Source organism: Diabrotica virgifera, chromosome 9 (assembly GCF_917563875.1).
Source record: "Diabrotica virgifera virgifera chromosome 9, PGI_DIABVI_V3a".
Taxonomy (NCBI): Eukaryota; Metazoa; Arthropoda; class Insecta; order Coleoptera; family Chrysomelidae; genus Diabrotica; species Diabrotica virgifera.
Genome location: NC_065451.1, coordinates 37,188,699 through 37,599,634, shown reverse-complemented (window position 1 = coordinate 37,599,634; position 410,936 = coordinate 37,188,699). Strand labels below are relative to the sequence as shown.

Below are 410,936 nucleotides of genomic sequence, written 5' to 3'. Positions count from 1 at the left end.
TTGGAACTGTCGATAAAAAGACGCCAGTGATCTGGTGTATACTCCGATACACCCATTTTTTCTAACAGTCCTTTAAAAAACCATATCATCTTGCTGAGAAAAAAGGCAAAATATCTTATATAGTCTGTTCGCTAAACTCAGACGCAACTTTCTAGATATTTTAGTCGGTAATTTTGCCAATTTTAGTAAAATTGGCAAAAAATAATTACTAAACAGTTAATAATCACTAAATAGTTAGTAATTTTGCAAATTTTTGCAAAGTTGGCAAAAAACAAAAAAATTATTGACTAAAATATCTAGCCAGTTGCGTCTGAGTTTAGCGAACCGACTATATCTCTATTACGGTAGTATGTAATTTTGGTCTGTGGGTGAAGAACATTCTTTTCTTTTAGTCTGGAGGTAAGCAACTCGGAAGAATCCTTTGGAAGGTTCAAATTTCTGATAAGATCGCTTAGCTCTTCCTGAGTAAAGCACTCAGGACGTGTTGAATCCCCTTAAAAATCACTGTCGTCTTCCTCAAATCTATTAGTCTGCAGTTCGTGAAATAACGTTTCGGCATTATCCTCTGGTAACATAGGTAGTCTGCTAAATATTGGAATGGGTATCTGCTCAAGCTGATGTGGAATTGGTCTTATTGCTGAATCCAGGTTTTAGGATATGTTCACGTATGTCGATTGTTACGATTAATGCCCTTTATATTCACAAGACAGAAATAGCAATCGTCAAAATGATTTTTTGGTTCCCTCCATACCAGTGGAAAACCAAATTTAAACATTTTCGTTGTCCTTTCGTCCACTGTCGCCAGTTTTCAATACAAGTTTTGCACACTACATGTGGAGCTCAGGATTTATCTTGATCTCCTACATGAACACCAAAATAGGCCATTTTGTTCATTTGCCCATTTGTCTTAGAATTTGTTATTTTTTTTTATAAACATAGTGCAATTATAGTAGTGGAATATACAGAAATGTAATAATATTTAAGTATTTGATAAGTATGTTATATCTCAAAAACTAGAGCTGATACAAAGAAAAGACTGACAGTCTTGGCATGCTTTATTTATAAGTTTTAAATATCAACACAAAAAAACATTATTGTTTAAGGAACATTTCAATAGTGAATGTAATAATAACACTAATATCCTCAAGTTTCTCTTGATTTTCTAATTTAAATAGTCAATATTTACAATTATTTTTAAATAAATATTGATTTCATTATCTTCTATTTTATATAATAAATCTCACCTCCTTTTTAAATAATATAAGATCACAATATTCCCACTATACTAAAAAGTTAAACATAAGTATCAACAAGGAAGAATTCCCTGTAACTAGCTGTAGGTATACCTACCATTTATTACAAAAAAATTCTATGAACAATTTTTCTTATAAAAATTATATTATTAGTAAAAAACCTAAAAAGGCCAACAAATATCACAGAATGTTTTCGCACTCTAAAAAGAGCATCATCAGTGTTCTTACAGGCTTCACATGCTAAGCCACCAAAAATACATCGGTTAACACCTTTTAAATATCGACTAAATGTCTCACGTTGGACTTTATATTTAATATTCCTATGTGAGACATTTAGTCGATATTTAAAAGGTTTTAACCCATGTATGTCAGTGTTCCTGGTGGCTCTTTCGATTCATTTTGGTTGATTCATTTTGGTTCCAGGTAGCTCAGCATGTCAAGCCTGTAAGAACACTGATGATGCTCTTTTTAGAGAGCGAAAACGTTCTGTGAAATTTGTAGATCTTTTTGGGATTTTTATAAAATAAATATACCTTTCATAAAGAGCATGTTGTTTCATCAATTTTTTTAAATAAGTAGTATATAAAATTTACACGGAATGTTCATTTCATGAGCCTGTATGGTTTATTACTTTGGCTACAGAGAAGCATTCATAGCAGGTTCATGAAAACAATCTTGATTTCCTTAACCTAGAATCACTTTCTGTGTAGTTACTTAGAAATTTTATTAGAGGTTGGTAAACCAAAGTCTCAGCATCTTTCCCAAAAATATAATCTACATGGTTGAAAGAATCCATCTTAATCTTGTACAGACCTACTGAATTTTTTGAAGCACTGGCAAAACGGAATACGTCCTAAAAAATCGTATGTTTTATATACCTACTATATAAAAATTATCCTAATAAAAATTACTAAAATACACTCACATACAAAAATATTGCACATTTTATTTTGAGTCTAACTCTTTCCTTTTGAAAAGCTGTGTACATTTTATTGCTGAATTAGTTGTGCTGGACTACATAATGTACGTACATTTATTGTCCACTCACTTGCAAATATTAAACAACTACAACAAATTAATGAGAAATTAATGAAATAGCAAAAAATTTGCTTATCATATTCTAATTAGAAAGAGAATAACGACAATAAAATGTTTTTTGCGGCAACATTGTAACAATTTGATACAGACATGCTTAGCAGAAGGTCTTTAATGGTTTCATGTGAAATTCAATTTCATTCTTCTTATACAGGAAATCTTAATTTTGAGTTTAGTGCTGGATTTCTTGCTTGTATACATCGTTTTAGGATGTCCAATATATGTTCTATGGGATTTGCATCAGAACTCATTAGTAGCCAATATAGAGACTCAATCTCAACATCCACCAGATATTGTATGACTATTCCTGCGGCATTTTAGTTGCATTATCATGCATTAGCACAAAGTTATCATACCCGATGAAGGCGGTATAAGGAAAACATCGTCAAGGATTTTGCATTATCATTCAGCAGTCATTCGAATATTCACCTAAATAAACTCCATGCAACTCTCCCAACTAATACGTACTCACCCATAGCATAATGGAACCGTCACCAAAGCTAATATTGTGTACAAGATAACATTCTGCGAAACATTCCCCAGACCTTCTATGTACTCTGTTACGTCCATCTGACTTCCATAATCCGATCCTTGTTTCAAATTTGAAAAGAATTTTTACCCCATTGATGTTTGTTCCAGTTAACATGGGCTCTTGCCATGCGTGGAACTCTGGCAGGCCGTTTTGGATTTTAACACACCTCTTTGAGTCTTCCCGTCACTATTCTGACACTTACAATTTACAATAACTTTTCTTGTGATGAGTCATTCATTTTTGAGATTGGGAGCTGTAAGTGTGCCGATTTCGCAAAGACTGAGGTCCCAAAATATTGGTTATCTCTTGGCGGTGTACATATTTTTAGTCCTAGACCAGGTCGCCTAGAAAACTAGAATATTTGGGTCACATTACCAGAGGAGAAAAATATGAGTTGCTGAGAATTATTATGCAAGGAAGGATCCAATGAAGAAGAAGCATAGGAAGAAGACGCATCTCCTGGCTGAGGAACCTTAGAGAATGGTTTAACTGTAGTTCATTACAACTATTCAGAGCAGCAGCCAACAAAGTGACCATAGCCATTATGATATCCAACCTCCGATAGGAGAGGGAACTTTAAGAAGAAGAAGGTCGCCGCTTGTGTTCTCCAGTCTCATTGTATCGCTTTGATATGCGAGAAGCAGTGGATTAATGAATATCCAGTCTTCGCGTAATATCTTTTTGTGTGTAACCCTCATTGGCTAAAGTAACAACTTTGACAGACCCTAACTCGCTATGTTACATATCAGCAAGGAAACTGCAGAATAGAAAAATGAAACTCTTCGACTGACATATGGCAAATGATATTTCAATATCAAGAAACCAAACAAGAATCATTGTTAGTCGCCAAAACACACTTGTTATGTTCATCATCATTCTCTTTGCCTTATCCCTATGCAGGGTCGGCTTCCCTAATTGCATTTCTCCACACAGTTCTATCCTGGGTCATATCAATATTAATCCCATTTACCAACATGTCCTGCCTAATCGTCTCCCCCCACGTCTTCTTTGGTCTTCCTCTCCTACTCCTTCCAGGAATCTGCACTTCAGCTACTCTTCGTATTGGATGATTAACATCTCGACGTTGAACATGACCAAACCATCTCAACCTATGCTCTCTCATTTTGGCATCAATTGGTGCCACACCTAGACTTCCCCTAATACACTCATTTTTAATTTTATCCTTTCTTGTCACTCCACTCATCCATCTAAGCATTATCATCTCCGCCACATGCATTCGTTGTTCCTCTTTCTTTTTCACTGCCCAACATTCAGTTCCGTACATCATAGCCGGTCTTATGGCTGTTCTATAGAATTTTCCTTTCAGCTTCATTGGAACTTTTCTGTCACACAACATACCACTCGCTTCCTTCCACTTCATCCATCCAGCCCTAATTTTACTGCATGCATCTCCATCTATTTCTCCATTACTCTGTAATACCGATCCCAGGTACTTAAAACTATTGCTTTTTACAATCAGTTCACCATCCAAAGATACCATTTTATTTGTAGTAACTCCATCTTTAAATGCACATTCCAAATACTCTGTTTTTGTCCTACTAAGTTTTAAACCTTTTTCCTCCAGAGCTTGTCTCCACTGTTCCAGTTTTTGTTCTAAGTTTTTTTCACTATTTCCTACTAACACGACATCATCAGCATACACTAACCACCATGGAATGTTACCCTGTAGTTTCGCTGTTTTCTGGTCCAAAACTAATGAGAATAAATACGGACTAAGCACCGAGCCTTGGTGCAATCCTACTTTCACATGAAATTTATCAGTCTCTCCCACACCTGTCCTAACACTAGTCGTTACTCCCTCATACATATCCCTCACAATCTTTACATATACACCAGGGACTCCTTTTACCGCTTTTCGTTTCTTTATTTTTTGAAGCGCTTGAAAAAAAATAAAGAAAGGAAAAGCGGTAGGACCAGATAATATTCCTGGGGAAGTATGGAAAGCATTGTGAGAGACAGGAATAAGTTGGCTAGCAGGTCTATTTAATAGAATTATGGAAGTTGGACAAATGCCAGACGAATGGAGTAGCAGTATACTAGTACCTGTCTACAAAAACAAGGGAGATATACAGCAGTGTACAAACTACTGGGCTATAAAACTGCTTAAATGTTATACTATGCAATAATAAATGTTATACTATGCAATATTTGAGTATAAATACTATGTCTAAGCATTCTATTACCACTAACAAATTGTAATACACGTTAAACATTCCAGAATAACACGTTAGGAAATAAAAAATAGATAATATTTCAAAGTTAAAATAATCAAAACATAATGATGGAAGATAAAATACGCAATATTTTTGTCTGTGAATACAAAATTATACGAAATGTGAAGAAATAAACAATTGGGTGGAACTTGAGTATCTACAACATGTATGTTTATAGGAAACTTCAGAAAATATTGTGATATTTTATTGTGATATATCAAAGAAACACGGAGAGTAAACCACATAAGTATGCCATAAAGAGAAGAATATTACAAATCCTTATTGACGAAATCTTGAGCACATTGCGAAATAAATTAGAGACTTTGGAACATATCCGATAAACGAAGAAGCATAAAGAAGTATCAAACACGTAAGAGTTTGAGTTAGAAAATTACGACAAATATTCGTATTGAATTGATATATGCTCATCATTTAGTTTTTTTTTTCCTCTGATACTGGCCTTGGTTTAGAACTAGAACCTTTAGCCACGTAATTGTATATCTTATCACTAACTCAGGTGTAATGTGTAGTGTGTGTGTTGAGTAAGTGTCTTGTTACTTTGCAAAGTCGACGTCATTGTCTTTGCAAAGAGACGCTAATTGTATCCGAACGTCTGCGGTCCCTCCGGTTCATCATTTAGTTATTGTTATTGTTTATTGTAGAATGTTTTATTAAATACAAAATGAAAATCAACCTAGACAAATCTGATGATATTTTAGTTTCCGAGAAGGTTGAAGAAAATGATGTCAAAATAGATTAGAAAGATTAAACAAGATAAAAATTTCAAATATTTGGGCTCGATTGTAAATGAGGAGGGAAAAATGGAACCAGAAATCAACAACAGAGTAACGAATGCAACTAAAGCGAATACACATCAAACAATGCGTTTATTCCAAGAAAGGATATCAGTATCAGCACCAACATAAAAGTATTGCACAGTAATACTAGTAGTATTACCCGTAGTAAGTGCCCGTTCTACTATACGGCTCAGAAACTGACTTGGACTTTAAGTGACAGGAACAAAAGTAAGATACATACGTGTTAAATGTGGTAACTAAGAACGGTTTTTGGAGTAACGAGAAACGAGAATCGATAGATGGAGAAAAGATTTTATAATAGGAAAGTGAGCATGTGTAGCAAGGAGTAGTTAACAAAAAACGAAGAAGAGGCAGATGAGCAAGGACGTGGAATAGCGAAATTGGAAAGGCGCTGAAGACGCAAGGAAACAGTTATGGAGAAGCGGAGTTGATTGCCAAGAAACGCGGTATTTGGAGCTTTCACTTCAAAGCTTCGAATGCCTTACACCCATATATCTAAACAAGGCTTAACGATAAAATAAGTATGTACTTTAATTAATTACTATAATTTATTTTAAATAAAATACTTACCACTGGATTGGATAACCAATCGTTCATAGCGTACATGAGATATATGGGAGTTCTGATACTAGTTATGTTATACAATGGAGGAGTTTCGGTACCATATTCAATCATATTACCCTCCTCACCATAATCGTATTTTTGAAAGTTACCATTGTTTCTTATTTCTTGGGCATAATGAATGATAGTTTTGGTAGAAGCTCCAGCTGGGTCCTTTGCTAATAATATTGGAAGAATTTCCTAAAATGTAGATAAATATAGATACAATTGTATAGTTTAACTCTATACTGTGCAATCTAGCAGATTTGCTACAACACAGTTTTCAGATAGATATATTAAATACAACAATTCATTTGATATCCTAAAAATTGATTTGCATCATTCCGCTGTGTAGCCTATTAGATACATCCTAATACACATGACAAAAAAAGCTGACTACTGGAGTTATCTACACCTTTTGCTTTCTTCAACTAGTTTTTTAATAAATCTCTAATAGACAAAATAGTTTCAAAATCTAATTTATATTCAGAAATCCAAGTAAACTAATTAGATCGACTAATTGATACACATATAGAACAATATTTAGGTGTCTGCAACTATATGACATTGTAAAAAGATGGTTTTGCTTGCTTTCGATTCAGAGGGATCCACAAACGCTGGAGAGCTGTTTCAGCCATTGCAGGCTTCCTCAACAGCGCTAGCGTGCACACCTCTGAATCGAAAACCAGCTAGCCCATCTATTTAAGGGAAATTTCAAAGATCATTGAAATCACCATTGGGACGCAATCCAGCGACATCTTTTAAACAAACTGAAAATCTCAGATGCAGAATTCACCATTATAATAAAAATTTAAATGATAAATAGTTATTTAAATCTGAAGATTTTCTTGTTGAATGTTCTTTCTGGTACATCCTTAATCTGCGACTTTTACAATTTATAAGACAACAGACGACGAATATAGAAGACAAAAAGGACTTTACTATATGCAGTCACATTCCGTTTTCAGTCGTCTAGGAAGAGGACATGAAAGAAACTTCCTACACCGAGAGAACAATTTCTTTTCTCCTAAAACACCGATTTCTTTGAGCAATATTTCTTAAAAGTTAACATATCCTATTAACTTAAACATACCGGTTCACATATAAAGAAACGAGTTTTTTAAACACAACTCAATAATTTCTTACAGATAATTTCTTCAATGCTAAGAAATGCATTAACCCTTAAACGCCCACACCGAGAGAACAATTTCTTTTCTCCTAAAACACCGATTTCTTTGAGCAATATTTCTTAAAAGTTAACATATCCTATTAACTTAAACATACCGGTTCACATATAAAGAAACGAGTTTTTTAAACACAACTCAATAATTTCTTACAGATAATTTCTTCAATGCTAAGAAATGCATTAACCCTTAAACGCCCACACCGAGAGAACAATTTCTTTTCTCCTAAAACACCGATTTCTTTGAGCAATATTTCTTAAAAGTTAACATATCCTATTAACTTAAACATACCGGTTCACATATAAAGAAACGAGTTTTTTAAACAAAACTCAATAATTTCTTACAGATAATTCCTTCAATACTAAGAAATGCATTAATAGTTACATATAATTTTCTTATCCTAAAGTTTTTATTTCTTAAATTGAAAACTACAAATATTTTGCAGTATAAGAAATATAATGTTAAGTTATTCCATATTTATATTTGTGAACCAGAAATTTTCTTGCAATCAAATAAATATTTTAAACCACAAGAAATAATTCTTCAGAAATACCCTCTGTAGTAACTGTAGTTATAAAATAAAAACTTTGTCATTAATGCCGAAATGTTACTTGCAAAGAGATTTTCTTCCACAAAAGAATTGCGCAGATTAACTATTTAGGATTTAGTCGTCAGTGTTTGTCAAGATGGCGTGATATGTTCATGTTCATATAGATGTATCTTGGATTTATTGGTGTTCTTTAAAAATTAGCGGATATTTTGAAGGTACGTACATATATAGGTATTAAATAAAAGTAAATTGAGTAATTTAAGATGTACTAATAATATTGTTGCGTATCCGAATGGTTAAAAAAGAAACATAATAGTATCTTTATATGCTTTTTAGGTATAATGATGGACGACTCTGAAATAAAGGAGCTTATTATTCTAACTGGGAAATATGCCACAATTTAAAGCTGGGACAGAATGATATAATATATAGCTTCAGAACAATATTAAGAAAGGAGTTATTAACCAACTGCGGGGCCTTCCAGAAATGGTAGAACTTCATACATGTAAGTACCTTTTTAAAAATGTGTATACTTATGTATCAACTATAATAGGTTCCTGGAATGTATCGTCTTCTATAAAAATATACAATAAAACGCTATATCAAACATGGCGGGTGCAACACTGAGGATGTTTTCTGTTAATTTATTTGAGATAAAGAAATCAGTTAGTCTAAAAGAAATATATGTTTATGGTTAAGAAATGTTATTGCCGAAATCCGTGAATTAGTTATTATGTATTAAATGACTTAGATGTAAACTAATAATACTTTCCCGTAATAAAATTTCTTAATGATTAGGTATGCTGTCTCTTTTAGATTATAAAAATTAAGAAAATTATATATTATTATGTCTGCTTCAATGTTTTACATTGGTTGTATTTTCCCTCTTGTTTTAGCTAAACAATGCTTATTGTGTGACTTAATATTATACAGATAAATAATTAGTATTTCATTAACAAAAAGAAAAAAATAAACAAAGATGTGTAGGTTAAATAATGCCATGTTTGAACTAAATATGATTGATTATTATTAGTATTAATAGTTCTTATGTGGGGCCGTGTATTTGTTTTTTATTTTGTATTTCCTAAATTTGTCAAAATAAATATCTATATCTTTATAAAAAAACTTTTATTAAATATCGATTACTTCTACATAACGATTTTGTTTTAGTGAATTGCTAATATACAAAGTGCTATTAACAAAAGAAGGAAAATTTGAAGAAGTTGGATTTGCCTCTCCATCCTTTTATTGTTGTGTAGAAGCCAGTGGTTTAAGAGTAGAGAAAATATTTGTATATAATAATAACGTTTTATATCTTGTTTTAATAATAAATAATCATTTTACATTAACACAATGATTTATTTCGCCGTATGTAATATCACTTTATTTCTAACTCGAAATATATTTCTTAGCATTAAATACATTAATTATTAATAGTAAAATAATAATATTCCTTACTAAGAAATATTATTGCTGAAAAAGAATAGTTTTGTAATGTGTCGAAAATATATTTTTATGACTAATAAAATTAATTAACATCAAGTGTAATTTCTTTCTGATAAATGGGTTTGAAGTTTGCCAGAAAGTGATAGTTCAATTATGTTTAAGATATATTTCTTTGGCTATAGTAGAATTTATTTGAAATATTTTAAAAAATTATATCTTACATACAAAGATAAATTTCTTAGGCAATATGCCAAGTCGATCTTTCTTAAATATTAATAAAGTTTCTTTATGTCAAGAATTTTTTTCTCTCGGTGTAGTACTCAAATTTGAGTAAAGATAGAAAAGTAAAAAGATGGTTTTGCTTGCTTTCGATTCAGAGGGATGCACAATCTCTGGACAGCTGTTTCTGCCACAGATTTAAAGATTTAAATAACTATTTACCATTTTAATTTTTATTATAAGCGTGTTATTATATTGATAACCGTGTGTAAACATTCCACAACTCTTTTTGAAACTAGCCCTGATTTTGCAGGATCTAAGTTTTACAACTGTGTGCCACTTGATATGAGAAATGAAAATAATATTCAAAGGTTCAAAAATAAATTAAAATCATGTTTGATCCAATTACGCGTTTACAACTTAAATGATTTCTTTTACTTAATAAAATACTACAGGGAATGAGGAACGACGGGGTTAAGAAACGCTCTATATTGCATAATTATTTTTTTATTAAATTGTATTTTGTTGATTGTATTTTATGTAATTGTCCTATATGACTTGTATGTTGATTATGTTTTGTTGATTATGTATTATGTACTTACATGACTTGTCCTATATCGCATTGTGATCGAATTGGATGAATAAAGATATTCTATTCTATTCTATACCTAATGGTGAATTCTGCATATGAGACCTTTCAGTTTGTATATGTCATTGATAAAATCAATCTATAAGAAAATTTATACACTTAAACGATATTACCAATGTAGATCAAAACAATCCAGATCAAGATCAGCTAGATTAGTTACGACTAGTAGTTGACTACCTAAATAATTAATAATTTTAAAGCATTACATTACAAGAAAAGCTCTGTAGATAAACAGATGTGCACTTTCAAAACCAAGCGCTATTATGCAGCAGTACATGTCTGCAAAACCAGTAAGTCGGGTTTTTATCAACATCTTCTTCATGTGCCTTGTCCGTTCCGAAGGTTGGCAATTAATATGGCTATTCTGGCTTTGTTTACGGCAGAACTGAATAGTTCGGCAGATGACAATCCGAACCATTGCCGCAAGTTTTGGAGCCACGAGTGTCTCCTCCCCCCTGGGCCCCTTCTACTGTCTATTTTCCCTTATATCTTCTTCTTCTTCTTCAGCCTATGTACGTCCACTGCTAGACATAGGCCTCTTCCATTTGCTTTCATCGATTTCTACTCTTGGCAATTCTCATTCACTGCTTGCCCGCGACTTGTTTGATATCATCTGCCCACCTCTTCTGCGATCTGCCTACTCCTCGCCTGTTCTCTCTTGGTCTCCAGTTTGTTAGTCTCTGTGTCCATTTTTCGGGATTATCTCTGGCAACATGTCCGACCCATTGCCACTTGAGCCTTGCTATACGTTCTGTGACATCAGTAATCTTTGTTCTTTCACGAATGTCGATATTTCGGATTCTGTCTCTCAAAGTAATCCCTAGCATGGCCCTCTCCATTGCTCTTTGGAGGCTCTAAGGTCTTCTTCGTAAATGCCATGGTCTCCAGTCCATATGTAGTTACAGGTAAGATACATTTGTCATAAACTCTACGTTTTAGACACAAGATTAGTTTGTACATTACTCATTATTTTGGTTTTCTGAAGATTCATTTTGAGACCTATTTTATTTGACTGCTGGTTTAATTCCTTCATCATTTGCTCCAGTTCCTTGATATCTGTGCTGAATAATACTATATCGTCCGCAAACCTCAAATGACTCAAACGTACACCATCAATTTTTAGACCTTTTTCGTCCCAGTCGAGCTGCTTGAATACATTTTCCAATGCTAAGGTAAAAATGAAATAATATGACTGAAATAATTTGGTGAAATAGTATCACCTTGTCTAATACCTTTATCAAGGCGTATTTTTTCGGTTTTTTCGTCTTCATTGATTTTGATGTGGAATGTGGCCTGCTCATAAATATTTTTAATGAGTGTAGTGTACCGTGAGTCTATTCGAGCATCCCTTAAGACTGACAAAAAGGACCAGGTTTCAATACTATCGAAAGCCATGTGAAAATCAATAAATGCCATTCCCTTTTATGTTATCAACATGCATACTCTAAATTCCTGGATTTTGTACCGGAAGTACGACGTGCTGGGCTAAATCTGGCAGCCCTACCTTACATATAAACTCTCCCTCCCTCTCACCCCACCACTTTAGCTTCGCTGCATTGCTCAGTATCAGCCTAGCAGCCTTCGAAGATGGAGGTCCCGCCAATACGAAATTCATGCTGTGATACGTTTTTTAAATGCAAAATGTATTTCACCTATTGAAATTCGTCACCAGTTAACCGAAGTTTATGCGAAAAAGTGCATATATATGTTCAATATGTTCGCAAATGGTGTAGAAAATTCAGTGAAGGCCGAACGGAACTTCACGATGAATCTGAAGCTCTGATTCATCTTTCATTTTTTACTACTTTAATTATTAATTAACGAGATGATCTCTATATTTCCTACATAAACACTACGAAAGTTTGATTGTATTTTATTTTATTGAAAATTCACTTACCGTGTTAAATTCTTCCTTGTTAAATCCACATACAGCAAAAATAAGATTTTCGCACATTTTCGCATCTATTCTAAATAGTTCGCATTGATAACTAAGAGCACGCATCAGTTTATTATTTGGTAAAAATTGATTAAATCCCAAGTATTTTCGTAACCACTAAAACAAATAATAAAATTGTCAATATAGCAACACTAGAACACAAAGATTTAACCATGGAAGCTAAGAGAAAACATCACAATAGGATAACAGTGCCAATAATAACATACGCAAGCGAAAACTGGCCAACTCATAAGAAACATGATTTAAAATTCAATGCAATAGAAATGCAACATTTGAGAAAAATGTGCGGGAAAACAGAATGGGATGGGGTAAGAACTGAAGATATTGTTACGACAGTTCCGTAGATTAATCCTACATAGAAAAAGTCCATTGACGTGAAAGAAGAAGTAGTCACCTAAGGGAATATTCCAGGTGCGGAAGCACGCCAAATAGAATTAAATCTTAGTGACGTCACGTTGCCTAGCAACCATCGATTCTCCCATTATGAAATTCTATTTTGTGACGTCAGCAAAATAGAATTCTATTTGGCGTGCTCTGGGCCCAGAGAATTCTATTTTAGTGACGTCACGTTGCCTAGAATCCGTCGATTCTCCCATTATGAAATTCTATTTTGTGACGTCAGCAAAATAGAATTCTATTTTAGTGACGTCACGTTGCCTAGCAACCGTCGATTCTCCCATTATGAAATTCTATTTTGTGACGTCAGCAAAATAGAATTCTTCTTGGCGTGCTCTGGGCCCAGATGTCATAGAAGTTCTATAAGGACTGTCTGGTCCTATAAGAAGATGTTCCTGCTAATAAATATTTAAAAAAAATTGAGGCTTTAGCATATATATTTGGAAATATTCGATGGCCCAGAGCAAGACAACAGTATTTCCCTGGTGTAAGCTGGGCGAATTATCCCTAGGGATATAACCTAATAAAGGAAGAAGAAGAAGAATGTCATAGAATAACCCGAAATGTCTGGTGACATTTAGAACGTCAGAAAATCTATAAAACAGGTGTTTGACATTTTAGAGAATAGTTGTAATTGAGTTTCTGTTGCCAGTTTGTTAAAAGTTATAAGTATGGTAATTTCGGTTGGAGTTTGAATAGTTATTTAGAAGAAGTGTAATATTGGTGACAACGGTGGGTTAAAAAAATAATTGTTTATGGTCAATACAAGATCTACTAAATTCGAGAACGAAATGGATACATCCAGACCCCCCGCATGGTTTTTAAGAATGAAAGATAAAGAGGAAGTGAAGAGTAGACAAGAAGAGGAAGAGCTGAAGAAGTAGCGTAGACAAGAAGAGGAAGAAAAGAAGGAGATGCGTAGACAAGAAGAGGAAGAAAATGAGGAGAGGCGTAGGCAAGTAGAGGTAAAAATCATAAATATTTTATCTCAAATTCACGAAAATTTTCAGTTAGAGGTAAGTCAAATTACTAGTAGAATGGACAAATTAAAGGAACTAAAAAACGATATAAAAACGGATTTCAAAAACGAAATAGTCGAATAACAAAACTATTTAGAAAATAAACTAATACCTACAGCAACAAAAGGATTAGGTCTGGATCCCGCGTATGAACAAAAAGTTGATTAATAGCAAGCTTAAAATTTGTTAATAGCTTAAGGGTGTCTAGTCGGACAAACTTTGATATATGGAAACACTGGAACAGGGGCAGTTTTAATTGTGGAACAGGTTAAAAATTTGGAACGGTCAGACCACGAAAACGGCACATGTATTTTGTCCGACAGAACAGACTTAAACTCTCCGAACAGAGATTAAACTTTCATACAAAAATCAGACTTCTATTTATCACCAAATGGGCGTTTTAATGAGTGGAACATGTAGAATATGTCAAATGACAGGAATTATGACAGGTGATAAATAGCAGTCTGATTTTTGCATGAGAGTTTAATCTCTGTTCGGAGAGTTTAAGTCTATTCTGTCGGAAAAAAAAAATGTGCCGTTTTCGTGGTTTGACCATTCCAAAATTTTAACCTGTTCCACAATTAAAACTGCCCCTGTTCCAGTGTTCCCATATATCAATGTTTAACCGACTAGACACCCTTAAGCTATTAACAAATTTTCAGTTTGCTATTAATCAATTTTTTTTTCCTATGCGGGATCCAGACCTAGATTTAAAAACTGATATAACAAACAAAATAGACGAACAACAAATCCATTTCGACCATAGATTAATACAACAACAAAACGATTTGAAATTTAATTTAGAAACAAAAATATTTAACTTAGAAAGAACATTAATAACCAAGCTCTTTTATTTAATATTATTTCAGTTACTAACGTGGAACCAGAACAAACAGCTTCATCATCTTCCACAGTCCCTCATACAATGAGAAACACCAAAATTTTAAAACCACCCAGATTCGATGGTCACACAGCATGTGAAACTTATCGTTTTCAGTTCGAAGCTGCAGCGCAAGCAACTGCAGCGCAAAAACAGAGCAAATGGTTGGAATGAGAAAGAAATCACAGCTTCCTTTACAGCAGCTAGTAGAATAGATAAATTAGGGGAACAACAGAACGATATAAAAACCGATTAAAAAAAACGAAATAGACGAATAACAAAACTATTTAGAAAATAAACTAATACAGCAACAAATGATATAACAAACAACAAAACCATTTCGACCATAGATTAATACAACAACAAAAGTATTTAAAAAAGTAAAATAAAACAACGACAAAACGATTTGAAATTTAATCTAGAAAGACAAATATTTGACTTAGAAAGAAACATTAATAACCAAGCTCCTTTATTTAATATTATTTCAGTAACTAATGTGGAACCAGAACAAACAGCTTCATCATCTTCCACAGTTCCTGATACAATGAGAAACAGCAAAATTTGAAAACCACCCACATTCGATGGTCAAACAGCGTGTGAAACTTATCGTTTTCAGTTCGAAGCTGCAGTCAGAGCAATTGGTTGGAATGAGAAAGAAATGGCAGCTTCCTTGGTGATGTCGCTTCGAGAACAGGCAGCAACTTTCTTACGATTTCTTCCCCAGGGTTCAACTAGTTATGACTCTTGTTCAAACTTTAAAGACAAGATATGGCCAGCAGCATCTGAAGCAAAATTTTCAAAGTCAGCTAAAAGTTCGGTATCAAAGACATAATGAGAGCCTGCAAGAATTTTAAGCCGATATTAAAAGATTATTTTATTTGACATATCCTCAGGTACCAAGAGATTTTCTGGAACAAATCAATAAAAAAGCTGTCAAAGATGGACTATATGATGTCGAAATGCAACAGGCTCTCCGATTACAACACTACAACACGCTAAATGGAGCACTAATCTCAGCTCGCGAGTTTTAAGCCGCGAAAAGTTTTTCCAAATCTCGCCCAAAATTAAAAGAAATAAGATTTAGAGAAAACGAAGGAGTCAAAACCTCAGATAATCAATAACCTATTTTACCCCACCGCTGTCACCAATGTTAAGTACGCTTTTTTGAAATCAATTTATTTAACACGAACAAAACTACAATACTTTACAACACAATGACAACTAATAACTTTAAATACGCAATTACAACTTTCATCTATTATTAATTAGGTACACATTGAGATAGAAATTAAGAGTCTCTATTATGATATCACTTCCACGGGCAGTTCAATTATTATTTGTTGAGTTAGAGCACATTCTGGAATATTTGGAAATGAAGAAGTCGACAAATTAGCTAAATCTGCAGCTTTAACCAAACGAAACATAAACAACATACTTCTACCAGTAACCGATATAGATAATATCAGTAAAAACCATTGCAAACAAAATTGGCCACGTGTATATAACCAAAGTACAACGGGAATAAATTTTAGAAATTGCCAATAGTAGGGGAGCCCAAGCGGGGATTTTTGCAGTTACTCGAGCGCGTCAGATTATCATATGGGGAGAAACCTGGTACCCTGCAGATGTACCTCTACCATATATTGTCTCTTTACACAGGGAAGTTCGTTAAGGGGGGCCCGAAAAAAAAAATCTATCCTTAAAGAAACTCGAAATTGTCAGATTAAGATAAGGTAAGTTAAGTACATGCAAAAGAGTGTATATTTCAAAAAACTGACGATTTGAGCCGGGCGTAAGGAAATGGGTGAGTCCCAAAATTTCACAAGAAAAAAGCGAATATTTCGCGAAATGATTGACAGATCGAAAAACTAAAAAATACGTGCTCAATATTTTTTAAAAATCTATCGCATGATACCAAACACGACTTCCCACGGAGAGGGGTGGGGGGTAAATTTAATATTTTAAATACGAATCCCGCGATATTTCGCGAAATGAACATCATATCGAAAAACTGTAAAATACACTTATTCAATATTTTTTAAGAATATATCGAATGGCCCCAAACAAGAGCCCCACGGAGATGGGATGGTGGGTTACCTTAAAATCTTGAACAAGAGCCCCCATTTTTTATTGCAGATTTGGATTCCTTACGTAAAAATAAGTAACTTTTATTCGAAACATTTTTTCGAATTATGGATAGATGGCGTTATAATCGGAAAAAACGATTGGTGGAAATGGAAAATTAAATTAAAAAATGGCAAGCGCCCACTAAAATGGAAAACTTTACTTAACTTTTTTTGGTTTTAGGACCTACTCTTTAAAACCCAATAGGTCCCCATAACGCTCGAGTGACTGCACATTTAGCATACTTTGCTCCCCTACCACAACCACTAATTCCCAATGAGAGATGGTTTAAACAAGAATCAAATAGGCTATTTATAAAAACAATAAACAGAATGAGGTCAAATCACGCACTAACCCCAGCATACAAACACAGCATAAGTATCAGTGATGATAACTCATATTGCGCCTGTGATGGAATGGGAGACCTACAGCACCTCATATTGGAGTGTGGACAGTACAGACAAAATATTAAAGTAATGTATGAAAAGTTAATTGATCTAAATTGTCCTTTACCTGTCAATTTAAACGAAATTCTTTTTCCAAAAAATAAGCAGACGTTACGATGTCTTTACGAATATGTAACGTCCTGTAAATTTAAATTTTAAATAGGCTTAGATATTAAAATTAAAAATTGTAAAAATATCACACAAAATTAAAAAATGTATCCATTAATATATTATCACACCCTATAAATTTAGATAATAAGTAGGCTTAGATATAAACTTTGTTTGTTGTTTGTTTGGGTTTATATGACTGCGGACACTAAATCCATTCGATATATATATATATATATATATAAACTTAAAATTGTTATTGTAATACCATACAAAAAAAAACAAATAGTCTTGCTAATTGGCTATCTCAAAGCCATTAATAATAATAAAAAAAAAACTTTAATCTAAAATGTCAAACACATTATGTTTATATAGATTTTCTGACGTTCTAGACGTCACCAGACATATTTGGGTTATTCCATGGCATCTAGAACATTCTCGTACGTGACTACTTCTTCTTTTACGTCAAGGAACTTTTTCTATGTAGGATCAATCTACGGAACTGTCGTAACAACATTAAACAAAATAATAAAGCAGAAACCTATTTAGACTAGTAAGGATCTGTTTTTAGGTGGATGTGAGAGGTGACATTCAGACTTTTGCGGATAAAGTTAGGTGATAACTTCGTTAATAATAATTGATGTATGCTCCTTCTCAAATATGCCCGGAACATTAATAAAAAAAATAAAATATTTAAAAATTTCAAAAAATTTCGTTTTTTTTTTTCTACTTTTTTTGCTTATAACTTTAAAACGATTGATTTTGGAACAAAGTCGTATAGGAATAAAACAAAGATAATTAAATTTTCTATCAGATGCGATTGGTTAAAAATGTCTTAATGTATCACCCTTGCTGCAAAATAGCAATAAATATAAAATAAGGGGGCAAAACAAGCCTGTCCTTATTCAATGATTTTCCATCACTTAGGTTACACTTGGAACCTTCCTAATTCGCTTAGAAAATTTTTGTAATGTGCTAGAAGCGTACACCAAATTTCATTAAAATTGACTAACTAGATTTTGAATAATAATTTTGCAATCAAGTATATTCAAATGGGAAATAAGCCACAATTTTACCTAAAAATGATTTTATTAACGTTTCGACGCCCAATTTTCGATATAAATGAGTCAGATTAAATAAATTATTAGAAGAATTTTTTACTAAGCAACAACATTTTTGTTTATTTAGTATTATTTTGTATTTTGACAACGACACCCGACTTGGGCGTCGAAACGTTAATAAAATCATTTTTAGGTAAAATTGTGGCTTATTTCCCATTTGAATATACTTGATTATAAAAATGCCACAACAAAATAGCTTCAGAACAACAATAATTTTCAATCTAAACTTTTTTTAAAAAATAAAATTTTTTTAAAATCTTGCACAAAAACTAGAACATACAAAGATTTGTCAATTTTTTTACATATAAAGAAGCACTGCACCTATCTAATGCACTTTACATAATTGAAATGGGATTGTTTAAGCAGCCTCAGCAATATTTTAAAGTTATAAACAATTTTTTGGCTTATAAACAAATTAGTCCTGTGGCCAGGAGGGGGTGCTAAAAAAGAGTTTTATGTATTTTTTGACCCGTAGAACACGATTTTTTTGGGTAACAGTTGATCCGGATATCGATAAGATTGTTATAAACAAAGAACTTGAGGAATTACATAACATCGATTTTTCGCAAAATAAAACATTTTTTTTATTTCTTGGGTAATTCTAAGCAAAAAATGTTCTTACATTTTTTCGTAGGATGCATAGTTTTCGAGATAAACGCAGTGGAACTTTCAAAAATGCGAAAAATTGCAATTTTTGAACGCGAATAACTTTTGATTAAAAAATAAAATAGCAATTCTGCTGACAGCATTTGAAAGTTTAAGTCAAATTATACCGGTCTTAATTATTTGCATTGCTAAAAATTAATTTTTTTAAATATTAAACAAAGCTATTTTTTATAAGCCAAAAAATTGTTTATAAGTTTAAAACATTGCTGACGCCCCTTAAATAATCCGATGTTAATTATGTAAAGTGTATTAGATAGGTAGAGCACCTCTTTACATGTAAAAAAAATTAGACAACTTCTAAATGGTCTACTTTTTGTTCAGAAAGATTTTAAAATATTTGAACTTTTTTAAAAACATTTAGATTGCAAATTTATTATGCAAAATCTATAAGTCGATTTTAATGAAATTTGGTACACGGTTTAAGTATGTTACAAAGAATTTCCTAAGCGAATTACTAAGGTTCTAAGTGCCACCAAAGTGGTTAAAAACATTGAATAACAACAGGCGTATTTTGCCCCCTTATTTTGTATTTATTGCTATATTGCAGAAAAGGTAATAAGTTAAGACATTTTTGACCAGTCGTATGTCATACAGAATTCAATTATCTTTATTTTATTTCTGTACGACTTTGTTCTAAAACGAATCGTTTTAAAGTTATAAGCAAAGAAAGCAGAAAAAAATCGATGTTTTTCGAAATTTTTAAATATTTTAATTTCTTTATTAATGTTCCGGGCATATTTGAGAAAGAGCATAAGTCAATTATTATTATTGAAGTTGTCACCTAACTTTATCTGCAAAAATCCGAATGCCACCTCTTACATCCAAAAATAGACGTTTTTTCACAGATCCTTACTGGTCTAATTACTAAATACATTAAACGGAAGCAAATATTTGGTTTGGACATATCAAGAGAATAAAACCAGAAATAATTACATAGCAAATATTAGAAATGCAAAGTATAAGGAAAAGGAGAAAGGGTAGACCGGAAGGAAATCGACGGAATAGGAAGAAATAAAGGGAAAAGTATCGAAGAGTTAAGATGATGGCCAAAATTAGAAATACATGGACAATGGGATGTATTGATAGACATAGGTAAGTGAATTTCCGGTTTAGACATAATAAGGACCTGCAATATCATATCAATAAACCAATTTAGACGTAAAACAACTAAGAAAAAAAGAAGCAAAAACTATCGTAAATGATATATGTTACTCACCTCTAGATCCTTCGTAAGTGGTGCAAAATATCTAATTGGGGATGTTATATGTGTCATATAAGCAGCGGATCCCATCCCAACCATTACTTTAATATTTTTGGCTACTCGTGCATTCTCCGATGCGAATACATAAAACATAGTTGTTCCCATCGAATGGCCAACATAAATAAGTTCACCTGGCTTCTTTGTAACTCTGGTAATATACGTTATAACCGATGGTAAATCTTTGGTTCCCATTTCGTGAAAGCTAAAAAATAACAATTTCAAATTATATACTTAGCTATTACTTAAAACGTTTTTAAAAGTGATACACCCCTGCCTTGGTTACCCAGAGGTTCTATTCGCTGTGTGCTTATGCAGAGGTGCAGAGATGCCAACTGTGAAGTAAGTATATATATATATATATATATATATATATATATATATATATATATATATATATATATGTTTTTCGACTACAAGAAGGTATTTGATAGAGTAATACATACATGATAACCTCATAACTATTTTGAAAGAAGTGGGCTTAGGTAATGAGACTTGAGAATCATATATAATTTATATTAGTCCAAGCTGTGGGTGAAAAATAGGTCGATTTCAGAATATAATTCAGGAACTTTTGAAACGCACCAGGTGTTGTAAAGGACGATGGCAGGAATAACTACTACTAAAATGTAACCAAAAATTTTGTGCGGTTTTGTATTTATGACGTTTTTCATTTGCTAAATTTGCAATTATTCAAGATTTTTAATTTTGCAGCTTAGGATATTTATTTTGGAGAAAAACTTTTAAATAGAAAATTGTAGTAAATTAAAAAACCTATAATTTGAGTTATGGCAAGTTTAATTTCGTTAATCGGTTATTGCAAAACAGCCGGCCAAAAGTTCTAAATGGCCGTTTTTTGCAATTGCATTATTTATTGTAAAAATAACTTTTACGTGTTTTTTCATGCTTCAAAATGAACATCTTCTAATAACAAACATAAAAAAAATTTGTAACAAACATAAAAAAAAAAAAATTGTGTCGGTCTTGACGGTCCAGTCAGCTGGGGCTCAGTCGATCGACAAGTTTAGTGGATTTGCGATTTGCGGTCGCTGGTTCGAGCCTCAGCTAGGTCATGAAATTTATAAAAGGCCAACGCCGTAGTATAAAACTCAATAGAGTCTAGGACTTGGTCTGGAATAAACTGGCGTCTGATCGGCCTATGGAGGAGCAGTACGGGAAGGGATAAGGGCTTCCGGCTTGGTGATACTCCTCCATAGATCCCTACCGAAGGGCGTTGACGCCTAAGAACGGTGTATACAAAAAAAATTTGTAGAGCCCGATGGGTGAACTTGTTGCTTAGATATTATAACTTGTTTATCCCAAGGAGTCAAATGTCCAAGGCTATAACTTTTTAAAAAAAATCGTAGAGTTAATCCAAGATCTACTCTCCTTCTAAAGACTTATATTTTCATATTCTGATGTACGTAAATGCGTATAACATTTTTCAACCTCTTATTTCGGGTTTGAAAATAAGGGGGCAAATTTCGTAATAAATATTTAGAACTTAGGCCGCCCCTGTACATCTTATGAGTTTGCAGGTTATTGTTGCAGGTTATTGTTGCTGAAGACAAAATAAAGATTCTAAACAAAATAAAAACTTTCTACGACAAACTGAAGCCGAGATAATTGTTTTTGTTTTCTTAAATCGTAGTGACGTCATTTATAACAATTAAGAAATTATTTCACAGTAATTGATTAACGAAAAACTTATATTATCTTAAAATAAAGTTATTTTAACCGAAAATTACATTTATTTATTAAAAATGATTTTAAAAATGTGGTGAAGATTTATATTTTTGCTTTATTGCAAAATTTTATTTTTTGATTTATTGAATCACGATTTTGCTTAAAATTTTACAGCACCGCTTGGATTGACATGGAATTTTAAACCGGGAGATATTAACAGAAGTTCAACCACGATTTTCTAAGTCCTGCCCTTTGCAATAAAGGAAGGTTAGAGAAGGTACTTACAATTTGTGGAAAAATCCAGTGGTTTCCTGTGACATTCTCCTGTGAAAATTAGATTTTCAATGAAAAAAAAAATTGGGAGTTGCGATGAATTTTTAAGTCCTGCCATATCCATAGAATAACAGGATACTGTCTATTTTATGAAGAAAATTTTTTGGGCAGGACGGTTGCAAAAGGACTAAGGGAGTATACAGATATACAAACATGTAATGAAAATAATGAAATTTTCATAATTTTCTAAGTCCTGCCAACTTAATAAATTAATCATATTTATTTCAAAATGACCAAAAAAAATGTTGGCATGACGTCACCTAATGTTTAACTTAACTTCACTTGTTTCTTAGAAAATTCTGTATAAAATTTTCACTCTGGTTCCGTGATTTTCTAAGTAATAAAATAAATTTTGTTATAAAATAAATAATTTTAGTAGACATTATTCAAAATGGCAGGATGTTTAGTTACACCTTTTTTACTATATGTAGATAAAAAATGTGTAAGAAAATTCGTGGAAAGTCATGCCATTTCGCACATATCTCAAGAAGGTTAATATAAATCTATTTTCAAAGAGGCAGGATGGTTGTATAGTTATTTCGTATAAAAAAAATTAAATTGTGTGTCTCTAAAATTATTTCAGGGTGTTATACAAACATATTCATATCACCACAATTTTCTGAGTCATGCCATGTCGAGTATGCTTAAAAAACACTAATCTAAAACCGTTTAAAACTTGGCAGGATAACCGCAAAGATGAATAATACAAAAAATTAATTTGTATATAATTAAAACAATCGTATCCTATTAAATATTATTTTCCTGAATAATGTCTCGGAATTTCTACACACTTTGCAAATCTAATAGCAAACTGTAACATCTTTATTTTGAGTGATTAGGTCATATTTTTATCTAAGTAAACGCAATAAAAGTAAGTAAACAATTTTTACAATTTATTGGTTATAGTAGGAAATTTACCTACCCATTATATTAGACAGGGTGTCCAGAAACTCTCATAACAAACGGAAATCGGAGATTCCTCAGATAATTTTAAGAAAATTTAACTCAATTCACCTATTTAAAAAATGCTTCCGTGGAAAGCTAGAGCTCTTTAAAGATGGTGTCTTGTAATTCATCATCGTCATAATTCAACCCGGATCTATCCACTGCTGGATATAGGTCTCCCTCAGTCTTCTCCATGCATTTCTGTCCTGTGCTGTCTGCATCAAATTTCTGTCGATCCGTTTGATGTCATCAGACCATCTGGTTGGCGGACGACCTCTACTTCGATATGCTTCGTCTAGAAGAAGCATATCGAAGTCTTGTAATTAGTTTCTTTAATAACTCCAGAATGCTTTTATTTGGAAAAACGAAAACTGGTACACTTATTGATCTTCCAGAGGTCAATTGTCAAATGTCAATTATTAATTGTCAATTTTTAGTACCGGTCATAGGGGTCCGTTTTGGGTACGGAAACGGATATTTTATCGAATACTTTTCTGTCTAACTTTTAAGCATTTCTGTCACTGTATTTTTAAATTCTGGGATAGTTTTGTACTAAAAGGTATTTTTGCTTTAACTCAGAAGAATACGCAGTTTTCTAGAAAAATCGATTTGAAAAATTTTTCGTTTTTTGGTTTTTTGAGTTTAAAAGAATTTAGAAAAATTCTATTTAGGAAAACGAAAACTGCTACGTTTATTTCCCTTCCAGAGATGAATCGATTTTATCAATTGTGAATTTCTAGTACTGGTCATAGGCATCCGTCTTGGGTAGATCAAGGGATATTTTATCTCATAACTTATTGGTCTTTAAATTTTTAGACATTTTTGAGAGTAGAGTATTAAATTATGAGGTATTCTAGTACTAAAAGTTACTCTTGCTTTGAGTCGGCAAATACACCGTTTTTTTTAATTTTTTTAAAATTTTTTTCAAATTCAATAAACGAAAAATTTTAAAATGGATTTTTCCAGAAAACCGTGCATCCTACTGATTTAAAGCAGGAGTACCTTTTAGTACTAGAATACCTCACAATTTAATAATCTAGTGTCAAAAATACCTAAAAGGGAAAGACAAAAAAGATTCCTATGACTGGTACTAGAGATTCGCAATTGATGGAATCGATTTATCTCTGGAAGAAAAAAAGGCGGACCAGTTTTTGTCTTTCGAAATGGAAGCGTTCTGGAGATATAAAAAAACTAATTACAACGCGCCATCTGTAAAGAGCTTTAACTCCCTTAGACAGGCCGCACATCAAAGAAACATGAAACGTAAATTACGTTTCATGGAAATAAAATACTGCTAAACAAATAGACGTCCGGCCATTTATGCGACTCTCCGAAAATAAAAATGTTTTATGAGCATGAATCACACTCGTTTCATTGGTAGGTGGACTTTAAGATTTGTTTAGCCGTGTTTTATTTTCATGAAACGTTGTTTTTTGTTATCAATATATTTTTGTTGCATTGCAATTTTATCCCGCCTTCTTACTTCCCACAATATACACACGCATGTAACAGGCGCTAAGTTGCCGCACTCAACTGGTTTTCCTGATATTGTAGGATTGTAGATATTGCTCTGATATTGTTTCCTATATTTAATAGCAAAATGTCCTAAGACTAACAACACCAGAATAAATCGATTTTTAAATACAGCACCTATCTACTTGCAACTTTTTGCATTGTGTTCAGGATAATATCAGGAAAAGGTGTACAATATAAAAATGGGTGAAATTGCATTTTAGTGCATAATAAGCATCCAAAAGTGCATAAACCTGTCAAAATCAGTGTATTAAGGGCAAAATTTTGTTATTTGGGGGGTTTATGGAGTTACGAATACGCAAGCAGAACCGACCTCCGAATCACCACTGCCCAGAGTTGCTACTAAGGCACGTCATCTGGAGTTTCGTGGGATATCGGCAATAAATTAAAGCAAACATATTATTCGAGGGTTTTTGGGATGGCCAAACACGAATATGACATTACAACCGACCCTCGGAACACCTGGTGTCCAGGGTGACTGATCTCGAATTTAAAGGGTTTTTGGAGGTCGATTCTGATAGCGTATTCATCTTCAGCAACCACAAAACTCCTCGAGTAATCTACTTGAATCACTTTAGTGTCTGAAAGCCTCGAAATTTAAGAATATGGCGTGTATATCAGTCACCCCGAGCACTAGGTAAAGATCTGTTCTAATGTGAAATTCTTGTTCAGAAACCCCAAAAACTACCTGAGTAATCTGTCTGTATCAATTAACTGCCGAAATTAGTATATAAATATGGTATAGAAAATGCTTAACAAATAAAAGGGTACCATAAAATATCATTTTATTATAATACTAAAATACAGGGTGTCCTATTTAAGAAAACTCAGAAAATATTCATTACGAGTTTCAACCAACCCCGTATACTAAAATTAAACATTTTGGTATACTATTAATAACTGACAATAGTAGACTATATTAAAAATCGTTTAAACATAAATTAATAGAAGTTTGGATATCAAATCACTAACAATATGTATAGGGTGTGAATGTTCCTACAAAATTAACAAAAAAACGTAATTATATTTTAAACTACCTCGTATAATATTTCAAAAGACTATATTTTATTAAAGAGAACATCAAGTAGAATCCAAAAATGTAAAAATATACAGGGTATTCCATTTAAAAATACATAAATTTGTGTCACCCTGTCAAAACGGGTAGCTCTGTATATTAGAAAATACTGTTAAATCATAGTCCTATCTGTGGCCCATGTTTTACCTAAATAACTTTTTTCGTATATCTTACGACAAACGAGTAATTGGACTTTGTCACACTAATGCCCCACCCTGTATACAAAATAACCATAAAACCATCCTGCCTCTTTGTAAATAGACTTATATTAAGATTCTTGAAACATGTGCAAAATGGCATGACTCAGAAAATCGTTGACTTTTTCACGAATTTTCTTACAAATCTAGGACTCCTGCCGTCTTACAAGAACCATTTGACCTTCCTGCCGAGTACCGAAAAGGTATTGATTGTATTTAAGTATTAGGTATAACTTTTTAAAGACAGGACTAAGAAAATCACGGAATCAGGGTGAAAATTTTCCGCAAAATTTTCCAAGGGACAAGTATACTTAAACATTAGGAGACGTCATGCCAATATTTTTTTTGAGCATTTTGAAATAAATATGTTTAGTTTATTTAGTGGGCAGGACCTAGAAAATCATGAAAATTTCATTATTTTCCTTACATGTTTGTATACATATATACTCTGTTACCCCGTTTGCAACCCCCCTGCCCAAAAAATTTTCTTCATAAAATCTTATGAAGTGCTTTAAAATTTAAAGCAAAAACCGTAATTCGTATTATAAGTTGCTAACCGTTGCTAAGGGCAACCGACACAATAAATCACATTCGTAACGAAAAATAAATCTCCACTACATTTTAAAAATCATTTTTAATAATTAGATGTAATTTTCGGTTAAAATAATTTGTATTTTATGATAATATAAGTCTTTATTTAGTCAATGACTGTGAAATAATTTCTTAATTGTTATAAATAAAGTCACCACGATTTAAGAAAACAAAAACAATTATCTCGGCTTCAGTTGGTCGTAGAAAATTTATATTTTGTTTTGAATCTTTACTTTGTCTTCGGCAACAATAACCTGTAAGTTAAAAACTCATAGGATGTACAGGGGCGGCTTCAGTTCTAAATGTTTATAATGAAATTTGCCCCCTTATTTTCAAACCCGAAATAAGAGGTTGAAAAATGTTATACGCATTTATTTACATCAGAATATGAAAATATAAGTCTTTAGAAGGAGAGTAGATCGTGGATTAACTTTCTACGATTTTTTTTTTTTTTTTGAAAAAGTTATAGCCTTCGACATTTGACCCCTTGGGATAAACAAATTATAATATCTAAGCAACAAGTTCACCAATCGGACCCTACAAATGTTTTTTAGGTTTGGTTTTGAAAGATATTTATTTTAATGCCTTAAAAAAATACATAACAGTTACTTTTACAATAAATATTGCAATTTCAAAAAACGGCCATTTTGGACCTTTCGCAGGCTGTTTTGCAATAAATTGTAGGTTTTTTAATTTACTACAATTTTTTATTTAAAAGTTTTTCTCTAAAATGAATATCCTAAGCTGCATAATTAAAAATCTTTAATAATTGCAAATTTAACAAAGGAAAAACGTCATAAATAAAAAACCGCACAAAATTTTTGGTTACATTTTAGTCGAAGTTATTCCTACCATCGTACTTTACAACACCTGGTAGGTTTTAAAAATTCCTGAATTATATCACGTTTTTTTTTCACCCACAGCCTGCGGTATATTACAACTTAACTATCAACATTAAAGTGGATGACTAATTGACAGAAGCAGTCTCCATAATATATAGAGAAGTGAGACAAGGATGCACTCTTTTCCCAGTGTAATTTAAATCTACTATGGACATATCTTCGAGCAAGCACTGGGAGAACTACAGGAAGGCGTATAAATCGTCGGAGCTCGTCAAAAGTTCTTGCAGATAGTTTAGATGGTTTGCAAAGAATAATGTCGCTCATATCAGATATAAGTAGAAAATAAGGACTTGATCTCAATTAAAAAAAAAAACAAATTATATGGTAGTCAGTAAACGAGAAATATTTTGGGATTTTGGTTAACCTACAACTAATTTATAGGGTAGACAGCTACAAATACCTTGATACCAACAAAAACAGCCAATAGGACCATGAAGGAGAGTGGATCGTGGATTAACTTTCTACGATTTTTTTTAAGTTATAGCCTTCGACATTTGACCCCTTGGGATAAACAAATTATAATATCTAAGCAACAAGTTCACCAATCGGACCCTACAAATGTTTTTTAGGTTTGGTTTTGAAAGATATTTATTTTAATGCCTTAAAAAAATACATAACAGTTACTTTTACAATAAATATTGCAATTTCAAAAAACGGCCATTTTGGACCTTTCGCAGGCTGTTTTGCAATATATTGTAGGTTTTTTAATTTACTACAATTTTTTATTTAAAAGTTTTTCTCTAAAATGAATATCCTAAGCTGCATAATTCAAAATCTTTAATAATTGCAAATTTAACAAAGGAAAAACGTCATAAATAAAAAACCGCACAAAATTTTTGGTTACATTTTAGTCGAAGTTATTCGTACTTTACAACACCTGGTAGGTTTTAAAAATTCCTGAATTATATCACGTTTTTTTTTTCACCCACAGCCTGCGGTATATTACAACTTAACTATCAACATTAAAGTGGATGACTAATTGACAGAAGCAGTCTCCATAATATATAGAGAAGTGAGACAAGGATGCACTCTTTTCCCAGTGTAATTTAAATGTACTATGGACATATCTTCGAGCAAGCACTGGGAGAACTACAGGAAGGCGTATAAATCGTCGGAGCTCGTCAAAATTTCTTGCAGATAGTTTAGATGGTTTGCAAAGAATAATGTCGCTCATATCAGATATAAGTAGAAAATAAGGACTTGATCTCAATTAAAAAAAAAAAGAACAAATTATATGGTAGTCAGTAAACGAGAAATATTTTGGGATTTTGGTTAACCTACAACTAATTTATAGGGTAGACAGCTACAAATACCTTGATACCAACAAAAACAGCCAATAGGACCACCCTCCTGAAATAAAACAACGTATAGGAAAGACCAGACGATGAAGTTTCTGTTCAGAAGTCGCAAGTTACAACTTGGTAGCAAAATTAGGATCAGCTTCTACGTATGTATTTTCTACGTTATTATATGGAGGTCTATCCCAAAATCCCGACAGCCAAAATCCCGGCACGCCAGAATCCCGACAGGTCAAAATACCGACCCGCCAGAATCCCGACAGGTTTGATAATTATTTTATTTCTGGTTTTTTGTTTATGACCATCAGTTTTTTATTTTTTGTTACTAAACAAAAGTATTTACCATTTAATATGAACTAATTTTCTAAATAAAATTTGTAACGTGGGTATATAAATTAAATTATTTTTTTGCCAATAATATAGTCCAATAATATATCTATAATCAAATCCTGAATTCAAGTTTACTTTCATATATAGATATTAAAATCATGTCACTTACAACCTTCCATTTCACTAAGTATAGCTTTGATATTATAAAATGAAGTGTTTAATGATGTTTTTTTTAATACATAATAATTAGTACCCGTACTTATTAGTAAGTAATTAATTTTTCAACTTTAATACTCTATTGGTATTGCATTTGAAAAGGAAACAATAAATATTCAAAATGTAGTGGTCGGGATTTTTGCTTATGCGAGGATTGTTGCATGTCGGGGTTTTGGCCTGTCGGGATTCTGGCGTGTCGGTGTTTTGGCCGTCGGGATTTTGGATGTCGAGATTTTGGCTGTCGGGATTTTGGGCGGCACCGATTATATGGAGTAGAGGCCTGGAGACTTTCTGAAGCATCTCTAAGAAAAATCGAGGCCTTCGTAAACAGACGTATTTTAAGAATTTCATAGGTTAGTCCAGAAAGCCACCGAGCATCCGCTGGGGAAAAAATTCTGGTTCTTATTTTTTGCATAATCTTACTCAAAAAGGACCCCTTTTAACAAATTTACATGTAGCCAGGTCCAAAAGTAGGTCAAAATTTTTTTAAACGTTTTTTTTTTTGTTTTTTACTAAAATTATTATTTTTTTGCATCGAACAAAGTTTTTTTAGGTTCTTTGGTTCATTCTAAATAGAAAAGATCTGTAGTGACCTTTCTCTAAAGTTGGTAGTTTTTGACATAGGTACATATAAGCGATCAGAAATTTAAAAATTGCGAAATAGGCCATATTTAACCCTCAAAAACTATGTGAAAAACTGAAAACTTCAATGTTTCCAAGGTAGGTAGATATTCTTTAAACATCGACTGATGAAATAACGAGGAGTTTTTTACAATACAGTGTCGAAAACCTCTTTGTTTTTTAATTGCTAGTCAAGCGGCCGCTACACAATTTTCAATCGTTCCATGTATTTTTTGTAATATGCGTAAATATGTATGTGAAGAAAAATATTCTGATTCCATTTTTTTCACCATCTTGCTTGAAAATGTTCCCTTTTAACAAATTGGCATGTTGCCAGGGACCAAAATAGATAAAAAAAATTTTAAACTTGTTTTTTAGATTTAAAATGTTTTCCGATTACATTTTACATTATACATGCAACGGTTGAAAATAGTGTCGCGCCCGCTTAATTACAATCTTAAAGAACAAGGGGGTTTTCGATACTGTATTGCAAAAAGCTCTTCGGGATTTCATCAATCGATGTTCATAGAATATCTAGGTATCTTGGTAACATTGAAAATGTTGTTGTTTCACATAGTTTTTGAGGGTTAAAAATGGCCGATTTTGCAATTTTTAAATTTTCAATCGCTTATCTCGAAATCTATCACTTTTAGAGAAAAGTCACTTAAGACCTTTTCTATTTGGAATGATCCAAAAAACCTAAAAAAAATGTCTAATGCAAAAAATTAGTTTTAGAAGAAATAAAAAAAAACGTTTAAAAAAATTGTTGACTGCTTTTTGATCCAGCATACATATACATGCAACGATCGAAAATAGTGTCGCACCCGCTTGATTAGCAGTTAAGAAACAAAGGGTTTTTCGATATTGTATTGCAAAAAACTTTTCGGGATTTTATCAATCGATGTTTAAAGAATATCTACCTGCCTTAACAACATTGAAGTTTTCAGTTTTTCAACTTTAGAGAAAGATTGCTAAAGATCTTTTCTATTTGGAATGAACCATAGAACCAAAAAACTTTGTTCGATGCAAAAAAAATAATTTTAGGAAAAAACAAAAAAAAAAACGTTTCCAACAATTTTTACCCACTTTTCGACCTGGCTACATGTAAATTTGTTAAAAGGGGTCATTTTTGAGTAAGATTGTGCAAAGAATCCGAATAAGAATATTTTTCCTAACGGATACGCAGTGGCTTTCTGGACTAGGTGGTTCGTGCGACTAACCTTCAGATCCTACGCAGAATTGGTAAGGAATGCCAGATTATTAACACAAAGAGCGCAATCTAGAACATTTTGGCCATGTTGTGAGGAATGAACAGAGATAAGGCTTGTTGTAACTCATTCTTCAGCTCACAAGATAGATTTAGTTTAACAAATTAATGTAACTTTACACGAATTCATATTTACCTAAAATTCCAAAAAGCTGAGTAATCATTTGGCAGGGAGATATGTGATCTCGAATAAACATTTCCTCGTGCATTTCCTAACCAAACATCATAACCTTTGTCTGCCAATACAAATGCTAAAAATACAAAGTTAGTCTACACAAGAGTTTGAAAAAAAAAAAATACTTTGTAACCAAATTTTACATTGAAAGTATCAACTGATAAATGAGGTGCTCAGAGCAATATAGTGGCCTAACGCACAACCCACAGTTTTGCCAAAACTCTTTCATTGCGTTAAAGTTATCACTTATTTAAAATTTTTCAGATGCACAGTGGCTCAAGCATTCGTTGCTTGAGCTGAATCTGCATTTGCATCTGAAAATACTTAAATAAGGGATAACTTAAATGTAATAAAAGCCTTTTGGTAAAATTGGGGTTGTGGGTTAGGCCATTGTTGCTCTGAGCGCCTCAAATATATAACGTCAAAATTCTATAACTATCTCTATAATTTTTAAGGTGGGTCTATATTATGTGATTAGGTAACCCGATAATATCAAACATTTAATTGTACATACAAGTGTTTAGGATTACTTTAATATCCCGAAACATTTTTTACCGATTGTATATTTTATATTGTGCTGAAGTTATTTTTTTTGTAGCATCTTTTCAATTTACTATTTTACTTGGAAATAAGCCAGAAACTAAGTTGGAAATGAAATTTATTGACGTTTCGACTTCCACTTCAGAAATCGTTATCGAAATAAAAAAATATTAATAAATTAAACAAATTTTGTTTATGTTGCTTGGTAAATAAGTTCTTTAATTTAATCTGACTCATTCATATTAAAATGATATCCCCAATATTTATGAGGGGCGTTCCTGGAACGACTTTATTGTAAGATAGTTCATTAGATTAGGTACATTAAATCAACTTTAACTTAAGAATATTCGTCGAAATAATCATAGCATGTGATTTTTCTTTAAAACACATTCACGTGCAATAATGACAGTAAAATTCTCGTGTTAGTGATTCCATAGTAAATCACTAGGAAAAACAGGAGAAAGCCTCATGATACTATCCCGACATCGTAAGTATTTGGTTTAACATTCAGTTTACTCTCAAAATTAACACCAAACTCTGATTTTTTATATGTAGTTATTTTAAAATAAAAATAATATTCTTCTTCTTTAAGTCCCATCTTCGCGGCGGAGGTCGGCAATCATCATAACTATTCGTATTTTAGAGACGGCTGCCCTAAAAAGTTAATTTGCTGTACATCCGTACCACTCTCTCAGGTTGCGCAGAAACGATATTCTGCGTCTCCCTATGCTTCTCTTTCCCTGAATCTTTCCCTGCATAATCATTTGGAGCAAGCTGTACCCCTTTCCACGTGTAATATGTCCGAGATATTCCAATTTTCTTGTTTTGATGGTATTTAGGATTTCCATATCTGTATTCATCTTTCTCATAACCTCTTTGTTTGTGACGTGTTCTGTCCACGATATTTTCAGAATTCTTCTGTACACCCACAGCTCGAATGATTCTAGTTTTTTCGTTGATGCAGCATTCAAGGTCCAAGCTTCCATTCCATAAAACAAAGTCGAGAAAACGTAGTACCTAGCCAACCTAACTCTTAGCTCCAATTTCAAATCTCCTGTGCAGAGCACTTTTCTCATTTCGTTAAAATTTGCTCGAGCCTTTTCTATTCTGATTTTGATTTCCTGTAAGTAATCTCCTGTGGAGTTGATCATTGTTCCAAGGTATGCATATTGGTCGACTCGTTCGATATTGGATCCGTTTATGAAGAGATTTTCGTTATTTCTTTGAGTTTTCGATATTCTCATAAACTTTGTCTTGTTGACATTCATTGCTAGCTTGTATTCTTGTCCAAACTCTGCTATTCTGGTCACCAGCCTCTGAAGATCCCCAATATTTTCAGCTAAGATGACAGTGTCATCCGCATATCTAATGTTGTTAATGGGAACTCCATTTACCTTTATTCCAGCTGTTTCACCCTCAAGAGCTTTTTTCAAGATCTCTTCCGAGTAGGCATTAAAAAGAATTGGCGACAACACGCATCCCTGTCTCACTCCACGTCTGATTTCAATTTCCTCTGACAGCTGGTCGTTAATACGTACTTTTGCTCGTTATTTATAGTATAAATTCGATATAATCCTGAGGTCATTGTAGTCCAACTTCTTTGATTCCAGGACATGCATTAATTGTTCATGTCTTACATTGTCGAATGATTTATTATAGTCAATAAAACACGTATATATTGTTATGATCTGCTTTCTATTACTTTTATATTAATTATTATTTACTTGATCAATTATTTAATTAACGCAAATCATACATAAAAATTAAGAAAGAATCTCAGGGTGCCTTTTTATAATATAAAAAAATGTCTAAATTATCTTATGTTATACTTATCTTCTCTCGTGGTTTCAGTATCTCTTAGTTGATCCTTATCGGGATAAAATAGGAAAAGGAAATAAATAGAAAAATCATAAATAAAAACATACAATTACCTTTATTATCAAAAGCAATGTTCTGTAAATTTATCAATTAAATTCTGTGGGCATAACTGTCCAAAAGAAACTTTTACCATATAAATTAATCTAATTCAAACAAATATTTATCGCTTTGTTCTTGATACCATTAATAAACCCAGCTAAACAAACAAATTCGGTATTCCCAAAATTACTTATACTTCCTATTAAATTTTTGAAATATTGGAATCTTAAATTCATATGCTTTTACGTAAAAAAATTAACTTCTGATTATAAAAAAAAATCTAAACCCAAACTGCGTATTATTAACGTCTATGTCCAGTTTATGATATATTCGGTTACGGATGACTTTAAGTAGCAACTTTAGCACATGGGACATCAAACTAATGGTGCGGTAGTCGCCGCATTCTCTTGCGTTTTTCTTTTTAGGGAGGCAAATAAAATCGACGTCAACCATTCTTTGGGTAATGTGCCTGAGCTATAAATTTTGTTCAAGAGTACCACTAAAATATCAATATACTGTTCTTCATTGTTTTTAACGCATGTATTATTTCTTTCTTTGTAATATCTGGACCTATTTCTCCTGAAGTAAGTTCTATGTGTTCCAGGTACCCTCTTTCATCATCGAACAGTTCATCGATGTATTCTGTCCAACGTTGTACTTTCTCATCGGTCTATGTTATAGCAACCCCGTGTCTATCCAGAAGTGCACCAGTGAGATTTTGCTTTCTTAGTCCAGCCATTTCTTTGACTTTCTTATGTAGGTTAAATAGATCGTATCTTTTTTGGAGGTCCTCGATATCTTTGCATTTCTCTTCAAAGTGTTTTTATTTTGCCTGCTTTATCATCTTCCTTATCTCGTGATTAATCTCCCTGTATTTATTGTCATCTTTGTTCTTATATTGTCTCCGTTGTTCCGTCATATTCAGTATCTCGTCGTTCATCCACTCCTCTTTTCTTCTTGTGGAAGTCTTTAGTATATATTTACAAGGTTCTAGTATGAAATGTTTTAGTTGCTCCCAGTGCTCATCAATGTCATTGGTGTCTATGTTCAGCTCTCTACAGTTCGTATGCAGTTCGTGTTGAAGACCATCTTTTACATTGGGTTCTTTAAGCTTGCTTATGTCTATTGTAGCAGTTCTCTGATGTCTTTTAATATTTTTAAGTGTGTGTGTAATTTTGGCCATAAGTGGGTTGTGATCTGAGGCCACGTCTGCTCCGGGATATGCTTTTACAGCTTTAACAGCATTACGGTATCTTTCATTTATCATAATGTAGTCTATCTGGTTCCTAACTACTTTCTCCGATGAATCTGCGGGCGATCGCCATGTATACAGTCGTCTGTTGGGTAGTTTCAAAACTGTGTTTGTAATAATGAAGTTCTGCTCTTGGCAAAATTGTAGTAGACGATCCCCTCTCTCATTGAGATTTCCCAGGCCATATTTTCCTACACGTTTTCCGCTTTGCTCCTTTCCAATCTTTGCATTGAAATCACGATACTCCTAGGTTGGGATTTTTAAGGTCCTAATTAGTCCTTTTTGTTTTTTTCAGTGCTTCTTCGATATGCTGATAAAAAAATTCTAGTTCTTCTTCATTGGCATTCGTCGTAGGAGCATATACTTGTATCAGATTCAACGTGGCGTGAGATGTCTCTAATTATAGTAATATTACTCTTTCTGAGATGGGGATAAACCCTTTCACTGCTCTATTAGATATTTTATTAACAATTATTGCCACGCCGTGTCTATGTTGGTTGTCATCGCTACCTGAATAATATATTGTAGCTTCTGCTGTTGAGAAGCAGTCCGATTTAGGCCACCTGGCTTCACTGATACCCAGTACATCAATATTCAACCTCTTTGAATTCAACCTATTTATCTCTTGAATGATATTTTGCATCTTACCAGGCTGAAATATGCTCTGAACATTCCAGGTTCCAATTTTAGTATTGGACAGTCTTATTCTCTCGTCTCCGCTTTTGTGACAAGGAATTCGCTGATTAACGACCTGAGAGGCCTTGTCCTTTCCTCCCCTGCCGGATCTTGGCTTCCGAGGGCCATAAGCAGTATCACTGTTGTTGGTTTCTACCACCATGATGATTGTACTAGGGATATCCATATGGATCTTTAATGTAGTGGTTTCCCCTTGCCTTCTACATCCTTATCCCGTTGACCATTGCTTGGTTCTTCCGCCTTCGGGGCCGATTTCTCAACCTCAGGACAAAAGCGTGCATTACCACTTTCTAACTCATCCGCCCAAAGCCGTTGGCCAGTAAGTGGTGGATTTCTTATTCCGGCAATGATTCGGTGACTAATTTGATTCTATATTACCCCTAAAATCGACGGTTGCCACTTCCGCCATCTGCACCGTACCGAAACTCCGCTTCTCCGCCGTAGCTGCCGTTATGGACTTCATCCGTAACCCTGGACAAGGGACCCTAAAGAGGTACTAGTTTCCCGGGTCAGGAAACCCCCGGAATCTGCGGACAGCAGGGATTGATTCATTTTCCCTGATAGGACTATCTTCAAGAATTTAAAGAGTTCCTACCCGCTACCCAAGCTACCGAAATAATATTAATAATACATAAATATATAAATAATAATAAAATATAAATGATGCACCTCGATATGTGGACTTACTAATCGTGGTATTTTCTGTCTATTGATTTCCTCTTTTAATATGGGTAACCACATCCTACTGCATTCTGCCGACGAATTTACTATGGAATCACTAACTCGATAACTTTACTGTCATCATTGCATGTGGTTGTGTTTAGACAAATCACATGCTGTGTTTTTAAGACGGATATTTATAAGTTAAGGTTGATTTCATGTAATCTAATGACCTATCAAAAGGAATACAATTCTTGAGTATAAATTTTTTACAGTCACACGGATTAGTGAAAGAACTAGCAAAAATGTAAAGGAATATAATTTATAGAACCTGAATTCAGTTGTATACAGTGAGCACGTAAAGGTTGGAATAAATTCATTTTCTCGAGAATGGACGATTTTCAAAAAAATCCTAAAACAGGTCAATTTTTATTTTTAAATTACGACTTTTTGGCATATATATTATACTAGTGACGTCACCAATCTGGGCGTGATGACGTCATCGATGATTTTTTTTAATGAAAATAGGGATCGTGTGATAGCTCATTTGAAAGGTAATTCAATTCTCTATTCAGTAATATAAACATTAACATAATTGTTTATACAGGGTGTCCAAAAATTTTTTTTTAATTAAATTTATTGACATAAAAAGAAGAATGTATGTAATTTATTTAATTCAAAATACATTTTACTGCTATCAGAAAACAGAAAAAAATGTTTATTTGGCAAATAAATATTGTTTTTTGCTTAAATTCAATATTAAGCAGCCACCCACCAGCTTCGTGACAGTTTGAACATTTAATTTAAGCGAAAAGTCATGAATATTTTTCAAATAAACATTTTTCTGTTTTCTGAGAGCAGTAAAATGTATTTTGAGTTGAATAAATTACATACATTCTTCTTTTTATGTCAATAAATTTAATCAAAAAAAATATTTTGGACACCCTGTATAAATAATTATGTTAACGTTTATATTACTAAATAGAGAATTGAATTACCTTTCAATTAAGCTATCACACGACCCCTATTCTCATTTAAAAAAATCATCAATGAAGTCATCACGCCCAGATGGGTGACGTCACTAGTATGATATATATGCCAAAAAGTCGTAATTTAAAATCAAAATTGACCTGTTTCGGAATTTTTTTCCAAAATTGTCCATTCTCGAGAAAATTAATTTATTCCAACCTTTACGTGCTCACTGTATAATGACCATAGTATTCAGAATAATTTCAGAGTTTATATTTCAGAATTGATATTCTGAAATTTTACCCGATATAGACGTCCAGGAAATCGAAACCGCCCTATCTCAAATGAAAAATAAGAAAGCTGCCGGTCCAGATGGTAAGTTTGCTGAAATGCTTAAGGAAGGTAACCAAGCTATTATAGAGGAGCTAAAACTGTTATTTAATCGATGTCTGCACAAGGCAGAAATACCTTACGATTGGAATGAGAGTATTACAATACTGTTATTCAAAAAAGGAGACAAAAGAGACTTAAAAAACTACAGACCTATCTCACTACTCTCACAAATATACAAACCCTTTATTAGAATTATAACCAATAGACTTACAAATAAAATGGACAGTTATCAGAAAGTTGAACAAGCAGGTTTCAGAAAAGGATTTAGTAGCAAAGATCATCTCCTCACTATGAAAATATTGATAGAGAAGGCAAACCTAAATTTAAGCTTAGCCTTTGTAGACTATGAAAAACCGTTCGATGGTGTCGAGATATGGGCGGTACCAAAAGCTCTAAATAACAGCAGAATAGACTACAGGTACAGGCAACTCTTACATAACATATATAAAACAGCAACTATGACAGTCGAATTGGAAAATAAAATAAACAAAACTAATCCCATAGCAATCCGTAGAGGAATAAGACAAGGAGATGTAATATCCCCAAAACCCTTCACCTTAGCAGTGGCGTACTGAGCATGGTTCCGCGGGTTCCTCGGAACCAGGGCCAGGGCTCCGCAGGGGCCCGCTCTAAACCGATTTTTGCTCCTTTTTTTCTAATTTGATTGGTACATTTTGAACCACAGGCCCCTTTCTCAGGCCCGTATTTTAATGGGGCCCGAAAAGATCACCAAAAGAAAATTTTTATTGCAAAAACAAAATAAATTTTTAAAATTATTTCATTTTACGAACAGGAAATGATATATATGAAATGAACAATAATAGTGATATTCATAAACCATAAAAACTTTCTTATTATAAAACTGCCATAAGAGTAGGTAGATTGCCTTGTCGGCAATGTCGGCATCAATATCAATAAGTAAATTTGTTAGACACCACTCCGAAGGATTACCAAGAGGTAAGATTAATAATAGGTATTGTCACGTTTTGTCATAATATTGCAAAGTTTAAAGTTTTCTGCAAAGATAAAGTATTGCTTGCTCGTGTTATTTTTCAGTCATATGATTTTTAAGTTAGTTCAATTAATCTATACATTAAGCATTTAGTTGTTTTATTGAATTTCTTAAAAAACTTATTTTCCTTTACTAAGTAATCGTTTCGTTATTATCATGAGTTAGAAACATAAGTGGCAGTGAAAAACGCAAAAAGCAAAAATTAAGAGAACAAGAAAGGCATGCACAAAAAGATGCAATATTATTATATTTTACATCCCACAACAGTGCGAAAAAAGGAAGTTCGTCCTCCTATCCTGTTGCTGAGAAATTTACGGTGACTAGTGAAAGTGATAATGAAAATAAATTATGTGATGAAGGGCGAGTTGCAATCAAAGGTTTTCAAGCGATTTCACCTGGTACAAGTACATTTCCGTCATTTGCTATAGAAAACAACTTGTAAGTAACTCTTTTCCTAGCGATATAGTATAGGTGATTGGTAAAAAGATTTAAATCTTGAAATTCAACAATATTTTATAAATAGTCAACCGAATCAAAATATTGATAAAATTTTTTGAGGGTGTTACACAAATAGATAATAATAAAACCAGACATATGCAAAGTGCGATATTTTATAAAACAAAAGCTAATGGGGAAAATTCTTCGCGAGTGATTAGTGTACAGTCCTAAATGTAGCCGTGTTTATTGTTAGATACGTTTGCAACCTGTTTTATACGAAAATTGCTCTTCTAACTACCGATTGGTATAATGACTGGAAAAATATTAATAGGACAGTTATTCAACATGAGCGATCTGTTGAGCATATTTCCTCAATTGGTACGTTAGTCAAGAGAAGTAGTACAGCAGGATAACTTGTAACCTTAATGGAAAAAAAATATTTAAAAGAAAATGAACATTTTCTGTGCGTCTCTTTGACGCACAAATGTGAACATGTGTGTCACTTTTTTCGAAATCCTGAAAAAACTAGTTAATATTTTTGAAAAATTTTAACGCACAATGAACGAATACAGTATTACCGAGGACCGAAAGTCCCTTAGAATAGATAAACAATTTCTTTTGAATAAGACATTTGAAATTAAAAATCACACTAAAATTTTTATTTATTTTTTTTTCACCCCTGTAACTGATTAAATAAACATTAAAGAAGTTTTCAGGAACTTTCGGCCCTCGACAATAACCTAATCTTTCATTCTGCGTTTAAATCTTTTAAAAATACTTATTAGTTTTCTTAGGATTCGAAAAAAAAAATAATGCATTTAAAATGCATTGGAGCTGAAATTTGCGCCTATTCCCTTAAATGTTGGCGAAAATTGCTTTATTAATTTGTTTTCAAAAAAATCTCGTCGTTTGATTAAATATATCAACCCCACCATTATCTAAGGTTTTATTTTTGCTATTTTTTATTTAAGACGAAACAGTAATGATCAACAGGTAGCGAAAACGCGTTCCAAGATTGCAGCTGCAATTTTGAATATTTTTTCGAGATATTTGGCAGACGTATTCGTAATATAATAATGAATGGCGGTACAGAGCCCAATTTTAAGAATATATTAATATGTGGAAATTACTCTGTAATTAAATACAATATTAAAAAAACGAGCCTGTACCGCCATTAAGAAGAACAAAAAAATACACTTTCTTCAAATAAACTTTTTTATCCGATGCCTAGATTTTGTGTCATTTTGGAACTACTAAAATTTTTTATTTCATTATTAGTTCCAAAATGACACAAAATCTAGTCATCGGATAAAAAAGTTTATTTGAAGGAAGTGTATTTTTTTGTTCTTCCTAATGGCGGTACAGGCTCGTTTTATTGTATTTAATTACAGAGTAATTTCCACATATTAATATATTTTTCAAATTGGGCTCTGTACCGCCATTCTTTATTATATTAGGAATATGTATGCCAAATATCTCAAAAAAATATTTAAAATTACAGCCGCAATCTTGGAACGCGTTTTGGCTACCTGTTGATCGCTACTGTATCACCTTAAGCTTTTTATCTCCCTAGGGATTTGTATGTAATGATCTAACTTATTTATAAATGTATCATACATAATATTATGTATAGGTATGCAATTTGAGAATCTATTTTGTTCATTTATTAAAAGCTGTTTTAGTTTTACGATAAAGGTTTTTAATTATGACTGGAGATTTAGATGTAGAAAATTTTTGAGATTCATTATTTTTTATAAAAACAGCTGGAGTAAAGTGATCAGTCATGTCAGTATGAAAAACGGTAGGATTAATATTAATTTACTGTTTGAGTTTTTATAAATATATGATGATTTATATTTAATATTCATTAAAAATATTTGATATACAATGTGTGTTTTTATTGGGCGGGGTGCCCGCATCCCAACCTGAACCAGGGCCCGCGGATCTATCGGTACGCTACTGCACCTTAGCTCTGGCAAAGGTCTCTAAAGAACTGGAATGGAAAGACATGGGTATCAACATAAACGGGGAGAAACTCAATTACGTCAGATATTGCGATGATGTTCTTATTACAACCAACCAAGAAGAATTAGCCACAATGCTGACTCAACAAGCACAAGCATCAGAGAAGATAGGATTACAAATGAACATGAGTAAAACAAAAATCATGACAAATACAAATGACAGTAAAGTAATGTAAATATTGAGGTTGTTGACGAATATATATATACCTGGGGAAAATAATCGAAGCTAATAAAGGGAACCAAACAATTGAAGTAGGTACGAAGAAGAATCAGGTTAGCGTGGGCAGCGTTTGGAAAGCTAAGATGGATACTAAAAAGCACAAAGATACAAAAGTACCTAAAAACCCATGTATTTGACCAGTGCATCCTTCCTGTTCTGACGTATGGCTCAGAAACATGGACATTAACAAAGGCCAACATAAACAAAATAGAAATAACTCAGAGAAAAATGGAAAGATCCATGTTGGAAATAAAACTGCAAGACAGAAAATAAAACAAATGAATAAGAGAGAAAACTAAAGTAAAAAATGTAACTGAACATATAACACGGTTAAAGGGGAGATTTGCGGGCCACACTGCGAGACAGGAAGATAAAAGATGGAATGCTGAAATACAAAACTGAAGACCGCGGACAGAAAGAAGAGGAAGAGGAAGACCTCAGATGCGATGGAAGGACGATATTGTAAAAGCTACAGGAACTCACTGGAAAAGCGCAGCCAGTGACAGACAGATATGAAAAGATTTGGAGAAAGCCTATGTCCAAAGTTGGATAGAAATGGGCTAAAAAAGAAGAAGAATTCAGAATAATGTTGCGATTTTCAAGATGAACCAGGATGGCCCTGGCCAATCTAGCAACTACCGAAGCGCCTCAAAGATAGAATGATCGAGAAAAAGACGCGTAGTCTGTAGAGAAATTACCAGATCTTTCATGAAGACAGATCTGAATGTTTGAATAATAAATTAGAATTGATTGTACTCGGTTTTAAGTCGTAAATGTATTAAATGTATTATATAAATTATATTACAACGGAAGTAGTTTAGTATAAATAAATTAAAAATAATTGTAAATAAATTAAAATAAACACTAAATAAGTTAGGTGTTTAAAGTCATTAGTAAATTAAATAAAATCGTTACAATAACATTAAAACAGTACAACGAAATATTAAAAACTATTTTTCGTTTTTAAAACTTTTTAAATAGTATAGGGGAATTAGTACAGAACAAAAACATGCATTGTTTCGGAAAAATTCAAACAGGCTTATATTTTTCTAAAACATTTTTTGTTAGTTTAAATGAATGTTAAAGTAAAAAGTTCTATTCACATATTTTGCCGCTAATTGATTATTAATTGTTTAAACAATAACAATTGTTTTGTATAAATCATTTAAAAAATATCGTCGAATTCATACTTTTATTTGATCAAATATGTTTCTATTTTGTTTTGATTATGCTGAATCCGAATATTGCATTACAATTTGAAAATTCTTATATAGAAGCTCTTATACAGTATCTATGGGTAGCTAGGAACCATAGGTATGGGAAACTTTTTTATTATCAATTTTACAAAATAAAGTTATTCTTCATAAAATGCTCTGCATAGTCTAAAATCTAAAACTCAACCATCAGATATAAAATTTTATCAATTTTATACGAGGTATGTCAAAAATATGAATTTTGTTAAAGAGTAAAGTACCTTTATATTTCAGAATATCAAAAATTGTTATTATGAAAAGTTGTTTGGAATTAAAAATTATGTTTTAATGTTCAATTATATCCTTCTTATTGAAATATTGTGAACCATAAAGACACACTAAATACTATTGTATTTTGTATTTTGACAACGAAACCCGATTTGGGCTTCGAAACGTTAATAAATTCATTTTTTAGTAAAATTGTGGCTTATTTCCCATAGAAAATACTTAATTATATGTTTTACAGAAAAAAGTTTTGATCACTTTGTATAAAAATTTTTTTAGCTGGTAATTTTCGGTTTTTGTATTACATTTTTTATCTTTCTCAATTTGCTCAAAAAGAAATTGTTCAGTTCAAGAAACATCTATAAAATTGTAATAAATCTGTTCAAACTTGGAGTAATACCGTCTTAAAGTGGTAGTAATTCTGTAAAACTACGAAATTTTGAAAAATTACATTTTTTGAGACGTCGCATCATTTGAATTAAATTTTTGAAATTTTTGTTTAATGAAACATCGTTTAGTAAGATGTTTGAAATGTAAGTTGTGCAAACTTAAGAGTTTGTAAAATTGTATTAGTTACACATTTTAAAATCATTTTTAACCAAAATTCATGTAAGTCATATTTTATTTCTTTTTATTATAACCATAAGATAGCTTAATTGTTCTTCTTTCATGTTCAATTTATAAAATTTCACTCGATCCATTAGTTAAAGAATTACGTATATTAAAATAACTCAACCGTGCACTTCGCCAAACACTAGTTTACAGTGCTCCAATGTTTGTGAGAAGGGTGACTTTAGCGTTATAAATAAATAATTATAGAAGCTATAGATTTAATTTTAGAAAAATTTTTTATAAGGTTTTTTGTGTAAAATTTTCTGAATTTTTCAAGGGTCAAGTCAGGTTTTTCTAAGATTTATATTATTGGAGTTATGTAAAAAAAACCAATTTCGTAATTCATTGGTTAATAAAGAATGAAGCACACACTTCTGGAGTAGAACTTTTTGATATGTTGTTTATTAAATATTTCTTATTCAAATTACAAAACGTTCTTACTTGTTTGTTTTTTTCCGAAGTCAAAATCTCTATTGACTCCCCTAATAAGAAAATATGTTTTTTTTTATAAATCCGTTATTACTTGCAACCGATGATTTCAACATTACCTAAAGTATTATTTCCATTAATTATCCAATCGGCACTGCTTCCTAATAAACCATGTTGTAAAAATATAGGCTGTCCAATAGAAGCACCCAATTTTGGTCTTGGGATCCGATGAACTTGTAGTAAATATCCGTCCTCGGTCTCAACGATATGAGTTTCAGAAGGATATCCATGTCTGGCAATTATTTGAGGCTATAATTTAAGTAACGTAAATAAATAACTTGAAAAAATTTATTGAAAAGTCTTTATGAAAGGTATATATTTATTAAAATCCCATAAATAAATGCCTACATCCAAATCACGGAACGTTTTCGATCTAAAAAGATCATCATCAGTGCTTATACAGGTTTATCATATATGCTGAGCCACCAAAAATACGTGCGTAAAAACCCTTTAAATGTTTTAAAATTATGATAGATTTACATTGCTAACCATCGTCTTTAATGTGAGGACATATCCTTCAAATCAGCAATCCACGTGTCGTGGGTCATTCATGCGATGCCGAAGGCCATATCTAGGACAATGTCATCCTTTCCTTTAAATTTTACCTAATAATACCCGGTCGAAAGCTTTCTCGAAGTCGATAAAAGAAACATAAACGTTCTTTTGGAACTCACAACTTTTTTGTAAGAGAAAATGTATACAAAATAGTGCCTCTCTAGTCCCTAGACCATCTCTAAATCTAAATTGCGTTTTCAGCATTCTACTTTCGCACAGAAGAAATACTCGGTTTTGTATAATTCGTAAAAATCTTACGTGCGTGACTTTTCAAACTGAATAGTCTAAAATTGGTGCATTTGGTGGGCCTGCTTTTTTTGGTAATGTTATAAACAGTGACTCCTAACAGTCATCTGGTATTTTTCCTTCGTTGTAAATTTTGTTAAAAGAAGTGGTTACGTAGTTAATGTTTTCCTCGTCCAAAATTTTAAGTAGCTAATCGGGGATATGATCTGGTCTATGTAGGTGCTTTATTGTTTTTAGCTTGCTGTATTGCTTTTCTGACTTCCGATTTCAGTGAGTATGCTGAGACCTCTGTCTTACTGGTAGCCACAGGTAGTATGTGGAGCATTTTCTTGAGAAACATCGTCAAACAGATCAGTGATTGTATGTCTCCCATTCTTTGCACCGTTGTTCGTGATCACAAATTTTTAACACGTATATAAATTAGTATAATGGACTATGTCCTGTGTCTATTATCTATACAAATACAGAGTATAATATAACAAGAATAAAAACCGCTAAACGCCGTAAAAATTAGTGTCGCGTACAATATTCCAGCTACAAAAGAATATTACGTGGCGCGAAAATGTATTTTTATTTTGATGCAAAACAAAACTCTAGTTTTATTTTAAAAGATTTTTCCATAATATTTGCTAAATTTGAAGTAAACGCGCCACAAAAGAATTTCAAAATTCAAACTGTATCAAAGTTACTATTTTGTGGCGCGTTTACTTCAAATTTAGCAAATATTATGGAAAATTCTTTTAAAATAAAACTAGAATTTTGTTTTGCATCAAAATGAAAATACATTTTCGCGCCACGTAATATTCATATCAGATCTTTTGTAGCTGGAATATTGTATGCGCCACTCATTTTTACGGCGTTTGGCGGCGGTTTTTTATTCTTGTATCAGGAGTTTTTCAAAGTTATTTATAAATTAAATGTATGAAGTGGAATGCAATGTTCCTCGATTACACGTTAAGCTTTATAAATGGTCACCTTTATTGCATTATCTCCCAAATGATCTAGTGTCCATCGAATTTACATTAGAATTTCTCTTCGAAATAGATTAAAAAAAATAGTGAGATGGCCGGTAAATAAACTCGGATTGCCCGTTGCCAGATCAAATTTAGCGTCATACCACTACAACTACATAAACCATTTCGGGAATAATCGTTAACTGGATTATACTTGTAGCTTAATAACTTCTAAACGGCTTAACCGATTTTGATCAATGAACATGAGTTTGAAATGTATTGATCAGTAGTATGTGATGGATCTAAGTTTAAGTATGATAACTGAAGCTATTACAGGAATTATTGAGCTCGAGGAACCGTTTTTCCCATAGGAAATAGATTTGATCATACTTATGAACCCTATAAATTAAAAAGTCGAATTTTCCCGGATATGAGGTATACACCGTTAGATTCGTCTAGAGTCCTTCCATAAACGTTCAGTTATTGGCGCAATTCGTAAGTTGAAATTTTGAGTAATTGTCGAAAAACCAAAGTATTCAAAGTAAATTTTTCAGTTTTCGGCTATACTGAGCCGTGTGTATGTTTTATTCTGACGGCATAAACACCTTTTGAAAGCTTAACTCAACAATATTAATTTGGTGTATTTGCGGTTTTCCTGTCTCTTCTTGAACACCGAAGATATATACCCCCAAAAAATATGCCGTTTTGTACCTACCATGTCTTATAGCTGGCTTATGGGTGGTCAAAAGTCACAAACTACACCGGTTCTGTATCGACTCTGAACCCCTCTTCAAACACAAAAAAAATTCAAATCGGTTTAACTTTTCCACACACATACATATCCACAAACATTTTCCCTTTTTTAAATAAAAATTGAGTCATATTTCTGAGCTCGGTAACTTTTGAATATTATAACCGATTTTCAAAATTAGACATGCGTTGGAAAGGTAATGATCAGTACTATTAGAAGCCGCAAAGGTCGGACTTGCATTTTTGAAGTTTTTGGGAGTTTTGGGGACGAGAACGAAAAACAGACCCTAAATAGGAAGGGCCGTAAAATCCACACCCTTAGACCAAAATGGATGGTTGACATATAAATGGGTGAGTCTTTTCCTGAACTTTAAGATGGAAGTTGGCCCAATTTTCAATTCAGTCAGATTTAGAAAATCGAAAATTATGTATAGTGTCGCGTGTAGGAGGGTGTGGGTGTGCGCCACTGGCGAGAACTGCCGTTCTCTGGTAATTGACTGTCATTGTAAATAAAAAAACTGAGCCCACTTATGCAAGACGTGACAGTTCACTTCATGGAAATAACGTATATCACTCCTAGTCGTATCAAAAATAAGGCTATTATCTATTTACAAAATAAATAAACAAAAAATACGACGAACTCAAGTTTCGTGGTAATTCAAATATATATCTTGCAAGAAGATAACATAAGACATTTTTTATATCAACAAACACTTCAACAACGTCTAAAAAACATTAACTGATAATATAATAATATATTTAAAATGGTCCAGCATAAAAGAATGCTTTAAAATAGTAACAATTAAAATAATAGGAATAAAGAAAAAATAAGAAAGAAAAGTGGCCTAAGAATCTAAAAGAGAGAAATAGAAACTGCAATAACAGAAAAACAAAGGCATAACGGTTTTTAAAAAAACAACACACAAAGAAACAAGACTAAAATATACAGAAAAACGCAATAAAAACCAAATAACTGCAAGAGGCCTTAGTCAAGTGAAAACCCGTAAAGCATCGAGCCTAGATTTTATAGATATAGAATTAATCAAATAATGTGGAGACTTATTCCTACATTTTAGAATGTTATTACATATTAAATAAATGTCGGAAAATGTACCAGATGAATTTAAAACTGCAGAGGGGACATTTTTGGAGAACAATGTGTGGTGACTATAGAAGTATCAACTTATTAAACGTTGCATATACGTTACATGTAGGTAAACAAATCATTAATAATTAATATAATATAATAATTAATACAGAAAAGATAGATCCGACCATGATAATATTACCACAATATTGGATTTAACGTCTAGGAAAAGCTTCTGACAGAGTTAAGAGAAATACTCTGTTAAATATTATGGAAAAGAGAGGTGCCCTAGACATAATACATATAATTGCAGTAACTAAAGATATTAATATCGAGATTATTTAAATGCCAAACAATATAAAACTGAATCGATCAACAGAGTAGCCAGACAAGGGTAAAGCCTTCACCTAATTTATTGAACTTATCCATTGATGATATCAACAAATAATTAATCAATGAGTGGCTGAAAATATTCCTCCAAAGAGAAATATATGAATAGCATCATTTATGACTGATATTAAAATAAAGTTTTATTATTATTTTAACACACTTTTAAATGAATTCCACCCGGAACAAGATGTCTATTTCCAAGAAGTCTATGTCAAGATGATGAGGAGAACACTTGAAAGATGAGGAAATAGGCATCTTAATAAATAGCCGAAAAATAAACAATATTATACGCTTGGCAAATGATACAAACCTCCTTGAAAATAGCCGAGAAAACCTGTTGATCTCATACGGAAATGAGAATATCTAAAAGATTTGGTCTGGAGTTAACCATATAAAAAAATCGTGATATTAGATACGTAGCATATTATATACTAATTACTAATTATACTCATTTGTGTATCTCGAATCACAAACCTAGAGACACTCTATAGAAGAAGACTAAACGTAGATATGATCTAGTCAATATTGATATAGGGTAAATGTCCAAAATACTAAAACACCCCATTGTTTCAAAAGCCTTAAAAATGACGTTGGTTAACTGCTTAATATTTTCAGTACTTACTGAAATATGGGTGAGAGTCTTGGACACCACGGCAGTCATAAAGAAGAAAGATAGATGACACTGAAATGTTCTACTTGAAAAGAACGTTGTGAATTCCATGGACCAACTGTCGATCTGTAGCAGTTCTCTACATTTTGACTTGTATTACAAGAAGTATATCAGAACCAATATCAGAGAAAGAAGAGGGTATATCAATAAACGGCAAAAAGCTTGAACAATATAAGATTCGCACACGACACCGCTATTTTAGCAAACAGTCTAGAAGCACTGCAACCATTAGTAAATAGGTTACATCAAGTCAGTATAAAATATTGACTACAAATAAACGTTCAGAAACCAAATTCATGTTTATTTCTACATGTTATTCGAGACCTACGTCATTCCTTTCTGATAGATGGAATAAAAGCGGAAATCCAGAGAAAGGGTCATAAAGTAAGAAACGTTACAAATGTCAGACACAGATTGAGCCGTGAACCATTGCCTTTATTTTTTGTCGACCTCGAGCCTCAAACGAACAACAAGGAAATATTTGAACTACAGTATATACAACATTGTAAAATAAGGATGGAACCACCGAGAATTAAAAGAAATATACCAGAATGTACAAGATTCCAAGAATATGGCCACACTTAAACGTACTGTGCAAAACCATATAATTGCGTAAAATGCGCTGGATCACACAACACAAAGGATTGCAAGAGACCAAAAAACACGCCAGCAATTTGCACTCATTGCAACGGAGACCATCCTTCTAATTATAGAGGATGTTCTGTTTATCGTGAACTACAAAATGCCAGATACAATGACAAATCAAAACAAATCACGACTCAAAATCCTGTCAATACTCCCAATGTAAATATACCTACCCAACATCATAGCCATAATTTCAACAGGATCAGTTATAGAGATGCTGTCATTGGAAACACAAATGAAGACAACAAAAATAACAATGAATTAGCAGATCAACTATCAAATTTCCTAAACGAATTCAAAAATATGTTCTCTCAACCCTCATACCAAAATAGCATGATTTTAACCATGTTAACCACAGTCATTAACAAAGTGACAAAATAATGACAAAGTCGTTACGAATTGCGTCGTGGAATGTTAATGGCATTTCAAACCATATACTAGAAATATCACAATTTTTAAAAATGAATAATATGGATATTCTCTTAATGAAAGTACGGTTACTAAGATACCTTACTATACTGTGTACTACGCAAACCATCCAGACGTGGGGGGAACATGCAGGTTCTGCCGTTATTATTAAATCAAAAATCAAACACTATGCAGTCCAAACTTACATCACGGAAAAAATCCAAGCAGCAATCCTTGCAATCCAAACTCGAAACAAATACCTCTATCAGTGTAGCATCTTTCTACAGCCCACCTAGACATCCCATTTCAAGCGAAGAGTATCATGATTTTATACAAACTCTTGGATCCAAATTCACAGTAGCAGGAGACTGGAACGCCAAACACACCACATGGGGTTCCAGATTAATCACGCTAAGGCCGATGCCATATTATGCGTTTTCACCGGATGCGGTGAAAACGCATCCGTTTCCAACGCAACCGGACCGACCTGTCACACTATGCGTTTAGTCTGGTGCAGTTTGTAAGCGCGTACCGATGATTCAAAACGCATCCGTTTCCAACGCAACCGGACCGATCTGTCACACTATGCGTTTTCACCGGATGCGGAGGAAACGCATCCGGTCAAAACGCATAATGTGGCATCGGCCTAAGGGTCGATTTCTCATACCTGCGGTAATCTATGGTTCAGTTGAACCCGGTTCACTGGTGAACTACCGTTTTGTTTGAAATGCATTTCTCATTGCGCGTTCATGTCAGTGCACGTTGTACTGCTTTCGAGAAATGCCAATAGATGGCAAAAGGTAAAAAACTGTCGCCATTTTGAACTACCGTTTTTATGCTGTTTTTGAATAAAGTTAAATTTAAGTATTTATTGTCAAATAGTAATTTTAATAATTATAAATAAATGTTATAAAAACAAAAATAATGTTATCGTTTATCGTTAGGCTTAATATAATAAAATAGGATATATTTATATTATGACAGCGTTTCGTGTTAATACAACGCATGCGTAATCCATGAAATCATCTGAACTGGGTTCAGAAATCTTTGAACGGCCGAATTCCACCGTTCAAGCATCGTTTAAGTTTAAACTGCCATCGGTTGAAAGTGAATTGAGAAAGACGATTTTGACTTTAAACTGACGTTCACTAAAAGTTCAGGTTAAACTGGAGTTGAACTCGATATGAGAAATCGGCCCTTAAAGGTCGAGCATTATTGAATACTATTCAACAAAATAACTTAAGATATTTATCAACAGGAGAACCCACATACTGGCCTACGGACCCCAACAAAATCTCAGATTTGGTAGATTTTGCTGTAACAAAGATATCTGACATCCATAGTGCAATAGAGTCAAACTTCGATTTAACATCAGACCACAGCACAATAATAATAACCTTAAGCACACACATAATATGGAGAAGATTACCACCCAAACTGTCAACTAAAGAAACAAACTGGGATATTTTCCAAAATTCTGTAAATACAAATATTAGACTAGATTTTAAGATAAAAGAAAACTAAGAGGTAGAGGAAGCAGTAGACTACTTAACAACAGTTTTACAAACAGCAGGATGGGAAACAACACAGCAGCGTCAAAGAAGTGTGCAAGAAAACCATAATATTCCCCTCCATATAAGAGAACTTGTAGCAGAAAAGAGAAGAGCTCGACGCATACGGCAACAAACGAGAAATCCATTAAATAAAACGTATCTTAATAGGATAAGTCATAGACTAAATAGAGCACTACATGAGGAAAAAAAACGACTCCTTCCAGTTTTATGTTTCGAACCTCTCACGTGAAGACCACTCTATATGGAAAGCTACAAAAAAATTTAAACGACCGACAATAACAAATTCACCTTTAAGAAAAACAGATATGACCTGGGCCCGCACAAATGAAGAAAAAACCACAGTATTCGCAGAGCATCTTGCAACTGTATTCTCAGCACCAGAAAACAGTGAAGATGAAGATGACGATATAAAAAGTACCTCGAAACTCCATGTCAACTATCTCTTCCTCTGACAACATTGACTCCGACAGAGGTTCGACAACAGATAAAAATGCTAAATCCTCAGAAAGCTCCTGGCTATGATTTGATAACAGGAGAATTACTTCAGAAGCTACCGAGAAAAGCAGTGGTGTTATTAACAGTAATATACAACAGCATACTACGTCTTCGCTACTACGAAGATACTCCAAACATTCCAATCCAAAATTCTCCGTATGATAAGTGAAGATCCATGGTATCTATCCAACCAGACACTTCACAATGATCTGGACATCCCACTAATCAAGGACTTCATAAAAAATCGTTCAACAAAATATAAAAATCGCACCACTGACCACACCAACGACTTGATAAATAATTTATTCACCCAACCACTTGCTGAAAGAAAACTAAAGAGAATATGGCCAAACTACCTACCACAATAAACAATAATACTTAGAGAACCGTCACTGGATGGTACCTAACTCACCTTAATTTACTTTCAGACTATTTACCTATTATTTTGTGTTTAGAGTAGATTGTAGAAATGCAGTGTATTAAAAAAAATGTTTATTTCTAAGCAACATACAGTAGGAAGGCTAGATATCGAGGGAAAAATAAGTAGGAAGGGTGAATAACTACAAATATCTGGTAGCCTGGTAAATAAAAACAATGACCAAGGTAGAGAAACCAGGACACGCAGTGAAATTACATGATAAGTATTTATAAAAATGAAAAAAATGTTTGTTAATCGAGACCTTCCTCTGGAGCTGAGGATAAGAGCCTTAAGATACTACGTGTTCTCGACTTTGTTGTATGGAATGGAAGGCTGGACATTAAAGGTAGACAATATAAAGAAATTTGAAGCATTTGAAATGTGGCTCTATAGAAGGCTTTTGAAAATACCATGGAGCCAACGAGTTACAAAGGCAGAAGTGTCAAAAAGGCTACAAAAGGATTGCGAGGTGATAAAGAACACCATAACAAGAAGCTGGAATATTTAGGCCAGATGACAGAGGTACAAAATATGAGATATTAAGGCTCATAATGAAAAGTAAAATTAAGGGTAAAAAATCCGTAGGTAGAACAAGAATTTCCTGGCTGAGGAACCTAAGAGAGTAGTATAGTTGCAGCTCAGAAGATCTTTTCAGAGCAGCCGCCGATAAGGTACGGATAGCTGTGATGATAGCCAACCTCCGATAAGAGAAGGAACTATAAGAAGAAGACGACGAAAAGTATGATAGGAAGATCGAGAACATCATCATCTAAAGTATTTAAGAAGATAAAATTCGATGCAAAAGGACACTTCATGGAGAAACGTGAAAAGCAGAGACGATGTCCAGGGGCAAATTGTAAACCCAAACCACTATCACATAGTGGAAAATGTAATATGTAATATGTAATATGTATTTCATATTAAGGACAATATTAATGACAATTATGTTTAAGTAAAATTTGAATTTTCAAAGGAGTAGTGATGCGCAATACAAGGTGTCGCTTGCTGATAACACCTCTAGCCACTCCTACTCAATTCCTATCCTCACCTCCAAGAAGTGTGACTTAATCACACGGGTGGACCCTGGTAAACCTGAGCAACCCTACCGGAGATTGGGTAACCAACCCCAGTGGAAAGTAGGGTCAGGGCCGACGAGGAAGGGAGAAATGGCCCTCCGAAAAGGGGGTTAGGCGTAGGGCTAACAACCCTACCCTAGAAAAAACATATGTTACGAACGTTCAAGGAAAGAAAACCGGAATGATCAAACAACGACGACTGCGCGAGAAAAAGGTACACGATTTAAGAATTGCGACATGGAACATCCGATTCCTATACAGACCGGGAGCCCTCCAAAACCTGCTCGGTGAACTGAGTAGATATAACATATGTAGATATAACAGCTCTGCAGGAAATGAGATGGACCGGGATTGGCACCATTGACAAAAGACACCACATTATATTCTATAGTTGCGACGCTAAAGACCACGCACTAGGTACTGGCTTTATTGTAAATAAAAAGGTTAACCTTTAACTACCCGCGCATCAAGTTATAACATAAATACACGCGTGGCGTAATTTTTACGCGACAAGAAAATGCACTTAAAAACAGCGGATTTGTTTATTTTTTTTCTGAAAAAATACACTTAGTTGTTTGTTATAAACCTTATTCGGCATCAGTGAATACTTGGAGTTCCTTCTCAGTAAGCCAATTGGGATTTATAACTGGAATCATGGAATAACTGGATTCCATGATAAATAAAATTACTATTAAAAAATTTTTTGAAATGTGATTTTTTACAGGAGAAAAAGTGTTGTTTATAAAGGAAAATATATTTTGTGTCATAATGACTAAAAAACAATTGAAATATGTACTTACATTACGATTTATGTTAATATAGTCGTGGCATATATTGTCCACCACCGGAAACAACAAATAATAAACTGTAAATTACGAACTTCTTAAAATGCCGATTATAATGAAACTAAAACCAAATTGTAAAGCACATTCCAGTGATAGGTTAGAGAGATAAACAATGTCAAAAATTAAATTTTTAAATATATTTGCAGTAGAATTCTTATATCTGGCGTACAAAATACGCCAGCGCGTGTAGTTAAAGGTTAAACACCTCGTAAGAGACTTTCGTGCTATAAACCCCAGAATGTGCATCCTGAGACTAAGTGGAACTTTTTTTAACTATAGCATTTTAAATGTGCATGCCCCTACAGAGGAAAAAGAAGACGATATCAAAGAAAAATTCTATGAAGAACTAGAAGCTGCATACCATTCATACCCAAATAATGACATCAAAATTATTTATGGTGATCTCAACGCAAAAATAGGAAAAGAGCAACAATACCTACTAACGATAGGTCAGCACAACCTCCAAGAGGTATCCAATGACAATGGCATCAGACTAATAAATCTAGCAACTTCCCTTAACATGGTCATTGCCAGCACATGCTTCCAGCGAAAAAATATTCATAAGGGAACGTGGAGATCTCCAGATGGGGTTACAGTAAACATGATCGATCATGTTATTATTGACTCTAGACATCACTCAGACGTAATAAACGTATGCATCAGACGAGGGGCAAATGCCGACTCAGATCACTACCTAGTGGAAAGTAGAATAAGAGCCAGAATCTCAAACATAAAAAAATGAAAGGGATCCAAAATTGAAAAATACGAAATAAAAAACTCAGCAAACAACAGCAAAAAGGCTAAATACAAAGAATATATAAAAGGAAGGCTACAAAACAGACAAAAACACGAAGATATAAACAGAGAATGGGAAGCGTGTCAAAACATCATACAAGACGCTGCCAAAGCGACCTTGAGTCTACAAAAAAAGGTCAAATCAACTGAAGGGTAGTGGTTCGATGAAGAGTGTCGTAACATAACAGAAAGGAAAAATAATGCGTATCAACGATTACAACAACGACATAGAACAAGACAGGCAGAGGAGGAATATAGAATGCTAAGGAGGGAAGAAAAGAAAATACATCGCAGAAAAAAAGAAAACACATAGAAAACGAACTCCAAGAAATTGAAGAATTAAATAAACCAACATAAACCAGAAAATTCTACCAAAAACAACAGCAGAAAAGAATTTAAACCAAGAACAATGATGTGCAGAGACAAAGAAGGAGATACAGTAACTCAACAGAGTGAAATACTACAAAGATGGACTGAATTCTTCAAAGAAAAGTTTGAACAAAACGGAGATCCACTATACGATGGAATTTTACTGGATCGAACGGATACCAGAGAAACAACCCCCCTTCAGTAGCTGAAATGCAAGAAGCCGTAACCAGACTGAAAAACAACAAGTCACCTGGATTAGACAATATTAGCGCAGAATTAATAAAAGAAGGCGGAGACTCCCTATTGAATGCGATACACGAAATAATAGTGAACATATGGAATAATAAACAACTGCCACAAGACTGGAATACCGGAGTAATTATTCCACTACATAAAAAGGGAGATCAGCTTGAATGTAAAAATTACCGGGCAATAACGCTACTGACTGTGGCATATACTGTCAAATATTGTCTATGAGCGATTGAGACCACATGCGGAACAAATAGTTGGGGGATATCAATGTGGTTTCTGCAGGCAGAATTCCACAATAGATCAGATCTTCGTCTTGAGGCAAATCTTGGAAAAGACTAGTGAATTTAATATAGACACACATCATCTCTTCATTGATTTTGAGAGTTCTTATGATAGTATCCATCGAGAATTTCTGATCCACGCCCTGAAAGAGTTTAATATTCCAACTCAACTCATTGATATAGTAAAAGCAGAGCCAAATTCATTCGAATTCAAAACGCACTAACAGATACAATACATGTTAGAACGGACCTATGACAGGGAGATGTCCTATCCTGTATTCTATTCAACATTACATTAGAGAAAATAATTAGAGAGTCAAAAGTCAACACCAGAGGAACAATAATAACAAAAAGTGTACAAATATTGGCATTTGCAGATGATGTTGATATCATAGCTAGAAGCAAAAGAGAAATGATAAAAGCATTTAATGCGATAGAAAGAGCGGCACAAAACAGTGGCCTAAATATAAATGAAATAAAAACCAAATACATGAAGGCCAGCAAATCGACAGGCCAAGAAACCTACAGAATCTGAAAATAGGAGACTCTAACATCGAAAGTGTAAAAAATTTTACATATCTAGGTTCACTAGTCACCGCAGATAACAATGTCAGCAAAGAAGTCAAGAGAAGAATACATATTGCTAATAAAACATATAATGGACTAATTAAACATCTAAGATCTAACAACATCACGAGAAAAACCAAATGCAAAATATACAAAACCCTGATAAAACCGGTCCTTATATATGGATATAATTAATGAATATAATTACCTGGGAACTGTGATTAATGAAAACAACGACAACTCTGAAGAAATCAAGATCAGAATAGAAAAAGCTAGAGCTACTTTTACCAAAATGAAAACAGTTTTATGCGGAAGAGAGCTAAGTTTAAATCTTAAAATTCGCCTGATGAGATGTTACGTGCTGTCAGTTCTTTTCTATGGAATGGAAGCTTGGACACTGAAAAAGATCGATACAAGGAAAATAGAAGCATTCGAGATGTGGATGTACCGCAGGATACTGAGAATATCGTGGACAGAGAGAGTGACAAACATGGAAGTGTTGCGAAGGATGCAGAAAGAAAAAGAACTTGCGCTTACTATTAAAAAGCGCAAACTGCAATACTTGGGACATATAATGAGGGGACAAAAGTACCAGCTACTACAATTAATTATTCAGGGAAAAATAATAGGTAAAAGATCCATTGGCAGAAGAAAACATTCATGGTTGAAGAATTTAAGAGATTGGTACAAGTGCAGCAGCTGCCAATTATTTAGATCTACGGTATCAAAAATACGCATAGCCTTGATGATAGCCAAACTTCGGAACGAGGACGGTACCTGAAGAAGAAGATATATGGATCAGAGACATGGACACGGTCGAAAAGCGATGAGAACTTATTAGGTACGTTTGAACGAAAAATCCTCAGACACATATATAAGGGGGTGAAAGAAAATGACGTATGGCGCAGAAGATATAATTTTGAATTATACGCAGCATACAACGACCCCGACGTCATAACATCCATAAAAATCGGACGTCTGCGCTGGATGGGCCATGTTGAACGGATGTTGGAGATCGAAACACCAAAACATATAATGAGGCAAGCACCAGCAGGGAAAAGGTCAAAGGGAAGACCCAAACTTAGATACATGGAACAAGTGGAACAAAATCTGAAAACACTTGAGATTACCCACTGGAAGAACAAAGCAAAGAACAGAACAGAATGGAGGAAAATCCTAGAACAAGCCAGGACCCAAAAAGGGTTGTCGAGCTACTGATGATGATGATGAAAATTTGAATTTTGAAAGAAAAATGTTTTTTGAAAAAAATGCTACCAATTTAAAAAATTAAATTTGAAAAAAAAATTGGCGTTAATTGGTTAATAAAGATGAAACATACTAATAGTAGTTTAATTTGAAGTAAATAATCTTACCACATCTAAATACTGATCCGGGATGTATGTACAATAATCTTGTCCTAACAATTTTTGTTGAACTCGATTACATTTTGTAAAGGTACTATCGGCCTGCGGTACCTCATTACATTCTTTCCTCCATAATACATATTTCTGAAAATAGCTACAACTGTTTTGTTGGACCTCATTTGTCTCTTCAGTGGGACATTCATCCTTAAAAAGCACATACTTCTGGAAAAGGTTGCACGTGGAGTCCTCACATTTTGAGAAAGGCAAAATAAGACACAACACCAACACTAATTGTATATACATGTTCAATACGTAGTCACTGTTATCAAGTGTTATAGTTCTTCACGATATCTTGTTTAAATACTACTTGTTACGTACTATTGCAATAATAATAATTAATAACGCAGATGAATTTTGACCGGTTACTCATTTGTATTAAAAACAAATAATATTAAATACTTATCAAATTAAATGATTAATAGATGTATTTATAGACATTTTGACCCCGGCGGATTCACTGATAACAATTTTAAGTTGATGAATGTAGACAGTATAATTTCATTTTACTATAATTGTGGTATATTAGTGCAGTCGTGTACGGACAAATAGAATTGCTGAACAAAGAACCCGGACAAAAAACTCTTACAAAACCTTCTTGGACAAATTATACCTGGACAAAAGATCCCAGCAGAATTTCCCCACAAAATATTCCTGGAAAAATATTCCCTTGTCAAAAAAAAACCAAAAAATATTCCAGGAAAAATGTCCACAAAATTTTCCAGGACAAAATATCCCTATAAAATTTCCTATAAGAAAATTCATCACTACGTAGCGTAACAGCTCTAGGTGTGTATTGGCTAACTGTACAACTTTCCTCCAATTTGTTCGGTCTTCCATCAACCTAGGGTCAAATGGAATGTTCATTTTCCGGAGATCTGCTTGGATGTTATCTCTCCATCGCATTCTTGGATGTCTGAGTGGTTTTTGTCTGTAAGAACTTCCTCCCAGACCAGTCTTTACATGTCACTCGTTATGAAGTCTCTGCACGTGGCCTGCCCATCTTAGTTGCTGTGATTTAATTTCATGGACAATATCGGTGTCATTGTAGAGCGCTTTTAATCCGATATTGATTCTGATCCTATACTGCTTTGCGGTCATATCGTCGAGAGGTCCGAAAATTGTTCTAAGTATTTTTCGTTTTAGTATTTAGACTTCATTCAAAAAATGAAACAGAAAAGAACACCTGGCCCACATGAAATTCCCAATGAGCTAATCAAAAACGGAGGGGAAAAGTTATTAACAAGCATCTATAACCTAATAGTTAGAATATGGTAAGCAGAAGAAATGCCCGGGAATTGGAAAAAAGGCAGAATTATACCAATATTTAAGAAAGGAGAAGTAACAGACTGTAACAATTATAGAGGAATATTTCTACTGAGTACAACATATAAAATTCTAACAGCCCTCATCAAACAAAAACTCACTCAATTCACAGAGAAAAAAATTGTAGACTACCAGCAAGGATTCAGAGAATGCAGATCCACTACAGATGCGATCCACATAGTAACACAAACAATCAAACAATGCCACTAACACAACATAGAACTCCAGATCCTCTTCGTAGACTTCAGACAAGCCTTTGACTGTATTGGAAGAAATAAATTATTTATTGAAATGAACAATCAAGAGACACCAGCAAAGTTAATCAGATTAACAAAAATGACCATAGATGGATCTCGAGCTAAAGTAACAACAGAAGAAGGTAGCTCAAAATCAATTGCAATAGATGTGATGTATGCAAATAGGTAGTATTCGGAACGCACTCAAGTTGGTAATATTGTAAGAGTGACGTGACAGTGACAAGGACAGTGAAGCGGAAATAAAACCATTCTGAATCTAGACACGATAGATACAAGCTGTTTCATTATAACCCCTCCTCCAAAGTTAACCTAGGAACCCTACCACGTGTTACATTATAACATTACATGGTGCCGAAACCGTAACCAAACCGAAGAAAAACGTATATAAGAATCATAATGGAATTCAAGGCAGCAATAAATTCCATGCAGATGTCGGGTAACGTGTATGAAAATTGGAAATTCTTCATACAAAGATTCAAAAACTACTTACAAGCTACAGAATTAACAAAGAAACCTGAAATAACCCAGTGTGCACAGCTATTACAGTTAATAGGGGACGAAGGGTTCAAAATATATAACACGTTTAAGTTCTCAACAGAAGAAAAAGACAAGTTAGAACTGTTAATAAAAAAATCTGAAGCACATTTCAAGCCAAAAAGCAACGTGTCAAATGCAAGGTATTGCCTGTTCACCAGAAAACAAGAAGAAGGTGAGTCAGTAGACAAATTTATAACAGATATTATAAACAAGGCAAAAAATTGTGAGCTAGAGAATTTGGAGGACAGTCTGATTAAGACTTGCATAACTTGTGGGGTAGCAGATGAAACGATGAGACAGAGACTATTAGAAGAAGATGAGATGAGCTTGGAAAAAGCAATCAATCTGTGTAAAAGTATAGAAAGTTCGAAAATCCAGTCTGAAAAAATGAAGTCAGAGGAGGTGCACTACATAAAGAAAAGAAACTTCAATAAGAAATATGTAAATAGAGAACAGTGGGAAGACAGAAGAGTGAATCCAACTCATTCAAAGTCCCAAGACGGCCATTTCAATGGTAAATCTGGAAGCAGTTCAGGGTGCAGTAGGTGCGGAATGGAGCACAGAGGCCAACCATGCAAAGCATATAAAGCTAAGTGTAATTTATGTAATAAAATAGGGCATTATGCAAAAAAATGTTTTCAAAAACAAATTAAGTATGTAGATGTAGATGATTCAGAATCAGATGATTTGTTTATAGGCTTGGTAAATACTAAAAATAGCAGTTTTGATGATGATTTCATGATAAATTTTGAAGTTAACAAGCGTAAATTAAGCTGTAGATTAGATACAGGGGCAATGGCAAACGTAATATCAATAAATAAGTTAAATTCTCTAGAAGTTAATGTTGAACTACAGAAAACAAACTGCAGGTTAACGACATTTTCAGATGAAACACTTAGGGTCATTGGAAAATGTAGTTTAGAATGCAAGTATAAAGATAACATGTACAACATAATGTTTTATGTAGTAGAAATTAATTCACCAACGGTATTAGGTCTTCCTACATGTAAAGCTTTAAATATTTTAAAAAGAATCAATACTATAGAAAAAATTGAAAATAATTTGGATTCTAGAGAAGTTACATTTAAAAATGATTACTCTGATGTGAAAAAAATATTTAAAGAAGTTTTTTCAGGTATAGGCTGCTTGGATGAGCCATATAAAATCATGCTAAATGAAACTGCACAACCAGTTATACATCCTCCAAGAAAGATTCCACTACAATTAAAAGAGAAACTAAAACTTGAATTAGCTGAAATGGAGAAAAATGGAATAATTGAGAAGGTTGATGAACCTACAGATTGGGTCAACTCGATAGTCTTGGTAAGAAAACCAAAAAGTAATTCCATAAAAGTTTGTATAGATCCTAGAGACTTGAATAAAGCTATCAAAAGAGAGCACTTTCAACTCCCTACGATTGATGAAATAGCTGCAAATTTAAAAGGTAACGTTTACTTCAGCAAGCTTGATGCCTCAAAAGCATTTTGGAGCATAAAGCTTGATGATGAAAGTAGTAAATTATGTACTTTTAACACTTGCTATGGTAGATATAAATTTTTAAGACTGCCTTATGGCATTAGTTCAGCAAGTGAGGTGTGTCACAAAAGATTCAGTAAAATATTTAATATGGAGGGTGTAGAAACATATATTGATGATTTAATTGTTTATGGCTCATCAAAACAACAACATGATAAATGTTTATATCAAGTTTTAGAAAGAGCTAGGATAAATAATGTCAAATTTAATTATGAAAAATGTAGTTTTGGTGTAAAAAATGTAAAATTTTTAGGATTTAATTACAATAAAGATGGTCAAAGTGTTGATAGTGATAAAATTAAAGCCTTTCAAGATATGAAAAAGCCAGAAAATAAAAAAGACATACAGAGATTATTAGGAATGATAACGTATTTCTCTAAACACATAAAAAATTTGTCAGACTTAACCGCACCTCTTAGGGAATTAATTAAAGAAAATGTAGAATGGCATTGGTCACATAAACATGATGAATATTTTAGTAAAATTAAGGAAATAATTTCAAAAAGCCCAGTATTAAGACATTTTGATATAAATGAAAAGTGTTTAATATCGGTTGACTGTTCAAAAGACTCAATAGGAGCTGTACTCTTACAAAAAGGTCAACCAGTAGCTTACATATCAAAGGCTTTAACTTTAACACAACAAAATTATGCACAAATTGAAAAAGAACTTCTTGGAGTTCTGGTGGCATGTGAGAAATTTCATAATTATATATATGCTTGCAAGTTTGATATAGAAACTGATCACAAACCATTGATATCCATAGTAAAGAAACCCTTAATGAATGCGCCACCACGACTTCAAAGAATGTTATTTAAATTGCAGAGGTATGACTATAATCTGATGTATAAAAAAGGTAAAGAACTATATATAGCTGATACGCTATCGATATGTTGTTCGGAATTGCCTGTAATAAAGAATGATTTAGATATTGAACTAGAATCACAAATTTGTTTAGTAAGATTAAATATTAATGTTTCAAACAATCAACTGCAAAAAAATCAAAGAAGAGACTAGCAAAGACAAAACTTTAATTGATCTAAAGACTTTCATAAAAAAAGGTTGGCCAAAGGAATTAAATAATGTACATAAAGATTTAAAAGCATTTTTTAAGATTAAAGATGAAATAACCTTCTTTGATAGTTTGTTGATGAGGAATAGTCAAATTATAATTCCTCATGTAATGAGAAAAGAAATGTTAAAAAGAATTCACTATGGCCATCAAGGAATAAATAAATGTAAAGTGTCAGCTAGACAATCATTATATTGGCCTTCCATGACAGTTGACATTGAGAATGAAGTTAAAGGTTGTCCAATTTGCCCACAATTTGAAAATGCAAAGAGAGAACCTTTGACTCCACACAATATCCCAGAACTCCCCTGGGAGGAAGTTGGCTCTGATATATTTTTCATAGGTCAAAAAAGTTATTTAATGGTGGTAGATTATTACAGTAAATATCCAGAAATTTGTCTGTTGAACGATACAACCAGTTCAACTATAATTACACATTTAAAATCGATATTTGCTCGTCATGGAATACCAAAAATATTTTACTCTGATGGTGGACCACAATACACAGCCAATGAATTTGTTAAATTTTGTCAAGAATGGGAATTTAAAAGCATAAAGTCAAGCCCAGAAAATCATAGATCTAATGGTCTAAGTGAAAGATATATTCAAACCTACAAAAAAGCGCTAAGAAAATCTCTTAGAGATGGTAAAGATTAGTGATGTAACGAATGTCATTTTTTGAACATTCGCGAATACGAATGCGAATGCGAATATCTGCTACCGACATTCGCGAATGCGGATGCGAATGCGAATATTCATTTTTTTAAAATTTGTTTCTATTTTTGTAATGTTTCCTAAATTTATACTTACTTACTTACTTAAGCCGTCCTCTTGTATCTTACGGTGTCGAGGTAAGTGGAGAAATCAGACGTCTCCATGCCTTTCGGTCAATAGCTAGTCTTTCTGCTTCTCTCCATCCAATATTTCTTTTTACGCAAGCTTTTCCAATATTTGCGTTCCACGTCCTTGCTGGCCTGCCTCTTCGTCGTGTGTTGTCAGATGCCGCTTTCCATACCCTCTTTACAGTTCTACCTTCACTCATTCTCGTCATATGTCCGAACCACGATAACTGTTTCGTTTCAAGTCTGTCTAAGGTCCTTCCAACACCGCACCTTTCACGTATGTCTTCATTTCTTATACGATCACGTCTGGTCACCCCGGATACCGCACGTAAATATAGTAAATTTATAATGAAAAGTTAATTGATATTTAGTGTAAATCAATCTGAATTTTAAGCTTCATTACATAATACCAAATAATAAAAAAAGTAAAGGCTGATAGTGTGATTATACAAGGTTAAGTTCTATATATCTATTGCCCTTCATTTGTCCAAAGTTGAACGTAGGCCTCCCCCTTATTTTTCCACTCTTCTCGGTTCAGTGCTAATACTGTCGATCTGGTCCCTGCGTATCTTTTTAGGTCTTCCGACCATCTCGTCTGTGGTCTGCGCCTTCCTCTTTTGTAGTCCCAAGGTCTCCAGTGATTTATCGCTTTATTCCATCTTCCGTCTCTTTGTCTGCTGTTGTGTCCTGCATATTTCCACTTAAGGGTAGCTGCATGTTTGAGGTTAAGTTACCTTTTCTTAATAAAAAAAGATGAGAAGTGAATAGATTTTGATTTTATTAACCTAATATTATCTTAAAATTATTTTTTTTCTGGTTTTCATATTCGCAAAACATTCGCAAAAATTTCGCGAATGCGGATGCGAATGCGAATATGCAAAAACATGCGAATATTCGCGAATGCGAATGCGAATACGAATATTCGTTACATCACTAGTAAAGATACATATTTAACATTGCTACAACTTAGAAATACACCAATTGATTCAAATTTACCATCACCATCTCAACTTTTAATGTCACGAGTACTTAGAACTCAGATTCCCACCACTGACAAAATTCTAAAACCAAAATTATGTAATGCTAAAATAGTAATCAGCGATTTTCAGAAAAGACAAAACAGTCAAAAAGCTTATTATGATAGAGGGACAATAAATTTAAAACCGCTTAAAAATAATGAAAAAGTTTATATTAAAGATAAAAACAAATTGAGAGAAGGTCTTATCACACATAAATTAAGAGATAAAACCTACTCGATTAAATTAAGAGATTCTGGGTCAGAAATTGTAAGAAATAGACAATTTTTAGTTCGCATTCCTGCAACTTCTGACGATGAACATTCAGATAACGAATCTGAAACTAGTGAGTCACAAAATTTTGAAAGTGTCTCTGATAACCATTCTGATCATCACTCTCCAATAAACTTACCTCCACAAACCTCTTCAGGTCGAATTGTTAAAAAACCTGATAGACTAGATTTATAAGTAATTTTATTATAAAATAAAAGGGGGTAAAGGGTGAATGAAACAATTGTGGAAATTTATAAATGTTTATTTAAAGATTTGTTAAAGAAAGTTATGTTTATTTTGTCATTATAAAAAGAGGGGGATGTGATGTATGCAAATAGGTAGTATTCGGAACGCACTCAAGTTGGTAATATTGTAAGAGTGACGTGACAGTGACAAGGACAGTGAAGCGGAAATAAAACCATTCTGAATCTAGACACGATAGATACAAGTTGTTTCATTATAACCCCTCCTCCAAAGTTAACCTAGGAACCCTACCACGTGTTACATTATAACATTACAATAGAAACAGGAGTGCGATAAGGCGATTCCCTGTCAACCACATTATTCAACATATCAGTAGAGGGAACAGTCAAGGCCAGCAAAATTAAAGGAACTATAGCAACCTCCTCAGCACAAATAGTTGCATATGCAGATGATTTAGTTCTTATAGGAAGAGACAAGGAAAGATTAAAAGAAGCAGTAACAATCCTGGCAAAAGAAGCACAGGAAAGAGGTCTAGAAATTAATGAAAGAAAAACAAAATATCTACTCTGCTCTAGAAGAGACGATAACAGGACGAGAGAAATCAAAATAGAAAACTACACTTTTAAAAGAGTCCAACAATTTAAATATTTGGGAGTAATAGTGAATAGCCAAAACAAGAGAAGTGAAGAAGTAAGGGAACGAATATTAGCAGGCAACAAAACATACTGGAGATATCATAGGCTTCTAAAGGACAAGAATTTATCTAGAAATACAAAACTGAAAATATACAGAGTTGCAATCAGACCAGTAGTTACGTACGCAGCTGAGACAATGTGCCTCACGGAAAAAGATGAAAAAAAATTGAGAATATTCGAAAGGAAAATCCTCAGACGGATTATGGGCCCGATAAGAATGGACAACGGAGAATTTAGAAGAAGAATGAACCATGAACTAAGAGACGTAATGAAGGGAGAAGATATAGTTAGATTTGTTAAAGCACAGAGGCTGAGATGGCTGGGACACATAGAGAGAAGGAAAATGACCTACTGATTAAGAAGATCACCAGATGGAAACCAGAAACTGAAAGACCAAGGGGAAGACCCAGAGAGAGATGGGAGGACCAGGTCATGAGAGATATCAAAAGTTTGGAAGTGAGAAACTGGAGGGAACTATGCACATATCGAAATGAGTGGAAGAAAATTGTAACGAAAGCCAAGTCATACAACAAACTTTGACAACATACAAGTGGAATGCGGAGTGATTCACCGCGAATAAGCGAATCCTAGAGCTCTAAGTAAGAGCGGCAAACATTCCACCCGAAATGAAAAGCCCTGATGATGATAATTTTTCGTTCAAAATGTCTGAGCTTTGTTCATTTGCTTTGGTCATGGTCCACGTTTCGCATAGACAGTGATTTGCCGATTGGATTCCCTCTTTTATATATTCAGTAACATCGTTGTCAACTGTGATTACATAGGAAAATACTCCTTTTGTAAAAATGGACAGTCGAGAAGTTAAAACTTGGCTTCTGCATTAGACGTCCTGAAGAGATGTTATATATAGGAAGAAGCTGAAATAATCACGATGGCCAGGGTACATACCGCTAAAAAAGACCATTAAGGGTAGAGGGGATACAAAGTCAAAAATACTCTTTAGGTAAAGGGGACACAAGGTCAAGAAGAGCTTGGGGTAAAGGGAACACAGAGTTAAAATGGCCCTTTGGTAAAGGAGACCCTCAGGTGGAAAAGACCATTGGGAATAAAGGGGAACTTGGGATTGTTTCTTACATCAAGTAAGTAATAGTATTTTTGTCCAAGTAAGCGCAAAATAGCTGATAAACACAGTTTGAAAACCAAGTCAACATTTTTTGACAATTCATTTTTTCATTCAACTCCTAGGTTAGGTTAGGTCTTTTCCACCGGACTGTCAACTTTACTCCCAAGGGTCTTTTTGACCCTGTGTCGCCTTTAAGCCCAAGGGTCTATGTGACCCTGTGTCCTCTTTACCCCAAGGGTCTTTTTTGACCCTTGTGTCCCTCTTATCCCAAGGGTCTTATACCGGGAATTGTTTGTGGGTATTTTTTGGCCGGGGACTATGTGTCCAGGAATATTCTGTTGAGAAATTTTGCGGGTATTCTTTGTCGGGATCGTTTATCCAGGTATTGTTTGTCCAAGAAGGCTTTGTGGAAATTACTTGTCCGGGATATTTTGTCCAGGAATTCTTTGTCTTAAGTTTAGTATAGTATATTAAAGTTTTTAACTTCGAATTCCAGCAAAAGAGTCGATTTTCTTGAAATTGTAACAGTAAGTAGGTAATACCCTACTCAATATATTCAATCACGAATAAATCTACAAGTATTGATTTTTCGAAAATATTTTATACAATATTTTCTTGTTAGAATATATTTTCTTTTCTTAAAAAGAGGAACGCATAGGTAAGATAAAGAAAAAGTGGAGGACATAACAACAAAATTTCCAAACTTAAATGGAGCTTCGCAGGTCACACTGCTAGACAAAAAGACCAACGTTGGAATGCAATAATACAACACTGGAGACCTTACGAAAATAAACGACCGAGAGGGAGACCACAGATGATATGGGTTAATGATATTGAAAGAGTAGCTGGAACAAATTGAAAATATGTGGCTAAGGATTGAGACCGATGGAAGAAGATGGGAGAGGTCTACATCCAAACTCGACGAAAGAAGGCTAAGAAGAAGAAGAACAATATATTGTTACAACTTCTTTAAAATACTTTATTTAACTTCAATTACAATACAAACTCAATGACAACTATCAACTTTAAATACTCAATTACAACTGAACTGTAAAATGTCAAACACGTATGTTTATATAGATTTCTGACGTTCTGGACGTCACCAGACATTTCTGGGTTATTCCATGACATCCAGAACATTCTCGTACGTGACTACTTCTTCTTTTACGTCAAGGGACTTTTTCAATGTAGGATCAATCTACGGAACTGTCATAACACTGCTCCCTCCTTTATAGTTATTCGCCTCGAATAACTGGTCTCTCAGGGTCTGGTTGAAGCCAACAGGGTGGATCAGTTCCATGATATCGGGCTAATCTCTCGATATGAACTACCTTGGGTTTACTTCTAGCTGAAAACTGGATGCGGTAGACTAGATCATTTATTTTCTTCAAAATGGTGTACGGGCCTTCCCAGTTTCGTTGAAGTTTCGGACAAAGTCCTTTCTTGCGTGTGGGATTGTATAGCCATACTGGGTCGCCTCTTTCGAAAATTGTCCCAGTAGCATGCACATCGAGCCTGGACTTGGCTCTATCACTTTGGAGCTTCAAACTTTTACGAGCAAATTCGTAGACTTTTTCCAATCTTTCTTTTAAGTTTTCAACGTAGGTCTGGGATGAAGGTTCTTCTTCGCAGGGAGGCAATCTTCCGAAAATAAGATCTTGAGGAAGCTTCATTTCTCTTCCGGCTATCATCATCGATGGAGAATAACCAGTTGCTTCATATTCGGAACTTCTGTAGGCTAACAAGAACAGAGGAATTAGGGTATCCCAATCTTTTTGATTATCAGCAACAAACATTGAAAGATATTGAAAAATAGTTCTATTATGTCTTTCGATCATTCCGTCTGATTGTGGATGGAGAGGCGTAGTTCGAGTTTTCTTAATACCCAAGATTTTCATTAATTCTTGCCATAATTCTGATTCAAAATTTCGACCTTGATCAGAATGCAACTCTAAAGGGACTCCATGTCTTGATATGACGTGTGTTATAAATGCTTCTGCTACTGTAGTGGCTTCTTGATTAGGAAGGGGTGCAATTTCAGGCCATTTCGAAAAATAATCCATTGCAACCATTAAGTACTTGTTTCCTCTCTCTGTCAGCGGGAGTGGACCGAGAATATCTACTGCAAGTCGTTCAAAAGGCTCTCCGGAAAGATATTGTGCCATTTTACCACGACTTCTTGTTTTAGGACCTTTTCTTCCGTTACATAAATCGCATTTCTTACACCAAGCTTCTACATCTCGGCGACAATTTATCCAATAAAATCTGTCTCGAATTCTGGCCAGTGTTCTTTTTACTCCAAAATGTCCTCCAGACAGGCTGCTATGAAGGTCTTCCAACACACTTTTAATGTGTGATTTTGGCAGTACCACCTGTTGAACTATACGTACTCCATCGGAACTTTCCCACTTCCGATATAACAAACCATTCGAAAGATGCAAGGATTCCCATTGAGCCCAGTACGCCTTTATAGTTCGACTGTATTTAGATATTTCCCGCCAAAGAGGTCTTACTCCATTTTTAAGCCAATCTCGTATAACTCTTAAGTCGTTATCTTTCTTTTGACTCTTCTTAATGTTTTCCAGAGAAATCTGGTCATTATCTTCTTGTTGTTCAACTGTGGTCATCCGCAGACTAACTTCTTCGGTTACATTCTCTTTTTGTGCTAGCTGACGTTGGCTTTGAACTTGTAATTCATTTAATGCATTTTGGTATTCTTGAAATTGTTTATTAAACACATTCTTCTCTTTCATCAGTTTTTGACATTCGTTTTCCAGATTGGACTGTGTAGTTTTTGCATTATTTTGAATTACCTTACACTCTTCTTGCAATATTGTCACCTGTTCTCTTAATCTTTCTATTTTATTTTTACTAATCGCTAGTTGTTCCTTCAAATGGCTAACTTCAAATTCCAGTGTATTTTCTTCCTTTCTATGGTCAGTTGTAGGAAATCTGTTTCTTAGTGACCATCTACCATCATTTCTAGTGAGACTTTGCGACAGGCTTCTGGATGTCGAACTAGGCGACCTTCTGATCTCATTCTTGTATTCTTCTTTTCGTGCTTGGGATCGGCTTCTGCAATTGGATTTTAGATGTCCCATTCTTCCGCAGTTAAAACATCTTCTGTTTTCATTTCGAGGTTTTTGTTGGATATTTTGTAGTAATCTTAATATCTGGGATAAAACTAGTTGTTCATTATCTGTGGTTGTGACTTGCTTATTTTCTGTAAATCTTATTTCTTTTAATTGTGGAAGAGATCTAGAAATATTTTTCGCCGCTTCGTACTCCTGAGCTGAGATTAGTGCTTTATCTAGCGTTTTGTGGTATTGTAATCGCAGAGCCTGTTGCATTTCGATATCATGCAGTCCATCTATGAAAGCCTGTATACCGATTTGTTCCAGAAAATCTCTTGGTGCCTGAGGATATGCCAAATGTAATAATCTTTTAATATCGGCTTCAAATTCTTGCAGGCTCTCATTATATTTTTGATATCGAACTTTCAGCTGACTTTGAAAAACCTGCTTCAGATGTTGCTGGCCATACCTTGTCTCTAAAGCTTGTACGAGAGAGGTATAATTGGGTGCATCCTGGGGAAGAAATTGCAAAACGGTCGCTGCCTGACCTCGAAGCGACACCACCAAGGAAGCTGCGATTTCGTTCTCATTCCAGCCATTTGCTCTAGCTGCAGCTTCGAATTGAAAACGATAAGTTTCCCATGCTGTTTGGCCATCAAATGTCGGTGGTTTTAAGATTTTGCTCGTTCTGACGGTACCTGGATACACTATCGAAGATGAAGGGGCTGTTTGTTCAGAGTCGATATTAGTTACTGAAATATGTGATAATGAAGCTTGGGTATTAATTTTGGTTTGTAACTCAACTATTTGTCTTTCTAAATTAGATTTCAAATCGTTTTGTTGTTGCTCTAAATTAACTAAAGAATTTTGTTGCTGCTGTATTTTATTGTCTAAAAAGTTTTGTTTTTCATCTAATGTGTCTATTCTATTATTAAGTTGGCTTACCTCTAATTGAAAATTTTCATGAATTTGGGTTAAACTATTTATCATTTCTACCTCTGCTTTTCTACGCCTCTCCTCCTCTTCTTGTCTAAGCTTCTCCTTCGTCTCCCTACGCTTCTCCTTGTCCTCTTTCTCTTCTTGTCTACGCTTCTCCTTGTCCTCTTTCTCTTCTTGTCTACGCTTCTCTTCCTCTATATTTTCTTCTTGCCTACGTTTCTCTTCATCTGCTTTCATTTGTAAAAACCATTCTGGGGGTCCGGACTTATCCATTTCTTTCTTAAATTCTGTTGATCTCGTATTAACCATTCAAAATGTAGTTATGTCTTCAATCCCACCGCTGTCACCAATGTTACAACTTCTTTAAAATACTTTATTTAACTTCAATTACAATACAAACTCAATGACAACTATCAACTTTAAATACTCAATTACAACTGAACTGTAAAATGTCAAACACGTATGTTTATATAGATTTCTGACGTTCTGGACGTCACCAGACATTTCTGGGTTATTCCATGACATCCAGAACATTCTCGTACGTGACTACTTCTTCTTTTACGTCAAGGGACTTTTTCAATGTAGGATCAATCTACGGAACTGTCATAACAATATTTTTTTATTCGATTCTTGAGATTATTTCCAATATAAAGCTTCCAACCCCCCGAATGTGGTAGATTCCACCCTCAAGGTAAAAGCACACTTCGGTAGTGTAGGGTATATTTTGAAGTTAGTGAATAAAGGTTAATTCCAAAGTTTCATCAAAATATATTATATGCGTGTTGAAAGAAATCAGAGGTTATACCTTATTTTTACTGTGGTACACTGGACTATAATATATAGAGGAGTAATTTTTCACTTTAGTACCTAATGGAAGTTAATTAACCTATGTCTCATATTGCAGCCGAATAATATTTTCATTGTAGCGACAGACAAAAGTAAATGTTTTAAAATATAGTACACACATAAGCACATATTATAAGCACAAGTCAACAAATTATCAAAACTGAGATATTGATTTTAATAAAATGTACGGCCTAAAAATGTATGTACCGGGTGTCCCAATAAGAATGGCTCTCGGCAATATCTCAGGAACCGTTTATAGTACAGCTTTGAGAAAAAAATATTTATAATAAAAGTTGTCTCGGGAAAAGCCTGGAAATTATTTTCATGATTCTAGGTACACCTTTAGAGGGCGTAATTGAATATCAAATATTAAAAAATCAAAATTTTACAAAATTTACCTAATGAAAGGGCACTGGGAATCCAATCATCCGATCATAAAATTCTGCGCATATTTGATTTCACAAGTTTAAGTCTACCTTTGCAAATAAGAGGTGGGGGTGAGTCGGAACCTTCTTATGAAAAAATGGCTGAATCGAATTTTGCATAATTGGTCTTGTTGAAAACAGCTGTTCTCCTACAATGTAAGAGTCTTATTTATATATGCCAGCTAGTAGGCGTTATTTAATTATTTTTGGAAATCTAGTTTTCTTTGGAGAATATTAAAATACAAGTATGCATTTTTAATCCTGTTATACAAAACGTGTAAATTTTAAACAACTGTTAATATCATCGGTAGACGAACTTAAGGAAAAGTAGTGTGCTATGGAAAAAACAAAGAAACATTTTCCAGATGTAAACGTATGTAATTAATTAAAACAACAGTAAGACAAACAACACTATAAAATATAACAAAAGAAATAAAGCAACTACTTACTTAGTGACGACATAAATGTTCAAATTGTTGCCCATCATTTTCGATGCAAGCATTTACTCTTTTAGGAGTAAATTGAACAGCAGTCTCAATTTCTGCTTTCGCAATGCTTTGAATGGCGTTTCGTATTTTCTAGATAATGTTTTCTCGAGTAGTGGGCCTAGCGGCAAAAAAAGTTCTTTAATCCGTCTGTTAAATTTTCTAAAGAAAACTAGATTTCTAAAAATAATTAAATAACACCTCCTAGCTTGCATATTACTTATTAGGCTATTTCGAAAATAAGACACTTACATTGACGAAAAAGAGCTGCTTTCAACAAGATCAAGTATGCAAAATTCGATTTAGCAGAACCTGACATACAGCCATTTATTCATAAGAAGGTTCCCACTCACCCCCACCTCTTATTTGCAAAGGTAGACTTAAACTTGTGAAATCAAATATGCGCAGAATTTTATGAAGAATACGATGATGGGATTTCCAGTGCCCTTTCATTAGGAAAATTTTGTAAAATTTTGATTTCTTAATTTTTGATATTCAATTACGCCCTTTAGCGGTGGACCTACAATTATGAAAATAATTTCCAGGCTTTTCCTGAGGCAACTTTTGTTATAAATATTTTTTTCTCAAAGCTGTACTATAAACGGTTTATGAGATAGGGCCGAGAGCCATTCTTATTGGGACACCCGGTACAAATACGGCCTAAAACTAAATTGAAAGAAGACAGAAATAAGATCATTAGTAAGAACACCAACATAATACACCATTAGAAAAAGTGGGAAAAATATGCTATTTGGGCTGCAATATTAAATATTAAGGATACTTAGGATCATAGATACGAAGTAAAAACTCGTATTTACAAAACCAAAATCTCTTTTAACAGTCTTGGGAGACTCTCTGCAATTTATCTTTAAGCATCAATATCCGCATAAGACTTCTCAGATGTTACGTCTTTAGTGCCCTCCTCTACGGAGTAGAACGTTGAAGTTTTACAGACGATGCCATAAAACGATTAGAGGCATTTGAAATGTGGTGCTACCGACATATGTAGAGGGTAGTAAAAGACAAAGAAGTTATTAACACCGTAAAGAAAAGGAAATTTATTACTTTGGCCACATTATGCATAATAATAAACACCGACTTCTACAGTTGATTCCACAAGGAAGATTGAGGTCAAGAGAGGCCCTGGACGTGGACGTATATCCTGGTTGGACAACCTTAGGAAGTGGACTGGTCTAACGTCAGCTGATCTATTTCAAGCTGCTGTGAATGGAATAAAATGGGTCAATGTGGTCGCCAACATCTCCAGAAGATAGGCACATTTAGAGGAAGAAAAAGAATAAAATGTAATTCCCTACCTCTGCATAAAACAATAAGTCCAATATCTTTAAATTTAGCATGTGGATAGGATGTGGATATCTCGAAAATAATGAAATATAACAGTATAACGGTATAACGGTATAACTAGTCTTATACTGTTTAAATTCAATAAATTTTTGTGATTTGGAAAGCTCTTTTTTATTGTGGGCTACTGGTATCCTGTTTCTGTTTGTTTTGCACATGTATCACCAGGCCCGGCCCTAGGGATTTTGCCGCACTGGGCAAGATCGGCGACCTCCGCCCCCTCTCCCCGACCTCCTTGGTAGATCCAAGACAAAAAACCTTCCTTCAGCTATCGCCAAGATTGTATTTTTATTGATGTGTGCTTTGTGCTAAATTATTTAATACGCCATTTTCTACTTTATTTGAACGATACACGCTTAAAACCACATATATTTGCAATACTTTCATGAAATTTTACTACAGTACTATATAGGTACTAACATGCTTTAATATCCAAAAACTCACTATGCATATCCATAATACACTTACATTTTTAAGTAAGTAGCACTATTCTTGTCTTGGCACGGGAAAAGTCTTTTTATATTTCTCCAAGATCCAGGGACTCAGCTATTTCGTGTTCAATAGAGATTGTCGCTAGAGCACTCAAACGTTTCTGGGACATAGTTGATTTTAAGTAATTTTTTATTAGTTTTAGCTTTGAAAAGCTTCTCTCTCTCTCTCTCTAGAGGCCACTGTCACTGGTAGGGTTAATAAAATCCTTAAAGCAACACTAATTTGGGTGCGAAATCAAAATCATACTCTCTAATAATTTTCAGGGTCTCTAAAGATGTACTCTTGGGCTTCACAATCGTGGAAAGTACGTTAAGTTCATCTTTTAGTTCAGCATAATTTAGATCTTTTGACTCATTAAAAGTTAAAGAGCTTAAAACGTTTATTTGATAAATCACTAGCAGTCATATTATCTTTAATTTGGTTTATGTCGTACAAAATCTCAAAAATTTCACCATGGCTGTTAATTTGCTAAAATGTATCACTTAATGCATTAACGGTTGTGTCTATAATCATTTCTGAGAGATTTAAAATGGTATTTCCGTTTTTTCTGATAGAGAAAGCTATCAGATAGGTTTTTCTACAGCTGATACATTCCCATATCAATAATCTGCAATGATTTGCTGACTACGTTGATGTGAAGTAAAATGTCATGTCATATTACCATATAGCAAAGAAAAATAAAATCACGGATTTGATTTGCCAAACAGCTTGCCTCATAAGCAACCAGTTTATCGTTGTTTTTATTGACAGTGATCTTTACAAGAGCATCGTAGATTTCTTCAATTTGGTATCTGATCAGAGTAATTGCATCAATTTCTCACAATGTGGTACAATGGGAAAGTACCTACCATCTAGTTTCGGACAAAGGTTTCAATGTTGTGCTAGAAATATGATTTTTCAGTGTAGCCCAATGATGAACAAATGCTGAGAAAAGTTGTAAATTTTTATTTTTATCAAGGAACAGAAAGAAACTGCAAACCGTGAGGCTTTAGCACCATCGTTCACGACTAAGTTGAGTGAATGGCTAGAAAATGGGATAAAAAGTTCTTCCCTTTCGTGTTTGTCCCATTATCATATCCTTGCCCTCTCATATCTTCCAAGTGCAAAGGTATTCCCAGTTCATTCAGTTTTTACAAAATAACTTCTTTAAGTCACAAGTCAGTGGTTTCCAGTACAGGCACAAATCCAAGAAAATGTTTTGCAATGTTAACAACACTTTGTGAACAGGAAGCTAAATCGTCAAAATATACAACAATAGTCATTTGTTTCTCCCCAGAAATATCAGGTGTACAATCTAAAATTATGCAATAATACTTTGCTGATTTCAAAAAGTTTAAAATTTTATTTTTGATTTGGTCATGGAGGAGCTGAATAATTTCGTTTTGAATACGTTTTTTCCAAGTAGTGATGCTGCTTGTTACTACCATTCGTTGTTCTCCTAATGTGCACTTGTAAAACAGAATCAAATTTTCCAAAGATCTCAACAAACTTTAAAAAATTACCATTGTTGCGATGAAAAAGTTTATCAGAGTCGCCCCTCAATGGAAGACGCTGTTGTGCTTAATTCTTCTTTTTCAGTTGCATTTTTGCCGCTCTTGTTCATAATATTGATTTTTTATAATATTAAAAACATAATTTGCCGCCCCTACATTTGCCGCCCTGGGCGGCCGCCCAGTTCGCCCACCCCTGGGGCCGGGCCTGTGTATCACCATGCGAGCATTCACATGTGGTTTAAACGTTAGGACTTTATCCAATGAGACCTCTACATATTTGGCTTTGTTTTTTCATTCGATGGATCTGTCTTGTACTATTAGTTGTTATCTGGGTTATCCCTATTCTTTTTGAAGATAGCAGCTTAAGTCTCATTTGGAATTGTTATTTTTTATTGGATACACCAGTCTTCTATTTTATCCATTGCTGACTGTAGGTTTCTCACGGCTACATCCAGGTTTCTATGTTTCGCGCTATAGCAGTGTCGTCTGCATATAGGCTGAGTAGAGTTCCGAGTGTTCTTTAAACATCAGCTGTGTATATTCTGTACGGTAGGTGATACAATATTGCCCCCTGTGGTTCTCCGGCTTCCGATGCTCCGTGTTTTGACAGGGCTTATCCCATTCATAACCTGAATTAGCAGGTCGCCAATATAACGCACGATTTTTTTATTAATTAAGAAATTTATTTAAACTCCAACTAAATTTAAATTAAACAACACCAATTTATTTATCATAAATTACAACTCAATACTATATTATCAAACTAAACTATTGGGTCTGGATCCCGCGTATGAAAAAAAAGTTGATTAATAGCAAGCTGAAAATTTGTTAATAGCTTAAGGGTGTCTAGTCGGACAAACTTTGATATATGGGAACACTGAGACAGGGGAAGTTTTAATTGTGGAACAGCTTAAAAATTTGGAACGGTCATACCACGAAAACGGCACATGTATTTTGTCCGACAGAACAGACTTAAACTCTCCGAATAGAGATTAAACTCTCATGCAAAAATCAGGCTGCTATTTATCACCAAATGGGCGTTTTAATGAGTGGAACATGTGTAATATGTCAAATGACAGGAATTATGACAGGTGATAAATAGCAGTGTGATTTTTGCATGAGAGTTTAATCTCTGTTCGGACAGTTTAAGTCTGTTCTGTCGGACAAAATAAATGTGCCGTTTTCGTGGTCTGACCGTTCCAAATTTTTAACCTGTTCCACAATTAAAACTGCCCCTTTTCCAGTGTTCCCATATATCAAAGTTTATCCGACTAGACACCCTTAAGCTATTAACAAATTTTCAGCTTGTTATTAATCAATTTTTTTTTCATACGCGGGATCCAGACCTATATATTATTAAACTATGTGGTGTGGCCCATTCTTCTCTACTAGACGCAAATATCTACGAATGTCAATGTCCTGGGCGGAATTCAGATCAATTTCTCTTAGTTGTTGTAAATTCGCCGTCTTAATTGTTCTTTATATTGGACTTCCCAGCTTCCATGATAAACTTTTCTTAGACAATAAAGCCACTTTCCATCCTCTATTGGGCGAGCCTGCGGCAAGTTTGGAGGAATATCGTTTTTTGGAAAGAAGGGTATTTGCTGTTGTAGAAGACAGTTTTGGATATCTCTTGAGTAATAGTGTGATGCTAAGTATGAAGAGGAACTATTTCATGATCAGAGAAAAGCTAGTACATCCGTAGATAGCCAAATGGGAGATGTAGGCCCAGAGATAACCAAATCAGAGGTTAGTCAGGCAATAAACTCTATGAAAAAAAAATAAATCTGCTGGTCCAGATGAATTACCTAGCGAGCTGATAAAGTTGGTCAACGAGAAAAACCTGGACATAATAGTAGAACTGTTCAACGCTATCTATACTACAGGAATCATCCCTAGAGAAATGTTGACATCAGCATTTGTGTGTTTGCCAAAGAAAGTGAATGCCAAAGAATGCAGTGACTACCGAATCATAAGCTTAATGTCACATACCTTGAAAATTCTATTGAAAATTATCCACGCCAGAATACACTCTAAACTGGAGCTGGATATTAGTGACACTCAATATGGGTTCCGCAATGGTATGGGTACCAGAGAGGCATTATTTACCTTCAACGTGCTGACACAGAGATGTTTGGATGTTAACCATCCTCTTTACGTCTGTTTCATAGACTACAATAAAGCGTTTGATAAAGTAACATGATCGACTCATGGAAATCCAAAAAAATAAAAACCTAGATGAAAGAGATTTAAAACTAATAACACACCTTTATTACAATCAGCGAGCAATAGTAAGAATTGAAAAGAAAACATCTGAAGAAATGGAAATAAAGAGAGGAGTCAGGCAGGGCTGCGTACTATCACCTCTATTATTTAACGCTTATTCTGAAGAGGTAATGCGAGAAATTCTGGAAGATGAAACAGTCAGCATAAGAGTAAATGTAGTCTTAATTAACAAAATTAGATATGCAGATGATACAATAATAATAGCCGATAGTTTACAAGACCTGCAAAGACTCATGATTAAAATAGTAAGGTGTAGTAGGGAGTACGGACTCTCTCTCAATATCAAAAAGACGAAGTTTATGAAAATTAGTAAAAACAACCATAATACTAACGAAATCTTGATAATAGAGGGCCAGCAGATCGAAAGAGTAAAAAAGTACACTTACCTAGAAACACTTATAACAGAAAATAATGACTACACTACAGAAATAAAAGTCAGAATCGAAAAAGCACGTTCTAATTTTATAAAAATGAAAAAGGTCCTATGTAGCAAAGATGTAACATTAGCTCTTAAAGTACGCCTAACAAAATGTTACGTCTACAGTGTACTATATTATGGAGTGGAATCATGGACGTTAAATGTAGAGACAATGAGACGACTTAACGCCTTTGAAATGTGGACCTATAGAAGAATTATGAGGGTTTCCTGGATAGATAGACTTACGAACAATGAAATACTGAGAAGAATAATAGGTAAAGAGAAGGAAGTTGAACTTACAATTAAAGAAAGAAAGCTACAGTATCTCGGACATGTGATGCGGGGCGAGAAGTATGGCATCCTACGACTCATAATGCAAGGAAAGGTAGATGGCAAACGGAGCATCAGAAGAAGACGAATTTCATGGCTGAAGAACCTGAGAGAATGGTTTATATGTAGCTCAAAACAACTATTTAGAACTACTGCCTCAAAAATTAAAATAGCTATGATGATGGCTAACCTCCGTAGCGGAGATGGCACCTGAAGAAGAAGAAAATTATGAAGAAGTTGGGCTTGAGAGTATTTGGGGCACTTACGTCTCTTTCGATATTTAAGACCATTCCTCCTCAATTCCAACTATATCGTACTCTTAGAAGATCTGTAATGACAAGTCAATTTTCTAGTTTCCATTCCAAGCTGGTTGTTTACCCTTCTCATCAATCGCTCTGATTTCTGTGCATTAAATAACATACACGTTGTCTTCCACATTTTGGTAGCTTCAGTCATGGTGTTCCCTATACTTGCACTCCGTTATTGTTCTAAAACTGGTTCTGCGTGATTTGTTTTCATTCTGAAATATTCGACAGATTTCAGTTTTGAGTGCCCGCCCAAAAATATTTGTAGATACTTTTTTTTATTTGTAATTTATACTACATTATTTAAAACGAAAACTTCAAAACAAATAAATCTTAACTGGCAGTAGACAATGGTAAAAAAGCTTTTGTTTCCAAAGGAAACTTGATATTATTTTGTTTCTGTTAAAATTAACACATTGGCGGACAGTGTGTCAAAAGTAGAAGCAACTGTTGTGACACTATATTTATTTTAGAGAACAGGGAAATTCTGAATTTCTTTTAGCGCTTATAGTTTCTAGAAACAATGAGCTTTTTAACATTTTTTGTAATCATATAGACGACGATCATGGCAGTCGTGTTACATTTCGCATGCATCCAGCGCCGGATAAAGGGGCGGGCGAACCGGGCGGTCGCCCCGGGCGCCTAATTGTGAGGGGCGCCAAATTTTGAGGGACACCGATATAAAAATAAAATATTTTATATATTAACTTTGAACATAAGAATTGTTGTGGCTTGTATCACACATACAAACTTAATGCAGACTGCAGGCAAATTATTTTATGATTTAAAAAGTTTGTTAATTTTTTTTTGTAAGGTCATTTGTCACGTATAACCTATGTCAACAATCTACTTAAGAATATGTAGAGGAAGATCAAATTTTAAATTATCAACAAACTTAAGAATAGTCAGCGATACTATACTGGCGTTAATGTTATACGCCTCATTGGTTAAATAATATTTAGTCTTTCTGTAAATTTGCATTAACAATGGCGCGCGTGCTTTGTGAAATAAAAAAAGTTTTGTAAGATATTGATTTTGGAATTAATGAATTTTTATTCCTTTTATAGATTTTTCTTTTTTATTGATTTAGGTAAGTTGTTATCTAGGTACGTAATAAACAAAATAAATAAATAATAATTTTTCCACCTACCTCTACCGAAAGTATACTTTTCCGGACCTGATTGTAGGGAGCAAAGTTGTACTTTTCCTCCCTAGGGAGGAAAATATTTTTCCTCCCTAGGGAGGAAAAGTAAAAGTGACGTCATGGTATTTCATTCATGAAATATAACTTATTGACGCCCTGTACAATATCTATTTTCTATTACGTAAATATCTATACATTTTAACGTTTATTTAAAAACACTCTGTATTTTGCAGAATGGTAAAAACAGTAAATTGTTATTCTGCTTTAACAATGTTTACATTAATAATTTGACCTATACTTGACAGTTGACAGTTATATTGTACCTACTCGTTAGGTTTAGTTCTAATAAATTTTGTTGGTTAGTTACATAAATAAATTAAGTAAAAATGAAAAAATGACTTGTTATTTGAGGAAGGTGGAAAAACCATATGTATAACATGGGAGTAAAGTGCCTTTTCCTCCCTTGAATGATTACTGCCCTCCGCTACGCGTCGGGCAGTAAACTTCATTCTCGGGAGGAAAAGTAGCACTTTCCTCCCTTGTTATACAAATAGCTATTATGGTAGGAAATCATAGGTAGGTAAACGAAGAAAATTTTGAATATTTGAAGTGATTTTTTAAAACTTTTATTCTTATCGGTCTTAGTAAATACATTACAGTGGAACCCCGTTAACTCGGATTAATTGGGACCGCGGCCGATCCGGGTTATCGAAAATCCGGATTAGCCGGAGAAAATGGTAAAAATTAATAAAATATAGTATGCTTACAGATAAACTCCGTTATAATTGTCACACAGACACTGGTAAACCACGTTCGCATTCCACACAAAACCACACATACAAAGCTTCGTCAAATGTCTCATTCTTAGCTTTATTAGCTTTGCACCGATTGTCCAAACTGTCTTTTGTTATCATTTTGAAAAAAAATTCTTCGATTTTAGTTCTATTTTTCTTCCAATCCGATACTGTAGATGTACCGACACCATAATTTAATGCTGCAAGATTCACCTTTATCAATTCTACTTAATGCTTCTAGTTTCTTTTCCACTGTCACTACAACATTTTTACGTTTTGTTGCCCTTATAGACAAAAGACACGCAAACACAAAATCTGAATAAATTTACGAACGATTACAAAACCGAAGCGAACAATACGACTTTACTACACACAATACCGTCTCTGATGTTATGTTATTTAATAACAATGATAACTAAGACCATTGTTAAAAAAAGTATTTTAATAGTCTTTTCTAAACAATGCTAAGAAAGTTTCAAATAAATAAAGGATAATACAGGTGCCTGTTTTCGATAACACCACAATGAATGTGGTGTGCCATGAGTCATTTTTACTATGGTAAATGTAGTTCAATCCGGTTCCATTATCTCTCAAATATTATATTACATAGAGTTGGTACAAAACCTCGTGAACCTTGAAAATGCGTATGTATAACCGAAATAAAATGAAGCAAAAAACATACGACTATTTTATTTGCTGCGAATTGCGCGACAAGGTCCATCTGCACCCTGATATTTTCAATAATGTCGGATTCAATCGTTTCGTTCGTATATTGACGTCACCAAATGAATGAATTAGGTTCACGAGATTTTGCAACAGCAATACATTTTTATTGTTGAAATGTTTGTCTGATAAAAATCAGTCCGGGTTAGCCGGAGTTCCGGGTTATCGGGGGCCGACTTATTGGGGTTCCACTGTATTACCTATTCTTTCATTGTAAAGTAATTTTATTTATTGTTTTAAATTTGTTTTACCAAACTATGACTATTGACGATTAGGAATGATAAGTTCTTCTTCACACGAATGTACAGAAACATATTTCGAGTACTTTGTAAGCATTAAGATGTTTTATTTTTGCACAAAAACGGCGCGTCGTATGGAAAAAGGGTAGATTTTTTGTCACAAATTGAACGAGGAATTCTAAAATGATTTTTTTTTTTAAATATTTCAGTGGCATACTATTTTTTTTTAATTTAGACCATTACCCGTATGCGCGCCAATGATGAATGCTTGATTTTATATCAAAGAATACGTAATAATTTTAGAGCAATAAATAAATCGCCAGTTTGTTAGAAAGATTTCAACACCTCGTTTCTCGGAACTGCGTTTATAGAACAAACTATCATTATTTTTTCATGTAGAATTACTCTTTAAAGTTTGTCGCGCTTATTTAGAAACACCCTGCATCCTTTCTAAGGATTACCACAATTTTCAGTGTATTACTTCACTCATCCGTTTTTTTTAAGTTCTTTCTGTTTTGCCAGTCCACTTCCCGCAGATTTCTTCTTTCCATTGCTTCGTCCACTTCATCTCTGAGAAATCTTCGGGGTCTGCCTCTATTTCGTCTTCCTATCAGGCTCCGCTCTGTTATTCTGTTTATCCAACGTTTTTTGTTTGCTGTTCACAGTGCCAATACCAGGTTAATTGCTTCTGTTATATCTAGTCTATTATATCTGACTTCATCCCCACTATTTTCTTAATATCTTTGTTATTTATTCTATCTCTTTTTGTTACTCTGCAGCTTCGCCTTAGGAATTCCATCTCCATTATTCTTATTGCGTTTTTGGTTTTATTATTTTTTATACAATTTTCACACCCATCAAGTCAGGATACATCTTGTCATAGAAGTTCAATTTTTGAAGAGACACTTCGATGTCTTTCTTCCATTGCTTCCCATAGCCTTGGTTCTAGGTATCGAGTCACAGGCCTACTCATTATATACTAAAACAATTAATCAATAATTTTCAATTGAATTTAGATGATTGTGAATGCCACGGATATGACAACGGCTCTAACATGAAGGGAAAAAATAAAGGTGTAGAAGCTCGTGTTTGCAAGGATAATCCTCGTGCTTTTTTTACACCATGTGGATGTCACTCCCTCATTGGAGATGCAGATTGTGCGCATGCAGTGCGCACAATCAACATCTTTTTAGGTATTGTACAACGTTTATACACATTTTTTTTCTGTTTGTTGACAATATGCATTTATCTGTATCTTTTGTTTCGCTCCTTCGTCGCTTGAACTTCAAATGCGCTCGTTATGCCATGCCATATGTTGCATCAGTTATATATAAAATATATGTAAAAATATATTTATTCAAGAAATAGTACAAACAAAATTTTGATTTTTTGCCTTTTTTACTATTTTTTATATTTGCGGTAAATTCGTATATTAGTATGAAAGGGCGCCAAATTCTGTTTTGCCCGGGGCGCTCAAAACCCTAGAACCGGCCCTGCATGCATCTCTAGATGTAATGTGACATTTTTTAACTCCGATTTTTTGCCACAACTCGATATTTTAAAAATGTCGTCATCATCTCTAGTAAACAATTTCTTGTTTTATAAGTTGTCATTATCAATGAGTAATCACCTGGTTAACCCACAAGTTATTACCATTCGCTGCGAAAGATATGATAAAACGATATGACACAATCCACAAATCTCGACTAACTTTAGTTCTACAACTAGATATGTTAGTTATTTGGATTAGTTTGTTTCAATATAAAAGGTATAAAAACAAATCAAAAAATTACATTCTAACAGAGAAATATAAAATATTCTTATATTGTTTGGTTCTCGTTACTAGAATTGATTTTACGTCATGCTATAGAAAAAAATTCAAAACATACGATAAAAATATTATCTTTTGGAGTTCTTTAAATTATTGTGAAATAGAATAGATAATTATAATGAGTACATAAAAATTCCGCAAACAAGACAATACTGCAGAAATTATCGGGTATAATATCACAAGAGAGTGAGAATAAATTGAAAATAATGCGACAGTTTTTCGAAAATTTGTTGTCTGGCAATAGAAACGAGAGCCCGCAGGGCTCGAGTGGCTATTGCCCAATGACAACAAATTTGAGTAAAAATGAAGCATTATTTTCTTATTTATTCTTAATGTCGTGTGATATTCGTAAGATTATTTTTTAAAACGTATATTATGGATATTTTCTTAAATGTGAAAGTTGTCAAAACTAGGAAACTGGTTGCCATTAAACAGAAACAATCTACTTAAAAAAAAATTATCGGTAATTTTCTATAGTAGATAATTCTCAGTATAATTTTAATCTGATTGGACAGAATTAACCTTTAACTACACGCGCTGGCATATTTTGTACGCCAGATATAAGAATTCTACTGCAAATATATTTAAAAATTTAATTTTTGACCTGGTTTATCTCTCTAACCTATCACTGGAATGTGTTTTACATTTTGGTTTTAGTTTCGTTATAATCGGAGTTCTGGGAAGATCGTAATTTACAGTTTATTATTTGTTGTTTCCTGTGGTGGACAATATACGCCACGATTATATTAATACAAGTCGTAATATAAGTACATATTTCAATTACTTTTTAGTCATTATGGCACAAAATATATTTTTCTATATAAACAATACTTAAAAAATCACATTTTAAAAAAATTTTTATTAGTAATTTTATTTATCATGGAATCCAGTTATTCCATGATTCCAGTTATAAATCCCAATTGGCTTATTGAGAAGGAACTCCAAGTATTCACTGATGCCGAATAAGGTTTATAACAAACAACTAAGTGTATTTTTTCAAAAAAAAAAATAAACAAATCCGCTGTTTTTAAGTGTATTTTCTTGTGGCGTATAAAGTACGCCACGCGTGTAGTTATGTTATAACTTGATGCGCGGGTAGTTAAAGGTTAAACACGTGAGCAAATACCTTACTATACGATTGGAAGTTAAAATCATCAAAAAATAATCAGTAGTAATTGCACAAGAGCTCTGAAATTATTGAATTTTTCCCGAGTGACACTTTGACAGTTTTAATTTCACGAGCCGAAGGCGAGTGAAATTATGTCAAAGTGTCACGAGAGCAAAAATTCTATATTAATTTCAGAGGTCGAGTGCAATTTGTTGCGATTATTTCATGAATAAAACTGTTCATTTCCAAAATTTTATTGTAATTTATTTATGTAAGTACCATTAAACACACAGTTTTTATAAATATTTGACGATTGAAAGTCATCACTTTTATAATTTTTAAAACATTAATTGTCATTAATGTCACTGAATGTATTTTTTCGTAGCAACGAAGGGCATCTGACGTAATATACTTAACGACGGGAGATTATCAAAAATTATCGATTTAATTCATATTTCTGTAGCTTTCTATTGGTCATAATCTCCTATGAATGAAATAATCATAATAATTGTCAACAAAATATAATGATAATATCGATTATTTCATTCATAGGAGATTCTGACCAATAGAAAGCTACAGAAATCTGAATTAAATCGATAATTTTTGATAATCTCCCGTCGTTAAGTATATTACGTCAGATGCCCTTCGTTGCTACGAAAGAATACATTCAGTGACATTAATGACAATTAATGTTTTAAAAATTATAAAAGTGATGGCTTTCAATCGTCAAATATTTATAAAAACTGTGTGTTTAATGGTACTTACATAAATAAATAACAATAAAATTTTGGTTTTGAACAGTTTTATTCATGAAATAATCGCAACAAATTGCACTCGACCTCTGAAATTAATATAGAATATTTGCTCTCGTGACACTTTGACATAATTTCACTCGCCTTCGGCTCGTGAAATTAAAACTGTCAAAGTGTCGCTCGGGAAAAATTCAATAATTTCAGAGCTCTTGTGCAATAGGGAACTTGCATAAATTTTTAAATTCGAAAAAAATGTTATAAATCACAAGACAACATAATTTAAAACATGTATCAAAGATAAAAAAGTTTTGTTTGTCTTTCGTTTGGCCCCTAAAGACGATTAAAAATTCAAATTAAAACAGGTGGTCCAAAATGCGTCGTGGCGTCACTTGGTTTTACATGTACATTTTTCCAATAAAGTAAACAGAATTTTAAATTAGACGTTATAAACGTCAGTAGAAAATATATTTATGTGACGTTACAAGTGTTTTTGATCGTTAGACCTATTCATAGAAAATTTGTATTTTTACAAAATGGTTTTATTTTCAATAGTAAACCTTCGTTCCTTTCATTCAAAAACAGTATAAAACTACAATTTTAACAAACTGGTATATTTTATTACAATGATATACGATAAATGTCATTAGAATATAAATATTTTTGACTTATTCCACGACGATGATCTTGCCAAATACCCAAGTAGGTGGAGGCCAATAAACTAAAGAAGGAGAAGAAGAATATACTTAAATATAAGGTTGCGTCTAGGTATACGCTAACGTGTACGCAAATAAAAAGTTAGTGTCAGTGATTTCTTATTTTTATTTGTTTAGTGTTTGTTTTTAAATTAACTACGGAGTGTGGACAATTATTTAGTTCTTTTAATGAGTTTAAGAACATTTTAAAACAGTACGAAAAAGATAAGAGACTATAAATTAATATATATTTTTTTTAGTTATAAATGAAATAGTATTACCGTAAAAGATTAAAATATAAGGAAGACCTAAAGCTTTCACAATAATAATTAACTTGTTCTGAAGCTATTATCCTTGTGGCATTTTTGTAATCAACTATTCTAAATGAGAACTAAGCCACAATTTAACTAAAAAATTGATTTTATTAACGTTTCGACTTCTAAACCGGATGTCGTTGTCAAAATACAAAATATTATTAAATTAAACAAAAATGGTGTTGCTTAGTAAAAATTTTTTTCTAATAATTTATTTAATCTGACTAATTTTTGTATTTTGACAATGACATCCGATTTGGACATCTAAACGTTAATAAAATATTTTTTTTAGTTAAATTTTGGCTTATTTTGCATTTAGAATAGTTGAGTATAATAATTCACTTACGTATAAAAATTATTTTAACAATATTTTGTAACTACATGTCATGTAAACTAAATACATATAATTATTTTGCTAACCTAAATATATACTTTTATATTATACATTGATTTATTACAATTAAGTTTGAAACATCTGAATAGTTCTGCTTCCCTTCCCTTAACAAATATGTTTCTATCAAACAAACACTAAACATATCAAAATAGCATGTACCAAAATATATAGTCACTGCGCAAGCTAAATAATGACGTCACTGGCTTGATGAAGTTTAATTCGCGTCTACCTAACTTTTTTATTTGCGTACACGTTATCGTGTACCTAGACACAGCGAAATATAACCATAATAAAAACTAATGCAAAACTATGTGACGTCACGGGCCGTTTGAACTACTTTATACCGCAGAAGACTTTAAATATGTATTTCTAAGTTATTACGAGTTTTTGAAGCGTGAAATTTTGGAAATCTCATTTTTAAACAAAACTGAACATTATTATCTAATAAAAAAAATGTGCAAGTTCCCTATTACTACTGATAATATATATATTTTTGGCAAAGTAACGTAAGTGACATTTTTTGCGAAAATCATGTTTTCCCATTAAACTAAAGCTATTATTGTTTAGAAGGTACTGTGTAGTGTACTTAGTGTAGTAAGCCCAGAATGACTTTAAACGTAATATGTATAGGCTTACTACACTTTGGCAGTACCTTCTAAACAATAATAGCGTTAGTTTAATGGAAAAACATGATTCGCCAAAAATGTCACTTACGTTACTTTGCCAAAAATGTATCGATATGTAGTAATTTCATGATAGACGAAAATATAGATCAATATTCTTATAGTGGTCGTTACCCCAGTCGCCAAAAGTTTAATCTCTTAAAACGGGACCAAGAAGCTGAATTTTGCTGACAATGTCAATTTTGGGAGCTCAAAAATTTGCTAAAAAATGTGCCAGTCCTATCCCTAGGCTTTCCCCTAAAATGCTCCTCGTAGGAGAGGAAAAAACGGAAAACACGTCTTCCCTGCCATTTCCAACTATCGAATGTGAAAAGTGGTACTTTTAAGGAGAGCAAAATAACTCATTTTTAGAGACTCCTAAATCAGCGCATTGACAAATGGGAAAATTTTTATATTTTTTTTATGTAATGCTTTTTATTGTTAGATTGATAGCAAATTTGAACTGTTTATCATATTTTTCTTTCCGGAAAATAACATTCGTTACTTTGCTTTTTGTATTATTCAAAGATTAGTTTCGGTCCGATGTTTCAAAGTAGTGAAAATGTACCTATAATAGCTAATAACTGTATAATCAAATAACGAATATCCGTTAAGTTAAAATAAAATGATATTATACTGTCTCACAAGAATTTCTTGGAAGCGATAGTGAAACAAAATTCGCACAAATTGTAAACACGTGCATTTTGTTCTTCTCAGCAGTTTAGCATTTTCGACAGTTTACAGATTATAATTTAATAACTGTTATAAATTACAACAGGAACTAACGAATTTGACACATTCGATTAGACATTTAGCGTTGTACAAATATACCTTTAGTTATATGTTATATTTATACAAAACAAAAGTATCGAATATACCATTTTCGTCAGTTTGCAGTCAACCAAATGGAAAAATGTTCATATTCGATAGTTTAAACAGAATATTTCCCGCGCCCCTAATCAAGCTACAATAATGAGAATTTGCCACAAGATGTATCACGTATACAGTGCGTCCATAAAGTACCGCATAAATTCATTATTTCGTAAACCTGCGACTTTAAGGAAAAATCCCGAAATTGGTCGATTTTTATTTTTTATTTACAATTTTTTGGCATATATATCAAATTAGTGACGTCATCCATCTGGGCTTGATGACGTAATCGATGATTTTTTTAAATGGGAATAGGGATCATGTGACACCTCATTTCAAAGGGTATTCAATTCTCTATTCACTAATATAAACATTAACATAATTATTTATACAGAGTGTTCAAAAAATTGTTTTTAATAAAATGAATTGAGACAAAAAGAAGAATGTGTGTAATTTATTTAATTCAAACTACGTTTTATTGTTGTCAGAAAACAGGAAAAAAGTTTATTTGACAAAAAAATATTGCTTTTCACTTAAATTCAATGTTAAAGCTGCCACCCACCTGCCTCTTGACAATTTGAACATTTCGCAAAAATCAATGTATATTTTTGTCAAATAAACATTTTTTTTCTGTTTTCTGACAACAGTGAAACGTATTTTGAATTAAATAAAATACATACTTACATTCTTCTTTTTGTCTCAATTGATTTAATTAAATTTTTTTTGAGCACCCTGTATAAATAATTATGTTAATGTTTATATTAGTGAATAGATAATTGAATATCCTTTCAAATAAGGTGCCTCATGACCCCTATTTCCATTTAAAAAAATCATCGATTACGTCATCAACCCCAGATAGATGACGTCACTAATATGATATACTACATGAAAACAAGGTATCGAATCTGAAAAACCTGATTTTTCACATTCGATAGTTGGAAATGGTAGGGACGACGTATAGACCTGGATCCCGCGTACCAAAAAAAGTTGATTAATAACAAGCTGAAAATTTGTTAATAGCTTAACGGTGTCTAGTTGGACAAACTTTGATGTATGGGAACACTGGAACTCGGGAAGTTTTAATTGTGGAACAGGTTAAAAATTCGGAACGTCAGACTACGAAAACGTACCATGTATTTTGTCGGACAGAACTTCCAATTGATTTGTTACCATTTCATTAAACTCTCATGCAAAAATCAGACTGGTGTTTATTACCAACTGGGCATTTTTAATGAGTGGAACACGAAGAATATATCAAATGACATGAATGATGTTGGTTAGTAATAGCAGTCTGATTTTTGTATGAGAGTTTAATGAAAGGGTAACAAATCAATAATTGGATGTTCTGTCCGACAAAATACATGGGACGTTTTCGTAATCTGACGTTCCAAATTTTTAAAGTTCCAAATTTTTAAACTGTTCCGCAAATAAAACTTCCCCTGTTCCAGTGTTCCCATACATCAAAGTTTGTCCGACTAGATACCGTTAAGCTATTAACAAATTTTCAGCTTGCTAATCAACTTTTTTCTGGTACGCGGGATCCAAGTCTAGTAAGTTGTGTCTTTTGTAGATTTTTGAGGGCTTATTGAAACATATAAAATCAACATTGGTAGTAAAAAATATACTGCGATGTCAAACGTGAGCGGGTTGTCTTCTTTTAATAGAGCTATGATTTGAGGCGCTCAGAGCAACAGTGGCCTAACCCACATCCCACAATTTTACCAAAACGATTTTATTACATTCAATTTATCCCTTATTTAAGTGTTTTCAGATGCAGAGTAGCTCAAGCAATGGTTGCTTGAGCCAATCTGCGTTTGAAAATAATTAAGTAATGCATAACTTTAATGTAATAAAAGCGTTTTGGTAAAATTGTGGGATCTGGGTTAGGCCACTGTTGCTCTGAGCGCCTCATTTTGATTATCTATACTTTATTATGTGTTTGCTGTTTGGGCGTTCTGTGATTTCGTCTATACTACACATTCTTATCCCTCGCAGGATCCAGTTTGGGTATTCTTCTAGCTCAGTGAAATTTGTTCTGGCTGTTTCCTCCATCATATCCAGTACTCTTATTGTTTTAGGTCTGAATAGACGACGAGCCACACAACGACGTATCTGGGCACGTTTGCAGCTTTCCTGAGGCAGCTGTTGTGTGCTGCTTGAATCTTCTTTTTGTTGCTATGACGTGTGTGTTCCAGTACGAGGAATGCATATGTAATAATTGGTAGCATGATGCTGTTTATCAGTTTTAATTTTGTTAAATTTACCAAGAATCTGTATATACCACAGAAAAAAGGTTTCAAGTAAGAAATGTACCTGAGATAATTTTGAAGAAAAATGTTTATTAGCACTTCTTGTGTAGGATTAACCGTCCTCTCAGAAACAACGCTTAAAGCGACCGGCGATTTTGAAAACCTATCAATTATGAGTTCGAAATCAATTTTTTGAACACAATTTGTATTAAGTGCAAAAATTCGTTATTTTTAGTAAACGATTTTTAGTATTTAACCTACATGCACGTTGTCTATTTGCTTTTGTGTGCAATTGCGTTTAGACCAGGGCGGATTTGTGAAAAAACGTCTATTTTTGGATGTGCGAGGTGGCATTCGGATTTTTGCAGATAAAGTTAGGTGACAACTTCAATAATAATAATTGACTTATGCTCATTCTCAAATATGCCCCAAACATTAATAAAAAAATTAAAATATTTAAAAATTTCGAAAAACATCGATTTTTTTCTACTTTCTTTGCTCATAACTAGGGAGCGGATTTTATGCTAAATGCTTATTGCATGCATATTTCGCATATTTGAGAACTTTACTAAATTTTGCATATCTTTAAAGAAACATGCATATATTGTGCATACTTAAAATCATTTAAGTCCAAAAAAAATTTAAATTTTTTAATTCGACAAAAAATATTTCCCCGCACAGACTGTCCTATTAATTCGAGAACTACCTGAAGAGAGACGGCTCATTCACTGCCTTTTCATTTTTTCTTAGAAAATACCCGATCTTTACACAAAGTACTAAGGATGGTTTACCGGGAAATCCGAATTTTATTTACTTTTATTATATTTAGTACAATTTGTATCCCAATTTAGTGGGTACCTATAATTCTGGTGATTCTTTTAAATCCCCTATCGTTAAGAGAATTTACACCTTTAACCATAGTTTTACGATTTTCTAACGGAAATTGAAATATGTATTCATGGTTTAGATCAGATACCGTCTTTAAACGGCTTTAAAACTTTGGAGGACATATGCGAAATTTTTAATGGAAATTTTGGAATTGATTTTGGTCCAGAATTTTCGGCTTTAACAAGTTATTTTAAATACGCCCCAATTACTTATGTTGATGTTGAAAGGAGTTGTTCAAGTTATAAAAATATTATATCTGATCAAAGAACATGTTTCCTCGTAAAAAAATTTGGGAAAAACACATTAAAGTGAATTATTATCGAAGATATATATATATATATATATATATATATATATATATATATATATATATATATATATATATATATATATATATAAAAATGGGGTTGAAGTTTATTGGGTATCCAGCTGAATAAAACCAAGTGGTACTCTGTTTAACAAAACGTTATATTTCGCTGATTTTCATCAGCATCATCAGACGAAAGCTACAATATTTAAAAATGGTACAATTTTATAGTATGGTTTTTTTACAATTTTTATCTTACCTAATTGAGGTTGATGGTATTTAGATGATATTTAGATGACATCGAGATACTGCAATTTTGATAAAATTTTATAAAATCGAGATACTGCAATTTTTATCAAAATTGCAGTATCTCGATGTCATCTAAATATCATCTAAATACCATCAACCTCAATTAGGTAAGATAAAAATTGTAAAAAAACCATACTATAAAATTGTACCATTTTTAAATATTGTAGCTTTCGTCTGATGATGCTGATGAAAATCAGCGAAATATAACGTTTTGTTAAACAGAGTACCACTTGGTTTTATTCAGCTGGATACCCAATAAACTTCAACCCCATTTTCATCTAAAAAGTCAGCTGTTATTTAAAGGATATATATATATATATATATATATATATATATATATATATATATATATATATATATATATATAGTGATATTGTTGTTTTATTTTAAATAGGTAACTATTGGTATCAGTTTTTGTAAAAAATGTGAATAAATTACATGTATAAAAAATAATGATTTTATTTGAAAGATAATAAATAAGATTCCCCCCCCCCCTAATAAAAGAACCCGCTAGAATAGAATAGAACAGAAAATTTGTGGTTTCTCGAAATGCGCATTTTTTCAATTTTTGTGCATATCTTGCGCATATTTCATTATTTTTTACTGCATATATATGCGCATATTTCATCAAAATTGATCGCATATAAATCCGCTCCCTACTCATAACTTTAAAACGATTCATTTTGGGACAAAGTCGTAGGGAAATAAAATAAAGATAATTGAATTTTGTATGATAAACGACTGGTTAAAAATGTCTTAAATTATTACCCTTTCTGTAAAATAGCAATAAATACCAAATAAGGGGGCAAAATAAGCCTGTTTTTATTTAATGTTTTTCAACCACTTTGGTTGCATTTAGAACTTTCGTAATTCGCTTAGAAAATTCTAACAACATACTTAAACCGTTCACCAAATTTCATTAAAATCGACCTGATAGATTTTGCAGAATAATTTTGCAATCTAAATTTTTTTTTAAAGTTCAAATTTTTTAAAAACTTTCTGAAGAAAAAGTAGACCCTTTAAAAGTTTGCTAATTTTTTTGACATATAAAAAGGTTCTATACCTATGTAATACACTTTACAGAATTAAAATCGAATTATTTAAGCGGCCTCAGCATTGTTTTAAAGGTATAAACAATTTTTTGGATTATAAACAAATACAGTGAGGACGTTTGAGTTGGCATAAATACATTTTCTCGAGAATAGGCGTCTCTGGAGATAAATCCCGAAACAGGTCGATTTTTATTTTTAAATTCTATTTTTGTGGTATATATATCGTACTATTGACGTCATACATCTGGGCGTGATGACGTAATCGATCATTTTTTAAAATGAGAATAGCTGCCGTGTGATATCTCAATCGAAAGGCTGTTCAATTTTGTATTCACTAATATAAACATTAACATAATTATTTATACAGGGTTTGAATTAAAAAAAAATTCGAATTAAATTAATTCCAATATTTAGATTTCGTCATCACACCCAGATGGAAGACGTCACTAGTATAATATTAATGCCAAAAAATTATAATTTAAAAACAAAAATCGATCTGTGTCGGGATTTATCTCCAAGGTCTCCCATTGTCAAGAAAATGAATTTATTCCAACTCAAATGTCCTCACCGTATTTGTTTATAAGCCAAAACATTGTTTATAACTTTAAAACAAAAAAAATTTGTGACGGATATTCTTGAGTTGGGTTGATTTCATGTAATCGAATGAACTATCTTTAAGTAAAGTCGTCCCAGGAATGCAACTCATAAATATTGGCAATATCATTTTAAAGTCTTCTACTTTAAAATGTATCATATGTATCTGAATTGCCGATATAAATGAGTCAAATTAAATAAATTATTAGAAGAATTTTTTTACTAAGCAACAACATTTTTGTTTATGTTAGTAGTATTTTGTATTTTGACAACGGCACCCGATTTGGGCGTCGAAACGTTAATAAAAATCATTTTTTATTATTATTGTGGCTTATTTCCCATTATAAATAGTTAAAACTTTAAAACAGTGCTGAGGCCGCTTAAATTATCCGATTTTAATTCTGTAAAGTGTATTAGATAGGTAGCAGATAGAACCTCTTAATATTTAAAAAAATTAGCAAATTTCTAAATGGTCTACTTTTTGTTCAGAAAGTTTTTAAAAAATTTGAACTTTAAAAAAAAAATTATATTGCAAATATATTTTGCAAAATCTATTAGGTCGATTTTAATGAAATTTGGTGAACGGTTTAAGTATGTCGTAGGAATTTTCTAAGCGAATTATGAAGCTTCTAAGTGCAACCAAAGTGGTTGAAAAACATTGAATAAAAACAGGCTTATTTTGTCCCCTTATTTTCTATTTATTTCTATTTTGCAGAAAGGGTAATAATTTAAGACATTTTAAACCAGTTGTATATTATTCAAAATTTAATTATCTTTATTTTTTTTCCTACGACTTTGTTCCAAAATTAATAGTTTTAAAGTTATATGCAATGAAATTAGAAAAAAATCGATATTTTTCGAAATTTTTAAATATTTAAATTTTTTTGTTAATGTTGGGAATATTTGAGAAGCAGCATGTCAATTGATGGGATGAGCCGGTGGAGTAACAGTAGCTGGTAGGAAAATCTCCAATTTTAGATTTGCTGATGACACTACACTTATAGCAGCAAATGAGCAAGAAATGTTTGATCTTCTGCGAAGAGTTGAGTACGAAAGCAATAAAGTTGGTCTGAAAATCAATAAAGCTAAGACAAAAATAATGGTGGTCGACAGATTCGACACTATTCAACTAACTAACATGTTGCAGGAATACCAGATAGTAAACACCTTTGTCTATCTCGGGTCTTAACGATAGTAACTGTGAAACAGAAGTTCGGAGACATATTGGTATGGCAAAAAATGCGATGAGTCGCCTAACTAAAGTTTGGAAAGACAGATCTATCTCTCAAAATATCAAGATGAGACTGGTGAACGCCCTTGTATTCTCAATATTTCTATACGGAGCAAGACTTGGACTTTTCGCGCATGCGAGCGCCAAAAAATTGATGCCTTTGAGATGTGGTGCTGGAGAAGAATGCTGCGCACACCTTGGACAGCTCATAGGACAAACGTTTCCATTCTAAACCAACTCAATATTAAAAAAAGGCTGTCCACATTATGTCTGCAACGAATTCTGCAATTCTTTGGTCACGTGGTTCGCAGAGGTGACGACAGTTTGGATAGATTAATTGTTTCTGGAAACGTTCCGGGGAGAAGATCAAGAGGACGATCACCAACTAGATGGTCTGGCCAAATAAAGCATTCAGCTGGAAACTCATTCTGCGAAGCTCTTAGAGCAGCTGAACATCAATGGAGAAACATTGTTAGGAATATTGGAAGAAATCACGATTCTCAGTAATGGGGAAACGACAGGAGAGAGAGATAAGTCAATTATTTAAGTTGTCACCTAATTTTATCTGCAAAAATCCGAATGCCACCTCTCACATCTACCGCAAAACAGATCCGCCCTGGTCTAGTTGCCTATAAAATGTTCTCAAGCGTTGCTATCTTTGTTTATTTAACTTTTTTCAATAGATTGGATGCCTGAACTATTAATCCATGGAAAAATTTAATGTTTACATAATTCAATCACAATTGATCATTCCTGGGGAACTCCAATAATTTGGTACTTTATTATAGGAACTGCATATCACAATGTTCATCATATCTCGGGCTATGGAGGCGACTGGGGAAGATCTTCTTATTGTTTTTGTGTACACATGATTCTGCCTTTTTTTTTTCAATGTGCCTCTAGTAAGTTGTCGTTCCATCGTTTTCCTGGTCTTTCCACTGATCGTCTTCCTATTGGGGAACCGTCCTTACTTTCATTTTTGTTTTTATTCAGCTGATGTAGTCATTCCATTCTACTCTTTTCTTTCTTACCCATCTACTTTACCTTCTTCTACTCTTTTCTTTCTTGTATCTTGGCGTTATCTAACTGCCCCACGAACTACCTGCGCCCATTAACACCAAGTACCTGCTGCCCCATCGCCGAGAAAGTTGGGGATTAAGTCTTAATGACCGGAAATTCCAAATTTGATTATAGTTGAAAGTAAGAATATAAATATTTTCAGTTATTCACTTCAGTTGCAAGTATTACGGTATACTGTCCGGTTTTGTCCGTTAGTGTTTAACTTTTAAATGGCGAATCCAACGACTATGTTTAGTCAAAGGGAGAACTTTTATTAATAATTAATGAATATAAATATTCAAAGGCCCATGTCTCCAAAGATGGAAAAGTTAGATGGTGATGCATCAAAAAAGGGTGTCAACAAAAAGTGTACACAAAGGAAGGTGAAAAAGCATCGGTGGAACATAATAATGCTCCAGATATCCACGTTAACCGGCAAATTTTTAGTAATTCTACAATGAGGAAAGCTGTAGAAGATATATGTGAAAGACCTTTAAAGATTGTCCACAAGGAATTGAGGTAGGAAGATTTCAGCAATTTACCGCTGACGACGAAAGACATTTCTTGAACTTTTTATTATCTACGAAAAATAATTCCGCAATTTTTAGTTGTTTCACAAATTTTTACTTTTTGTATAATGTAGATTCTTTGTATGTAGATGGAACTTTTCAATACTGTTCTAAATATTTTTGTCAGATGTTTACTATTCAAGGCTACAAAATGGTTTTTATGCTCCTCTAGTGTTTTGTTTGTTACCAAATAAATAACATTAATAACAATATGTACAGATTTGAATTTAAATTTCAAACCGAAGTGAATAATTTCTGATATTGAAATAGCAATTCAAAATGCAGCCAAGTTAGTGTGGCCCGACATTATTCTTTTTTTTTTTGCAAATTTCATTTAACACAAAATTGGTACCAAAAAATTCAAAATTTAGGTTTGTCCTCGGAATATAAAAATCAAACTGTTATTGGAAAATATTTAAAATTGTTTTTCGGCATTCCTTATTTAGATCCAAATGATGTTGGTGACTTTTTTTCTGATGAACTTTTTAATATTATGCCAGAAGATGACAGAGTTTTGCAATTTTATGATTACCCAGTTGATAATTAAAGGAAGATTCAACATTTCCACCTTACATGTGGGCTTCAACTTCATCATCTCTTATATTTACTTCAAACGCATGTGAATCATTTCACTCGAAATTTAACGAATGTTTTTATAAATCACATCCTGACATAATATTTAAATTTACAGACATTTTGTTAAATTTTCAAGCAGAAGTATATGTGAAAATTAGAACTGCACGTAGATTCGAAAAAAAAACTTGATAAAACGGCAAAAAGAAAAGTTGATTTTATTGAAAATAGGCTAAATGAATATTACGTTAATCCAAACATTACTAATTAGACTTCATTAAGTCAGTTTGCAATTATTATGCAGGTAACTTTTAAAATCTAAAATATAGTGTTCACTCTTACTTATTTTAATCGCTAATCAGACATTAGAATCAAGCATTGTTATTGTTTAACTGTAGTTTTTGTTATTGTATACATATAAGTTATTGTATAGTTATAATAATCTTTTCCGCAAATCGCCAGGAAATTTTGACATTCGAAATGTCATTTCCTTACTGTAAGGAAATGATATTTCCGTACAGTTGTTAGTGTTCTACATAAATGATAGAAAATTATTAATAATCCATAGAACGTCTGTATGCATTTTCGTACTTTTCTCTTGATTTCTTTGGCAATAATTCTAATGAAGCAGTATTCACTGCCTCAACCAGCTCTGGAGGAGTCCCAGGAATGGAAATTTCATCATCACTTATCATTTTACTTTCGAGAACACCAGCAATTAAATTTATAAGCGTCAAGTTTGACAATTCAACCTCAATACGTTTCCATAGTAACCCAAGTAATTTTATTAGGAATTTCAAAGCACCATTTATTTGGGAATAAAATTATCGCGTTTTTTTTAAATCAATCAATATCTATCGAATTTTAAACGATTTGCGGAAAAATAGTATGTTTACCTCGTAGGAAAAGCCACATTCCTGGACTCTGTGTTGCTAAGTCTCGGCTTGCGCCTCGACTTAGCAATCTTCACAGTCGTCCAGGAATGTTAAGCTTTTCCTACCCGGTAAACAATGTACTATTATTCGATTATATTGTTATAGTTTCATTATTTAATCATTTAAAATTTTGCTCATGCTTTGTGAATTGGGTTCCTTTTTGAATACAATAAAGTAAAATAAAAACTATATAGTATGTTCACAAAAATATTATCTAAGTACCTAGGTAGCGTTGGGTAGTTCGTAGTCGCTTTTAATCCTACTATAAAACTGAACCCATTAAAATCTAGGTAGCGTGGGGGAGTTCGTAGCCCCCCTTGTATCTCAGTCAGATATCTGTACTTCAAGTCGAGCTTCTGCCGCATATGTCATAACTGTATTGTAAATTCTGCTTTTCATTTCTTTTTCTATATTTTTATTTCTTCGTATTGTTTCATTCAGGCACCCTGCGGCTCTGTTTGCTATATTCACTTGATCTTCCACTTCTGTTTCGAGTTTTCCGTAGTGTGATGCCTAGATATTTAAATTCTATCACTTGTTCTATTCTCTGACCCTCAGCTCTAATTTACATTATTGCTATTATAACCATGCATTATGTCTTTTTTGGGAAAATCAACATGTTGAATTTTCTGACGGATATATTAAATTGATGCAGGATACGTTGTAAATCATCTTGACTTTGAAAGATCAGTTTTGCGTCATCTGCATAGCAGATTATTTTAAGTAATTTTTCTCCCATTTGGTATCCTTGTGTAGTTCTATTTTTTTTATTAGAGAGATATTGCTGAGTCTTTTTTGCACTTGCTGTATTACAGCACGCGTTATTTTGACAGTAGAGCATGCGCAGATGTGATATCTAGCTTACGCTGCGTTATTGGAAATACGGCCTGCCGTTATTAGGGGAGTCGTTACGCTGTGCGGTATTCGTTGCGCTATTTTGTTTTCAGGTTATGTTTGTTGTTTACCTTTCATTTAAACCAAATTTATTCGTAATAATTTGCTAAAATGGGTACCTCAGACAGTAGCAAAGTAGATTTACGTCTGATGACGATTTGTGTTTATTAAAACAAGTTTTATGTCAAAATCCATTGACTTCTCCAGAAAATTTTACGTTAGATCAGGAAAACATGAAGAGGATCAAGGATTCAAGGATCATTTGTTTCTCTTGCTCGATATTTGGAAGAAAATACAAACCTTTCTTCCATCTAAATTAAATTCTGGATGTTGAGTACAAATTAGATAAACAACAACTAATCTTAATCGAGCCGTAAAATACCGCAACCAAAATGTTAAGCAATATCTGCATTTATGAAACGTCTGAGAAATGTCAATTCTGTCAACATAGCGCGGTGTAAATAGCGCAACGTAGGCTGTGTTAAATTTGCAATATCTCTCTATTATTTCATCCATGATCAGGTAAAAATTAAAAGACTCAGGGAGTCTTATCCCATTTCCAGCTTCAATTGGGTCAGTTAGTTCATCTTCTACTTTTACTTTTATTGTGTTGTTGTGGTTAAGGATATTTTCGATAGTTTTAACTATTCCCAGAGTTACCTATCTTGAGCAGGTACAATAAATGGTAGGTACAATAAACGCCCTTTAATTTAATTCTGTCAAATGCCTTCATAAGGTCCACTAAACATATATGTCGGTTTGTTTTATTCTAATGATATTTCTTGAACTTGCTTCGTTATAAATAACCTTGTTGTTCTTCTGCTGTTATAAGTTCATTCAGTTTGTTTATTATCACATGGTTGTTAATTTTAATGTATTTAATCAAATAATTTCTCTGTAGTTCTCCGGGTCCGATTTGTCTCCCTTTTTTGAAGAGAAGTATTAGGATGCTTGATCCCCATTCTTGTGGTATTCTGTTTTGTTCTATTATTTTTTGGATTATTTTTAATAGTTGTTTGGTCAGATTTTGTCCTTCGTACTTCAGGAGTCCATTCGATATTTTGTCCTCTGTTAGTAATTTTCTATTTTTAAATTTCCTGAATGCTTCCCTTACTTTACTTCTTAATCATCATCATTCTCTTTGCGTTATCCCTATGCGGGGTCGGCTTCCCTAATTGCATTTCTCCACACAATTCTATCTTGGGTCATATCAATGTTAATCCCCTTTACCAACATATCCTGCCTTATCGCCTCCCCCCAGGTCTTCTTTGGTCTTCCTCTCCTACTCCTTCCAGGAATCTGCACTTCAGCTATTCTTCGTATTGGGTGATTAACGTCTCGACGTTGAACATGACCAAACCATCTTAACCTATGCTCTCTCATTTTGGCATCAATTGGTGCCACACCTAGACTTCCCCTAATATACTCATTTCTAATTTTATCCTTCTTTGTCACTCCACTCATCCATCTAAGCATTCTCATTTCCGCCACATGCATTCGTTGTTCCTCTTTCTTTTTCACTGCCCAACATTCAGTTCCGTACATCATAGCCGGTCTAATGGCTGTTTTATAGAATTTTCCCTTCAGCTTCATTGGAATTTTTCTGTCACACAACACACCACTCGCTTCTTTCCACTTCATCCATCCAGCCCTAATTCTACTGCATGCATCTCCATCTATTTCTCCATTACTCTCTAATATCGATCCTAGGTACTTAAAACTATTGCTTTTCACAATCATTTCACCATCCAAAGATACCATTTTATTTGTAATAGCTCCATCTTTAAATAAACATTCCAAATACTCTGTTTTTGTCCTACTAAGTTTTAAACGTTTTTCCTCCAGAGCTTGTCTCCACTGTTCCAGTTTTGTTCTAAGTCTCTTTCACTATTTCCTACTAACACGACATCATCAGCATACATTAAGCACCATCGAATGTTACCCTGTAGTTTCGCTGTTATCTGGTCCAAAACTAATGAGAATAAATACGGACTAGGCACAGAGCCTTGGTGCAATCCTACTTTCACATGAAATTTATCAGTCTCTCCCACACCTGTCCTAACACTAGTCGTTACTCTCTCATACATATCCCTCACAATCTTTACATATTCACCAGGGACTCCTTTCTTATTGAGTGCCCACCACAGAATCTCTCGAGGAACTCTATCATATGCTTTCTCAAGATCAATGAATACCATATGAGCGTTTGTTTCTTTACTCCTGTATTTTTCCATCAACTGTCTTATAATGAAAATTGCATCTGTTGTTTATCTACCCTGCATAAAGCCAAATTGATTCTCGGATATTTCGGTCTCTTCACGTATCCGTCTGTCAATTACTCTTTCCCATATTTTCATGGTGTGGCTAAGCAGTTTTATAGCCCTGTAGTTTGTACATTGTTGTATATCTCCTTTGTTTTTGTAAACAGATACCAGTATACTGCTTCTCCATTCGTCTGGCATTTGTCCGACTTCCATAATTCTATTAAATAGACCTGCTAGCCACCTTGTTCCTGTCTCTCCCAATGCTTTCCATACTTCCCCAGGAATATCATCTGGTCCTACCGCTTTTCCTTTCTTTATTTTTTGAAGCGCTTATTCCTCGTTGGTTATTTTGGTGACCATTGCTGCTATTTTCTCCGTTGACTCTACAGGCTGTCTGTCAAATTCTTCATTTAATAAGCTGTCAAAGTATTTTCTCCATCTCTTTTTGACATCCCTTTCGTGAACTAGTATTTTATTATTTTCATCTCGGATACATCTAATCTGATTAAAATCTTTTGCTTTCTTTGCTCTCTGTTTGGCTATTTTATATATCTTCGTTTCGCCTTCCCTGGTATCAAGTTGATTGTATAGGTTTGAATACGCTTCTGCTTTGGCTTTTGCTACTGCTACTTTCGTTTCCTTTTTCGCCACCATATAGTTTTGAAGATCTGTGTCGGATCTGGTTTCTTGCCACTTTTTATATAATTTTCTCTTCTCTTTTATTTTTCCTTGTACTTCGTTTGACTACCACCAAGTCTCTTTATCCTCAAACTTTTTTCCTGACGTTTTCCCAAGTATTTCAATAGCAGTCTCTCTAATACTACTGGCCATTTTTCTCCAAATTGTATTAGTGCTTCCTTTCATGTTCCAATATATTTTTTCTACTATTCTTCTCCTGAATAGACCTTCTTTCTCATCTTTCAGCAGTCACCACTTGATTTTTTGTGGTCCTCTCCGATATTTTTGTTTAGTTTCGCTTTTTACTTCGATGTCCAGAACAAGCAGCTTATGTTGTTGGCTTACTGTCTCACTAACTATTACCTTGCAGTCCTTGCATTCACGTATGTTTTCTTTCCTTATCATGAAGTAGTCTATTTGGAATTGATGTTGTCCACTTTTGTAGGTAATAAGTTGAGTTTCTCTCTTTTTAAAGAATGTGTTAACAATCGCCATATCCAATGCTGTTGCTAATTCAAGCATGTCATCTCCAGCTTCATTTCTAGTTCCAAAGCCTAATCCCCCATGTATTGTTTCATATCCTGTCTTGGTTTGGCCCACATGTGCATTGAAATCACCTCCTATTATAACTTTCTCCTCTGCTGGAATATCACTCAGTACGTCTCTTAATTGATCATAGAAAGCTTTTCTTTCATTCTCACCCAGACCTGTTTGGGGAGCATACACACACACACAACATTCAATACCTCTTTATCAATTACAAATTTCACTGACATCATTCTATCACTCGTTCTTACAACTTCTACTACGTTATCTTTCATTTCACTATCAGCAATTATACTAACTCCATTTCTAGTGTTACTACTCCCTACATACCACAATTTGTATCCTTCACCTAGTTCTTTCGCCCTTTGTCCTTTCCACCTAGTTTCTTGAATACAAGCAATTTGAACTCTTCTTCGTTTGAGCGCATCCACTAACTCCAGACTCTTACCTGTAAGACTACCAAGATTCCACGACCCTATCCTGATTTTTCTAACCTGCAATGGTGTTCCCCCTGAGATAGTCCTCACCCGGAAATCCGAACGGAGGCTCATTTTACTTCCGACACATTTTACCTCAGGAGATGCCATCATTTCAGTATAAGTTTTTTTATATCATTGGAGAAGGTCTTTTCATTATTATGGCCTGAAAAGATTTTGTTTGGATATTTGATGCCTGAATGCCTTTTCTATCAGCACCATACCCTGCCCTGCACGTTTAGCCAATACACCATCAATGCAACCAAAGTACAGTATTACCCCACACCCGCCTGCATTTTTCTGTATAGGCCAGGATCCCTACTGTAAGGACTGCCCTATAAGCCAATGTATTGTTGCCCGTATCCCGCCGCTAGGAGGCACGTACTTTGGTTATTTCGGGATACCCCTTACTTTACTTCTTAAATGTAAATGAATATGTTATGAATGAAGCTATTTTACCTTATAATAGGATGTATGAAAGGAGCTCTTTTATAACGCTTCTAATACCATTATATTCCTGAAATGCTATATTTTTTTAACATTTTTGCTGCATTCCACGAAGAGCTCAGCAGTATAAGTTGATTTTGTTTACTAATAACCAGAAGTAGTAAACAGAAATTTAGTATATTCAAGACACACAAATGCTCATTAGATTTCAATTTTTTAAACATAACGGTAACATTTAACGGTAAAATTTTACTCAGAGTAAAAATGTATCATTACACCGGGTCAGTTACATACATGACGCTAGTCTGGAACTGAAAATTTTAGAAGACTAAGTTTTCAATGTAATAGCACATAAAACAACATTAAGAATATTACTCTACATCCCACCAGATTCAAAACAATGGGAACCTTGTCTTGTTACACCTCCAAGGCTTCTAAAATTTGCAAGCCATAACGGATGCTGAGACTATAGAAGATGAGGGAATTGTACAATTTATAATTCACGTCCCATCTGTTCAGCGCCGCAAAGTTCCAACGAGAATGTTTCCCTTCGTACTCCAATCTGAGTAAACGTGTAAATCAAAAATGAATAACCATTCTCAATTTCGTTGCAACACGAAAGTACAGCCGCATCATATTCTAGTTCAATCAGAGAGTGCAGCAAGACCCTCTACCGGTTTCGAAACTTATTAGTCTCTCATCAGGGGGCACATATGCTGCTCTCTCTGATCCAACCAGGACAATCCCCGGCGTGCAGTTACGAATTGCAACGAACGAAATGGCAGGGATGCCCTAACGGCAACTGCTAGCAAAAGACTAAGTTTTCAAGCTAACAGCACATAAAATAACATTAAAAAATATTACTCTACATCCTACCAGATTGAAAACAATGGGAACCTTCTCTGGTTACACCTCCGAGGCTTCTAAAATTTACGGCGCTGAGCAGATGGAACGTGAATTATAAATTGTAAAATTCGCTCATCTTCTTTAGTCTCAGCATCCTTTATGGCTTGCAAATTTTAGAAGCCTCGGAGGTGTAACCAGAGAAGGTTCCTATTGTTTTCAATCTGGTGGGATGAAGAGTAATATTTTTAATGTTGTTTTATGTGCTATTAGATTGAAAAATAAGTCTTTTGCTAGCAGTTGCCGCTAGGGCATCCCTGCCATTTCGTTTGTTGTAATCCGTAACTGCACGCCGGGGTTTATCCTGGTTGGGTCAGAGAGAGCAGCATATGTGCCCCCTGATGAGAGACTAATAAGTTTCGAAACCGGTAGAGGTGCTTGCTGCACTCTCTGATTGAACTAGAATATGATGCGGCTGTAGTTTCGTGTTGCAACGAAATTGAAAATGATTATTCATTTTTGATGAAAATTTTAGCTTCATAGACAAAAACGTCAGAAACTTGTCTACCAAGCTGACTTTTTCAGCTTTATAGAAAAAAGGGGCGTTGAATCCCATTAGTCTATATCTAGCTCGTTTCTTAGCTATGAAGCGAATTCCGTAAGAAACTAAGTCATATAAAAACATTTAAAATTGTGTTGTTTAATTAGAAAAAAACAACTGCAAGTACCTACTATTTGATATACCTAATACATACCAAAAAAATATGTTACGTGACACTTTAATCACATGTAATAAATCATTAATTTCGGAATTTTTTTTCAATATGACAATATGATTTACATCCAGATAGCGTACTTAAATTATAATATATGGGTATAATCTAGGTGTATTATAGTATATAATATTATTATAATACAATATCAAAAAATTGTTTTTAAACAAATTTAAGGTACCTGTCTAAAAAACAATTCCATTGTTTATTTCATTCACAGGAGATTCTGACCAATAGAAAGCTACATAAATCTGAATTAAATCGATAATTTGTGATAATCGCCCGTCGTTAAGTATATTACGTCAGATGCCCTTCGTTGCTACGAAAAAATACATTCAGTGACATTAATGACAATTAATGTTTTAAAAATTATAAAAGTGATGACTTTCAATCGTCAAATATTTATAAAAACTGTGTGTTTAATGGTACTTACATAAATAAATTACAATAAAATTTTGGTTTTGAACAGTTTTATTCATGAAATAATCGCAACAAATTGCACTCGACCTCTGAAATTAATATAGAATTTTTGCTCTCGTGACACTTTGACATAATTTCACTCGCCTTCGGCTCGTGAAATTAAAACTGTCAAAGTCTCACTCGGGAAAAATTCAATAATTTCAGAGCTCTTGTGCAATTACTACTGAATATTTAGGATATGGGTACAACAGTAAGGTTTTCAATAAGAAAATTAGATATTACAACTAGAAATAATAGAAATCCATTAAGTAAATTAAATACGAAGATAAAACAATACAAAGCAATTTTACCTCAAAAGTCCTGGTTAAGGAGGGGCGAATAATACATTATACAGGGTGAGCCAAAGAAAACAGTCCACCTCGATATTTGGCAGTATTTATTAGATTTTAAGGAAATGAAGAAGTAGGTCGATTTTTGATCTAAGGGGGACACTTTTTACGGTACATACATCTGTCATTTGTCAACCAGCTCCCTTCCACATCCCCCACCCCTTATTTTTAAATAGAGAATAGGGGTCTTGTGCTAGCTCATTTGAAAGGTTATTGAATTCTCTATTCAGTAATATTAACATTGACATAATTATTTATACAGGGTGTCCACGAAAAATTATTTTGAATTAAATTAATTGACACGAAAAGAAAAATGTATGTAATTTATTTAACTCAAAATACATTCTACTGCTGACAGAAAACCAAAAAAATGTTTATTTGATAAATAAACATTGTTTGTTGCTTAAATTCAATATTCAACCTATCAGAGGCAGATGTGTACCAAAAAAAGAAAGGAAAATAATAATTTTCGTTTTGATTCAATTCGAGTCTCTTGCCATCTTCTGACACCGTGTTTCGGGGTCTACCCTTTTTCAAAGAGGCTTTGCAAGGAGACTGAATTGAACCATAACGAAACGAAGAAGAACTGCAGATATTAAAATATTTGCAGCGAAGTTTAATGAAACGTGGTCATTTTGTACTCTAAACCGAGTAAGGTAAGAAAAAAAGAAAAGAAAATAATCGTTTTCATTTTGATTTAATTCGAGTCTCTTGCCATCTTCTGACACCGTGTTTCGCGGTCTACCCTTTTTCAAAGAGGCTTTGCAAGGAGACTGAATTGAACCATAACGAAACGAAGAAGAACTGCAGATATTAAAATATTTTCAGCAAAGTTTAATGAAACGTGGTCATTTTGTACTCCAAACCGAGTAAGGTAAGAAAAAAAGAAAAGAAAATAATCGTTTTCGTTTTGATTCAATTCGAGTCTCTTGCCATCCTCTGACACCGTGTTTCGAGGTCTACCCTTTTTCAAAGAGGCTTTGCAAGGAGACTGAATTGAACCATAACGAAACGAAGAAGAACTGCAGATATTAAAATATTACTAAAATGACTACTAAAATGACTATATAAAAGCGTATAAACCTTCCCTGAACTTCTACAAATAATTCAACATCAAAATTAGCCAAATCGGTCCAGCCATTCTCGAGTTTTAGCGAGACACACGAACAGCAATTGATTTTTATATATAAGATACTTAACATTAACCCTAGAACCACGCTCTAATTTATCTTCTCAAATATCATGTAGGAAAATACATGATTTGACTTTTTAGTAGTAAAAATTTGGAGTAAATTACCTTATTTATGACTGTGGCCATTGAATAGTTTATACCCTTACTGGAGATGTTGAAAAAGTATGTATTCGTTACAAAGTAGGTACTCGTTACTTACGAATACCGAAAGTAACGATTACTATACAGAGAGGCAAATCGTTACTTGGATTACTTTGATTACTCTGATTACTTCGTCACTTCGTACTAATCGTATCAGAGAGAGTAAAGACTATTGTATCTACTTTGATTACTTCGTGCCAATCGTATCAAAGCGAGTAATGACTATTGTATCTACAACCAGTACACTTGATTACTTTCTACCAATCGTATCCCAGCGAGTAACGGACGGGACCGGTATTTTACGAGTGTTATCGAATATCGTTATCGGTATGAAGCGTTTTAAGGGTGTGAGGGTGAGGACTGAGAAATACGATTCTCGGTATGATTACCGGTACTCAAATACAAAAGTAATCATAGTAATCAAAGTAACGAATACTGTAAATGATTACTTTATACAAAATACCTACCTGCTGAGAAATACGATTCTCGATATGATTACCGGTAGTCAATTACAAAAGTAACAAAAAAGTAATCATAGTAACCAAATCATTTTTATCCCTTAAACAGATCGGTGAAGGTCGTTGTTATATCGGAATACGTATACAAAATACCTACCTACTGAGAAATACGATTCTCGATATGATTACCGCTACTCAAATACAAAAGTAACAAAATTAATCATAGTAATCAGAGTAACGAATACTGTAAATGATTACTTTATATAAAAGTAACGATTTGTAACGAATACTCGAAAGTAACTATAACCGACATCACTAACCCTTACATATCTAGTAGCCCATTTTAATTTTTTATACATCGTTAAAATGCACATTTTACGTCAAAGTGACGTTAATTACCAGTGGCGGAGCCAGAATAAGTTGATTAAAATTAAAAAATATCTTTTATAAAATGTGACAAAATGAAAATTGTCTAAAGAAGTTTTTTGTGAATAAAATGAATTATGTTCTTCTTTTTCTTCAAGTGCACCGTGCATTGCGAACGTTGGCTATTAACATGGCAATTCTATCTTGCTTACGGCACTTTAAATAATTCGACTGATGTGAGCCTGAACCACTTCCGCAGATTTTGGAGCCACGAGTGTCTTTTAATGCCTGGTCCTCGCTTACTGTCTATTTCCCTTATACCATCAATTGCAGTAGACGGTACTTATCGTGTCTTAATATCGCACCTTGAAAACCATATCGCAATATCTGCAATTTTTTCATGAAATGACCTTTAAATGCAGTCTAATAGGAAAAAATATATTTTTTAATGCTATATACAGCGTCTGCAAAAAATTTTAAGTTCGGCACCAGAAAGATACATCACTATGGCTTTTGTCAAAAATCGATTCTTCTTTTTATACCATCAGGCATTATCTGCAGTAGTTGATGCTCTGCGGTTCTAAAATTGGAACAAAACCTCAGATCTATATGGCAATATGTGCAAAATGTGACCCACGCTCGTAAAATGAAAGCAAGATCTAACATAGATAGTCCTGTCGCCAGGGGGGGGGGTACAACGGCCTCCTGTATTCAGATGGACTTACCCAAGTTTTTTTATGTATTTTGACCCGTAGAACACGAATTTTTTGGGTAACAGTTGATCCGGATGTCGATAAGATTGTTATAAACAAAGAAGTTGAGGAATTACATAACAGCGATTTCTCGCAAAACAAAACATGTTTTTGTATTTTTTTGGGCCATTCTAACCAAAAAATGTTCCTACAAGTTTTTTCGTAGGATGCATAGTTTTCGAGATAAACACGGTGGAACTTTCAAAAAATCGAAAAATTGCAATTTTTGTACTCGAATAACTTTTGATTAAAAAGTAAAATAGCAATTCTGCTTACCGCACTTGAAAGTTCAAGTCAAAGTATATCGGTTTTAGTTCTTTGCATTGCTAAAAATTTATTATTTTATTGTTAAACAAAAGTATAAACACCTAGTGCTGGAGTGATGTTTTCAATGATTTCTCATTTAAAATCGAACGAGTAGGTAGAGTAGGTACAAGTGCAAGCGAGGCTATTTCTACGTAGCATGCATGTAAACGCATGTATTAGGCACGGGAAACACTATGTGTTTATAGCTTTTTTTAGCAATAAACACATACATTTTTAGTAATGTATATATTCGAAACCGATAGAATTTGACTTGAACTTTCAAATGCGGTAAGCAGAATTGCTATTTTATTTTTTAATCAAAAGTTATTCGGGTTCAAAAATTGCAATTTTTCGATTTTTTGAAAGTTCAACCGCATTTATCTCGAAAACTATGCATCCTACGAAAAAACTTGTAGGAACATTTTTTGGTTAGAATGGCCCAAAAAATACAAAAACATGTTTTGTTTTGCGAGAAATCACTGTTATGTAATTCCTCAACTTCTTTGTTTATAACAATCTTATCGACATCCGGATCAACTGTTACCCAAAAAATTCGTGTTCTACGGGCCAAAATACATAATAAAAACTTGGGTAAGTCCATCTGAATACAGGAGGCCGTTGTACCCCCCTGGCGACAGGACTAAGAGTTCTGCATAGAGATTTCATTGCAACACTGGAAATAAGCGACAAGACTATAACAAATTGATATACAACGTCGTACTGCAGATGGGTTTATCCCAAAAGAAATGCGAAGAACTCATAAGAATGGAAAAAGAATCAACAAGGTCGTGAAACAATGCATAATGATTTACATCGAGTCCATTCTTAGAGTAGAATCTAACTACCTAAGGAAACAAACTACCAGATAATTCGTCAGCGATGACAAAACTCTTGCTGATATTCATCGCGATTATATAAAATTTTGCAAAAAAAAAGGTTTGGTGTTCGGAAATTACGCTACGATGATGACCATATTTCACACGGAATTTAATATAGACTTCTTTAAGCCCAAAGATACTTTTGCTTGCTGTGAGAAAGTTACAGAAATTAACTAGATAAATCTACATTAGAAACAGCCTATAATACTCACAGTCAAGAAGTGGAACTCAATAAGAACCCAGGCAACCAAACGACGTTTTTATAACGTAGATAACACGTCATAAAAATGACCAATTGACGTGTTTCTGTGACGTAGTACCGACGTTGAAAATCACGTGTATTTGTCTCATCGATTTGACGTCATAATTGTGACGATTTTAAAACGTCTAAAAGATGACGACTTTTATACGTCGGTAAAATCACGTCTTTAATACTTGCAAAAAGTGACCTCTTTTAGATGTTTCAAAATAGGTAGTATAAAAAATAGGTAACATGAAACCTATAGCTCTACGTCCCATGTGTCGATGAAGATATACTACCATTTGTTAAAGATCGCTTGTGCATTAGAAGCAATCTAACATTGATTCTGTATGATTGTACCAGGCCTCGCATTATAGAATTTTCACTATTTATATAAGTATACCTACTTACTATGTCAAAACTGAAAAAACATACAAACTAATAAATAATTTATTAACAAATTACTCGATACAACTCGATAACACATAATTAGTTCATTAAGAGAAAATAAACATAACCTCAAACACTTGTCAAGAAGAATACTGCATTAAACTAACTCACTGAGCAAAAACGAATACAAATCTCTTAATTAACACGTTCCTTCAACTAAATATCTAAATGAAAAGTCTTATTTTATCACACACGACACAAACCACGTAAACAATAAATGAGAAATTTCTTATGAAAATTATTTAACGAAATTGTTTGGAGTAATACAAACAAGCTCCTCCCAATTTTGTGACGTCAGACTTAAACTGTGTGAAATGAAACGTTTTTTAAACGTTATTTTAACGTCATTAATCTTACGTATTTAAAATCACCTACAAAAGACGTCTATATGACGTAATTTTCAAACACGTGTATATATTTAACCAAAACTGACGTTTCCTCGACGTTATATGACGTCAGTTGGTTGCCTGGGAAATAGCAATAAATGACTTAAAATATGCAAAATCCAACACTTGCATCACTGCTTGTTTTGATTTACAATCATTACTACCGACGCCTTCAGGCGAAGTTTATTATTATAAACTATATTTATTTTATTATTTAAAAAATTTATTATTACAAAAGGAGATTATCAACATTTAATTTCACAATTTTCTACTTGACCACAAATGCAGCACACTTCTGTTTTTGGTTCGAGCGAATAGCTAATTGTGATTCAAATGAAATAGCGTTGTTGGGCAAAATAAGAACAAGTATATTGTCTATCTTTATTAATCTGCAGTACAGAAATTGAACATACCTACAATTACCCATAAATTTTTGATAACGTGTCACTCCCAAAATACGGTAGATAACGCGCATTCTTTGATTGAGAAACAAAAAAAGGCTTTAAAATATGACCAATATACGTGCCTGCGCAATGGTTCACAGTAGTTCAAACAGCAAAAAAAAACAGGTGAACTTTATAAAATTAATGAAATGAGTACATAGGATATATTGGATTTTAAAAAACGATGTAAGGAATTGGGGAACAATTATAACATTGACGAAGAAGGAAATCAGCTCGTCTGGAATGACATAAGATGAGCTAGGTGGAGAAGACACTTAAAAATAAGTTTCAGGTTAAGGCAAGCTTCAAGGATACAGAGTTCAGAACCATTAATATAAGGCAAAGACAACGAGGGATGGTGGCTAAGTAAAGCATATTCGCATCCACCAGGAATATGCAATTTTAAAAAAACAAGATGTAGACTTTCACGATGTAAGGCTAATGCTATTCAAGAGCACTATCACAGGTTTTATGCAGATTTACACGTGACCAATGCAACAATAGAAACCGAACAGACAGATTATAATATGCAAGACTTTGATTAAGTGTTAACACTAAAAATTTGTAATAAATAAGTACAATCAATAAAGAAAAACTGTTATTTTATATGAATTTTTACTGTATCATGTGCGAATATTGATATATTTTTTAAAACCATATGGCCGTATGTGCTAAAATACCTATTTCCTGGGGGAAATTTTACGTACTTCTTAATTCATATAAAAATATGCAAAATTAAAGACAATTGTGCCAAATACCAGGTTTGCAGCTTAATTTTTTGAATTACAGTAAATAAAATTAACTTTACAAAAAAATTAAAATGCTCATAACTCAATATTATGATTTTTGCAGTTACTGCCCTATGGTTTTCAAGGTGCGATATGTGGCCTGGATATTCAAGTTTTTTTATTTAATTGTGCTCACGATTTCTTTCTCTTTTCCGATTCTGTGGGTTACCTCTATGTTGGTGACATGTTTGGTCCAGGATATACGAAGAATGTGTCGGTACAGCCACATTTCGAATGCTTCTACTTTTTTCGTGAGCGTCTCTGCCAGAGTCCAGTCCTCCACACCATATAGTAAGATCGGAAAAATATAGCATTTAACTAGACGTAGTTTTAGGGGAAGAGATAAATCTTTACTTATGAGGAGCTTTCTCAACACAAGTAATATTTGGTGGAAGCCCCATTATTGTCAATACAACTTCGCTAGCATGTATAGCATCCATCTCCTCATGTTGTATTTAATAAACTGCTCCCATGCCTGGTCAATTGCCTCCCGTAGTTAAATTATATTCCGTGGTCTATGGTTGCTTTCGTTTAGTTTGTTTGTCAAGTCTTTCCACACATTTTCAATGAGGTTAAAGCCTGGACTCAGAAAACGCCACAGATTAGCATGAGTGTCTTCCAACCATTTCTAACAATTCTACTTGTATGCATCGGGAAATTGTTATGGTGGAAGATGAAGTTGTTTGGGAAATATATAGATCACTGACTGAAACATTGTGTTCTCAAGAACATGTTTATGATTTAATCCTATTAATTTTTCTTCTACATGAGAACAAACGCCCAGGCCCTCAACGTTTATTCATCCCCATACGTTGACCGGCAAACCTTCATTATTTCTTACATAACGAGAATACCGTTCATCAAACCTATGATTTCGCGGTCTACAAACAATTATTCGACCATTACTATATTATTGAAATATTTTTTCATCGGAAATGCAACTTTACACCGAAATTTGTAAGGAAATCAATTTGGTATCTTCCAAAATAAAAAATTTTTCTTTGTTCGGGTCTTATATTTGATATAGTATTTCTTTTTGGGGTTCTAGTACAACAGCTGCCCAATACTATGTTATTTTAAATTACAAATGAGAGCAAAAAGATATCTGTTTGGCTTCGTCTTCAGGAAAACAACACATTGGAGAAGATACTTCAAAGATCACGGAATTTTAACCATTGCTTCTTTATATATTTTAGAAACTGTTTGCTTAATTCGTTAAGACCTACTTGTCTTTCCAACAAGACCTAATGATGACTACTCCACCAGATATTCAACCTTTGAATCTATATTATATTCTGTAAAAAAACTATACAACAATCTCCCTTTACAACTTAAATCTGCAACAGCTTTCCCCAACTTCCGTCAAAAAGTCTACATAGACAAAAGCCTATATATCTATCTGAAAGACCATATTATTCAGTAGAAGAGTTTTTTTTAGTGAATAACTAAGAAACTACAGTCTCGTTTATTTTATTATTAATTGATGTACAATTGTTTATAAGTTTACCTAATAACATTGTAATCTCCGACATTTTCTTTTAGTCAGGAAAGAATGTCAGGAATTTTAATTACATTTTTTTTATTTTTTACTATTCTCATAATATCAATAAAATGTATTACTTCATCACGTATTCTTCACTGAATTTTAACCCTTGCTTCTTTATATATTTTAGAAACTGTTTGCTTAATTCGTTAAGACCTACTTGTCTTTCCAGCAAGACCTAATGATGACTACTCCACCAGAAATTCAACCTTTGAATCTATATTATATTCTGTAAAAAATCTATACAACCATCTCCCTTCACAACTTAAATCTGCAACATCTTTCCCCAACTTCCGTCAAAAAGTCTACATAGACAAAAGCCTATCTATCTGAAAGACCATATTATTCAGTAGAAGAGTTTCTTAATGAATAACTAAGAAATTACAGTACATATCGTTTATGTTATGTAATAGGCTATTGATTATGTTCAAAATAAGAGATCTAAAAGTAACTACAACGTTAAGGGGATTTTATTGTCTCATATAGTCAATGGACCTCTAAATTTGAAAAAACCGCGGAGTGCTACCATTTAAATGGGTGCGTTTTTGAGAAATGGGTGAATTAGTCCCTAGGTACAGGGTGAATTAGGGTGAGTGCTATGCACTTTTGGTACAAAGACGTCTACAGGAAAATTGTTTCAGGTTAAATTTACTATCGAAATATTACATTTTAAAGTCAGAAATATTTTTATTTACAAAAATATATTCAAAAGAAAATTGTTGCCCCAAAAAAAAATGGTTTTTTGCCCCATAACTTTTTCCACGGGGATATAGGTATAGACATTGCGTTAGCAAAAAATAACTTACATTTTTTCTCTTTAAAATGACGTTTAGTAGAAGTCTCTAGGATTGATATTTTCCGAAATAGGATTTTTCAAAATTCGCCGCTTACAGCATTTTTGGGCCTTTTCCCCCATTATTTCGCAAACATTGTTCTGTAACTTGTTTTTATGCATTTCTAGGTATATTCAATGGCACATTTATTAGACATAGGAGTCAATTACCTTTAAAATGCTCTATTGTATAAGGTTGCTTGACTAATTTTAAGGAAGTACTGCTTTTTCAAGGATTTATACTTTTAATGATTTTTGATATTTTTTATGATTATTTTTTAAATTTCTCATTATGACTTTTTTTCTTGTATATTTAGGGATATACATTGTAAAATAGAAAACAGCATATGTTCTTTACTTTAAAATGGTGTATTCCAAACAAATCAAGGACTATTTTTAAACAAGATATCCATAGTTACGTATTTTTTATGGGAAATAAGCCACAATTTTACTAAAAAATTAATTCATTAAAGTTTCGAAGCCCAAATCGGGTTTCGTTGTCAAAATACAAAATACTATTAAAATAAAACAAACATGTTGTTGAATTTTTTAATAATTAATGAATTAATTTTTTAGTAAAATTGTGGCTTATTTCCCATAAAAAATACGTAATTATAAAAATGCCACAAGGAAATAGCTTCAGAACAACATTAAGATATCCATAGGATATCCAAGAGTATCAGTAATTTGAAAAAAATTTAAAAAATTCTATTTTTTTTTTAATTAAAAAAATATAATTGCATATATTATAATTTTTATTTCCAAATAATTTTTCTTAATAACACTTTTCGATATTGTGAAATATAAATGTACACTTTACTCCTGAGCAAATTCATATTTTTTTAACATACCTCGTAAACTATTAATAAAATTTTATATCTGATGATTGCATTTTAGGATTCAGACTAGGCAGAGCATTTTATAAGGAATAACTTTTTTTCATAAAATTAATACTAAAAAAGTTCTCCATAATATGGTTTCAACTATTGCATATGTGTATATGTCACGTCACATTTTGAAAAAGCATATCTTGTCTAAAAATAGTCCTAGAATTTTTTACAGTACACCATTTTAAAGTAAAGAAAATGAGCTTTCCTTTTTATTAGACAATATATGTACCCAAATATACAATAAAAAAAGTTATAATGAGAAATTTAAAAATAATCGTAAAATATATCAAAAATCATTAATAGTATAAAATTTTGAAACACCTTATCTTGCTTAAATATAGCCATACGGCCTTCTGCGATACATTTTAAAGGTAATTGACTTCTCTTTCTACTAAATGTACCATTGCATATACCTAGAAATGCGTAGTGAAAAGCTACAGAACAATGTCTGCGAAGTAACAAGGAAAATATCCCAAAATCTCTGTGAGTGGCGAAATTTGAGAAATCATAAACTATACCTATATCTATACCTATATCCCTGTGGAAAAAAGTTATGGGGCAAAAAACAAAATTGCTATCTTTCATGTTTTTTCTTGCTTTTCTTTTGGATATATTTGTTTAAAAAACATGTTTTTGACTTTAAAATGTGATATTTCGATAGTAAATTTAACCTGGAACAATTTTCCTATAGACTTGTTTGCACTAAATGTGCATATAACTCACCCTAATTCGCCTTGTGCCTAGGGACTAATTCACCCCTTTCTCAAAAACGCACCCATTTAAATGGTAGCACTCCGCGGTTTTTTTAAATATAGAGGTCCATTGACTGTATGCAACAATAAAACCCTGTTAACGTTGTAGTTCCTTTCCAAAATACATAATCAATAGCACATAGTAACATAGTAACATAGTAACATACAAAAGGCATTTTTATCTATATTTAGGTGTATATGCAGCAACTTAAACTCATTAGTTCCTAAGGATGTATTGTGCAATTTGTAATTTATTTAAATTTTTAAATGACTGTCAAACTAACGTCAGAACGTGTATGTATCGATCTGTAAATTGGTGCGGAAATTTGTAATTATTACTGTAAATACTAGTTATTAAAATTAGTTTTCGCTCAAATAGTGACTAATAAAAATTGTGTTTTTACTGTTGCTATACCGTCCCAACCAACGCCAACGGTTAGGCAACCAGTTTTGCAGTGATGTATCCAAGGTTATCACTTATTTTCAGACATCCAAAGCGTTAATATAAACAAATTTAAGTTACTTTTGACTACATGAGTAACAATTTAAATCAATGTTCCCCCACTGTTAGCAACACCATGTCTGTACCCAATTCTTCCAGTAATCTTACTAGTTCATATCCAACTGCTACTATGACTAAACAACGTCCGAAATATCCCAAGAAGACCGAAGCAATTTTAATTCATGCGGAACCAAATTTAGTGCTACTCGACTATGTCAAGGCCATGGGTAATATTGTTAATCCGAAAAACATCTGCTTCGCCTCAAGAATTTCCAATAACAGAATCTGTATCTACTTCACAAATTCTGAACTCGTCGATCAAATTATAACTGAAAATCCTGCAATTAAAATAAATACAGTTAAACTACCAGTACGGAGACTAGTAACCCCAGCTAAAAGGCTTATATTCTCCAGCGTTTGTCCATCAATCCCACACGACATCATGGAAAAACATCTCAAGAATCTAGGTCTACAACTTGCGTCACCAGTATCATATCTAAAAGCTGGAATCCCCGGTGATGTATTTACTCATATTATGAGTTTCAGAAGACAAGTATATGTCACTCCATCCACAGAAAACTTTGAGCTCCAAACTTCATTAATAATCCCTTTTGACAACAACTCTCATAGAATATTTCACGGTCACACAGCAAATAATTGTCAAAATCCTCCTAGAAATCCTTCCCTAAATGAACAATCGTTCCCTACTGAACCCATTCCCGCTTCCCCAATATCAAATAATGACACACTTTCAAACCCAACAAATAATCTAGATCCTAGTCAACAAATAAATACAGTCGATGTTCCCATTACTTCGATAACCCCAAATGATGATTTTCTTCCCCCATCCACTAGTCAGAAACGAAGTCGTTCTGACATCAGTGATACAAGCTCTTTAGAAACACAAACTTCTAAAAATACACCCACTAAAATCAATGAAATGCCTACACCAGATGTAATTGTTCCCACTAAGCATAAAGCCAAAAATCTAAGAAAGACTCCCCCGATAAGTCTAAATTAACTAATTCCGCAGTTCACATTATCCAAAATCTATTTCAAGAACATCCAGACTCATTTTCCCTTCCTGTTGAAAATTTCCTAGCCTTCCTTGAAAATACATTCGGAAGTGATAACCCCTTGCACGAAGCACAGGAGTTCACTCAACATGTCCAGGCACTCCTTGACGATATGTCAAAAATATACCCCTCACTTGAAGCCAGAACAGCGAAAAAATAGATTCACAAGAGTCTCTAAGAAAATTAAAAAACAGTTAAATATAGACAACACAGAAATAGAAAGTACAGCATCTCAATCAACCAATAACGATAACGATTATCTCTCAGACTCTTCCTTGACTATCTAAAGCCATTACTTTCACGCTAGTTCAGTGGAATTGCGATGGGTTTTACCCTCGCTTAGAACACATACAACATCTAATCAACAATACAGAAGCCGATATCATTTGCTTTCAAGAAACTAATTTAAAATACTCTTATAAACGAGAGCTTACTCGTCCGATCAACCTAATTAGTTTCTTGAAAGACATTCAATTATTTAACACAATAATATGATCTTTTGTCTTTATAATCTCTACCTATTATTCAAAATTCAGTGATTAATAATTAATCATTATAATTAATCATTAATAATTGTTGTAATAATTAGTTGTACGTCTCTGTAGTATCCAATGATTGTATATCCAATTTTTATTTCTTCATAATTTTTACCTAATGTTATTTAAGATTTAGAAATTAACTGATATAATAATTAGTTTTAAGTCCTTACTGTAATTAATTATTGTATAAACAATATTGTTTGTGTTAATGGCCATTGCTGCCTAGACACATAAATTTAAATAAAAAAAAAATTAAATATATTGTTTTTGTTTATTTTCATTATTTTTTATTTTGTAAACATTGACGATTTATGTAGTTTCAGTCAATTGTATTTGTTATTGTTTTTTGTCTGACTCTTTAAGTTTTGTCCATAAAATCGAAAAATTTTCAGTGACAATAAAGCATATTATTTCTATTCTATGTATTAATTTGACGGAAGTCTCAATTCTTGGATTGTATGGGTAAATTTTTTTTATTTAATAATTTATACTGGCAGTCATATCTAATTCAATGCTTCAATGCTTTGAATAATCCTCCTCAACAAACTTTGACTAAGCTACGCCTATGTTAAAATGTAATAAATCCCTTTAAAAAAATTGGATACTGTGTCCTTGACTTTGCTTTTTATATCACAAGCTATTGTTCATATCTTATAACAATTTGTATATAAATATATGAATCACATGCGGTATCATATCACAATTGTCACTTCGCTCTTGCAATGTCTTCACAAATACTGTTTTTTCTTTGCTTGTATTTTATCGCTGGAAGAACAAATGCTCTGAGTTGTAAAGACGAAAACAATCGTGATGTAGATTGGTAAGTTATGTTGATTCTATTATTAATTTATTTGCAATTATTGTTTACTATAAAGTTTATCTACACTAAATTTACAAGCAAGTTGCAGTAGAAATAAACAAACCAAGACACGTTAAATGCTACTAGGAGCACTCCTGAATTATAATTTACTATTACTCTGGGCTAATTAGCAAAATACAAGTAAAAGTTATTTACCAGCAATTTTATTGCTGGAATCGAATCTTATGATTGTTTATATTAATAATATAGGTATGCAAAGTCCGCAGATAGTCTGCTACTTTTTTTATAAACAAAATGGCGCCCGAAAATCGTGTTTTTTCAGTTTTTGCTCTACAACTGCAAAGATTTTAAATTTATACCAAAAACACTCAAATAAAAATTTACCGTAATTAAATTCTGCATAGAGACGTGTTTTTCCCGATTTACTTCGACGAAAATTTTCTCCGGAAAATGCAGGTTCTTCCAACAAAATCTTTAATATTCAACTAAAATTTTAGATAAATAATTGTTTATCAATAATTAAATCACATGGTAATATAAAAGCTCTTTTCGTATAGATTATAATTCCAGAAGCCGATGGAAATTGAATCAACAGTTTAGCAACAATTGAATTGTTAATTACAAATTTAGGATCACTATAATAACCACAATAATTATAGTACATAAGAATAACTATGGTTTTTATACAGGGTGTCCCAAAAGTAGTGGAACGGTCGAATATTTCGCGAACTAAACATCGGATGGAAAAACTGAAAAATACGTGTTCAATCATTTTCAAAAATCTATCCAATGACACCAAACACCAATCCCCACTACACCCCCTGGAGGTGGGGTGGGGGGTAACTTTAAAATCTTAAATGGAAACCCCTAGTTTTTCTTGCAGATTTGGATTCGTTACGTAAAAGTAAGCAACTTTTATTCAAGACATTTTTTCGAACTGTGGATAGATGGCGCTATAATTGAGAAAAACGATTTATCCTGATACCATATGTAAATTATAGAAACGGTCTAATATCTCGAGAAATACACTTCCAAATGAGAAACCAAAAAAAATATTTTTAATACTTTTCGAAAACCTATCGAATAACACTAAACATGACCCTCCAACCCACCCCCTGGAGGTGGCGTGGGGGGTAACTTTAAAATCTTAAATAGCAACCCCCACTTTTTATTACAGATTCGGATTCGGCATGAAAAATTAAGCAACATTTATTCGAAACATTTTTTAGAATTGTTGATAGATGGCGCTTTAATTGGAAAAATACGATTTATTAGCGCCATCTATCAGCAATTTTAAAAAATGTTTCGAATAAATGTTGCTTAATTTTTCATGACGAATTCGAATCTGCAATAAAAAGTGGGGGTTGCTATTTAATATTTTAAATTTACCCCCACCCCGTCAACAGGGGGTGGGTTGGAGGGTCGTTTTTGGTGTTTATCGATAGGTTTTCGAAAAATATTAAAAACCTGTTTTTTGGTTACTCATTTGGAAGTGTATTTCTCGAGATATTAGACCGTTTCTATAATTTACCTATGGTATCAGGATAAATCGTTTTTCCCAATTATAGCGCCATCTATCCACAGTTCGAAAAAATGTCTTGAATAAAAGTTGCTTACTTTTACGTAACGAATCCAAATCTGCAAGAAAAACTAGGGGTTTCTATTTGAGATTTTAAAGTTACCCCCCACTCCACCTCCAGGGGGTGCAGTGGGGGTTGGTGTTTGATGTCATTGGATAGATTTTTGAAAATTATTGAACACGTATTTTTCAGTTTTTCGATCCGATGTTTAGTTCGCGAAATATTCGACCGTTCCACTACTTTTGGGACACCCTATATAAAAAGACCCTGTATCTATCTAATGTACTTTACAGAATTGAAATTGAAGTATTTAAGCGGCCTCAGAAATATTTTAAAATTAGAAACAATTTTTTGGCTTATCAATAAATAGAATACCTCGGGAAATATTGAATTAAATTAAATGATGAAAGCGGTATTGGAAAAAATCGTCACGGCGCTTCTTTTAAAAGAAAAACGTTTAATGTGATGCGTAGTTCCTGAGATACAGTCGGTCAAAATTGACCTTTTTTGATTTTTGAACAACCACCTTTTTATTTTTGTCCTCTTTCTCCACACCAATTTTCATGTCTTGAAAATACTCATTACATATATTATTATAATAAAAACTATCGATATTACGAGTGAAAATTGCCAAACATAGCAAAATTACAATCAAAAATTAGGTTGGAGAAAATGTAATCTCAAAGTTCAAAATCGGTATACGTTAATACAATGCATTTTCTCGGCTTCCCATGGAGCAATTTTCTTCATTCTTTTTTCCCCAAGTAACTCGAGTAGAGCCATCTAACTAACGCATTGATAAATGTCAAAGTTGCTTTTGTTTTGTTATAATCGATTAATTTATATATAAGGAAAGAGAACTACATATTTTTTTCCAGTTGTAGACTTCTTTTAGATAAACTTACTACAAGTGTACCTTTTAACGTTAAAAACACAAAGATTCTCATTTGAAAGCAGTATAATTATTTAAACAATCTTTATTTAAACAAATTAAACATTTTTGTTTTAATTAATAAATTAATTTATTATAACAAAACAGAAGCAACTTTGACATTTATTAATGCGTTAGTTAGATGGCTCTACTTGGGAACAAAAAAAGAATGAAGAAAATTGCTCCATGGGAAGCCGAGAAAATGCATTTTTTTAACGTATACCGATTTTGAACTTTGAGATTACATTTTCTCCAATTTAATTTTTGATTGGAATTTTTCTATTTTTGGCAATTTTCACTGGTAATATCGATAGTTTTTATTATAATATATGTTATGAGTATTTTAAAGATATGAAAATTGGTGTGGAGAAAGAGGACAAAAATAAAAAGGTGATTGTTGGAAAATTATGATCCTATTGTTTATATCTTTGCCGTAAATGCCGGTCAATTTTGACCGATTCTATCTCAGGAACCACGCATCACAATTAAACATTTTTTCTTTTGAAAAGAAGCGTTCTGCCGCTTTTTTTCCAATACCGTTTTCATGATTTAATTTAATTTAATATTTCCCGAGATATTCTATTTGTTTGTAAGCCAAAAAATTGTTTATAATTTTAAAATATTCCTGAGGCCGCTTAAATAGTCCAATTTCAATTCTGTAAAGTACATTAGATAGGTACAGTATCTTTTTGCACGATTGATCATTTTTGACTGTTTACCGTGACAGATTTTACGTCAGTAGATGACATTTACTAGCAACTCGACGGTAAGTAATCCAACTCGACGGTAAGTACTCCAACTCGACGGTAAGTAATTCACTTACCGTCGAGTTAAAAAATCTCTTAATTTTAATTTAATTTTTGAAAGAATAAAGAAATATGCCAATAGAGTCTTTTCTTCGATTCTTAAATTCTTGCCTTCGCACCATTTTTTAAAACTTTGGTAGGTATTTTGATAACGGATTTTGGATTTTTCGGGAATAATTGCGGAACACCCTTCTTCCCAAGCCCGTTCAATTTCTTCAAATTCACTTTCGCTCATATTTTAATTTATAATAATCAAAATTGTACATAAATTATTGACAACTAAATAAAAACTCAATTCTCCATTGTTGTTATGCACCCTAGTTACTACCTAACAACCAAAGTATCTATCTTGATAAAATGAATGAAACTAGTCAATATGACGAAAATGTTTAATTTTATAATTTATAATGGTATCAATCGTGCAAAAAACGTTATAAGCATGTCGAACGGTAAGGGTAACCGATCTCAGACAATAATAGGTCTGGATCCCGCGTATGAAAAAAAAGTTGATTAATAGCAAGCTGAAAATTTGTTAATAGCTTAAGGATGTCTAATCGGACAAACTTTGATGTATGGGAACACTGGAACAGGGGAAGTTTTAATTGTGGAACAGGTTAAAAATTTGGAACGGTCAGACCACGAAAACGGCACATGTATTTTGTCCGACAGAACAGACTTAAACTCTCCGAACAGAGATTAAACTCTCATGCAAAAATCAGACTGCTATTTATCACCAAATGGGCATTTTAATGAGTGGAACATGTAGAATATGTCAAATGCCAGGAATTATGACAGGTGATAAATAGCAGTCTGATTTTTGCATGAGAGTTTAATCTCTGGTCGGAGAGTTTAAGTCTATTCTGTCGGACAAAATAAATGTGCCGTTTTCGTGGTCTGACCGTTCCAAATTTTTAACCTGTTCCACAATTAAAACTACCCCTGTTCCAGTGTTCCCATATATCAAAGTTTATCCGACTAGACACCCTTAAGCTATTAACAAATTTTCAGCTTGCTATTAATAAACTTTTTTTTCATACGCGGGATCCAGACCTATAATTGGAGTCGTATAATTGAAGTCGTAAACAATTGTCTTCGATCGGTATAAAACCCTCACCGTTATCCATACTTAATATACTATCTTATACAAAAATCATAGTTATACTTATGTATCATAATTATTGTGGTTATTATAGCGACCGTAAATTTTTAATTAACAATTTAATTGTTGCTAAACTGTTCATTAGTTTTCCATCGGCTTCTGGAATTATATATAATCTATACGAAGAGGGCTTTTATATTGCCAAGTTATTTAATTATTGATAAACAATTACTTATTTAAAATCTTAGTTGAGAATAAAAGATTTTGTTGCAAAAAACCCCGGAAATTTTCGTCGAAGTAAATCGGGAAGAAACACGTCTCTTTGCAGAATTTAATTACGGTGAATTTTTATTTGAGTGGTTTTGGTGTAAAGTTAAAATCTTAGTTATAGAGCAAACATTGAAAAAAACACGATGTTCGGGCGCATTGTAAATTATGATTCGGGAGTGCTCCTAGTAGCATTTAATGTGTCTTAGTTTGTTTATTTCTACTGCATCTTAAATTTAAATTTAGTATAGTAACATTGTAATTACCTAGTTAATTTTTTTTATTAGTTAGGAAAGGATATCATTTAGTTTTCATTAAATTAATTTATTTTTTACGATTCTTATGATACCAATAAAATGTATTACTTCCATTGACCGATCTTCTTCTTCTTCTGTCTTTTAGAAATGTAAGCCACCACATTGGCCCATCTTATTCTATTCACAGCAGCTCGAAATAGACCAGTTAGGTAAGGTTAGACCAGTCCGCTTCCTAAGATTGGCCAGCCAGTATATACGTATTTGGTACAAAGATATACGTATAGGGCCTTTCTTGACGTCAATCTTGCCTTGTAGAATCAACACTGTGGAAGTCAGTGTTTATTATTACGCATAATTAAGCCAATTTTCTGTTATTTGCAGTGTTAATAATATGTTTGTTTTTGCTTAGCCTCTGGAGAATAGTTATGTTCTTTGTATGGTGTATAATGATTAATGAGACCCTCAATATACGTCGGTAGCACCACATTTCAAACGCCTCTAAATATTTTACGGCATCTTCTGTAAGACTCCAACTTTATACTCCCTAGAGGAGGACACTAAAGACGTAACATCTAAGAATTCTCATGCGTATATTGATACTTAAAGATAATTTGCAGAGAATCTTCCTAAGACTGTTAAAAGAGCTTCTTGGCTTTTTCAATACGAGTTTTTATTTCCTAACTATGATCCCAATTATCCTTAATATTGCAGTCCAGATAGCATATTTTTGGTAATCTTCGATCATTATGTTTGTCTTCTTACAATTTAGTTTTAGGCCGTATTTGTTACATGTTTCTACAACATTATCCATCATCCTTTGGAACCCCTGCGCACTATCTGCCAACAATACAGTATCGTCTGAATATCTAATATTGTTTATAAGTTGGCTATTTACAGCAATACCATCTTTTAATTCATCCAAGGCCTCTCTAAAGATGTTTTCAGAGTATATCTTGAATATTGCTGGTGACAGTATGCAATACTGTTTAACTCCTTTTCCGACTGTGAAGATTTCAGAGAGTTCATTTTCGAATCGAACTGTTGCTTTTTCTTGGAGACATAAGTGTGAGACCAGTCTTACATCTTTACCTTCGAGTCCTGATGTTTGTAGGATATCGATTAGTTACCCATGTGGGACTTTATTAAATGCCTTCTCTAAATCAATGAAGCATGCATACACATCACAGTTAACATCCCTGCCTCTCTGTATTAGAACTTGCAAACTGAAAAATGCTTCTCTCGTTCCGATTAACCAATAACTACGGAATATCAATAATTGCTAAAAACTAATCTTCAAAATGTGTAACATTTAATCCCGATTTTGAGTTTTGGTAACGTTGAAATATGCCTAAAAAACGCGCAATTCAAACTTTCAAATTATAAACGCTTTGAAACGGTCACATATTAACCACCAAAAACCCTCATTTGACAAAAATTTCAAAGGCATGCACTTATTTTTACAATAGTTATTGCAAAATAAATTTTTTGAAATTTAGACTTTTCTTCGCAATTATATTAACAATAAATGAGTATATTAAATTTTGTAATACGCCATTTGAAAGCTTTTTCAATTCTTTCGAAGATGTTTGTACTAAGAAAACCATGTCTTGCTGTTTTCCATTCATTTGAAAAAAAAAAGGAAAAAAGGCCGTTTTTTGACAGTAAATTGTTTATAAATAAAAATGACCGCCAAATCCTACGCAGGAAATAGTTACAATTTGTTCTTATAGGTATTACCTGTCGAAAAAACGCTACAGACCCTGCCTGTTAAAGTGTCACGAACAGGTTATATTTTTGTCTTGTTACCCTGGCCTATAAATATATGACAATATAATTTAGATGAAAAGTTTGGCATAACAATACAAGCACGAAAACAAAAAGCAAATATAAAATTTTAGTGAATAAAATTTAAGGCATTTTATCATTCAAGTACTACTTATTATATTATGTATCGGAAGTTTATACCTTAATCTTAAAAAACTTGTTTACACTTATTGATTTCGTTTACACTAAAATATTCGTTGTGGCATATTTTATATTTAAATAATAGATTTGTTTATTATCTTTTTTTATTTATCTTTTTAATCTATATAATAAATAAATTATTCTAAATTTTAATCCACTTCTATTGCTTTAGCGACAATGGTATTAATGGTGATTTATTAAGAGCAAAGAGTAGCGATCAACAGGTAGCAACAAACGCGTATGGTGGTAAGCGGGGTTTGATTAACAGGAACGCACTATGTACTCATAACTCCTTTATTTGGTTAAACTAATACCATATAAATGTATTCAGTTGATAGGTGATTACATAATTCTGCTCTAACCGCAGCAAACTCCCGAACCTAACTAACTAATTCGACTGACCCACTAATCACTCAAATCGTGATCACTGATCACTGATCGTGTTCCCATATATTTATCAAATACTTCGTTTTGTAAATATATTTGTATATATTCTCGTTAGTGTGTCAAAATGAATAATCGACCTTGTTGATCTAAGCAAAACGTGGACTTTAGCTAAGGTGTTCTACTTTGCAATTATTATAACAAATATGCGTGATGTAAGTGATGTTTATTGTTTTATAAATAAATATCTAACGAATACTTTAGTTAATTTAAGGATTTTTAGAAAATCTTAATAATGACATAAATCCCATTATATCATCCCCCTTAGAAAAGAAAATGTTCTGAGCCATGTACCGTGCTTCCTTTTTCCTCCCCGAAGAGAAGAAAATTTTCTTACTATCATCAACTGATTACGTTATATGTATAGATTTATACAAATTTTGCAAAAAAAATATATAAACAAAATTTACAAATATATACAATTTATTTCACTAATTATCAAACATCGTCTATTCTTAGTTATTTCTTTCCTTATGACTCGCGAAAATCTATACTCAGAAATTGTATTTTATACTTTACTTTCAGAGGTTTAAAAAAAATTACAACTCCTACATTTGAACTTACTTGTTAATTCTACTTCTTTACTAGACCCTTAAGACAAATCTTTTGATGTTCTCCAATTTTTAATATTCTTCTATTAGAAATTATCTCTTTTTTTCTTCTTCTTCTTGTCTGGTACTTCACAATAATTACATATTTCTTCATTTTCTTTATACTTAGTACTTTCTTCATAGTGTACTATTAAACATAACTCTTCTTCTTCTTATTACTATTCATATTTCTTCATTACATCAATTACTTCATATTTCATGTATCTTCCTTCATACATATTTATATCATTTTTCATAATTCTTCATTTATATATCATTTACTTCATAAATTCTTCATTTTCTAACCCTGACCTATTGGTGGGTAGTTTTTCGCAATTTTATACCCTTGAATTTGCTTCCGGTCCTTTTGCACGTCCTTAGTCGTGAGAAGGTTTGTTCCAAAAAGACAAAATGGATAATTGTTCGCTTACAAAAATCTTCTACATCTTGCATCCCTAAATTTCTGTCTGATCTGATATACCCAGTCTAGGTGAGATCCAGTTAGTTTCAAAACACGAAATGGGTAGGATAATATCTTCTAATTTTCATTTTGTACCTTTTCCTTGACAAGAGTTGGTTTTTATTGTCTAAATTGTCTTTAATTGTACTTTATTATAAAATATTTATACCAAAATTCGACCGATATTAAACAATTGAAATATAAACGTCGGTATCAACAAAACATCAGCATTCAATTATGAAAAAAATCGAAAGAAAGTGTTAATAACAATAGACCATATTCTGTTAAAAAAATATCATGAAAATCTCCTACTAATAAAAATCTCCTGAAATATCTTGAAAATCTCCTATACATAAAGAAAATTTCAGCTTGCAATTGCTGAGTACCTAATTAATATTAAGTCTGGACGTCCATTAAAATATTTACATAAAAACTACTAATGAGAAAAACCTACAATAGCTAAATAGTTAATCTAAATTTTTGTTACTAGTTAAATAGAAGTTCAGTTTCTTCACGCGAAAAGTCACTTTTACGTCACAAAAATAATCTCTATTTCTTTAATTGAAATACAGTCTTACATGACCTCATTCGAATAAAATAAGTATATCTATATCATAGAAATTTAAAGTTATTTTATATATTATACTACTTAATAATTATGTTACTTGAAGCCATACAAAGTATTCTTCTTAAATAGTACTTTTTACTGTAGGTACTGTAACTTTTTGCACTGTAGGTACAAAATTCTCTTCAATTCTATTTTTCCATATCTTTTGACATTAATCTTCTTCAAATTATCCTTAATACTTGTCTTTCTTCTAAGATAACTTTTAAGTCTTAATTTTCCATATTATTTTGTCTTTTTCCTCAAATGGAATTTTCTTTTCCTTTAATATAACTCCGTTACTTCAATGTATTTACATAACTTGTTTTGTTTTTATTTTTCTTCTTATATCAGTTCATCACCATTTCTTAACTGACTTTCTTTTCGTCACAAATCATTGTATAAAAATAATTCACTCTCTCGCGAGGAAATTCGTTTACTCAATAAAAATTCCATATGCCATTATGGTAGTAGTTGTGGGCTCTCTCACGAGGACGAATGTTATTAGTCCTATGTACGTGGTATAATCATACTCTTTGTATATAAAAATTTTTATTTCTTTTTCATAGTCATTTTTAATTTTTCCTTTTTAGGGTACGTTTCTTTGTCTTGTCATATTTATCATAAGTAAAAATCTTTGCCTTTACGTGCATTTCTCAACAAAAATTTCCATTGATTGAGACATTTCCGTCTCCAATATAAGTCCTTTATGCTGGATTTTCCAATTTCTCCAACATCTTAAAATACTTTCTTTTATCTTTCCTTATTTATAAACATATTGTTCGAATACTAATATCTCACATTTTCAGGTTAATTTTATTAATCATAATAACTTTCTTCGTAAAAATTTGTCGCTTTAGCGAATTCCTATGTAGTTCATTCGTTTCAATTTTCAATGTCAAACACATTATACTCGAAGTCTTTAGTTTAAAAATAGTATAATAGTAAACTGTTATAAACAAAATAACTTCATGCGTATGCAAAAAGTCCAGATAAAGCAGAAATACATCAATCAAAATAAAACTTATTTACTTACTCGTATGTTTAAAAATAATTATATTATTTCTTACGATATAATATATAAGAATTGTTATATTTCTATTAAAATAAAACTATCGATTAAGATTATCTATATATATTATGTAATTCTCAAAAAAAAATCTTCTAAATTAGTGAAATACTTCTAAAACTTAATAATATACAAAAAAAAATTTACCTAATTTAATTATATTTAAGTGAAAATTAATCATTCTAATTCTTCTTAAACGATTATTTTTATATTATATTAATAAAAAAATTATTCATATCTGTGAGACTGTATATGCAATTTAAAAAAAAATAACTAAAAAGTTACTCAAGTTAACTCACGATTAAACATTTGTCCACTAGGTATTGTCCATTTCTTTCCATTTGTCCTCTTGACGTTTGGGCGTGACCCCATGTCTCCAAACCTTCGTCCATGTCGACGTCTAACATTTGGACTCCCTTATCGTTGGCCTCTCCAGCTCCATATAGTCCGTCTCATTCCTTATACCATTCTCCATCTAACGGTACCAATTAATATGAGGATTGGTACTTTACCCCAAATTTTCTTCGTTTCCTCCAGTTTTTCGCCATCTTTCCTGTTTTCTACTGCTTCAGAAGTCCAGTGCGTCTCTCAGGTCGCCATATGGTGGTAAGCGGGGTTTGATTAACAGGAACGCACTATTTACTCATAACTCCTTTATTTGGTTAAACTAATACCATATAAATGTATTCAGTTAATAGATGATTACATAATTCTGCTCTAACGGCAGCAAACTCCCGAACCTAACTAACTAATTCGACTGACCCACTAATCACTCAAATCGTGATCACTGATCAATGATCGTGTTCCCATATTTATCAAATACTTCGTTTTGTAAATATATTTGCATATATTTTCGTTAGTGTGTCAAAATTAATATAGTATTTTTACTACAAAAGCGGTATTACGCAGGTCAAAATTTTTGACGTAAGAGAACTGTCAAAGCATTAGAATGTGACTTTTCATTATTGCCATGTTTATAATAAACATGGCAATAATGAAAAGTCACATTCTAATGTTTTGACAGTTCTCTTACGTCAAAAATTTTTACCTACGTAATATCGCTTTTGTAGTAAAAATACTTATAATCGACCTTGTTGATCTAAGCAAAACGTGGACTTTAGCTAAGGTGTTCTACTTTGCAATTATTATAACAAATATGCGTGATGTAAGTGATGTTTATTGTTTTATAAATAAATATCTAACGAATACTTTAGTTAATTTAAGGATTTTTAGAAAATCTTAATAATGACATAAATCCCATTATACGCGTTCCAAGATTGCGGCTTTAATTTTGAATATTTTGTCGAGATATTTGGCACACATATTCCTAATATAATAAAGAATGGCAGTACAGAGTCCAAGTTCAGAAATATGTTAGTATGTGGAAATTACTCTATAACTAAATAAAATATTGAAAAAAGGAGCCTGTACCGCCACTAAGAAAGACAAAAAAATACACTTTCTTCAAATAAAATTTTTTATCCCGTGCCTAGATTTTGTGTCACATTGGAATTACTAAAAATCGATTTTTTTATAAGAAGAAATCGAACGTCACTGACTTAACAACATTTCGCGCTTATGTGTATAATAGGTCTGGATCCCGCGTATGAAAAAAAAGTTGATTAATAGCAAGCTGAAAATTTGTTAATAGCTTAAGGGTGTCTAGTCGGACAAACTTTGATATATGGGAACACTTGAACAGGGGAAGTTTTATTTGTGGAACAGGTTAAAAATTTGGAACAGTCAGACCACGAAAACGGCACATGTATTTTGTCCGACAGAACAGACTTAAACTCTTCGAACAGAGATTAAACTGTCATGCAAAAATCAGACTGCTATTTATCACCAAATGGGCGTTTTAATGAGTGGAACATGTAGAATATGTCAAATGCCAGGAATGATGACGTGATAAATAACAGTCTGATTTTTGCATGAGAGTCTGTTCTGTCGGACAAAATAAATGTGCCGTTTTCGTGGTGTGACCGTTCCAAATTTTTAACCTGTTCCACAAATAAAACTGCCCCTGTTCCAGTGTTCCCACATATCAAAGTTTATCCGACTAGACACCCTTAAGCTATTAACAAATTTTCAGCTTGCTATTAATCAACTTTTTTTTCATACGCGGGATCCAGACCTATAACAATTATTGTTTTTGATAGTATAAACGTTACTGTCAGTGTCGAATTACCGACGTACTGTTGCCTCACTTTTGAAACTTCGCAGAACTTTCGCAATCTTGGACCGCGTTTGTTGCTACCTGTTGATCGCTACTGTGTGCTCTTAAAATCAAAATTAGTATTTCAAAAGCTAATTAAGTTGTGTGATAGACAAACGGAAATAATTATTTTATAGAAAATTAATCTATTGTTTGTTTAATTACTAAATAAATAGTGGTATCAATAATAATAATGGAATCAATATTATTTTTTGCTTAAATAGGTTGTTAAATAAGTTTTGTGGTCCCATAATCCCATAATAAAAATACAATTTTATGATTTTAAATACACTGTATTTAAAATTCAGTATATGATCCTTCTCATACATTTATTCAGTATAACTATTTCTGAACATTAATTCAACTGTTCCAACTAGATTCCTATTAATGAATTCCATCCCTGACGTGAGAATCTGGAAGGGCTACAAAATACGCTTCCATGGCTGCTGACCTCATAATTTGATGAAAAAGCTTTCCGCGAATGATTTTTGTAGGTGTTGAAATAGCCAGAAGTCTCTAGGAACGAAATCTGGTGAATACGGTGGATGCCCCTACAATTCGAACTTAATTCATGGATTTTAGCTATTTTCAGAAAACGTCATATGAAACTGTACATTATCCTGATGGAAAAGGATTTTTTTCTTCTCAGATAGGGCTGTTGTAGTCCTGTCGCCAGGGGGGGGTACAACGGCCTCCTTAATTCAGATGGAGTTACCCAAGTTTTTTTATTTATTTTGACCCGTAGAATACGAATTTTTTGGGTAACAGTTGATCCGGATGTCGATAAGATTGTTATAGACAAAGAACTTGAGGAATTACATAACAGTGATTTCTCGCAAAACAAAACATCTTTTTGTATTTTTTTGGGTCATTGTAGGCAAAAAATGCTCTGACAAGTTTTTTCGTACGATGCATAGTTTTCGAGATAACCGCGGTTGAACTTTCAAAAAATCGAAAAATTGCAATTTTTTAACCCGAATAACTTTTAATTAAAAAATAAAGTAGCAATTCTGCTTACCGCATTTGAAAGTTTAAGTCAAATTATATCGGTTTTGATTATTTCCATTGCTAAAAATTTATTATTTTATTGGTAAGCAAAGCTATAAACACCTAGTGCGTGAGTGATGTTTTCAATGATTTCTCATTTAAAATCGAACGAGTAGGTAGAGTAGCTACAAGTGCAAGCGAGGCAATGTCTACGTAGCATGCGTTAAAACGCATGTATTAGGCACGGGAAACACTATGTGTTTATAGCTTTGTTCAGCAGTAAAAAAATTAATTTTTAGCAATGCAAATAATCGAAACCGATATAATTTGCCTTAAACTTTCAAATGCGGTAAGCAGAATTGCTACTTTATTTTTTAATCAAAAGTTATACGGGTTCAAAAATTGCCATTTTTCGATTTTTTGAAAGTTCAACCGCGGTTATCTCGAAAACTATGCATTCTACGAAAAAACTTGTAGGAATATTTTTTGCTTAGAATGACCCAAAAAATACAAAAATATGTTTTGTTTTGCGAGAAATCGCTGTTATGGAATTCCTCAAGTTCTTTGTCTATAACAATCGTATCGACATCCGGATCAACTGTTACCCAAAAAATTCGTATTCTACGGGTCAAAATATATAAAAAAAATTTGGGTAAGTCCATCTGAATTAAGGAGGCCGTTGTACCCCCCTGGCGACAGGACTATTGGGTTAGATACAAAATCAAACACAAAAGCCCAATGAAAGTCTCCTAACTCTTTCCCACTCAAACAAAAATATTTTAATAATATTGTTTTCTGTCCTTTGCGATATATGAAATATGTAAAAGTTTACATCTAGCAAAAGCTTGCTATGACTTATAGACTTATATTATATTAACATAGACAGAGTGTCATATTGAGCGAAGTGACGACACCATCTTTTTTTGGAGTGCTGTTTCACTCTTACACATAGTAAAACTGCGACAATATTCCTTCCCCACCGTTCCCCACTTAGTTTCGTGTTAATTTCCTCGATACAATGTGCTAGAAAGAGATAGCATCAAACCAGTCTAAGAGATCTTATCGTCAGGAAGCGCGGAAGATACGCTCAGTCTCTGTTAATATACTCCAGGGAAATAAGCTGGAAATAGACCATGTTCGGGACACTCAAAGATCCAGGTAGCTGACTACTTTTTTTAATTATTGTAGACCTATATGAAGAAAACCTACCTGTTTCCTGCCTAGAGTTCGCGTCCGTTTTTTAATTACTAATAATTTAGTGCAAAAATCGCGATATTTTCGATTTTTTGCACCACATTCAAAAGCTAAATAGTAGATATAAAATTACAAGATTTAATTTTTTAAAACCTTAAAAAACCTTCAAAATGCCAATTTTTGAAAGCTAAAAAGTTAATTTGTTGCTACGCAACCTGCAAAATAAGTGAAAATCGTAATTTGTTAATAACTTTTACTAAAACTACCTTAGAACTTTAGTGTTTCACCCAAAGTTGGGTATTGGGGTACTTAACAAACCCTCAAAATTTGAGACCGATCGCCGTTTAAGAGCACACAGTAGCGATCAACAGGTAGCAACAAACGCGGTCCAAGATTGCGAAAGTTCTGCGAATTTTCAAATTGAGGCAACAGTGCGTCGGTAATTCGACACTGACAGTGACGTTTAAGACAATAATTTTTATACACATAGGCGCAAATGTTGCCAAGTCAGTGACGTTCGATTTCTTGTTATAAAAAAATCGATTTTTAGTAGTTTCAATGTGACACAAAATCTAGGCACGGGATAAAAAATTTTATTTAAAGAAAGTGTATTTTTTGTCGTTCTTAATGGCGGTACAGGCTCCTTTTTTCAATATTTTATTTAGTTATAGAGTAATTTCCACATACTAAAATATTTCTGAAATTGGGCTCTGTACCGCCATTCTTTATTATATTAGAATATGTGTGCCAAATATCTCGACAAAATATTTAAAATTAGAGCCGCAATCTTGGAACGCGTTTGTTGCTACCTGTTGATCGCTACTGTTTGCTCTTAATTATTTTAAAACTTATTCTATTTGTTTATCCCAGAGACCTTTATTTTGCAATAACATAAGACAGGAAATAATGAAGATAGGGCAATTCTGCGTATGCCAAATGAAAGTATAAAAGTGATACTACTAAAATGTACTAAAAAAGATAAAAAAAGAATGTGTATACTTTGTACGCACGTAAGAAGTTATACTTCTATTATATGATTTCAACGAAATCAATATACTTTAAACAGTTTATCTAATACTTTCCAAAAATTTTTATTGAAACAATACCAAAAACTAAAAAAATAAAAGAATAAAACACAAACAAACACATTGAAAAATGCCACAAATGATTTCTGAACAATAATTTTTGCCAAAAATTTTAATTAAATACGTATTTTCTGAAAAAAATTATATAATAATATACTTACCATCATAAAATCTATAAAAAAAATAAAAAAATGATATAACTTGAATTGGGCTTGAACCTACTTCCCGTGTATCCCGCCGTACGAGAGTCGAAGCGATTTCAAACTGCACCACCTTCGCGTATATGTAATTTTGGAATATACACAAACTGAACAACTTTTTGACATTTTGTTTATATTAATTTTTATTAGATTGATTTTTGTCGAATTAAAATACAACAATATATAGAGTAAGAAAACGATACATTAGATGAAAATTTGTAGCAAAGATTGTTCGTAATCAGATTATGTAAATTAAAGCATTGCCTACTAGGGGTATAGCAGAGCAAATACTAGGTAAGTACATTATTTTTTTTACATTTTCCAAATAGGTATGAAGATAATTTTTTATTAGAATACAACTGAAACATTTAGAATTACGTACCTGTGGCTTTTCAAAACTATTTAAAAAGTCACTATAATTATAAATTTGATTTTATTTCTGTCCTCACAACAATAAAATCTAATATATTATACAACATTTTTGTTTACCGATAACCTCCATATTGAACAATTATTGACAGATCATTTCAACACCCAATCAGAGCCCGTATAAAGACTAATACCAAACTGTCGGTGTGCGCATGCGCGCAGATCAATATAAATTTACCCTCAATCTCAATCGCGCCTAAAGAAGCATAACTTCAAAAAATTATCTACTATAGTCAAAAATCCTAATACCAAATTTTTTAAAATTTTGTTGTTTATAAGCATTTAGAATAACTTTAAAAATATTGTCCATAGAAAAAATCATTTTACATATTTAAAATTTAGTTCAATTGGTGACTAGTCGTAGTAAGTAAAGGGGGGGCTGGGTGGGAGCCGACAAATGCACGAGTTCAAAAACTAAACAAGGCAACTTAAAACTACTATCACTTTCTATATTTCCCTGGATCTACTGAATATATTTGGATCTTTCTTTTTTAATTTGCATGTAATTTTTCTGTACATTACAAATATTCAATTTGTCCCGACATTTATTAATTAATAGAGTCCCAAAAATCCATGTTTTTTTCCCAAAAATCCATGTTTTTAATCATACTGTCATTATTAATAATAGAAAAAGTTAAGATATACTTTTATAAATAAATTATCTTCAACAAATAATTATCAAATAAAAATAGTTTATTTATTAAAGAGTTCTTTAATTTTTCTATGATCATTAATGATACTATGATTAAAAAAATAGGTTTTTGTAAAAAAAATATTTTTTCAAGAATTGTTTAAACAAATTACACTGTTTATTAATTAATAAATTCATAAACAAATTGCATATTTGTAATGTACGTAGAAAGTACATACACATTAAAAAAAGAAAGATCAAAATCCGTAGAGTTCATCCGGAGATACAGAAAATTGTATTAGCTTGAAATTGCTTTTTCGGTATTTTAACTCGATGGATTTTTAGGTTTCCCGTAGTAACCGTTTGAACTACATTTTTGAAAAATCGTAGAGGGTGCTGCAAAGGTACAATGTTTGTGCAAATTTTTTAACACAAAATACAAATTCCATTCTTTAAAATGGCATTATTGAGATTCCTTAATTATTATAAACAAATTAGCTGTGAATTTAAAAAAACACATACTAACTTTGTCCCAAATTAACCCAGGCTAAATTCCTTTATTTGAAAATTTGTGTTAAAATACTAGCTTTTCGAATATATAAAAATATTGTTTCTACGGATAATATTTTTAAAGTTATTCTAAATGTTTATGGTAGGGGAGCAAAGTATGCTAAATTTGCAGTCACTCGAGCGCTTTGGGGACCTATTGGGATGTGAAAATTAGGTCTTAAAATCAAAAAAAGTTAAGTAACGTTTTCCATTTTAGCGGGCGCTTGCCATTTTTTAATATAATTTTCCATTTCCAACAATCGTTTTTTCCGATTATAACGCCATCTATCCATAATTCGAAAAATTGTTTCGAATAAAAGTTACTTATTTTTACGTAAGGAATCTAAATCTGCAATAAAAAATGAGGTTTCCTATTTAAGATTTTAAAGTAGCCCCCACCCCACCTCCGTAGGGGGTCGTGTTTGATGTCATTCGATAGATTTTTCAAAAATATTGAATAAGTGTATTTTACAGTTTTTCGATCTCATCTTCATTTCGCGAAATATCGCGGGATTCGTATTTAAAATATTAAATTTACCCCCACCCCTCTCCGTGGGAAGTCATGTTTGGTATCATTCGATAGATTTTTAAAAAATATTAAGCACATATTTTTTAGTTTTTCGATCTGTCATTCATTTCGCGAAATATTCGCTTTTTTCTTGTGAAACTTTGGGACCCACCCATTTCCTTATGCCCGGCTCCAATCATCAGATTTTTTAGATATACACTCTTTTGCATGTGCTTAACTTACCTTATCTTAATCTGACAATTTCGAGTTTTTTTAAGGATAGATTTTTTTTTTCGGGCCCCCCTTAACGAACTCCCCTGTGTTAAGAGCCAATATATGGTAGAGGTACATCTGCAGGGTACCAGATTTCTCCCCATATGATAATCTGACGCGCTCGAGTAACTGCAAAAATCCCCGCTTGGGCTCCCCTACCATTATAAACTACAAAATTTCAAAAATTTGGCATTAGAATTTTGGGCTATTTTAATTAATTTTTTATCTTTTTTTAATACATACTACCACTTTTCTACTTTCATGTGGCATACTCATAATTGTCTTATGTTCATTATTTTCAAAGACTACATTTCTAAGGTAGTTTTAGTAAAAGTTATTAACAGATAACGATTTTCACTTATTTTGCAGTTTGCGAAGCAACAAATTGACTTTTAAACATTCAAAAATTGGTATTTTGAAGCTTTTTTATGTTCTAAAAATAAAATTTTGTAAGTTTATGTCAACTATTTAGCTTTTTTGCAAAAAATCGAAAAAATCGCGCACTAAATTGTTAATAATTAAAAAACAACCGCGAACTCTAGCAGGAAACAGGTAGGTTTTCTTCCTATAGGTCTACATCTACAAAAACTAAAAAAGTGGTCAGCTACCTAGATCTTTGAGTGTCCTGAGAAAATCCTTATTTCTTTGGACTAATTATAATATGTTTATCTACGACTGATATATAATATATGTATTATACTTGTGGTGTTTGCAATATAATGCCATATAATAATCCCTTAGGGATTAATAATGCGGGATTAATAGCTATTAATCCCTCTGGCACAACAATCACAAAATTGGTAGCTGAAGGATACATTGATCAGTTTATGAGAAACAAGGCAACTACAGCAGATACTATCGCTAAAGAGATAAACAGTAATGTACCATCTTCTTGTTCTACAGCAATCGAGATCCCAAATATTTGTATTAAAAACTCTACTAAAGTTAATGATGATTCTCAACCAATTCAGTTTATTAATTGTACTATTACTAATTTTAATGTTTTTAACAAATAAAGTTGTTCGTTAAAAATCTTAAATTAATTCATTTGTCGTAGATAAAGTAGAGTATACTACTCGCAATAACGGCTCTCATTCCCTCGGAATGTTACTCCCTCGCCGCTAACGCGGCTCGGTTCGTAAATATTCCTCGGGAATAATAGCCATCATTATTGACTCGTGGTATAATCTACTATTATCCTATGGCTTTGATGTATTAAAGCAGTCTTTGTAATAATTATTGTTAATATACATATTATTTGATTTTTATTTCTAGGTTTGTTGCATACAAAATACCTATCCAAAGTGGTCGTGGAGATATAATTAAGGCTGGTCTTGGACATATTTATTTAACATCTACCAATTCATCGACATGGACTTTTTCTAAACGTTCGATTGGTGATAATAGTTCCCTTATTGGAAACACTCTTCATGACTTTTATTACAATAGAGTAAGTAATCAATTGGTTTATTAAGAGGCTACAGTAGCGATCACAGGTTGCAACAAACGCGTTCCAAGATTGCGACTCTAATTTTGAATATTTTGTCGAGATATTTAGCAAACATATTCGTAATATCGCACCTTGAAAACCATATGGCAATATCTGCAATTTTTTCATGAAATGACCTTTGAATGCAGTCTAATAGGAAAAAAATTCTATTTTTTAATGCTATATAGCAGCGTCTGCAAAAAAATTTAAGTTCGGCACAAGAAAGATATATCTCTATGGCTTTTGTCAAAAATCGATTCTTCTTTTTATACCATCAGGCATTATCTGCAGCAGTTGATGCTCTACGGTTCTAAAATTGGAACAAAACCCCAGATCTATATGGCAATATGTGCAAAATGTGACCCACGCTCGTAAAATGAAAGCAAGATCTACTAAGGAAACATCCTTTGAATGCAACAAAACATAGAGTGCTGCATATAAATTTGATTGCAACACTGGAAATAAGCGACAAGACTATAACAAATTTATATACAACGTCGTACTGCAGATGGGTTTTTTCCAAAAGAAAAGCGAAATATAACCGACAGACATTATATAAGCGACAGATTATAATATGCAAGACTTTGATTAAGTGTTAACACTAAAAATTTGTAATAAATAAGTACAATCAATAAAAAAAAACTGTTATTTTATATGAATTTTTACTTTATCATATGCGAAAATTGATATATTTTTTAAAACCATATGGCCGTATGTGCTAAAATACCTATTTCCTGGGGGAAATTTTACGTACTTTTTAATTCATATAAAAATATGTAAAATTAAAGACAATTGTGCCAAATACCAGGTTTGCAACTTAATTTTTGGAATTACAGTAAATAAAATTAACTTTACAAAAACTTCAAATGCTCATAACTCAATATTATGATTTTTGCAGTTACTGCCCTATGGTTTTCAAGGTGCGATATAATAAAGAATGGCGGTACTGAGCCCAATTTCATAAATATGTTAGTAGGTGGAAATTACTCTATAACTAAATAAAACATTGAAAAAAGGAGCATGTACCGCCATTAAGAAGAAAAAAAAAATAAACTTTCTTCAAATAAACTTTTTTATCCCCTGCCTAGATTTTGTGTAATCTTGGAACTACTAAAATGTTTTATTTCTAACAAGAAATCGAACATATTATAACTAAATAACTAATTAGGCAACATAGAGAAATTATCAGTAGTAATTGCACAAGAGCTCTAAAATTATTGAATTTTTCCCGAGTGACACTTTGACAGTTTTAATTTCACGAGCCAAAGGCGAGTAAAATTATGTCAAAGTGTCACGAGGGCAAAAATTCTATATTAATATTAGAGTTCGAGTGCAATTTGTTGCGATTATTTCATGAATAAAACTGTTCAAACCCAAAATTTTATTGTAATTTATTTATGTAAGTACAAATTAGTATAATTAAACACAATGTTTTTATAAATATTTGACGATTGAAAGTCATCACTTTTATAATTTTTAAAACATTAATTGTCATTAATGTCACTGAATGTATTTTTTCGTAGCAACGAAAGGCATCTGACGTAATATACTTAACGACGGGCAATTACCAAAAATTATCAATTTAATTCAGATTTCTGTAGCTTTCTATTGGTCAGAATCTCCTATGAATGAAATAATCACTGTCATTTTGACAAACCTGCGTCAGATTTTCTCTAATCTGTTCTCTCATATTTATAGATATTTGTTCAGTGCAGTAATGTGTTAATTTAAGAATTCGTTATTGTTGTTTCATAGGAAAGTAGTGTTTATTGATAGTTAATTTATTATATATTTGTTGTTGTATAAGTTGTTGGCCTCTTTGAAAGCACAGATTGTTGTTAATTGTGAGTTTTAGTTATATGTAGGTAGGTAAGTATATTTTACGTAAAAATATTTCGAATTCTAATGCGAGTATATAACGTTTTAGGAGGATTTTTTATTCTAAAAATATTATCAATAGTTTAACAAAATGGAAAAAGTAAATCAAACGAAAAATAAAGTGAAACCTTTCAAGAAAAAGTCCATTAAAAACCATGCCAAAATTATGCGAAAATCGAAATTTGTTTCGCTTCACAACAAAAAATGATTATTTATTATTGTTTTAATATTAGATACAGTAGGAAAAATGAAAGAATACCCATGAACGAACATATAAAACACGCTGTATTTTCCTGTCACCGTGTTACACAAAAAATTGGCCAGCGCAAGTACATGTAATTATACAATATGGCGTTCGCTGAATATGCCTATCATTATTGGTTGCTTAGAAAATTGCAATAGTATATTAAGTATGGAGAACGGTAAGGGTTTTATACCGATCGAAGACAATTATTGTTTGGACGAGGAGCGGAGCGACGACTCCAATTATTGTCTGAGATCGGTTACCCTTAACGTTCGACATGCTTATAACGTTTCTTGCACGATTGATACCATTATAAATTATAAAATTAAACATTTTCGTCATATTGACTAGTTTCATTCATTTTATCAAGATAGATACTTTGGTTGTTAGGTAGTAACTAGGGTGCATAACAACAATGGAGAATTTGAGTTTTTATTTAGTTGTCAATAATTTTAAGTACAATTTTGATTATTATAAATTAAAATATGAGCGAAAGTGAATTTGAAGAAATTGAACGGGCTTGGGAAGAAGGGTGTTCCGCAATTATTCCCGAAAAATCCAAAATCCGTTATCAAAATACCTACCAAAGTTTTAAAAAATGGTGTGAAGGCAAGAATTTAAGAATCGAAGAAAAGACTCTATTGGCATATTTCGTTCAAAGACATATGCAGTTGAAAGCTCCTGGAAGCCTCTGGGCAGAATATTCAATGATTAAATCCACCGTTTTTCTTTATGATGGCATTGATATTTCCAAGTTTTCAACTTTGATCGCGTATTTGAAGAGAAAAAATGTTGGATATTACTAATGTATGCGATTCTGCAGGAGTTTCTGTTAGAAGTGAAACCACAGCCCAAACAAGTGGGATTTCATTAAATAATTTAACAAATTGTACCATAAGTTTCAATATTAATAAATAATTCGTTAGTTTTCTTTATTCTTTCAAAAAATAAATTAAAATTAAAAGATTTTTTAACTCGACGGTAAGTGAATTACTTACCGTCGAGTTGACTTACCGTCGAGTTGGATTACTTACCGTCGAGTTGCTAGTAAATGTCACCTACTGACGTAAAATCTGTCACGGTAAACAGTCAAAAATGATCAATCGTGCAAAAAATAAATTTTTAGTTTTTATAAATATTTATAACTTATGTAAAAATTAACTTAAAACCTTCGTATTACACGGAATGCTGATACTTCCGGTGCTTACATCATACCCCAAATTTCAAAGCAATTGGTCAAATAGCTAAAAAGTTATTTGATTTGTTTATCCCAAATTAATTATTTTTTGCAACACTATAAGTCAGAAAATAATGAAGTTACAGTAATACTTTGGATAGTTTATGAAAGAAGAAGATTTACACTAATAATTTAATTAATGACAAAAAATAATTCTAAATATTGTAATATTATTTTGCAAGAACATGTGAATTAAAAAGGGGGGGCTAACTTCGTCCCTAATTGTCCTAAAACAATTGTTTTTCTTTCTAAATGTGTATAAAAATTCAGTCTTTCTAAATATGAAAAAATAATTTTTCTATGGGTAACGGTTAAAAAGTTATTTTAATTGTTTATAAGTAAGCAAAAAATCGATATGTTTTTGCAAAATAATTTTACACTGTTTAAAATTATTTTTTGTCATTTTTTTAATTAAGTTAATAGTATAAATGTTCTTCTTTCATAAACTGTCCGAAGTATTACTGTAACCTCGTAATTTTCTGACTTAGACTGTTGCAAAAAAATGAATTTGGGATAAACAAATTAAATAACTTTTAAACTATTTGACCAATTGCTTTGAAATTTAATAGTTATTTATGATATAAGTGTTAAAAGTATACGTTTAAGGCACGCATGTAAAAGTTTGTAGAATGAGCGATAGCTAGTTCTGCAATTCACATGAGTGCCTTAAAAATGTACTTTGTAACACGCATATCATACAATATTTTTTCTACAAACGTAATTACAGGACAATATCTCCAAAAACTTTTACTTGAACTTACTGACATTTCATTTTTATATTTTTTTGACATTACATCAAAATTGCCTATACGGTCAATACGAACTGCTGTGCCATAAAAATTTTAAAGCACTAGTGCCTTAAAGTAGCATTTTTAACGCTCGTATGGAGTGCTAAAAATTGCATTTTTAACACGGTTGTAGAAAAAATATAATTTAAGCACTAGAAGTCTCAGCATTCCATGTAATAAGAAGGTTCTAACTTAATTTTTACATAAGTTATGATGATTTCTAAAATCTCAAAATTTATGACTTATTTTCCTATTTTCTAAGCAATAAATAGTTTCTTATTCTGAAATTTGTTTAGACTGCTTCACTTTTTAGTAATAGACGAAAAAAGCGAAAATTTACCGTTTTTTGATTTTCATTTGTTTATAACTATGTATGTCATCAAAATCGGCTGCAGGAAACATATAGGTTATTAATATAGATGTCCATACTACTCAAAAAATTTGGTTTCTGCCTGGAGGGGGATGTGTCACGAGAAAAATCTTATTTCTCTGGACTACTGTTTTAAGGTCTGCATCTACTTTTCTTATTATTTTATTCTTGGTCCGCATTCAACAATTAGCTTCGTCCAACGGTTGACTTTCATTCTTCCTTTGTATCCTGCCCAGTTCCCTAGCCCTCTGAGTGACTTGCAGTTTGTGCACTATGTTGTTGTTAAAAGTTCATGTGTCAGTTTCATATATCAGAACCGGTAATACGTACTGATCGAAAGGCTTTACCGTTTTACCTTTAAAGCACATATTTGGTAAGGTTGATTTAAATACAGTTTTTAATCTTCGAAATGCTGCCCATTCTAAGGTACATCTTCTATTTAAATCTGCCTTTATTTGGTAGTTCGATTTCTTGTCCTAAGTATATTGGTAGGGGAGCCCAAGTTGGTAATTTTGCAGTTACTCGAGTGCGTCAGATGAGTCAGATGCGTCAAGGGAGAAATGGGCGTAAGGAAATGGGTGAGTCACAAAATTTCACAACAAAATCTATCGAATCATACCAAGCACGATCCCCCATGGAGAGGGCTGGGGGGTAAATTTAAAATTTTAAATACGAATCCCGCGATATTTCGGGAAATAAACATCAGATCGAAAAACTGGAAAATACATGTATTCAATATTTTTGAAAAATCTATCGAATAACTCCAAACACGACCCTCTTTGGAGGTTGGTTGGGGGTTACTTTAAAATCTTAAATAGGAGCCCCCATTTCTTATTGCAGATTTGAATTGCTGACGTAAAAATAAATAACTCTTATTCGAGACATTTTCTCGAATTATGGATAGATGGCGCTATATCGGAGAAAACGATTGTAGGAAATGGAAAATTTAATTAAAAAATGGAAAGTGCCCCACTTTATGGAAAACTTTACCTAACTTTTTCAGATTTTAGGACCTACTCTTCACAATCCAATAGGTCCCCATAACGCTCGAGTAATTGCAAATTTAGCATACTTTCCTCCCCTACTATATAGGGTGAGGCAGATAAAGGGCCTATTAGAAATATCTCGAGAACTAAAGGTAACTGAATTATGAAAATTGGAATAATGGGGTTTTGAAGACTGATCTATTTAATGAAAATATTTTCATCTACTTGGTACTTCCGGTTATACCGGAAGTTGCTTATAACTTCGTTTTTTTTAATGGGACACCCTGTATATTTTGACATTTTTGGATTCTCCTCGATTTCTTCTTTCTTAAAATATAATGTTTTGTAACATTATACAGGGTAGGTTAAAAGATATTTACCTTTTCTAATTAATTTCGTAGCAATATTCACACCCTGTAGGATTGTAGTAGTTTGACATAATAAACTTTATTTATATTCAAATGATTTTCAATATTGTTTATTATTGTTAGCAATTATTAGTATAGCTAAATTTTTAATTTTAGTATACAGGGTGGGTCTAAACTCGGAATGAGTATTTTCTGAGTTTTCTTAAAGGGAACACCCTATATTTTAGTATTGTAATGAAATGATATTTCATGGTACTTTTTTATTTCTTAAGCATTCCCTATACCTAACTGCTGTAATTTGTGCTTAATTGTTAATCGCACCAACAATCTTAACTTCGATGGTATTTTGACAGTTCAACCATTATTGGCAATTTTAAGTATCAGTCTAGATTAATATGTATTTATTTCCAAAAAATTATTTGTGATTGAATATTTTCACGGCCAACCTAATACAATTTCACATATTTTGTGTTGCAATTAATGTTTTGCTTGAATCACCAATAACTCACAAATAAGAGCAGTTAGGTATAGGGAGTGCTTAAGTAATTAAAATGTACCATAAAACAACATTTCATTACAATACTAAAATACAGGGTGTTCCATTTAAGAAAACTCAGAAAATACTCATTCCGTGTTTTGACCAACCCTGTATACTAAAACGAAAAATTTAGCTATACTAATAATTGTTAACAATAGAAGACTATATTAAAAATCATTTGAACATAAATAGAATTTATTATGTCAAGCTACTACAAGCCTACAGGGTGTGAATGTTGCTACGAAATTAATAAGAAAACGTAATTATCTTTTAACCTACCCTGTATAATATTACAAAACCTTATACTTAAAAAAAGAAGAAATCGAGGAGAATCCAAAAATGTAAAAATATACAGGGTGTCCCATTTAAAAAAAGAATGTGTGTGTACTTTGTACGCACGTAAGAAGTTATACTTCTACTTCTATTATATGATTTAAACGAAATTAATATACGTTTTATTTATATTTTATTTAAATATTAAACTAATGTATACTTACTACTTCTCAAACATTTTTATTAAAACAGTGCCAAAAATTAAAGTAATAAAAGAATAAAACACACACAAACACATTAAAAATGCCACAAATGATTTCTGAACATTAATTGTCGGAAAATTTTTTAACTAAATACGTATTTTCTGAAAATAAAATTATATAATAAATATACTTACAATCATAAAATGTATAAAAAAAAATAAAAAAACAAAAGTTTTTATTGGGATTCGAACCAGCTATCAGCGCGGTTGGTATATTGGGGTTCATTCGCCTTAAACGCTTCGCCACGGAGGAAATGTGTCATTATGTGCGAAGATCGACTAACGAAACGGATTAAGCTTTTGACATTTTTGAATTAAATTAAATTATTTTGATTTTGAATTGAAATGATTTAGAATTGAAAAAATACAACAAAACATAGAGTAAGAAAACAATATATTAGGTGAACATTGATAGAAATTTTTATGGTAATCAAATTATGTAAATAAAAGTATTACATACTATGTATTTTGGTAGGTTCAAATAGGTAGATACCTATGATACATTTACAATTATTACGTACCTGTTACTTTTAAAAACTATTTAAATGTCACTACAATTATAAACTTTTTTGTTTCTGTCCTCTTTTTCTTCTTAAGGTGCCGAGACCGCTTGTCGATCGTTGGCTCTCATGTTGCCCAGCATATTAACAATCATTGTCTTATTTACAGCCGCACGAAATAGTTCAGTGCTAGTTTTCCCAAACCATTGGCGTAGGTTTTTAAGCCAAGAAGTTGTACGGCGGCCCACACTTCTTTTTCCCATTATTTTACCTTGCATGACAAGGTGAAGTATGTCATATTTTTCTGGGTGACGCATTATATGACCAAAGTATTCCAATTTGCGCCTTTTAACCGTGTTCACTACTTCGCAACTTTTATTCAAACGTTGCAAAACCCTTTCGTTTGTGACTCTTTCTACCCAACTGATCTTCAGGATACGGCGGTAGACCCACATTTCAAATGCTTCTAGGTTTTTTAAAAGCGATTCTGTCAGTGTCCATGCTTCGACCCCGTAAAGTAGTACTGGGAATATATAACATCGGACCATTCTTATGCGAAGCTCCAAATTTAGATCATGACTGCACAGGATTTTCTTAAATTTCATAAGACTTGTTCTTGCTTTGGCAATTCTACTTTTTATTTCTGTACTAGGGTTCCAGCTTTCATTAATATGAGTACCCAGATATACAAGATTACTTACTCGTTCAATTGAGTCATTACCGATTGTTACGTTATAGTTATTATTATTTACGGCTGCCTGTTTACTAATAACCATAAACTTTGTTTTTCTTGCATTGAGTTTGAGTCCATATATCGCGCAGAATGCCACCATTCGGTTCAATAACGCTTGAAGATGTTCAATTGATCCAGTCAGCAACAAGGTGTCATCTGCGTATCTGATATTGTTCATAAGCATACCATTAATGAGTATTCCCTCTTTTGCGTTTTCCAACACTTCATTTAAGATTGTTTCAGCGTAAAGATTAAACAACATTGGTGACAATATACAGCCTTGTCGAACTACGCGCTTGATTTTTACTTCTTCAGAGCACTGATTCGCAACCCTAATACATGCAGCCTGGCCCCAATACAAATTTGCGATTATTCTAATGTCCCTACCGTCCAGACCGGTAGTTTTGAGAATATGTAGCATTTTTTCATGGCGAACTTTATCAAAGGCCTTTTCAAAATCAATCGCGCACATGGAAACGTCATGATTTACATCTCTGCATCTTTGAATTAAAACTTGAGTTGCGAATAGTGCATCACGCGTTCCAAGGCCACAGCGAAAACCGAATTGAGTACTTGAGATTCTTTCCTCAATTCTTCTAAATGTTCTTTGATGAATTATTCTGAGAAACGTTTTCAATACATGACTCATTAGGCTGATAGTGCGATAGTCGCTGCATTTTGTGGCTCTGTGTTTTTTTGGTAGTACAACAAATGAGGATTTAAGCCAATCTTTAGGAATTTTTCCGCTTTCGTAGATTAAGTTGAACAATTTCGTAAGTATCTTAATGCCCTCGGCACCTAAAAGCTTTAGTGTTTCTACGTAAATCCCATCTGGTCCGATCGCCTTGCCGTTTTTTGCGTTCTTTATAGCGTATTGCACTTCTTCCTTAGTTATTGGAGGACCGCTTATGTCATTTAGCGTTTCTAGTTCGCTTCTTTCATCATCGAATAATTCCTTTATATATTCTGTCCATCGTATTAGTTGACCTTCGATATCGATTATAATTTTTCCGTTTTTATCTTCGATTAGTGGAGGATTACATTTTTTATTCAGTCCTGCAACTTCTTTCAGTTTTTTGTGCATATTGAATGCGTCATAGATACGCTCGTAGTTCTCAATTTCTTTACATTGTTGTTTATGCCACTCTGATTTAGCTGATCTTATTTTTCTTCGAATCATCATCTTCTGTCCTCACAACAATAAAACTAATATATTATACATTTGTTTACCTTCATATTGAACAATTATTTATTATTGACAGATCATTTCAACACCCAATCAGAGCCCGTATAACGACTAATACCATACTGTCGGTGTGCGCATGCGCGCAGATCAATATAAATTCACCCTCAATCTCAATCGCGCCTAAAGAAGTATAACTTCAAAAACGAAGTTACAATCAACTTCCGGTATAACCGGAAGTAGCAAAGAGACCAAAATATTTTAATTAAATAGTTCACACCTCAAAACCCCTGTATAACAATTTTCATGATTTTCTTACCTCTAGTTCTCGAGATATTTCTAATAGGCCCTTTATCTGCCTCACCCTGTATACAGCTCAACCTTTCCTATATTAATAATTGTCCAGAGTTATATTCTCAGTTATATCTAGAGATTCGTTTGTAATTTTTGCTAAATTTATTTTTAATTGTATTCATTTTGATTTTGTATTTATATTTAATAGTAATTCCTGCGATTCTTTTGCTATTAACGAAACATCATCGCAAATCTCAGATGCTTCAGGTTTTCGCCGTCTATATCATCCCTCCTTTATTTGCCATTCTAAACTTCAAAACATATTGTCTGGAGCTAATGTAAATAGCTTGGATGAGATATTCTAATCTCCTTGTCCAACTCTTCTCTGTAGTTTTATGTTTTCTGTTGTTTCTTCTGTTTTTAGTTGCGATGTTGCATTGTCGTATATTATATACTTAATGTTTTTGTATATCGATCATCAACTCTATTGTTGCTTAAGGCATTCAGTATTACCCTAATTTCTATGGAATTGAATGTATTCTCGTAATCTATCATTGCTATACAGAGTGTTATATCGTATTCGTTTGATTTTTAGATTAGTAGATATTTTTTGTACTAGTATAAGATTTATACATTTCTAAAAGGGCTAAATCGCCTTATCGAAATGTGGTGCTATAAAAGAATAATTTTAAGTTTCTTAGGTGGAGAAGATTCGGAACTCCACAATACTAGAACATGTCAGCAAGACTACTGATATTATAAAAAACGCTGGACGGAAGGGCCGCCCGAGAACTTTATCGTACCGATCTATTATCGTTATCGTACTAGATACTGGCATTCTATAAAAATAACAAAGTTACTCGTTATTTTGATATTTTAGAAACACCTTGTATACCTGAAAATATTTTATGGTTCTACGCATCATTAATTCCTGCATTTGAGAAAATGTTCGATGCCATATTTCGGGGACACACTATAGATTATTGCAAAAATCAATAGAATATTAGTCATACTTGCATTTCAAATTAGTTCATTTTTCTGAGAAATTAATAGTTTACAATATTTGCATTTTACTGCAAGGATTTTAATGAAATTTTGGGAGTAGCCCAATCTCCTAATTCAAAGTCTATCCTATATACTATGGCGCTTTTATCATGGGGGCGGTTCCCACCACTTCTCGTGGATATTTTATTTTCGAATTGCATGGAGCAAAAGGAAGAATTTTAAGAAAATTTAAAAATGCGCTCTATAATTTGTTCTTATTTTTTTCAAAAACCTTTCATTTTAAACCCGTCCAACTTTTTGAAAGTAGAAATAACACTATATTAAGAGGTATTGCAAAAGAAAAACAATGCATTTAAATGCTGGTGGATGAGGGGTTAAATGTATGTACTTCTCATTTTTCCTTAAAGTACATTAGTCATATTATAATTTTTTGCACCATATCTCGCTTAGCTTGAATGTAACCGACATTTAACGGTGCTCGTTTTAAAGGCCTTTTCAAACACTACAAAAGCATGAGCACTTTGAGCATGCACCAAAAATCAAACTTTTTTTACCTACCGTATCTCTTTTTGTATTATATGTAAATAGAAAATTTACGAAGGAACGAATTTCTTTGTTATTTATAATCTAAAAAGAAAATTATATAGTGTTTTTAGTTTGATGCATAGTTTTTAAGGTATTCACAAAAAACCGTCCGAAAACGTGTCATTTTTAAATGAAAATGGCCAATTTTCAACTACGCATAACTCAAAAAGTATTGAGTTCTCAAAAAAAAGTATAGATCCATTTTTACTTAAAAATAGGTTCTCTGGCCACTTCCATGTTTATTTTGACCAACAAATTTTCTATCCCCTTGAGGGGGTGGGAATTACCCCAAGATAAAAGCTCCATAGTATATAGGGTAGATTTTGTTTCTTGAGCTATTCCCTACTTACTGTGAAAATATCAAGTACATCGATGTAGTAGGATGGAATTCGGAGCCAAATACTCTCATTGAGTGCCCTATAATAATGCTCTGCTATGATCGTGATGTGAGAGAGGACACACCTAAGATTCTAGCAAAATTTCTATTTTCTGTAACTTTTCGAGTTTTTGAGTTACAGCAACGACTTTTTTGTCATTGGAAAGGTAATTTTGCATTCTTTCAAAATGTGTAAAAATATACAGTGCGTATCTAAGAGATTAAGACTTTTTTTAATTTCCGGTTCAACCGGAAGCCATATTTTAGGTAAAATTTATTGTGTTAATAGATAATAAAGCACTATATATGTCTGCCAAATTTAAAATTTTAGGTTCTATTACAGAGGAAGTTACGGACACTCGAATATTTTTTTATAAAAAATTCATAACTCCCCTCCTATGAGGAGTTAAGAAATCTGACTAATGTTATTCAATTTACCGATAGGATATCAAAAATATATCAAAAAATAAACAAATTCCTTGGAGCCATTTTTGTGAAAATCTAGTTCAAAGTTATGTCAAATTTTGATCCCTTAAATATAGGCAACCCATAACTTTTTCTGAGAAACGATAATACCTACTGCCGTGCTTAGCAAAAACGCCGTATCTGCAAAAATCTGAAAAAATGAAATTTTTACTTTTTTCTAAACCAAATGTGCATATCTATCTTATTTACTTAATAAAAATGACGTAAGTTAAGCCAAAACACATTAAACGCACAGCGGCTTATGCCGTATCCTGTGTAAATGTATACGAATTCTTAAACTAAAATCGATTTACGGCGTTTTTGCTAAGCACGGCAGAATATTCTTGTTGTATCCCGATCTTTAGGCTATATAAATATTTTTTCAAATTAAATTTATCTTAAACAAGTTTTTAGATTGGTAGGGAAATGTGTCGGGTGGGCGGTCAGCCATGCTGGCCGCCATTTTGGATTTGGAAATGTCAAATTCCGTATTTCTATTTATCTATCGATGAGCTAACTTTAAGTTAAATTTCATTCGTTTCGGTCAAAATTTGCAAAAATGGGCCCCAAATAACCCCCCTATTTCGGCCCCCCTTTGAGAGATTTTTTTCAAAAGCTTAGTTTCTCGACAAAATTCTCTTAAACTTACTCATACCGAATTTCATAGAAATCGGTCCAGTAGTTTTTGCTGGGCGGTGGCGACATACGTACGTACGTATGTACATACTTCCGACATGTTTTTTTTATTTGCTTTTTAGACTCAGGGGGACTCAAAACGCCGAAAAAAAGTGAAATCTGAAAAAATTTTTTTTGCACGATCCTGTAATTTTATCTATTATACTCATACTTATGTATTATATAGTCATACTTATCATCTACTCATACTCATACATACATACTCATTATGTACATATACTCATACTTATGTATTATATATACTTATGTATTATATAGTATAGAGTATTATATATCTATGTATAATACTGATAAACAGGCTAATGGGTCTATAGTTTACAGGGTCTGATAAACAGGCTAATGGGTCTACATACATACATACATACTCATTATGTACATATACTCATACTTATGTATTATATATACTTATGTATTATAATATAGAGTATTATATATCTATGTATAATACTGATAAACAGGCTAATGGTCTATAGTTTTCTAATTTATATATCTTTCCCTTTTTAAATCTTAATATCTATAAGAGCGTTTAACCAAGCTTGCGGGTAGCTTTACTTATATCTGTATATTTATCTACCTATTGAAAATATTTTTTAGAATTTTTATGATGTGTTGTTCTACATATTTTATTATTTCTAATACTATTTCGGCTTCACCTGGAGCTTATTATTATTGGCATAGTGCACATTGCGTTTCTTATTTCGTCCTGTTATTCAGATGCAACAGATTTTAATATTTTTCAGTTTACTTTCTTTTCGTCTTTACCTGGTTGTGGTTTTGCTTTTGACTGGAATAATGTTGTTTGGTAGTAGCTTTGGATCATGGTGGTTATTTTTTGAATCTCTGTAATTTTCTCGTTTTCCATGGCCATCTGTTAAGTTTTGACAATTTAATCAATAAGTTCCAATATTTTTAACTTAATTATGTAGCTTACTTATACACTTATTGTTATGCAACCCACTCAGCAGCTCTGTATCAATGTGAAGATACTTTTAAGGCACTTGAAATTCAATAGTGTGAGTAACTTACGCAGGGAGCAGGGACTGTAAGGTATTAAAAAACTTTATTAATTTGTTGGATCCTTTTCTTTTTATAAAATACCTTTATTCATTGTAGACCAAATTAAGTTATATTTTGTACAACGATGAACCACCAAATCATCCAATATCTGCAGCGAAAGGTCACACGAAAGGAGTTGTTATTTCAAATACAGCAGGAGGTTACTGGTTAATTCATTCCGTTCCTAAATTTCCTGAAGTGGGCAATAGCTACTCCTTTCCTAGCACGGGCGTCAAATATGGGCAAACCTTTCTTTGTGTTACAATGAATTTAACAAACATAAATGCAGTAGGTAAGTTACAGTGTATTATCATCATCATCATCATCCACCCGTACGCGTCCACTGCTGGATATAGGTCTCCCTCTGCTCTTTCCATATGTCTCTGTTTTGTGCGGCTTGCATCCAGTTACTGATAACACGCTTTAAATCGTCGGTCCATCTGGTTGGTGGTTGATGGGCGTCCTCTGCTCCGTAGTGCTTCTTCTCTTGGCCTCCACTCGACAATACGTTTTATCCATTGGTTGTCTGATAATGTAGTGACGTGTTCTGCCCAATTCCACTTTAGCGATGCTATTCTTTCGACAGCGTATGTTGTTTTTGTTCTACGACGTATTTCTTCGTTTGTGATTCGGCCTCTCAGGGAGACACCCAACATCTGGTGTGTACAGTAAGGGAAAAACCCCTTACTGTATAATATAATATGTATCAAAAAATGTATATAACTTTAAGTAATTTAGGTTGTTACAAAAGATATTATTTTTAAATATGCAAACAAAACTGCGTTAATCAACCTTCGTTTTGTATTCTATTATTTAGTTGTCTATAGTCTATTACTACTCTCTATTTTTTCATTCCCTGATTATCACTCTTCTTTGGTACTATAAGTAATGGTGATGAGTATTCCGACACTGCGTTTTCAATGATTTCTTTCTCTAACATTTTGTCTATCTGTTTGTTGATTTCCGTTTTCTGTCCGTGTGGCAATCTATATTGTTTTCTGTAAACTGGTGTCGTATTTTTCTGCAATCTAATTCTTGCTTTGTATATATATTCGTTGTAGTACAAGGATCGTTCTCCAGATAAAAAAACATCTGCGTATTTCGTACAAATTTTTTCTATGGACCTCTTTTCTTCTAATGTCACTGTCTCCGTTTGTATCGTGTTCAAAAGTCGTTCGACTCTGTCAACCATTTGTCTTGTTTCTCCCATGCAAAATTCGGAAGGAATTTGGAGGAGCTTATGGCTAAGCTAACGATTGCACAAGCCAATGGCAACAGTGGATCGGAAGAAGTGTTAGCAGGAGTTACTGAAAAAAGCATATTCAAAAATGGATTCAAGGATGAAAAAATTAAAACGATACTAAAAGCAAAAGAAATCGCAACTTTAGCGGAAGCAATCGCTATTGCTAAGGACGAAGAATCAATGGCGCGATCAGAGACTTCAAATGTATATCACATGAGTAAGGCACATAGGGAAGGAAGAAGAAATATAGCGTACGGATATAGAAATAGATTCGACAGAAGGAAGGAAGAAAATAGAGATAACAGAAATAGAGCAACACAGGGACAAATGAGACAACAATACAATAACCAAACCAATTTTCAAAAACGTAGAGGATCTTAGAGATCACCGAGAAGAGAGAACAACAACTAAGGAACGCATCAAAGAGGATATAAAAGAGGTAATGAGACAGGAACATATTTAGCTACGAGCGAACAAAGGACACATAAAACACCCGAAGTAGAGTTTTTTCGTGACCCCATGAATAGAAGCTAATCAATTCGAAATAAATGGATTGAACTACATAACAGAGCATTTTCAAGGAAAAAATATACGACTGTTAATAGATACAGGCGCAGCTGTTAGTGTAATTTTCAACGAATCATTAGACAATGACAAAGAGATAAATAAAAGCAAACAAATCAAATTAAATGGGGGTATCAGGAAGTACGTTTACGATGGGAACACTTTGGTGTAACATAGAATTAGTACAAAAATCAGGAGATATCATCATATTAGGACATGAATTTTCAGTCATGAAAAGTTTTTCACATAATGTGGACGGAATAATCGGCTCAGATTTTCTATCGAGATATCAAGCAACAATAAACTACGAAACTTTAGGACTAACATTGGGAATAAGAGAGAAAACATCGGAAGTACCTATGGAAACAATAGGGGAGAATTTTTCGATTCTACCAGTAAGATACGAATCTATACATTTTTTTACAATGGAACTGAAACAAGAGAATACGTAGTGATGCCACAAGAAGTTTGCGAAGGTGTACTTACCGCAGGATTGATAGTTAAGCCCATTAACGGTATGCTACCCGTAAGAATGATAAATGTAAATAATACAGATATAAAAATTAGAAATTTTAAACCTACGATACAGAATTTAGACAAATTCAATATTTTTTGCATATTTAGAAACAATATCTTTTGTAACAACCTAAATTATTTAAAATTATATACATTTTTTGATACATATTATATTATACAGTAAGGGGTTTTTCCCTTATTGTACAGGTGCTCCATAGCCCTCTGAGTTACGCGAATCGATAACTATCACCGAACTAGAAGAAATAGGGTTTTATATTTTGTTATATAAATTTACTCCTCGTTAAAAGTATAAATATTTTTTGTAGACCAATTTAAGTTATATTTTGTATAACAACGAACCCCCAAATCATCCACACTCTGCAGCAAAAGGTCACACGAAGGGACTTGTTATTTCAAATGCAGCAGGAGGTTACTGGTTGATACATTCCGTTCCTAAGTTTCCGGAAGTAGGCAATAGCTACTCCTTTCCTAGCACGGGCGTCAAATATGGCCAAACGTTTCTTTGTGTTACAATGAATTTAACAAACATAAATGCAGTAGGTAAGTAGAGTATATATACAGTGTAGGAATTCTTCTTCTTCTTCTTCTTCTTCTTCTTCTTCTTCTTCTTCTTCTTCTTCTTTTTGTATAGGCATGATTTGGTCTGTTTTTTCAATGTGCCTCTAGTAAGTTGTCGTTCCGTCGTTTTCGTGGTCTTCCCACTAATCCTCTTCCTATTAGGGAACTGCCCGTCGCTTTCCGTACTACTCTATTTGTTATCATTCGGCGTATGTGGTTATTCCATTCTACTCTTATGTTTTTTACCCACTTATTAATGTTTTCCACCTTGTACCTCCGTCGTATATTTGTACTTCTAGCTCTGTCGCATAAGACCGCTCTACAGCTTGCAAGAAAACTTGCTGCAATTTCTTGCATACAAGACTTTCATGCAAGTCTATTGCATGGTCCCTATGTGCGATTTTACAGCTTGCAACCCGGCTTGCATGCAATTAATGTTGAAAGTTTTACCTTTAACCTAACTTATAAACTTTTGTTTTTTTTTAATTACTTTATTGCTGTTTATTTATCTTGGTAAATTTCGAAATGCCAAGACTATCAAAAATAGACAAATATAAAAGGAAAAAGGCGGTAGCAGCAACTTAAGTATTATTATTGCTGCAGCCAGCCTTTTAGTTACTAATTATTTAGAACGCCGAGATCGGAGATGGTGGGTAAGACCTTAGTTGAACAAGAAGAGGGGTAATATATCTCTAACAGAAGAATTGATCCAAGTAGATGATGAAAATGACTCTAATTTTCTACAAATGAATGAAGGTACATTTTAATAAACTCTTGGTAAAAATTGAACGCATAATCACAAAGAAATCTATACTTCGAGATACTATTTCTGCGAAACACAAATTAATTATTCCTAAGGTACTTAGGTAGAGGAGAGAGCTTCCGTAGCTTAATATACAATTATTATAGAATCTCAGAAATTGCCATTTCATTATTCATTCCCATCGTTAATAATATATTTCACAAACAGAAAACAGCTGATCGGCATGTATTCGTGAATCCGTGTCAATCAGTGATTATGACATTTGATATTGTGGAAAAATAAAATCCTACAAATTCACCTAGACTTGCATGAATACTTTCAGAGAAAATGGCACCAAACCGATTATCGCGCAATCGCAGGAAGTTGCATGCAATAATCAACTGACGACATTCTGCGCATGCCTTTAGGCAACTTTCTTGCGTCTTGCAAGTAGAATTGCAAGTTGTAAAGCGGCCTTTATACAGATCATCTGTTCCTATACCACTTTTATTTGCTTTTAATATTTTATTCAGTTCAACTTTGTAGGTTGTCCGAATACTTTTAATTTTATTTTTAATATCTGTTATAGTCAGGGTTTCTATTTCTATTCGAAAACAAATAGCTTCATAGCTTTTTTTTTCGCTTTAAATTGTTCGCTTCTAATATTCCATATGGGGCGTGTAAATGCAAAACTCGCCTTATGGATTCTATACTCTTGTGAGATAATCAATAAAAATGTTTCTTTAACGTTATAAAAAGAGAGCTTTGCATATTTCTCTGATTTTTACGTCACCAAATTGCCAGTAAGGAGACAGTTTTGCAAATATTTGGTAAGTTTTTCTAAATGTACGTTGGTGAATGAATTTTAAACTACAGTCAAGTCATATTTGGTATTTTTTGCAAAAAGCGAGTTTTGCATTTATACGCCTCATATGCACTCCTCTTTCTGGTATAATTCTAGAAACTTGCAGATATGGTTATATCTTTATTTATTTATTTAAAATTTGACATTTTCACGATATTATATATCTATGGTTTTCACAAAGAATTTAACCTCTTATGCTGACTATTTAACCCCACAAAATACAAGTCAACGCAACTGAAGGCTAGTTCTCACTGTTAAGCACTGTTCTATCTGATAGAATCATTTCCGCTGATCCATTAGACCAAGAGCTAGCAACGTTGGAAAAAAATCATTTTAAGACGGCTGATTCTTTCATATATTGTTCCCTATGCTTCCTCGAACACCGTGCCGGCCATCTGGCTACTGATACAGGTTGTGTTCATTACTGCGCAGCACACTTGTACAGGTAAACATATCGAATTTAAAATTATTGTAAGACGAAAAATTTTTTTGTCATTACTTTTTAAACATTATTAGAAAAATATGAACTAAAATTGCCAGACATTTCTGTGGTTTAAAAAGTAATGACAAAAAAATTTTTCGTCCTAAAATAATTTAAATTCAATATACAGGGTGACTGATGAGTGAGATAAAGCTCAGTAGATCCGCTATAGTAATAGATAGCAATACAAGTTAATAATAAAAATTGTGGCCAACTTTCAGCTTCACATTACGAAATTAGTTAGATTGTTACAGGGTGTTCGATAACATAGTGGGAGACCAAACTTATGTTTTTTTAAATAGAACACCCTATATTTTATTTTATATTCGAAATCCTCTTAACTTCCCCATTACAAAAATATAAAGGTTTGTTATATTTTATAGGGCTTTTATAAAGTTATGACCAATTTTTTATGAAAATCGTAACAAGTTCAGCTCCCTGTATAAATAAAAAAAGCACAACAGCGATGGTTTATTGGTGCCATATTTTTTTGTTGATTGTGAAATTTTTTAAGAATTGTTGATATTGCTGATTTTCCTTATATCGAATACAGGGGAGTCAAAACGCAAGTACATTCTTTTCTCAGAAATTTTAAATGGAACTTTATGGTAAAGTTGACACCATCTATCTATCTCCCGTCGGCAAATTCAAACAAAAATATAACTCCAGACCATCTTTTACCACCTTTAGTCCAGACAAATTAATATATGTATTTAATATATTTTTACCACCAAAAATGAGATGTTTTAATCAAATATTGCTTCAAATATAATCTGCAGAATAATTTTGAATTCACGTTCCGCTAATGAACTTGCTTTTTTGTCCTTAAAAGTAGAAAAAAAGTTTCAATTCTATTACTAAATATTTCATCTAAATATAATCGTCTAACAATTTTAACTGTACTAATGCCCAAGTATACATTTTCAAGTGTTAAACTGATTGATTTACAATGAGTAACCCGGTTGTAAAAATACCGGCATATGCCTTAACAAAAGGAACATCGGTTACTTGAATTTCATAACAATACAAATGTTATCTGTTTGAATTTGCCGACGGGCGAAATATCTATGGACCCGACTTTATATATATTTTAAATGGTATTTTATATTACTATCGAAAAATATCATTACCGTACTTTAATTTTTGCATAATATTCTTTATGCCTAAATTTGTCAGTTTTCCAGATATTTTCATTTTTCAGAGAAAGTTATTAATTAGTGTTCTATTTAAAATTACTGTGAAAATAATGTACTTGCGTTTTGACTCACCCTGTGTTCGATAAAAACAAAATGAGCAATATCAACCATTTTTATAAATTTTGACAATCAACAAAAAATATGGTACCAATGAACCATTGCTGTTGTGCTTATTTTTATTTATACAGGGAGCTGAACTTATTACGATTTTCATAGAACATTGGTTATAACTTTGTAAATACCCTGTATGACATAACAAACCTTTATGTTTTTGTGATGGGGAAGTTAAGAAGATTTGGAATATGAAATAAAATATGGGGTGTTCCATTTAAAAAAACAAAAGTTTGGTCTGCCACTATGTTATCGAACACCCTGTAACATTCTAACAAATTTTGTAATGTGAAGCGCAAAGTTAGCTACAATTTTTGTTATTACCTTTTATTGCTATCTATAGCGGATCTACTAAGCTTTTTCACACTAATCAATCACCCTGATTTTGTGTTTACCTGCACAGGTGTTATGTGCTGCGCAGTAATGAACGCAACCTGATCAGCAGCCAGATGGCCGGTACGGTGTTCGAGGAAGCATAGGGAACAATATATGAAAGAATCAGTCGTCTTAAAATGATTTCTCGAAAACGTTGCTAGCTCTTAGACCATAGGAAGGCTTTTCAATTTTATTGTAATACCATATGATAGAACAATATCGCTGAATTGACGTTCATATAAATCTATTTTATTTCTATAGCATAGAATCAAGGATATTGATCAATGAGGTTGACTAATGAGAACCTGCCTAAAGTTTAAAATAGTAGATAGAAAAGGCATACATTAATTATTTTATAATTTTTAGGTCTTCAACTTCAGTACAACCAACCCCACATCTACCTGCAGCAGGTACTCTCAGATATTAAAACTCGTGTACCAGATCTAGCAAGTGCAGCTCAAAATGTCACTGTTAAGTCCGCTCCATTCTATCGTGTTGCCCAAATCTATTCAAAGAAGAAAGTGGCCTTTACCTCATTCGCCAAACACAGAAAATTCAACCAGGAACTGTACGAAGATCTGGTGGCTCCATACTTAAAACAAGATTTAGTGGTTGAAACATGGCCAAATGGGGCTGGTAGATTACATTCCAATTGTAGCCGTGTATATAAGTAAGTAAAAATAGTAACTTAATTTTTGAATATTTGAATATTTGCTTTCTTAATCTTGAAAAGTGGTTGGAAAACGGGGCTATGAAATCTTTATAATATAAAGATAGGAAATACATACTTATGACTGCCATATATTATAACGAGCGATCCAAAATTATTGGGATCAAAGCTAGCCGTGCAAAAAATTACGTATGTCCTCTTTGAATCTGAATTTATGTCATTGGTTTATCAATTAATTTTGATTAACATTATAAAACATAAGAAATCAGTCAAAACTTTTAACATAGAACTTTAATCAAAAATAAAAAGAATTATAATTATAATTATAATTATAATTATATAATTATAAGTAACAATAATAAATAAAATCAAACAACCAACATCCCTACATAACCTAACTTTTCTTGAAGTTGACGTACACTGCAAAGTTGACGTAACGTAAACTGGTAATTATATCTTAATTAAGAATTGACATGCACTGTATAGCTATCTCCTATCACCTATGGTGACAATAATTTTGGATCACACGTTACATATACAACAGCCATATGTGTTTCCTTAATACGGGAAGGAAAGATTAACTAGATTTTAATCAGAGTCATAATCATCGTCAATCAGCCCTGATTTGTCCATTGTTAAACATAGACCTCATCTCGATATTTCCATGTATTTCTGTTCTGCCCCTCTGCTATTAGACCTGGATCCCGCGTTCCCAAAAAAAGTTGATTAAAAGCATGCTGAAAATTTGTTCATAGCTTAACGGTGTTTAGTCGGACAAACTTTGATGTACGGGAACGCTGGAACAGGGGAAATTTTAATTATTGTGGAACAGTTTAAACATTTTAAACGTCAAATTACGAAAACGTCCCATGTATTTTGTCGGACAGAACATCCAATTGATTTGTTACCCTTTCATTAAACTCTCATGCAAAAATCAAACTGCTATTACTAACCAACATGATTCCTGTCATTTGACATGTTCTTCGTATTCCACTCATTAAAATGCCCAGTTGGTGATAAACACCAGTCTGATTTTTGCATGAGAGTTTAATGCTATTGTAACAAATCAACTGGAAGTTCTGTCCGACAAAATACATGGAACGTTTTCGTAGTCTGACGTTTCAAATTTCTAACCTGTTCCACAATTAAAACTTCCCCTGTTCCAGTGTTCCCATACATCAAAGTTTAACCGACTAGACACCGTTAAGCTATTTACAAATTTTCAGCTTGCTATTAATCAACTTTTTTTTGGTACGTGGGATCCAGGTCTATATCCTTACAATTAGTCGCAATTATTTGAGGCAGTCGGTCGATCATGATGGGGAGTCTTTCTCTGATTCGCTTGTCTGCTTATAGTGTCCATTTATTCTCATGGTCTCATGGACTCTATCGTATTCCCCTCATATTCATGTTTGCCTTATAATACGTTCGATAATGTTTTCCAGTATAATCGGAGAATACAGTAAGCAATGGGATTAGAGATTAATACCTACCAAAAGGACCAAATTCATGATCATCTCCAGAAATTTGGATGCACTTGAAAACTTCACCATAACACTGAATACCAAGTCCATTGAAAGAGTGAGCAAATTTAAATACCTGGGACGTGGCTTTTTGAAGACTGGGCATCGGACAGGGAAGTAAAATATCGCATTGAGCAAGGTCGATAAGCTTTCGTAAAACTCAGGAAGGTACTGACTTGTTCAGATTTCGATCTTCAACTTAGACTAAGGTTTACTAAGTGCTACGTATGGTCGGTGCTGCTATATGGCGTAGAGGGCTAGACACTTAAAACGAGGGATATAAACAGATTAGAAGCCTTCGAAATGTGGCTGTATCACCGTATCCTAAAGATACCATGGACGGCGAACGTCACAAATAGATGTCCTTAAGTGAATCAACCAAGAACGCCAACTTTTCGAAACCATTAAGAAATGGAAAACGGCATATCTGGATCACATCATGCGAAACGAAAAATACCAGTTTCTTCAACTTATAATCGACGGTAAAATTGAAGGCGAGAGAAGAAAATGACGCAAGATAATGTCCTGGCTCCGAAACATAAGGTAATGGACAGGAATTTAACTACATACAATCTCTCATACACATTGCAAGAAACAGAGAGGTACCTAATGGAAAATGTGATCGCTAACATCCATTAGTGGATTTGCATCTGAAGAAGAAGAAATGTCTTCCAATTATGTTTTATGAAGTCATTGGATTATCTGCTAAACGAGAGTTGAGACCCTGAGACTGAAATAAAGATTAGAGTAGAATAATCCAGAATTTTTTTTAAACTTCGTAAATTTCTGACTGATCGCAAGTTAGATTTAAACCTGAGACACAAGATGCTTTGTTACGTTTCCTCTGTTCTCTTGTACGAAATGGAAGCACGTAGGCTAGATCCGCTTAAAGTTTTTGAAATATGCTTTCACATAATTCTCACATCCACATTACAAAATTAGCTCACTTTTGAGGAGCCATATCGGGAGCCAGTATAATAATTATTTACCTCATAGTAGGATAGCACGATATATTACTAACTGTAATGCATGTGCACTTGGGGCACATCGAGAGAATGGGAAGTAAATGAATGCCAAAAATGGTACTCTCACGAAGACCAATACAAAAGAGGAGGAAAGGCAGGCCAAGGAAAAGATGGAAGGACAGTGTGTATGAAGACTTGAAGAAAAGTAACTTTGAGAGATGGAAAGAACTAGCATTGGACAGGAGGAGATGGAGAGAGGTGGTGAAGGAGTGTATAAAAAGACTGAAGTGTAATTAAATAAAATGTATAAGTTTTATAAGTTATGTAAGTTATATTAAGTTATTTATTATATTATTTATGTAATCAGAAATGTAAACATTTTAGCCCTAGGCCTACAAGGCCTGTTGCGCTTAATAAATAAATGTAATGCATGTGATTTGTTATTTCTTCTGTGTAACTTGTTGGAGTTCCAATTCGAGTTCTTCTACTAAAATCATATAAATCATTATGGCACGTTTACCCGTATCCATTAACTGGCATCAGTCGCACTGACACGAGAGCGCTGGCATGGTAGTGGCATCAAAGAATATAGACGTGAGTAGAAGGGTATTGCCCTGTAAAGTTTTAGCATAGGATTTTATGTTCCCACAGATTCCCACTGAGTAGGTGCATAGATCTGACAACGACTACGGAGCTTACGCGATCTCACCACCGCCCGCACCGCCGCCGCAATATTCCTCGTCACCAAGCCTGCTTTGAAGTAACAAATAAACGTGACCATCTGCTCCATATAAAAGCTTCTTCTAGGAGAGTATATATTAGTTACTGTCCTGGCTTGGCACATGCTAGAATGGTTTACATGTGGCTAGGAAATTTTCAGCCCGTAGCTAGTACTATTTCGAGATCAATAGAGCAACAAATCCACTGAAAATTGTAAATATTTCTAAAAGAAAAACAATGTTTGACTAAAACAGTTACTTTGGACACTGTGTCAAATTGCATTGGATGAATAAACAGAAGCTTTATTTTTTATTCTTCTTCAAACTAGTAGAAGGGGGCGCAAGTAGATTAAAAAATAGAATTCCATGCTATTAAACTATCCTAGCTTAAGACACTGGCTTACTGTCTTTCTTACTAGCTTAGTAGCCTACACGCGAAGCTAGTTGTGTATTCATGAAGCTAGTTATACTAGCTTGCTAGTTTAAAAGCGCTAGCTTGCTATCCTAGCTTGAAAAACTAGCCTCGTGTAATCCGGGCAGGATAGAAGGTTGGTTTATTTTGCCATCATGCCAGTGCTATTCCAGTGAAACTGGCGCCAGTTACTGGATACGTGTAAACGTGCCATTACTTAAAAAATCACAATACGTATATCTATATCTACCTGGTAGTATAATTTTTAATTACATTAAACTTGTTTTAGGGTAAACAATATTCAGAAGATCAATATGTCTGTCGTTAACGTATCATTTAATACGACTAGCGACCATTCCAAATGGGCTGTAACTTCAAATTCCAGCAGTTCGTGGAGTTGTGTAGGAGATATCAATCGTGCGGTGGGTATAAATGTCTTTTGTCATGTTCTATATACAACGGCGTAACTAGGATGATCCTAAAGGGGGAGTTATAAGTCCAAAATGGCTTGATTTGTCAACAACACATAAAGGTGTTAAGCATATAGACCCCAAAGTAGATCCCAATGGGGGGGGCGTTATAACCCCCAAACCCCCCCCCTGGTTACACCTATGTCTATATACATGTATTTAAAAATATATATATATATATATATATATATATATATATATATATATATCGTTTATTTAACACTACAATAGTAGCACCTACGTTTAGTGAGATGAACCGTTGGACGGCCGGAATGGTGCATCTTTCGCACTCACCATTGACGGCCGCCTAATAAGCGCTTAACGCTCATTTTAAATATAATAATTAAAAATAACTGCTTAGTAATACAATAATGACACAAATCTCTTCAGCATCTTGTAGGGGGGCTTTAAACTTTGATTTGGTCACTTTCTGACTTTCATAATAATCATTTTTAACCGAGTTATTAAGCCTTGAAAATGGCTATTTTCGCGTTTTTTTAATTTTAAATCGCGACTAACTTTGCAGCTATCAATTTTAGAGAAAAATCACAACAGACCTTTTTTGCTTAGAATTGCCAAATTATCTAAAAAATGTTGTTCGAAGTGAAAAAATTATTTTTGTGAATTTGTTTAAAAAAAATTGTTTAAACAATTTTTCGACCGCCTGGCACCATATGGATTTTTATAAGGACCTCTTTTTGAGTAAGCTTGTGCAAAAAATGAATCGGAATAATTTGCCTAACGTGGGCGACGATACAGCCCGGACTATATGAGTAATGAGATGCTCATATTTAAGTTAAAGAAGAGATAGAATGACTTGGTGCGATCTGTTGATTGAATGTGGGTTCAATGGACCAGTATCTTCTTCTACAGAAGCACACAATAGTTGAGATAAAGGCTTTGCTTGGACTTTTTATGTTATCTTCAATTATAAAATATTCCAATGAGGTCATGCTTCAATTATCTATTAAAGATGTGTTGGGTCGCCCAATATTTAATGAAGATTTATTTAAAAAGATTCGAAATACTGCTTGTTATCTTAAATTTGACAATAGCATGGATCGCGAAGAGCGAAAGAAAACTGATAGAACAGTGGCTCTTTCTAAAATTTTCAATCATTTTGGGTCTAATTGTCAAAATCTATTCATATTTTGTGTAAGTGTTGATGAGATGATATTTCTATTCAAAGGTCACTGCGGTTTTAGAATTTACTTGCCTGCAACCTGCAAAATACGGTATAAAAGGAATGTCCTTAACAGATATATTCAGGAAAAGATTCGGATGATGTTAGACTTTCAGAAGAAGAACTGAAGCTTTCAAAATCTGCTCAAGGTGTTATCCGATTATCCAAGCCAATAGAGTGAATTAATCGAAATACTACCGCTGACAACTATTTTTTTTTAACGAATAAAATCCTTTATAAAAGGTATATTTGTTAAAATTCCTAAAAAGGGCTACATCACAAAACTAGTTTTCGATCGGATGACCGATCATCATCAGTGCTTAACTAAAATGTGTATAATCTAATAAGATAAAGCAAAGTTTTTAAAATTTTGACTACGGCTTTAAAAAGTTATAGGTTATACTTACGTGAATCTAACATGCTAACCACCAAAATACAAAAATATGTGGGTAAAAACCCTTTACAATTGATCCGTCATGGGAACATAGATGAATAATGTGAACTTAAACATGGATGTCTAAAATATCCAATATATTATGCTCTAGGTACCATTGAGCTCGAAATTGACTTGTTCACATGTTGACTATATGGTAACAAGTGCCAGTGACAACGGAAATTCCGAACGATGACATGACAGAAATGACAGTTCCACAGAAAGTTGAAAATTTCCCTGTTAGTTATGTGGAATCTAGTGTAAAGCTAGATGTGGAATCTAGTGTAAAGCTAAATTGGGAACAGTAACTGTAATCACTCCACTGTAATAAATAATCAATTAAAATGAAAATAAACTTGATGTTATACAGTGCGTCCATAAAATAACGCATAAATTCATTATTTCGTAAACGGGAGACTAAAGAAAAATCCCGAAACAAATCGATTTTTATTTTTAATTTCCGATTTTTTGGCATATATATCATACTAGTGACGTCATCCATCTGGGCGTAATGACGTAATGGATATTTTTTTAAATGAGAATAGGGGTCATGTGATAGCTCATTTGAAAGTTTATTCAATTCTCTATTACCTGATATACATGGTGTAACAAAAATACAAGTCATAAATTTAATCACATATTCTGGGATCAAAAATAGTTTGACTGAACCTAACTTACCTTAGTACAAATGTTCACAGAAAAAAAGTTACAGCCCTTTGAATTTACAAAATGAAAATCGATTTTTTCCAATATTTCAAAAACTATTGGAGATTTTTTATTGAAAATTAACATGTGGCATTCATATGGCAGTAGTATCTTAAGAAAAAATTATAGTGAAATTTAGACACTCCATAAAAATTTTATGGGGGTTTTGTTCATTTAAACACCCCAAACTTTTGTGTACGTTTAAATTTAATTATTATTTTAATAACATTAGTTAAACACAAGGTTTTAAAAACTTTTTTGCCTCTTAGTACTTTTTCGAAAAGTCAGTTTTCATCGAGATATTTTACATATTTGTCAAATCCACCATATATTTGTATACGGCTAAGTACGATTATGGAGACTTGATAATAATAGGAAAATTTATTTATGATTTACATTTTTAGGTATATTTTGAACCATATTAAAAATAAGCCGCATCTCGATAAATGGTGCCTTATCGAAAAAACACAAAGAAGCAAAAAAGTTTTAAAAACACTTTGTTTAACTAATGGTATCGCAGTAATGGTTTAATTGGAACGTATACAATCATTTGGGGGGTTTAAAGGAACAAAACCCCCATATAATCTTTATGTAAACATATTAGAAAAGAAGCCGCAACTCGATAAAAACTGCCTTGTCGAAAAAATACTAAGAGCCAAAAAAGTTTTGAAAATATTGAATTTAACTAATGGTATCACAATAATAATTTAATTGAAACGTACACAAAAGTTTGGGGGGTTTAAGGGAACAAAACCCCCATAAAATTTTTATGGAGTGCACAAATTTCACTATAATTTTTCTTTAAGATATTCCTGCCATAAAATTGCCATATGTCCATTTTCAATAAAAAATCTCTAATAGTTTTCGTTATATTCGAAAAAATCCATGTCCATTTTGTAACTTCAAAGGGCTGTAACTTTTTTTATGTGCATATTTGTACTAAGGTAAGTTAGGTTTAATCGAACTATTTTTGGTCCCAGAATATGTGATTAAATTGATGACCTGTATTTTTGTTACACCCTGTAAACATGAACATACTTATTTATACAAGGTGTTCAAAAAAACATTTTTTTAATTAAAATAATTGAGACAAAAAGAACAAAAGAAGAATGTATGTAATTTATCTAATTCAAAATACGTTTTAATGTTGTCAGAAAACAGGAAAAAATGTTTATTTGGCAAATAAATATTGTTTTTAGCTTAAATTCAATGTTAAAGCTGCCACCCATCTGCCTCTTGCCAGTTTGAACATTTCTTTTAAGCGAAAATCAATGTTTATTTGTCAAATAATTTTTTTTCTGTTTTCTGAGAGTAATAAAACGCATTTTGAATTAAATAAATTACATACATTCTTCTTTTTGTCTCAATTATTTTAATAAAAAAATGTTTTTTTAATACCCTGTATAAATAATTATATTAATGTTTACATTATTGAATAGATAATTGAATACCCTTTCAAATGAGCTATCACATGACTCCTATTCTCATTTAAAAAAATCATCGATTGCGTCATCACGCCCAGATGGATGACGTCACTAGTATGATGTATATGCCAAAAAATCGGAAATTAAAAATATAAATCGACCTATTTCGGGATTTTTCCTTAAAGTCTCCGGTTTACGAAATAATGAATTTATGCCTTACTTTATGGACGCACTGTAGTTATGTTTTCAATGAGAGTGGTAGGCAAACCACCCTACCTGAATTTTTTTAAATTGATTGCATTCCACCAAAAAAAAAATAAAATCTAAAAATAAAGTTTTTGATGGTGGGGACAGGGGGAAGGGGGTGGTGGGTTAAAATTACGATGAATCTTATGTCTTAGGTCCGGTTTCACCAACAACGAATAAATCAATGAATAGCTATTCGTCGAATAAAATTTATTAGACGTTTAAGTTTATAATTTGTTTCAATCTAATTTTGATAATTTAAAGTTAAACTCGCGAATTTACTTTCTTCTAAATATTTACAGCCAGATTAACTTGCCAATTTACTTGAGTATTTTTTTGATAAATAAATAAAATAAGTCTTTTGACGTTAGTAAAATGGAGAAATGTCAGTTTAATGGTCGAATAACTTTAATCATAGAATAAACTACTATTTGTCATTGGTGAAACCGGCCCTTAATCACATAGAACTTAAATAAATGAAAAAAAATGAATTCTGGTAGTGAGGGAGGGTAACTTTTAATTTATTTATCCCGTCCATAAGTGGAAAGTTTGATGCGCCACTGTCGACGCATGTGCTATTGAAAAGTGACGGCACAGTGTTCATCCGTTTTCTTTTAGGTTCTACTATTTAAGTTATAGGGTCCCATCGTGCTTAAATGATTAAGAAATTTCACCTATATAGCGGCTCTTAGTCTAGTATGGGTGTAGGTATCACCCATCCATTATTAGTCTAGTGGATGGGTGATACCTACACCCATACCATGAAAACAATTTTTATGTGTTTGTGCAACGTGTATATAAGTGTAACGTGTAAGTAAAAAAAGAGTGTTGATGACGTTTATGTCGAAAGCGCTCAGCTAAAGAAATAAATTATTTACACACTTTGACATACTACATTTTCATTTCCTTTATTCATTCAAGTGTGTACAAACTTATCAGTCTTTTAACTAAAAAATAACTAACCTCACTTATGTCATTATGTCGGTATATTGAAAAAGAATAAGCGACAAGATTCTTTGTAGTTTCAGGCTAATAAAAATAGGGGCATTTGTACAACGCTCTAAAAATATATCATATTAGGTATACAAAGATATCATATTAGGTATACAAAGACGGAGTAGTGAGTAGAGCTGTGCTCTTATTATCCTCTATACATTACATAAAAGGCATTAGATTGGGAAAACCTTTAGTACAAGACCAAAAGATGATATTTTAGACAGGGCCTGATTTAAGTGGGGCAGGCTGGGCAGCTGCCCGGGGCCCCCACAAAGCTCCGAACGTAAAAAATCAGCACATTATTCACATCGAATAATTTTTGTCAATCAATTAAATGTGATATTTCGTTACATGGAAGGTTTCACTCCTGTTGAAAAGTTTCTCATATTTTTGTCAAATCACGGTCATAAAGCAGAAGATATATTTAATTCTCTATTGACATTCTTGCAAAAACATGATATCGATTTGAAAAATTGCAGGAGAGAGTCCTACGACAACGCGTCAGGGCCTCGATTTTTGACCCTTCGCTTCGTTATCGAACGTATGCGCTACGTATACTAAACAGATACGAAGCTAATACGTTCGATAACGAAGCGAAGGGTCAAAAATCGAGGCCCAGCTGTTTTGAGTGGAAAATACAATGTTGTTCAGGCTTTAATTAGAGAACATAATCAGCCCTATTCTGTAACTTTTAACAAATCGAATAGAAATGACCAAGTCGAATCGTAATTACCCAAAATCGGAATGTTTTATATCTATCGCGTCATTTTTGTGTTTGGATTGGTATTCTGTAACTCATATCGTAATCGAAATCTCTGACTTCTATTTCACGTGGTTCTGAGGAGGCGGCAACCGCGCATTAACCAGTGTTCTGTGACCTGGTTGTTACTCGAAATATGCCACCGTTGCCATATCCTCAATGTTTTCATACTTTCTTCATACTATCCTCAAGTTTTGAAAAGTAAATAAAATATTAGTGTAAATACTGGATGCAAAAAGCTCAAAAGAGAATAAATGGTTTTAAATTAGAGTTAATTAAAATTGATATAAAAAAGAAGATAAACTGATAAATAAAAAGATAAGTGAAAGTGAATATAAGAAGTATAAATGCTTTTAACGATCGGTTTTATAATCAGTTAAGGTGGACTTTAAATTTTAAGTTGGTACCTTTATCAATGCAATTCATAAGGGTAAATGTCAACTTTAAAGTGAACTTTAGTTAATGTTCACTTTAAGTTGATTATGAAATCGGGCGTTTTAAATCAAAGATATTTAAATTGATGTTATTAGGTTTGTTTCAACATGAACTTTTGGACGGTCCAGAAACCGTCACGAAACTACTTGTACCGTTTGTTGTGCGCATGTTCGTAATTGTGTCGCCCAGTTATCGTCCGATGACGGTAATTTGGAAACTGATGTTGGAACGGTTACCTGACTCATAACTGATTTATCTATCAATATGTATATTGTTGTTGGTATATCCAATGATAAAAACCAAAGACGTATGCCGTAGATACATTAATTATTATGTGACACATGACAGAAGCTCGAAACAAATGACAATCAATGAAAAAACTTATGAAAAAAAAATGATTACTGAAATGGTCATCACGAAACTGTCACTACAAGATCACAATTCTTGTTGGAACAGTGGGAAGGACGATCCGATGACGATCATATTTTGTTGGAACGGATTTTGTTTAAATAAATTATTTAAAATTGATATTACTAATAATATGCAATCTTTAAAATTCGACTCCAGCTGAAATAACTGCTAAACAACTTCTCCCAAAAATGGCAACTTTTCTATAATTTGTTCAGACTATGAGCGTTGACTGATAAATATACAAGTAGGTTTACTATTATAATATACAAATATATATATTTATCAATCAACGCATAAGAAGTCTATTGTATGCTATTCTCGTAAATTATACCATTGATTGAAATTGTACAAGAAATAAAAGCAAAAACAGTATGGCAACACTGCGAGTGGCGCAAACATTCAGATGTCACATAGCAAATAAATAAGGTTAGGTCCTACAACATGTCTAAATTAAATATATAATTATCTAAGCAAATAAAACCACAGACTAAAAATGAAGCAGCTAAAAAAAAGGTAGAAATACTATAAATAATTATAAATAAGTAGTAATCAATTATTTTTATATATGTATAAAATATAAACGCCAAAACAAAACAAAATGCGCTTGCGTCAACCGCAATTCTGATAATCGAAATCTCACCTCGACAGGGTAAATGCTGTCGAAGTGATTTCTATTCACTATTACGGTTGTAGAGATTCCGAAGTAGTTATGGAATACGGATTTGGACTATTTCTATTCGACTTAGCCACTTCTATTCGATTTTACAGAATTCTATCATCGAAATGAGTTACAGAATAGGCTTGAATATCTAGGCGTTGTGGATGGATACCGCGTGCCATCCACTCTCTAAATTTAGTTGCAAAAATCGCAGCTGAGTGTTGTTCTGCTGCTATAGCATTCTTTGATTTCTTAGAAGAACTATAATAATGATTTTTCACTTCCTCTACATATAGATAAAACTTGTTAATCGAATGTTTAAAAGCTGCATCTTTAAGCGAGAGCAACGCTGACCGTGGCAGAAATATAATTGTTCCTAAAAGTAAATTCTACTAGAAGTGATACTGGTCATCTAGAAGTGATGCAGTGAAAGCACTAGTTAAAATTTCACAAGACGATCAGCAACAATTTAAAACTCGTAGCGATGCAAATAGTTTTTGTAATCGAATGTGTTTACTGGAAACAGGAATATTTGCAATATATATTTTGCAATCTCAGAGAGGACAAACAGCACAAGTCGTATCAATCACATCAATTTATATTCTTTTAAGGAATATTCGACTGACTCCTCTGAATTATGGAACATCTCCAGAGACTGAGCTGACAATATTAGAGATATTTAGGACTCAAAATTTTACTGTTATAGATCAGTTCAGTTCCTCTTTAAGTCAGAGGTTTTCTGCATATGAATGCATTCATTCCAATTCCGGGTTTTTACATCATTTGGAAAATTTAACTCCCAATGAAGTTGAAATTCACTCACTGAAGCTTACCGACATTTACAGCAATGATTTAGATGAAAACCTAGGTGTCGAACTGGTACAATTTGTAGAATTTTTCAATTCATTTAATGAGGAAATCGTACTCATAATATATTTTTTGTTTTGTCTAGAAGTAGGTATGTTTTTGCTTGTTCAGGCCCAGTTATTAACACTAGAATGTTTTGTTTTTTCATTAAATTTATATTTTGCTTTATCTATAAGTTAAGTATGTCTTTTCCTTTGCTTGTTGATGGCTAATAAACCTTACAATGTTTGCCTTTTTAAGAGGATCGGAACGTATTTTCGGCTGCAATGCAATTCAAATGGGGATTCATTTTTTTCGAATCCTGAGAAAACTAATAAGTATTTTTGAAAAATTTAAACGCAGAATGAAAGATCACGTTATTAGCGAGGGCCGAAAGTCTCTGAGAACTTCTATAATGTTTATTTTAATAAGTTACAGGGGTGAAAATCTAAGAGAAAATTTAGTGTGATTTTTAATTTCAAATATATCATTCAAAATAAAATTTATATTTATTTTAAGGGACTTTCGGCCCTCGGTAGAGGGCCGTAGATTCTAATAATTTAGTCTTTCATTCTGCGTTTAAAATTTTCAAAAATATTTATTGGTTTTTTCAGGATTTGAAAAAAATAAACACAATGCCGTGGTAAAATTTTCCAAATCTATCTTTGTCTTACAACGCACTCAGCCGAATATAATATTGTCAGCATATATTGTCAGTCAGACACTGACAATCAGTGACAATTTTAAATATTTGACATTGCATCGGGAATATGTTGAGTTATTGATTAAATATTATTGAAATATAGTGTATTTGATAAATAATTGATTTAAGACGTGAACTTAATAAAAAGTTATTTATTGTGTGCTATTTGTGGGAGATCCAAGCAGAGAATACACCAGGATAATATATTCTGTGATACAAGTATTTTGTTGTTAAAGATGTTCAAAATTGTAAGCTTTCCATAACAATATATTATTAAAAAATCACTTTAACACTTTTTCTCTTTTCTCGATTGAGTATTAGTCTTTGTTGCATTATTACAATCACTGAATACATAGTTAGTGAAAAAATTATCACATTTATTAACTGAATTAATAATTTCCAATTATAAAAATAACAGTTATCCAAGAACATTCAAAACCCATCTCTTGAAATTAATAATGACATTATTAAGTAGAATGACATTCTAGTAATGTTTACATATCCATACCAGTGTGAATTTTACTACGCGTAATTTGCCGTGTAAAGACAGAAAAAGTAGGGATACACGTAAAATATTTACGAATTATGTACCCATAGCCTTAATAGGTTTTACGTTTGTTTGTTTGTTTTTGTTTTCTCTAAGTTTTTATTTACTCAGGTCCAATTAACCATTGATCATTAGATTTCGCATTACCGCTAAAATTACCATGTTTCGAGTTAGGGGTTGAAACACATGTGATTTTCTGTATGTGTGTTTAACCACTACATAAATTATACATTTTTTACATAATTAATTAAGAATTTCAGTTTAAAATATTATATTATATTATTATTTTTACAGCAACATCAACTGGAAAGGGGTGGTGGAACTGTGTGCCTACAAAATCAAAAATTATCTACAAATTTCCACAAGTTAATTAGTGCCGTAGAAGAGTGCCCAAGAAAGGAGTCCTTTGATATTCCGACAGTGATTAATGTATAAAATTTTATATAATATATATATTCTATAGAGAATAATTCCGTCTTATTTTGCAAACTATTTAGCAACATTTTTCAGCAAGTTTCCCTCTGGGGGTATACTAGGGTTCCATATTTTATTAATAAATTACCAATATTTGTTAACTTTAAAAATTTTAACTGAGAAAATAAACCTTTTTTTATTTAATTCTTCTCAAATTTCTTACCATAAACAAAAAAATACATAGGGAGGTAGATAAATCTACTGTAGGGCAAGAGGCCATTTGAAAATTTAGAAGGTAAAGAGACATAGTTGCTTAAACTGCTTCTCCAAGAATGCTGCGACCAACGTAGTGATACTTATTTGGCTTAAATGAAAAGGCTTTTGATAGAGTACAGCTAGGAAGGCTTATGAACATATTAAGGACCAAAAACATTGATCGTAGGGACTTCGTATTGTAGAAATCTTGTATTGGAACTAGATTCAAAGAGGAGTCAAACAGGGTTGCACTATACGCTTGTTGTTATATACTCGGATATATATACTCGGATATAATTTTCAAAGAAGCTTTGCAGATAAATACTTTATGACCGGATTACAGGAGGCTAGTTTTTCAAGCTAAGATAGCAAGCTATCGCTTTTAAACTAGCATGCTAGTATTACTAACTTCATGAATACAGAACTAGATTCGCCTTTAGGCTAGTAAGCTAGTGAGAAAGACAGTAAGCCAGTGTCTTAAGCTAGGATAGTTTAGTAGCATGGAGTTCTATTTTGTTAAGCTACTTGTGTTTCGTTTTACTAGTTTTATTATCCTGGCTTGTGTACCACCCTCGTCTAGCCGGCAAGTGCGTAGTGTCGACCTGTTTTATTTTTTCAAAGAGGTAATGCCCGGATTACACGAGGCTAGTTTTTCAAGCTAGGATAGCAAGCTAGATATCCCTGTATCCTAGTCTGAGTTAGTGTCCTGGCTTGGCGCATGCTAAAACGGTTTACCATGGTTTAGAGTGGCTAGGTCATTTTTAGACAGTAGCTGGTACCATTGCGAGATCAATAGAGCAACAAATCCACTGAAAATGGTAAATATTTCTAAAAAAAACAATGTTCGACTGAAACAGTTACTTCAAAAACTGAGTCAAATTGCATTGGATGAATTAACAGAAGCTTTATTTATTGGAAAAACGCGTTTAATATAAGACCATCATCATTCTCTTTGCCTTATCCCTATGCGGGGTCGGCTTCCCTAATTGCATTTCTCCACAAAATTTTAACTAGGGTCATATTAATGTTAATCCCCTTTACCAACATGTCCTGCCTTATCGTATCCCCCCCCGGTCTCTTTTGGTCTTCCTCTCCTACTCATTCCAGGAATCTGCACTTCAGCTATTCTTCGTATTGGGTGATTAACGTCTCAACGCTGAACTTGACCAAACCATATTAACCTATGCTCTCTCATTTTGGCATCAATTGGTGCCACACTTAGACTTCCCCTAATATACTCATTTCTAGTTTTATCCTTCTTTGTCACTCCACTCATCCATCTAAGCATTCTCATTTCCGCCACATGCATTCGTTGTTCCTCTTTCTTTTTCACTGCCCAACATTCAGTTCCGTACATCATAGCCGGTCTTATGGCTGTTTTATAAAATTTTCCCTTCAGCTTCATTGGAATTTTTCTGTCACACAACACACCACTCGCTTCTTTCCACTTCATCCATCCAGCCCTAATTCTAGTGCATGCATCTCCATCTATTTCTCCATTACTCTGTAATACCGATCCTAGGTAATTAAAACTATTGCGTTTAATATAAGACCATGGATTTTAAAAAGGAATGAACGTGGTTTTAGAAGAACTTCGCAATGAAGACTTAAAAAAGTATATCAGTATTTTACGAATGATGCCAGACGTGTTTGATATTCTGTTGAGTCTTGCGATTCCAAAAATTAAATGACAGGAGTTCTAATAACTTGCCAATTATTTTTTGTGTTGCTGAATCACGAATAGACTTATCTTTATATGATGGAATAGTCGCGTTCCACAGACATTCTTCCTCACGATACATTTGTACAAACTTTAAATTAATCTCGGCTCTTAGTTTTTTCATATTAGTTTTAGAAGCGAAGGGTTATCTCTTTGAAACGATTAAACAGGTCGACACTACTCACTTGCCGTTCGAAAACACTAGCTTTCCCGGCCAGAATAGGGTGGTACACAAGCCAGGATAGTAAGGCAGCGTTTAGACACCGCGATAAATCGCAGCAATTTATCGATATTAATCGAGTTACTTCAATTTATCGTTGTGTGTTAACGGTACATCCCAGCGATTTATCGGAATTGGGGTTGGATTGGAGTTGGTATCGGATTGTAACGATCGAGTTGTTTCAGTTTATAATCAATCGCAGCATCTAAACAGCTTTAAAAGATCAATAAATCGTAGCAATTGATCGTCACAATAAATTGCTCGTATTTATCGCGGCGTCTAAACGCCACTTAAAACCAGTAGAGAGGGACGCAAGTAGCTTAATAAAATAGAATTCCATGCTATTAAACTATCCTGGCGTAAGACACTGGCTTTACTGTCTTTTTCACTAGCTTACTAGGCCCAACACGCGAAGCTAGTTCTGTATACATGAAGCTAGTAATAATAGCTTGCTAGTTTATAAGCGCTAGCTTGCTGTCCCAGCTTGAAAAACTAGCCTTGTGTAATCCGGGCATAACTACCTACGTCTAAAACTAATATGCCAAAATTAAGTGCCGAGACTAAATTAAATTAAAGTTTGTACAAATGTATCGTGAGAAAGAATAAAAAATAAATCTTCTGTTAATTCATCCAATACAATTTGACACAGTGTCCAAAGTAAATGTTTCAGTCAAACATTGTTTTTTTAGAAACATTTACATTTTTCAGTGGATTTGTTGCTCTATATTGATCTCGAAATAGTACTAGCTACTGGCTGAAAATTTCCTAGCCACATGTAAACCATTCTAGTATGCGCCAAGCCAAGGCAGTAACTCAGGCTAGGATACCAGAATATCTAGCTTACTTTTGAAAAACTAGCCTTGTGTATTCCGAGGGTAAGAGTGAAAATCAATGGTGAATTTATAATAGTATTAGATACTCTGTGGATATTGTTATTTTTGCAACAATATACAGGGTTTTCAAGAGTTCTGTATCTGTATCTGTAGAGTAGGGAGTGTGAGTCAAGTCCCACAGCACTTATGCCACAATTGACCCATTGCGCATCCTCCCAGGGGTTGTCTTCCTTAGTTCATTATCCATCCTGCCATTTCTAGGAAAGCGGACAAATCACCAGGTGACATCTCCCTTATGTTGGCAGGTGTAGGTCAAGGGTCGCCGAACGCATACTCTCGTATTGACGATAACTCCGGACATTCGCATAGGACATGCTCGACAATTTCGTCATCTCGTTCACACCTTCTGCATAGAGGTGTGTCTACTAGCCCCAGTGTGTGAAGGTGTTTTCTTAGTTGACAATGGCCAGTTGAAAAACCAAATGTCAACCGTGGGTTTTTCCTGGACATTCTCAAGTACTTTTCTGAGGCCGACTTCCCAAGGTTCCTTAGTGTTACCTTGGCAGGTCTACATCCTGGCCCTTCTTCCCATCTTTTCACGGTTTGCGTATGGGAGTGACATTTGTCAATTTCCGCGATTGTTGCAGTTGACCAGCCAAAAATATCACCAGGTCCTAAGAGTCTTAGGCCTGCTGTCTTCCTAGCTAGCTGGTCAGCAATTCGGTTGCCTTTATTTTCGTTGTGTCCTTTAACCCACCTCATGATGATGTTGTTACCATCCGAAGCTAGGCCTAGTGATTCATGACACTCCAGCCTTGATATGACACGTGGTCTGTTCAGGGTTAGTAGCGCTTTTCTGCTGTCTGTGCAGATTATTATGGTTTTGCCGGCTATACTTTTCCGGGTTATGTCTTTTGCGGCTATGGAGATACCAGCCAGTTCAATTTGAACTACTCTGCCATTTTTGCCCATACCCCATTTTACACTAAGGTTCAGTGATCTGGAGTATATTCCGCATCCTGAGCCTTCTTCCGTTTTGGAGCCATCGGTGTAGAAGCAATATGCATTTGCCACGTTTGGCTCCCTATGTTGTCTTGTGCTTTCAAGAGTTATTGGATTGCATAAACACCACAGGAGGAGAAATGTGTCTAAATTGAATGGTTCTAAAATTCATGAAATTTAGTCGCCAACTTCATGATAATGCTTCCCTATTACAGATAAATCAACAAAACATAGAGAGGATTACTCACTCTAAATATTAGTATGGTATAACTAGATCCAAACTCTGACATCCAAATTTGAAATAAAAAAGGCCCTATGCATAATCATTCTAAAATAAACGGTTCCAAAGTTACGGAGGTAGTATAGTATAATTGGTCCAAAAAAAGACCTAACCCAAACATCCAAAGTAAAAGTTTTCCTCCAACACCAAAATGTTCTATATGGTCCACATATTGTTCAGTAAAAAGTTACACCATTTTGAGCGTCGGGTTTGGGGGGGGAGAGGGGGGAGAAATCGGTAAATTCGTAGTTTTTTTACGTTTTTCGTCAATATTTCTAAAACTATGCTTTAGCGTAAACAATGTTATATAAAAAATGTTCTACATGAAATTGAAAACAAAAAATGTTCTATACATAATTCTTATAAAATCAACGGTTCCAGAGTTACGGAGGATGAAAAGTGGAAGTTTTCGATACTGTTTATATTTTTTGGGCAATTTATAATATTATTACTGATGAAAGAAATTTTTTTTAACAGTATTGTGTTTTGTAAATATTTCAGTGGCCGATGATAAGCCCTTGAAGAAACGTTAACCTCACCACCTAAAATCATCATCAATTGCCAAAAAAATAAAAAAAAGTATCATAGAAAATAAAAAACGTAAAAAAACTACTAATTTACCGACTTCTCCCCCATCTCACCCCCCCAAACCGGACGTTCAAAATGGTGTAACTTTTTACTGAACAATATGTAGACCATATATAGAACAATTTGGTGTTGGAGGATAACTTTCACTTTGGATGTCTGGGTTAGGCCTTTATTTGGACCAATTATACTATACTACATCTGTAACTTTGAAACCGTTCATTTTAGAAGGATTATGCATGTATGGCCTTTTTTATTTCAAACTTAATGTTGAACATTTTTTGTGACTTTTTTCTGAACATTATGTGGACCATGTAGAACAATTTGGTGTTGGAGGATAACTTTCACTTTGGATGTCTGGGTTATGCCATCTTTTGGATCAATTGTATCATACTATATCTGGGATATCACATTATAGGCCAACTAGACCCAAGCCAAGTGATCAAATGCAGAATTGAGGCAGTTCGCCATAATTTCGACTAGTTATGTTACATGTTCTTACTCAAAAAACAAAGTGATTAACATTTACGAATTACAGTAGAACCTCGATTATGCCTGTGCGGATTATCCGTGCTATGATTTTCTATTACCAAAATTGAATTTTTGAGGTTTTATCAAAATAGCTTCACCGTAAATCACTCGACGGAAACTCTATACGCCGAAAGGAAGAATCGTAATGAAAGATTTAGTTTTTCTGTTATCTTTTTATGGTAGGTACATACGTATATTTTATACGTACATATGTATTATATATAAGAAATAAAAAATGTTCGGATTATCCGTGCTTTTCAATTATCCGTGCCACGTCCGGTCCCGAGGAGCACGGATAATCGGGGTTCTACTGTACTACAAAAATAGGATTTTTGCAATTATCTCTATCAATTGTTTATATATTTTAATTTAGAAACTTGAAAATCAAAGTTCTGTTTAAGGCCATAACTTTTATTTGAACCATTTTTCTCTAAAACGTATAAGAAATGTTTTACAGGCCAAAAATGTTTTTTTTCCCTTTTATGATTGGTAAGAAAAACCAATGCAAAATAGTCTAAAAGCTAGTGAACCCCCCGACTAACGGTCGTCTTGTAAGGCTAGAAATTTTTCTAGTGATAATTCATAGCACACCAAGGCTAAAAACCATGACCTGGCAGGCATCAGCCGTGCACGTGTATCTACCAGGTGAATCGAAAAGTGCATAGTTTAGGGGTAAAATAAACTTTCTCCTGTAAGGTTTAAATTTAAGTATGTGTTTGAGTAAGTCATTTAGAAGAAATGTGTACAATGACAGGCGATTCTGAAGAGCATAAGACCTTGCCAGGCGAGAGGAAAATTAGGGGTTTTTCCTAAAATTATTTTTTTTGCATCGAATAATTTTTTTTAGGTTTTTTGAATCATTCCAAACAGAAAAGATCTTTAGTGATTTTTCTCTTAAGTTAATAGTTTTTGTTATATAAGCGATTGAAAATTTTGAAAATTGCGAAATCGGCCATTTTTAACCCTAAATCGGACATATATCTAAAAATTTCAAAGTTGCCAAGGTAGGTATTAAACATTGATTGATGAAATCCCAAAGAGTTTTTTGCAATACAATATCGGAAACCCCTTTTTTTTAATTGCTAATCAAGCGGGCGCGACACAGTAGTATAAGTGAGGACGTTTTAGTTGGCATAAATTCATTATCTCGAGAATGGGTAAATTTCAAGAGAAATCCTCAGACAGGTCGATTTTTATTTTTAAATTAGGACTTTTTGGCATATACGTAATACTAGTGACGTCATCCATCTGAGCGTGATGACGTAATCGATGATTTTTTTAAATGAGAGTAGGGGTTGTGTGATAGCTCATTTGAAAGGTTATTTATTTCTCTATTCACTAGTATAAACATTAACATAATTATTTATACAGGGTGTACAAACAAATTTTTTTTATTAAATTAACTTTGATTAATGTTGTTCTGAAGCTATTTCCTTGTGGCATTTTTATGATTAATTATTTATATGGGAAATAAGCCACAATTAAAATGAAAAAAATAATTTTATTAACGTTTCGACGCCCAAATCGGGTGCCGTTGTCAAAATACAAAATATTACTAAAATAAACAAAAGTGTTGTTGCTAAGCAAAAAAATTCTTCTAATAATTTATTTAATCTCACTCATTTATATGGGCAATTCAGACATATATTACACATTTTAAAGTAGAAGACTTTAAAATGATATTGCCAATATTTATGAGTTGCGTTCCTGGGACGACTCACTGAAAGATAGTTCATTCGATTACATGAAATTAACCCCAACTCAAGAATATCCGTCATAAAAAATTATAGCATGTGATATGTCTTTAAAAAGACAACCAAATGCAACGACAGTAAAATTCTCGAGTTAGAGATTTCATAGTAAATCACAAGGGAAAACCAGGAAAAACCCTGTGATACTATCCCGACATCGTAAGTATTTGGTCTTACATTAATTTACTCTCAAAAAATAATACCAAATTCTGACTTGTAACATGTTTAAATTATAAATAATATTAATAATTCTAGATATATAAGTAATAGTAAAATATAAAATATGTACTAGCTCGATATTATTGACTTACTAATCTTGGTATTTTCTTTCTATTGACTTCCTCTTTCAGTATGGGTAACCACATCCTACTGCATTCTACCGAGGAATTTGCGACACAATTGGTTTCATTTAGCATAATTAGAGCCACTTCTTTGATTTTTCTCTTTTTACTATCTGATTCTTTCATGACTATACTTGAATCTCTCCACTGAACTCTATGTTCATTATCCCATGCGTGTTGACATATTTGAGATCTCTCAAATTCTCTATTTTTAATATAAGATTGATGTTCACTTATTCTAACGTCTAATGGTCTTGATGTCTCACCTAAATAAAATTGTTCGCATTCACAAGGTATTTTATAAATGCAATTCTTTGTTATTTCTGGATCATTGTTAGGTTTAGTTTTAGATAGAATAGATCTCAATGTGTTTGTTGTTTTGAATGTTGTTGAAATGTTGAATTTATTTCCTATTGTTTTAAGATTGGATCGAATGGAACAGAACAACTTAGAACGGGATCCTACAACATTCACCAGAAATAATACGAGCAAAATATCAATACCATATATAAAAGGACTATCCAAGAAACTTAAAACAATAGGAAATAAATTCAACATTTCAACAACATTCAAAACAACAAACACATTGAGATCTATTCTATCTAAAACTAAACAAAACTAAACCTAACAATGATCAAGAAAGAACAAAGAATTGCATTTATAAAATACCTTGTGAATGCGAAAAATTTTATTTAGGTGAGACATCAAGACCATTAGACGTTAGAATAAGTGAACATCAATCTTATATTAAAAATAGAGAATTTGAGAGATCTCAAATATGTCAACACGCATGGGATAATGAACATAGAGTTCAGTGGAGAGATTCAAGTATAGTCCTGAAAGAATCAGATAGTAAAAAGAGAAAAATCAAAGAAGCGGCTCTAATTATGCTAAATGAAACCAATTGTGTCGCAAATTCCTCGGTAGAATACAGTAGGATGTGGTTACCCATACTGAAAGAGGAAGTCAATAGAAAGAAAATACCAAGATTAGTAAGTCAATAATATCGAGCTAGTACATATTTTATATTTTAGTATTACTTATATATCTAGTATTATTAATATTATTTATAATTTAAACATGTTACAAGTCAGAATTTGGTATTATTTTTGAGAGTAAATTAATGTAAGACCAAATACTTACGATGTCGGGATAGTATCACAGGGTTTTTCCTGGTTTTCCCTTGTGATTTCCTATGAAATCTCTAACTCGAGAATTTTACTGTCGTTGCATTTGGTTGTCTTTTTAAAGACATATCACATGCTATAATTTTTTATGACGGATATTCTTGAGTTGGGGTTAATTTCATGTAATCGAATGAACTATCTTTCAGTAAGTCGTCCCAGGAACGCAACTCATAAATTGGCAATATCATTTTAAAGTCTTCTACTTTAAAATGTGTAATATATGTCTGAATTGCCAATATAAATGAGTGAGATTAAATAAATTATTAGAAGAATTTTTTTGCTTAGCAACAACACTTTTGTTTATTTTAGTAATATTTTGTATTTTGACAACGGCACCCGATTTGGGCGTCGAAACGTTAATAAAATTATTTTTTTCATTTTAATTGTGGCTTATTTCCCATATACATAATTAATCATAACTTTGATTAAATTTGACAAATAGAAGAAAACATTTTTTTGTACACCCTGTATAAATAATTATGTTAATGTTTATATTACTGAATAGAGAATTAAATAACCTTTCAAATGAGCTATCACACAACCCCTACTGTTATTTAAAAAAATCATCGATTACGTCATCACGCCCAGATGGATGACGTCACTAGTATTATATAATATATGCCAAAAAGTCCGAATTAAAAAAAATCGACCTCTCTGAGGATTTCTCTTGAAATTTGCCCATTCTCGAGATAATGAATTTATGCAAACTCAAACGTCCTCACTTATACTACAGTGTCGCGCCTGCTTGATTAGCAATTAAAAAACAAAGGGGTTTAAGATATTTGATTGCAAAAAACTCTTGGGGATTTCATCAATAAATGTTTAAAGAATATCTACGTACCTTGGTAACATTGAAATTTTTAGATAAATGTCAGATTTAGGGTTAAAAATGGCCGATTTCGCAATTTTCAAAATTTTCAATCGCTTATATAACAAAAACTATTAACCTAAGAGAAAAATCACTAAAGACCTTTTCTGTTTGGAATGATTCAAAAAACCTAAAAAAACATTGTTCGATGCAAAAAAAATAATTTTAGGAAAAACCCCTAATCTTTCCCCTCGCCAGGCAAGGTCTTATGCTCTTCAGAATCGCCTATCATTGTACACATTTCTTCTAAATGACTTACTAAAACACATACTTAAATTTAAACCTTACAGGAGAAAGTTTATTTTACCCCCTAAAGTTGCACTTTTCGATTCACCTGGTAGATACACGTGCACGGCTGATGCCTGCCAGGTCATGGTTTTTAGGCTTGGCGTGCTATGAATTATCACTAGACAAATTTCTAGTCTTACAGGACGACCGTTAGTCGGAAGGTTCGCTAGCTCTTAGACTAAAATCAGCTGCACGTCTTTAAGAATTTCTCATTAGCTATCCTTCAGATAACTTTTAGAATCTTCAGAGAACTGTATAAGCTTTTTACGTGAAATCGATGATTTTCTCACAGCTAAACTGGGGTAAGTACATTGGAACCCCGATAAGTCGGCCCCCGATAACCCGGAAGTCCGGCTAATCCGGACCGATTTTCATCAGACGATATACGATAGTAAAAATGACTCATGGCACACGGCGACGGCGGCCGAGCGACGGTCATTGTCTCGGATTTATCGGAAACAACAGGCACCTGTTATTCCTTTATTTATTTCAAACTGTCTTAGCATTGTTTAAAAAAGACTAAAAGACTAATTAAAAAATTCTTTTTTAAACAATGGTCTTAGTTTTCACTGTTCATAACATCCTTCCGATTGTGACTGTATTGTGTGTAGTACAGTCTTGTATTGTTTGTTTCTGTTTGCTTAGGTTTGTGGTTGCGTGTTTTTAATAATTTAGATGTGTAGGTACTGTGCATTATATTTCACGTTATTTCAATTATAACGGAGTTTATCTGTAAGTATACCGTATTTTATTAATTTTTACCATATTCTCCGGCTAACTCGGATTTTCGATAACCCGGATCGGCCGCGGTCCCGATTAATCCGAGTTATCGAGGTTTCACTGTATTCAAAAAAAGATGACGTACTTTCCAAAAGTCCTTGGATAAACATTAATTAACTGCTAATTGAAAGACAAAACCAAGTAGGTCTAAAATAATTTCTATTGTTTGTCCACTAATTAAATTACCTGATCAACAAAAAATCTTAAGCAAACTTTTTGCGACAATGTTTACGAACCTTGTTTCAGAAGAGCAGGAGAAACGAAGTCGTTCGACAATTTACGTACAAAACAATTTTTCTAATTTGTGTATATGCGTAGGACACGTTATTCTAACAAGGCAAATTATTGTCGGTTTTTCTTCATTTAAACAACATTTTAAGACAAAAACGTCCGCTTGAATTTCAATAACAATTGTGGATTTGAATTTTGTTAGTTTATTTACTGTACTAGTTAAAAATTTTTGTTAAAATTATGGCTGCACTACGCTCAAAAGATGGTAAGTCATTTATTTTTAATAATTTTTTTACAAAGTTTGTTTAAAAACTGTTATTACTTTATAAAAGTTTAATAGGTAAAATTAGTGTATATAGGGTGAGGCAGATAACTGACCTATTAGAAATATCTCGAGAACTAAAGGCAACAGAATCATGAAAATTGGAATGTAGGGGTTTTGAAGGATGATCTATTAAATAAAAATATTTTCATCTCTTTGCAACTTCCGGTTATACCGGAAGTTGGTTATAACTTCGTTTTTTTTTAATGGGACACCCTATATATTTTTGCATTTTTGGATTCTCCTCAATATCTTCTTTCTTAAAATATGAGGTTTTGTAATATTATACAGGGTATTTTAAAATATATTTACGTTTTTTTTATTAATTTCGTAGCAACATTCACACCCTGTAGAATTGTAACAGTTTGACATTAAAAACTCTGCTTACGTTCAAGTGATTTTTAATATAGTCTACTATTGTTAAGAAATATTAGTATAGCTAATTTTGAAATTTTAGTATACAGGGTTGGTCGAAACTCGGAATGAATATTTTCTGAGTTTTCTTAAGTGGAACACCCTGTATTTTAGTATTGTAATGAAATGATATTTCATGGTACTTTTTTATTTTATAAGTATTCCCTATACCTAATTGCTTTAATTTGTGAGTTATTGGTGATTCAAGCTAAACATTAATTGCAAAAAAAATACGTAAAATTTTATTAGGTTGGTCGTGAAAAAATTCAATCACAAATAATTTTTCAGAAATAAATACATATTAATCCAGACTGATCCTTAAAATTACCAATAATGGTTTAGCTATCAAAATACTTCCGTAGTTAAAATTGTTGGTGCGATTAACAATTAAGCACAAATTAAAGCAGTTAGGTATAGGGAATGCTTAAGAAATAAAAAAGTACCATAAAATATCATTTCATTACAATAATAAAATACAGGGTGTTACATTTAAGAAAACTCAGAAAATACTCATTCCGAGTTTCGACCAACCCTGTATACTAAAATTAAAAATTTAGCTATACTAATGATTTTTAACAATAGTAGACTATATTAAAAATCATTTGATCGTAAGTAGAGTTTTATATGTCAAACTACTACAATTCTACAGGGTGTGAATATTGCTACGAAATTAATACAAAAACGTAATTATCTTTTAAAATACCCTGTATAACATTACAAAACCTCATATTTTTAAAAGAAGACATCGAAGAGAATCCAAAAATGTAAAAATGTACAGGGTGTCCCATTTAAAAAAACGAAATTATAAGCAACTTCCGGTATAACCGGAAGTGGGAAATAGATGAAAATATTTTCATTAAATATATGACTCTTCAAAACCCCTTAATTCAAATTTTCATGATTCTGTTGCTTTTAGTTCTCGAGATATTTCTAATAGGCCAGTTATCTGCCTCACCCTGTATAGTCAAACCCCGAAGTTCCGGCACTCCTAGGTTTGACTATACTAAATTTACAATCAAGATGCAGTAGAAATAAACAAACCAAGTCACGTTAAATGCTATAGGATCAATCCCGAATCATAATTTACAATGTGTATACATTGTAAATCCCAAATAATGATTTCCAAAGTTTCTTCTTCTTCTTAAGGTACCTATCAGTTCCGATGTTGGCGATCAGCATGGCTATCCTAACTTTGCTTGCTGCTATTCTGAATAGTCCGGTTGTCGATGTATTAAACCACTTTCTCAGGTTTTGAAGCCAAGATATTCTTCTTCTCCCTGGTCCTTTCTTTCCAAATATCTTGCCTTGAAAAATGAGTTGCAACAAGCCATATCTCTGTTCATTCCTCATAACATGGCCAAGATATTCTAGTTTGCGCTCTTTGATTTTGTTAATAATCTCGCATTCCTTGCCTATTCTACGTAGAACCTTAACATTAGTCACACGATCCACCCACGAAATTCTCAAAATGCGCCTGTAACACCACATCTCGAATGCCTCGAGTTTTCTCAAAGAAGCCTCGGAAAGTGTCCAGGCCTCTACTCCGTATAATAACGTAGAAAATACATAGCATCTGATGATAGAAATTTTGGTAGCAAGAGGTAAATCGTGGCTTCTGAAAAGAGACTTCATCATTATGAACGCTGATCTCGCTTTTCCTATGCGTTGTTTTATTTGAATTGAGTGGTCCCACTGGCTGTTTATGTTGGTACCAAGGTATGTGTAGCTGTCGACCCTGTCAATTAGTTGTTGGTTAACCAAAAGCTGTGTATTTAATATTTCGCGCTTACTGACTACCATGTACTTTGTTTTTTTCGTATTGAGATCAAGTCCGTATTCTCTACTTATATCTGATATGCGCGACATTATTCTTTGCAAACCATCCAGACTGTCTGCAAAAACTACAGCGTCGTCGGCATATTTAATGTTGTTCAGACGCACTCCGTTGACTAATACACCTTCCTGTATTTCTCCCAGCGCTTGCTCGAAGATACATTCAGAGTATATATTAAACAGCACCGGGGACAGGATGCATCCTTGCCTCACTCCTCTATCTATGGAGACTGCCTCAGTCAATTGGTCATCCACATATATGATTCTCAAGTCTCTATCATCTACTCCCGCTTCTTTCAAATGTTTATGAGTTTATCATGTTTTACTCTATCGAACGCCTTTTTGTAGTCGATAAAACATATATACACGTCACAGTCAACATCCCTGCATCTTTGCATAAGCACTTGGACAGCGAATAGAGCCTCTCGGGTGCCTAAGGCATCGCGGAATCCAAACTGCGTCCATGATATCTGTTCTTTGCATTTTTTATATATTCTGCCGTGTATCACTTTCAGAAACGTTTTGAGTAAGTGGCTCATTAGGCTTATTGTTCTGTAGTCTTCACATGTTTTGGCATTTACTTTTTTGGGTAAAGTTACGAAGGTAGACTTTAACGAGCTTTGGGGTATTTTTCCAGTAACGTATATTTTGTTGAATATAGTTGTTATCCATTTTATTCCTAGTTCATGCATTAGTTTTAGGAATTCTACATAAAACTGGTCAGGCCCTACAGCTTTACCATCTTTAGTTGTTTTAATAGCTGGCGTGACTTCTTCAATGGTAATCGGGGGTCCTGTTTGGCATTCAGTGTCTTCAATGGTATTCTGCCTTTCATCTGCAAAAGTTACTTCCACATATTTCTTCCACGTGTCTAGTTTTTCTTCCACACTTAACAGTGGTTTGCCTTGGTTATCTGCCAAACACCCAACTCTTCTAGGTTTGTATAAGCCTGCAGCTTCTTTAACTTTTTTGTGCATATTGAATGAATCGTGTTTATGTTGCAATTGCTGGATTTGCGCACACTGTTCTCTTAGTCGTGTATCCTTAGCTATTCTAATTGCTTTTTTGATCTCTTTATCCATTCTTTTGTATAATGACATGTCCTGATCTTTGGACTTTCGCCTCTCTTCCATCATATCTAAAATCTCGTTTGTCATCCACGATTTCTTCTTTATTTTTGGTGGTTTGAGGAATTTCTCACATATGTCTTGTGAAACTGTATGCAACTTTCTATCTCCTGGTCCATTACATCCGATTGAATAACGGTATTCAAGTTGTTCTGTATATACCGTTTTACACTCTGTTCTGTGTTTTGGTCTTTTAATAGCCTGATGTCGAATTTTGGATTGACACTACGTATAACCTTCTTTAGCCTGAGCTTAATCTTGCCAATCAGTGGGTTATGGTCTGACTTGATATCAGCTCCTGGGTATGTCTTGACTGATGTTATGCTGTTACGTGTTTATCCAAAGTTTATACATTGTAAATTATGATTCGGGATTGCTCATGGTAGCATTTAACGTGACTTGGTTTGTTTATTTCTACTGCATCTTGAATGTAAATTTAGTATAGTCAATCCTCGGGTGTGACTAACGTTCTAGTCAAACCCCGAAATGATTCCCTTTTTTTTGGCCTTTGACTAGTCAAACCTAGGAAAGACTAACTCGGTCAGGCAAACGTCGAAACTTAATTTCATGAAATCGAACTTTGATCAGTCAAACTCCGATTAGGTATTAAATTATCATAATTTGTTAGATTGGGTTTAATAAAACATCATTTTTTAAGGTAAATGTTTACTGTTTTTATATTGTCCTAAATAAAATAAGAATTAGTCCTTATTCTCACATGGTGAGACATTATAATCATGTGATATTTTTTGGATATACCACACGCTCTCCTTAGATAATCCATTTCTACTATACCTACTTCTATTCTTTTTCTATCTTTTTTCGTCATCTGCCAAACTTCTGCCCCATAAGTTATAATAGGCTCTACCAAGGTAAGATAGATTGTCAATTTTGTTTTTTGTCTTATCTCTTTAGACCATAGTAGAGAGCTTAGAATGTTTACCGCTTTTTTGCCCTGCTGCGTTCTGTTTTCGATGTCTCTTTTGGTAGTGCCTTCTTTAGATATTATAGATTCGAGATATCTGGGAAATCTGGGAAATATTAAACCGTAGAAATGTGAAACCGAAGTTAATCCAAGCAATACAGAGTATACAGGGTGTCCCAGACTAATTTATCCACGCTATATCTCTTAAACGAATAGAGATTTTCGAATGGGACAAAAAGTAGCCTATTCTACTTTTAATACACTTTAAGACGGTGTAAAAAAAAATCATCCCCTAAATATTCATCCCTTAGTTACAACCCCTAACTTTATTTAGAAAATAAAATCGGTTCGTAAATAACCAAGAAAATATCAGTTTAGTTTTGTTAATTATGTGTCCCAGACTAATTTAGCAAGGCTATATTTCTTAAACGAATACAGATTTTCGAATGGGACAAAAACTGATCTATTACATTTGTAATACACTTTAATATGGCGTAGAAAAAAAATTATCCCCTAAATATTTATCCTTTAGTTACAACCAATAACTTTATTATTTTTAAATAGCACGCTGTAAGTTAGGGATGAATGTTTAGGGGATGAATTTTTTCTACGCCATATGAAAGTGTATTACAAATGGAATAGATCAGTTTTTGTACCATTCAAAAATCTCTATTCTTTTAAGAAATATAGCCTGGAAAATTAGTCCGGGACACACAATTATTAACAAAAATAAACTGATAGTTTCTTGGTTATTTACGAACCGATTTTATTTTCAAAAAATTTGTTGAATAGACGATAAAAGACCACATCCAAAACTATAAAAAAATATACAGGGTGCTATTAAAATAATTAAAGTTAGGGGTTGTAACTAAGGGATGAATATTTAGAGGACGATTTTTTTGTACGCCATATTAAAGTGTATTACAAGTAGAATATATCACTTTTTCGCCATTAGAAAATCTCTATTCGTTTAAGAGATATAGCGTGGCTAAATTAGTCTGGGACACCCTGTATATAAATGTACACGTAATAATGTAAGAACGAACAATTGCTCATCTCTAGAATTCTACACAAGGACAGGTGTAAGACAAGGTGGTGTTCTGAGACCTTTGTTATTCATCGCTCTAATGGACGAAATTGCAAAATAATGCAGGAGTAAGGTAAAAAGAACTAGGGGTTGGGGTGTATAAACTTCAACAAGTTTACGTGTCAGAGTTGATATATGCCGATGACCTGGTAATTGTGGCAAAATCAGAAAAAGGCTTGCAAGTTAATGTGAATGTTTGGAATGAAGCCTTTAAGAAATCTGGGATGAAAATAAATATTGAAAAAACAGAAGCTTTAGTAATATCGAACACTCAAGAAAATATAAATGTAAAGCTGACAGCAGCAGCATGTTTCAATATCCTTGATTTTTGGTATTACGCCAGGGAAATTAGGCAAAAATATACCATGTTCGGGACACTTGAGCAGCCAGGTTGCAAATAGGTTTTTTGGGTACTATATACCTGATGCATTATAAATACAAAAATTCCCGTCACAGTTAGGACGAGAATTTTAGTTATTAACAAATAACTGTCAAAAATGGCAGTTTTTTCATTTAAATCGCCACAGGTAAAAATACGGTAATTAAATATCTTATTATTTATAGTATCCTTCTTTTAGTAGATGAGCAAAAGTTAAAAATGGCGGTTTTTGAATTTTGGTCTGATCATTTGTTGCTTCGGACATTTCAAAATAAAACTAAAATTTGGAAAATAAAAAATTTGCTTTAACTTTTGCAAACAGTCCATAATGTACAAGCAAGTTTAAGACGATTCGTCAATTAGTTTAAAGTTTATTCAATTTGTTTATCCCAAAGAGCATTCAATTTTGCAATGTTATTGTTCAGAAAACAAGAATGATATAGCAGTTCTGTGGAAACCACGTGAAAGAACAATGGTTATATTTCAACGAATTTAAAAAAAAAATCAATAAAAAGTCATGTTTATCATTCCGAAAATATTTTACTAAAGTAGAGTCAGTTTTGGCTTAGGTAAAAACAATTTGGATAACTTTGTTAATATTGACTCTAGATTAAAACTGCTTTGAGACTTGAAAAGCGGGTATTTTTACACGAATTTTTAACAAAAAGTTTTAGCCTAGGTTAATTACGGTCAAAGTTAGCTACTTTTTTTTATTTTGTTCACAGCTACTTTGTTTATAAAAATTAAGCAACCTAACTAGCGCCATTTTGAAGCTCAAGGTATATAGTTTATGCGTAAAAGTTAGAGTAAACTTTGACCTTCAACCAAGTGGTTAATACAGCTTTAAAACTGACGTCCTAACGAAATCGATCCGTGGTCGGTGGAGGGGAATTATTAAAATCCGTGCACTCAAAAAATGAAATTGATTCTTCAAACATATGCTGCGATTAATATCTCCGGGGCTTGCTGATGGATTTTGATCATAATTTTTTCAATTTGTATGAACTCGTAGTCTTGTAGAGTACGTTATGTACACATATCCCCACCTAACATTACTAAATGTTAGGGAGAACCCCCTTATCACTCAGGGATATGAAAAATAGATTACGACCGATTCTAAGACTTACCGAATATTCATATTATATAATTTCATAAAAATGAGTCAAGCGGTCTCAGGGGAGTATGGCTACTAACACTGTGACAGGAGAATTTTATAGATGTAATATATAGATGGCTATTAAAAAATTGGGGTTGGTGATAGAAGAGTGAAAATTAAGGGTTGTATGTATTTTTTTAATTCTACACCATATAAAACTAAGGTAGACAATTTTGTCCAAAAAAATTAAAAAATATATCAGGGAGCAACCCCCCTTATAATTTATGGCTATGAAAAATAGAATAAAAGCTATTCTCAGTCCTACAGGATACACGTGAAAAATTTTATAAAAATCGATCTAGCCGTTTCGTAGGAGTATGTAACTAACACTGTTACAGGAGAATTTTATGTATATAGAAGTAACTGTGAATTAAATAATAAAAGTGGTTAACTTTGACCGCATTTATCCTAAGCGAATTTTTTTTTTGAAAATTCGTGTAAAAATACCAGCTTTTGAAATGTCAAAGTAGATTTACTCTACAGTCAATATTACCAAATCTATTTAAGTTGCTATTAAGCCAAAAATGACTTTACTTTAGTAATGGTAGGGGAGCCCAAGCGGGGATTTTTGCAGTTACTCGAGCGCGTCAGATTATTATATGGGGAGAAACCTGGTACCCTGCAGATATACCTCTACCATATATTGGCTCTTAACACAGGGGAGTTCGTTAAGGGGGGCTCGAAAAAAAATATATCCTTAAAAAAACTCGAAATTGTCAGATTAAGATAAGGTAAGTTAAGTACATGCAAAAGAGTGTATATTTCAAAAATCTAACGATTTGAGCCGGGCGTAAGAAAGTGGGTGAGTCCCAAAGTTTCACAAGATAAAAGCGAATATTTCGCAAAATAAATGATAGATCCAAAAACTAAAAAATATGTGCTCAATATTTTTTAAAAATCTATCGAATGATACTAGACGCGACTTCACACGAAGAGGAGTGGGGGGTAAATTTAATATTTTAAATACGAATCCCGCGATATTTCGTGAAATGAACATGAAATCGAAAAACTGTAAAATACATTTATTCAATATTTTTAAAAAATCTATCGAATTGCACCAAACACGACACTTTACGGAGGTGGGGTGGGGGGTTACTTTAAAATCTTAAATAGAAGCCTCCATTTTTTTTATTGCAGATTTGGATTCCTTGCGTAAAAATAAGTAACTTTTATTCGAAACATTTTTTCGAATTATGTTTGTTGTTTGTTTGGGTCTACATGACTGCGGACACTAAATCCATTCGCCAATTTTACTATTTTTTATTTTATTAGTCATTTTTTCGTATCTTATCCTAAAACTAATACTAATATAACAAACAATTCTACTAATAAATAATTATTTTTGTATTTGTTTTTTAATAATTTTTTATATATATATATATTTTTATTAATTTTTTTCCAAATGATGTTCTCAGAGTTCCACAGCAAAAACTGCAACATTCTTCTTTAGCCCTCTACTTCATTCGAAAGCTATTTTACTATGGACTGTCCAAGTTCGTCATTCATTTTTATCTACATATATATTTTTTTTTTATATTTTTTTTAATTATTATATTTTTTTTTCTATTTTTTTTTATATATCTTTTTTATATTTTTTCTTTCTTTTTTTTTTATTATTATTTTTTTTTTATTTTTTTATTTTTTTTTTTATTTTTATTTTATTATTTTTTTTTATATTTCTTTTCTTTTTTTTTTCTTTTCTTTTCTTTTCTTTTTCTTTTAACATATAACAATTTACAAGAAATACTTACTCTATATTTTACAATTACAATTTAAGCTTAATATCTAAATTAATTATGTATAGATGGTGTTATAATCGGAAAAAAACGATTGTTGGAAATGGAAAATTAAATTAAAAAATGACAAGCGCCCACTAAAATGGAAAACTTTACTTAACTTTTTTTGGTTTTAGGACCTACTCTTCACAACCCAATAGGTCCCCATAACGCTCGAGTGACTGCACATTTAGCATACTTTGCTCCCCTACCATAAAAAAGACTGTACTTTTCGGAATGATAAAAATAAGGTTTGATTGATTTTTTTAATTCTTTAAAAATATAAGTGTTCTTCTTTCATACAGTTTCCACAAAATTGCTGTATCATTATTATTTTCTGAACAGTAACATTGCAAAATATCTCTTTGGGATAAACAAATTGAATAAAATTTAAACTAATCGTCTTGAAATTTTTTGTGCATGATATGTACGGGTGGTCTTAACTTTTCGTGCAATATAAAAGTCTTAAGTTCATTTTCACAAAAGTTATAGCAAATTTTTTATTTTCGAAATTTTAGTCTTATTTTGCAATTATCGAAGCAACCAATGATCGGACCAAAATTCAAAAACTGCCATTTTGAACCTTTGCTCATCTACTAAAAGATGAATGCTCTAAATAAGATATTTAAACGAAAAAAAACTGCCATTTTTGACCCTTATTTGTTAATAACTAAGTTTCTCGTCCGAACTGTTACGGGCATTTTTGTATTTATAATGTATTAGGTATATAGTACCCAAAAAACCCATTTGCAACCTGGCTTCTCAAGTGTCAAGTGTCCCGACAAAAACCTTATTTCTCTGGACTATACATATTGTGTCTTTACTCTTGATTCCATCAAGTTCAATGAACTGCTTACCTTTCTGCTCTTCTTTATAATCTCAGCGTGTTGAAAATCGGCCAGTCCGGAATAGCTTTAATATAAATTTTTGAAACCAGTTATTTCTATGATGATAATAATTGAACGTGCTAACTGATAACCAAATTTTTTAATCTCTCACCGATTTAACAATTTACCACTGTTTAAAAACCGCAGGCAATACATTGCCTGTAACAAACAAGTAATGTTAAGTTAAAAAAGTCAACAGTAGTTTTCTTGAATAAAAAATAAATATCGAAATACTTCTTAGATTTCACTTGAGGTATGTACCTACCTATTCAGCATTAATAAACTTGACACTGTTTAGATAAACCCTACGGGAAACTAAAAAAATAATTGAAATAAGTTGCTGTGATAATTAATTCATTAATCTATTTATAATTTAATAAATCTCATTATGGTAGGGGAGCCCAAGCGGGGATTTTTGCAGTTACTCGAGCGCGTCAGATTATCATATGGGGAGAAACTTGGTACACTGCAGATGTACCTCTACCATATATTGGCTCTTAACACAGGGGAGTTCGTTAAGGGGGGCCCGAAAAAAAAATCTATCCTTAAAAAAACTCGAAATTGTCAGATTAAGATAAGGTAAGTTAAGTACATGCAAAAAAATGTATATTTCAAAAATCTGACGATTTGAGCCGGGCATAAGGAAATGGGTGAGCCCCAAAGTTTCACAAGAAAAAAGCGAATATTTCACCAAATTAATGACAGATCGAAAAACTAAAAAATATGTGCTCAATATTTTTTAAAAATCTATCGAATGATACTAAACACGACTTCACACGGAGAGGGGTGGGGGTAAATTTAATATTTTAAATACGAATCCCGCGATATTTCGCGAAATAAACATCAGATCGAAAAACTGTAAAATACACTTATTCAATGTTTTTAAAACATCTATCGGATGGTACCAAACACAACCCCCCACGGGAGTGGGGTGGGGGGTTACTTTAAAATTTTAAATAGGAGCCCCATTTTTTATTGCAGATTTGGATTCCTTACGTAAAAATAAGTAACTTTTATTCGAAACATTTTTTCGAAATATGGATAGATGGCGTTATAATCGGAAAAAACGATTGTTGGAAATGAAAAATTAAATTAAAAAATGGCGAGCGCCCACTAAAATGGAAAACTTTACTTAACTTTTTTTGGTTTTAGGACCTACTCTTCACAACCCAATAGGTCCCTAAAGCGCTCGAGTGACTGCACATTTAGCATACTTTGCTCCCCTACCATTATATAAGTATAATACTATTATAGTATGTGATAATGTTTATAAAAATTATCATTGGTGATACGTGATATTCTTAATATTATAATTATAAATATATTTTGGTAAGTATATAACTTAACTAATAACACAGGTATAGTTAGTTATATTAAGTGGGTAGGCGCAAGATCTTTGTCCAATGCTATTTAAATGCATTCTTTTTTTTTCGAATTCAGAGAAAACTAATATATATTTTTGAAATTTTTTTAAAGCAAAATGAAAGATTACATTATTACCGAGGGCCCAAAGTACCCTTAGAATAAACAAAAAGTTGCTTTTAAATAAAATGTTTGAAATTAAAAGTCACACTAAATTTTCTCGTTTTTGCACCCCTGTAGCTTATTAAACTAAACATTATAGAATTTTTCAGGGCCTTTCGGCCCTCGCTACTAGTCTAATCTTTTATTCTGCGTTTAATTTTTTCAAAAATACTTATTAGTTTTCTCAGAATTAAAAAAAATTAATGCATTTAAATAGCATTCGACTAAGATTTTGCGCCTATCCCTTGATTAATTGTCTTAACCCTAACCCTTTTACCACTGAATTGATTTGTACATGTTAGACTGAAACTATTCACTTTTGTGATCAGATTTATTGATTTAAACATATTTATATTCTTCTTCTTTTGGCATCATGAACGGGTCTTGGCTTGTCTGGCTGCATCTTTCCATTCAGAATTAAAATTCATAATCCTCAGGTCGTGTTCCACTTCAACTAACCATCTCGTTCTATGTCTTCCATTTTTCATCTTTCTGTCGACTTCCATTCTAATATTTTCTTTGTTGTTTTTGTATCTATTTGTCTCTGCATATAGTCCAGAGAAATAAGATTTTTCTCGTGACACATCCCCCTCCAGGCCGAAACCAAATTTTTTGAGTAGAATGGACATCTATAATAATAACCTATATGTTTCATGCAGCCGATTTTGATGATATACATAGTTATAAACAAATGAAGATCAAAAAACGGTAAATTTTCGCTTTTTTCGTCTATTGCAAAATAAATCATAAATTTTGAGTTTTGATAAATATTCATAACTTATGTAAAAATTAACTTAGAACCTTCTTATTACACGAAATGCTGAGGCTTCTGGTGCTTAAATCATACCCTAAATTTCAAAGCAATTGGTAAAATCGTTTAAAAGTTATTTAATTTGTTTTTCCCAAATTCATTTTTTTTGCAACACTATAAGTCAGAAAATTATGAGGTACAGTAATACTTCGGACAGTTTATGAAAGAAGAACATTTATGCTATTAACTTAATTATAAAAAAAAAATGACAAAAAGTAATTTTAAACAATGTAAAATTATTTTGCAAAATCATGTAAATTTTTTGCTTATTTATAAACAATTAGAATAACTTTTTAACCGTTACTTAATTTAGAAAAAATATTTTTTTCATATTTAGAAAGACTGAATTTTTTTTAATTCACAAGACGTGTTCTTGCAAAATAATTTTACAATATTTAGAATTAGTTTTTGTCATTTTTTTAATGATTTAATAGTGTAAATCTTCTTCTTTTATCAACTATCCAAAGTATTACTGTAACTTCATCATTTTCTGACTTATAATGTTGCAAAAAAAATGAATTTGGGATAAACAAATTAAATAACTTTTAAACGATTTTACCAATTGCTTTGAAATTTAGGGTATGATTTAAGCACCAGATGTCTCAGCATTCCGTGTAATAAGAAGGTTCTAAGTTAATTTTTACATAAGTTATGAATATTTATAAAACCTCAAAATTTAAGATTTATTTTGCAATTTTCTAAGCAACCAATAAGCATAGACATATTCAGAGAAAGCCATACTGAAGTTTTTTATACGATTTATGAGTTTGTTACTCTCAAATTTGTTAAAATGCTTAACATTTTGGTAAATAGACGAAAACAGCAAAAATTTACCGTTTTTGATCTTCATTTGTTTATAACTATGTATATCATCAAAATCGGCTGCAGGAAACATATAGGTTATTATTATAAATAGATATCCATGCTACCCAAAAAATTTGGTTTCGGTCTGGAGGGGGTTGTGTCATCAACAGGATATTTTTTTCCTTATTTCTCTGAACTAATATGGCACAGCCATGATAGCCTGACTTTTCATACTAGATTCATGACTAACTTAATATAATTGTAGTTACACCCTAAAAATAAACTTAAAACCATAATAATTTCCAAAAATGTATCGCAAATTTCTTCAAATAGAATTTGCGATGCAATGACATAAAAATATGAAAACTTGCACAATTGTTATGGTTTCAAGTTTATTTTTCGGGTTTAACTATAATGATATGCAAAAAATTATGTTGCATCACAGATTTAAAATGCGTTTATCTCGAAAACAGTTGAGTTTAGCGAGATGAATGTAGTATGCCTTTTTTAAGTAAAAATATTAAAAGAATAAACTTTTTGATTCAAAAAGTATGTAGAGTGGGGGATAAAAAGAATTTAACGTATTAAATGAGCGCTGAAAAACATAATGTGGCACCATCTGGATAATACATACATACATCATTTTTGGTGGCGAATTCAGATTTTTCGTCCCCCCAAAATAACCCCGCCTATCAAATTTTGATTTGTTATCCCATATTTGTTATGAAATATTCAAAAATAAATAAAATAAAACTTTTTAAAATTTGACATCCTGTAGTTCTGTTATTATCAACTTTAGTATGTACTAGTCCAAGGTTAAGGTATGGCCTATTCTTTACCAAACACCCTGTATAGGGTATATAGAGTCTACCAATCAGTTGGTCGTTAACCTCTCACTTGAGCCCTATACAAGGTATCCCAGACTAATTTAGCCACGCTATATCTCTTAAACGAATAGATATTTTCGAATGGGACAAAAAGTGGTTTATTCTACTTGTAATACACTTTAATATGGCGCAGAAAAAATCATCCCCTAAATATTCATCCCTTAGTTACAACCCTTAACTTTAATTTTTTAATAGCACCCTGTATATTTTTTTATAGTTTTGGATGTGGTCTTCTATCGTTTATTCAACACATTTTTTAAAATAAAATCGGTTCGTAAATAACCAAGAAAATATCAGTTTAGTTTTGTTAATTATGTGTCCCAGACTAATTATTTATCCAGGCTATATTTCTTAAACGAATAAAGATTTTCTAATGAGACAAAAACTAATCTATTACATTTATAATACACTTTAATAGGGCGTAGAAAAAAAATATCCCCTAAATATTCATCCCTTAGTTACAACCCCTAACTTTATTTTTTTTAATAGCACCCTGTAAGTTAGGGATGAATATTTAGGGGATGAATTTTACGCCATATGAAAGTGTATTACAAATGGAATAGATCAGTTTTTGTCCCGTTCGAAAATCTCTATTCGTTTAATTAAGAAATATAGCCTGGATAAATTTGTCTGGGACACACAATTAACAAAAATAAACTGATAGTTTCTTGGTTATTTACGAACCGATTTTATTCTCAAAAAATGTGTTGAATAGATGATAAAAGGCCACATCCAAAACTATAAAAAAATGAATAGGGTGCTATTAAAAAAATTAAAGTTAGTGGTTGTAACTAAGGGATGAATATTTAGGGGATGATTTTTTTGTACGCCGTATTAAATTGTATTACAAGTAGAATATATCACCTTTTGTCCCATTCGAAAATTTCTATTCGTTTAAGAGATATAACGTGGCTAAATTAGTCTGGGACACCCTGTATATGTGCAACTTTGAGTAAGGATGAAGTGCATGCACATGGTATTCCATTAATCTTAATACATCGACTTAATGTCGACTAAACTTTACTTTAGAATGTTAAATACAGTGATAAGCGCCCTAATAACCGGCAAAATAACGCAAAAGATGGAAAACATAATGCATTGCGAAACAAAAAGTGATGAAACTAGTGGAGGTGGAAATTATCATTATAAACGTATAAATAATTAACATTACATTACATAGTTTACCACCTTTAGACATCTGTGACAGGAGTATTTTATAAAATTCTACTGTCACAGTGACAGTCGTCATACTCCGACAACCCGTCTAAAGGTGGGAAACTATGTAATGTAATGTTAATTATTTATACGTTTCTAACGATAATTTTCACCCTTACTAGTTTCATCTCTTTTTGTTTCGCAATGTATTATGTTTTCCATCTTTTGCGTTATTTTGCCGATTATTAGCGCGCTCACCACTGTACATCAATAATGTAGTTTAGAGGTTTTTACACCTAATGAAGCGGCTAGTTTCAAAAATTTGTACACTTGACGTTCACTCTGATGATGGTCAGTTTTGACCGAAAACGTTTTGTGCATTGCAATTTTCCACTACCGTGTGGATAAATAACGAATTTTTCAATAATTCATACACCTACATACAACAGAAGTATTTACTTCATTCAACGTTGTCTTATCGAAGGTAAACAGCCATTTACAGGGTTTACCCTTTTTAAAGATATACAGAGTGGCCCAAAAGTCTGGAAACGGCAAATTATCTCGTAAATTGCTAGTCATAATTGTACAAAATTTGAGGTACGCCTATTTTCGGATACGGATATTCCATATTTGATATTTGCAATGTTGCTAGATTTGCCGTTTACCTTATATTATTAGTAACTTTGGGTTTTCAAATTCATCACCCTGTATATTCAGTCATTATTAGAATCTTCTATTCAATACGAGCTCAACCATATGTAACACTTATGACATTTATGTAGTCTGGAAGGTCTTAAATACATAAAAGAGTGCAAAATATGTAGATTTTAATAAATTTAAATATTTAAATGTAGAATGCTGTGATTTTGACATTTGCTCACCATTTACATCATTGACTAAAGCTGACAGTAGTTGTGTTTTGAAAAGTTCTGCAAGATAAATTGCTTCTCTAAAATGGCGAAAAAGAACGAATTACTATTCTAATGATGAGAGGGTACGGTGACAGAAAAAGATCTTATTGTGAAGTAGCCAACTTGTTCAATGATACTTTCCCAACCCGTTCTCTTATTCATAAGGCGACGGTACAAAAAACTGTAAAGCGATTTGAGGAATCTGGAGAAGTAAAAGATAGATACCGATCAGGCAGACCGAAAAGAGTTATGAATGACAACAAAACTTTAGACAAAATGCAAAGTTTTGCTGAAGATCCACATACATCCTCACGCAGGGTCGCACAAGTACATAATGTAGGTCGTTCTTCAGTCTTACGTGTATTACGTAACAATAAATTTAAACCATACAAAATTAACTCATTGCAAGAATTAAGTGAAAATGACTTCGATCGTAGATTACAGTTTACTGAGGTAATGATAGATAAAATTGAAAATGATGAAAATTTCGTTAACAGAATATGTTTTTCCGATGAAGCAACCTTTACACTGTGTGGAAGTGTAAATCGACACAATTTAAGGTACTAGAACGACGTAAATCCAATGTGGATGCGTGAAAACCAGACTCAAAGACCACAAAAATTAAATGTATGGTCAGGTATAGTAGGTACTCAGTTAATTGGGCCATTCTTCATCGAAGGAAATTTAACGTCAGATAGTTACGAAATGTTACTTAGAAATGAAATTGTACCTACACTGAGAAACTTGTTTGGGGCCAATTTTAATCAGATATGGTTTCAGCAAGATGAAGCTCCAGCTCATTCTGGTGTAAATGTTCGGTGTTATTTAGATGAGATATTTCCCGGACGATGGATTGGTAGACGAGGTAGAATTGAATGGCCTCCACGTTCACCTGATTTCAATCCTAAAGATTATTTTTATTGGGGATACTTGAAAAAATTAGTTTACAAAACTAAACCAGGAAGTCTTGCAGAGCTAAGGCAACGAATTATCGATGAATCTCGAATAATTTCTAGACAATCATGGAGAAATGTGGTAGACGCATTCTACCATCGATTAGGGTACTGTCAACTCACAAATGGAGCACATTTTGAACACTTGATAAAGTAACCATTATGTTAAAAAATGTTGTAATCTATCAATTGTTACGTTTTAATGCAGTTGAAAATAGTTAGTATTAAAAAATGTATTGAGACAATTAGGCGTTGCCAGACTTCTGTTTTATGTATTTAAGACCTTCCAAACTACATAAAATCATAAGTGTTACATATGGTTGAACTCGTATTGAATAGGAGATTCCAATGATGACTGAATATACAGGGTGATAAATTTGAAAAACCAAAGTTACTAATAATATAAGAAAAACGGCAAATCTGGCAACGTTGCAAATATCAAATATGGAATATCTGTATTCCAAGATAGGTGGACCTCAAATTGTGTACAATTATGTCTAGCAAATTACGAGATAATTGGCCGTTTCCAGACTTTTGGGCCACTCTGTATATAGGATGCTTTTGAGGCTACGTAAACACTTTTTCGTAGTTATTTTTGAGATCACGTGACTTGATATCTCGGAAACGAATGGAGCAATTCTGACAACATTAAACTTCTATCAATGTCTCAATATGCAACAATATTTTCAAAAACCTAACCTAACCTAATCTATCATCTTAAGAGGTTTTTGACAATCTCTACAATTTTTGAAAAGTCTCATGACCCCGAAACCTTCGATATTTAGAGGAGCTCAAAAATATATAAATGTATGCTTAGAAATGATCAGAAATCAAATATAAGTGACCCAATTAATGGTAAGGTAGCCCAAGCGGTAATTTTTGCAGTAACTCGAGAGTGTCAGATTATCATATGGGGAGAAACCTGGTACCCTGTAGATGTATATCTACCATATATTGGCTCTAAACACAGGGGAGTTCGTTAAGGGGGGGCCGAAAAAAACATATCTGTCCTTAGAAAAACTCGAAATCGTCAGATTAAGATAAGGTAAGTTAAGTACAAGCAAAACAGTGTATATTTCAAAAATCTGACCATTTTTAGCAGGGCGTAAGGAAATGGGCGAGTCACAAAGTTTCACAAGAAAAAAGCGAATATTTCGCGAAATGAACGATAGATCTGAAAACAAAAAAAAAGCTCAATATTTGTCAAAAATCTATCGAATGATACCAAACACGACTCCCCACGCAGAGGGGTGGGGGTTAAATTTAAAATTTTAAATACGAAACCCGCGATATTTCGCGAAATGAACATCAGATCGAAAAACTGAAAAATACACTTATTCAATATTTTTGAAAAATCTATCGAATGGCACCAAACACGACCCCCCACAAAGGTGGGGTGGGGAGTTACTTTAAAATTTTAAATAGGAGCCCCCATTTTTTTATTGACGATTCGGATTCCTTACGTAAAAATAAGTAACTTTTATTTGAAACATTTTTTCGAATTATGGATAAATGGCGCTATAATCGGATAAACGGTTGTTGGAAATGGAAAATTAAATTAAAAATGGAAAGACCCCACTAAAATGGAAAACTTAACTTAACTTTTTTTGGTTTTAGAACCTACTCTTCACAACCCAATAGGTCCCCAAAGCGCTCGAGTGACTGCACATTTAGCATACTTTCCTCCCCTACTATAAAGTAGGCCAGAACCGTCCAACACTATTATGTTTTCCTCTAACGTGAAAAATAACAAATGACCCTGGTAAACAAAGTTTTTACTTACGTATTAAGTATGGATATAATTTGAAAATAAACATATAATTGTTTAGTTAAATAAGCGTGACGGTATTATATGTAAGCAATAAATTAAATATATTATCTTGCCCAGTACTTACTCATGATCGGTAACTAGGTATCTGTTTATTTTGACAGAAAAATTATAATTTAAATCAAATCAATCGACGACATAAAAAAGTGCACGAGTCAATAAATAAGTGTCAATAAGTGATAAAACTTAGTGTTTTGTGCTATTTTTTTTTCAATTTGTTATATGCGATATCTCACTAGAAGGTTAGAGATTTTTGAAAGGTATCTTATCTAGAACTTTACATAATATATTTATTATTAGTTAGATAAATAACTCTGTCTTACACAAACATTATTACTTAGTACTTAGTTGATTTAAAAAAGTGTTCATATATCAATGGTTGAAAATTGTTTCTTCAAAAGTATTAACTTGTGACTTCAAAAAATATATTAATTTAATATCACGTGAAATGTGAAATGTTTCATCAATCAATATATCAAAGAGTGAAGGTAGGTGTGTGAATATATCTGTGGCTTGGAATAAAAAAAGGCAATGTAAACTGTACTAATCAGTCACTGTTTATATTTGGCCATATAGTAACCCCCTTTGCTTTTACTTTATAAGCTTACTCAATACAACCTCCTCAATATACACTCCTGCTTAAAAAAAATTTTGAACACTTGCATTTTGTGGCTTTTCTGATTTTGTCAGTGTGTAGTGGTTTTGATGGGGAAAAAGTAATCATTAATAATCAAGAACGTTTATTGATAACTATAAAAACGGTTGTTTTAATGTTTTTGAATGATCGCGTCACCATAGAAACAAAATTTTGACATTTGGCACAAAATGATCCTTTATCTTGTTTACTGGCAACAGATTTTTTGCATTTTTTTTATTGCATTTACGATAAGTTTTACGTTTATTCTGATAAATTCAGATCATTGTTTATTAGTATTTTCAAATTGTGTTAGTATTACTTCTGCAAATAATGCAAAAGTTGTGGCATTACATGAAGATAGTCGCTGTATACGTTATATTCCAAATCATTTGAATATTGCCAAAAGTACGTCCATGATACTCGTACTAACGTACTATACACTAGAAGACCAGGATCAGGCAGGAAAAGAAGCAGAGATCAGCGTGATGTAACTTTAACATCAAATGTTCTAGCTAGTCATTTATTAGTAGTTCAAGGAACTCATACATCTGCACTAACTGTAAGAAGAGTCTGGCATGAAAGTGATTTACGTTCTCATAAGCCAGTAGCATGCTCTAAATCAGAGATTCCCAAAGTGGTCCAGGTGGACCCCCAGGGGTCCACGAGGGACTCAACGGGGGTCTACGTTGGCGTGAAATAAAAATGGGGGTTCACAAGTTGCAAGTGAGGGTCCACGAAAATTTTATAGCGATTTGGTATTTATTTAAACAAATTTGCATTTTTTTTTATTGTAAAATATCAATGGACAAAATAATATTTTAATAGTAGTGACTCAAAAATGTTATTATACTGCACCATAACAAGTTATTTTGATTAAAAACAAGTTTTTGATCAAATTTTATTGTAGAAAATGTTAAAATACCGTTTTTTACATTTTCCTCCATTCTTAAAACACATGTCTTTCGATTTGACTGAAAATTTGCCCACAGATAGCCAAAACACAGGACTTTAAGTAATTAAAAAAATTTGTATCGTTTTACAATACAAAAAAAAATACGTGGAATAATATCAGAGTCAAAAATATAGGCGTCTACTGTAAGTACAATTAATTCGGAAAATATCGACCATACGAAAAAAATGGTTAAGAAAATTATAATAATTATTGTAAACACAATTTATTTGGACCAATTTCAGTTCCTACCATTTTTGTCGAAAAGTTGAGAATTGCGGAGATATTGAACAAAAACTAGTGCTATCAAATCAATCAGGGCTTATGCTCGCGCCTTTTTCGCATACGTACTACCTGAAATATTGATTTTAGCAAAAACATGAAGGATATCAAAATTGTATAAAATTTAAATCTCTCCATTTTTTTATACGTACTTTTTTGTAATAGAACTAATAATAAACGAGATAATTCAATAGTTATGCTGTAACTGTCACTCTTTCCCCCATAACTCGGAAAATGTCGACGGCACAAAAAAATTTATAATAGAATAAATTATATGAAATTATATTTTCCACAACTTTAGTCCTTACACTTGTTGTCGAAAAGTTAAATATGGCGGAGATATTGAGCAAAAACGGTTTTCCTTTATTCGCGATTTTAAATTTACACTACTATTGACCTACTTAAGATTAGAAAAATAGAATCTTGCTGGGTAGCTCGGCATGCAAGATCAAATGTTAACTCGACTGCACTATATAATTTTGACTCTTTATTGCATGTAACTTTTCTTGTATTGTAAAACTATACAAATTCTTTTAACCATTAAAATCCTGTGTTTTGGCTATCAGTGGGCAAATTTTCACTCAAATAGAAAAACATGTATTTTGGGAATGGAGGAAAATGGAAAAACAGTATTCTAACGTTTTCTACGCTAAAGTTTGATCAACAACTTGTTTTAAAACAAATAACGTGTTATAATGCCTAATAATCACATTTTGGACAACCCTTCTATTAAAACATTATTTTTGCAATTGATGATTTTTTGAATGGAGTGTTGTAATGTTTTCTGATGAGTCCTGTTTTTGCCTACGATCTCCAAATGGATGCGAACGTGTATGGAGGAGACCCGAAGAATAATTTTACTCCAGGGTAATTAGCTAGAAATAGACCATGTTCGGGACACTCAAAGATCCAGGTAGCTGACTACTTTTTTAGTTATTGTAGACCTATAGTAAGAAAACCTACCTGTTTACTGCCTGGAGTTCGCGTCCGTTTTTTAATTATTAACAATTTAGTGCAAAAATCGCGATTTTTTCGATTTTTTGCATCCCATTCAAAAGCTAAATAGTTGACATAAAATTACAAAATTAAATTTTTTAGAACATTAAAAAACCTTCAAAATGCCGATTTTTGAAAGTTAAAAAGTTAATTTGTTGCTACGCAAACTGCAAAATAAGTGAAAATCGTTATTTGTTAATAACTTTTACTAAAACTACTTTAGAACTTTAGTATTGGGTATTAGGGTACTTACAAACCCTCAAAATTTGAGACGATTCATTAATTAGTTTAAGTGTTATTCTAATTGATTATCTCAGAGACCTTTATTTTGCAATAACATAAGACAGAAAATAATGAAGATAGGGCAATTCTGCGTATGCCAAAGGAAAGTACAAAACTAATGCTATCAAAATGTACTCAAAAAAGATAAAAAATTATCAGTTGTAATTGCACAAGAGCTCTAAAATTATTGAATTTTTCCCGAGTGACACTTTGACAGTTTTAATTTCACGAGCCAAAGGCGAGTGAAATTATGTCAAAGTGTCACGAGGGCAAAAATTCTATATTAATTTTAGAGTTCGAGTGCAATTTGTTGCGATTATTTCATGAATAAAACTGTTCAAAACCAAAATTTTATTGTAATTTATTTATGTAAGTACAAATTAGTACAATTAAACACAAAGTTTTTATAAATATTTGACGATTGAAAGTCATCACTTTTATAATTTTTAAAACATTAATTGTCATTAATGTCACTGAATGTATTTTTTCGTAGCAACGAAGGGCATCTGACGTAATATACTTAACGACGGGCAATTATTAAAAATTATCGATTTAATTCAGATTTCTGTAGCTTTCTATTGGTCAGAATCTCCTATGAATGAAATAATCAGTAGTAATTGCACAAGAGCTCTAAAATTATTGAATTTTTCCCGAGTGACACTTTGACAGTTTTAATTTCACGAGCCGAAGGCGAGTGAAATTATGTCAAAGAGTCACGAGGGCAAAAATTCAATAATAATTTTAGAGATCGAGTGCAATTTGTTGCTTTTATTTCATGAATAAAACTGTTCAAAACCAAAATTTTATTGTAATTTATTTATGTAAGTACAAATTAGTACAATTAAAGACACAGCTGTTATAAATATTTGACGGTTGAAAGTCATCACTTTTATAATTTTTAAAACATTAATTGTCATTCATGTCACTGAATGTATTTTTTCATAGCATCGAAGGGCATCTGACGTAATATACTTGACGACGGGAAATTATCCAATATTATCAGTTTAATTTTTATTTCTGTAGCTTTCTATTGGTCAGAATCTCCTATGAATGAAATAATCTAATATAGTCAAAAATCTTAATGCCAAATTTGTGAAATTTTGTAGTTTATAAACATTTAGAATAACTTTAAAAATATTGTCCGTAAAAAAAATAATTTTACATATTAGACAATCTGGTATTTTACACGAATTTTTAAAAATGTAGTTCAATTGGTGACTAGTGGTAAGTGAAGGGGGACCTGGGAGCCAACAAATGCAGAGTTCAAAAACTAAAAAAGGCAAATTAAAACTACTATAATTTTCTATATCTCGGGATCTACTGAATATATTTTGATCGTTTTTTTTTTAATTTGTATGTATTTTTTCTGTATATTACAAATATGCAATTTGTCTGGACATTTATTAATTAATAAACAGTATAATTTGTTTAAACAATTTTTGAAAAAATATTTTTTTCTCCAAAAATCTATGATTTTAATCATACTATCGTCGTTGATTGATAAATACGGAGTAAATTTATCAGTCAACGCTATCGTTATTAATCATAGAAAAAGTTAAGGTACCTATACTTTAATAAATAAATTATCTTCAATAAATAATTATCTAATACAAATCATTTATTTATTAAAGTGTACTTTAACTTTTTCTATGATCATTAATGATACCATGATTAAAAAAATAGATTTTTGTAAAAAAAATATTTTTTCAAGAATTGTTTAATCGAATTAGACTGTTTATTAATTATTAAATTTATAAACAAATTGCATATTTGAAATGTACGAAGAAATTACATGCAAATTAAAAAAGAAAGATCAAAATCCATTGAGTTAATCCGGAGATACAGAAAATTATATTCAAATGTTGAATTGGTTGCATATGTGAGTTCATTTGAAATGAAGTAAAGATACACAGACGTACTCACAATCATTTAATTAACTTCGACGACCGGTTTCGATCTCTACAATATACAGATCATCTTCAGGTCGGCGTTACAAGTGAATAAATGCTACAATTAAAGAAAGTCAGAGTTAGAACATTGTCTGGTTGTATCAAAATGCAGATAGAAAGCCAAAAATTTTGAAAGGTACCTATGTAAATGTTGACATTTCAGAACAACAAACTGATACATACGTATGCACATATATGAGAAACAGGTACTCATAAGCACGCACAAGCACATACATGTATGCGGTTTATGACTATTTGTTAAATTAAGTTACATTTAAAAAAAATAATTTTTTTTTTAATTAAAAAAAAAATTTGCGTGTGTGCGTGTGCGTGTGCGTGGTTATGAGTACATGTTTCTCATATGTGTGCATACCTATGTATTAGTTTATTGTTCTGAAATGTCAACATTTACATACCTTTCAAAATTTTTGGCTTTCTATCTGTATTTTGATACAACCAGGCAATGTTCTAACTCTGGTTTTCTTTAATTGTAGCATTTAATCACTTGTAACGCTGACCTGAAGATGATCTGTATATTGTAGAGATCGAAACCAATCATCGAAGTAAATTAAATGATTGTGAGTAAGTCTGTGTTTATTTACTTCATTTAAAATTATATTCGTTTGAAATTGCTTTTTCGGCATTTTAACTCGGTGGATTTATAGGTTCCCCCTAGTAATCGTTTGAACTACATTTTTGAAAAATTGTAGAGGGTGCTGTGAAGGTACAATGTTTGTGTAAATTTTTTAAGAAAAAATATAAATCCCATTCTTTAAAATTGAATTATTGAGATTCTTTAATTATTATTAGCAAATTAGCTGTGAATTAAAAAAAGACATATGGCTTACTTTGTCCCAAATGAACCCAGACTAATTTTTTTTATTTGTAAATTCGTGTTAAAATAGTAGCTTTTCGAATATATAAAAAGATTGTTTCTACGAACAACATTTTTAAAGTTACTCTAAATGTTTATAAACTACAAAATTTCAAAAATTTGGCATTAGGATTTTTGACTATATCAATTATTTTTTTTATCTTTTTTTAATACATTTTGATACTTTCACTCTTCTACTTTCATTTGGCATACTCAGAATTGCCCTATCTTCATTATTTTCTGTCTTATCTTATTGCAAAATAAAGGTCTCTGGGATAAACAAAGAATAACTCTTAAACTAATTAATGGATCGGTCTCAAATTTTGAAGGTTTGTTAAGTATGCCAATACCCAACTTTGGGTGAAGCACTAAAGTCCTAAGGTAGTTTTAATAAAAATTATTAACAAATAACTATATTTACTTATTTTTCAGTTTGCGTAGCAAAAAATTAACTTTTTATCTTTCAAAAATCGGCATTTTGAAGGTTTTTCAATGTTCTAAAAAACTAAATTTTGTAATTTTATTTCAACTATTATTTAGATTTTGAATAGAGTACAAAAATCGAAAAAATCGCGATTTTTGCACTAAATTGTTAATAATTAAAAAACGGACGAGAACTCTAGGCAGGAAACAGGTAGGTTTTCTTCCTATAGGTCTACAATAACTAAAAAAGTAATCAGCTACCTGGATCTTTGAGTGTCCCGAGAAAATCCTTATTACTCTGGACTAATACAAAAATAACTGGAGGACAATGTTGTGCCCTACGCCCCTTTATTTGGGGATAATTTCTTATTTATACAGGATAATGCGCGTCCACATAATGCGCGAATCGTCATGAACTACTTAAATATGAAATTCCCGTCTTGGATTGGCCCGCTGGTAGTCCTGACATGAATACATTAGAAATTTTGTTTGAACATTTTAGGGAAAAGGATTAAAAAATAGGCAATTATTGCCATAAACGATTCAAGTATATACTGAAAATAACATTGAATGAAGAGTACATAATATACAGTGAGCACGTAAAGGTTGGAATAAATTCATTTTCTTGAGAATGGACGATTTTGGAAAAAAATCCCGAAACAGGTCAATTTTTGTTTTTAAATTGCGACTTTTTGGCATATATATCATACTAGTGACGTCACCCACCTGGGCGTGATGACGTCATCGATGATTTTTTTTAAATAGGAATAGGGGTCGTGTGATAGCTCACTTGAAAGGTAATTCAATTCTCTATTCAGTAATATAACCATTAACATAATCATTTATACAGGGTGTCCAAAAAAAATTTTTTTTAGATTAAATTTACTGACATAAAAAGAAGAATACAAGTAATTTATTTAATTCAAATACATTTTACTGCTCTCAGAAAACAGAAAAAAATGTTTATTTGAAAAATAATCATTGATTTTCGCTTAAATTAAATGTTCAAACTGTCAAGAGGAAGGTGGGTGGCTGCTTTAATACTGAATTTAAGCAAAAGACAATATTTATTTGTCAAATAAACATTATTTCCTGTTTTCTGATAGGAGTAAATGTATTTTGAATTAAATAAATTACACACATTCTTCTTTTTATGTCAATAAATTTAATCCAAAAATTTTTTTTGTGCACCCTGTATAAACAATTATGTTAATATTTACATTACTGAATAGAGAATTGAATTACCTTTCAAATGAGCTATCACAAGACTCCTATTCTCATTTTAAAAAATCGTAGATGACGCCATCACGCCCAGATGGGTGACGTCACTAGTATGATATATATGCCAAAAAGTCGCAATTTAAAAATAAAAATTGACCTGTTTCGGGATTTTTTTCCAAAATCGTCCATTCTCGAAAAAAGGAATTTATTCCAACCTTTACGTGCTCACTGTATACTGCAACAACAGATTCAACAACTTATTGCAAGTTTGCCTTATTATATTATAGTTGTATCGAAATCCTTCGCAGATGAAAGGGGAGGCAATACCCGACACTAAACCTAAAGAACAACCAACTGTTTTCAATTAAAATTTTATTTTTTCTTTTGTTTAATTTTTCGAACAACTTTAATGTTTTGTGCATTAATTACCTATTATTTCTTTTGTGTTACCTACTTATTTTTCCTGTTATTACTTTTTAGTATAAAAAGGCCGGAATCCAAACCAGCCAAAAGGGGTTCCTCTAATTGGCTCTATATCATAGTGCAAATTATTTAAGAAGTAACAATCTTTCTCTATAAATATGTATATAATTTTATTAAAAAAAAATTTCTAAAAAGTTTTAAGTTCGAATCAAGGTACATACATCACAAAGTACAACACAAACGTTCTCGGTTTTATCTTGTTTAATTTTTCGAACAACTTTAATGTTTTGTGCATTAATTACCTATTACTTTCTTTTGTGTTACCTACTTATTTTTCCTGTTATTACTTTTTAGTATATAAAGGCCGGAATCCAAACCAGCCAAAAGGGGTTCCTCTAATTGGCTCTATATCATAGTGCAAATTATTTAAGAAGTAACAATCTTTCTCTATAAATATGTATATAATTTTATTTAAAAAAAAATTCTAAAAAGTTTTAAGTTCGAATCAAGGTACATACATCACAAAGTACAACACAAACGTTCTCGGTTTTATCAGAACATCATTAGGTTAAACCGGGAGCAGTCGCGCCGTGAGAAAAAATCTCACATTTTATCCTTTTATTCCGTGATAACTTAATGAAAATTTTGTTCAACATTGCTTTCCACTCGTAAGTGCTTCGAGGAAGATCGTAGTAATGCGTAGAAAATTTTGTTTGGCCACAAAGAGAAAAACCTGTAGCGGGACAAAAAAATTTGCGGAGTGATACATTAGTTGACAAAATTAGTTATTTTGACTCCCTTTCACATTTCCATAAATTTCCTACATTTTTAGAAGTTAAGCTTAAAACATGAAGCCCTAAAATTATTCTTCCTCTTCTTCTTCTTTTTGTATAGACATGACTGTCTGTTTTTTCAATGTGCCTCTAGTAAGTTGTCGTTCCATCGTTTTCGTGGTCTTCCCACTGATCGTCTTCCTATTAAGGAACCTTCTCTCGCTGTCCTGACTACCCTATTTGTTGTCATTCGGCTTATGTGGTCATTCCATTCTATTCTTCTGCTTCTTACCCAGTTATTAATGTTATCCACCTTGCATCTCCATCGTATATCTGTACTTCTAGCTTTGTCCCATAGAGTCTTACCATCGATTTTTCGAAGGGTTTTCATCTTTGCTGTTTCGAGCAATCTTTTTGTCCTCTCTGTGTCGGGTTAGTCCATTCTTTCACGGTTTTTGCTCTAAATTTTAAAGAACCGCTTAGTTTGACATGAAATTTGGCATACGTTTAGCTTACATGTCAAAGAAAAAAAGTGATATTGTGAAGATGTGTGCTTTTGCCCTGGGGGTGACTTTCACCCCCTTTTGTGGGTGAAAAAATATATGTCCAAAATAAGTCCGGAAATGGGTAAACTGACTAATTTTAAGTAACTTTTGTTCTATAGAGCTTTTTCGCCAAGTCAACACTTTTCGAGTTATTTGCGAGTGAATATGTTCATTTTTCAACAAAATAACCACATTTTTGGACGATTTTTCGCAAATAACTCAAAAAGTAAGTATTTTGTCGAAAAAAACGTTCTTAGTAAAAATATAGCACATAAAAAAGTAAAAAAAAATGGTGTAAGCATTAGATCTCTGGATCTCGTAGAACCAGAATTATAGCCAATGAAAAATATATTCATATTCACCAAATTTCAAAAATAATATTTCGACGTGAAATATCCAAAAAATTGAGCACTTTTTGGGGAAAACCTATTAAAACTTTTTTAAAGTGTTTAAAAAAGCTTTATTTTTGTTTTTACAAAAAGTTTTTAGCATTAAATTTAAGCAAGTTACGCACAAAACAATATTGGTCCCTTTTGTTTTTGCAAAAAAAAAAATCGGGAAGACCACCCCCTAATTAGCAACTTAAATGAAATTAATCGTTACCACTCCACAAATTATTTTACTTATGTTGTGTTTATATGATCTGTAAGTTTGATCGAGTCAAAGTGCTTATTTTTAAAACAATTTGGTTTCAAAGTAAAATTTTTAAAAATTTAAATTTTGAAAAATATTTTTTTTTCAAAATAACTTAAAAATTGTTAGAGATACCAAAAATTTCGAAAAACAAAAAAAGTCAGATTTGCTTTTCTGAATATCACGTATTTTTTTATTTTTCTGTTAGACAAAAATTGATTAAGATTTGGTGTTTCTAAATTTGCATATATTCGTGATCAGTGACTCGTTCAACCGCTTTTAACTACATCCCTTTCAATAATAAGGACATTGAACCAATGAAACTTACAGATCATATAAAAAATATATACACGAGTCAAGAAACTTGTGAAGTCGTAACGATTAAGTTCATTTAAGATTAATTAGGGGGTGATTTTCTCGATTTTTTTACCAAAACCTAGAGGGACTAACTTTATTTTGAGCGTAACTTGTTTAATTTTGATGTTAGAAATTTTTTTGTAAAACAAAAATGAAGCTTTTTAAACACTTTAAATAAGTTGTAATGAATTTTCCCCTAAGTGTGCTTAATTTTTGGTTATTTCACGTTAAAGAATTTCATTTGGAATTTGACGAATATGAACCTATTTTTCATTAGCTATAATTCTGCTTTTACTAGGTGTAGAGACGTGATATATACATCATTTTTTTAAATTTTTTACAGGCTATATTTTTGCTAAAAATGTTTTTTCGACAAAATATTTACTATTTGAGTTATTTACGAAAAACCGTCTAAAAGCGTGGTTATTTTGTTGAAAAAATGAACACGTTCACTGTCAAATAACTCGAAAAGTATTGACTTAGTGAAAAAACTCTATAGAAGAAAAGTTACTTAGAACTAGCCAGTTTATCCATTTCCTGACTTTCTTTGGACGGATATTTTTCACCCCCAAGAGAGGGTGAAAACCACCCCCAGGGCAAAAGCACATATCGGCACAATATCACTTTTTTTCTTTGACTTATTAGCTATGTGTATGCCAAATTTCATGTCAATCCAAGCGATTCTTTAAAATTTAGAGGTTTTGCAATATTTTACCGTTAAAGAACGGACTAGGTCGTGTTTCTGCCGCGTATGTCATTCATTATTGGTCTAATGACTGTTTTGTAAATTCTGCCTTTAATTTCTTTTTCGATATTTTTATTTCTCCATATTGTGACATTCAGGCAACCTGCGGCTCTGTTTGCTCTATTCACTTGATCTTCCACTTCTGTTTCGAGCCTTCCGTAGCTAGATAGTGTGATGCCTAGGTATTTAAACTCCATCACTTTTTCCATGATCTGACCTTCCAGCTCCAATTTACATCTTATTGGATCTGCTGTTATAACCATGCATTTTGTCTTTTGTGAGGAGATTAACATGTTAATAATACTTTGGGGGTTATATTAAATTGGTGCAGCATACGTTGTAAATCATCTTCACTTTGAGAGATTAGTATTGCATCGTCCGCATATCAGATTATTTTAAGTTGTTTTTCTCCCATTTGATATCCTTTTTTAGTTCTTACTTTATTACTTCGTCCATGATTAGGTTGAACAATAAAGGACTCAAGGAATCCCCCTGTCTTATCCCGTTGCCGGCTTCAATTGGGCCAGTTAGTTCATCTTCCACTTTTACTTTTATTGTGTTGTTCTGGTAGATGTTTTCGATCGTTTTAATTATTCCTAGAGGTACCTCTCTCGAGTATAACAAATGGATAACGACCTTTAATGTGACCCTGTCAAATGCTTTCTTAAGGTCCACGAAACATAAATATGCCGGTTTGTTTTATTCCAACGATTTCTCTTGAACTTGCCTCATTATAAATATAGCGTCAATGCATGACCTTCCCGACCTAAAACCTTGTTGTTCTTCTGCTAATATTATAATTTCATTCAATTTGTTTGTTATCACTTTGGTTGTTAATTTTAATGTTGTGTTTAGTAAGTTAATTCCTCTGTAATTCTCCGGGTCCGATTTGTCTCCTTTCTTGAAGAGAGGTATTAGGATGTTTGATCTCCATTCTTGTGGTATTCTGTTTTGTTCTATTATTTTTTGTATTAGTTTTAATAGTTGTTTAGTTAGATCTTGTCCTCCGTACTTTAGGAGTTCGTTCGATATTCTGTCCTCTCCTGGATATTTTCTATTTTTTAATTTTCTTAATGAAATTCGAACCGTAAAATTGGAGAGATGTTCAAGAATATAATAACCTATAATGAATCTGAAGCATATAGTTCTTTCGTAGAAATTATAGACGATTTTGATAGCAACAAAAAGTCTTGAAAGAAAACATCTACAAAGAAAAGTATACAAAGAAATCGTAGCTAACATGGTCGAAAATTAGAAAAACCTAGGATGCAATATGAGGCTTCAAACTTCATTTTCTGGATTTCCACGTTGACTAGCTTCCCGAAAATCTTGGAGCGATTCCCGAGGAATAGAGATAGATGTTCCATCAAGACATAAAGGATATGTTATGGAGAGACCTTACCAAGGAATATGAATATTAAAATAAAAACTAATTACTGTTAGACCTTATAGAGGGACTATCTTACAAAACAGCACAAAAATAAAAGTACAAAAAGCAGATTTTACTGAAAAGAGAACTAGTTGTACTACACAAGTACACACTAGGAAATGTAACTACTTAATCAATTTTCATTTTGGTGTAGGTACTTATATGTACCTATTCATCAAAAAATTTGAAAACAAAATTTATTAAGAAACAATATTCGAAATATTCGAAAATTCTGATTCTGAGATATTCTTATTTTTTTGTTAAAAAATGAACATATTCATTCACAAATAGCTCGAAAACTATTGACTTAGTGAACAAACTCTATAGAACTAAAGTTGCTTAGAATTAGTCAGTTTATCAAATTCCGGCCTTATCTTGAACGTATGTTTTTCACCCCCAAGAAGGGGTGAAACTCACCCCCTGGACAAAAGCACACATCGGCACAATAGGTATCACTTTTTTTTGTTTGACATGTTAGCTATGCGTATAATGTGTATGCCTTTCATGTCAACCCAAACGGTACTTATATGTACCTATTCATAAAAAAATTTGAAAACAAAATTTATTAAGAAACAATATTCGAAATATTCGTAAACGTGTTTTTTTTTTTGTTGAAAAATGAACATTTTCATTCACAAATAACTCGAAAAGTATTGACTTGGTGAAAAAACTCTATAGAAATAAAGTTGCTTAGAATTAGTCAGTTTATCCAATTCCGGAGTTATCTTGAACGTACGTTTTTCACCCTTGACAAACAAGGGGTGAAACTCACCCCCCAAGACAAAAGCACACATCGGCACAATAGGTATCACTTTTTTTGTTTGACATGTTATAGTGTAGGAAACAGAGGTTGAACCTTGCAAAATCGACACAAGTCCGGTTTTATTTTTTTTCTGGCATATCAAGGGGTGCTTATTATCAGACTAACTTTTTCTGAAAAAATTTCGCCCCGGAACCCCCCTTTTCACTCCTTTAAAGGGGGTAATTTATGGTTTTTGCAGAACGTAGCCCTTCCTGTACCTTTTACAAAAAATTTCTTTTATAGAAATATGAAGAGGACTATATTTTCTACGATTTATTTTCGACAGCATCTCTCTATCATCCACCGTTTAGCAAGGGTGGCGCCCCAAATTTGACAAGTTTTTAAAAAAGATGTTTTTAGAAAAAATATATTTTTCGCTAACTGTAACGGAAATTAAAAAGAAGTGCTACGGAGATTATTCACAAATATATGATTGATTTTTTCATATAGGTTTCACTTAAGGGTAATTGCCCTTTTTTTAATTACAGGGTGTTACATTTAAAAAAAACCCTTTTTATACCATCTGAACCGTTTATGCTAGAGTAAAAAGACTTTCAGCGATTACCCATGTACTGGTGTTATTTTCAAATTTGTATAATGCACCCCCATTTTTTCCCCGGAACCACCCAAAAAAGAAGAAGAATTAATAAATAAAGTGATTTTCTTGGAATCCTTCACACAAAATGCCCTTCATTAATATGCTTCATATATCATTTTGTGCAAGTTATTATTACCCATGCATGGACACTAAACGCGATTTCCTAGTGCAACCCTTGTAGCCAAAAACTATAAATAAAATAGGGGTTAAATTTTTTTTTGTTTTTTGCTTTTTGATCCATATGGGCATATGCTTCATCAATAGTGCTTTTCAAAAATATATATGGTTATTGCAACATCCCTGCGCAAACCACCCCTATCCTTGAAAATATACTGCAGAAACTACCCCTATACCTTATCCAGCATGTTTTTACGATTTTCTCATTACCTATTCATTTTTTTTAAACAAAACTTATACAAGGTTAAAGAACACTATTTACTCTAAAAATTAGGTCCTATTCATTTTTTTCGTTTAAGCAACCGTTACGGCACAGTGGCGCCGTAAACCTCATATATGCTTTGACGGGCTCCAGTTTTTGTTTATTTTTTCGTCATCTGTTTGTTTTATTGATAAAGTACTTATGTAAAATAAAACAACACAGTCTAACCTACAAATCATGACCTATGCACATTTTACATTCTTTGCTCCCCAAAGCTACAGTGGTGGCCCAAAATAAATTTTTTCATATTTTCGCCACCTACACGCATTTTATTGCGTTAATGCTACCTTAATAGCACAATATTCACCCCTAAGTGGTCGCTAAGCAGTGGCGGATCCAGGGAGGGGTGATGGGGGCGATCACCCCCACCCCTCTCAAACCAAGTGATATTATATTTGAAGATTATAAAAATATTCATTTTTTTTTTTATAGAAATACTTATATAATATTAATATTATTTTTATAAGAATGACTTTTTATGCTTTAGCGACAGTAGCGGATCCAGCATCGTTAAGAGGGGGGTGCCAATTGGTTAAATTTCAATAAAAATAAATGAATATTTTTATAATCTTTGAATATAATATGACTTGGTTTGAGAGGGGGGAGGTGTTCACCCCCATCACCCCTCCCTGGATCCGCCACTGCGTAGCGACCACCTAAGGGTAAATATTGTGCTGTTAAGGTAGCATTAATGCAATAAAATGCATGTAGGTGGCGAAAATATGCAAAAATTTATTTTGGGCCACCACTGTGGCTTTGGGGAGCAAAGAATGTAAAATGTGCATAAGTCATAATTTGTAGGTTACACTGTGTTGTTTTATTTTGCATAAGTACTTTATCTATAAAACGAACAGATGACGAAAAAAAAACAAAAACTGGAGCCCGCCAAAGCATATATGAGGTTTACGGCGCCACTGTGCCGTAACCGTTGCTTATACGAAAAAATGAATAGGACATAATTTTTAGAGTAAATAGTGGTCTTTAACCTTGTATGAGTTTTGTTTAAAAATAATACATAGGTAATGAGAAAATCGTAAAAACATGCGCGCCAAGGGATAGGGGTAGTTTCTGCAGTACATTTTCAAGGATAGGGGTGGTTTTCGCAGAGATGTTGCAATAACCATATATATTTTTGAAAAGCACTATTGATGAAGCATATGCCCATATGGATCAAAAAGCAAAAAACAAAAAAAAATTTTCAACCCTCCATTTTATTTATTTTTTTTTGCTTAAGGGGTTGCACTAGGAAATTTCTTTTGGTGTCCATGCATGGGTAATAATAACGTCCACAAAATGATGTATGAAGCATATTAATAAAGGGCATTGTGTGTGAAGGATTCCAAGAAAATCAATTTATTTATTAATTCTTCTTTTTTTTGGGGTGGTTCCGGGGAAAAAATGGGGGTGCATTGTACAAATTTGTAAATAGCACCAGTACATGGGTAATCGCTGAAAGTCTTTTTACTCTAGCATATACGGTTCAGATGGTATAAAAAGAGGTTTTTTAAAATGTAACACCCTGTAATTAAAAAAAGGGCAATTATCCTTAAGTAAAACCTATACCAAAAAATCAGTCAATTATTTGTGAATAATTGCCGCAGGATTTCTTCTTCATTTCCGTTGCAGTTAGGGAAAAATATATTTTTTTTAAAAACATCTTTTTTAAAAACTTGTTAACTTTAGGACGCCACCCCCGCTAAACGGTGGATGATAGAGAGATGGTGTTGGAAATAAATCGTAGAAAATATAGTCCTCTTCATATTTCTATAAAAGAAATTTTTTGTAAAAGTTACAGGAAGGGCTACGTTCCGCAATATCCACAAATTACCCCCTTTAAAGGGGTGAAAAGGGAGGTTCCGGGGCGAAATTTTTTCAGAAAAAGTTAGTCTTATAATAAGCACCCCTTGATATACCAGAAAAAAAATAAAACCGGACTTGTGTCCATTTTGCAAGGTTCAACCTTTGTTTCCTACACTATTAGCTATGTGTATATTATTGTTCATGTCAATCCAAGCGGTTCTTTAAAATGTGGAGCAAAAATTGTGAATAACTGAACTATAAGATTAGCTTGAGTTTTTATAAAAAATATTATTATATTTTATGACATTTATTATGATGATTTATTATTAATGTTTGTTAAAAACTTTTGATATACAATGTGTGTTTTTATGAGTCGGGCGGGCCCGCATCCTAACTGGAACCAGGGCTCGCTGATCTATCGGTACGCCACTGCCTGACGTGATGGAAAAAACAAAGTACAGATTCGTAATCAGCACACCACATTTACCATAGGACTCTTAGTAAATTTGAGACACTTTTTCATGAAAACAAAATGTGTGTTTGTGTAATTAATTCCAAGTTTCAAAAATCTTAAATTTATAACAAAGAAAAGCAGTGTAGGTATTAGTTAACATGTTATGTGAAAGAAGGTCGATGTGTGGTTCATTTAATAGCAGGTATTGTTTATGCCGAGGAATGCGGACACAATCTTTTGTGGATAGGTATTAGGTATACCGGTTAGCTTAACATAAATACCTACGTATAAATTTTCAAAGCTATGGAATTTAGTTATTTACATGTTAATAATAAAAACAATAATACCAATGGCCATAGTTATCGAGGTGAATTTATGTAGTTTAAAGCGAATTTTTAGAATACAGTTTGTTGTCGGAAATACAAAAAATGTATTGAGGTAAAAGGGGCGCATAGGTAAGACTATAATTTAAAAATATTTTCAAACATACAAAACCAATCGTATTGGCAGGGTAACACAAACTTATGTTTTTTTAATGGAACACACTGTACATTTTTTATATTTTTGGATTCTCCTCGATGTTTTCTTTCTTAAAATATAATGTTTTGTAATATTCCAGTTGCGTTGTTGTCATTACTAATATGAATTTATCTAGTAAGTCACTGGTGTCCGGCCCATTGAAACCGTTGTAAACTTTATAGACAAGGCGAAAACGGCGGGTTCTTTGGAGAAAATATTCCCATGAGATTTTTTTGCATAATCACATTCGTGAGACATTCCAGAATAAGATTCTGAAAGTGGTCCAAATTTTTTTTAACAATTTTCAACGAAATCTTTTCGTTTATAAATTCGCAAAGTGTGTGTTATTGCGTTGCCGCTCCCGCAATATTCAGATCAGATTTATCGATGGATTCCTATGTAGTCTTTTCTTCTGAATACAAATCTAAAAACGGCATTTCGATACCTCTAATCGTCTTTGAGATAATCGACCTCAAAGTCTAAAATGTGACGTCACAATCCATTTATTTTCTGCCGACACACTAAACGTCAGCTGAAATCGTTGCTAGTAAGTAGGCTAGTTTTTTAATCTCGATTTGTTAAGCAAAGCATAGGTTATTTACATTTGAGTTTGACACTTCCTGAATGTCAAACTAAATTTTAAATTAAGTATTAATAAAATATCAATGACATTTGATAGTGAATTTAATTATTATATAAAATAAATAAGATGTTCAAAAATACAATTTGAGTATATTTTAAAAGCAATAATCTATCAACAGCTTTAAAAAGGTTTATACGAATATACGGCCTCCCCTTTAAGGATAAATGGACTGTTCCATTTGTTATGAAATGAAACTTGTTATTATAGTCGGTTCGCTAAACTCGACACAACTGGCTAGTGATTTTAGTAGGTAATTTTTTTGCTTTTTGCGAATTTTGCCAAAATTGGCAAAATTACTAATGATTTAGTACTTATTAACTATTTATTAGGTAATTATTTTTTTTGCTTATAATGCTTTAATAAATTGCTTATAACTCGAACACGATCAACTTTAGAGAAAAATTATAAGAGACCTTTTCTGTCCGGAATGGTCCAAAAAATCTAAAAAAAATCGCCTGGCCGAAAATTGTGATTTTTGGAATTTGATAAAAAAAAAATTGTTAAAAAAAATGGACCATTTTTCGCGTGGGCGACTTCTTGAACCTTATTCTGGGGTGTCTAACGAATGTGATTATGCAAAAAATCTCATGGGAATATTTTTTCCAACGAACCCGCCGTTTTCGCCTTGTCTATTAAAAAGTTTCTGTTTTGTAATGTCGTCTATCAGGAAATTGATTATAAATCATTATTATCATTGCTAGTAGCACATTTTTATTATGCTCTTACCTCTTAAACCATATTAATCAGTTCCTCATTAGAAAAATTGTCAAAAAAGTTAATTGTCAAAGTCCGAGCCAACTATACTAAATTTACAAACAAGATGCAGTAGAAATAAACAAAGCAAGACTCGCTAATTGCTATTAGGAGCACTCCCGAATCATAATTTACAATGTATAAACTTTGGAAATCATGATTTGGGATTTATAATGTACATACATTGTAAATTCTGATTCTGGAGTGCTCCTAGTAGCATTTAAAGTGTCTTGGTTTGTTTATTTCTACTGCATCTTGATTGTAAATTTAGTATAGGTAGAATATTGTATGCCGTATTATTATTTTACGCACCAACAAACTTAAATGCGTAGGTCTTTTGAAATTTCATCCAAAGTTAATTAATTAAGGATCAGTCAATAATAAAGATCAAAATACATTGCTAATCAGTATGTCGTCATCACACCGTGCCACGTGGCCTGTCCATCTTAGTCTACTGGCTTTTATGTATCTAACGATGTTTCCCTGTCCGAAGAGAATCCCTAATTCATTGTTGTATCGGCTCCTCCATTCATTTGTCATACTCATACTGTATCTGCAAGGACGATACCTATATAACTCGCAGGATTTTGAGTTCCCATACTCATAGTTTGTTGACTTCTTTCTTTCTCAATGTCCATGTTTCTCTTCGATATGTCACTGCTGGTCGTATTATGGTTTTTGGTACCTACATTTGGATTTGGACACGTCTTAAGTGAAGGTTTGACCTCATTAGATGTTGAACGGCAAAAAAATATGTATTCCCCGCCAGTATTCGTATTTCGACCTCCGGTTCTCCTGTGTTGTCACTGGTAATTGTTACTCCTAGATATTTTAATTCTTTGACCATCTCAAAATTATCATCGTTTATGGTAACGTTTTGCATTATTCGCTGTCGTTCCTTTCCTGATACGACCATCCGACCATGTATTTAGTTTTTTCTTCGTTTATTTTCAGGCCGATGCGATGAGACGTTTAGTGTTGCTTCTTCAAAGTTCGAAACCATATCCTTAACTTCCAGTATTGTCTGTGCTACTGCATCTACGCCATCTGCAAATGCGAGAATAATCGTTACTTCTTTGGCAGTTATGTCTGGTTTGACTCTGGTATAGATTTTTCGCATTGCGTATTTTATCTACTTACTCAATAGAAATACAACTTGTTTCAGTCAAAGTCTAGTTATTAACGGTAGGATCTCTTTAGGCGTCATCAGGATTTCAAGGGTAAAAGAATCAGGAATAACTAACAAATTAAAGCAGTTAGGTACAGGAAACGATTAAGAAATAAAAAACACCATAAGATATCATTTAATTACAACACTAAAATACAGGGCGTTCCGTTTAAAAAAAGAAACTCAGAAAATACTCATTTTACATTCGACCAACCCGTACGACTATATTAAAAATTATTTGAACAAAAATTCGACAGGGTGTAACTGTTGCTGCGAAATTAATAAACAAACATTATCTTTTAAATTACCTCGAATAATATTACAAAATCTTATTTAAGAAAGAAAACATTGAGGAGAATCTAAAAAAAATAAAAATTTACAAGTTGTCCTCTTAAACAATCGTAAGTTTGTGTCACCCTGGCAATATGGGTGGCCCTGCGTATTTGAAAATATTTTAAATTATGGTCCTATCTATGCTCCAACATGTATTTTAACAATTTTTTTCGTATCCCAGTGAACAACATAACGTTTGTAAAACGTTGAAAAGACGTCATAATTATCACCAAACCACGTCAGTTTATCACGTTTCTTCGACGTCCAAAGTCACGCGAATTTGTCCCAGCATAACTGACGTCATTTTTATCACGTTTTAAATACGTGATATCAAAAACGTAGTTCTTAGGTCGTTTTTAGATTTATTTTCATTTTTTAGTTTGACAAGTATGTACACAATAATTATTCGTATGGGCATTGTTGGTATTCCAATTTTTCCATTTAACTGTTTTAAATTTAGACCATAGGCTAGAAATAAAACCAAATGAAAGACTCTTTAATATGTATATTACAATACCCTCAATGCAATATTTCACTTTTTATATATACTTACTGTATCAAAACTGAAACAACATATTAGACTAATAAATAATTTATTAATTATCCAGCATATCTTAGTTTAGCGCTGTACATTAAATCAAAAAGAATTTTGAACAACTAATTTTTGGGATTACCCGTAAGTATACAGTATTACATGAGCATTATTTTTCATCACCATCTCGTAGCTAAATCTTGTAGGAAGCAAAATTAATCTAGTTAAACTCGATAACACATAATTAGTTTATTAACAGAAAATAAACACCAAAAACAAAACCTCAAACAGTTTGTAAGAAGAATTACTGCATTAAACTAACTCACCTGAGCAAAACGAATAAAAATCTCTTAATTAACACGTTTCTTCAACTAAATATCTAAATGAAAAATCTTATTTTACCAAACAGAGCGTGTAAACAATAAACGAAGAATGTCTTATGACCATTTAACAATTTAACGTTATAATAAACGAAATCGTTTGCAGTCAAAGACAATAAGCTCCTCCCAATTTTGTGACGTCAAACTTAGGCTTATTGTCTATGTCTGAAATGAAAACGTTTTTTTAAACTTATTTCAACGTCATTAATCTTACGTATTTAAAATCACCTACAAAAGACGTCTATATGACGTAATGTTCAAACACGTGTATATATTCAACCAACACTGACGTTTCCTCGACGTTATTGACGTCACTTGGTTGCCTGGGATCTTTTACGACAAATAAGTAATTGGACTTCCTCGCACTAATGCCGCACCCTGTAGGTAAATGAAGTTACTTTCAATGAGTTTTCAACTATGTATGTACAGTTGGGTCACTGAGTAGATTACACCTTCATTTTTATATTGTAATACCGTTGATTGATAAATGTAGTGGTATACGCTGTGAGCTCGTACGTAGAGGAGGTATTTAAAAGATCGTGAGCGCCAGTAGTGACAAGTCAGTGAACTTTTTCTAGAAATTTGACATTAATGTCAAAGTGGTTAATTTAAAACATTGAAATTAAAAACATTAATAGGAAAAAATATTAGTTGGTCAAAGCTGTGGTATATATTTTTACCTTAAATATACTTACGTTTTAAATATCTACTGAATTTAATATTTCGTAATATGTAATTATAAATTATTAATCTCTTCATCTAAGCGCCATCTACACGATAATTGTGAAAGTATCCGAAGTAAGAACTTCATCAATAGAACTTCATCAATAGAAGTTACTTCATCAATAGAACGTCGAAATGATTAGCAATATCTTTAAAAAATCGATTACAATTTAATTACTTTTTTCGAGTTGTTAATATTACGCCATAAAAATTAAATAATAAATTTAAAAATTTCCGGCAAAAGTCGCAATAATAATCTGCTAGTTAGCGACACCAGCGAAGCTCAGAGCGTATAATATCAATCAATGGGAATACCATTGTTTATATAGGGATAGTTGGTCAACCCAATAGGAAAATTTGTTTGATTCAAATTGAGACAGTCACCAATGGTAATACTGTAAAATTGCAATGTCGTACGAATTGACTAATTGTCAAATTGCTTGTCAAAAATTTCGCGCGTATTAAAATATGAAAAAAAATCTATTAAACGCGTCCAAAACGCCTATGGGCATTTGAATGACAGGTAAAACCAAGCAATTGCCAAACTCAATAAATTTAAATCAATTTTATTTAAAAAAAAAAACTTCTTATAATTTCCATTTTGGTAAATTTAGTAAAATATATTTATTTTATTTTAATGTTTTAAATCGACCTATTCTGAGTCCGACACTGGTAACGTCACTTTGACGTGAAAGGTGCGTTTAAACGGGGTAAAATTTAAAAAATTGGCCACTGGATATTAACGGGTGTAAACTATTCAATGGTCACAACTGAACCTACTTTGTTTTCTGGCGTATTACGTCTTTTTTGCTGGTTTTGTGAAACCTCAAGCACCTTGCTCATCTGTATGAGTATTACACGAGCGGCACACCTTCAAAAAAGCGCTTAGTTTTCGAGATACCGACCACGGAGGGGTGAAGGGCTAATTTTATTCATACTTTATATTTTCGACGGTGCTGAGAACGAAAATGAGGTTTATTTCGAATTTTATTTGGGGGAACATTGTCAAAATCGCAATTTTAACCTAAAAATAAAAAATAATGAAATCACGTTTTTTGCGTTTACCTCCCTACAACTCTGTTCCCTTTTAATATTTTTTTCTGAAATTGTTACAGTATAGAGCTCTAACATTTCTGAAGACATAGGTACCTGTTTCAAGCTTTAATTCTTATTCTGATAAAGGTTACGAATTTTTCAAAGGAAAAGGTGCGGATTTGTGCATTGCAAAGTTTAATCGCAAAAGTTGTGTGACGAAGTTTAAAATTTAGCTTTTTAATCAACTTTGTGTTAAAATAGAGAGTACAAAGAAGTTTTCTGGAAAGTTTTAGATCAAAATATTTTATAGAAAAAAAAATAGTGCAACTTTTAATGTCGAAATTATAAATCCCCAATATAACGCTTATTTTTTGAGATACTGACCAAGGGTGGTGAATGGCTAATTTTGGTCTTAGATTATATTTTAATGAAAACTAAAATGACATTTATTTTAAATTTTAGGTGGGGGAATATTATCAAAATTGCAATTGTACCCTAGAAATACAAAAAAAATGAAATCACGTTTTTTTGCGTTTAGCTCGCTACAACTCTGGTCCGTTTTAATATTTTTTTCTAAAGTTTGTACACTATTAGTCTAAGAGCTAGTGAACCCTTCGACTAACGGTCGTCCTGTAAGGCTAGAAATTTTTCTAGTAATAATTCATAGCACACCAAGGCTAAAAACCATGACCTGGCAGGCCTCAGCGGTGCACGTGTATCTACCAGGTGAATCGAAAAGTGCAAATTTAGGGGGTAAAATAAATTTTGTCCTGTAAGGTTTAAATTTAAGTATGTGTTTGAGTAAGTCATTTAAAAGAAATGTGTACAATGACAGGCGATTCTGAAGAGCATAAGACCTTGCCAGGCGAGGGGAAAGATTAGGGGTTTTTCCTAAATTTTTTTTTTTTTTTGCATCGAACAATTTTTTTTTAAGTTTTTTGAATCATTCCAAACAGAAAATGTCTTTAGTGATTTTTCTCTTAAGTTAATAGTTTTTGTTATATAAGCGATTGAACATTTTGAAAATTACGAAATCGACTATTTTTAACCCTAAATCGGATATTTATCTAAAAATTTCAAAGTTGCCAAGGTAGATAGATATTCTTTAAACATTGATTGATGAAATCCCAAAGAGTTTTTTGCAATACATTATCGGAAACCCCTTTGTTTTTTAATTGCTAATCAAGCGGACGCGACACTGTAGTATAAGTGAGGACGTTTGAGTTGGCCTAAATTCATTATCTCGAGAATGGGCAAATTTCAAGAGCAATCCTCAGACAGGTCGATTTTTATTTTTAAATTAGGACTTTTTGGCATATATATAATATTAGTGACGTCATCCATCTGAGCGTGATGGCGTAATTGATGATTTTTTTAAATGAGAGTAGGGGTTGTGTGATAGCTTATTTGAAAGGTTATTTAATTCTCTATTCACTAATATAAACATTAACATAATTATTTATACAGGGTGTACAAAAAAAATTTTTTTATTAAATTAACTTTGATTAAATTTGACAAAAAGAAGAAACATTTTTTTTGTACACCCTATATAAATAATTATGTTAATGTTTATATTACTGAATAGAGAATTAAATAACCTTTTAAAAAAGCTATCACACAACCCCTACTCTTATTTAAAAAAAGCATCGATTACGTCATCACGCCCAGATGGATGACGTCACTAGTATTATATATATATATATATATATATATATATATATACCAAAAAGTCCTAATTCAAAAATAAAAATCGACCTGTCTGAGGATTTCTCTTGAAATTTGTCCATTCTCGAGATAATGAATTTATGAAAGCTCAAACGTCCTCACTTATACTACAGTGTAGCGCCCGCTTGATAAGCAATTAAAAAAACAAAGGGGTTTTCGATATTTTATTGCAAAAAACTCTTCGGGATTTCATCAATCAATGTTTAGGGAATATCTACGTACCTTGCCAATATTGAAATTTTTAGATAAATGTCCGATTTAGGGTTAAAAATGGCCGATTTCGCAATTTTCAAAATTTTCAATCGCTTACATAGCAAAAACTATTAACTTAAGAGAAAAATCACTAGGGACCTTTTCTGTTTGGAATGATTCAAAAAACCTAAAAAATATCATTTCGATGCAAAAAGAATAATTTTAGGAAAAACCCCTAATCTTTCCTCTCGCCTGGCAAGGTCTTATGCTCTTCAGAATCGCCTGTCATTGTAGACATTTCTTATAAATGACTTACTCAAACACATACTTAAATTTAAACCTTACACGAGAAAGTTTATTTTACCCCCTAAATTTGCACTTTTCGATTCACCTGGTAGATACACGTGCATTGCTGAGGCCTGCCAGGTCATGGTTTTTAGCCTTGGTGTGCTATGAATTATCACTAGACAAATTTCTAGCCTTACAGGACGACCGTTAGTCGGAGGGTTCACTAGCTCTTAGACTATATCTATCGCTCACTTTTTTGAAGACAATGATTTCTGCTTTAAGCTTTTAGTCCTATTCTAGTAAAAGTTATGAATCTTTTAAAGTACAAGGTGAAGATTCGTGAATTCAAAATTTAATCGCAAAATTTGACCGACGAAATTTGAAATATAGATTTTATATTGAATTCTTTTTAAAACATGAGTACAAAGAAGTTTTCTGGAAAATTTTGGATCAAAATGTTTTATAGAAAACAAATATGATGCAACTTTTAACATCGACGTTATAAATCCCAAAATAACGTTTTTTTTTTTCGAGTTACTGATCATTGGTGGTGAGTGGCTAATTTTGTTCTTACTTTATGTTTTTGATGGTGCTGAAAACGAAAATCAAGTTTATTTTGAATTTTAGGTGGGAGAACATTGTCAAAATTGCAATTTTGCCCAAAAAATAAAAAAATTAAACCACGTTTTTCTTAAAATTAAAAGTTGCACCATATTTTGTCTATAACAAATCTAGATTTAAAACTCCCCACAAAACTTCTTTGAACTCTATGGTTCAACATAAACGTAATCAAATAGATAAATTTTAAATTTTTTCACTTAATTTTTGCGATTTTACTTTGCAATTCACGAATCTGCACACGAATCTTCCAGACTGGAAGACTACAGGAAGACTACAGTTGCTCTCATAGTGTTCACAAATGTAAGAAGTATACCTATACTGTTAAAATTTCAGAAAAAATATTAAAATGGAACAGAGTTGTAGCGAGTTAAACGTAAACATTCGTGACTTCATTTTTTTTTTTCATTTTTAGGTTAAAATTGCGATTTTGACAATGCTCCCTCACATAAAATTTAAAATAAACATCTTTTTTATTGTCAGCACCATCGAAAACATAAAATAAGACCAAAATTAGCCATTCACCGCTCATGATCAGTATCTCGAAAAATAAGCGGTATTTTGGGGATGTATAACGTCTATATTAAAAGTTGCGCCATTTTTTTCTATAAAACATTTGTAACTAAAACTTTCCAGAAAACTTCTTTGTACTCTATGTTGTAACATAAACGTGATTAATAAGATAAATTTCAAATTTTTCCACTCAAATTTTGCCAATAAACTTTAATTCACAAATCTGCACCTTGTACTCAGGGCCGTAATTAGGAAGTTTGGGGCCCCGGGGCAAACGTGATCTGGGGCCCCCTACCGGGGTGTCTGCGGGGTGTACCCCCAGCGAAAGGGGGGTTCGGAAAAATGTTTGATATTTAAACCCTTGAATACGCATTTTAATACATTCCACGAAAGAAGAATAGACAAGACAATGTATTCCAAAAAAGGAAGACAAGAAAAGGCTTTATAGAGACAAAAAAGTCAAAGACGCAGGAAAATGCAGGAAGAGGTAAATCAGATTGCTGAGGAGATTCAGAAAATTGAAAAGGTGGAAAAAAATTGGAGAAAGCGTTAAAATTCTTTATGGAAAAAGTGAAAGAAAAATTATTTAAGAAGATAAGAAAATGTCAAAAAGGAGGAGACCGTCGGGAAGTAATTGTATACATCTCTAATGAGATCAGAATCCAATTTGGCGGGATATTAGAAAACGGCATCCGATACCTTTCATTAAAATCTTAAAAAACAAATTCCAACATATGCAGAACTTTGAAGACTGCAAAGAAATTATAAGAAGCCATCTAAAAACGGAGCTGCTTTGTGGTTTGAAAGCAAAGACAATGAGGTGACTTCATGGAAAGATTTTGAGGCAAAATGTTTTATAATGATGCAGGTGAAACAGGTTAAAATCGATGATTGAAGTTATTAGAATTACTATGCCGTGTATTTATTACAACCGGACAACTCGAAGTAGAACTTGACTGAAAGTACTTTGAAAAGTTTATTTGATCTCGTTAAAATCTATGCACGACCAAACAAATGGGCGTCCCTGCGGGGCCCCCCTAGTCGGGGGCCCCGGGGCACTGCCCCGGTTGCCCCAATGGTAGTTACGGCCCTGCTTGTACTTTAAAAAATTCATAAATTTTACTAGAATAAGACTATAAGCTTAAAACAGATACCATTGTCTTCAAAAAAGTGAGCAACGTACAGTGTTCAAACCTTAGAAAAAAATATTAAAATGGACCAGAGTTGTAGCGAGCTACTGAGTCGAACTGAGTTAAATGCAAAAAAAAACGTGATTTCACTTTTTTTTTATTTTTAGGGTAAAATTGCGATTTTGACAATATTCCCCCACCTAAAAGTTAATATAAATTTTATTTTCGTTTTAAACATCGCCAAAAACATAATCTAAGACCAAAATTAGCCATTTATCACCCATGGTCAGTATCTCGAAAAATAAGGGTCATATTGGGGACTTCTAATGTCGATAAAAAAAGTTGCACTATTTTTTTTATAAAACATTTTGATCTAAAATTTTCCAGAAAACTTCTTTGTACTCTCTATTGTAACATAAACGTGATTAAAAGGCTAAATTTTAAATTTCGTCACTCGACTTTTGCGATTAAACTTTGCATTGTACAAATCCGCACCTTTTTCTTTGAAAAATTCATAACCTTCATCAGGATGAGAATAAAAGCTTGAAACAGGTACCGTTGCCTTCAGAGTTATATACTGCAAAAATTTCAGAAAAAAAAAACAGTAAAATCGACCAGAGTTGTAGCGAGGTAAACGCAAAAAAACGTAATTTTAATTTTTTTATTTTTAGGGTAAAATTGCGACTTTGACAATGTACCCCCACATAATATTCAAAATAAATCTCATTTTCGTTTTCAGCACCATCAAAAACATACAATTGCCCATTCACCTCTCTGTGGTCAGTACCTGGTCATTTTGGGGGTGCCTGCCGCTAGCCTATATCTGTAACAAAAACAATAACAACGTGGTTATTTAAAATCAATTCATAAAGAAATCACTAGCTATTCAAGTCATCGTTAGAAATTTTGTACCAAGGTGACGTGAATTATAATAATTATTTATGAATAACCTGAATACTAATCAATTTTATTATATAATTTGTCACCGCAAAACCATTATCATATTTACCGAGATAGTTTATTATTTTAAAAGAAATGAGCTCTTTTATTGAGCTCTGACGTCAATTATTAGGACCAGGAGCGCGCCTCAGCCCACTGAGCCATCTGACCGACCGAGCCATCTGAGCGAAAACTATCAACACCTAAATGAATTTAGTGCAGTCACTGAAGGTTTTCACCTCCGATTTCGTTGAGCCTCCATCGATTTTCATGAAAATTTGTGAGTAGTTAGAGGATACCTTGCCGAACAAAGGTGACATAATGCCAACTTGCGCTTTTACCCTGGGGGTGGATGCCGCCCCTTCCCGAGGGTGAAAATTATTTTATTAAAAGTAATACGATAAATCGACAGAGGGATAAATTGTAAGCAAAATTGATTATATAAAGTTTGAACAATTTTGAACGGTTTAGAATACATATTTTTGGAAAAAAGGTATAATTTAAAAAAATCAGAATTTTTAAAATTACCGTAATTTTTATTTTCTTTTGATAATAACTCTTAAAAATACTCAATATACGTAAAAAATGGTATATAACGCAATTTTAGGTTTTCTGTATCAAATATTTTACCTGTTTTACTATTTCTATAGGGTAAACCATAACCGAGATAGAAACGTTTAAATCTTAAATTTTGCTGCGAGAACCATGTAACCGGGGCCATTTAACCTTTTATTTTTAAAAAAGTAGGGGGTTTAAAATATTAAGTTTAACGTGGTTTAATAGCCCTCAGAATTAACTTTTAAACTGTTTTTAGTTGGATCTGATGTCGTAAAAATTAACGGAGTTATTTAAGAAAAACCAAAACATTTTTTGAAAAAATATTGAAAAGGTAAATTTTGAAAAATTTTTGGAGCATAAATTTTAATGCTATCAACTTGTACTGGAGCTCATTTGATAGATATTTCTAAGTACTTTGACAAATGTTTCATAAGTTTATGTTATAAAATGCATCATTTTCCCGGTATTTAAGCTTGAATATTTAGATTTGGGTACACGACAAAAAAATTTACATTCAATTACCTATAACTCACTTTTCATCATCATTCTCTTTGCCTTATCCCTATGCGGGGTCGGCTTCCCTAATTACGTTTCTCCACACAATTCTGTCTTGGGTCATATCAATGTCAATCCCCTTTACCAACATGTCCTGCCTTATCGTCTCCCCCCAGGTCTTCTTTGGTCTTCCTCTCCTACTCCTTCCAGGAATCTGCACTTCAGCTATTCTTCGTATTGGGTGATTAACGTCTCGACGTTGAACATGACCAAACCATCTTATCCTATGCTCTCTCATTTTGGCATCAATTGGTGCCACACCTAGACTTCCCCTAATATACTCATTTCTAATTTTATCCTTCTTTGTCACTCCACTCATCCATCTAAGCCTTCTCATTTCCGCCACATGCATTCGTTGTTACTCTTTCTTTTTCACTGTCCAACATTCAGTTCCGTACATCATAGCCGGTCTTATGGCTGTTTTATAGAATTTTCCCTTCAGCTTCATTGGAATTTTTCTGTCACACAACACAACACTCGCTTCTTTTCACTTCATCCATCCAGCCCTAATTCTATTGCATGCATCTCCATCTATTTCTCAATTACTCTGTAATACCGATCCAAGGTACTTAAAACTATTGCTTTTTACAATCAGTTCACCATCCAAAGATACCATTTTATTTGTAGCAACTCCATCTTTAAATGAACATTCCAAACACTCTGTCTTTGTCCTACTAAGTTTTAAATCTTTTTCCTCCAGAGCTCGTGTCCACTGTTCTAGTTTTTGTTCTAAGTCTCTTTCACTATTTCCTACTAACACGACATCATCAGCATACATTAAGCACCATGGAATGTTACCCTGTAGTTTCGCTGTTATCTGGTCCAAAACTAATGAGAATAAATACGGACTAAGCACAGAGCCTTGGTGCAATCCTACTTTCCTATGACTCACTTATACTCACTTAATACCTATAACTCATTTTTATTTAACACTAAAAGGTTTTTCTAGTAAGGAGTTTATTTAATTTTTTATTAGCTTCAATTTTGGTAATTACAACTTTTTTTGTTCTGAAGTTATTTCCTTGTGGCATTTTTATAATTAACTATTTAGATGGGAAATAAGCCACAATTAAATTGAAAAAATAATTTTATTAACGATATTTAGTATTTTGACGACACCCGATTTGGGCGTCGAAACGTTAATAAAATTATTTTGTTCAATTTAATTGTGGCTTATTTCCCATCTAAATAGTTAATTTAATAACAACTTTTTTGTAAAAATTTATAGTTTTTGAGTTATCTATTAAAAATCTGCTAAAAACAGTCATTTTTCTCACTAAAATTTGAAATCTTTGATCTTTAATAACTCAAAAAGTTTTAATTTATTTTAATAACTTTATATAAAAAATTTTGTTTAGAATTTGTCCCTCTATCGAATTATGGGGTTATTTTTAATAAAATAATTTTCGCCCACAAGAAGGGGTGGCATCCACCCCCAGGGTAAAAGCGCAAGTTGGCACCATATCAACTTTGTTCCTTGTATCACCTTTGTTCCTCTAACCACTCATTAATTTTCATGCAAATCGATGGAAGTTCAACGAAATCGGAGGTAATAGCTCATATCCACCTTCAGTTACTGCACTAATTAGAAATATGGAAAGATCGAACAATAACAAGGAATACTAAGGTCAGGTTGGTCGATGCCCATATTTTCCCCCTGCCACGTAACCAGCTGAAAGATGCTCCCCTCAACAAAATCGATAGAAGCAAAATAGAAGTAATATCGAAGCCTTTAAAATGTGGTCTGCAGAGGAATTCTTCGCTTGTTTTGGATGTAACACCGAACCAATATGTCAATTCTTGAGGAATTTCATATAAAAAAGGTCTATTAAGAAAAAAAATTAAACCGAGCATACCTAAATTACTTCGGCCAGAGATCCAGAAGAACGGGGACCATGGAACTATTAATAATAAAAGGAAAGGTAAAAGACCAAAGACCAAAAGGAATATCTCCAGCTCTATGGGCAGTTCAAATGAAGAAAATGGGAAAATTCGTACATGAAACGGTCCATTTGGTACGGGATCGCAGCCAATGAAAACAGGAAGCAAACAATATTTAGTGTCTCCCACGCCCTGGCAAGGGCTCAATGAATGTTGAGGAGGAGGAACGATATACTAGTCTAGGTGCCAGGGGGGGTCACCGTGTTCTTTTCAATTCTGATGGACAAACTCAACGGTCTCTTATGGATTTTTGGCTGCTGATTACGAATTTCGAGGGTGGATTTCGATCCGAGTGGCCAAAAAATTGTTAATTGTTCAAAAATTTAATTGTTTATAAGGCTCTGACTCATAAACTAAAAGAGATAAAAAAAATGTTGCAAATAAAATTTGTTCCTTAATAAAAAGCGAAGAAAAAACGTTTGCTAAACTTAAATCCAACAATTAGAACTCAAGATATTGTACAATTAGTGCACAATACAAATTGCAAATTGCAAAATAAATATTTTTCGAAGCTTTATCAATCGTAGCTCGGCTTCTACGAATTCAAATGAGCCTTAGAGGGTCTCTCATTTTAAAGCTTAATTAATAGGCTTCCAAACAAAGCTTGTAAAATTACTTTATCTTTATTTGTTTTAGAGTTATACGCGTTTGAAGTAATACTTTTCTTAAAGAAATTGTACATTAATTTGTTTATAAAGGTTTCAAACAAATTTGAGCTATAAACAATCATACTTTAATCAACAACAATGATAGAAGAACTCAAAAGGAACAATGTGAGCTTAGGAAAATGTTCGAAATATATTTTTGGCCAAGATATCGATATTTTAATGGCGCTCTATATGAGGCTTAAGATCGGCTCACAGTCGAGTAGGTGACGAAATTCATTTAACTTTATCGATCGTAACTCGGCCTCTTCGAATGCAAATAAGCCTTAGAAGATTTCATTTTAAAGCCTAATTAATAGGATTCCAAACAAAGTTTGTTAAATTACTCGATCTTTATTTGTTTTAAAGTTATACCCGTTTGAAGTTATAATTTTCTTAAAAAAATACACATTAATTTGTTTATAAGGATTTCAAACAAATTTGAGCTGTAACCAATAATACTTTAATTAACAATAATCATAGAAGAACTCAAAAGGAACAATTTGAGCTTATTAAAATGTTCGTAAGTGTGGTTTTGGCAAATATATCGATATTTTAATGGCGCGCTACTAGGCGCAAGATTGGCTCACAGTCAAGTAAATAATGAAATTCGTAGCCAAAATATCGATATCTTGGCCAAAAAACAACTTACAGACATTTTCGTAAGCTCAAAGTGTTTCTTTTGAGTTCCTCTAAATTAAAGTATAAATGTTAAAGCTCAAATTTGCTTGAAACCCTTATAAACAAATTAATGAATAATTTTTTAAAGAAAATTATAAATTCAAACGGGTATAACTTTAAAACAAATGAAGATAAAGTAATTTAAGAAACTTTGTTTGGAAGCCTACTAATTAAGCTTTAAAATGAGGTATTCTAAGGCTTATTTGCATTTATAGAAGCCGAGTTAGGAATGATAAAGCTTCTAAAAATGCTTATTTTGCAATTTGCAATTTGTATTGTGCACTAATTTTGCAATATCTTGAGTTATAATTGTTGGATTTAAGTTTAGTAAACGTTTTTTCCTTCATTTTTTATTAAGCAACAAATTTTACTTGAAACATTTTTTTATCTATTTTATTTTATGAGCCAGAGCCTTATAAACCATTAAATTGTTTATAACAATTTTTGACCACTCGGATCGAAATACACCCCCGAAATTCGTAATCAGCAGCCAAAAATCCATAAGAAACCATTGAGTTTGTCCATCAGAATTGAAAAACGCACGGTGACCTCTATTTGGCACCTAGACTATACCACGAGCATCATATTTATGAACGACACTATAGAATGTTAAAAGGGATTATTTAATTAATGTTGCTAGCAAAACGATGAGTCTTCGCTCGCAGCATACTTCGGCATTATGGTTCTGATTTTTATAACAGTTTTTACAATAATGTTAGTCGTTATATCTTCAAAAATATTAGAAATAGCTCGAAAATGATTTCTAAAATACAAGCCAATGTTTACAAATTAGAAACTGTGTAAGGCTATTAGATTGAGGTTCATCGAATTTTATGTTTGGATGCCACTACTATATGGGGTAGAAGTTGGACTCTGAGAGCCCAATACGTAAAAAAATTAGAGACATTCGAAACGTGGCTATATAGGCGTATTCTAAAAATTCCTTGGACTGCAAAAGTCTCAAAGGAAGAAGTTTTAAGATGAATTGCACATGGCAGAAAGCTTATGAACACAATTCAAATAAGAAAAACATCGTATCTGGACCACATACTTCGTCACGATAAATACTCTCTGCTACACGTCATCATGAAAGGAAGAGTAGAGGGAAGAAAGAAGAAATTTTGGCCGAGAAATATAAGAGATTAAACTAATCTCAGTGTTGAACATCTTTGACGTGGTAAAAGACAGGGAAGCGTTCAAAGAAGTGATTACCAACCTTCGTTATTAGACGGCATAATAAGAAGAAAATCTTCAAAATATTAGACACAATCAGAAAAAAATGAAGCACATCAAATGGTTTTGTTCATATTTAAAACCAACGGTAAACCATTATAGTCCAGGGCGCATCTGTTTTGAGATGGACGTTGGACGTTGAGAGGTGACTCATATTTTTTTGCAGAAATTGCTTGTAATTAACTCATATTATAATAATTGAGGTATTCTCCCACTCAAAAAGTTCCGGAACATTGTTTAAATGATCAAAATGTCAAAAAATGAAGGAAAAATTTGATTTTTTTCTTCGTTTTTTGATTATAACTTTAAAAGTATGTATTCGCTTCTGATAAAAGTTGCATTAACAAAAAAGTTGCGCAATTAAACTTCCCACAATATAGGATAGGTTAGAAATTTTAAAAATTGTCACCCTTGTTGCAAAATAGCAATAATTGCGAAAAAAAAAACATAAAAAACAAGTATTCGCATTTTACGTTTTTCAACCATTTATGCTACACTTAGGACCTTCATATTTTATTCAGAAAAACTTTATGATACAGTGCAATACTGTAAATTTCATTAAGATCGGTTCAACAGATTTTGCAAAATAAATCTTGCAATCCAGCTTTCGCAAAAGAAATTCATTTTTTCAAAATGTTGCAGAACTAAAAATAAAGCAGATAGCAAGTTGAATTTTTTTACATATAGGAGAATACTTTACCTTTCATTTGCAATTTGCAAAATTAAAATCGGATAACTACCACGGCGTCAGGAATTTTTTTAAATAAACATTAATTTTTGGTGCTACGCGCAGAACAGCGGTGCTCGATCCACACAAGTTGATTTCCACCAAAATTTCTTCCAATCTTTATTTAATATATTATTTTCTTACTCTATATTTTGTTGTATTTTAATATTTTAATTCCACAAAAATCAAACTAATTTGTTTATTGTTGGTGAAATATTGTTTAAACAATTGCATATGTTTAAAAATAATAAACTTTCATTCTCTAAGTTAAAATATAAGAACAAAGAAAGTTTTTGCTAAAAAAGTGTTATTTCAAAGGACAGAGTATGTGTTTTTATTTTGCAATAAACAAATTTATTTATTTATATCGAAATATACTAAAAATTAAAATTTATCAATAATTATCAAAGGTCATTGGAATGCCCAATCAGAGCAAACGTATCCGCTGTCCTAGGCGTAGCACCAAAAATTAATGTTTATTTTAAAAAATTCCTGATGCCGTGGTAATTACCCCATTTTAATTTTGCAACTTGCAAATGAAAGGTACAGTATTCTTGTATATGTAAGAAAAAATTCAACTTGCTCTCTGCTTTATTTTCAGTCCTGCAACATTTTGAAAAAATGAATTTTTTTTGCGAAAGCTGGATTTCAAAATTTATTTTGCAAAATCTGTTAAACTGATCTCAATAAAATTTATACTATTGATTTATTATATCATAAAGTTTTTCTGGTTGAAATATGAAGGTCCTGAGTGTAGCATAAATGGTTGAAAAACGTAAAATGCGAATACTTGTTTTCTTATGGTTTTTTGGCCATTATTGCTGTTTTTCAACAAGGCTGACAAGTTTTAAGATTTTTAACTAATTTTATCTTGTAGGAAATTTAATTACGCAACTTTTATGTTAATGCAACTTTTCTGGAAAATGAATACTTTTAAAGTAATAATCAAAAAATGAAGAAGAAAATCGAATTTTTCCTTAATTTTTTGACAATTTGATTATTTAAACAATGTTCCGGACCTTTTTGAGTTGTAGGATAACTCAAATATTATTATCATGAGAGTCACCTCTCAACATCCAAATGTACTAATATGTATTTTTACAGATGCGCCCTGGCCTATTAGAAGAACAATATAAATATATATTAAATTAGTACCATACACGGTTGCTAACAATAGAATGTAAAATAACAATACTATAATAGTCTTTCATTTTGTTGTATTAAAAATGGATTTGTTCTAGGTAGTAAATAATAAAAAACAGTGACTTTAGATCGTTATGGAAATGGCAATTGTTATAGGTACTTTTTGTCTCAGTCACTTGTTCAATTTGGCTGTTGCAAAGACTAATTTACGTAAACGTGACCTTACATAAATTTTTAATTGTCTTTGATTACATTATAATTGGCTTAACAAGTTTTACTATTATACAAAGGAGTACATTTACTGAACATTAAAAAAAATTAAAATTCCTAAATCATATTTAATTGTTTAAGTTTTATTCCTACTACTACATGGTCGGTTTATAACGTTCTCCACCGATTTTTGACTTCCAATCGCCACTTTGCCCGTTTGTTCCATAAGTCCGCCTCTATGTTGTTCTGAACAAAAGAAAATAGATTAAGTAGCGGGGCAGTTAAATTAATGGAAAGTAGACGAAAACTAATAAGCGAAAACAAAAGAAACACAGTAGAATACGTAGAACTAAACAAACTTATTAGAAGAAAAACCAGAGAGGATCTAAGAAAAAACACTGAAAATGAAATCGAGAAAGTAATTGAGAGAAATAAGGGCCTAAAATGCTTACGACCAAATTTAGGGAAACCACTACTTATTTCAATAAAGGATGAAACAGGACGGGAAGAGAGGAGAAAAGATAAGATATCAGAAGAAGTAGAAAGGTTTTATAAAGAACTATACACCTCAAAGAAAGACGCAAACTTCAACACTCAGGAATATATCAAGAAAACAATCACGAATGTAAACTCAGAAACACTACCAAAAATAGAAAACTATGAAATAGAAGCAGCACTATCACAATTAAAGAACAACAAAGCACCAGGACCAGATGGAATCCTTGCTGAAATGTTGAAAGAAGGGAAAGAAGAAATCTTACAAACATTAAGAAATCTGTTTAATCAGTGTCTACATAAAGGAGAAATACCCGACGAATGGAACGAAAGTCTTACAATCCTGCTATTTAAGAAAGGCGACAGAAAGGACATAAAAAATTACAGACCCATCTCACTGCTGTCGCAAACGTATAAACTATTCATGAGGATTATCAACAACAGACTAACACACAAATTGGACTCGTATCAACCAGTAGAGCAGGCAGGATTCCGAAAGGGATATAGCACCACTGACCATCTTCTAACAATAAGGACACTAATAGAAAAAGCTAACGAATACCATATAGATCTGCACTTAGCGTTCGTTGACTACGAAAAAGCATTTGACAGCGTGGAAATGTGGGCAATAGAAAAAGCTATAAACAACTGTCGAATAGATTCCAGATACAGAATGCTAATACATAATATATAAGAAAACAACAATGACAGTACAATTGGAAGAAACCACAAAACCCATACCAATTAACAGAGGAGTGCGACAGGGAGATGTTATTTTTCCTAAACTATTTACATTAGCACTGGAAGATGTTTTCAAAACAATGGAATGGACAAACATGGGAATAAACATAAATGGAAAGAAACTAAACCACCTAAGATATGCAGACGATGTAGTAGTCATAGCATCAAGTTTTGAAGAACTACAAACCATGCTAACCTAACTAGTAAATGAATCCGAACAAATAGGTCTAAAAATGAATTTTGCCAAAACAAAAACAATGACAAACACACAAGACAATAGAAACGTAATACTAAACGACACCACAATAGAAGCGGTTAATGATTATATATATTTGGGACAGATTATAAAAATAAATAAGGAAAACCAAACACCGGAGGTAAAAAGAAGGGTCAGATTAGCCTGGGCAGGATTTGGAAAATTAAAATGGGTCCTAAAGAATAAAAAAATACACCAATACTTAAAAACAAGAGTGTTTGACCAGTGCATACTCCCAATTCTCACATACGCATGCCAACATGGAGCTTGACCAAGGCAAACATGGATAAAATAATAAAGACACAAAGAGCCATGGAGAGAGCAATGTTAGGAGTAAAATTGACAGACAAAAAGCAAAACAACTGGGTCAGAAATAGACCAAAAGTCAAAGATGCAGGCCAACATATAACCAGGCTAAAATGGAGCTTCGCAGGTCATAACGCTAGACAAACGGACAATGAGTGGAATAGCATGATACAACAATGGAGACTATGGACAGGAAAGAGAGCAAGAGGACGACCCCAGATGAGATGGGGAGACGACATTAAAAAGATGGGAGGAACGCACTGGAAACAGAAAGCACTAAACAGAAGCGAATGGAGGAAACTGGGGGAAGCCTATGTTCAGAATTGGACGAATTAAAGGGCAAAAGAAGAAGAAGAAGAAGATGTTGTTCTGAAGCTATTTCCTTGTGGCATTTTTATAATCAACTATTTTCAATAGGAAATAAGCCACAATTTTGTTAAAAAAATGATTTTATTAACGTTTCGAAGCCCAAATCGGGTTTCGTTGTCAAAATACAAAATACTACTAAAATAAACAAAAATGTTGCTAAGTAAAAAAATTCTTCTAATAATTTATTTAACTTGACTCATTTATATTGGCAATTCAGCCGTATATTATACATTTTAAAGTAGAAGACTTTAAAATGATATCGCCAATATTTATGAGTTGCGTTCCTGGGATTACTTTACTAAAAGATAGTTCATTCGATTACATGAAATCAATCCCAACTCAAGAATATCCGTCACAAAAAAATCATAGCATGTGATCTGTCCATGTATTGATGTAAAAAGACAACCAAATGTAACGATGACAGTAATATTCTCGCGTTAGAGATTCCATAGTAAATCACGAGGGAAAACCAGGAAAAAACCTCGTGATACTATCCCGACATTTTAAGTATTTGGTCTTACATTTAATTTACTTTCAAAAAACTAATACCAAGTTCTGACTTTAATATGTTTATTTATAATTTATTTATAATTTAAACATATTAAAGTCAGAATTTGGTATTATAGTCGAGGAAAGGAAGCATTTTGGCTCGCAATTTTTTCGTCCAGCATGGATTTACTTGAAATTTTCGCAGAAGGTAGGGAATAGTCCTAGGATCATTTTCTATATCATGCCGCTGTACGCTAAAATCTTGGGGGAGGTTGCCACCCCATCTCAGGGGCGGGAATTTTTTATTACATTTTAACTATGTAAATCGATGTAAAAAGTAGTTATAAGAAGAAAATGTTTTTTACATTTTCTTCGTAAAACTAATATTTTTCGAGTTATTCGCGCTTGAAAGTAAGTTTTTCGATGAAAAAATCGACTTTTTTAGAGGGTTTTTTTGAGAATACCTCGAAAAATATGCATTCAATAAAAAAAACTGTATATATCAAAATTGTATCTTTTAGTAACACAAACCAAATTATTTTTCTGGAATATCGCTAAGACCAATAGAAACCGAGATACGGCATGTTAAAAGTTAGCTTTTTTCGTCAAATGCATAATTTGAAATATTCAAAGTAAAATAACGGAAAAACTTTGCATTTTTAGAGGAAAACTTAAATAATCTTTTTTCAAGTATACAGTTAGGTCTTTCAAAACAAATAATAAAAAGTTTCTATCCTGGAAATTAAGCGATTTCGCTTAATCAAAAAAATATCGGTACCTGCTTTTCTCTATGAAAAAATCAGTGCAAACAACCCCCTAACTACCATCCTGATTAAAAACTGGTCTTCACCTTTCTGTAATTCCTTTTATATTTGTATTATCAATACACCCAAGAAGTTTGACCTATTTATATGGCCTAATTTTATAATAATTGGAGTTTAAAGGAAAATTAATTTTTTAGAATTTCCCATTTTTCACCTTTTACTTCAAAATATCTCCGAATGGAGATACGAAAAAAATGATAGATTACTAAATTGTAGCTTCTTTAATAACTAAAATTCTCTTTTACATAGATTTTCATTACAGTGAACAGTTAGCGAGATATAGCTGTTTAAAACCTCTATTTACGCGTAAACACCCCCTTATTCGAGCCCTTTAAACCCACTCTAATTAAAAACTGAGGGCTGTTACGGAATTTAGTTTACACAGTCTTATAACTCTTTAAAAATCCTACAAAGTCGTTTTTGAAAAAACGTTTCACCGCCAAAAATGAAGGAGCTATGTTTATAAAACCAATTTTTTATTTCGAAAAATTCGGATAGTCCGCTTATGGATAATTTTCAATGTATGTATAATACCACAGAACCGGTTCGTATACTGGAAGATGACTAAAAAACTATTTGTATTTGTATTTGTACATATTTGTAAATTCGTATTTTTGTGTAAATAAATGTTTTTGTAATTCTTTAATTCTACTTTTTTTTCTGTATAGACCTATTAAAATATCTACTTATAAAAACTGTAATGTTATTAAGGGTGGTTTTTAAGGGTTGAAATATTATGATATTATATCCTAAAGTATAAAATAATCATTATTTAACCAATCAAAACCAAATTTGACCCATATTAAAGTTTACAATGTTTTTATATAATGTTTGACAATAAGGGGTAGTTTACACCCCTAAAAATAATCAACGCCCTTAAGCATGATATAGAATATGAAGTACAGGGTGAGATGATCCTAATCACAAATTTTTATGTAAATCGATGCAAGCCTAAATTATTCTTTTAGGATAAGTAAATTTATTATATAGTTCCAACAAGGGTGGTTTTAAGGGTTGAAATATTATGATAGTATATCTTAAAGCATAAAACGTTCATTATATAAGTAATAAGAACCACATGTTGACAATATTAAAGTTTAAAATGTTATTTTATAATTTTTTACAATTAGGGGTAGTTTTCACCCTTACAAAACCAAAAGCGTACAACGGCTCAATATAGAAAATGAACTAAAGGGTGTAATGAGCCTACTCTTAAGTTTTTGTACAAATCGATGCTGGACGAAAAAACTGCGAGGTTTTGCCATTTTTTCAGCTTCATTTCCTCGACTATTAGTTTTTTGAAAGTAAATTAAATGTAAGACCAAATACTTAAAATGTCGGGATAGTATCACGAGGTTTTTTCCTGGATTTCCCTCGTGATTTACTATGGAATCTCTAACGCGAGAATTTTACTGTCATCCTTGCATTTGGTTGTCTTTTTAAAGACAGATCACATGCTATGATTTTCTTGTGACGGATATTCTTGAGTTGGGATTGATTTCATGTAATCGAATGAACTATCTTTTAGTAAAGTCGTCCCAGGAACGCAACTCATAAATATTGGCGATATCATTTTAAAGTCTTCTACTTTAAAATATATAATATACGCCAATATAAATGAGTCAAATTAAATAAATTATTAGAAAAATTTTTTTTACTTAGCAACCACATTGTTGTTGTTTGTTTATTTTAGTAGTATTTTGTATTTTGACAACGAAACCCGATTTGGGCTTCGAAACGTTAATGAAATCATTTTTTTTATAAAATTGTGGCTTATTTCCCACTGAAAATAGTTGATCCTCCTCTATGTTTCTTCCTTTCAGCTCTTTGTCGATTCCTTCGCTTCCACTTTTTCTCGATCTACCTCATTTTCTGTTTCCTTCTGGTTGACATTTTAATATTTCCTTTAGTATTCGTTGTTCATCCATTCTTTTTAAATGTGCGAACCAGATAAGTTGTTTTGTTGATAAATCATCCGTGATTGTTTCATTTGATTCACATTATTTCTCTAAATGCGTTCGTTGGTATTACTTTCTCTTCTAAATCTTCCTATAGCTCTTCTCCGAAAATTCATTTCCGTTGCTCTCAGCGTTGCCAGTGTTCTTTCTTTCAGTGGCCATACCTCGCAGTTGTATACAGAGTAATACGAAATACCATAATACTTTTCACTATAGTCACATATTATATCCTCTTTTTGTTTTCTTTACTGGTGGATTGGTCCCATAAAATATTGTTTAACATTGTAATGGCTTTTCTACCTGACGTATTTCTTTCTCTTATGGCTTTGTCTAAAGTTCTCCTCCAATGCACAAGAACCTACTGTTTTATATGCATGTCCTGAAATTGATCGCATTCGATTTTAATAAATAGGTTCATAAACAAACATTATTAATTTTTTTTCAAACACCTTTTTAACCCTGCTGAACAAGTGAACACGTGTATAAAAAAATTACGTGGCTACACGTGCACGGTCGAAATTACTGGGTTAATATTTTACTTAACTAGCATGGTTTTTCAACAAATTCAATTTTATTTAATAGTAATTATACTAATGAAAATGGTACCTACCTAATATTAATACAACCAATGCTGAAGTAAGTATTGAGAATTTTTGTTTTGAAATTTATTATACAGGGTGTCCCGAAAATGTTAGTCAAAAATTATACCACAGATTTTGGGATCAAAAATAGGTTGACTGAACCTTATTTACCTATATACAATTGTGCACACAAAAAAAGTTACAGCCCTTTGAAGCTACAAAATGAAAATTGATTTTTTTTTTTCAAAAATGAATAACTATTTTCAATTTCGTTGTAACACGAAACTACAGCTGCATTACATTCTAGTTCAATCAGAGAGTGCAGCAAGCACCTCTACCGGTTTCGAAACTTATTAGTCTCTCATCAGGAGGCACATATGATGCTCTCTCTGACCCAACTAGGACAAACCCCGTCGTGCAGTTAGAAGGTTCCCATTGTTTTCAATCTGGTGGGATGTAGAGTATTTTTAATATTATTTTATATGCTATTAGATTGGAAACTTCCTCTTTTGATTTTTTGTCATATATCGAAAACTCTCAGAGATTTTTTATTGAAAACAGACATGTGGTATTCTTATAGCAGGAGCATCTTAAAAAAACAACAGTGAAATTTATATACCCCATAAAAATTTTATGGGGTTCTGTTCCCCTAAAGCCCTCCAAACTTTTGTGAATGTTCCAATTAAATTATTATTGTGATACCATTAGTTAAACACAATATTTTTAAAGCATTTTTGCCTCTTAGCATTTTTTCGATAAGCCAGTTTTCATCGAGATCCGGCTTCTTTTTTAATATGTTTACATAAAAATTTTATGGGGGTTTCGTTCGTTTAAGTCCCCAAACGTTTGTGTACATTCCAATTACCTACACTAGTATTGCGGTAATGTAGGAGTATTATAGTTATAGTTAATATATATTTAGCTTTATACTTATATGTACTTAGGTTAGTTTAGTTTGTTGATTGTCAGGGTCATTAAATAAAATATATTTAACGAACATATCATGGCGCAGTTCTAAAACATACAAAATAGAAGATGCCAAAAAGAAAGACCAAAACCAGTATGTCTTTTAATGAAGAAAAGAGTTCTAATGATCGGATTACAAATCTCGAACATTTTGTAAGTTCCACACAAGATAGAATCAAATCTTTGCAAGATATGATGCAAGTACTTTTATCAAAAACTACTGTTGTCTCGACTGATAACCCCGCAGCAACATCTTCAATAGTGGAAGAGGCTGAGAGTTCAAAAACGTTGACTAACAGTATAAACTACAACTTACATTTATCAGATGCCGTGGCTGGTCCTGAAAAATTGGTAGAAAGCTTAACTTACTTACAGTTCAAGGACTGGAGACGAAAATTTGAGAATTATATATATCCTTTCAAAACGTAGAAGACGCTCCCAATAAAAAATTATTAGCTCTTCTTGAATCATATTTCAATCAAGGTATATCAGATATGATCCGGTTAGTAATAAAATTTGATAAAGAAAGTGGCTCAAATTACATAAATCTACTAAATAAATTGGAAGAATATTTTAAAAAGAAGGAGAATGGTCGCTTGAGACGAAGTCACTTCATGAACAGAAAGCAAGAGCAAGGAGAATATTTTTCCTCTTTTTATAGAGAAAAAGTCAAATTGTTCCAACTTATAGATCCATGCTCAAGTTGTTACGATCAGTTTCTAGCCGATCATGTCATAGAGTCACTTTTTGATGCTAACATGAGAAAAAAATGCAGAACTCTCCCAGATTCATCAAAGATTGAAGACATTATCAAGTTATGCGAAGCTGAAGAAGCAGCCTTAACTGAAGAAAATATATGCAACCAAAGCATTGCAAAAATCAAAGTTAATCAGCCTAGTAGCAATTTAAATAAAAAGAAATGCTTAAAGTGCGGTTTTTCAAGGCACAATGAAACACAACTTGTGAAAAAGTAACAGAAAGGGGCATTATACAAAATTTAGTTAAACACAGTGTTTTTAAAAGTTTTTTGCCTGATAGTATTTTTTCTATAAGGCAACTTTTAACGAGATATGGCTTCTTGTTTAATATGGTTCAAAATATACCTAAAAATGTAAATCCTAATAACTAAATTTTCATATTATTACCAGGTCTCTATAATCGTACTTAACCATTATACGGGTACAAATATGTGGTGGATTTGATATATCGCACCTTGAAAACCATATGGCAATAACTGCAATTTTTCATGAAATGACCTTTGAATGCAGTCTAATAGGAAAAAAAATCTATTTTTTAATGCTATATAGCAGAATCTGCAAAAAATTTTTAAGTTCGGCACCAGAAAGATACATCCCTATGGCTTTTATCAAAAATCGATTCTTCTTTTTATACCATCAGGCATTATCTGCAGTTGATGCTCTACGGTTCTAAAATTGGAACAAAAACTTAGATCTATATGGCAATATGTGCAAAATGTGACCCACGCTCGTAAAATAAAAGCGAGATGTACTAAGGAAAAATCTTGTAAATGCAACAAAACATACGAGTGCTGCAGAGAGATTTTATTGCAACACTGGAAATAAGCGACAAGACTATAACAAATTAATATACAACGTCGTACTGCAGATGGGTTTATCCCAAAAGAAAAGCGAGGAACTCATAAGAATGGAAAAAGAATCAACGAAGTCGTGAAACAAAACAAAATGATTTGCATTGAGTCCATTCTTAGAGTGAAATCTAACTACCTAAGGAAACAAACTACCAGATAATTCGTCAGCGATGACAAAACTCTTGCTGATATTCATCGCGATTATATAAAATTTTGCAAAGAAAAAGTTTCGGTGTTCGGAAATTACGCTACGATGATAACCATATTTCACACAGAATTTAATAAACACTCCTTTAAGCCTAAAAATACCTTTGCTTGCTGTGAGAAAGTTACAGAAATTAATTAGATAGATCGAGATTAGAAACAGTCTATAATACTCACCGTCAGGAAGTGGAACTCAATAGGAAAGAGAAATAAATGACTTAAAATCTGCAAAATCCAACAATTGCATCATTTCTTGTTTTGATTTACAATCATTACTACCGACGCGACGCCTTCAGGCGAAGTCTCTTTATTTTATTACAAAAGCAGATTATCAACATTATTTAATTTCACAATTTTTTACCGGACCACAAATGCAGGACACTTCTGTCTTTGGTTCGAGCGAATTGCTAATCGTGATTCAAATGAAATAGTTCCTGTTACAATTTCTGAGGAACCATGCCAGGGAAAAAGAAATATTATTATACTCAGATAACTACTATGGGCGAAATAAGAACAAGTATATTGTCTATCTTTATCAATACGCAGTACAGAAATTGAAAACATACCTAAAATTACCCACAAATTTTTGATAACGGGTCACTCCCAAAATACGGTAGATAACGTGCATTCTTTGATTGAGAAACAAAAAAAGGCTTTAAAAGATGACCAATTTACGTGGCTGCGCAATGGTTCACAGTAGTTCAAACAGCGAAAAAAACAGGTGAACCTTATATAAAATTAATGAAAGGTGTACATCGGATATATTGGACTTTAAAAAACGATGTAAGGAAATGGGGAATAATTATAACATTGACGAAGAAGGAAATCAGGTCGTCTGTCGTCTGGAATGACATAAGATGAACTAGGTGGAGAAGACATTTAAAAATAAGTTTCAGGTTAAGGCAAGCTTTAACGATACAGAGTTCAGAACCATTAATATAAGGCAAAAACAACGACGGATGGTGGCTAAGATGGAACTAAGTAAAGCATATTCGCATCCACCAGGAATATGCAATCTCAAAAAACAAGATGTAGACTCTCACTATGTAAGGCTAATGTTATTCAAGAGCACTATCATAGGTTTTATGCAGATTTACAAGTGACCAATGCAACAATAGAAGACGAACAGACAGATTATAATATGTAACACTTTGATTAAGTGTTAACACTAAAAATTTGTAATAAATAAGTACAATCTTAAATAAAAAAACTGTTATTTGATATGCATTTTCACTGCGTCATTTGCGAAAATTGATATATTTTTTAAAACCATATGGCCGTATGTGCTAAAATACCTATTAATTTTAGCAAATTTTATGTACTTCTTAATTTATATAAAAATATGCAAAATTAAAGACAATTATACCAAATATCAGGTTTGTAGTTTAATTTTTGGAACTACAGGAAATAAAATTAACTTTACAAAAACTTAAAATGCTCATAACTCGATATTATGATTTTTGCAGTTACTGCCCTATGGTTTTCAAGGTGCGATATATTCAAAATATCTCGATAAAAACTGGCTTTTCGAGAAAGTACTAAGAGGCAAAAAAGTTTTAAAAACACTGAGTTTAACTAATACTACAATACATAGTAGTACACTAATAATTTCATGTTAACATACACAAAAGTTTAGGGGAGTTTAAGGGAACAAAACCCCCATAAAATTTTTATGAGGTGCACAAATTTCACTATAATTTTTTTAAGATGTTCCTGCCATAAGAACGCCACATATTGGCAAAAATTGATTTTGATTGAAAAAAATTGATTATTTTTGACCCCAGAATCTGTGGTATAATTTATGGCCAATATTTTCGGGACACCCTGTATATAAATACATTCCTGTTGTGTATGTATAATCTCCTGAAAAAAAGTAATTATCTTAAAATTAAAACAATTAGATATCTAGAATGATCAAAATTCATTCTTTTTCTTCTTTATAACCTCACAAAATACGAATGAGTGTTCTTTATCAATAGTAATATGTTTAATATAGATGGAGAAAGATTAAATCATCTAAGATTTGCAGATGATGTATGAATAGCGGACAATTTACAAAATACAATTTCTATGAAGGAGTAGGATTAAAAGTAAACTTTGAGAAAACTAAACTTACAACGAATCTCCTAATGAGTGGATTTACCTACAGTATGGTGTAAATAAAAGGAATAAATTCGTTACTTCGTAAAACGACGATTTTAAGGAAAAATTCTAAAACAGTTCGATTTTTATTTTTAAATTGTAATTTTTTGGATTATACAAAAAATAGTATACATAGTATAATCCAAAAATCACAATTTAAAAATAAAAATCGACCTGTTTCGGGATTTTTCCTTAGAGTCGCCGGTTTACGAAATAACGAATTTATTTCTTTCATTTGCACCATACTGTCGGTGGAAAATAGTGTCGTGCACGCTTGATTAACAATTAAAAAACAAAGGAGTTTTAAATATTGTATTGCAAAAAACTCTTCGGGATTTCATCAATCGATGTTTAAAGAATATCTACCTACCTTGGCAACATTCAAATTTTCAGCTTTTCACATAGTTTTTGAGGGTTAAAAATGGCCGATTTCGCAATTTTTCAATTTTTAATCGCTTATATGTCAAAAACTATCATTTTTAGAGAAAAGTCACTAAAGACCTTTTCTCTTTGGAATGATCCAAAAAACCTAAAAAAACTTTTTTCCGTGCAAAAAAAATAATTTTAGGAAAAAAACAAAAAAAAACATTTAAAAAATTTTTGACCACTTTTTGGTCCTGGCAACATGCAAATTTGTTAAAATGAGTCCTGTTGGAGTAAGACTGTGCAAAGAATCCGAATTAGAATATTTTTCCTAGCGAATGCGCAGTGGCTTTCTGGACTAATACAACACACAGTAACTTACAAATAATATCTGGGACACGAGATCAAATAAGCAGACATAATCAGAGGCGAATAGGCCTGACATGGTCAGCATTTGGCAAACTAAGCCATATTATAAAAAGTTCAATTCACAGAGCAGAGGCTTTAACACTGACGCAAAAATCCGCGAATAAACCGGCTACAAGCGGCTCAGTATTATAGAGAACACTGGAAAGAATTGAGGAGGCCTATGTCCAGCAGTGGATAAGATTGGCTTATTGATAATGATATCTGGCATGAACGAATTTTCCACTTAAAAGGAGTGAGATGCGTATGGTTAAATTCTGGATAAGTTAATTTTTAATTTAAATAAGATTAAGATAAGCTAAATAAAATATCATTTCCGGAAACTTCTTGTGTAATATTAAATTTTTATGTAAATAATATTATGTGTTATGTTTTTGTAGCAATATTGTTTCCTCATTATTTGTCATTAGTATTCTGTTGATATGTGCTAAAGATATTTTATTACCTAATATTAATATTGAAACTCATTAACAAATTCACAAATGGATTTTTTTCTTTCTAGTTTTAACCGTTGTAAATAATGGATCGGAAAAAATATAGAAATGCTACAAAATACAACAAGGTTCCACAAGAAATACCAAAAATAGTTTTGGCCGCCCCATCTACAGAAAACCTTAGTTTACTAGATTCAGAAATGGATTCGAAAAGTAGAAATGACAATAATTCAAGCCCAGATAAGACTGATGACGTGATACAAAGAGACACAGTTAGACCTCCAATGAGACGCAAAAATAGTATATCGATGCCAAATTTGGATGATTTAAAGGTTTTTATCGAACAGGAGGTAAGTGTATTGTAAATAAAATATTGTTCATTATGTTTTGCCCTTCTGTTTAGTTTCCTAAGTTTCCCAAGTTAACACACGCTACTCTTACTATCCGCTGAGAGGGTTGACATGGAGAGGATATGATTCGCACCCTCAGTGCAAGACTGCAGTAACTCAAAATTTTATGAAAATGAAGTATCATGGAATTCGATTGTAAACATGCATATATATCCCCTGTAAAACTTTAGTAACTTTCAAATGCTTAATGGGCTAAATATTACAACAACAACAGTTTAACTATTTTGCGTTTTTGAACATAAGTTCCGTGCAAAACTGTTGTAACTTTAATGTAACAGAGTTACAACAGTTTTGCACGGAACATTGCAACAGATTCGATAACAAGCAATAACAAGCAATGAAAAAAGTAAGATATTTGTTATTTTAATATCTATATCTGTGGTGTTTAATTTTAATATACAGCGCATCTACGTAATCCATTAACGGCTGGAAAATAAACAAAGATTTTCGAGACCAATCTATTCATGTAAATTTTATGTCCTTTGTGTGATATTATATTTATTTTCCATAAGATGTGTGCGATGTCGTTTGACCATTTATTTGTTAGATTGGATTAAAACCACATTAATTAAGACTAGTTATTTACGACTAAAAAGTATTTTTTCTCATGAAAGGAAAAACAGTTATCTTAAAACTTGTGTATTGACGATACTGAGAGGTCAAAAATATCTATTCTCAGAAAACTTGTCAAAGAACAGCCAAAAATTCAAATGGCCAAAAAGAAAGATTTGGTATACTTATGCCATTCGGGTATGATACCAGAAGCCCACCACAGTTTTTATAAAAAATATTTTGGCACAAGATGATGTACGAGAAGAGGACAACAACTACGGTAAAACCTGTCAGCAACGGCCACTAAATATGAAAGAACTATTGGCCGATATAGAAAGGTGACCGGTATTGCCAGTTTTTGTAGTTTAGATATACATAATTGGTTTGGGGAATTTTTAAACTGGCCGTTTGTACAGGTGGCCGATGTTGGCAGGTGGCCGGTAACACAGGTTTTACTGTAAAATAAAATGTGTCTACACTTTTTACCATTTTCTCCGTGCAAAACTGTTGTAACTTTGAAATTCTAATACTAAATATGTAGTGATTAAAAATTTTTCCGTGCAAAAGTGTTGTAACTTTGAAATTCCTAATTTTTTTTGCATTAATATTATTTTATTTAAATTTCTATTTTTGGTTAATGTAATATAGGCTGAAAAGCATGCAAAATCATAATCAAATGTTAATTTTTCTTAAAACTTGTGTCTTAATTTCACCGATATTAGCACGAAAATAAACAAAATCGTCTTTATCTCGAAACTTACTTATTTTGACTTACTGCAGTCTTGCACTGAGGGTGCGATATGTCGAAAGTGCTTTTCATGGTTAGCCCAGTAAATGAACGGGAAATTCGGCGATACCGTGTAATTTTCAGGGGCAACTCCGAATTGCATGAAAATTTGGATTTAGGTTCTACTTACCCTCCACTTCAAAGTTGAAATTGTGCCGTTGGTTGCTTTTACTTGGGGGGTGACAGTCACCCCTTCTCGGGGGTGAAAAAACATACATTCGAGATAAGACCGTAAATGGATAAATTGACTAATTTTAAGCAACTTTTGTTCTATAGAGTTTTTTACGTAAGTCAATACTTTTCGAGATATTTGCCATTGAAAATGTTGATTTTTCGACAAAAAAAACTATGTTTTCAGACGGTTTTTCGCAAATAACTCAAAAAGTAAATATTATATCGAAAAACATATCCTTAGCAAAAGTGTAGCTTATAAAAAACCCAAAAAAATGGTGTATAAGTAAATCAATCAAATAAAAACAAAGTTGTAGCTCATGAAAAATACGTTCCTATTCGTCTAATTCCAAATCGAATACTTCAATCACCTAAAAATTAAGCACTTTTCGGGAAAAACCAATTTAAACTTTTTTTAAGTGTTTATAAAAAGCTTTGTTTTAATTGTTAACAAAAGTTTTAGCATTAAAAATAAGCGAGTTACGCTCAAAATAAAGTTGGCCCTCTTCTTTTTTGTAAAAACTCATGAAAATCTCGCCGTGTTTAGCTCCCCAAATGAAATTAATCGCTACCGCTTTACAAATAATTTACTTACCTATCTATTTTTTATATGATCTGTCAGTCTCACCGGTTTAAAGTGATTATTTTTGAAAGGGTTATAATTGAGAAAGCTTGAATTGGTCACTAATCAGGAGTGTATGCAAATTTTGAACAGCCATATCTTAACCAATTTTTGTCTTACGGAGAAACAAAATGAAACTAGCATATTTATAATAGCAAAACCTATATTTTTTTAATCTTTAAGATTTTTTATCACTAATACTTTTTCAGTTATTTTGAAAAAATGAAATTTTTCAAAAATTTTTAGAAAATTTTTTTTTACTATAAAACCAAATGTTTTTAAAAATAAGCACTTCAAACCAATCAAACTTACAGATCATATAAACAATACACATACAGTTAAAATAGATGGTAAAGTAAAACGATTAATTTCATTTAGGGTGCTAAAGAGAGGAAGGTTTTCACGATTTTTTTACCAAAAAAAGGGGCCAACTTTTTTTTCAGTGTAACCATTTATTTTTGATGCTGTAAACTTGTAAAAAACAAATAATAAGCTTTTTTTCGATACTTTAAAAATATTAATAAGGTTTTCCCGAAAAACGCCTCTTTCTTCGGTGATTTCGCGTTGAATTATTCGATTTGGAATTAGACGAATAAGAACGTATTTTTCATGAGCTACAACTTTGCTTCTACTCAATTTGTAGACTTTACTGGTACACCATTTTTTTCGTTTTTTTATAGGCTACACTTTTGCTAAAAATATTTTTTTCGATAAAATATTTACTTTTTGAGTTATTTGGGAAAAACTGTCTGAAAACGTAGTTTTTTTGTCGAAAAATCAACATTTTAAATCGCGAATAACTCAAAAAGTATTGACTTACGTAAAAAACTTTATAGAACAAAAGGTGCTTAAAATAAGTCAATCTATCCATTTCCGGCCTTATTTTAAACACGCGTTTTTCACCCCCCGAGAAGGGGTAAATGTCACCCCCCAAGTAAAAGCAAACAACGGCACAAGTTCAACTTTGAAGTGGAGGGTAAGTAGAACCTAAATCCAAATTTTCATGCAATCCGGAGTTGCCCCTGGAAATTACACTCCAAAACGGTCATTTATTGGGCTAGGTGGCATAATTTGTAAGCCGTCCCCCACGGGCGATAAATTCAGTTCTTTTTCTGCACTATATTTTCTTACCTTAGTAATGAAATCCACCACTTCTTTTCAGCCAGATCTTTTGGAGACACAAAGAATCTACATATCCCTCTCGTCACTATAGTGTTTACACCTTTGCTTGGTGAATATCACTAAAAAACTATATTTGAGGACATTTCCGGACAAAGGGCACATAGCCAAAATGATGGTTTTGAGAAAAACCCAATTTAAAATTAAGTTTTATTTAACTTAATCACGTTTATGAAGTTGTCTGTGTGATAATATTTTACATAATTTATATAACCTTAGCTACAGTTTTTTAAACTCCTTTAGTAGTATGTAATATATTCATGAATACAATTAAATGTCTAAATATGAGTGCTATGTGCCCTTCTTCCGGAAATAGACTTTTTTGGTGCAAATTATTTTAACTTTCATTTATTTTGTGTTATTTAAGGTTATTTTCTACAAACTGTACTGTGAGATCATGGGTAGAACAAATAAATATATTAACATCTTTTAGAATTACACAGCTATTCCTTTATTGATCATAACAAAGTACTATAAATCAATATCGGGCTATATTAGAAAACTTTTTTTATACAATTCAGATAGAAAATAACATTATAAATGTTCCAATATGTATACTATACTAAGGTCTATTAAAAAACAATACATTGATTTGAAATCTGAAAGGAAAAGATATTAAAGTAGCCTCATTTACTGTTTCTCGTTAAGCATACACTCAAGCCATTCAGAACTATTTATGTCCAAATGTTTATACAAACTTCTCACATCCTTAATCTTTGCCTCACTGACTTCTGGAAAAGGAACTGTCAAAGGTTGAACTTCTTCTAATTTTTCAATGCTCACTCTGTTCATATACTGGAAGGGAGTGAATGCTGGGTGGTAGTTTTTAGAAGTGAGGATTGTTCCATTTGGATTGAACTTTATCATCACATACTTCATGATGGTGAATTTTTCATGAATAGAAACTGGAATTTTTTTGAAAAAAGGAGCCAAGGCTGTCTCCCAGTCTTTTATAATGGATCGGTCCATTAACATCTCGAAGTTGGAAGGGTTCTGTCTTGATGTTACAATGGCTTCTAGCCAAGGTTTTGCAGTTCCAATCTTTTCTGTTTTCTTAATACTAGAGCGCACTATCCCAAAGTTCCTGTCGCACTGTGAAAATGAATGGCCTCTAACAGGATAAAGGTGTGTTATTGTAACCTTACGAATTTTTGAAAGCCAAGAACAAAACTTAAGTAAAGTTGCATTCCTGTTTTGGCCACCTGTTGCGTCTGATAATAGAACTATATTTCTTACATCAGGATACTTAACAAAAATTTTGTTTAAACAGTGGAACAAAAATGACACAACAGAATTGGCATTCTTATTTGCCTGTGTTTCCATAAAGCAATAGAAATAGGATGAATCATCTTTGTGATTGTGAATATTAAAAGCATATAGCCACAACATTCTTTTGTAAAACTGGCTGTTTACGTTGAGTTTGGGGATAGGATAGTTTTGACCGTAGTCAAATTCTAAGACTACCAGAGATCTGTCTTTGACTGTTCAATGTAATGTTTCTTCCAGTACTGCCGCCTCTTTATTTTTCTTTTGTGTAGTTCGAACTGGACTCTACACTCGTCTAAGGGGTTTCGCTTCAGTTTCTCCACACTTTCAGAACAGAAATCACAAACATCTGTCTTAGGGGCCCTAAACCCATAGTTGAAATGAGATTTAAAAGTTCTAAAATAATGCACATAGGACATTTTAAGTTTCCGCCCGGTCTTGTCTTGATAATATTCTTGAAAACTTCTATAAAGGTCTTTCACGCCCAATTCTGGGTTTTCAAAATACAAAATGGATGTTTTCTCTGCACAATAATGGCTTTTGTCATGTGGAATAGATGATAAATGAGATCCCATAAAGTCAATGACATCCTCAGTCAGTTTATGAGGGCGATTTTTATGTAAGCCACGTTTCTCTTCAAAGTCTAAGCCCTCTAAGATTTTTGACTGAATAATTCTGACACGTTTCACTGAAATTTGAAATAATAATAAAATAAACTTTTGGCACACTTTTAGTTGTAGACCATTGATATTAATCACATAAGACCACACATTTACACGAGGTTTCTTTTGGTGTGTCTTGACATTTGTGTTGTCAGATTTTTTCATGCAACTAGCCAAATGGGCATCTTGAAGTGATTTAGATTTACTATAAAAAGTATCGTAAAGTTGTAACTGACAGTCTGCATCGATATTACTACAGCAACTGTCCAAGCAACAGCTACTTACAATACAAAACTCCTTTGCCATAACCTCAATCTGAGAACGATTGATGTATGACTCTCCTTTACACTTTCTCTTCTTAGAACACTCACGTTTCACACTTTCATGAGAATAAATTTTACGTTTCTTTTTAATAATACCAACACCTTCCATGACAGAAATGAATACTCTTATTAGTTTACCTAAAGTAAATCGTAATCTTGAACTCAATAACAAAGCAGAGACCGTCAACAGTTTGTTGTCAACATACACCATATGATATTGCCCAAAACAGGTGTACCAACTTGCATTCAAAAATCTCCCACGCATTATAGAACAAAGATACAGGAATGAAACTTTGTAGAGTTACTCTTTGAAACATGGCCGTTCATTTAAAATGATTACCGGAAAAAGGGCACATAGGCCTATGTGCCCCTTGTCCGGAAACCTCCTCATTTCATAGAAAGTTCAAACCGAATTATGGTGGTATTATCTTAAAAAAACTATGTATACTTAAGCAGAAAAAGCCGCAGAGGAAGCAAAATTTTAACTTTACAGGAATTAAAAGGCTTGAGATTGGGCAAATTCTGACTTTTACGGATGGTTACCCTCATTCCCCTCCGTGGGGAGTCGTATTTGGTATCATTCGTTAGATTTTTCAGTTTTACCATCTAGTTTATTTACCAAGTTTATTTCGCGGAATATTCGCTTTTATATGAAACTTTGTGACTTGCCCATTTCCTTACGTCCGTCTCAAATCTTCTGATTTTTTTAAATATACACTGTTCTTCATGTAGGTACTTAACTTGCCTCGTTTTAATCGGACGTTTTCGAGTTTTTCTACTGTTGGTTTTTTTTAATGACTGCCCCAAACGCACGCCTCTGTATTGAGTCCATATGTGGAAGGGGGTAGGGGTACATTTACAGGGTACGAAGTTTTTCCCATGTGATTTTCTGACGCGCTCGAGTAACATACAAAATCCCCGCTTGAGCTCCTCTACCAATATATTATCACCGCTCTAATTGCCGCTTCATGTATTTTTGTCTGCGTTTTTTTGGTTTTTGTCTTTAAATGGTGATTTTTCTAACACACCCTGTTCCCCGCTTTGATTCATTCGTTTGTTTCTATGCTCCTTCCATTTTTGCCGTCAATAACAAGTATCGAATTAATTTTCACCTATTTTTTTTTTCTGTTATTATTTGTTCTGCAGTTTATATTAAGCTGGTTTTTATGTTTACCCATTCCTTTTCGATATTCTCATTGTTATATCTTCTCAGAGTCTGCCAATTGTTCTCACAGTTTTTCAGTAGACATTTCCTTTTTTTTTTTCGAGTCTTCAATTTACCTATGTTCCATATTTTTTATTTGCTTTTTAATATTTGTTTTGATTATTTTTTGATGATTTTAACTTGCAATCCTATAGTAAGATATTTGATCACGTGTTTAATTCTGTCCAATCAGATTAAAATTATACTGAGAATTATCTACTGTAGAAAATTACCGATAGAATTTTTTTAATTAGATTGTTTCTGTTTAATGGCAACCAGTTTCCTAGTTTTGACAACTGTCACATTTAAGAAAATATCCTTAGTATACGTATTAAAAAATAATCTTACGAATATCACACGACAGTAAGAATAAATAAGAAAATAATGCTTCATTTTTACTCAAATTTGTTGTCATTGGGCAAAAGCCGTGTATTGCCAGACAACAAATTTTCAAAAAACTGTCGCATTATTTTCAATTTATTCTCACTCTCTTGTGATATTATACCCGATTATTTTCATCTTTTGTCTAGCTATCAGTGGTACTTGGTTTAATTGTTTGAAGTTTGATAATTATTTTGGTAACGGTTTATAATGGAATGATTGTAAATAAATACAGATTTATAAAAAAAATTGCATTTTTAGGGCGACGGTTATGACACTAGTACTGAAAAAATTAATACTACGATTCAAGAGGAACCTGAGGATCCAGAATTCCAAAATATCTCGTATGTATTATATAATTCCATTATAATATATTAAATATTACATTAAGGAAGCTAAAATTTTAATAGCGTAGGCGAAAAATTTCATTTTTTCCGAATCCTGAGAAAACTAATGAGTATTTGTTAAAAATTTAAACGTAGAATGAACGATTTTTTTTTTAATGAGATATTTGAAATTAATAATCACACTCAACTTTCTCTTCTTTTCACCCTTGTAACTTATTAAAAGAAACATTATAGAAGTTTTCAGGGACTTTCGGCCCTCGGTAACAATGTACATAATATGGTATTCTGCGTTTAAATTTTTCAAATATACCTATTACTTTTCTTAGGATTCGAAAAAAATGAATGAATTTTAGAAGCATTGGCCCGAAATTTTGCACATTCGCTCTTAATTGAAATTATGTTATCTGTATTGGCTAATAGGAATAATACGCCAGTCAATGAGACCAAAAACTGGATATTACCTCCGAATTCAATCTTGCTAAATAAAGGACACCGCACACATCTTATGGAAAATATAATGTCACTTAAATGAAATAAAATTTACATGAATAGATGCATAGATGAATAGATGACGCATCTACTCATTCGTTGTTCATATTCGTCAAATTCCAAATCGAATATTTTTACGTGCCATAACCAAAAAACGAAGCACTTTTTTGGGGAAAACTCATTTTAACTTTTTTAAAGTGTTTAAAAAATGATTATTTTTGTTTTTTAAAAAAATATTTTAGAATCAAAAGTAAACAAGTTACGCTCAAAATAAAGTTGGTCCCTTTTTTGGTAAGAAATCGGGAAAATCACCCCCTAATTAGCATTTCAAATGAACTTAATTGTTACTACTTTACAAGTTTTTTACTCGCGTATGTATTGATCATATGATGTGTAAGTGTCATTGGTTCAAAGTCTTTATTTTTGAAAGAGCTGTAGTTAAAAGGGCTTGAACGAGTCACTTATCACGAGTGTATGCAAAATTAGAAACACCGAATGTTAACAAATTTTTGTCTTACATAAAAACAAATAAATACAAAATATATAGAAAAGTAAAGTTGACCGACTTTTTGATCGTTTAAGATTTTTGGTATCTTTAACAAATTTTAAGTTATGTTGAAAAAAAGGATTTTTTTCTAAATTAAAATTTTTAAAAATTTTACTTTAAAACCAAATTTTTTCAAAAATAAGCACTTTGAATCGATGAAACTTATCTTATAGATCATATAAATACAACATAAGTAAAGTAACTTGTGAAGAGGTAACGATTAATTTCATTTAAGTTGCTAATTGGGAGGTGATCTCCCTGTTTTTTTTTGCCAAAACAAAAGGGATCAACTTTATTTTGAGCGTAACTTGCTTACATTTGATGCTAGAAATTTTTTTATAAAAACAGAAATAAAGCTTTTTTTAAAAGTAACTTTCAAAAAGTTGTAATGTGTTTTTCTAAAGAATGCTTTATTATTTGGATATTTCACATTGAATTATTCTATTTGGAATTTTTCGAATATGAACCTATTTTTCATTAGCTCTAACTCTGCTTTTGCTAGGTATAGAGACCTAATATATACACCGTTTTTTTTTTCACTTTTTTATAGGCTATAGTTTTGCTAAGATTGTTTTTTCGACAAAATGCTTACGTTTTTATTTATTTGCGAAAAACCGTCTAAAAACGTGTTTACTTTGTTGAAAAATGAACATATTCACTTGCAAATAACTCAGAATATATTGATTTGGTGAAAAAACTCTATAAAACAAAAGTTGCTTAAAATTAGTCAATTTATCCATTTCGGGACTTATCTTGGACATATATTTTTTCACCCCCCAGATGGGGTGAAACTCACCCCCAGGGCAAAAGCACACATCGGCACCATATCACTTTTTTTTCTTTAACATGTTAGCTATGCGTATGCCAAATTTCATGTCAATCCAAGCGGTTCTTTAAAATTTACAGCAAAAACCGTGAAAGAATGTACTACACTAGCTTAAGCCGATTAGAGCCGGTACAACTAACCAAATTATACCTACTTTATTATCAATAATAATAGGAAACGATAAGAGTAAGCCTCTGCCTTAATCCCTCGAGAAAGATTTATGGAGTAAGCGAATCACAAGATCCTATTTCTTTCTTTGACACACGTACATTCCTATTTAATTTTAGATTTATTTTTATTAATTTACGCTCTTGTTAATCAAAATACAGAGTTGGCGCAATGGTATCAAATTATTGAAATTCCAGGACGCATCTATTCATGTAAATTTAATTTCATTTGAGTGACATTATATTTTCCATAAGATGTGTGCGGTGTCCTTTTAATGAAATTTTGGGAATAGCTTCTACTTATCACCTAATTTAAACTCTACCCTATATACAATGCTGCTTTTATCTTGGTGGTGGTTCCCACCCCTTCTCGGGGATGTAAATTTTTTTGTCAAAATAACCATGGAAGTGGCTAGAGAACCCAATTCTAAGCAAACACTGTTCTATATTTGTTTTTGAAAACTCAGTACTTTTTGATTGAAATCGTGATTGAAAATTTGCCATTTTCATTGAAAAATGACACCTTCTCCGACGGATTTTTGCGAATACCTTAAAAATTATGCATCTAACGAAAAAACTATATAACTAGTGTGACCAACTAGCCCGAAAAGTCCGGGACATGGCCCGAATTCCGAAGTCGTGTCCCGGCGTCCCGGATAAGGCTTCCGGGCCATCCGAATTTTCAACGTTTTGGTAAAATTGTCTTTTGAAATTTTGAATACGTTATTCTTCTAAGAATTCACATCAAATTGAATTGGTGGGACGAAAAAAAGTGCACAATTTCTAGAGTGTAATACTAATACCACATTAGAGATAGTGCAAACACTCCTGACCACAGCGCAGTAGACGAAATTTGGTTTAGTCCCCACTTTCATGCGAAACGCACTGTATCTACAATAGAACCTTTCTGTCTTTCCGTGAATTTTGACATTTTGACTCCGCCTTTGCGCAGCTCCGTGGTCAGGAGTGTTTGCACTATCTCTACCACATCCAAAACGCATGAATTTTATATCGTGGTATTATAGTTCTACGAAAACTAAAACGGTGGACTTTTTTTCGTTTCTGTATTTTAATTATTATCTTCTGAAAAAAAATGGCCCGATTTTCATTGAAAAGTCCCGGATTTCTGGTATTTTTTCAGCCTTGTCCCGGATTCGACTGAATTGGAGTTGGTCACACTATATATAACACATTCTAGTTACATATAATACAAAAAGAGATATGGTGAAAAGACTTTTTGGTGCATGCTCAAATGGTGAGATGCAGCATTGGAGGGCCGGAATGGTGCATCTCTTTCGCACTCACCATTGACTGCCCGGCCGGCTAATACTCGCTTATTGTTAATAATTAAAAATAACAGCTTAGTAATAAAATAATGACAAAAATTTCTTCAGGATCTTGTAGGGTGCTTTAAACTTTGATTTAGTCACTTTCTGACTTTCATAATAATTTTTTTCTACGACCGTGCAAAAATGTCTACTTTCGCGCACGCATTTTAGTTTAGAAAGTTTCACTTTTCAGCACGCGTGTTACTTTTTCGCACGCGTGTTACTTTTCCGCACGCGGTTTTTACTTTTCCGCACGCGTGTTAATTTAGATATGTTAATATGGCCTTAAAGTAATTATAATACATGCAATAAACTAATATTTAGATATTATTTACTAATTTATTTCAAATCTTCTTGTGTTCCTGTTTTAATGAAATTAACGTGACAATTCGATGAAATAAAATTATTTTGAGATAATATTCGAAAGTCAAATCGGTAGACAATAACAGTCGTTTTGAATCATCGTCATGGAAACCAAGATCGTCGTCATGCTAACTAATTATATTGAAAGTTTGGTTTTGACAACCTTGTCAAAGAATTAATTTGTGTATGTATTTTCATATTAATTAAATTAATTTATTAAGATTTGGTAATTTTTTACAGACTCTTAGAAAAAATATTGTTCCTAACTCTTGCAGAAAGTCTCTTTTCCGCACTCGACTGTTTGCCGAACTCCCGCTTCGCGTCGTTCGGCAAACTGCAGTCGCGTGCGGAAAAGAATGACTTTCTGCACTTGTTAGGAAAATAACCATTAACCGAATTATTAAGCCTTAAAAATGGCCATTTTCGCGTTTTTCAAATTTTGAATCACGTATAACTCGACAACAATCAATTTTAGAGAAAACTCACAAGAGACCTTTTTTGGTCATAATGCCCCAAAAAACCTAAAAAAAAATTTGTCCGAAAATCATTTGAAAAAAATGATATTTTGAATTTGTTTAAAAAAAATTGTTTAAACAATTTTCTGTGGATTTGTTATAAGGACCTCTTGTTGAGTAAGTTTGTGCAATAAAAACGAATGGTAATAATTTAACTAACGGGGGCGAGCATATAGCCTGGACTAACACTACTCAAAATAACTGTCGCTTTCCTGGAGGATCAGTGTCACAATTGCTTATTTGCTTGAACTAACCAATTAATATACAGTAGTATACCAGCTGGAGTGCATATTCGACTTAAAGTTCAAATGTATGTAATTGAATCAAGTACGATAGACCAGGGACCTCGACTAAAATTATCATATTAAATTGATTAGACGATCGTAATAGCTTTTGATTGCAAGTGCATCGTCAAATCGCTTAGCTCGGTACAAGAGTCCTACGATGAATCAACGGGCCCAATAATTTTTGTTTTGATGTCTTAACGGTCATTAACACCATAAGTACTTCTTCTTGGCCAAACACTCAGTTATCAGGATAAACTGGTATAATTTATTTGTAGTGGAAATAATAGTACAGATAATAAAATATAAGGCATATAATTTTTGTGTTATAAATTTTCTTTAGACTTTGATCTACTACCGCCGAAGCCTAAAAAGTCCAAAACCTACCAAATATTTGCAGTTGGATGCATCTTAATGAACCTTATTGCATTCGATTCGTAAGAGCCTTAGGCAATATGCCTGTGAACTAAAGTGATGATAAAATAAAAAGTTAATTATTGAACAAGGAAAATTAATTTTTGAAAAAGTACTTCAAAGTGATAAATGGGTACCTACCCCCAGTTAAAATACACAAAGTCTCACTCCCAGAATTTAATTGTTTCCAGTTTTTTACGTCCTATGTGCTTAAAAAATAAGAGACAGTGTCCCCCACTACCATAATCGCCAGTTTTTGCTTTTTTCTTGGTGGATTATAATCAATTTAAAAATGCAAAAACTCACACGCATAATTGAGGCTTTTAAAATAGACGAGCGGGACACCCCAAAAAAAACGCTTATTTCTCGAGATACTGACCACGGAGAGGAGAATGGCCAATTTTAGTCATACTGTATGTTTTTGACGGTGCTGAAAACGAAAATGAGGTTTATTTTCACTTTCATGTGGGGGAACATTGTCAAAATCTCCATTTTACCCCAAAAATAAAAAAAAATCACGTTTTTTTGAGTTTACCTCACTACAACTGTTCCATTTTAATATTTTTTTCTGAATTTTTTGCAGTGTATAGCTCTAACATTTCTGAAGATAACGGTACCTGTTTCAGGCTTTAATTCTTATTCTGATAAAGGTTATGAATTTTTCAAATGAAAATGTGCGGATTTGTGCATTGCAAAATTTAAGCGCAAAAGTTGTGTGACGAAGTTTAAAATTTAGCTTCTTAATCACGTTTATCTTAAAATAGAGAGGTTCTGGTAAGTTTTAGATCAAACTGTTTTATAGAAAAAAAATAGTGCAACTTTTAATGTCGACATTAGAAATCCCCAATATAACGCTTATCTTTCGTCTTAGATTATGTTTTTGACCACGATGAAAACGAAAATGAAATTTATTTTAAATTTTAGGTGGGGGAATATTGTCAAAATTGCAATTGTACATTAAAAAAAAAATGAAATCACGTTTTTTTGCGTTTAGCTCGCTACAACTTTGGTCCGTTTTAATATTTTTTTCTTACGTTTGTACACTATAATATATCGCTCACTTTTTTCAAGACAATAGTTTCTGCTTTAAGCTTTTAGTCTTATTCTAGTAAAAATTATGAATCTTTTCAAGTACAAGGTGCAGATTCGTGAATTGCAAAGTTTAATCGCAAAATTTGAAATGTAGATTTTAAATTGATTTTTTTTTTTAATATGAGTACAAAGAAGTTTTCTTGAAAGTTTTGGATCAAAATGTTTTATAGAAAACAAATGGTGCAACTTTTAAAATCGACGTTATAAATCCCCAAAATAACGCTAATTTTTCGAGATACGAATGGTTCTGAAAACGAAAATCAGGTTTATTTTGAATTTTAGGTGGTAGAACATGGTCAAAATCGCAATGTTGCCCTAAAAATAAAAAAAATTAAACCACGTTTTTCTTAAAAATTAAAAGTGCACCATATTTTTTCTATAACACACCTAGATCTAAAACTCCCGATAGAACTTCTTTGAACTTTATGGTTTAACATAAACGTAATCAAATAGATAAATTCTAAATTTTGTTACTTAATTTTTGCGATTTAACTTTGCAATTCACGAATCTGCACTACTGATTTTTTAAAATTCATAACTTTTATGAAGAAAAGACTGAAAGACAACAGTTGCTTTCATAGTTTCACAATGGTGAGAAATATATGCTGCAGAAATTTTAGAAAAAAATATTAAAATGGAACAGAGCTGTAGCGAGGTACGTAAAAATTCGTGACTTCATTTTTTTTTTCATTTTTAGGTTAAAATTGCGATTTTGACAATGTTCCCTCACATAAAATTCAAAATAAACCTCTTTTTCATTGTCAGCACCATCGAAAATATAAAATAAGACCAAAATTAGCCATTCACCGCCCATGGTTAGTATCTCGAAAAATATGCTTTATTTTGGGGGTGTATAACGTCTATATTAAAAGTTGCACCATTTTTATCATATAAAACATTTAAAACTAAAACTTTTCAGAAAACTTCTTTGTACTCCATGTTTTAACATAAACGTGATTAATAAGATAAATTTCAAATTTTGCCACTCAACTTTTGCGATTAAACTTTGCAATTCACGAATCTGCACCTTGTACTTTAAAAATTTCATAATTCATAATATAACTTTTACTAGGATAAGACTAAAAGCCTAAAAAAGCTCTAATGTACAAGCCTTAGAAAAATTTTTTAAAATGGACCAGAGTTGTAGTATAGCGGGTTAAACGCAAAAAAACGTGATTTCACTTTGTTTTTATTTTTAGGGTAAAATTGCGATTTTGACAATATTCCCCCACCTAAAATTTAAAATAAATTTCATTTTCGTTTTCATCACGGTCAAAACCATAATCTAAGACCAAGATTAGCCATTCATCACCCATGGTCAGTATCTCGAAAAATAACCGTTATATTGGGGATTTCTAATGTCGATAATAAAAGTTGCATTATTTTTTTTCCATAAAACATTTTGATCTAAAATTTCCAGAAAAGTTCTTTGAACTCTCTATTTTAACATAAACATGATTAAAAGGCTAAATTTTAAATTTCGTCACTCAACTTTTGCGATTAAACTTTGCAATGCACAAATCCGCACCTTTTCCTTTGAAAAATTCATAACCTTTATCAGAATAAGAATTAAAGCTTGAAACAGCTACCGTTGTCTTCAAAAATGTTATAAATATATATTATAAATGTTATAAATAAATATATATATTATATTATCTTCAAAAATACTGTAAAAATTTCAGAAAAAAATATTTAAACGGAACAAAGTTGTAGGGAGGTAAACGTAAAAAAAGTTGCGATTTTGATAATGTTCCCCCACATGAAATTCAAAATAAATCTCATTTCCTTTTTCAGCAGCGTAAAAAATATACAGTATGTCTAAAATTATCCATTCACCTCTCCGTGGTCAGTACTTGGTCGTTTTGGGGTTGCCTGTCGCTCGTCGCTCGCCTAAAAAACATGTCTATTTTTTAGACCCGTAGGTACGTTGAGTGTACATAACCTCAAAATGCATTTTTTTCTGGTAAAAAGCGTAGAACTTTTTTGGAGATGTTTTTAATGATGCTCTAATTTTTTCTTTATCTTCTGTATTTTATTAAAAACTATATTTTTCAAAACGTGGTGCTACAAAATCTTGGGGATTTTTTGGGGGTCCCTTTTGGGAGTTTTACTACGTTTCTCCCATTTTTGAATATCACATAATCTGGACCCGCAAGGCACGTGGAAAGCAAATTTTAATACAATAATGTAAACTTTTTAATACTATATAGGATCTAAAAGGGTTTTACCCACAAAGCTTGGTGGCTCAGGCATGTACTTTACTCTGTAAAACGCACTGATGATAGAATTGTTATTCCGAAAACGTTTTGTGATGTAGCCCCTTTTTAGGGATTTTAATAAAATATAACTTTTATAAAGGATTTTATTATGGATTTCTGGATTTTTTTAACGAACAAACTTTAGTTTCCATAAAAATGACACAATTACCTGGTCCATGAAGCATCATGAACGGATGTTCATGATGCTTTCAAAATAGCATGAACATTATGATGTTTTGCGGGTGGAAAACCGATTGTGGAAATTCATGTGGATGCAGGAAACACGGATTGCATTGCAGCGGGTACAAAAATTGTGCAGAGTTAATTGCACAAATAACGAAAAATATGAAAATGAGTCCATAGACGCAGAAAATGAGACGACCGATCAAGACCCCGTCGCATTATCGAAACAATACATTATTGCATTATAAAACATTTCTTCAAAGTAGTTTTTTATAATAAATAAATTAAATTTTATAATAAAAATTAAATATGTATTTATAGTCCTGTCGCCAGTGGGGGTACAACGGCCTCCTTAATTCAGATAGACTTACCGAAGTTTTTTTTATGTATTTTGACCCGTAGAACATGAACTTTTTGGGTAACAGTTGATCCGGATGTCGATAAGATTGTTATAAACAAAGAACTTGAGGAAATACATAACAGCGATTTTTCCCAAAACAAAACATGTTTTTTTATTTTTTGGGTGATTCTTAGCAAAAAATGGTCTTGCAATTGCAAAAGTGCAATTTTTGAACCCGACTAACTTTTGATTAAAAAATAAAATAGCAATTCCGCTTATTACATTTGAAAGTTCAAGTCAAATTATATCGGTTTTAATTATTTGCATTGCAAAAAATTAATTTTTTTATTGTTAAACAAAGCTATAAACACATAGTGTTTCCCGTGCCCAATGCATGCGTTTTAATGTACGTAATCTACGTAGAAATTGTCTGTATGTGCGCCTACTCGTTCGATTTCAAATGAGAAATGCATTGAAAACCGAAATTAATCAAAACCGATAGAATTTGACTTGAACTTTCAAATGCGGTAAGCAGAATTGCTATTTTATTTTTCAACCAAAAGTTATTCGGGTTCAAAAATTGCAATTTTTCGATTTTTTGAAAGTTCAATCGCGTTTATGTCGAAAACTATGCATCCTACGAAAAAACTTGTAAAAACATTTTTTGCTTAGAATGACCCAAGAAATACAAAAAATGTTTTGTTGTCCCAAAAATCGCTGTTATGTGATTCCTCAAGCTCTTTGTTTATAACAATCTTATCGACATCCGGATCAACTATTACCCAAAAAATCCGTGTTTTACAGGTCAAAATACATAAAAAAAAAACTTGGTTAAGTCCATCTGAATTAAGGAAGCCGTTGTACCCACTGGCGACAGGACTATTACTGTAGAACGTAACATCATAATATTTGTGTTTAGCGACCCCAAAAACCTTCAAGTAACGAGTTTGCACTTATAGCCCAGTCGGGATAGCATTTGACCTTGCATTACGAGCTGCCCCAAATTTAATTTTTCTAATCTTTAGGGGGGGTCAATAATAGTGTAAATTTAAAATCTCGACTGAATTCCACTGTTGCGTTGGCCGCCATCTTGATTTTAAACGAGAAACGATTTTGCTCAATATCTCCGTCATTTTAAACTTTTGGACAAAAATGTAAAAACTGAAATTGTTGAAAATTCGATTTTCTATAATTTCGTTTATAATAATTTTTTTCGTTCGGTCGATATTTTCCAAATTATAGGGGAAAAATAGTGACAGAGCATAATTATTAAATTATGGAATTATCTCGTTTATTATTAGTTTTACAACAAATACGTATCTGTACAAAAATGAAGAGTATGCGGGCATATGCGGGTATATGAATAAGGTAGTCTTATGCGGTAAAGGTGCAAGCGTAAGACCAGATTGATTTTATAGCAATTGTTTTTGTTCAATATCTCCGCCATTTTCAACTTTTCGACAAAACGTGTAAGGGCTGAAAACCAGTGGCTGGTCTACAAGGGGGGATGGGGAAATTCCCCCCCAACAGGGTCCACAATTTATAAAAAATTGTTGAAGTATAAAAATATATTAGCTGACATGAAACTTAAAATATCGACAGACAAATTCAACCAATAAAACCAGCTAGTTAACAAAATTAAGTGAACTTAATATATATAAATTATTATTTACATCTTTTATGTACTTAGTTTGGTTGGTGTTTCATTGGAAGTTTCAAAAATTGTATAAAATATAATTCTCTTTATTTATGTACTTCTCTTTATTTTGGTACAATTATGTCATAAAATTGATAATAAATGAGACAATTCAATAATTATGCTTCCCTTCCGCTTCCACTATTTTCCCCCTTAATTCGGAAAATACTGACCGCATAAAAAAATTTTGCAAAATAAATTGTAGAAAATTGCATTGTTGATAATTTTAGTTCGTACCGTTTTTGTCGAAAAGTTGAAAATGGCGGAGATATTAAGCAACAACTGTTCTCTCTTAAAATCAATATGGCGGCTAATGCAACCGCGGAATTTAGTCGTGATTTTAAATTTACACTACTATTGATCTCCCCTAATGAATAGAATTATAAAATTTGGAGCAGCTCGGAAACAAGATTCAATTCAATAGTTATGTTCCCCCCACCCCTTTTTACTATTTTCCCACTTAACTCGGAAAATATCTTCCGCATGAAAAAAATTGTTATAAATAAATTGTATGAAATCATATTTGGAACAATTTTAGTGGAAAATGGCGTAGATATTGAATAAAAACAATTGCTACAATATTAATCAGGTATTAAAATTGTGTGGAATTTAATTCTGTATATTTTTGTATAGGTACATTTTTGTCGTAAAACTAATAATAAACGAGATAATCCAATAATCATTCTCTAACAGTCACTATGTGTCGCCATAACTTGGAAAATATCGACCGCGCGAAAAAATTGTAATAATAGAAATTATAGAAAATCACATTTTCAACAATTTGGTTTTTATACTTTTTGTCAAAAAGTTGAAAATGGGGGAGATATTGAGCAAAAACGGTTCTCGTTTAAAATCAAGATGGCGACTAACGCAGCGTCGGAATTGAGTCGAGATTTTAAACTTACACTACTATTGACTCCCCCTAAGAGTAGAAAAATAAAATTTGGGGCAGCTCCTAATGCAATGTTAGGCTTGTTATTGGTCTAACAGTCTAACCCGACTGGACTATTATTCTGTATCGAATTTCCATAAAACTCCAGAAAACGAGGCTTCTCCTGGGCACCAGGTGCCTCAAAGACTCTCGCCGTCATGGTAATTGTGATCAGTTACCCCAAAAACCACCGAGTAACGAGTTTGCACTGGTTTTTTATCCAATTTCCATAGAAGGGGAAAGAGGAGCCGCCTAAGGAACTATATTTTTTAATCATACTGACTTTAAACAAATTTAAATATTGATTTTTTAATAAGACGGTTTACATACATATTCTTGTTATATGACATAGTGACATTTTACAAAACTAACTAATAGAATAGGCCTGAATCCCGCGTACCAAAAAAAATTGATTAATAGCAAGCTGAAAATGTATTAATAGCTTAACGGTGTCTCGTCGGACAAACTTTGACGTACGAGAACACTGGAACAGAGGAAGTTTTAATTGTGGAACAGGTTAAAAATTTGAAACGTCAGACTACGAAAACGTCCTATGTATTTTGTCGGAGAGAAATTCCAATTGATTTGTTACCCTTTCATTAAACTCTCATGCAAAAATCAGACTTATATTTATCACCTGCCATAATCCCTGTCATTTGACATCTTCTACGTATCGGACTCATTAAAATTCACAGTTGGTAATAAATACCAGTTCTCATTTTTGCATGAGAGTTTTATGAAAGGGCAACAAATTAATTGGAAATTCTGTCCGACAAAATACATGGAATGTTTTCGTAGTCTGACGTTCCAAATTGTTACTCTGTTCCACAATTAAAACTTCCCATGTTCCAGTGCTCCTATACATCAAAGTTTGTCCGACGAGACACAGTTAAGCTATTAACAAATTTTCAGCTTGCTATTAATAAACTTTTTTTGGTACGCGGGATCCAGGCCTAGATATTAAAAAAACTAAAAGGATTTTACTCCTATTGCCCCAGCATGTCGGTAATGAGAGCCGACATTTAGTTTAATAGTTGAAGTAAAAGTAATTTCCAGCAAAGGCAATATAAAAAAACTAAATCTACAGTAAACCACACAAATAAAAATACCTACCACAAATAAATGTTTTCCAATGTCGTCACAACATAATACAATGAATTATTCCGTCATTCATCGTCATTATGCAATCCTGTTTCACTTTCCCAATTTGATGATTCTTCGTCGGAAAATGCCTTTTTGTTTTCACCCAATTTTGAAAAAATGTGAAAACTTTGAATTATCCACGTCCGTCTGTCCGTCTGTCTGTCTGTCTGTCTGTTTGTCTGCAATCACAACTCCTCCGTCAATATACCAGCTAGAATGACAAATGAGGTGTCAAATGAAAGCTTATAATGCAAGGATGCCACTAAATGTGAGAAATTTGACCTAGGCTGTCTGTCTCTCTGTCCGTCCGACTGCGAATATAACTCCTCCGTCATTATACCAGGTGGAATGACAAATAAGGTGTCAAATGAAAGCTTATAATACAAGGATGATACTAAATGTGAGAAATTTGACCTAGGCTGTCTGTCCGTCTGTCCGTCCGACTGTGAATATAACTCCTCCGTCATTATACCAGGTAGAATAACAATTGAGGTGTCGAATGAAAGCTTATAATCCAAGGATGGTATTAAATGTGCGAAGCGAAACATGACCTAGAACTTCCGGTTTTAGAAATGCGACCAGAAGTACTGTTTTAAAGTCACCGGAATAGTACACGTGATATATTATTCGACGCTACTTCGCAAGAAGAGAACAAATATATACTTCCGGTTTCATGACTGTCTGTTCATCTATCTTTCCGTCCGCGAATACAACTCCTCCATTATTAATACAGATAGAATGAGAAAAGAGGTGTCGAATGAAAGCTTATAACCCAAGGATGGTACTAAAGATGATAAATTTGACATCAGACTTCCGGTTTAGAGTTGCAACCGTATGGACTGTTCTAAAGTCACCCAAATAGTATAAGCGATATATCATTCGACGTGCCTTAGCAACGTTTTATATCATTTCCGCTTAAAAAGTTTTAACCAGAAGTGCCGTTATAGTCGCAGAAATAGTACATGTAACACATCAATCGAAGCGTATTGAAAAGTTGAGTTTTAATCTTTAGTTCCTGTTTTGAATTCATTCCTGTTTAAACAATGATGACCCAAAGTTTTGTCAAAATGACTCAAAATTAGTCAAATCGTATATCGATCGACGCAAAGTTACACGAAGCGTTCAAATATCGACTTCCAGTTCTCCTTTTGATTACTTTGGGTGAAAACCTAGGACTTACGAAGTCCAATTACTTGTTCACTATGTGTTTGGGCTTTTTCGGTTTCTGTTGGTGTTAATTTATTTCTGATCTTTTTATTTGGCGGCTGAATATTTTCATTTTCTGATAATGAAGCAAAAAATCTGCCATTTTAACCAAAAACGAAAACTCAATGGGAAAGATTCAGACGTCGAACAGGCATTAGCAGAGGAGTTTACTGACAAGAGGGTCCAAAATGTTCCCATTTTGTGGTAAAAGTTTTTATAAATAAAATTTTAATAATTTTTATTAGTGCTGTCCAATTTTAATAAAAAGCTAAAGAAATAGCCGAAAATTTGGGTAATATGAATTACAAAGCGACCAATGGATGGTTCTGTTCTGCAGATGGCAATTGTTGTGCCAGTAATTCTAATTCTGTAATCCTAGTTACCACTTCTTATTATTAAATAAAAAAATATGAAAAAAAATTAAGAAACGCTTTTCTTTAGTTACGAGTGCCTAAAATTAAAAATATTATAAAATAATCAACTAAAACGCAAAAAATAAAAAAAAATTTAAACTCTTAGGATTATTAGAAAAAACTGTTAGACAGATAAGATATACAAAAAGCTCACACATTCGTTAAAAAATTGAAAAAATCTAACACATTCGTTAAAGAAAAGCGTGGGGCGCGTCTTCATTGAATAAACTGTTTGAGGATAGATACTTTTTTACTTTTCTCGCCCCACGCTTTTCTTTAGCGAATGTGTTAGATTTTTTTCAGTTTTTTAACGAATGTGTGAGATTTTTGTATATTTAATCTGTCTAACATTTTTTTTCGAATATTCCTTTGAGTTTGAATTTTTTTATTTTTTGCTTTTTAGATGACTTTTTTATATTTTTAATTTTAGTTACTCGTAACTAAAGAAAAGCGTTTCTTAAAAAATTTTTTTGATATTTTTGTATTTTTTACTTTTTCAGTCTTACACTTTTCAAACATTAAAATATATCGTCATGTGCAAAAAAAGGATGTATATGATAGACACATTTTTTGCATTTATTTCAACATTATTTGATACATACATTGTACATTTTCTGTAATTTCTTCATACAATCAAAATCATGATTTACACCTATTACAGTTTTCGTAGTCTTTCCATCTGAGTTTTACTATTGCACGGTGTAGACCCTGTTAATTTCTTACGAATTACGAATTCTAATGGTAATTGTAGCACGAAACGTTTCTACCGGTGGGTTTTCTAAGACTACGTTAAAAACACGAATGTTTTTATTTCGGGTTTTGGCTGAAGTTTTGTTTCATATCGTATTGAAATTTAACACGAATAAGCGCCGATGTTTATATAAACAAAGATACGAGCGTTCAAAATCGTCGCCGCTTAGGATGTTTATAAACATGATGTACAAACATGAAAAGTAGTCGGAATCGGCATAAAATTTGAAACTTTATTATTTATTTATGAAGAATAACGTAAATATTGTAAATATAACGTAAATTCTACATTGTAAAAACAAGCAAATTTAAGCATTTTCCATTAAAATCGTTTGTTTTTTTTATTTAAACAATTAATAAACATAAACAAATTTTTTTTGTTGACTATTCGTATATTGTTTCCGCGATTGCATAAATATGTCTGCAAATTTTCATTCATTTTCATTGAAGAAAAGGCAGTCAAATTAACGTCTAAATATTTTACCCAAACGATTGAACTAAAGAAAAGCGTTTAAAAAGAAAAGCGACGTTCTACACCTTCGGCAAAGAATTAAGGATTTGCATGAAATTTTAGTATGTTATAGTTTACTTAAAAAAATTAAGACTTGATTTTTTAAAAATTGTTTTACCGTGCCGTTTAATTACTATTAAGGTTCAAAGTTAAGTTTTAACATGGGCTCTTATGGGAATTCTTAAAAAGTTAATAACCTTTGACCCAAATTTAAGATTTTTAATTATTTGTGCTTAAATTAAAGGTTTTTTTGTAAGGAATAACATATTAAAAAATGAGGATTGTTTACCGTACCATTATTAAATAAAAGTGAAAATACTGTTTCGAAAAACTGTTTCGCTCTTAAAAATTAATAACTTTTGACCCAAATTTGCGATTTTTAATTATTTGTGCCTAAACTAAAGGTTTTTTGTAAGGAATAACATATTAAAAAATGAGGATTGTTTACCGAACCATTATTAAATAAAAGTGAAAATACTGTTTCGAAAATACTGTTTCGCTTGCATATAAGTTTCCCCCTTTCCTCTGAGAGGCACACCCCGCAACGAAGGTGTAGAGTGTAGAACGTCGTTAATAATAACAAAATACTTGGATCACAGAATATATCTTGATGTATTCTCTGCTTCTATCTTCCCTAAATAATACACAATAAATAAGTTTTTAAAAAGTTCACGTCTTAAATCAATTATTTTTTATCAAATACACTATATATCAATATTATTTAATCAACAACTCAAAATATTCCCGATTCATGTCAAATATTTAAAATTGTCACTGATTGTCAGTGTCTGACTGACATTATCCTGACAATATTCTATTCGACTGAGTGCGTTGTATGACAAAGATAGATTTGGAAAATATTACCACGGACATTGTGTTCATTTTTTTCGAAGCCTGAAAAAACCAATAAATATTTTTGAAAAATCTAAACTCAAAATGAAAGACTAAATTATTACCGAGGGCCTAAAGTCCCTTAGAATAAATAAAAAATTTATTTTTAATGAGATATTTGAAATTAAAAATAACACTAAATTTTCTCTTAGTTTTTCACTCCTGTAACTTATTAAAATAAACATTATAGAAGTTCTCAGGGACTTTCGGCCCTCGCTAATAACGTAATCTTTCATTCTGCGTTTAAATTTTTCAAAAATACTTATTAGTTTTCTCAGGCTTATTGAATTTCACAAGAGAATGGCAGAAAAAGATAGAAACGGTATGTTATTTGTTGATACTGCTCTGACCACAAATTGTTGAGCCATAAGTTGTATAATGTAACAATCCATTTCTTGATCGCCCATACAACTTGAGTTATTTCAAAGAATAATTTCTGCTTTTAAGAGAAATTATAGAAAAGAAGTTGTATGAAAAATTATATCCAATATGAATTTTTATAACACGGCGTCTTCAGATAGTTCTAATGACATGGCAAGAAAAATTTCAGTTCTCTTTGCTATTAATAAATGAATAAAAGTTGGCAAAACATTTTATAAATAATATTACGAAAAGTTGGCATAATAGTACGAAAATTGCATAAAAAATTGTTTTATAAATTTCAAAGATTTCAAAAATCAAACATTTTTTTTTAAATTGTCATGCCTTTCATCTAAAGTTTGTCCGAACTTCCCCATATTCGGTGCCGCCCAAAATCCCGACAGATAAAAACCCAATAGCCAAAATCCCGACAGCCAAAATCCTGACGGCCAAAACACCGACACGCCAAAATCCCGACACGCCAGAATCCCGACAGGCCAAAATCCCGACAGGCCAAAATCCCGACATGCAACAATCCTCGCATAAGTAAAAATTCCGTTTTTTGTTTAATAATTTTAATACAAAATACTTTTGTTTAGTAAACAGATGGCCATAAACAAAAAACAAGACATAAATGAATTATATGTTAAAAAGAAACTTATCAAACCTGTCGGGATTCTGGCCTGTCGGGATTTTGGCCTGTCGGGATTCTGGCGTGTCGGGATTTTGGCCGTCGGAATTGTGGCTGTCGGGATTTTGGCTGTCGGGATTTTCGGGTGGACCCCCATATTGTAGCGAGGCGCATCTACGATCTTCTGGTGATGCGAATCCAGCTGCCCGGTACATTAGGGATATAGGGGTAGTTTTATAAAGCCTGTAGTTATTCTACGTGTTTTATTTAATATTGTGGTGACTTAAGCGTATCTAGATCTACCCCAGATGCGACAAGCATATTCCGCTGCTAAGAAACATAAGGCTTCAGCTCTTGACTTTAAGATCTGTGGGTTTGCACCATACTAGCTTTCTTCGTACAAGTTTCCGAAGAAGATTGTTTCTCGTAGTAACCTTTTGTATTGTACTCTGACAGTGGAATTTATATGTTAGTGACCGATCTAGTATGCCCCGAGATATTTGGCCCATCAGTATGTTCCAAGCACTGTCCCTCCCAAGATACATTCAGTTTTACATGTGATAACTGGTTGTTGAGATGGGATGCATATTCTTGGATTTCATTAGGGTTTGGTTTTGTTTGGTTTGTAGTAGTTGACATCATATTTAGCCTCTTTGGTTGGAATTGGGTCTTTCGCAATGGTAATGCATTTTGTTTTCTGCGTGGATATGTTCATGTTGAGTCGTCGACATGCTTGATAGAATTGACAAAGTTGTCTTTGTAGGTCATCCTCGTCCTCTGCAATCAGGGCTGCATCATCCGTATAGCACACTATACTGATTTTACTGTGGTCGAGTCTGTATCCTAGTTGTAGCGATTCCACATCTTCTATTATTTCATCCATTAGCATATTGAATAGAAATGGACTGAAGCTGTCTCCCTGCCTGATTCCTCCTGGTGTTGGTACGTTGGCCGTAGTGGTGTCGTTTGTTTTAATTTATGTCGTGTTGTTATTGTTCATTTGTTTTATGACTTCAACAATGTTGGCCGGTATCCATTTTTGCTTTATTATATCGCTAAGTCTGTCAAATGCTTTCGTTAGGTCTACGAAGCAAATATATGCAGGTTTGTTATATTCTATCAACTTCTCTTTCACTTGTTTCATGACAAATGTTGTCATGAAACTTATTGTTATTATGTATCATGAAACAAAATTTCTACTTGTGTGAGAGTTTTCCCATTTACGGCGATACCAAGGTCGTCAGCGTAAAAAAACTCTCAGTTTGGGGGTGATTCTAGGAGCTCTCAGATTTTAGCAATAATTCTGTATAAAATTACCAAAAAAAACACTGGGGCAATAGTGTAATTGTAAGCGTAAATACAAGTGTAAAACAATAATGTAATTTCTTGTGTGTTTTTTCCTTTTCTAAATGCAAATTAACTGTTGCTGCTAAAAGAAACGGACTTTGCTTTAGCCCAAAAACTACTCTACAAGGTCTAAATATTTTTATTTCTCTTTTTTCATATGTAAAAAATCCCTATCTTTCTCTGAAATGCTTATCTGCAAAAACGCCTTCACTATGTCTGACGTTACCCCAATTTTATGTAACCTGAACTTCAAAATTAAAGGTATTATTAGCTCAATTAGATTTGGACCCTTTTCCAGTAAATCATTAAGAGAATTACCGTTACCATCTTTAGCTGATGCATCAAACACTGGTCGGATCTTCGTTGTTAAATTGGACTCTTAATATTTGCCTCACCTCGTACTAGGTGTTTTAAAATTTAGTTTTATTGTCGATATTATCGGTATTAGCAAGATTAATCGAATAATTTTGATGAAAACTGAGACAGTGTATTTTTAGAAAAAAATCGAGACCTAAATATCAGTGATACCGTGATAATAAATTACTTGTCATCAATCAATGTCTTCTTATCAAAAATTATTTTATTGGTATATTTTATTACAAACCAATACAGAAGTAAAAACTTCGAGATGTATTCTGGTATAAAATCGTTTATTTAAAACTATAAAATGTCATCTATTGCAGAACGTTTTCGTTCTAAACAGAACATCTTCAGTGCCTAGAATGAAGTATTTCTACGTTAGTTTAAAGCAAAAGGTTAAAAATGTGACTGTTAAAATGAAAAATGTGGGAATACTTACATCCTGCCGAGTATTTTGAAACTAGCACACTGTAAATAGTGTTAACATCATCATATATGGTTTACATAATGTAATATGTTAAAATGTTATGACTACAAGTCGATGTTAATGGATAAAGTGGAACACATGCTAAAAGGGTGCCATGGTTCCCTGCTCGAAGATGCTAGGTACTTGCCAATTCAATGGACACAGACCAACTGAGAAATTATGAAGTGGATATACAATTTGACAAGGGTGACATGACATGACAAGATAAAGCCAATTTTTGGTTAAAGTTTCATTTGATTTTGGATTTTTTAATAAAATGCGAAGGTTTGTCTGCAAAAATAATTTAAATTATTTGAATAATAAAATCTACTGTAAAGTTTAAATTAGCAACTCTCTATTCCAGAATAACTTATAGATTCATTAAATTTAATGCAGATATATTACGTGGTTTAAGTTGTGACGTCATCGGATGTGAAATGACGAGATGAAAGTTGAGTTTTGTTGAAACAAGGAAATACACTACATAATAAAAGATAATTAGACTTGCGTGGAAAAACAAAGCTAAACAAGCCGAAAAAACCAGAATTTAAGAGTATTTTTATGTGATGAAATGTTGGTTGCCTAACAAGGCAAGCAGGCAACAGGTTGAAGGTAAACGGTAGAATATTGCGAGAAAACAGTATATATACAAAAGGTGTCTATTTATTGTGTTAAATTTATTATTATACTCAGGAGCGTCATTTGAAATTTTGATAGGGGGGGGCAAGCATTATATATACAATACATTTATATGCAAACATGATACAAAATTGATCTATTTTTTGTAAATTTCAGTAATTTTCAGGGCCAGGGGGGGGCAAATGCCCCCCCTGCCCCCTATTAAATGACGCCCCTGATTATACTATTGTAATGAATAATTATGTCTGTTAAAAGTTGGAAAATAGTTGTTAACAAAATTAAATAACTAAAGATTACTGTTAGTGAGGTAGATATATGTGTGAAGGATATGATTGTATATAGTATTGTGAAATGAATGAAAGTATGTAATAATATAATAAAATTAAACTATGTGACATAAAGTCTAACGCCCGGTTTCATAATCAACTTAAAGTGAACATTAACTAAAGTTCACTTTAACGTTGACATTTACCCATATGAATTGCATTGACAAGGGTACCAACTTAAAACTTAAAGTCCACTTTAACTGATTATGAAACCGGGCGTAATTCATCTTTATGTAGTTTTGAAAGGACTGAATGAATTGGAAGTAATGTATCTTGATAGTCTGTCCAGACACCAACCCACAATTTGACCTATATTGGTAGCTCTCATTCTAATTATTTTATTCACTATTCTACGTTGGTAGACTATCAAGATACATTACTTCCAATTCATTCAGTCCTTTCAAAACTACATAAAGATGAATTAGACTTTATGTCACATAGTTTAATTTTATTATATTATTACATACTTTCATTCATTTCACAATACTATATACAATCATATCCTTCACACATATATCTACCTCACTAACAGTAATCTTTAGTTATTTAATTTTGTTAACAACTATTTTCCAACTTTTAACAGACATAATTATTCATTACAATAGTATAATAATAAATTTAACACAATAAATAGACACCTTTTGTATATATACTGTTTTCTCGCAATATTCTACCGTTTACCTTCAACCTGTTGCCTGCTTGCCTTGTTAGGCAACCAACATTTCATCACATAAAAATACTCTTAAATTCTGGTTTTTTCGGCTTGTTTAGCTTTGTTTTTCAACGCAAGTCTAATTATCTTTTATTATGTAGTGTATTTCCTTGTTTCAACAAAACTCAACTTTCATCTCGTCATTTCACATCCGATGACGTCACAACTTAAACCACAACTATTAAATCTGCATTAAATTTAATGAATCTATAAGTTATTCTGGAATAGAGAGTTGCTAATTTAAACTTTACAGTAGATTTTATTATTCAAATAATTTAAATTATTTTTGCAGACAAACCTTCGCATTTTATTAAAAAATCCAAAATCAAATGAAACTTTAACCAAAAATTGGCTTTATCTTGTCATGTCATGTCACCCTTGTCAAATTGTATATCCACTTCATAATTTCTCAGTTGGTCTGTGCCCATTGAATAGGGCTTTTCATTCACAGTCATTTGTTTCGAGCTTCTGTCATGTGTCACATAATATTAATATATCTACGACATACGTTATTGGTATATATCATGACACAAACCAAAGACGTATGAAGTAGATATATTAGTATTATGTGACACATGACAGAAGCTCGAAACAAATGACAATCGATGAAAAGCCCTATTGGCAAGTACCTAGCATCTTCGAGCAGGGAACCATGGCACCCTTTTAGCATGTGTTCCACTTTATCCATTAACATCGACTTGTAGTCATAACATTTTAACATATTACATTATGTAAACCATATATGCTGATGTTAACACTATTTACAGTGTGCTAGTTTCAAAATACTCGGCAGGATGTAAGTATTCCCACATTTTTCATTTTAACAGTCACATTTTTAACCTTTTGCTTTAAACTAACGTGGAAATACTTCATTCTAGGCACTGAAGATGTTCTGTTTAGAACGAAAACGTTCTGCAATCGATGACATTTTATAGTTTTAAATAAACGATTTTATACCAGAATACATCTCGAAGTTTTTACTTCTGTATTGGTTTTTAAACTATGGTATACAGCCAACTATTGGGATTTTCCCATTGATTTTTTATTTTATTACAACTTTCGTTGTTTAGGTTACTACTCCGCCAATGGCTTAAACATTATTAAATAAAGAATAATCACATCCTCCTATAACAACACTTTCTTGTTACTTAATTTAATTCATTGTCTCAGTCTGACTTGTTCCTTCGGAAGATCAGAGACTTTCGAAAAAAGACAAATATTGGCGGATGTAAAATGCATAGCGGTTAAGAAAGGTCATTTATTTATTTACTTTTACAGTAGCTACCCACGTAGTGTAAGGAGGAAATCGGTACTTAGTCCCAGAATGTTAAAACCGCCAGAAGATACAGAGCTGGGAGGTTCCCCATCTAATTCGATCACTTCTGTTAATTCTATAGCCAGTTTACTTAAGGAAAAAATTCAGGTAAGTCAAAATACAGTTTTAAAGTGTAATATGATTGTGATAAGTTTTATACTTTTTGTTTGCAGTAATAAAATGGTTCTTAACAATACCAAATACTTATAAATTATTTTTCTACGGCCGTGCTAAAAGAGCCACTTTCACACACGCATTTCGTTTCCGAAAGTTGCACTTTCCCGCACGGCGTGCGTGAAAGAAAATTTTTCCGCACGCCGTGCGTATATAAAACTGTATATTATAATTTTAATACTGTCACAAAGAGGGCAGCACGTATTTTGTAAATAACTTGTACGGTGTAAAGGACTAACAATGATATGTTAAAACTGATGTTACTGTAAAACTGTGGCGATTTATGGTACCATTTAGAGAAAAAACATTCATTCTAAAAACAAATATATTACACAAAGTCTGGATTACTATTTAGTTTCTCAGTCATGATCTTACAAAACTCCAGGGAGATTTGTAGGGATGAGATTTGTAATATTTTAGTACTCTGCAGACAGAAGTACGCTTACAACCGGATTCTTGGGCTATAACCAGATTATTAGACAAAGCAACGAAGTGAACGAAACACTAAAAAGCCCAAAACTTAGGACTTTTGTGCAGTAAGATGAATCGTCATGCAACTTTTTGCATTCGATTCGAGAGTGTCAGGCAATTTTTTGAACTAAATTGATCTTCGGTAAAAAATTTTGTGCATAAGAAAATTCATTTTAGTCTGGGCTGATTATCGGAGAATAGGCCATTTTTGGGAAAAGTTATTTACCAGCAATTTAATTGCTGGAATCGAATTATAAGATCCTATATATTAATAATATAGGTATACAAAGTCCGCAGATAGTGTGCTACTGTTTTATAAACAAAATGGCGCCCGAAAATCGTGTTTTTTTCAATTATTGCTCTATAACTCCGAAGATTTTAACTTTACAAAAAAAACACTCAAATAAAAATTCACCGCAATTAAATTCTGCGTAGAGATGTGTTTTTCCGATCTGCTTCGACGAAAATTTTCCTCGGAAAATCCGGGTTTTCCCAACAAAATCTTTAATTTTCAAATAAAGTTTTAGATAAGTAATTATCTACCAATAATTAAATAATTTGGTGACTTAAAAGCCTTCTTGGATTGAATTATAGTTCCAGAAGCTGGTAAAAATTGAACGAATATTTTAGCAACAATTCAATTGGTAATTAATAATTTACGGTCGCAATAATAACCAAAATAATTATGATACACTGATCAAACTTTGAAATCCTATAAAGATGAGATGCCTATTTAACATTTTGTCGACATTATATAAATTTTTTATTTTTTTGCATAATCTTTAAATGTTTAAAAAAAATAGTTATAAACAAATTAACGTTTATCAGAAAGTTTTTATTATATTCTAATTTTAAAAAATAGTTAAAATGCGTATTTCAAATATCTTAAAAATGAATGTTTTAAAACTTTTTTACAACCATTTGCAAAAAAGTTATGAAACAGCAAAGTAGACATACGATTACTGCGTTGTTTATAATTTTCTTTAATTCTTTCAAAGCGTAAAAGTGAGTTTAAAGTACAAGCTAATTACTTACAAAAAATATTGATTATAAGTTTAATGGCTATATTTTAATTAAAGATTATAAATATTTTTTTTTTGTAATTTACACGCACGAGAGTAGACTAATACAGTACCGTAGCTATATTATGTATTATACCCGTCCACATACACAACTCCCGCGAGTTTAAAGCGTGTCAGTCGCTTCGAGTGAACATCTCCGGCTCTGTATCAAGCCTACTTTCGCGCTAAAAATTACAAAAAAAAAGTATTTTTAATCTTTGATTAAAATAGAACCATTGAACTAATATTTGACATTCTTTGTGAGTAATTAGATTGTACCATAGACTCGCTTTTAAGCTTTGAAACAATTCAAACAAATTATAAACAACGGAGCATTCGTATATTTACTTTGCTGTTTCATAACTTTTTTGGAAATTGTTGGAAACATTTTTTGAAGCATTCATTTTCAACACCTTTGAAATACGCATTTTAAGTATTTTTTAAAATTAGAATATAATAAACAATTTCTTAGAAATGTTAATTTGTTTATAACTATTTTTTTAAACATTTAAAGGTTATGCAAAAATTATATTTTGTCGACAAAATATTAAATAGGCATCACATCTTCATAATCTTTCTAAGTTTGATCAATGTCTCATGATTATTTTGGTGTTTATTGCGACTGTAAATTGTTATATACCAATTGAATTGTTGCTAAAATATTCATTTAATTTTCACCGGCTTCTGCAGTTATAATCTATACCAAGAAAGCTTTTATTTCATCAAGTTATTTAATTATTGATAAATAATTACTTGCCCAAAAAATTTATTTGAAAATTCGAGATTTTGTTGGGAAAACCCACATTTTCCGAGGAAAATTTTCGTCGGAGCAAATCGGAAAAAACATGCCATATGTAGAATTAAATTGGGGTGAATTTTTATTTAAGTGTTTTTGGGGAAAAAAACACGATTTGGGGGCGCCATTTTGTTAATAAAAAAAGTAGCACACTATCTGTATACTTTGCATACCTATATTATTAATATATAGGATCATATTATTCGATTCCAGCAATGAAATTTCTGGTAAATGACCTTTCTTTGTACTTTACTAATCAGACCAGCGTACTATAACTTTTTTTTTAATTTAATAATTATGCAAAAAAACGAAAAATTTATATTTTGTCGATAAAATATTAAACAAGCATCTCATATTTATAATCTTTATAAGTTTGTTCACTGTATCATGATTATTTTGGTTATTATTGCGATCGTAAATTGTTAATTAACAATTGAATTTTTGCTAAAATATTCGCTTAATTTTCACCGGCTTCTGGAATTACAATCTATTCCAAGAAAGCTTTGACGTCACGTCCAAGTTATTTAATTATTGATTAATAATTACTTACCTAAAACTTTATTTGAAAATTAGAGTTTTTGTTAGAAAAACCCGCATTTTCCGAGGAAAATTTTCGTCGGAGCAAATCGGAAAAAACATATCTCTATGCAGAATTTAATTGCGGTGAATTTTTGATTTGAGTGTTTTTGTTGTAATGTTAAAATATATTTGGAGTTATAGAGCAATAATTGAAAAAAATACGATTTGTCGGAGCCATTTTGTTTATAAAATAAAAAAAAATTGAAAAAATCCAACACATTCGTCAAAGAAAAGCGTGGCGTGTCTTCATCGAATAAACGGTTTTTGCCCCACGCTTTTCTTTAACGAATGTGTTAGATTTTTTCAATTTTTTTTTATTTTTTGCTTTTTAGTTGGTTTTTTTATAATGTTTTTAATTTTAGTCACTCGTAACTAAAGAAAAGCGTTTCTTAAAAAAAATTTTTTTCATATTTTTTTATTTTTTACTTTTTAGTCTTACACTTTTCAAACATTAAAAGATATCGTCATGTTTATTAAAATATGTATATAAAACATATGATGTACAAACATGAAACGTAGTCGGAATCGGCAAAAAATTTTAAACTTCATTGTTTATTTATGAAGCATAACGTAAAGAATTAACGTAAAAAGTGAAATTATGTATACTTTATATAATGAGCTACAATCTGTAAAAGTTTCAAGTTTCTTCATTTTAAAAAGCAAGAGAATTTAAGCCTTTTCCGTTAAAATCGTTTTTTTTTTATTTAAACAATTAATAAAAATAAAAAAAATGTTTTTGACTATTCGTGTATTATTCCCGCGAACGCATATGGCTGCAAATTTTTAGTCATTTGCGTTAAAGAAAAGGCAGTCAAATTAACGTCCAAAGATTTGACCCAAACGATTGAACTAAAGAAAAGCCTTAAATTAATACGCCAAAATGAATTCTATTGTTAATTATAGCACAAAACGTCTGTACCGGTGGTTTTTCTAAGACTACGATAAAAACACGAATTTTTTTAATTTGAGTTTTGATTGAAGTTTTGTTTCGTATCGTATTAAAATTTGACACGACGAATAAGCGCCGATTTTTATATAAACAAATATATGAGCGTTTAAAATTTTAAACTTTATCGTTTATTTAATAAGCATAACGTAAAAAATTCACGTAAAAAGTGAAATTATGTATAGTTCATATCATTAGCTACAATCCGTAAAAATTTCAAATTTCTACATTGTAAAAAACAAGAGAATTTAAGCATTTTCCATTAAAATCGTTTATTTTTTAAATAGTTCAGAGAAATAAGGAAAAAAAATATCGTGTTGGTGACACATCTCCCTCCAGGCTGAAACCAAATTTTTCGAGTAATATGGTCATCTATAATAATAACCTATATGTTTCCTGCAGCCGATTTTGATGATATACATAGTTATAAACAAATGAAGATCAAAAAACGGTAAATTTTCGCTTTTTTCGTCTCTTACTAAAAAATTGGGCATTTTAAACAAATTTGAGAGTAATAAACTCATAAACCGTATAAAAAACTTTAATATGGCGTTCGCTGAATATGTCTATCCTTATTGGTTACTTAGAAAATTGCCAAATAAATCATAAATTTTGAGTTTTTATAAATATTCATAACTTATGTAAAAATTAACTTAGAACCTTCTTATTACATGGAATGCTGAGACTTATGGTGCTTAAATTACACCCTAAATTCCAAAGCAATTGGTCAAGTAGTTTAAAAGTTATTTAATTTGTTTATCCAAAATTAATTTTTTTTGCAGCACTGTAAGTCAGAAAATGATGAAGTTACAGTAATATTTTGGATAGTTTATGAAAGAAGAAAATTTACAGTATTAATTTAATTAAAAAAAAATGACAAAAAATAATTATAGATATTGCAAAATAATTTTGCAAAAACATGTGAATTAAAAAAATGGGGGGGCTAACTTTGTCCCTAAATGTCCTAGAACAGTTGTTTTTCTTTCTAAATGTGTATAAAAATTCAGTCTTTCTAAATATGAAAAAATAATTTTTCTACGGGTAACGGTTAAAAAGTTATTCTAATTGTTTATAAGTAAGCAAAAAATGGACATGTTTTTGCAAAATAATTTTACACTGTTTCAAATTATTTTTTGTCATTTATTTTTAATTAAGGTAATAGTATAAATGTTCTTCTTTCATAAACTGTCCGAAGTATTATTGTAACCTCATAATTTTCTGACTTATAGTGTTGCAAAAAAAATGAATTTGGGAAAAATAAATTAAATAACTTTTAAACTATTTGACCAATTGCTTTGAAATTTAAAATATAATTTAAGTACAAGAAGTCTCGGCATTCCGCGTAATAAGAAGATTCTAAGTTAATTTTTACCTAAGTTACGAATATTTATAAAAACTCAATATTTATGATTTATTTTGCAATTTTCTAAGCAACCAATAAGGTTAGACATATTCAGCGAATGCCATATTGAAGTTTTTTATACGATTTATGAGTTTCTTACTCTCAAATTTGTTTAAAGTGCTTAACTTTTTGGTAATAGACGAAAAAAGCGATAATTTACCGTTTTTCGATCTTCATTTGTTTATAACTATGTATATCATCAAAATCGGCTGCAGGAAACATATAGGTTAATAATATAGATGTCCATACTACTCAAAAAATTTGGTTTCGGCCTGGAGGGGGATGTGTCACGAGAAAAACCTTATTTCTCTGGACTAAAACTAAACAATTAATATACATAAACAAATTTTTTTATTGACTATTCCTGTATTGTTCCCGCGAATGCATATGTCTGTAAATTTTCATTCATTTGTATTGAAGAAAAGGCAGTCAAATTAACCTCTAAAGATTTAACGCAAACTATTGAACTAAAGAAAAGCGTTTAAAAAGTAACACACTATCTGCGGATCTTGCATACCTATATTATTAATATATAGGATCTTATAATTCGATTCCAGCAATAAAATTGCTGGTAAATAACTTTTCCATGAATTTGGCTAATTAGCCCAGAGTATTTTCAAAGTGCATCTCGAAGAGATGGAAAATGAAAAATTTAGAACTCAGGAAATATTGACAAACATGAGTTAAATTTCTATACTCAAGGGTTTTGGAGGTCACTGAATACGAATTTCATGACGACGATGGTCTCCGAGGTACCTGGTGCCCAGGCTCGTCGCCTGGGACGATCGAATAATTCGCGAGATAAAGATTGGATCGAAAAACTGAAAATTACGTGTTCAATATTTTTCAAAAATCTATCGAATGACACTAAACAAGACTCCCCCACTCTACCCCCTGGAGATGGGGTGGGGGTAACTTTAAAATCTTAAATAGAAACCCCCATTTGTTATTGCAGATTTGGATTGCTTACGTAAAAATAAGCAACTTTTATTCGAGATATTTTTTCGAATTGTGGATACATGGCGCTATAATCGGAAAAAAGTTTTATCGTGATACCATTGGTAAATTATAGAAACGGTCTAATATTTCGAGAAACACACTTCCAAATAAAAAACCAAAAAATACTTTTTCAATATTTTTCAAGAACCTATCCAACAACGTCAAACACTACTCTCCACTCCACCCTCTGGAGGTGTGGTGGGGGATAACTTTAAAATCTTAAATACGAGCCTTCATTTTTTATTACAGATTTGGATTTCTTACGTAAAAATATGTAACTTTTATTCGAGACATATTTTCGAATTATTGATAGAAGGCGCTATAATCGGAACAATACTATTTATTAGCGCTATCTATCAACAATTCTAAAAAATGTTTCGAATAAATGCTACTTATTTTTTTATGAGGAATCCAAATCTGCAATAAAACATGGGGATTTATATTTGATTTTAAAGTTACTCCCCACCCCACCTCCAGGGGGTGGAGTGGAGGGTCGTGTTTGATGTTATTCGATAGGTTCTTCAAAAATATTAAACACGTATTTTTTGATTTTTTATTTGTAAGTGTAGGTATTTTTCGAGATATTAGACCGTTTCTATAATTTACCTATGGTATCACGATAAATAGTTTTTTTTCGATTATAGCGCCATCTATCCAGAATTCGAAAAAATGTCTCAAATAAAAGTTGCTTATTGTTACGTAAGCAATCCAAATCTGCAATAACAAATGAGGGTTTCTATTTAAGATGTTAAGGTTACCCCCACCCCAGCTCCAGGGGGTGGAGTAAAGGGTCGTGTTTAGTGCTATTCGATAGATTTTTGAAAAATATTAAATGTATGTTTCAGTCTTTCGATCCAATTTTCATTTCGCGATTTATTCGATCGACCCAGCCGACGAGTTCCACCCTGGGCACCAGGTAAAAAATCGGGCAACAAATGAACCACGTGATCTCTTCTTCATAGATTTAGAAAAAAAGCAAAACAACAATGATATATATAAAATAGGAACTCTGTTAAATGCAGTAATTCGATTTGAAGCCCCAAGGAAGAAACAAACTATAGTCCAATGTAAAAGATGCCAAAATTATGGTCATACACGAAATCAATGTACACTACAATACAGATGTGTCAAGTGTGCTGGACAACACGACTACCGTAAATGTGCAAAGAAGAAAGAAGACGGAAAACCAGCAAAATGTATTCTATGTGGGGGGCGCTCATCCTGCGAATTATAAAGGCTGTCAAGTCTACGTTGAGTTATTAAATAAAAGATTTCCAAAGAACACGAACAACAATAATAATAAAAATGAATTCCAAAAAACCGAATCAATTTATCCATCTACATCGCAGCAATATATTGGCCCTAGACCTACGTCAAGCCCGAACCAACCAAAAACTGGATTAACATATGCACAAGCTACATCAAAAAATATAGCTACAAATGATATCTATTCATATCTAAATCAACAAAACATGTACCTGCAACAACAAAATTTATTTCTCCAACAAACTTTGGAAAAACAGCAAAAAACCATAAATGAACTTACACAAGAAATCAGAGAACTAAGAGAAGAAGTCAAACATGCACTCTCTCTGAAAACAAATGGGTGAGTTACTTAAGGTAGGACTCTGGAATGCAAATGGACTAGCAAATCATAAAAACGAATTGCAATATTTCCTGTTAGAAAACAATATTGACATAATGCTAATATCAGAGACACATTTAACAAGCAACCACAACCTTAAATTTTATGGATATATAATTTATAATGCACCACACCCTGATGCTGAAAGGCATGCTAGAGCAGGTGCAGCCGTTATTATTCGAAAAGGGATTAAACACTATCACCTTGGTAACATAAAAGAGCCGCACCTTCAGGCAGCAAGTATTATCATAGAAGATTGGCTTGGACAAGTAGCAATATCTGCAGCATATCTTCCACCAAACTATCCACCGAATAAAGAATCATTTACTAATTATTTTAATTCACTAGGTAATAGATTTCTTGCCGGTGCTGACTATAATGCAAAACATGTGAGTTGGGGCTCTCGACTTTCTCCACCAGGTAGAGGTAGAATCCTCTTTCAAGTGATGCAGGAACTACATCTCAAACACTTATCTAGTTACACACCTACTTACTGGCCTACTGACCCTAGTAGACTTCCGGACTGTCTTGACTTCTTTGTAAGCAAAGGTTTTGGAGAAGGCTATCTAAATATTGTACCAAATTATGAAATTGCTTCAGACCATACCCCTGTAATAGCGACGCTAAATTCAAGATTTGTTGAGAAGGAACGTCCAGCAAAACTGCACAATCATAAAACTGACTGGAATGAGTTCAGGGAAGAAATACATCAAAAAATAAACCTTAATATTTCTCTCAAAACAAAAGATGAACTTGAATTGGCAGTATATGAATTTACTACACTTCTCCAAGAAGCTGCTTGGAATGCCACTCCAAAATGTAAAGATACACAGAATAAAAGAAACAATCCTATTAATATAAGAAATCAAATTAAAGAGAAGAGGAGACTAAGAAAGATATGGCAAAACACAAGGCAGCATCAAGACAAAATGAACTACAATAGAGCCGCAAGACAGCTGAAAAATACAATACTACAGCACAAAAACTCCTACATCGAAAATTATCTTCAAAATTTAATACCAACAGCAGATACCGATTATTCACTTTGGAAGGCAACCAGGAAATTAAAACAACCCAGTAAACACATACCAGCATTAAGAAATCCAGATGGCTCATGATCGAGAACAGATCAAGAAAAAGCAGAGGCATTTGGAAAATATCTTGAAGAAGTTTTTCAACCTCTGCCCTCTGTCAGTGCTGAAGAAGATGAGGCTATCTATGAAAGTCTAGCAACAATCCAACAGCCAAGTGAGCAAATGAAACCAGTAACAAAAAGAGATGTAAAAAATACTATTCAATATAGATTAAAAACCAAAAAAGCTCCTGGCTATGACCTTATAACAGGAACTATCTTAAAAGAGTTACCAGATAAAGGTGTAATTATGATAACACAACTATTCAACGCCGCAATAAGGCTGAAAATTGTACAAACGCAATGGAAAATTGCTGATATAATAATGATCCATAAACATGGTAAACCACCTCACGAACATACCTCTTATCGTCCTATTAGTCTCTTACCGGTACTAGCTAAACTATTTGAGAAGCTATTAGCGACCAGGCTAATGAAGATAATAACTGATAATAATCTTTTTCCGGATCACCAGTTTGGTTTCAGAGAGAAGCATTCAACAATAGAACAAGTTCATAGAGTCGTTGATATAGTAAATAAAACTTTTGAAGAAAAAAAGTACTGTTCTGCACTTTTTCTTGACGTCAGTCAGGCTTTTGATAAAGTCTGGCATGAAGGGTTGCTCTTCAAAATAAAAATGAACGTTCCTGATTCAATGTTTACTATACTAAAATCATATTTAGAAGAAAGGTACTACCGTGTCAAGCATGAAGCAGATACATCGAAAATCTACCCTATACGATCTGGAGTCCCTCAAGGTAGTGTTCTGGGTCCTATATTATATTTAATATTTACACACGACATACCAACAAACGAAAATGTAACGACTACAACTTTCGCAGATGACACAGCTATGTTAGTCACATATGAAAATCCCGCAACAGCTACCGAATCTCTTCAAAGGCATATTAGGAACATTGAAAAGTGGACAAAGAAATGGCGAATAAAGATCAATGAATCAAAATCACAACATATCATATTTACAAAATGTCGTAAAATATCGCCTAATATAGAAATAAATAACAAAGCAATTCCACAAGCCGAAAGCGTTAAATACCTTGGTATGCACCTGGACAAAACTTTGACATGGAGAACACATATATGGAAAAAGCGCCAACAGTTAAATTTAAAATTTCGTAAACATTATTGGATACTGGGCAGAACATCGAAGTTGTCTATACGTAACAAACTGTTGGTATACAATACAATACTCAAACCGGTCTGGACCTACGGGATCCAGCTATGGGGTACAGCAGCAAAATCCAACATATCCATAATGGAAAGATTGCAATCCAAAGTGTTACGCTCTATAACAGACGCCCCATGGTTCGTGTCAAACAAAGACATTTATTGTGATCTAGAAGTACCTACGATCAGTGAAGTGATAGTTCAGTGCAGTGTTCGGTACATAAAACGCCTAGAAAGCCATCCAAATGCCCTGGCAATAAACTTGCTTGATAATAGTCAACAAACTCACAGACTAAAACGTAAAAATCCACTGGACCTTATTTATAAATAAGTTTTATACCTCACCGTAATTGTGTTTATATTTTAGATATATGTATTGTTTGTAAATGTAAAATGTATGTTTGTATGTAGCATATTATCGGAATGTCATGTTTGTTCCATACTAGAGGTCCAGTCATTGGACTGACCTCTCTAACGTCAATTCTTTTTTATTTCAAACCCCAAAGACGCTTATTGTTAGAATTTTTATAACTAACAGATTGCTGAATAAACGTTTCAAAAAAAAAAAAATGTTTCAGTCTTTCGATCCAATTTTCATTTCGCGATTTATTCGATCGACCCAGCCGACGAGTTCCACCCTGGGCACCAGGTACCTTGGAGACCATCGCCGTCATGAAATTCGTGTTCAGTGACCTGCAAAACCCCCAAGTATAAAAATTGAACTCTTTCCGTCAATATTTCCTGAGTTCTAAATTTTTCAATTTCCATCTCTTGGAAATGCACTTTGAAAATGAATTTTCTCATGTACAAATTTTTTTCCGGAGATCAATTTACTTCACAAAATTGCCTAACACTCTCTCGAATCGAATGCAAAAAGTTGCATGACGACTCATCTTTTTGCACAAAATTCCTAGGTTTAATGCTTCGTTGCCTCGCCCATATTGGGCTATAAGCTGATTCTTGGGCTATTTTATTAGTACTTGAAGTAGATTCCAAATTGCGGACATAAAATTGCTTCTACTGCTTCAATCCTACGTTTTCATTCCCTTTTTTATCAGCGTTTTAAAAATTTATAATGATTTTATATATTACTTCCTAATGATTATTATCTTTATTTTAGAACTTGCCACAGACATTTAGGAAAAAGAAGTCGCCAGAATATAAAACTAAAGTATTTGTAGGTTTTCTGTTCACCACAATTATAGTCCTCATAGTCACAGCATATTTCTTATACCAACAAAAAGTATTAGCTAAAGTATATTTTGGAAATATGAAACTAAATAAAGCAAAACGAACTGTGAAAATATTTAATGATGAAGGAGAAGATGTCGTTAAACTGCATTTGGGCACAACGCTTAATTACGACAATGTGTTAAATTGTTTACCAGCAGATAACAGAGATGACGGAAGCCTTTGTTTGGAATGGATGCATAGGTAGATATATTTCAATATTATTTTAGTCTAAAACATATGCAAAAAATCGTGTGGTCATCATATCATTTTTATTAAAAATTCAAAATTTCAATTTGTTATTTCGTAAACTGTATAATCTTTGTATTAGGGATAAAAAAAATTAGTCCAGGGCGCATCTGTTTTGAGATGGACGTTGAGAGGTGACTCAAATTTTTTTGCAGAAATTGCTTGAAAATAACTCAAATAATAATATTTGAGTTATCCTCCCACTCAAAATGGTCCGGAACATTGTTTAAATAATCAAAATGTCAAAAAATGAAGGAAAAATTCGATTATTTTCTTCGTTTTTGATTATAACTTTTAAAATTATTCATTTCCGAGAAAAGTTGTACTGACATAAAAGTTGCACAATTAAATTTCCTACAATACAGAATTAGTTACAAATTTAAAAAATAGTCACCCTAGTTGCAAAATAGCAATAATTGCAAATAAACCATACAAAAACAAGTATTCGCATTTTACGTTTTTCAACCATTTCTGCTAAACTTAGGACCTTCATATTTCACCCAGAAAAACTTTATGATACAGTAAAACAATGCTGTAAATTTATTTAAGATCGGTTTAATAGATTTTGCAAAATAAATTTTGCAATCCAGCTTTCGCAAAAAAAATTTATTTTTTCAAAATGTTACAGGACTGAAAATAAAGCAGATAGCAAGTTGAAATTTTTTTTTTGCTTATAGAAGTGTACTGTACCTTTCATTTGCAATTTGCAAAATTAAAATCGATCAATTACCACGGCGTCAGGAAGTTTTTTAACTAAACAATAATTTTTGGTGCTACGCTCAGGACAGCGGTGTTCGATTCACACAAGTTGATTTCAACCAAAATTTCTTCCAATTTTTATGTAATATATTATTTTCTTACTCTATATTTTGTTGTATTTTAATATTTTAATTCCACAAAAATCAAACTAATTTTATTATTGTTTGTGAAATATTGTTTAAACAATTGCATATGTTTAAAAATAGTAAACTTTTATTTTTTAAGTTAAAATATATTAACAAAGAAAGTTTTTGCTAATAAAAGTGTTATTTCAAAGGATAGAGTATGTGTTTTTATTTTGCAATAAACAAATTTATTTATTTATATCGAAATGTAATAAAAATTATAAATGTATCAATCATTATCAAAGGTCATTGGAATGCCCAATCAGAGCAAACTATCAGCTGTCCTGCGCGTAGCACCAATAATTAATGTTTATTTAAAAAAATTCCTGACACCGTCGTGTTAATCGATTTTAATTTTGCAAATTGCAAATAAAAGGTACAGTACACTTCTATAAGCAAAAAAAATTTCAACTTACTATCTGCTTTATTTTCAGTCCTGTAACATTTTGAAAATATGAATTTTTTTTACGAAAGCTGGATTGCTAAATTTATTTTGCAAAATCTATTAAACCGATCTTAATGAAATTAACAGTATTGTTTTACTGTATCATAAAGTTTTTCTGGGTGAAATATGAAGGTCCTAAGTGTAGCATAAATGGTTGAGAAACGTAAAATGCGAATACTTGTTTTTGTATGATTTTTTCGCAATTATTGCTATTTTGCAACAAGGGTGACCATTTTTGAAATTTTTAACCAATTCTATATTATAGTAAATTTAATTACGCAACTTTTATGTTAGTACAACTTTTCTCGGAAATGAAAACTTCTAAAGTTATAATCAAAAAACCAAGAAAAAAATCGAATTTTTCCTTAATGTTTTGACATTTTAATTATTTAAACAATGTTCCGGACCTTTTTGAGAGGGAGGATAACTCAAATATTATTATTTGATTTATTTTCAAGAAATTTCTGCAAAAAAAATTGAGTCACCTCTCAACGTCCAAATGTACTAATATTTTTACAGATGCGCCCTGGTCTAAATTACATACACACATTTTCACTTATATGTAGGGGAAGGTGGGGGAATACCGCGCACCATGTTTCTCGCTCTCTGAGAATTATTATAAAATTTCGGCTAGTGCTTATCTCTAGCGGTCAACCAACCAAATAATGTCGATTATTGCAGATTCTGTAAAGTTCACACCCGTGGCGCTAATATGCATTTATTTCCACATTATAATATTTTGCTACGACAAAATAAGCAAGGTAAGCCAAAATGTTTAACTTATTTAGTTGTTTTTGAGTTTGTGTAAATCTATGGTGTTTTAGCCTTTGTTTAACCATAAGTTATCTTTCATTAATTGCCCCACTTTTTTTATATTTATTATTTGTTTGGAAAATATACGTGAGGGGTAATACCGCGCGGTTTTTACCCGTGTTGAGTTATGTGGTAAAATACCTATTTGTAATAATTTATTTTTTTTTATTTTTTTACTTTACATAGACTTTGTTGATTAATGGCTTTTATTTGAGCCTTTTTAGCTTATGTTATTAATCTATATTTTCTATATTACCAATAATAGTTTGTTAACGTAGACAATAAGTTTTTTGCGCAGTTTTAATTAAAGGTTTAATTTTTTTGTTTGTTTGAAAAATTTGTTTAAACAGTTTGCAAATAACTTTGTGCTTTTTTAATACGTATTTACATAAATATCATAGAATCTATCATAAATTCTTAACGAGCGATATTACCCCACTCTGTGCGCGAAATTACCCCACGGGTTTGGGAATATCGCGCAAAAGCACTAGTGTAGAAAAAATATTGTTATTATTAAACTGTTTGAATAGAACGAAATTGAGCATAGCCAATTTTTGGCCAATACCATACTCAACAGGCCAATGCAAATTTTATTTGCAAAATCAGTTTTAGTTGCTTGTAATCACCTTTTCCGCTTAAGGGCGCTGTATTCCCCCACCTTCCCCTATCTTCAAAAATACCTCTCTTCAAAAAAGGAGACAAATCGGACCCGGAGAATTACAGAGGAATTAACTTATCAAACACAACAACCAAAATTAACAACCAAAGTGATAACAAACAAACTGAATGAAATTATAACATTAGCAGAAGAACAACAAGGTTTTAGGTCGGGAAGATCATGCACTGCCGCTATATTTATAATGAGGCAAGTTCAAGAGAAATCGTTGAATACAACAAACCGGCGTATTTATGTTTCGTTGATCTTAAGGAAGCTTTTAACAGAGTCAAATGAAAGGTCATTATTCATTTGTTATACTCAAAAGAGGTACCTCTAGGAATATTTAAAACGATAAAAATTATCTACCAGAACAACACAATAAAAGTAAAAGTAGAAGTTGAACTAACTGACCCAATTGAAGCTGGCAATGGGATAAGACAGGGGGATTCCTTGAGTCCTTTATTGTTCAACCTGATCATGGATGAAATAACAAAAAAAGTAAGAACTAAAAAAGGATATCAAATGGGAGAAAAACAACTTAAAATAATCTGCTATGCAGACTATGTAATACTAATCTCTCAAAGTGAAGATGATCTACAACGTATGTTGCACCAATTTAACATAACCGTCATAAAATTTAACATAATAATTTCCCCAAAAAAAGACAAAATGCATGGTTATAACAGCAAATCAAATAAGATGTAAATTGCAGATGGACTTATTCATCAGTGTTATGTTGAGCGTCTAGGCTTATGTCCGTTCCATACAAAAGTATTGCACATAGATAGCAATGCAGAAAACGACATCTAAGGCTGATATTAATGTTACTGTTACAAAATAAGCTTTTCATTTTGAAAAAGCCTTATCAGGCTACCCCTATTATCACTTTTACTTCTTGTTTATAATAAAGTTGTTTGTTGAACCAACAGCTAAGATATTTGTATTGGTTTACGTATTCAAGCTGTAGGTGGTTCACATAATATATTGGAAGGGGTAAATTTTTGTTCCGTAATATTTCATAACTTTGGTTTTCACAGCATTAATCTTTATCCTCATTTTTTTACAACTCTCAGTAACCCTATTTAACAATATCTGGAGATTATGGTCCGAATCAATCGTTAAAACAGTGTCATTTGCATAGCGAATGTTATTTACTCTTTGCCCGTTTATCCTGATTCCTTCTGAAGAGTGCGATAAAGCGTTTTCAAATACTACCTCAGAGTAGACATTAGACAATATCGGTAATAGCACACAACCCTGTCTGACACCTCGTTGCAATAAGGTGTAATAAATTAACATTACTTAAATAATAAATGTACATTTTACGAGTTTATTTATAATAATCATACTTTCTTAATAGAGCGAGACTATATATGAATTTCTTCGATCTTGGTTCAGACGTGAAGTGTTACAACGTGCAATGGATCGCTCTATCAGAATCCCTAGCGCCAACGGATTGTTTCGACATGTCACACTCGCACTGGTACGGTGGTGGACAAACGGCAGAAAACGCATGGCCTTTGGAAAAAGGCAGCCATTTCTATCAACCATTCATTACTGGAAATATAGAAACACACGAATGGGGAAATGTTCTCAAGAGATATTTTATTAATTCGAAAGGTAAGTTTTAGTTATCGAATGGGTTGCATGTGTGAGTCCATACTAAGTAGTCCAGGGTGGATCTGTTTTGAGATGGACGTTGAGAGGTGACTCTAATTTGTTTGCAGAAATTGCTTGGAATTAGCCCATAAAATAATAAATGAGTTATCCTTCCACTCAAAAAGGTCCGAAACATTGTTTAAATAAGCAAAATGTCAAAAAATGAAGGAAAAATTCAATTTTTTTCTTCATTTTTTTATTATAACTTTAAAAGTATTCACTTCCGAGAAAAGTAGCACCAAAATAAAAGTTACGTAATTAAATTTCCTACAATATAAGGGTGGTTAAAAATGTTTCAAATTGCTACCCTTGTTGCAAAATAGCAATAATTGCGAAAAAAACATAAAAAAACAAGTACATATTCGCATTTTACGTTTTTCAACCATTTCTTCTAAACTTGGGACCTTCGTATTTCGCCCAAAAAAACTGTATGATGTGATAAAACAATACTGTAAATTTAGTTCAGATCGGTTCAATAGATTTACCAAAATAAATTTTGCAATCCAACTTTCGCAAAAAAAATTCATTTTTTCAAAATGTTACAGGACTGAAAATAAAGCAGATAGCAAATTAAATTTTTTTTACATATAGAAGAATACTCTACCTTTCATTTGCAAGTTGCAAAATTAAAATCGGTTAACTACCACGGCGTCAGTAATTTTTTTAAATAAACATTATATTTTGGGGCTAAGCGCAGGACAGCCGTGTTCGATTCACACAAGTTAATTTCACCAAAATTTCTTCCAATATTTATCTAATATATTATTTTCTTACTCTATATTTTGTTGTATATTCATATTTTAATTCCACAAAAATCAAACAACTAATTTGATTATTGTTTGTGAAAAATTATTTAAACAATTGCATATGTTTAAAAATTAAACTTTTTTATTTTCTAAGTTAAAATATATGAGCAAAGAAAGTTTTTGCTAAAAAAAGTGTTATTTCAAAGGACAGAGTATGGGTTTTTATTTTGCAATAAACAAATTTATTTATTTATTTCGAAATGTACTAAAGATTAAAATTTATCAATCATTATCAAAGGTTATTGGAATGCCCAATCAGAGCGAACGTATCCGCTGTCCTGCGCGTAGCACAAAAAATTAATGTTTATTTAAAAAAATTCCTGACGCCGTGGTAGTTAACCGATTTTAATTTTGCAAATTGAAAATGAAAGGTAAAGTATTCTTTTGTATGTGAAAAATATTCAACTTGCTGTTGTTTAAAAACGTGAGATGCGAATAATTGTTTTTTATGGTTTTTTTCGAAATTATTGCTATTTGGCAACAAGGGTGACAATTTTTAAAATTTTCAGTTATTCCTATATTGTAGGAAATTTAATTACGCAACTTTTATGTCGGTACAACTTTTCTCGAAAATGAATACTTTTAAAGTTATAATCAAAAAACCAAGAAAAAAATCGAATTTTTCGTTCATTTTTTGACATTTTGATTATTTAACAATGTTTCGGACCTTTTTGAGTGGGAGGATAACACAAATATTATTATAGGAGATATTTTTAAGCAATTTCTGCAAAAAAATATGAGTCACCTCTCAACATCCAAATGTACTAATATTTTTACAGATGCGCCCTGGTCTATAAGTAAGTAATGAAATAAAAGACGTTCTCACAATTAATTTATTCACTCCGGACGACCGACTTCGCTGTCTATAATGTGCACAGCATCATCAGGTCCCGGTAAGATCATTTAGTTTACTGTTACCGGGACCTGATGATGCTGTGCATATTATAGACAGCGAAGCCGGTCACCCTAAGTAAATAAATTGATAGTGAGAACGTCTTTTATTTCGCGTTGGCGTTAAGTTTATATAAAAAAAACAGAAACAAAATATGAGGTAGATATTACCAGGTTAGTTCAATATGTTTATCCAATAGCTCCTGAAGTCATGATGGAGTGGTCGGCCGTTCAAACCTTTATCAGTGGTCTTCGTAATCATAAAATAAAGAGAACACCGTTATTATTATTATGTTAGTTGATGTCTTGGCCACCGCCTCGAATGTAGTTAAGCTACACAAGTCTCTTCTGCGTACAGTAAAGTTAGGACTGTAAAAGAGAAAGAAGATGAAGACAAATAAAACAGCTTGTTATTCTTATGGAAAGGCATTGCATTTAGGAAAACGAAGACCTAAGGCGCTAGAATTGTGACAAAATGGGACATCTACGAAGTTAACGTAAGCACACAAGGTGTACAACACAAATCAAGATATTTACCAGCGAGAAAACTAGACCGGGTTGGCCTTAGGGGGTAGCCTCGAACCGGAATTTTTCCAAAGACCCTTTCATACTAATAGCTTCTTTTAAATGCCGTAAAGATACTAAATATATATGTAGATGGAAAAATAAATGGTAAAAAGTATAAATAGTTGGTGGATATCGGAGGGACCAGGACCATTATACGCTCGACAAGTAGGTACTATAAACAACTGTAAGAAATTTTTACAGGGGTGGCGACTGCGAACTACCACAAATGAAAAGGCTAACATCCATGGAGAAATTCAGATCCAATCAGCAATTGGGACAGAAAAGTTCGTCCATACTGTCACAGTTGCTGACATAGAAGAGGATGTTATATTAGGAATGGACGTAATAAATCGGCATGTATTTCAATTGGATTTTAAAAATAGGGTAATCAAAGTTGGTAAAGATCAAGTATTTCTTCATCCATATGATACTAATTTTGCTTTAGAAAGAGATTATTCTTGACTGCTACAATTTTTTTTTCAGGGGCAGCTATAGTGGTCGATAACGAAACACCTTTATATATCTCAATTCGAGATTCACCAAAGAAGGAATTTTGTCTCAGGGCTCAATACGATAATTTCGCTTTTGTTAATAAATTTACAAGCACTGCCCAGTTAAACTACAGTATATGTACCAGTGCCAACATGTCTCAATTACACGTTTTTCTTAGTGAACACACCCTTTGGGATGGTTTAAAGAAAGAAGATAGCAACATTATTGATTACTTTCTAACAGAGCCAGTTTGGGAAATGCCCGATATGAAAGAAGCATTAACTCAAGGTAAATATTACTAAATTAATATTACTAATTACTACTCGAAAACCCTTAACCTTTAACTACCCGCGCATCAAGTTATAACATAACTACACGCGTGGCGTACTTTATACGCCACAAGTAAATACACTTAAAAACAGCGGATTTGTTTTTTTTTTTTTGAAAAAATACACTTAGTTGTTTGTTATAAACCTTATTCGGCATCAGTGAATACTTATAGTTCCTTCTCAGTAAGCCAATTGGGATTTATAACTGGAATCATGGAATAACTGGATTCCATGATAAATAAAATTATTAATAAAAAATTTTTTGAAATGTGATTTTTTACGGGAGAAAATGTATTGTTTATAAAGAAAAATATATTTTTCGTACTTCCGGGCCTAAAGTGACAACTTCACTCCCTTGTGACAGGTACTAAAGTGTCACATTTAATCCCTCCGGGATTAAATATTGACGAAACTCCCGGAACGATTAAATCACAAACAAACGAATTTAAGGGATATTTTATTGAAAAATATAATTAATTAGAATGGTAATTAACTTTTTAAAAGCATCGTACTGCTGCTCGTATAGTTTTCTAGATTTCGGTGGTAACAATTCTTCACCTACTTCGGCTGCTCTTTTATCAATATCAGATACACCTTCTTCACTCATGATACCAATAATTATCAATAACAATGTTTCTTTACAATGACACTAGTAATGACAATGTTTCTAAATTATAACTGTCACAACGCAATGTTACTATGGTAACTTATTTTAAAGACAGTTTATTAAATGAGTTGAAGAGAGAAAAAACTGATTGAAATTATTGAAATAATTAATAAAATCATACCGGAAGTACGAAAAGTATCGTATATACCTTGCGACTGACGTACATTTAATCCTTCAGGTAAATTATGGCCCTCCCTGCGGTCGGGCCATAAACTTTACCTTCAGGATTAAATGTACTACTTCAGTCCCGCGGTATATAATGTACTATTGTGCCATAATGACTAAAAAGCAATTGAAATATGTACTCATATTACGACTTATATCAATATAATCGTGGCGTATATTGTCCACCACCGGAAACAACAAATAATAAACTGTAAATTACGATCTTCCCAGAACGTCGATTATAACGAAACTAAAACCAAATTGTAAAGCACATTCCAGTGATATGTTAGAGAGATAAACAAGGTAAAAAATTAAATTTTTAAATATATTTGCAGTAGAATTCTTATATCTGGCGTACAAAATACGCCAGCGCGTGTAGTTAAAGGTTAAAATTGAGATTATTAACCCTTAGAATTGATTTTATTTACAAAGAACTGACGAAATTATTATTATTCCTATACACTAGCTACCTATATATAGTAGTTTAAAATGTTTTCCTTGTCTTCTGAAACCCAATCACCATTAGGCACCAACAGGCTCTGTTTCTATATCTCTCACGATGTATGCCTTCTTTCTAACTAAGACGAGGTTTTCCTCTTTCCCTTCTACCATGAGGTTGCCATGTTAGTAACTCTCTCTAATCTCGATTTCCCTGCCGAACGTCTTCGAAATCCATCTCCTTTGCCTCAAGTTTTCTCTTATATCGTTGCTTTACCAGCCATATTGCTGTAGCTGATTATATTTTTAAATAATTGTGTCATATATTCTACGTTTGTTATTATTTTTTATTGATTGGTTCCCACTACTACTATCGGTTTACAGCGTTCTACGAGGCCTTCAGACTCCTAACCGCCATCCTTCGCTGTTTAACCATATACCTGGAGATATTTCTCTTTCCTCTAGTTCTTTTTCAATTCCCTCCCACCAGCTTCTTCTCGGACTTTCTCTTTTGCTTCTCGTTTGTAGTGTCCACATCAAATTTTGTTTAGTGATCCTGTTATCTGGCATTATTTGTACATGGTCGTACCATATTAATTGTTTTGTTTTTATGTCATCAATTATTGTATGCGTGACTCCCATCATTTCTCGAATTCTCTCATTTGGTATCCGATCTCTTCTTTATTTGCCTGCTGATCTTCTCCAGAAGTTCATTTCTGTTCCTAGTAACATATTCTCTATTCTCTGTTTCATTGGCTACTTCACTGTATTGTATATGAGCTGTTTGTTCGCTTTAGATATTGTTTAGTCCCACAGAATGCCGTTCATCATGGATATGGCTTTTCGACCCTGTAGGTTTCTGTCTTTTATAACAGCATTGAGTGTTCCGTCTTGAGTTATTTTCATACCTAGATACTTGTATTCATCACAGTGTTTAATTTCTACCCCATCTTCTAATGTAATGGACTGTTTGGTTCCTTCCAATACATTGCTTCTGTTTTCTTAATATTGACTTAAGACCAGACCCAATTTCTTTTATTCTTCTATTAGCTTCCGCACCATGTAACTCAAGTCGTCATAATCCTGAGCAATCAGAATTTGGTCATCAGCGAAACACAACATTGGTTCCGTGTGTGTGTTTTTGTGTTTTATTGGCACTGGTTTTCACAACCAACTGGCCAGTCAATTTTATAATGATTTTTTGGTCTTTGTCTTTGCAAAGAGACGCTAATTGTATCCGAACGTCTTCAGTCCCTCCGGTGAGTACCGATCGCACAAGGGCAGACACTATTGGTTCCAAAGTATATTATTCAGAAGGGATATTGCTTTTCTTCACTGGTTGTTTCTTTCTTCTATAGTGTCGTCTGCATTCCTTTTTTTGTGATTATCATACCCAGGTACTTATAAAATCCAACTTACAATACGAGGTCCTATTGTATACCACCGACGCATACATAATATATTCTGTCTTTCTTATGTTTATTTCAAGTCATCGTTTCTTCATATTCCACGATTAGTTTCCTTGTCATGTGTTCCATATCGTATACTCTTGTGCTATTAATAGTTGGTCATCTGCGAATAATAATGTGTATATGGTATTGTTATTTAAATTTAAATCTTAAATAATGTTGGTGAGAGACAACAGCCTTGTTTAAGACCCTTGCTGGTTTGTAATCCCTTGGACAGACTCTTTCCACTTTTTACCCTGGCCTTAGAATTAGCATACATTTGTTTCATTGCTCGCATTAAACTCATGTTTATATTTGTTTTCTCCAATGCTTCCCACAATTTATTTGTGGGATACTGTTATATGTAGGATTACTGTTATATACCTTTCTCAAGTCAACATACAATAAATGTACTTCCTGGTTAACGGAAACTTTATTTCAATATTCTATGTAAGACAGAATTGATCAATATTGATCTTCCTATCCTGAACCCCACCTGTTCTTCGGCAACTATATCTTTGTATTCATTTTCTATTCTACCTTTAATCACTTTTAGTTATCACTGTTACTGATAGTTGTCACTGTTGTCCCTTCTGACTTTTTTCTGTATGATAGATATGAATAAGTTCTTTCATTCTTCTGCGAAACTGCCATTTATACAACTTGGAAAAGTTGGGCTAGGCTTCATATAATTTTTCTATTGTTTGGGGATGCTTACTGGGCCAGATCCCTTGTTATTTTTTAACATTATGTTATTTAAAAAATGAATAACCATTTTCAATTTCGTTGCAACACGAAAATACAGCCGCAATATATTCCAGTCCAATCAGAGAGCGCAGCAAGCACCTCTACCGGTTTCCAAACTTATTAATCTCTCATTCTCGTTGGAACTTTACCGCACTGAGCATATGTGCCTCCTGGTGAGAGACTAATAAATTTCGAAACCGGTAGAGGTGCTTGCTGCGCTCTCTGATTGGACTAGAATATAGTGCGGCTGTATTTTCTTATTGCAACGAAATTGAAAATGGTTATTCATTTTTTATTTACATGTTTACTCTGATTAGAGTACGAAGGGAACCATTCTCGTTGGAACTTTACCGCGCTGAGCAGATGGGACGTGAATTATAAATTGTAAAATTCCCTCATCTTCTTTAGTCTAAGCATCCGTTATGGCTTGTAAATTTTAGAAGCCTCGGAGGTGTAACCAGAGAAGGTTCCGATTGTTTTCAGTCTGGTGGTATGTAGAGTAATATTTTTGGTATTGTTTTATGTGCTATTAGATTGAGAACTTAGTCTTTTTATTATGTTATTTGTATAGGTGAAGCTAGGATATTTGTATTATGGGTTTCGTTATTGTCTTTGAAGTCTGGTATAGCTTCATTTAAAAGTCTTGTTCTATATTTGTTAATTTGTGTTCAAAGAAACAAACTCTGTATGTATACTAATATTGAATATTCACTTGTAGATGTTATAGATAATGTAACTACAAAGATTACGAACTCTGTGGCCGTACTAAAGCAGGGTCATATTCTCATCAACGAATTTTGGCAAGAACAAATCGGAGACTTCGAATTGGACCAATCAAGATTTCCAGATTTCGATAAACTAATAGAAAAACTTAAAAGAAGAGGTTTCAGAGTAGTATTCACCATACAGCCATTTATATCGACAGAAAGCTTCAATTTTGCAGAAGTGGTAAGGAAGAAATTATTAGTATCCGAAAGATTCAGTGATAAAAGAATACCAGCTCTAACCAGATACAAAAGCCTTCAAAGCGCTGGAGTTTTGGATATAACGAATGTCCAAACAATCTCGTGGTTACTGCACAAATTAAAGAAAGTTATGAACACGTATAAAATAGACTCATTCTACTTAGATATAGGAGTTGCGTATAATATGCCGCACTATTACCAATGTGAAAAGGCTCTACTCAACCCAGATGAATACAAAACAATATTTACAAACAATCTTCAAGGAGAAGTACCCCTTTTTGGAGTTAACAGTGCTATTGAAAGACCAAGATCTCCTAGTTTTGTAGTACTACCAGAGTTTGAATTTTCCTGGGATGGGTTACGAAAAATAATACCCACAATTCTCACGTACGGTATTCTAGGGTACCCATTTTTGATTCCTGGCGCTGTTGGTGGTGACTATGCTGTGCCTGAAACAATGTTGGTTACAAATGGAACGGAAAACGTTTTAGCAGATCCAGAGCTTTATATAAGATGGTTGCAGCTAGCTACATTTCTTCCTGTAGTAAGATACCGGCATTTGCCAAATAGTTATTCACAAAATAACATAGCAGGTTTAGCAAAGGAATTAGCTAAGAAACGACATGAAAGTGTAAGTATACAAATACCTCTAGTATATCAACTATTTCATACTTAGACATTAGCTCATATCATCTTTGATCTAGTGTAAAAATATTGACACAAACTATTTCAAACCTATATTCAACCAAACTTATATGGAATCACTATGTATTTGAAACCTGCAGCTTTTGGAAGATATAGGTGTAAGTAATATCTATACAGGGTGTCCCTGACTAATTTACCCACGCTATATCTCTTAAACGAATAGAGATTTTCGAATGTGACAAAAAGTGATATATTCTATTTGTAATACCCTTTAATATGGCGTACAAAAAAATCATTCCCTAAATATTCATCCCTTAGTTACAACCCTTAACTTTAATTTTTTTAATAGCCCCCTGCATATTTTTTTTATAGTTTTGGATGTAGTCTTTTTTCGTCTATTCAACGCATTTTTTGAAAATTAAATCGGTTCGTAAATAACCAAGAAACTATCAGTTTATTTTTGTTAATTGTGTGTCCCAGACTAATTTATCCAGGCTATATTTCTTAAACGAATAGAGATTTTCGAATGGGACAAAAGCTGATATATACCATTTGTAATACACTTTCATATGGCGTAGAAAAAATTCATCCCCTAAATATTCATCCATAACTTACAGAGTGCTATTTAAAAAAAATAAAGTAAGGGATTGTAACGAAGGGATGAATATTTAGGTAATATTTTTTTTTCTACGCCATATTAAAGTGTATTACAAATGTAATAGATCAGTTTTTGTCCCATTCGAAAATATCTATTCGTTTAAGAAATATAGCCTGGATAAATTAGTCTGGGACACATAATTAACAAAACTAAACTGATATTTTCTTGTTTATTTACGAACCGATTTATTTTCAAAAAATGTGTTGAATAGACGATAGAAGACCACATCCAAAACTATAAAGAAATTTACAGGGTGCTATTAAAAAAATTAAAGTTAGGGGTTGTAAGTAAGGGATGAATATTTAGGGGATGATTGTTTTCGACGCTGTATTAAAGTGTATTACAAGTAGAATAGACCACTTTTTGTCCCATTCGAAATCTCTATTCGTTTACGATATATTGTGTGGCTAAATTAGTCTGGGACACCCTGTATATTATCTATGTAGGTTCCGTCTCCTTGTGAAACTGACTACTACTATTTTACTAGGATCGGCAGAGTTTTTTCGATCTTGCACCATCTAGTAGTGCTGCATAGAACATTACCATATTTTCCTCTTAGCATAGTTACTAGATCATCAGCATAGTTCTGCACTTTTAACCCCTGTGCATCAAGGAGCGAGATCAAGTCATCCACCAGGAGTGACCACTGAAGAGGAGAAAGAACTTCCCTCTGTTAGTACCCCCTAGCTGTTTTAGCCGCAATTTTCTCTCCTTGCAGGTCAATTAGAATCAGATATCTTTTTTGATACTGCTGCATCGTAAAGAGAATTTGGTAGTGCATTAGTAAATGAGCCTTCTGTATCTACAAAGGCGGTTAATGCAATCTCTCCGTTATTAACGGAGTGACTAATTTTCTGAACTACAGTCGAACCCGCTTATTGGAATAGCCTTCGTGCCAAGCAAAAATATTCTTATAACCGGGAAATTATAATAACCAATCATTGGTGGCTAGCCTTAATAAGTGTACCGAATATACGTAATAATAGTACATATGTATACGTATATAGTTTTAGGTCTTTTTATGTCAATAATACAATAGCCTAACGTATTTATTCAAAAACAAATTACATTATATTATGTGGATGCATACAGTAATTAATATGAAATGTATGCAATATATAGATTATGTAAATATTTTCGTCTTAAAAGACATAATATACTTAATAAGAAAATTACTTATCTGGTCTTGAAAAATAATCGGTAATTGTAGCTTGTTTTTTTTTGTTATATAAAATACTAGTCACTTTTGTTGCTCTGAATTATAAAAATTAGAAAAATTTACAAAGGTTTGGCCATCCCGAAAACCTTTTATAACTTTACAAGCGATCAGGATGGGCGAACTATTTCTTAAAAATTTTATAACAGTTAAGTAGGTGGCAATATGTATAGTTAGTAGACAAAGGGAATTATTTTACGACTGAATTTTTCGGTAAACAATTGAATTGGTACTCATTAAAACGCAATAAAATTTTGATTACTTATCTGACAAACCCAAATAATATAAATAAAACAGTACTACAAGCCTTCGAAGCTCTTGGCGAGAAACCATAATACAAGATATAATTTAAATTTTTAGGAAATTCGAAATTGTAGGTAAAAATGTATTCGTTGACCTGAAAAATATTCTAATAAGCTCTAAATTTATTAAGGAGTAAATGAAAACGTTTCGGGACCTCGAATTTATATTCCATAAACCGGGATATTTCTATAACCGATACTCTAATAAGCGGGTTTGACTGTACTTCGTCCAGTGATGTTTCTGATTATGTTTTTCTTGATATGCATCCTGGTTGCCATAATGATGCCAAGATGATCCATCAAGGGCATTTTCTTAACATGTCTATCAAGAATTTTTTCTATTTACATCGACAGAAATGATGTAAGACTGATTGGCCTGTAGGATTTAGGTGGGCATTGTTTTGTCCTGCTATTTTGTATTATGTACACCACCCTTATAGTTATCCAAGTCTTTGATATATAGCCTAGTGCTATGCTAACCCTAAAGAACTTTGTTAGGATATGCAATAAGATGTCCAATATTTTTTTGTAGTAAGGCAGAAAATATTCCATCCTCCCCGATTTTAGCAAAGTAGTTTATAGCCCACTTTACATTCTTCAGTTTGACGTTTTTTGCAGAGAGTTCCCAGTCTTTTTTCCTAGGACATTTACGTTGTTCTAGGTTTTCAACTTGAGTCTGCTCATCAATAATTTGTAGATGATGGAAAGTAGTTCTGTAGTAAGAACTCTAGCGTTTTCTTTTTAGATTCGGCAAAGGTACCATCAGATCTTTTAAGCAGACTTGGTCCCAGTGCCGAATCCTTGGAAAGAATTTTGTGAATCTTGAAACATTCTCCAAGATTCCTTTTCCGTTCTTCTTATCTATTTATTGGACTCAGTAAGAGTTTTCCTGTATACGTTTCCCAGTTCCCAATTCGTTGGCTTTATTCCTTAGCCGCCTTACTTCTTTTCTTAGTTTTTACAGTTGTCTGCTCCACCAACACTTGTCTATTATTCGTCTTGGTTTTGATTAATACAAATGGATTAATCAAGTGGATAAAAAACTTTTTATTACTTACAATGTGGTTATTTATTAACAACATAATATCTATATTTTAGATTACACCAAAATTAAAGAAATTTGCAAGGGTGTCATTAAATTTGGGTTTGCCAATTATTCGTCCGTTATGGATGTTGGACTCAGACGATCCCGCGTGTCATTTGGCTGTTGACGAATTTTCCATCGGCGATGAAATAATTGTAGCTCCTGTTTTACATAGTGGTGCTAGAGAGAGGGAAGTAAGTACAATTATCTTTTAGTTTGGAAAACGGTTTTTTGTATTAAAACATTCATTTATATGTGCAGCAGTATAAAATATATTCGAATTTATATGCTTTAGTAACAGTTATATTTCATCCGGCTTGAAGGACCAAATGTTTGGTAGGTAGAAAATATTAGAAATAAGTACATAGGTGGTTTATTAATTAAAGCCGTTAAACAGGAAATGTAAATGGAAATGAAAATACGAATACTCAATTAGTACAAATCGACACAATCATTAGCACAAATAATTCATTTAATTAACCACTTATCTTTTATTATGGCAATCAGACATGGCGTGGTAGGAACTGATGGCAAGTGTCTTTGCTGTACCCGTGGTAAAAAATGCGTATAATTCCATTTTGTCCTTCTAAGTTTTACACCTTTGAGCTTGTCTCCACTGTTCCAGTTTTTGTTTCCAAATTGCTTCCACTATTTCCTAATAACATTAATCACCAGGGTATCTTACCCTGTCGTTTATCAGCATACATTAATCACCAGGGTATCTTACCCTGTCGTTTCGCTGTTATCTGGTCTAAAACTAATGAGATTAAATAAGGACTAGGCACCGAGCCTTGTTGCAATCCTACTTTCACATGAAATTTTTCAGTCTCTCCCATCCTCTGACCTAACAGTAATTGTTACTCCCTCATACATGTCTCCCACAATCTTTAGATATTCACCGATGACTCATTCTTATTGGGTTACCACCACAGAATCTCTCGAGGAGCTCTATCATATGCTTTCTCAAGATCAAAGAATATCATATGAGCATTTGTTTCTTTATTCCTGTATTTTTGTCAACTGCCTTACAATGAAAATGGCAAATGTCGTTAATCTGCCTTGCATAAAGCCAGACTGATTATGAGATATTTCGGTTCCTCCACGTAACCGTCTATCTCCAATATTAGTTTCATTACCCTGTAGTGTGTACATTGCTCTATATCTACCTTGTTTTGTAAACAGGTACTAATATACTGCTTCTCCCCCGTCTGACATTTCTCCAACTTTTGTAATTCTACTAGGCAAACCTGTTAGTCAATGGTCTCCAATAGACGCTGTAGACTGTGTACAGCGTCATGCCGTAGGAAAATTGTTCATTTTCGTATTTTTAATATAGTTTGAAGGACAAAACTATCTTACAACCGAAAATATGTAAAAAAAGAGTAATTCTAAAACAAATTCAAATTACGGGATGAATTGAAGTGTCCACGTCTTAGCCTTAGCCAACTTATTCCTATCTCTCCTACTGCTCTACACACTTCTACAGGAATATCATCTGGCCCAACCTTTTTCTATTTTTTGAATGTCTGAACCACATTCTCGTTTATTATTTTGATGACCATTTTTGTTACTGTCTCCGTTAACTCAATTGGTTTCCTCCTAAATTCTTCATTTAATAAACTATCAAGGTACTTTTGTCATGTCTTTTTGAGATCCTTTTCGCGAATCGACGTTTTTTCAATGGGACACCCTATATTTAAATTTAGAAATAAATAGTTCTGTCAGAGGCTAAGTCAATGGTATAGACTCTAGTTACCCTTCTCTAATTACCCTACGAAATATTGGAAAAAATCGTTTATAACACATGTTAAAAACAAAATCATATAAAAAGACAACTATAAATTATTTTAAATCCAGAACGACCTTGTATTATGTTTTATAGGAATCATGTTCTAATAGGGATCACCTTTGTCATTATGAAAAATCTAAGAGATTGTATATTCGGCATATAGCTTCTGGGTTATCTTGGTCCATTTCTACAATCGTACATAGTTAAATAGGCTCCACAGGCTCAGCAACTATCAGAAAATGTGTTGATCCCATGGGACAAACATAGCCTGGTAAGATAAAATATATGTTGGCCCCATTGGACAAATGTGACCTGCCGAGGCGGCATCAGTGTTATATGGCAGTGATAGTGTTAATTATATGATGTTATTTTATTTGCAGATATATCTACCTGCCGGTGTTTGGAAAGATGGAATAGACGGAAGTTTAAGAAAGGGCAGCCGATGGATTCATGACTACAGGGTAGAAGAAGATAACGTCGCCTACTTTGAACGAATGCCTGATGATACTCGTTTTTGATCAACATGTCAACCATTTTCGGATACGGTTCGACCAAACTACATTTGTAAAGTTCGACTAAACAAAAAAAAATAAAATAAAACAAAATCAATGGGAAAATACCCAGTACCGATATTTAAAAAAAAACAACCAGCAGTAAATTCGTCGTATCGTTAAAAATTCTCAATAAAATATACAATTCTTTACTCCAGCGATCGCAAATATAATGTGTAATAGAACGGTAATACAGTATTTCTCATGATCATCTTTCAGTGCGTCACAGTTTTTCGATTTCTTTCTAACGCATTAAATTGTATGTGACAGAAAAAAGGCACGTTGGTGATTACATTTCGTCGTTGACATTTTTATAACATTTATTCTAGTTATTCTAGTTGTCGATAGATGGAGCCATAATAAAAAAATATTTTTTTTAATTAGATAATAGCATTGTTTATCTACACACTGGTCTAGTTATACAATGATAATAGTATTACAAATATAATCTGTATAATTTATAAGACTATACAAATCAAAGAAAATACCATTTTATAAATGCAAGAAACACTTTTGATTTGTTTTTATTCCAAATTGAAAATAAAATGTGACAACTGTCAGATTTAACTAAAATGTCATGTTAGAATAAATGTAATAAATGTGTATTATCACGGACTTACCCTTTTTCCTATCATTTGTTACGCACTGAAAAATGATCATGAGAAATACTGTAGTTATGTTTAGATTTTTATTAAGATTAACAAACAATACACTATCTTCTTATTTAAAAATACATATATTTAATATTATGACATGAACGATATAAGACTTAAGACTCTTAAAAAATGTTAATGCTAAGATATGATTAAGTAAATATTCCAAAAATAATAATTTTTCGGCTAGTAATTAAAACTTAACATATTAATAATTGTAGTAAGACATCACAGGTCGTTATGAACCAAAGAATTTTTCAAAAAAACTGCTATGGAATTCAATTGGCCCTTTCGGTCAAAAACCTTTCTGACTATTGCATCGTCCTGTCGCCTGATTAGGTACATGTCCTATCCATCTAAGGCGTGCTACCTTAATGAATTTTACAACGTCAGATTCCTCGAACTTCTATACAACTCAAAGTTGCGAATCTTGCTCTTTTATTCCTCCATATCTTAGGATTTTTCGCTTGACACGTTTACGCAGTGAACAGTTCTTGTTCCTTCTGTGTAAATGACCACGCTTCTGCTCCATATGTTAGCACTGGTCTTATTAGTGTTCTATAGATGGTCTGTTTTATCTTTAGTCAACAGCTAGCCTAGGTATATGAAGGTCTCCACACCTTCCAGATCTAAATCGTCAAATATTATTCTAACAATAAAACACTGAAAACGTTTGTTTTCTATACTTCCACACTTATTACAACTATGTGACTACAACTGTTTAAGTGATTTAGTTTACCATGGGTTTGCCTTTTTAAAGTCTTTAACTGCAGAGCTTGAGGAGTGGGGAGCTGTTTGTCTCGAGTTGGTCATTCAGAATTATATCTATATTTTTTAATTTATTAATTTCCATAGATTCTGATAAATATAGCTTAAAGCCTTTATTTTGAATATGCAGAATTTGAAACTCTTCATTAAAAGAATGGTTATGATCTAGAAGGTGAAGTGCGTATTGTAGAAGTATCTGGTTTTTCTATTGTTGAAAGCCCTTTTGTGTTCTGCTATCCGTTTGTCAAACGTTCTGCCAGTTTGACCGATGTAAGTTTTCGGACAGTCGCCACAAGTTTGTAGACACCACTCTGTAGTTGTTTTCTCTGTCGGCTCTTATTGCTCTTAATATATTTGCTTAAGTTGTTGTTAGTTCTGAAAGCTGGTGTTATTCCTTTCTTTTTTATGTATCTGGCTATTTTTGTTGTTATCTTGCCAGTATATGTGATAAAGCAGAAGGTGCTGGGTTCTTTCTGTGGTGGTGGATAGACTAATTTCAGGGCTTTCTTATGGAGTTTTTGGTTTAAAATTTTATTAATTGTTTGTTAGTTATAGATATTGTTTACTGCTATTTCTTTAATGACACCAGCTTTCAGAACTAACAACAACTTAAGCAAATATATTAAGAACAATAAGAGCCGAAAGAGAAAGTAAATACAGAGTGGTGTCTACAAACTAACTTGTGGTGACTGTCCGAAATATCGGTCAAACTGTCAGAACGTTTGACAAACGGATACCAGAACACAATATGGCTTTCAACAATAAAAAAACAGACACTTCTACATACGCACTTCACCTTCTAGATTCTAGATCATAATCATAATCATTCTTTTAATAAAGAGTTTCAAATTTTGCATATTTAAAATAAAGGCCTTAAGCTATCTTTATTAGAATCTATGGAAATTATTCAATTAAAAAATACAGATATAATTCTGAATTACCAACTCGAGAAAAACAGCTCCTCACTCCTCAACCTCTTCAGTTGGACTGAAAGACTTTAAAAAGGCAAACCCATAGTAAACTAAATCACTTGTGAAAGGCACTCTGCCGAAACAGCTATAGTCACATAGTTATAATAAATTTTGTGAAAGTATAGAAAACAAACGTTTTCAGTGTTTTATTGTTAGATAAAATGAACTTCCATCAAGTAACGGTCGAATCCAGCAAATATTATTCTTCTAGCTGTCTGGTTCCTTGACCTAGTAGGTATAACACATTTTGGTCTTTTGGTCATTTATAGTTAGTGCCATTCTCTGTGTAGATGCCCTTAATGGCCGGAATGCATCGGTCAGAAGCTCTGTGGACCTAACTATGATGTCGATGTCATCTGGATATCCAACAACTTACAATGTACAGATTTGTTAAAGACAGTGCCATTACCTCTCGAATTCCATTTTCTAGAACAAACTTAAATAAAAGACGCGAGAGCTCTTTACCCTGTCTGAGTCCAATTTTGCAATGGAAGGGTTTTGGAAGATTGTTCTGGATTCTGACCATACTCGCTGCTCCTGTGAGTGTAAGTTGAGTTAGTTGAATAAGATGAAGCGGTATTTGGAATTCTACTATAGCCAGGAGAAGTTAATATCTATTAACTTATTAACCGAGTCGTATGCCACTTTGAACTCTACGGATACGTGGTGGGTGTCGACGCCGAACGCTAGGGTTTTTTTTAAGGATCTGCCTCACCGTAAAGATTGGGTCCGTTGTTGATTTTAGGCCGAAAGTCACACTGATATCCTCCCACTATACCAAAATGTATATAATAAACTACTAAAAATATTTAATAAAACAATTTATTTTTGGAACAGACATAGTGGGAAACTATGTAATGTAAAGTTAATTAATACGTTTATAACGATAATTTCCACCTCCACTAGTTTCATCTCTTTTTGTTACGCAATGTGTTATGTTTTCTTTGAGCTATTTTGCCGGTTATTAGCGTGCTCATAACTGTATAACTAACTGACTTTTACATCCGTTCCAATAACTTGCTGTCGTTTAGATACCCTTCTTCTTCTTCATGTACCATCTCCTCTAAGAAGGTTGGCAACCATCACGGCAATTCGCACTTTCGATACCGCTGCTCTAAAGAGATCAGCAGAAGTGCAATTAAACCAAGCTCTCAAATTGTTTAACCAGGAGATGCGTCTTCTTCCGCGACTCCTTCTACCCTGTATTCTTCCTTGCATTATCAATTGTAACAAGTTATAACGCTCGCCCCTCATAACATGTCCCAGATATTGTAGTTTAGATACCCAGCCAGCAATTATTGAACAATAATATTTAATATTTTTTATACTATCTATAAATTTTATATATTATCTGCAGGTAAAATAATATCCTTTTATTTATTAATTACCATGTATATTATTTGATAAAATCATATGAACGCAAATTTGACTGTATTGATATAATAAATTTAGCTATCGATTAATAATAAGTATTTTTTGTAAATAAATAAATTATCTTAAGTACCATCTCAAATGGGACCGTATTTTCTATTATAATTCGTATTATATATAAGTTTTTAATTAATAAACATTTCATATTCCTAAAAGATATTATTGTATCCATAAAATCATCCTAGAAACCGTGATCGCACCACAAAAGTAAAAAAATAATTAAAAATACTGAAGTCTACATGGCCACCTACATCTGAATACTCTGACGAGTTTACTTCAGAAGAAAATATAGATACAGCAATATTAGAAATTACAGCACAGTCTGGAAAGGCACTCTGTTCCAATAAAGTCGATCCAGAATTTTTACTTCACTGTAGCAAATATGCTAGGAATTGGCTGGCTGATTTCTATATAGATATCTTAAAATTAGGAGAAATTCCCCACTCCATGACAATTTTCACATGACAAAAATATTATTACATTTTTTACTGTGTTAAATCTCTTATTACAACCCTTAACTTTAAATAAGTACCAGGCCAACCCTTTCCTGCCAGTACTACCTATAATTCATCCCCTCCTAATTTTACCCTTACCCATACAGACAGACAATTATTGTACTTGGATTCGCGACAGAAGAAATCTTTCTTTTTTCTCTACGATTTTTCGATGGATCAACTTGGTACCGCTCATCCCTTGACGGTACATCTCATCAATCTCTGCCTAGCGGCCACCCAAGATAGTCAATAACCGTTAAAACCGATACGAACAGTTAAAAGTCGTGCACGAACAGTTAATTCGCGAGTGACGCCATACCCGATTTCGCAGCAGTCAAAACGCTAGGCACGTGGAACGGGAACAGTCAATGCGTGTGTGACCGGCTTTAGTGCTTGGGACAAGATTTCATAGTTTGGTAAGACTTTTTATCTACATATGAATATTGTCTTTATAAAACCTTAGATATTCCAACTTGAACCTAGCAATCCTTATTAACTACAGTCCACATTATACCCTATGAGATTATATTTATAATCTCACATATTAGCTGTATCGTACACCATGGTAGCCATATTAAAATCAGGAAAATCAAATGATCAGCCTCAAAACTACCAACCTATTGCACTGCTGAGCTGTGTCTATAAACTGTTAGAACGCTTAATCTACAACAGAATTAATAGCAACATATTTAATTTGATATCCATTGAGCAAGCGGGTTTCATACCTAACCGTGGTAGCACAGATCAGAACCTGTCCCTAACAACAGATATTGAAGCAGGTTTTTAAAGAAATCTAAAAACAACCGCTGCTTTCATTGACCTATCATCTGCATAGTTACGATACCGTATGGAGACAATAGCTAATCTACAAACAACTCGGTGTCAAAAAATAACTACTAAACTAATTGATATGGTGCCTCTCAGAGGCGTTTTTCAGTGTGTCACAGTTTTTCGATTTCTTTCTAACGCATTAAGTTGGAGGTGACAGAAAAAATGTACGTCGGTGATTTATACTCATTTATAACATTTTTTCTAGTGATTGATAGATGGCGCTACAATAAACAAATGATTTACATATTATCTATACGACTATATAATCTGTATAATTTATACAACTATACAAATTAAAGAATATACCTTTTTATAAATTCAATAAACACGATTGATTTGATTTTATACCAAAACCAAATTGCAATCATATTACAATAAATCATTTTTTCCGATTATAGCGCCATCTATCAACAACTAGAATAAATGTTATAAATGTGTATAATCACAGATGTACCTTTTTTTCTGTCACGCACTGAAAAAAAGAATGTGTGTGTACTATGTACGCACGTAAGAAGATATTCTATTATATAATAGGTAATTTAAACGAAGTAAATATACTTAAAAGGTTATTTGTATTTTATTTAAAAATCAAACTAACTTTCTTATCTACCACTTTCAAAAAATTTTTATTAAAACAACCAAAAATAAAAAAAAATATGAATCGCCCAGGAATTGAACCCGCAACCTTCCAATCTCAGTGCTAACGCATTTCCCACTACTCCAGCGAGGCCCTAGAAATAGACATGTAAGTTTCGGATATAATTACACAACACGGCGACATATAGTGTAAAAATGTTATGCTTACATAATATTTTATTATTTTACTACAGGGAAACACAAATCCAAAAACACAAGAATTATAATAAATAATACATTTCCTAAAACCACTAATATATTCTTTTAATGACATTTTTGCACGGTTACAGATACATACATACCTATCTTGAAAGATTAGCAATGAACTACATACTGTCAGTGTGCGCAGGCGCGCGGATCATGTACAATTTTACCCTCAATCGATTCGCCGCTAAAGAATATCTTCAAAATGCCTCTGAGAAGCAACATAGCATGCTTACCAACCTAGATCCTTTCAATTCACAATAAGCAATTTTAAAAGTGACCAAATGAAGCTCAGCAATGGACTGCCACGGGGATTTGCTTTGGTACCCATACTTTTTAATAGACATAGCGGACCTGCCTAGAACAGCTTAGCAGAAATTTGGCTAAGCCAACGACTTGGCAGCAAGACATAATAACATGAATGTTACAGTAACAATACTAACGGATGGCCTAGCCATTATGGAAGAATACTTCCGAAAATGGAGGCTACAGTCTAATGCAACGAAAACTCAAGTGTGCTAAGGTTCCATCTAAATAATGCCCAAGCCAACAAAAAACTCTGGTCAATTTGAAAACAGACTATCGACTCATAACAACACCAAAATATCTTGGTGTTAACTCTTGACAGAACTTGAAGTTTTACAGAACACTTACAAAGAGGGGAACAACGCTTCTTTTAAAAGAAAAAACGTTTAATTATGATGTGTAGTTCCTGAGATACAACCGGTCAAAGTTGACCGGAATTTACGGCAAAGATTTAAACAATAGGATCATAATTTTCGAACCGTCACCTTTTTATTTTTGTCCTCTTTCTCCACACCAATTTTCATATCTTTAAAATACTCATAACGTTTATTATAATAAAAACTATCGATATTACGAGTGAAAATTTCCAAAAATAGCAACATTTCAATAAAAAATTACGTTGAAGAAAATGTAATCTCAAAGTTCAAAATCGGTATACGTTAAAAAAATGCATTTTCTCGGCTTCCCATGGACCAATTTTGTTTTGTTTTTTTGTTCCCAAGTAACTCGAGTAGAGCCGTCTAACTAACGCATTATTAAATGTCAAAGTTGCTTTTGTTTTGTTATAATAGGTTAATTATTCATCAGAAAATAAAACTACATATTTTTCCAGTTGTAGACTTTTTTTAGATAAACTTATTAGAAGTGGAGATTTTAACGTTAAAAACACAAATATTCTCATTTGAAAGCTGTATATTTATTTAAACAATCTTTATTTAAACAAATAAAAAATTTTATTATTATAAATAAAGGCTATAGCGGGATAAGATGGTCAAAATTGCACCAGGCTCGATTCAATTTTGGCCATTCGAAAATATATCATTGAAAACTCACTTAGCCAAATTTTCAAGTCCCTAGGTGCTTCTGGGGGTCCGCTATTGAAAAAAACGTGTTTAAAAAAAAATTTAAATCTATACGAAAATAGCTTTGATATTACTAAGTTATTTAACTATTATTGATAAACAATGACTTATCTAAAATTTTAGTTGAAAATTAAAGATTTTGTTCGAAAAACACGCCTCTATGCAGAATTTAATTACGGTGAATTTTTATTAAATAGTTAAAAGTTAAAATCTCTGGAGTTATAGAGCAAAAATTAAAAAAACACGATTTTCGGGCGCCATTTTGTTTATAAAAAAAGTAGCACACTATCTGCGGACTTTGTATACCTATATTATTAATATATACAATCATAAGATTCGATTCCAGCAATAAAATTGCTGGTAAAAAACTAATCCCAAAAATGACCTATTCTCCGATAATCTGCCCAGACTAATATTACTATTCATCATCATCATCATCACCCAGCCCTTTGCGTCCACTTCTGGACATAGGCCTCCTTCATTTTTATCCATTGTGCACATTGAGCACAATGCACAATGGACATATTATTAATATTACCTATTACATTTTGACGAGAAGGTAATAGGAAAAATAAAATAATAATCATTACACTTTGTTTTATTGAACAATGAAATGAAGTAATACAAATATTGATATAAAAAAATTAACTAGGAAGTTAAAAAAACTGTTGGTAAGGCTAGTCTTCACATACATCCGGAAACTTGCAAACTATATTATAAAAGTGTTTGAACATTACACAAAACAATAAATCTAACATAGACTTCACTTTCTAGATTTCTTCGAGTGGTGTTTGTCACCGCTGGGACTTCTTTGTCTCTTTTTATCGCCAGAACTGCTGCTTTTGTGAGAAGACGAGCTCTTTTTTCTGTCCTTGTCCTTATCTCTAGATGAGGATGAGTGGCTAGAAGATTTATGGTTCGATGATGAGTGTCTATCTTTGTCCCTACTTTTTGAACTGCTGTTTCGGTCCTTATCTTTTGAAGGTGAATGTTTACTACTGCTGCAACGGAAAAATAAAAATATCATTTATAGTAATGGAAAGATAATAATTAGCATAAATTAATATAAAAGCTTATAAATTGCATTTATACCATCATTTTAGGAATACATGGACAAAACGCAACATTATTTACGAATATTACATAAAGAGTGAGTTTTACGTATGGAATCCCTCAATTATCGTGGAAACGGTTTGCACGATTTTTATAGATTTTGGTAGATAGAGGTTTTCTAATGCGGCCGATATTATAGTGGTAAATACATTGTTGTCAGATCTTCAGTTTTTCTGGAAATCTAATGAACTTTCTTATTTCAAATTGAATAACCTGTATATTTTTTGTGTTTTGAAGTTCTTAAGAAATATTGATTGTTTTTTATGTTATTCTCTATACCTAAATGCCACAATTTCGGAGTTATTAGTAGGTACATGATTTTAAAAAAATTAAACAAATTATAAAATTCAATTTTTTCGAACCAGGTAGACAATATTTTAGGTTCTTTGGATCATTGGGAACGAAAAGGTCTTATGTAATTTTTCTCTAAAGTTAATCGTTTTTGAGTTATAAGTAATTTATAATTGAAAAAAAAAGAATGTGTGTACTTTGTACGCACGTAAGAAGTTATACTTCTATTATATGATTTCAGCGAAATCAATATACTTTAAACAGTTTCTCTACTACTTTCCAAAAATTTTTATTAAAACAATAACAAAAATTAAAAAAAAAAAAGAAAAGAATAAAACACACACAAACACATTGAAAAATGCCACAAATGATTTCTGAACAATAATTGTTGCCAAAAATTTTAATTAAATGCGTATTTTCTGAAAAAAATTATATAAATATGGGTCATTCCATTTCAAATCACTCAATTTTGGAGCAAAAAAAAATTTGGGCCTCCGATTTGTCTGAAAATTGGTATATAGCTTCTGCGGGATGTAAAAATAAGATATTTAAGGTCAAAAAATCTTCTTCATCTTTTTTTCTCAAAATGTTATTTTATGCGATTTTACAGTGATTTAGTGTTTATTTATACAAATTTGCATTTTCTATCGTAAAGTATCAATGGAAAACATAGTATTTTAATAGAAGGGACTCAAAATGTCATTATATGGCATTATAACAAGTTACTTTGATTCAAAACAAGCTTTTGATAAAATTTTATAGTGTAGAATACGTTAAAATACCGTTTTTTTACATTTTTCTCCATTCCCAAAATACATCATAATCGATTTGGCTGAAAATTTGCCCACAGATAGACAAAACATAGGACTTTAAGTTGTGAGAAGGATTTGAAGTATATTACAATACCAAAAAAGTTACATGCAATATTATAGTCAAAAATATAGGCGTCTACTGTAAGTACAATTAACTCGAAAATATCGATCTCACGACAAAAATTGTTAAAAAGAAATTGTAATAATTGTAAATACGATTTATTTGGAACAATTTCAGTTCCTACCATTTTTGTCGAAAAGTTAAAAATGGCGGAGATATTGAGCAAAACAAGTTCTCCTTTAAAATCAAGATGGCGGCTAACGTAACGGAGGAATTCATTCGTGATTTTAAATTTAGGCTACTATTGACTCCCCTAAAGATCAGGAAAATAAAATTTTGGGCAGCTCGGCATTCAAGGTCAAATGCTATCCCCGACTGGACTAATATATATACTTTTGAGTCTGATATTACTGCATGTAACTTTTTTGGTATTGTAATATAATTCAAATCCTTCTAACCACTTAAAGTCCTATCTTTTGGCTATCTGTGGGAAAATTTTCAGCCAAATCGATGATAATGTATTTTGGGAATGGAGGAAAATGTAAAAAACGGTATTTTAACGTTTTTTACACTATAAAATTTGATCAAACACTTGATTTGATTCAAAATAACTTGTTATAATGCCATATAATGACATTTTTGAGTCCTTTCTATTAAAATATTATGTTTTTCATTGATACTTTACGACAGAAAATGCAAATTTGTTTAAATAAACACCAAATCACTGTAAAGTCGCATAAAATAACATTTTGAGAAAAAAAGAAGAAGATTTTTTGACCTTAAATATCTTATTTTTACGTCCCGCAGAAGCTATATACCAATTTTCAGATAAGTCGGAGATCCAAAATTTTTTGCCTGAGTGATTTGACATGGAATGTACCATATACTTACAATCATAAAATCTATAAAAAAAATAAAAAAAAGGGAACCTACTTCCCGTGTATCCCGCCGTACCAGAGTCGAAGCGATTTCAAACTGCACCACCTTCGCGTATACGTCATGTGGGAATATACACAAACTGAACAACTTTTTGACATTTTGTTTATATGAATTTTTATCAGTTTGATTTTTGTCGAATTAAAATAAAACAATATATAGAGTAAGAAAACGATACATTAGATGAAAATTTGTAGAAAGTTTGTTCGTAATCAGATTATGTAAATTAAAGCATTGCCTACTAGGGGTATAGCATAGCAAGTACTAGGTAAGTACAGTGGAACCTCGATAAGTCGGATTAATCGTGACCGCGGTCGATCCGGGTTATCGAAAATCCGGGTTAGCCAGAAAATACGGTAAAAATTAATAAAATACATAAAAATAAAAATCAAATACACATTATAGTTGCAAAAAACAAGAAATACATATGCACAATACATCTAAATTACGTACAGTTGTATACAGTATTGTTTATTTCTTGGTACAAACACAGTCAAAGTGAAAAAATTAAAAAATGTTTGTTTTGTCTGATGAAAATCGGTCCGGGTTAGCCGGACTTTCGGGTTATCGGAGGCCGACTTATCGGGGTTCCACTGTACATTATTGGAATACAACTGAAACATTTAGAATTACGTACCTGTGGCTTTTCAAAACTATTTAAAAAGTCACTATAATTATAAATTTGATTTTATTTCTGTCCTCACAACAATAAAAACTAATATATTATACAACATTGTTGTTTACCGATAACCTCCATATTGAACAATTATTGACAGATCATTTCAACACCCAATCAGAGCCCCTATAAAGACTAATACCAAACTGTCGGTGTGCGCATGCGCGCAGATCAATATAAATTCACCCTCAATCTCAGTCGCGCCTAAAGAACTATAAAAAATTCAAAAAATTAAAAATGACGATTTTTAAGGTTCAAAAACACAAGTAAAAAATATAAGTTTTGAAATTACGAAGTACCTAAATTCAAGCTCAAACCTTCTTCTATCAGCTACCCATAAGAATTTTTGACACGTTTTATTCTAAAACATTGTCTTTTAATTGTTAATGAAGCGGACGGGAGATGAAAGGATGGGTAATAGGGCTGCATTAACAACTAAAAAACAATGTTTTAAAATAAAACAAGTCCAAACTATTTATCGGTAACTGATAAAATAAGGTATGATCTTGAATTTAGGCACTTTGTAGTTTCAAAGATAATATTGTTAGAGGAGCCCAAGCGCGGATTTTTGCAGTTACTCGAGCGCGTCAGATTATTACATGGGGAGAAACCTTGTACCCTGAAAATCTACCTCTACCATATATTGGCTCTTAATGCAGGGGAGTTCGTTAAGTGGAACCCGAAAAATAAAATCTATCCTTAGAAAAACTCGAAATTGTCAGATTAAGGTAAGGTAAGTTAAGTACATCCAAAACAGTGTATATTTAAAAAATCTGACGATTTGAGCGGAGCGTATGGAAATGGATGAGTCCCAAAGTTTCGCAAGAAAAAAGCGAATATTTCGCGAAATGAATGACAGATCGAAAAACTAAAAAATACGTGCGCTCAATATTTTTCAAAAATCTATCGAATGATACCAAACACGACTTCCAACGCAGAGGGGGGGGGGGGGGTAATTTAACATTTTAAATACGAAATGAACATCAGATCGAAAAACTGAAAAATACATTCAATATTTTTGAAAAATCTATCGACTGGCAACAAACATGACCCCCCACGGAAACGGGATGAGGGGTTACTTTAAAATCTTAAATGGGAGACTCCATTTTTTATTGCAAATTTGGATTCCTTACGTAAAAATAAGCAACTTTTATTCAAGACATTTTTTCGAATTATTGATAGATGGAGGGAGCTCTAATCTAAAAGAACAATTGAATCGTTTATTTCAGAAAGGGGTCAAGTCACAAAAACCTGCTTTTGAGAAAAACAAAAAAAAAACGTGTTTACATTCAACAAAAATTTTATTTATATAAAATAAAAATTCTCACTAATAACCTGTAGTGTTTGTCAAAAAGTATTGTATTTTTCAAAAATTTATCTTGTTAATTTGTTTAAGAAAAAAATAAATAATTTTTTGCACTTGACCTCTTTCTGAAATAAAGTTGGTGTTTACATTCAACAAAAATTTTATTTATATAAAATAAAAATTCTCACTAATAACCTGTAGTGTTTGTCAAAAAGTATTGTATTTTTCAAACATTTATCTTGTTAATTTGTTTAAGAAAAAAATAAATAATTTTTTACACTTGACCCCTTTCTGAAATAAAGTTGGTGTTTACATTCAACAAAAATTTTATTTATATAAAATAAAAATTCTCACTAATAACCTGTAGTGTTTGTCAAAAAGTATAGTATTTTTCAAAAATTTATCTTGTTAATTTGTTTAAGAAAAAAATAAATAATTTTTTGCACTTGACCCCTTTCTGAAATAAAGTTGGTGTTTACATTCAACAAAAATTTTATTTATATAAAATAAAAATTCTCACTAATAACCTGTAGTGTTTGTCAAAAAGTATTGTATTTTTCAAAAATTTATCTTGTTAATTTGTTTAAGAAAAAAATAAATAATTTTTTGCACTTGACCCCTTTCTGAAATAAAGTTGGTGTTTACATTCAACAAAAATTTTATTTATATAAAATAAAAATTCTCACTAATAACCTGTAGTGTTTGTCAAAAAGTATTGTATTTTTCAAAAATTTATCTTGTTAATTTGTTTAAGAAAAAAATAAATAATTTTTTGCACTTGACCTCTTTCTGAAATAAAGTTGGTGTTTACATTCAACAAAAATTGTATTTATATAAAATAAAAATTCTCACTAATAACCTGTAGTGTTTGTCAAAAAGTATTGTATATTTCAAAAATTTATCTTGTTAATTTGTTTAAGAAAAAAATAAATAATTTTTTGCACTTGACCTCTTTCTGAAATAAAGTTGGTGTTTACATTCAACAAAAATTGTATTTATATAAAATAAAAATTCTCACTAATAACCTGTAGTGTTTGTCAAAAAGTATTGTATATTTCAAAAATTTATCTTGTTAATTTGTTTAAGAAAAAAATAAATAATTTTTTGCACTGGACCCCTTTCTGAAATAAAGTTGGTGTTGACATTCAACAAAAATTTTATTTATATAAAATAAAAATTCTCACTAATAACCTGTAGTGTTTGTCAAAAAGTATTGTATTTTTCAAACATTTATCTTGTTAATTTGTTTAAGAAAAAAATAAATAATCTTTTGTACTTGGCCCCTTTCTGAAATAAATTTGGTGGTTTCACAATTTTTAAGCAAGGAGTCATGCGTTGCATAGCCCCTTTCTGCACTAAACGCTAATTTCTCTGCGCTGCCAAGGCAACACCGATGGCAGCAATTGATTCCTTTCTGCAACAAAAGCTGTATTTACGTCTAAATTAAAAAATTCCACCAAAAAGTCATTTTGTCAAAATTAGTCACTTGACCCCTTTCTGAAATAAACGATTCAATTGTTGGAAATGGAAAATTAAATTAAAAATGGAAAGTCCCCACTAAAATGGAAAACTTTATTTAACTTTTTTTGGTTTTAGAAGCTACTCTTCACAACCCAATAGGTCCCCACAACGCTGGAGTGACTGCACATTTAGCATACTTTGCTCCCCTACCATATATTTTACTTGTGTTTTTGAACATTGAAAATCGTCATTAACTTAAGGCAAAAATTCCAACAGATCTTTTTTAATCTTAATGATCCAAAGAACCTAAAACGATGTCTACCCGGGCCGAAAAAATTTATTTTTATACGTCTACATTTTTTTTAAATAAATGTTGCAATAACTCCGAAATAATGGCATTTAGGTATAGAGAATATAACATAAAAAATAATGAGTATTTCGTAAGGACTTCAAAACGCAAAAAATATACAGGGTGTTCTATTTGAAATGAGAAAGTTTATTATATTTCCAGGAAAACGGAAGATTTGAGTTTCGCAAAGGCCTAGGAATTCGTGAAGCTCTTTTTTCACTTAACATACTTATACAAAGGTGCCTGGATGTCAGTCAAGATATATATGCGTGTTTTATTGACTATAATAACGCATTCGACAAAGTACGACATGAACAATTAATGCATGTCCTGGAATCAAAGAAGATAGACTACAATGACCTAAGGATTATATCCAACAAAACGATATACTAAAAACAACGAGCAAAAGTACGTGTTAACGATCAGCTATCAGAGGAAATTGAAATAAGACGTGGAGTGAGACAGGGATGCGTGTTGTCGCCAATTCTTTTTAATGCCTACTCGGAAGAGGTCTTGAAAAAAGCTCTTGACGGTGAAACAGCTGGAATAAAGGTAAATGGAGTTCCCATTAACAAAATTAGATATGCGGATGACACTGTCATCTTAGCTGAAAATATTGGGTATCTTCAGAGGCTGGTGACCAGAATAGTCAAAATACAGTCTGACAATGAACGTGAAGGAGACAAAGTTTATGAGAATATCAAAAACTCAACGAAATAACGAGAATCTCTTCATAAACGGATCCAATATCGAACGAGTCAACCAATATGCATACCTTGAAACAATGATCAGCTGATCGAGGGATTACTTACAGGAAATCTAAATCAGAATAGAAAAGGCTAAAGCAAATTTTAACAAAGTGAGAAAAGTGCTCTGCATAATAGATTTGAAGTTGGAGATAAGAGTTAGGTTGGCTAGGTGCTACGTTTTCTCGACTTTGTTTTATGGAATGGAAGCTTGGACCTTGAATGCTGTACGGATGTACATCAAATGAACTTTTCAGAGCAGCCGTCTCTAAAATCCGAATAGCTATGATGATTGCCGACCTCCGTCGCGGAGATGGCACTTAAAGAAGATACGTTAGAAAAAAATCGATTTTTTGTGGCGAATTCCTTACATCTCTAAGAATGATCTGATATATCATAAATAAAAACATCAATGTATGGCATTCACGAATGATTTAACCCTTTAACAGGCAAGACTGTCTTAAGGCGGTCTTTGCACTTTAGCTTATAAAACTTATGCCGAATGGTTTTTGCTGCCACAGTAACGACATGCATCTTTGAAAAACCTTACTTGACGTTATTCGATATAACTAAATACATTCTGGCATCGCGATTACGTTATTATCGTTAGTCAAATGCTAACATCCCATAAAATGGCAGTGAAAATTATTTCTTCATAAACATTATTCTTAAATGGTCAAAAAACACGTTTAGATCAAAGTGATCAACTTGATAATTTTATGGTAAGTAGATTATATTTCATGTTTCAGTAATATAATAAGCTTTTAGTAAAAACTATTATGTAAATAGGTTTTATAAACAAAAATACCAAGACAGTCTCATGACGGTCTTGCCGGTTTACGTATAAAAAATATCCCCTTCAGTATGAAATTTTGTTATCTTTTCGTGCGTAGGAACATGCTTATTTTCCTGTTGTTCTATTATTTTTCTTTTCTGTGATAAATGCATCGTCTAAATCAGTGATACTCAACCTGCGGCCCGCGGGCCCAATGCGGCCCACTAGCGTTTTTTATGCGGCCCAAAGGCTAACTAAAGGGCCCTGTGATCAAATTATTTGTCAAATTTCACGTGTTTTCTTTAATTATTTGATAGTGTGCCGATGTGTTTGAGGCATGTTTGGGAGTGAAGCTGGCAATTTAATCACTTTAATTTTAAAGTATATTGAAATTTTTAAGAACTCTGATTAAAAAATAAGGTATTATTAACTTTTAATAAAAAGTTAACTAAATTAATAAAGTTAATGAACAAATACTCGTTTTAAAAATAATCAATAATACTTATTTACTACATTGCAACGACCCATTTAGTAATCACAAACAAAAATTCAGGTCCGGATTAACAAAAAAATGTTTTTTTAAAGAATTGTGACCTTGAAACAACACCCTGTATATTAAAATTTTCAAAATTCGTCTGCACATTTAAAAGGAGCATAAAAACTAAATTTAATTGCTCGCTTCAATTTTTTGTGCAGAAAATTTAATGAACGCAGAACGTATGAGTTCTTAAAAATTTCTTTTTTTTGTGTGTGAATTTGATGGCCTTGGCTGAGCCAATTAGCCAGACATTTTATTTTAAAAACATATTTTTTTTAATCAGAGGAATTTTTTTGTATTTCTAACTCTAAATATATGTACATAATAAACTAACATACTACTATCTAAATAAATACATTATTTTGGATGTAAATATTTTTTTTTGTATATATTTATTTTTTTATATATATATTTTTAATATGTTTTTTTTAATTGTTTTTTTTTACTACGCTAAGACATAAACCCGATTCAACTTCGCGGAGGTTTACATCTTCTTAGTTTTCTTTTTTTTTTTTCTTCGTTTTTTTTTCTCTTTTTTTTACTCTTTTTTTTTGTTTTTTTTTTCTCTTTTTTTTTCTTTTTTTTTCAATTATAATATACAATAATTACTTAAATCTAGAGGGTTAAAAAAAATAACAAAACAAACATGTTTGTCTTGTTTTAACAAACATGCCTGTTTTGTTTTAACAAAATTACTTAAATATAGGGTTAATTATATTGCTACAATTTATATTTACAGTTTTTGATATGCTCGTAAATTGTTTTTAATATATTAGTATCTTTAGAAAAAATCAAATTGTTTAGGTAGACGGAAAGTGGAATTTTTAAAATATTAAGATTATCATAAAATTTGTTTATATTTACTGATTGATGGGAACATTCGAGGAGAATATGTAGTAGATCACCTTCTTGTCCACACTCATTTTCAATTTCGACATAATTTTAAAACTAAAGTCATTGAATTGTCTGCGCAAAAAATAGAAGCTCCATTAAAGCTCTTTTCAAATGTGCAAATGGGTTTTGACAATTTCAATATACAGGATGTTGTTTCAAGGTCACAATGGATTTAAAATTTTGTTTAATCCGGACCTGGATTTTTCTTGTGATTAGTAGTTGGGTGGTTTAGAATCTAAATGCGACATATGTGTACCAAATATCAAAAAAATATACAAGGTGGTTCTTAAGTTATGGGTCCAGAAAGAAATGGGCAAAATCGATCAAACACCCTGTAACTCGGTTATAAAGTTGGTGGAGCAATAAATTTAGTATGTCTAGAACCGCTTCGTTTACCTCTATTCGTCGTTCAAGTATTTCCGTTTCCTAATGAAACACCCTGTATACTACTTCATCTTGATTGCGGCTCGCAAGCTGTGGCAATAGCTACTATGTGGCCCAGGAAAGAAAAAGGTTGAGTATCGCTGGTCTAAATCGTAACCATAAGAACAAAATCAATTTGGAAGAATTGTCTAATGAACAATTATTCGACTTTATTGATTCCGTTGAAATCGACGATCGCATTTATATTAGTGACGATAGTATTGTGGATCCCGACTATGTTGATGATAGTATTGAGCCTGAAAAGCCTTACAGCCTATCCGAGGTATCAGAGGCTAAATCACAAGTTATTGACGACTGCATTCAGGAAATGCTTGAAGCTGAGACAACTGATGCATTTGTAAATGATATAAATTTGTCAATGGATATTAGTAATGTTGATCAACCAGCATCTTCTTCAACATTAGTTTTGGATGATGTAGCGACCGAAACATCACGCAAAGGAAACACATCGAAGTTGATTGTCCACAAATTATACGTAAATATAATGCTCACATGGGTGGAGTCGATTTGATGGATGGCCTTATGGGTCGATATCACATTCGAGCTAAATGCAGAAATATTATGATTCGGATATTCTATCATTTTGTCGACATGGCCGCCACAAACGCATTCATACTATATAAACGTATATGTGCCGTAAAGACAAATAATTCCAGTGACTGTTGCGAAGAGGAGAGGCTTCTATCTCTTTCACAATTCCGTGAAGAGATAGCATCTGGCCTTGTTTCTTTCAAGGAAAAACGAAATGTAGGTCAACCATCATCTGCTCGAAATGGTGAACCTGGTTCTTCTAGTAAAACTAGTTCATCTGGTGTTGAAAAAAGAGCGGTTCATCAGTTTGGGTTGATCGAAAAGGCAAGAAAAGGTGTAAGCTGTGTAAAAAATCTGATACGCAGCTTGTTTGTTTCAAATGTGACCTCCATTTATGCGGCACAGTCGGTAAAAATTGTTTTTGGGATTACCACCATCAAAAATAACATGTTATATACTCATTTTTCTTAATAAATCTTGATTTATAATAAACCTCTACCATATTTATTTTTTACTCATAACCCGACAAGACCGTCTGTAGACGGTCTTCACTATTTCTCACCTAGCACTTATTCTAGACAAGATTTTTAGCAGAAAATTTAAAAAAAGTTATGTTTGCCTATATGTATTTACTTGAAAAAAAAAATATCAACTTCAACAGATAATTTTTACGATTTGGCCTGTTAGAGGGTTAAACCAAGTATCCTGTAGGAAATACACAAAAGGCATATGTCAGGAAATCATTGCATGTGTGCACTCAATAGAATACTCAGAACCAAAAATATATCCAAAGCTTCTAAATTAGAATGTAGGTATACAACTGTAATAAGACCAATAGTTATGTATGCCTCAGAAACCTGGACTATGACAAAACTGAGTAATCAATGTTACAAGTATGGGGAAAAAATACTTCGACTCATATTTGGCGGAAAAATGATAAACAAACAGTGGACAATAAGAACAAACAAAGAGTTAGAAGAATTATATAAGGAGCATAATATAATTGCAGTAGTAAGAGCACAAATACTTAGATGGTTAGGGCATGTTCAAAGAATGATTTAAGTTAGAATGCCAAAAATATTGTTAAGCGCTAGAATAGGTGCTAGAAAAAGAAAAGGAAGGTAGGTCTAGGATCAGATGGAGTCACAAAGTTAATGGCGACTTGAGGTGTCTCAATGTAATTAATTGGAAAGAAACAGCGATGAACACACAGGAATGGAGGAAGACTGTAAACCAAGCCATGGGCCTGCTTGCCATTGTACATGGTAAGGTGGTAGAGCTGTGATTCATGCACATTCTCACAGCAATCTGACTATAACTAAAAATAAATGATAGAAGAATACCTTGAAGAGGAGTTATGTTTGCTAGGGCTCTTATGACTGCTACTGCTATGTCTGCTTTTATCTTTTGATGATTTGCCACCTTTGGATGAAAATTTATCATGACCCTTGCTGCGATGTTTATTTCTTCTGTCACCTTCGTCCTCAGCAGTATAAACTTTTTCTCTATCCTCTTCTTCCGCTTCACGTTCAAGATCAGACCAGTCTTTTCCTGATTCTTCGTCAGATCCTAAAAGAAAAATAAAGAAATATTGAAGACTAAAAAATGTATTAAAGACTAAAACCAGTATTTATTTTACTGAAGAAGAGAGTTGAAATGATCGGATTACAAATCTCGAAAATTTTATAAGTTCCACACAAGATAGCATCAAATCTTTCCAAGATATGAAGCAAGTAAAAAAATCTCTTTGAATTTACTAAATCTAAATTTTTCACAGTTGATTACTGTGATTGTGTAGAGAAACATACTGCGGTCGGTCAAGCGAAACGTAGAATAGGGGTTACTGAGAGGGTATCAAAGCTGCTTTCCTACGAAGTAATTAAATCCATTTACTAAGGCTAAAAAGGCATTTACACATTCTAAATTAAATATAAATAATAGTTATTATAGTCGGTCAGCTGTATGACGGGACAGAGCCGGTCGGTCGGCCCCAATGAATGTACATGGTTAGTCACTATATTTTGACCCCCTTGTAAACTGCTTTATTTGCAGAATTAGAAAAAAATGTAAAATACAAAAGTTATTCGATTTTTTAATTATGATTTTTTGACATAATATATATCGTACTAGTGACGTCATCCATCTGGGCGTGATGACGTAATCGACTATTTTTTTAAATGAGAATAGGGGTCGTCTGCTAGCTCATTTGAAAGGTTATTCAATTCTCTATACAGTACTATAAACATTAAGATCATTATTTATACAGGGTGTTAAAAAAAAAATTTGAATTATTAATTAAACAATTAATTTAATTAAAACAAAAATTTGGACACCCTGTATAATTAATCATGTTAATGTTTATATTACTGAATAGGGAATTGAATAACCTTTCAGATGAGGTAGCACTCGACCCCTATTCTCATTAAAAAAATAGTCGATTACGCCATCACGCCGAGATGGATGACGTCACTAGTACGATATATATATATATATATATATATATATATATATATATATATATATATATATATATATATATATATATATATATATATATATATGTCAAAAATTCATAATTAAAAAATCGAATAACTTTTGTATTGTACATTTTTTTTTTCTAATTCTGTAAATAAAGCAGTTTACAAGGGGGTCAAAATATAGTGAATAACCCTGTACATTCATTGGGGCCGACCGACCGGCTCTGTCCCGTCATACAGCTGACCGACTATAATAACTTTTATTTATATTCAATTTAGAATGTGTGTACTGATTTTCAGCCTTAGTAAATGGATTTAATTACCTTCGTAGGAATGCAACTTTGATACCCTCTCAGTAACCCCTGTTCTACGTTTCGCTTGACCGACCGCAGTATGTTTCTCTATGGGAAACATGTTTCTCTACAATCACAGTAATCAACTGTGAAAAATTTAGCTTTAGTAAATTCAAAGAGATTGTTCAGCGCTGCCTCTCCGTCTATTTCATTGAGCTTTTCAATTCCAAAAGATTATTATGTTTAAAACCCCACCATATCTTTATAATAAAATAAAATTTCGTACTTATGTATATCTGTACTATTAACATAATATAATATAATAATAATAATAATGGAGTTTATTCGTAGAAAATAAATTATACATATAATAAACTCAGTTCCTCACTGAAGTTGCACGTACAACTTGTGCGTGAGGGTTCAATTTTGATTGTCTTAAACAACACTAATTAATTTTACAATTTACAAAAAGGAATAAAATAAAGTTTTTTTTGTTCATCTGTCTCGAAATTTGGGCTCCTCTTCTCACTAATTCAGGTAATATTACATGTTGTTTTTCGGACCTACGAAAATTTCTCATAAAATTCAAGAAATTCAAGAAATGATTGCAAAACGTTTTCTATGGGACTTCTCTGGTAGGACTTCGTTTTTTATGAGCATTATCATTACTTTTTTAATGTGTTTTATCTATTTTTACAATAATTTTTACAAATTTAACACTTATAAGTGACATTTCAAAAAATTCATTTTTGACATTAGACATAAAAGCACCATTTCTATACCTTGTCACTATACACAACGATACAGGAGATCCTTTACGTATCATGTAGCCCTTGTTATGAATAATAATTATACTACTGCTAGCAATTTTGCTCAAAACACTTTTACTTTAAAAAGTTCGATCTTAAAAAATTACGAAATATTGCATACAAAGGCAATGAGACAAACCTAGATCTTCAGAAGCATCTTCATCATCGTCATCATCTTCAGTATCACCTTCCGAATATTCAGAGTCTTCTTCGCTCCAATCAGATCCTACTTCTTCTAAATCAGACGGTTGATACGCTTCATCTTCTTCTTCTGATTCTTCTTCTTTAGCTTGTTCTTCGTCAGATTCTGGGTCAAGGAAAGTCCAACCACCACTGTCAAAGAAACCTTCTGGATCATCTGTAATGGTTTTCATAATTTTGACCCAATTAAGAGACTGAACTCCTTCAGAATATCTGAAATCACACGATAATTATATAAACAGTCTGTAATTTTAGTCAGTCATTATTTGTTATATGATATACACAGTGTTTCAAAAAGGTATGTCATAAATCAAATCACGCATTCCGGGGACAAAAATAAATTGATTGAATCCAACTTACCTTAGTACAAAAGTGTACACAAAAAAAGTTACAGTTGAAGTTACAAAATGAAAATCGATTTTTTTTTCATATATCGAAAACTCTTGGAGATTTTTCATTGAAGATGGACATGTGGCATACTTATGGCAGCAACATCTTAAAAAAAATTAAAGTGAAATTTGTGCACCCCATAAAAATTTTATGGGGGTTTTGCTCCCTTAAACCCCCCAAACTTTTGTGTACATTCCAATTAAATTATTATTGTGAGACCATTAGTTAAACACAATGTTTTTAAAACTTTTTTGCCACTTAGTACTTTTTCGATAAGCCAGTGTTTATCGAGATATTTTGAATATTTGTCAAATCCACCACATATTTGTATATGGTTAAGTACCTATGATATACCTGTTAATAATCTGAAAATTTATTTATAATTTACATTTTTAGGTATATTTTGAAGAAGCCACATCTCGATAAAAGGTGACTTATCAAAAAAAGACACAGGCAAAAAAGTTTTAAAAACACTGTGTTTACCTAATGGTATCACAATAATAGTTTAATTGGAACATATACGAACATTTGGGGGGTTTAAAGGAAAAAAATCCCCACAGAATTTTTATGTAAACATATTAAATAAGAAGCCGCATCTCGATAAAAATTGGCTTATCGAAAAAATACTAAGAGGCAAAAAAATTTTAAAAACGTGTTTAACTAATGGTACCACAATAATGAATTAATTGGAACATACACAAAAGTTTGGGGGAGCCAAACCCCCATAAAATTTTTATGGGGTGCACAAATTTCACTTTAATTTTTTTTAAGATGTTGCTGCCATAAGAATGCCACATGTCCATTTTCAATGAAAAATCTGTAAGAGATTTCGATATATGAAAAAAAAAATCGATTTTTATTTTGTAACTTCAAAGGGCTGTAACTTTTTTTGTGTACACTTTTGTACTAAGGTAAGTTGGATTCAATCAATTTATTTTTGTATCTGGAATGCGTGATTTAATTTATGACATACCTTTTTGAAACACCCTGTATATTGAAACTAGTCATTTATTATTTGTTATACAATTTACAGTGAAACTATAAAAAGGAATCAGATGTGTCATTGTACACATCACTAAACTTACATGGAATCATCTGATATTTCTTATCATTCCAAGCGAACTTTAAAAAACCAATATACAAAGTTAAACAATATTTTTATTTTAAAGCAATGTAATCACCAAATCATAAAAAGTAATGAAAAGAATAAAGTCTTGAAATAACAAATTGAAACACCCCTGTTGAGCTGACCCCCCCCCCCCACTGGCAAAAATTAAAAACAAATAGCGCTGGTTTATGGGCTATCATATTCCACAAATTAACTTCACCCCCAAACAACCCTTTAATTGATTTTACTTAAGAAAAACGTGCTGAAAAAAATTAAAACATTTCGTATCGCTGACATAATTCCTATAGCTTATAATATATTATATTCTAAGAATAAACTCCTAAATCATGTGCATTTCGATTATTGAGCTACAACCCCTTCGCGACCAAACCTTCCCGGCTTAAGAGAGAGTTGTACGATTTGGCGACTACATATCGTTTAATAATTGAGGGGCTTGGTAGTATACAATGGTAAGGGACAAATTTTGATTTTTCGCGAAATAGTATGTAAAAGATGGCAATGGACATGGCAAAGCAGAAAATTTTACTTAGTTTATCCTCCTAATAATAGATGGAGCCAGATTAATTTCTTAAAATTTGGTAAGGGACATGCATAAGCATGAAAATAATGTTATGTGTCCATGATAATGTAGGTTGTTCAAATCTAAGTGGCTTTTTTGCTGTGCACCTTGACAATTCTGAGAGCTACGATGATTGCAACTCAGATAAAGATCATGAATTTCAAGTATTTAGTGAAGCTAGCTTGGTCAAGTTTCTATAAAGCAGACAATTTCTTTATATTCTTAGAATAAATGTTCGCAAGTAAAAATGGTAAGAGATGGAGCCAGATTAATTTCTTAAAATTTGGTAAGGGACATGCATAAGCATGAAAATAATGTTATGTGTCCATGATAATGTAGGTTGTTCAAATCTAAGTGGCTTTTTTGCTGTGCACCTTGACAATTCTGAGAGCTACGATGATTGCAACTCAGATAAAGATCATGAATTTCAAGTATTTAGTGAAGCTAGCTTGGTCAAGTTTCTATAAAGCAGACAATTTCTTTATATTCTTAGAATAAATGTTCGCAAGTAAAAATGGTAAGAGATGGAGCCAGATTAATTTCTTAAAATTTGGTAAGGGACATGCATAAGCATGAAAATATTGTTATGTGTCCATGATAATGTAGGTTGTTCAAATCTAAATGGCTTTTTTGCTGTTCACCTTGACAATTCTGAGAGCTACGATGATTGCAACTCAGATAAAGATCATGAATTTCAAGTATTTAGTGAAGCTAGCTTGGTCAAGTTTCTATAAAGCAGACAATTTCTTTATATTCTTAGAATAAATGTTCGCAAGTAAAAAATGGTAAGGGGTGTACTTAACATTGTTTACATCCACGTTAACTTTGCATAAAAACTTAACATTTTTTACTTGCAAACATGAAAATAAATTCTCTCCAGCGTTATATTATTATTTTTATTTAAACGTTTTAGAAAACCTGAAAGATGTAAAATCATTTTGGGAATTGATTTCAGCTGTTTACCACAAATGGTATCTAAATTTAAAATGAATTCCTAGTACCTACCAAATTATGTTAAGTCAACACCACTTAACACGTTACGTTAAACTATTTCAAATATTTTAGGTAAACAATGTTAAGTTGTAGTTCATATTTTCATACTTTTCTAATTAATCATTATAAAAAAAATATTTGGTTTTCCATATTTTGCCTACGTATTAACAACATATTCAGCTAGTTTTAACATGCTTCATACTCTTATATTTAATAAAAAATATAAGAATATTTTTTTTAAAATTCAACACTTCAAAACTCAAAACTTCTTTACTGCCCCTTACCATTTTTTACTGCCGGACCCCTCAATTTATGAGCTCCCAAAATACGCGCCATTAGGTCATTAAACACAATTAGACACACTGAGTCAAACACAATTAAACTTTAGATCACCTTTACGCAGACGCGTGCAACACATACTATAGACTGAAGAGCCTCCAATAATATGGACAAATATTGTATCATTGAACATACAATAAAAGAGTTGTTTGGTTTGAATTTTGCGAACAGCACAAGGATTGTATTATTGGACATACAATATTTAAGCACAATAAAGATTTCATCTCGAATGGCATAGACCAGGGTCTATGTCATTTTAAACAAAAATGGACATACAATATTATTGTCCTCTTCATCGATATAAGTTTTACTACCGTATATATTAAAGATTAATAAAAAAGTATTACCTAATGTCACAAGAATTTAACCATTCTTTTACATGATCCAGCATATTCATTGGTATAGCATTTACCATGACAGTCTTTTTAAGATACTCCTTAAAAACAAACACCATATCGAAGTTCTTCAGGTGGAATTGTACACGTTCAAAATGTACTAACTCTACATCTTCTAGGGTGACAACAAATGGAGGCCATTCAGTCAGGTTAACCAAACAACCAGATGTAGGCTGGAGAAGGACTGTAGAGCGGAAGGGGGCTCCTGGAAATCCCAACTCCCGGAATGGTGTATCAAATTCAATTTCTTGTTTTGTCATAGATTCAACCTAAAATTAATAATACTATTGGTTCATATTTATTTATAAAAATTTATATTAAGTAATAATTGAGGGGGCCAGACGTAAAAGGGTTTAAGTGCAGTTTTGGTAGTTCTGAGATAATCAGCTTCAAAGTTGTTTGAGTTTTATAAATTCTAGGAGTCATTAAACTAAAATTTGTCTAGTGTACAATATACTATAAAGTGATAAAAATATAAGGGTATATTATTACCGTTACTATATCCTTCCTTTTTTGAAGTTATACTTCTTTAGGCGCGATTGAGAGTAAAATTTCATAATTCAGCGCGCATGCGCACACAGACAGTATGTACTTAGTTGCAATGAATTGTTCAGAATTAAAAAAAGGGTCCGAACTCTGGAGAGGAAACAGATAAAGAGGTAGAGCATTGGACTAGAGATCGAGAGGTCGCGGGTTCAAATCCCGGACGATTCACGTTTTTTTTTAATGTTTGGTAGTTTTAATAAAAAATTTTTGTAAGAAAGTTAGTTTTAATATTTAAATAAAATGCAAATATAAACAGAAGTATATTTATTTCGTTGAAATTATATAATAGAAGTATAACTTCTTACATGCGTACAAAGTACACACACATTCTTTTTTTTTTTCAATTATTAAAAAAATGTACTTGAATCGGTACATGGTGTTGATAAATTTTACTGGTAAAACGGTTCAAGAGCAGATGTTAACTACATATTACTAATCATTTTTGTTCCAGCTGTTATCCACAGTGTAACTACAACTGGCACGTTGCATAATACTTAATTAGTCTTCAAAATTGGTCACAAATCTAATATTTATTTACTTGAAATTAATCCTGTATTAACATGTGTTTACACATTACAAAATACTAAAAATAGTTTTGTGGTAAAATGTTTCAAGCGCACTTAACCTTCGGATGACCAAGCGGGGGAAATTGTGACCCCAGCGTATGTTTTTCTTTAATAAATTCAAAAGTATTTTTAATTTTTAACTCATTATTTTTTTATTTGACTTTAATATCATTCTAGATATCCTCGTATTTTGAAATAAAAAAAATCCCTATATTTTACGAATAAAAAATATATTCTGAAGTTGATGTTTAGTAAAATACCGTCTATTATGTGCAATTCCAAGTAGTTTTACGCTAATGACGTCGACTTTGCAAAGTAACAAGACACTTACTCAACATACATACTACACATGACACTAATACTCATGTTGTGACTGGCTGAATGACATAAAGTCCATCCCAAAAAAAAAATAAAAAAAAAACTTCATTTTTTTGTTAATTGTCATTTTTGACCTGGGGTCATTCCCCCCCCCCCCTGGTCATCCGTATAACAAAAAAAGCTTGGTCATCGGAAGGTTAAACCCGTTTCTTACATTTGTTTTTAGTCCAGGAACTGAAGCTTTTCACCTCGCAATTTTTACAGAATAGATCGATTTGCTTGAAAATTTTAGAATATGTAGTGGATAGTCCAGGGAGCAAAATCTATATGATGCCGAAAGGCGCTTTTACCATGGGGGTGGTTGCCACCCCATCTCGGGGGTGGAAATTTTATATTATATTTTGACCGCAAAAGTTGATAAAAACATTCATTCTAAGCAAAAAATGTTTTATACATTTTTTTAATAAAATGAATAGTTTTCGATTTATTCCCTATTGAAAGTGTTAGTTTCATATCGAAAAAATAAGTGTTTTTCAATAATATACTAATTTACGATTCACTAAATTTTTGCTGTAGAAAACATTTTCTCAAACCAATTTCTTGGGAATTAAATAACCTACAATTTCATATTTAAACATTTTTTCGTATCTCTGATGGTAATCTTTCTATTCTGAAGAAATCGACATTTTTACCAAACTACAAAAATTCGTTATTCGCTTTTAACTCCAGTTTTTTAAAAATCTAGAATCTATTAATAATACATAAATAAAGAAGAATGAATAAGGCCAATGACTAAAAACATCGCTAGCTTACATTTTTATGCTTCCAATTGGATTTCTCCTTTTTTTTTTTTCAAAAAAATATATTGATTTTTTAACCGCAACTTTTCTATTTTTTATCTTAGAAAGTTTGGCAAAAAAGAATTTTGTAGGTTGTTATAAGGTCTATAAGCTTATTAATAATAATTCTTTTTAAAATCCTCAGTCGCGAAAAGAGGTGACGTTGAAAGGGTTGGTAAAGGTGGGTTTTGCATGTTATTACAAGTTTTAATTATCAATAGCTCACTCAATTTTTGCTATAATAAAAATTTTTGCAAACCAGTTTCTTGAGAATTAAATTAGCTACAATATCATATTAAAACATTTTTTCGTATCTCTGATGCTAATCGTTCTATTCTGAAGAAAAAGCCATTTTTTCCAAATCACAAAAATTTGTTATTCGCTTCTAATGCCATTTTTTTTTAAAACTAATCATTCTAAGCCGGTCAAACTTCTAGAACCTATTAATAATATAAAAATAAAGAAGACCAAATAAGGTTAATGACTAATTTTAATTAGGGTGGTAATTAGGAGGTTGCTTCGGATCACTTTTTCGCTGAAAAAAGTAGGGACTAACATTCTTTTCAATATACGTCACTTAATTTTTGAGCTAAAGACTTTGTTTTTATTTCTGGAGATAGATATTTTAAAATGCTTTAAATTAATTTGGACAATTTATCCTCAAAAAAGGCATAGTTTTCCCGTCTTTTGACTTTGAAACTACAGTATTTAGCATTTGACGAAGAAGAGCTAACATTTAATAATGTATAGCTCGATTACTATTGGTCTTAAAAAACTAAAAGAAACGGTTTTGTTTATTGTTTCAAAAGGTACATTTTTGTTAAGTAAAGTTGTTTTGATAAAACGAAAACTTTTGGAGTTATTAGCCGAAAACTTATTAACAACATTGATTTTTTCGATATAAAACTAACACTTTCGATAGCGAATAAATCGAAAACTATTAATTTTATCAAATAATTGTATAGAACGTTTTTTTCTTAGAATGAATGTTTTTACTAACTTTTGCGGTCAAAATATAATAAAAAATTTCCACCCCCGTGATGGGGTGACAACCACCCCCATGGTAAAAGCGCTTTTTGGCATGATATAGATTTTGATTCTTGGACTATCCATTACTTATTCTCAAATTTTCAAGCAAATCGATCCATTCTGTAAAAATTGCGAGGTTTTGTCCTATTGTAAGCTTCATTACTTGGACTATTTTACAGAATACTAAAAATAGTTTTGTGGTAAAACGGTTCAAGAACACAGATAAACTTGTTTAGGTACTACCAAAGCAAACTGCAATTTTTTTCATTGAACAAAATGTAATGGCGATAGATGGCGCCTGTAGGGCGAAATATGCTTAGATCAATTTACCACCAAGTTATAATACCATTTAGGTATGCGAATCTGTACTTAGGTCAGAATTTGAAAAAAGTGCACTTAAACCCTTTTACTTCCAAGCCCCTCAATTATATTTTTATTATTATTTGGACCTTATGAAGCGCAATCTGTCTGACTTTCAGCATCGATTGGTAACCATTGGAGAAACCTGAAACAAAGAACTCCGAAGTGCTCCAGAGTGGCCAAGAGCCCATCAATGGGTCGGAATGGTCATGGCCACTGCATTTTAGCATTACAAAGGCATAATTTTATTTGATTACCTCGAAAAAGGTAAACTATGAACAGCCATATTATTGTGAATTATTGGGCAAATGTAGCAGGAATTCAGTGAGAAACAGTCCCATATGTAGAAGAAAAAGTGTTGTTTCTCTAAGACACTGCACCAACTCACAAGAGCGTTATGAAAATGGCAAAAGTTCATGAATTGGGTTTAGAACTGCTTTCTTCATCCAGCTTGTTTTCATGATTTTGCCCCCTCCGATTATTATGTGAGGTGCTTAGAAGCAAAACGCATTGAATCCGCTTTTTGTCGAAAATGAGATATTGAGCTTTTGGTTCCTCAGAGTCCATTCTATACGTACAATACTTTATTTACCATCAAAACGAATTAATTCCGATACACTTCAATCAACTAAAAGTTACTTTGGAAACAAAACAGATAAAGACTTAGAGACCAAAACAGGTAAAGTCCACCGCAACAATTCCAGTGAATCACAAGCATACTTTCGACCCACATGAGGTGGTATTACTATGAAAGTATATCAGGCAGCAGTTAGTATTCTATTTTATTAAGTAAATTGTTAAGTATTATATTTATTATTTACTTAGTATTCTATTTATTCTATTCTATTTATACGCGAAGCAACGAGGCACTAAAAAGCCCAAAACCTAGGAATTTTGTGCAGTAAGATGAATCATCATGCAACTTTTTGCATTCGATTCAATAGAGTGTCAGGCAATTTTGTGAATTAAATTGATCTCTGGCAAAAAAATTTGTGCATGAGAAAATGCATTTTCAAAGTGCACCCCGAAGAGATGGAAAATGGAAAATTTAGAACTAGGAGGAAATATTGACGGAAATGAGTTCAATTTTTATACTCGGTTTTGGAGGTCAGTGAACACAAATTTCATTACGGCGATGGTCTCTGAGGTAACTGGTGCCCAGGGTGGAGCTCGTCGCCTGGGACGATCGAATAATTCACGAAATGAAGATTGGATCAAAAAACTGAAAAATAGGTATTCAATATTTTTCAAAAATCTATTGAATAACACTAAAGACGACCCACCCACTCCACCCCCTGGAGGTGAGGGGTAACTTTAAAATCTTAAATGGAAACTCCCATTTGCTATTACAGATTTGGATTGCTTACGTAAAAATAAGCAACTTTTATTCGAGACATTTTTTCGAATTGTCAATAGATGGCGCTATAATAGGAAAAAACGATTTATCGTGATACCATAGGTAAATATATAGAAACGGTCTAATATCTCGAGAAATACACTTCCAAAAAGACCAAAAAATATGTATTTAACAAGTTGACTGCCCATATACAGGGTGTTTGGTAAAGAATGCGACATAGCTTAACCTCAGGTTCCTGAGGTTAAAATAGGCCGATTTAAGCTAACTTACCTTAGTACAAAGTTTATAATAACCGAGATACAGGGTGTCAAAGTTAAACTTTTTTTTTAATTATTATAGAATATTTCCTGACAGGTATGAGATAACAACATGAAATTTGGTATCTGGGGGTTTTTTGGGTCGAGAAAACTAAATTCCCTACCAAAAATTATGTATTGCCCAGAGGGCGCCACATACGCCTTTCAGCACTCATTTATTACGTTCAATTTTTTTATCCCTTACTCTGTATAATTTTGACATTAAAATTTTTATTCTCCTATTAGTTTTACTTCTAAAAAAGGTATACTTCTTTCATATCCCTAAACTCAACTGTTTTCGAGATAAACGCATTTTAAATCTGTGATACACCATCATTTTTAGCATAATATCATTGTAGTTAAACCCGGAAAAATAACTTAAAACCATAAAATTATCTAAAAATGTATCGCAAATTTCTTCAAATGGAATTTGTGATGCACTGACATAAATTTGAGAAGTGGCACAATTATTATGGTTTTAAGTTATTTTTCGGTTGTAACTACAATGATATGCTAAAAATGATGGTGTATCGCAGATTTAAAATGCGTTTATCTCGAAAACGGTTGATTTTAGGGAGATGAAAAAAGTATACCTTTTTTAAGTAAAACTAATAGGAGAATAAAAATTTTAATGTCAAAATTATACAGAGTGGTGGATAAAAAAAATTTAACGTAATAAATGAGTACTGAAAGGCGTATGTGGCGCCCTCTGGGCAATACATAATTTTTGGTAGGGAATTTAGTTTTCTCGACCCAAAAAACCCCTACACACCAAATTTCATGTTGTTATCTCCTACCTGTCAGGAAATATTCAATAATAAATAAAAAAAAAAGTTTAACTTTGACACCCTGTATCTCGATTATAAACTTTGTACTAAGGTAAGTTAGCTTAAATCGGCCTATTTTAACCTCAGGAACCTGAGGTTAAGCTACGGCCCATTCTTTACCAAACACCCTGTATAAATAAAAAAAATTGGCCCATATGCCAAGCACATATTAGTCAAGGGCATAGCGGGCGTATACGCCCGCCGTGGCAGTCAACCTGTTAATATTTTTCAAGAACCTATCGAATAACATCAAACACGATCCTCCACTCCACCCCCTGGAGGTGGGGTAACTTTAAAATCTTAAATGCGAATCCCCATGATTTATTGCAGATTTGGATTCCTCATGAGAAAATATTTATTCGTTTATATATTTATTCATTTATTCGAAACAGTTTTTAGAATTGTTGATAGATGGCGCTAATAAATAGTGTTTTTCCGATTATAGCGCCATCTATCCATAATTCGAAAAAATGTCTCGAATAAAAGTTACTTATTAAAGTAAGGAATCCAAATCTGCAATAAAAAATGGGGGCTCCTACTTAAGATTTTAAAGTTACCCCCACCCCACTTCCAATGGGTGGAGTAGAGGGTTGTGTTTTTATGTTATTCGATATTTTCTTGAAAAATATTAAACACATATTTTTTGGTTTTTTATTTGGACGTGTATTTCTCGAGATATATACCGTTCGAAATTCGAAAAAATGCCTCAAATAAGAGTTGCTGACTTTTACGTAAGCAATCCAAATCTGCAATAATAAATGGGGTTTCTCTTTAAGATTTTAAAGTTACACCCAACCCTCCCCTCCAGGGGGTGGAATGGGGAGGCGTGTTTAGTGTCATTGGGTAGATTTTTGAAAAATATTGAACACATAATTTTCAATTTTTCGATCCAATCTTCATTTCTCGAATTATTCGATCGTCCCGCGAATTTTTGGTCGTCCCAGGCGACGAGTTCCACCCTGGGAACCAGGTACCTCGGAGACCATCGCCGTCATGAAATTCGTGTTCAGTGACCTCCAAAACCCTTAAGTATAAAAATTGAACTCATTTCCGTCAATATTTCCTGAGTATTAAATATTTATTTTCCATCTCTTCGACATGCACTTTCTCATGCACAAAATTTTTTGCCGGAGATCAATTTAGTTCACAAAATTGCCTGACACTCTCTCGAATCGAATGTAAAAAGTTGCATGACGATTCATCTTACTGCACAAAATTCCTAGGTTTAATGCTTTGTTGCCTCGTCTATATGCATAAAAACAAAAAGAAGAATATATGACATAGAAGTATATGACAAGAAGTATACTCACTAATAGGTGTGAAAATTGGACAATAAATAAGAAATCAAAAAAACTCAACAGAGTTGGAATTACTAAGGAGAAGCTGCAGCGTAACAAGAAGAGATAGAATAAATAGCATAGTGATTAATACTCCGGGCTAATTGTCAAAATTCATGGAAAAGTTATTTACCAGCAATTTTATTGCTGGAATCGAATTATAAGATCCTATATATTAATAATATATGTATGCAAAGTCCGCAGATAGTGTGCTAATTTTTTTATAAACAAAATGGCGCTGACAAATCGTATTTGTTTCAATTATTGCTCTATAACTCCGAAGATTTTAACTTTACAACAAAAACACCCAAATAAAAATTCACCGCAATTAAATTCTGCATAGAGATATGTTTTCCCGATTTGCTCAGACGAAAATTTTCCTCGGAAAATGCGGGTTTTCCCAACAAAATCTCTAATTTTCAAATAAAGTTTTAGGTCAGTAATTATTAATTAATAATTAAATAACTTAGTGACATCAAAGCTTTCTTGGTATAGATTGTAATTACAGAAGCCGGTAAAAATTAAAGGAATATTTTAGCAACAATATATATATATATATATATATATATATATATATATATAGTCTTTTAAGTCCCTTTTACTTTTCAGTGTCGGGACTAATGTCTATTCACGTGTGCACAAACTTTGACCATTGTTTTCTATCCTGCGCCAGTCTGCTTGCTTCTGCTACGGTTTTCCCTTTCTTTTGGATAATCTTCGCAATGGTTGTATCCCAGTTTTCTGATGGTCTTCCTCTGTTTCTTTTTTTCTGAATTCTTGCTTCCCATACTTTCCTTACTGGTATGTTTCTTCTCATTCTTTTCATGTGGCCCCACCAACTCAGCTGTTTTTCTTCGATGTATTCTAGGAGTGGTTTAGTTTTGAGCTCCGCTCGTATATCTATATTTCTTAGTCTGTCTCTTTTTGATACTCCTTTTACTCGTCTTAGGTATTTCATTTCCAGTGCCTGGATCTTACTCTTCATACTTCTTGTTAATACCCAAGACTCGCACCCGTATGTAAGTACTGGTCTGTATATCGTGTTGAAGACAGTTATTTTGGTTTTTCTGGATATTTCTTTTTTGTTTAAAAATTTGTTGTTAATTGCGTGGAATATTTTAGACGTTTTGTTAATCCTTTCTTCTATATCTTTGTGTTGTTTTCCGTTGTTTTCCACTGTTACTCCCAGGTATTGAAAGTAGTTTACCTGTTCTATTGTTTCTCCATTTATTTGTATGCTTAATACAACAATTGTTAGCTAATATGCAACAATTCAATTGTTAATTAACAATTTACGATCGCAATAATAACCAAAATAATCATGATACATTGATCAAACTTATAAAGATTATAAAGATGAGATGATTATTTAATATTTTATTGACAAAATATAAATTTTTCGTTTTTTTGCATAATCTTTAAATTTTGAAAAAAAATGGTTATAATACGCTGGTCTAATTAGTAAAGTACAAATAAAGGTTATTTACCAGCAATTTTATTGCTGGAATCGAATATTATGATCCTATATATTAATAATATAGGTATGCAAAGTCCGCAGATAGTGTGTATTTTTATTATAAACAAAATGGCGCCGACAAATCGTATTTTTTTCAATTATTGGTCTATAACTCCGAAGATTTTAACTTTACACCAAAAACACTCAAATAAAAATTCACCCCAATTTAATTCTGCATAGAGGCATGTTTTTCCCGATTTGCTCCGACGAAAATTTTCCTCGGAAAATGTGGGTTTTCCCAACAAAATCTCGAATTTTCAAATAAATTTTTTGGGCAAGTAATTATTTATCAATAATTAAATAACTTGGTGAAATAAAAGCTTTCTTGGTATAGATTATAACTGCAGAAACCGGTGCAAATTAAACGAATATTTAAGCAACAATTCAATTGTTAATTAACAATTTACAGTCGCAATAACAACCAAAATAATCATGAGACATTGATCAAATTTAGAAAGATTATAAAGATGTGATGCGTATTTAATATTTTGTCGACAAAATATAAATTTTTCATTTTTTTGCATAATCTTTAAATGTTTAAAAAAATAGTTATAAACAAATTAACATTTCTCAGAAATTGTTTATTATATTCTAATTTTAAAAAATACTTAAAATGTGTATTTCAAAGGTCTTGAAAATGAATGTTTTAAAAAATGTTTCAACCATTTGCAAAAAAGTTATGAAACAGCAAAGTAAATATACGATTGCTCCGTTGTTTATAATTTGTTTTAATTGTTTCAAAGCTTAAAAGTGAGTCTGTGGTACAATCTAATTACTCACAAAGAATATCAAATATTAGTTCAATGGTTATATTTTAATCAAAGATTAAAAATACTTTTTTTTTTTGTAATTTTTAGCGCGAAAGTAGGCTTGATACAGAGCCGGAGCTAAAATGTTCACTCGCAGCGACTGACACGCAGCATACATAATACTATAATTTTATTTATTAAGTGTACGTCGCGGGGCGGTCGCCGCTTCGAGTGAAAATTTGAGCTACAGTACTGTATTAGTCTACTTTCGCGCGTGTAAATTACAAAAAAATATATTTATAATCTTTAATTAAAATATAACCATTACACTAATAATCGATATTTTTTGTAAATAATTAGCTTGTACTTTAAACTCACTTTTACGCTTTGAAAGAATTAAAAATAATTATATAAGACGTAGTAATCGTATGTTTACTTTGCTGTTTCATAACTTTTTTTGCAAATGGTTGCAAAAAAGTTTTAAAGCATTCATTTTCAAGATATTTGAAATACGTATTTTAACTATTTTTTAAAATTAGAATATAATAAAAACTTTCTGAGAAACGTTAATTTGTTTATAACTATTTTTTTTTAACATTTAAAGATTATGCAAAAAAATAAAAAAATAATATTTTGTCGACAAAATGTTAAACAGGCATCTCATCTTTATAAGATTTCAAAGTTTGATCAGTGTATCATAATTATTTTGGTTATTACTGCGACCGTAAATTATTAATTAACAATTGAATTGTTGCTAAAATATTCGTTCAATTCTCACCAGCTTCTGGACTTTAATCTAAACCAAGAAGGCTTTTAAGTCACCAAATTATTTAATTATTGGTAGATAATTACTTATCTAAAACTTTATTTGAAAATTAAAGATTTTGTTGGGAAAACCCGCATTTTCCGAGGAAAATTTTCGTAGGGGCAGATCGGGAAAACCATATCTCTATGCAGAATTTAATTGCGGTGAATTTTTATTTGAGTGTTTTTGTTGTAAAGTTAAAATCTTCGGAGTTATAGAGCAATAATTGAAAAAAATACGATTTTCGGGCGCCATTTTGTTTATAAAAGAAGAATGTGTGTGTACTTTGAACGCACGTAAGAAGATATTCTTCTATTATATAGGTAATTTCAACGAAGTAAATACACTTAACAGGTTATTTGTATTTTATTTAAAAATTAAACTAACTTTCTTATCTACCACTTTCAAAACATTTTTATTAAAACAACCAAAAATAAAAAAAAATATATGAATCGCCCAGGATTCGAACCCGCGTCATTCCAATCTCGGAGCTAACACCCTTCCAACTACACCAGCGAGGTCCTTCTAATTGACATGTAAGTTTCGGATATAATTACACAACACGGCGACAAATAGTGTAAATATTTTATTATTTTACTACAGAGAAACACAAATCCAAAAACACAAGAATTATAATAAATAATACATTTACTAAAAACACTAATATATTCTTTTAATGACTTATTTGCACGGATACAGATACATAAACACCTATCTTGAAAGATTAGCAAGGAACTACATACTGTCTGTGTGCGCAGGCGCGCAGATTTATGTACAATTTTACCCTCAATCGAATCGCGCCTAAAGAAGAATATCTTCAAAAAGTAGCACACTATCTGCAGACTTTGCATACCTATATTATTAACCCTTAAACGCCCAAGGGTGGGTAAAAAATATCCACCTAATGCGTATTCCCTTGTAACATATTTATTACGTGTTTAAATTTTTTTTTAAATTATTTATTGTTAAAAAGACAGCCCATTATCGAATGTTAATTTGGTTCTACCAATATTTTTGAAAATAAAAGCAGCATCTTGAGTTAAATATGGATGGGCATAAAAAGTACACCCTTGGCAAAACTTGTTACTAAAGGTTTCTTTATAATTTCTCGTTGGTAGGAAGATGATCCATATAATTATCGATGTATAATTACATAATCTACATAATTATCCGCCAATGAGGAGGCTGAAAGAAAGAATATGGAGAAAATCGACAAATCTGAATTACTGGCTTTTACTGGTATGTTAATTTTGATGTACATTGTAATTTTGTTGTAAGGTTTGTAAATTGTTTCTATTAATATTTTAGAAGATTCTGTGTTTATTAAGCATACGATTCTTAAGTTTAATCCATTTTCAACAACTCTCAATAAATATATTAGCTATTTTCGAGGTGGACATTTTTTACCCACCCTTGGGCGTACATGGAACCTAAAAAAGGTTGGGCGTTTAAGGGTTAATATATATAATCATAAGCTTCGATTCGAGCAATAAAATTGCTGGTAAATAACTTTTCCCAAAAATGGCCTATTCTCCCATAATCAGCCCAGACTATAAGAGAACAAAGAACAGACATAATAGACTGCATCGAACGGAAGACATTAACCTGATACAGACATGTCAGAAGAGCAGACCAAAATCGTTGGCTAAATAAAATAACAGAGTGAAGCGCAATAGGAGAAAGGAAGAGAGGCAGACCCCTAAGATCCTTTAGAGATGAAGTGGACGAAACAATGTAGAGAAGAAATCTACAGGAAGAGGACTGGCAAGACAGAAAGAGCTGGAGACAGAACAGTTAAGTGAAGGAATACAGTGAAAACGTCCTTAGTATATACATAAGTGTACTAACCTTTTCACAAAAACTTTTGAATGCAGTTTTCAATTTTTGTCTGAGCTCTCTTTCCGACTGCTCAGCAGCCAGATCATCTCGATCGTGCATGTGTTGATGTTTGCCCAAATCTGTGGTAATTTCTCCGACTTCCGTATAGAATTGAACGTCAACATGTTTCTTTTTTCCGAACATGATAGCATGTTTTAGGTGAAAATGTAACAGAATTATCATTTCTCCATCACACGGTTGAAAGAAGGCATTCTTGATGTTGTTGTAAAGAATGTCTACTTTATCACCCCTCACAGAAGTATACCTGAAAAGTATAAAATTAATTACATACAGCGTGACAAAGTTAAATGGAATAAATTCATTATTTCGTACACCACTGACTTAAGAAAAAATCCCGAAACAGGTCGATTTTTATTTTTAAGTTATGATTTTTTGGCGTATACTTCATACTAGTGACGTCATCTATCATCTATCTACATGTAATAACGTAATTAGGGGTCGTTTGAAAGGTTATTCAATTATCTACTCAGTAATATAAACATTAACATAATTATTTACACAGGATGTCCAAAAAGAATTTTTTGAATTAAAGTAATTGACACAGAAAGGAGAATATATAATTTATTTAATTCAAAATACATCTTACTGCTATCAGAAAACAGAAAAAAAATATTATTTGAGAAGTAAACACTGCTTTTCGCTTAAATTCAATGTTCAAGCTGCCACTCGCCTACCTCTTGCAGTCTGAACATAATATAATTTATGCGAAAATGATATTTATTTGTGAAATAAACATTTTTTCTGATTTCTGAGAGCAGTAAAATGTATTCTGAATTAAATAAATTACATACCCCAGTAGCACAATAAAAACATTTTAGTTTTATTTAAGGTTTATAAGGGTTTTATTGTGGTAAATAAGAAGATAAGGGTTTTAAAGTTACCTTGTAGATATACTGCCAGAACTTTAAAACTGTTAAGCATTTGTCACTAGTTTTAAAGTATCTAATAAGAGTATCAAATAAACCTAATTAATCTCAATAGATAATGTGTCTTATTATAGTTTTAAAATGGTTTATTCTCAGTTCACTTTAAAACTAATCAGTTTTATGAAGAACTTCCGGACTTCTTGGTTTTATTAGATTCTAGTTTGTGACCTTTTAGTTTTATTGCAGTTTTAAAGATTCTCCTAATATGGCTAATAAAACCTACTATTAAAACTACTTGATCTCAAGACTATTGTCAGTAAATCATATGCCATAAAACTATTTATTTAGTTTTCTTTAAAGCTGCTTTCTCAAAAGCCACTATTAGGCTATATTAAAACCAAACGCTCTTAACTGAATCAATTTGGTTATCGTAAAGACTAAACTATGCTTCTTGTTAGAAACAATAAAACTAAACTCATCCCCTCTTCTTTCATGTCCAAAATGGTCGGCTATTTGTTTTGGAGCGAAACACTGGTGTAGTTTGTTGTAAAAAGTGGAATGACAGTTAGTATGGAAAAAATTAGTCGCAAGTACTTAAAATATAAACTAACTGGTCATTACGTCTTATTTTTCAAAGAATACAACACACACACAGCACTACGACGCCTCGATTTTAAGGTTAGAGTCACATTAAAATCGAGTGGCATTATTGACAATTAAACGGTTTTAATTCCAAGGCAATTATATAGGATATATGCTCTTTTAAAGGTATAAAATAAAACCATTTGATCTTAATAATTCTTTGTCGATAGACTTAATAGTTTTATTTGGTTTTCGGCCATATTGCTTTGTGGAGATGCTGAAAGCTCTGATAAATTACAATATAAGGCTTATATAAAAATTATAAATAAGCGACTAAAGGCATAAATTCGATTGATTTTAACATTAAAATTGTAGATAAAATGATTTTTCTTTCAAATTAATATTTTTCGGATTTCAATTGATTTATTATTATTATGTTTTAATCATCAAAAGTCAGAAATTTTAGGGCGCGTGAGTTATTTAGACCTATTTTTGCTAACATTATCAATAAAGTTGGGTGCGCAAGTGTTCTACCTTGAAAGTCCGAAATAACCAAGTACCTACTTTTTATTATTTTATGGTTACAAATACGTACCTACTTACCATAACACATGTAAAAATTTGTTGGCCTATTTGGAGAATATGGGTTTAAAGAATCATTTAATATGGTAAATTGTCTTTAAAAGTATCCATTTAAGAAACCTTTTTAAGTTTGCTATAAAACTGTCTGCACTTAAAGGGTCTTTTAACATGGTTTTAAAAGCACCTTCACAGCAGCTTTAAAACCCGTTGCTTAAGAAAACAAAATTTTAAAAAGGTTTTTATTTTTGGTTTTATTGACCTCTTTCAGTGTGGGCCCTTTTATGCTGAAAGCGGTTTTATTGCAACCTTAAGGTTTACTTAAAAACCAATTGGTTTTAATTTTAGTTTTATTCTACAGTTTTAAAGCATCCTTAAAAGACTTAATAAACCCGTTCGGTGCTACTTGGGACATTATTCTTTTTGTGTCAAATACTTTAATTAAAAAAAAATTTGGACACCCTGTATAAATATTTATGTTAATGTTATATTACTAATTCGAGAATTAAATAACCTTTTAAATGAGCTGGCACAAGACCCCTATTCTCATTTTAAAAAATATCAATTACGTCATCACGCTTAGATGAATGACGTCACAAAGTATAATTATGCAGTAGACTCCTTCGATAATGAGAAATGAAATGGCAGACTAATTATCTGGTTATCAGCTGATCTCATTAGATCAGACAACATGAACATTGTGCATACATACACTCCTGGCCATAAAAACAGGGACACCTTAAAAATGGGTCATTGTTGATGTCTCGAATCTCCTAAACCTGTTGTCCGATTTTAATTATTCTCTAAGAATATGGATGTAGTAATAGTGTTGCTGAACAGGTAAATATCATTGTATACCGGGTGTAACAGTAATACTGTGTTTTTTCCTGAAAGTTCGTAACACCCTGTGGAATATTCTAGCATTTAAAAAATATTGAAATTAAAACTCAGTTGTAGCCCTAGCCTCTCTTAACATTCTGTTTTTTGACTCATTCACTTATGTTGGATAATGAAAAAGTTAGGTACTTTGACAAGTAGCCATGTTCTTCATCAATATAGAGTGTTTCTAAATAAGTGTGACAAACTTTAAGGGATGAAAAAATAATGACCGTTTGATTTATAAACATATGTCTGCAAATGCTTCGTTTCCGAGATACGCCGGGTGTTCAATTTTTTCTTACACACTGACGATTTATTTATTGCTCTAAAACCGGTTGAGATATGCAAATAAAATTTGGTGGGTTTTAAGAGCAGGCATTGCGCATTTTTTGACGTACAATTATGTATTTTATATTCACCATTGGCGTGCATACGGTCATATTACCTGTATGCACGCCAATGGCGAATATAAAATTTTTAGTTGTATGTCAAAAAATGTGAAATAATTACCTCTTAAAACCTACCAAATTTCATTTGCATCTCAACCGGTTTTAGAGCAATAAATAAATCATCAGTTTGTAAGAAAAAATTCAACATTCCGTATCTCGGAAACAAAGCATTTGCGGACATATGTTTATAAAGCAAACTGTCATTATTTTTTCATGCAGAATTAACCCTTAAAGTTTGTCGCACTTATTTAGAAACACCCTGTATTGATGAAGAACATGGCTAGTTGTCAAAGTACCTAACTTTTTTATTATCCAACATAAGTGAATGAGTCAAAAAGCAGAATGTTAAGAAAGGTTAAGGCTGCAATTGAGTTTTAATTTCAATATTTTTTAAATGCTAGAATATTCCACAGGGTTTTACGAACTTTCAGGAAAAAAACACAGTATTATTGTTACACCCGGTATACAATGACATTTACATGTTCAGCAACACTATTACTACATACATATTCTTAGAGAATAAGGCTATAATATATTAAAAAATCACTAAAATCGGACAACAGGTTTAGGAGATTCGAGACCTCAAAATGACCCTTTTTTTTGTCCAGGAGTGTATATGAATATGTAGTTTTCTAAGACATTTACTTCCTACAGTGAAGCCATTCTGAGCAATATATGATGCTAAATATTGTTTGAATAGAAATCCACGAGGAAAATAAACTTCCTGTAGCTGGCTGTATACCATAAATCACAAAAATACCAAGTTTCTTGTAAAAGGTATATATTAAAATACCCTAAATAAGGGTCACAATACAAAACGTTTTCGGATTAAGGAATCCATCATGTTTAAAAGCCCTAAAATTAAGTATAACCTAATTAAATGAGATAAAAGTTAAAATTGACAGAGGTTTTCAAGAACAAGAGGCCATACTTACAAAATTTGCATGCCTGAGCCACCAAAATGTATATGATAAAAACCCTTTAAATGTAAATAATAAAGATATTTTACATATTTATATAAAATTCATCGGATGTTATAGATAAACCTGGATATTACCCAGGGCAACACAGGACTCTCCCCACTTGGTTGGAACTTTTTTTGGAGAAAACCTCACATATTGGATTTCAATGGCCAACTGACAAGTGAATTCAAGAGCAACCCAAAATGACATCAAGAACTGTCAATGTAACCTAGTTGTAATATTACTTCAGCCACAACGTTAAAGATTAATTTAAATGTTTTAAGATAAAAAACAGTATCAAATTTACAAATAATAAAAATAAAAGATGTTCACAAAATATGAAAGATTTTTTTCCTTAAAATAATGCATTAATTAAGTATTCAAAATAGGGAAATGAAATGTTTACGTTACAGGAAGTTATGCAGTCAACAATACCAATAGGTGTTGTATTAGTGGTATGAAATTGTCAATACGATTAGACAAATAATGGTAAAGGCCTTATACTAGAAACACAAAATAGTATGTAATGTGTACATATGTGTACGATTTTAAGTATTGATGAAATGATAATTGTTTAATGACTGATAACTTTCTTGGTAGTCGACCCAACATAAATTGTATAATGATAGAAAAAGTGATATGATAATTGTAAACATACTGTTTTGTTTTTATCTGATTGAAAATGAGACTAAAGTAACTTGATGAAACTGAGTCCTCCAGAGACCTGACATCAAATTGGTTAAAAATGAAATGATTGTAAAATATGGGGGGGAGTAGGACGGTATGAGAAGTCTGACAGAGTATGTTGTGATATTGGACCATGGAAGATGTGTAGTGTGTTGTTATGAAATAAGAGTTATCTAATCTATGAGCTATGAGATAAGGCTAAGAAGACAGGTGGCTGGAATGAGACTCAATTCTGATGGATGTGGTTGTATATGTGATGTAGGAGCTAAATTTTGGAAAATTAAAGCTGGTGTGAAATAATGAGGATGTAAGAGGATGATGTACAAATGAATATTAGAGAGTTCAAGTAAGATGTTGCTTATCGACAATTGGGAGTGAAATAGATGTATGTGGTAGTCATGAATGGTGTAGCAAAGAAGAGGAAATTGTATCTGATGTGGTTTATGAAAAAAGTTGACGGTGTAGGGGTTGAAAATCTCGGTTAAATGACACATGGCGATTGACACAATTAGGACTTCTCTGCTTCTCTTTAACTATTTCTAAGTCTTCATACAGGTCCAATTTTAGGAAGTTTTTTTGTGAAATATTATGTAATAACGAGACATCTTCTGGGATATTAAGGGTATGTTTGTTTTTTACAAGATGTTGTGAGAAAGTAGAAGTGTTTTCTCTTTTGGTGTGCTCTAAGGAGCGTGAAGATAGGGATCTACAGGTCCTACCTATACATGTAGCGTCACAACCAGAACATTGTAATCTATACACACCACTACGATCCATGTAGTTGATAGGGTCTTTGGAATTGGTAAGACACTGTCCCAGATTGTTGGGCACTTTGAAAGAAATATCAGTATTATCAACTGCTCTTTTAAGAATATATCTAATATCTCCAGAAAGACGTTCATGAAGATATGGTAAGGAAGCATATGAGGGTTTAAAGGTCAAGAGTCTCTAGGGAAAGCAGTCTCTCTCAAGACTCTAAGGTGTCTCTTTTGAATAAGTTTGTAGACAATATTAGGATCGTAACCGTTGTTGAACGCTATTTGACGAAGAATATTAAGTTCTTTATCATAGTTTGATGGTGATAAAGGAATAGTTTCAAGTCTATGGATGTAACTATGGAAAGCTGCATATTTATGTGACATAGGGTGGTTAGAAGATAAAGGTATGACATGATCAGTCTGTGTTGGTTTCCTGGTTTGAATAGCGCTTTTGACAAGGAGTCGGCGGATAGAGTGGAAGAAGTTGAAAGATGGCGGAGTTTATTACATCACTGGCCTCGATAAGCACACAGATTTTAGACATTTCTGTATACAGGCAGCTGAAATATTTAGTTACAGCCATCACTGAGCCAAAAAAAAAGTAAGAAAACGTGTTCTTAGCTCTGATTTTCCCTCGTTATAACCAAATATGCCTCGTTATAGAGGGTAATAGTTCAACAGGAATTTCATCGGACATCTAATATACCTCCTTATAAGCGAAACCTCGTAATACCTGTATTCGTTATAGAGAGAGTATAGTCACTAAGTGATATCTCATTTGAAAGGTGCAAATAGCATTTGCAATGATGATTCGAATATTTATTTCTACGAGGTTAACCAAAATTATGTACTCAATAAACTATGATGCAAAAGTATTCGCGGTGTGCAAGTACTTGGAAGGGAATTGAGAAACGATCGTGCGCGAATAGCGGAGAAATATTGCAACTTTCTTAAATAATTCATATTGTCAATTGAAATTGTCAAATTGACGTACATTTCATATCTACTGTCATTGAAGAAGAAAAATTATATGTTGCTCCACAGAAATAATTTCTCAAGAAAAAATAGCTCCACTATTGCTGCTAGAGTGGCATCTCCAAGGAAAAGAAAAAGAGGTCGCCAACACAAACTTGGAGAAGATCCATCATGGGCGAGATAAGAGGTCAATGAAAGTTTTGGAATGAGATGAAATCTTTAGCGCAAAATAGAACTAGGTGACTCGTAAATATTGATGCTTGTCCATAGTTAACTTCCTACCACAAAAATTCTAGAACCGCTTTATATAAAATTTATTAACTGCCGAAAAAGAGAAATAATAGATGATAAAAGTGTGTAAATAATCTGCAATAAATAGTTACATAGCTTACCTAAAACCATTAGTGTGAGCTTCTAATGATCCTGTCATACGTTTTGAAACAATATTTGGCCTAATATACAGATCTTTTAATTTAGGATTTCCTTTATTTTGTGAAAGTACTAATGTGTCTTGTTTAACCAAATCCTCTTTTTCTTTTTCTTCAGCTTCTCGTGTCTTGAATTTCCTTTGAACTTCTTTAATTAGACGAAAGGCTGTATTAAGGTTAGACGAGGGAGCAGTTACTACTCCTGGTTCTTTTGTATTGGTACTCCTATATGTTAATTCTTTAAGGAAAGTTGCTTCAGGTTGAGACCAGACATTACCTAAATGGAAAGAGAAAGTTAAAGGTTTTCAATTTGTTAAGGGAGGGGCGTATGGTTTGAAAATTTAAATAGAAAGATAAAAGTACCTAACTTCCTAAATTACCGGAAATACAGCATGTTGAATCTCGCTTTGCAGAAGCTTCGGGCGAGAGCGCTTGAGAGTAGTTTTCGACACTACAAATGTTCAACAGCTGTTCATCATCTTTTTAAGTTCTCCGCGATTCAAAAATATATTCCGGTGTGCATCACTTTACGATTTGACAGATAAAAAAGAAATGGAAAATAAACGTCAAAACTTTAAACGCGTTTTTCTTAAGACCGCTTTTTTCAAAGGCGGTGGACATTGTAACTCGAAACTACATGACCCATCCAGCTAAAATTTTTAATAGATTTTGTTTCAACATTTCGTGAGGTAACACTGTTGAGATATCTTTTGTCTTGTGCTTATTTTTTGTTTAATAATAATAAATAGGTTGATTTTCACCCGTTTTTTTTTTCGTTATTTTGATTTCTGAGACCCGTGTTGAGCTGCCCCCCCCCCCCACTTGCAAAAATTAAAAAACGAATAGCCCTGATTTATGAGCTCTCATATTCCGCAAACTAAAAATTTTGAGCTCGTTCTATTGAGCAGGAATTTAATACTTTAGTGGGGGGGCTGAGTCAGACCCCCCCCCCCCCACTACTTAAAAATAGGAATATTGAATCGGTTTTTGCGGCAGAATTACGAGCTATTTATGAGCTCTTGAAATTATATAGTTTCGATTTTTGAGCTCATCCCCTTCACCCCCAAACAACCCTTTAATTGATTTAACTTAAGAGAAAAATGCTGAGAAAACTTAAAATATATCGTATTGAGGATATAATTCCTATAGCGTATATACTCTAAGAATAAACTATTAAATCACGTGCATTTCGATTATTGAGCTACAACCCCTTCGCAAGAAAACCACCCTATCTTCCCGGCTTAAGAGAAAGTTGTACTTGAAATGCATTAAATTAATGATTTGGCGACTACATATCATTTAATAATTTATAAGCTTTCAAATTACGCGCATTTAAATCAGTAAATTGCCATTTATTTTATATAGTGCAGTCACTGAAAGTAAAAATCAACGATTACCTTCAATTTCGGTGAACCTACATCGATTTTCACGAAAATTGGTCAGTGGTTAGAGGATACCTCAAGAAACAAAGGTGATATGATACCACCTTGCGCCTTTACCCTGAGGGTGGATACCGCCCCTTCTCGGGGGTGAAAAATTATTTTATAAAAAATAACTGCACAAATCTATAAAAGAACAAATTATAAGCAAAACGTATTATATAAAGTCATTAAAATAAGTCAATACTTTTTAAGTTATTAAAGATCAAAAATTTTAATTATTCGTGAAAAAATGCATGTTTTGAAGCGGTTTTTCGTAAATCACTGAAAAACTGTCGAGTTTTTACAAAAAAGTTAATAGTAGTTTAATTCGTATAGCTTATATTCTAAGAATAAACTCTTAAATCACGCGCTTTTCGATTATTGAGATACAACCCCTTCGCAAGAAAACCATCCCATATTCCCAGCTTAAGAGAGAGAGTTGTACTTAAAATAATTTAAATTAATTATTTGTCGACTAGATATCGTTTAATCATTTATGAGCTCGCAAAATATACGCATCTCAATTATTGAATTACCATTTTCTTTCTATAGTGCAGTCACTGAAGGTAAAAATCAACTATGACCTTCGATTTCGGTAAATCTGCATTCATTTTCACGAAAATTGGTGAGCGGATTTTGATGCTATCAACTTTCTCTGGAGCTCATTTTGGATAGGTATTTCTAAGTACTTTGATAAGTATTTAGTACCTAAGTGTTATAATATGCATCTCTTTCCCGTTATTTAAACTTAACTCCTTAGATTTGAACAGTCGCAGAAAAAAATATACATTTAATTACCAATAACTTACTTTAAATTAACATTAAAGAGTTTTTCAAGTAAGCAATTTATTATATTTTTTATTGGCTTCAATTTTAGTGATGAACACTTTTTTGTAAAAACTTACAGTTTTTGAGTTATTTATGAACAATCGCTTTAAAACATGCATTTTCTTTCACAAAAATTAAAATATTTGATCTTTAATAACTCAAAAAGTATTAATTTATTTTAATCACATTATATAACAAATTTTGCTTACAATTTGTCCCTCTCTCGATTTGTGGGGTTATTTTTAATAAAGTAATTTTCACCCCCGAGAAGGGTGACATACACCCCAGGTTAAAACCCCAAGTTCTTATTGTTAATTCGTGAAAATGAATGGAGATTTACCGAAATCGAAGGTCATAGTTGATTTTTACCTTCAGTGACTGCACTATAGAAAGAAAATGGCAATTCAATAATTGACATGCGTATATTTTGCAAGCTCATAAATTATTAAACGATACGTAGTCTCCAAATAATTAATTTAAATTATTTTAAGTACAACTCTCTCTTAAGCCGGGAATATGGGATGGTTTTCTTGCGAAGGGGTTGTAACTCTATAATCGAAAGCCGCGTGATTTAAGAGTTTATTCTTAGAATATAAGTTCTGAAGCTATTTCCTTGTGGCATTTTTATGATTAATTATTTATATGGGAAATAAGCCACAATTAAAATGAAAAAAATAATTTTATTAACGTTTCGACGCCCAAATCGGGTGCCGTTGTCAAAATACAAAATATTACTAAAATAAACAAAAGTGTTGTTGCTAAGCAAAAAATTCATCTAATAATTTATTTAATCTCACTCATTTATATTGGCAATTCAGACATATGTTATACATTTTAAAGTAGAAGACTTTAAAATGATATTGCCAATATTTATGAGTTGCGTTCCTGGGACGACTTACTGAAAGATAGTTCATTCGATTACATGAAATCAACCCCAACTCAAGAATATCCGTCATAAAAAAAAAACTATAGCATGTGATCTGTCTTTAAAAAGACAACCAAATGCAACGACAGTAAAATTCTCGCGTTAGAGACCTCATAGTAAATCACAAGGGAAAACCAGGAAAAAACCTTGTGATACTATCCCGACATCGTAAGTATTTGGTTTTACATTAATTTACTCTCAAAAAATAATACCAAATTCTGACTTGTAACATGTTTAAATTATAAATAATATTAATAATACTAGATATAGAAGTAATACTAAAATATAAAAAAATATAAAATATGTACTAGCTCGATATTATTGATTAGACATATTAGACGTTAGAATAAGTGAACATCAATCTTATATTAAAAATAGAGAATTTGAGAGATCTCAACACGCATGGGATAATGAACATAGAGTTCAGTGGAGAGATTCAAGTATAGTCCTGAAAGAATCAGATAGTAAAATGAGAAAAATCAAAGAAGCGGCTCTAATTATGCTAAATGAAACCAATTGTGTCGCAAATTCCTCGGTAGAATGCAGTAGGATGTGGTTACCCATACTGAAAGAGGAAGTCAATAGAAAGAAAAAAGATTAGTAAGTCAATAATATCGAGCTAGTACATATTTTATATTTTAGTATTACTTATATATCTAGTATTATTAATATTATTTATAATTTAAACATGTTACAAGTCAGAATTTGGTATTATTTTTTGAGAGTAAATTAATGTAAAACCAAATACTTACGATGTCGGGATAGTATCACAAGGTTTTTTCCTGGTTTTCCCTTGTGATTTACTATGAGGTCTCTAACGCGAGAATTTTACTGTCGTTGCATTTGGTTGTCTTTTTAAAGACAGATCACATGCTATAGTTTTTTTTTTATGACGGATATTCTTGAGTTGGGGTTGATTTCATGTAATCGAATGAACTATCTTTCAGTAAGTCGTCCCAGGAACGCAACTCATAAATATTGGCAATATCATTTTAAAGTCTTCTACTTTAAAATGTATAACATATGTCTGAATTGCCAATATAAATGAGTGAGATTAAATAAATTATTAGATGAATTTTTTTGCTTAGCAACAACACTTTTGTTTATTTTAGTAATATTTTCTATTTTGACAACGGCACCCGATTTGGGCGTCGAAACGTTAATAAAATTATTTTTTTCATTTTAATTGTGGCTTATTTCCCATATAAATAATTAATTAGAATATAAGCTTTACGAATTAAACTACTATTAACTTTTTTGTAAAAACTTACAGTTTTTCAGTGATTTACGAAAAACCGCTTCATAACATGCATTTTTTTCACGGATAATTAAAATCTTTGATATTTAATAGCTTAAAAAGTATTGACTTATTTTATTAACTTTATATAATAAATTTTGCTTTTAATTTGTTCTTTTATTGATTTGTGCAGTTATTTTTAATAAAATAATTTTCACCCCCGAGAAGGGGCGGTATCCACCCTCAGAGTAAAGGCGCAAGGTGGTACCATGTCACCTTTGTTTCTTGACGGATCCTCTAACCACTGACCAATTTTCGTGAAAATCGGCGAAGGTTCACCGAAATTGAAGGTAATCATTGATTTTTACCTTCAGTGACTGCACTATACAAAATAAATTGTAATTTACTGATCTAAATTCGCGTAATTTGGAAGCTTATAAATTATTCAATGATATGTCGTCGCCAAATAATTAGTTTAATGCATTTTAAGTAAAACTTTCTCTTAAGCCGGGAAGATAGGGTGGTTTTCTTGCGAAGGGGTTGTAGCTCAATAATCGAAATGCACGTGATTTAATAGTTTATTCTTAGAGTATATAAGTTATAGGAATTATATCCGCAATACGATATATTTAAGTCTTCTCAGCATTTTTCTCTTATGTTAAATCAATTAAAGGGTTGTTTGGGGGTGAAGGGGATGAGCTCAAAAATCGAAACTATATAATTTCAAGAGCTCATAAATAGCTCGTAATTCTGCCGCAAAAACCGATTCAATATTCCTATTTTTAAGTAGTGGGGGGGGCTGAGTCAGCCCCCCCCCCCACTACTTAAAAATAGGAATATTGAATCGGTTTTTGCGGCAGAATTACGAGCTATTTATGAGCTCTTGAAATTATATAGTTTCGATTTTTGAAAAGTATCAAACTAAAAAGTATCCACTAAAGTATCAAATTCCTGCTCAGTGGAACGAGCTCAAAATTTTTAGTTGCGGAATATGAGAGCTCATAAATAGCTCATAAATCAGGGCTATTTGTTTTTTGATTTTTGCAAGTGGGGGGGGGGCAGCTCAACACGGGTATTTCTGAGTGATACCAAAAGCTCAAAAATAATTAAATCTAAAAAAAACTCGACAGCGTTGCCTCGAGAAACTCATAAGCTAACAAAATCTTTTGGAATTTGCCACTGTTAACGTATTTTTCAATATTTTGCCTTGAATTTTTTTTTTTAATATTTTTGAATTGTACTGAATATAGGGGGTGTTTGGTAAGGAATGGACCATAGCTTAACCTTAGATTCCTGAGGTCGATTTAAGCTAACTTACCTTAGTACGAAAGTTGATAACAACCGAAATACAGGGTGTCAAAGTTAAACTTTTATTTTATTTATTCTTAAGAGGATGGGTACGTATTTTCGGCTGCAATGCTATTCAAATGGGGATTCATTTTTTTCGAATCCTGAGAAAACTAATAAGTATTTTTGAAAAATTTAAACGCAGAATGAAAGATTACGTTATTGGCGAGGGCCGAAAGTCCCTGAGAACTTCTATAATGTTTATTTTAATAAGTTACAGGGGTGAAAAACTAAGAGAAAATTTAGTTTGATATTTAATTTAAAATATCTCATTCAAAATAAACTTTTTATTTATTCTAAGGGACTTTCGGCCCTCGGTAATAATATAGTCTTTCATTCTGCGTTTAAATTTTTCAAAAATATTTATTGGTTGTTTCAGGATTCGAAAAAAATTAACACAATGTTCGTGGTAATATTTCCAAATCTATCTTTGTCATACAACGCACTCAGTCGAATAGAATATTGTTAGCATACTGTCAGTCAGACAGTGACAATCAGTGACAATTTTAAATATTTGACATGGCATCGGGAATATTTTGAGTAGTTGATTAAATTAAATAATATTGATATATAGTGTATTTGATAAATAATTGATTTAAGACGTGAACTTAATAAAAAGTTATTTATTGTGTATTATTTGTGGAAGATCCAAGCAGAGAATACATCAGGATAATATATTCTGTGATCCAAGTATTTTGTTGTTAAATATGTTCAAAATTGTAAGCGTTCCATTGTAACAATATATTATTAAAAAATCACTTTTCCTCTTTTCTCGATTGAGTATTAGTTTTTGTTGTACATATAAATTATTACAATCACTGAATACATAGTTAGTGAAAAAATTATCACATTTATTAACTGAATTAATAATTTGCAATTATAAAAATAACAGTTATCCAAGAACATTCAAAAGCCATCTCTTTAAATTAATGATGACATTTTCAAGTAGAATGACATTCTAGTAATGTTTACATATCCATACCAGTGTGAATTTTACTACACGTAATGTGCCGTGTAAAGACAGAAAAAGTAGGGATACCCGTAAGATATTTGCGAATTATGTACCGATGGCCTTAAATATTTATATATACGATAACAACACGAAATTTGGTAAAGGGGGTTTTTTGGGATGAGAAATCTAAATTCACCACCAAAAATGATGTAAGTACTCCACTCTACATACTTTTTTCATCAAAACTTTTATTCTCTTAATATTTTTACTTAAAAAAGGTATACTGCATTCATCTCATCATCTCGCTAAACTCAACTGTTTTCGAGATAAATGCATTTTAAATCTGAGATACAACATAATTTTTTGCCTAATATCATTGTAGTTACACTCGAAAAATAAACTTGAAACCATAATAATTGTGCTAGTTTTCATATTCATGTTATTGCATCGCAAATTCCATTTGAAGAAATTTGCGATACATTTTTGGAAATTTTAAGGTTTTAAATTATTTTTCGAGTGTAACTACAATGATATGCTAAAAATTATGTTGCGTCGCAGATTTAAAATGCGTTTATCTCGAAAACGGTTAACCCTTTTCCGGGCAAGGTGGTTCCAAAGGGCCCGAGACGCCAATTCTTTTATCATAAACTGATAAAAAAAATTTTATTGAATTTTATGCATCACTGAATTTGTTTAGAAGTATGTTTCCTTCAACATAGTCATGAGCTATTCAAAATATTCATTATCATTTTTGAAATTATTGCGTCGAAAGAATTTTGTCACGTAAAGGGGCAACACGGACCCGTCGGGTCCTATTTGTATTTATACCTAAAGTCTAAATCTTTGTTACAGAAGTTAATCTGGCAGTCAGGTAATGTTTTTGTGGATTATCTAAACGACTTTTGTGATTCCGGAAATCCAATAATAAAGTCTAAACGTGTAACAAACAATGTAAACATCTCTTTGATATGAACAACAAAGAAATGCTTACAAAAGATGTTATATGTGTTCTAAATGAATTTTAAAAACTGATAATCATTGTTGGAAAGCAATAATATTGTTAGGTAGGTACCTATACATATTTTGAAATAAATAATTCATCTGCTATCAGTCGTTTAATATCGATGTTAGTGTCGACAACTAAGCTCCTAAAAATAAATAAATGCCTAACTTTTTTTTGTTATTATCGTTTGTTTTAACCTAATACTTAATAATAATTTAATTTGTCATATCAATTTGCTATTCTAGTTGGGAATAAGCAATAAGCTAATCTTGTGGCTTAGTCCCAATAAAATACAGTCGGAAAAATGAAAGAATACCCATGAACGAACATATAAAAGAGGCTGTATTTTCCTGTCACCGTGTCACAAAGAAAATTGCCCAGCGCAAGTACATGTAATAGTAATTATTACATGTACTTGCGCTAGCCAATTTCTTGTGTGACACGGTGACAGGAAAATACAGCGTGTTTTATATGTTCGTTCATGGGTATTCTTTCATTTTTCCTATTGTAGTAAATTGATATGACAAAGTATTAATTTGTAAAAGTAAAATATTAATATTCTTCTGACTTATGCGTTTTATTCATTTTGTAAAGATTGTTTTTGTCGGTACTTTATACATGAGCTGCTAATTACCATAATCTTTTCTCAGAAGGGGTTTCACACAATAATGAAAGGCGACAACACCGTAATCTTTTTCCAGGGGTCCAGGGTATGCGTAAACATCAACACCTCTTTTCAAATAAAATGGCCTGGTAGATTTACAAAAGTTTTTATTTATTTATTAATTAAGTCTTTATTTGACTCCAAATGTTTACTACTTGTGAATAAATATTTTTTCTACAAGTTTTCTTGCATTTCATTATTTTGAGCAAATCCTTCAGGTACATCGCACCCTCGAGGTAGACCGCATACTATAGTAGCACCTTTTTTTATCTAGACAATTTAAATTTAACTTTAATAAAAAATCAAAACGGAATATTAGAAATATATGGGTAAATATGAATAGTACATTCAAGAACAGTGGTGGGCCCAACGGACCTGAGTTGCCCGGTTACGTAAGTAAAATGTGTTGCCGGATAAGGGTTAAGTTTAGCGAGATTAATGTAGTATACCTTTTTTAAGTAAAAATATTAAGAGAATAAAAGTTATGATTCAAAAAGTATGTAGAAAGGGTAATAAAAAAAATTGAACCTATTAAATGAACGCTGAAAGGCATATGTGGCGGCCTCTGGGTAAGACATCATTTTTGGCGGTGAATTTAGATTTCTCTTCCCAAAAAACCCCCGCATACCAAATTTCGTGTTATTATTCCATACCTATTAGGATTTCAAGAATAAATAAAATAAAAGTTTAACTTTGACACCCTGTATTTCGGTTATTATCAACTTTTGTACTAAGGTAAGTTGCTTAAATCGACCTATTTTAACCTCAGGAATCTATGGTTAAGCTATGGCCCATTCTTTACCAAACACCCTGTATTTATTTAATTTAAAAATAAAATAATTCTACCATACTTTAAAAAAAAAATCACAAAAATAATGCTTGAAATGTTGATTTCAAACCATACCCCACTCCCCGCTTAAATAACAGAAGTTAACTCCATACCCCAGGAAACTAAGCATTTAAAAATTGAAAAATTACTGGGCGCTATTTTTCAACTGAAATATCTGGAGGAAGTCAATAGAAAAGGTATACCTTCTCGTGGGTATTGAAATTTTTACTGCGCCATGGTTTTTCTATTAACATTTAAGCAAAAAAAACGACTAAGTTCATTCATTTCAATATTTTGAAAAAGGAAAACTATGTATTTTCAATGAAAACGTTCAACAGATATACTTGCCATTTAAAATGAGACTTTCTAAATTAAAATGTTTTTATAAACAAAAAAGTTATTGCAAATTAAATCCGAAAGTAAACATATAGTCCGGGATCCCAGACCCGATTTCACCATTTATTACTAAGAAGCTAATTTTTCGTGAGTAGCTTCATTTTGACGAGATGCCCAACTTTTTTCCTTACAACAATTTCTGTTGGTAGTAGCTAAAAAGGGTAGCAGTGATGAAATATGTTGATTTACCAATTCTCAAAAATTTATTACCAATTGGTTTTGTTGTTGTTAATTTTCAAGATAATTATCTAAATTAGCCGAAAAAATATTTGTCCTAGAAAATGCAAGGTTTTATCAAAGAGCCCCCCCTTTCCAACATGTATCATTAACGAGGTCCTGAAAAATGATTACTAACCACCTGATTTTTTTTGTTGGTTAGTTAACATTTATATCATTTAACACCCACTTTGTACTACAAATTGTGTGGTACATTGTCCTGGTCCTACGTTCAAAAGTTTTCATGAACATTTTTCAGTGCGTCACAAATGATAGAAAAAAAGGTAAGTCCGTGATAATATACATTTTAGTGACATGACATTTTAGTTAAATCTGACGTTGTCACATTTTATTTGCAATTTGGCATAAAAACAAATCAATTTTGTTTATTGCATTTATAAAATGGTATTTTCTTTGATTTGTATAGTCTTATAAATTGTTCAGATTATATTCGTAGATATATTATATAATTCGCAAATTATTTTATTTTCGATTATAGCGCCATCTATTGACAACTAGAATAAATGTTATAAATGTCACCCACGAAATGTAATCACCGACGTGCGTTTTTTCTGTCATATACAATTTAATGCGTTAGAAAGAAATCGAAAAACAGTGACGCACTGAAAGATCCTCATGAGAAAAAGCATAATACCACAAGATCTTTTTTTTATTAGTAACTGTAGGACAAAAGTATCACGTGATAGATGCGTGTATTTTTCATCCAAATAAAACAATGTTCTACAAGAAAACATGTATCTATCGCTGGTCCGGCAAGAATTGTCATGCGCACAAAGAATGTGATGAAAAGGCCTATGCGTCTATATTCGTTGCTAACACACTGTAAACAACGCTGTGCGCATGCGTGCTTGTACCAGTGTAACTCAGCTCTAATAGCAGAAAATAAATGCTAATAAAAAACCATACTTAACCCTTAAACGCCCAAGGGTGGGTAAAAAATGTCCACCTAATGCGTATTCTCTTGTAACATATTTATTACGTGTTTAAATTTTTTTTTTAAATTATTTATTGTTAAAAAAAAGGCAGCCCATTATCGAATGTTAATTTGGTTCTACCAATATTTTTGAAAATAAAAGCAGCATCTTGAGTTAAATATGGATGGGCATAAAAAGTACACCCTTGGCAAAACTTGTTACTAAAGGTTTCTATATAATTTCTCGTTGGTAGGAAGATAATCCATATAATTATCGATGTATAATTACATAATCTACATAATTATCCGCCAATGAGGAGGCTGAAAGAAAGAATATGGAGAAAATCGACAAGTCTGAATTACTGGTATGTTAATTTTGATGTACATTGTAATTTTGTTGTAAGGTTTGTAAATTGTTTATATTAACATTTTAGAAGATGCTGTGTTTATTAAGCATAAGATTCTTAAGTTAAATCCATTTTCAACAACTCTCAATAAATATATTAGCTATTTTCGAGGTGGACATTTTTTACCCACCCTTGGGCGTACATGGAACCTAAAAAAGGTTGGGCGTTTAAGGGTTAATGCAGTAAAAATTTTGATATCCATGATTAGTCCAGAAAGCTGCGCATCCGCTAGGAAAAATATTCCAATTCGGATTTTTTGCACAATCTTACTCAAAAAGGACCCCTTTTAACAAATTTGCATGTTGCCAGGACCAAAAGTTGGTCAAACATTTTTTAAACGTTTATTTTTTTGTTTTTTTTCCTAAAATTTATTTTTTTGCATGGAACAAGTTTTTTTAGGTTTTTTGGATCATTCCAAACAGAAACGGTCTTTAGTGACTTTTCTCTATAAAGTTGATAGTTATTGACATATAAGCGATTAAAAATTGAAAAATTGCGGAATCGGCCATTTTTAACCCTCAAAAACTATGTGAAAAACTGAAAATTTAAATGTTGCCAAGGTAGGTAAATATTCTTTAGAAATCGATTGATGAAATCCCGAAGAGTTTTTTGCAACACATACAATATTCAAAACTCCTTTGTTTTTTAATTGCTAATCAAGCGTGCGCGACACTATTTTCCACCGACAGTCTGGTGCAAATGAAAGGAATAAATTCGTTATTTCGTAAACCGGCGACTTTAAGGAAAAATTCCGAAACCGGTCGATTTTTATTTTTAAGTTACGATATTGTGGCATATATGGTATACTAGTGACGTCATCCATCTGGGCGTGATGACGTAATCGATGATTTTTTTAAATGAGAATAGGAGTCGTGTGCTAGCTCATTTGAAAGGTTCTTCAATTCTCTATTCAGTAATATAAACATTTATATAATTATTTATATAGGGTGTCCTTCTACTTCTTTTTTTGTCAAATAATTTAATTTAATAAAAATTTTTTGGATACACTGTATAAATAATTATGTAAATGTTTACATTACTGAATAATGAATAGAGAATTGAAGAACCTTTCAAATAAGTTACCATACGACCCCTATTCTCATTTAAAAAATCATCGATTACGTCATCACGCCCAGACGGATGACATCACCAGTATACCATATTTATATGCCACAATATCATAACTTAAAAATAAAAATCGACATGTTTCGGGTTTTTTCCTTAAAGTAGCCGGTTTACGAAATAACGAATTTATTCACTTCATTTGCACCATACTGTATACACATGGAACGGTGGACAATAGTGTCGCGCACGCGTGATTAGATATTAAAAAACGAAGGAGTTTTGAATACTGTATTGCAAAAAACTCTTCGGGATTTCATCAATCGATGTTTAAAGAATATCTACCTATCTTGGCAACATTCAAATTTTAAGTTTTTCACATAGTTTTTGAAGGTTAAAAATGGCCGATTTGGCAATTTTTCAATTTTTAATCGCTTATATGTCAAAAACTATCAACTTTAGAGAAAAGTCACTAAAGACCTTTTCTGTTTGGAATGATCCAAAAAACCTAAGAAAACTTTGTTCCATGGAAAAAAATAAATTTTAGGAAAAAAACAAAAAAAAAAACGTTTAAAAAATTTTTGACCAACTTTTGGTCCTGGCAACATGCAAAGGACATCGCACACATCTTATGGAAAATATAATGTCACTCAAATTCAATAAAATTTATACGAATAGATTCGTTTTAAATTAACTGTCAATTCTTATCATTGCGCCAACTCTTAATTATGATTAATTACGGCGCAAATTGCAATTAAAGTTTATCGAAATCACATTTTTGGAGTCTATAAACGTGTCAGTTATAATCACTATTGCTCTGGGTGCTATTCAAAACAGCTTAAACCCCGCTGGGCCTAAGCGGATTAGTGAAACTATTATAAAAAGATGCTTAAGAGCTCGAGAAGATTTATGAACTAACTATAATTTAATACATTTTTTCTCTCTCTATCAATATCGATTTATATCAATTTCTGCTCTTATTATTGAAAATTAAGAGTTGGCGCAATGATAAGAATTGATCGTTAAATTGAAACGAATATATTCATATAAATTTTATTGAATTTGAGTGACATTATATTTTCCATAAGATGTGTGCGATGTCCTTTGTTAAAAGGGGTCCTTTTTGAGTAAGATTGTGCAAAAAATCCGAATCAGAATATTTTTCCTAGCGGATGCGCAGTGGCTTTCTGTACTAGATAGGCTATTAATTAGGTATGTTCAAAATAAGAGAGCTAAAAGGAGCTGCAACGTTAACGGGATTTTATTGTCTCATATGGTTAATGGACTTCTAAATTTGAAAAAACCGAGGAGTGCTACCATTTAAATGGGTGAATTAGTCCCTAGGCACAGGGTGAATTAGGGTGAGTTCTATGCACTTTTGGTACAAACACGTCTACAGGAAAATTGTTCCAGGTTAAATTTACTATCGAAATATCACATTTAAAAAGTCAACAATATTTTTTTTTACAAAAATATATTCAAAAGAAAAGCAAGGAAGAAACACGAAAGAAAGCAATTTTGTTTTTTGACCCACAACTTTTTTCCACAGGGATGTAGGTATAGGCATTGCTTCAGCGAAAAATAACTTCCATCCTTCCTCTTTAAAATGAAGTTTGGTACAAAAGTCTCTAGGATTTACAGTTTCCGAAATAGGATTTTTCAAAGTTCGCCGCGCACAGCATTTTTGTGCCATTTTCCCCATTATTTCGCAAACATTGTTCTGTAACTTTTTTCTACGCATTTCTAGGTATATGCAATGGTACATTTAGTTGAAAGGGAAATTACCTTTAAAATGATGTATTGTATGAGGTTATACGGCTCTTTTTGAGCAAGTTATGCTTTTGCAAGGTTTTATACTTTTAATGATTTTTGATTATTTTTTAAATGTCTCATTATGACTTTTTTTTCTTGTACATTTAGGTATATATCGTGGGCGTTCTGGGAAAATCCACTAACTCACAAAAGTAAAGTTTTGAGAAAAACGCATTTAAAGATTTCTATACCTCTTAAAAATCAGGAATAATGGTTGGTCAAGTTCTGGTACCTGAATATGATTTGGAAGTATGTTATCCACACGTGGTGTGCACATTCATGTAAAAATATTTTGAAAAACATTATTTTATTGATGAAAACTGTGAAAAAGATGGAGTTAGTTGATTTTTCTTGTCATTGAATGTACCTATTTAATATAACGGTTGAAACATTTAAATGTATAAATCAATATTTATGGGCTAAAACCTTTCATAATAAAAGACAAAAAAGTCTTGAATATTTATATTATCAAAAAACAGATATACATAGAGATAAGTGCAGACACTAAGAATTGTGATCACTCATGTAATCTTCGGTACCACTATCCTCAACACCGGGTTCAATTATGACATATATTACCAGATTTGACGTGGGAAGAGACCTGTACCAACCCTGAAATTCATCTGGTATAATGTTGTTTTTGCACAATTTCATTAAATCCTTCTTTTTTGAATACTGATAGGTAGCTGTTTTTTGTAAAGCTTGGGTAAATCTTTTGGTTGATTTGGTGGCCTCCCCTTTCCGTAAATAGGAATTGACCGGTAGGAGTCGGTATGTCTATACTTGTATTGAATTATGCCTGGTTCTTGCTTGGAATATTTTAAGCTTTTTTTTTTTTTTTTTTTTTTTATTCCATTTATTAAAATACGTAATAACAATATACAAAAAAAAATACATTAAAAAACCAAGAGCCGTAGCTATGCTGGTTTTGTGGTAACATAATAAACATAAATATAATGGTAACAGATTACATAACATAAAACTTTTTAGACTACTTTACACTGAAGGTTAAGTTTTCCTATATAGATTCATTAAAGAAATTGTATTAAAGTAAATGATTAAATTATTATTTATTATTAAATTGTTATAGAATTATATTCAATTAAAGCTATCTGTTGTAGTAGTTAGTAAGAAGTAACTCTTTTAATTCAGTTTTAAATCTTTCTAGCCTGCAGTCTTTGATCTTTGTGGGTAACTTATTATACAAAATCAGACCACTTGAGTATATACTTCTTTGTGCACCAGTAGTTCGCATTCTTACGGTTTGAAAACTACCTCCCTGTCTGGTATTATGGTCATGCACATCTTCTATACGTCTTAGAGTAATATTTGTAAGTGTTTGAGAAAGCTTAATTTGATGAATGAATATACAAACTTGTAAAATGTATAGCGACTCAATGTTTAGAATTCCTCTCTGATAGTACAGGTCGTCAGTTGGATGAAGTCTTGACAGTTGAAATATATATTTCACAGCCTTGTTCTGTAACACCATGAGAGGATGTAGCTGTTTTTGATTTGTATTACCCCAAACAATAGTTAGATATGACAAATGTGAATTTATTAAAGAGTGATAGATCATTTTACGCTGTGGGATACTTATAAATTTAGCAATTCTTCCAAGCATACCCACTGCTGGAGCTATTTTTTGACACGTGTTCAATATATGCTGTTCCCATGTTAGTCGATTATCTATGTGTAAGCCAAGGTATTTGGTAACATTTTTTTTAACGAATTTGAATTTTCCAAAATTTAACTGTAACTCTCTGTGTTCTTCAATATTTGAAATTATTGTGTAACTACATTTATTCATATTGAGTGAGAGCTTGTGGTATCTGAGCCAGTCATCTATATCTGTCAGATCTTTTTCTACAACATATTCTAGCTTTTTGGGATCTTTGTCAGCATACAAGAGTCCCGTATCATCAGCATATAAAAATAGCGTTGATTTTAAAGGCAGATTGGAGATGGAGTTTATATAAATAAGGAACAATGTTGGTCCCAATATAGACCCTTGAGGAACTCCACATGTGATGTCTTCTGCTGTACTAAGTACATTATTACAGAGCACTTTTTGTATTCTGCCAGTCAAATAATCCCTGAGCCATACTAAGGACATACCAGTTATACCATATTGTTCAAGCACTGAGATAAGTAACTCATGGTTAACTGTATCAAAAGCTTTTTGTAAATCTAGTGATACAAATACACAGCTTAATCCTTTGTCTAAGTTACTATATATATCTGTAATCAAATCGGTAGCTGCTGACACTGTGCTGGAATTATGTCTGAAACCATATTGTCGATTAAACCAGGCACCAGTTGTATTCAAGAAGTTTACGATTTGAAGATTTACACATGATTCTAATATCTTTGACATAGCTGTTAAGAGAGATATTGGCCGATAACTTCCTGGCTGTTTTGAGTCTCCTCCCTTATAAAGTGGTATCACTATTGCCATTTTCATAGAGCTCGGGATTGTTCCAGTGACAAGAGAAAGGTTAACTAATTTAGTTATAATCGGTAGAAGCTCCTCTTCAAACTCCCTGATAATATCAACACCAAAGCCATCCCAGCCAGGAGATTTGCCTTTTTTTAGTTTTCTTACAACCTCTTGAACATTAATTTCTAAGACTTGTTGCCATTCAAATATATATTCTTTTGGTGATACATTTATTGGAGTGCTTGTTGAAGGTGTTATGTTTTTTGACAGAGATTTTCCTACTTGTGAAAAATATTTGTTTAATTGGTTTGATAGCTCCTCAGATTTATTATATATCGAGTTCTGATAGTGTAGTTCATGTATTGTTATTGTTTTTTTTGTATTTTCGGCATTATGAATAAGGTGATTGATAGTTGCCCATAATTTTTTACTATTGCCTTGTGCATCGGATAATTTATTCGTGAAATAGTCTTTTTTTGCTTTGCCTACTGCTTTCAGTAGTTCATTTTGCACGGACTTATAAACATCTTGTAAGAACTTACTATTAGGGAATTGTCTATGCCTTCTATAATGAAAATCTCTTTTTAAAACAAGGTTATGTAATGTGACATTAAACCATGGTGCACTTTTTTGTCGAAATCGATTTTTAATTGTTTTTGTATTAAGATTATTTAAATAAACACGTAATATTTCATCACATAAAGAATCAGGTTCATTCCAAATCTGATTTTGCAAGCTGTATATTTCATTTTTGAATTTCAGTTTGTTTAAAGTTGTTACTGTATAATACTTGTCAGTGGTTATAAATGATGTGTTTTTTTACCTTTAATAGCTGCAGTTGATGATCACCGAAACCTTCATCTACTATATATAACGTTGCATCAAAGTTTAAAGTGTTTGTCATCACATAATCAATACATGTAGCCGAATGATTGGTGATTCTGGTAGGGTTAGTTTTATTTAATATACTAAAACCGTTGGACACAATTGTTTGACAAACTAATTTTTGTGGGATACTCTCTTGAATAAGGTCTATGTTAAAGTCACCTAGTATCCAAACTGGAATTTTTTTATTCACAAATATGTTTAGTGCTGTATCCAGTGCATCAAAAAGTTCATTGCAGTAGAAATCTTGAGGTCGATATACTCCACCCACTATAATACTTCTATCGATCTGTAAAAATAACATTGAACACTTTTTATTATATCTGTAAACTTCTGAGTACTCGTAACAGCTTTTAACAAATAACCCTACACCACCACCTTCTTTATCCCTACAAACAAAAACTGAACTATAACCATTCACATTAAAATATGTTTCTTCACCCACTCTCAGCCAATGTTCGGCCACTACAATTAAATCTGGCATATTTAACTTAACAACTAACGTTTCAAAGTTCAATATCTTATTTCTCAAAGACTGAGCATTCAGGTAGAGTATGTTAAACTCAGTACTATTATCACACTGTACTTTATCCAGTTTAAATTTTATTTGCAATTTACAATCATTATCCATTTTACTAACGTATTTTCCATTTTACTATAATGTTCACACAAATAATATTAAAGAGTTTTGATAATATCCTCATTGTGAATGTAAATTGGCTCAGAATCATCAGATTTTTTTACATATACCCTACCATTTTTTGTCCAACAGTATTTGTATTTCCTTTCCTTTTTTAATTTATATGCAATGTTAAACAAGTTTCTGTTTGTAAAGGTGAGCTGCTCGTTTATATAGATCTTTGAAGTATTCTCTTTGTTTTTGTTGCAACTCAGCATATTAGATTCCATTTTACGATTTTTTCGTGCTTTGATAAACTTAGTTTTTATATCACGTGATCTCATCTTTGCAACAATTATTGCTCCATTTTTGGTTTCTTGTTTGAAGCAGTCTGACACATCTTGACTATTAAAATTACATGATAAAAGATCATTAGCAATTTCCATTAGAACTTCTTTGGGATCTTCATTTTTGATTTGAGTTCCGTGAATCTCTAGGTTACAGGAAAATTCTTTGATTTCTAGTTCACAGATTCTTTTTTCCAGCTGGCTAACTTTGGTTTTTAATTGGATATTTTCTCTTTTCATATCTCGCAATTCCCGTAATGCATTTTGATTTTCCACTGTAAGAGTATCAAATTTGCTGCTCAGGAATTCCATAGATTCTTCCATTTTCTGAAATAACTTTTGAAACTCTGAGATTTCCTTTGATTTGTTTGAAGAAAAATCGACTTCATCCGACTTAACCTCACTTTTTGCACATTGACCACATTTGATTGTATTTCCTTTCATTGCTCCAGATTTTTCTGCACAACTCTCGTGAAAATAATTTCCCTTACAAATACTGCACATTACAGCATGAACTACCTTTTTTTTGCAGAAAAAACAAAATTTTTCTGTAGAGCTCATTTTTGTAATGTTTACTTGTACTTAACCTCAACTTAACCAAGCTTTTAATTAATAACCAATTAACAACCTTCCCAGTTTCGTCTTTAGATCTATTTTTAATAAGACATTTTGAAAGGTGCTTCAAATCATAAAAATCTGTGTACTTTGGTTCTGTAATTTTGTACGGTTTGGAATTTTTTGATTTTCGCGTAGATCGGGCTATTCGGAAGATATTTAGCCAATCGTTCATTGAATACACAGATACATGCTTTTTCGCTTTTTCTATCGCACTATGCATCGAATCAGCTTCCATGTAACTGTGCCCGCTTTCCAGAAATTTATGTTCTATAACGTTAATACGTGAATTGTTCACTGCGTATAACAAAAGGGCTGCCACATGTTGATTTCTGTTTTGTCCTCCACATGTATCAGACCAAAATGCTACTTCAGTTACATGTGGAGGCAACTGGTTAATGTATTTAAAGAGGCACGTTCCTATCTCTGAACTCCCTCGTTTGCCATTTATTTCAGTCCAGCAATAACAACTTGCTTCTTTGGATGATTGGTATATGGTAAGGTTGTATACACATAATTCGCGAGAGTAATACATTGGGCTAACATCTGAACTTGGTATCTGTAACACAGAGTGTAGATCAAATGTTGCATATACAAAAGTATTATCTTGCAGAAATCTTCCTTTATCTGCTTGTTTTGCAGAGTAGCAGTCATCTCTCCTTTGTAAATAACACTGCAGTGTCTCATTTTCTAGGTTTTCCGCTGTAAATGGCTTATGCGTTTCACATATTAAGCACTGATCCTTTTTCGGCTTAAAAAATGAATAATTATAATTTCGGCCAAATATTCGTTTGTACGTTACCAGTGACACTGTTGGTTTTCCTTTCTCCTCCAGTTCCCCTGTTTCGCATTTTTCTTTATACAACTGATACATTTTAGATATAGACAAATTGCTATCCAAATACTGCCTTCTAGTATCTCGTCGGGAGTAATGTGATTCCATTGTGGGAAAACTTTCGATATGGCGTTTTATCTCGGCGATAACTTCAGGCTTAGTTTTATTGACAGGAGATGATATCCCCCTTTTGTCATTACCAACAAAATTTCCAGATGGACCTCTATGTTTAAAAGCATTTAGAACAACGCAGTTACCAATGTTAAGTGTTTTTAAGAAGAAAAGCTGGCATATACGACGTTTGATTTTATTCTTCTGAAAATGGTATTGTTTAGAATTTTGACGAATTACTGAGTCATCATTTTTGCGTCGTCTTTTTTCTGGACTTTTTACGGTAACATTACTTAAAATAAAATCTTTCTGTCTGACAAAATCAAGATTCCAGTATGCTAAACACATCACTTTTCTGTCTTCTTCTGTGAAGTCCTCGTGACATTTAAAGCGACAATTTTGAAAATCAACTGGTTGGGGTGTCTTAGCTGGTCGTTTTTTTTTTCTTAATTTGATAATCTAAACCCTGACTTCGCCTTTTCCTTCGCAACATTACATTTCCAAGTTTTAGGATTGGTTTCTTTCCACCTATTTAATTTTTTGATTGGACTGTTCTCAGAGCTGCTAGGCTTAGACAGAGATAAATCACTATTATACGTTGGATCGTTGACGGAATCATCATTAAATGGATCTACAACAAACACTAAAATTAACGAATTGTACTTGAAAGCTATATAAGTTTTATACCAGACAGTGGAGTTGTAGTTCTATATTGGCATAGATTGTGTTTCCTCCTGAACAGCATTGATTGCGATTTCTTTAGAGCAGGTACCAATTTGTTCCAGTTCTAAACAAAAGCAACAGTATTGTTAATAATCGAATAATTTTAATATGTAATAAAATAATTACACAAACAACAAATAAAGTGAATACTAACCTCGATCTGGATTTTGTGCCTTCTCAGCATCGTCTACCATTTTACACAATAACTTTCCTCTGCTATACATTCTAAAGAATTTTATAAACTTCTAAAGAATACACGTTGCATCCACGTCCAAACACAATTAAAATTAATGAAGTGTTTAACAAACCTAACCGCACTATTTGGAGTTAGTTGATTATCCTTGTCCCACGTTCTACTATTACAGCTTGTATAGGCAACTAAAATTACACTGTGTGCAGTTAGTTGATTTTTCCTGTCAAGATTTGTAATTGTTTGTAAATAAGAATCAACTAAGTGCACTTAATTTATTTCTGCTGTATAAAAAATTCCGCTAAAGGAGTTAGACTAAATCATGGTTCAGATTTAAACCTGATGGATGACGAATTTGAAGATACAGGGTTTTTCCTCTTAAAATATTGATGTTTCTGGATTTAATGGTAATAAAATGTCAAAATTGAAAAAAATGGAGTTAGTGGATTTTCCCAGAACGCCCACGATATATTGTGGATCAAAAAAAGCGTATTTTCTTTACTTTAAAATGGTGTATTGCAAAAAATTCTAGGACTATTTTTAAACAAGGTAGCTGTAGGATATCCAAGGGTATCCGTAATTTGAGAAAAAATTTAAATTTTGTTTATTTTTTCAATTAGAATATAATTAATATAAGAAATCGGAGAGTAGAGGATATGGGACTACTGATGAGTAGGAAAAAAAACCTCCGAAACCGGTATAGACTCTTCCTGCACTCTCCGATTTAACCAGAGTATTATGCAGCTGCTGCATTTTCGTGTTGCAAAGAAATTGAAAATGTTTATACATTTTTAATTCATTTACTCTTTTGTTGAGTACTAAGGAATCTTTCTTGTGGTATGGGAACGATATTTATTGTCGTTTTCTGTGCTATTTCGATTGATAACTTATTTTGAATATAATTGCATATTAGAACATAATTTTTAATTCCAAATAACTTTTCTTCATAACACTTTTCGATATTGTGAAATATAAAGGTACTTTACTCTTGAGCGAAATTCATATTTTTTAACATACCTCATACACTATTGATAAAGTTTTATATCTGATGGTTGCATCTTAGGTTTTAGAACGCAGAGTGTTTTATAAAGAATAATCAATCTTGTTTTATAAAGTTTATAATAAAAAAGTTTTCCATATGGTTCCACCTTAGTGGAACCTATTGCATGTGTATATGTCACACTTTGAAAAAGCTTACCTTGTTTAAAAATAGTCCTAGAATTTTTTACAATATACCATTTTAAAGTAAAGAAAATAAGCTTTATATTGAGAAATGAGTTATAATGAGAAATTTAAAAATAATCGTAAAATATATCAAAAATCATTAAAAGTATAAAATTTTCAAAAACCATATCTTGCTTAAAAATAGTCATACAGCCTTCTACAAGAGACCGTTTTAAGGGTAATTGACTTTTATTCCTATTAAATGTAACATTGCATATTTATACCTGAAGCTACGTAGAAAAACGTCACAGAACAATGTTTGAGAAGTAACAAGGAAAATGGGCCAAAATCTCCGTGAGTGGCCAACTTTTGAAAAACCATATTTTGGACAGTGTAAATCATAGACTTCTACCAAACGTCACTTTAAAGAGGAAGGATGGAAGTTTTTTTATTGTGAAGAAATGTGTATACCTATATCCCGTGGAAAAAAAGTTATGGGGCAAAAAACAAAATTGCTATCTTTCGTGTTTTTTTCTTGCTTTTCTTTTGAATATATTTTTGTAAAAAAAAACATTTTTGACTTAATGAGATGTTTCGATAGTAAATTTAACCCGGAACAATTTTCCTGTAGACGTGTTTGTACCAAGAGTGCATTGAACTCAGCCTAATTCGTCCTGTGCCTAAGGACTAATTCACCCCTTTCTCAAAAACGCACCCCTTTAAATGTTAGATTATCCGCGGGATTTTCATATTTAGAAGTCCATTGACTATATGAAACAATAAAACCCCGTTAACGTTGTAGTTCCTTTCTAAAATACGTAATCAATAGCCTATGGGCCATTCCACGAACATACATCTGTTTTGGATTACTTCGACAACGAATATTTTACTGTGCAACATAAGTACGAAAGTAAATGGCGCTAATAATTATTCCAATAAACAACAATGTAATTTGCAATTTACTTTCGTTCTTCTTATTTTGCACAGTAAAATATTCGTTGTCGAAGTAATCCAAAACAGGCATATGTTTGTGGAATAGGGTATATGAGATGACTTCCTCCAGATGGACAAAAAGCGCCAAGTAATTTTTAGATTTTTCTTTTTGTTTTCGTTACCCGGATATAAATGGAAATGTCAAAAAAAGTACCTTCATTTCTGCCCATAGTTGTACCGGGATGGAAAAAGTTAATACGCAAATAGGTGTAGTCTCCCTCAATAGATTGAGAAATATTTTTGATTGTGGAAATATGAAAAGGTACCGCAATTCCATAAATAGGTAAAATAACAGTTTCATACTTCTGGTCCACATATAATTTTAGTTCCTTTACCTCGGGAACTCTAGGCATTTGATTGACACTTTTGTATGACACAGTATTTTTTCTCACTTTCTCTTTATCTTTAGATCCAGATTGTTTTGCCAAACGCTCTTTTGCTTTTTCATTTAGTTGAGCTGCCAATTCTTTCTGGTGCTCTTTCCTTTTTTCTTCGGTGCTGTGTTCAGTACGCAGTTTTGATTCAATAACAGCAGTTCTTTTACCCCTTCCCAAAATTTCGGTCTTTTTCGGAGTGTTTTCTTTTTCCTCATCATTTTCTTCTGCGTCAGAATCATCTTTAAGGAAAATACCGATGTTCTTAATCTTCTTCTTGGATGGTGTTAAGACACTTGCTGGCTGACCTAACATAATGAATAAAAACTTATAATTAGTACACTAAATTTAAATAAAATAAACTAATAAAACAAAAATTGTAAAATATTACCAATATTACAATATAAAAATATGTTACTTGGCCCCTTTTTGCAAATCAGCGACGATATATTAAGAAATACAATAAAAAGAGTAGTTAAACTTAAAATATAACAAAAAGAATAAGCAAAAGAACTATAGGAATTTAACCTTTAATGACCTAAAGGCAGCTTTTGACATGATTGGGTAAGGATACATGGGAATATTTGTAACAACTAGAAGTACCGGAAACATTAATAGTGCAATCACTGAAGGTTTTCACCTCCGATTTCGTTGAACCTCCATCGATTTTCATGAAAATTGGTGAGTAGTTAGAAGATACCTCAAGGAACAAAGGTGACATGATGCTAACTTGCGCTTTTACCCTGGGGGTGGATGCCACCCCTTCTCGGAGGTGAAAATTATTATACAGTACAACCTGCCATATCCGGACCTGTCATATCCGGACCTCCCCATATCCGGACGGTTCTGCGCCGTCCGCATCTACCGAAATCTACCGAGAAAGGCAGTCCTGCTGTTGGACAACGCACTAAAAGAAGAACTAAAAGATAGCGAAATAATGTATTACAGAATCTATAAAACGTGTCTATCAACGAAAGTTATTGATGGCGTTGATTACTGGAATGTATGAAGGAGAAAACGTTTCAGAGACTATAAAAGAAGTAGTGGTCTTGATATCCGGATTTTTTCATATCCGGATCGGTCTGTCGCCACATTGATCCGGATATGGCAGGTTTGACTGTATTAAAAATAATACCATAAATCGATAGAGGAACAAATTCTAAGAAAAATTTGTTATATAAAGTTATTAATATAAATCAATACTTTTTGAGTTATTAAAGATCAAAGATTTTATTTTTTCGTAAAAAATGCATGTTTTAAAGCTGTTTTTCACGTATAACTCAAAAACTATAAGCTTTTACAAAAAAGTGCTTACATATTACCAAAATTGAAGATAATAAAAAATACAGTCCTCACTTAAAGAACTAAACTAATGTTAAATCAAAGTGAGTTATGAGTAATTGAATGTATATTTTGTTCGACAAGTACTCAAATCTAAGTATTCAAGCTTAAATAACGCGAAAATGATGCAATTTACAACATATACCTGTTAAACACTTGTCAAGGTAATTCGAAATACCTATCAACTGAGCTCCAGAAGAAGTTAATAGCATCAAAATTAAGCAAGTTATGATGAACATAAAAGAACCCTTTCGATTTTTTTAGGAAAAAGTGAAAAATAAAATAGGCCCATTCCACAAAAATTAAAATTTATAATAATCCTTACAATGATTTCTATATTTTAGCATAAGTAATCATTTCAAGAATTTTGACCGCTTTAGAATGAATATTAAAAAAAAACGATGTAATTTAAAAAAATCAGAATTTTTAAAATTATCGTAATTTTCATTTTCTTTTGATAATAACTCCAAAAATACTCAGTATACTTAAAAATGATATATAACTAAATTTTAGTTTTTTCTGTATCAAATATTTTAACTTTTGTACTGTTTGTGTAGGGTAAAAAATAACCGAGATAGAAACGTTTAAAGCTTAAATTTTGCTGCGAGAACCATGAAACCGGGGCCATTTAAGCTTTTATTTTTAAAAAAAGTAAGGGGGTTTTAAAAGATTAAATTTAACGTGGTTTAATAGCCCTTGTAACTAACTTTCAAATGTTTTTTAGGTGAACCTGATTCCGTAAAAATTAACGGAGTTATTAAAAAACAAAACAGTAATATTTTTTTGCAAAAATTTTTTTGATAAATTTTGAAACATTTTTGGAGCATAAATTTTAATGCTATCAACTTCTTCGGAGCCTCATTTGATAGATATTTCTAAGTACTTTGACAAATGTTTAATAAGTTTATGTTATAAAATGCATCATTTTCCCTTATTTAAGCTTGAATACTTAGATTTGGGTACTCGCCGAAAAAAATGTACATTCAATTAACTATAACTCACTCTTATTTAACATTATAAGGTTTTTATAGTACGGAGTTTCATTTTTTATTAGCTTCAATTTTGGTAATAATAACTTTTTTGTAAAAACTTATAGTTTTTAGTTATTTATGAAAAATCGGTTAAAAACATACATTTTTCTCAGGAAAAATTAAGATCTTTGATCTTTAATAACCCAAAAAGTTTTGATTTATTTTAAAAACTTTATATAACAAATTTTGCTTGGAATTTGTCCTTCTATCTAATTATGGGGTAATTTTAAATGAAATAATTTTCACCCCCGAGAAGGGGTGGCATCCGCCCCAAGGGTAAAAGCGCAAGTTGGCACCATGTCACCTTTGTTCCGTAAGATATCCTCTAACCACTCACCAATTTTGATGCAAATCAATGGAGGTTCAACGAAATCGGAGGTAATAGCTCATATCCACCTTCAGTGACTGCACTATAATCAGAAGCATAGAAAGTACCTACTAGACAGTCACAGGAATAGTACAAGTGGGAAGCCAAATATCGAATGCATTCAAAATAAACAAAGGAGTAAAACAGGAAGATAGTTTAAACCCATTGTTGTTTGTCATAATAATGGGTAGAACATGATGATATGAACAATGGTATTACAAAGAACCTCAAAGCTAAAAAAGAGACTACTTAAATACAATAATTGGAATAAAATATATTACTACCAACCTTCATTAACCAAAACAGTATCTCCAATGAATAAAGCATATATTTTTCCCTCCTTGTCAGAAGCTTCCTTATTTTCCAAATTAGAAAAACCTATATTTAAATTGAACACCATCCCCTTTTTGGCTTCAACTGTAGTTTTTGGTCCAATAATCAGGGAATTTTCTTTGAATTCTATCCCCATTGCGAATCCAAAATTTTTGGTCAAATGGTCAGCTAAATTTGGCTTTTCCTTTTTAACCATATTGTAACCAGTGTCATAAACTTCCGACAATTTTACTCCATTCTGAAGCACTTTTATTAACTCTTCTTCAATTGTTAAAAGAAAATTATAGTTGTTTTGGATTTCCTCTGTGGGGTTTACTAACAAGGTTCGGACGATGTTGGAACAGTATGACTTATAGCGAGCGCCTAGAGAACAAACGATGGCTCCAAAATGTAGTGAATTTTTATCACTAATAACACTGAATTTTAAATTGTAAGTGCCTCCAGACTGTATAATGGCAGGGTAGCACATATCAACTTGATTAACATCAACCCCTGAGACATATTTTTTATCACTTATGGCAGATTCAACTCCTTCTGCTAATTTGCTATGCTTGACTTTCTTTTCCGAATCAATAATCTCCATAATCTGATCTTTTAAATACTTTGTGAATACATCTACAGTTACCTGTAAAAAAATACATGTATGAAAAAATAAATAAAGAATGTTAAATAAAAGTGAAATATAATAGAATGTTTCCACAACAAACTTTATCACAGTCAGCCAGATGCATGGAACAACTACATACTCACCTGAAATGATCCACAGAGTGAGAGGTAATAATTGACACTATGAGATGCAAAGTGGCCTAAGCCTAAAATGCAACAACTGAGAAAAACGGTTTTGAAATCTAGATATTTTCAAAGAATATAGAATTCTGATATATTTTTTTACTTAACACTTTGACGTCCGGCATCCAGTATACTGGACATACCAGTTCCTTACTTATAGCCCACGTCCAGTTAACTGGACACAATTTAAATAGAGTTTTCTGTGACTTCAGATATTTGCGGTACATGAGATTCGGTTTTAGTTTGTCGATGTGGTGTGTAGTTAAATATAAATTCATTACATATTAAATTTTATCATCAACTAGTTACATATTAAAACTATTTATAACTTTATATTTGCTAAAAATTGAATGCGGGAACTCGAGCAGGTTTTCCCCATTGCTACCCGGTGCCCAAAGTGTTAAATTACTTAAATAAGGGATAATTTTAATGCAATCAACACGTTTTAGTAATAGACCACGGCGGATCTGTTTTGAGGTGGCATTCGGATTTTTGCAGATAAAGTTAGGTGACAACTTCAGTAATTACAACTGACTTATACTCTTTCTCAAATATGCCAGGAACATTACTAAAAAAAATTAAAATATTTAAAAATTTCAAAAAAAATCGTTTTGTTTCTATTTTCTTTGCTTACTTAAAAAAAACTTAATCCAGAACTTGTCTACCTTTCGGTGTGAGTTGTTACGGAGTTAGGTTCTCCGTCGTTTTCTTCCACATTTCCTTCCATTTCCTTCTATCCATGGCCAATGCTTTTGTTTCCTCCCATTTTATTCCTCTTTTGTTGGCCGCTTCCCTCACTTCTTCTGTCCACATCTTTCTTGGTCGTCCTCTCTTCTTTCTTCCCATATCTCTCGCTTCATATATCTGTCTTACTATTTTTTCTTCTCCTCTTTCAGTACATGTCCGAGCCATCCAAGTTGTCCTTGTTCGATTGTTGTTGTAACTGGGTTTATTTTCAGATTTTGTCTAAAGGTTTGATTTCTAATTTTATCTTTCCTTGTTTTTCCCTCTATTGTTCTCAAAAATCTCATTTCTGTGCTTATTAGTCTATTCTTTTGCCTTTTTGTTAATGCCCAAGATTCACAGGCATAGGTAAGAGTGGGTTTCACAATCTTTTTTACTATTTCGGTTTTTATATTCTTAGGTATTTCTTTCTTTTTTAAAAAGTTACTCTTAATACTATTGTACAGCTTACCAGTCTTTCCAATTAACTTTCATTTATCTCATCTTCTAATTTTCCATTCCGGCTTATGATTACCCCAAATACTTATATCTGTCTACCTGTTCAAGTTGCTTGCCATCTACTTCTATTTTGTGTTTTCCGTTTTGTCTTCCAATTATCATTGTTTTTGATTTTTCTTTGTTTATTTTCAGGTTTCTGATTTTTAGCTCTTCATACAATATGTGTATATTTTCTTGTAATTGTTTTTCTGACTCCCCAATGATCACCAGGTCGTCTGCGTAGCATAGTTCTGTCATTTGTATCATTCTCAACTTCCAATATCCTACATTATATTTTCTCCATTTGTGTTTGCAGTTTTTTATTACGTCATCTAGTACTAGGTTAAAGAGTAGTGGACTCAGGACACAACCCTGTTTTAATTCAATGTTGCTGTCGAATACTTTTGATTTTTCATTTCTTGTCCTTACATAGCTTTTCGTTTTTTCATATACAGAAGTCTTCATATACAAGAAGTATACTTTCATCCAGAGTTTATATGATGAAAAATTTTCTTTGCTTATAACTTTAAAACAATTCATTTTGGAACAAAGTTGTACAGAAATAAAATAAAGATAATGGAATTTTGTATAATGCCCCCCCCCCCCCCCCCCACCCGTTATTTTGTATTTATTACTATTTTGCAGAAAGGGTAATAATTAAAGATATTTCCAACCAGTCGTATATCATACAAAATTCAATTATCTTTATTTTATTTTCCTACGACTTTGTTCCAAAACGAATCGGTTTAAAGTTATAAGCAAAGAAAGCAGAAAAAACCGATGTTTTTCGAAATTTTTAAATATTTTAATTTTTTTATTAATGTTCCGGTCATATTTGAGAAGGAGCAAAAGTCAATTATTATTATTGAAGTTGTCACCTAACTTTATCTGCAAAAATCTGAATGCCACCTCTCACATCCAAAGATAGAGGTTTTTTCACAGATCCGCCCTGGTCTATAACATTTTGCATCTCATAACGTTAATCAGCCTAAAGAAATTACAAAACTAATCGAGGAGAAAAGAAAACTCAGAAGGATCTAGCAGTGCTATGGAGCTTCATCTGATAAAAACTAAACTAAATAATGCTACTCACCAGCTTAAAAGAGAAATTAGAAAAAATAAAAATAAATCAATTAGCAATTAAGTATCTAAGAGAACTAACAAATGATACTACAATTATTATTCCCTCTAGAGAGGCACTAAGAAATTAAAACGACTGATCTTGGAAAATCCTCCATCAAGAATGGAAGATGGAAGCTGGACAAAAAGCAATTTAGAGAAGGATAATAAATTTGCTGAATATCTTGAGGAAACATTTCAGCCATGTGGTGATTACCCACTTGAATGGGAAAAGTCACACATTGAGACAATGAAATTAAACTAGCCACTCCAAAAGAAGTATCCAACGAAATTAAAGTACACATCAATCCCAGGAAAGTAAAAGGGTTTGATTTTATTATTACTGAGGACATACTAAAAAACTCCATAGAAAAGCCATATTAGAGCTGACATATCTTATAAATGCCTCATTCAGATTAAGATATATTCTCAAGATAAATATGAAAAGGGTCATAATGATCCATAAACATGGAAAACAACCAAATACAACCAATCATGGTACAGGCTGATTTTCTTACTACCTGTAATTTCGCATCTATACGAGAAGTTATTGCTGAAAAGACTGAAACCTTGCATACATGCTCTTATTCCATCACACCAGTTTTGGTTTCAAGAAAGTCATTCAAATATTGACAAAGTCCATAGAATATTGGATATAATAGAGAGGTCACTAGAAAAAAAGATTGCTCCTCTGTCTTCCTCAATGTGGCACAAGACTTTGTAAAGTATGGCACAAAGGACTTACAATATAAATTAAGCAAAATACTACCAAGAAAATAAACAGAATTATTGGAATAATATATTTCAGGTATAATTTTTAGGGTTAAACAAGAAGAAGCCTACTCGGAACTAAAAGAAATCAATGCAGGTGTACCACAAGATAGTGTGATATGACCAGTCCTGTACCTATTACACACTAGTGATATCCCTGAATTAGATCATAACATAACAGCTACCTTTGCTGATAATACTGCCGTCTTGATTGTAGCTGAAAATCATGAAGAAGCAGCTAGAAAACTACATGCCTCTGTTAACAGACTTAACAAGTGGACTAAATGCTGGCTAATTAAATGAAATGAAATGAAGTGAGCACATATTAAATTGTGCAAAAGGGAAAAACAACACATCCTGTTAATGTATATAATACTCAGATGCCATATGCTGATACTTCAAAATATTTGTGTATTTTATGCATTAGATGCTAGGCTATGTTGGAAGTCATATGTTAAAAAGAAAAGAGAACAGCTTAACATCAAGTACAGCATGACCAGATTCACTTTGTATCTGTTTTTTCATAATTTCTGAATTTTATTTTGGTACTGTGCTGGTCTTTTACTTGGCCAGATGTTACCGAAATAAAATTTAAAAAATTTGGAAAAAACGAATGTCAACACCAATTCCCATCCAAATCTCAAATAGAAAGTGAAACTGGTTGTGCTGTATAAAAAAATGTATTGGCTATTAGGAAAGGAATCTACTGTGTCAATCTATAAACAGATTCTAAAACATATCGTGGGTATACTGGAAAAACTGACCAAGTCAATTTTTATCGATTTTTAGTTTATGTGACCAAGTCACTCCAAAGAACTAACCGAATACCTGAAAAAATTCCCAAGGCAAAATTATAAGGTTTGATGTCGCAACACACATAACACACAAATGTCTATGTCTAGGTATGCGTATCAACAGACTGGAAGAAATGAACGTGTTGACTTAGTCACTTTTGCATGAAATATGATTCATGTTTTATTCATGTCAACATTGAACTGCGACAATTGGATATTATGACTTGGTCACTATTCTATGTTTTAGTTTTATCTATACGTTGTATGTTTATTTGTTGAACGATCACGTGTTGGAAAATAGATATTAAGTTTATCTTTCATTTTATCATATAAAACAGCAATTTAAATATTGCGCAGCATAATTTTTTAGAATCTGGGCATTCTTACATGGAAGTAGATTACATGCACAGTGCCATAGAAAATGCTAAAAATAATGTTCCAGTATACACTATGCATGATTAGTTACACATTTTTAGACTGGCCGAAACAAAAAAAGTGATGCATATAACGTACAGGAATTAAGGTATAATGCTTTTCTTGATATAAATACTCTAGCTGCTAATGTAGGTACTCTTAAAAATAGAACCATTGATGAAAACTGAAATTGTGTTAATTGGCTAAAAATTATATGTATGTGATATGAAGAAGACAAACCGCAATATATTTTTTAAGTACAACTATAGTGATCCAGACTTTCTTATGTTCAATGTAATCGGGCATACTAAACGAGTTATAAATCTTATAAAAGAAATTCAACTACTATTTTACTCCAAAGAAATTCCTATTTCTAAACTTAAAAAGCAGGATCTTCTAAAATTGATCTTCTAAAATCTCAACCTGATCTAGATTTCTTTGCACCGAAGTCTGAATTCATCTCTGGCCTCAAACGTTTGTTTGTTTGAGTAGTTGTTGGATATTCATTATTGTGATATATGAATCTGATTTATGTGATTAAGTTTGTGATACTTATATTTTATTGTATTATTGTTTTATTATTACTATTTTATTGTAGTTTTATTATTATTGACACATGTATTATGTATATTGGACTTATAAACTTGTAATCTTATTGGGCAGTGTCCCGTTGAAAATAAATAAATAAATAAATAAATAAATAAAATTGTGTAGACAGGAACAACTCCCTCTGAATTCCATGCTTGGGTATCAGCCAATACCATCAGAGTGGGAAGATGTTGGGATGTTGCTCCAGAGCCATCAGTATTGTCCGATTTGGATTCAGATTAGCTCTACTTCTCCTATTCAGATTCAGATTAATTCTAGTAGAGAAACGTTTACATTTTTGTTATCATTTTCCAATTTAAAAAATAAAGTAAATGTTTTTATTTGAAACTTCAGCCTTACACTGTAAATAAATAAAATTAGAAGTATTTTCTTTGTGATTTATTATTGATAAATAATCATCTTTTTGTGACCATGATTTAAATTTGAGTAAATTTCTACATCAAAAAGTGACCAAGTTATTTTTTTTTCGAAAAACATAAAGGTTAATGCGATTTTTAGAGCTACTTAGAATCACTAACTTCAACCATTTAATACCTGGAAAGAAAAAATACATATCCTTTTAAAATGATTTTAAAAAAAATTGAAATAAAATTACAGAACATTCAACATCAATTATCTCGAAAGCACGATATTTGACTTGGTCAGTTTTTGCAGTATGCCCACGATATATGGCATCCAACTGTGGGATTTTGCTAGTAAGAGTAATTTGCACATCATCTAGAGCAGCGATACTCAACCTTTTTTCCCCTGGGCCACATACTAGCTATTGCCACAGTTTGTGGGCCGCATAGGTAGAGTAGTATACAGGGTGTTTCATTAAGAAACGGAAATACTTAAATGGTGAATAGAGGTCACTGAGGCGGTTCTAGATATTCTACATTTATTGCCCCACCGATTTTTATAACCGAGTTACAGGGTGTTTTATCGATTTTGCCCATTTTTGTTATAGGTTCGCTTTAATGTTTTCCGCAGAAAATTTAATCACTTTAATTTTGAAATGAAATATATTGAAATTTTTAAGAACCGAGATTACAAAGCCGGCTTTTAAAGCACTTTTAATAATAAATTATTGAATTTAATGAAAATATTCTCATTTTAACACTAATCAATACTTAGTTACTACATTGGAACGATCCACTTACCTCTAAACACAACAAAAATACAGGTCCAGATTAACAAAAAATATAAAGTGATTGTGAACTTGAAACAAAACCCTGTATATTGAAATTTTCAAAAGCCGTCTGCACATTTGAAAATACCACAAAAAACTAAGTTTAACGGTTCACCTTAATTTTTTGTGCAGACAATTTAATGACTTCAATTAATTTTGAAATTATGTCGTAATTTTTAAGAACTCAGAACTCACAACAAAAATTTAGATTCAATTTCGAAATTAATGTCAATAAATAGTCTGCACAAAAAATTTAAGCGGTCAATTAAACTTTGTTTTTTGTACTCTTTTCAAATGTGCAAACGGATTTTGATAATTTTAATATAGGTACAGGGTGTTGTTTCAAGGTCACAATTATTTTATATTTTTTTGTTAATTCAAACCTGGGTTTTTCTTGTGATAAGTAAGTGTCATTCCAATGTAGTTTATAATTATGGATTATGTTTAAGATGAATATTTATTAAATTTAGTAATTTATTATTCAAAGTGCTTTAAAAACCTGCTTTTTAATCTTATAGTTCTTAAAAATTTCAGTATATTATTATTTAATGTCAAAATTAAAGTCATTAAATTTTCTGTGCCCAAAATTAAAGCGAACCTGCAAACTCAGTTTTTGTGCTCTTTTCAAATGTGCAAATAAATCTTGAAAATTTAAATATAGAGGAGGTTGTTTCAAGGCCACAATCACTTTATATTTTTTTGTTAATCCGGACTTGGATTTTTCTTGTGATTACTAAATGGTCGTTCCAATGTATCTAGTAAATAAGTGTTGATTATTTTTAAAATGGGTATTTGTTCATTAACTTTAATAATATTATTATCTAAAAGTTAATAATACCTGCTTTTTAATCCCAGAGTTCTTAAAAATTTTAACACACACAAATTTTAAAACAAGTGAAATTTGACAAATAATTTGATCATTTACAGTGGCCTTTTAGTGAGCCTTTGGGCCGCATGAAAAACGCTAGAGGGCCGAAGGTTGAGTATCACTGATCTAGAGCTTCCAAAACAAAGTGCTACGGACAAAGTGGTAACATAGGAACAGTGACCTCCATAGGGTTCTAGAAATGGATACTGTTAACCCGTTCGCTACCAAGGAGGTATTTAACCCTGGATTGCTACACTTATATTCTAAACTCAATCTGCTACATCAGGGTACAGTGGTACCCCAAATAAAATCGACCTAAAATATTTATATATGTATGTTTTAAGAACTTATGACCAATATACTGAATTCGCTCTATCGAGATTCAGTTTGACACTGACGTTAGTAATTTCTTTTTTGAAAAGTTCAGTTGTCAGAAGTGACTGGAAATTACTACAAAACCAACGCACCTGCTGATATCTAATATTATTAATAGTAAACAGACATAAAAATAACATAAACCTTACGCCAATCAATAATTATTATTTATTTGCACCATTATAATGTATTGATAACAAATGAGAAAATTATTTATTGTACAAAATAAAAATATTTTGTAGAATTAAACTTCACAAAATTTTAAGAGATTAGTAGACACTCCCACTATTTCTAAGAATTCTTCTTTTTTTAATGAAAGATTAAGTTGATTTGAGTTGATTTTAGCAGTTAATAGTGTGAGGTAGAAATTTTTGTGTTGTATGTTTCCTATTCTGAATGTGTCAAAAAAAATCTCGTGAGAGCGAATATAGTTTAAGAATTTATTTTGTATACAGAAATATTTTATTATATTATTATTCATAAGTTTATTTTCATATTTTCCACACCGACTACTGCAAATTGGTGTAACTTACAAACAAGGTTGGGTACAAGTGTACCCCAGGTAGCATTCCAGGATTAAGTTTTTAGTCCTCATAGACCAGAGATATTTAAATTACCATTATGTGCAATGCAATCCCCGGCTTACGGGCTCACAGGTGAGACACTAGTCTATAGGAAAAATCGATGTGGCTCATACAAGTTGCTTGGTAGTGAACGTGTTTACAGTACCATTGAAAAATTTGGCAAGAGTTACAAACAGTGACCTCTTCAACAGGCCTCATCAACATAGGCGTAACCAGGATGATCCTAAGGGGGGGTTACAACTACCTGAAAGGGGGGGTTACAACTACCTGAAAGGGGGGGGGTGTTACAACTACCTGAAAGGGGGGGGGTTACAACTACTGGAAGGTCTCTGAGGGCTATGGTGTTAAGCGTTTAGAGCTCAAAGTACATTCCAATGGGGGGGGGGGTTATAACCACCAAAACCCCCCTGGTTATGCCTATGCTCATCAAGGTCCTCAACAACACTAAGATTTTAGTAGTACCTACTTAATTTAGACTAGAAAAAGTTGCTCATTGATCTTATTGTGTGATCAGGTTGTAATGTTCTTAAGCATATTATTGTTGTTTATGAAATAAAAAAAAAGAAATCTAGTTACCTGAGATGCTTTTTTCATGGTAGTAATTTCAGATTCTTCTTTAGGGCTAATGAGGTAAGCAATCTGAGAGCTCATATCAGCAGTTTGAAATTCTTGTTTCTTGAGCATTGCTTTCCAATTATCAACAAAAGATCCAGAGTAATTATCCTTTGCAAAAACCCCCAAAGTTTTACCATTTTTGCTCTCCTTTATAGCTTCACAAAGAATTTTAAATTTTGCTTCGTCGCTGTCTTTATCGCGGACCAACAAGTTTAGTTGGATTTGGTTCTCGTCCTTCTCTTTAAGTTCGGCTTGCCGAAGAAATTCAACCTTCTTTTTACTGGTTAAGAAATAAGCTTTTTTCTCTACAAGAACCATAATAGTATCTGTAAGTTCGTAGCCCAACAGCCATATTTGCAATGCACCTGATTTGCTGTACACAATATCATCGTCTTTGCCGACTGCAGTGACTAAAGCATCCATTTTTGAGAAACCATTTTCTCCATCGGTATTTTGCCATGAATTGTAGAGCTTCTTTAATCTACGGTGAAAAGACTGTTTGTCTAAATTGACATTAGCCATGTTTGTAAAACTAAATGATTTAAATTAATATACGAGAAACCAGTATCACTATCATTACAATAAAACACACGAAAAGTAAAATTTAGATTAGAATCTCGCTTCAACCTTTATTCCTCCGGAATAGCGCCACTTTACGGCTTGACATAAGTCAGATGTCATGTGTCATGTAGTTTGAATGCAAATTTTTTGTCAGTGTTGTCAAATCACTGGTTTCGGTTTCTATCAGCTTGCATACAAACGTTCGCGAGCTGTTCGGGAACAACTGTGCGGACGAAAGTTCGTAATGTTGTGGTAATGTAATGGGTTCGCGGATATCTAGCAGTAACCAGTGTGCGTCCAGGGAGCAGTAACATCAAAGGGTTTGCTCGCGAACAACCAGTTTAAGTTGGATTTATAGTTTGACGTAGCGTAGACGTAGACGCAACGGAGACGGAAGAAACGGACTGGAGACGTAAGAAAATACGCTGTGTCTAGGTACACGTTAACGTGAACGCAAATAAAAAAGTTAGGTACACGCTTAAACGTCATCAAGTCAGTGACGTCATTATTTAGCGTGTACTATGACTGGGTCACAGAATAAATAACCATACAGAAGCGAAACTCCTGCCGAAAACGGTAACATAATTTTCATGCTCATGTGTCAACGTAACTGGTGCAACCTCACTTTTGCGACTGACGTGACAGTTGTTTATAGTTAAATTTTATATATGTTTTATTTTATATTTTATTTATATTCTATGGTTAAATTTTATATTTCATATTTAATTAATAACAACTTGTCAAAAATATTACCTAATTTGGAATGGTCTATTCCTTAGAACATCAAGTTCTATTCTGTAACTGGTGCACAAGGTCAAATATTTCGGTCCCAACAAAATCAATGGAAACGACAGTCAGATTCGCTTCTGTGTGGTTATATATTCTGTGACTGGGTTTTTTGGTACACGCTAATTTGAGCCGCGTGTATGCTGTGGTATTAAGTATCTGTAAGTATCGCGAGTGTCAGAGCGTGGTTAGAATTTGTCTAATCGCGTTATTTTTACACTTTAATATTGATTTGTAAAGAGTTTCCTTATTTTTTACTTGTTTAGTGTTTTTTTTTTAATTAACTATGGAGTGTGGAAAATTATTTAGTTCTTTTACCCCCGGTCTTTTCACCTCCGAATAACTATTTATTAGGAAGTTTATCCGGCAGATTACATGTAAATCTGTCAAATAAACCTCCGAATAACTTTTATTCGGAGGTGAAAAGACCGGGCCTTAATGAGTTTAACAACATTCTAAAAGAGTATAAAAAAGATAATAGACAAAAATTAGTGATTAAGGGCCGGTACTTTATGTCTCGATTAACAGCCCGTTAGTTAACGCGGGAGGTTTAATCGGGACCTCTTTAGGGTCTCTTGCGTTGTAATAAAGGCAATTATAATTATTATTATACTTATTTATAATTATTATAATACTTGTAATATTGTAATTGCATTTATTACAACGCAAGATACCCTTAAAGAGGTCCCGATTAAACCTCCGTTAACTAACGGGCTGTTAATCGAGACATAAAGTACCGGCCCTAAGGGTAGCAGAAGTAATAACATAAAATATATAGGGCGATTGATTAGTGTGATAAAGCTCATCAGTAGATCCGCTATAGTAATAAATAGCAATAAAAGTTAGTAACAAAAATTTTAGCAAACATTGAGCTTCATATTACAAAATTACTAAAATTAGTTAGAATGTTACAGGGCGTTCGATAATATAGTGGCCGACCAAACTTACGTTTTTTAAATGGAACACCCTATATTTTATTTTATATTCGAAATCTTCTTAACTTCCATATCACAAAAATATAAAGGTTTATTATGTTATACAGGGTATTTACAAAGTTATAACCAATTTTCTACGAAAATCGTAACAAGTTCAACTCCCTGTATAAATAAAAATAAACACCAATATAACTGGTACAATTAACTATATAACGTATAAAAATTATTTTAGCAGTATTTTGTATATATATCATGTTAACTAATATTTATTTTGCTAACCTGAATATATATTTTAATATAGGTACATATTGTTTTATTACAATTAAGTTTGAAACATCTGAATAGTTTTGCTGCACTTCCCCTTCCCTTAATAAAAATATTTTCTATCAAACAGACAACAAACACTAAACATATCAAAATAGCGTGTACCAAAATATAAAGTCACTGCGCGCACGCTAAATAATGACGTCACTGGCTTGATGAAGTTTAATTCGCGTGTACCTATTTATACGTCCATGCGTGTACCTAACTTTTTTATTTGCGTACACGTTAGCGTGTACCTAGACACAGCGAAGAAAATAATAGGTGTTTTCGTGGTGCACATCCTGAACGTGTTCAGAGGAAGAACGCTTGCGCATTAGAATTTTGGCTGTTCACGGTGTTGAAAAATCCTCCTCTGAATAAAAAGTTTACTGTTCGCGGAGCGCAACAACTTGTCGAACGTATTCGGAATGCGTTCAACAAGTTCTGGGATTAAAGAGAGGATTTATTGTCCGCACATGTGCAGAAGTTGATTTGACGAATTTATTTATTTTGTTTAGAGATTCGAGATTCTATTTCTAACCTAACAGTTTTTAAATTGTTGTGTTATCATAAAAAATTTGTAAAAGGGAAGGTTTTTTAAATTGTGTATTTCAGTTTCTTATTTTTAAAACCCTTTTAGATGATGAACCTCAGTTCAAGTGATGAAGATTTGGAAGAGATTGTAGGACTTTTAACGAGCGGGCAGTCGATCGGTGGTCTGTCTATCTCTGTTTACAAAGCGAACCCGCGCATGTGACGGACAAAGATGGCTAGACCACTCGAAGTGAATATTGTCCATTGATAATTGGCGTTAACCTCGATGGATAGAGCAAACTGCCTGGTCTACCATTTTATTATGTTTATTCTTGGAGTTCGCTTAAACCACATTTTATGTTCATTATTTACTTTAGTCTTTAGTTTGACAGATTATATTTCAACTTGATGTTTTTTATTGTTCTTCTTTCGCTCTTCAATTCGTCCAATTTTGAACATAGGCTTCCCCCAGTTTCCTCCATTCGCTTCTGTTTAGTGATTTCTTGTTTCCAGTTTGTTCCTTCTATCTTTCTACCCATTTCTACCCATCTCCCCATGTCCCCATCTCATCTGGGGGTCGTGGTCGTCAGCTCTTGCTCTCTTTCCTTTCCATGGTCTTCATTGTTGTATCGTATGATGGCATAGTATTTTATTGTTATTTAATTGTTATTTTTTATTGTTATATTAGGTATTTAAAGGCTGTATGACACTATGCATTTTCTTGTATCATTTCTAATATCGTTTCTGATATCGTTTCTTGTATACATTTTCTTGTATCATTTCTTATACGTACATTTGTCCCCTGTATGACACTATGCAAGTTCTTGTATCGAAAACTGTATGAAATTCGGCACGTGATTGGTCGAAATTTTGTTTGTCGCCCTGTCACGTTACATTGGTATGGTAGTACTGCGTCTACAGCTGATTTTAAGGATTTTATAAAATTTATAAACTTTTAAAAACAAATATTTTAATGTTATAATAACTAGAATTTTTACGTTGACTGTTGATTATTTGTGTTTTTTATTTTGTTTTGATATTTGTGCTAAAATATTTGCATTATAATTATCTTCAGTTTGATCCAAATTGGAACTATTGTATTTTCCTCTATTAAAAAATTATGCAATATGAAACCCAAAGTTATTCTAAATATATGGTTATTAGTAGAACAGTAGTCCATACCAAACGGTATATTAAGTATCAATAAAATATTTATAAATAATACCTACAAAACACAAATAAATTCATCAAGACATAAATCATATGATCTCATTTTCAGCCGCCATTATGACATTTAGAAGTTTTACCAGCAGGTTTTACGTTTTTGCTCTTTGCGCAGAAATTGGCGCAGTTATTGTACAAGAATCTGTGCCTGACACAAATTCTTGTATCGTTTCTGATATCGTTTCTTGTATCTGTGTATGACACTATACATTTTTTTGACATATCAGAAACGATATTAGAAATGATACAAGAAAATGCATAGTGTCATACAGCCTTAACGAAAATGGAATGGTCCGAAGACGAAATAATTAACTTAATAGAAGAAAATCGTAGACCTGCAAATTCATGGGACCAGAGAAATTCCGAATATAAAAATAAAAATCGGAAAAAAGACTGCATCAAAGAGATAGCAGAGATATTACAAAAATCCTTCTTCTTTTATCTTGTATGTAGGCTTTAAAGCCTATTTCTTCTTCAATATTACACTTCTAAATTGTTTAAGTTCCACGCCGTCTCTTTCTTGATGTATCGCACTGTTCGATAGAACTGTTCTCGAACCACACTCATTTTTGGTGTAGACGACTTGTTCGAAAAGTTAGCGAGCAGCTCGCTATAGTTACAGCTTCGCGAACCTCAATCATTTTGTGATGGATTCTGTAATGGTTCTTTCTAAAAAACTTCCGTCTAAAAAACGTTCGAGAAATCACGATTTTAATAACGTTCAAATGGTATCGTTTTGTATTTACCACACTTTATCACGTCATTTTAGATTTTTCGTTAATACATGTTACTCGTAGTGAAATCTACCTCAAATATCTACCATAACCTATTGTTTGAATTTAAAAATAAATAACTGATCTAAACGATTCCAATATAATTTTAATACCTAATCGGGAGCCCAGGTTGAAGTCTATTCATACGTTTACGGAATATAAAATGAGATGTTGTTCTGAAGCTATTTCTTTATGGCATTTATGTAAATATTATTCTAATTAGGAAGTAATATTTGGACAACGACGTCCGAAATGGATGTCGAAACGTTAATAAAATCATGTCTCAAGTTAAATTGTGGCTTATTTCCCAATTAGAATAAATAAAATGAATTAAGCACTTTTAAGCAAAATTAAAAAAAAAACGTATTTTTTTCAAATTATTTTTAGCTTTTTTTTTTCAAATTTTGCATTTATTTCTCTACCGGCATTATGCGAAAGCCTTGGCAACGTCGCACTTCCTTTAGCGATCTTCGTTTTCGCATTCGCTGTGTCTAGGTACACGCTAACGTGTACGCAAATAAAAAAGTTAGGTACACGCTTAAACGTCATCAAGTCAGTGACGTCATTATTTAGCGTGTACTATGACTGGGTTTTTTTGGTACACGCTAATTTGAGCCGCGTGTATGCTGTGGTATTGGGACCGTGCAAGTTCGGCAAAGCGACCCCTATTTCTACGCTCTATACTAAAATTCGCACTGTTAATTATATTGCCCAATTATATTAGTCCTGGTTAGTGGATAATTGTCAAGGCCATAGTCCAAAAAAATAATAAGAAGAAAAAATAAGATTCAGGTTATGTTATGAAAACGTCAACAATTGTATGTAGTAAATAAAATTAGTTATTAAAATGCAGTACTGCAAGCAAAATAAAATTAATTAAATGTACCTTTATATAATAATTGCATATCATACCAATATTGTGGAGCAATATATAATTTTTCTGCTTCATTGACAGAAGGTATGAAATATACTTCTGTCATGTACTGTGTGAAATATACGTCAATTTGACAATTTCAATTGACAATATGAATTATTTAAGATCGTTGCAATATTTCTCCGCGACTCGCGCAGGGTCGTTTCTCGTTTCCCCTTCCAAGTACTTGCACACCGCGAATAAAGTATCTGCAAGTATCGCGAGTGTCAGAGTGTGGTTAGAATTTGTCTAATCGCCTTATGTTTACACTTTAATATTGATTTGTAAAGAGTTTCCTTATTTTTTACTTGTTTAGTGTTTTTTTTTAAATTAACTATATGGAGTGTGGACAATTATTTAGTTCTTTTAAGGAGTTTAACAACATTCTAAAACAGTAAGAAAAAGATAAGAGACAAAAATTCGTGATTAACGGTAGCAGAAGTAATAAGATAAAATATACGGGGCGATTGATTAGTCTGATAAAGCTCAGTAGATCCGCTATAGTAATAGATAGCAATAAAAGTTAGTATCAAAAATTTTAGCAAACTTTGAGCTTCATATTACAAAATTACTAAAATTAGTTAGAATGTTACAGGGCGTTCGATAATATACTGGCGGACCAAACTTATGTTTTTTAAATGGAACACCCTATATTTTATTTTATGTTCGAAATCTTCTTAACTTCCATATCACAAAAATATAAAGGTTTATTATGTTATACAGGGTATTTACAAAGTTATAACCAATTTTCTATGAAACTCGTAAAAAGTTCAACTCCCTGTATAAATAAAAATAAACACCAATATAAACGGTATAATTAACTTACGTATAAAAATTATTTTAGCAGTATTTTGTATATATCATGTTAACTAATATTTATTTTGGTAACCTGAATATATACTTTTATATGCATATTGTTTTGTTACAATTAAGTTTGAAACATCTGAATAGTTTTGCTTCCCTTCCCCTTCCCTTAATAAAAGTATTTTCTATCAAACAAACAACAAACACTAAAAATATCAAAATAGCGTGTACCAAAATATAAAGTCACCGCGCACGCTAAATAATGACGTCACTGGCTTGATGAATTTTAATTCGCGTGTACCTAACTTTTTTATTTGCGTACACGTTAGCGTGTACCTAGACACAGCGGTTTTTTTAATAGAAAAATATTTGTTATTAAGGGAAGGACAACAGAACTATTCAGATGTTTCAAACTTAATTATTGTAATAAATCAATGTATATATAAAAGAAGTATATATTCAGGTTAGCAAAATAAATATGTATTTAGTTGACATGACATGTACAAAATATTGTTAAAATAATTTTTATACGTAAGTTAATTAGGTACTATAATCAACTATTTTAATTAATTTTGGATAGTCCATAGAGGCCAGCTGCAGCTTTTGAACTGAGTAGAGAGCTGTGGAACAGTTTGTTATGGAACTCTAAGGACCTCATTGCCTTCTTTATGTATGTGTATGAATAGAAAAAAAGTTGTGACTGGCTAATTGACACCCAAGTCTATGCCACAAAACCAAAAAAAAATATTCTAAATGGGAAATAAACCACAATTTAACTAAAAAAATGATTTTATTAACCTTTCGACGACCAAATCGGATGTCGTTGTCAAAATACAAAAATCAGTCAGAGTAATAAATTATTGGAAGACATTTTTTACTTAGCAACAACATTTTTGTTTAATTTATTAATATTTTGTATTTTGACACCGACATCCGCTTTGGACGTCGAAACGTTAATAAAACCATTTTTTTTTTTAGTTAAATTGTGGCTTATTTTCCATTTAAAATAGTTGATTACAAAAATGCCACAAGAAAATAGCTTCAGAACAAGTTAATTATTATTGTGAAAGCTTTAGGTCTTCCTTTTATTTTAATTTTTGACGGTAATACTAATACTACATATTTCACTTATAACTAAAAAACAAACACTAAACAAATAAAAAATAAGAAATCTCTTTACTAATCAATATTAAAGTGTAAACACAACGCGGTTAAACAAATTCTAACACTCTGACTCTCTGATACTCGCAGTATCTTACCACAGCATACACGCGGTTTAAGTTAGCGTGTATGCAAAAAAACCAGTAACGGTGCACGCTTAACAGTGACGTCACTGACATGATGACGTTTCGCGTGTACCTAACTTTTTTATTTGCGTACACGTTAGCGTGTACCTAGACACAGCGTTTCGCATTAACCGATCGGGTCGCCTACATTTTCTCAACTGTCATTACTACGCCTAACTTCACGCGTAACATTGATAAGAAGAATTATAAGAAAAAATATGCATATCCCTTAATTTTTTGAAGATTACAAAGTGAGTACAACGACATACGTAATCTTTTTTTTGTAAATACACCTTTAATTTAATTTGGGTCGCCCCCAATTCGCCTAAACTGTGAAATGTCGGTAACACAGAAATAGTCACGAAAACGCATAATCGCCAAGTTGGATACAACTGGATACAACCCTATTCATATACACACCAACTCACATACATATTTTGAGAATAATATTTATACATAATATAATTAGAAATTGAATTAATGATGTCGTTATTATATGTATTATATCGATTAAAAAGTATAGAACATGTATTATCCCACAAATATAATATAAGAGTATAAACAGTATTTTATACTTTTATGTTTGTTGGATAAGTTTGTATTACAAATGGGAAGAAAAAGAGAAGATTTGATTTAAGCATAGATATATAATACTCTAGATTGCGCCTTACGATCTTAAAATGGGTGACGGTTGCGACAGAGATAAATGAGCCTATTTGGTCGGTAGTCTCTTTTTAATTTAAGGGGAATATCGACGACGTGAATATCCCACTTTATCGAGTAATATGTGTTGACAGTTGGAGCGGGTGGTGACGGGAAATGGTCTTTGGTCTTCGGACGTGGATAATCGTGGTTCGAATCCCATACCCAACTTTACTTTTTTTATTTTTATTTAATCAATATTGCGTTTATTAGATATTTTTACATCTGAAAAATGGACCTAAGTAAATCTAGCAGATAATAAATGTATGTATAGTAAGTTAATATTGGAATACATAATTTGTGAACTGCATAGTAAAATAAAAGTCATTCGTTATTAATAGATATAAATTCGTCATTATTCGAATGATGTGAATGTTTGTTTTGCTTCTACTTTTTTAAAAAATTGTAACAATAGTTTCATAAATAAAAATAATGTCTAATTACTTATAATTGAATCGGTCATTTCAAAAAAGTCCACAATTTTCAGAAACTAACTTTTTGAGAGGAATAGACTCCTTTAAGATAAATGTTGTGTGCAAAAACGACACCAGTCCAGTAAAAACATTAGGAACAAAACTACAATATAACTCTGAATTTTGATGTCATTCATTTCATCCATCTTTCGACTATATAGTTAGTTTTCTTTGCTCTTCTGTAAAATTAGGAATATGTGACTCATGTTGTTTTTGAAATGACCGATTCAATTAATAAATCGATGGTATATTATGTTGATATTAATTATTGGTAATTTTTTACGAATATTTTTAACAATTACTTTATACTATTCTACAATTAACTTATTAAAAAAATAACATTGGCTTTTATATTTTTAAAAATCTATAGGTATCTACACAGTTTTTCTTATTTGTTATATATTTCTTTGCATAGATTTACTTTAGAGATGTAATAATATCTAATAAACGCAATATTGATTAAATAAAAAATAAAAAAAGTAAAGATTGGTATGGGATTCGAACCAGGATTATCCACGTCCGAAGACAAACGACCAGTTCTCGTCGCCATCCGGTCGAACTGTCAAACCATCTAAAATACTCGACGATAGAGTAGGATAGTGACCTCGTCGATACTCCCCTTGAATTAGAAAGAGACTACCGACCAAATAGGCTCATTTATCTCTGTCGCAACCGTCACCCATTTTAAGATCGTAAGGCTCAATCTAGAGTATTATATATCTATGGATTTAAGTACCTACCTAACCTATTAAAATGATATAATAAAAATAGATCATAAAAATAAAATATAAAGTAGTTTTTGGAAAAGTAGAGTATATATTTCTAAAATATGTGTATAACCAGCAGATGATAGATAAAATATAGGACTAAGTTGTTAAAAATGAACAATTTTTACAACCCTGTTCCTTTGGAAATTGCTGAAACTTACAGATTTAAATGCAGACGGCAAGTAGAAGGAGAATCAGTGCAATAATTTCTATATAAATTGCAATTTTCAAGCACATCTAAAGTCTGCCATAAGGAACCAATTTGTTTTTGGATTATGTTCCAAAAGAATACAAGCAAGACTATTGGGCACCAGGCACCAGGAATCTAGACTTGGAGGGAGCAGTGGAGATTGCCAGTAGTTTGGAAACTTCTGAAATGGACAGTAATCAATTAAGTTACAATAATTCAATTCATTTTTACAATCTAATAAATCTAGATCAAATTGTATCTAAATTTGTAAATAATCACAATAAATATTTTTAATTATAATAGATTATAGGTACTATAATATACATATTCTAAAGACAGTGCGATTTATGTAAATACAATTGCAATTTCATACCCTGAAAATATAGGTATGTATACCATTGTAATATTTATAACATGGGGTGAATCCTTTATATAAATAAATCTTAATGAAAATTCATCAGAAAAACATTTTTTTAAAATTAATGGTATGTAATGGTGATTGTAAACAATTATTCATAGTAATAGGGTATTTAAATGCTAGACTAATCATAAAGAATGAGGAAACAGGCAAAGCAATAGGTATACATGGAGAAAATAAAAGAAGCAACAATGGCTTCAGACTGTTACAATAGGGCTTTTCATTGACTGTCATTTGTTTCGAGCTCCTATCATATGTTGTATAATCCGTGTATTATATGGCTTTTCATCTATTGTCATTTGTTTCGAGCTTCTGTCATGTCACATAATATTAATATATCTACGTCATACGTCTTTGGTTTGTATCATTGTTATATACCAATAACATAATATATGGCAGAGGACGAAAAAAATAAGTTAAAATGTTGATTGGAAAAGATTGAAGTACACTTCCAAGGAAAAGAAAATATTGCATATGAAAGGTATAAATTCTTTACTTACAAACAAGACCCAGGACAACCAACCAATAATTTCATAACCGAGTTGAAGAAAAGGGCAGGTAATTGCAAATTGGAAAAGCTTCAAGATACTCTTATTGTAACAATGATTATATGTGGCATTAAGAACAATGAAATACGAGAAAGACTATTACAAGAAGATGGTCTTACATTGGAGAAAGCAATCGAACTTTTGCCAGGTAAAGAGTCATCCAGAGCCAGAAGTGAAATGATGAGAGTAGGAGCCTCGAGTAATGTAATAGAAGTAGAAGCAGACAACAAATCAGGTAATCGTTATCAAGGTGGTGGGAAGGAAAAACATCAAGAGGTCAGAGATCAGAAGGAGTCAGAATATACAAAATTGTAATAAATTTGGTTAAAGGTCGCATTGAATAAATAATTGTCCAGCCTTTGGTAAGGTATGTAATTTTTGTAAATTACCAAATCATTTTGCAACAGTATGTAGAAAGAAAAAATTTCAAAACAAAAAGGTTAATGAAATAAATACTGTAACTAAAAGTCCAAAGGTAACAAGTAGTTGTAATGATTTGTTCGTAGACAATGTACTAGAAGTTAATGCAGGGGAAAATAATTTCACAAATATAACAAGTAGTTGTAATGATTTGTTCATAGGCAATGTACTAGAAGTTAATGCAGGGGAAAATAATTTCACAAATATAGCATGGTTTGCAGATTTAAATATAAATAAACATAAAATTACTTTCAAAATAGATTCAGGTGCAATGGCAAATGTATTACCATTGTGTATTACCAATGAGTAGGTATTTTTGAAACTTTAGAAAGGATTTTCTAACAGGGTAATCATGAAAACAAATACAAAACTACAATCTTACACTGGAAATAATCTTAATGTGGTAGGTATAGGTAAATGCACATTACACTGTGAAAGAAATAAAGTTGAACATGATTTAGACTTTTATATTGTAAATTCTAAAACTGAAGCAATTTTAGGCTTAAATTCTAGTATTCAATTAAATTTAATATCTAAAGTAAATAGTGTAGGGAGTGTAGGTTATGATTTTGAAGAATATAATATTTTAATTGAACAATTTAAAGATATTTTTTCAGGCATAGGATGCATTAATAAAAGGTATGCTATAAAAATTGATAATAATGCAAAACCAGTTATACACCCAACAAGAAAAGTAGCTTTACCTTTACTTAAAAATTTAGAAGAAAGTCTAAACAATCTTGAAAAGCAAAAAATTATTGACAAAGTTGTAGGTCCTTCAGAATGGGTGAATCCTTTGGTACTTGTAAGAAAGTACTTGAGAATTTGTTTAGATCCTTTTGAACTCAATAAGGTTGTTAAAAGAGAACATTTTCAAATTCCAACTTTAGATCAAATAACGAGTAAATTACGCAATGCAACTGTTTCAGTACTTACATTAGACACGCAACACAAGGATTTTATCAAATTCTATTAACAGCAGAAAGTAGTAGATAATCTTTGCACATTTGGTACTCCTTTCGGGAGATATAAATTTCTTAGAATGCCCTATGGCTTAATATCGGCTCCAGAAGTGTTTCATAGTAAATTCAAGGAAATTTTCAAAATGGATGGTGCCGACACATAGGTGCCTACATTGATGATATATAATTGTTTGGGGAAAAGACGAAGAAGAGCATGATGCCAAGCTCAAAGAAGTTTTCAAAATTGCTAAGAGAAACAATGTTAAATTTAATTTGTCAAAATGTAAGTTAGGTAATGTACCCTCGGAGATCCGTGGAAAAAATTTACACCCAAAATAACAAAATTCAGTTTGGCAACACTGTGCGAATGTTGATAGTAACATATCCTTTTTAAGATAAGCACAACTATAATGTAGTCCAAACAAATTAATATATTTTTTTTGCCAACAAAAATGAGATTTTTCAACCAAATAATGTTTCAAATATGATGTGCAAAATGATTTTTAATTGGGTTCTGCTAATGGGCTTGCTTTTTTTGTCATTAAAGTAAAAAAAAAACTAAATTTTACTCATTAAATCAATGTTGTCCGGTTATCGTCTTAATTATTTTAACTGTACTAATATCCGTTGAGTAATTCTGAATGATGAATAGGTCGTTAAAACATTTTATCTATAGCGGCTTCTGGAATATCTTAAAAATATCGAATTTCATTGATAAAATGCGCATATTCCACCGATCTTCGCTTCGACAATAAAACTCAAATTTGTTATGTGGGTCATATAATTTCAGGCAACGGTATAAGTCCAGATAAATCCAAAATACTCAACTTCGTAGACCAGAAAATAAAAAAGATTTTCAGAGACTGTTAGATATGCTGACTCAGTGCCGGATTAACCATTAGGCGGACTAGGCTGCCGCCTAGGGCCCGGGCACTTGATGGGGCCCGCATCCCACACAAATGCATTAATTAATATTTAATTATTTAAAAAAAAATTTAAAATGTTACGTTTTTTTTTCAATTTCTACCCACCGATGGGCCTTTCACTCACGGTAAAATATTGCAATACCTCCGAATTTGAAAGAAACTTTGGATTTGAAACAAGAGCTTGGATTGACATGAAATTTGGTACAAGCATAGCTAACATGTCAAATAAAAAAGTGATATTGTGCCAATGTGTGCTTTTGCTCTACGGTTGAGTCCACCCCTTCTCGGGGGTGAAAAAATATATTGTCAAAATACGCCCAGGAGTGGATAAACTGACTAATTCTAAGCAACTTTTGTTCAATACAGTTTTTCCAGGGTTGGTAGGTTTAAACCAACTTGCTTAAAACCTTGGTTTAACCATGGTTTAAATCAACTGGTTTTTTTTTTTAAGAAAAAAACCTGTTTTTTTTACTGAACCTCCAAATTGGTGTTTTTATTTAAAGTTTTTTTATACAGCTGCCGCAAATGAAGAAAATTAAAATAAATAAATTCAATTTTTTTCTTTCGAACTTAGCTATTTTGAATATGTTGAAAAATAAAAGTTGTCTTAATAATTGTTTTATTGTTTATTACTATTATTTTATAAAATAATTTATTCATTTTTAAAGTATTTAGACTTATGATTCTTTGTATCAAATAAACCTGGTTTAAACCAAATAAACCTGGTTTAAACCAAATAAACCTGGTTTAAACAAAAAATCCTGATAATTTTGTTTTTTTTTGAAAAATCCTTTGGTTTTTGCCTACCCTGGTTTTTTCATCAAGTCAATACATTTCGAGTTATTTGCAAGTGAATATCTTCATTTTTCAACAAAAAATAACACGTTTTTAGACGGTATTTCGCAAATAGGTAACTCAAAAAGTAAGTATTTTATCGAAAAAATATTCTTAGCAAATGTGTATGTGTGCAGTCTGTAGACTTAGTAGAAGCAGAGTTGTAGCTAATGAAAAGTAGGTTCTTATTCGTCAAATTCCAAATCAAATATTTCAACGTGAAATAATCAAAAAATGAAGCACTTTTCATGGAAAGCTCATCATAACTTGTTTAAATGTTTTGAAAAAGCATGATTCTTGTTTTTAAAAAAAAATTCTATCATAAAAAGTAAGCAAGATACGCTGAGAATAAAGTTGATCCCATTTTGTGGGTTAAAAAACTGGTGAAAATAACCCCCTAATTAGCATCCCAAATGAAATTAATCCTTACCGCTTCACAAGCTACTTTACTTGTGTATTGTTTATATGCTCTGTAAGTTTCATCGGTATAAAGTGCTTATTTATAAAAGGGCTGTAGTAGAAAGGGCTTGAACAAGTCACTAATCACGAGTGTATGCAATTTTTTTTTATTTAGCTTAATGCCTCGACAACTAATGGCCATTGGCATGGTACAGTGGATTTTTTCAATCAGCTACCTAGTGTAGTGGGTAGTGTGTGTGTGTGTTGAGTAAATGTCTTGTTACTTAGCAAAGTCGTCATTGTTCTTGCAAACAGACGCTAATTGTATCCGAACGTTTGCGGTCCCTCCGGTGAGTACCGATCCCACAAGGATAGAAACTATTTTCATTTATTAATTTTTAATAAATGAAAAATTCTGTACCCAGGGTATGCAAATTTTGAACAGTCATATCTTAACCAATAATTTTTATCTTAAAACCAATAATTTTTATCTGAAATATTCAGAAAATCAAAACCTATATTTTTCACTCTTTAAGATTTTTGGTACCACTAATAATTTTTAAGTTATTTTGAAAAAAAAAATACATTTTATTTTTCAAAATTTCAAAAAATTTGTTTTACTTTAAATCCCAATGGTTTAAAATATAAGCACTGTGAACCGGTGAAACTTATAGATCATATACATAATATACTTATAAGTTTTTTCAAGATTTTCATAAATTTTCAAGATTTTTGTGCCAAAAGAAGGAATCAACATTATTTTAAGCTTTACTTACTTAATTTTGATACTTGAAACTTTATTAAAAAAAAAACAAAAAAAAACTTTTTTTAACACTATAAAAAAATATGATGATTTTTCACCGAAAAGTGCTTCATTTTTTGGTAATTTACGTTGAAATATTTGATTTGGAATTTGGCAAATAAGAATCTTCTTTTTACTAGCTCCAGTTCTGATTATACTGGGTTTACATACTTCATACATACACCATTTTTTTAAATTTTGTATAGGCTATATTTTTTCTAAGAATACTTTTTCGATAAAATACTTCATTTTGGAGTTATTTGCGAAAAACTGTCTAAAAAGGTGTTTTTTTTTTTGTTGAAAAATGAACATATTCACTCGCAAATACCTCAAAAAGTATTAATTTAGTGAAAAAACTCGATAGAACAAAAGTTACTTAGAATTAATCAGTTATCCATTATTTTGAATGTATGTTTTTTACCCCCGAAGGGGTGGCACTCATACCCAGGGCAAAATCACATATCGACACAATATCCCTTTTTTTCTTTGGCATATATTGAATATTAATGAGCAGTTGTTGCGAAATGTAAAAAAAAAGAAAAATGATCTTTTTACATTGTCGTAATTTATTTTTGGAGTAACTACTTCCCAAAACAACATAAATATCTGTAAATTTGTTTTAAGTAAATGGTCGATATAAAGGGCCCTACTTCTTATGGCCACCTAGGGCCCCATGATGCCTTAAACCGTCACTGTGCTGACTTATGTAAGTAAATTTATTGGTAATTTCTCAGACATAACATATCCGATATCCACTACGTCAATTACTTAAAAAAATGAATTCATTTGGGAAAATGAACATGAAATTTCTTTTGAAAAATTAAGACAAGTTCTAATTAATAAACCTGTATTACAATTTTATGATATCGTTGATTGACCCATATCAATATTTCAATCAACGATGATATTGAATTAGAGACAGTAGTTTCAGCTTCAGTAGACGCATCGCAAAACGGGTTAGGTGCTGTGCTTCTTTTGTTTACTTCAATCATCAACTAGTCTAATTATTAAAAGAGGCTGCTTTCATATTTATCCTTTATTTCCTAGGATTATATTGGATTATTACAAAAATCATAGAGAAATAGGTAAAAACAAGGAATAAAAACAAGAAATAAAACAAGGAATAAAAACAAGAAAGAAAACAAGAAATAAAAACAATCTTGTTTTTATTTCTCTATGTTGTAGAATGAATATTATGTATAAATAAACACTAAAAATAAAAATTTATTTATTATTTGTTTTTGTTTTCCAAGCTAGGCTGTCATCTGTCTGTCAATAATAGTGGTCTAGTCCGATTAAGGAATTAAGCTTGAAATGAACGAAGCTAAAAGGAATAATTTCACCAGAGTATGTGAAATGTCAACTATATGAATTGGGGCTCTCGATGAAGTGACTGTATACGAGTTGGAGCGTATAGGACATGCGCGTGACGTTTGACAAGTTCAAGGTTTTAGGTGAATTGAGGTAGAGCTAAAGTTCTTATGGAA

The 410,936-nt window shown here is 32.3% G+C and overlaps 5 protein-coding genes, 1 long non-coding RNA gene and 1 pseudogene across 12 annotated transcripts; 3 read left to right on the top strand and 4 right to left on the bottom strand.

Annotated features, from left to right (window-relative positions):
- Positions 1 to 1,042: 1,042 nt before the first annotated feature.
- Positions 1,043 to 58,595, bottom strand: LOC114331074 (lipase 3). Its single transcript, XM_028280549.2, has 7 exons — positions 58,174 to 58,595; positions 44,484 to 44,673; positions 31,686 to 31,800; positions 20,514 to 20,760; positions 12,478 to 12,633; positions 6,503 to 6,733; positions 1,043 to 2,106 (listed from the first exon to the last, which is right to left on the bottom strand). The coding sequence occupies exons 1-7, from the start codon at positions 58,465 to 58,467 to the stop codon at positions 1,915 to 1,917; spliced, it is 1,425 nt and encodes a 474-aa protein (XP_028136350.1). The 5' UTR covers positions 58,468 to 58,595; the 3' UTR covers positions 1,043 to 1,914.
- A 9,498-nt stretch (positions 58,596 to 68,093) lies between these two features.
- Positions 68,094 to 71,382, bottom strand: LOC126890920 (trichohyalin-like). The gene is made up of 2 exons (XM_050660087.1): positions 69,700 to 71,382; positions 68,094 to 68,108 (listed from the first exon to the last, which is right to left on the bottom strand). The coding sequence occupies exons 1-2, from the start codon at positions 71,380 to 71,382 to the stop codon at positions 68,094 to 68,096; spliced, it is 1,698 nt and encodes a 565-aa protein (XP_050516044.1).
- Positions 71,383 to 119,727: 48,345 nt separating this feature from the next.
- Positions 119,728 to 174,754, top strand: LOC126892437 (plancitoxin-1). 3 transcript variants are annotated; one of them, XM_050661968.1, is made up of 7 exons: positions 119,728 to 119,889; positions 139,308 to 139,482; positions 153,416 to 153,479; positions 156,072 to 156,242; positions 160,397 to 160,700; positions 164,609 to 164,741; positions 174,431 to 174,754. In XM_050661968.1, the coding sequence occupies exons 1-7, from the start codon at positions 119,792 to 119,794 to the stop codon at positions 174,569 to 174,571; spliced, it is 1,086 nt and encodes a 361-aa protein (XP_050517925.1). In that variant the 5' UTR covers positions 119,728 to 119,791; the 3' UTR covers positions 174,572 to 174,754. The 3 variants fall into 3 exon arrangements, with proteins under 3 accessions (XP_050517925.1, XP_050517926.1, XP_050517924.1); XM_050661969.1 differs by lacking the exon at positions 153,416 to 153,479 and having other exon boundaries at positions 156,008 to 156,242; XM_050661967.1 differs by lacking the exon at positions 156,072 to 156,242 and having other exon boundaries at positions 153,416 to 153,650.
- Positions 174,755 to 185,432: 10,678 nt separating this feature from the next.
- Positions 185,433 to 316,321, top strand: LOC126892435 (myogenesis-regulating glycosidase). 4 transcript variants are annotated; one of them, XM_050661965.1, is made up of 10 exons: positions 185,433 to 185,687; positions 252,226 to 252,507; positions 259,976 to 260,058; positions 282,528 to 282,672; positions 294,078 to 294,391; positions 298,597 to 298,856; positions 301,643 to 301,939; positions 306,164 to 307,041; positions 310,330 to 310,509; positions 312,485 to 316,321. In XM_050661965.1, exons 2-10 carry the CDS (start codon positions 252,244 to 252,246, stop codon positions 312,620 to 312,622), a joined length of 2,559 nt encoding a protein of 852 aa, XP_050517922.1. In that variant the 5' UTR covers positions 185,433 to 185,687; positions 252,226 to 252,243; the 3' UTR covers positions 312,623 to 316,321. The 4 variants fall into 4 exon arrangements, with proteins under 4 accessions (XP_050517922.1, XP_050517920.1, XP_050517921.1 ...); XM_050661963.1 differs by lacking the exon at positions 185,433 to 185,687 and adding an exon at positions 204,275 to 204,460; XM_050661964.1 differs by lacking the exon at positions 185,433 to 185,687 and adding an exon at positions 204,472 to 204,688.
- Positions 279,309 to 279,743, bottom strand: LOC126892436 (uncharacterized). Its single transcript, XR_007700830.1, has 2 exons — positions 279,546 to 279,743; positions 279,309 to 279,463 (listed from the first exon to the last, which is right to left on the bottom strand). It is a non-coding gene; the product is annotated as an uncharacterized LOC126892436 (long non-coding RNA).
- Positions 316,322 to 320,611: 4,290 nt separating the features above from the next.
- Positions 320,612 to 394,565, bottom strand: LOC126892434 (FACT complex subunit spt16). Of its 2 annotated transcripts, none has more exons than XM_050661961.1 (9): positions 393,851 to 394,565; positions 384,515 to 385,184; positions 381,268 to 381,795; positions 358,123 to 358,435; positions 350,943 to 351,237; positions 338,502 to 338,818; positions 334,683 to 334,957; positions 332,308 to 332,533; positions 320,612 to 321,032 (listed from the first exon to the last, which is right to left on the bottom strand). In XM_050661961.1, exons 1-9 carry the CDS (start codon positions 394,409 to 394,411, stop codon positions 320,795 to 320,797), a joined length of 3,423 nt encoding a protein of 1,140 aa, XP_050517918.1. In that variant the 5' UTR covers positions 394,412 to 394,565; the 3' UTR covers positions 320,612 to 320,794. The 2 variants fall into 2 exon arrangements, with proteins under 2 accessions (XP_050517918.1, XP_050517919.1); XM_050661962.1 differs by having other exon boundaries at positions 320,612 to 321,029.
- Positions 394,566 to 404,950: 10,385 nt separating this feature from the next.
- Positions 404,951 to 405,713, top strand: LOC126890919 (uncharacterized; annotated as a pseudogene).
- Positions 405,714 to 410,936: the final 5,223 nt, after the last annotated feature.

What these genes read in the sequence shown, in the direction of transcription:
- LOC114331074 (XM_028280549.2), bottom strand. Translation starts at nt 58,467, where the DNA reads ATGTATATACAATTAGTGTTGGTGTTGTGTCTTATTTTGCCTTTCTCA. An exon ending in CGGATCAGTATTTAGATGTG is followed by an intron (nt 44,674 to 58,173) that starts GTAAGATTATTT and finishes CTTAAATTATAG; the next exon opens with CCTCAAATAATTGCCAGACA. An exon ending in TCAGCTTTTTGGAATTTTAG is followed by an intron (nt 20,761 to 31,685) that starts GTAAATATGAAT and finishes GTTATTTTTTAG; the next exon opens with CTTTCACGAAATGGGAACCA.
- LOC126890920 (XM_050660087.1), bottom strand. Translation starts at nt 71,382, where the DNA reads ATGGTTAATACGAGATCAACAGAATTTAAGAAAGAAATGGATAAGTCC.
- LOC126892437 (XM_050661969.1), top strand. Translation starts at nt 119,792, where the DNA reads ATGTCTTCACAAATACTGTTTTTTCTTTGCTTGTATTTTATCGCTGGA. An exon ending in AACAATCGTGATGTAGATTG is followed by an intron (nt 119,890 to 139,307) that starts GTAAGTTATGTT and finishes TTTTATTTCTAG; the next exon opens with GTTTGTTGCATACAAAATAC. An exon ending in AACAAACATAAATGCAGTAG is followed by an intron (nt 156,243 to 160,396) that starts GTAAGTAGAGTA and finishes TATAATTTTTAG; the next exon opens with GTCTTCAACTTCAGTACAAC.
- LOC126892435 (XM_050661965.1), top strand. Translation starts at nt 252,244, where the DNA reads ATGGATCGGAAAAAATATAGAAATGCTACAAAATACAACAAGGTTCCA. An exon ending in TACTTAAGGAAAAAATTCAG is followed by an intron (nt 282,673 to 294,077) that starts GTAAGTCAAAAT and finishes TCTTTATTTTAG; the next exon opens with AACTTGCCACAGACATTTAG. An exon ending in ATATTTTATTAATTCGAAAG is followed by an intron (nt 298,857 to 301,642) that starts GTAAGTTTTAGT and finishes TTTTTTTTTCAG; the next exon opens with GGGCAGCTATAGTGGTCGAT.
- LOC126892434 (XM_050661961.1), bottom strand. Translation starts at nt 394,411, where the DNA reads ATGGCTAATGTCAATTTAGACAAACAGTCTTTTCACCGTAGATTAAAG. An exon ending in TACTGTTTTGGTTAATGAAG is followed by an intron (nt 381,796 to 384,514) that starts GTTGGTAGTAAT and finishes TCATTATGTTAG; the next exon opens with GTCAGCCAGCAAGTGTCTTA. An exon ending in GCTCACACTAATGGTTTTAG is followed by an intron (nt 351,238 to 358,122) that starts GTAAGCTATGTA and finishes TATACTTTTCAG; the next exon opens with GTATACTTCTGTGAGGGGTG.